Source organism: Pseudorca crassidens, chromosome 11 (genome assembly GCF_039906515.1).
Source record: "Pseudorca crassidens isolate mPseCra1 chromosome 11, mPseCra1.hap1, whole genome shotgun sequence".
In the NCBI taxonomy this organism is placed as follows: Eukaryota; Metazoa; Chordata; class Mammalia; order Artiodactyla; family Delphinidae; genus Pseudorca; species Pseudorca crassidens.
This window is the reverse complement of record NC_090306.1, coordinates 36,692,419-37,269,134: the sequence shown is the minus strand read 5'-3', so window position 1 is coordinate 37,269,134 and position 576,716 is coordinate 36,692,419. Positions and strand designations below refer to the sequence as shown.

The window sequence follows — 576,716 nt, the reverse complement described above, 5'->3', positions numbered from 1 at the left end:
AATCTAAAAGTAACTGAAGTTTACCCTGTCAGAGTTTTATAAACATCAACCATCTTCAATAAAAAACTTTATGAAATATTCCACACCTTTTCCTGCCTTCTTGCTGTATTGACGTCAGCCACATCACCATTAACTCATTTCCTGGCCTATAATAATTTTTCTGTTTCCTCACTTGCTACCAGAAGCAGCCCTTCCTCCTTCTAATTTGGTCCTTTTAAGCTACTGAGAAATCAAATTAACAAGGTGTATCATTAAAAGTTAGGTTCAGCTGTGAGTAACAGAAACCCAACTGCAATAGCTTAAATGCAAAGGTGTATTCACTTGTATAAAGGTAGTGTGGAGGTAAGCAATCCAGGCAGGAGGACTCCACAATGCTATTAGATGCCTCTGTCTTTTCCCTGCCCTTTGTGACTTGTCATACTCTAAAAAGGCTCTGGGGTTCTAACCATTACAGTCCCATTCCAAGCAGCAGAAAGAAGGAACGGGGAATAATCAAAGGATAGGACCTTCTTCTTACTGTCCTAAAAGTTCTAACAACATTTCTGTTACAGTTTGTGGACCAAAACAGCCATTTAACTATACGTAACTAAAATAGAGGCATGATTTTCCAGACCAGCGTATTACATATATACTCAAAGTCTCTAAAGGCTTCTGTTTATTTTATTATTTCCTTGTTCTTAAGATGTAGAGATTGCTGGAAATCTGACCTTCTGATAAGCCACAATTACCCTGAATTCTCAGGAATGGAGCTTTAAAAGTAAAGTGTTATCACTGTGTGCGGTGCTGGGTGAAATCTGGAAGGCAGACAAGATCTCATCCCCTCTGTAAATTCTAAGGCCATCTTTTACAATCTCTTTAAACCCATGCCTTCTTTTAAAAACATAAAATCATCCACCTTCCTTTACTGTTATTTGAAAAAAATTTAAAAGTATTAAGATTTGAAATAACTCAGGTCGTGATAATTTTAGAATATACTTCAAAATATACACATACCAGCGGAGGTCCTAAATTCACACCTGCCACTCTACCACCACCTGCTCTGAGAAGCGCTATTCAAAGGAGAGTCAGGCAAATGATAGACACAAGATGTTGGTAGATGAATTTACAAGAGGCTTGGGAAGACTGACAAGATAAATGGGCCCATGTCTCTGGGCCCAAATCTGGTTATTTGGCCTGCTGATTTAACTGGCCACCAAATTGGAAAGGTAATCTAGAGATCTGGTCCAAACTGGCTATCGAGCTTATTGATTCAATCTGACTAAAACAGACATTAAGGCTAAAGAACCCACATTAAATAGATAATGCATTGAAACCAAAGGCAAGGAGATGTCATATTTAATAGAAAAGAGAGTTGTGGAAAAGCATATTTAGAGCTTCCAATTACATGTGGATGATTCCTTGCATTTGAGGGACCCAGCAACGTTGTTGAATGAATGAGTGGACTTGATACACTGGTAAGCAGAGAACAGGAGATGATGAGAATGAGATGATCAGATGAAAGGAACTTCAACTATTTTGTGGTTTACAACCTGTAGACAGAAAATCCCAGAGAGAGCATAGTAACTATTGCAAATGTCTTCAACTCCTTATGTGCAATAAGCACTTTGCTATAAATTGAACAAAGAAAAATACAATCACTGTCATAATGGGGTGATAGGGAGTACCAAAATATACCCAAGAGTCCACAAACTACCGCAAGGAAATCTCACAAAAGAAACTTCTCAATCTCCCAGGCAAATACTCAAAATCTAGTAGGGAGAGAATAGCTTCAGGTTTCTAGCTCTTTGGAGCATTTCCCAGGTGAAATGCTTTCCAAAGGTTTCCACCAAAGTAGCCCTTGAAGACAGAAAAGGGAGATTGCCAGAGCCTGGAAGGTTCCCTAGCACATCTCAAAGCAGTGCCCAGCCTCAAGCCTGGAATTTCTTTGAAGTTTTCCCTTAAATATACATACAAATTGTATTCTATCCAATACATAGCATTTGTTTTCATTTTCTAATTTTCACTGACATTAAAACGTGATTGCCATATATCCTCCATGCCGCCTCACATCCTGGGAGTACAAACGACCCATTTTAAAAACTGAAAATCCAACCTGCAAATAACACAGAGGGTTACTGTGCTTAACATTGTTTGAATGTTTTTATGTTCCATTTAGGTAATTGTTAATGGGGTTAAAAAACTCTCAGCCCTTGGGGTATTTCTAAATTATATTCTGCCATCACATGTAGCCAGGCATCCCCTTACTTCAGGAGCTGAGGGTACAAATAGGGACTGACTAGGTATTGTAAGCTCTCAGATGATAGTTATCATCCATTAAGGGTAATGAAGAAAAGGGATTTTATGGAATAGCATCTCTGAATGATCACTAACATAGAACCAGAACTACGTTTTTTGAACAGAAGTAATTACAAACTCCTTTCAAAGGAAAATTACCCTATAATTTTAAGTGCAGACCCATGCGTTTTGACTTATATGGAATCTATCAGAACGCTACTAAATGTTAAAAATAAAATCATATCAATAAAACTAAAAGTTCGTTCTTTGAGAAGATAAACAAAATTGATAAGCCATTAGCCAGACTCATCAAGAAAAAAAGGGAGAAGACTCAAATCAATAGAATTAGAAATGAAAAATGAGAAGTAGCAACTGACACTGCAGAAATACAAAAAATCATGAGAGATTACTACAAGCAACTCTATGTCAATAAAATGGACAACCGGGAAGAAATGGACAAATTCATAGAAATGTACAAGCTGCCAAGACTGAATCAGGAAGAAATAGAAAATATGAACAGACCAATCACAAGCACTGAAATTGAAACTGTGATTAAAAATCTTCCAACAAACAAAAGCCCAGGACCAGATGGCTTCACAGGCGAATTCTATCAAACATTTAGAGAAGACCTAACACCTATCCCTCTCAAACTCTTCCAAAATATAGCAGAGGGAGGAACACTCCCAAACTCATTCTATAAGGCCACCATCACCCTGATTCCAAAACCAGACAAAGATGTCACAAAGAAAGAAAACTACAGGCCAATATCACTGATGAACATAGATGCAAAAATCCTTAACAAAATACTAGCAAACAGAATCCAACAGCACATTAAAAGGATCATACACCATGATCAAGTGGGGTTTATTCCAGGAATGCAAGGATTCTTCAATATACACAAATCAATCATTGTGATACACCATATTAACAAACTGAAGGAGAAAAACAATATGATCATCTCAATAGATGCAGAGAAAGCTTTCGACAAAATTCAACACCCATTTATGATAAAAACCCTGGAGAAAGTAGGCATAGAGGGAACTTTCCTCAACATAATAAAGGCCATATATGACAAACCCACAGCCAACATGGTCCTCAATGGTGAAAACCTGAAACCATTTCCACTAAGATCAGGAACAAGACAAGGTTGCCCACTCTCACCACTCTTATTCAACATAGTTTTGGAAGTTTTAGCCACAGCAATCAGAGAAGAAAAGGAAATAAAAGGAATCCAAATCGGAAAAGAAGAAGTAAAGCTGTCACTGTTTGCAGATGATATGATACTATACATAGAGAATCCTAAAGATGCTACCAGAAAACTACTAGAGCTAATCAATGAATTTGGTAAAGTAGCAGGATACAAAATTAATACACAGAAATCTCTTGCATTCCTATACATTAATGATGAAAAATCTGATAGTGAAATTAAGAAAACACTCCCATTTACCACTGCAACAAAAAGAATAAAATATCTAGGAATAAACCTACCTAAGGAGACAAAAGACCTGTATGCAGAAAATTATAAGACACTGATGAAATAAATTAAAGATGATACAAACAGATGGAGAGATATACCATGTTCTTGGTTTGGAAGAATCAACATTGTGAAAATGACTATACTACCCAAAGCAATCTACAGATTCAATGCAATTCCTATCAAACTACCACTGGCATTTTTCACAGAACTAGAACAAAAAATTTCACAATTTCTATGGAAACACAGAAGTTCCCGAATAGCCAAAGCAATCTTGAGAATGAGAAACGGAACTGGAGGAATCAGGCTCCTTGACTTCAGATGATACTACAAAGCTACAGTAATCAAGACAGTATGGTACTGGCACAAAAACAGAAATATAGATCAATGGAACAGGATAGAAAGCCCAGAGATAAACCCACGCACATATGGTCACCTTATCTTTGATAAAGGAGGCAGGAATGTACAGTGGAGAAAGGACAGTCTCTTCAATAAGTGGTGCTGGGAAAACAGGACAGCTACATGTAAAAGTATGAGATTAGATCACTCCCTAACACCATACACAAAAATAAGCTCAAAATGGATTAAAGACCTAAATGTAAGGCCAGAAACTATTAAACTCTTAGAGGAAAACATAGGCAGAACACTCTATGACTTATATCACAGCAAGATCCTTTTTGACTGACCTCCTAGAGAAATGGAAATAAAAACAAAAATAAACAAATGGGACCTAATGAAACTTCAAAGCTTTTGCAAAGCAAAGGAAACCATAAACAAGACCAAAAGACAACCCTTAGAATGGGAGAAAATATTTGCAAATGAAGCAACTGACAAAGGATCAGTCTCCAAAATTTACAAGCAGCTCATGCAGCTCAATAACAACAACAAAAAAAAACCCAATCCAAAAATGGGCAGAAAACCTAAATAGACATTTCTCCAAAGAAGATATACAGGACTTCCCTGGTGGCACAGTGGTTGAGTGTCTGCCTGCCAATGCAGGGGACACGGGTTCGTGCCCCGGTCCGGGAATATCCCACATGCCGCATAGCCGCTGGCCTGTGAGCTATGGCCGCTGAGCCTGCACATCCAGAGCCTGTGCTCCGCAACGGGAGAGGCCACAACAGTGAGAGGCCCACGTACGGCAAAAAAAAAATAAAGCAGATATACAGATTGCCAACAAACACATGAAAGAATGCTCAACATCATTAATCATTAGAGAAATGCAAATCAAAACTACAATGAGATATCATCTCACACCAGTCAGAATGGCAATCATCAAAAAATCTAGAAACAATAAATGCTGGAAAAGGTGTGGAGAAAAGGGAATACTCTTGCACTGCTGGTGGGAATGTGAATTGGTACAGCCACTATGGAGAACAATATGGAGGTTCCTTAAAAAACTACAAATAGAACTACCATACGACCCAGCAATCCCACTACTGGACATATACCCTAAGAAAACCAGAATTCAAAAAGAGTCATGTACCAAAATGTTCATTGCAGCTCTATTTATAATAGCCAGGAGATGGAAGCAAGCTCAGTGTCCATTGCCAAATGAATGGATAAAGAAGATATGGCACATATATACAATGGAATATTACTCAGCCATAAAAAGAAATGAAATTGAGTTATTTGTAGTGAGGTGAATGGACCTAGAGTGTGTCATACAGAGTGAAGTAAGTCAGAAAGAGAAAGACAAATACCATATGCTAACACATATATATGGAATCTAAGAAAAAAAAAATGTCATGAAGAACCTAGGGGTAAGACGAGAATAAAGACACAGACCTCCTAGAGAATGGACTTGGGATATGGGGAGGGGGAAGGGTAAGCTGGGACAAAGTGAGAGAGTGGCATGGACATATATACACTACCAAACGTAAAATAGATAGCTAGTGGGAAGAAGCCGCATAGCACAGGGAGATCAGCTCGGTGCTTTGTGACCACCTAGAGGGGTGGAATAGGGAGGATGGGATGGAGGGAGATGCAAGAGGGAAGATATATGGGAACATATGTATGTGTATAGCTGATTCACTTTGTTATAGAGCAGAAACTAGCACACCATTGTAAAGCAATTATACTCCAATAAAGATGTAAAAATAAATAAATAAATAAAATGAAAGCATAAACCTTTGTATTAACTATTTCTGCTTATGTCCTTATACAGCTACAAAATTAAATATTTTATATATTAAGTGAAAACAAGACCAACAAATTATGATTAACAGCTTTAATTTTATATAACAAATGATGTTGTGTATAACATAAATCTTTCAATGTGAATATAATTCTGTTTATTACAAATGATATTTTTTGAATCACGGTATTTACACTTGAGCACAAAAATTGCAGAATATCACTGTTACAAATTCCTCATCCAGATAACCAAGAATACTCTTTAAAAAAATTTTAGTTCTCATCAAAGTGAATTTAAAATTTTTTAATTATCATAAAACATACCTAGACTTCTAAGAGTCTAAGACTTCTACGATGTTCATAGACTACTACTTCCCCACCCCAAATTTAGATGCTTTGATCCAGTAAGAGGAATAAAGAAATATAAATGTGATGAGAGTGTTACCAGGCTTTTACCCCAGAATCAGACCCCTGCCCCTCCCTCGAATGGAAATCAACTGCTCTTATCTGAGTTTCAGCCTCAACCACAAAAGGAGGAAACTGCAGAGGAAAACAAGAACTACTTAGAATCAGCTAGGCCCAAGATGGGGGAAGACCTGATTTCCAGTAGACCTTGAACCACTTTATATACTCATTGTAGTACATTAGCATGCTAAATGACACACCCACCAGCATCATGACAATTGACAACTGCCATGACAAAAACGGGAAGAGCTCATACAAGGACTGAAAAGGAGTGTTGCCTCAGTTCCAGGTCCAAACCACAGCCCTGTTTTCATATAAGTCATGAACATTCCTCTCTCTCTTTACTCAGTTCCTTCCCTTTTACCTCGACCCTCCTATATATATGGTGTTTCAGCCCAAATGGGGTTGAGAAGTTGATTTGCAAACTAAATTCCAGCTTCTCCATTCTCTGGCTATTGAATAAAGCTTGTGCTATTTCAGTCTCAGCATCAGTTTCATTACTGGCTCTGCAAATCCAAGTGGGAAAAGAACCTCCCCAGCTGAGACAAGGGGTCTTGGCCCTGCCTAGGACCTCAGGGCAGGTCCAGGTGATCAATTCAGTAACAAGAATTCTTATCATGATGTATTGTTCTATTTACCTGTCTCCAGCACTAAAGAGAATGTTCCCTAAAGAAATTCAGTCTGGTCAATCATTGTATTCCTAGGTTCTAGTGTAGTGTCTGGCACATAGAAGGCCCTAAAAATATATTTGGTGAATGAATGAATGAATTTCATAGAATTCTATATAAGGGTTTCAATCTAGGTGCTGATCAACAGAGTAAGGAAAAGCTACCCTAAAAGTCAAGAGAAGATGTGCAATGATTAAAACCTTGGTATCATCAAGAAAGACTTATCTCCCATCTAGAAGGATGACCTGTCACTAGATGATCACAGCAGTAGCTGGGATGTAGGAAAGGTCTGGGAAATGACTAGAATTAATTGTGTTGCCAGAAGTTTTGGAGGAAATTGTGGTCCTGAAACCTGAGGCTATCAGTGACTTGGATTGGCTTATATTTTATCTTCTTAAAAGGCTCTTTCTGGAACTCAAGGGGATACATAGTTATGTTTGCTAAATAGTTTTCAAATTATATGAATACTAAACTTAAAAGGGAGATGGAACTAGTCATTTAAATCTATCTTTTAAGTATTAACAGTAGCATGATTTTGAAATATGTTGATCACATAGGGTTTATTATACTAATTTCATTTCCTTACCAATTGAAGAGAAGCTGGAAAAGGCATTAATTAACCAGGAGAGCCAAATTTCTTTTCTTTTCTTTTTGGCCAAAATTCCTTGAACATAAAAATAATCTTATATTTTACGAGGCACAAATTATAAAAATAAGTAAGTGAAATGGAAAACCAATCTCCTTTTAAAGGAGACAGAAGATAAGTTTTTGTGTATATGAAAAAATTAGAATTCAATGTGTATTTTGCAGTCTTTTCTCCATCTCTGAAGAAGATAAATAGTAATATATTCTCTATTCTCTAAGGTCTAACAACTGATAACCTTACTTGTTTTATCCGTCCTAAGGAACGGGTATGACAAGAGAAACAGACCATACGATCTGGTAAGAATGGAGGAAATTACATAAATATAATTTCTTTCTCTGTGTAATTTAAGACACAAAGGAGAATTTGTTTTAACTAAAGGCTTTCCATAGTGAGCATTTATGATTTAAATATTACTTTCTTTTCATGTTAACTTACTCAAATTCCCTTTTATGTCTTAAAATATAACCTAATTGCAATGGTAGATTTCTAAACGGTAAATCCAGAGCTCTAGAATGGTGTCTATGAGCATAATTTTCTTGCTGGGTTGCTATTCAATCACTCAGTCAAAAAATTGTTTGGGGCATTCACCATGTGTCTACATATGTTCTTATCTATATTTTTCTTGATTCTGATTTTTTAATTTTTATTTTAAAAATTTATTAACATCTTTATTGGAGCATAATTGCTTTACATTGCTGTGTTAGCATCTGCTGTATAACAGAGTGAATCAGCTATATATATACATATATCCCCATATCCCCTCCCTCCCACCCTCCCTATCCCACTCCTCTAGGTGGTCACAAAGCACTGAGCTGGTCTCCCTATGTTATGTGGTGGCTTCCCACTAGCTATCTATTTTACATTTGGTAGTGTATATATGTCAATGCCAATCTCTCACTTAATCCCAGCTTACCCTTCCCCCTCCCCGTGTCCTCAAGTCCATTCTCTACATCTGCATCTTTATTCCTGTCTGCCCCTAGTTTCTTCAGAACCATTTTATTTTTTTTAGATTCCATATATAGGTGTTAGCATACAGTATTTGTTTTTCTCTTTCTGACTTACTTCACTCTGTGTAACAGACTCTAGGTCCATCCACCTCACTACAAATAACTCAATTTTGTTTGTTTTTATGGCTGAGTAATATCCCATTGTATATATGTGCCACATCTTCTTTATTCATTCTTCTGTCAATGGAGACTTAGGTTGCTTCCATGTCCTGGCTATTGTAACTAGTGCTGCAATGAACATTGTGGTACATGACTCTTTTTCAATTATGGTTTTCTCAGGGTATATGTCCAGTAGTGGGATTGCTGGGTCATATGGTAGTTCTATTTTTAGTGTTTTAAGGAACCTCCATACTGTTCTCCATAGTGGCTATATCAATTTATATTCCCACCAACAGTGCAAGAGGGTCCCCTTTTCTCCACACCTTTTCCAGCATTTATTGTTTGTAGATTTTTTGATGATGGCCATTCTGAATGGTGTGAGGTGATACCTCATTGTAGTTCTGATTTGCATTTCTCTAATGATTAGTGATGCTGAGCATCCTTTCATATGTTGTTGGCAATCTGTATATCTTCTTTGGAGAAATGTCTATTTAGGTCTTCTGCCCATTTTTGGCTTGGGTTGTTTGTTTTTTTGATATTGAGCTGCATGAGCTACTTGTATATTTTGGAGATTAATCCTTTGTCAGTTGCTTCGTTTGCAAATATTTTCTCCTATTTTGAGGGTTGTCTTTTGGTCTTGTTTATGGTTTCCTTTGCTTTGCAAAAGCTTTGAAGTTTCATTAGGTCCCATTTGTTTATTTTTGTTTTTATTTCCATTTCTCTAGGAGGTCAGTCAAAAAGGATCTTGCTGTGATATAAGTCATAGAGTGTTCTACCTATGTTTTCCTCTAAGAGTTTGATAGTGTCTGGCCTTAAATTTAGGTCTTTAATCTATTTTGAGTTTATTTTTGTGTATGGCATTAGGGAATGTTCTAATATCATTCTTCTACATGTGGCTGTCCAGTTTTCCCGGCACCACTTATTGAAGAGGCTGTCTTTTCTCCACTGTATATTCTTGCCTTCTTTATCAAAGATAATGTGACCATATGTACATGGGTTTTTCTCTGGGCTTTCTATCCTGTTCCATTGATCTATATTTCTGTTTCTGTGCCGGTACCATACTGTCTTGATTACTGTAGCTTTGTAGTATAGTCTGAAGTCAGGGAACCTGATTCCTCCAGCTCCATTTTTCTTTCTCAAGATTGTTTTGGCTATTCGGGGTCTTTTGTGTTTACATACAAATTGTAAAATATTTTTGTTTAGTTCTGTAAAAAATGCCATTGGTAGTTTGATAGGCATTGCCTTGAATCTGTAGATTGCTTTGGGTAGTATAGTCATTTTCACAATGTTGATTCTTCCAAACCAAGAACATGGTCTATCTCTTCATCTGTTTGTATCATCTTTAATTTTTTCATCAGTGTCTTATAGTTTTCTGCATACAGGTCTTTTGCCTCCTTAGGTAGGTTTATTCCTAGGTATTTTATTCTTTTTGTTGCAATGGTAAATGGGAGTGTTTCTTTAATTTCTCTTTCAGATTTTTCATCATTAGTGTATAGGAATGCAAGAGATTTCTGTGCATTGATTTTTTTATTTTTAATTTAATATTTCAATATAATATTGTCTGTTAGTTCCCTGACAGCTTTGAAGGAATAATGTGGAGGAGAAATGGATGGATAATGGAAGCATGCATGCACAGATGGATGGAGGGACAGATGCACAAATGTGTGGATGGATATACAGAGAGAGAGATAAAAGCATATAAAAGTAAAGAATATAAGACAACCTCTATGTTCATCAGTGATATTGGCCTGTAATTTTCTTTGTTTTTGACATTTTGTCTAGTTTTGGTATCAGGGTGATGCTGGCCTCATAGAATGAGTTTGAAATTTTTCCTCCCTCTGAAATTTTTTGGATTCATTTGAGAAGGATAGGTGTTAACTCTTCTCTAAATATTTGGTAGAATTCACCTGTGAGGCCATCTGCTCCTGGACTTTTGTTTGTTGGGAGTTTTTAAATTACTGATTCAATTCCATTACTGGTAATTTGTCTGTTCATATTTTCTATTTCTTCCTGGTTCAGTCTTGAAAGATTGTACCTTTCTAAGAATTTGTCTATTTCTTCTAAATTGTCCATTTCATTGGCATGTAGTTTTGCATAGTAATCTCTTATGATCCTTTGTATTTCTGTGATGTCAGCTTCTCCTTTTTCATTTCTGATTTTATTGATTTGGGCCCTCTTCCTTTTCTTCTTGATGAGTCTGGTTAAAGGTTTATCAATTTTGTTTATCTCTTCAAAGAACTAGTTTTTGGCTTCATTGATCTTTTCTGTTCCTAGTTAATTCATTTATGCTCTCATCTTTATGATTTCTTTCCTTCCACTAACTTTGGGTTTTATTTGTTCTTTCTCTAGTTCCTTTAGGTGTGAAGATAAGCTGTTTCTTTGAGATTTTTCTTGTTTCCTGAGGTAGGCTTGTATCACTATAAACTTCCCTCTTATAACTGCTTTTACTTCATCCCATAGGTTTTGAATTGTTGTGTTTTCATTTTCATTTGTCTCTACGTGGTTTTTAACATTCTCTTTGATTTCTTCAGTGATGCATTGGTTGTTTAATAGCATATTGTTTAGCCTCCATGTGTTTGTGTTTTTTGCAGCTTTTTCTTGTAGTTGACTAGAGTCTCACAGCTTTGTGGTTGGAAAAGATGCCTGATATGATTTTAATTTTTTAAAAATGTACCAAGGCGTTAATAAAAAAAAGAAAAAGAAAATTTACCAAGGTGTGTTTTGTGGCCTAGCATGTGATCTTTCCTGAAGAATATTCCATGTGTGCTTAAAAAGAATGTTTATTCTGCTGCTTTCAGATGGAGTGCTCTATGTATATCAATTAAGTCCATCTGGTCTTATGTGTCATTTAATGCCAGTGCTTCATTATTGATTTTCTGTCTGAATGATCTGTCCATTGATGTAAGTGGGGTGTTACAGTCCCCTTCTATTGTTGTGTTACTATTGATTTCTCCTTTATGTCCATTAATATTTGCCATATGTATTTAGGTTCTGCTATGTTGAGTGCATATATATTTACAATTGTTTTATCCTTTTCTTGGTTTGATCCCTTAATCATTATGTAGTGTCCTTCTTTGTCTCTTGTAACAGTCTTTATTTTAAAGCCTATTTTGTCTGATAAGAGTATCACTGCTCCAGCTTTCTTTTGATTTCCATTTGGATAGAATATCTTTTTCCATCCCCTCATTTTCAGTCTGTGTGAGTTTTTAGCTCTGAAATGAGTATTTGTAGGTAGCATACATACGTGTCTTGTTTCTGTATCCATTCAGCTGCTCTATGTCTTTTAATTGGAGCATTTAGTCCATGTACATTCAAGGTTATTATTAATATGTTTGTTCTTATTACCATTTCATAAACTGTTTGGGGATTGCTTTTGTAGGTCTTTTTTTTTCCTTTCTTCTTCTTTAGTTCTCTTGTGATTTGATGACTATCTTTAGTGCTATGTTTGGTTTCCTTTTTCTTTTTGTGTGTGTGTATCTATCATAGATTTTGGGTTTGTGGTTACCACGAGTTGTGTATATGTGTGTGTGTGTGTGTGTGTGTTTGAAGTTGCTGATCTCTTAATTTCAATGCATTTCTAAAACCCTGCATTTGTACTCTCCTCCCTCATTATAACTGTTTTTGATGTCATATTTTATATCTAACTGTTTTGTATATCTCTTGTTTGCTTACTGTGGATATAGATGACTTTACTACTTTTGTTTTTAACTTTCCTACTAGCTTTGTATGTGGATGATTTCCTAACTTTATTGTGTGTTTGTCTTTACTGATGAGCTTTTTCATTTCATAATTTTCTTGTTTCTAGCTGTGGACTTTTCTTTTTCACCTGGAGACATTCCTTTAACATTTGTTGTAAACCTAATTTGGTGGTGCTGAACTCTTTTAGCTTTTGCTCGTCTGTAAACTTTTGATCTCTCCATAAAATCTGAATGAGAGCCTTGCTGGATAGAGTATTCTTGTTTGTAAGTTTTTCCCTTTCATCACTTTAAATATATTGTGTCACTCCCTTCTGGCCTGCTGAGTTTCTGCTGAAAAATCAGCTGATAGCATTATGGGAATTCCCTTGTATGTTATTTGTTGTTTTTCCCTTGCTGCTTCTAATATTCTCTCTTTATCTTTAATTTTTGCCATTTTGATTACAATGTGTCTTGGTGTATTACTCTTTGGGTTAATCCTGTATGGAACTCTCTGTGTTCCTGGACTTGGGTGACTGTTTCTTTTCCCAGGTTAGGGAAGTTTTCAGCTTTTATGTCTTCAAATATGTTCTCAGCCCCTTTCTCTCTATTTTCTCCTTCTAGGACCCCTATAATGTGAATGTTAGTGAACTAAATTTTGTCCCAGATGTCTCTTAAACTGTCTTCATTTCTTTCATTCTTTTTTCTGTTTAGCTTCAGTGATTTCCACTACTCTGTCTTCAAACTTGCTGATTTGTTTCTCTGTATCATTTAGTCTACTGTTGATTCCTTCTAGTGTATTTTTCATTTGGGTTAGTGTATTATTCTTCTCTGTTTGGTTGTTCTTTATATTTTCTAACTCTTTGTTAAAAACTTCTAACTTCTTGCTCTGTGCAACCATTCTTCTCCCAAGTTCTTTGATCATATTTACAATCATTACCTTAAACTCTTTCTCAGGTAGATCGTCTATCTCCACTTCACTTAGTTCTTTTTCTGGGGTTTTATCTCGTTCCTTCATCTGAAGCATATTTCTCTGCCACCTAACTTTGCTTAAGTTACTATTTATATTTTTATGTATCTTGTAGGTTTTCCAACCTTGGAGAAGTGGGCTTCTTGAGGAGATTCCTATGCATACCAGCAATGCACACCCCTCTCATCATCCAAGCCATATGCTCTAGGACTTCCCCCTAGAAGGGCTGCATAAGTCTTTCTGTTGTGGTGGGCTGACTATGTGGGTGGTCTGGTAGGCTTGGTTGACCCCCTAGTCCATTGGGTTGCCTGCCTTGTGTGGAGGTTGTTGGCTGCTAGTTGTCAGGGCCTGGTCATGAGGTGGCTGACAGCAGAACCCCAGGGGGCCCTGCTTCTTGGCAACCGTGATGCTTCTCTCACCTGAATTCTCCCTTACTTGTCTGACTCTTCCTCCTCAGATCCTTTCATAGGATCTTCTTCCTCAATTTATTGTTGTTATTTATATTAATCAGCAATTGCTACAATAATGCTGCCTAACAAACTATCCCCAATCTCAGGCCCTACAATAACAGGTATCTATTTTCACACTTTCAGATCTGCAGATGAACTGTAGTTTGATCTAACTAGGGTGATCTCAGCTTCAGACAGTGCATAAGTTGGACTTGAGCCCAGGTTGCTAGTTGTGTTCAGGTCCTCTCTGTCTCTCTGTCCCAGTGGCAACTGGGGACAATTGGGTTTCTCTCATAGCAGATGACCAGAACATAAAAGAGGAAGCCCAAGTGCACAAGCACATTTCAAGCATCTGCTCATATCATATACATAAAACAAAGGAAGTAATAGAGTCCAGCCCAATGTCAAGGTATGGCTGCATCATTCACCCACCATGAAGCTACTGCAAGGGTGTGGGTATAAAATTCAATTACCAGGAAGTAAATGATTCAGAACAACCATTCAATTTTGTTTTCCAAGGTTCTTTTCTCAGCCCTTGCTCCTTCTCATCTCTTCCTGTGTTCTTATCTATACCTGTTATATGTTAATGATCTCCAAATCTATAGCTTCAATCCAGATTTTTCTACAGATCTCCAGATATATATAACCAGTTAGCAAATCTCTAGCTGGGAGTACCATAGGTATCTGAAATGCAAGATAAAATCATAACTTAAGGAACTACGTGTCTTGTCTCTCTATAGATAGAAAGCCCAAACTTGTGATTCTCATCCAATTAATATTTAGTGAGGGATTATTATGTGTCAAGCACTATGCTAGGGACAGGAGATAGAGCAGTGAAAAAAGAAAGTTTAAAGGATTGCTACCTTCATGTAACTTGCATTTCACATGCTTCTTTAAAAAATCTAAATTTTTATGTATCAGTCAGGGTTGCATCACTGTATCATTCCAAATAATACAAAAAAGAGGTTTATTGTAGAGGTTAGAGCATATGAAGTTGTGGGAGTAGTCTCTGTGGGGCTGATGGAGGAGTCTATGCAGGTTGTTGCCTTTGTGACTAGTTAGCTATAGTTAACTCACTATAGATCAGCCAGACTGACAGCTGGGAAGAAACACTGAATGTAGATGAGAAGAAAGACAGCAGGAAACCATTAGGATGACCTGGGAATCGAGTCTGTCTCTCACCATCTCAACCTTGATGCCCTAGGTGATCTGCTGGTGCTGCACATTCAGTTGTCTTAGCACTTGGGGAAGCTGATGGGGGGGGATCTGATGAGAGTTGGAGGGGCCACAGGACTGGGAACTGCCCTGTACCAACCAGGCAAGCCAGCAGACATGCACCAACATGTATGAGTCGCCACAGTGCCAATGCCCAGCACCGACCTTCAGAACTCAATATGACCACCACTTCACTTGAACTTTCCAAATCTTGGGTAAAACATCTCCTGTGGTGACAATAACCAAAAACCATACAGGGAAGGGAGTTCTGGGAAATGTAGTTCCAGAGTAGCTAACTGGACATATCACAAAGCCATCACAGTTTGTGTGTATGTATGTATGTGTATATATATATAAAATATGACGACTTAAATGTGACCTGGAGGTGTGTAAAATTTATATAATCCTAGAGATGAGAGAATTCACCCAAAAGACAAAAATAAGTATAATAATTTATTTTGGTAAGCAGTTTGGCCTAGCTTCAGAGGCTTACCTTTTAGAAAAATTTGATTAATAATACAGTTGCCTGCTTAAGGACCTTACAAAGATTTTAAGGAAACTGATTTAAAGATGTAGTGAATCAACATACAAATCCCAAGTGTTAAGCATTTTTAATTATTTAGAGAAAAGATGTTGCATAGAGGCAAGAATCCCCATTCTTTACATGTACAAGGACTTCAGGCCACACTGGGTCCAATTACTCCATAGGAGTAATTTATTGGTGACCTAAAAAAAGTGAATGCATCAACCCCCTGACTAACTTACATGCAGGGAGTAATTTACTCTCCTGGAAGCATCTGGCTCCTCACTTTTACTATAGTTTCTGCACATACTCTGAAGATGGTGTCAATCACTTGACTATCTAGGTACAATTGACATAATTTAAAACAGATGTCACATCTCAAGAATGGAAAGAAGGTTCTGTTTGGAGAACTGCTGAAGGGCACAGGAAGTGCTTGCAGCTGGCAGGCCCTGCGGCAGAGCCCACAGGCACGACCACTCCTCAGCAAAGTTTTCAGGTAGAAGTTGACCTACAGTACACCCAAGCATCCGCTTTCCTACACTTTTCCCCTTGGACCTCTCTCCCTCATCATCCACACATCATTCTCTCTGGATCTAAGGAAAGAAGCCAATAAACTAATTCACACTAAGGTATAAAAACCTGATAAGGCAGCTATGGGATATTAACAAGGTCACAAGCCAAAGAAAAACATCCTAGCAATGAGATTTGAGGGAATCTTGAGCCAATGAGGAAATAACCTAGTCCAGATTCCCTCAAATTAATCTGTCTACTCATTTCGAGCCTGCCTTATCCCCTATGTATCACAGAGGATGCACAGATGGTAAGAATGAAGACTGTTTTTCCTCAGCCTAGTGTGTCCCCACGGACTCCAGATGTATGGGAAACTGCAGCCCACCATTTGTGCTTGTTTCTTATGAGCAATTTAAGTGTTCTAACTAATAACAGGCCAGCACTATCCTCTCCTGTGTGCTGCTTTTTCCACTGACTGAAACTCATAAGCAGTACGCTCAAAATACCTTTCTCAACATCTTTCTCTCACTACTGAATTCTCTCTCTGAAACTAATTGATAGGATGGATGGATGGATGGATGGATAGATAGATGATAGATAGATAGATAGATACATATAGATAGATAGATTTAAAAAACCTATCATGGGCTTCCCTGGTGGCGCAGTGGTAGAGAGTCCACATGCCGATGCAGGGGACACGGGTTCGTGCCCCGGTCCGGGAAGATCCCACATGCAGCGGAGCGGCTGGGCCCGTGAGCCATGGCCGCTGAGCCTGCGCGTCCGGAGCCTGTGCTCCACAACAGGAGAGGCCACAGCAGTGAGAGGCCCACATATCGCAAAAAAAAAAAAAAAAACTATCATAAAGGGGAAATACAAATTTTCAAACCAGAGAACAAAAGGAAATGAAATACAAAGTAGCCTGAAAAGATCTCTTTTTCTGAGAGTATTGGAAAGGCTTTCAAACCAATGCTCGCATTCACACACTACAGAACTGTACTTGTAGCCCTGTAGATTCCTAAAGAAGCATCCTTTATGCTCTATCCTTGAATGGTCCTACCCTGTTGTCTGCCCTCCCCACTGTGCCATCCCTCCATATCCCCAGTCCTTAAGCAGCTCAGATTCATTTTAATGCCAACAGCGCACTGCATGGGGGCCCCAATTTGCTAGAGCCAGGGCAAAAATAAAGCTATGAGATTGTTTGCAAGAGCTTAAAATAACTAGTCTGGCAATGCTCAGCTACACTTTGAGCGAGAGCAGAGCGTCAGAAGATAGAATTCTAACCATCCCGCTGCCCAGAAATGACCTCCCTGCTCTGCCCAGCAGTGCACTTCCTCCATAAGAGACCATCTTCCCCAAGTCAGTGACCATCATTCAGCTTTTTATCTTTCACCCACATATTATCTTTCTAAATGTCTACTGAATACTAAAAGACCAGTGGCAATGAGAGAAGGGCTCTTAATGTAATTTAATATGACTTCAGAAACCACAGCCAGGAGACAAATACATCAGTAGATGTATTTTTCTTATAGAATGACCAAAATCTACTCATCATGAAATCCTCTGTTGTAAGCCTGTCCCAAAGGATTGCAAAACAAAAGCTAGATTCACCAGTGGCTTCTTCCTTGCTTAACAAGACTCACCCTATCCCTTGGGGCAACCAGCAACCAAAAAGAATTTGTACCCCGCCCCACAGGGCAAACGTCTGAGAGCAAGAAGAAGCCTAACAAGAGGAAGGGTGGGCAGAGGAGGTCCTGGCCCCACCTGCACTGTCCAGGGCACTGAACCACTTCACTTGGACGGAGGTCCAACAGTTGCATGCATGTTAATCAACAGCAACCTCAGAGTTTCTCTGCAACAGGCAGAGCCAACACGATGCACCAGCAGGCACACAGACACTCGCCTTCTTGCCAAACCCCTCAGGCAAGCTGGATCAGGTCTCCATTATCCAATTTGATTCTGGGCCTCTGGTTACAATGGTGGATGAAGTCCAAGCCCTAGTAAATCTTCATGCCCTGAATGGTTCCCAGGAACTCAGGTCAGCCCTGGCGTCTGCCCAAGGGTGATACTGACACTACATACCCTCCCTCTCTCCTCTACTAGCAAACAAGCACCTTCCCTGGAGACTCGCAAACTGGAGGGAGCCAGAAATTAGACAGGATACTCTTAAGCAAATAGGAGCAGAAGCTGACATCAGCACCCAGCCAGGATTTCTGAGGGGCAAGGAGCCCCAGCACGTCCCTGAATATGCTGACTCCCAGACTGATGACCGAAGTTTCAAAGTTTTATATCTCCCTCAAATACCATATTCAGGACTAAACTTGTCCTTAAAAATTTCATCTGTATCTATCACCCATTACAAGACGTTTTTTATTGAAACTCTGGCTATCTGATAAATTGAGGGGGTGGTGCTTAGAATCAATTTTCCGTTCACTTTGGTATCCCTAGAACCCAGCATTGAGTCTGGCACACAGTGTGTAAGCAGCAAACCTTCATTGAACTTAATTATCCTGGCTGGTAATGTGGTACATACCACAGATTACATAGTCCCTTGTATTCGACTTACTTGTATATTACAATGAATTTACTTGTATATCTTAGTATAAGCTTATAAAGGAGTGGAGGCATCATAGCTGACAAATAAATACGTGTTCATCAAATAAAGTCAGAGAAATCGTGAATTTTTCAAAACGATGACGTTTTAAAAAAACTAATTTGGGCTTATTATTTCAAAACTATCTACCACCAATTTTTTTTAACCACCACTGCTAAGATGTTTCAGAATGATATATATTGGTTCTAACCACCTCTTCTAATCAATATTCTAATGGGCACAGAGGCGGAAGGAGAGACATCCCTTAAAAGTCAAAGGTTTAGCAAAAGAGCAGAAAAATGATTGCCTGGTGAATTGAGTATTTTCTGTACTAGCAGAGCTACTTAGTAAGCTTGCTGCAATGGGAAAGGTTTGGGTGGTTTTGGAGGTCTCTGCATGTCAGCACCTGGTCTCTGGGCTTGCTGCCCAGCAGTCTGGAGCTGGGGGCAGATTCTCTCTCAAACACATTAGACATTTAGCTAGCTGGGCCAAATTGTTCCCATGGATACTCCTCATATCAAGAATTGTATAAGATCTGTATGTTATTTGATTAATGCATTTTCAGTGTTAATAAATTCAAATTGGTAAAGCTTACTAGAAAACAGGAAATTCCTAAGGTGAAAATTTAATGCAAATCAACTTCCTATGTGTTACAGATTATGATGCAATTTATTAAATGTAACAGTATATTCCAGAGTGTCTCGAAAAATAGAACCTGGATGACATCTTAAATATATACCACTCTAATTTTACCCAAGCTAAATAATTGTATGTTATTATAATAATACACACCATTACTAGGTAATAATAGGGTTGCATTCATATACTAAGCATTTTGCAAGTGGTTACCATCAAATTTGCAAAAAGCTTGCTGCCTCCATTTTCACATGCTCATGTGTACAACTGAATTTTCCAAACTCCTTAGAAAAGTCACAAAGGTATGTGATAACTGAGAAGAAGAGAGAGGTGAGGGAGTTTTGCTGTTTGCAAAAGGATAGTGGTTTATGAAAACCAGTGTGGATTTAGGAGTCAGACTAATCTGGATTTGCATCCTAGCTCTTATTTACCGAGCTGTGTGACCTTGGGCAAGCGATTGATTGAACTACTCTTTCCTAAGCACTAAGAATGGTGATAATAATACCCTTCAGAAAACTGATGCAAAGATTAAGCCAGAATAATGTATGTGAAAATACCTCACATCACACTCGGAAAATAGTACTTGCTCATAAATACTTAGCTTTCTTCTTTGTGTAGAGTGAATTCTTTGCTTAAAATTCATAGCTGATGCTGGGGAGCTTGGAGCACTTTGCACCCCTCTCCCATTTTCCCCACATTCTCCAGGTAGCCAGGCCCCATCCTCACATTTCTGCCCTCCATTCTTCCCTTATTCTTCAGATCAAATAAAACTTTGGTCTCAGATAACTGAGATTTCAAGGAGTTAAAAAGGGGTACCTTCCTACAGACAAGCAACATGATTTTAGGATAGCCTAGATTTTTGGCTCACCTTGGTATCCTAAAGCAGAATGAGGTAGAGGAAGTGGTCTGTGAGGTCTTGAATCCAGAAAAGATAAAACACAAGCGGAAAAATCTGAGTTGCTTCGCTTTGGACACAGGTGTGGTAATTGGCTCAGGGGAGACTCAAGGAAAATGCTGTCTGTTAATCTAACTAGATAATTACAAAGATGCCTTCCTTGCAGGGAACTCACAGGTCTTTAATATCAGAAGTTCCAGTTGTACTAAGAATATATTTGCCCTACTTTAGAAGCTCTGGAACTCTCTCAGGCCATTAAAGGGAGCAAAAACTTTAAAACTGAAAACTCTTCATATGTTTCCCTTTAGGATGCATTTAGTTCAATAAATGAAATGTAATTTACCTGGAAGATTTATTATGCATTTCCAAAACGTAGACATTTACTCTCTCCTCATCACCAGGATTAGGCACAATTATGTCATTAACCTTCCAAACATTCCTTTTGGATGGTGGTGAATTTCCTAATAACCATTATGGTCAAGCTGAGGTCAGAGGTAAACAAAAGGTTAAGTATCACAGAGTCTAGGGTCATATAACTTCAGAGGCAAAAACCACGATTGGAATCTAGGTTCTCCAGCTAATTACCTCACTGCCTTCCCAGCTGGTGTGTCTCCTCTGATACCTACAGAGGCCTTTAGTTCCTGATGCGCACAGATCAAGAGGAGAGCTAAAAAGAGATGGAAATATGGTCAAGAGACCATGGAGAGAAGGAAAGTCTCCTTAGCCTGCTTCATCATGGTGATGGCCTGCCTATTAGGGACAAAGCATACACAGCCAGAGCTTTATAAAGAAAAACCTAGATCAAATGAGTGGGTATATTCAACATGGCAACCAACGTGAAGCCGAGCAGCATCAACCAGTGCAGAGAAAACAGGAGGTTCTTGCGACCGAACTTTTTCCTGCTCTCTACCTAGGAAATAAGCAGAAAATCCCTTTCCTCGTAATATGTGAATTATCCAGTTTGCAGCTCAGATCCTAAGTTTACGAAGTTAAAATAACTGAATTTGCTGAGATTCTACTGCATGTGGTATACTGTACTGTGCTGGATGTTTTATATCCATTTTTAATTTAATCTTTGTATTAAATAAAATGATCGACCATCCCCCCCACCCCCGCCACTTAGACCATTCACCTACAACTTCTGACAGCCACCTTCAGCTGGGATTGATTTCTTTGGAGTGAAATCATTTCAACCTTGGGAATTAGTTTGCCTCTTCCTATGCATGCACATAGGAAGTGTGCACATTTTCATTTGAATATTCTTAACACAGAATAAGTTATGGGAATGAGAAAAACTCAATTTCCCATTTCTACCCATAAGGGCTACTCTTTTGGTGCAAATAAATCAGACAATAAAACTTGAAGATATTTAGATGGCTTCCCGTCTCAACCATACTTAGTACCAATATGTAAGAAACAATTTTCTGAAAAAGTGTGAAGGAAATATCTATTGGTAAATTCTGTTTGAGTCTTGCGGAACTGATTTAATTCTGCAAAGTTTTTGGCTTTAATAAAATTATAAAATGAAGAAATAGCTGTACAATATAGCAATGTTGATTTAGGTATGTTTGATCTTATTTTTCACCTTTGTCTTTTTAAATTTTTTTAATCTAGCTTGAGTCAGTTACACAGGGCTTAATCAATGAAGCCTTTGTCTGGCTGTTAGACTTATTTGTAACTAAACATGATGTTATAGGTGAAGTACAAGCAAATATCTTCAAGCATTTTAATGCAGAGCCAGAGACGGGAGAGTTGGATTGGGAGGGACTGGAAGTAGAATGATTTAAGGTAATGATTTAAGGTAGGACACATGAAATATCTAATCAACAAAGGAGTCATTCCATACTGTTAAAATTGAGACAGAATGTTCTAAACTCTTGCAGAGGGTTCAGAGGAAAGCAATGTATACAGATATAAATATACGCACACATTGAATTCTCACAGCAATCCCGAGGTAGATTCTGTGATTAACCATATTTTTCTGATGAGAAACTGAGGCACAAAAGGATTAAGTAACTAGTTCAAAGTCAGTTAGTAAGAGTGAGAGCTGGGATTTGAACCCTGCTAGTTTGACTTCCAAACTCAACACTCAACTATTGCACAGAAGTGCCCTTTAAGAGATTAAAAGCAAGAATCTAGGAAGGAAATAGGATCATTTGTCCCAAAGAAGTGATAGATCAATTTAAATCTTGTCACACTGAAGGAAGACCTGGCAATTACTCTGTTAATTTTATCTGTATAGAGAGAAATTCCTTTGGAGTTGAGGAGAAAGGAGCCTGAAACCTCCCCTTCTACTATCTATACTCATCAAATTAACCATGTAATTGTCAAATGCTAAACCCATCTTGGTAGATACAGCCATAAAGTTATTCTCTAAAGAGAATAACTCCTCAGTCTCCCCTGCCTCCACCTGCCCTTCCCACATGGACATTTCCAAGGTTCTGGCCCTCAGCCACCATCGTGGATCCAGCCATCTATCATAAAGCAATTCTAATTGTAAGTCTCCAGCCTGACCCCTCCCCTGACTTCCAGACCCCCATTTCTAACTTTCTACTGGACAGTTCATTCATTTGTCCAGAAAAGGACTCATATGCTTCTCCCTCAAAGAAACAAAAATTCCCATGTCAGTGATTGTAGCTAACAGCCATCTTCTCTGTCATCCAGCACTCCCCAGTACTTCCTAGCACATCCCACATTCACCTAATGCTGATTTCAAGATCTTCACTTTTTTTTCCCTTCCTCCCTTCATATTACAGCCCGCCTAGATTTCCAGCTCCCAGCAAGTCACCCAGCCTCTGGAATTGTGCTGCCCAGTACTGCAGCCATGAGCCACATGTGGTGATGAGGTCCTTGAAATGTGCCTCATCTGAAATGAGACATGCTGTGAGTATAAAGACACACTGCATTCCAAGACTCAGTAGGGAAAAAAGAATATAAAAGATCTCATTCATAACTTGTATATTGATTGCATGTTGAAATTATTATATGTTTAATATATTGGGTTAAAATACTAAATTATCTCACCAGTTTCATTTTATATATTTTAATGTGGCTGCATAATGGCCTCCCAATGATATCAACATCCAAATCCCTAGAACCTGTGAGTATTTACCTAACAAGGCAAAAGGGACTCTGGAGATGTGATTAAGTTAAAGATCTTGAGGTGGGAAGATTGTCCTGGATCATCCGGTTAAGCCTAATGTAATCACAAGGTCCTTATTAAAGGGAGACAGAGGGAGAGTTGACTACAGAAGACGCTATTACTACTAGCTCTGAAGGTAGAGGAAGGGGTCGTGACCCAAAAAATATAGGCGGTCCCTAAAAGCCAGAGTTGTCAGGGAAACAGATTATCACCTAAAGACTCCAGAAGGAAAGCAGTCCAGCCAACACCTTGATTTTAGACTTCTGACCTCCAGAACTGTAAGAGAATAAACTTGTGTTTTTTAGGCCCCTAAGTTTATGGTAACTTGTTACAGTAGCAACAGAAAACTAATACATGTGGCTACAAGGAAATTTAAAATTACACCTGGCCACACTTTGTTGCTCACATTATATTTCCATAGATAGCACTGCTCAAGAATCTTCTCCCTGTCAGTCCATCGCCCTGCTAGAGTGATCTTGTGCTGTCACTCCTCTACTCAAATGCTGTCAGTGGCAATACAGGTGAATAAAATGAAGCCCAAATTCTTATTTGACTTTCAAATCTCTCTCCTTCACTTGACATTTTCCAGACTTTGCAGTTTCATCAACACTACACCCGCTAAACACCTGATCTTTCAACCATTCTGGCCTACTTCGGTTGCCACAAATTTTCCTTATTTTCATGTTTTTGCCCCCTTTTCCTAGATGTTCCCTCTACTCTAAATGCATTTTATTTTCATTTACGCCCATCAAAATCCTGTCCATCCTTCAAAGTTTGGTTTAAATCCCAATTCTTCTATGTAGCCAGCCTTTCACAACTCCCAACAGGTGGTAATTTCGCTCCACCATTTGTCTCCTATTGCGTGTTATCCCTTGTATCAGAGCTTTATTGAAATCTGACTTAGAGATGGTCCTGCACTGGGGTGTTTCCCAAGGCAGGGGCCCGCCTTACCCATGCCGGCTGTCTGTGTTCACCAAGGGTGTCCTTCCTGTGCCAGCAACATCAGTGCAGAAATTTCAGGATTGGGGCTCCACAGCTAGCTTGGGTGCTAAGGATTGATTTGCGGGCACCATGGAACTATTTGAAGAGGGGCTCCCAGGAAAAGAATGGGACTTTCTTTGCAAACTGGTGGAGACTCAAAGCTGGTGAGATTTGAAATGAATGCCTCATTAGTATTCAACGGCCGGTGAAAGCTGGGACATACTGCAGACAAGAGATAGCCAAAAGGATCTGTGATACCACATAAAACATTAAATAGAAAAGATGTACCTCCTGAGGGCTTAGATATCATTTATGCCACCTCCTCATTGATAACAGAACCCCAACCAGAGTGCAGGTCTTCAGGCTCCTTATCCATCATCCATTCCAATTAGTCTATCTTGCACAGTCATTTTCTGTCGTGAGGCCTTTGAAAACATTTTTTTTTTATTTCCATGGAAAAAATGTTTTAATAAGCATTCATTTCGAACTTCATTCACTTAAAAATATATACTGGGACAAAGGGCCAGAGGAAAACTCTTCTTTAACTCCAACATTATAGGGTCCTGAATTGTGTTTGTAGGTGATGACAGATCTCTATTCCTAGTTCCCTGAGTGACACCACCTGTGCACCATGAGAATTCTGAAACATTTCCCCAAAGAACAATGTGTTAAATGTGTTAAATGATGCTACTTTCACCACCTTGTGAGAATCATAGCCCAGTGCTCCAGACCTAGAACGTCGGCCTTCAGATGGATCAGGTTGAAATTGTGCACGAATTTAAGAAAAGTATCTTACATTTATAGGGTCATATACAGGCTGTATTATTTTGTTTGATCCACAGGGTAACTTTGGAATGTGGGTAAAACATATATTTTCATCCCTATTTTACAGCAGAGGAAGTTTAAAGCTAGGATGTGGTAGAGGGGAAATTCAAACTCATGTTCTCACACATGATTAGAAAACATACCTTCAAATGTAAACAACTCAGGGACTGTTAGATTGAAAAAGAAGTCAAGGAATCAACTTGTTCAATACCCTGGTTTTACTGTAGAGGTAAGACTAGGAAACGCTTGCTTCCCCTCATCACTGAGCGTTTGGCCTTGCTGGTCCCACTTAATAAAAGCACTCTGCCAGCTGTCCCCACCCCCAACCCAAATCCTTACGTAGAGGCTGATTCTCATCCAGGAAGCCTTGCTTGACTTCCCTGACTAAGCCACATTCCCCTATTCAAGGCTCTGCCCAAACCATTAACTTCACAGCACTTCGCACTCCAATAATTTTACATGTATTCATGTAGTTCTTTAATTATACAAGATTGTACAATCAGTTTTAATGTCTATCTTCCCCGCTAGTTGATCAGCTTCATGAAGACACCATTGCATCCCCAGCACCCCCTAGAATGCTAAATTTGAGTAACAATTTACTAGATAGATTTATTTATCTTTTACTCATGTCTCCTGACTCTAGTCCAATTCTTTTTATCTATTTCACTATGGAAACCTGAGTTAACTCTTCTCTACTTATATTAACAAATTGGTCAGAGTCTTAAGGGAGTATTCTGTTCAAAATAGAGTTTCTTAATTAAGAGAAAGTGAAAATTCCACACACAAACTAAAAGATAATGTATCCCCTCTCCTACAGCCCTGGTCCCTTATGCATAATAGAACCTGCCTGTCGAGAAAATCTGGTTCATTAATCTTGTTATCCCAGATGTAGCCCAAGTATCTCAGGCTTCATTAAACAGTGAATAGAGATAGATCCACGCCACTGTTAATAGCACTTGTCTTTGACTCCAAAACGTGTGGAAACTTAATCTCCCTTCAGTCACAAATATGTGAAGGAATCTTCAGGACAAATATACCTGGCCATAGCTCTCCATCACTATCAGGTCACCCAGGACCACATAAAATCGCATGGAAGACAACTCTGGGTCAGAGATTCTGCTTCTGTGGCACTGCTCCCTGAAAATTCTGTCAGTAAAACTGGTGTATCACATGACAGCTGAGTGAGAGACTATTCTTTCCGTATCAGCTTCAGTTTGGGGCCAAGTCATCTGGCTTGACCACGGTCTTCCTCTCGACAGGCTGACTCTTTCCCAGGGTGCTTGAGGTGGAATGGGTTCCATGACTGTCAACTGCCATACTTCTCCCCTCTGACCTCTGGGCCAGCGCTGGGTCCGATTCTGTAAGCCAGCCTTCTCTTCCACTTTGGTGAGCTCTCTCTAGAGATCTTCTGGGTCTCTAAATGGTGCAACAGCAAACTCCATCTTGGTTACACTAGTCAAACAGATTTTGATCAGCCTGGGCCAAGTTCACATTTCTCCCCTGTGGGTTCACTGAGGCAAGAAAATGTAACCATGAGGAGAACTGTACCCCAACTCCAGTCACCCCAACTTCTACCCTGTTTGGATTAGAGCAGATAACTAATCCTCTAGGTGTTAGAGACACTTGAAAAGCTAACTAGAATAGGGGGAAATATCACAAAATCTGCAATAAGAGAGACCTTTACTTAAACTCCAACTCTATCATTTACTATCTAAATTACCTCAGGCAAATTCTTAACCTCTCTGGGCCTCAATTTCCTTATCCATTAAATGGAGATCAAAATACCTATCTCAAAAGGTTGGAGAGAATATTAAAAATGAAACACTATACATAAAATGGTGTGGCACAGAGAAAGGGAAACAGACATTACTGCCCTACAACTTTCCTCTCAAAGGCATTAAGCCTAGAATGAAGAGAGAGAAAGGACAGGCATGAAAGAACGGGAGGAAGAGTTTAGGACCCAATACTAGTGTTCATAGGTTTACACAGTACCAGAATTATTTCCCAAAATATATTCACATCTCACCATCAGTTTGGCATTCATGCTTCCCTAGGGATTGGCTGATGCAACTACTGATATCTATCAACCCATTCTTGGGAAAATTGAGGCACTAAGGAAGTGACCTTCCAGGTTTGTCCAGGAAGTCATTAGAAGTGCGAAGTAAAATTAACCATTAATGTAAAAGAGAAAAACATCCACAGGAGCTAAATCTTCAGGCTTCTTGAGAAGACCAGTCTAATAGCTGCTCTTTACTTAGAGCCTACTGCATATCAGCCACTCTGCTAGGTGCTTTATGAAATCTTTTTATTCAACAAATATTTGTGGAGCATTACCCATAAGCCAGGCACTTTACTAGACACTGGAAGTATAAATGATAAGCAAAAGAAACAAGGTCTCTATTCTCATAGAGTTCTGCCTAAGAGCCAAACACCAATCAAATAGACACAGAAGTAAGTGAATAATTACACACTGTGCTAAGCACTATGAAGGAGAGTTATACAGTGTGATTAGAGTGTACAACGATGTGTAAGGGACAGCTTCCCAGCAGAAGTGGCATTTGAGCCAAAATCTAAAGGATGAGTAATAGTGAACTAGGGGACCAAGAGAAAGAGAAGTTTTCAGCCAAAGGAAACAGCAAGTGCAAAGACTCTGGGGCAGGACAGAGCATGCAACAGTCAAGAAACTAAGTCCATCATAGCTTGTACACAGACAGAGAGGGAAGAATAAGGTCAAATGAGTCTAGAGAGACCCTGCAGGGACTAGTATATCACCTTGGAAACTATAGGCTTTATCCTAAAAGCAACAAGAAGTCATTGACTCAAGCAATTAATTAATCTACTGAGTGTTTCTAGATTTTTCTGGGATATCATCCACCGTAAACATCTACATAATATACAGTATAGAATTCAAATCCACTAGACCACTAAATAAATACATTCTGCGTCTGATTCACAATCCAATAGCCTTTGTAATTTAACAGCTGCCAGATAGGCCTAAACCTTTTATCCACAAACTCTAGTGCAGATTTTTAGAATCAAACAGACATGATGTTACACATGTTATGCCGCTCAACACATGGGTTCAGCAGTGATGGAAAACTTATTCATGATGCTAAGACAGATCACCGCTTCTCACATGTTATTGTAAAAGTAAGACGTTCTGAGATAAAAGTTGAATTGTGGCTTCAAGGGTCTCAAGACAGCCATGTCTGCACCACTCAACATAAGCAATCTGGAAGTTCACATGGTGAGAATTAGGCATTTCTCACTCAGTATAAACTGTGAAGTGCACTTGAAAATAGAATTTTCTATTAAAATTAGCATGTTTTTTCATACTTGGCCAGCAACCGCCATCTTCTTACAAAGTCACATTATTTACAGCATGAAGATTATTGAAATGGGCTGATGCTCTGATCTCCATGAACTGTCACAGGCTTAGGAAGACACATCAAGTTCTTCTCGGCTCTCTGTACAATGATGAGATGGTATAAGATCAGAACACGGTTCATCAGAAGACTGCTTTAAGGCAAAGTTGGGGAAAGTAGAAGGTTAAGTAAAGTTTCCAGATACACGAAATGTCACAATGAGTCCATAATTTCTTAAAACTTTTCATCTCCCACCCCATATGCCAGGGATTGCAAACATTTTCAGTGTTTTCAAGCCAAGTTATCATTTGTTGCATTTACTAATATTTTTCTTTTTCTCTTAAATTCACTTAATTTCTCCTATGTTCACTTCATGAGGGGAATGCCACTTTTAAAATTAAAAATGAGTTTAATTTAAAATTTTTCCATTTCAAGAAATTTAGATACCTTTAAGGTAAGCAAAAATACCCTAGGATTTTTGCCAAAGTAGAGTCAAGTAATCACTGTTTTTTATCTTGGTCAGACTAAGGACTCTGGACAAAATACACAAAACTTACAAAGGATGGAGGAGAAAAAAAAATTCTGTGTCAAATATTTAGGGTCCACTGTTTTCAGGATCATGAATACATGAGTTCTTATGAAAAATACATGTCATTGTTTAGTTAATTCCTAATTTCTGAACTGGCAACACATACATGTCTTTATATTTTTCCTGTTCACCTTTTGGCCATTATGATGATTATTACTGTTTCTTTCAGAATATTGATAATGGAAAGGAAAGCAATAAAATGGAAATAAATCTCTTTGGTATCTTAACAATTCTTGCGACAATTTAGTCAGAGAGGATACAAACTCTCCACTTCAAGGAGATTTCTGCTTATTCTGAACATGGTCTCTTTTCATGCTCTCCCCGTTCATCGTTAACACATCTAATGAAGACCCTGAGCTGAATCTCCTTGGGGTTTGGAGCAGACACAACAGCACAAGAAATGTTAACAGCTGAACCGCCAGCACACTTATAATCTATAATATATATAATCTATACAACACAACTCAACCCAAAAACGTGTGTGATGTCGTGGAAAGAGCACCGACTCTAAGTCAGGAAAGCTGGGTCTGCAGCTCTGCCTCTGCTAGGAAACTGACTCATGATCTTTGATAAGTGAAGATTCAGGGCAAATTCCCTCCAGCTTTCACAACTATCCCAAGTAGAATGAGACCTTCTCAGTACTTCTCAAGCACTATTCCCATCTCTATCGTTGGGTCTATAGTAATTTGTTAACCTACAGATGTCTCCCAATTCACCTCTAACCCTCACCCCCCATACCACTGTTAGTTTCCTTGGGAACAGAAATAAATCATTCATTTTTATCTTCTTAGTGACTTGAATGGTGCTTGACATACTGAAGTCTTTCAACAAGTGTTCACCGCAGACATGCATCATCATGAGTGTCATCTCTGCTTTATCCAATTATGACTCATTTTTCCTCTCTAAATATCCCTGGCACCCCTTCAGGACTTGTTTTCCTATAGAAGGTATTCTGATTGTTACTGGATAATAAGTTGCCTTATTATGATTACCTTAAACAAGTAGAAAATTTAGCACTAACTTTGAGATATCAAATTCCTTTTGATCATTTAACAAAGATGGGTTCTTAAATGAATTCTCACTCCCCAGCAAAGTAAGTGTGGCAAGCAGCCACAATGATACTCCATACCCCACAGGCTCTTCCAGAACCTTGATGCCCCTATCAAAAAGTAGAATCTATGCTTCCCCCCCTCGAAGCCGGGCAGGAATTTGTGACTACTTTGAATAACAGAGTACAGGTGAAGTGATGCTCTGTGATTTCCAACTTAGTGTATAAAAGACAATACAGCTTACCGGCTCTCTCTTAGGATACACGCTGTTAGAACCCAGCCACCATTCTGTGAGGAAGCCCAAACCACGTGGAGAAAGCCACGTGGGGAGGAAGCAAAGCCCCCCACCCTCAGTCCCAGCCGACAACCAGTGCCTATTTGCTAGGCATGTGAGTCACCTTGGAAGCAGCCCTTTCTGCTCTCAGTCAAGCTGACACTGCATGGAGCAGAGACAAGCCTTCCTCACCACGCTCTGCCCAAATCACAAATTCATGGGCAAAATAAATGATTGTTGTTTTAAGGTGGTTTTAGGATGGTTTCTTATATGACAAAAGGTAACGGGAACAGCAGTGCTATGGTAGGAGTTAACCAGGATGGCTCATCTTGCTCTCTCATTGATTCAAAGAGAGACTCAATTTCCATGCATTCAAACACTCCCCATCTTAAAAGTGTTTGTCATGATTTAAAAGAATGTAATAAAAATAAATAAACCCACCAGAGTACAGATTCACTTTTGAATAGAGTCTTTGGCATGCAAAATCTTTTCCTGCTTTATTTCCTACTATTTGGGGTCCTAACGTAGTAAACTTCTCCAGTTTTACAAACCTTTATATTTTTTACCCCTATTTTTATTTCTATTTATAAACAAGTCCATGCCTGAGTTCACCTCTTGTTTTAATACTTTTTAGTCACAGCCAGTAATAAACAGTACACATTACTTGCCATTCTGTTTTCCAACCACTTCTCCAAGAGGTAGAGGCTGCATAGGCACTTAGTCTGCCTTCTGAGTTATTACAGATAATGGTTTTACCAAATATTTTGCCACTACGTAAAATGAGTCACTGCTTTTCCAGTTTCTGATATCCATTTCCTTGATGCCCAGCTCTTGCCAACCTCCACCCAACCATCAAGCCAGTTTCACATCTTTTAGGCATTGTTAAAGAAGAGCATCACTTCGAGTCGCAGTATGTATATTAATTATGGTAACGCTACCTGTATACAAATAAAATCTCAGTGGCTTAACCAGTGATGTGCTAGTAAAATGACTCCCCAAGACAAAAGCTCTGGTTTGTGGCATTTGCCAATTTCTGTGCTGTAAATGCTCCAATCATGATGATTTGAAGCCATCAACTTGATGTCCACGAGCTACAAAATTCCTTAAAATTTAACAGTCGGCTCTTGCCAACCAGTACAAGCCAGAGACAGCACCCCAATGGACTTAACCCAATGCATAAAATCCAGTCAACAGTGGGAAAGGCTGAGAAGAGAAGTTTGCTTCACAGGGACCCAAGGTGATGAAGGCTCCACCACGTTCAACACATGGTTCCCAGGGTCATCTTGATGCCAACATCCAGGCAGCAGACAGGGAAAGTGGAGAGTACAGGTTCCCAAGGAGGATTTTATGGGTCAGGCCTAGGAGTGATATGTACACTTCCAGTCACATTCTATTGGCCAAAATTCAGTTCACAGTTACACCTCATTGCTAGGGAGGCTGGAGGCTGTTGTCTAGCTGCATGTACCGGTGGAAAAGAAAACAGTTTTGGCAAACACCTAGCCAGTCTCTGGCACATTTCCCTAGACCCAACTTCCAGCCCATCAGTAGTATCATTAATACCTTATCAACAGTCACTTGACAACTGTGTTTTATTAGCCACAGAGAAGAAAACTATGGTGACCTCAGTGTGAAGTATGGCCTAATGTTGTCAGAAATTATGCAATAATTGTCAGGACAGGCACTGAGCAAATGTATCTCTGATTGGCACTGGAGAGAGAGGTACACATTATACCTTGTGTGGCTAATGTTCTACCAAGTTCGTGGAAGAGGTTACCTGTCCAAGTTACAGTAACAGAACCACTAGCTTTCTTATCTGCTCATGCAACCTTGGACACACAGGATGACAAGAAAAACATTGAACTTGGAATGCACGGGGCGCTTCATCATAAGTCCACACTTTAAAAAGAGAAAGGGTTTACACGGCCTGGGATTCCCATCCTGCCTTTGTCACTGTCAGCTCTCTCTGATTCAATTTCTTTATGTGCAGATAGAATAATTACACTTAATTCACAAAATAATGATGATTAATTTAAATAATTATTACAAAATACTGGCACATAATAGGTACTCAATAAATGTTATTTCTTCCTCAACTCCCTACACAACAGGGGGCACACTTGGCCACATTCGCACAGGCAAATTTTTTGCCTGTGCTCTTTTCAGTGCCTCTACCTCTCGACATGATCTATCACATGCTCTGAAGTTTCCCTCTCCTCTCTTTCCCCAAGAAAATGTCTGTGACCTTTCAGCCTGGGTCATGCATGGCTCTCTACTGACTCGGTTAATGTGTTTAGCAATTCTTGAACATTTTGGAGACATTGTTATTGCCAAAATAACTGGGAGGAGAGCGTCAGAGACACTAAACATCCTGCAATACTCAGGAAATTCCACACAACAAGAATGACCCTGCCATCATGTCAGTAGGGCTTCTCATTGTAAGGAGTTCTTTAAGAGCAGACATTTCAAAATGCCTTATGGTGGGGACACAGAAAGGACTTTTCTGAGACGGCATAAGACGGCCACTCGTCCTCCCCTATGTAGTCTTTGACTGGTCCATCTCCCTGAAGTGTTTCTGAAAGGGAGAAAGCTTTGTACCTCCATATTCCCCCCCCCCCTCCCCGGTAACTGGCTCACATCCCACCCCATCCCTACCCCCAGAGTACTCTGCCCACTCCAGCTATACACCTGACCTCATGGTCTAACTACATATAATAAACTCTGTGGGAATCATCCCATGGGTAAAGGCCGTTTCTTTCCACTTAAAATGGTGATGATTGACCTGTGAAACAATAATTAAGTCTGGGTATAGATAAACAGTAGGTAAACTTGCACAACCAAATTCCTCATTACAACCCAGTCAAAGTTAAAACTAATGACAAGTTGTGTCAAAAATAATGACACACAAAACCCCCTCGCTCTAGTGTATTTAGTTAAAAGACAGTCACTTCTAAGTACAACACAGGCCTCCTATTCATTTGGATGTCAGGAAATCATAAAGTTTTGCTGCCTAATTCGGAAAACTGTTAGCTGATGCATATTTATACTTCTGTTTAAAATCGAGAGTATTAAATCTTTTCCCCTAAAGAGACGTTGAGTTGATCAAAGATACAGGATTGTCCTAATTCTTTTCAAATGTAGACCATCTTTAAAAAGTTATAGCAGGAACCATGTCTATGATTAAATAAAATTAAAACTTATAATGCTGGCACCTTAAGATTTTTATCTTTTTGCTGGGACTAAATCTCAAAGCATTTTATTACGGGTCAAGTCCTTTTTCTCATAGCATGGGTTCTGTGTCCAGGACCCAGCAGATCACAGGTTTGCCTTTCAAAATATACAATTTATGGAATAAAACTCCTCCAAGGCTGAGCTAAAAAGCACAGAAGGTTCTTGAGTGCAGCAGTCTGCCTTAAATCCTGTATATTCACAGGCACTGGGCAACTGGCCCTCTGGCTCAAAACCAAGGAAGTTGCTTCAGGATGAGCTGGTGCATTCCTGGAGTCATTTAACCTTCACTTCTCAGCCAGAGCTTGTTTAAGTGTCTGGCTCTTCAGATCCAGTTTTTGGCCCCCTTGTTCTTGAGGGGCTCTCTAAACCTCTTGTTTCTTGTCTTATGACCCACAGAGGACCTCTCTGATTAGAACAGAAGAAGCAGTCAAAGCTGCACCTAAGCCCTTTTCCTGAGTCTGAAATCTCCACTGACATCACCTCTGCCTTTCAGCCAGGACATTTTGAATCAGCCAGAACTGATTTGATTTTCCCATTTGATGGGATTATACCTGAACATAGTATATCAGGAGGCCTAGACAAGATGCACTGGGTGGTTGTGAACTAAAACTCCTTATTCTTTAAGATGAAGAGACATATGCTAATTCTGCTTCCCAAGGCCCAAGGCATCAGATTTCTCTCAAAGCAGACTTGCCTCAAATTGGAAGGGAACAGTCATTAAAAACCTTATTAAAGATATTCTATTTCTAAGCGGGGCCCAACAACCCATAAGTCAGACACAATTGCTTTCCTGCTACCTAGAGATCCATTTACTGGAGTCTAGACAGTATCTCAAGGGAGAGGAACATCCCTGGTCGTATTCTCACAGGGTCCTCTCCCAACACAAATCCCCACTGTGATGTGTTGCCCAGTAAATGGCTGGCAAACATCAGTCTTCTCAGTACCAATGACGTGATTGTGGGGAGATAGTCTCAAGCTTTATCTCCTGTGTACATCACAACCATCTATGAGGTCCAGGTCACTTCCCCCACTTTACACATGAAAGACCTGTGGTCTGGGTTCTGGAGGTGACCAAGGGTCCAAGGGAAAGGAGAGCAAGTTCTTGTTTGTTGACTGAGTGGGGCTGGTGAGTTGACTGCAAGAAGCCAGCAAGCGTTAACTTGCAACTAAAGTGGGTCTCATCAGCTTTGTATGTGAGTTTTGTAATCGGACAAATCTAAATAAGACACTAGTGTGGGTTTTTATTTTAATTCAGCCTCCAGATCACTACTGGAGAGCATGTTGCTGCTGGTTCTTAGCAGGTCAATTAGTGGGAGAATGCTGGCATCCTCCAGGAACCATATGCTACTTGTCGATATTTAGCCTACACTTACGCCTTTGAAATTATAGGAACTGAAACATAACATATTACATACCCAGGTCCACACAATCAAAGGGAGCTACCCAAATGATGGTCCGTCAAAAACGGCTCAACTAGGTCCTGAATTGTTTAGGTAATTAAGGGCAAGCCAAAGCTGCTTGTCAGAAAAACCCAGGCACATGTGATTTTCTGTGCTCTGTACACAAGCCCCATAAACCTAACTCATTCTTTTGTGCACTTTATATACTTTCATATATGTTTATCTTTACAGTCTTATGTGCATCTTCCTATGTTACAGACTCAGTCGTTTCCGTGGCTATCTCTAGTCTAGAATAAAGTGGTTATTTCCACAAACCACAATTTCAACAGTTAGAAGATACATCCCTAAAGACAGGAGGGGGCCTCCTTGAAAACAAGTTGACAATTCACTTTTCTGCTTGGATATTAGCGACAGACACAGCTAGCAGACCATGCAGTCAGAGTAAGAGCAGCAGAGAGAGGAGACCCTAACTGTCATTTCAGTGGCCTCTGTCGTTCATCTCACGTTATTATTCTTGCCACCAAGTTCAATTTCTTCCTTTCCCTGCAACTAAATCATTCTAAAGAAGCCATATTATTCTCATACCATTTACTTCCATTGGAGGAGAGAATTATAATAGTTAAAAGTGAGTGGATCTGTTCTTCCCCTCTATATGAAAGTAACAATGGGCTGTGTTCAATATTATTCTCTGACTCTTTTTATTGTAATGTTTTCTTGTGTCTAATCACTTTTCCTTCTGCTGTCCGCAGCTAAATAGACAGCTGGAAGTCAGCTGCGTACCGTCTAGTTTAGTAGGTTTTTAAATGTTTCGCTGCCTGTTAATTGTGTGACATTGTCCCTCATTCTGTTTTGTGAATGGACTATTCTGTATGCCGGAGCTAGGCAGACAGCTCAGCAATTTGCCACCGTTGCTTTTCTAGACCAGTGAACTTTCCCTGTTATCCCTGCAGTCAAGGTTAGAAAACCAGGAGGTAGAGAGCTGGGAAAATCCTAATTCTGAGGATGTCCCAAAGCTGAAGTTCTGACCGGGGCACCACCATCCCAAAACCAATGTCCACTCTTATCCTCATTAATAGTTTTGGTCACCCACATGAAGTCTTTTTATTGCTGGGGGTGGGGAGGGGCTCCGTTTTTATGATTTTATAACCCTGTCATTAGAAATGTTTGAAACAGCATTCCGCCCTCAGGTTGCATTGTGTGGTTATGAACTTCATTTGATCACTGCTCCATCAATTTCACGTTAACTGCTGCAATTTACAACAGCTCCAGCTTTCTAGCTACATTGTACCTTCTGCCTGTGGGAAAAAAGGAGGGCGGGGGGGAGACCTTTGCCGCCCAGGGGAAGTTTAAAAGAATGTGATGTCTTGTTAAAACCTGAAGGGGCAATGAAAGGGGGAAAGGGGTTCTCTGAAGACAGCAAACCCAAGCCTGGTAATGAATAACGCCTCGCTCCCGCTGTGAGCATCGGTGACCCTGCATGGCCAGGAGTGAATAATTCACCGCGCGAGTCATAGGCTTCCTGGTCGGCCGCAGCCTTGCTTTGTCTTACAAATATGTTCTCCCACAGAATCAGCCTTGACAGGGGAGTTCGCTGCTTGGGAAATGTTTAAACAAAAGCCTTGTGCGACGGAAAGAGCACCTTGTGATTTTGGCACCAGGCTCCCAGCGCTGAGGTTCCCGGGGAGCGCTTGGCTGGTTAATAAATCCTCAAGCATCAAAGCAAAGGTAATCAAAAAGGGAACAGGGCAGAAGACGCCAGGCCGTGTTCTTGTCTGATACAAGAGTGATGGAGTCAAACAAGAATCCATTTTCACCACACATGCATACTGAAGGCACATTCATTCTTCCACTCGGAGCCACAAAGTGAGGAAAGTAGAGTGCGGCCGGGAATCCCAGGTGACTTGTTAACCCTGACTTTTGCAATTTAATTTAAATTAGAAAAAATATATATTTCTCCTTGAATGAAGAACCAGAAAGTGATAGAGATTTTGGTTGAATTTGCTCTTTTTGGTGGCTTGAAAGTAGACACAGAGGGTTATTTGGAGGCTGGGGCAATTAGTTGGTTCTCTTGGATTTTGCAAGAAGGTGGTCTCAGTGTTAGGCCAAAGAATAAGATAGTCTGAGATCTCAGCTCCTCTTTTCCTGTAAGGGACCAGGCAGCAGCCCTGAAGAGATGAATGAAACAAGTTAGAGCTGGCCTCCAGGAAGAAGATTTCACAGACTGACCTCATTCATTGTGTACCCTGAGGAAGTGAGGTCGTAGAGACCTAGAAAAATACAGGGAGGCTGTCCCCAGCAGCCATCTGATACCCCCTTCCTATCCATCAAGATTTCTGTAACTTAGCTGATTTGTAAGTTCAGGACTGGGGACGTACCACATTTGAACAAAGTTTTACTCAGTTCTGAATTAATGCTTAACCATAACTAAATTGCTTATGGGTATGTATCATAAACAGCCAACTAAGTTACACCAGCTTTGAAACAGACTCCCTAAGCAAAGCTCCCGGAACTTTAAGCAAGGACTCAGGCCCACCTGGTGAGAAAGGATTCTAAAATTCCAAAAGTAGTCACTCCTCTCCACCTCCCCAAATAGGTTCCAGTATGAGAGCATAGTGAATGAGCCATGGGGCTCTGTCTGCTGTTCAGAGTTGAGGTTCGTATTGTCTCCCATCCTTGCCAACCTTTGGCATTGCCAGTCTTTTCAATTCTGATACGTGGCGGTGTTTCACTGGGATTTTAGTTTGTATTTCCCTGATATAAGTAGGGCAACCACAAAACGTATCATCTAAACCAAAAGCAAAAGGGGGTGTTTTTAAAATTTTAGTGAGTTAAGCAGAGTTAACTGGGACTATTACCAGGATATATGTTATGGTCCACTGGCACGCTAGCGAGGTTAAACACTTTTTCATATGTTTATTGGCCATTTGGATATCCTCTGAGAATTTTTCTATTGGGTTCTTTTTTTCCACAGATAATAGGAATGCTTAATCTAGTCTCCTTGCCTTTTGATGAATATATATTCATTTTTGTATATTCATATATATGTATTTATAAGAATATATATTCTTATGAAATAAATTACCTTAGTAAACTACCACTACTCTATTTTATATATTGGAGTTTGGCATAATACATTTCTAAATATTTGAAAATCAGTGCTCTGGAATGATGCAGTTAAAAGGCACTGTACTTTGCTTTTACCCAGATCATGTGGTAAACCGATCCGTCTGTTGTGGCATATTAAGACTTTCACTCAGTCCATTTTTCTCATTGAAAGACTTTCTTCTAAATAAGTGTTGTTCTTTGTTTTTAACTATGAAATATTTCAATTGAAATTAAAATTTTTCTATTGACATTATAGAATATAACAATAAACATTCTTGAACATTTTGCCATATTTGCCTGTTTTATTATGCTTTGTTTTGTTTGGAAATAAAACATTACGGGTACAGTTGAAAATTCTAGCCTGTCATTTCCCAATCCCATTCCATTCTTTCTACTACAGAGCAAACCTCTTTAATATATTCTGTTTTTCATTTCATACAGCTTTAATAATATTACAACTTATATATGTAGTTATATATAGTAAAGTTTTAATATATATACAGTTTTATATTTATGATAACAATTCTGTACCTTTTTTTTTTTTTTGCCAAGCCATCTTTTTTGAGATTTGTCCTTATTGATACACCTAGTTGTAATTAATTCATTTTAAACTGGTAGGTTAGTTGTCACCGTTGCATGACTATATCGCTATTTATTCGTTCTCCTGTTAATAGACACTGAGGCCATGAACCTCCTTGGTTAATAACAACGCAACAATAAATGAGACGCCTTGTTCACAAGTGTAAGGTTTCTCTAAGGGTTATACCTATATGTAGAATAGCTGCTTCACAGAGAATACTCAGATACAAAATTATAAGATATTGTCAAAGAGTACTCTCCAAAGTGTTCTCCTTAGCATTATATGTTCTCTATGTTGTATGAGGATTACAACAGCTCCACGATCTCTACAGCACTTGGTATTGTTCATTTTTGCCTCTCTGATGGGCATAATATTATAGCTCACTTTCCCTTTAATTTATATTTCCCAAATTACTTGTTAGTTTGAACATCTTTTCTTACGTTTAATTGTCCATTTTTAACTCCCTCTTCTTAGAATTGCCTTTCTGTTTCTTTTGCCCATTTTCTCTTGGGTTGTCCTTTTCTTCGTAATTTGTAAGATTACTTCATGTAAAGCTTTATATAAAGAGTCTCTTTAATATTTTTTGTCAGTTACATGCCTGACAAATATCTCCTTCTCTTCTGTGACTTCTCTTTTAACTTTCTAATAGTGCCTTCTATTGAACATTTATTCTAAGTGTTAACGTAGTCAAATATATCAGTCTTCATGCTTTGTGCTTTTTGTGGTATCTCTACCAATTTCTTTCCTACTCTAAGGTTATACAGATATTTTCCTATATTTTCATCTAAAACCTTACTTTTTTTTTCATTTCATATTTAGGCCTTGAATATACCTGGAATTGGTTTTTGTATAGTTTGAGGTAAGGATTTACTTTTTTATATGTGGCTAACCAATTGTCCCAGAAAAAAAAATATTGAATATTCTCTCCTTTTTTCTACTTATGTGAAATGCACACATGTTGTCTGTTTCCAGGCTCTCAATTTTTCTGACTGGTTGCTACAGTATATAATAGGCCTTGAGATATGATAGCACAATTCCCCCCCATGTTGTTAACCTTCACAGTTTTCCTGTTTTTCACAGTTTGCTGTTTAATGTTAATTTTCAGATTGAGTACCACAAAATATCCTTATAACATCTGATTAGAATTACATTAAATGTATGGATTAATTTGAGGAGAATTGCCATCTTTACAATACTGAGTTGTTGTAGTCACATACATTATCTATCTCTCCATTTATTCAGTTTTCTTTTGTGTCCTTCAGTCTTTGGTGATTTTCTCCATGAAGATTCTGCACATTCTTTGTTAGATTTATTTCTATCTACCTTCTATTTTTGGTTCTTATTGTAAAAGGGATCTTTCAATCTATTTCACTTTCTACTGTACAGAAAGTTATTGATATTTTTATGTTGACCTTATAGTCAACAATCAATGTTGCTAAACGCTTATTATTTCTAAGAATTTACTTGTAAATTCTTTTTAATTTTCTAGGAGTGAATCCTATCACCTGCAAATAAGGATAGTTTGATCTCTCCCTTTTTACCATTTTTCTTTTACTTGTCTCATTCATTGGCTAGAATCTCAAGTACCAAGTTCAAAAGAAATGTTGACTAAGGGCATGCTTGTGTTCTTCCTGACTTTAATGAACATGATTCTAAGGTCTCACTGTTATATGACATTACTGTGGAAGTTTAGTAGACACACTTTATTAGGGAAAGGAAATCTCCTTCTATCTGTATTGTATAATCATTATAATTGAGAATTGTTATTAAATTTCATCAAATGCATTTTCTGCATCTTTTGAGATAATTTTTAAATTTAATCTATTAATGTATATACCTTTTAATAGATTTTTGGATGATAAATTATCCCTATATTCCTGGCCATGGCCTTGGTTTAATTTTGAAGTGCTGGAATCAGCTTATTTAAGCTTTTTTTATTATTTGAAATTTGTGTAAAAATTAAAATGACCCAAAACGTTTTTTCTTATGCTGCTCTTGTCTGGCGTAAGTGTCAAAATTCTCCTAGTGTTATAACACAAGCTAAGTGGGTTTCCTGGGTTGTTTTTTTTTTAATTCTTTAATACTATTTATATAACATAAAAATTACCTGTTTTGAACATGTTATTTAAAATTGTCAGTAAAATCATCTGGGCCTGTGTACTTTGGAGAAGAGAAGACTTTTGACTTGGCATTAAATATCTGTAGTAATTGAAATTTAATCAGGTTTTCTATTTCCTTTGTGTCAATGTTAATAATTTATATTTTTCTAAAAAGTATAGATTTCACTTAAGTTTTCAATTTATTAACACCAACTTGTTGGTGATATTTCCTTGTTATTTTTTAAAACCATAACTGTAATTATTCCCCTTTTTGTTCCTAACAGCATAATGACCAAAAGTATAGGCTCTGGGGTCAGACTCCTAAAATCAAAGCCTAACCCTATCACTTATTAGTTTTGCAGCCTCAACAAAAATACCTAACTTACCTGTGCTTCATTTTTAACAATATTCTAGCTTCATTTTAAACTCTACAGACAACTTCTATCCATTCTCAGTAAATGGAAGCTCATGCTCCCTTGTCCTCTGACATCTATTGTGACCGAGGTAAAGTCTGATGGCCACTCCTTTGTGAGAGTTTTTCTGATTGGTAGTCTGAAGATTTTATTCCTTATTCTTGTATTACAGGCTGAGTTGAATGCTCCTCAAAATTCATATTGTTGAAGCTCAACATTTCAGAATGTGACTGTATTTGGCGATAGAGCCAATAATGAGATGATTAAGTTAAAAATAGGCCATTAGGGTGGACCTAATCCAACCTTCTTGATATCCTTATAAGAAGGAGATTGAGACACAGATAAGCACTGAGCAAAGACGTGTGCAGATACAGTGAAAAGGCGGCCCTTTGCAAGACAAGGAGAGAGACCTCAGAAGAAACCAAATCTGCTGGCACCTTGGTCTTGGATTTCTAGCCTCCAGATTGGTATGAAAATAAATTTCTCTTGTTAAGCCACCTAGTCTGTGATACTTTGTTATGGCAGCCCTAGCAAACTAATACACCTTGATACTCTGCAGTTTCACCATCATGTGTCTACTTATTAACTTATTTTTATTCATTCTGGGATTAGTACTAAGAGTACTCAAAGACCTATGTCTTCCTTCAATTCTGGTACATTTTTTAATTATCACCTTTCAAAATATTGATTCTCCACCATTACCTCTATTTTATTCTTCTTGAATTTCCTATTATAGATATTTTGGAGCATTGCAATTGATTCTCCATTTTCTTAACTGCTCATTTTTTCCTTAAACTTTTTTTCACTTTTACCAGATCTTGTTTCATAATTTCTTGCCCTTTTCAATGAAAATCATTCTTTCATTTATCTCTTTGAGCATTCTCTGTTAATGTCTTAGACTACTTCATGGAGAAAACTCATGTTCAGTTTGGTTTTTTATAAGTGTATTACTGAACTTTTGATTTCTTCATTTCTTTTGGAAATTTGGTTTGCAGGCTCCTTTTCAGTGAGCAGTTAGCTCCCCGCCAACCTTCACGTTTTATGTATCCTGCAAAGAGAGTATGCAGCAAAGCTTCACTACATTTGAGTTCATAAAATAAGTTTATACAAATAGAATACATTTTTAATAGTTTACTTATTAGAGTTCTATATAAGTTTTATGCCTGAAAGAAGTCTCTTTGCAAAAAAGAAAGTTTGAAAATGACTGTAGTCTACTAAGATTTCCAGCCCCAGGGAATACAACTTTCCTTAGAGAACTCCCTCTAAGAATGCTGTAATGAGTGTTTTAGGCACATTTCAGCTATTGGGAGAAGCTCAGGGTTTCTCCCACCTGATTTCACTATTTCCTGAGGAGGGAGCATGCCAGCACCATGCTTGAGATGGTTCTACACAAAACAAAGTCAAGTCCAGCATGGAAACTGTAAATGCCTGTAAGGCCAGTCTCATGCTCTATCTCATTCATGAGCATAAAATTCTCTCCCTTTCACATCTGACTTTAGGATTATGCTTTATTGGCTCTTATTCCTATTTCGACTCATCTTACCTTGAACTTATCTTTCAGCTTTTTATCTTCCACCTGAACCTAGACAGGCAAATGGTAGGCTCACCGCTGACACATGCTCCAACCTAGCTCATCCCAACCACTGGGATTCAAGACCAAAGCCCCATAACAACAAACAGGCTGCATTTTCCCAGACTGTTTCCTCTGTTCTCTTCTCTTTAGAACCTATAGTAGCAATTGTGAAAGAGTTGAACATTAGGGTTTAGGGGTAAGTGTTCTATTTTCCTCTCCAGCTCTCTAACAGAAGTCTTAATACTTAGCAAATGCACGTTCCTTGGAAATGGAGCCAAAAGTCACCTCACGATTCCCTGCCCTGTCACTTCCTCCATAAGAGACATAGCAGAATACCTGAAGAACACCTGGTCCAGACCTTGCCCCAGTCCTGGAGAATCCACCATGCAGGTTCTGGCAGGGCCACTGCCGAGAATTGATGACAGGCAGGTCCCAGGGCTCCCTGCCACTCAGCTCCTCACTCTCATATCAAGGAGTTGCTAGGAGCATCCAGTCCTTTTCAAATACCGTCAATGATTCATCCCAGGAACAGAAGCAAGCAAGTTATTTTCACAAAATTATTCTGTTTTTCACTAACATTCTCTCACGATGCTTACCACTCCCTAATCTCTCTCTGGACTCTAGAGATCTTTTTTCCAGAAAGTATCCAGGAGGTATATACAATTCTGTAACCACACTGCCAAGAATGCCCTACACTCCTCCAAAACACTGAAAGCCTCCTACGGCATCCCCAAAGACTGCCCCTGCTCCAGCTCACTGATCTCTTCTCACTTGGAAGCCCACAAGACAACCTACAGAAGCCCACTGGCACCTCAAGCAAGCACAAAGGTGGCGTAGGACATGTTCAGAGACATGGTTTCTGAGATGCAAGAGAGGAAAAATACTTCCTGAACCCCAAACTAGTCATTACCCCAAACCTGTAATGATGTGATGGTGTCAGTCTCCTGGGGGATTGTTGGAAGGACTAAGTGAAATAATATGTGCTTAGCAGAGAAGGTGCTCTGAAAATGGGATTGTTTTCATTCTACCCACAACTGGAGCCCTTTGCCCATATAGCAGAATGGGAAACAGGGCAATACTTAAAGCAGAGTTTCCTGTCTGTAATGGAGAGAACACTTAACCAGCCTGTATTAAACATTTCCTACATGCCAGCCACTCTTTTAAGCACTTTGCATAAGTGGTTCTTATCTGCCACCCTAAAGACCACAGCTCAGAGGCAGAGGGTGGTTTATCCAAGTCACCCAAAGCCAGCCAGCTAGAAAATGCAGAGACAGGTCAAGGTTAAAAGAATAGGATGCAAATGCCAGAGTAAGTAAAACTATGTGCAGAAGCTTAGAAAAGTATAAATATATAAGGGAATGAGGTTCGTTTGAGGACAGAGAAGATTTAGGTGTGGGGAATGGCCTAAATGGTATGGGACTGACATAGATGACTTAGCTATTTTGGTCAAAAGTCAAACATTGTAGGAATATATGAAGATGCAGAAAGGCAGTTGGGAACGTGGGCACAGAAGCACTGCACACCTAAGTACAATTTGGTTGGAGCATCAATAGTGAACCAAGAGTTCAGTTTTAAGTCATTCTGGGCTAAATTATGCGTTTATGAGTGGACATCAGAAGTTCACTTTAAATGTATATTTACTTGATTCTGTGCCCACATGAAAGGCTGCAATTAGCTTAAAGTGAAAAGTTTTGAGGAGTTCCAAGGACAGAACATTTCTCTCGGAAGAGCCTGTGTCTTTAACAGAGTGAATTTGCAAACAGCCCCAGGCAAATGCCAAGTACGCCAGCATCACAAGACTTTCCTTATGAAGTATCAGCCTGGTTGTGTCAAGTCCTCAAGACAGACATAATTATCTCAAGCATGATGCTGTTTCATACCAATACCATACATAGCTTTGGATTTAGCTTAGGAGAGAGCACACAACTGGTTTGGGGCTCAACAATAGTGTATGATTACAAAGACCACTCCCTTACACCTTTTAATTTTTTTACGATTCCCCAGAACAAATGTATAGTGGTTTTTCTGGCTGTCTAGCAAGAAACCTGGTGCCCCCTAAGCCACCCTGGCACAGCCTCTGAAAGTTTTTAAGATGAGCTGAAGTCAAGGAAAAACCGATCTGAGTAATTAAAAGACACGTAAACAAAAGATCACGTACCAAGACGACTTGAAACCCTTTAGTAAAACCATTGTAAATTGTGCTTTGGGGAGAACAAAACCATAAAATATTATAACAAGTAAACACATTATTGTGTTATACGTAATCTCAGAGCCATGGACTTTCCCAATTCTGCTTCTCTAATTTTCTATAATCTTTGTTATTTTTTGCTTGACAAAAACCCTGAGAAGCCAGTCTTTGAAACAATGATCTTTGTTATAATGTGGGGCAGTGACATAACACAACAAGCTTGAATGTGACACACTACAAAATCCAAGGAGGAACCCCTCTTTGTTGTATACAATGTACACACACACACACACACACACACACACACACACACACACAAAACCTCCCCGCCTTTCTCCACTGAGCTGAGTGTATTTGTTGGGCTAATAGGGGTAAGTTCTTGAGCAGGAAGGACGGGTGTGCTCTTTGTGGAACAGAGGAGGAAGCTATCATGAGGCTAGAGAGGGCAGCAAGGTGGCTGCACCAGGAACAAGAGGGCACAGCCACATACCCTGTCAGCAAAGGGAGGGACACACAAAAGCCTCTCACTCCCACCCACTGGGAGGGCCCCTTACAGTCCATGGGCCTGGAAAAAACCAACCTTTGGGTCCAGCATTGCCCAGGGTCACCAATGGCTTTCAACCCACCATTGAGTAGACTAAAGCCAACCCAAAATTTAGAAGGGCAAGGCCATGGTGGATCTCACTTATGACTAATATGAAGAGAAGTTTTCCCAAATTATACGTAAAGATCCTAGGTGAAGTCAGACAGGAAAATCACCAATAACAGAAATACTCAACTGAGTTTGGGAGGTTTACAAGGGGACAGTAAAACCAGTACTTGCTGAGACTCACTGAGACATAAACTATGCTGGTCCTTCTATGACTATACTATTTAATGGCTACATTATTCAACGATTATATTATTTAACTCTGAAGGAGAGAACAGATCCCTGGCTTCTACTAGAAAAGTACAAAAAAGTCCAGATTCCCTCAAGGGTAGGCCAACCCCAAAGCCCTGCTCAGGACATGCCAACCCAATAACATATTGACAGTCAAGTCACATACCAAAATTCCCTACACATGGATTATAAGTGTCCTCCATCTTCCTTTTTGTGAGGTCAGAACTAAATGCTGGAAGTCAGAGCATCAAGGTCAAGGAATACTTACTACCATCAATTTAAAAAACCAGAGTTCCTAGATGGAATTATAATAGGTCCTTCCCATTTCCAGACACCCTCTAGCACCAGATGTCATTGTCAATTTTATAGATGAGAAAACCGAGAATTAGAAAGGCTAAGTGCCTTTCCCAAGTCAAACATATATATTCAGAAAGTGAGCCTTAATCACATGACATTGTACAGTATCTAGGCATGAAATTTTTTGTCCCTAAAGCAATAATTTATTGAACAGAACGTAGATTTACTGGAACAGTCTGACGCAGCTTTCATAGGTCCCTAACTTAATCTCAGGGACTAGTTTTAGAACTGGAGGAATCTGATTCAATATTTGTAAGTCTTTATTTTAGTCTTATCTTTTAACCCCACAAAATCATGAGCCTGGTTCAGATTCCCTTGGGAGAAATCACTGGAGACTCTAGCTCCTTATCTGAAGATCTTTTCTATTAACACAAACTACAGTTGACACTTAACGTTCACAAAGACTAACATCATGAGAAATTATGAAGTCATATTTGCAAATGCCTCTGTAACATATAATTTTCTCTATAAAATGTAGTCTTTCATTCGCTCCTTCATTTAAGAAACATCTTATTGAAATCTTGCTACAGGCAGGCAATAAAATAAAACCAAACAATTTAAGTGACCCTTTTAGAGCAGAAAACAGCACAGCTGGGTTGAGATTGGATACCAAGGAGTCAGCTAGGCTCATTTAGCAGTGAAGTGGCTCATCTCAATGTACCAGCATCACTATGCATGCGTTCAAATCCCTGCTTCAGCAAAATTATAAATACTACATGCCATGGGTTTTAGATCATTGGTATGTAACTGAAACTACAAGTATTAAATCTATAAATGTCATAGATTCCTATACCTGGTGCTGGAGACTTAAATTCTAGTACTGTTTGGCTGTGTGGCACTGGGTCAATCACTTGACTTCTCTGTGTCTGCATTTACTCATCCTAGAGTTGAGGTAGATCATCTGTAAGATTGTTCCTGGCTCTAAATACTGATTCTATTAAGTATTCTATTAAGGGCAGCTTAGGAATTGCGAATTTTAATTTTAAGGGCTGTCATAGTCTCTTCAGGTTTTTATAGCAAAATACCATAGACTAGTTGGCATATAAACAACAGAAATTTATTTCTCACAGTTCTGGAGGCTGGGAAGTACTTGTATAAGGCACAAATTTGGTGTCTGGTGAGGCCCTTCTTCCTGGTTCACAGATGGCCATCTTTTCACTGTGTCCTCACATAATGGAAGGAGTAAGGGAGTCCTTTGGGGCCTATTGTATAAGGCCACTAATCCCACTCATGAGGGTTGCATTCTCTGGGAGTGGCACGATATATTTAAAGTGATGAAAGGGAAAAACCAACCACCAAGATTACTCTACCCAGCAAGGATCTCATTCAGATTCGATGGAGAAATCAAAAGCTTTAGAGACAAGCAAAAGCTAAGAGAATTCAGCACCACCAAACCAGCTTTACAATAAATGCTAAAGGAAGTTCTCTAGGTGGGAAACACAAGAGAAGAAAAAGACTTACAAAAAAACCAAAAACAATTAAGAAAATGGCAATAGGAACATACATATTGATAATTATCTTAAATGTAAATGTATTAAATGCTCCAACCAAAAGATACAGACTGGCTGAATGGACACAAAAACAAGACCCATATATATGCTGTCTACAAGAGACCCACTTCAGACCTAGGGACACATACAGACTGAAAGTGAGGGGATGGGGAAGGATATTCCATGCAAATGGAAATCAAAAGAAAACTGGAGTAGCAATACTCATATCAGACAAAATAGACTTTAAAATAAAGACTATTACAAGAGATAAGGAAGGACACTACATTATGATCAAGGGCTCAATCCAAGAAGAAGGCATAACAATTGTAAATATATATGCACCCAACATAGGAGCACCTCAATATATAAGGCAAATGCTAACAGCCATAAAAGGGGAAATCTACAGTAACACAATGATAGTGGGGGACTTTTAACAACCCACTTACACCAATGGATAGATCATCCAGAGAGAAAATTAATAAGGAAACACAAGCCTTAAATGACACATTAGACCAGATGAGGGTTGCATCCTCATCACCTAATCACCTCCCAGAGGCCCATCATATGAATGGACCAGATACCATCCAAATACCATCAAGTACCATCCACCTCCAAATACCATCATATGAATTTTAGAACACAAACTTTCAGTCTATATCAAGGACATTTATTTCTTAGGAGTGATGTACACATTGTCCCCTCAATTCATTTTCATAAAAAACATATTTTTTATTCTCTTCAGGGACTAATCTCTTAAACTTTGTCTCTACAATTGTAAAATCTGGAAAGATAGCGCTTTTGATTGTGTATAATAGAGAAGCAGCAGCTGCATCAGCCATACCAATAGAGCAAGTAAGCATTTCATGGTTTCCATGAAACCAAGTAGCCAAAATATATATTTTTATAATCACCTGTACTAAGTTTTCATGGAAGGCAAGGTATGCAGTTCTTCAAACCATAAAAAATTACTTTAAAATATCTCAGCCTTTGGACCATTCTGTTATCATATTTCTCTCTCATGGCTTATAATTGCTTTTAAATATGTGAGTGAGATCTATTTCTGGATCATCATTTTCCAAAGCAGTCCCACAATTACTGTTGCAGGTTTGCTACTAACTACTCTACAATGCCTTTCGCAAGCTTGCATAATGGTGGTGATAAAACTGCTGCCAATAATTAATATTCATTGGCTGCCCACAATATGTCCACAAAACCGTATGTGCAGCACAAGCTTTCTAGCATCATGAACTCAGACAATGTGTTTCCTGTAGCAGGACAGTCAACTACAAATGAGGGGATCACCCTCAAATATGAGTTTAAAGCATTAGTCACAAATTAGGTTTTCTGGGAAGGAGATAACAGCTCACTGACGTGGGCTTTTAAAGTTTTTTTACTTAGTTGCCAATATTTAAAAACTGAGATACGCAACATTTTAAAAATCTGGATTTCTTGCTTCACATGATTTAGATGATCTGGCAACAACAAAGCCTACCCAACGATGGGCTGGAATTGACTAACCCCTTGGACGGGCTTCACCACTTCCCTACTCCATTCATTTACAATCTGTTCTGATAGACATTAAGTTTTCAATCCCATTTAAACCTATTTTTAAATAATCTATTGGGAAGAAATATGAACATCCTGGCCTAAGGTAACACAGAGTCCTTCACATATGGTTCATGGCCTGTGCCTGGCGCAGAGCAGGCACGCAGAAATGTTTGTGGGACCAATTGAATGGAATGCAGTACACAGGAGGGAAAGTGGATACTGAGTTTAGCATTTTGTGACCACTGAAAAACTTAGAAACAGCAAATTTCGATCAGATTATAACCATGGACAAAGGCTTCTTTGCCACACTGGCATCAGGTGGCAGTGTCCAGTTGCCTCTCCCAAACATACTGTGCACTCAAGGGCCTGGGTACCACATGCAGGACAAAACAGTCTCATTAAATTAATGGCTTCTCCCAAACATCCAAAGGTCTTCAATCAACACCAGTATTAAAGCCATGTTGGTGGCAATAGGGGCCAAGGGATTTGGGATTGTATTTTTCATCTGATTCCTGCTGCAAGTAGTGCCTGCCTTATCATGGGAAAATTAGGAAGTGTTCCTAGCACTGTCCCCTGAGCTACTGAGGGGACCAAACTGACCCCTAAGTTCTACAGACTTGTTGCATCAATGGCTCCCACAGCTTAATGTAAGCAGCACATATGTGCCCACACCCCACACACACACATTCTCATGTGCTGAGGTTGTGTATTTCAGGACTGGAACAATGGCACAGAAATGGGCCATATAGACGTTCTGTTCATGGCTTTCTGGACAGGAAGTTTCCCCTGAAGTGATACATTTATTACATACTGGCTATGCAAGAATTTCCAGCCTAGATAAAAATCTCTGTATTTGCAAGGGACATTGAATTAAGACACATCACTCTGGGCTTCTATTTCCTTATCTGTAAAAAGACAGCTCAGCGGTTCTCAAATATTTTAGTGGAAAAAATGGCAAAACATTTCTTCCCTAAATAAATCCTACTCAGAACGACAATATATAAAATAAAAGCTGACCTGTTCTTGTTGAAAGGGACCAAGCCTTTCTTTCTGCCTCCTTCCCCAACACCCATACCCTGGGAAACTCTGAAACCCACTGCACTAAATGATGTCAAAGGTTCCTTCCAGCCCTGAACTTCTATAACTCTGTAAGTCCTGTATATGGTTAGGTACACTTGTAACCCATGTAATATGGGATACAATAGGACTGTAATAGGGAAGAACAAATCTGACTCCATATTAGATCTGCTTCTTTTACTTTAACCTTTGTATTCTATTGCTTTTGCATCCAGTCAAGAATGTTGCCTATAGTCTGAAATATACAGGAAAGTCCATTCTCAAGGCTCTGACATTTAAGTGTATAACACTTTTCCATTCATATAAAGATAAAAGTTGCAGAACAGAGAATATCATTTGTCTCATTGGAGGTTTACAGGAACGTCGTAACCTGACCTACGGAACAGCTTCAAGAACAAAGGATTCCTACATCAAGAAGTCTGCAACAACCATCCCTCCCTCACCTGGCCTTTAAAAATGCCTTGCTCATCATCAGAAAATCTACAAACAACAAATGCTGGAGAGGGTGTGGAGAAAAGGGAACCCTCTTGCACTGTTGGTGGGAATGTAAATTGATACAGCCACTATGGAGAACAGTATGGAGGTTCCTTAAAACACTAAAAATAGATTTACTATATGATCCAGCAATCCCACTACTGGGCATATACCTGGAGAAAACCATGATTCAGAGAGACACATGCACCCCAGTGTTCATTGCAGCACTATTTACGGTAGCCAGGTCATGGGGGCAACCTAAATGCCCATCGACAGACAAATGGATGGAGAAGTGGTGTATGTATACGGTGGAGTATTACTCAGCCATAAAAAGGAATGAAATTGAGTCATTTGTTGAGACGTGGATGGATCTAGAGACTGCCATGCAGAGTGGAGTGAGTCAGAAAGAGAAAAACAAATATCGTATATTAACGCATGTATGTGGAACCTTGAAAAATGGTACAGATGAGCCGGTTTGCAGGGAAGAAGTTGAGACACAGTTGTAGAGAACAGACGTATGGACACCAAGGGGGGAAAACTGCAGTGGGGTGGGGATGGTGGTGTGCTGAATTGTACGATTGGGATTGACATGTATACACTGATGTGTATAAAACTGATGACTAATAAGAGCCGGCAGTATAAAAAACAAACAAACAAACAAAACACTAAACTTTCATTGGGTTATTTGTATGGAAATATGTTAATTTAAATGTTTCAGACATTACATGAAACTTCTAAAAATCTTATATGTTCTGGTATAATGTTATAAGTCATAATTCTAGTTATTACTTTAAAATGTATATCTCAGAAATAACTAAGTTTCCTTGTCAATTGCATTGTTATGAACTTTCATCAAATCCTTAACCGTGGTCATTTTTAAGTCTTTTGTCACTTACAGACAGTTCTGGGTGTACTCAGATGCTTTTGCAAATATGTTGCTATAAAAGGGTTTCATCTTCAAGGAATTCATGGAAAAGACTCTGACAAGTACAGGTTTCTGGTAACTGACTGTACTGCTGAACTGAATGAATAAGCATTTTCAGAACTCTAATGGAAAACTGATGAACTCATAAAAGTGCTAACAAAAGATCAAGATAAAAAGAAAATTAATTACATGGGACTGAGTGAACTGATGCGGATGATTATAATTTTTGTGACTTTCTGTTTGAATAAAAAAAAAAAATCCCACAAGGACTCAGAGGCAAAAAATATACAAATCAATTTTCACTGCAAAGTAAAAGAGCTGTTACAGTGGAGGATTACTGGACTGAATGTCAATATTATGACATAGTATGAGTGTGTTTTGTGTTTGGTAATTGCAGTCATTGTTGCTTTTGCTGTGGTCATCCATTTACAATGCTTGGTGTCAGTCTATTTATCTCTTGTAAAAATAAAATACAGTGTGTGTGGAAAAAAAACAAAAAACAAAAACATATATATATATATATATATATATTATCCTATCTCCCTTTTTTATGTAGAATCATTATGTTCTTTTTAATTTATTTTATTGAAGTACAGTTGATTTACAATATTGTGTTAATTCCTGCTGTACAGCAAAGTGGTTCAGTTTCATATTTTTCATATTCTTTTCCTTATGGTTTATTACAGGATATTGAATATATTCAATAGTTCCCTGTTTTATACAGTAGGACTTTATTGTTTATCCATTCTCTATATGATAGTTTGCATCTGCTAATCCGCAACTCCCAATCCATCCCTCCCCCACCCCCACTTCCCCTCGGCAACCACAAGTCTGCAAGTCTGCAAGTCTGTTCTCTATGTCTGTGAGTCTGTTTCTGTTTCCCAGATAAGTTCATTTGTGTCATATTTTAGATTCCACATATAAGTAATATCATATGGTATTTGACTTTCTCTTTCTGACTGACTTCACTTCGTATGATGATCTCTAGGTCCACCCATGTTGCTGCAAATGGAATTGTTTCGTTCCTTTTTATGGCTGAGGAGTATTCCATTGTGTGTATGTGCCACATCTTCTTTGTCCATTTTTCTGTGGATGGACATTTAGGTTGCTTCCATGTCTTGGCTATTGTGAATGGTGCTGCTATGATCACTGGGGTGCATGTGTCTTTTTGAATTATGGTTTTGTCTGGATATATGCCCAGGAGTGGGATTGCAGAATGGAATTATTATATTATTTATGCCTTCAAACTTCCATATTAGAAGCACATTAATTGCATAATACATACCCATAAAAATGGCCACAGTGAAAATTGCTGACGATACTAAAGGCTGTTTGAGCCATGGAGCAACTGAATCTCTCATCCATTGCTGGTGGGAGTGCAAAATAGTACAATCACTTGAGATGTCAGTGCAGTATTTTCTTTTATACTATTATATCACACAACAATTGATGCAACTTTCCCACTCAAGATAGTTGCTTTTCAGGAATAAAAACTTACATTCATGAAACCTGCAGGTATAAATGCTTCTTAAAAGCTCAATTTATAATTGCCAAAACCTGGATGGTACTCCAACATCCTTCACTGCATGAATGGATAATCAACAGGACCCGTTACTACAGTGGGATACCCCTCAAAAATAAATGGAATGTGGTTTTCTTTAAATCTAATTTCAATTTTAACAAGGGTAAATTTACTGTATGTATTGGAAAAGTTATAACATGTAAACAATAATAATATTGGATTGGCCAAAATGTTCATTCTGTTTTTTCCATAAGATGGCTCTAGTAACACTTGGTTGTCTTTAACTTCATTCGAAACAATTTTGTTAGATTGTATTGTGACTGCTGTTACGTCAGTGTGCATTCAAAAAAAAACTTATCAAAATTGGTGAATTTTTGTGTAGCCATCTTAATATTGAAGATGGAAGAAAAAAAGCAACATTTTCAGCATATTATGCTTTAATATTTCAAGAAAGGTAAAAAAAGCAACTGAAATGCAAAAAAAAAGATTTGTGCAGTGTATGGAGAAGATTCTGTGACTGATCGAACATGTGAAAAGTGGTTTGCGAAGTTTTGTGCTGGAGATTTCTCACTGGATGATGCTCCACAGCCGGGAAGACCAGTTGAAGTTGATAGTGATCAAATCAAGACATTAATTGAGAACAATCAATGTTATACCACGCAGGAGATATAGCCAACATATTCAAAGTATCCAAATCAAGTGTTGAAAATCATTTGCACCAGCTTAGTTATGTTCATCACTTTGATGTTTGGGTTCCACATAAGTTAATCAACAAAAACCTTCTTGACCATATTTCCACATGCGATTCTCTACTTAAACATAATGAAAACGTCCCGTTTTTAAAACAACTTGTGACAGGTGATGAAAAGTGGATACTGTACAATAACATGGAATGGAAGAGATCATGGAGCAAGCGAAATGAACCAACAACACCAAAAGCCAGTCTTCATCCAAAGAAGGTGATGTTGTGCATATGGTGGAATTGTAAGGGAGTCCGCTATTATGAGCTCCTTCTGGAAAACCAAACGATTAATTCCAACAAGTACTGCTCCCAAGCAGACCAACTTCAAGCAGCACTCTTCGAAAATCGTCCAGAATTAGTCAACAGAAAACGCATAATCTTCCATCAGGATAACACAAGACCGCATGTTTTTTGATGACCAGGCAAAAACTGTTACAGCTTGACTGGGAAGTTCTAATTCACTCACCATATTCACCAGACATTGCACCTTTGGATTTCCATTTATTTCGATCTTTACAAAATTCTCTTAATGGAAAAAATTTTAATTCCCTGGAAGACTGTAAAAGGTACCTGGAACAGTTCTTTGCTCAAAAAGATTAAAAGTTTTGGGAAGATGGAATTATGAAGTTGTCTGAAAATGGCAGAGGGAGGGTAGTGGAACAAAAAGGTGAATACATTGTTCAATAAAGTCCTTGGTGAAAATGAGAAAAAAAAAAAGCCTTGCTGAAACCCTTTGAGGAGTTCAGGGGTTTGGGGGACATGAGCCACCCATTCTCCTTGCATGGCCCTGCAATAAACCTTTCTCTGCTCAAAACTCCCACGTTTTGGTATTGTTTGGCCTCTCTGTGCATCAGGCATGTGAACTTGTGTTCGGTAACAGGACTACACAGTAGTGCCTTTTAGCTGATTTAGTCAGGTATTGGCAGGAGACATGACTTTTCACAGAAAGTGGTAGAGCTTTCAAGCTTTGGCTCAATGGAGGATATGTTTCAGCTCAGTTACCCTTGTGCCAAAAGCAGCGGCTCACAAACCTTCCCACCACTAGAGCCTGGAGGGAAGGGAGATCTCAGAGAGCAGGAGCCCCAGCCCAACCAAGCACAGAGATGGAATTAGAGAACAGAGGGCAGAACAAACCACACAGAGATAATACGCCATGCCAAACACTACTTTATCAAGACATTTCTGCCTTTGTCCACACCATTCACACATTTACCTATTTTCTGTGAAAACTAAGATACTGTGAGAGGAGTCCATAGCATATACTGTACTTGATGTTCAATAAATGGTATTACAATCTCAATTTTCACCTTTGGAGACTGGATAGAGGTGTCATGCTTTCATTTTCATAGGAAAACCTATAAAACATGCCATCTATTTACTCAACCATATGAAGAATCAAAGGTCAGCTGAGCATACCACATTAACATAAAGATTCTAATTTATCTTTTCTACAAATGGAAAAATTACTCTTGGAATATCACCAAATACTCCCTTCTTCGGACAGTAGCTTGGACATGAGAACAATGGGTGGCTGAATATATTCTTTTTGAGAATACATTTGGATAGAGACTTTTAAATATAAAACCTTCTTCAAGTCAAAAGTGGATTCTGCATAAAATATTCATTCCACATTTTGAAATGTATTATAAATGCAAAATGGAATATTTTTAAGTAATTGTATTCCAGATATTTCTTTTTATACTCAGATACACTTTTTTTGAGATCCCATTGAATCAGAAGAAAACTAAAATAAGAATTCTAAAGGTGGAAATGTTGGAGTGTAATTTTTGCTATCATTTAAAATATGCTTTGTTTAAACTCTAAAAATGTAGAAAAATGTAAATTGTACTGTATTTTGCAGTGGGCCAATAATCAAAACAATTTAACTGCAAATACTGTAATTAAAGTAACAACAGATTATCCCATCTAGAAATTGCACTGTCTTCTTTGCAGTGCTGCCTTGCTTATCTCCTTAATAAGAATTCCTTTTCCTTCACTCTGAAAATGCTGCACTTTAAAACAATAACAAATAGAGACTATCATTAATGGTTAAAAGAAAACAGGGAAGTTTTGAAGATGCTGCCTGGCTTTGAAGTATAATTGCAAAGACCTTACAAAGAAATAACGTTAGTTTTATGAAGACTACCAGGCAGTTAATTCTTACTCTCCTTTCCCCTAATTTAATTCCATCACTGTTACTTCCTCTAAAACTTATTTGATATAACTTTCAAAAAGTTGCCCTAAGGTAGGTTCAAGCACTGAGATTTTCAAGATTATGGATTTGATGACCACCCCAGGCACATGGCATAGAGCTTGGAGAACACTGGCACAGTCAGCGGACTGGAGACACCGCACTGCCTGCTAGTCTGCCCTTCCAGCCTCAACTGCTTGTGACAGTATGAAACTTCCCTGCTAATGGGACCTGCATTAAATGAAGTTTTCAAACTCTCAAAAATAATATTATGGAACATATTTTCCAGAAACAATTGTTCCATCTTCTCCAGTTCACCTGGATCAGAAGTAGCACATGTGTCTGGCATAAATGGCGAGCTGCCTAGAGCAATTCCAGGGAATGGTGGGTTAATGGCACTTGGTTGAAGTTAATGCTGTGAATTCCTTCCAACAGGTAGTTTATCCTCAGGAAATGTCCTGATCCTCTGTCATTTTTTTCCTAAATCTTGCAACAGAAGGTCTCTCTTAAAATCTTTGAGCTGTCGATACCTGGACGTGTTCATGTAGTTGCTTGGGAGACATTGACAAATATTTCTCAGATCTAGGAAAATCTCTGGTTTCTCTTCCAGTGTTGCTGGTACCACCAAGATTCACAGCAAATCTCATCAGTCATATTTGATGACTCCAAAATATATATATGACCAGCCTAATAGTGATTTGTTTCTGGTTATTGTTGTTCTTGGTTTTTGTTTTGGGGGCATTTTGTTTCGTTTTGTTTTGTTTTGTTTGCCAAGGTGATTGATCACATAGACATTCCTGTCAACAGTTTCTATAGCTTTTCTGACTCAGAACACATGGAGCTCTGGGGTGAGACATGCCTTCCCACAGGATAATGTTAGAGAGATTTATGAATTTGTATGACTTTTCCTTTTTTTCCCTCTTTTATTTTTTTCTTGAATTTTTGAATTTTACTTATTTATTTTTATACAGCAGGTTCTTATTAGTTACCCATTTTATACATATTACTGTATATATGTCAATCACAATCTCCAATTCATCCCACCACCACCCCCCACTACTTTACCCCCTTGGTGTCCATACATTTGTTCTCTACATCTGTGTCTCTATTTCTGCCCTAAACCGGTTAATCTGTACCATTTTTCTAAGTTCCACATATATGCATTAATATACGATATTTGTTTTTCTCTTTCTGACTTACTTCACTCTATATGACAGACTCTAGATCCACCCACGTCTCTACAAATGACCCAATTTCGTCCCTTTTTATGGCAGAGTAATATTCTATTGTATATATGTACCACATTCTTCTTTATCCATTCATCTGTTGATGAACATTTAGGTTGCTTCCATGACCTGGCTATTGTAAATAGTGCTGCAATGAATACTGGGGTGCATGTGTCTTTTTGAATTATGGATTTTTCTGGGTATATGCCCAGTAGTGGGATTGCTGGATCAAATGGTAGTTCTATTTTTAGTTTTTTAAGGAATCTCCATACTGTTCTCCATAGTGGCTGCATCAATTTAAATTCCCACCAACAGTTCAAGAGGGTTCCCTTTTCGCCACACCCTCTCCAGCATTTGTTGTTTGTAGATTTTCTGATGTGGCCCATTCTAACTGGTATGAGGTGATACACATTGTAGTTTTGATATGCATTTCTCTAATAATTAGTGATGTTGAGCAGCTTTTCATGTGTTTCTTCGCCATCTGTATGTCTTCTTTGGAGAGATGTGTATTTAGGTCTTCTCCCCATTTTTGGATTGGGTTGTTTGTTTTTTCAATATTGAGCTGCATGAGCTGTTTATATATTTTGGAGATTAATCCTTTGTCCGTTGATTCATTTGCAAATATTTTCTCCCATTCTGAGTGTTGTCTTTTCGTCTTGTTTGTAGCTTCCTTTGCTATGCAAAAGCTTTTAAGTTTCATTAGGTCCCATTTGTTTATTTTTGTTTTTATTTCCATTTCTCTAGGAGGTCAGTCAAAAAGGATCTTGCTGTGACTTATGTCATAGAGTGTTCTGCCTATGTTTTCCTCTGAGAGTTTGATAGTTTCTGGCCTTACATTTAGGTCTTTAACCCATTTTGAGTTTATTTCTGTGTATGGTGTTAGGAAGTGTTCTAATTTCATTCTTTTACATGTAGCTGTCCAGTTTTTCCAGCACCACTTATTGAAGAGATTGTCTTTTCTCCACTGTATATTCTTGCCTCCTTTATCAAATATAAGGAGACCATATGTGCATGGGTTTAACTCTGGGATTTCTATCCTGTTCCATTGATCTATATTTCTGTTTTTGTGTCACTACCATACTGTCTTGATTACTGTAACTTTGTAGTATAGTTTGAAGTCAGGGAGCCTGATTCCTCCAGCTCCGTTTTTCTTTCTCAAGATTGCTTTGGGTATTCGGGGTCTTTTGTGTCTCTGTACAAATTTTGAAATTTTTTGTTCTAGTTCTGTGAAAAATGCCATTGGTAGTCTGATAGGGATTGCATTGAATCTGTAGATTGCTTTGGGTACTAGAGTCATTTTCACAATGTTGCTTCTTCCAATCCAAGAACATGGTATATCTCTCCATCTATTTGTATCATCTTTAATTTCTTTCATCAGTGTCTTATCATTTTCTGCATACAGGTCTTTTATCTCCTTGCATAGGTTTATTCCCAGATATGTTATTCTTTTTGTTGCAATGGTAAATGGGAATGTTTTCTAATTTCACTTTCAGATTTTTCATCATTACTGTATAGGAATGCAAGAGATTTCTGTGCATTAATTTTGTATCCTGCTACTTTACCAAATTCATTGATTAGCTCTAGTAGTTTTCTGGTAGCATGTTTAGGATTCTCTATGTATAGTATCATGTCATCTGCAACAGTGACAGTTTTACTTCTTCTTTTCCAATTTGTATTCTTTTTATTTCTTTTTCTTCTCTGATTGCCAAGCCTAGGACTTCCAAAACTATGTTGAATAATAGTGGTGAGAGTGGGAAACCTTGTCTTGTTCCTGATCTTAGTGGAAATGGTTTCAGTTTTTCACCATTGAGGATGATATTGGCTGTGGGTTTGTCATATATGGCCTTTATTATGTTGAGGAAAGTTCCCTCTATGCCCACTTTCTGGAGACTTTTAATCAAAAATGGCTGTCGAATTTTGTCAAAAGCTTTTTCTGCATCTATTGAGATGATCATATGGTTTTTATTCTTCAATTTGTTAATATAGTGTATCACATTGATTGATTTGCACATATTGAAGAATCCTTGCATCCCTAGGATCAAATCCCACTTGATCATGGTGTATGATCCCTTTAATGTGTTGTTAGATTCTGTTTGCTAGTATTTTGTTGAGGATTTTTGCATCTATATTAATCAGTGATATTGGTCTGTAATTTTCCTTCTTTGTAGTATCTTTGTTTTTGGTATCAGGGTGATGGTGGCCTCATAGAATGAGTTCAGGAGTGTTCCTTCCTATGCAATTTTTTGGAAGAGTTTGAGAAGGATGGGTGGTAGCTCTTCTCTAAATGTTTGATAGAATTCACCTGTGAAGCCATCTGGTCCTGGACTTTTGTTCACTGGAAGATTTTTAATCACAGTTTCAGTTTCATTACTTGTGATGGGTCTGTTCATCTTTTCTATTTCTTCCTGGTTCAGTCTTGGAAGGTTATACCTTTCTAAGAATTTGTCCATTTCTTCCAGGTTGTTCATTTTATTGGCATAGAGTTGCTTGTAGTAGCCTCTTAGGATGCTTTGTATTCCTGTGGTGTCTGTTGTAACTTCTCCTTTTTCATTTCTAATTTTATTGATTTGAGTCCTCTCCCTGTTTTTCTTGATGAGTCTGACTAATGGTTTATCAATTTTGTTTATCTTCTCAAAGAACCAGCTTTTAGTTTTATTGATCTTTGTTATTGTTTTCTTTGTTTCTATTTCAGTTATTTCTGCTCTGATCTTTATGATTTCTTTCCGTCTGCCAACTTTGGGTTTTGTTTGTTCTTCTTTCTCTAGTTCCTTTAGGTGTAAGGTTAGATTATTTATTTGAGATTTTTCTTGTTTTCTGAGGTAGGCTTGTATAGCTATAAACTTCCCTCTTAGAACTGCTTTTGCTGTATCCCAAAGGTTTTGCATTGTCATGTTTTCATTGTCATTTGTCTCTAGGTATTTTTTGATTTCCTCTTTGAGTTCTTCAGTGATTTCTTGGTTATTTAGTAACATAGTGTTTAGCCTCCATGTGTTTGTGTTTTTTATGTTTTTTCCCCTGTAATTCATTTCTAATCTCATAGTGTTGTTGTCAGAAAAGATGCTTGATATGATTTCAATTTTCTTAAATTTACTGAGGCTTAATTTGTGACCCAAGATATGATCAGCCCTGGAGAATGTTCTGTGCACACTAGAGAAGAAAGTATAATCTGCTGTTTTTGGATGGAATGTCCTATAAATATCAATTAAATCTCTCTGGTCTATTGTGACATTTAAACCTTCTGTTTCTTTATTTATTTTCATTTTGGATGATCTATCCATTGGTGTAGGTGAGGTGTTAAAGTCTCCCACTATTATTGTGTTACTGTCTATTTCCTGTTTTATAGTTGTTAGCATTTGTCTTATGCATTGAGGTGCTCCTATGTTGGGTGCATATGTATGTATAATTGTTATATCTTCTTCTTGGATTGATACCTTGATCATTATGTAGTGTCCTTCCTTGTCTCTTGTAACATTCTTTATTTTAAATTCTATTTTATCTGATGAGTATTGCTACTCCAGGTTTCTTTTGATTTCCATTTGCATGGAATATCTTTTTCCATCCCCTCACTTTCAGTCTGTATGTGTCCCTAGGTCTGAAGTGGGTCTCTTGTAGACAACATATATATGGGTCTTGTTTTTGCATCCATTCAGCAAGCCTGTGTCTTTTGGTTGGACCATTAATCCATTCATGTTTAAGGTAATTATCGATATGTATGTTCCTTTGACCATTTTCTTAATTGTTTGGGGTTTGTTTTTGTAGGTCTTTTTCTTCTCTTGTGTTTCCCACTTACAGAAGTTCCTTTAGCATTTGTTGTAGAGCTGGTTTGGTGGAGCTGAATTCTCTTAGTTTTTGCTTGTCTGTAAAGCTTTTGATTTCTCCATCAAATCTGAATGAGATCCTTGCTGGGTAGAGTAATCTTGGTTGTACGTTCTTCCCTTTCATCACTTTAAGTATATCATACCACTCCCTTCTGGCTTGTCGAGTTTCTGCTGAGAAATCAGCTTTTAACCTTATGGGAGTTCCCTTGTATTTATTTGTCATTTTTCCCTTGCTGCTTTCAATAATTTTTCTTTGTCTTTAATTTTTGCCAATTTGATTACTATGGGTCTCGACGTGTTTCTCCTTGGGTTTATCCTGTATGGGACTCTCTGTGCTTCCTGGACTGGGTGGCTATTTCCTTTCCCATGTTAGGGAAGTTTTAGACTATAATCTCTTTAAATATTTTCTCTGGTCCTTTCTCTCTTCTCCTGCTGGGACCCCTATAAATCAAATGTTGTTGTGTTTAATGTTGTTCCAGAGGTCTCTTAGCCTGTCTTCATTTCTTTTCATTCTTTTTTCTTTATTCTGTTCCACAGCAGTGAATTCCGCCATTCTGTCTTCCAGGTCACTTATCCATTCTTCTGCCTCAGTTATTCTGCTATTGATTCTAGTGTAGTTTTCATTTCAGTCATTGTATTGTTCATCTCTGTGTGTTTGTTCTTTAACTCTTCTAGGTCTTTGTTAAACATTCCATGCATCTTCTCGATCTTTGCCTCTATTGTTTTTCTGAGGTCCTGGATCATCTTATCATTGTTCTGAATTCTTTTTCTGGAAGTTTGCCTATCTCCACTTCATTTAGTTGTTTTCTGGGGTTTTATCTTGTTCCTTCATTTGGTATACAGCCCTCTGCCTTTTCATCTTGTCTATCTTTTTGTGAATGTGGTTTTTGTTCCACAAGCTGCAGGATTATAGTTCTTCTTGCTTCTGCTGTCTGCCCTCTCTGCTCTGTACCACTTCTAATGACTGATTTACAGGAAATCATTTGGGGGGAATTCATGATCCTTAAAAAAAAAAAGATGAAGGAAAATATCAGAAAGAGCAAGTTAAGACTTTCCTAAGATGCCTGAAAACAAATAAAACGTTCCTTTACATCAGAAAACTTGACAGCTGCTACTCTGTAATTTTAAAAATATTTACTATAAAGAGCAGTAGACTTCTTTTTCCTTTGAGGCACTTTGTGTTTTTGGTAAAAGTCACTAGCACTTAACAGCAGATTCTCTTACTAATGTGGCTTAAATGCTGGTGGGTTAGGGTTTGAGAATGTGAAGAAGATGGACTTCCAGAAAACCAAGAAATAGTTTAGAAAAATATGACCATAACACCATCCCTGGAATTCATTCCATTAAGAAACCCATTTGAAACACTCTCTCACTACTATTTCCTATGCAAACTTCACTAACTTGTTCTCATTGGATTAGATCTGTCTTGTCTGATACAATTCCATTTTGCCCAGATCTAGAAAATAAACCATGGCCTTGTTTCATATAAATCTCTTAATTTTTATCTCTATGCACATTTATTTGCATGTCAAATAAGCCTGTGCTATTTCCTTTGTTTTCTAAATGCTTCCTCATCCCGATTCTCACCTTTGCCACAGAGGGAAGCAACAGATAGCCTCCCTAACTCTTCTAAACGCATGCAAGGAAGCACAGCTTTCTCTGAGGAGCAAGGCAGACCACAGGATTACCAGGAAAAAGATTTTTCTTCTCAAGTGTCCTCAGAAGAGCCTGAACATGAAGCCCAGCAACATACTCATTTTCATGGAATGCACCCTGGTGAGAATTCCCAAGCACATTGTCCAGCCCTTCTGTGTAACAGGACTGGCTACCAGGAGAGGAAGCCTGGGCAGAGCTGTCAGTGAATGGCCAGGAATCTTCCTTGAGTTCCAGAATAAACCCAGTGCTGATGAACTACTTTGGTCTTGGGCCAGCTTCCTGTGCCACTGCACATGCTGGGACTGACAGTCACATGGGGGAGAGGGCTTTTCTATTCACTGAATGCATTTTTGGAGACACTGTAGCCCAGAGGTGACATGTCAAAATACCTTCCTAAAATAAATGGTGCTCCAGCCAAGGATAAATGCGTACAAAACTGAGGCTGCAGCGCTGGGGCTCTAGATAGCTGGTGGAAGCATCTGCTTGCATCTCAAAGAGGAATAGCAATCCTGCAGGGTGTGAATGTTCTGGTGAGTCAACCTGTATCAGGTGCATGCAAGTTAATTATAGTTATCAGAGATTATTCCATATTAGCACGGCAGCAAACCTGTTAGCCTGGTCTTTAGCTCTTCTATTAACTGGGAAAGTAGTCCCCTTGTGTATTAGGGTGAGATGAGAGCACAGTGAAGCTTGCCAAAAGATTTTAAAGAAAAAAAGCCAGTGCATAAAGCTGGTTGATTTTTGATATCTGCTGCCTAAGACTTCAACAAAGCCTGGGCTAAGAAGGAAAGATTATGTTCAAAGTTGCAATTTGGAAACCCGAAGAGGAGACATGTCCTACCATTTAAAAGAATCAGTGGAAACCTTTTCACCCAAGTAACACACCAAAGCAATCAGAGACTGAGAGGCAAGGCTGGAATCTTAATTCATTGCAAATATTGCCATCATTATTTTAAAATAAGGATAGAAACCATACGTAAGTGTGCTAAAGTATAAGCGCATTCAAGTCAAGTCACTGCCTCTGACAGTGACACAGTTTGTAGAGGTCAAAAGTCACTTTCATGAAAAAATAATCATGGTTGGAAGGATGCGTAGGGGGTCAGCAAGTGCAGCCTCTCATCTTCCACCCTTCACCTCTGACCTTTCTTTGCAAATGTGGAAGCTGAAGCATAAAAAACAAGGGGCAGGGGGGAACTTCCCTGGTGGCATAGTGGTTAAGAATCCGTCTGCCAATGCAGGGCACACAGGTTCGATCCCTGGTCCAGGAAGATCCCACATGCCGCAGAGCAACTAAGCCCGAGCGCCACAACTACTGAGCCTGTGCTCTAGAGCCCACGAGCCACAACTACTGAGCCCATGGTCTGCAACTGCTGAGGCCCATGCACCTAGAGCCCGTGCTCCACAAGAGAAACCACCGCAATGAGAAGCCTGCACACCACAATGAATAGTAGCCCCTGCTCGCCACAACTAGAGAAAGCCAGCCTGCAGCAATGAAGACCCAATGAAGCCAAAAATAAATAAATAAATTTATGGGGGGAAAAAAAAAAGACAAGGGTATTTGCCCACTGTCAAACAGCTAGTTGGTGCCAAAGCAAGAACCAGAGCCCAGGTCAGTGACCCCTGGTTTACTACTCTTTCCAAACTCCACACATTAGAGATACCACCTATATATTCTTAGCTTTCTCAAAAAGTCCTACTAATGAAACTATGCTGTAAAATAGTACACAAACCTAGTTTTAACCCTTTTTTGACAATGAGCAGTTTTAAATGCATGTCATATGAATAGCTACTTACATACAATTAGCCCGGATAGAAAAGAAAACGGAACACTGATGATAAAATAATTTTTCGTACCAAAGTCTGAGATTAAGGTAAAGCTAAAAACCACTCTTGGAATCCATAAGATCCAATCATCTTTTCAGATTTAAGTTTGAAAAGATAATAGGAACTTCAAAATGTGTGACCAGTTGGCAGATGTTGAAATCACACTGGTAGGGACCTGAAAATGTAGGGTTGGTGGATAGGGAATGAGCCCTAGTTTTCTCCCAAACCCAATCCAGCTCAACCCCAAATCACAGGGAATGAAGCCATATCCCACTAATTCCAACCCAAATCGACACAGAGGGTAAAGGGAATGGGGCCAGGTCATCACCCCGATGTACTCCCATCCAAGCCACAGAACAGCCCAAGCAGAACAGGTCAAAAACTCTCAAAGTACTAGATTTGCCAGGTCTCAGATTTTAATTAATATTGAAAAGCAAATAAACAACATGGAACCATAAACTGCGTATTCACTGCCATCTGATGCCATCATTGCTGTTATATAGAGATGTATAATAAGACTGAGGCTATTGTTGTGGTGCCATTGTTGACTCAATACGAACGAGCAGAAAAGACCACACTAGGAAAAACACTGACGTTTACTTTGGTTCTCCATCCACCTTCCATTCCAAGGAGGCTCGTGCCCTCCTGGGGAAATCACAACCCTGGGAGTCTCCACCTTCCTCTCGGGCCCAGTTTTTCAGAGTCCTTGCTACAACTTCACTCCCTGAGCCTGCCACCGCCTCCAAACCAGGCAGGCAGCATCCTCCCACCACAACTAGCTCCTCTGTGCCCGCTTTCAGCAATCCCTTCCCTGTGGAAAGATGGTGACAGACAAAGCCATACTGGCTTGTTAATGACTGAAGGTGATGTAACGCTGGATTGATAGCGTTCATTCTAAAGACAGAAAAAAGTGGCCAAACCTCCTGTGACATGCCCAGGTACTTGCCAATAACAGTCACTTCTCATAAGTCAGCATAGGAGAGGACAAGCATGATGGTTCTGTAGCAAATGCCCCAAAAAGTGAGAGGAGGCCACAGGCATCAGAAGCCAGGCCAGATGAAAAAGAGCTATGGTGGGCTTGGGGGAAGGTTGATTATTTTGAGCTTTCCTGTGTGTAAGTGTGTCCAAGGCCCTTGCACAGACCTTAGCTCCTTTCATCAGGGAAGCAGAGGGAAGAGAATCAAGATTCAGGATCAGACCTTGTAAATGTGAATCTGGTTCTACCGCTGACCAGTTGAGAGACCCTGGCCAAGTTGCTTAACCTCTCTAAACCCCAACTTCATCACCTGTATCTCAAAGGATTGTTCTGAGGACCACGAGTTAATAAGAATAAGGTGTTTTCATGAAAGAATTCTCAACATCATTAATCATTAGAGAAATGCAAATCAAAACTACAAGGAGATATCATCTCACACTGGTCAGAATGGCCATCATCAAAAAATCTAGAAACAATACATGCTGGAGAGGGTGTGGAAAAAAGGGAACCCTCTTGCACTGTTGGTGGGAATGTAAATTGATACAGCCACTATGGAGAACAGTATGGAGGTTCCTTAAAAAACTACAAATAGAACTACCATATGACCCAGCTATCCCACTATTGGGCATACACCCTGAGAAAATCAGAATTCAAAGAGTCATGGAGAGGGGGAAGATGGCGGAAGAGTAAGACGCGGAGATCACCTTTCTCCCCACAGATACATCAGAAATACATCTACACGTGGAGCAACTCCTACAGAACACCTACTGAACGCTGGCAGAAGACCTCAGACCTCCCAAAAGGCAAGAAACTCCCCACGTACCTGGGGAGGACAAAAGAAAAAAGAATAAACAGAGACAAAAGGATAGGGACGGGACCTGCACCAGTGGGAGGCAGCTGTGAAGGAGGAAAGGTTTCCACACACTAGGAAGCCCCTTCAACGGGCGGAGACTGCGGGTGGCAGAGGTGGTGAGCTTCGAGGCCGTGGAGGAGAGCGCAGCAACAGGGCAAAGCAGAGAGATTCCCGCACAGAGGATCGGTGCCGACCGGCACTCACCAGCCCGAGAGGCTTGTCTGCTCACCCGCCAGGGTGGGCGGGGCTGAGAGCTGAGGCTTGGGCTTCAGTTGGAGCGCAGGGAGAGGACTGGGGTTGGCGGCGTGAACACAGACTGTAGGGGTTAGTGCACCACGGATAGCCAGGAGGGAGTCCGGGAAAAAGTCTGGACCTGCCGAAGAGGCAAGAGACTTTTTCTTCCCTCTTTGTTTCCTGGTGTGCGAGGAGAGGGGATTAAGAGCACTGCTTAAAGGAGCTCCAGAGACGGGCGTGAGCCGGGGCTAAAAGCGCGGACCCCAGAGACGGGCATGAGACACTAAGGCTGCTGCTGCCACCACCAAGAAGCCTGTGTGCGAGCACAGGTCACTCTCCACACCTCCCTTTGGGGGAGCTTGTGCAGCCCGCCACTGCCAGTGTCCTGGGATCCAGGGACAACTTCCCCGGGAGAATGCACAGCGCGCCTCAGGCTGGTGTAATGTCACGCCGAGAAGCCGCCGCAGGCTCGCCCCACACTCCATGCCCCTCCCTCCCCCAGGCCTGAGTGAGCCAGAGTCCCCGAATCAGCTGCTCCTTTAACCCCGTCCTGTCTGAGTGAAGAACAGACGCCCTCCGGCGACCTACACACAGAGCCGGGGCCAAATCCAAAGCTGAACACCGGGAGCTGTGTGAACAAAGAAGAGAAAGGGAAATCTCTCCCAGCATCCTCAGGAGCAGCGGATTAAAACTCCACAATCAACTTGATGTACCCTGCATCTGTGGAATACCTGAATAGATAACAAATCATCCCAAATTGAGGAGGTGGAAGTTGGGAGCAAGATATATTATTTATTCCCCTTTTCCTCTTTTTGTGAGTGTGTATGTGTATGCTGCTATGTGAGATTTTGTCTGTACAGCTTTGCTTTCACCATTTGTCATAGGGTTCTATCCATCCGGTTTTTTTCTTTGTTTGCTTTTTTACTTTTTTAAAAAAAAATTCTTAATAATTATGTTTTTATTTTAATAACTTTATTTTATTTTCTTTTATCCTCTTTCTTTCTTTCTTTCTTTCTTTCTACTTTTTCCCCTTTTATTCTGAGCTGTGTGGATGAAAGGCTCTTGGTGCTGCAGCCAGCAGTCAGTGCTGTGCCTCTGAGGTAGGAGAGCCAACTTCAGGACACTGGTCCACAGGAGACCTCCAGCTCCACATAATATCAAACAGTGAAAATCTCGCAGAGATCTCCATCTCAACACCAACACCCAGCTTCACTCAAAGACCAGCAAGCTACAGTACTAGACACCCTATGCCAAACAACTAGCAAGACAGGAACACACCCCCACCCATTAGCAGAGAGGCTGCCTAAAATCATAATAAGTCCACAGACACCCCAAAACACACCACCAGACGTGGACCTGCCCACTAGAAAGACAAGATCCAGCCTCATCAACCAGAACACAGGCACTAGTCCCCTCCACCAGGAAGCCTACACAACCCACTGAACCAACTTTAGCCACTGGGGACAGACACCAAAAACAATGGGAACCACGAACCTGCAGCCTGCAAAAAGGAGACCCCAAACACAGTAAGAAAAGCAAAATGAGAAGACAGAAAAACACACAGCAGATGAAGGAGCAGGATAAAAACCCACCAGACCTAACAAATGAAGAGGAAATAGGCAGTCTACCTGAAAAAGAATTCAGAATAATGATAGTAAAGATGACCCAAAATCTTGGAAATAGAATAGAGAAAATGCAAGAAACATTTAACAAGGACCTAGAAGAACTAAAGATGAAACAAGCAACATTGAACAAAACAATAAATGAAATTAAAAATACTCTAGAAGGGATCAATAGCAGAATAACTGAGGCAGAAGAACGGATAAGTGACCTGGAAGATAAAATAGTGGAAATAACTAATGCAGAGCAGAATAAAGAAAAAAGAATGAAAAGAACTGAGGACAGTCTCAGAGACCTCTGGGACAACATTAAACACACTAACATTTGAATTATAGGGGTTCCAGAAGAAGAAGAGAAAAAGAAAGGGACTGAGAAAATATTTGAAGGGATTATAGTTGAAAACTTCCCTAATATGGGAAAGGAAATAGTTAATCAAGTCCAGGAAACACAGAGAGTCCCATACAGGATAAATCCAAGGAGAAACACACCAAGACACATATTAATCAAACTGTCAAAAATTAAATACAAAGAAAACATATTAAAAACAGCAAGGTAAAAACAACAAATGACACACAGGGGAATCCCCATAAGGTTAACAGCTGATCTTTCAGCAGAAACTCTGCAAGTCAGAAGGGAGTGGCAGGACATACTTAAAGTGATGAAGGAGAAAAACCTACAACCAAGATTACTCTACCCAGCAAGGATCTCATTCAGATTTGATGGAGAAATTAAAATCTTTACAGACAAGCAAAAGCTGAGAGAGTTCAGCACCACCAAACCAGTTTTACAACAAATGCTAAAGGATTTTCTCTAGGCAAGAAACACAAGAGAAGGAAAAGACTTATAATAACAAACCCAGAACAATTAAGAATATGGGAATAGGAACATACATATCGATAATTACCTTAAATGTAAATGGATTAAGTGCTCCCACCAAAAGACACAGACTGGCTGAATGGATACAAAAACAAGACCCATATATATGCTGTCTACAAGAGACCCACTTCAGACCTAGAGACACATACAGACTGAAAGTGAGGGGATGGAAAAAGATATTCCATGCAAATGGAAACCAAAAGAAAGCTGGAGTAGCAATTCTCATCTCAGAAAAAATAGACTTTAAAATAAAGACTGTTACAAGAGACAAAGAAGGACACTACATAATGATCATGGGATCGATCCAAGAAGAAGATATAACAATTGTAAATATTTATATACCCAACATAGGAGCACCTCAATACAGAAGGCAAATACTAACAGCCATAAAAGGGGAAATCAACAGTAACACATTCATAGCAGGTAAATTTAACACCCCACTTTCACCAATGGACAGATCATTCAAAATGAAAATACATAAGGAAACACAAGCTTTAAAGATACATTAAACAAGATGGACCTAATTGATATTAATAGGACATTCCATCCAAAAACAACAGAATACACATTTTTCTCAAGTGCTCATGGAACGTTCTCCAGGATAGATCATATCTTGGGTCACAAATCAAGCCTTGGTAAATTTAAGAAAGTTGAAATCATATCAACTGTCTTTTCTGACAACAATGCTATGAGACAAGATATCAATTACAGGAAAAGATCTGTAAAAAATACAAACACATGGAGGGTAAACAATACACTACTTAATAACGAAGTGATCACTGAAGAAATCAAAGAGGAAATCAAAAAATACCTAGAAACAAATGACAATGGAAACAAGATGACCTAAAACCTATGGGATGCAGCAAAAGCAGTTCTAAGAGGGAAGTTTATAGCAATACAATCCTACCTTAAGAAACAGGAAACACCTCGAAAAAACAACCTAAGCTTGCACCAAAAGCAATTAGAGAAAGAAGAACAAAAAAAAAAAACAAAGTTAGCAGAAGGAAAGAAATCATAAAGATCAGATCAGAAATAAATGAAAAAGAAATGAAGGAAATGATAGCAAAGATCAATAAAACTAAAAGGTGGTTCTTTGAGAAGATAAACAAAATTGATAAGCCATTAGCCAGACTCATCAAGAAAAAAAGGGAGAAGACTCAAATCAATAGAATTAGAAATGAAAAAGGAGAAGTAACAAATGACACTGCAGAAATACAAAAGATCATGAGAGATTACTACAAGCAACTCTATGCCTATAAAATGGACAACCTGGAAGAAATGGACAAATTCTTAGAAATGCACAACCTGCCAAGACTGAATCAGGAAGAAATAGAAAATATGAACAGACCAATCACAAGCACTGAAATTGAAACTGTGATTAAAACTCTTCCAACAAATAAAGGCCCAGGACCAGTTGGCTTCACAGGCAAATTCTATCAAACATTTAGAGAAGAGCAAACACCTATTCTTCTCAAACTCTTCCAAAATATAGCAGAGGGAGGAACACTCCCAAACTCATTCTACGAGGCCACCATCACCCTGATACCAAAACCAGACAAGGATGTCACAAAGAAGGAAAATTACAGACCAATATCACTGATTAATATAGATGCAAAAATCATCAACAAAATACTAGCAAACAGAATCCAACAGTACATTAAATGGATCATACACCATGATCAAGTGGGGTTTATTCCAGGAATGCAAAGATTTTTCTATATACGCAAATCAATCAACGTGATACACAATATTAACAAACTGAAGGAGAAAAACCATATGATCATCTCAACAGATGCAGAGAATGCTTTCAACAAAATTCAACACCCATTTATGATAAAAAAAAATAAACCCTGCAGAAAGTAGACATGGATGGAACTTTCCTCAACATGATAAAGGCCATATATGAAAACCCACAGCCAACATCATCCTCAATGGTGAAAAACTGAAACCATTTCCACTAAGATCAGGAACAAGACAAGGTTGCCCACTCTCACCACTCTTATTCAACATAGTTTTGGAAGTTTTAGCCACAGCAATCAGAGAAGAAAAGGAAATAAAAGGAATCCAAATCAGAAAAGAAGTAAAGCTGTCACTGTTTGCAGATGACATGATACTATACATAGACAATCCTAAAGATGCTACCAGAAAACTACTAGAGCTAATCAATGAATTTGGTAAAGTAGCAGGATACAAAATTAATGCACAGAAATCTCTGGCATTCCTATACACTAATGATGAAAAATCTGAAAGTTAAATGAAGAAAACACTCCCATTTACCATTGCAACAAAAGGAATAAAATATCTAGGAATATACCTACCTAAAGAGACAAAAGACCTGTATGCAGAAAATTATAAGACACTGATGAAAGAAATCAAAGATGATACAAATAGATGGAGAGATATACCATGTTCTTGGATTGGAAGAATCAACATTGTGAAAATGACTATACTACCCAAAGTAATCTACAGATTCAATGCAATCCCTATCAAACTACCACTGGCATTTTTCACAGAACTAGAACAAAAAATGTCACAATTTGTATGGAAACACAAAAGAACCCGAATACCCAAAGCAATCTTGAGAAAGAAAAACGGAGCTGGAGGAATCAGGCTCCCTGACTTCAGATGATACTACAAAGCTACAGTAATCAAGACAGTATGGTACTGGCACAAAAACAGAAATATAGATCAATGGAACAGGATGGAAACCCCAGAGATAAACCCATGCACATATGGTCACCTTATCTTTGATAAAGGAGGCAGGAATGTACAGTGGAGAAAGGACAGCCTCTTCAATAATTGGTGCTGGGAAAACTGGACAGGTACATGTAAAAGTATGAGATTAGAACACTCGCTAACACCATACACAAAAATAAGCTCAAAATGGATTAAAGACCTAAATGTAAGGCCAGAAACTATCAAACTCTTAGAGGAAAACATAGGCAGAACACTCTATGACATAAATCACAGCAAGATCCTTTTTGACCCACCTCCTAGAGAAATGGAAATAAAAACAATAATAAACAAATGGGACCTAATGCAAAGCAAAGGAAACCATAAACAAGACCAAAAGACAACCCTCAGAATGGGAGAAAATATTTGAAAATGAAGCAACTGACGAAGGATTAATCTCCAAAATTTACAAGCAGCTCATGCAGCTCAATAACAAAAAAACAAACAACTCAATCCAAAAATGGGCAGAAGACCTAAATAGACATTTCTCCAAAGAAGATATACAGACTGCCAACAAATACATGAAAGAATGCTTAACATAATTAATCATTAGAGAAATGTAAATCAAAACTACAATGAGATTTCATCTCACACCAGTTCGAATGGCCATCATCAAAAAATCTAGAAACAATAAATGCTGGAGAGGGTGTGGAGAAAAGGGAACACTCTTGCACTGCTGGTGGGAATGTGAATTGGTACAGCCACTATGGAGAACAGTATGGAGGTTCCTTAAAAAACTACAAATAGAACTACCATATGACCCAGCAATCCCACTACTGGGCATATACCCTGAGAAAACCATAATTCAAAAAGAGTCATGTACCAAAATGTTCATTGCAGCTCTATTTACAGTAGCCAGGAGATGGAAAGAACCTAAGTGTCCATCATCGGATGAATGGATAAAGAAGATGTGGCACATATATACAATGGAATATTACTCAGCCATAAAAAGAAACGAAATTGAGTTATTTGTAGTGAGGTGGATGGACCTGGAGTCTGTCATACAGAGTGAAGTAAGTCAGAAAGAGTAAGACAAATACTGTATGCTAACACATATATATATGGAATTTAAGAAAAAAAAATGTCACGAAGAACCTAGGTGTAAGACAGGAATAAAGACACAGACCTACTAGAGAATGGACTTGAGGATATGGGGAGGGGGAAGGGTAAGCTGTGACAAAGTGAGAGAGTGGCATGGACATATATACACTACCAAACGTAAAATAGATAGCTAGTGGGAAGAAGCCGCATAGCACAGGGAGATCAGCTCGGTGCTTTGTGACCACCTAGAGGGGTGGGATAGGGAGGGTGGGAGGGAGGGAGATGCAAGAGGGAAGAGATATGGGAACATGTGTATATGTATAACTGATTCACTTTGTTATAAAGCAGAAACTAACACACCATTGTAAAGCAATTATACTCCAATAAAGATGTTAAAAAAAAAAGAATAAGTTGTTTTGCGCACTGCCTTGCACAGAGTTGATGCTCAACAGTGTTAAATCATTACTATTATATGTGGGTTTTTTAATAATAAAGCTATTCTTTTTTTTAAATTAATTTATTTATTTTTTGGCTGTGTTGGGTCTTCATTTCTGTGCGAGAGCTTTCTCTAGTTGCGGCGAGCGGGGGCCACTCTTCATCGCGGTGTGCAGGTCGCAGCCTCTCTTGCTGCGGAGCACAAGCTCCAGATGCACAGGTTCAATAGTTGTTGCTCATGGGCCTAGTTGCTCCATGGCATGTGGGATCTTCCCAGACTAGGGCTCGAACCCGTGTTCCCCACACTGGCAGGCAGATCCTCAACCACTGCGCCACCAGGGAAGCCCTATATGTTTTTAATATTAACCATTCTCATAGTCATAACAAGCCTGTGCCCTTGTTATTTCATCATGCTTCTTCTGCAGTCAGCAGCAGCAGCCTCGAGTCACTAAAAAGGCAAACAGTGCCGTGCCAAACAGTGCAGCCTTTGCCATCACACAGAGCTACATTTAATTGTCCAGTCTGCCACTTATTAGCTGTGTGACCTGAACAAGACATCTAACATGTCTGGTCTTCCTCAGTTTCTTCATCTGAAAGTGGGAGTAATAACATCTATCTCCTAGGCTTCCTGCCAAGATTAAATAGAATAGAGCCCATAAAAAGTTTAACACACAGTCTGATGCACAGGAAATGCTCACTAAGTAATAGCTGTCATTGTCATCACCATCATCATTCCATCTTAGGCCTGTGTGCTTCAAATGCCTCATCAATCTGCCCCGTTGCAGTCCTGACCCAAAGACCTTCATCCATCAATTCTTAGCTCAAATGCCACCTCACCCTTTAAAGTCAATCTCTCCACACATTACTTTGTTTATTTACTTCCTTGCAATTGTCGCAATCTGTAATTAACTTGGTGGTTTGGGTTTACTTGTTTATTTTCCTTTTCTCCTTACTGAAATGTAAACTCTAGAAGAGGGGAGGGCTCTTTATCTGTCTTGTTCATAATAGAACACAGTCTGGCTAATAGAATATACTCATAAAATATATGAGGAATCAAAAAGGGAAATGAAGAGAAAATGCTGGTGAAGGAACTATTTCCAGGTTCCTTCAGTTATACGATCCACAGGGGCAGGGACTTCCTATCTAACTCCCCATCGTATACCCATACCCAGCAGAGTAAGCTCATGACTATTTCTTAAATGAATGCATGTATAAATTCTACTCTTAGGCCCAGCCTGCTGGTCCTTGTGGCCCTCAAAGACTTATCCTGAGGGTATCCGAAGGGATTCAGTGGGAAGCAGTCCAGTCATCAACTATCTGCCTTGTGCCTATGAGGCTGTGGTTCTCACAGTTTGGTATGCATAGGCATCACCTGGGGAGATTGTTAAAATCCAGATTCTTGGTCCTCACTACAGCCAGTACTGGATTAGTAAAATGGGTAGGGCCTTAGAATCTGCATTTTTAGCTAGACTTTCTAGATGTTCCTGACATAGGATATTGAGGACCACACTTTGAGAAATTCTCATTAAAGTATCCACCTTGAGAGAAAATGGTTAAGAGTTAGTCTCTTCCATAAACCTGTGGTTGCCGAGGTTGGGGGGAGGGAAGGATTGGGAGTTTGGGACTAGCAGATGTAAACTATCATATACAGAATGGATAAACAACAAGGTACTACTATATAGCACAGGGAGCTATATTCAATATCCTGTAACAAACCATAATGGAAAAGAATATGAAAAAGAATATATATACACACATATCCGAGTCATTTAGCTGTACATCAGAAATTAAAAGAGCATTGTAAATAAACTATACTTCAATAAAAAAATTTTTAAAAGAGTTATTGTCTTCCCACAAGGTGAGATATGACAATCTGGTTGAGGAGATAGGACAGTAAATCCTGAGGGGTCCAGATCAAGATGGCAAAGGAGGAAGATCCTGAGCTCACTGCCTTCCATGGACACAGCAAAACTACAAGTAAATATAGAACAACTATCTCTGAGGAAGACTAGCAGAACAGATTTTCTACAACTAAGGATATAAAGAAAAGGTCACATCCAGATGGGTAGGAGGGTCAAAGATACAACCTAGTCAGAACCAATACCCTTGGTGCAGTAACCCACAAGTGGGAGGGATATCATAACCATGCAGACCCCGCCCCCTGCTCAGAAGTGAGGGGTCTGAGCCCCACATCAAAATCCCCAGTCTGGGGGACCTGCACCAGGAAGACAAGCCCCCATGATGTCTGGCTTTGAAAGCCAGTGAGACTTACATCCAGGAGAGCCAGAGGCCTGTGGGAAACTGAGACTCTGCTCTTGAAGGGCTTGTGCACAAACCCACTCATTCCAAGTCCCGGTACAGAGGCAGCAGGTTGAAAAGTGCATGGATAATACAAGAAGGAAATTTATTAACTAATTTTAGGGCATACGCCAGAGGGCAGAGATCTGGTGGAACTTTCTCCGAGAACAAAAGCACTGGAGGGTGCCATTTATTTCACTCTCCTTTCACCTAGCTGGCCCATCAGTCTCCATCATTTCTGTCACTCTCCATCAACCTAGCTAATGCTGTGTGCCCTAACCTGGCATTTCCTGGGGACCACCCCCCCACAACCCACTTGCCCTTGCTGGCCCCAGCAAAATCGTTCCTGCCCCAGCCCACCTGGCAGGCTGTGTCAACCTGCACTGGGGCCCCTCTAAAGAGGCTCCCATTCCAGGGAATCAGCCCTATACTCCAGCCTGCCTACAATAGTTGCAGCCAGGACTCACAGCCAGGCATACTGAAGACAAGTCCCACACATCAGCTTGCCTGCAGCAGTCACAGCCAGACCTCTCAGCCAGCTGGCCTGGGGCAAACCATGCCCTGAAGTGCACCTGCAACAAACAAACCCAACCAAAACAGAGGGTGCACAGAGCCCACATAGAGAATACCCCTTGGAATACCTGGTTCTGGTGACCCAGAGGATTGCTCCACTGGGCCCCACAGAACACCTTCTACATAAGGCCACTCTTTCAAAACTGGGAGATATAGCTCATGTACCTAATATATAGAAACAAACACAGAGAGTTAGACAAAATGAGGAGGAAAAGAAATACTTTCCAAATGAACAAAGAAGACAAAACCTCAGAAAAAGAAAAAGATAAATAGTTCAAAGGAAGAGTCATAAATATGCTAACCAAACTAGGGAGAAGAATGGATGAATTCAGTAAGACCTTCAACAAAGAGATAGAAAATATAAAAAAATAACCAATCATAACTGAAGAATACAAAAACTGAAATGGAAAGTATACTAAAGGGAATCAGCAGATTAAAGGATGCAGAAGAACAGATCAGCAATCTGGAAGACACAGTAGTAGAAATCACCCAATCAGAGCAGAAAAAAAAAAAAAAAAAGAAGAAAAGGATAGTTTAAAGGACCTCTGAAACAACATCAGAATTCTAACATTTGTGTTATAGAGGACCCAGAAGGAGAATAGAGATAGAAAGGGGCAGAGAATTTATTTGAAGAAATAATAGCTGAAAACATCTTTAACCTAGCAAAGGAAACAGACATTTGGTCCAGGAAGCAGAGACTCCCAAACAAGACGAACCCAAAGAAACTCACACCAAGATACATTATAACTAAAACATCAAAATTTAAAATAATCTTAAAAGCAACAAGAAAAAACAACTAGTTACATACAAAGGAACCACCCTAAGACTATCAACTGTTTTTTCAGCAGAAACTTTACAGGCCAGAAGGGACTGGCATGGTATACTCAAAGTACTAAAAGTACAACCAAGAATACCCACCCAGCAAGGTTATCATTCAGAATTGAAGGAGAGATAAAAAGTTTCCCAGACAAACAAAAGCTAAAGGAGTCATCACCACTAAACCACCTTTAGAAGAAACTTAAAGGATTTCTTTAAATGGAAAAGAAAAGGTCACTACTAGAAATAAGAAAATTATGAAAGAAAAAAGTCTCACTGGTAAAGGCAAACATATGATAAAGGTAGTGGATCAAGTACTTATAAAGTTAGTATAAAAAAACAAAAGTAGTAAAATTATCTATATGTGCAATAAGTAGTTAAGGAATACCCAAAATTAAAAGATGTAAAATATGATGTAGAAAACACATGGAGGTGGGAGTTAAATGTAGGGCTTTTAGAATGCATTTGGACTTAAGACATCATCAACTTAAAATAGACACTTATATATATAGGTTGTTGTATATGAACCTCATAGTAACCAAACGCCTATAATGTAGATATAAAAAATAAAGAGAAGGTAATCCGAACATAACACTAAAAATAGTCATCAAATCACAAGTGTAAAGAGTAAGAGAAGAAGAAAAGAACAGAAAAGAACTACAAAAACAACTAGAAAACAGTTAACAAAATGGCAATAATCACACATCTGTCAATAGTTATTTTAAATGTAATAAACTAAATGTTCCAATCAAAAGGCTTAAAGTGGCTGACTAGATAGAAAAAATGAGACCCACCTACATGCTGCCTACAAGAGACTCACTTCACATCTAAAGACACACACAGACTGAAAGTGAAGGAATGGAAAAAGGTATTCCATACAAATGGAAAAAAAGAAAGCTGGGGTAGCAACACTTATATCAGACAAAACAAACTTTAAAACAAAGACAAAGTAGGACATGACATAATGATAAATGGATCAATCCAGCAATAGAATATAACACTTGTAAATATCTATGCACCCAACAAAGAAGCACCTAAATTCATGAAGCAGACATAAAGGGAAAAATTGACAGTAATACAATAATAATAGGGAACTTTAACATCCCACTAACATCAATAGCTAGATCATCCAGACTGAAAATCAACAAGGAAACACTGGCATTAGATGACACATTAGACCAGATAAAATTAGTAGATTTATACAGAATATTCCATCCCAAAACAGCAGAATACACATTCTTTTCAAGTGCACATGGAACATTCTCCAGGACAGATCACATGTTAGAGCACAAAACAAGTCTCAATAAATTTAAGAAGATTGAAATCATATCACGTATCCTTCCAATCACATTGTTATAAAACTAGAAATCAACTACAAGAAGAAAACTGGAAAAAAACACAAACACACGGAGGGTAAGCAAAATGTTTCTAAATAACTAGTGAGTCAGTGAAGAAATCAAAGAAGAAATTTAAAAATACCTGGAGACAAATCAAAATAGAAACATAATATTCTAAAATCTATCGACATAGCAAGAACAATTTTAAGAGGAAAGTTTATAGCCACACAGGCCTACCTCAGGAAACAAGAAAAATCTCAAATAAACAATCTAACCTTACACCTAAAGGAAGCAGAAAAAGAACAAAGCCCAAAGTTAGTAGAAGGAAGAAAATAAAGATAAGAGCAGAAATTAATGAAATAGAGACTAAAAAACAATAGAAAAGATTAATGAAACTAAAAGCTACTTCTTTAAATAGATAAACAAAACTGATAAATCTTTAACAAGATTTGGGGGGGTGGGGGGAGGGGGCGGGGAGAGGCCAAAGAAATAAAATCAGAAATAAAAGAGAACTTATAAGTGACACCACAGAAATACAAAGGATCATAAGAGATTACTATGAACAAGTGTACGCCAACAAATAAAACAACCTAGAAGAAATGAATAAATTCCTAGAAACATACAATCTTCCAAGGTTAAATCAGGAAGAAAAGGAAAAACTGAACAGGCAAATCACTAGTAATGAAATTGAATTAGTAATTTTTAAAAAAATCTCCCAACAAACAAAAATCCAGGACCAGACAGCTTCACAGGTAAATTTTATAAAACATTTAAGTGTTAACACCTATTCCTCTCACACTATTCCAAAAAATTGAAGAAGGAACATGTCCAAATTGTTTGATGGAGGCAGCATTACCCTTATACCAAAACCAGATAAAAACCCTACAAAAAAGAAAACTACAAGCCAATATTCCTGATGAACATGGATGTAAAAATCCTCAACACAATATTAGGAAACTGGATTCAAAAATACATTAAAACAGTCATACACCATGATTAAGTGGGATTTACCTTGGGATTACCCCAGGAATGCAAAGATGATTCAATATCTACAGTCAATCAATGTGATACACCACCTTAACAAAACAAAGTATAAAGATCATATGATCATCTCAGTAGATGCAGGAAAAACATTTGACAAAATTCAACATCCATTTATGATAAAAACTCTCAACAAAGTGAGTATAGAGGGAAAATGCCTCAACATAATGAAGGCCACGTGTGACAAACCCACAGTTAACATAATACTCAATATTGAAAAGATGAAACCTTTTCCCCTGAGATCAGAAGACAGGGATGCTTGCTCTTGCCTCTTTTATTCAACATAGTATTGGAAGCCTTAGTCACAGCAATCAATCAAGAAAAAGTTATAAAATTCATCCAAATTTGAAAAGAAGAAGCAAAACTCACTATTTGCAGATGACATGATACTATTATAGAAAACCCTAAAGACTCCACCAAAAAAATTACTAGAACTAATAAATGAAATCAAGTAAGTTGCAGGATACAAAATCAATATACAGAAATCGTTTGTGTTTCTATACACTAATAATCAACTATCAGAAAGAGAAATTAAGAAAATAATCTCTTTTACAATGGCATCAAAAAGAAAAAAATACTTAGGAAAAAGGTTAACCAAGAAGGTGAAAGACCCATACTCTAAAATCTATAAGACATTGATGAAAGAAATTGAAGATGACACAAATAAATTAAAGATATACCGTTCTCATAGATTGGAAGGATTATGATTGTTAAAATGTCCATGCTACCCAAAGCAAGCTACAGACTCAATGAAATCACTATCAAAGTACCAATGGCATTTTTCACAGAACTGGAACAAATAATCCTAAAAGTTGTGTGGAAACGTAAAAGACCCTGAATGGCCAAATCAATCTTAAGAAAGAAGAACACAGCTGGAGGTATCATGATCCTTAATTTCAAACTATACTACAAACTATAGTAATCAAAACTGTCTGGTACTGGCACAAAAACAGACACATAGATCAATGGAACAGAATAGAGAACACAGAGATAAACCCACATTTATATGGTTAAGTAATTTATGACAAAGGATCCATGAATATAGAGTGGGGATAAGACAGTCTCTTCAATAAATGATTTTGGGAAAACTGGACAGCTATGTTTAAAAGAATGAGACTGGATGATTTTTCACCACATAGAAAAATAAACTTAAAATGGACTAAAGATTTAAATGTAACACCTGAAATCATAAAACTCCTAGAAGAAAACATAGACAGTACACTCTTTGACATTAGTTTTAGCAATATTTTTTGGATCTGTCTCCTCAGGCAAGGGCAACAAAAGCAAAAATAAACATGGGGCTACCTCAGACTAGAAGGCTTTTGCATAACGAAGGAAACCATCAACAAAATGAAAATGTCACCTACTGAATGGGAAAGATATTGCAAATGATATAGCCAATATGGTTAAAGTGAGCATAGGAATTCTTGAGCACTTTGGGAGTGCATTGAATGGGGAAGCCTAAGTGTGCCTGGGGCTATAGTTCACCTTTGAGCTTGATGTGAAGAGAGGAAAAGCTGGTGCCAGAAAAGTAGAACTAAAGAAGTTTCCCCTGTGTATCAACCCATTTGACTGAGCAGTGAGTTACCAATACTGTTGATATCCTCAGCATCTCAGAAAAAAATGTGTCCTGATTTCAAAAGTCTGACCTCTTCTCATGGCATGACCCACCCCACAGAGGCACTGCTAAAAGAAGTTTCTGGATAAATGAATTGATTTTCAAAGTGTTTCTTTAAAAACAAATGTGACAGAGCAAAACAACTTCAAAAATTCCATATCTATTTTTTTAGCTTGTTTTCAAGAGCTGCATGAATGTGGGAGAAATGAAATCAGGATGGATACTTATGAATTACATAAAAAGAAGACAGATTTGAGGGAGAGAAGTTAACAAGTTTTTACTTCATTAGAAGAAAAACTGTCAATTCAATTAGTATTTATTTCATTTCTGCTCAAGGAAGGTCACTTTTCTATGCAACAGAATACTGAAGAAGTTTTTATTTCAGAAATTAAATAAATTCAAGCTAATTAGCAATCATGTTCATCTCCTTCTAAAACTGTATCATGATATGGCATAAAATATATTACAAAATATGTTATATTCCACAACTGGAAAGTCCCTTATCAGCTCCAAGGATTATGTTACCACCCAACCTCAACATTTTTACTTAGGGGAAAAATTCATTCTAAAAATCATATTCAAAAATTTTTCTCTGTGTTTAACCATTTTTCCTCATTTTGCACACTCACTTCAAATTAGAGCCACAACAGGACAGGAATAAAGACACAGACATAGAGAATGGACTTGAGGACATGGGGAAGGAGAAGGGTAAGCTGGAATGAAGTGAGAGAGTGGCATGAATATATATACACTACCAAATGTAAAATAGGTAGCTAGGAAGCAGCTACATAGCACAGGGAGATCAGCTTGGTGTTTTGTGACCACCTAGAGGGGTGGGATAGGGATGGTGGGAGGGAGATGCAAGAGGGAGGGGATATGGGGATATATGATATATATAGCTGACTCACTTTGTTATACAACAGAAACTAACACACCATTGTAAAGCAATTATACTCCAATAAAGATGTTAAAAAAAAAATTAGAGGCACGAACTATTTTGCAATAGCCAAGACATGGAAGCGACCTAAATGTCCATCAATAGATGAATGGATGAAGAAGATGTGGTATATTTATACAATGGAACATGGCTCAGCCATAAAAAGAATAAAATAATGACATTTGCAGCAACATGGATGGACCTAGAGATTATCATACTAAGTGAAGTAAGTCAGACAGAGGAAGATAAATATCACATGATATCGTTTATATGTGGAATCTTAAAAAAAATGATACAAATAAACTTATACACAAAACAGAAATAGACCCTCAGACATAGAAAACAAACTTATGGTTACCAAAGGGAAAGGGGAGGGATAAATTAGGAGTTTGGGATTGACATACATACACTGCTATATACAGAACAGATAACCAACAAGGACCTACTGTATAGCACAAGGAACTGTATTCAATATTTTGTAATAACCTATAAGGGAAAAGAATCTGGAAAAATATATGTGTATGTATAACTGAATCACTTTGCTATACACCTGAAACTAACATAACATTGTAAATCAACTATACTTCAATTTAAAAAAATTAGAGCCATGATTAGAATGAGGGTGTCTTTCTCTGCTATAGTTTTATAGCAGGTTTTTCTAAAGATACTGAATCCTTGTAAGAGAAAGGAAATAGACCATATTGAAAGTTTGCCTGGTCAATGTGAAGTGTTGGCAAAATTCCACTTTCTGCTCTGCAGGATTCTAAAAAGATGAGCTTATGTATTTAGTGTAGGATTTAACTCTCACTTCTGTCCCCTAAGGGATTCTTCCATTCATGGAGTTCCTTCGGAAATCAGGACAGCAGATGAGTTTGGGCAACAATACTGAAGAATGTATGAGGGTGAAAGTGGGTGGTATTGAATAATCAGCTTGCCGGGTAGTCTCAGGATTGTACTAAAGCTGGTTAAGTCTGGCTGGAGGGAACATTGGTTTAAAACAGTTCAATTTATACATCTTCAGTGTAGTTGCTCTATAATCTATAAATAATGTCAATCTCATTGCTGGATGCTTAAAGAGTAGAGGTGGGAACAAGTGGATTTTCTGCTATCTGTGTGATTCTAATCAACAAGGAGCAACTGGTTAGTGATACGGAAGTGACTGGAACCTTGGAAGAGAGTGAGAGTGTTTCTTGAAGTTGAACAAAAACAAAGAAAGAAGGGATTGTTTTTTTCCTAGACTATACATAGGATGTTTAAAAATCAGAGAAAAGAGCTTATGGAGGAAAGAAACTATAAAAAGAGACACATGTGAAGAAACTCTAAAAATTACAATCCCTGCTAAAAAAAAAACAAGCTTGGAGTGATCTTGGTGAGAAAAAGGAAGAACTGAGTTAAAGACCGTGACTGCACATTCTGCTCTCAGAGAAGCTTCAGTTTTAGAAGAACCTGAATGTGAACAGTCCAGCTGACTCCACGGCCGGGCTCATGCTTCCCCGGCCAGAATGCCTCTTCCACATCCTGCCCCGCAACACAGTTAAGAGCTATGATTAATTGAGCATTTACTATGTGTAAGGGAAAGATACCAAACTTCTCTTTACATAGCATTCACTCACACTGCTCACCACAACTCTGCAAAGTACCATCTCTAGTCTAAAGGTGAGACCATTGAAGTTCAGAAAAATTAAGTGAATTGCCTTAAATCACACAGTTAATGAGCAGCAGAGCTGGGATCCCTATAAATGGGTTTATATTGTACTTTTAAACAACTTAGGAGGAAAGTGTCAGGGGAAGATGGGAAGGTGACGTGATGTTCACAGAGGACAGCAATAATGGTGAGAAGGAAGGCCTACTGTGCACTTACTCTACGTGTGTCATCTCTGCAGAGCTAATCTCCATGGATTTCCCCGCATATATTATCTCACTTAATCTTACCATCAATCTACTGTAGGAACTCTTATTGCCCCATTTTACAAAGGAGGAAACAGATTAAGTAACCTACCCAAGGTTACACAGGCAGGATTTTGAAACCATGCTCTTAGGCAGTAGGTTATGATTCCTTCCAAAAAGAGGCAGTACTGGCCAATTCCTCTTTACCTTCAATTGGTCATTTGGCAATGATTTGTTAACTACCTGCTGGGGGCCTGGCACTTTCTAGGCACTGGAAATACAACAGTGAGCAAAACAGACACAGACAAATGAAAAGCCCTGCTCTTGTGGAACTTAAATTCTTGTAGGAGAGTGAGATAATAAAAAACAAGATAATATAAAATACCTGTTATGTTAGATAGTAATAAGTAGTACTAAGGAGAAAAATTAAGCAGCCAAGAAAAAGAAGCAAGGACGAGACAGAAAGTATGCACAGGAGAATGAAATTTTACATAGGAGATCTACAAAAGGCTTCAATGAGACTTTTAAATGAAGATATGAAAGGAGTGAGGGCATGAGTCATGTGGGTATCTGGATGAAGAGCATTTAGGGCATAGGAACAGCAAGTGCAAAGGTCCTGAGGCAGTAGTCTTGCTGATGAATTCAAGGAGGAAGTGTGGCTGAAACAGAGTGAGAGAGGAAAACTAGTAGGAGAGGAGGCCAGAGAGTAATTGGGCATAGAAGTAACAGGGAGCCAGATCATATAGTAGGTTATGGACAGGACATCGGCTTTTATTCTGAGTGAGCTGGGAAGACATTGCAGGGTTATAAGGAGGGGAATCACATGTTTGAGAAGGAGCAGCCTGGCTGCTCTGTGGAAAACAGACTGAAACAGTGCAAGGGTGAAAACAGGGAGACCAGTTAGGAGACTGTTGTTACAAGCATCTAATAAGAGAAGAGGGAGGGGCTCATCCAGGGTGGTAGCAGTAAAAGGAGTGAGGAGTGATTTGATTCTGAACGTATTTTAAAGGCAGAGCCAGTAAAATTTGTTGATGTTATGAGAAATAATATAAATCAATGACTCCAAGGTTTGGGGGCTAATGAATTTAAAAAATGGAATTGTCATCATAGAGATAAGGGAGCAGATTTCAGGTTGGGGAAGGGAGGCATATCGGGTGCTCAGTTTGAGCTTGTTCAGTTTGTGATACCTATTTGATATTCAAGTAGAGATGCTAAGTAGGCAATTGAAGTATGAAACATAAATCTAAAGTTCTGGGGAGCATCTGGGCTACAGCCATGAATTTCAAAATCACCAACATAAAAGAGTTACTTGAAGCCTGGAGACCAGGTGGGGAGCAAACAGGAAAGAGCACCAAGGACTGACCCTGGGGCATTCCAATATTTAGAGGTTAGAGGTGAGGAAAAAACAGTAAAGGAGAAGTCACAGTGTATGGAGAAAAGTAGGTCAGAAGAAATCAGAAGAGCAGGCATCTTGGAAGTTAAGCGAAAAAATATTCCAAGAAAGAGACACCAACTCACTATGTTAAGTGCCTCTAATGGGCCAAGGAGTAGCATGATCATTGAGCAAGGATTTAGCAATGTGGGTGATATTGGTGGCCTCAACAAAAGAAGTTTGGGTGGAGTGAGGAGGGGAAAGCCTGACCAGAGTCATGGAGAGCTCAAGTACAGACCACACATTCAGAGACTTTTCCTGTGAAAGGAAATAGGAAAATGGAGCAGTAACTGAAGAGGGAAATGAGGTCTCTGGAGGCCTGTGTTCAAAGTGAAGGAAATCATGTCTATACTCTGGTAAGAAGATCTGATGAAAAGGCATTATTTGGTAGCACAGAAAAGAGCGGGGAGCGTCCCTGAGTAGGCGAAAGCAGGGAGACCCGGTACCCAAGTGGAGGCAACAGGCAGAAGAGAAGCCCTAGTGTACGGACACAGGCAGGAAGGTAAGTGGGCTGGAATGATCTTGTGGGAGCACCTTCTAATGGCTTCAATTTCCTCAGCGAAGTGGAACACAAGGTCACCAGTTGAAACTCAGTGAGGGAGGAGGTGTTAAAGTTTCAAAGAGAAGGAAGAGGAAATCAAAGAATTGTCTAGGAAAATAGAAAATCATGTTCAATAAGAAAATACAGTACAATTGATGGGTGAAGTTATGACCCACTTAGGGTTAGTGATCATGAATTTGAAGTGAGAACAGGCAGCACAGGTAAGTGTTTTTTCTTAGCCATGTTAATGGTGGAACTATAGGCAAGAAGGAAAAAATGAGGGGATTTAACCAGAGTTAGAGTTTAGCCAAGAAAGTACAGTAAAGCAAAGGAGAGTCGTGGGAGTTGAGGGTATACACAAAGGGGTGATAATAATGATTGGTCATGGAATTTAAACTAGGTAAAGAGGGAAGCGAGATACTAAGGATGCTGGTGAGGAACAGTTAAAATGTGACAGAATGAATAGACTGAAACAGGGCTTTCATGTACACTTGTGAAGCTTGTGTGCTGCACAGAAGTACCCAGCTGAAAAGGGTAAGTGGTGGCTGAAATCTAGTCTGTGTCCCAAGTCATGGTCTACATCACCCATTAGAGGGAGTTGCTGACCTAGGACAGAAGACAAGATAATTGGAGGAGAGAAAGTCAAGAATCCTCTACATGTCTATTCAAATTGCCAACAGTAAAGAAAGAGTGATGAGGGAATGGCAGTGAGCCAAAGCTAACGTCTTCAAGAAATTAGGCTGAGTGGTCCAAGTTGTGTTAATTGACTGCAACGAGGGAGTGGGGACTAGTGAGATTCATAGCTGAGTGATTTTAGTGGAAGAGAGAGAGAGAGTGTGGTCCAGAGGAGGAAATGAGTAAAAGAATATACCTACTTCACCTCCAGGTCCAGCAGTGCAACAGGGAAGGAAGAGAAAACAGCAATCTCCTGAGAGGGCTGCAGGGAAGCAGTGTCTTGGGGTGAGCAAGGAGGTGAAGAGAAGATTCAGCAAAGCCTTGAGGATACAGGGGATTATGCTGACAGTTGACCTTAAATTCCACAGGGCCAGTGAAATCCTTTAAAGAGGAGACGTAGAATCATAGGGGAATTAGTGTCTAGGGACGAAGATGGCCAGGCAGTCTTGGGCTTCGGGTGATGAGTGACATGATAAGAGTAGTCCTGGTGGTCCCAAGGCCACAGAGGAGGTAAAGAAAGTATGTGTTGGCAGGGAGGTGGGAAGGGCTGCTTATAGGAGCCTGAAGAATTCTACTGCACTCACTTGACTTCTACTGATGGAGACCTCCAGGCCAGAAGGTGGTCCTACTCTTTTGACCATCTAACCCGGTGTCGTTCCATAGAGCTATTTGTGAGGATGGAAATGTTCTGTCTCTGCTCTGTCCAAAATGGTAGCCACTGGCCACATGTACCATACTGGAAAGCACAGTTCTAACTCCATCCATGTCTCTAACCTTTTTGACCATTCTGTTAGTAGTACCAGGAAACCTACTCCTTATTTGGCCACCAAAGAAAATGTTCTTCAAATTATAAAGCATAGAGTGAACCTCATAAAACAGACCAGAAGCCCAAGGGAACAAGCATTTTCCCTTTGAATAAATTGAAGTCTACAGTTCCAGAGGAATTATTACAGGTGATAATTAGAAATGCACACACATTATGATAAAGCTTAAGCCTAACAAAGTTCCAGGATAGATTATTACAGAACTGATTTCTGACACGTACTAAAGGATGTTCACCAGAAGACCACATTGGCTCACTTAAGAGAACGTCATGGGAACCTCTCCAGAGCCCATTTTACAATCACTCAGTAAATATTCTCTGCTGATGATGACAGCACACTTTCACCTCATCCATGCACTTCTCTTCCAGAAACAGCCTGATGTCCAAAGAGATCACAAGAGAGGAAGCGTGACCTGCGCCTGGGGAGCTAGCAGCAGAACAGCATAGAAATTAGGTATCTCCAGATTCAGTAAGCAAAAAATAGAAGCACATCAGAATAGATTAGGAATAATTCAGTTGGGAACATCAAATGCACTAATTTCCATTCCCATCACTGCATACATGGGACACCGGAGAGAGAACGGAGAAAATAAAACCAGTTATTTTCAATGCTTCACTGAAAGAGAGAATAACATTGTTTTTTCCTCCATTCCCAGTGGGTTTCATTACGCCTCCAGCAGTTACCACAGCACCCCACCTGTTGGCCGCTCACCGTCGTAGATGCTGGTTGTGAGTGGTCCTCCTTAGCAAATAGAGAGATTAAAGACAGAGAGAGAACAAGGGATCCAATTTTGAGATCTCCCATCAATAAGCCACCCAGAAAAAAGCAAAAGGTTTTCTTTTCAAACCCTTTAAGAAAACACGTATTTTGTCCTCATCTCCAGGGAACCATGGCCATAGAGCGTGTGTGTTGTATCACCTGTCTTTCTCCTAAATGCAACGTCTCCCTTTGTAAAGCTTGGTGACGGCTGCTTGCTGAGGTTAACACAAGCTTCGCCACCACTGACCCCCAGGCGGACACGGTTTAATGAGTCAATAAGCGTTAACCTTCAACAACTATTAAGTCCCAGAAAGGGGAAGCCGAGAAACATCTGTCTCCTCTGCTTGACAAAGGTGTCATGCGTGGGACATGGTTTCCTGGCTCTTGGAGCTAGCCATGCAGCTAATAAGCTGAATTCCAGTTAAAGAGAAATCTGGGGGTCGCTGATAGAAAGCACTCTCTTTCTGTCATTCAGTCACAATGTTATACACTTGACCAGAAAAAAAGCAAGTATTCTGGAAAAGGCACCAGTTATCATTTTCAGCTGCAAATTAGTGGTGTTTTGTGGGCACTTCCTTTGTGAAATTTTCTCTTAGCATAATTAAAATTATGGCTACCATTTATTGAATACTGACTATGGACTCAGTAGGAACCGAAACAAGTACTTTAAATGCCCTTTCTCCCATCATCCTTAAACCACCTTTTATTTTTTTTCAGTATATATATAATTGTAGATAGTTTATTCTCAATGCTCCAATGCTGTAGAATATGTATCTATCATAACTGACTTATATATTCTATTGTTATAGACTTTTCAATAATTTCCAATTTAGCACCACTATAAATAGTATTGCTATGAACATTCTACAACGTGTCTTTTTAGAAATACATGTGCATAGTTCTACTGGAATCAAACCACCTTATATTCTTGACATCATTCAGATGATGATCTAACTGAGACTCAGTCCAAGATTTCAGCTATGAGCTTAGCCAAGGTAATAAATGGTTGAGTCAGGGCAGTCTGACCCCAGAAGCCCTTAATCATGATCATGTTATGGGATAAACAGTGTGCAAGGTGAAGCCAGCAGTCAGCCATCACACTCTGAGCAACAACCCCTGAGTCCTGTTGATGGCTCTGTAATCTAATCTATAAAAATCACCCTGTATTATCTTCAATTTTGGCATACCTAATTAAAAAAAAAAAACAACCTATTGTCTGACTTCTAGGTTTGACTTTCAGCTCTTATGGAGCCGAATTAGCCTTCCCTCTCCCCCAAACACCCAATTAATGATATTATTTGTATGTGTCACTAGGCTAATCCAGGGCTCTGTAGGAAGTCATAATTGCTCTCGGTTCCTACTTCAAACAAGTCTCTAGGCTCATTTCAAGATCATTGCCAATTAATCCTTGAAAACTCTTCAAAAATGAGGAAACTCCAGAAGAACAAATATAAGAAAATACTGTAACTATGATAATGAGTCTTTGTGATATCTATTGGATACGATGAACAAAAGAAATAACATATTAAATAACTGACATTAAATGCTTACCATTTGTTTGACACTATGATAAACCCTTTACATAATTTATCTTATACATCCCTCACTGCAACTCTAGTAGATAGATATTTACTCACTTTACAGTTGATGAAACTGGGGTTCAGAGAGGTTCCATAACTTCCCCAATGTCAGTCTGCTAATCAGTAAAGAGCTTCAAACTGAATGGTGACTCCAATTTGTAGGAAGATTCAACTGGTTGAATCCAAAAGCCAAGTGTTGATTATTAGATGGGTAAAACCTCAGAGTAAAATTTGTGGTGGGGTGCTGGAGTGTGCTGGCTTTGCCTTTTCTTATTTAGTCTATGCTAAAAAATTACAGATGGCACGAATCCCTCTAACTAACAAATTCAAAATTACATCAGAGGATAGGTGAACTGAAATTATTTAAAATAAATTCATGTAAGTAGTTGCATTCAGGCTCACAAAGCCAATTATACAACTATGGGGTGGAAGAAACCTGAGTGGATAATGGCTCTTATAGACATTTTCCTTTAAAAGTTAAAAGTCTTAGGTTACATTAGTAGATGTAGAACATCAAGGAGACTCAGTCTGCGTGTGGTATGTTGAAACACACCCGGAGGAGGACTTAGAACAGCACCGTGGATGTCCCATGTCCCAGGCAGCGTTCCACACACATCTCAAATGGTAACTCATTGAATTCTCCCACCAACTCCATAGGATCTTATACCCTTTTTACAGACTAGGAAACTGAGGCCAAAGGAGAGCTGATAACTTCCCCAAGATCACACAGTGTTTAGACAGTAGAACCAGGAATAGAAGCCAGGCAACCCAGCCCTGGGCTCCTCCTCAAGCTCTTTACCATTTACTGAGTTGGGAATTTGTATTGCCATTCCCCTCTTCCAAAGGTGAAACTCCCTCGAGACAGCGTCTGACACTGAGCACATAATAGGTGCTCAATACATAATTATTGAATTCAATTCGCACTTGAAATCATCTGGAATACGTGGCCGGGGACCGGGGTATTCAGATACATTCTCAAGCTGCAGTTTAATCCCTGGCATAAAATCTGCTTGTTCTCCACATTCTACTTTGCCTTTGTGGTTTTCATGTTATTGGCGTGTTATTGTTATTAGCTTGGGTCTCAAAGGCATGTATCTGGGCTTAGGCAAATCAAAGATAAATGTGGAGAACTAAGCTACTAGCCCCTTGTGGCTGCCTCACTTTCTTAAAAAGCAAACAAACAAACAAGAAAAAAAAATCTCAGCTTGTCAACTGGTAATTCAATAAAGAAACTTCCTTTACCAGAAGGGACAGAATTTCTTTAATCTACTCAAACCTTTCTTTGTGACCAGGTTTAAGCCTCAAATTAGTATATTGTTTGTGAGTTTAGTTGAAAGCCCCCAATTTTATTTTTTCTTAAGTTTTTTTGTGGGTTTTATTTTTTTTTCCTTTATTTGTTTTATTTTAATTTGGGGTATAGTTGTTTTACAATGTTGTGTTGGTTTCTACCTTACAGTGAAGTGGAGTTCCCTGTGCTATACAGCAGGTTCTCATTAGTTATCTATTTTATACATAGTAGTGTATATATGTCAATCCCAATCTCCCAATTCATCCCATCCCCCTCTTCCCCCCTTAGTTTCCATACATTTGTTCTCTACATCTGTGCCTCTATCTCTGCCTTGCAAACTGATTAGTCTGTACCATTTTTTTAGATCCCATATACATGCGTTAATATACAATATTTGTTTTTCTCTTTCTGACTTCCTTCACTCTATATGATAGTCTCTAGGTCTTTCGTTCCTTTTTATGGCTGAGTAATATTCCATGTACCACATCTTCTTTATCCATTCATCTGTCGATAGACATTTAGGTTGCTTCCATAACCTGGCTATCTTAAATAGTGCTGCAATGAACATTGGGGTGCATGTGTCTTTTTGAATTATGGTTTTCTCTGGGTATACATGCCCAGTAGTGGGATTGCTGGGTCATATGGTAATTCTATTTTTAGTTTTTTAAGGAACCTCCATACTGTTCTCCATAGTGGCTGTATCAATTTACATTCCCACCAACAGTGCAAGAGGCTTCACTTTTCTCCACACCCTCTCCAGAATTTACTGTTTGTAGATTTTCTGATGATGCTCACTCTAACTGGTGTGAGGTGATACCTCATTGTAGTTTTGATTTGCATTTCTCTAATAATTAGTGATGTTGAGCAGCTCTTCATGTGCTTCTTGGCCATCTGTGTGTCTTCTTTGGAGAAATGTCTATTTAGGTCTTCCACCCATTTTTTGAATGGGTTATTTGTTTTTTTGATATTGAGCTGCATGAGCTGTTTATATATTTTGGAGATTAATCCTTTGTCAGTTGATTCATTTGCAAATATTTTCTCCCATTCTGAGGGATGTCTTTTTAATCTTGTTTACGGTTTCCTTTGTTGTGCAAAAGCTTTGAAGTTTCATTCGGTCCCATTTGTTTATTTTTGTTTTTATTTCCATTACTCTAGGAGGTGAGTCAAAAAAGATCTTGCGGTGATTTATGTCAAAGAGTGTTCTTGTTTTCCTCTAAGAGTTTTATAGTGTCCAGTCTTACATTTAGGTCTTTAATCAATTTTGAGTTTACTTTTGTGTATGGTGTTAAGTGTTCTAATTTCATTCTTTTACATGTAGCTATATGCTTAGAGGCTGCAAATCTTTCCATTAAATTCAAATAGTTTCTATCGAAAGCTTGAAATTCACTCCAAACTGTACTTGGAACTAAGAAACATACAAAGAAAATTAAAACCAGGTCCTTTTCTTAAGGACAGAAGGTAAGAGGATTTCCCATTGCTCGGGGCAAAAATCTTGGAGTCTTCCTTGTATAATCTATTGGGAAATCCTTCAGGTTCAGTCTTCAAGATATATCCGGAGTCTGCCCAGCTGCTTACTATCTCCACTAATATAGCTCTCCCAAGCCACCATCATTCCTCACCTCCATTATTGCAATAGCTTCCTAGATGCTCTCCCTGCTTCCACATTTGTCCAAACTTCCTCCCTCCCAGAGTCTATTCTCAGCACAGTAGCCAGAGCGATCCTTATAAAACATAAGGAAATGATGTGTTGGGAGGAGGAAATATTGAACCATATCCTCCAAACTGAGAAGGAACTCTGAGACTGAAAGATGAAGCAGGCAACTCCATAAAGTGCAATTATGACATTTATCGTAGGTAACTTGCATATGGGCAGGATTGGGCAGACAGCAATCCAGAGGCATTCTCAGCTGTAAAGGGGGTACAGGGGGATTTAAAGGGGCCAAAGCTAAAAATAGAATCTGACAACCAAGTGAGAAGCATGTCCACAGCCACAGGATCCGGGGTTTTTTCCTCCCCCCAGGGTGTCTCATGACCGTGAACCATCTGTGTCAGCGAAAGGCATTCTTCCAGGTTTCATATCAGATGAAGGCAAGAGTATAAGCTGATAGGGAACTTATCTGGCTTGGGTGCATTCCTTGTAAGTTAGGCTAAAGCTCAGTCACACAGAAAGGGCTGGAGTAGGACAGCGGGCCTAAGATGGAGCTGACAAAAATGGAGCCAGCGTGGTTCAGCCACATACAATGTCACTTCTCTGCTGAAAATCCTCTAGTGATTTCCCATCTCACTCCTAATAAAGAGGCAAAATCTTTCAAATGATCAAAAAAGCCCTAAATGGCTTGCCAGCCCACACTACCACTGCCTCTCAGAGGTCACCTCCTACTCCTAGCCACTCAGGAAAACTCCGAGATGCCAGGCCCACTCCTTCCTCGGGGCCTTTGCAAGTGCTGTTGCCTCTGCCTGGAATGTTCTTCCCAACATCTGCACAACTCTCTCTTACCTCCTTCCATATCTTTGCTACCTAATTTACTCAGTTATTTTATTATCTGGCAGGAACCAGGAACTCTCTCTTACAAGTCTCAGAGTCCCAAGCACTATTTCAGTGCTCGACAAATAGCTGATGCAGAGGGAGGGAGGAAGGGTGTGGGGGTCATGGCATGTCATTAACAGTTGCTTACAGATTTATGGTGTTCAAAACACCTTCACGAATTTCTCTTGTTTATTCCTGACATCAACCCTCTACAGTTGGCGAGGCAGGTATGATTACTATCCCCATTTTAAATTAAGACATTCAAGTTCAGCTATAGGAAATAACTTGCTCAAGGTTACAAAGCTAATAACTGAAGAAGCCCAACCTGGAAGCTAGGTCTTTGCTCCGGACACGCAGGCTCAGCAGCCATGGCTCACAGGCCCAGCCGCTCCGCGTCACGTGGGATCTTCCCAGACCGGGGCACGAGCCTGTGTCCCCTGCATCAGCAGGTGGACTCTCAACCATTGCGCCACCAGGGAAGCCCTGGAAGCTAGGTCTTTTGACTTCAGATTCCATGTCTTCTTCTCTCCATCAAACAGAAAACTGCTTCTGGAGAACTGCGAAAGGTAGAGAAGTTTAGACCTGGGATGAGCAGAGCTGTGAATGGCATGCAAAAGAGTTTTGAATTCCAGGACATGGTATCGGCCAACGTGCACATGCCAAAAAGAATGTCCCCAGAGAATGAAAAAAACTATCTGATCCAACTCCCTCACTGGATTAGTTAGGAATAGTTTTCAGCTGCTGGTTAAAAAAAAAAAAAAAAAGCCCGAATACAGTGGCTTCCATAAAACAAGGATATGTCTCTTACCTAAAAGAAGTGCATGAATATTACTCAGCCATAAAAAAGAATGAAATAATGCCATTTACAGCAACATGGATGGACCTAGAGGTTATCATACTAAGTGAAGTAAGTCAGACAGAGAAAGTCAAGTATCATACGATATCGTTTGTATGTGGAATCTTAAAAAAATCATATAAACGAACTTATTTACAAAACAGAAACAGACTCACAGACTTAGAAAACAAACTTATGGTTACCAAAGGGGAAAGGTGGGGGGGGGAGGGATAAATTAGGAGGTTGGGAGTAACATATACACACGACTATATATAAAATAGATTAACAACAAGGACCTACTGTATAGCACAGGGAACCTTACTCAGTAGTTCTATATAGGAATATAGTTCTATATGTAATAACCTATATGGGAAAAGAATCTGAAAAGGAATACATATATGTATATGTATAACTGAATCACTTTGCTGTACACGTGAAACTAACACAACATTGTAAATCAACTATACTCCAATATAAAATAAAAATTAAAAAAGATTTTTAAAACCCAAATGAGATATCCCTACATACCAATGAGAAAAAATAAAATAAAAATATATGACAACATTAAAAAAAGATAAAAGAAGTTCATTTTAAAGAAGAACAGCCTATAGGTTGTGTGGAGGCTCCAGGGTCATTAAGAACCAGGCTTTCTGCATCCTTCAGCTCCACCATCTTTTGTGTGGTGGGAAGAACTCTAAGATGGTCCCCAAGATTCTTGTCCCTTGTGTATATGCCCAGAATAACCCCCTCCCTGTGAGAGTGGACAGTGCTGTGAATTGGATGGCTCTCACCATCATGATTAGGTTACATTATATGAAATAGGTGAAGAGATTTTCCAATGCAGTTAAAGTCCCAAATCAGTTGATTTTTACTTAATCAAAAAGGAGACTATCCTGGATGGGCCTGACCTAGTTAGGTGGGCCTGACCTAGTTAGGTGAACCCTTAAAAGGTGCTGGGATCTTCCTAAAGGAAGATGTTCAAAGCTAGCTTTTAAACCTTTCTGAGTGAGATTCACCAGCTCGCCTTTATGAAGAAAGCTGCCATGTGTGAGAGGGCCAGGGCGCTAGGACCTGCAAGTGGCCTCTAGGAGCTGAGCAGGAAAACAAGACCTCAGTCCCACAACTGCAAGAAACTGAATTCATCCAAAATCTGAATGAGCTTGGAAGAGGTGCCCAAGTTCCAGATGAGAACATAGCCCAGCTGACACCTTGATTTCAGCCTCATGAGACCTCAAGCAGAAAATCCAGCTACCTCCTACCCAGAACTCAGAGCCAGAGAAACTGTAAGACAATAAACTTGTGTTGCTTTGAGCCACTAAATCTCTAGTAATTTGTTGCACAGTGGTAGGAAATGAATACACTAGGCATATCTTTTATTCCCGAGCACCTCAAGGTGCAAGTTGGCTGTTGAAATTCTGACATCTGCACACCAGGTAGCAGGAAAGAAGGAAGGAAAGGCAAAAAGGAAGCCCTCCCACTCAGTTACCACCTACTTCGAAGCAGCCCTAAGTCTCCATAAGTCTACACAGAACTTCACTGAGCTCTCCCCAGCCAGACATATGTGGCTACAGTTCCTGCCAAGGAGGCTGGGAAATACACATGTTTGGTGAGGCATTTTGTCACCTCCAATAATATAAGGAAGGGAGACTGGCTACCAGGGAGACCTCTCTCATACAGAGACTGAAGCCCTGAGACGTTAGTGACTGACTTGCCCAAGTCTTCAAGCCCTCTCTTGGGCAGGGCTGCATGTCCTGACCCTGACATCATGTGCCAGGTTCCCAGGAGCAGGCCCTCTGTGGGGACCAGAGGCTTTGACCAATGCCTGGAGCCAGCCCTCCACCACTCTACTGGGGTCCTTTCCAATTGCCTTGTCTTTCCTTTGTCTCCTGTGACCCCCCAAGCACAAGGGCTGATCACACTGGGCCCACTTACACTATTTCACACCCTCCTTAGAAGGGAGAGCATCACTTTACCAGTTTGTAACAGGACTTTTTCTACTGATCAGAGGTTAAAGAGGGCCAGGGTAGAGGATGAACACTGGGGACTCAGGACAGGGGCGGGGGACATGGCACGTCATAATCCTGTAGGAAAGGATGTGACTTAGAGTTGTTAAATCTAAAAGGTGGACCTGGTAGAAAGGGAGAGTGTGGGAAGAGATTTTAGAAACGTCATGGAGGTAAAAGTCGCCAGATCAGACAGCAATCAGAAGATAAAGCACAAATGGCTAAGAGCCGAACTGACCTTAAGACAAAGTACTTATCGGACAAAGGCAAAGGTGCTCTGCCCACAAAAACTAGGAAATTGGGCGTTCAGAACACCTGAGGGGAAAATCAGTTGTGCTCAGCAGAAGCCAAAAGTCATTTCAGCAGGCAGAGGCATTACAGAGGCAGCTGGAAATGATGAAATGATAGGAAAATTGGGGGTAAAAGGGTAGATCTGGGAGCTGTTCACGTAGAGAAACAGGAACAATGTCTGGGGTGCGGTGAGTGCTAACTGCTTGATCACTCTGTGGGGTGAAGCATTTTGCAAATGGAAGTGGGTTATCATTGTTCTATCTATGCAATTACAGAGCATCATTTCCCTCACCACTAATGAGAACTCTGGGTGAGTTTCCACAAGATTTGCTACATTTCCTGGTCTTTGGTGATCTTGTAACACCAGCTCTGCCTTTAACTCCAGGCATTTCCTTCAGAAAGCAAATTCCTTTCATATTACAAAGTCTGTCCTGGTATGTATGATAAAATAAAGATGCCGCTCTTGCATGAATCTGGAGTGGCTCTGCAATTTTCAAACATTAAATGGCCCGATGATGCCTCTATGGCCTGTCTTGATAAAAATTATTATTGGTTATGAGCGCACACATCACTTACCAGGCACCAGTGAGAAAGAGGAATTGCAGAGACTAATAAAGTCAGTATTTTTAATAAGTATGTGACAAATCCCTACAACGTGAGCATACGTCCCTCTACACAAGCAAAAACTAAGAGAGAGGCAGCTGGTGGGTGCTTAGAAATACAGGTTCTGGAGTCGGGGATCTTGGGTTTGATCTGTCCCAGTGCTTAGTAACCTAGTTTAGCAATTTGGCTCATCGTTTAACCTCTCTAAGCCTCAGTTTCTTCATCTATAAAAAATAGGGGTAATAATAGTACCTGCCTCATAGGAGTGTTGTGAGTATTTAATAAGAATTATTTCAAGCCCTTAGCACAATACCTGGATTCATGAATGTTAGCTATTATTATTTAGAGAGTGGCCTCAATTCACTGTCTTGCTTTGCCTCTGAAGTGCTAACCTGTAATTCCAATCTGCTCACTTGCATCCACCTCCACAAGCCACAGCAATATCCAACAACCGCGTATATTTCTGAAACCAGAAGTCATCTTATAAGTTGCATATCCAGTCAAGGGTGTACAACCAAGGATGTGCCAGACCCTCTGGGCACCAGTGGTATTGAAAAAGCTTCCCTAGTTGAGAACCTCTGACCTACTCTAAACTTCCTGTTTCCCAGAGGAGCAAACTGAGGCCCAGAAAGATGAAAAATCTTCTAGGGTCCCAACACCATTTTCAGGGTCTGCTTATTGACAGACTGGCTCAGGCCTGAGACTGGCAGCAAAGTCTCTTGACTCCGATTGCACAATTTTGGCATCACCTCAAGCTGCCTTATGGAATTCAACAAGCATTTCCTGAGAAACCACAGTAGGGGTCATGAAGGAGAGCAAGACAGTGACCCTGCCAAGAATGACATTGAAACCTAATCAGGGAAACAGGCATTGGTGGTGTTAAGAATTCTAAGAGAAGTGCCAACAAAGTGCTAAGAAGGTTTAAGTGCTGCCTCTAACTCATGCAACTTTCATGAAGAAAGTAAGTTTCTACTGGATTGTAAAGGCTAAGGGGTAAAGGGAGTCCTTCGCAGCAGAATGAATCATTTGAGCAAAGGTCCAGAAGTTTAGAGAAAGCTTATAATCTTCTTGAAATGATGAAGGAGATGAGCTATAGTACTGAAACATCTGGGTTCAGGAAAAGCCAACTGTATCTTATCAAGCTGCAAAGAGAATAAAATACTTCTCTTCCCAAATGATTCACAGAACGTCTGCTTTCTGCTTGCCACTCATTCTGAAAGATGAAATGCCGGAGATGGTAGCACCAAAAAACAATTCCCATTGGATTCCACTCTGAAGACATTCAAGGGGGTGAAGAGGCTCACTACTCATTCCTTGGAAAAGTGGAAGCAAACCGGAATACCTCAGCCCCTCCATTGAAAACTTAGGGACATGCTGGTGGAGCTGACTATGACAACTACCATCATTATATTTGGTCCTGCTTGAGAAAAAGTAGGAACGCCAATTTTTTTTTAAGTATCTTTACTGGAGTATAACTGCTTTACAAAGTTGTGTTAGTTTCTGCTGTACAACAAAGTGAACCAGCTCTATGTATACATATATCCCCATATCTCCTCCCTCTTGCATCTCCGTCCCACACTCCCTATCCCATCCCTCTAGATGGTCACAAACCACCGAGCTGATCTCCCTGTTCTATTCAGCTGCTTCCCACTAGCTATCCATTTTACATTTGGTAGTGTATATATGTCCATGCCACTCTCTCACTTCGTCCCAGCTTCCCCTTCCTCCCCTGTGTCCTCAAGTCCATTCTCTATGTCTGTGTCTTTATTCCTGCCCTGCCATTAGGGAACTCCAATATTTTTAAATCACTGCTTTGCTCTGGAGTTCCAGTAAGCAATAACTACAGCTTTCTATCACAAGATAGAGCTATTAAAATAATAGAAGTAACACAGTTCCAATTTTCTTTACAACCATACTAAAATGTTAAGAATAGTTTTGAAATAGATGAATCCTCCGATCTTGTCCTGGTTAGCTGTTGCTGTGTAACAAATTGCCTTAAAACTTGATGGCATGAAACAATTATTTTACTTTGCTCATGGATTCAGGTAGGTTAGGAATTTGGAGAGGGCACAGGATATATGGCATATCTCTGCTCCTTGAGGAGACTCAAAGGCCAGAGGCAGGCTAGTATCATCCGGAGGCATCTTCAGTCACTGGTGGTTGATGCTGGCCGTCAGCTGGGACCTCAGCTAGGCTGTCCACCAGTACACCTACATGTGGCCTCTTCACATGGACCAACAGGGGCTTGCTCACAGCATTGAGGCTGGCTTCCAAGTGTGAGTGTTCCAAGAAAGCAAGACAGAAGTGCATGGCATTGCATAATCTAGCTTCAGAAGTCATATAATATGTCTTGCCATACTTGCTTAGTTGAGGTAGTCACGACATCACCAACAGGAGACATAGACCACATCTCTCAATGGGAGGTGTGTCAAGATCACAGTGCAAGAAGAGAACACGGGATAGGAGATATTACTGCAGCCATCTTTAGAACATACTATCTGCCACACATCCCAAGTTAGGATGTATTAGTTAGGGAGTTAGGGATTGACACGTACACACTGCTATATTTAAAATGGATAACCAAAAAGGACGCTACTGTATAGCACAGGGAACTCTGTTCGATATTATGTAACAACCTAAAAGAAAAAGAATTTGAAAAAGAATAGATACATGTACATGTATAACTGAATCACTTTGCTATACACCTGAAACTAACACAACATTGTTAATCAACTATACTCCAATATAAGATAAAAATTAAAAAATAATAAAAAATAAAGTCTATATTATTTTCACACTTCCTTTTAAGTAAGTGAAAACGTGTTTATCCAATAGATAATGATAAATACATTCACAGAAATCAATAAATACTAAGTGAATGAACAAATGAATAAACACTAGACTCAAACTGGCAATCATTTATCAGAGCGCTAAGGAAATGACTTAACTTAGTTTTGATAAAACAAGAAAATTCCTTTGGAGGGTAAGCCTGGAAAAATACCACAGTAGAAAACTCTGATGGTCAATTTGGACTCTGAAAGCGGGGAGGAATGGGTCAAGGCTAACGATAAACTTGTGAGTGCTTCCAAACTTTCCTCTACAAAACTTTTGAGGGGAGGAGTTTTTATTTCTATTTTTCTTTTCAATAATAACTTGAAGATTTCATAGACAATTTAAATAATTCCCAGTTGAGATATAGGAAGACCTGTCTAAAGGAATTAAACATCCTTGGAACACTGAAAGATTTGGTTTTCATGTTTAATTCTTTGGACAATTTTTCCTTCCACTACAGTCTACTAATTAGAGCACTATTTGCCTGATCTAGAATTTGAAACAATTTCTTGTCATCTCCTCCCAACACTACTCGCCAGTATTATTCCAGGAGGCATTGGATTAAACTTTTGAGGAAAGCAATCTTCTGTCATTTTTTTTTAGCATCTTTATTGGAGCGTAATTGCTTTACAATGGTGTATTAGTTTCTGCTTTATAACAAAGTGTATCAGCTATACATATACATTAAAACTTTCTTGGAAATTAATTATCTGAATATTAGTTCTACTTCAATGAACTGCACAATGAAAAGTGATAAAATAATTTTAAGATCTCACTGTGACCTTTAAAATGTATTTAGGGACTAATAAATGAGTAAGTAAATTCTCAGTTCCTCAGATGTTCTAAGAATTGGCGGAGTAGGCAGAAAACTAAAAATCTTCAAGTATTGGTTAGACATAAATGAACACAGATGAAAACAAAAATAACCTCAAGGCTTCCAGACTAAGACTGTTTTTCCCTAAAACTTTCTCTTTCAGTATCCTTGATTTAACATTAGAAGTTCTTTAACATTAAAGGAGCTGAATGATGGTCATTTATATCATTTTATTATTTATAAATCTGTCCCAGATACGTACTGGAGCACAGAGACCAATTCATATTTCACATAATTCAGTATGCTTCTTTTTATTTCTCTACTGAACAGAAAAATAGTAACTCTCAAGACTGTAATCTCCTTTTTAAAGGGACCATTAATGATTTACAAGGGTGGGGGCTTTTTTTCCAAAGGAAGGGAAATAAAACTTTGTATGCATTCTCTTCCAAGATGGCTTTTTCAGAACACTGATATGAAAAAATTATAAAGCATTGAGAATAATTAGAACCAAACCCAACCCAACCTCTCCCCTTGGCATCCTGGGCCCTTCATAATCTACTCTTTTTTTTTTAATATTTATTTATTTATTTGGCTGCCTGCACCAGGTCTTAGTTGCCACGTACAGGATCTTTTTAGTTGTGGCATACAGGATCTACTTCCCTGACCAGGGATCGAACCTGGGCCCCCTGCACTGGGAGCACAGAGTCTTAACCACTGGACCACCTGTGGAATTCTGGAAGTTCCTACAATCTACTCTTTACTTGCCTTTCCCATCACTTTTTTCTCCATCACCCTTACCCTTTCTACTCTTAAGCTCAAGAGAATCCCTCTCTAAACCCTTTCTGGACCCATGTCTGGGTCATTCTCCTCTGCTTCTCCATTTACAGCACCCATCATCCTCTTCCAAGATCCAGATCAAATGCCATCCTTGGCTGAAGCATCGTCTAATCTACCCAGGAATCCTTAGTCACGCTAGCTTCCCCTCATCTTGTAAAAATAATACAACATTTATTTCATTCTGGTTGAGTTTTAATTGCTAGCTCTTTGCATAGCTGGCATTCCAAATAGATTGCAAAATGCAAAATCCCTGAGGAAGTGATATAGTATTTCATCACTATATTCCTGCACAATGTCTTAAAGTAGGCTCTTAATTTTGTTAATGTTTACTATAGATGATATTTATTGATCACATACTATATATTGGTCTTGGTTAAGTATTTTAAGATATTATTTCAATTAACTTTCACAAGAATCCTAAAAAAAAGTACTATAGACATCATTCCTACTTTACAAAGGAGGAAGTGAGATCACAGGATTTAAGTACCTTTCCCAATGTCAAATAGTTAGTGAAACTAGGATTTGAACCTGAGTGGTCAGATTCCACAGCCTAAACTCCTCTTCTCTAATTTTACATCTCACTTGACGGTTTCTAAATCAATGTTAATGAAAGTTAAGAAACAGACTTTATTTATTCACTGAAAATGAGACTTTAAGGTAGGCAAAAGAAATAGCTGCATTTTCCTACATATCATCTCTGCTGTCTACAGAGTAAATGACAACAAGTGTCAGGTATTTGATCTCATAAGCCAACACCTAGATTTTCTTAAGATTTTTTTTAATCCATTAATCAAAGTAAATCCATCTTCCCATAATATGACACCACCCTGAGTACTAGCAAATCCTCTACTAATCATTTTATTCAGTATACAATTATGGGACATAAAAGAGAAAACATTCTTCCTTTTAAATTACTTATATCCACTAAGCAATAAAAAAGGTCAAATAAGGTTCAGGCTGTGTTGTGGCCAAATCACTGAGTCTGACATCCAATAGGCTGATTGATATGTTTTTTAAATACTTTACCACTCAGTCAAATCATGTAAATTGCTTCATGTATGCTAGCAATCACTGTGTTGGAAATGATTTTTCCATGTACCTACTTATTATGTACAGCTTGCCCTGAAACAGTAAGAGATAAATTAATTGAGAAAAATTCTACCAAGTCTTTTTTTGTCTCTCCAAAACATTTTTCCACATTGTTGACAGAGCAAGCTTTCTAAAATGCAACCTCGAATGAAAAGAAATGAACCTCATGTTCATAGCAGCTTTATTCATAGTTGTCAAAACTTGAGGCAGCAAAGATGTCCTTCGGTAGGTGAGGGAAGGAGGGAGGGAGGGAGAGAGAGAGAGAGGGAGGGAGGGAGGGAAGGAAGGAAGGAAGGAAGGAAGGAAGGAAGGAAGGAAGGAAGGAAGGGGAAGAAAGAAAGAAAGAAAGAAAGAAAGAAAGAAAGAAAGAAAGAAAGAAAGAAAGAAAGAAAGAAAGAAAGAAAGAAAGAAAGAAAGAAAGAAAGAAAGAAAGAAAGAAAGAAAGAAAGAAAGAAAGAAAGAAAGAAAGAAAGAAAGAAAGAAAGAAAGGAAGGAAGGAAGGAAGGAAGGAAGGAAGGAAGGAAGAAGGAAAGAAGGAAAGAAAGAGAAAGAGGCAGGAAAGAAAGAAAAGAAAAGAAAGACAAATGACCTAATAAATCTCCTGATCTGGAATGCCCTATTGGTGCACTTAGAAAACTCCAAATTATCCTTCAAAAGAGTGGTCAGCACCACCCCACATGTAAGCAGCTCACTCCAAGCACATACTCTATGCTTTTTTGATATCTATAAACTAGTGTTATAATCTCTCTACTGTAGACATTTATGTAAATGGATAATTACATTAGACTGTGAGTTCTTCCAGGGACCCACTAAATTCTAGCTCCCCAGCACCCAGGAGACAATGCCCGGCTCAAGGAGTTACTCAATAAACCTGTGTTAGCCTGAGCTTTTCAGAAGAGCAGAATCCAGGCTTTCCTCAGTCTCCTCTGAGTCCTGGGTCTGATTAGGCTGCAGTGAGGCCTGTAATAGGAAGTGTGTGTAAAGGAGAAAAGTTATATCCATAAATTTCTCACAGAGAGAAGAAAAAAAGGGGTATACATAGAGTAAAAAGACATTAATAACCCAATAGTAACAAATATAGGGAATTAGAAATGACCTTGAACTACATTTTCCTCTGAAAAAACAATCCCTCAAAGAAAGCAAAATAGGGACTTCTCTGGTGGTGCAGTGGTTAAGAATCCGCCTGCCAAAACAGGGGACACAGGTTTGAGCCCTGGTCTGGGACGATCCCACATGCCACGGAGCAACTAAGCCCGTGCACCGCAACTACTGAGCCTGCGCTCTAGCGCCCATGAGCCACAACTACTGAGCCCGCATGCCACAACTACTGAAGTCCACGCACCTAGAGCCCATGCTCCACAGCAAGAGAATCCACTGCAGTGAGAAGCCCGGGCACCGCAGCAAAGAGTGGGCACTGCAGCGAAGAGTAGCCCCCTCTCGCCACAACTAGAGAAAGCCCGCGCACAGCAACAAAGACCCAATGCAGCCAAAAATAAATAAATAAATACATAATTTTTTTTAAAAAAAGGAAAGCAAAAGAAAAATGAACAATGGCAGGATAAGCAAAGCTGCTTATACCAAAAGAATACTTGGAAGATAAAGCATGAAGTGAGGGGACGCACATTATCTCTTCCCAAAGTACAGGTTTGTTTCAGGTCTGTTGCTTGGCACCACCTCCCCCTACCAGTCCCCCACCCCCCGTGTCTGCAAGTCATGTAGTTTCACCTCGGCTAATGTCTTCAGTGTCCCAAGAATGATTTCAAACCCGCAAGGGATAAAATTATTCCACTGATGAAGGGGGTTCAACTTGGCCATGATACATTCTGAATCCTAGGGCAGTAACACATGCTCTTCGAATCACTGAAAGAGGGAGTTTCTAAGAGCTTGACCAAAACAAGTATTTGTGTTACAGAAGAGGACTTTGTGCATATTAAAATTTTCCAGAAGTCCTCACAACGTCTCACCGAGATCGTTGGCTCAACACTACTTTTTTTTCTCAGAGTTTCAGAAGATATCACTGCTTTTTGCCCACCTGCAGCTGATTAGTTCATCGCCAACCAGGTACTAAAACATTACAAGTGTAAGGAGACAGCTCACCCCACAGTGTAACCCCAACCTCATACCTTAGCAAGTCCTGTCTCCGGATGTAAGAGCCAGTTCTCCTGCTGCTTTTCGTAAGATTCCCATTAGTTCTATTTTAAAACACCATAATTTTTATCAATCCTTTGACTTTTTCCTAGGTCCATGTGTCTGTGTGCGTCTGTGTCTGTGTCGAATCTTTCATTGCATTAATTGAGTCTTAAACTTGGTAAGCAGTCATGCATCACAGACCTAAATGTGGAAGTTCACAAGCAGGGCCAGGACTAGGGTGAGGGAGAGATGCCAAAGGTGCAAAATTTAAAGAAACACCCCGGTCAGAGTGCTCACTGCAAAGCATCTTCACTGCCCGTCCTACTCATCTGAGGCTCTGGAAAGGGCAGCCACACGCCTAGGTACTGGGTGGAAAACTTTATACACAACCTCTCAAAAAAATGCTAAGTGTTCCCTTCACATAACTGGCTACTCCTCAGCCTTCAGGATCTAGCTCAAACATCTCCTCCCTAGAGAGAACTTTCCCAGACACCTTCTCTAGAGTAAGCATTCCCTGACGAAATCTATCACGGCATTCTCTTACACTTCTTCTCTGCAGTTATCAAAATGTATAATTACTTCTTGTTTATTGTTGGTTTCTCGTGAGGATGTAAGCTCCCTGAAAGCAGGAACTATCACTGTCATGTTCCCCATTATAGCCCCATTGCCTGGCACAGCGCCTGGCACATAGTTGAAACATAATAAAGAATCTGTTGAATGAATGAAACTTTACTGAATGGCTTTTGGGATGTTTCCCATCCAGGTGCGACCTTCCTTACCTTGTGACCTTCCATAAATTGCTTATTCTCTCTATGGCTCCGTTTTCTCACCTTAAAACGGGGATATTCATTGATTCAATCATTCAACACGTTGTTTGCGAGATATCTGTTATAAAGCAAAGAGTAAATGAATGACTAAATTAATATCTATTTTCCCATTTGGAAATATAAGTTATATACTGTTTAAGTACGCATGGCCAGTATTCTGGTTAGCTATGACCCTACAACAAATCACCCCAAAACTTAGTTCCTGTGAGTCAGGTATTGGGGAAGGGCTCTGCTGGGCAGCTCTGGCTTGGGACTCCTCATCCAGTCAGAAGGGGCTGGAGCATGAACAATGGAAGGTCTGGGGTAACAGGATTGGCCGGGCATCTCTCTAAACAGTCAGCCCTCCCTATCCACAGATACAACCAACCATGGATTGAAAATATTCCCCCCCCAAATTCCCAAAAGTATCAAAAAAGGAAAATTTGAATTTTCCATGTGCCTCAACTATTTATGTAACATTTACATTGTATTAGATATTATAAGTAATCTAGAGATGGTTTAAAGTATACGGGTGGATGTGCAAACATTATATTCAAGTACTACGCCATTTTATAAAAGGGATTTGAGCATCCCTGGATTTTGGTATCTGTGGGAAGTCCTGGAACAAATCCCCCAAGGATACTAAGGGATGACTGTATATGTGTAGATGGATAGATAGCTAAACTAGATAAACAGATGATGGATACAAACATAGAAACAGAGATATGTAGATAGAGATATTGCTTCAGGGCTCCTTTATGTAATGCACCAGTTGCGTTTCCTTACAGCATGTTGGCTCCAGGGCAGTCAGATGGCTTACCTGCCTGCCCAGGACCCCAGAGCAATGTTCCAGCAAAGAAGGCAGAATTTGCATTACCATTTATGATCTACCTTAGAAATCACATAGCATCCCTCTGCCCTACTCTATTGGTTAAACCATTTCAAAAGCCCTCTTGGCAGGAGGAGTGCCAAAGTGATTTCAGATGTGTTTTTAAACCACCACAGTTCACTTTCTGAGCCCAAAATATACAAGCAAAATTCATTTACCCTCTTCACAAGACCACTATATTTTCATTACATTATGGTATCAGGCTTGAGGTTCAAGACATTATCTAAATCAAATCCAAGTACTATGGTATTCCTTGGGTCCAATTCCTTGGGCGTGGTATTTTGTGTACAGTCCCTCTCAATGAGAAAAAAATTTTTCTCAATTATGAAATAGAATGACAAGTTGTCTGTCCCACATACTTAACACACAGTGGTGGAAGAGGCATAGGACAACCATTATAGACACTCCCTTTCATAAAGGGAAAAACAAGAAGCACATAGCAGTCTCTAGTCCATGCAGCTGAAACCCAGCTGGGCACATGTTCCCAGTTCCTTGCTGCAGGCCCAATCCTTCTACCAGGGAATGTTTTTCTGTGGTTCTTGGCTTCACTCCCTACACTCTTGGTTTTACCAAGTCATTTTTACTTTTCTGTAAAAAAACAGCCTATTTGCAGCTGAGTAGTTTCCTCAGCCTCCTTCTTGGTCATATTAGTTTGAAGAAACATAGGCCTCTTTTCATTTTGTTTTGTCTTTGTTGTTTTCAGTTCAAGCTGATACAGTTCCTTTAAAATTTTTGTGGGATTTTTGTATATTAATGTATAATCCACTCCATTGAACATAAGCTATACAAATCTCTTTAAGACAAGCCTTCCCTACCTTGGGCTTCCTGTGAAGTTGCTATTGGAAAACTCTCTTAAGATTCTTAAAAGTCCTATTTAAACAGCCTCTCTCTGTTTAACAGAGAGAAGCTGTGAGGCACGCCCTCAAGATCCTTACAAGATGTTCTGTCTGTTTGAAATGATCTAAGAGGTACCACCTGACATTTTTCTGAGGTCTTAACCAAAGACATTACAGGACCGCCATGGATTTGATCTTTGCCCTAAAACTATTACTAAATTTGAGAGGTTTTTTTTGTCATCTAGTTAGATTACAAATAAGAAACAGTTTCGTTCTCAAGCACAGAGAGTCTTGGCATCTTAATACTTCCTCTAAATTTTTATTGAAAACTGAACAGTTGCATTTGGACTTATCTCTCTCTATTTGTATCTTAGCCCGCACATCTAAAAGAAAGCAGTTGGCCTTTTCAGCCTTCTGCCTGCAAATTTTCTCAGCCGGATCCATCCGTTCATTTGGTGTGTTTTCTTTTCCACATGACTCTAGGTGACAATTCTGCTACACTTTCTATCACCGTCTAACAAAGGTCCCCTTTCCTCCAGCTTTCAATGAAATTTTTCTCATTTTCCTTTAAACTTTTACAAGAGATTCCTCAAGGTCCATCAAGCTTCTGCTAACAATTTCTTCAAGGCTCTTCTAGCATCTGTCTGCTGCCCAGACCCAAAGCTAATGCCACATGTTTTAAGTTTTTGTTATAGCAGAACCTCACTCCAAAAAAAAAAGAGGAAAACAAAAATCTCTTCCATTTATCTATCGATGTGTAACAAATCTCCCCAATACTTACTGTCTTTAAACAACAGCTAACATTTTATTATGTCTTATGGTTTCTGAGGGTCAGGAATCTGAGAAGGGCTTCACTGGGTAATTCTGGCTTGGGGGCTCCCATGTGATTGCTGTCAAATAGTGACTGAAGCCCAACAGTAGTGGGATTGGAGCAACTGGGGGCTAGCGAGGCATCTCTCTCTCTCTCTCTCGTAGTCCTAGGGCTTCTCCATGAAGTCTCTATACAAGGGCTAACTTGGACTTCCTCATAGATGGCACCTGGAGCTACAGCATGAGTGTTCTAACAAGCGAGGCAGGACTGCATCTCCCTTACGTCTTCTTTGGAAGTCACTTAGCATCACTTCCACCACACTCTATTGGGCAAATAGTCAAAAATCCTGCCCAACTTCAAGAAAAAGAGCATAAACCCCATCTCTTCATAGGGGGACTATTAAAAAAAAAAAAACTGCAGATGTGTTTTCAAACTGCCACATCCAGTAAGCAGTGAAGTTGCAACTGAATTACTTGCTCTTCATTACATTAAAGGAAATAGATGGTAGATTCATTCACTCTTTCCATTATTCGTTTATTCATACTCCCTGAGCTCCTGTGTATATCCTGTTGATAGAATCACATTGTTTTTAAATGACCTCTTTTTTGGGGGGGGGGATTTTTTTTTATTCAAACAGAAAGTCACAAATATAATCATCCTCATCAGTTCACTCAGTTCCATGTAATTAATTTTTTTTCATCTTGATCTTTCGTTAGCACTTTTATGAGTTCATCAGTTTTCCACTACAGTTCTGAAAATGCTTATTCATTCAGTTCAGCAGTATAGTCAGTTACCAGAAACCTGTACTTGTCAGAGTCTTTTCCACGAGTTCCTTGAAGATGAAACCCTTTTTTTTTTTTTTTTTGCGGTATGTGGGCCTCTCACTGTTGTGGCCTCTCCCATTGCGGAGCACAGGCTCCGGACGCGCAGGCTCAGCGCCCATGGCTCACGGGCCCAGCCGTTCTGCAGCATGTGGGATCCTCCCGGACTGGGGCATGAACCCGTGTCCCCTGCATCGGCAGGTGGACTCTCAACCACTGCGCCACCAGGGAAGACCGAAACCCTTTTATAGGAACATATTTGCAAAAGCATCTGAGTACACCCAGAACTGTCTGTAAGTGACAAAAGACTTAAAAATGACCACGGTTAAAGATTTGATGAAAGTTCATAATAATGCAATTGACAAGGAAATTTAGTTATTTATGAGATATACATTTTAAAGTAATAACTGGAATTATAACATAACATTATACGAGAACATATAAGATTTTTAGAAATTTCATGTAACGTCTGAAACATTTATATTAACATATTTCCATACAAATAACCCAGAGAAAGTTTAGTATTAGTTGTTTGTTTGTTTGTTTATGCTGCAGCTTCTTATTAGTCATCAATTTTATATACATCATTGTATACATGTCAATCCCAATAGTCCAATTCAGCACACCACCATCCCCACCCCCCTGCGGTTTTCCTGCCTTGGTGTCCATACGTGTGTTCTCTACATCTGTGCAAATGACCTCTTTTTGTATCTGTCTCTCCCTTTACACTCTTACATCCCTGTGGGTGGGAACTATTTTATTCGTCTTTGTATCTCCATTATTTAGTGCAAAATCCAACTCATAAAAGATGGTCAACTAATATATGCTGACTAAATGGATGAATAAATTGCAGTTTTACCTTGTTTACAAATATTGAAATGGAACATTTCCTATTAAGTAATGAATCACCAGAAACTAAATTTATATTTCTATTCCCTGTTGCCAGAAAACTTTGTTCCTATTAAGAAAAGTCAGTAGCATAATTCACATTTATATTGGCTTTATTTTACAATTTTACAAATATGCATTTTCTCATCATTTTTTGTACCACTTTTTGACAGAGTCGTTTACCTGCATAGACTACAGAGAAGATATCCCTGGGCCCAGCATCCAAACAACTCAGGCAAATGTCAAAATACCTCCCAAAAGAACGTTGACCTAATCACAGCGCAGCACTGACTGCCTAACGTGGGGAAAGTGACAATAGAACAACCTGGTGAAAGGGCAGTAGGAGCAGGAAAAACTATTGTGGCAGAGATACGGCCCTCGTAAGGAAAGGAAAGAAGCTCTGCTGTAATTCTGGGGACATGTCCATCTCAAGGAGACTGAGCTAAGGAAACTTCTGCATAAGAGATTCAGGGGATGGAGGAAGTGGAGGAAAAGGACATGCTAATTATGCATGCTAGGGTGGTCAGGGGCACGGGAGGAGTGTCAAGAAAAAAAAAAATGAGAAAGAAGATAACTAAAAGATCAATGGGAAGATTTTAGCAGAAGGAGACCAAACAGGCAGATTCCCTCTCTGAACCTCCACACCCTCACCTAAAACCCAAGTTCCTCCCAAGATGAGGATTGGTTCAGGAAGCTGTCACATGGTCATCATCACTGAGCAGGAAAGATGTGGCTGACATCCAGGCACTGCAGCCCTAGAGCTTAAATGCAAAAAGGGGTGTTTTATTGTTGTTTTTAACTCTGTTATATAATGATCCATTAAGGCAGGTTGGTCAATTTGACTATTCACTCACATAACTGTTTGGTTCCCTGGTGGTGCAGTGGTTGAGAGTCCGCCTGCCGATGCAGGGGACACAGGTTCGTGCCCCGGTCCAGGAAGATCCCACATGATGCAGAGCGGCTGGGCCCGTGAGCCATGGCTGCTGAGCCTGCGCGTCCGGAGCCTGTGCTCCGCAACGGGAGAGGCCACAACAGTGAGAGGCCTCTGTACCACAAAAAAAAAAAAAAAAAAAAAAAAAGTTACCCGGAAAATTATCAAAATTCTCAAAACAAAAAAAGTATTGCATGTATAATACGTCTTTGGGAAAACTGAACCCTTTGTCAAAAGACATCAAATGTTGATACCGTGAAAAACGATTCTATTTGTCATGAGCGTGACTGAGGTGAGGTTAGCAGAGCTTCCCACTCTACTCGGATATGAAGTCACACAGGACGGACTTACTGGAGGACATCGAAATGACCTGAGCACTCATGTCATTTGATTTCAGTCTCTGATCAAAATGGTGCCTCAATCAGGTTTCCTGTTTTTCCACCCAGTTACCCAATGATCCATTAAGGCAAGTGGATCAATTTGATCAGCCATCCGTGCAACTGCCTGAGAACAAAATTTACAGTTCACTTGCAAAAGCTGGCATCATGTAAATACAATGCCTGAGAGTCAGTTTAGAATCTCTGTTTACCATACTATCAATCTCTTCTAGTGAACAAAGAGGAAAAAAATATCAAGCCTTTAATTACATTTAAATGAGGACATTTTCCATTCCCTCACACACACTCTTCAATCAAAGAACCTAAAGGCACTAATACCAAGTGAATCATTTTATGCCTGCTTTTGCAAACAACTCAGTTTTTTCCCAAATTTTGGAACTGGAAAACTTTGAGACACTTCTAAGCTTCCCCTTATATTTAGTCGAGATGTGCCAGACAACTGCAGAGATGGAGTTATTTCTCGTCCAACACAGGATGGATGGCATGTGATTCACAGTAACTTTTACTATGGCAACAAGCTGCAGGACGTGAATTTATGAGAAAATGATGCTAGAACTCATCATATCCAGAATTTGATAATTAGGAGTTGGAAAGCAGTCAAGTTCTAGTATTTTGAACTGTAAAAGGGATCTAAGTTTAAAAGTAGACTTTTAAATTTTATGTCTCAGTAAGTTTCCCACCAAGAATAATAATTAGACAACTTTATAGATGATTCAAAACAAAAGACCTCGATTGAGATATTATTTAGTCAAAAATTTTTTAAAATCGGCAAGAGTGAGGTGCAAAGGGCACTCATGTATTTCTGGTAGTATAGTGTATTGGCAAAATCATTTTTGACGGTAGTTTGGTAATAAGTGTCCTGACTCATAAAGGTATTTGTACTGTTTGGTCCAGCTTTTACAATTTGGATAATCATTCCTAAGGAAATCATTTTAAAATATATGGGAAAAGATGCTTTCCATAAGATTATTTATAGTAACAGAATTGGAAACAATTTAAATGTCTCAAAATTAAGAGAATAATTATCTTATTGGGGGGGACAGCCAACAGTATGGAAATGCTTAAGTAAACCGTGGTACTGTTAGGGCAATAAAAGCAAAGCCATATTTTTCCTTTTTGGTAAGTTCCAAACTTGCTATAAAGTGGTTATGATATAGCTATATTTTAAAAATAACATTTTAAAGTCCTCGAAACCCCACCAACGCATTAGAGTGTCGTGAGAGCTTCAACACTGAGGAAGTTTTACAAATAGCTAAAGGGGTAGCTTCATCCATACTTTTGACACTTCAATTTCTTCAATAGGAGATGCGTTTCTCAATATGAAGGCAGCATTTGAACAGACTTCATGAAAATAGCATACCATCATACATTTTGTCAAATAATTACAGTTACTGTGTGCTTGGCACATGTCTGCAACCATGCTAGGCACAGGGGAGAAAAAGAGGCAAGATGCCCGAGCCCTTTAATAACTATGAGAAAGAAACACGGAAAAGGAGCAGGTACTGAAAATGAGCACACCCCAGGGTCATAGGGTGCACGAGGGGCCGTATGCAGCCAGAAGAGGTGAACAGACTCCCTCTGGGACATTTCCCCAAAGACAATACTTCTGAACTGAGTCTGGAGGCATGAGCACAATTTCATCATGCGAGCAAGTCAAGAAAGGACATTCCAGGCAGGGACCATCAGGCAAAGACAGGAGAGCAAGGAAACCTCAGCATAGTCAAGGAGGTTCAAGTAGTTTGAAAAAAGTAGGGAGGATTCAGGACACAAGGTTGGAATGTTAGGAAGAAACCAGATCATGAAGACCCTTGTGTGTCCTCGTAAGGAGCTTGGGCTTCAGTTAGTGATTCAAAGAGTTTGAGTTGTTTTAATATTTCCATTTTAATTAGAATTATAAGAAAACCCAAAGAATAAGGTCTTGATACAGAAACTTAGAATGGATTTTACAATTCAGTTTGAACTGAATTCAGTTCAAATTCAGTTTCTCTAAGGTCAAACAATGGAAAAAAAATTAGGCTGTTTGGGTAAACATAAAGTATAAATAAAAAGAATTACAAAAGTATAAGTACACAATTTGAAACTGAGGTTTATGGACACTAGTTGCAATCATGTAGCAGCCTCAGCAACCAATTTATTTCTGTATTCTAGTTTGCGCAGAATCAAGAAAAATTCTAATTCAAAAAACTTAGGAACTTCAAATCATAGCAGGGTTGTTTTTGTTTTGGGTGTGGTTTGGTTTGCCCCCAAGACTTTACTTTGCAATCTCCTGCTCCTGAGATAAATGCATCTTGAAAGCATTGTAATAAGGAAGAACAAATCTCACTCCATATTAGATGTTTCTTTTACTTTAACCTTTGTATTCTATTCTTTTTGCTTAGAGTTAAGAATGTTGCCTATAGCCTGAAATATACAGGATAGTCTATTCTCAAGGCTCTGACCTTTAGGAGTATAACACTTTTCCATTCACACAGAGATAAAAAGTTGCAAAACAAAGAATAACATTTGTCTTGTTGGATGTTTACAGGAACATCAGTACCTGACCTACATGGACAAAGAATTCCTGCACCAAGAAGTTTGCAACAGCTAACCTCGCCCTTCCCTCATCTTGCCTTTAAAAATGCTTTGTTGAGGGCTTCTCTGGTGGCGCAGTGGTTGAGAGTCCACCTGCCGATGCAGGGGACACGGGTTCGTGCCCCGATCCGGGAAGATCCCACATGCTGTGGAGCGGCTGGGCCCGTGAGCCGTGGCCGCTGAGCCTGCGCGTCTGGAGACTGTGCTCCGCAACGGGAGAGGCCACAACAGTGAGAGGCCCGCGTACTGCAAAAAAAAAAAAAATCATCAATTGATGCTCAATCTAGGGGAGAAAGTTTGATGAGAAGCCAAGTATATACATGTTCTTAAAGTGTCTTCCCAAGGACTGCAAGGGAAAAATAGACTCAGTGAAGAAACTGGACAACCCCATGACCAGATGATCAGAATGAATGTCATAAGCCTCTGGATGTGATGCCCTGAGAAGGACACAGCATTCCTTTTGTAGTATCCATGCTGGAAATATACAACTGAATCCAATCATGACAAAGTATCATAAAATTCACATTGAGAAACACTCTATAAAACCAGGGGCCTATAATCCTTTTTTTTTTTTTAATGACAATGTCATGAAAAACAAAGAAAAGCTGAGGAACTATTCCAAGTTAACAGACTAAAGAAATTTGAAACACACCCCCACCCCCCACCCAAGATGCAATATGTGGTCCTAGATCCTGTACTGAAGGAAAAAAGTTTCTGTAAAATACACTACTACAACAATGGATAAAAATGACAAATGGGGACTTCCCTCTTGGTGCAGTTGTTAAGGATCCACCCGCCAATGCAGGGGACACGGGTTCGAGCCCTGGTCCGGGAAGATCCCACATGCCGCTGAGCAACTAAGCCCATGTGCCACAACTACTGAGCCTGCACTCTAGGGCCCGCGAGTCACAACTACTGAGCCCACGCACCACAACTACTGAAGCCCGCGCACCCAGAGCCCGTACTCCACAAGCCTCAGACTTCCCTGGTGGCACAGTGGTTAAGAATCCTCCTGCCAATGCAGGGGACACAGGTTCAAGCCCTGGTCCAGGAAGACCCCACATGCCGCTGAGCAATTAAGCCCATGCACCACAACTACTGAGCCTGCACTCTAGACCCCGTGAGCCACAACTACTGAGCCCGCATGCCACAACTACTGAAGCCCGTATGCCTAGAGCCTGTGCTCTGCAACAAGAGAAACCACCACAATGAGAAGCCCGCACACCTCAACAAAGAGTAGCCCCCGCTCGCCTCAATTAGAGAAAACCCACGCGCAGCAACAAAGAGCCAACATGGCCAAAAATAAAATAAATAAAATAAATAAATTTATTTTTAAAATGGCAAATGGACTACAGATTAGATAACATATTATACAAATCCACAGTTTCCTAGATTTGATAACTGTACTGTGATTACATAAGAGAGCATCCTTGTTCTTTTTTTTTCCCCCCTTGTTCTTAAGAAATACACACTGAAGTATTAAAGAGTAAGGGAGCAGGATATTTACAGCCTATTCTCAAATGACTTAGAAAAAGAATAATTGTTTGTGTGTGTGTGTGCTGAAAGTCAACAGATATGGCCCAAAATTGATTAACCAAATATTATTATTAGCATATTATTGATGTAGAGCCCGAAAAGAGATTGAAGAGCTAAGAGAATTTAAAGTGGTTTCCTCTGAGGAGCGGGACCGGGGAAGGATGAAGTAAGGTAAGATTTGCTGCTCTTCTGTACCATTTGATGCTTTCAACCATTCAACAAAAACTTAAGAATTTAAAGAAAAGGACATTTACTGCTCTAAGTATTGAGACAGAGGGACTACAAGCAAGGGAAAGATGTGAGCAGACTGTTTTAGGAATAGCCCCCATGGTGAGTCTGGAGAATGGATTAGAAGGAAGTGATGGAGACAGTCTGTTGGAGCTAGAAAGTTTTAATGATTATTCTTCACATTTGTGTTGTACTTTATAACTTTCTCACTCCATTATCTAATCTGAATACTCACCATTTAAAAAGGCAATAATTAGACATCAGATTTCAGAGGAAATGAGCATGTAAGTGAGGCATCACGCAAAGAAAACATCACAAACGCAAGCCCCATTTAAAATCTACAATAAAAATACCAACAGTCTGCAGTTGCCAGGAAGCTCTGAGGCGCTTAATGTTTATCATAGGATCTGTACTGAACTGTATTTTAAATGTATCTGTTCCATCTTCTTTCCTCGAGGTCTTTTGAGAGTTTATTCTTATTGGAACAAGCTTACTGCTGTCCCCAAAGGTCAGTCGCTTGTCCCACCTTTATCTTCAAGCTATCACACTCCAACACTCCCACCTCACTGACTTTTACCCAAAAAAAGACCAAATGGTCACTGATGGCTTGGACAGAGCTGTTCTCTATCCCCGGGATCTTTTTTAATCCTTTCCCATTTACCACTCTGGCTGCAGAAAAAGAATTGGTAGACTTGCCCCAATCCGGAATATTGGTCCCATTCAGGCTACACCAGTCCCCACCCACCCCTCCTGAGCTCAGAGGAGAAGCAGCGATTATGACACTGAACCTCCGTCTGGCCTTGGGCAGAGCACTTTACTTGCACGGTTTCAGCCGTGCTCCCTACAGCCCTGTGGGGTAGGTACTATTGTCCTCTCCCCTTAGCTGTGAAGAAAACAGAGCTCAGAGATATCTTGTAGCCAGCTACAGCCACACAGCTGGTCAGTAGCAAAGCTAGGTTCAAACCTAGTGTGTGTAACTCCAAAAGTTTTGCTTAGGCACGGGGATAAACGCGGCACTATTCTTGGGTGGTCTCCCAGGCCATGTGTCCTTCATTCCTGTAGCTTTCACTTAAGGTTGAGTAGAGAAAGGGGTCTTTGTGAAGCCACAGAAGGCTTAAGGATCCTTTGCTTCTAGTTAAACCCAGGAGTAATATATTGATCTTATCTGAGCAGCCACTTGAATGTACTAACTCAATTCCTGAGTTTTAACTAGTATATAAAAACAGGCCTATTCCTGAAATGCTACGGTATGAAGCATCTGAGTCAGATTAAACCAGAGCATGTGCCAGGCTATTTTTAGAACAGGGCTGTATATAGGACATAGTTTTCTGGTTATGTCACAATCTTGCAGGTGTGCCTTCTATTCACATTTTGGATAAAAATAGATACATGTATTGGTGATAGAAAGATAAATGCAATACAGTTTCTGCCTTGAAGGGTTCCAAGACTAGTTACAGGGACAGAAAAAGTAGAAATCAGGCAAAAGAATGTAAAAAAGGGGCATAACAGAGGCAGAGGAGCACAGACAGCAGGAATTTAGGACAGCTTAGTGGCCCGCTTCATTGGTGCAACAAACTTTATTAGGTGCAGGCACTGCAAAGATAAAGATGCACAAAAACGGACACAGTTCCTGCTCTCAGGACACTTCCACCCTCATGGGAAAATCAGACCTGGTCAAACCACAGCGCAAGAGCAGCGTGAGATGCTGAGAGCAATGCTCAGAAGGAAAGCCGTACTGTCATGGAAGACACATAACAAAGAACTTGACTTGGACAGGAGCTGGGATACTCTGCCCTGATGCGGACATGATTCCTGAGCTGAGCAGTGAGGAAAGAGGGGCAGGGGGTGGAGACCATTTCAGTCAGAGGCAATCACAGCCCCTGTGACAAGAGAAAGCAAAGCCTTTCCAAAACATTGCAAGAAACTCGATGTGACAGAAGTGCAGAGAGCAAGGGGCAATGGGGACAAGATGATGGGGGAGGAGACGTACCAGGGCCAGTGCGGCAGGACCTGGCCACCGATGGTAAGGATATAGCTTGGGAAGATATAACGGTCAATAAGACTCTTGAGTCTCCATTTACCTCCTAGGTACCGTGTCATTTAGGCAGCTGCCTTTCAGTAGCCATGCATGGTAACAGAGGTATCACAGACAAACATTCAGGCAGATCATGCAAACTCTTAGTTTCTTCAATTAATAGAAATCAACATTTTGGCCAAGGTAAATGTTTTCAATTAGGTGAAATTTTTTAGCATCAAAAAATTTTCCGACCTTCCTCCTTACAAAGTTTAGTAGTACTTTTATTCAATCCTGATTGAGATATAATGATAAATATCATGATAAATAGCTACTATGCTTTCAGTCCAGACTTTAAGTGAATCTTAGCAAAGTAAATTAGAGTAGCATCTATTGATATGTACATCTGAAAAAGTATAATTCATGTATGTGTGCCAGATTTGCGCTTTCTTTCATCGGCAGGGCAGAGTTTGTGACCTATGTAGATTTAAGGACCACTTGTAAAAACGATGCGGCGCATGGGAGTTCCCTGGAGGTCCAGTGGTTGAGACTTCACCTTCCAATGCAGAGGGTTGAGGTTCGATCCCTGGTCGGGGAATTAGGATCCCACACGCCTCAGGGCCAAAGGACCAAAGCATAAAACAGAAGCAATGTTGTAGCAAATTCAATAAAGACTTTCAAAGTGGTCCACATAAAAAAAACCAACAACAAAAAACCAAAACTATATGGCGCATAGCTTGGAAACCACCAGTCCAGATAAATTCTAAGATCCCTTTCAGCTCTGAAATTCTGATTCTATCATAATTTTCAATAAGAATGGCCTTAACCCTTCTATATAATAGAGGAAATGGCAGAAATAAGTTCTCCTTTGACTCACTCTGCGTCTAAAGTCTTCCTCTGGATCACAAAAGCAAGTGGGAAAATCTGCTTAAGTTGACCCTGATTTAGCGAGATTCCAAACATGTGTGCTCTGCAGCTGATCAACACCTCTCTTTAATGTGCTTTTTAAGCTTCCTGAACCTCTTAACCTCAGCTTTCTGAACCTTGATGTCATCAGCCTTGATCTCTCCATGTTCAAATTTTCTCTGTGAGCTTTGCTTCCGGACAGTTCTTTTCCACATTAATGGCCCCAACAGCTCTGGGCTGGCAACTCCAGTGTTGTAAATCTAGAGAAAATCTCGCTTCATACTTCCAAGAGTTCCTATAAAAATCCTTAGCTGAGTCTCTCTGACATGGATTTTGCCTTGTGCCAGCCCCTGAACCAATTATTGTAGCCAAGAAGATGGAATTCACTGATTGTCCAAGCCAAGTGCCACCACCCATGACTTAAGAGTGGAGAGGTGCATGGGTTCCAAACAGAAAACCAAGGGGGTGATTAAATAGATGCTCAGTAGCCAAAACGGCATCTTGTATATTCTGGACACAGTTTTCTGTTGCAGATGACAACAACCCAATTTATCTAGTTTCACCAAAAGAGAGCCCTAATTGGCTCATATAACTAAAACCTCTAATAGTAGTGTGCCTTCTCGCATAGGAAGAATCAGGGATTCAAATAATAAGAGAATTCCCAATCTCTCTCTCTCTCTCTCTCTCTCTCCCCTGCTTTCTCCAAATGGAAGTCTATGTCCTCCCCTGGCAAGCCCTGAGGAGCGTGATCTTAGCTCTTGAACTTGCCAAAGGAGAGTGGTCCTCTCCTTCCCTCCATATCAGGCTCCAGGAAGGGCTCAGAATAGTGCAGCTGGGGTCACATGTCCCCCCAGGTGACAAGTCACCTTGACCAGGCAGGGCATGAGCTACTCTGCCTGAAAAGCTTAGAGCTCTTACGGTAATAATCTGAGTAACACTTACGCAGCACTTACCAACACCACTATTCTAAACAGTTCACGCGTTGTCTCTCAATTGAAAACGTAGCACTTAAGGTAGGTGCTCTCATTATCCCCATTTGACAGATGAGAAACCAAGGCACAGACAGGATGTCACTTTCCTAAGGTCACACAGAAAGCGGTGATGCTGGGATTCAGAGCAAGCATCTCATTCCAGAATCAGTGGACTCAAACTACACTCTAAACAAATAGGCAAATAATTTCAGACAACGGCCAGACAATGAAGAAAATCAAAGCGGGTGATGTGAGTATGCCTTGGTGTGCGGAGGCCGCATTAGACGGGAAGTCAGGAAAGGCGTTTCTGAGGAGGTAAATGACACTAGAATTAAGACTGGAAGGATGAGGTTTAGTGGAAACATTGTTCAATCGGGTGGAACCGAAAGTGCAAAAACCCCGAGGTAGGACTGAGCTCGGTGTATTCAAGGACCAGCAGGACAGTCAGACAGACTGAATAATAAACAAGGCAGGGCCGGCACCACATCTAAGAGTCAGGCAGGGGCCAGGCCATGTAGGGCCTCAAAGGCCATGAGACATAGTGTGGGTTTTATTACGAGTGGACAGTAAGTCACTGGGGCCCTTGGAGGGGAGTTACTTCAGTCATTCCATAATCACTGCGTCTGGGCCGGAGGCAGTGGGTAGGAGTCTCTGGGGTGTCCTACAAGGACTCATGGGCAGAATCTGCTCTCCAGCAATTATAAATAAATCTCACACCTCTCTGGTGTGAGCATGCTTCAGAAAAGCAGTTTTAATAACTCATTTCCAGGAGCTAGAGTTTTGTGATCTGTCAACTGGGTCTTATTATAAGGTTGATTGACACGGACCTGGTATTTATGTTTATGGGAAAGGAGCTGTGCTCATGTGGCTGCTTTGCCCCTGTTTTAGGGAACGGTCCTCACTGGCGGTGGCGGCCTTTGTGGCCTCTACTGACTTCCCTAGGTCTCCCTTACTTGGGAGCCTACCTTGCTCCAGCCTCCTTCTCCCTGTCCTTCTAAAAAAGACAGCAGTTGTGTGCACTGTCTTCCTGGAATTCTCTGAGTCTACTTCCTCCAAGGAACATCTTTCTTGCTAAGGTGTTAATGGATTCTTTTCCCTAGGTAATACTGGAATAACACAACGAAGGCAACTACTTTAAGCTGGGGGTGGGGAGCAGAGGACGCTCTAACACTAACAGTGTCACGGATTATGGCAGGATAAGGGGGGCGGGCAGTCACTGGAGCTATCTTAGATAGCAGTCGCGCTGCGTGGCTTCTGCGTGCATCAGGAAGCATGGCAGCTGCCCCATCAACCCCTTTCAGGAGCCCCTGGAGAACTTGGAGGTCGTGCTAGGATCCATTGACCCCTGTACTCCAGGCTCCTTCCCTAAGCTGCTGCTGATGCCACTGTGTACGTGTGTGTGTTTAATTAAATTCACAAATAGTAAAATTGACTTTTCTGGGTGTACCATCCTATGAGTTTTAACACTTGTTTTTTTTTTTTAATTTATTTTATTGAAGTATAGTTGATTTACGACGTTGTGTTAATCTCTGCGGTACAGCAAAGTGAGTCAGTTATACGTATACAGACATTCTTTTCCATTATGGTTTATCACAGGATATTGAATATAGTTCCCTGTGCTGTACGTAGGATCTTGTCGTGTATCCATCCTATATATAATAGTTTGCATCTGCTAATCCCAAACTCCCAACCATCCCTCCCCTACACCCCGTCCCCCTTGGCAACCACAAGTCTGTTCTGTATGTCTGTAACACTGTGTTTTGACACCCCAATAAGAATACAGACTAGTTCCATGACTCTCAGTCAATCCCCGCCCCTCACACCTAACCCCTGGCAAACAATGATCCATTCTCTGTTGCTATAGTTATAAATATATATTTTTGAGAATGTCATATAAATGAAATCATCCAGTATGCAACTCTGAGACTGGCTTCTTTCATTCAGCATAATGCTTTTTGGATTCACGCAAGTTGTCACATGTATTAATAGTTTGGTCCTTTTTATTGCTAAGTGATATTCCATCGAATAGAGGCTTACTCATTCACCCATGGAAGGGCATTTGGACTGTCTCCTATGTTTGGTGATTATGAATAGAGGTGTCCCCTTTATTGTGTGAACCTAAGTTTTATAGTGGGTAAATACTTCAGAGTGGAATGGCTGGGTCCTATGATAAATGTATCAAATAATATAAAATAAAAATAATTGTAAGAAATTGCCAAACCATTTTCCATTACTCCAGAATAAGTGATGCTATAGAAATGGCTCTTCTAGTGCCCCAGAGCTCACTCATCTAAAAGCAAAGCAAAAGAGTATTCTTATCTAAAAGAAGTAGCCATTGATAATTTGTCTTACTCAATGTTTATTCCTACACACAGCTGTGAGAATTCACCCCAGAGGGAAAGCGAGCACTCTTGTGTCTTTTTATACCAAAGTAGGCTGACTTAGGAGTAGCTTAGGTTGGGGCACTGTCTGGGTCCACAGCATCAAGAAAAGCCTAGAATGGAGCAGTGAGAGATGGCCGTGCTTTCTGCCTTAACCCAGAGGAAGAAAACAAGCATGAGGTGCTGCAGGGTAACACTGCGTGTACATGAAGCAATCAGCAGGGACAATTCCTGAATTGATCTTCCCAACGGTATCGTGAAAAAAGAAGCAGATAAAGTGTGACAGTCCTCTAGCACGTGGGTTGTCTTTTCTTCTGATGGGTCTGAATGCCTGAAACAATTCCTGCAGCCTGAATTTCTGGGAATTCAGATTAGCTAGCATCCAACACATCTTCTCGTGAAATCCATCAGCAATTGCACACAGCAAGAGTTAAGCAAATCTTAGGAAAAGCTTTTTACTAATCACAGAAAAAGTCACACTTCACTTATATTTTAACACATCCCACTATGCTAAACCCACTGAAATGAATCAGAGATAGTTATATAAAGGATAAATATACATTTCAGAGGTAACATTTTTGTAACATTTTCTAAATTTATTTTTCTGATTTAAATTCTATAATAGCACAACTTTAAATCACTCCTAGGACAATTATAAGATAGAAAAATTGATATATGTGTAAAGGACCTAATGGATCAAGGATCATATCAGACAAACCTATAATTATAAGAATCATGGTGAATGATAAGTAGCAATTGGAGAACCTCAGAAGCCTTTCCGGCTTGTCTTGGATGACCACCTGAAAGTTTCATCCCTCAGGCAAATATTTTGTCTCTGCAGTCTAGAAAAACTGGACTGGAAGGGCTTCCCTGGTGGTGCAGTGGTTGAGAGTCCACCTGCCGATGCAGGGGACACGGGTTCGTGCCCCGATCCGGGAAGATTCCACATGCCGCGGAGCGGCTGGGCCTGTGAGCCATGGCCGCTGAGCCTGCGCGTCCAGAGCCTGTGCTCCGCAACAGGAGAGGCCACAGCAGTGAGTCCCGCGTACTGCAAAAAAAAAAAAACTGGACTGGAACTCTTAGGACAACATGATTTCCTCCTTCTCTCGGGATATTTAGCACTTCTGCTGTAGCCCCTTCCAGAAATCAGAAATTTAGAGATCCTATAACAGTTAAAAACCAACAATGAAATGGTCACTCGTATGATCAAGTGACATCTTGCCAGTCCCTTCCCTCCCCCAAAATGTCCACACACAGCTGCCTAGCTTTCCTGAAGTTTCTCTCCACTCTTCCTAGGTTATTTTCACCTTTCTCTTCTCTGAAAAGGAACCAGAGCTACAGGTTCCATTCTTTTCTTTTCTTTCTTTTATTTTAAATTATCTAGAGTGCAAATTATCTTTCTTTTGTTTTAAATTATCTAGGTGCGTGTTTGTGCTCACCCTCATTTGAAATGCTCTCTCCTTCCCCTGAATGCCAAGCATCCTAGCATCCCAGGTTTGAGTACAACTCCTGTGATATTTAACCCCCACTGACCTGTATTCTAATGAGATCTTTTTTTTTTTCTAATAGACCAACTTTGTCACAGATCTGGGTACATTCATTCAGATTTTGCCTCTCCCTTGATATCTAGAAGTGTCTTCAAATGAGCAGACTCTCAAAACATGTTTATTAAAAAATTGAATTCATTCATTCATTCAACAAATATTTAGTGAGCACCTACTATGTGCCACGTACTACTCTAGGCAGAGAGGGGATCAGAAGCAAACCATGAAAATTAGACCTGTGCCCTCAAAGAGCTTACATTCTGGTGAGCAAGAAAGTCTCAACTCTCTTTGCTTGCATACATCACATATTAAAATTATTATTTTGTCCCAATCCAGCATATTCAGCGTCAGGAGCTATCTCAGTCCTATAAAGTAGATAAAATTGAGGAGTAGTAAAGGTACATATTTTTTCTATTTACCAAGTATGTATCATTCTGAATAAAGCAGTGCTAACCTTGAAGTGTCCTATCCAAGAACCACATATAGTTCCACCTGAATACTTTTGTAGATTTTATTCCATATTTAGGTTTCTGTGACTTCTTAAATATCCAAAATTGATGTGGATTACTCACTGAAATCTGAAATGGTAATTTTTGGTCACCGAAGAAGAATAAAATATGAAAATGATTGCTTCAAGATCCTGCAAGATGTTTTGCTGTAATTACATACCAGGTTTAATAATGGTCGAGTCTGACACATGCATTCCAGCATCCTGCTGAAATTAATTGAGGTAAAATATTTGTGGGTCATTTCCCTCTTTTCTTCTCTGGAAATTTATAATTCAAAAGAATGAAAGGAGCCTGATTGCTAACTAAAGAGAGTTCACTAGGTTGCCTTTTTTGGTTATTGTTGTTAGAGCTGCATAGCCACAAATTACTGTTACTTGTTACCTGCTTCTAACTTCGGTAACATTACCTGATGATCAAGTGCCCTGAGAGATGCTATTTTTATATAATGCTATAGGGCATATGCACAGAATTTTTTCACATCTGACATTAGGTAACAGAAAGGCATTAGAACTAGTTCTGAATGAATCTTTTTGTTTAACCAATTCCTAAAGAACTCATCTTTTAAGTGTACCAGCTCTCTTGTATAGTTGAACAATTATGATTCTCAGAGGTCACTGTGTGTCCCATTGAACCACAAAAATAGCAGTGTGATTGTCTAGAACAGTTTGATTTCTTATTTTCCTTATATGCCTTCTTTCTGGTGTAAAAGCATTAAGGACTTTTGACATAATGATAACCTGCTATTTAAAGGCCTCACTTGTGAGATCGGAATGCAGTGCATTCAGAAGAAATGTACACGCTATGCATTCACGCTGGGTGAGAGCTCACAACACAGAGCATTGCTCAAAAGTGGGAAACAGTTCACGTTTAAAATTTCTGTGACCTTGATTACATTGACTGTGGAGGTGATTATCAGAAAAATTTGATAATATCTTTAAGACTCTTATACGGTCTTATAGGAAGCAAAATATGCTGGTGATAACTAAAAACATTTTATGGCTATCCAGATGTTTTGTTCCAGTAATGCCAAACATCTGGATGTTAAGAAACATTTGGATAATTGAGTGCATTTTTAAAGTTGGCTTTTTATGCTTGCTATCCTGTGGCCATGGCTGTCTAGTCAACATCAGAACATGACTGTTTCGTAGTTTTATATCATAATACTAGAACATAATCTCAAAAGTATATCTGGGGGCTTCCCTGGTGGCGCAGTGCTTGGGAGTCCGCCTGCCAATGCGGGGGACGCGGGTTCGTGCCCCGGTCCGGGAAGATCCCACATGCCGCGGAGCAGCTGGGCCCGTGAGCCATGGCCGCTGAGCCTGCGCGTCCGGAGCCTGTGCTCCACAACGCTAGGGGCCGCAGCAGTGAGAGGCCCGCGTGCCACAAAAAAAAAAAAAAAGTATATCTGGAAGAGCTCTCTTTCCCAGGTAGAATCCTCCTTGATTTCTGAAGAAATTGCATCCAGCTGCATAAGGGATGCTTATAAGGAAACTACATGGATGAGCGATCATTATCCAATTATGCTGATGTTTTTACAGGAGGCTCCTTGCAAACTCAGGGTTACACATCAAGATGGAACTGAAGGAAACAATTTCGATTCAAGGAACTGGAAAGTGATCCAGAGGGTTCTAAAGACTCATAGGATAACCCTGTCACCTAAAACAAGCAAAACACATAACCTGAAGTTTTCACTAAGGGAAATCACTATAAAAATTGATGAAAACTATTGATCTCCTTAGAATTACAGTAATGGAAGTAAAGCTGTATTTGACCTAAAGATATACTAAACAAATCAGACAGAAATCTGAAGCAATTAGGTGTTAGAACTATATCAGAAGATATTTGGTATTACCTTTCTCATGTTTAAACAAAACGGTTGATGAGGATGAGAGGACATTTCCCCATTTATTTTGTGTCCTTCCTTAGTTCCCTGGAGAGATTTTTATGCCTCCTATATACTCAATTAAATGCTCGTTTCTTCTAAAAGTGTCCCCAAATTAAACCAAGCCGAGACCTTAGCGTTGTAATTTATGATTGCCTGCATTCTAAATGCCTCCAGGTACTTTTTTCTAAGTTTGTTTTCCCTAGACCAAAAAGTAATACAAAGTAAAAAAAGCCTCCCAAAGTTCCTATATCAGTTATTCATTTACTTAACATACATTTAGTAAACACATACTACAAGCAAAACACCTTGCTATGTACCAAAGGGATACAAAAAGGAAAAGGGAAGGGAAGGGATGAGATGCAATGAGAAGTATGAGATACAGTGTCCCAAGCAGAGTGCCAGACATTTTATATCTGTGGGGCTATTTGAAGACATGATTACTACCTTCAACAAGTTTGCAATAGAGTAAAAAGGAGATGATGGGTACTGTACCCACAATCCAAGGTAAAATGTGAGCAGCGCTACAAGATAAACACCAACCAAATTTCATATGAGAGCAGAGAGGAAGAGACCATTTTCAACTGGGAAGGTCAAGGAATCCTACTCATTTGAAAAATGGTTAGCATTTCAACAGGAGGAGATGGTATTGGTGGGTAGAATTTGAGGAAACTAGAGGTCAGCATATGGAGCTATTGGATGTAAAGTGTAGAGCAGGAGAGGAGTAGAAAATCTTTGAGCAAAAAGAAATGCACTTGAGTTGGCGTATAAGGTATGCCAGTGCCTCCCAACATGTCAGAGCAAAAGAATTATTTGTGTGTATGTGCGTGTACCCAGGGGGAGAAAAATGGATTCCTCAGCCCCACCTAGACTTATTGATTCAAAATCTCCAGAATGGGCTTCCCTGGTGGCGCAGTGGTTGAGAGTCCGCCTGCCGATGCAGGGGACACGGGTTCGTGCCCCAGTCCGCGAAGATCCCACATGCCACGGAGTGGCTAGGCCCGTGAGCCATGGCCGCTGCGCCTGCGCGTCCGGAGCCTGTGCTCCGCAACGGGAGAGGCCACAACAGTGAGAGCCCTGCGTACCGCAAAAAAAATCTCCAGAATATATTTTTAGCAAACATTTTCCTTCTTTAAATAAGCACTCAAAGTGATTGCTAACAGCTGGTGAGTTTGGGGAACACTAGAATGTGAGGCATAGGATTGAGGAAGTCCTTGCATTTGGTTTTTATTCAGGAGGCGATCCATTTGCAAGTAAGAATTCTCACTTCTCAGGTCAATAAGCAAAATATTTCTGATTTTTTTTTTTTTGGCTGTATCCCTTTGTTAAATCACATTGTTTTCAGTTGAAGTATAGTTGATTTACAACGTGTGCTAATTACTGCTGTACAGCAAAGTGATTCAGTTACATATACATTCTTTTTTTTAATATTCTTTTCCATTATGGTTTCTCATAGGATATTGACTATAGTTTTCTGTGGTATGCAGTAGGACCTTGTTTATCCATTCTGTATATAGAAGCTTATTTCTGCTCACCCCAACCTCCCCCTCCATTCTTCCCCCAACCCCCTCTCGGTCGGCAACCACCAGTCTGTTCTCTATGTCTGTGTTAAATCACATTCTTTATTTTTTTAAAATTTATTTATTTGCTTTTGGCTGTGTGGGGTCTTCATTGCTACGTGTGGGCTTTCTCTAGTTGTGGAGAGCGGAGCTACTCTTCACCGTGGTGTGCGGGCTTCTCATTGCAGTGTCTTCTCTTATTGTGGCGCATGGGCTCTAGGTGCGAGGGCTTCAATAGTTGTAGCACACAGCCTCAGTAGTTGTGGCACACGGGCTCAGTAGTTGTGGCTCGTGCGCTCTAGAGCTCAGGCTCAGTAGCTGTGGTGCACGGGCTTAGTTGCTCTGCGGCATGTGGAATCTTCCCGGACCAGGGCTCCAACCATGTCCCCTGCACTGGCAGGTGGATTCTCAACAACTGTACCACCAGGGAAGTCCTAAATCACATTCTTGAAGAACTTTGAGAACCCAGGCCTGTCAGGTAGATGCAACACCAGCCCCCACATGCCTTCATTGAGCAACTAAGAGGCTGTGAAGTGTGGATGCTCATAGCCCAGCCTGAGGAGGCAGCTGCCCTGTTAAATGCTCTTATTGTGCTGAACTGGGCTGTGTTCTCAGTGGAAGGTTTAGATAGTCCTCTGAAGGCAATTCAAACAGTATTCTTTTGCTCATGGCTTCCTCTTGGCTGCCCCAGTGGCAGGGCTGGGACATGTTTTGAGTGGTCAGGGAATGCCAGTCTTTGTCTCTTGTGTCTCATATTAAAGTAGCAAAAGCACAGGAGCTGTTGGAGAGTGGAGGGACAAAATGAAAAGACATCGCTGCTGGATCCAGCCTTTTTTATTTTCATAACGAATGCTGTCCTGTCTGTGCTATGAGGCTGATACCATGCTCTTTATTAAAATATTTTTATCGCATACTAGCAGAGGACCACAGGGCATGATGGCATTTTGAATGCCCAAGGAAAGGACCTTCTTTTTTCACTGTGTCCTTTTCTTTTTCTTTTCTTTCTATTTCATCTTTCTGGACCCAGATCCTCTTTTCTAAACTCACCTCTCCTTGGCTCTACCTCCAAGGACCTGCCCCTCCACGCCCCTTCCTGCTGTTCCCACCCCTCAGCAGCCAAGCTCATTCTCATATCTCCTTTACTCCCTCCCAACCTCCTGAGTTTCATTCTTGCACATCAACCCCGTCAGCCCACTTCTAGCTTCTCCCGCCTCCACTCCACGTCCCTTCCTTTTGCTTCTGCTCCTCTTTGTGTCCTGTTGTCCAGTCTCAGCCCTCCTTCCTCTGTTTCCTTCAGTATCTCTGCTCTGCCTCCCCCCATCTGCTCTTTCACTGCCCTCCAGCTGCCTAAAGCTACAGTAATAGCATTAAACTGTGCTCAGAAGTGGGAGTGAAGGGCTTCCTTGGTGGCACAGTGGTTAAGAATCTGCCTGCCAATGCAGGGGACACAGGTACGATCCCTGGTCTGGGAAGATCCCACATACCACAGAGTAACTAAGCCCGTGTTTCACAGCTACTGAGGCTGCGCTCTACAGCCCACGAGCCACAACTACTGAGCCCGTGTGCCACAATTACTGAAGCCCACATACCTAGAGCCCATGCTCCACAACAAGAGAAGCCACCACAACTAGAGAAAGCCCGAAGACCCAATGCAGCCAAAAATAAATAAATAAATTTATTTTTTAAAAAAAGAAGTGGGAGTGAAGAGTGGTTAGAAACAGAGGCTAAGGTGGTGGGGAAGTTAAGAGCAGAGGTTCTTGGGCTCTACTGCCTGGCTTCAAATCCAGACTGTGTGATCTCAGCAAGGTACAGCCTCTCAGTGCCTCATCCTCATCTTTAAAATGGGCCTGCAAGGGCTTCCCTGGTGGCGTGGTGGTTGAGAGTCCGCCTGCCGATGCAGTGGACATGGGTTCGTGCCCTGGTCTGGGAAGATCCAACATGCCGCGGAGCGGCTGGGCCCGTGAGACATGGCCGCTGAGCCTGCGCGTCCAGAGCCTGTGCTCCGCAACGGGAGAGGCCACAACAGTGAGAGACCCGCGTACCACAAAAAGCAAAACAAAACAAAACAAAAATAAAAATGGGCCTGCTAGCCGCATGTAACTCTCAGGGGCATTGTGAGGACTGAACAAATTCATATAAGTCAATCACTTAGGATAAGACCTGCATGTAAATATCATGTAAGTGTTCGTTGTTATTGGTTTCTTTGCTCTTGACCTGTAACTGATGTCTTTTTCCTTCATATTGAACATGTCTCTGCACATTTGCCAAGTTAAAACATTATCATATTATTTGTTTAAAAAATGGTATATTTAAAAAATATATTATTCTTTCATTTCAGATGGGAAACTTTAATGTTTGAGCTCTACAATATTTGCATGTGTCTCTGTATCTGTGTAAGATAGTGTACAACAAAGACTGTGCAATCCCTTTCTGCGCTACATGTCTACTCAAATAAATGACTGATGCATTTTTGTGAGCAAGCAGTTCACCAGCTGAAGATTGAATGGATTCAAGTGATTTCTCCTTGCTAAGTATACACTTGAGCCGTGGCCGCTGAGCCTACGCGTCCGGAGCCTGTGCTCCGCAAAGGGAGAGGCCACAACAGTGAGAGGCCCGCATACCGCAAAAAAAAAAAAAAAAAAAAAAAGTATACACTGAGAACTAGCAAGCTGTTCTTTATCTTTCTCTTATTTCTCGCTATGTTCATTGACCTGCACCCTGACAGTTTGTGTAATGCTCATGGGCTACAGATCAAAATTACAAAATATAAGGAAGAAGGAATAGAAAGAAGAGACTAGAAGGGAATCATCTTACAAATTGCTAAAAGATGTGTATCAGCACCTTGTTTTAAAAGAAGAAATGGATCACCAGGTAGGTAGGGTCCATCATCCGCTAGAATGAAAGGCCTCAAAAATGTCCTACATCAGATTCACCTGGAGGGTTCTAGCCTCAGGATTTCTGACAAGTGCAAAATTTTAAACAAACTCCCAGGTGATGCTGATGCTGTGATCCCCAGCCCACACTCAGGAATGCTGTGGTAGATTTCTCTTCCCATCCCTTTCCTTGGCGACACTTTATTCTTTGCTTCTTATTCATTAAAAAATAATAGTATTCCTTTAATTTCTTCCTGTTTTGAAATGATTTAGTTTTCATTGGAGTTACTGCCATTTATTGTACTTTATCATCCGTATTTGTAAAGTTACCCTCATTTCTTTGCAATGAATCCCTCCCTTCCCCAGTCCTGTCTCCTCTCATCCCGCTGCCATCACCCCTACACCCTGACTCCTAATGGCCAGTACACCCTGGAATAGGGACTGTCCACTGGGTCAGGGTACAAAAAGAAGGGGTCTTGGGGTTGGGTTAAAGCAAGAGGGATGTTACCAGGAGAGTTTCCTAGGAGTGTGCCGAGCCAGGAAGGAAAGAAGAAAACAACGAGGTCAGGGGTCAAATGCTGGGTGACAGACACAAGATGTGTCAAGCTGAATGTTAGGTGAGGACTGAAACAGACATCTGTCGCTTTTGCTTTCCTATCACCCCTTTCCTGTTTCGGATACTACATCTGACTTTTCCTGTAAAAAGCTGTTTCTCTTATACTTTGTGGGCTGATCATTTGGGGCCTCACCATCATTATTCCAAAACAAGGATATAGGCTCAGTGGGTGTAAATAGCTGAACTGTTTGTTCACTCTGCCCAGTGTCTAGAACTGTGCCGGCACGTAGTCAGCAGGTATTTACTGAGTGAATGTAGGAAACGTCCTATGAATATGTGATCAAGTACTCCGGTTGCAATGGAATTCTGCAGGGATGCCAACCTTACATGGAATAGCCTGCTGACTGCTAGAGGCTGGATGTTTCAGGATCAAAATAAAAATCCCCAAAAGCAATTAATTAAATAATTAAATAAAATAAGCTCCAGCTGCAGGCCGTATGGATTACGCCTAACCAGTCCTATAATTTAAACCTGACTAATTTCAAGTTCCTCAGGGACAGGACCTGTGCATTTCAGTGTCGCCATCCTTTCTGATGCTCCCAGAAGGTGCCTAATAGTTTTTTAAATGAATGGAGTGTAGGAATGAGTATGCAAGGGTTTAGTAAGAAGTTCAGACTGATGATAAGAGCACTTTAACCAAATGCCCTTCCAAGTTTCTCTTTCCCATTTCTCTGCCTGAAACTCCGTGGTCCATAAACCAAATCCATATACTTTTTCAGAGTAGAAACACTGCCTTAGAACCACATAAACATCTCCTTTTGAGTTTACAGAGACAGGTTAAATAAACAAGACAATATCATGTATTTATCTCTGTGGTTGAGGCCATTTTTAATGCACTACATTTTATCCTCTTTAATGTCCATCTCCACCTGACCTACCCTCTCCCGGTCACCTCTTCACTCCACCATGTTGGAAATCCATCTAAATCTTCTCAGAACACATTTCCCTCTACTGGAGAATAGCAAGGTCAGGTACTACATTTCTAGAATTTACTCTGACTCAGATACTATCTAAATGTGTTGACCATCTAAAGGTTGATGTGGGTAATTGGACATAGGTTTCATTTCCTCTCTTCTGGAATTAGCATTTCTTTAAACTTCACAACCACACATTAGTCTTCTTTTTCCTTCTTTTTTAACATCGACATCAAAATATTCACTCACGTTATTATACAACTGTACCAATCACATCACAGACAACTTTCAAGTAGTTTAGTACAGGAAGTAATTACAAAGAATTATATTTTGAAAAAGTATTATCTGCGTGATTTTTATCATTCAAGAACTATGAATTTTTACTAAAATTACATTTTTTCATAAATGTATGCACACGCACACACACGAATTTGTGATTCTGTCTGAAGACTTCAATACTACCCAGAAGCACGAAAACATTAAGCAGCCATTGCTGGTGCTGGCTCCAGGCACATAGTATCTCTTTTCATTAAAACAGGACTTTTTTTCAGCAGTAAGAGCATGGCAAGACCTGAAGGAGGTTCAGCCGTTTGGCCCAGGAATGCAGACACAGCTCTACTGTTTAACACTGAAATGCTATTTATTAGATAAACATTACATTGAAATAGCCAAAGAATATACAAGGCCATTACACGAGTGGACTTTTTTTTGCCACCACTTACTTCTTTTTATGTTATCTCCTTAAAGAAAGACTTTCATACTAGAGCAACCTTGGGGGAAATGAGACCACAAAAAAGGCATTCATGGTGGTGATTTTCTAGACCCTCCATTCTATTATTTTGGATATTTCCTTTTGAACATGGGCTCTCTTTCCCACAGCTATGCTTGGCCTCCTGGTTTGCAATGACGTTATGTCTGTGTTGGTGATTTCCCAAACTGTCACTAGAAAAATTAGTTCCACAAATGTAACATAAAGAGCTAAATTCTAGCCTCAGTTGTTTCACTCTAATTCAAGGATACTTTGACTATAACTGAAGTCTTGATATGGGGATTCCTTTTTTTCTTTTTTTACCATTTATTATTGATGGAAGAGAAAATAACAGTAAAAGTAAAACCCATATGCCAGATACAGGTCACCAACATTGCATCCAATTTTCCCAATTCTGTCCACTAATATTTATCCGGTACCTTCTGTTTGAAAGACAAAAAACAAAATTTTCCAGGGGCTACTAAGATAAATAAGAAACAATGTTATTTTCAAAGGACTTACAGTTAGTAGGAATACAAAGGAGAAAATACCTACCATACACACAGAATAATTTCCATTTATTTGTATTTTTCTTTTGCTTCACACTTCTGATGTGAACCAAAAGAAAAATATAAATAAATGGAAATTTAAAGAGAAGAAATTACCTTGGGAAGAGAATAAAGATGGTAAATTAAAGATGCTTTCATGAAGGAAAATTATTTGAGGTCTGTGTCTTATAGAATGGTTTAAAATTCAAAGCGCTGAAATTGGAGAAAGCAGACAAAAAGGCGTGTGCAAACATCAGAAACAAGCAAATGAGGTGCCTGGTTAGGAGACCAGTGAATAGTCCAGTTATGTAGTGATGATCCATTTGGGCAGCATATGCTGTGGTCTGTGATTGCAACACCACCTACACACTGCTTCTGCATGGTTCTTTATTTCTTCTGCATGGCTCTCCAGCATCAGCTCATGCCAATCAGTGTCCCAGGCTTGTAAGGGGAGGGTTGACTTTGATCATAATTGACATGGCCCAAGAGAGCCAAGACCAGAAAGAAATTAGATCGGACCTAATTCTAACCTGAAAGATTAGAAGATAAATTGACTGTATATTCCGAAATATGAATAAGAAACTTCAGACCCTTAATGTTCACTGCCATTAGCTATAGAACTGAGTGAAGCTCAATAAATGTTTTTTCGAATTAATAAATGCATGATGGGAAGAATAAAGTTGATCAAATTTTTGCAGGTTGCTAAAGTTATTAGCAGCAAACTGTTAGATTTTTGGTCAGTCTGTCTGGAAAGGAGATTCTTTCAAAGTTGCCGTATTTTTGTTAACATAAAGACATTTAAAACATGGCCTATTGATTCAAAGATTGTTCATATTTAAATTTCTAAATTTTCTTGGGCATATATGTCTTCTCCTAGATCATGCTTCCCTAGCTCAAGATGGGGAGAAATTCTTGAAGTGGCCACACGTTTGATTTCAGAGTTGTTGAAAATCAAAGCATACTTTTTTTTCTAACTCTCTTCTCAGACCTTCACTTTTCAAACTGAAATGCTATGACAGTATTTATGTTTATAATTTTCTAACATGACCAAGAAAGATAGAAAATGTACGACCAAAAAGATCAATTGCTGCTGAAAATGCAACACCATCACAATTTATCTTAAAGGCCCAGGACTAATGAAAAAGAGTTAAATCTATTTGTTTTTAAGGAAAAGCTTTCCTCGGTTCAACTTTAAGAGATGATTAATTGCAGTGATTTTCTCATGTGTTCCACTGATTTCGCTGGATTGCCTTCATTGAATTTAAGTGGCAGTTGGGGCTGAATAGCTTTATATATCTTCTGTATCACATGTCCTGCTTCCAATGTAATTACAAGTTTCTAGAAGCAGAATATAAAGAACTCATTTAGAATGGCTATTCAGGTTGTTTACTATACACCATACATACAGTTATTCAGAACTGTAAACTCATTGGGTTCCTAATAGGCTTTTTTTTTTTTTTTAATGAATAAACCTCTTGAAACAGGGAGGTTTTGCTTTAATCAGTACCTCAATGTCAAATTTTGCTGTCAGACCAAAGTCCAAAACTGGGGTTTGGTTTTGTGCCATTGCAGTGTAAATCGTTCATCTGTCTGTGTTCACATCAGTGACCTGCTTTCCCAGCGCTCACTGAGTAGGCTCAGCATCTGAAAAGCAGAAAAAGGAAGCGCCTCGATCTGCTAAGGAAAAATGGCAGCTGTCAATCTGGAACCATGAGCCATAAAGAGGAACAGCTCATGGTTCAGTCCATAGTTTTAAAGCAATGAAGGTCCCAGGAACATTCTAATTAGCAAATTAGTACCCTCAATGTTTTGAGTTTGGAATTTTGTGCTTTATTTGTCTGGTAACTTTTTTTTTTTTTTTCACTGCCGTGGCCTCTCCCGTTGCAGAGCATAGGCTCCGGACGCGCAGGCTCAGCGGCCGTGGCTCACGAGCCCAGCCGCTCCACGGCATGTGGGATCTTCCCGGACCAGGACATGAACCCGTGTCGCCTGCATCGGCAGGCGGACTCCCAACCACTGCGCCACCAGGGAAGCCCCTGTCTGGTAACATTTTGTCCCTTGCTTTACCTTCTGCTTCTTTTTAAACAAAAAAGGAAGTTTTTATATTTTCTGCCCTGTTTCAGGAGTTGAAAAATCCTATGACACATTTAATAAGTGTAAAGGGTAACCTGTCACATAGTGGAATGCTTCCGTTTCTATGAAGCAGTGATATTACCTAAATTAAACACCATTGGAATTTTCCTGAAATTGTATTCATTTTTAATAAGATTTTTTTGAAACATAAGCAGGCTGATCTGTCCTTTTGCAGTAGGCTTCATTTTTCTTCCCAGGAATAAAATAGATTATCCCGGGTCTTTATTTCATCTGGTAGCTCTCAGATTGCCATTTGCCCATGCCAGCAACAAAATTATGAAAGATCATCAATCTTCAAGTACAATATATCAGTCTGAAATTGTGAGACCAGCTAGCCTGACTGGTAAATGATTGGCAAGATCAGTTTAGTTACACAATAAATGGAATTCCCACCATTTCTAATACTCTACTGTATGTCTGTTCCTGTGGCTATGTAGTCCTCACCATAATGGGCAAAAAATGTTCAAATAATATCCCTGAGCTACTACTCCCCGGGTAGGGGGATGGCTGTTAAATGGGGCGACAGGAGACGTCTTGGCATCCAAATTGCTGTCCAGTGAAGAAATCTATTTTCAGCTCTGACTCCAAGCACAGAGTAGCTTTCCCTGCCAGAGGGGGTTTCCTACTCCCCTCCCAGTACCACGGCACACAGAATGTTGAGTCCATCAGGACAACACACAGACCAGAGCATATGCAAAGGCAGAAGTGCACAGGAAAGTCCAAGAGGGTGAGGGTGTCCCGCCGTTAACATGTAGCCATTGTGGTTGATGGGGGAGCAGGCAACCAGCATTTGCAGACCACATGGGAGGGAAGCCAGCTGATACCACAGTGTTCTGGACTTTGCACCAGTGGCTTCAGGGAGACTGGAACTATTCCCTTTATCAAGTGTTACTTAGTGGAAAGGAATGAGAAACCGCCTTCGAGGAGCTTACATTCTAGAAGGGATCAAGGGAGAGAAAATAAACACTTGGACAGGTAAGTAGCCCAGGTGCTAGTCAAAGTAAGAAAAACACAGAACAGGCTCAGGTGCTTGAGGTTGACTGAGGGATGGGAGAACTGATTTTACTAAAGACTGGTGGAGACAGCCTCTCTGAGGAGGGAATACTTGAACTGAACTTGGGAGCAAAGAATTCCAACCAAATAGTACAGAGCACAAAGTTCTTGGGACATTAAAAATACTTTCTATTAGTTTGCTAGGGCTGCCGTAACACACGCCACAGACTCAGTGGCTTAAACAGCAGAAATGTATTTCCTCACATTTCTGGAAGCCGTGAGTCTGAGATCAAGGCGTCAGCAGGGTTGCTCTTCCTGAGGCCTCCCTCCTTGTCTGGTAGATGCCACCTTCTCTTTACATCTTCTCATGGACCTCCCTCTGAGTGTGTCTGTGTCCTAATCTCTTTTCATAAGGACACCAGTCACATTGGATCAGGGCCCATCCTGATGACCTCATCTTACCCTAACTGAGGACCACGTTAAGGACCCCATTTCCAAATACAGTCCCATTCTGAGGCACTGGGGTTAGGACTTCAACATGTGAATGTGGGGCACAGTGTTCAGCTCATTGCAAGCTTGGTATGTTCAGGGGGCAGAAAGAGCACTAGAAGAGCCACGGTGGGCCAAGCAAAAGCGAGTCAAGGGCTTCCCTGGTGATGCAGTGGTTGAGAATCCACCTGCCAATGCAGGGGACACGGGTTCAAGCCCTGGTCGGGGAAGATCCCACATGCCGCAGAGCAACTAAGCCCGTGAGCCACAACTACTGAGCCTGCGTGCTGTAACTACTGAAGCCCGCGCACCTAGAGCCCCTGCTCCGCAATGAGAAGCCACCGCAATGAGAAGCCCACACACTGCTACGAAGAGTAGCTCCCGCCACCGCAACTAGAGAAAGCCCATGTGCAGCAGCAAAGACCCAAAACAGCCAAAAATAAATAAATAAAATAAATAAATTTATTTAAAAAACAAAAGTGAGTCAAGGGGCAGCAGCAGGGGGAGAGGCAAGGACTCCAGATTTTATTTTATGAGTGTTATTCCAGGGCCTGGAACAACCAAGCTAAGTCCTTTCCATGACTTCAGTGCTTTATTCAGTGTTATCTTATTCCCAATAATTATTTTTTTGAATTTTATTTTATTTATTTTTTATACAGCAGGTTCTTCTTAGCTCTCTATTTTATACATAGTAGTGTATATATGTCAATCCCAATCTCCCAATTCATCCCACAACCTGCACCACCCAATAATTTTTGAATGGCTTATATAGAGCACCGATTTAGTACACAGTTTTGTATATTTTTCTGTGGTATTTTGAATTCATTGGCACAAAACAACAACACATTTGTTCTTGTGTCATAGTATTATCGTCAGGATTTGACTAGACGATGCATGTAGACACTAGCACAGTGTTAGAATTGAGTAAGCAATTCTACTTGTATCATTATCTCATCATTATTGGGAAGGGAGCCCTAGATGCCAGTCAGAAGCAATGTTCCCCTTAACTACCCCAAAAGAAGAAACTTCTCCAAAACAAGACTTCTCCACACACTCCCTCAGCTAACCACAGAGAAGCTCAGGAGGTGAGAAAACAATAGGTCCGCCACCTTTGAACTCTGCGAGGAGACGGACTTGCTCTGTTGGTTGGGATCATGTGGGAATGTGGTGGCCAGGGCTGGAGGAGCGCCCACCCCGTCAGGGAAAAGCAGCCCTTCTCCTCCCTCAGACCCGCTGTTCCTGATCCCGCTACAGAGCCTTTCTGCGTTCCTCGCCTTCCAAGGCCGTCCTTTCTGTACAGTGCTCCTATGTGTGTGATCCCCACATAATACGAGTAAAAATAAATAGAAGGAAGCAGGGCAGAGCACTTTTTTCTCCCCTAGTTGCTGGAAACAAAAGCCCTCAGAAAACTCCAGAAGGGCTTTGGCTTGTGTGCACAACCATATATCTTTTTTTTTTTTTTTAAGATTTTTTTTGACGTGGACCATTTTTAAAGTCTTTATTGAATTTGTTACAATATTGTTTCTGTTTTATGTTTTGGTTTTTTTGGCCACAAGGCCTGTGAGATCTTAGCTCCCCGACCAGGGATCGAAACTGCACCCCCTGCATTGGAAGGCAAAGTCTTAACCACTGGACCACCAGGGACATCCCACAACCATATATCTTATCCCCCAGTGAGCAAGTAAGGAGAGAAGACTTTGTTGAGACCAGCAGAGGCAACTAGAAAGAAGTAAGTGAGCCCATCATTTAGGCCCCTGGGAGAACTAAAGGAAAGATCCAGAATCCTCCTAGGGTATCCCCCAGAGATTTCATTCACACCAGGAAAAGTTCCCACAGCCACCTTCTTTCAGAGTCACCTAGTTCCTCAGTTGTCCCTCGCCTCCCAACACCCACCCTGCTCAAATCCATGCCACAGACCATGGCAGCCACCACCATAACTTAGAAATTGAGTCCTCTACTCACAATTCCCAAACATAGGAGGAGAGGGGAGAGGCAATCATAAGGATAAGGGGGGGAAAAGGCTGAGAAGACAGGGGAAGGGATATCCTCTTGAGAACTCTGAACACATTTTTCTAAAACAAAATGTTATTCGTGCTTTTTATATCAAATAGTCCCATCAGTGTTCTTTACTGCAGTATTTAAAAGAGCAAAGTCTCTTCTATCTCAGGTCATGTAAGTTCTGATGGCTGGCCTGGGAGCGTGACCTCATGCATGGCATTACTTCTATTGGAAAGTGCAGTATGAGTTCAGTAGGGATTCAATGCAGTTTTACAAAATAATTTGTTATCCTGACCACTTGAGGTAGGCATAAGAATGTCCTCCCCAAATATATTCATGACCTAATCCCCGGAACCTGTGGATATGTTATCTCACCTGGCAAAAGGGACTTTGCAGATGTGATTAAGGTTAAGGACCTTGAGATGGAGAGATTATCCTGGATTATTCAAGTAAACCCAACGTAATCATGAGAATCCTGAAAAGCAGAGAAGCTTTTCCAGTTGAAGCCAGGCAGTGGGAGATGTGACTATGGAAGAATATCAGAGAGATGTTAACATTTTTGTCTTTAAAGATGAAGGAAGGGGCCACAAGCCAGGAAATTCAAGTGGCCTCTAAAAGCTGAAAAAGGTGAGGAAATGAATTTCCCCCAGAGTCTCCAGAAGGGAGAGGAGCACTGTTGACATCTTGATTTTAACCCAGTGAGCTCACGTTTGACTCCTAACCCACAGAAACATAAAATAATACATCTGTGTTTTCTTAAGCCGTTAAGTCTGTCATCATTTGTTATGACAGCAATACAAAGCTAATTCACCACCAAAGTAATGTGTGTTTATCTTAGGAATTTTGGAAATTTGGGGAAATGTTTAAAAAGGAAACAAAAATCACCCAGAATTCTACTATCGCATAATATCCATTATTAACTGTTCAAGGTATATCCTTCCAGTCTTTTTTTTTCTTACAAAATTAAAGCACACCTTTAACCAATCTGTTTTTAAAAACACAAAGATAGGCTTTTCCCGATCAAAAGTTGGAATCATACTTCACGTGATATTTTTATAATCTGCTTTTATTCTGTATTGTGTGACTATTTCCCCACGTTATTATGTATTTTCTATAGCAGTGTTATTTAGGCTACATAATATTCCATCTCATAACTGTAAGTTCAAAATTATGTTTAAAAGTCTTTTAAAATTGACTATGTTGCATTCAATTATTAAGTTGTAACTATAGATTATATTATTTATATATTATAACGCAATATATATTACATTTATATATTATAACACAATGAATACATTTATATATTATAACGCAACTAGGTTGTATTCACTTATAAATCTGTGCCAATATATATTACCACTGGTTATTTTTCCAACACCTTGTCTTTTCATTTCCCACTCAAAGATCTTCCCATTCAGAAGCTGCAGATATATCATCATGACCTATGATGAGTCATGTGTTGGCCAGCAGATGTCAGGATAGAAAAGGTCAAAAGGTCTATGGACTACCTCAATACAAGCATACATATTGTACTTCATAGCTTAGTTATATCTAACTCACGAGGGTCTCCCTCTGGAAAGAAGAGTTCGTTCAATTTTCCATCTAAGATAGGAATCCATTGAACTCCATCTCTCACAGAGGGCAATCCAGGCTTTGCTTTATTTGTCCCAGTGACTGAGAGCATTCTATAACATTAGACAGTTTGTTCATGTTAAGGAAGCTCTTATTAATAGAAAATATACCCTCCTATCAAACCCAAGTTTGCCCCCCTCTAATTTCTACTCACTAGTCTAGTTAACCCTCAGCAGCAATACACAATAACCTCTTCTCCACAGTAGCTCTTCAAATATTTGAAGACAGCATTTATAACCTCGACATGTGTGAATCTCCTGAAGGAATGTTGGGACTTTGAGATCATGACTGAATGGTAATGAAATGTGGTTTCTCTTAAAGACAAGTCATATGAACATTCTGTTGCCGATCTTCAGAGAAATGTCAAGCAATTCACTTACAACTCGGAAGGCAACAAACAGAGCAATTCCTCTCTCTCTCAGGGCTTCATTTTCTTGGATCTAAATTTCAAGGTCCTGGAGATACTAAAAATATTTCCAGAAAGCTGGAGTTAAAAATGGAGATACTAAAAATATTTCCAGAAAGCTGGAGTTAAAAATGCTTTCCTCTTCATGGAGGAAGACCAGGCGCTATGCAGGGATGTATCCTTCTAGAGGAGCACAGGCTAAGAATGGGGTAGAGAAAAATGGGCAGAAACTGTCTAGTGTTCTGTTACTCTGTTTCCACTTTGTTACTCACCTAGCCTTGATTGTAGTCCTAGTAAAATATTCCAATCTTGACTCAACTGTTATCTAGGTATTCAAATAAGGATCATAAAGCCTTTGGTGGTTGAAGGGCAGAATTATCCTCCTGGAAGCAGTACTTAGCAATAGAGCTTTAAGGTAGGGATTGCAAATAAGCGTCTTTAATGCCAATAGCAATCAATTAGTAGTGGCTGCCTGGAGTACTGTTGAGAAAGATTCTGAGGCCATATCCAGATTCAACAGAAAAGTATGCTTTGATCAGTTACTGCTATAGATCATTACTATGACAGAGGGAGAAGCATAGATGAATGATGAGTACCATCCTTGCCCTAAAGGAAGTTGCACATCAAGGAACAAGGGTTAAAACCTTGGAGAGGGCTTCCCTGGTGGCGCAGTGGTTGAGAGTCTGCCTGCTGATTCAGGGGACACGGGTTCGTGTCCTGGTCCAGGAAGATCCCCCATGCCATGGAGCGGCTGGGCCCATGAGCCATGCCCGCTGAGCCTGCGTGTCCGGAGCCTGTGCTCCACAACGGAAGAGGCCACAACAGTGAGAGGCCAGAGTACCACAAAAAAAAAAAAAAAAAAAGAAAAAAAAAAAAACCTTGGAGGATCTAAGTTTTCTTTAATTAAGAAAGAAAATATTCATTAAGAAAGTAAATATACTAAAGAAGCCATCACCTTACAATTTCTCACCATAATTTTTCTAAGACATTTGCCTCTATTTCCTTCAAATATTCATCACTCAGCATGGTTTTCAGATATTTTGACATCCAGATTATCCACCATGGGGGTACCTTCTAAAATGTTATGCCCAGAATTCCCTGGAAAGTGGTGGAGTAGGAAACAACACAGCCAAATATACCCCCAAGTAATACTGGAAATAAAGAGAATTAAAACCACAAAGAAGCAAAATTAGCCTCAAACACTTTTATCAAATCCATGAAAAATCTAACAAGTATGACACCTCTGAAAAGGAGAAGCAGGCAAAAATCTTAAGATGACCCCAGTGGCGGAAACTCCAGTGTGAGGATAAACACATTTTTATCCTGTGTCTTTTTAAAGATTGATAACAATTATTGCTGAAACAACAGGGAAAACACTTCATTAAGTAATATTTAAGAAATCAGACTTATTTGGAGAGAAATGTAACAGTAGAGTTTTATATACTTATTTGGAGAGAATGAAATAGTAGAGTTATATATATATATATATAAAATAAAAAGTACCAAGCGTGAAACACAATTATAAATGTTCAACATATTCTTGGACTATTCTAATTTATTTTTCTACCTACCTGATTACTTTTCCAATGTACATGAAACCAAAAGTCACAGGACAGAATGGAGTTCAGCAGTGTCTAGTCTTCCTTTGGAGAACTGTGTGATCTCTAATAAAAAGCCGTGCTATTCAAAGGCCTCTTACGGTCCCAGGAGTCGCTCTCCAGGCTGTGCACAACAGACACTTGGAGAGTTGTGGGATTTTGCGCTTGATGTTTTGTTTTGTTTTGACTTGTTTATTGTTGTTTTTATTAATTCCAAAGTTTGGCTGATTAAATCAAGCTCTCTGGCTAAAACAGCCTCTCTAGGGTACTCTAATAAGCCACATTGAGTCCTAGCTAAATTCTAATACAGTTTAGCCTGCAACCTCACTTCTCTGACCACTACTCAGCCCGGCATTCCAGCTGGTAGAGTGAAAATTGACCGTTGAGCTGGGAAAATTAAATTCTTCCTGCACTGTTTTATCAGATAACTTCTCTCTGTTCCCAGTTCAGTCATGACCCAGTCCTATCTCATTTATGCACATTGCAGATGATGTGCCCAAACTAGGAGAACATAAGAGAAGCAAGGTGCCAAATAAAGGCTGGGAGGTCAAACGCATCAGGAATAAAAGTATTTCTTCAGTCCTGTTCATCAGTCCAGAGCTGCGAAGACTTGGTTCCAAGAGTGCACATGTTTTTAACAAAGTAAGAGTGTTTGGTACATTTTTGGCAGATGGCAAGATAAAGTCCACTTGCTTAAGAAGCCACTCCTTCTTTGATGTGGGTAATTATGACCTCTTGGGGCACATACCAACCTTATCAAAATCCATCTCGGTTGTGCTCTCTCTCGTAAAAATGCCTCCTGTTGCTTTAGTATTAGTGTTGCTTTCATGCCAACAGTGTTCCTGACACTGTGTAATGCCGGGAAGACAGAGTTCTGCACCAGTGACTTGAAACTTAAATAAGACAGACCCAGAAATTGAGACATAAAACTACAAGTGAGAATGTGGGAAGATTTGAAGACTGTAAGTCTTATTTTCCTGTTTCTTCATCTTTCCTTGCGCTATTCATTAATCCATGCAGTTAAATTTTTTTCTCCTCATTTTTTTCCTGTGCTACAGAATAAAACTTGCTGACTGTAAGGGAGAATTTTTTTCCCCAAAATGCCAAAGTACATAAAGAAAAAATTGAGAGTTCCCTCTCACAGTTCCAGTGCTAACAGTGAGGTGTGTGTTATTCAAGATTTTTTTCCTATGTATATACTGTACATGACTTTCAGTGTTGCTATTTAAAAAAAACAAAAAAAAAACAGTTTTACACAGAGACATTCACACAAAATGAGTTTTATGAAGATTTTTAGGAGAGAAGCTTTAGGTCAGTCCACTAGATTCAGAGGAAAAAGAACCAAAGGATTAGTATGGGCAGTAAGAATAGAGAATATGAAACTAGGAGATGAGAGAAAAGTCTAAAGCCATCAACAAATGGAGAATTAAAGGAAGACTTCACTGCGATCCAGAGAGTTAAACAGAGGCTACAAAAACAATAGAAAGAAAAGAAAGAAGTCTATTTTATTCTCAGTGGTATACCCAGGGCCTAGAATAGTAGGTGTTTAATAACCATTTATCTACTAAATGAATACCCTATAATCTCACTTCCATTGCGTAGCCTAGATCAAATGAGAACCCAGGAAGGCAGGGACACATTGTAATAGTTAAGGAGACAAGAAATTAGCTCAAGAAAAGCATTTTGATAATGAAAAAGGTGACATTTGATACTGGCTTTTACATGTGGAAGAGAAAGTGTATAGAGATAAAGTTACATGAAAAAGGCAATATAGATTAAATGTAGCTGGTAATTACGGCAGACACAGAAGGAAACTATTCAGTATTTGTTAGGGAAGACAGCCAGACCCGCTGAACTGGGGAGCCCAGGTGTGGAGTCCCACCGTGGGACAGACTCTTCCTATTGGGTTTTCTTATTCATCTTCAACCCTAAGAGGGAGGAATTCATTTATGGTATGGAAAGTGAAGTTCACAAAGATTTGGTGTCCCAATTCTCTCAGCTAATACGTAACAGAATCAATTTTCAAACCCAGGCCTTAGTCCTCTAAGCCCAAGCCTCATTCTAAGAGTCCAAAACTTTCTCCAGAGCATTAGGCGGTGGGAATGGACATATCAGATTGATAAATAGTAGGCTTAGCATCTTGCTACTCTGAGTATGAGGTAGGGACCATTAGCGTCGGCATCACCTGGAAACATAACCTTGGGCCGCACTCCAGAATCACTGAGGCAGCATCCGCATGTTAACAGATCCCTAAGTTATCTGTATGCATCTTAAAGTTTGACAAGCACTCCTATAGACCATCATATTACCTGGAACTCAGCACCACCTGTTTTGGGGAATTTTAAGAATTCTCTGCAACTGAAAAGCCTGTAAATAGTGAGAAGCTATTTTCCACTTGGTCCCTGACAAATTGCATACGGGACTCTCTTTAATTATTTCATCCCTGTTATGTGCATATCAGATTGTTCATATGGTGGAACAGAATAAAACAGGCCCAAGGCCACGACTGCTCCGATTTGGCACAGAGTGGGCAGTGCTTCTCAGCGGCATCCACCGAAAAGGCAATTTTCCACCCAAATTCATTCCTCTCCTTCCTATGCAAACACATATGACAGCCAATTTTAGCTCCCCCTCTACTGCTTAGACCTCAGAAACAGCCCGTCACAGGCTGTGCAAGTCGTGTGGGGATGGGAAAGTGTTTACTTTGGAAAGCCGCCCTGCATTTCTACGAACTGCTGGGCTTAGGTAAATGAGACCCAGAAGAGCGAGGGCTTCATCCTAGTGTGATCCCTCCCACTCCCTCACCCACAAGATGCAGCTGGCTCTGGACACCTGAAAGGTACAGAGCTCTCCAGGCTTCTGGGCTCTGCCATCAGCTACCCCATAGCCTTGAGAAAGCCACTTGTCCTTCCTGTGCCTCAATTGCCTCACCTGTAAAATGGGCCTTACCTAGTTCACAGGGACACTAGGAAAATTAGTGTTTTGTAAAGCGTTGAGATTCCCTAGACGTAAGTGGCTGTATAAGTGTAAATGATTATCATTATTATTATTTTTACATAAAGTATGGATGACAGATTAAGCATGGGATTACACATCAGCCTCCTGGGGATGGTTGATTTCTGGATAAACAAAAAGTGCTGTAGACTGTTATTATCCACCCTCCTTTCCCATGCCTGTTCAGGGATGCACCACCATGTTTGCTACGCTAATAATACAGAAAGAATTCCTTAGTTCACCAGTGAATTCAATAAGATGGAAATGACTGAAGACTAGAAAATCCTTTGAGCTGTATATCTCCAGGATCAAGCAGAGCCTGCTACCCATGTGAATCGTAATCATCCAGTGAATGGGTATGGAGACAATTCTAAACCTAGTCTACCACAGAAACAAATGACCAAGTTAGTCCAATTAAAAGTTTGCATTTTCCTTTCAGACATACTATAAAGGAAAGTGTAAATAAATGCTAAGAGAAGTCTAAATCTCCCCCAGATGATCTCACCACACAACAAAAGTTAAGGAAATCTGTGGGGGATTAAGGCCACTTCTGTTCACTCTGAATAAAATTGAATCAGCCTCATAGCATATGTTCAGTCTTTCCATTTGCTAGGACCTTGCCGTGTGTGTGTGTGTGTGTGTGTCTGTGTGTCTGTAACAGGGTTGGAAGTCCCAGATGCCAGCCAGGCAGAGCTGCCACATGAAGAAAGCAGGAACTTTGGGGGGAATAGCTAAATAAGGGGCCCTTAATATGGAGTCCCACATTCCTGTGTGTCTGGGGGTCTGTGAACTCCCTGAAATAGCCTGAAGGCTTTTATGTCTATGTGAATTTTTCCAGGGAAAAGAATCACTGCTTTTAGAAATTTTCAACAGATTCTGTGGCCTAAAAGGATTAAGATCCAAATGCTTTCCTCCCACTTATTTCACTATTCTTGGACATACACAATTTCAGTTCCCCTGAAACCCTAATTCATACCACTTCCTGATATGGAAGTGATAACTGCATCTAATATCACGATTTTCCTAGAAATTCCTCTACTATGCTGATCATTTTTAGGAATAAGTTTGACAAAGTCAACATGAGTCGTATAACCTGAATCTGGTTCTGATTTTATGTTTAGTTAGGGACACTTTGTTGTTCCAAACCTTTCTCCATTTGGAATAACATTTGTGCTCTGCTATCCAAGTTTTGTTGTTTTTTTTTTTGCGGTACGTGGGCCTCTCACTGTTGTGGCCTCTCCCGTTGTGGAGCACAGGCTCCGGACGCGCAGGCTCAGCGGCCATGGCTCACGGGCCCAGCCGCTCCGCAGCATGTGGGATCTTCCCGGACCGGGGCACGAATCCGCGTCCCCTGCATCGGCAGGCGGACTCTCAACCACTGCGCCATCAGGGAAGCCCTATCCAAGTTTTCTACTAAACTTCTAATGCTTATGCTGTTCATTTAACTGCCCTTTCACCGTATTAAAATGAACAGACTATCATTGAAATTTGGTGGAGAGAGAGCTCTGTCTGAGAAAGTATGAATCTTTTATTTTATTTCAGATAAGCTCCTGGAAAATGTACATATTTTCCAAAGCAATCAATAAGAATTCACTTGGCAACTAAGTAATTCCACAGGCCCCAGTTCCCTTATGTGATTTATGACAGCTTCTCTTTCCAATAAAGTTGAGAGTACCTGGAGAATAGCTTCTCACCCAGCAGTTTTTAACTGTAGCTTCCAAGCTAAGCCAAGAATCAGAAAGGAGCACAATGGGATGCAAAAACTCAAGGAGTGAAAAAAAGAGATGGAACAAATTCTATTTGAAGGTGGAATATCCTCCTTAACTCACTTTCTAGCCCAATGATTCTGCATTTTTCACTGATGCAAATATTAATTTAAGTACTGGTTTATACCATAATTCAGAAGAGGTCCTGACAGCATTGAGTAGTGTAAGAAATTGTATTCTTTAATTACACAAACCACCCTGGGGTAGTCCAAAGAACATTGGCCTGGGAGCTAGGGGGCTTGAGTCCTAGGCCACCACTTGCTTCCTGTGTGAACTATCACTTTCCTATTTGTAAAATGAGGAGGATCTACCAGATGCCCTCCTGTTCTAAAATTCTGCATCCATGGAACGCTAGACGAATACTCTGAAGACTGTTTAGGAGCACCCCATTCAGGTTTCTGACGCCCTGGCTATCACAACGAAACATGTATTGAAATGCTGTTTTATGCTAGGAGCTGAGCCTCATGCAAGATGTTCAAAATAAAGAAGACAATATCCCTGCCCTTAAGTTGCTTCTTTCTCTGTGCCCGGAGACCACTCTCACCATTTCTCTGTGCAGCCCTACAAGGTGTGGAGCCCTCTCCTCTTCAGAACTGCACAGAGTGAGGTGCTGGAAATACAACAACCAAGCAGCCACTGACAGTGCCTACACAGAGCTGATACTTTTGGTGGGAGAAAATCAAGGAAGAAGCGAAATTTGTGGCCCTGAACCAAGATGGCGGAGTAGAAGGATGTACTCTCACTCCCTCTTGTGAGAACACCAGAATCACAACTAGCTGCTGGACAATCATCGACAGGAAGACACTGGAACTCACCAAGAAAGATACCCCACATCCAAAGACAAAGGAGAAGCCACAATAAGACGGTAGGAGGGGTGCAACCACAGTAAAATCAAATCCCATAACTGTTATGTGGGTGACTCACAGACTGGAGAACACTTATAGCACAGAAGTCCACCCACTAGAGTGAATGTTCTGAGCCCCATGTCAGGCTTCCCAACCTGGAGGTCCGGCAACGGGAGGAGGAATTCCTAGAGAATCAGACTTTGAAGTCAGTGGAATTTGATTGCAGGACTTCAACAGAACTGGGAGAAACAAATACTCCACTCTTGGAGGGAACACACAAAGTACTGTGCATATTGGGAACCAGGGGAAGGAGCAGTGACCCCAGGGGAGACTGAACCAGAAGTACCTGCTACTGTTAGAGGGTCTCCTGCAGAGGCAGAGGGTGGCTGTGGCTCACCGTGGGGACAAGGACACTGTCAACAGAAGTTCTGGGAAGTACTCCTTGGCGTGAGCCCTCTGAGAGACTGCCATTAGCCCACCAAAGAGCCCAGGTAGGTTCCAGTGTTGGGTTGCCTCAGGCCAAACAACCAACAGGGAGGGAACCCAGCCCCACCCATCAGCAGTCAGGTGGATTAAAGTTTACTGAGCTCTGCCCACCAGAACAACAGTCAGCTCTACCCACCACCAGTCCCTCCCATTAAGAAACTTGCACCAGCCTCTTAGATAGCCTCATCCACCAGAGGGCAGACAGCAGAAACAAGAAGAACTACAGTCCTGCAGCCTGTGGAACAAAAACCACATTCACAGAAAGATAGACAAGATGAAAAGGCAGAGGACTATGTACCAGATGAAGGAACAAGATAAAACCCCAGAAAAACAACTAAATGAAGTAGAGATAGGCAACCTTCCAGAAAAAGAATTCAGAATAATGATAGAGAAGATGATCCAGGACCTCCGGAAAAGAATGGAGGCAAAGATCGAGAAGATGCAAGAAATGATTAACAAAGACCTAGAAGAATTAAAGAACAAACAAACAGAGATGAACAATACAATAACTGAAATGAAAACTACACTAGAAGCAATCAATAGCAGAATAACTGAGGCAGAAGAACGGATAAGTGACCTGGAAGACAGAATGGTGGAATTCGCTGCTGCGGAACAGAATAAAGAAAACAGAATAAAAAGAAATGAAGACAGCCCAAGAGACCTCTGGGACAACATTAAATGCAACAACATTCGCATTATAGGGGTCCCAGAAGGAGAAGAGGGAGAGAAAGGACGTGAGAAAATATTTGAAGAGATGACAGTCGAAAACTTCCATAACATGGGAAAGGAAATAGCCACCCAAGTCCAGGAAGCGCAGCAAGTCCCATACAGGATAAACCCAAGGAGAAACATGCTGAGACACATAGTAATCAAATTGGCAAAAATTAAAGACAAAGAAAAATTACTGAATGCAGCAAAGGACAAATGACAAATAACATACAAGGGAACTCCCATAGAGTTCATCCAAAATGAAAATAAATAAGGAAACTTTAAATGACAATGATAAGAAGTTTTAAATGACACAATAGACCAGATAGATTTAACTGATATTTGTAGGACATTCCATCCAAAAACAGCAGATTACACTTTCTTCTCAAGTGCACAAGAAAATTCTCCAGGACAGATCACATCTTGGGTCACAAATCAAGCCTCAGTAAATTTTCCAAAACTGAAATCATATCAAGCATCTTTTCTGACCACAACATTATGAGATTAGAAATGAATTACAGGGAAAAAAATGTAAAAAACACAAACACATAGAGGCTAAACAATACGTTACTAAATAACCAAGAGATCACTGAAAAAATCAAAGAGGAAATCAAAAAATATCTAGAGACAAATGACAATGATCCAAAACCTATGGGATGCAGCAAAAGCAGTTCTAAGAGGGAAGTTTATAGCTATACAAGCCTACCTCAAGAAACAAGAAAAATCTCAAATAAACAATCTAACATTACACCTAAAGGAACTAGAGAAAGAAGAACAAACAAAACACAAAGTTACTAGAAGGAAAGAAATCATAAAGATCAGAGCAGAAATAACTGAAATAGAAACAAAGAAAACAATAACAAAGATTAATAAAACTGAAAGCTGGTTCTTTGAGAAGATAACAAAATTGATAAACCATTAGCCAGACTCATCAAGAAAAAGAGGGAGAGGACTCAAATCAATAAAATTAGAAATGAAAAAGGAGAAGTTACAACAGACACCACAGAAATACAAAGCATCCTAAGAGACTACTACAAGCAACTATATGACCATAAAATGGACAACCTGGAAGAAATGGACAAATTCTTAGAAAGGTATAACCTTCCAAGTCTGAACCAGGAGAAATAGAAAATATGAACAGACCAATCACAAGTACTGAAATTGAGACTGTGATTATAAATCTTCCAACAAACAAAAGCCCAGGACCAGGGCTTCCCCAGTGGTGCAGTGGTTAAGAATCCGCCTGCCAATGCAGGAGACATGGGTTTGAGCCTTGGCCCGGAAAGATCCCACATGCTGCAGAGCAACTAAGCCTGTGCACCACAACTACTGAGCCTGCGTTCTACAGCCCGTGAGCCACAACTACTGAGCCTGCGTGCCACAACTACTGAAGCCTGCATGCCTAGAGCCCGTGCTCTGCAACAAGAGAAGCCACCACAATGAGAAGCCCGTGCACCACAGCAAAGGGTAGCCCCCGCTCGCTGCAACTAGAGAGAGGCCGCGCACAGCAACGAAGACCCAATGCAGCCAAAAATAAATAAATAAATAATAAATTAAAAAAAAAATAAGTCCAGGACCAGATGGCATCACATGTGAATTCTATCAAACATTTAGAGAAGAGATAACACCCATCCTTCTCAAACTCTTCCAAAAAATGAAGAGGAAGGAACACTCCCAAACTCATTCTGTGAGGCCACCATCACCCTGATACCAAAACCAGACAAAGATACTACAAAAAAAGAAAATTACAGACCAATATCACTGATGAATATAGATGCAAAAATCCTCAACAAAATACTAGCAAACAGAATCCAACAACACATTGAAAGGATCATACACCATGATCAAGTGGGATTTATCCCAGAGATGAAAGGTATCTTCAATATATGCAAATTAATCAATGTGATACACCATATTAACCAATTGAAGAATAAAAACCATATGATCACCTCAATAGATGCAGAAAAAGCTTTTGACAAAATTCAACACCCATTTATGATAAAAAATCTCCAGAAAGTGGGCATAGAGGGAACATACCTCAACATAGTAAAGGCCACATATGACAAACCCACAGCAAACATCATTCTCAGTGGTAAAAACTGAAAGCATTTCCTCTAAGATCAAGAACAAGACCAGGTTGTCCACTTTCACCACTATTATTCAACATAGTTTTGGAAGTCCTAGCCATGGTAATCAAAGGAGAAAAAGAAATAAAAGGAATACAAATTGGAAAAGAAGAAGTGAAAATGTCACTGTTTGCAGATGACATGATACCATACATAGAGAATCCTAAAGATGCCACCAGAAAACTACTAGAGCTAATCAATTTATTTGGTAAAGTTGCAGGATACAAAACTAATGCACAGAAATCTCTTGCATTCCTATACACTAATGATGAGAAATCAGAAAGAGAAATTAAGGAAACACTCCCATGTACCATTACAACAAAAAGAATAAAATACCTAGGAATAAACCTACCTAAGGAGACAAAAGACCTGTATGCAGAAAACTATAAGACACTGATGAAAGAAATTAAAGATGATACCAACAGATGGAGAGATGTACCATGTTCTTGGACTGGAAGAATAAATATTGTGAAAATGACTATACTACCCAAAGCAATCTACAGATTCAATGCAATCCCTAACAAATTACCAATGGCATTTTTTACGGAACTAGAACAAAACATCTTAAAATTTGTATGGAGATACAAAAGACCCCAAATAGCCAAGGCAGTCTTGAGGGGAAAAAAACGGAGCTGGAGGAATCAGACTCCCTGACTTCAGACTATACTACAAAGCTACAGTAATGAAGACACTATGGTACTGACACTAAAACAGAAACATAGATCAATGGAACAGGATAGAAAGCCCAGAGATAAACCCACACACCTATGGTCAACTCATCTATGACAAAGGAGGCAAGGATATACAATGGAGAAAAGACAGTCTCTTCAATAAGTGGTGCTGGGAAAATTGGACAGCTACATGTAAAAGAATGAAATTAGAACACTCCCTAACACCATACACAAAAATAAACTCAAAATGGATTAGAGACCTAAATGTAAGACTGGACACTATAAAACCCTTAGAGGAAAACAAGAACACTCTTTGACATAAATCACAGCAAGATCTTTGTTGACCCACCTCCTAGAGTAATTGAAATAAAAACAAAAATAAACAAATGGGACCTAATGAAACTTCAAAGCTTTTGCACAGCAAAGGAAACCATAAACAAAACGAAAAGACAACCCTCGGAATGGGAGAAAATATTTGCAAACGAATCAACGGACACAGGATTAATCTCCAAAATATATAAACAGCTCATGCAACTCAATATTAAAAAAACAAACAACCCAATCCAAAAATGGGCAGAAGACCTGAATAGACATTTCTCCAGAGAAGACATACAGATGGCCAAGAAGCACATGAAAAGCTGCCCAACATCACTAATTATTAGAGAAATACAAATCAAAACTACAATGAGGTATCACCTCACACCAATTAGTATGGGCATCATCAGAAAATCTACAAACAACAAATGCTGGAGAGGGTGTGGAGAAAAGGGAACCCTCTTGCACTGTTGGTGGGAATGTAAACTGGTATAGCCACTATGGAGAACAGTATGGAGGTTCCTTAAAAAATAATAATAGGGCTTCCCTGGTGGTGCAGTGGTCGAGAGTTTGCCTGCCAATGCAGGGGACACGGCTTCGTGTCCCTGTCTGGGAAGATCCCACATGCCGCGGAGCGGCTGGGCCCGTGAGCCATGGCCGCTGAAGCCTGCTCATCCGGAGCCTGTGCTTCACAACAGGAGAGGCCACAGCAGTGAGAGGCCCGTGTACCGCAAAAAAAAAATAATAATAATAATAATAATAGAATTGCCATATGATCCAACAATCCCACTCCTCGGCATATACCCAGAGAAAACCATAATTCAAAAAGACACATGCACCCCAGTGTTCATTGCAGCACTATTTACAATAGCCAGTTCATGGAAGCAACCTAAATGCCCATCGACAGACGAATGGATAAAGAAGATGTGGTACATATATACAATGGAATATTACTCAGCCATAAAAAGGAATGAAATTGGGTCATTTGTAGTGATGTGGATGGATCTAGAGACAGAGTGAAGTAAGTCAGAAAGAGAAAAATAAATATTGTATATTAATGCATATATGTGGAACCTAGAAAAATGGTACAGATGAAGCGGTTTGCAGGGCAGAAATTGAGACACAGATGTAGAGAACAAACGTATGGATACCAAGTGGGGAAAGCTACCAGGGGGCGTGGGGGTGGGGTTGTGATGAATTGGGTGATTGGGATTGACACGTATACACTGATATGTATAAAATTGATGACTAATAAGAACCTGCTGTATAAAAAAATAAATGAAATAAAATTTAAAAATTAAAAAAAAAAGATGTGGCACGTATATACAATGGAATATTACTCAGCCATGAAAAGGAACAAAATTGAGTTATTTGTAGCCAGGTAGATGGACCTAGAATCTGTCATACAGAAGCGAAGTAAATCAGAAAGAGAAAAAGAAATACCGTATGCTAATGCATATATATGGAATTTTAAAAAGTAGTACTGATGAACCTAGTGGCAGGGCAGCACTATAAACGCAGACGTAGAGAACAGGCTTGAGGGCGTGGGGAGAAGGGGAAGCTGTGATGAAGTGAGACAGCAGCATTGATGTATATACACTACCAAATGTAGAATGGATGGCTAGTGGGAAGCAGCCACATAGCACAGGGAGATCAGCTTGGTGCTTTGTGACCACCTAGAGGGGTGGAATAGGGAGGGTGGGAGGGAGGCTCAAGAGGGAGGGGATATGGAGATCTATGTATACATATAGCTGATTCACTTTGTTGTACAGCAGAAACTAACACAACATTGTAAAGCATTTATACTCCCATAAAAATGTGAATATATATATATATATATCCCTGCCCTTAAAGAGCTCCCAATCCAACCACATACTATTAATATAATATTATGGGATTAAACTAGCAGAATCAGCCAGGTTCCATGAACACAAAGTAGGAGAGAAAAAGGCCAGGGCATTTGAAACAAAAGAGGTGACGTGCAAAGTCACTGGGGTATGAAATGCCTGGGGGGACTGGGGGAGGGCAAAATGCTCTCAAGACCTTGCCTCCCTCTCTACACCAGTGAACCAGCTCAGGCAATCTAAAAGGAAACCCCAAGGTCTCCTTATCTTTCTCCCTACAGCTTGTGTCTCCCCTACCTCCTTTATCTGGACCCATCTGGGCACCCTCTATTTCTAGAGCCAAACAAAAGGCGGCCCCACCCAGAGATAAGGACCTACTGAAGTCTCCCCAGTTCATGCTCACTTACTTCTTTACTCTCTGCACCTTACCTCTCTCTGTGTTGTTTGTGCCTCATAGGAGGAAGTATGGAACGGAAGACTGGGGTCGCCTTTCTCCCTTTCTGCTACAGGGTAAAGAATTCTTTTACTTCCACACAATTTCCTGTTCAAATGTATTTTTATTTTCCCACTGTTCAACTTGATTGGCATCTCTAGAATAGCTCCTTCCTCCTCTCTCCATATCTTCCCTTGTAAAATAGTAACCAGATCTCTTCCCTGGGGATGTAGAGAGAGGAGGTAGAAAGTCTGGCCAAAGTACATTCCCATCAGTATTAATGGGTTGCTCTTCATAAAAGATGACATTACCAAAGGGGTTTTCTCTTTAAATTAGTTTTCTAACAATGGTTCTGAGTTGGTACTAACTCATGTTTTTATCCCATCTCCCTTGGGACGAAGGTCAGCAACTGAGCCAACAGTACAAAAGCCATGATTCACACTTAGATCTTCCTGTCTAATGTACCTACTAAGATATGACATTAATTTATTAGTATCAAACTAGCAAGCACCTGAAACAACCTACAATTCTTATGCTATTGGTTAGAGTAAACTTTTCCAATAGTATTTGGTCAAATAACAGATATTCTCCCCCAAAAAAGTTTTGTAATGAAATAATTTGGGGAAATCCTGGGTTTAAAAAGTTAAGCAGTCCCTACTACAGGACTTCTCAGAGCCTTTAATGTGCTACTTTGGTTTGTAAATCTTCAAGAAAGTGGGTCACAAATTTATTGGACCCTTTATTCCCAGAGGATGTATGAATCACCCTGAGGAACTGTTAAAAATCTAGATTGCCAAGCCCCACTCCCAGAGACTGGGAGTCCACAGCAACCCTGGAGTCTCTATTTTAACAGACACCCCAGGAGGCTCAGATGCAGACGACCAGCACGTTTAGAAACACTGATCTGGACAGTTTCCCTAAGTAGGCTCCTCAGAATACACTTTAGGAAATGCAAATGCTGGTGTAGGGAATTAACTCAAGTTTAGTAAAAAAAGACGTGTTGATTTGTTCCACTACACAATGGTTCTCATTCATGTTAATTTGAACCAGTTTTCTTATAGCTTCAGGATAAGACCTCATTAATGAAAAGGGGGCAAACCAGCAATAGAATTGAAAGAGGGCAGCTAGCTATTGGCAACAAGACCCCAAGATTCTGGCATCCAAAAGTAATTCTAGCAGAGCTAATAGTACTAGTGTCAAGATTTTCATTGTTGAGTTTATTTTTAAATATGATCATCCAAATCTAGACAGACTTTCTCCAACATCTTTTTAAAGGCAGAGAAAGAAAAGAACACTATATTTGGGGTGGGGGGTGTAAATTTAAACCATGTTAACACTTGGCATATTGTCAAGTTTGGTCCCTAGGTTTTCACGAACGGTGACAATTAACCACTAACACCTCTGGGTTATCAGTAGTCAAGTACCAGAAAGTAAACATACCAAAGGGATTTTGATTCTTTTGAATCAACAATATGTGAAATGGGTCATAGCTGTAGTGAGACAAAGTAAGGTGTTAAATACACACTGGAGCAGTGTCAAATTCAAGAGTATTCCTACTACCTCAGTAGGACCTACTCCAGACTCAATCGCTAATTAAGAAAGAGGACCTCGGGGTACACATTGGCAGGTAGCGCTTTGGTAAACTGAAATCAATAATCCAAAGAGGGAAAATGCAGTGTTCTTAAAATGTAGAGTAACTATATTCTAACTGGTTCTCTGGTAAGAGTGCTATGATTTAATATAGGTAAGATTCATTTTCTGAGGAGAATTAAAAATAGGTTTTTAAAATCTTATAAAGTTATCAACTTAAAAACAATATTTCATTTTAAAAAGAAGGAGAAAAATTTTGTAAAATGAACTGAACATTATTAACATAAGTTTATTCCATTTATATTATGACTTTAAAATTCAGTTCTAAGATTTTTAATGCTAACATTATACAGAACTGAATATTTGAGTGAGGACAGATTGGGTGAGTTCACTAGGGACTATTTTTATTTGACTTCTTTCAAAGATAGTAACTATGGGCACTGAAATATCTAGCTAAGGAGTTCCCCTTTTACATACTCTGGAATCTTATTAACTGTATTATCAAACCTATGAGGGAGTTTTAGAGATGATGAAATCTGTATTATCAAAAGACTTTCATTCATAAGTTACAGAAACTTAATGTGGTTTGAGCCTGTTTCTCATCCAACTAAAATACCAAATGCTTACCTAACCTTAAGAATCTTGTCTCTCTGCCTCCCTCAGCTCTGCTTTCCTTTTTCTTGGCATTATTCTTGGGGCAAGCTCTCCACAAATGACTAAAATGGCCCTTTGGCTACTCCAGGATTATATTTTACTAGCCTAGCAACAAAGTAAAAAAGCAAAATGTCTTCTCCCAATAGTTTCAGCCAATGGAATAATGTAAATATTTGACAACTGGCTTTCCAGAAAAAAAATTCTGGTTTGTAGCATTCGCCAATTTCCATGGTGTAAGTACTCCTATGGTGGCCAATTTCAACCTACTAACTTGACATCACTAAACGTGGAGTTGGGAAGGGCACTAGTCCATTATACAGTCATCCCTTGGTGTGGCTGGTGGATTGGTTCCAGGACCAACCCCTCGGATACTAAATTCCGTGGATGCTCAAGTCCCTTATATAAAATGGCTAGTAGAGTTGGCTTCTATCCAGGGGTTTCCAATTTTAATTGCAGTCATCTGTTGGTTGAATCCGCGAACGTGGAACCCTTCAATACGGAGGGTGGATTGTTTAGTATTTCCACCATACATAAAGGTACGACACGCATATATAACTTTAAGAGAATAGATAATAATAAAATGGAGTACTATAACTAGAAAGCTGTAAATTTTGAGCATTCAGTACCTTTATTTTAACAGAATTTAATTGTAAATTCATATCATCTAATTTTTTAATAATAGCTACGTTTAACAACTGATTGGCAAAATTCCTAGAAATTAACATTGGCTCTTGCAGGCCCTGTGAGCCAGTTCCATCAGAAATCCAGGAGGACTGTTCACAAGAGCCTGACTTGGGCCACACACCCACATTTAGACCCATCTCTGAGGCAGAGGGGATGTGGTGCTCTGACTGGCCAAGCCTGGTCATGTGCCTCGGGATAGAGTTAGACTGCAAAGTGTAGGCTGGGAAAGAGTCTGTGATAGTGGGAAAGGTGGTTCTGCAACACATAATGACAAAAACAGGCAAGGCAGCCAAAACAACAGACATCCATGTCAACAGGTGAAATACCTCCCATATAGATAAGTAGGGTAAGCATAGGATTTGTGGTCCCCTTTGAGAGTAAGGTAAGATGCTAGTAATTGTGCTGGAACCAAATAAGGAATCTAAGGCCCAGGCAGGCTAACTGGCTGGCTTAGAATCTCACACATCAGTAAGTACCAGGACCAGGACTAGAGACCAAATTTCCTGACTGCCAATTTAACGCACTCTAAAGAGCTTCTCAGTTGTAATGGTGTTCCATTTTTCTTTCTTTGGAAAGGTTGTCTAATAGAAAATCTCCAAAAATAAAGAATCAGAGCATACTTAGTTGTTGAAATTAACTGAAATCTACTTTTTCAATCTATGTTTTATACTTTCTACCTTTTGAAGTTTCTTATCCAATGTTTTAGTTTACCATTTATTACTGGTGGGAATATAGAATTCTGAGAAAAATTTGACAAAACTAACAAAAGCCTTAAAATCCTATATATCCTTTGACCTAACAACTTAACTTCTGTGAATTAGTTTAAGGAACAAATCACTGATGTGCTTAAAAATTTTGCTTTAAGGATATTTATTGCAGCATTATTAATAAGAGTGAAAAAATAGAAATAACTTAAATGGTCAATAGTAGACAAATAGTTACAGAAATCATAATACATCAGTCCACTAAAGAGCCATAAAAATGAGGCAAACCAAAAAAAAAAAAAAAAAAGAAAAAGGAATTGACACAGAAGAGTCCATAATATATGATCACATATTTTTGTAGGAGGAAAATATGACCAAAAGGATAGACCATACCAAGATATTAACAGTAACAATCTCTACATTGAACAAAAGTTGTTTTTGTATTTTTTAAAGATTATTATTTTGTTTCTTTTTAAAGATTAATAATTATACAAGCTGCTCAATTATTTTTTAAATTGCTGTGCTCTGTCCACTGTAATGTCCTGACTTTCTTCACATCTCCATTGCTGCATTCATCCTGCTGTAAAATCAGTTTAAAACTTTTTAGCTGAGATGGATCCACCACGCGGCAAAAATAAAAGAAATGAGAAGAGTTTTAAAAACACAACTCAAGGAAAATCCCTATGTAAAAATTCAGTAAAAGAAGCCTGATTTCCCTAACCTGCAAACACTACAATTTACAACTCTGTGCTGACTTTTCCACAATTGTTCTAATTTTATTTTATACTGCCTACTTTGGGAAACTTTTGTAAAACAGCAGAAATAGACGTCAACTCAGATTATTTCCAAGAATCTCTCTCGTTTCCCACATAAAGGATGAATTCAGAATGACATGGACTTTTAAGAATCCAGCAAAGACAGGTTTGAAAGACTCTCCAAATACAGTTTAGGAAAGAGTCAAAAGATCGAATTTTGAATTCATTTAACCAGAGGAAATTGAAGAAATAAAATTAACTAAAGGATATGAGACAGGGAGGGGAAGATTATGGTAAATGATTCCCTTTTAATTCACTTAGGGACTTCCCTTGTGGCACAGTAGTTAAGAATCCGCCTGCCAATGCAGGGGACACGGTTTCAAACCCTGTTCCGGGAAGATCCCATATGCCATGGAGCAACTAAGCCCGTGCGCCACAACTACTGAGCCTGTGCTCTAAAACCCACAAGCCACAACTACTGAGCCCATGTGCCACAATACTGAAGCCCACGTGCCTAGAGCCTGCGCTCCACCACAGGAGAAGCCACCACAATGAGAAACCCGCGCACCACAATGAAGAGTAGCCCCTGCTCGCCACAACTAGAGCCCACGCACAGCAACAAAGACCCAACACAGTCATAAATAAATAAATAGATAAATTCACTTAAAGGAAAGCTTATAAATGCAAATTTTAAAACACACAAATGCACTTTGATTTTGCAAGTCATAATGAATTTTAGGCTACCAAACTCATCTAATTGAAAATGAAATATCCACCAACACACATAACAAGGAGCCCCTGAAATTAGAAATCCATTTCCCTAGAAATGTGTTTATTTTGCCATTAAATAGTAAGTGACAGAGTGAAAGAAGAAACAAGGACGCTTCTAAAGAAATGTTAGCTTCAGGGCCCAGATTTTTAAATTACAGCTATTGCATCAGAAAGAGCACCGTACTCGGAAATTGAAAATAAGAATTTGGGTCCTGGCTTTGCAATTTACCAGCTCTATTACCTTGGAAAAATAACTTTACTGCAGTATTTCAGTCTTAAAATATGTATAAAATCGTAACAACTATATAGCTGTTACAAGCAAAATGACTGGTATATATGGGATGCTCAATAAGTATTGGTTAAATGAATTAAGGGTGTTTGTGAGATTACTTTGCAAACTGTGTAGACAACAGTACTTCCATAGCACTTAACAGCACCTGACACAATGACACATATTACTCACTTATATTTTGTTTTCTGCCTCCCGCCAACTAAATGCAAGCTCTATGAAAGCAGGAATTTTTTTGCCTTTTCTGGTTTTGCTTCTCAATTGTCTTCACCTTTCAATTTTAATTTAAATTTAAAACAAGGATCTCAGGGGTTTCAGGCCCTCTGTCCTCATGTAATCTTGATGACCAGACTAATATATCTATAGCAGAAAGCGCTCATGGCTCTGAATTACCAAAACCTTAACATAGTGAACACAATTTTCTCTTAATAAGAATTCTGTCCTGAGCTCGGTAAAATGTGTATAAACTGCACCAGTACACATCTTGGGATGAGAAAGCTCGGGAAGATATAAGGTAGACCAACCTATATTTTCAGTAAGAAGCTGACCTCCCCTCCCTTTGAGCATAAGCTCCAGGAGGGCAGGGATCTTTCTCTGTTTGGTTCCCCCCTTTACTCCAGCATCTGGTACAGAGCCTTGCATACTGTTCTTCAATAAGCATTGTGAAAAGAAACATTTTGGGGGTGAACCTAATCTGAAACCTCTGATTAGGTTTCAGAATACAAAGCTGCTCTTGGACAGTGAAAGGCAAGTCTATGTGATGGGCCTGGAGTCCGAGACGATTATCCTAATCTTAATGGAGTAGGATAGTGACAGAGGCTGAGCTGTAAAGAAAGAGAAATATTAGTATGTAACTGAGGAGAAGAAAATTCCTCTCCTCCTGGGTTGATCATTCTTAGAAATGGAAGCCTGAAGATGATGGAGCCATGTTAGGCTACAGATCCCAACCCAAGGTGAACACACGTAAAAATAAATCTTCGAGGAAGAATGAACTTGGTTTCTATGTTTTAAAAGGCAGCTGGGCAGAATTGTCACCCTCTCTTAAAATAATTTGCTCTTGGTCACCTGGAAAAACTGCAACAGAGAGAAAACAGACTAAAATCAATTTTCCCCACTTAATGCCTTAAAGCAGCTTCAATTTTAGCTATTTCACCAGAAAAATGTATTCTTTTATTCTCTCAGACAAGTTCAGTTGTCTCAATGCTTTCTTCGTGTGCATTCATGACAGATAATTAAAGAGCAGTTGGGAAACTGCACTCACGAAAGTGGCAAGGTACCTTTTTTTTTTTTTTTTGGTACACGGGCCTCTCACTGTTGTGGCCTCTCCCGTTGCGGAGCACAGGCTCCGGACGCTTAGGCTCAGTGGCCATGGCTCACGGGCCCAGCCGCTCCGCGGCATGTGGGATCTTCCCGGACCGGGGCACGAACCCGTGTCCCCTGCATCGGCTGGCAGACTCTCAACCACTGCGCCACCAGGGAAGCCCGCAAGGTATCTTTTAAAACCTCTTAGAGTTACCTGAAAAGCCTCACTCATCTCAGAAGTTGAGACTTCCTCAGTTTCCCTAATTGTTGACACCTCAAGGAGATAATTAAAGTTAGCTCTGCTCTGTACGGTGGTGCTCTCAAAATACAGTGTTCCTTTCAGACGTGTGAGCGTAAAAAGAAGAGAAAGTTGCATTTCCTTTTAAAACGGGCACACAGACTCCTAGTAAAGGCCCATAGAGATTTCCTGTAAAGCAAGGAGCTGCAGAAAGGCCCAGTTTCCTGCCATAAACAGTGACACAGATTAAAATGAAGACCTAAATTATACCCCTTGTAAAGTAACGTGTGTGGCCACTCTTGGTCAACATCATGGAAATTGGAATGTCTCTTTTATCCTTCTGAACTTTCCTGCAGTGACTCCCCAGGCAGGAATGCACTTGGCAAGATTTCTAGAAAGAAAAGAAAGACTTCAGCTTTGAAATTACTTGACATGAATTAATAGGAGCTTCAGATGGAGAAAATGGAAGCCGCTGGCCAAAGTTCAGGTTGTGTCATTGAGATGTAGACCTGGGTACCATGGGGTGGGGGTGGGGGCATCATCTCTAACCATCATTGGCAGAGCAAACGGGCTAGAGACACGTGCAAATAACAAGTCCACGTGGCGATGGCTGCAAGAGCAGAGCTGCGGCATAAGGCAGGATCTCTCCCAACGAACATTACCACCGAGGTTCTCTAAAGCCAGCTACACAGTCAGAGCCAAAGCCCTACTCTCGAAACTATGAGCAGCTTTCTAATAGTCGACAAAACTCAGACAGTGGTCTTGAAAAGCCAAGCCAAAAAAATTCTCACACAATAAAACAGAGGACTTTGCCTCCAAGATTGTGTTCTACATTTAAAATGTTCTCCTAAAAACTACTTTTAACAATTAGATATTCTATCAAAAGATACTGTATACTAACTGTATGTGATCTTTGGAGGAAAAAAAGACAGTAATTACTGGAATATCCTTGGGTTTTGACTGGAGTCATGGCTACAGAAAAAGAGTCAATGTGGCAGCGTTGGCTTCACTGTCTGGGACCAGGACTCTGCAGATAGAAACTCTATGCAATCAGTCCATTCACATTTTAATTGCACTGTGGTTTAATTGTAAAACTTGTAATTTGAAAGGGATTGGTTAGTATGAAACCCGACAGTATTTATCTTAACACTTTTATTCTTTCCATAGACCATTCTCTCACAATTAGAATGATGAGTAATTGATTTCTTGACCTGTCACAAGTCTCTGATGAATAATCAATCTATTGATTTAGTGATTTTATTTTGTAATTTACTTTTAAATATAATAAAAAGGAGAGAGGGAATTCTTCCAAGAAGTTTTTTTTTTAAATGAGCCTTATTTAAATGGTGTTTAAGATAATACACAAAAGTACTAAAATAATTCAAAGTTATATTGTCTACTCCATTTTCACTCATGACATTTCAGTGACTGAGGACCAGGCTAAGTAATGACATGAAAAATAGGTGGGAAAACAAAGAAGCAAGACTTTGATAAAACAGGTTATTTCTATACTTGGATTTAGCCAGTTCATCTGCCTGATATTCTGACCTGTGTGTTTTTCCAAAGATTTTCTTAGCGATAACTGAGGTATACTGAAAGGAACTCGGTAAGCAGAATCCTTTTTTAAAAAAGTATGAATTTGGCTATTGATGACCTGTGTGGTCAAGTCACAACCAATCTAAGTCTCATGTGTAATATGGGGTAAATAATTCAAACTTCACAATGTCATGTTGGGGAGTCAATAAAATAACTCGTGAAAATATTGTTAAGTACAAACCATCTGTGGTTGGATGTTAAATTCTAAACGAGGGTCCCATTCAGTTGAGGAAAACCTAGACCACAGCAGCTGATGCATCACTTCCTGCAGCCCACTCTGGGGTACTCTGAGCCTCTCAGAGAAGTAGGAGTTCTGTGGGCTACAGGGTAGGTGAGCAGCAATGCTGAGCAAGAAACCCAGGGCAGTGTCCTCGGGTTGTCTTATAAACCAAAAAGCTATCAGGTATTTACTCTGTATCATGTACTCTCAAAAGCATTTTGCATATGTTAACCTATTTATACCTGACAACAACCATCTAAGGTAGAGTTACCATCATGATCACCCTTCTTTTCCAGGTTGAACAACTGAGACAAAGAAAAACACAAAGAGACTCGAGGTCACCGGGCTCCACAGAACCAGAACACAAACCCAAGAGCTGAGGCTTGGGAGCTTGGGTCCCAGTGCCTCTCACGCCCCTTCCATCAAAGATCAAGTTTCCATGCCTGAGCAGTGCTGAGAGGACCAAAGAGGCCTGGAGTCTGTACAGAGAGCCCCAAGCTGCTGGGCAAGGGATCCTGGGGACTGGGGGCAGTGGTCAGGCCAGTGGTTATCAGTGGTGGTGACCAGATTCAAGTGCGGAAGAGGAGAACAGGGTCAGGGCACATTGCATGAACCTCGGCAGACAGAGCAAGGACAGAGGCTGAGCCCCAGGGACAGAACAGGACCAGACTTTTCCCTCGGCTGGAAGTGAGCACCGTGCTGTGTAGGCGAGGTGGAAGGAGCCCCTGGAGAAGGGCAAGAAGGAACCACTAAGACAAGGCATTACCAAAAGCAGAAGAGACTCCAATGTTATTCGTCAGCAAACCAAGTGTTTCCTTCCTTAAGGGAGCTTGGAGCCTGAAGGCCCAGATCAGGTCATGTAGGAAAATAAATCTACAGGCGTGTACCCACCCAAGATCTTCTGCTCACTATTCCCTCTACGTGGAATGCTCTTCCCCACATCCTTACAATCTTTCTCTCGCTTTGTTCAGGTGTCTGTTCAAATGTCACCCTGGGGAGCTTTCTATGTCCTGCTTTCAAATACCAAGCACCATCTGTAATTACTTCATTTATTATCTTTCCTTCAACTAGAATGTTGAAGGGCTTTGTCTCCTTTCCTGCTTTACTCTCCATGCCTATAACTGTGCCTAGTGAATAACAGATGCTCCGTGGTGTTTGTTGACTGACTGAATGGATCAGAATGTGTTCACATCAACCCCAAGGTGAACATATTTAGGATAACAGCTAGAAGGGAGCTTAAAGTTCAAACTGGCGAATCCCAAATCTTTTTTTCCTTTTAATCAGTGGAATGCCTTCTTTAAAGACTGGATATAAGTGGAGAAAGCCCTATTAGCTCTGCTTGAACCCTGAAAGTGAGGGAGAGGCACTTTCTAGTAGGAATCATAGAGAACGGTTTAGAGAACACTTCTCTAGACCAACTGCTTCGTTTTTGATTGAGGAAATTGAAGCTCAGAGAGGCTATAAAATTTGCTGAAAGTCACTAAGTCGAAAAGTTAGCTCTCAGGAACTCCAGTCTAAATGAATACCATATTTGCAAGTTACCTGTTTTGTATTGGGCAGAGTGGAGGTTTTGGTTCCAGAAGCAAGCCCCTTGTTTAGATTTTGTGTGATGGTGACTCTGCCTGCAGACTCCATGAGTCATGCAATTTCTTGAAAATTATAAACTCAGGCTCTGGGTAAAGAGTTTCATTTCTTCTTTGTTGTTCTAATAACGAAAATTTGGCAGACACGGCGAATGGCGCGACGTGAGTTTGTCCTATCTTCTTAGTACTGTTTCCCTCACCAAGCCCTCCCTGGCACACCCAGGATCTTAGCCTCGTCTCTTCTGGCAGCTCAGTGATATTCCTCTCTCCCCCGGTCTTCCCCTCCCTTGTATGAAGTTGGGCCACACATGTTCCACATCTGTCAGAATGCCCTCCAGCAGCTACACACTCCAAAATACTTACATACACAATTCCTCCTGAGTATGTGCACGTGGCACTCTCTCTCTCACCCTCCTTCCCTTCTCTCTCCCTTTCTCCCTCTCACTCTGTCTCCCCCTCTCCTCCCCTCAACAACCCCACTCAGCCCTTGCTGCTGTGATAGGCTTTTCCTTGTCTCTCCCAATCCAAGCCTCTCTCCTCTCCCTCTTCCTCCAGGCTCTGACAGGCTTGACTCATTTGCCACTTTCCTCCATCCCATGGCTCCTGCAGATGGCAGTGGGGAGTGGGACCATTGGCCATGAGTACCAAGTGATATGTTATTATGGAAAATTCTTCTCTAAATGAAACTCAGCCATCTGGCAAAATGTGTAACAAGGGGAAACCAAAGCAAGAAGGAATAATCCATGAAACATTTGCTCATTTCAGGTTGGGAAGGAATATAAAAATGGAAGATGATATACTCCAATCCATCTAGTTAACATGGAATAGAAAGTAGAACAGCCTAGGTTAGTGATAGAAACACCCATATCCCAGTCTGTGTACATAATATTGAAATTCAAGGTCTGAAATTAAGTTTTGCCAAGAGAAGTTTGTGGTAAGCAACATTTTTAATGAAGTTCGTTGGGGAGAAAATTTGCACCTCTGCCTGATAGAATCGATAAATAACATTGCTTTGACCTTCCTAAGTGAAAGAAAAAACTGTCTTATGGAAGATTTTTCTTTAAGTTTTTAGATAACTTTTAAAAATATTTTAATGTCAAAATAAAAAAATTCCTAATATTTCTCTTTTATATCCATATTCCAAGTAGTCTCTCTGATTTTTAAATATCCTATGCATGTAACTTTAAATCAGAACAGAAGGTCAAAGGATAGAGTTAGAATCATAATATGTCCCTTCTCATAAAAAGCTATACATCAACCACAATGAAGATTTTTCCACTTTATTTTCAACTGAGACAGAATTTTGGCATGAAGCAGAGAAAGAATGTGCTTTATGAAAAACAGACAGTGCTGACTTTTCCATAACTTGGCTCTATCAAGTAGAAAGTTATTTTCTAGCAAAGAAAATATAAGACTATTTATGTTTGAATAATAATCATATTTGAATCAGTCACATCATAACTGGGATATGAATTATCTATGTCCAGTGTGGAAAAAGGGAGTGGTAATTATCAAAACAACTCTCAAGGCCCTCTCAGTTCCCCCAGAATGCAAATAAGATGACAATATGCAAATTTCAAAATATCGTAATCAGACCTTGAAGAACAAATCATTCCTGGCTCCTACCAATGGTATGTGTCCTGTGGAGGGATCCAAGAACCAACATTTGATCTGCCCAAGAGGACCGGGATCTTTCTGTTGGGCATACACTCTGCACATGTGAAACTTTACACTTGGACCCTGTCTTTCAAAACGTATTTCTTTCCTGACTGTAGCTACATCATGCTCTGTGTGATTTGTTGCCATGGGCTCTGGGATCCAACCTCCCACACACACACAGCACAAAGTTTCCCTCAAGGAGGGAGTGTGTGACTGTGATAAAGAAAGGAAGAAAACCTCCCATTTCCCAGTTTGATGAAGACCTCTTTGTTTATACTGCTCTCTCTTCCTCTACCTTTCTCTGCTCCCTTGGAGTTGTGGCAGAGTGCCAAATGAAATAAGGACTGGGTAAATACAAACTAGTTAGGATTCTTTGGATTAGAAGTGACAGAAGAAAACTTCACACCTGCTCAAACTAAAAAAAAAAAAAAAAAATGGGAGTGTTATCATAATGATACAGAGGTGATAAAAAAAAAAAAGTGGGAGTGTTATCATGATGATACAGAGGTGATCTCACACCCCGAGGACAGGAATGTGACCAGGCTTCAGGAATACAAGAACGAGAATGCAAAGGGGTCAAGAATTTCTCCACCTCTCCTCCAGAATCTTCAGCCTCTTCCTCCATAACATGGTGTTACTTTCTGTTTTTTTGCGGCACGGGGGCCTCTCACTGTTGTGGCCTCTCCCGTTGCGGAGCACAGGCTCCGGACGCGCAGGCCCAGCGGCCATGGCTCACGGGCCCAGCCGCTCCGCGGCATGTGGGATCTTCCCGGACAGGGGCACGAACCCGTGTCCCTTGCATCGGCAGGCGGACTCTCAACCACTGCGCCACCAGGGAAGCCCCTGGTGTTACTTTCTTTAACCGAGTGAATATACGACGGACACCCGTTGCTCCCGGGTTCAACTCTTAAAGTTCCATCCCCTCCGAGAGACAGACTCTTCCTCACAATCCCACAGAAGGGGTTCTGATTGGCCCTACTGCACACCCTTGGCCTAATCAGCGGTGTCTGGGGAGGGTGAGTCATCTCCCCTAGAACTGCTGGGAGCCCACCATTCAGAAGGGCCAAGCGCGTGGTGACGTGCTGGACAGACACAAGATAAGCAACAACCCGGTGACTGAACCAAGAAAACCAACCAGGAAGTGGAGTCAGGGTGACAGGAAAGAGAAACCGACTATTTTATCCTAAAAAATATATATATATTTGCGACAGACAAGGCTTAAATAACTGTAAATCACATAGAATCCAGCATAGTAGAAAGATCAAATGTGTAACCTGGGTGACCTGTGAGGAAGCATTTCTCATCTCTCCTCAGAAATCCCCAGGAAAATGATCCCCCTGAGTTGCAGCTGACGTAGGGTGAGGCTTCGTAAACTCTGACAGTTTTCTTTTTAAACTTTGTGGAAGAGCTGGGGTCAGTGGGGGGAAGGAGGATGAGGGCACAGGGGGACAGCTTTGGAAGAAAGCGTTTGACTGAGCTGTAACAGAGCTCCACTCTGCTGTGCCCCAGAAACCAAAGGAGCGGGACCTTCTCGTCCAGGCTGTGGGAAAACCCGCGTCCTCAGCAGTCAGCTCCACCTCAGTCTGCTTCTTTGGCTGTGATCCCTTCAGCCTAAAGCAAAGAACAGTTCGAAACCAGGCTCTGGGTAGAGACAGCTCTCACCACTTAACATCTCCCAGACCCAGAATCCAGCCCACTGGGTGTCCTAAGTTCCTGCATGTCTGTTAAATGTCACCGTGGCAACAGCATCTCCCAAACATAAGCGGGATGTTGAGAAAATGAAGTGTCTTTGCAAAGGGTAAGGACGCGCAATGTACCACACAAGGCTGTCACCTTACATTCACGTTCCCTAAGGGACCCTCCCAGACTTAAACCCAAAGGCCGGAACCCAGTTGTGAACAAGGGCAGGGCCTTGTGGGTAGAATTTTTTTTAAGGTATGAATGGACTTACAATGTCTCTGGCAGGACCAGCATGAAATCTAATAATGTACACTTACTGTGTTTTAAAGAGCGTCCATCCTAGAAGGCCCAAATCTAAATCACAGCGATGAATGCAAAGGCAGCAGCCAGAGCTTAGCTGTGAGCAGGCTGCCGCATTGCCCACGTCAGCTGCAGCCCACTCCCAGGACTCAGAAACCTGATGTGTCACCTTCCTCCCATCTGTCCCAGCAGAACACCCATTCTCCACGAGAAAGATACAGGTCTCAACAGATCCTTGCCCTCTCTGCTTCTCTTCTCCCCTCCTAGAAGCTCCAGTTGCACAGCAAGTATTATTTGAGACATTGGGAGAGGAAAAAAGAGGAATCAACAGGATCAGGGCAAACATGAACCCATTTAAAATAAAGGAATGGTGTTGCTGACTTTTAATTCCCAAAGCAAAAGCCTGCAAATGACATTACCGCTCAACTTGGTAATGAGAAATATGCTTTAGAGTTTATAAATTCCCTGTGAAAGAAGATGAACTTCATGGGCTTACTTGACTTCTTGCCGAAGAGTTTTCCCAAGACCTTAGGACCATTTAACTCCAAAGGGGGTACTGGTGGCAGGGCCTTGTTACAAACCTACAGTATTTTAGCTTCTGTCACTCTTGCCCTTCTGGGGACTATCAGTGTTCCTGAAATCCAGATGAGCTCTCCTTCCATCCGTCAGTCAGTCTTTCATTATTTTATCGAACACTGTTTCCCTCCACATTTACTATGTACCAGGCATTGTACTAGATGCTGGAGATGAAACAAGAAATAAGATATCAAAACTGCTCTTAAGGGGGGTTCAGTGGGTGGAAGAAAACCCGTGACAGAAACAATATGCAATATTCCTGCTTGGAACACCCTAGAAACTTGGCAATCCTGCCTGAAAGTCCTAACCCTATCTGAGGAGCATGTGGCACATTTTCCGCCTGCTGTCCACCGTCAAATTGCTTCAGTGCTATGAAAGATGACATTTTGGAAGTATCAAATATCAAGATAAAGTACCACCCGACATTTGAAGAAAATCTAGTGGAAAAAAAGTAAATAAATTACAATCTTCAGAAAGAAGGGCCAGGCTACAGAGGCACCCAAAAATGAAACAAAATGTTTTCAAATGAAATGTGTAAGGTAGAAAAGTAAGTTTCAGCAATTTCTCATGTGCCTAAGAGGCTGAATGCTAGGACTAGGGTGGAGCTAAGTACAGTCAAACATGTAGACCTAAACCATAAATTGGATCCTGCTATGTCCTTACTTAAAAACCTCCCTTGGGGCTTCCCTGGTGGCGCAGTGGTTGAGAGTCCGCCTGCCGATGCAGGGGACACGGGTTCGTGCCCCGGTCCGGGAGGATCCCACATGCCGCAGAGCAGCTGGGCCCGTGAGCCATGGCCGCTGAGCCTATGCATCCGGAGCCTGTGCTCCACAACGGGAGAGGCCACAACAGTGAGAGGCCCGTGTACCACACACACACACACACACACACACACACACACACAAAACCTCCCTTGGGTGGTGGTGGTAGTCATTTTGCAGTATATAAATGTATCAAATCAACATGTTGAACACCTTAAAATTACATAATGTTTTATGCCAATTACATTTTAATGAATCTGGAGAAAGAAAATAGAGACGTCCCTTGGTGCCTTGTTGCCCTCTTAACAAAATCTAAGTGCACATTTTCACACAAATAGTTCATTCATTCATTCATTTGTCCATTCATTCAGCAGAACCTACAACATGCTTTAACGTTCTAGGCCATGGGAATGCAAGGCCATGATCACTGCACTAAAGAATCTCAGTCCGGGGCTTCCCTGGTGACGCAGTGGTTGAGAGTCCGCCTGCCGATGCAGGGGACACGGGTTCGTGCCCCTGTCCGGGAAGATCCCACATGCCGCGGAGCAGCTGGGCCCATGAGCCATGGCCGCTGAGTCTGTGCGTCCGGAGCCTGTGCTCCGCAGCGAGAGGCCACAGCAGTGAGAGGCCCGCGTACTGCAAAAAAAAAAAAAAAAAGAATCCACCTGACAATGCAGGGGACATGGGTTTGAGCCCTGGTCCGGGAAGATCCCACATGCTGCAGAGCAACAAAGCCCATGCATCACAGCTACTGAGCCTGTGCTCTAGAGCCCGCGAACCACAACTACTGAGCCCGTGTGCCACAACTACTGAAGACTGCATGCCTAGAGCCCGTGCTCCACAAAAAAAGAAGCCACTGCAATGAGAAGCCCGTGCGCCGCAATGCAGCCAAAAATAAAATATAAATAAATAAATTTATTTTTTAAAAAATATTCTAGGGCTTCCCTGGTGGCGCAGTGGTTGAGAGTCCACCTGCCGATGCAGGGGACACGGGTTCGTGCCCTGGTCCGGGAAGATCCCACGTGCCGCGGAGCGGCTGGGCCCGTGAGCCATGGCCGCTGAGCCTGCGCATCCGGAGCCTGTGCTCTGCAACGGGAGAGGCCACAACAGTGAGAGGCCCGCGTACCGCAAAAGAAAAAAAAAAAAAAATTCTAAGTGCCAGATTTGGTGCTAAATCATTGAAAAGACACGGCTCTCCCTCAGATAGCATACATTCCAATGGGAAAGACAGACAATAAATAGAAAATGAGTTTAAGAGATCATAAAAGTTGCAACACATGCTGGGATGAAAACACAGAGTGATGGGATAGGCAGCTGCTCTTTTCTGGGGCAGTGATACTTTGGCAGAGATCTGAAGGGAGACTGAAAAATTGTACTTCTAGAACTAATGTTTCATTTGAGTTTCTACATGGATTAAATTAATAATTATTGTATAAAAGGGGAAAGAATGCACTTTGGAGCTAGACACACAGAATCTGTGTTTAACTGCTTTGGGTGAGTCACTTCTCATTTCTGGGCATCTGCTTCCTCCTCTGCAATTTAGCCATAATAATACCATCTAACTGAGCCATTAATGGCAATAAAGGAGGAAAATACAATAATGGGCCAGACACACATTTCTATATTAAGCCATTTGTATCTCCCAGCAAACCTAGAATATAGGTACCATTATTATCCCCATTTTACAGATGAGGAAACTGAGCATCCATAAGGTAGAAGTGGGGTTTAAATGAGGGCAGTGTGACTGCAAATTCCGTGTTTTTTAAATACTGTGTTATGCTGCCCCCCGATATGAGTACCTAGAAGTCAGGGCTAGTTAGTCCTCTTCCCTTCACTTTGGATAAATACAGTTTTAGAAAACAGAAATCCTTTCACAAGTTTATCCTATGAAAGTAATGAATGAGCACAAAGAGTTAGCTAAAGAATGCTCATCACCAGTTAAAGAATGTTTATTTTTTCAAAGTTATTTTAATGTTAATGGCCAACAAATGTATGTTATAGCTATAAAATAATGGTTGTAAAATAATACTGACATGGAGAAATGTTCATTATATATTAACTGAAAAGCGAGTTTCACTTGTCCAATGTGATCAGTTTCTGTAATATATGTATGTCCAGGGGAAAAAAAAGACCAGAGAATACTTTTCTTTGTGCTTTTTTATATTTTTCAAAATTTTAATAATGAGCATGTTCTTTCAGTAGAAGAGAAACCATAGAATGGGAGTTATCCAAACACTACTCCTTTTTAAACAGCCTATTCATCTTTGTGTATTCATATAATATTTTTCCTTGTGGAATAATACTTCTTTTAACAAAGATAAAGCATTCCAACCATACATTGCATTCTTGGAAGTTTAAAGACCAGGGGTGGACAAATAGAGACTCAGCTCCGACATTGGCACTATCTCCCAGTTTGCCTGTGATAGGGCACCCCCTTCCAGAAGTTCCTCTCTCCAAGTTCATTACTTTCGTCACAAAGGATCTTCACCCACCTCTCCAGGCAACAAAGCGGGCAGGAGGAATGTGCAGTTCCCTGGTGGAGAGGAGACTCATCTTGTTCCTGCTACTTGAAACCATTAAAACACTGATCTTTAATGTGAAACAGCGCTGCAGAATGGGTTGTTGGAATGAGACATTTTAAGGTAATGGCCATTATGCCACGATAAGGAAATTGGACCTCATTTTATCTGAATTTAACTGGAAACCTCATCAGCATTCTTCTGACTACAACGACAAATGATACCTTTATGGTTGGAAAACCCTATATCATACTAACCTATAAAACAGATGAATCAGAGGAAGCATATCTGCATCACAAACAAAGATGCTTTGCTTCACAAAAGATTCACCTCAGGGCTTTTTTAATATCTGGATCCCCTTAGACAGCTGTTTATTTGTTTACAGGTTACTAACTATTTGGCTGAAAGATGAGAAGAGGCCAGGGTGGGCCAAAGAGCCAGTGCTACCATGAACTGGAGATCAATTAAACCTAGAAACAGAGCTTTCTGGTGGAGAATCCAGCCCCTTTTTTTCTGCCCCATGTCTGGGAAGGAACTGTTAGGGAGCCGAGAAAAAGAGGCAGACTAGCAAGGAAACACGTGGTTTTTGTGTACTTCTGAGAAAGCTGCCTTGGGTTCACACATGGTGGGGGAGGAGGGGCAGGGGAGGGGCTCCCACAGACCTCAGAGGGAGGCCTGGCCCTTAGACTCTACTTGGTGGCTGGGGCTTTGTTTTCACAGGACTGTGACGGGAGGAACTGTGACTTACAGATCTGTCAAGGCCCGGCTCTGCTGCTGCAGCTTCGGGACAAGGGCTCTTGTTTTGCTTCCAGAACACTCCCTAAGACAAGTCTTAAGCCAGAGAAGGGTCCCAAGGAAGCCCTGCCCTGGGAGCTCTTTAACCTACTGCAATTTACAGGTCTGATTTTTGGAGAAATCTGTACCTCCATTAACTAGATGGACCCAAAGATCATTGAAAACAAAAATGAGATATAGACCCATTTCACCTCCTCTCATTTCCTCGGAATTCTATGCCAGTTCTGCTCAACGAGGTCCAGGCCTGGGTCACTCCACCTCTTATGCCCCCTGGAAAGCAGGCTGGTTTGAGGTTTAACTGTTCAAATGTTGCTTTTTGTTTCACTTAATGAAAATTTTAATTTTTCTGGCAATTACTGATCTGGTGTCAGTCCTTCATTCTACAGGCAATGATTTATGGCCAGATTACATAATGTGCATTGACCCAAGGTTTTTAATACCACTTTACCGCATTTAATTCCCTACTAGTCTGAGAATCAGAGCTGACAGGATTCACTTTCTGACGACTATAGCATCTTTTCAGTGGCACACAACCCCTTCTGAGTTTAACTTGTACCTGGACTATTTGGTACTAGCTCCAAATCCAAGGTACCCATTTGGCCAACAGAAGAGAAGGACCCTTTTTATGCTGATCACATGGTACCACTTTCACGTTCCAGGAGTGGCCTCTAAAAGCAGTTGAACCTGTTGACCAATTACTGCCTAGGAGGACAGCTAAATAGTAATTATGTCAAACCAAACTCCTGTCAGTTGCACTGTCATATGTAAATGGATAACACTAAACAATTTTAGCCAAAAGATTTCCCCATTCAGTTACACAGCGCTTCATCTGGGGAAAAAATTATCTTAGAATCAAATCAGGTTGCAGTCCTTTTCAAAATTAAACATAACTCAGGAGCTAAGCTTCCTCGAGGGCAGAAATAAATGAGGTTTGGGGTAAATTTTTCCCTCAAAATACCCAGGTCAAAGTCTGTTCTTCTTGATTTTCTTAATGGGACAGAATTTGGGGAATTCCACAAAGTATTTCTTTAAATTCTGAAACAGATGAAGAGCTCAGAAAGGAGGAACTCCTCTACGTTGTCCATAGATATTACTGAGTTTATTTTCCATGATTTTACTCAAGAGCATTTGCTGTGTAGGCATCCTTTTGACAAATTTCTTTAAAAGTTTAAAATTCTCCTCCCTCAAAAAAAAAAAAAGTGCCTTTCTTTTGTGATAAACCTTGATCCTTGAGAACTTTGTAAATTGTCCTATTTCCTACCTTATCTGGGCAGCTAGAGAGTATAGTGCCTGCCTGGCGAGAGGAAGCCTGGGTGGCTAGGAGAAGGGGTGAGATGGAGGCTTTTTATTGTATGTATGTTTTAACTTTCAAATTTTGAAACTTATGCAGGTATCTTCTATCTAAAAAATTAATAAACTTTAAACAAGATGGCATGATGATGGCAACTCAGAAGGCCGTTCTTTATTCTAATATTATTCTCTTCCCTGGTTATGGTGAGAATCAGTAGGCTGTTTTACTTTGCTTTGTTTATTTTATACTAACCTTATTAAGTTTAAGATTTTGACTCTTATTGAATCAGTGCCTTTTATTCTAATCTGCCTCACATTCTTACTGGAATTAGACTAGATATAAATACACAAATACAGACAGACAGAAACACGTCACACATACACACAAGTTACACACTCCAATCTTAATGCTGAAAGATCCCTGGAAGTCTCCTCTTCCAATTCCCTCGCCTGATGAATGAGGAAACCTGAGCAGAGGGGATTCCCACCCTCCCCTGTTAAGGGGGGCCCTGGACCCAGAAACCAGGTCTCACAATTTCCATTCCATTGCCCTTTCCATTAACTTTTTGTTGTTGCTTTAATTTTTATTAATTAATTTATTTATTTATTATTTTTAAAATTAATTTTTATTTGAGTATAGTTGCTTTACAGTGTTGTGTTAGTTTTTGCTGTACAGCAAAGAGAATCAGCTATATGTACACATATATCCCCTCTTTTTTGGATTTCCTTCCCGTTTAGGTCACCACAGAGCATTGAGTAGAGTTCCCTGTTCTATACAGTAGGTTCTCATTAGTTATCTATTTTATACATAGTAATGTATATGTCAATCCCAATCTTCCAGTTCATCCCACACCCCCTTCCCCCTTCGTATCCATACGTTTGTTCTCTACGTCTGTGCCTCTATTTCTGCTTTGCAAATAAGATCATCTATAGCATTTTTCTAGATTCCACATATATGCGTTAATATACGATATTTGTTTTTCTCTTTCTGACTTACTTCACCCTGTATGACAGTCTTTACATTTTAAGTCCATGAAAAACATGATTTGCTTTATAAAAGTACTATTGTATACCACTGGGAAAGACTTAAAAATTGCAAAAGAAAAAGGTATCTCCAAGAACTAATTTTCATCTTTATAGGAAAATAAAATGAGCCCGGGTCTATTTTTTCTTCAGCAGAGCTATTTATATTTAGCAATGTGTATTACTTTGAGGAAAAGGACATTAGTATTGTAGGTTTCTGCTCTGCTGGTTCTTTCCTCCCCATCACCTTGAGCTAAAATATAAACTCCTTAGCACAGCATCCAATGTCCTTTAGATTTCTTCTTTCCTGCCTTGGCTTTCAGGTCCCCTCCACACAACTCCCCACTCTCTACCACCCCAAAACATTTCTGGGTTCCTAAGCCTCCCGAGTTTTCCTGCAGCTGCACATGCTACCCCCTCCGCCAGGGACATCTCTCTTCCAGCGAAACCTGACCCGATAACTCTTCCATGAAGACTCAATGTCACTTCCTCGAAAACGCTCGCCTGGCCTCATAGACGTCATTAGCTGTCCCTTCCTTTGTGCTCCCACTTCGGAGATGCCTCCTTCAGCATTTATCTCACTGCTGGGTGAATAATGGTGACATTCATCTCCCTAATAAACCCAGGCGCTCCAGAGCAGGGCAGAGGTCTTTCATAACTGTCTCCCCATCATCTCCTCCGCACTGTGCTCAGCGTATAGTAGTAGGTGATCAACAAATATTCTCAGAAGGAAAGAAGGAAGAGAGGGAGGAAAGGAGGCCATTATTTGGGATGCAAACAGAAAAAAGCCCTCCTATATGTTTGCTTTTGGATTGTGGTCAAAGAAAAGAATGTTTGCCCTGCGGCCAGTGCCCAGAAATAGCTGCTTAAAAAGAAACTTTACAGAAAACCAGGCAGCCTAGGCCTCGGGTAAGAAAGCCAGCAGCACACTTTTGGCTGCCACGTTCTCATCTTTCTCTTTAGGTTCATGCCTGGGAGGTACTGCTTAGTGGAACATTCTCTTTGTCCCATATCAAGGCAGAGAAGCATTCCCGATAGCCCTGGGTCCTGAGTGATGTGCAGAACACCCTGTGCTCTACTTACAAAACAGCCATCACACTCAAAGCTAAGAACGATGCCTTAGCATCCCAGAATGTGTGCCATGAATTCGTTTTACCATCAGCCCCTAATCTCTTGAACTTTACTTAATGAAACCAGTTTCTCCAACTGGGAAGGAACAAAAGGAAATCATAGAGGTCTGACAGCTGAGCTCTAATCTCCGCTTGGTGTTGTGCCTATGAGCACAGTTTTTCTCTTTCTTCTCAGTTTTCTCTTCTATAAAATGAGTCTCCCACAACTCTTCTGTGATTTTGTGTTCAGAGTACATTGAGGATGTAGAAATACTCAGTTAATCAATGTGAGTCATCAACCAGCATGTATTGCTTTCCGACAGTGTGAAGACACAGTTCCACGTGCATAGGTATATGGGAGAGATAGAAAGAAATCTTTCTATCTTTCTAAATCTTTCTAAATGACCCCTGCCTTCCAAGGGCTAACAATCTAATCGGCGGAGCTTTAAAGCACACAAACCATGCCAAATAATATGAAAGCAGATGTGCAGGACTTCTTTGGTGGCACAGTGGTCAAGAATCCTCCTGCCAATTTAGAGGACATAGATTCAAGCCCTGGTCCAGGAAGATTCCACATGCCACGGAGCAACTAAGCCCGTGCACCACAACTACTGAAGCCCGTGTGCCTAGAGCCCGTGCTCTGCAACAAGAGAAGCCACCACAATGGGAAGTCCACGCACCACAACGAAGAGTAGCCCCTGCCGCAACTTAGAGAAAGCCTGCACGCAGCAACAAAGACGCAACACAGCTAAAAATAAAATTAATTAATTAATTAATTTTTTAAAAATTGTATCCTTTAAAAAAAAAAGAAAGCAGATATGCAAAGTGCCAGATGAGAGGGAGAGATGGTAAAAACTTTGCCACCACATAGCTGCTGTGTCAGCAAACCTCATTCATAAACAGAATAGAGAGAGAATGCACCACTTAAATACTAACAATAACACACCTAGCATCCCATCCTTATGGTGCCCATAAATCAGTGAATAAGCTGAGGTTTTTGTTTAAACATTTTAAATCAATTTCAGCATCAAATCCTAAAAGTGAGAAGAAAACTTCATCCTCCAGTATTAACCCTCAAGAATCCAATAAAAATAATGTCGATAAGAGTAACAATAACAACTTGCCCAGAGCCGAGTCCATTGATAGGCATTTGCACTATAAATGGAATGGCTTAGATCTGTTTCCAAGGACTTTGCTCCCACGGAGAGCACTTCCCTGACGGAGGCATCCACTGCAATTGGGGAAAAATAGTATCAGTATATTCCCTCCGGGTTGTGACAAGAGCTCCATTTCCTTTGGCTGTGTTTTGAGAGTTGCCTCTCCTTTCTCTTCCTTTTCCTCCTTACTACTGTCACCCACACACCTTTGCTGATTCTTGCAGAGAGAATCGCTGTGCAGAGACATCAACTTTCCACTGTATTCACATTTCTCCTAGGCCCTGCTGACAGGACTGCCTGCCTGTTTTAACCTATTTAATGAGACAGTAAGAGAATTATAGCTGCTTCCAGGCAAACTCCAATTTCAGACTAGAAGAGATTTCATATAACTTGCAAACATAGAAGTTCAAGCACCATGCAGAAGCATGGGCTGGGATCTCACCATCTCGAGTCATTCATTTGGGAAAATTCATTGATTTCATTTTCAGCTCCTGTGTGGGGTTTGAGGTGGGGTTTTTTTGTGGTTTTTTTTTTTTTCCTTTTTCTCATATTGACTTATTCTGCTTTGGCGGCTGGAATAGTACTTTTTAGCAAGAATGGGTTGTAACTCTGAAACTCTATAAAGCGGATTAAGCGTGTTGATTTGCCTGGCACCCTAATTTCCTCTGTTCCTCTATTAAGCTCCTTAAACTTCATCATTTCACCATATAGAACGCTAAATTAAAAGAGAAATACCCTGTCAGATAACTAATTCTGAAAATTAAAATATTACCATTTGATTATGGTTTCAGTCTCTCATTTGCCTTTTATCCTAATGGAGTTAGTAAACTCATTTCCTTTGTACATTTCTCTCAACCACATCACGAGTGACAGGTCATTTTGCTAATGCTTTAGGACAGTAATGGAGAGTCACGTGGTCAACACACTAACATAAAAGGCTAATTTCCAGGCCCATCAGTGGCTCTCACTCACCAGAAAACCACATCCTGGTGGAGGGTGCCAGCCTGGGAGCCCGCTCTCAGGGGATCAGAAATGCTGCCCTCATCCTCTTTCTACCCTGTGGCTTGTATCTGAATTTTCAGAGTTGCTAAGCAAAGCCAACAGTTCCTGTTTTTGCTCATGAAATGGCATGCAGTCAGCACCCCACAATTTCGCCCTTCCCATCTTAAACTCCAGAAGAAAATGGATGTAAATCTAGCAATCTCTATTTGAAAGTTGCTCCTTTTAGACACTTATAGCCCATAACCACACTACTGAGCATGTCATTTTTTTTTTTTTATGCTTGCTTGAGCTTTGTTTTATTTTTTATTTTTTGTGGTACGTGGGCCTCTCACTGTTGTGGCCTCTCCCGCTGTGGAGCACAGGCTTTGGACGCTCAGGCTCAGCGTCCATGGCTCACGGGCCCAGCCGCTCCACAGCATGTGGGATCTTCCCGGACTGGGGCACGAACTCGTGTCCCCTGCATCGGCAGGCGGACTCTCAACCACTGCGCCACCAGGGAAGCCCGAGCTTTGTTTTATTTTAATGACCCACAAATGCTGGGCTCAGGGTGGGAGTTGGGACATGGGATGCAAGTATGATTAGGAGTCGTGGGATTATTTAAACTCCAACATCTGGGAACTTCTGTCCCAGCCAAAGCACTAGTGAGGGGAAAAGCTAATTCAGACATTGCAGGTCATACCTGAAGATATTTATGGAATGCCATGTGTTATCTGTAGGAGAGCTTCAAGCCTGGGGCCAAAAGAATAAGCCACATTCTGAAGCAGGAATTGCTACTTTTTATAAAAAAAAGAGAAAATAGGTAGTAAAATCTAAGATTAGAGAGACAAAGGGTTGACTTTAGTCTTCCTTCAGTGATTCAACTACAACTTCCAAAGTTCCTTTCAGACGAAAAAAAAAAGAGAAAATAAAACACCATTTAACCCAGGATATTTCCAGAAAGGTCATTAGAAGCCATCATGCCACTGTCTTAAGTTTTGTAAGCTGTCAAAGCGAAGGAATTAGTCTTAGTGCCTCTACATAGCACAAAGACCTGAAATAAAATAGATAGGGTTGGAAGCAGCCGCATAGCATAGCGCAGGGAGAGCAGCTCGGTGCTGTGTGACCGCCTGGAGGGGTGAGATAGGGAGGGTGTGAGGGAGGCAGACGCAAGAGGGAAGAGATATGGGAACATATGTATATGTATAACTGATTCACCTTGTTATAAAGCAGAAACCAACACACCATTATAAAGCAATTATACTGCAATAAAGATGTAAAAAAAAAATAGATAGGGTTAACAGCTGTGAGCGAGAGGACATTAACTTTTCCTCTCTTTTTCTCAAACTCACAGGTATGTGAAATCGATAGTGTCTGGTTTGAAGTATAAAGAAGGACGCCAGAATCAGAGAACCAAGATAAATAAAACACCAATCTATTCTCCAGACCAGCTCCTCATTTTGGCTGCGGAGGTCTGGAATTCATCTTGTTCTCCAAAGTTGGGGATCTCCTATAGGGCTTCTCTAAGCAGCAGCTGTGACCCTATCACACACAGACACCACTGGACTTCACCCTGATTTCTAATTTGGCCACTGGGACTCTGGTCCACCCTTGAACCTCAGCTCCTTTGGTTGAACACTGACAACCTGACACTCCATCTTCCTGGGATGTTAGACCCTGCCCCTAAACCCCGATTGCTGCTTCCCCTAGCCCACTGCCTCTCCATCTATGGAGTCCCTACTGCCCAAAGGCCTGGTCCTGAGCTCCTGCAGATTGAGGACCACACTAGCCTTGGCTGGATCACCTTAGGGTGGGAAGACCAGCCCTACCTGCCTCCACCTCTCTCCCTCCTCCCCAGCAGCTCTCCATTGGGTCCCAGTGTTCACTTATCATTCTGTGTATATTGAGCACCAACTGGGTTCCAGTCTCTGTGCCAAGCACTGGAGTCACAACATTGAAAGAGGCAACACTGCCTTCAAGGACCAGACTAGTGGAAGAGACAGCAAATTAAAGACCACAAAGATTGCTGTGATGGACGAGTGGACCCTGACCCAGTGATCTCCTTCCACTCACCTTTGAAATGGCCTTCAATTCTCAGGTGTCCTGAGTAGGCAGAATTTTTACAAGAGATCATCAACTGGGCTCAGCTGACTGTTAACATATACAATTCCTTTTAAAATGAGCAACATGGAATAGTTCAGTATTTCCCAGGGATTATAATTTCAAGATCACTGCTGGTCAAACTCCCCAAAGCCTAGTGCACTTTTATTTAAGGAGGATTGCCTGAAGGATATGCAGATTTGTTGGTCCACTTTATGGATATGAATAAACTTCTGAAACCCCTCGAGGTGCCCGGGACCCGCCCGTCAGGCCCTCTGAGAGCCTCCATCAAACCTCTTAGTTTAGGGGTTCGATAGAACTCTTAGGGCTCCATGGAACATAGTCTGCTCTGGACAGTCTAAAATTTAGCAGAAGAGGGTAGGTACTACTCTCTTCTCGAAATACTCTCTTCTTTTGAATTCTCGCACACTGATTTCTCCCTAGCTCCTTCCACTTGCTTTAACTACTTCTTAGCTAATATTGAAGGTTACTTTCTCTTGTCTTCCAAAACTGAATCTTCCCCCAACAAACTTGTCCCTGCTATTAAGCTCATTCATGACCCAGCCTCTGCCCACCTCTCGAGGCTCATCCAAGCCTCCACCATCACTCTCCCCCAGTACCTCAGCCTGCAGCCAGACGGAACATGTTTCCGTTTCTCAGATTCGCCGTATTTACACTCACCTCCTCACTTTTACACGTGATGTTCCCTCTGCCTAAAATGCTTAAACACATGTACACTCACACACACACACACACACACATACATCTTTCCCTAGGTTAACTCATCTTTCAGATGACTCTTCTTCTAGGAAGCCTTCCCTCGCTCTACCTCTGTCCCCTTCAGCTTTGTAGCTTGCCTCTGCTATGCACTACCAGAGCACTCTGCACCTCTCCCTTTAATGTCATTGCTCACACTCTGTGAAGTGCCGGTCACAAAATGAAATGAATTAAATTGCTCCTTCTGAAACATGGATTTTCCTTTTTTTTTTTTTTTAACCATCTTTATTGGATGAAACACGGATTTTCTGAAGAGTGAATTGAGGGGTGCTCTGAGAAACAGCCTCAAGAGACCCATTGTTGTGTGCTTCTGGGACGATTTTGTTGAGGATATTGTTTGTCAGTTTTCTAGAGCCTTCTTCATAAAGACCTGGGGTGAGGGTGTTACTTTCTGCTCTTTGATTTAACAATAGTTGTACTTCTCTTAATAGGATTGTTTTACCTTAAATACATTTTCAATTGTGTAAGAATTGTGTAACCCTTATTATACTGGCTGCTAGAAAACTAAAAGCTAAATTGTGTCCCACTCTTTATGGGAAGAATTTTATGAATTTGTCTCATTTCTGTTTCACAGTTCATAACTATTTTCAAATTACAATTTCACATTAACTTGCTGCATTTTATTGTTGCGTGATTGTAAGTGGACTTAGATCTTTTCTGGAATAACGTCAGGTTTAATTAATTAAGCAAAGTGATAAAGGAGTGGAAAGTTGAACAGAGAAAAGTGACATCTAAATGGGGGAGGGATATACCAGTTAGTATTCTTTAATTTCAAGTCATTTAAACCCCTAATTGGCTTAAATAACAACAACAAGATATTGATGTAATCTGACAAGTTCAGTGGTAGTTGTTTTCAGGTAGGGTTTGATCCAGGGGCTCAAAGAAGATCCACAGGGGTAGAGACTTTGTCTGTTTGGTTTACTGTTGGATTTCCAGTAAAAAGGTGGCTGGTACATCAGTGCTCAGTACATATTTGTTGAATTTGTTGTTGTGGAATTCCTAAAAGCTTGTGCACAAATCTCAGGACCTGACTTGGATCGCATACCCTTCCCTGAACCAATCTTTTGATCAGGGGGATCCAGAGCTCTCCCTTTCCAGGTCTGGGTCACATGATCCCAACAGCAAAACCAGGGATGAGTCTGCAATGAAAGCTTGTGCACTCACAGTGAAGGAAGCTGGTTCCCCAAAGGAAATCTGGGGTGTTACAAAGGAGAAACAAATGCTGGGCAGACAAAACAACAAATATGCAAATCAATGGACTGTCAAGAAGTTGATGCTTGAGTTGAATTTTAAAGGATAAGCAGGAATTAGCTAATAAAGAGGACCTTTTGCCAGTGGGTAATGTTCTAGGTGTGTTCAAAGCACAGAGGCATAAAATAGCTTGATGCTTTCAAGGAATTGTGAATAGCTTAATATGGTAAGAGCAAATAGGATGGGGAGTGGTAGGAAAATAAAGTAGAAAGATAAGCAGAGTGCAAATATGAAAGACCTTTTAGGCTAACCAAATAGGGTGCACTCTATCCAGAAAGCACTGGGAAGTCTATGTAGGATTCCTCAACAGGGGAACATGCCTTACAGCTAAGCCCATGCAGGTCATTCCAGGGTCAAGATGACTCATTCTGGAAACATTAAGTGGGGCTGAGCCTGCAGGTCAGGGAAAAGAGTCCCAGATGTGGGCAAACAAGAGACACAAGGAACAGGAACCAAGCAAAGCCTAGGAACCCAGCAGACCAGGGAATCAAACAGAGCCTGACAACACCATCAGGTTCTTCCTTTTTGAAGTCCCAAGCTTGTGGCCTAAACCGTCGTGAATTCCTCATCTTCACCTGGAAGTCCTCTTCAGCGAGCCAAGTCATCCATAGCATGACTTGATTGGGAATGGAATTTGTGAGCGGGGCTGCCATAACAAAGCACACAAACTGGGTGCCTTAAACAAGAGAAATGTATTGTCTCACAGCTCTAGAGGCTAGAGGTCTGAGATCAAGGTGTCAGCAAGGTTGGCTCCTTCTGAGAACCACAGGAAGAGTCCGTTCCAAGTCGCGTGCCTAGTTTCTGGTGGTTCCTGGGCTTATCTATAAGACACATCACCCTGACCTCTGCCTTTTCACATGCTGTTCTCCCTATGTGCGTGTCTGTTTGCACTTTCTAGAAGAACACCAGTCATGCTGGATTAGGGCTCACCCCGTGACCTAATTTTTTCCCTGATTATCTCTGTAAAGACCCTATTTCCAAATTGGGTTGCATGCCGAGATACTGGAAGCAAGAACTCCAACACATGAATATTTGGAGGACACTTCAATGCATAAAGGTATCATTTACAAAAAGATGCATTTGTTATCAAAGCTTTAAAAGAAAAGTAGACATTCCCTAAGGAACTGATTTATTTATAAAAGATTTGGTACTTGTTGGTTTGTAAAGACAAAGAAAATAACACCATTAATATAAAAGACCCAGAAGCAACCGAATAGTCCACAATGAAGAATGCTTTTTCAGATTACGTTCAAAATTGTTCTTTTCTAATTTGTAGGATTTCGCATGGAGGCTGGTGTAGAGAAGAGTGGTGTGAGACAATGCCTTATACAATGGCATTGTATAAACTTTCCACCTACTGAGTCTCTTCTGCATACCTAGCATTCAATCCTCCCAACAGCTCTCTGAGGTGGATATTATTATCCTCATTTACAAATAAGAAGCCAAGCACCGCTTTAATCCTAACTACATTATCCTAGGCTGCATTTGGTAAGCAGTTGGGCTGAGATTTGAACTCAAATTTCTCTGACCACAAATTATCACATGTAACATCCAAAGTAATTTTGTGAGTCCTGGTTGAAGACCAAGGGTTCGTCTCTGCAATGGGTCCAAAAGATGCTGCCCAGCGCACTGTCCAAAGAGGCAACAGTCCTCTTAAGGGACAATTATGAATGTCCTCCTGTGCCCAACATGTTTGATACCAAACAATAGGTGCTCAACAAACAAAACCTTTGTGAAGTCACCATAGAGCTGTAAGTCCTCTGATATCAGATTCATTTCTAATCATAAGAAAGTAGCATTGTCTCCAGTTAATAGGGAGAGCCAAGTGCAGTTTCCACAAATATCCTCCTCTTGAGCTTCTCCATACTCAGCTCTGCCTGCTACAAGTGTCTACTGGTCCATCAGAGAGGACTTTCTCATAAAGACACAGCTGCAGGAGTTCAATGATGCTGTCGTCCACTCCATCCTCCATTGATTCTATTCCACTGCGTCATTCAGTGTGTTGGGAAACTGCTTTCATTTGAAGGTCTCCATTGAGACAATAGACAGATAGGCACCCACAGATGCTAATAGGAGAGCGGACTCTTTGCCCTTATAAGTACTAATTTTCATGATCTTCATGGGTGGAATAAATCATTTTGTCAGTCTTCCTGGCATTTCTGGAGTTCAGGTAGAAGATAAAAGTTTACAGCTTAATAGAAGCATTTGTAACCCTGGCAAGATAAACAGACACAACTTAAAAGGCCAACTCCAATAAAATGCAGAGGAGCAAGACAGTCCAGATTGTTTTTCCCTAGATTCCCATTAGTTACAAACACCAGGAACAAGTGGAGTTATTTCAAAAGCAACAGCCTTGTTTCCTGAGGGATCTATGCTCAGAGGTTTAGAAACTCAGTCGTGAATCTAGAGGGGTTTCGACAGTGTAGGGAGATCTGAATCTGACTTGGAATCACAGAGCACAGGGCTGTGGTCAAACATTTTCCTAGATTTGTACCTTTTCTCCTTCCTTCTGCCTTTAGATGTTATTGCTCTACATCCTCTTTTTCATAGGCTCCGAATTTGTTTTGTATTCCCTTGTTTTACTCCCAATGAAAATCAAGGAGATTTGGTGCTCTGAAAAGTCCAGAAATTGGCTGTTCTGATTTTTCTTAAAGGAATAAAAGAAATACATTGATCAACACTCCCCCCACCCCCACCCCCACACACACATACACACATCCTCATCTTTCTGGAAGATGTTACAGTGTCTTAGAGGGCTGTAGAAGGGATTGAGAGGTCAACGGAGCTCCAGCTTTGCAGAGACACCTGTCAAGTTGGGCTCAGCAGCTGCTGTCGGATTCACCCTCTGCAACGGGGGAAACAGTACTCCCACGGTGTGAGACTCCACTGATCTGGAACTGGAACGAGTGAAGGGTTTTAAGGTTCTAAGGTAACCCAGACGTCAGGGCAGAACTTTCAAACAGGCTAAGTCCAAGTTCCTCCTGAGCAAAAGCGCCTGAGAGCCCAGCCCTGGGAACTGGGCAGAATGAAAACATGGAGAGTAGCTTGGCCAATGAAAAATGATCATCGTGATCAAATTAACACTTTGAACACGGCTTTAAGTTCGCCACGCTAACTTGGGTCAGGTTGGGGACATTGCGATGGGCTGAGGTTCTCACGTGCACTTCCCAAACTTAGAGTTTTTTTTTTTTTTTTTTTTTTTTGAGATGACCAGGATCGTCGGGGAGGGAAGGGAACAGACTAGAGGCTGAATCTTTGGCTTCGTGCTCCGAGGCGGAGACAGCCCAGCCTGTGGGATTACACGAGATAGGATCGAGTCCAAGCGGGTCCCCAGTGAGGCGAGGCGCGCCGGAAGGAATCTAAGTAAGAGTTTAATTAACTACCCCCCCTCCACGCCGAAGGAGAAGAAACCCAAATAGGCAACCCCCAAACCGTTTGATCAGAGGAAATTGAGTCCGTCTTTTCCCCCACTTCACCCTTCCTGTCTTTCAATGCATCAGAATGGTTGGTTAAAAAAAAAAAGGCGTAAGATCGGGGGCGGGGCAGAGGAGACGACCCAACTGCACTTGAGAACCTGGGTTGCGCCCAGGCGAACTTCATCCAGCCCGTCCCCCCGCGCCCAGCTCAGCCCTCCCGCTGCGCAGAGCCGGTCCTGCCCGCCCCGCCGCCGGAGCCGGGCGCCTACCCGGCCTTTCCAGGCGGAGCCAGGGGCGCGTGGGCGCGCGAACAGCCCTGATCCCGCGGCGGCGTCCGCGCTCCGCGTTTTCGCTAGCGCCGGGCAGGCTGCCGAGGGCGGGGTGCGCTGCAGCGCGGCGCGGGCTGCGGAGCAGGGCGCACTCCGCCTGCAGCCCAGAGAGCGCCGCCTCCCGCGGCCGCCGCGCCCGACAGCGCGCCCCGGAGCGTGCCCGCCTCGCACAGCCTGCGCTGACCTCCGCGAGGGGCACCGCGGCCGGCACGGCCACGTCCCGGGCTTCGGATGGTTCGCGTGCTGCCCACCCTCGCCCGCCGCTGACGCCGCGGACCTCAGCTCCGCAGACCCGCCGCGGCACCGACGACAGTCCAGCCGAGTCCCGCTCCCTCGCCGGGGTGAGTGGGCTCCGCAGAGGGGCTGCGGGTGCGGCGGTGAGGGGCGAGCGCCGCGGGGAAGGGCCCGGCACGGTCCGCGTCACTGCGGGGGGTCTGTGACACCCAGACTGGGTCGGTGTCGCAGAAAATGGGGGAGATGGGCATAATCGGTTTGTTGAGCTTGGTAGACAGTGAAAGCAGATACTGGGGCTGCAGCACCAAGAGGGCTTCAGAGAGGCTGCCCGCACGGCTCCCGCTTGCGGCATCACAACCAACTCTTCCCTTGATTCTCTCCTGCGTGGAAACCCGTTCAGTAGCCCCAGAGTTGGGGCGATGCGGGGCGCGGGGAGGCCGGGGTGCATTGGTCTGTGTCCACCTCTTAGGATCGCCTGTCACCTACTGGCGTCCGGAGGCAGGGTGCCTATTCTCCCCTAACGCTCTGGGGAAAGGGCCGATTGCTTTTTGGCTGAGGTGCATCAGCTCCCCCCTCCCGCCCCCGCCCCCGCTCCCGCCCCCGCCCCCGCTCCCGCCCCAGCAGTGGTGTTTTCTGGATTTTGCACGTATATGGGAAAGAGTGGGAGCGTCTTCTTCCCTTTAGGCAGAAAAAGTTGGAGAAACTGGGCATGTTAATAATTAGCAGGACCGGGACTCAGGATGCAGCAGAAAGCTGTTAAATTTTCATTGCCCTCTGAGAAAAACAGACGGCATCGCCAGTGACTGTTGGCAGTGCCATGTTATTTGGGGGACTTCGGGAAAATTGTCCACAGATTGTCTTCAGGAGGCTGAAGAAGGAGGTGGGGGTGGGGGGAGGATGGCTGGCACTGCCCTGAGTTCCACCTTCCCTGAGGAGGATTCAGAGTCTTAAGCCAAACACGTTTGGTTGCTGATTTTGAAGAGTATGGTAGGCAGAGCTGCGGCCCTGAGCAGGGTGAAGAACACAGCATGGGAACTGCCTAAAGGAAAAGAACATGTAAGGATCTTGCCTCTCCCGAGGAGTTAAGATGCATTTGTGCTACAAAAAGCATGCATATATACGTGGCTTTGGGGACGGGTTTTATGAAGGACAGATTACATGTAATGAAATTGTATTTGTGCATGCCGGTACAGTTTTGTCTACCCCCCGATTTTAACCAGACTTCAGAAGGCACTGTCTGCAGCTGATGTTATATAATTGATGCGGTTCACCATCAGTTAATTTATAATGTGCCTTTGGAGTAAAAGGAACTTCCGTCTGTTACTTCAGACAAACCCAAGGTGTAGATGGGTGAGGGTTGCTGAGTGTTTGCCCTGGTCTGGCTCCAGATGTGTGAGCTCAGCTGTTGCCTGTCACTTAGGTGACAACTGGCCTTTTCCCACTAAGCCTTTGCTGTCTCCATTATCCTCAGTGAAGTGTCAATGTTCAGCCGCCTTCTATTATCAGAGTGGACTCTAGCCCCTTGGGAGGTGGCAGCCTTGTTTCACCATCCCCAACAATATGTCTGTTTTCAGACTCTAGGAAGGAAAAAAAAAAATCCCATGACAGCAAGATAGATACATTTTGAATTGAGCACCAACTTAATCCAAAGATTCTGCTTTAATCAAGACAGCTCTGGAAGGATGACGCAATATTTGTCAAGCCTTTTTCTTTGGAACAATATTTACTCCCACTAGGGGATTTTAAACTTAAACAGCAGCCATTTATCTTGCTGTCTGGTGGGGCCCGGTTCAGTTTGCCTCCATGTGGTCCTAGCCTAGGTGGCTGGGCCGGGCCTGGGACAGGAATCTGTCATTGTAGCCCAGCTGGAGCCTGAAGAAAACAAAATACAGCACCTGCTGGTACCAGGAGGTTCCTAAATGCCATCAACTGGCGAGTCAGGAAACACAGAAGGAGATATTTTACAAGCTCTTCCAGAAATGTTTATACAAAGGATTTAAAGGTTAACAATGCATGTGTTCTACATATTAATACTAAAAGGTGCTAGAAATGAATGGACGTTACCCACAGTTGAAAGTTAGCACACTTGCTGATGAACTTGAAAATCTCTCTTTTAATAAACCATGGCTAACAATAGTGACTTCTTCTTGTGAATCAGTGTGGGAGGGAGGGAGAGAGGGCTAAAGGACTGGATGGGACATAGGGGTAGCTATATTGACGTGAGAGAATAGATTTTGTAAATTAATTTTCAATCCTTAATTTGGTACTAATTGGTGATTTATCACTGAGGGAGCCTGTTGGTTCACAGGTTTTTCAAAGAAAAGTGATGTATTTTACTCAAGTGACAGATTCAATCAGTTCTGCCAGCAATACCACTGAACCTTTAATTAAAAGTTTATCATGTTTTTAAAATCAAGGTCCATGGAACCGCCACTTTTCTCTATAATAAAGGAGGTTGTAATGAGTCAGCTTGGGTCACCCAAATAAAAGCTAATATCAGCTGGAGGAAAAAAAAGACCCTTATAGGGTTAATAGCTAAACTATTAAGTTTAGAGTCAGATATGGGTAAAAGTCTGGTTATTCCTAATGTCCTCTGCTATGATAACTGTGAAAAGACACAAAAGAAAAAAGGTGACAAGTTAAAATTTCTTAAGTCAGAATTTTAAAAAGTAAGCTGAAATCTAAGTTTTAAAAAGTGACACTGTAAGATAATTTCTCTAAAACCGTTTATAATTACTTGAAAACCAAATACAAATACTTGAGTATTATGAGTGACTTTTCATAATACTCGTGAGATAGAACAAGAATTTTTAAAATGATTCTCCAGTAATTAACTATTTTAGTGATATAGTTTGGGTTGTCCATATTACAGGAAACAATTTTCAGAAAAGATTATTCTAGTTAACTACTGTTAATTTTCCCATTAAAGTAGTTTCTAAAGAGTAAAATTTTCCTTTTAAAGAAGGAAAGTAATTTTGAAAATCAAAGTGATTCTCATCTGTGCATAGAAATGTTAAAGATGCCAGTAGACCAGGGTATACTCCTTCCCCTTGGGAAAAAAAATAGCTCTCTCTCTTTTTTTCCCTCCAGGTTACATAAAATAATGTTAATTGTTTAACTCTTATTCATGTGAGAATATTCAGATTACTTAAATGCAGGTCCAATTATTTCACAATAAAGAGGAATTAGGAAAGTAAATGAGTTATATTTCTTAGTTGGTTGGTTGGTTGTTTGGTGTTTTGAGGGAGCACTCCTGCTTTGTCTTCTGGTCACAGAATAAAGCAGTACCGTATTACACACTAATGTCTTCAGAAGGTCGTGTTAGCAGACGAGCTGGGAGAGGGAAGTACAGTAGTCCTGGTGCCAAGTCCTGCCTTGATGCAGTTCCTCGAAACCTCAGGCGGTACGTGGAGCCAGAGCCAAGTGCCAGGACCCAGCCGGCCCCCCTTCTGGACTCTTCCGTCTCTGGATGCACACAAGCCTAGCACCTCAGCGCCGCCAGCAACCAATAGCCAACCTTCCTGTCTGTGGCCGTGCACAACTGAAGTCGCGGAGGTTAACTAAGTGTGTGTTGGTGGAGGAACATTCTGGAACAGTGGAAAAGGCCTGGCCCGAAATGGCACACGGGGGTCCACCTCACTCTCCATTTCGCTCACTCTCCTGTCTCCTGAAGGAGGGATGGTGCGAAGAGACAGGCTTTACAAGATGGAGCACGCTGATGTCATGACACTCCTGGCGCAGAGACACGACAGAATAATCGGACCCCTCTCCCGTGTGCCAGAATGACACGATTTTTCCAAGAACCGTTCCTGAGCCAGTGGTCCACTGGCTCTATTTCCAGTCCCCGGGGGGTGGCAGGGGGGGCGGGTACAAACCTCGCAAACAGAATGCAGTAATTCTTCCTGTGTCTCTGTTTTGTGCGCTTGTTTAGACTAAACTCTAAATGCATTTTGGTCACTTTTGAATGGACCTCTCTGGAACAAGAACGATTGCCCAGCCTGAACTGATTAGACCTCTCCAGATTCATTTCCTTATGAAGAGAGATTTTAAATGTAAAATAAAAATAAAAATACCAGCAAGACAGAAGCCAGTGTAAACATTTTAAAACTTAGAGCTGTAAACTAGCGGGCAACTGTCATTCCCCTTTACTTGACTTTTTCCTTCCTGTCCATAACTTCGTCTGAAGCGATCCTAAAAAACAACGGACCGGTTCGACTGCAGTTGCATTTTTTCTCACTGGTAGATTTGTCCTAAAGTCTTGGGAGAGAAGCCTTTCATTTCGAGTGGATTACACTTCAGAAGAAAAAAAAAAAAAAGTGCGGGCTGTGTTATTTCAGTTGTTCAAGTACTGAAGTCATGTACTCCTTTCTAAGAGTTTTGTCCCGAATGCTGATTTATAGCACCCACCAGCTTTTGCTTTGTGTACGCTTCTCTCTGTTTCCTTCTTGTCTCATTGGGCCTCTGGAAAGAAAGAGTTGTCAATAATACAGTGAAAATATTGTAGTCAGATGTGGCCTTAAGGAGACCCCTGGGTGCAGCGTGCTCTCCCTCAGCTGCCCTGCTTTTATCTGCAGTGCAGATCCCACAGCTTACAATTATGGTCTTTGACTTTGGTAACAATTCTGTTTGAAATGTTTCCAATTACACACAATATTGGCGGCATGTAGCAGCTGCATGCCAAAAAGCATTTCCAAGTGTGTTCCAAGAATCAGGCTGTGATTGCTTTTAATTTAAATAAAGGCTATTTGGTTTCCTGGGAAGCTTTTTATAACCACCTTCTCTCCCCCACCCCATTTTTGTCACCTTTTAAAAAAAGTCTGATATAAGGTAGCCACCACTTAATGTGATACAGTATTGGCCCTGGTTTTCTAGGATGGCCCTTGGCTTTGTGCAAGCATGAGGACTGTTCAGTAAAGGAAAACGTAAAGAAACATTGTACAGCAGTTTGGATTTCCCCAAAGAAGAAAAGAAGGAAAGGTTATCTGATCACATATTGTAAGTAGCCAACGTTTTCGAATTTTTCCCCCTCCTTCTTTAGGGATCTGTCATTATAATTATCAATTTAGGTCACTGAAGATTATTGGGTACAGCGTCTTTTGTTCAACTTCTTCTACTTTTCTTTTTGTGAGCCCATGAACATACGTTAAAGACACATTAAAAAGGTAGAGAAAGTTCAATAAGAATATTCTTAAAACAGTGGGCATAGGGTGGGGGGCGGGGCAGGGAGGGAACCATGGAAATAATTTCACCATTCTACAGCAACCAAACCTTCCAGATCACCCACTCTGTGGGCTTGAAATCTCTGAACACTGAAACCTTTTAAAACAGTAGTGGCTTAAATCTTTTAATAGCTACCAGATATACTTGACTTATTAAATCTGAAAATAAGAAAATATACACTTTCAGGATTTAGAGTGAAGGGATTAGTTGCAAGACTGGGGGGTTCTGTTTCCAGGATGGTTTGTTGGCCCATTTGAAACATAACACCTAGAGCTAGAGGGTATCCAATAGCTGAGGTGCTAAGATGGTCCCAATTAGGGTGTTTTCACATAGACTCTTTCAATCCTGGCAAACACATCCTATAGAATATAGTGCTTCTTTGGGTTGAATAGTAGTTGACTTGCATAAATGCCAACATCTCTTCTGGCATTTTTGGAAATCTTCCATCATGTAATAAATAGTGCTGTGTAATCCAAATTTGTAAATGCCATGTTTCATGTAGCCCCTGTAGAGACAGCTGAAATTAACCCAGGCTGCCAGGGATCCCTGAGATCCTGGAGGTTAAGTTACTGCCTGCATCCAATGTCCCACCACTAATGAATGATGGTGGGGGGCTTTGACCAAAGCTAGGAGAGGGTGCGAGGTTAGCCTTAGTGTAAGAAGCACCTACCAACCGACACTTAGACTTGTCCTTTCTCCTTGAAAACTCTTTCAATTAAGCAAACCTTCTCAGAGGAAATTTATTCAACTCAAGGTAGAATGAGATTTATGTTGCTTTCCCAGCTGAGCACCCCAGCCTGCCAGATACTCAGCCCACCCAGGTCCATTGCTATAGTGACAAAACCCACTATAGTAACTATGGTTGAAGTAGAAAGTCTATTAAAACCCATTTCTATATTGGCCAGCTCCTCTGCCCTCATTGCAGTGCAGCCTTCTGGATACACACACACACACACACACACACACACACACACTCATACACAACATTCTTTTAATCTAATAATAGTAAACTGATTTAGACCATGTTATAGTTTCACGAGAGGCATTTGTACTTGTTTCTTTTTTGTCTTTTATCTCAGTGATAAGTAAATAGTATGGTATTCTTCTGAAGAAACTCATAACTTGTTAACTGTAATTGATGTTTCCAGCTCTGTTATTTACATGCTTGAATAATCTATGTTCCTTCGTTAGGATCTGAAAAAGACCTAGATAGCATGGCATTTTGTTTTGCTTTAAAATATCTCTGTCTTGAAATAGAGACACAGATGTAGAGAACAAACGTATGGACGCCAAGGGGGGAAAGTGGGGAAGGGAGGGAGGTGATGGGATGAAATGGGAGATTGGGATTGACATATATACACTAATATGTATAAAATAGATAACTAATTTTTAAAAAGACCTAAAAATAAATAAATAAAATATCTCTGCCAAACAATTTCAGGAACTGTTAGATTTTATGTAAGAAGACTCCTTAGTGCTCTAGTGTTGAAATACTTGTTATAATGTGTGTCAAAAGGAGACAGCATTTTAAATTTTTCCGTGACTATGTAATTAATAAGTATGTTCAGTGCTTGAAGTATGTGCATGTTACATAATTTTTAGAAAGAGATAAAGTTAGCTCTGAAGTGCATTAGAGCATCACAGATGTTTCTTGTAAGGAAATTCATATGCTTCTAAGGAATTTTGAACTCCTTTCTGATGCTTAGCTTTTGTTCCTTGCAAGGATCATATGAATAATTTCATTGAGTTGCTTCAGTTCTTATTTACACAAGCCTTGGGAAGGGAGCTGAAGTGATAAATAACTTGCCCCCTCACCTAGTTCTGAAATGCTTTAGCCTTTTATGTTTTTGTGAATGTGAAGGGAGGGAATAAAATATACAGAGAAGATGTTTGTGTTTAACTAACTTAATCATATAAGTTCCCTTTGTGGGTCTTCTATAAGCTTAAACAGCTTGTCAGGCTAATAGCCAAAAACATGTCCTCAAGTACTGCCAAACGTGTTAAAAGCAGACCAAGCTTTCTTCATATTGAGGTATTGGAAACATATTTTTTTTTAACCTTCTGAATTTTAGGAATAAACCAGAAAAAATCACTCTCTTCTTCTCCTTACCCACAAAAGCCAAAATTATTATTCAGTGCAGTGCTGAAATGAGAAACTGATAGGAATAATGATATTTGTGTGGGAGAGTTTTAAACTGGCTTGACTTGGCTGTTTAAGCAGGGAGCAACCAGGTTACAGTGGTACATGATGGGTCTTTGTTTTTTATGTGTTCATGTTGCCTGTACACACTAGCTTTTTTTACTTTGGTTCAGTAACTTTTGGTCAAGTACTTGTCCATTTATCCTGTTTCTTCTTGAGCAGAGAGTCAAGAACAGACAGTGGTGATGCAATATAATAGTACAGAAAAAGTCAGTTTTTCTACCATCATTTTCTGAAAATCAGAAAATTTGGACTGTAGTATAATAGCTGTGTGATTTCTAGTCAGCCACTCAGCCTTTCTGGGCCTCAGTTCCTCATATATAAAGTAAGGGAATTAGGCCAGGTCAGTGCATGTTAACCAAAGATTTGAACCGTAAACACCTATGGAGCTTTTTCAAAATGCAAATACACAGAGATTTTTAAGGCAGCAGGTTTGGGGTGGGGTCTTGTACATTTAAGTTGAAAAAGCTCTTCAAGTAATTTGATACACAGCTGTGGTTAAGAGCCACTAAATTAGATGATCTCTAAGATTTCCTTCCAGTTCTAAAATTTTATGTTTCTAATCCTACTAGACTGAACATTTTTCCTTCCTTCCTTCCTTTCTGTTTTGTTCATTTGTTCATTCATTCTTAACAGCTACGTTCATTCCTAATGTTGCTGTCAAAATATAGACATCATTTTAACTCAGTTCTGGGAAGATCTATGTTCTGCTCCTGTGAATAGATGGTAATTGATATAAGGGAGGAACCACATTAGTTCACCATTTCATACCCAATGCCTAACACAGTGCCTGGCACATAGTGGACACTCAACAACAGAGAGTCCCAAAACTCAGGAATCTTTGAAAATGTGATGTTAGTTATTTTAGAATAATATGGTCGACATTCTGTAGTGTACACAGAAGTATAAATATAATGCTGTACACATGAAACATATAATGTTATAAGCCAATATTACCTCAATAAAAGATAAATTAAAAATGAAATAAAGTAAAATAATATGCTCAATATGTTTTTTGTCAGCCTTCAGGTACCTTTCAGGTAAAGTGCCTCCAAGTTTAAAACAATGGATGTAATTGTTCATCTGAAAGGTAACATAATAAATACATTATTTCCCTTATGTTTCCAGACTTTTGGGATACTCTATAGTGTACTGACTGTAGTTTTTCCGAGATTAACAGTTGGCCTCATTGCTTTAAATGTGGAGTTACATCACCTGAAAAGGTATCTGGAGGTTGACAAAAAAGATACTAAGCATATTACTTGAAAGTGCAATTAATGTACTATGAAAAACAGATTATCCTATGAAAACCATAATGTGTCTTATGTTTCCTTATCTCTTGGGCTCCTGCATTTGTTGAATGAATGATTGTTCAGTTTTCTGCCGTGACCTATGTGTGTCAGTTTAAGAAGTATAACCCAACCAAATCACTATAAAGGTTTCAGAGCTTATCTGACAAATGTACAACTTTATTACAATTTTAAGTCTTATTTTAAAATATTTTAAATTACAGAGGTCAAACTTTTTAAATCGATTGCTAATTATAATTGTTTTTTATAGCCAGCAATTGTGTTGGATCCTTTTACAGACATGATTCCACATCATATATTTCATAACATATAAAGTGCTTTTAAAGTGTCCATATCCACAGTGCATGTGTGTATACACAGATATATGTATATGTACACACATCTGTATATTGTTCTAGATACGATAAATCAGAAAATCTCAATAAAATATGAGAAGCACACTCTGTTTTTCTCATAACTATGATGCATCTGAAAGTTTTATTATCAAGGGTAGGAAGATTCTTGGTTGCATAGTTTTGTGCAAATTGATTAAAAGAGTTTGTTGCTCATTTTGTTTCTCTGCTCTTCAGTCTTTGAAAAATTGGGTTATTTCCTATCATTATCCATTATTACCATTACTGTAGAACATAGACTAAATAAAAATAACTTAAACCAATCAGTATAACTGCTGGCTGTGTCTGCATAATAGGAACAAAAGGAGACATTTGATACTTACCTAGTTTACTTGATTTTTTTGTTGTTATTGTATGTTGCTGTTCTTGAGAGGAGGGAGGGTGTTGTTTTGTTTTTAATTAAAAGAACTTTAAAAATTCACCTTTCTAAAACCTGGATAACTGTCCAGTTTCCTCTGAACTTTTTCACTGTGGAGGCATGGCCAGTAGCAAAATCAGCTAGCGTGAGCTCTTTTTTCCTACACCCACTGCCAAATCAACTAATCAGGGCCTCAGAGTGGACATTGACACCTGAGTTATCTGCTTGGGTTGTTTGTACAACGCAACAGGAAAGCTCTCTCTTAGTCGTTATGTGAAGGGATACTACTGTGAGGCATTTTAGTCAGGAAAGAGATTAAGTAGTCGCTAAACAGGGTTTCAGGATCATTGGAGAGAAATTGAGGGCTGGTCCAAAGTATGGTGTAAGCCTTATTATTTGTAGGTTTCACTTTCCTGAAGTTTCACAGCTAATCTTGTTTGTTCTGGACTTCAAGCTAATATAAAAGCACACGTGTTGGTTTTTCCAAGTGGGAAGATGGCTCACTCCATCCCTTCAGGTCTCGGCTCAAAAGGCATCTGATATCAGGGAAGCCCTCCCTGATCACCTTACATGAAACACCAGTGCCCCTGCCTTCCCAGCCACCAGTTAGCACTCCCAAAACCCCTTAACCTGCTTCACTTTTCTCCATAGCACATACCACTCCTGGACAGATATCTACTTATTGTAGCTGTTTGTTCCAGGAAGAAATCTCTATGCTGTCTTGTATATGGCTTTATGCCCATTCTTAGAGTAGTGCCTGGCACATAGTAGGGCACTACTTAATAAATACCTGCAGAATGAATGACTGCAAATATTTGGGGAGCTTCGAATTGGAACACCCCTCTCTGATCTAATAATATGTATAATAATGTGTATAAGCTAGTTAGAGGGTTTTACTCTTACATTCTCATTCTCATAATAGAATCATAAAGTTAGCAAATGGCCACTCTCATTTTACAGGGTAGGCATTTGTGGACCATTTTAATGTTATATATAAAGTAAAAACAGAAACCAGGACTTCCCTGGTGGCACAGTGGATAAGAATCCGCCTGCCAATGCAGGGGACACAGTTGGAGCCCCAGTCCAGGAAGATCCCGCATGTTGTGGAGCAACTAAGCCTGTGCGCCACAACTACTGAGCCTGCGCTCTAGAGCCCGCGAGCCACAACTGCTGAGCCCACGTGCCACAACTACTGAAGCCCGCGTGGCTAGAGCCCGTGCTCTGCAACAAGAGAAGCCACCGCAATGAGAAGCCCGCGCACCGCAATGAAGAGTAGCTGCCCGCTCGCCGCAACTAGAGAAAGCCCGCGCGCAGCAACAAAGACCCAATGCAGCCAAAAATAAATTTAAAAAAAAAAAAAGAAAAATCTATATGTCATAAAATAACCCTTAAAAAAAACAAAAAAACAAAACAGAGACCTGACTGCTGTTTTTATCTGAGAGAAAATCTCCAAAACAGTCTTTTGGTGTATTTGGCTGGGGGCAGGGCAGCTACAGTGGAGTTTCTGAGCTGTTTCCTCCCTTATCTGAGTAAAGCCAGAGAAATCTTATGGTGTATGAGAAAAGAAACTGATCAAATACCCCTCCTCCCTTCTCTCCACCACAAAGTGCTCAATGATATGTAATCTTATAGCGAATGGATGCCATATTAATAGAAGCAAGACCAAATATTTGTGAGCTATGTGACTTCCCACTTCATAATGCACCCATGCTGTTCTGTAACCTTAAAAAAAAAAAGGTAGTATCTTCTGACAGACTTTTATGTTAAAATAAGGATGATGGACTATCTTTCACTCAAGAAATCCTAACTTAAATTCCAGAGGTGAAAAGCTAATCCTCTAAGTGATTTCAGCCAGCTCAGTAGGAAACCTGGTTGCTTGAAATTATTATTTTAATGTCTCAGGTTCCAGGGCTAAATTGGCGGTGAGTCAGCTTTCCTGTTAAGGAGCTGTGCCAATGTATTTGTCCAGAAATTATCATGTTTTAACTCAGGGGTTCTTTATTACTAATATGGCTAATACCTCCGAAGTACACAAAGCAATTTCAGATTCATCTCATTTACCTTCACTGCATCTTTGTGTAGAGGTCTAACCAAGGTTATCCCCAATTTACTGATGGAGAAGCTGCCTGTTCGTTCAAGATGCACCTTCCTAAGGAGCCTTGGTTTGATGACTCCTAAATAAATTAGTAGTTCAATTTTTCTAGAGAAGGAAACAAAAGAAAGAGGAAAAATAAGCAAGCACTTACAATCTATCTAAAGTAGTTTGATGAAGTTTTATTGTTTTGTAAACATTGCTGTGTTTATATTTGTTCTATATTAAATGCTTTTAGATAATTATAGCCTCTACTGCTACTAACTTACAGGTAATCTTGGACAAGTCACTTAATTTTTTGGACTTCTTACCCACTTTGTGCCTCAGTTTCCCGAATGATAAGTGAGAGGCCTGATGACATTTTAGGCTCAAAATTTCCTTGATTCTAAAATACTAGACTTCCCTTTGGAGGCTAAAACTTTAGGGGACTAGTTAACAAACGGGAGCTAATATTGTTATCATTATTAATTTTCATCATTACCTAAGTCCCTGACTAGAATTATTTAACAATCTACTCAAAATTATTCATGTTAACCAGGTGCAACTTTTAAAACTGGTCTCTTTATTCATGATTCAGTGTGGCCAATTCAAAATTCAACAGTAGCTGTGTTTTAAAGACCTAAGAGAATGTACACTTCCCCTTACCAAAAGTCTGGTTTAATAAGTTACATTATAATTTAATATGAGGAACTAAAAAAATGCAGTAATATTCAGAGCAAATTAGGAATCTGATGTAGTTACAACAATGGCATAGTTATATTCATACTAAAAGCTACAAACGTGAGTACTGTGTTTATACATGGGAAATATGGAAAATTTATAAAGTAAGACTCAAAGTAGTATGTTCACTTACTTATGTAATCAATAGTGATTATAATTTTGTTTAAAATGTGTGTGTCCATTGACCAAATTGGAATTAATTGGGGGAGATTTAGAGAGGGTTTGCTGGAAAATAAAAGTAGCCCAGCATCCATTTTAGTTGCATTCTTAATATTTTTTAAACCATAATAATATTCTTATCTCCCCCCACCCTCCCAATAAAAGCTGGTATAAATATGCAGTCAGTGGTGAAACTCTTTCTGTATTAATCTTAAATAATACATGCTGGCCTGTGTCACCATACCTACTGGCCTGGCTGTTCCATTTTTGTAGCAAAAATCATTTTTGTGATTAATTAAATCACTAACTTTTACGCAGATTCTCAGGCCCTTGGATCTTATTCACATTCTAATTAGGCTGAGCCTGAAGTTACAGCCGCCCACTGGGAAGTAGGGTACTACTTATATCTCTGAAGATGGAGTTCGTGAGTTGCTCAGATGAACAACTCAATGAGCCGTGGCCCCGATCCCAGCAGATTTGCAAGTGACTATAAGTGCTGTTCCAATAGGAAGTACTCTAGAAATGTGACATTAATAATCACCAGTTTGAATCTGGGTCGCTTCAGCCATGACTCAGAGATCAAACGCTATCAGATGGTAATGAGTGTGTGAAAGTGCTGCAAGAAGGCATTCCATCTCTTAATGACACCTTTGTGGGCCTTCTCAGCAGAAGGTTAGAGGGAGGAATAGAAATAAAGTCGCATCTGCTCCTTGGTCTGGAGGCCAGCCCTCCAGGTTACAGTTGGCATACTTTTGCAGAGATGTTTTAGGGACAGCTCACAGTAGTTTCTGTTGTTCTAGCTCCTTAAATGGGTATACAGAACCTTTCATCTTCTGCCTCATTTCCTGACCGTTTATTCACTTCAAAGTGATGGTAACTATTTTGCATATTCTCTACCGCCTTTTCTCTCCTCTGAAAGGTAAGAAGAAATTGCACTTACAAACACATGTTAACCATTTAATGTTAAACTTCCCATTTTTATTTCAGGTTGGGGGCACCATTTTCACTTCAGCACACCCTCATTGAGTCCTATGGTTTGCCAGGCACTGTGCTAGGCTCTGGGAATACAAACATCAAATAAGAATGGTTCCTGTCTTTAAAAAGCTCACCATTTTGTAGGGAAGGAAGGCATTTAAGCACTTGTGAAATACTGTGGTGGAGGCAGGAATAGAAATGTACTAGATATAGTAGTGGCACAAAGCCAAAAGTGGAAGTCATTTGTTCTGTGTGAAATGTTAAGGAAGGCTCCAGAGAGGAGGATATGGTTGAGATGGGTCTTGACGACTGAATAGGAGTTGACCAAGCCATTAGAATTGGACAGTGACTCAGGTTGGGGAGAAGGCAAAGTGTGTGCAAAGGCAGGAAACATGAGACAAGCATGATGCTCAGTGAATTGCAGATCTTTCTATCTGGCTCTAAGACTAATTATGCTCTTAGTCATGGACTTATTGTCACCTTTATAAAACTTCAGTTTCAATCAGAAGTAAGAGATGAGTTTTGACAACTTTAATTGTGACCCTGTCTTTCTTCTCTGTCATTGACTTTAAGCTTCTGAATGAGGGCTCTCTCTTCTCCTTAAATGTTGCATTAACCTGGCCAACCCACCACGTATTTATTTACCCTTGTGTCTTTTCATTGTTATGTTGGTACAAATCTAAATTTATTTACTCTTCAGTTTCACTGCCAGGTTTCAATTTCAGACTCAAGTGTTTAGACAACATTATATAATGTGTTGCACTTTTATGACATCTGCTTTAGTGCTGTAAGTGCTTTCCATGAAAGCTAATGGTTGGGACAAAAAACAGCCTAAATGTCCCCAAGTGGCCACCAGATGTGTTTTATTGTGTTCGTATCTCTGTTTTGTTTTCATAAAAACTTTTTCTTAGTCTAAAAAACCTTAGCAAGCAGAAACAGCAGACAGTAGACTTGTAGGAGATGAACTATTTTCTTCATTTCCTGATTGTTATTTCTTGATCTCCTGTTTCAAAAACTATGATTCAGCTGAAAAAAATCCATAACAGTATAATTTAGAATACTGTACTTTTTAAAAGCAAATTACGTTACGTTTGTTTTTCAAAGGTAAGTTCACTTCTTAGGCTGGAAGGCCTGCTGTGTTTCAATATGTGGTTCTTCAGTGTAGTGAGATTAAAATTGTGATTTAACATCTTCCAGAATTTCTGCCATCTGATTGTTCACTGAGCAATCAGTATGTTTTCAGGCAGTCTGGCGTGTGATAAATATTTTGTAGCATATGTGGGTGAACATGCCAATCGCAAAGGGCTTTACAAGCTTTAATTAATTTTCACAACAACCAGATGCACTCTGCTTTATTCATGAGAAGTCCGCAGACAGTGGAGTTCAGAGTGTTGCCCAGATTCGTCTAGCAAAGTGGTTTACAAACTTTTTTTGGATAGCTGAACACTTTTCTCAAACACAAGATAATCTGGAACTCCAGCACGTCAAGTAGAAACTGCTTTTGTTGGGAGGGAGAAAGGGAGTTAGTGATAGGGCTGCCAGGTTTGTCAAGATAAGAAAACCACACAAGATGCCCAGTTGATTTGAATTTCAGGTAAACAATTAAGAATATTTAGTATAAGTGTGTCTCAAATATTGCATGTCCCTAAAAAAATGATTGATGATTTGTCTGAAATTCAGACTTAACCGTGCACCCTGTATGTTACCTGGCACCTCAAAGTTCCCGTTTATAGCCCTGCCCTTTCAGTGCCCTTGTCTCCTCCTCAGCCAGGTGAGGGTCTTGGTTCCTAGCACACAGTTTGAAAGCCACAGATAGAAGAAATGTATACAAAAATTTATTCTTAGGATAAAATACTTCAGTCTAGGGCTTCCCTGGTGGCGCAGTGGTTGAGAGTCCGCCTGCCGATGCAGGGGACACGGGTTCGTGCCCCGGTCCGGGAAGATCCCACATGCCACGGAGCGGCTAGGCCCGTGAGCCATGGCCACTGAGCCTGCGCGTCTGGAGCCTGTGCTCTGCAACGGGAGAGGCCACGACAGTGAGAGGCCCGCGTACCGCAAAAAAAAAAAAAAAAAAAAAATACTTCAGTCTCCCGATCTTTGGGAACAATGTTTGTCAAGTCACCTATTCGTATAAGTCAGCAATTTAAGAGGAAGGAGAACTGATGGTAAATCCGGATTGCAGGTTGGCCAAATAGAGTCCATCCATAAAGAGAAAAATGGATGGGAGCTTGTGAGCCTGATTCTAATGCAACCCAAGGGAGAGGTGCCTGCATGGGCCCATCCTTGGCTTTTGGTCTAGTTGACATGCACATGTTTTAGTGGTCCTGGCTTGAAGAGAATGCCTGTTAAGGTAATTCGGTTATTTTGCTCCAGAATTTTAAAGTAGCCCTCATTATTATTTTCATTTCTCAAGCTGACTCCTTTGTGGAATATTCTTATTTATTTGGCCATTACATTTCTCAGTGTAACTGAGTACAGTCTAATTAGCGATCAGAAGCCACTAAATTTCTTTAGGAAAAAACAGTCCTGCAGTGCTCGAGGAACTCCCTGGATTAACTGATGAAAAGTCTTTTAAAAACATACAAGAAACTGAGGACCTTCTCCTGGACCTATGGGTCCCCAGGTGCTTTGGGTTTGATGCCCTATGTGGATGGCCTACTGACTCTCCATGAAGTTTTTGTATCAGCAGAATGTTAGTAATGGTTTATTTCTTGGTGGGTAGATTAGGAATGGATATGACTTTGTGTCCCTTTTTCATTTTTTCCATAGTTTATGCTGTAGGTGTGTTACTTTTTAAATAAGGAAATTAAGTATTAGTGATATATTTTACATGTTTCTTGGCAGGGGAAAAACCCATAAATATTTCCTTGTTTAAATGTTCTAAAGTATAGATGAAGATAATCTGGAATATAGATAGTTTTCATTTGCAAATGCTTATATATCTTTGAAGGTTAATTGTAATATGAAATCTACCCGAATTGTTCACACTTAAAATTTATCTCTCATTCATTCATTTTATTCATTCAACAAATATTTATTGAAGAAACATAGACATATTCCTGTACAACACAAGAAAGGGGGTGATGAGTAGAAGCAAAAGGAAAGGAAGATCCAAAGATGTGACCCACCCGCTCCATCCTTCAGGACGCCACGATGTGGTGGGCTGGGCTGGGGAATGCACTCACGCAAGAGGAAGGATGCTTGGCCTGCATTAGTAAATGAGCCCTCTGATGCTCAATGAATGAAAGTGACTTTCACGAGGCTGTTGGCACATCAGGACCTGAAGACCCAGGTCACCCGAGTCCTGCTGGGGGATCATCATCTTGTACCATAAAAACAAGTGCAAGCTTCCATCCCAGGAGCTTGATTTGAAAAGCCACAGAATCCCTGCTTGTTTCCAAACCAAAGGCTTGGGAGCCCGGAGTTCGTCTGCTTCTCACCACTGGCTTTAACTACAGACTGGGTTTGTGCTAGTTGGTTTTACCCTCCCCTAGGCTGGTTTCAGGGATTTTGGTTTTGATCAACATATAATATAAGCTACAGGGATATTTTCTTTTTCCTATTAGCTTCTTTTTGAATTCTCTTGGAGGAGGAAATAACTTCTTCATAAAATCCCTTCTACTGGTCTTTTTTGTTGACTCTGAAACTCATACCAAGTCTATAATATGGAGAAACCCAAAATATTTGTTTTTTTTCTTTTCTAATATTAACATGTGCAAAAATGACCTATCCATGACATTTATACTTACTTTCACAGTTCAAATAGGCTACATTTTTCAGTGGCTAGATGAAGGTAGAATTTGACAGGTGATTTGAGGGGATTTGCACGATAAAGCCTAGGAAATTAAAGGTTTTATATTTGCTCAGACAACTTCTGGGGTTAAGGTTACATTCGCACAAACTATTGCGTATTAAATTAAACTGGTTATTGTTGACCTTAACACATAAATGCTTGTGAAAATAATTTCCCAAATATACAAAATAGTTGCTTCAAAGTAAAGTTAAATATTTTCTTATTTTGACTATATATTTTAAAGTTTATATAATAATTTTCAAGAACTCACTGAATTTGGAATTTTTAACTTGTGATATTAAACTGAAATAAATATGAAAGGACTTTCTTCAAGATTTATTTTACTTATGAGTAAACTAGGTATTTTCTAGAAAGAGAAATATGGGTGCCATTCAGAGTTGCCTCATCATAATTCTGTGAGCTGTTGAAATCAAATCAATGTCTTGATAAGTTGAGCTTCCAGATGGAATTTTATCTAAAATCAGTACACTTCGTTTATACTTTAGGACTCCAGTGAATTTTATGACAAAAATCACTTCATACCCCATTTGGAAGGCAGCCACTTAAGCGTGGAATATGACAATTGTTTAACAGTGCACAGTAAAACTTAAATAATCTGTGACTCATGGAAGGGAACTATATCCAATTGAAACTTCCAGTGTAATTCAGGTAGGTGGACATAACCACACAGGTGTCTTGGAACTATTCCAGTTCCAATTGGCTAATGAGCTCATAAGGCCGAAGTCTCCTTTGCTGTGTGTCCCTTACTGGTTTACTTGTCCATTAGCACAATTCCACCTAACATCATGCTGGGACATTGATTTCACATTGATTCACAAAGGAATGCCTTGGGTCACACAGTGACTATCTAGTCTGTAGCAGGTGTCTCTGCAGGACTCTGATTTCAGAATCTGTGCTCTTCAGCCGCTGACATAATCTTTAGCTATACCGGCTAGAGCAGAGTTTCCAGTGCCACACTGCTCATCTTAAACATGAACTTTGGTGGGGTTACATGTTTCCATCATCAATCCATCTGTTATAGGGATTACATCACCACAAAGGAGTTAATTTGTCTTGTTTTGAGGGTCATGTCTAATTGCATAGGTCAACAAAGGATAATAAATGACTGCTTTTTACTTTACTTCAAGTCTGTGCCTCACTTTTTCTCTAAGACTGCTGAGCAGGACAATTAATTTCCTTAATCGGCACAGCTGGTACCGTAAGAATGCCATCCAAGCTGAAAAAGGTTACTGCTATCTATCTAAAACCTGAGTTAACCAATCCAGAAAGTTAACTACAGACTCTCCTTAAACTTGCTCACAGAAAGCCTCTGCATCCAATAGGGAGAAAGGAGGCACTAGATGGCAGTCTTAAACAAATTTGAAATGACCTTTCCTTTCGTAAAACAAATGCATTACCTAAAAGCAGTCACTTCTGTTCCAAATGAATGTGGACTTGAACTATACTTTATAAAAATTGCAAATATAAGGGCATTATGAAGCTTAATATCACAATATAAAATTTTGCTTCTGATATGGAAAAGTATTCCATATGCAAATCTTCCTCAACCCACAGGTTAGGTGTCCCGATAAACCCATTGTAAATTGAAAATACCGTAAGTCGAAAATGCATTCAGCACACCTACCCTATGTATAACTAAATCACTGTGCTGTACACCTGAAACTAACAGGACATTGTAAAGCAACTATACTTCAATTGAAAAATTAAAATAGGGACTTCCCTGGCTGTCCAGTGGTTAGGACTATGTGCTCCCACTGCAGGGGGCATGGGTTCAATTCATGATCGGGGAACTTGGATCCTGCCTGCTGCTCGGCCAAAAAAAATAAAATTAAAATTAAACAGTAGTAAAAAAATAATAAAATAAAATAGTAGTAATAATCTTTTTGCCCCTCATATACAGAAATTGGAATAGTAAGGAGTTCAGCTAACCCTTTGCCAAAGATGGCATGCAAATTCATCCAATTCATTCATCCTCGGACCTCTGTTACAGTGCTGAACACATATTGTAATTCATCTCTTTATATTTTATCTCCTGCACCCTGAAGTTTGAGGCTCTTAAGGAAAACAGTGTTACTTGTGTTTCTGTTTTTAGAATAAGTGTAAAGTAGGGGCTCAAAATTTTTTTCCTTGATGAGTAAATAAATGTTTCTCAAGTGAAAAACCAAGTTTGGGACACCAGATCCTGATGACTGTATCAGCCCCTGTGAGATTACTGTCCACTTCTGTACCTCTGGTTCCTGGCTGAAAATAGTACCAAACGTTTGATGAGTGTAGGGGGGTGTGGAGACTTTCTTAGGTTCAGACTTTCAGTGCTTCAGCATTGAAAATGCTTTTACACACATTCTCATTTAGTCCTGGTAACAAACTGTGGGTCAGTTGTCTCATTTGATACATGAAGAATCAGGTTCCCCATGGTTGAGAGAATCACTGTGGGTTACACAGTTACTAAATGTTAGCACCAGACTGGAATCCAGACTTCTTACACGAGTCCAGTACGTTCTCGCCCCAGTTTGCTTGAGATCAACACGTAGGGTACCTACGCTGAGACACCACTGTCACCTCCCCGGCCAGCCACTCTGCTTGCCACTGTCCATCCTCAAACCTTTCCCACCATCTATATATGTCCTATATCTATACAGTAACTTCATAAACCACCTAGTTGTCCAAGTTAGAAACCTGAATGTTATCCTCCACTCCTCTTTTTCACATTCCTTCAACCACAAGTCCCATCTAATTTACCTCCTGGACATTTCTGGGACCAGCTATCCTGTTCTCTCCAAGATTCAGTTCTTCATCTTCGTTCACTAAACCACCATCCAGACTGCTGGACTCTAGTCGTGCTGCCTTCACAGTGCAGAGTGATCTAAAATGAAAATTTGACTGTGCCACTTCTTCGTTCAAATTGTGCTTCTCCTGTGAGCCCTCCATGGCCTGGTTCTTGAGCCCACCCCGTCAAGCATCTCACTCGAGTCTCTTCTTTGCCTTTAACCATCTAGCAACACAGGCCAGACAGAGTGCCCCCATATTTTACTTAGATTGTCTCTTTCCAGGTCAGAACCACATTTTCCCTCCCCCTCCCCCTCCCCCCACCCCCAGATTCTCATTCTGGCCCACTGTAGGTGAGTATAAAAGCCACAGAATCAGGCGTTAAAGCCAGAGACCTGGAGGAAAGCTCCTCAGAGGGTAGTTGTAGTTCTTCCATCAGTTCCTTTAGCCCAGTCCGTCTCCAGCAACCTCCCCTCACCAGCCTCTGGGATCATGAGGTCAGTGCTGATTTAAAAAGAAAAAAGGAAGCTAGGGGAACTGGCTGTGGGTGAAAAGCAATTAGCAAAAAAAAAAAAAAGCAGATGCAAGCAAATAAACAGAACAAATGGATAAAACTGCAGGATTGGGGAATTCCCTGGTGGTCCAGTGGTTAGGACTCGGTGTTCTCACTGCTGGGGCCGGGGTTCAATACCTGCTCTGGGAATTAAGATCCCGTAAGCCAAGAGGCAAAAAAAAAAAAAAAAAAAATTGCAGGATTAGCCAGGCTTTACCAGTAAGGAAGATGTGCTGCTTTGGTCCTTTGGTCGTTGGGGAGAGTGAACCCATAAAAAGGGCTCCCTTTTTGTTTACCTCTTCTCTTTCCCTGTGTCCCTTAAGGATCCCATCCTATATTCCATGTTGCTTTCTTTTTTTTTTTTTTTTTTGCGGTGCGCGGGCCTCTCACTGCTGTGGCCTCTCCCGCTGCGGAGCACAGGCTCCGGACGCGCAGGCTCAGCGGCCATGGCCCACAGGCCCAGCCGCTCCACGGCACATGGGATCTTCCCGGACCGGGGCACGAACCCGTGTCCCCTGCATCGGCAGGCGGACTCTCAACCCCTGCGCCACCAGGGAAGCCCCCATGTTGCTTTCTTTAATGCCAGTTCATCAGGGTCTTTATGGCCTCTGATAAAGCACCACTTTGGGAATGGGGCATGGGGGGAGGTTGAGGTGGGACAGTTGCTTCCCACACCCCTGCTCTACTCCCCCTGTCTCCAAAACACACCCCTCCTAGATGGAGGTACTTCCCAGACTCTCTGGGCTCTTAAGGTGACCCAACCCACCGGTTTTCTTCCCCACACTGCTCTCCCCTATCTCCAACTTGCTTGGCTGATGAGAATTTGGAAGAACCCCCTGTTTTAAAACTTTCAGCGCTGATGGCCTCTCCCTTTAGGCGTCACCCATAGCAGTCCTGCTGTGCTGCTTGAATGTTCCTCAGCACAGAGAGAGCTGCTGTCCCCAGAAGGCTGGTGATATCCAGCAGCAACTCAGATGTCCCTGAATCTGGGAACCCTAATTGAGATATTAATATTTGTATTTGACCTTGACCGTACTGACTCATATTTATGAACGATATTTTCAAACATGTGGTATCAATGTCAACTCCTTTTGAGATTCTTTGTTTACTTTCAGTTTGCTAGTGCTAGTGTCTTGCCCCAGATGAAATGTATTTGTATTTATTTAATGCAAATTAAATGCAAGCTAATCCTTTTTGCAATAATTGAATTATTGTTCTTTATTACCAGTGTCACTAAGCTCTACATCTGGATACATTACAGTAAATGTATCCTTTTGCTTTTGTTTACATTCCACTTGGACTTTGGAATCCAAATGATTCTGAAACTGACAAAAATTAAATTAAATCCTTTTACAACTAACCCTTCTGAGGATATTTCTTTGAATTCTTCAGTGAAGTTTCGGAAATGTTATTCCTACATTTTAAAATACGACCTCCAGAAGGATTGCAATAGAATTTTGGAAAGGGACATTTTTCATAGTGGGAGAAGGGGGGGTGGTGAGTCCAATTTTTTTAATGTTATTTCACTTTAGAATTGTGCTATATTTAGGATGACTATACATCCTGGTTTATGTCTATTGTCCCAACATAGTTATTAGTTGCACTCAAAAAATGTCCTGGTTTGCATTGATAAATTATATGATCTCCCAACTATATTCTATTTAATTATGAAACAACTGATCAGGATTTTTGTTTGTCTGTAATTAAGTCTTGCAAAGAAATGCAAATATATATATACATATAAATGGCTTTTAAAAAACCCAATATGTAAGTGTAGTTTGAAAAAGCCGCAGTCAGTATTCTTATTCACCCTGCTTGAACTTGGCTCACCACAGGCAAGTTTCTGTTTGTGGCAGTAACTTAGCTCTTTATCTTCCAGAGCTGTGAAATTGTCCTGATCACGATTTTAAAATTTTAATTAAATCTGCTAAAATTTGAATGCAAGCTATGTCTTTGTTGGTGATCCAGTGTTTCTGGCCAGTGATCTCCATCATCTGTCTTAGCAGCAAAGTTTCTTCCACTGTTACATCATTTATTTTTTTCTCTTTTCCATCTGTGATTTAGGGTACTGAAGCCACTCTTCATATAAGGAGAAGAGTTTGCGTCTTCACCACAGTATGAAGTTGATATTTAAATTTTATCTGCAGATCTTTGCCTTGCTTTGATTCTTTCTCATCTTGGCTTTTCTTACATATATTCATTCATTTATTCATTTCTCATTTCTTTCATTGCTAGTTCTAATTTTTTTCATTTTTTAAATTTATTTTTAAGATATCTTCCAGAGGTGCTTTATTTCAGAATTCACTTCAGCTGATTTCAGGAACATTTCAAGTACATTAGCAACTTTTCTTAATTTCCTTTAGCTCTGTTATGTGTATAATATACTTTGAGTCTGTTATCAACATCTTTTACATCTTCAAAATGGGTTTCACTCTTCTAGACAATCTCTAGTGAGGTTTCCCTCCCCTCCTAATCTTTCCCTTTGTATTCTTACCATGTTAGCACATATATTTTAATTTTCTAATACAATAAATGAGATAAGATATCTTTGCCTTTTGATTGATTTGAAAATGGGGGGGCTGAGACATTACATTTTCACCTGTTTGTCTGGGAGCAACCGTAAGGTGACTTCAATGACTGACAAATTTCCCACAGTGATTTTGAATTAGCAATGTATCTTGGCCATTCTTAGAGATGACTTTTCATAGTTACTGTACATAAGCGTTGAGTCATTTTCATTAAAAACGGACATCTAAAATGGAAAATAAGACAGATTTCATTATACACTCTGCTAAAATCTCTAGTGAGGATTTGTAATGTATATATTTGCCTGCAATTGAAAAACATTTGTGGGCTTCTAAAGTATGACCTTTAAATTTAAACCAAATTAGTTCATTAGTTCTTGGACAGAATAGCGTTAACTTTCTACTGTAAATAACGCATTTGAAAACACATATTCACCCAAGATAGATGCCAGTAGTAAGCTATTCTGTGACTGAGTGTTACAAAACTGTGAGTCGAATGGAGTAGGAAAAAAAATACTATTCAGGAGAAAAATTTGGGTGGAGTAACAGGAAAGTTTAGAAAAAAGAAGGTCAGAGAAGTGACTGGGAGTGGTTAGAAAGGGCTTTCAAAATGAAAAATGCCTTTGGTGCTGGAGACTTTTCTATTGTCTTATTTTCTATTGTGTTATTGTGTTATCTTTTTAATAGATCTTTCCCTCACAAGCACACAGAAAAGGAAAACAGAATAAAGGTTATTACTAAGTATATGGTTCCCTTCTTGCCTCAGTGCCCACCATCTTGCTGTAGCAGACAACAGTGTATTATTAGTAAGAGGCATTTGAAGGATGTTGGTTTGATAAAGTATAACCCCTAAGCCATTTCCCCTAACATGATCTTTCTAATATCTTCAAAAAGTGTCTGAGGCTTATCTGGTTCTAATCTTGTCTGGCAATGTGACAAATGCCTCAGGGAAGTGGGAAGGATATAACCTGTCTTCAGAGATTTATAGCATTTCAGGCATCACAAGTCCTGGAAGACATTTTTGTTCTTTTGGGGGGTAGTATTCTATTAATATTTTTTATATTATTAACACAAGTTAGCAATATTATTACTGGTTTTTAGAACTGCCAATGGTACATGTGTTTCTTGCATGAAGATGGTGCTTGGGACCTGCCAAGATTAAGGGAAATATTTTCCAGAATCAGATGCACATCCATTCTTGCCTACCGTTCCTTGTGAACAGTAGTGGCCATGTGTGAAGTGACTGTCCGGGGTTGGGGCTACTGCCTTCAGCCACGGCAAAGCACAGATGTAACTAAATAACTGCCTAGTCCAGAATTAACAAAAGCTTGCCTTTAATGGAAAATTGGATCACTTATTCTCTCTCTCCCACACTCTGTCTCTGGTACTATTTCCACACTCTTCAACAAATAGTCCAGACAATAGAAGTGGTATACATAAGTTTGAATACTGAGTTCAAAGACTAAGAATATCTAAATGTTGAATGATTTCCCATTTTATCTGTGATATTTAAAAATTTATATCATCTCCACTTTGTTTGAAGAACTTGTTCCTATTTATTTCTTTTCCAGCGTATGTAGAACTAATGGTTAGCACATTAATTTTGTGAAGCAATGTTTAGGGAGCATGGATACAGTTGTTTTGCTTGCCAATGATTTGTGTATCGTATAACACCTTCAGCACAGGCTCCAGACTTTGCACCTGGAATGTACTTCCCCCGCTCTGAGAATGTGGTAAAAACCTGTTTAATTGTGGTCAATCAAATCAGGTAAAATCAATACTGGAGCCAAGGGCAGGTCGGTAGCCTATATCTAAGGGAAGAGAGATCAGGATGTTTCCCTTCGCATGGAAAGTCTTAAGTAGGTTCTATTTTGGTACATTTTAATTAGGAAGGAGCATTTAAGCATCTTGACATCAAAATAACTCTTCTAAATAAAAGACCTCTGATGGCTAAATGGATTATATAGGTTACCATTATTTTCTAAAAGCCACCAGGAAACAGAGTGGCTGTTGAAATGAGAGATGATATTAGTGACAAAGAAGAAAAAGTGATTTCTTTGAAGGAGTTTCAGTGCATGTCTAGCACTTCACATGGGCCTGAACTCATTGTCCTTTGATTTTCTTTTCTTTCAAACTACTTACTGCTCCCAATTTCTCAGTTTTCTGCAGAAATGTACCCTCTACACTGCAACCTAAAAGCTAGGACGTCTCACAAATGAAAAAAGACATGTAAAATAAATCATTCAATTCAGTACGCCTGGTTAAATGTCAGATTAAAAAAAAAATCCTGCCTGTTTGGTAGCTATTTGACTGCCTAAGAAAATTAACTAATTCAATATACTTGTATTTCCAACAGTATCTTCTGCCTTCTCAGTTTAGCTTCCCTTGGCTGTGGTTTATACCATGTCAACCGTATACATCAGCTCTGGCTCCTCTATGGGAAAAGGAAGTTCTTTAAAAGAATATAAGGTCATGGGACTTCCCTGGCGGTCCAGTGGTTAGGACTCTGTGCTTCCACTGCAGGAGGCCCAGGTTCGATCCCTGGTCAGGAAACTGAGATCCCACATGCCACATGGCACAGCCAAAAAAAAAGAATATAAGGTCGTAAAAGCCAAGAAATAGCACTTTATTACTTTCTGTAAGAAGACTTTTAAAACAGAGCGTTTCTTTGTAGCTTAGTGACCCCAAGGCAAAAGTGATGCTTGTCCAGTGAGCCTGTGGTCCAGCGCCCACTCCCGGCTGGCATCTGCTGCTCCCGGGAGAGCTGCTGGGGACCCAGACATGCCGAGTCCTGTTGGAGACCTTCACCGCATTTTCCACAACAGCATCGGAATTTTCCTAAGGCACTTTCACATCTGGAATTTTAAAGAAAGTTTGCCCTGCAATAAAATGGTAGTAAATCTTAGGAAACATTGTGCCGTTTTTGTTTTAATTAACCTGGCATTTTTCTCATAAACCATTAACAAATTATGGGTTGTTCCCTCTCTTTTTCACCCTTAATGGTAATAATGGACAAAGAGAAGAATTATGAAATGCTCTTTTGTACTTTACTTTTGACTTAAAGTAGCGTAAGTGTTTCCCAGAATATCTTTCCATTTCTAACACAAGAATATGTGGGCACTAAAGTGTAAATATTACATTTTATTTATGCAAAATAGCATTACTTTATTATGAAGATGTAGCATTTGTATGATTAAACAAGATTGAAACACATTTCTAATGGGCGGCTCGCGTGAGACATGCATTTATCCAGTCCTTAGAGACACTGTCTTCCTTGGAAACCTGATTTGGAGGCTGTCGCCACTACAGTATGCCAGTTACGAAGCATGTGAAGTATCTCTCTAAAAGCCAATTTTAATGACTCCAGCTTGCTATTAGAATAGTTGAATCAAATTCTGAAAGTGACAGTTTATTTTAAAATGTCAAAGCTGTTCAGTTTTTGATTGAAAAAAATGTGATGATTTTGGAATATTTTAATGTGCGTGAGGAACCTTTTTTATATAGAGAGAAAAACTTTGCATGGTTACATAAAGCAGTCATGAAACCTAGAATTTTGATTTGCCAGTTTTATAAAAACAAAATGACTCCCACAGAAAGCTCAGAATTGTTAATAACTCAAGTATTCCGTGTGTCACAGATGACATAAGGAGGGATCCAGCCTTTCCAGTCCCTAAAGCATCTTTTAAGTAAACATGGACATCTTTAAAAATAAAGCATTTGCAGAAAGGAAGAGAGGGTGGTGTGTGAATAGGTGATATAAAATCTGGAGTTCCATTTGCTATTTTGATTTTTGACTTGCCCCTCATTTTTGTTTGTTTGCCCCTCATTTTTAAGGGAAGCATATGTGGGGGGCAGGGAGTTGTTAACTATGGCTCCTCTCCTGCTCTGATATAATGAGAGTCCTGAACTACATGAGCCTGCAAGTTTGGTTAGAACCTGAAATGCATTTTCCAAGGTCATCAAACAAGGTGACCAGTCACAGTTGGCTTGCTGCCTTCATTTGACTTCCTTCATCCATTTAACAAACAGTAATTGAGCTGCTCCTCAGGCCAGGCACTGTCCCAGGCCAGCTCACAAAAGGTTAAAGCAGAACGAATATGTGTTGAATAAACTGGCTTTATTTATAGAGCATTCACTGTTGTCTTGAACCCTCCCCAAGGCTTAGCTCTTTGCAGCTCAGATGAGCTATTCTGTAGCTGAGTAGCACCCAGCAGTCACCACTCTGGTAGCAATTAGTGGCCTGTTCTTGGTCTGTGTCCTACACTGGGCCAAGAGCTTTTTGGAGGCAGGGCAGTGTCCCCTTCTAGCCTGGGTGCCTGGCACATTGTAGGTGCTCTGCAATATTTGCTGAGCAAATTTCTGCATTATCCATTTAAATCCTCCTTTGAAACTCATAATGGAGTTATGTGTAGAAACTGGGAAGTCAGGATTGACTGTATAGACTTCTTGACTATTTGTAGAAGTCATTTGTTCAGTCATTTAATAAAGATTTATTGAGGTCCTACTTTGTGCAAGACCCTATCTCTGTCTAAGTGTCAAGATGGGAGCGCTCAGGCCTGGAGCCACACTATGCTTGTCTGAATCCCGGCTGCCGCACTTGCTAGCTGGCAGATCTCAAGCAGGTCCTTTAATCTCTTCTGTAGAGTGGGGGTAATAATAGTCCCTCCACTCTAGGGTGTTGTAAGGACGAAATTAATTGCTTTATATCCAGTGCTTAGGTCCTGTGTGGGTAGTAGTTATTACTGTTGGTGGTTATTAGAAAGAACAAAGATGAGCATGTTGTGAGATGAAGCCGGAAAGGTCGGAGGACCACATCTCCCAGTTTGGGCCCTCATCCTCCACCCTGGGAAGCCCTCAAAGCCTTCAAGCTGGGGCACGGTGGTGGTGACGTCTGTAGCGTTTTGCCTCTATCAAGGCCAGAGAACCTCCTTCAGTGAATTCAACAAGCGCTTGCTTAAGGCACCCTTGTAAGTGGCCACTTGAACATAATCAATAGGGCTTTATGTCTGAACCACAGACAAGAATATGGATTGTATTCAGGAACTAAGTGGGGTGGTAAACGTTTGCTTACCTTCAAAGTGGAGTTAAGAGGTACATAATATTACAGACCTACCTTCAGGCTATTCGTAAAGAAAATCAAATTTGGTGATTAAATGCTGAAAGGTGTAATTCTTTTTACTTTCTGGGTTCCCTAGGATAATGAAAGGTTTATATGCGCTAGGAATAAGAGTAAGGTTGTTGCTAATTCTGAGTAACCATGTAACATACAAAGAAATGCTGTTATAGGAATAATGGTTATTCTAGAAGGATCCTAGAGGGACGATTTTAAAAAGCTCTTCTTGAATAAGTAAGCTTTATTTCTTATTGTTAAAATATTTAGACTCTTATAATTTACAAATACTCGTGTGTCACATTTCAAAATTATGTGTTAGACCATAAAAAAACATGAGAAAAAATTTAACCCTGAGCTCTTGTGTCATTTGAAACTTGAAAATACATTAGAAATAATTATTTTTGTACATTCTTATTTTAAAAATTAATTATATGTATGTAGTAATCAGTACATATGTTGTGAAAGATTTTAAATTTTGGATGTGGGGATAAGAAAAGGAAAGCAAAGAAACATTGCTAAACTGATTTTATAGTCCCACAGAAAGATTATTGTTTTCCACATATCTAAACAAAATAATATTATTTAAACCCCCCAACATATTTGGCCTAAGTTTATTCTATTTTCCTTTATAATCTAACAGAATTTGTGTATTCTAAAGGAGTTTGAAATTTTTTTTTAAAGCTGCCCACTCAAAGCAATACTTTTAAGTGGACCATCCCCTCCAAGTGTTTGTATCACACTACCTAGTATGGCACTCTTGGTTTAAAAAAAGGTCTAGGTCCATTCTCTGTGATTCAGACTAGAGAAATTTTCATATTAATACCCATTATTGCCCAGTGCCTTAGGGAAAGAGTTGATGAAGGGAACTTGAACCTGGGTTTTAGGGGGAAAGTTCCATATTTTAAAACCTCCACCTCGAATAGGACTTGGACTTGTTGACATTAATAAATGCATTCCCTTGCTTCTCTTGGGTTTGGCTAAAAGTCTTTATTGAACTTGGAGCTTCCCATTTTAGTAGGCATTTGCCTTGCTTCGTGTGATACTTTTGCTGTCTTACAGGTTTCTATTAATAGTTCCTCCACTGAATAATTTGTGAACTGTTAATGGGTCTAAAAGGGAAATACAGAAGTCATCTCCCACCTTTGGAACGTCTTAGTCCAGACTCCTTTTAAAAGGATTATTAGGGAAAAAAATTTCCATAGTTTTCTTAGAAATAGTGTCTTTCTCCAACCACAATTCTGGTCATTTTTATACTATTTAATTCTAGAAGTTTCCATTTAAAAATTGAGTTATTTTACTTTATTCTGGTTCGTTCATTTTATTTTCTAATTTCTTTACAGTAAGAATGATAGGTACTGTGTAGTGAGCACTTAATACCTGCAAGTCTTACATACATGCATTATCTCTTTTGATCTTTACAATGATAAGCAAAATGAATTCAGTTCTAAGCCCCATTGTAGTATCAGCTTATTTAATGCTTACATAACTTGATGAGTATTTTTATTATCACCCCTTTTCAAAGGAGGAAACTGAGGCAGACATTCAGTGATTTGCCCCAGGTCACCTAGGGTAAGTGGCAGCACGGGAGAGGCACCCTGGTCCCCCTGACTCTAGAACCCATATGCCTTTTGATAACATAATACAATGGACATATTTGTTTGAAACTTTTTAAAAAAAGAAACTGAGGGTGGCATACAAATATTCATATCCTAAAACACCTCTTCCCTCTTTGCCAAAAGATTTGTTGTGTTTACTCAGCTTTAAAACAGGGTCTTTATGTACATTTCTGATAGAACGGCCGCTTGTGGTACTGCTCACAGCTATCTCAGCCCAACTCTTTCAACTTCCTCCCTGGATTCCTTTTCAAAAGAAGAGAGAGGATGCCTTCTTTCTGGCAATGATGCCCCTGGCAGGGGTGATCCCTCAGGAATCGTGATGATTCCTAAGATTTTCCTGCTAGTTTCTACCGTAAGACTGGCCATAATGATAATAAGAATAAAAATGACAAAGATAACTCATATTTGTGGGCACTTTCTCTGCTCCAGGCCCTGGACTAAGCACTTTTCATACATTATCTTTTTTTTTTTTTTGCGGTTCGCGGGCCTCTCACTGTTGTGGCCTCTCCCGTTGCGGAGCACAGGCTCCGGACGCGCAGGCTCAGCAGCCATGGCTCACGGGCCCAGCCGCTCCGCGGCATGTGGGATCCTCCCGGAGCGGGGCACGAACCCGTGTCCCCTGCATCGGCAGGCGGATTCTCAACCACTGTGCCACCAGGGAAGCCCCATTATCTTTTTTGATTTTCACAGCCCTCTATGGTAGATACTATTGTTTTCTCCATTTTACAGAAATAGAAAATAAGGTGTTAGGACATTAAGTAACTTTCTTAAATGTATACAGGTAGTGAATGGCTAATGGAGATTTTAATCAGTGTCTGTCATACTTTGCAAAACCCATCTTCTTAACCCCTCTGCTGTTCTGTAGGTTAAGGACCATAGTAATAACTAGTTAAACATTGTAGAGCCAAAGTGGGTTTTTTTGGTGGGCTGGAGTGGTGAGGATTAGCTGTTTCTTACCAACTGGTTTTAAAAATTCAAAATCCTTCGTTACATTGGTTAAAAACTGGACAGTCTTTGCCTATGAAGTTAACTGGGCTCTAACAGTGGACGCATACAAAAGCAGACAGTCAGCTGGCTTCTTTTCGGAAGGGAAGATGTCCAAATAAACATCTCCTCCTCCCTTGGGCCACACACACACAGAAGAAACTGGCTTGGAGCTCTTGGCCCAACGTGTGTGTTTCTCTTTCCTCTATTCTCCTCCTGCTTTATTTATTTGCCACCATTCAGAGATGGCACCCTTATTCTTTACAGGTGGATCAATATTTACAGCCATTCAGAGGAGACGTTGGCTCTTCCCGTTTTCTAGGCTGCCGTGTAACAAAAGCTGCCTGTTTTTCTTCACATCTGCTAGCAGAACTGCAGTTAGATTTAGCAGGAGCTTTGAGAGATGGCCAGTTCAAAGGAATTTTGTTTGGAGCACTCAGCCATTTTCCTGTTTGCTAGGAGAGGGAAACATCCCTCCGAACACAGGCATGAGACCCAGAGGCGGGTATGTGGTTCAGAGTGGACATTTATTTCTCATCTTTATTTTTTTCTCATGATCACCTCAACATTCTGATGTGTGATCACAGCCATCTGTACAATTACAGCTATTTAACCTACCATAAGTTTAAAATTAAAGGTTGCATAGGTGCATATTAACAAGGGTGGTGCTGATAAATTTTAAAAACCCAGCATTTTTAAATTAATGAATGTGATTGGCTTTAATTATAAAACAAAAATACGTATGTCTAGCAGGCTTCCTCAGTAAGACGCTGACTACAGCACATGTTTCCTCAAATAATTGCAGAGCTCAGCTTTATCATTAAGCAGATGGTTTCTATTAATTCCCAAGGAAAGTAAATGATTGCAATTAACCAAATACTCAAAACTTGAGGATTTTAGAGTTCAGTCCTACGATTTCCAGCATGAGTCTGTGTGTCACCCTTTTCCTCGAGGGATGCAAAGACAATTTCATAACATCGCCCATTTTATAGGGGGCCTTTGAATGTAATTTTGAGAGTTCTCAAAGCTAAGTTAGTGCTAGGTCTCTGTTGTCTGGCTGCTTCTAAATTTTTGTGGTATTTCTGTTGTTTTGGTAGTAGAGAAGAGGTTGAAAATATTCTAAATTTGAGTATCAGCAGGGTGGAAAAGAGTTCCAAAACCCTGTAAATTCAGGTAGTACCATAGAGGTCATTTCTTTTAAACAAATGCTCCTTTGCTTCCTTGCCCTGTTGTACAACATGCGTGAGTCTATTTCATTGGCTTGACAGTTTCAAAGAAAAGATAAACTGTTGGAGAATATCCCCATGCAAGTCCACCCCACCTCCAATTAAATAGACTATAATGTTTGCAGTGGATTTCTTCAGACTTGTTGATTTTAAGCAAATAATATCGATTCCTCTCTTTTTCATTTTAAAATTAGTCATTTGCTCAACAAAGTTTTGTTTGGGTGGGCACTGTGTGCAGGATGCTAGAGCTGGAAGGAAAAAGGTTTTTGTTCCTGATTTCAAGGAGCTTACAAAGCAGGTGCAAAGACAGACATTGTAAATGGTCACAGTTCTAGGCTATACATGGACAGGAGCATCTCAGCACGTGGGCAGGTGTCAGGAAAGAATCAGTGCAGAGAAAGGACTTGAGCTAAGGCTAGAAGGATGAATAGAAATGTTCCAAGTTGTCAGCACAGTGGGAGGGGAGAGTGTTTGCAACACGGGGAGGCCCCAAAGCAGGGTGGGTTCCGGGACCTCTCAGGTAATTAGATGTTGCCAGGGTGCAAATTTCAAGGAAAGAGGGTTGGAAGCTCAGGTCAGACGGGTCGGCTGGGGCCAGATAATGATGCCCTTTTCTGCCTTGCTAAAAAGGAGTTGAGATTTTTATCCTGCAAGTGATACTCTTTGTGGCAGCAGTCTGGAGAATATATAGATTATAGGAGGTGAGACCAGACTGGGGAGATAGTGACCCATCCATTAAAGAATCTAAGGAAGAGACAGAAGTCCATGGGGACTTTCAGGTTTCTGGATTAGGCCACTGTTGGGAGGAGGCATGCGTATCCTATGAGATAGACTGTGGAAGGAGAAAGGAAAGGGTGCCTAGAGTCACCCAAGTGGAGATGGTCAGTAGCAGTAGGGTGGAAGATGGGGGCATTACACCATCCCAGGGCATAAAGGAGACTTTGAGTCAGTGGAAGCCCCACTCTGAGAACTCTGCATATGACCCATGCAACTATGTCAAGATAAGCTTAACAACAACAGGTATTTCAACCCGTTCCCTCTTGTGTTTCTTACACTTTATTTTGTATCCTCACAAACCCCCATTTGGTGTGGATTCTGCTGTAGCTTGTTGGATGTATGTTCTTACCTCTGACCAGCTTCAGCAAGACCCCTCGATGCCACAGGGCAGATGAGGAACGCTGGGATGGGTGCCAATTGTTCCTTAATGTTACCCCTCATACCTTTATTCTAGCTTCCTGTGGGGGGAGGCGACCTTATCTAGAAAGTTACAAGTTGTCTCCCTTCTTATGCCAAATCGGGGAATCTTCTGAGACTCTGGACTGCAGCTTTATCATTAGTTTAAATTGTAGATGGGGGTTGGACAGGCCAGCACATTCTTTCCATCTGAAATAATGACCTTCCTCTTCCCCACCTCCTCTCCGGAAAACTGACCTTTAGGGCCCGGCTCAAATTCCCCCTACTCTTTTTTTTTTTTTTTTTTTGCAGTACGCGGGCCTCTCACTGCTGTGGCCTCTCCCGTTATGGAGCACAGGCTCCGGACGCGCAGGCTCAGCGGCCATGGCTCACAGGCCCAGTCGCTCCGTGGCATGTGGGATCCTCCCGGACCGGGGCACGAACCCGTGTCCCCCGCATCGGCAGGCGGACTCTCAACCACTGCGCCACCAGGGAAGCCCCCCCCCCCACCCCGCTTTGACCACACCTCCTGAAAGGGAGCCAGCCCTTGCTCCTTGGAACTTATTATTCCGGACCCTTTATTCACCACTTAGCTTATACGGTCTTGTGTAGTTATTCCGGTGTGCGTGACTGCTGTGTACTCCTAGATGGACTGTCCCTGGGGGAGGACCCAGGATTGTCCTTTCTGTCGCCTGTATTACGCTTATGCTTAGAAAGCATGAATACATATTTTTCTGTTCATATATTAGGGAGATTTAAAGATAGAGGATATGTTTTCTACTACATATACTGTGAACTTTAACCTTGATTTTCTTCTCTCGTAAATTAAAATTGTCACTTATAAAAATCGCTGCCTTCATTAGGTACATAATACTGTTCATCTGAGAACCTTGAAAGTAGGTTTATCCAGTTCCCGGTTTTTAATCTGAATTGTTCTAATAATGGTAGCTCATACTTTCTGAGCCTCACACATTTTATCCCATTTGGTTTTTAAAAATAACATTGTGAATTAGGTGTAGTATTTTCTCCATTTGGCAGCGGGGAAGCTGGGCCTCAGAGAAGAGAAGTAACCTATCCTGAAACACACAGCTCCAACTCTACATCCTGGGGTTTTGTCTATTGCATTGTGCTACTGACTCTTGTGTGTCTATTACATTACATAACTGCCCAAGTACTTCCTGGGTATCTGTTGTTAGCCTCTGTTAGAAGTGGTTAAAACTATCTGGCTCCCAACCCCTTGCTCTTTTGACCACGGTGCACCACTTCCTATTATCAGCCCTTGCTAGGAAGATGCCTCAGGTGGAGGTTTGAAAGTACCTCATTCTAAGAGCCTCCCCATTCTGAGATTCAATGTTACCAAAGCTAGACATATAAGGGAAATAATATTACAGGGGATAGAAATTATTCCAGCTACAGAAAATAATTTCACATCTGCTCCAGATTGCTCCTGTTAGTAATAGTACGTGCATACTTGGAGCCTGCAGCTAATTACAGAAAACAAAAACAAAAAACAAAACTCAGGGTCTCTTTTGTCAGAACTGTTAACAAGTAATCAAAATGGCTGGTTTCGGTTTCTTTCTTTTCTCTTCTTGCAAAATAGTTGAAATGCAATGAAAGTGAAAGGCCCAAAGACACACAACAAAACATGGAGAGTGAGTTCTTGGAAAATGCACAAAGCTACGTAATTCAGCCAGTAAATTTAAGAGTTTTCGTGCCTTGTTAGAAAATCTGATGCTGGTTGAAGTCAGCTTGAGAAATTCTCAAGTACTAAATGGAAGATTTGCCACTTTAAAGGTTTCCAAGTAAAGAAGAATATTTAATTCTTTCATCAATTTGCCTCAGATAGTCCCGAAAGCTGGATAATACAAAGAGGCAGCAGCAAGTCAGGTGAAAAATTCCTTCCATTGTATGAATCTGTTTTCATTTAACTTTTGTTAGTGTCCACTACACCTATTTTGTCTTTGTATAACATAATTTTGTCTGTGATTGATTATGCGTCCATTTCACATGTATGTGGACTGTGATTTAATTAACTTTACCCTTAAGCAATGTGTTTTGAGACATATTAATGAGGTGGGAGTCTTTTCAGAGTATTCATAACTTATACTTTTATTTTGGCTTAGCGTCAAACTTTGAAATTCTGTGAGGCAAAGGGCTGAATTCTGAGCCTGCGTGACTCCAGGGAAGGTCTCCCATATATTTTCAAGCATGTTTGCTCATCATTGTTTAGAAAAGACTACTTTCTCACATCTAAAGTAAGAAACTAGAGATTTCTTTCTCTACTGCCAATTAAGAATTTACTTGAAAAAAAATCTTTGGGCTGCAGAGATGTTTTTCCTGAGTCCTTTAAATTAGTTTCATGACATTCCTCTTTTAAAAATATTTTAATGTGTTGAATTTTAATGTTTTCTAAGAACATACTAAAACAAAATACAAATAACCGACTTAATGTATGTGATTTGGGAAGATGAGGTATTTCTCCTACATTCTGCTCAATGCATACTTGCTATGAGAAACTGCAGAATGCATCCTGGCTTTATGCATTTGGATATCTATATCATTCATCCAATGACATTCAACAGTATTTTTAAGGCCCACTAACCATGTGCTAGTGGTTGTCAAAATTCAGTGTGGTCGGGCTTCCCTGGAGGCGCAGTGGTTGAGAGTCCACCTGCCGATGCAGGGGACGCGGGTTCGTGCCCCGCTCCGGGAGGATCCCACATGCCGCGGAGCGGCTGGGCCCATGAGCCATGGCCGCTGAGCCTGCGCGTCCGGAGCCTGTGCTCCACAACGGGAGAGGCCACAACAGTGAGAGGCCCGCGTACCACAAAAAAAAAAAAAAAAAAAAAATTCAGTGTGGTCACCTTAGGAGTTCACGTTCACTTCTCCTCCAAAGCCAGTACTAGGAAAAGCAGCTAATCCTCATCTACTGTAAGAGGAAGTCAGAGATAATGACTAAAATTTTTAAATTAAGTATAATAGTTCTACATATTATTTAGAAATATGGAGGTAAGTAGTGGAAGAAATAACTACAAGAGTTAAAAGTGGTTGACTCTGTTGGTCAAGGGTGGCCAAATGACTACTGTTTCTGTTGTGAGCCTTTTAGCATTGTTTTGCTTTTAAAAAGTGTATGTGTGTGTGTGTATATAAATCTTTGATAAAAATAGACATTTTCAAAAGCATAACTAATTTTACCAGATGGTTAGCATTGTTCTTAGAGTTTTGGGTAGAGATTGAATTCTGTCCATATCCTGATGGAACTCCCCTGTCCTGCAAAAGGTAAGGCCCACCATCTTTACTTGGCAGGTGGAGGAAAAGGCCTGAACCTGCAGTTGGGTCCATGAAGGTAACACTGGGAGGTGGAAGTAGGGCAGATTTGGCTCACCAGATTCCCAACCCAAATAATGAATGTTGCAGAAGGATTTTAATTGGTAAAACATGATACATTTACAAACATAACATAAAAAATAGCTACAAAAATTGAGAAATTGTTGAGGAATAGCCTATCTACATAGTACCAAAAAAATTACGTATACTAACGATTGACAAAAACAAAGTAAAACAAAACCCACTTTTAAAATGGAGAAATATGGTGCTCACCAACTAAACGGAGTGATCACTCTGAAATTCCGTAACAGTGGGGCGATCTTATACGTTTCTTGATGTAGAACAATAGGAAGCAAGGTGAGATGTGGAACAATGTGAAACATACCACCACCAGTGAAATCTTCTTTCCAAGAATCCAGTCAAACCTGACCCAGGTTACAGGATATAGAGGGGCTAGCAGAATATGTTAAAAGACGATATAAGGAAACAACCAAATCCAGAATGTGGCCCTTCTAGAAGACAACAGTTGTGATGCTTCATAAAGCCAGTGTGATTTAAAGAAATGATGGGAGGGCTTCCCTGGTGGCGCAGTGGTTGAGAGTCTGCCTGCCGATGCAGGGGACACGGGTTCGTTCCCTGGTCCGGGAAGATCCCACATGCCGTGGAGCGGATGGGCCCGTGAGCCATGGCCGCTGAGCCTGCGCGTCCAGAGCCTGTGCTCCGCAACGGGAGAGGCCACAACAGTGAGAGGCCCGCGTACCGCAAAAAAAACAAAAAACAAAAACAAAAACAAAAAAATAAAAAAAATAAAGAAATGATGGGGACACTATTCTAGTCTAAAAGGTCTAAAGAGACCTAGTGACCAAATGCAGTGTACCACTTTGTTCGGATCCTGGTTAGGTGAGGAAAAAGCTGCTATTAAAACATTTTAGGGAATTCCCTGGTGGTCCAGTGGTTAGGTCTCTGCACTGGTACTGCTGAGGGCCCAGGTTCAACCCCTGGTCTGGGAACTAAGATCCCGCAAGCCAAGTGGCGCAGCCAAAAAAAAAAAGAAATTGAAAAACAAATTGAAAATTTTGAATAGAGATTAAATATTTGATGATATTATGAAAAATTATATAAAAACCCTAGTTTTAGAACCTTACTTGCTTTGACAGTGGAGAAAATAAAACCAAAGGCCACAAGAACCACATCTTGGTGAAATCTAGTGCTGCCACAGGCGAGTTCTCAGTGCTTCCCTCCCCACAGCCCTTTTCTCGCCCTCTGCCCACAGAATGACGTGGATGGAGTTCCTACCTCTGCCACGTTGCTGGTTTTCTTGGGCATGCCATCTTCCCCTCAGACCTTCATTTCTTGACGAGATAAAATAACTGTACCAACCTCATGAGGACCATGGTCAAGTGAGTTCTGTTATGACCTTGTCGATGGGACAGTGCTATGCACACGTGCAGTGTCAAGCCTGTTTCTCTTCCTTGCTCCAGGCCGCCCCCCCCGCCCCGCGCCTGGGCCGCCCCCCTGCCCCGCACCTATGTGCTACAAGCTTATTTACTGTGTCAAGTGCCATATGATCAGTATTGCATTAAATGCTCCCAGCAATCCTGTTCTCATTCCCATTTCACAGATGAAGAAACTGAGTCTTAAAGAGATAGCTAATTTTCCTAAGGCTGACATGATGAGGCTGAGTGGAGAATTTATATGACTGGAGGGGGCCTGGATTCTGTTACTGACTAGCACTGTCATAAACATCTTCAATGGGAATGTGTCCACCGCCCTCCCTTCAGAGACAGGTCACCCTGATGCAGGGAGTGTGCGCATCAGACCCCTTCTCACCTGACTGTGCTGACACACAAGCCCTTTCTTTGGCTGATGATGGGAGCTTGGCCAGCCCGCGCGATTGTTCCTGGGACCACTGTCTCCTGTCCCTGATGAGGAGAACGGTTCTTGTTCTTTCTCTGTCAGTTCTGCGCTCAGTAAGGAAAGAGAGGAGTTGACATGATTCTTGTGTAGGCAACAACCAAACTAGATACTGAAGGACAAAAACAGTCCTCTGTGTGAACTAAGTCAAATTTTCCCCCTGTGCAATATAAATTATGTATTTGTCTACTTCTACTTCGTTCTCAGCTACTTGGACCTCACTTCAGCAACCCCATGACTGAAAGTTTTCTTCTAGAGGAGTGTATCTAATGTTACTGACTCAATCTGGGTATTGATACTATATTTATTGAGATTGTACTTCAATGTCTTTGAATCATTTTCTCTCTGAATAGGGGCTATAGAGCATTTCCAGGTGAGCAGATAACATACTTGTTTTGAAAAAACAAATCCCCAAATACATCTTTTATTTCTCTCATAAATAGATGTTTTTTTTTAATATTTTAAGGGAAGATTTCTAGATGCAAACACAAAGTAAGAGGTCTTAAAGGAGCTTGATGAAAGTGAAGGAAAATATTTCATGGCCACTGAGCTATGATATATCCCTTTCAGATCTAGTAAAAATAATTAAGGTTCATTTAAAGCTTACTGTGTGTTACATGCTTATTTACTGTGCCAAGTGCCATATGATCAGTACTGCATTAAATGCTCCCAGCAATCCTGTTCTCATTCCCATTTCACAGATGAAGAAACTGAGTCTTAAAGAGATAGCTAATTTTCCTAAGGCTGACATGATGAAGAGGCTGAGTGGAGAATTTGTATGCAGCCAGTAACTCCAGACTCAAACTCTCAACCATCATACTGCTGCCACCTTCCTGCCAGAGAGCAGTCTATTCTCCTCCTAGGGGAAAAAATGCTCATTTAGTTACCCTCCCCAAAATGAAGTGGGAGTTTGTGGAATCTTAGCACAAACTTTTATTGGCTTAGGTTGTGTAGCATAAATAAATTTATTGATTTAACTCTTGAAACATTTCCATCTTTTAATGTGTCCAAGAAGGTCTTAAACAAAACTAGGGAGGTTCATGACATACTCACAGTGTAATTCCTGATCATCTTGACGAGGTGGGATGATTTTGTGTTGTACTCATCGCAGCTGATTTTCTTACACCGGCTCGAATGCCAACTGGAAGAGATATCAGATAGTCTTCTCTAGGACATTGGATTGTAATTAAAGGGCTCTTCTGTTCCACTGCTTCTTTTACTTTCTCTGAAGTCCAAAATCAAAACCAGAACTCTACATACTTAACATTTCTTTCAGTCTTGTGCATTAATAAAACTTTTTTTTCTTGTTGCTTTATAAGGAATACATTTAGAAAGGCACAAAGGACTCATTTCTTTAAAAGCTTAATGCATAGATATGTGACTTTTAGATACAAAAGTGATTGAACTCTTAAACCTAATGCAAAGTTCTTAATTAATAACTGACTACATATAGTAATCACTGAAATTTCTAGGAAAATGGAAATTGCTGATGGAAAACTATGATAAGAATTATAGAAGTGCCTGCTCATACCAAGACAGCTGTCAGCTGTCCCATTAAGAAAGGGTGCCCTGTGTTTCCAGGCTAGGAAATAAGGCCACAGTAATTTAAAGACACAGATAAAATTTCTTATTGTATTATTTTTGTAAATATTTTAATCATTTTCTAATTTTAGAGAGAAGTTGGATATTCAATTGTACTTTCAGGAGACTATTTAGCATCCATTCAGCTATCAAATATACCTTATATATTTTTTCTCAACTATTTAAAAATTATTTTAAATATGTATGCTTTAGTAAAATTCACAGTTCATTTTAAAACCATTAAATACAATTAATTCCTATGTGTTTTCTTGAAGTTGACATAGTACAGCTACCAGTGTCTCACTTTTGGGAAATCAAAGGCAATGAATGGTTAGATCAAAGACCTGGTGTCTTTTGAAAAGAAAAACAGGGAATTTCCTGGCAGCCCAGTGGCTAGGACTCCGTGCTCTCACTGTTGAGGGCCTGGGTTCAGTCCCTGGTCAGGGAACTAAGATCGCACAAGCTGTGCGGTGTGGCAAAAAAAAAAAAAAGAAAGAAACTGTTTATGTGTGTGTGTTTATGTGTAGCATTGCAGTAACTTGCACCAAATATAATGCATTTATAGATAGGAAAACTTACTCCTGGTCTGCCCCTACGCTGTGCAGTCATGATGAAGGATGGGAAGTATAAGATGTGGTGCTCTATCTTAAGCAGCTTAAAATCTCATGGGGCAGACAAAAACATCATACACATTAAACTGTTAGGACACTAACTCTTGCAGTATTAACTGCAGTATTGAACCAGAACCTTGACACTCCATACTGCCAAGTGTGGTCCTCAGACCCAGCACAGTTCTGCGGACGGAAGCTTATGAGGACTGTATAATGTCAGGCCCCATCCCGACCTATACTGTATCAGCATCAGCATTCGTACATGATCCCCACAGACTGGGTACTCTGCCTATTAAAGTTTGAGAAGTGCTGAGCTGGAATAAGGCAAGCAGTGTGTTTTAGACCCCACAGCACTGTCCAGTGAACTTTCTGCAATGATGGAAACAGTCTCTTTTGTTCGCTGCCCAATACAAGAGCCACCAGCTTATGTGGCTGTTGAGCACTTGAAACGGAGGTAGTGCAGCTGAGGAACTGAATTTTTAATTCTAAATTTAAACTTAAAGAGCCGCATGGGGCTAGTGGCTACCGTACTGGATGGTGCAGGAGAAGAAAGCACTGGATGAAAAACCAAGAGATTTAATACTTGTTTCAGCACTAATGATATGGACCACCTGGGGGAAGTACCCTTAACTTACTTTGCCTCAGGTTTGTCATCTGTAGATGATGGGTTGAATTAGATGATCTTAAAGGTTTTTTGTGTTTGTTTTGGGTTTTTTGTTTTTTTTTTTTTGTTTTTTTGTATTACTGTTACAAGACTGCTTTTGTTGAAAGAACGCTTCTTTGAACAACTGAGTCTTGACATGGACATGCCATTTTTAAGAGTATATCCTGGGAAGAGTCAATAAAGTAGGAAGGAAAGATGGATTTATCTCCATGAAGGAGGAGGGCATAGTTTGGTACTCAGTACATACAAAATATTCAGAAAATGTCTTGTTCCCGCCTTATCCCCAAAGCCTAGATCACTGTCTGATACACAGTAAACACTCACTGTAAATTTGTTGCATAAGTGAATCAATGTGATGGTTAAATGACTGCTCAAATCATTAGAGTTGGTATTTAAGTCCGTTTGACTTGGTCCATTATTACTGGGTTTTGGTTTTTGTTCCTTGGTGCATTTATTCAAGAATAGTCTCCCCTCAGGTCCCAGTTAACACAAAACAGGTAATTCAGGAAGCGTATTTGTGTTGAGTGAGGCGTTTTAATTTAGCAACACCCAAATGGGATCTTTATGTTGAGATCTTGTAGAATGGAGAAGAACGAATATAACTCTAGGTGGGCTACATGTAATTTTTCCAAACAGTTAATTGAAGAGCATTCACCTCCACTAAATATGAATTAAATCTGTGATTTGGGCATGAAACTTAATGAGTCTTCATAGCAAGTAGGGTGAAAAACCTACACATCTGCACAGCGAGTTGGGAAGAGGCCCCGTTTGAAGGCTGGACACACAGGAATGTAGGAACCCAGAAGCCAGGTGCTCTTGGTAAGTTCTGGGGCCCTGGATCCTGCGTTTGGCAGAGCAGTTCATGTCCCGCCTCACTGAGGAGGGAGCCAGATATAGAACTGCTCAGGGAAATACAGTAATTGGCCAGGAGGAGAGATGAGCTACTGAGAGCTATGGTGGTAAAGGCCAGAAAAGTCTTGCAGGGTTCACGTCCTTTTGTAGCAGCTGGAGGCATTTTTTACCATGGCTCTTTGTGGTGTCCCCCCTGACGTTCTCTTCTCAGTTCCTAGATTGATTTCTTTCTTTAGCAGCTTTATTTCTGGAAACAGACCAGAGTCCACTTAGATTCCTGCAGTTCTGGCTCTAACTAAGCCTTTCTGCCCATAGCTGCTGCTGCTACCAGGGCTGGTCTCTCATCTTCCAGGTCTCCCTGTCTTTTGGCCTCTGCACTTTCGAGCCTTTCATTATAGAGTTCAGTGGACGATGTTTATGTCTAGACTAGAGAACCAAGACTTTCTTTTTAATCAGGTGCTGTTTTTACTGCACTGTGTTCAGTTTGTAGGTAAATTATGATGTAGGTATGCTCACCTGTGCTTCCTTCCTTTTCCCTCTGGAGTAGCTATGAGCTCCAAGGGGGAAAGGGACTGTGTCTTGTTCATCAACATATTTCTGCACCACAGCGCGGAGTCTGGCACCCCTCAAGCAGCCAGTAACTCTAGGGAATGAAATGTTCCAGTTGCCTAGGTGTGAAGAGTCATGTGCTCAGCCCTAAAGCAAGCCAGGGGTAGGGTCTGCCCTACCAAAACCACTGTAGACTGAGAGTGGGGGAGGGAGAGCTGCCCAAAGAAAATAGTTTTTACTAGAAAAAAATGAAAATAATGTGTCAGGAAGACAAAACCTGCAGGTATCTCCTATAGCGTGCTACGCATATTTTTCTTTGTCCTTCCTCTGTGGTTCAGACATGAGCGAATTTGGTCTTTCGTGTCCATAAGATAGGTTTCTCCTTCTAGGAACAGAAATCTCAGTTTTTTTCCAGTATCCTCTTTCAAAACACTCTGCCTTTGCCCATAACTCTGGTGACAATGGATCAGGGTGCAAAACTTGGAAGGAGAGGCAGTTCATCCAAGAGGATGCTGTGTCAGCAGACCCCCTACCCTGCCCTCTACAAGTCATGTCACCTCAGACAAGGTTCTAACCTCACAGGTGCTTCATCATCCCCATCTCAAAGGGCTGCTGTGAGGAATTAGTCCGTGATTGTGTGTAAAGCTCTTAGCATGTGCCTAGCTTCTCAAAAGTGCTTATATTTTATCTACTGCTGTCGTTGTTAATACTAGCAATGACCATGCTTACACACTGGCCCCTCTGCTAGACTCCCACGGGCTGGAGTGGCTCCAGCCTTCTTCCACTCCCTAACCCTAACCCAGCCAACCCTAGATTCCTGAATTTACCTGCTCTCGTCCACCCGGGGCTGGGACATGCACATCTTCAGCAAGGCACTTCTTCCCGCTTTTTCCCTCTCATCCATCAGGCCTCAGCAACAGTGGGTTTGTCCTTTGTCATTGGAGAGGGCTTTCCTGACCACCACCCTGCTCCTGCCCCAAGCCCCAGTCTATTATCTTCTTCCATAGCACTCTCTTCTTTTCCGTTATTTTCCTTACCACCATTTAAAATTATTTTTGTATTTTTATGTTTTTGTATATTTCTCCTATCTGATATAAGCCCCACTTTAATGCAGTAAATAGGAACTCAGTAAATATTTATCAGTAAAATTAGTTAATGTCAGACGTTTTCTGGACCTCCTTAAGGGCCCCAGGAATTTTGCTGAGGATAAAATGAGGACTGCCAGAGAGCTAGACAGTGATGGGGAATATTGAGAAGAGATGGTTGAAGAGGAAATATAGGCTGGTTTGTCTTAAGAGCCTTTTGTGTGGGGTTTGGGAGGGTGGGCTACAGTGATGAAGAGGGTCAGCAGAGTAAGCTCTCTGCTGCTTGAAGGTGGATGCCGAGCTTGTAACAGTCATTTTAGTTTAGTCTCACTTTTTCAAAGTGGATTTTGTCTGTATTTAGCATCTTTGCCCATTTAATATATTTCCTCTCTCTTTTTTTGTGTGTGATTTGGGGTACGAGGAGGTGTTGGTCACATTGCCTATTTATTATACAATTTCCCGAGTACCTTGAATGGAAACTTTATAAATAATGGCTACTTATGATTTTTGTCTAGACTTGAAATGGTTATTTAACAGGCAATGAAATAATTTACTCACAGTTCTTATACTGTAAATACACACACTGCATTCAAGGGGCAAATGTTAGGGCTCATGCTCAAAATCTTGTACATAGTGGTGAATTATTCTCTGAGGACAATGAAATTTGTATTCACTAGTATGAAATACAAAATAAATACAGTTACTTTTCAGGGATCAAATTCTTAGAAAGAGTTGAATGTCTAAGGTCATCATAAATCTAATCAGTGCTGACTGGAGCCTGTTAACAGAATCATTTCTTAAATTCAAAATAATACAGGTTTATTTTCAAACATTTAGAAAATACAGAAGAGAAAAAAGAAAACAAGAAAATAACTATAATCCTGCTTCCTAGAATAATACCGTGAGCATTTTCGGCATATACCCTCCTATGCTTTTTTCTCCTGTTCATGAATTTTTAAAGCATATGATTAGAAACATACTATAGATATTTCATATAATCTGTTTTGAAATTTTCATACATTATTAACTACTTTCTAGATCTAAGTATTGTCTGTGACTGCACTGTTCAGTACTGTCACCACAGCAGCATGGACTGTTAAGCACTAGAATTGTGGCTAGTTAGAATTAGGATGTGCTGTGACTACAAAAAAGCACATCAAATTCCAGAGGAAGTACATAAAAAGGGAAAATGCCTCATTATTAATTTTTATTTTGATTACCTGTTGAAATATTGGGTTAAATAAGATATAGTAATAAAATTAATTTCACTTTTTAAAAACTTTTTTTCATGCACCTATTGGAAAATTTAAAGTTACAAATATCATACACACTCTATTTCTGTTGGACAGCACTGGTTCTATAGCATCATTTTTATAGCTGCACAATTTTATACCACTTGAATATAATTATTTAACTAATTCTTAATCAGTCCCATAATGTTGAATCTTCAAGGTACTTCTTATTTTTCAGTATTAAAAATTACTCTTGGAACACGCTGTACATAAATCTTTTTGCACATCTCTGATTACTTCTTTAGGATTTACTGCTAGAAGTAGAAATGCTGGGAGAATGGAAATTCCTTTTTTTTTTTTGGCTGCGTTGGGTCTTCATTGCTGCGCACAGGCTTCCTCTAGTTGTGGTGAGCGGTGGCTTCTCTTGTTGCGGAGCACAGGCTCTAGCCACGCGGGCTTCAGTAGCTGTGGCTCGAAGGCTCTAGAACGCAGGCTCAGTAGTTGTGGCGCACGGGCTTAGTTGCTCCGCGGCATGTGGGATCTTCCCGGACCAGGGCTCGAACCTGCGTCCCCCGCATTGGCAGGCGGATTCTTAACCCTGTGCTAATAGGGAAGCCCGAGAACAGAAATTTTTAAATGAGAAATATGTTATAAATAAATGAAGAAAAAAATAATGCTTTTGTTTCTCATTATGTTATCATCCTCATAAAGATATGCTTCTGATTATTAACTGTTGCTCATTTTACATTGAATCAAAAATATCACGTCGACTATATTCAAATAAATCAAAATTAGCTCTAAGTTGTCTGTAAAGTTGGCTCGAATTTTCATGTTTTATGTGAATTGTAAGGGGTTCAGAGTTGGACTCAGCATTATTCTTCCTTCCGAATTAAAACGCATACGCTTTCTCGGTTGTTGCTTGTAGACAATCATGAAATGGAAAAGGTTAACAGTATATAGTTTTTTAAACCTTTCTGATTTATCTTTGTAAAACTACATCATGTGAAGGGGGAGGGGGTTGTGAGCCTAAAAGATCATTTATCAGAGATCCAGAGTATTTGATCTATCATTGGTGGAAAGGTACCACTGTTTTAACACTATCGTACATTAAAAACAAAGCCTTAGGATGTTTAGCGATAAGGCATATGTTCGATGAACAAGGTTGTGCTTTTCTTGTAATATTAACTGGACAAAGTGCACTTAATTTTTTGTGTCACTTGGCCAGTAGATCCTCTGTGAAACCTTCCTTGCTTATTTAGGGTTTTTGCCTTTTGTACTTTTCTCTAGCGTCTCAGGGACTCTTAGAGAAAAAGTCAGGAACCTTCAGGAGTTACTGAACTCTCTTTCGTTTCCCCAGGGGAGTAGTAAAGAAAATGCCGATTCAAAAAGAGAGCTTATGTTTGACTAGGGAAGTTAGCAAGTCATTAAACAGTGACTTCAATATAATTTAGGGGGAATGATTCATGGCATTTCTAAAGTAGAAAATAAAGAGTTTCAGGTTCTCTGTCAGTGTTTCATTTAAAATAATGAACTACATTGTCTACCAATGGAAGAAGCAGAAATAAAAATCCATAATTTAATCCAACTTGACAAATTCTTCCTTTTTCCTAACTTTGGATCTAATGAATTTGATCCAAACCCTACCTCCATGAACAGAAACTCCAAGCTGGATTTTTCCCCTTATGAGGGAGGGGAGAAGAGAAGACTGACTTTCAACGGAATGGTATTCAGAACTACCAAAAAAGAATTTTTAGTCCCCGAAGATAATGTTATGTAAGACTCTACTATCTGTACATTTTGGATTATTATTTAGTTGCTTTGTCTTCCCTCCAGAGGAGATAACCATCCAAGATAAAAATATTTACATAACTCTTTTATTCCTAACTTGCAGTGAATGTTTCCCATCTTTGCCATCTGATTGCAAAAAAAAAAGATTTCTCCATTTATTCACTTTAACATGAGTCTTCAGTGAAAATCATCTTTTACAGACTTTGCTGTCTGCCTCTCACGTTCAACGTACATGAAAGTACACCATGTCGTACTAGCTTGGGATAGTTTTGTTTTCGATCGGATATAGTAGCAGTAGATCTGAGATGACCTGACTTCTGTAAGAATCACATTTTTATCCTATGGTGGCATTTTAAATAAAAGGCTAGTATTTATTTCATAAAAACAAGTAGCAAAGTACAAGCACTTCATCATTACTCTGTTTCTAGCTTGACTCTTGTATCTCCCAGGTAAGTAGACAAGTATGAGAAACATTTTTTAGAGGTCATTCATTTAGATTTCTTTTAACTTGTATATATAATTAATAGCTTAGTTTAATTCCATATTAAATCTTTGCCATCTGCAGGATTATCATGCAGTGGCGACATACAAGTCACACAGGAACATGTTTAATTGAGTAATTAAGCCTACAGAAAATGCTTCCAGAGAAATATTTTGATTACAAATAAAATCAAAGCAAAATATCTAGTTTTGAAGGACTAGAAATTTTTCCTAATTAAAAAAAGAACCTGCCATTTTTTAGTGTAATTTTATAAGTGTTTCCGTGTGTAGTGCCACAGAGCAGAAGGTCTAAATCTGACACATCCATTCTTTAAAAAAAAAAAGTACAGAGGAAGAGGGGCTGCTTTCAAGGGAAGCTGCCCTTAGTGGTGGTACTTCAGAGGCAAAGAGCCATCTTTTGGTTTTCACATGAAGATTTATGTGAGAGGCTACAAGGACTGCTTTCTAACTAAGATGCTGGAGGTCTGTGCGATCCTTAAAAAATTAGCTAATACAGCTCATTCACATGCTCGTCATACACCTACATGTTAGGTATGTGATGATTATTTCTTGATTTTTTCACACTCAACAGATTAAAAGAAAATTTTTTTAGTACAGTTTTAGGTTCACAGCAAAACTGAGAGGAAGGTACAGAGATTTCCCACATACCTCCTGCCCTGCCATGTGCACGGCCTCCCCCGCGATCAGCATCCCTCACCGCAGTGGTACGTTAGTTACAATTGATGAACCTACACTGATGCATCATAATCACCTAAAGCCCGTAGTTTACATTACATACAGTTCATTCATAGTGTTGTATATTGTATGGGATATGACGACCTGTATTCATCATTGTAGTATACAGAGTATTTTCTCTGCCCTGAAGATCGTCTGTGCTCCACCTTCCCCCAACTTCTGGCAACCACTCATCTTTTTACTGTCTTCTTTCCCTGAATGTCGTATTGTTGGAATCATACAGTATGTAGCCTTTTCTGATTAGTTTCTTTCACCTAGAAATATGCATTTAAGTTTCCACCATGTCTTTTCATGGCTTCATACCTTCTTTCTTTTAGAGCTGAATATTCTATTATCTGAATGTACTACAGTTTATTTACCCATTTACCTATTGAAGGACATCTTAGTTGCTTTCAAGTTTTGGCAATTATGAATAAAGCTGCTATAAACATCCATATTTCTGTAAACATAAGTTTTCAACTCCTTTGGGTAAATACCAAGGAGTGTGATTGCTGTATCGTATGGTAAGAGTATGTTTAGTTTTGTAAGAAACCACCAAATTGTCTTCCAAAGTGGCTGTGCCATTTTGCATTCCTACCAGCAATGAATGAGAGTTCTTATTGCTCCAGATTTTCACCAGCATTTTGTGTTGTCAGTTTTCTGAATTTTGGCCATTCTAATAGGTGTGTCAATGGGTATTTTTTGAGCCGCTGTGAGAATATCAAATGGAGTCTCATGTTATATTCCAAACATTTCTAATTACATCAAATTCTGCCTGATTGATAGCTATAAAAATTTCTGGCAATTTAAATTTAATACATTTAACTTTTTCCTAATACCTAAGATCTTTAAAATAATAATGTTTTATTATGAAATAATGTTTAAAGGCAACTGTAAAACCAGGCCATAAGTATTATGTTCTTATTTTTATAAATATGAAGACTTCTTGCAAACATTCAGTTTTTCTCAAACTTAAGAAGTTTTTCTCAAAACTTTCCTTAAATATAGTGTTTTCCACAGTAAGACTTCCATACAGATTTAGCTTTCCCATGTAAATTTGAGAAAGCTTGCACTTCATTTTATTTGTTTAATTGCTTTATGGCAAAAAGATACAAAATAAAACTTTAGATAGACATTAAAGAGTATAGAGTATATATAAAATTTTTAGTAGATTGATTATCATTAGATACAGAACTTGGGTAGTTATTCCTTTCCAACATCAATACTCCTTGATCAGGTCTTGCTTATTTTAAGAATTTTCTTTCTCTAATTCCTAACATTTTTATCTCCGTTTTATAAATTTATTTATTTATTTATTTTTGGTTGCACTGGGTCTTCATTGCTGCACGCAGGCTTTATCTAGTTGCGGTGAGCGGGAGCCCCTCTTTGTCACGGGCTTCTCATTGCAGTGGCTTCTCCTGTTGTGGAGCACAGGCTCTAGGTATGTGGATTTCAGCAGTTGTGGCACGCGGGCTCAGTAGTTGTGGCTCGTGGGCTCAGGAGCGCAGGCTCAGTAGTTGTGACGCATGAGCTTAATTGCTCCGCAGTATTTGGGATCTTCCCGGACCAGGGCTCGAACCCGTGTCCCCTGCATTGGCAGGTGGACTCTTAACCACTGCACCACCAGGGAAGCCCTCATCTCCATTTTATAAATGAAAAAACTCAAAACACAGGAGTTCAGTAGATTCAAGTAGTTTTGAGACCCAGTCCACTGTTTTATTCACTTCCTGCTTATCAAATTCACGGACACGCGTTTATTAAGTGCCCTCTGCATGCCATGTCTTCATGGGCTCCCAGTAAAGTCTTCTCATGACAACGTGTCCTGGTCATGAGATGGGGCCTCCAGTAGTGCTTGTTGCCTGCTAAGTGAATCTTGAGTTGCATCTTGGGTTGGAAGGAAGAGAGAAGGAGGCAGTTTTCCTTTAGGAAAACACACCCTTAAATTCTACCCTTTCCCAGTGACCCAATCTGACTTCCTCACTTCTCCTTTCTTAACTGCTTGATCATCTGAATGTGTAGAGATAATGCTGGTCCACAGTTTGATATTGGACACACTGTCCTTGACAAGGCCATTTCACAATGGCCCCTGTAACATTCAAGCACCATAGACTATTGTGTCTTCCTGGGAACTCGCCCTCAAATCTAAGCCTTCCTCTCATTTTCATTGCCACACTTAAGGCACCGTGATTATTTAACAGCTTCCCAACTAGTCTTTCTGCCTAGGCTTCTTTCTGCATTCCTCTGAACCGTTTTCCACACTGCAGCCATGGTCCCTGTTCTGAAGAGCAATCTGATCATGGCCTGGCCCTGCTACAACATGCCAATGGATCACCCTTCACCGGAGTTCTCATGCAAGGCCCTTGCAAAGTGGTCCCAGCCCACCCTCCAGACCTCTCTGGCCACGATTTTGCACTTGCACTCTCTGTTTCTCAACCACGGAACCTCTCACTACCCTCTAGGCAGGAAAACACACGGATTTCTTGGGAAAAGGCATTCATCCCCTCCTTGCCCATTATGATGGTCTTTGGTCCATTCGTAATAGTGACATTTAACATCTGTTGAGCACTTACTGTGTAGAAGGCATAGTGCTTTATATGAATGATCATTTTTATTGGTGCTGTTGATGTAGGTGCCATTATTGTCCCTGCTTTAGAGAATAGGAAATGGAGGCCCAGGGAGGTGGCACAGCTAGTGAGTGGCAGAGCTGCCATATGGACCAAGTCTTGATGATTCTAGAACCCATGTCCTTAACCACTGTGCCTTACTGTCTTCCAAACAAACATTTCTTCTAAAAAGGATCATAACTAATAAAGAAGAGTTTTAAGGTAAATGTGAAAAATTTAAACAGTAATTATTACAATAATATTTACTCAATAATTTAACTTTGGTTTTTATTTCAGGAAAACTTTAATCTACTATTGGGTTAGTAGGAAAAAATTAATTTAAAAAGGATTACATGACTAAAATTCAGGTGCTTGCACTTACTGGTTCTTTGTTTTTCTATTATTTGCAGTGTTTCAGAATAGCCTTGATTTTCATAATCACACATTCTATACAAAACAACACTTTGTAAAGCTGCTGTATTATAGGTGTGCTTGCTGTTTCAAATTACCTGTGTTGCAAAGGCCATTTTAATGGAAATAAAATTAGCTTAAAGATAGGAAGTGCCTTTTATCAATGAAGGCATGGTCAATTCAATTGAAGTGTTAAAATATATTTCAGAGGAAAGAATGTTTAGGGTCATAAGTTAATTCAACATTGTTGAATTGTTGTTCCTAGGCACTTACTATTTGCCTGGGGACGAGTACTGTGTTTGGTACTTTGAAGATAAATGTTATTTACAAAATGCCTAGTTAATAAAAACTTGCTTCAGAATGCTATGTTTGACATTCAAAATCTTTTTTTTTTTTAAATTTTTATTTTGTCTGCGTTGAGTCTTGTTGCTGCACCCGGGCTTTCTCTAGCTGAGGTGAGCGGGGGCTACTTTTCATTGTGGTGCATGGGCCACATTGTGGTGGCTTCTCTTATTGCAGAGCACTGGCTCTAGTCGCGCGGGCTTCAGTAGTTGCAGCACGCGGGCCCTATAGTGCACAGGCTTCAGTAGTTGTGGCGCATAGGCTTATTTGCTCCGTGGCATGTGGGATCTTCCCAGACCAGGGATCGAAACCGTGTCCCCTGCATTGGCAGGCGGATTCTTAACCACTGCGCCACCAGGGAAGTCCCTGACATACAAGATCTTTATCCTGAACTTTGTGGCTGACACGGTTTAATTTCATTTAAGCATGGGATAAGTTTGGTTAAGTTTGCAGATAGATAAAAGTTGCAGGTTTATACAGATCACCTGTTTTGACTGTGTTTGTAAGATGTATTTCCATCTGTACTACGTAATGTGACCCCCAGATTTTTACCCTTTAATACACCAAGAGGGTTCTTATTTATAATTGGGCATTCCTTGAGCCATCTCCCTGAGAATGTGAAAGACGTGCATATGAAAATCCATTGCTTCCACCCGTCTTCTTTCTTTCCTTTCTTGGTCGTTTGAAGACTCAAGAAAGGTGGTTAGTATCAGCCTATTTTTTCACACAGGTTGGGAACAGATGCACTTGTGTGAAAAAGAGTTTATTGAAATATTTACCAGGTGACCTTTTTGTGAAGTAGCCATTAAAAGACCTAGTTCCCTGTGTCCTGTTCACAATTCAAGAGATGCCCCTGCATCAATTGGGCTAGAGGGAAATTCAGAAAATGGGCAACTTGATTAACCTTTAAATGCCTGCTCCAAGTTTAAAAAGAACTTTGTAAAAGAGGTTTTTTTTTTTTTTTTTTAATCACCTTTCAACTAACATGAACTGCTTTGGGACATGGGCAGTCTTTATATTAAAGTGGTTAAGGATAAAACGGGTGGAGTAGCACAAAGCTTGCTTTCTTTATGAGAGTTCACTGAAAATTCCTAGATCCCTTAAGATCAAATTTATGTAACATATCCACTTTAAAAATAACTTTGCCAGTGTCTTGCTTTAAAGAAAGATTCTGTTTGCTAATGGAAGAAAAGAAAACTTTGCTCAGCCACCAAAGTAATAAAACTCACTTGGTGCCGTGGTGGGCTTCCCACGGCAAAGTGCCACAGGAGGTGCAAAGGAAAGGAGCATTAATGTGGCCAAGTCCCAAACCCCGCCAGATGTACATAGCTCTCATTTTCAAATTTTTAGGGTATTTTTTGACTGTTGGCTACATTTATTAAAACAAGATACATTGTCAGATAAATATACTTTCTCTTGTCACATTAGGTGGTAATTCTATGGACTGTGCTGTGGTATAATTTAGAAACCAGGGTTTACAATACCAAACTTGCAAATTTCAAGGCCAAGACATAGCCTGAATTATCTGAGTAAAACTCAGTAAAACTTGTCTGCTTTGATCTGGTTCTATTGCAAATGGACTGTAGTCATTTAATTCCACATTATTCTAGCTGTACAAGCAAAGTAGAAAATGGCAGTCCTAAAAAACCCCTGATTTCATTTGAAGTATTTAGATAATTAAAACCAAATTGGGTTGTTCTGAGGGTAGTTGTCTCACTCTTCACTGTTGGTTTATACAGCTAGTGTCTTCATAGGAGACATTCTCAGTGCTGGGAGAAATGGGACAGATTGCAGCAGACCATTTCTTCTGAATTTTAACTGGTTGGTTAATTTCCACTGTTAATCACTTTTAACTGTATTCCCTTCCTAACGGTCTTGAAACTGAAATACATTGTGGTTTTAAAAGTATTTCTCTTCATCCATTAACTGTGTAATTGGCAAAGAAATATAGTGTTCCTCAAAATAAGGTTTTAAAGTTTCTTTGCCATCACTCTTTTGACTTTCAATTGTATAATCAACATTTGTATTAATACAATATAAATTGCCTAGATTAACTCATTTTCCTTGTATCAGTAGATGTAAGCACACACTACCAAACATGACATTACATCTGATTCAAATTGTGCATATACTGAAAAATTTCTTTGACGCTTACATTCTGATTTGCAATACCTCACTGTATTGCTAACCAACCAAATTCAATCAACAGTTTGAGGCTCTGCCTAAATTAAAGAACTTTTTCTTAAGTTCAAAACCTTTTGAATTAAAAGTGTATTGTTAGGTTATACAGATAACACAAACTAAAGTGAAGACTTAATCAAATTAAAACAATGTAAAGGACTGTTTGGCATGGATCTTGTTCACTGAATCTCCCCACTGTGCTAAGCACTTTTCATGCATCATCTCATTTAATCCCCATCACAACTTGGTGAAGGAAACTTTACATCTCCATTGCGTAGTGGAGGAAAATGAGGCTAAGAGAGAGTGAAGTGACATGCCCCCCTCAGGAAATTACTAAATGGGAGAGCTGGCATTCTAACTCAGGGCTGTCCTTCTGCACAGTGCACTGTCTCTTAATATTCTTCTCATGTATGTCGTCCACCAAGGCCCTGCATCTTTCTTTTCCACATGTTAGGTTGGTTATGGCGGAAGAACATGGTGAGCGGTTCGGTTGCCAGGGTGTATTGGGGGAATCATCTGTTCTCCTGTGCAGATTCTATATAACTCTCTTACTTCCAGGACTCCAGATCCACCATAGATCTGGGGACTCATAGGTATACAGTGACCTTATCATTTTTTATCCAAACCTGAACACTTGAGAGGTTGAAAGAGGGTGACGTCAATAATTGTATGTGGAAAGGAGGCACAAACTAAGATTTTCCAAATCAAAATGGGGCGTGTGGTTACGTTACATAAGCAGTGGTTGCTGGGAGGGTGTGCCATATCAGAACTGCAGGGGAGGGAGTGCTGTGGGTTGAAATACACCACAGTGGGGACAGCTACTGATCCTGATCGGGACAAAGAAGATTGAAAAATTCTGGTTTAGAGCAGTATTTCTCAACTGTTTTTAAAAGCACATGCCTGGGCTTCCCTGGTGGCGCAGTGGTTGGGAGTCCGCCTGCCGATGCAGGGCACGTGGGTTCGTGCCCCGGTCCGGGAAGATCCCACATGCCGCAGAGCAGCTGGGCCCGTGAGCCATGGCCGCTGAGCCTGCGCTTCCGGAGCCTGTGCTCCGCAACGGAAGAGGCCACGGCGATGAAAGGCCCGCGTACCGCAAAAAAAAAAAAAAAAAAAAAAAAAAGCACATGCCTATGCTGCTAAACACACAGGTCTGCCTTTAATGTTATTTGAATTGCTAAGTAAACACTGGATTAAAACACTCAAAGCCACAGGACAGTTCTGCTTTGTTTTCCTCACCAAGATCAGCGAAGGGGTTGGAGTTGATCAAGTACATTAAGCCACAGAAGTCTTGAAGTATCCCTTTTCTTTGGTAAAAGTCTAAAGCTAGAGCTAAAAATTCATTCAATGTCTATTAACAACACAGTGGAGGGACTTCCCTGGTGGTCCAGTGGTTAAGACTCTGTGCTTCCACCGCAGGGGTGTGGGTTCGATCCCTGGTCATGGTACTAAGATCCTGCCTGCCACGTGGTGCAGCCAAAAAAAACCCAACCAACCAACCAACCAAAAAAACACAGAGGAGGCAATAGTTTAGTTCCCTGAGTGCTATTTAAGAATTGGTCATGTTGAAGACATTTTTCAGTATTAAAGATGACAGTGATTACTGTTGAGGGTTATGTACATGAGGGAGAAATAAAGTAGCCATTCTTTCAACATTTCAGGCCTGACTTTCCTAAATAAAGCAGAGAATTATCCATTATGAAGCCACAGTGCCTCTCATGGAAGACCTGCTACTTTATATGAATTCTCATTTTTATTGCCCACATCAGCACCGTTATGCTGTAGGTACTATTATTGCCCCCATTTTAGAGAATAGGAAATAGAGGCACAGGGAGGTGGCACAGCTAGCTAGTGGCAAAGCTGCTGTGTGAACCAAGGCTCCAAGATTATCTTGTCAATAAGTGCAATTTACAGTTTATTGGAAGGCTGTAGGGTTATTGTTGCTAGGTTTTTTTTTTTTTTTTTTTTTTAGAAATATAAGATGTATTATTCTTGCCTCAATGAGTAGATATTGCCAAATAAATTTCAGGATCAATTTGACTAGATGCTAATGTAGAATACAGTTCAGTTTTAAATAAAAATAGGATTAAAATTCATCTCATAACTTTTATATGGGTGAATTCAAGAATGTTTTCATTTTAAAATTGGAAGACAGATGCAAGGACAAATATAGAAAAATTAAGTACCCCTGAGCTATTTTTAACATTTTAAAATTAAGTTGACAGCTGTTGTTGTGTCAGAACTTAAATAACTTTGCTTCGTTAAAAAATAAATCCACAACATATGGATTTCAGCATGTCGTATATTTATTGTTTGTGCTTATTAGGGAAAGGCACATCAGTTGAAAAAAGATGAGAAATTATCCAGGGTATAAAAAGTTGTTCTTGTTAGGAGGCAAGCAGTCATAGTGCTATCAAGATATCCGTCCTTGTGCTTCCCTGGTGGCGCAGTGGTTGAGAGTCCGTTTGCCGTTGCTAGAGGACATGGGTTCGTGCCCCGGTCCGAGAAGATCCCACATACAGCGGATAGGTTAGGCCCGTGAGCCATGGCCGTTGAGCCTGCGCGTCCGGAGCCTGTGCTTCGCAACGGGAGAGGCCACAACAGTGAGAGAGGCCCATGTACCGCAAAAAAAAAAAAAAAGATATCTGTCCTTAAAAATTTCTGATGCTTTTAATTTAGCTAACTTTTACAGTAAAATCAATTTTCTTGCTTATGAAATGAAGGCATTATACTAGGCTGGGTTTTTTGTTTAGTTTTGTTTTGTTGCGGTACACGGGCCTCTCACTGTTGTGGCCTCTCTCGTTGCGGAGCACAGGCCCCGGACGCGCAGGCTCAGCGGCCATGGCTCACGGGCCTAGCCGCTCCGCGGCATGTGAGATCTTCCCGGACCGGGGCACGAACCCGTGTCCCTTGCATCGGCAGGCGGACTCTCAACCACTGCGCCACCAGGGAAGCCCGAGGCTGGGTTTTTAATTCTCTTATTTTTAGAATTACAAACTTAAATCTAGAAGAGACATCCTGAGACCTTTTAGTTCCTCCTTCATGCTCTAGAAATTCATGTCCATGTGATGTGCAGAAAGAAACCCATTTATTATGCAGAGAAACACCTTTCAGACTACTAAAGCCCCCACTCTTCTTGTTAAGTGTCCAGTTAAGTATTTAAGGACACATTTGCCTTTTATCAACAGAAATTCCTTTCCTTTTCCTTCAAACTCGGGACTTAAGAGCTGCAAGGTGACCTTGAGCTGGGAGGAGGCAGTGAGACTGGTATTCGAGGATGGCCTTAAAAATAAGCCCATGGAAAAAATGAAACAGGGACCTCTGGTTAAAGATGGCAGATTGAATATGCACATTTACCTCTGTCCTCTTTCAGAATTTCACTAATATGACAGTAAATAAATTACTTTTTAAAAGGAGATAACCCACAAAGATGAGAATGGGAAAGAAGAAAATAACACATCTTGGAGGCTGGAAGCAGGATACAGTCACCCTCTGTACCCATGGGTTCTGCATTCTCGCATACAGAGGGTGGACTATAAAGGGACTTGAACATTCTATGGGGGGGTCCTGGAACCAATCCCCCGTGGATACTGAGGGATGACTGTAATTGGTAATGGACTTAGAAGACTCAAGGAAGCAGATCCTAATCTAGAACTAGAGAAAGTTGAGATGCAACCTGAGTTATTCCGTAGACGTCCCAAAAGGCTCAAGAAGGTTTATCCTTGGGAGAGTAGAACAAGCCTCTCTAGCCTGTGAGACACCAAGCACAACTGAGGGAGGGGCTGTCGGGCTGCACCCCACAGGCCCACTAGGCCTGCACTTGCCCAGCTTCAAGAGCGAAGAAAGAGCCCGGAGTCAGCAGCAGAGACATCAGTGGTTTAATGGACAGGGGGAGCTTACATGACTGAAGCAAGGTCCTGGAGTGACACCCACTGTGTGCAGTGGACAGAGGACAGGACGTGGCGGCAGCCTTTGCTCCCAGGGGGAAGGGGAGATTACCAGTTATAAGGGAAATTGACAACAGGTTGGCTCATTGGTTGCCAGGAAGCTAGCAGAGGGGCACAGCCCTCACCACCCCTTTGATAAGCATAGTGGAGAGTTCTGATCTAAAGCTAGAACAATCATTAGCTTTGGGCCTGGGGCAAGTATGTAGGAAGGTCAGTCATGTGAGTAGCGTGTAGCTAAAGCAGGCACTGGTCAAGCAGGAGCTGTACAGAGAGCAAGAGAACAGGCATCTTGGGTGGCCTGACCATACAGGGATCCCTAACCAAAACCAGAGGAGTCAGGTAACATGCCTCAACTTACCTTCCACATCATTCAGCTGGGTATCATCCTGTAGGCAGGAGATGGGAAGTGTTCTCTGGAGAATCTGGTTAGCCAAAAGTGGGCAAAAGATGAAACAAAACTAGAGATACCGACTTTGGGGGTTCCTGTATTATCTTAGTCTAGAGTGAAGACAGAGTCAAAAAGCTCCCTTCCCCTGATCCCATTCTCCCAAAAACAGACAGCGTCCAATCAGATTTTTAGTGTCTCACTCTGAAATATAAACAGATAGCCAAGGATCATCAGACATTAGAAGAATGTCTGGAAGACATTGGAAGAAATATCTAATATGAAATGAACAGACAGAGAGAGAGAGTACTGATAGAACAGATACTACCCAGGGAGAAGAACACTTAAAAAAAAAAAAGAAAAAGAAAAATATATATATAATTAGTATTGTCTGAGAAAGGAGAAGATAGTGTACCCAGTAAACAAGAACAGAATGCTACAAAAAAAGGAACCTTCATGGGCAAACAAAGCAACTCTTGGAAATTAAAAATAAGAAATGAAAAACCATCCCCTAGAAGCCTTGGAAGCTACAATAATAGAAAATCTCCTAGAAAGTAAAATGAAAGCACTAAGAAATGAAAAATCTGAGAGAGAAGATGCGAAAATGGGAAGTCAGGTCCAGGGAACCAACATCTAAATAGGAGGAGAAAATGGAGGGGAGAATATCATCAAAGAAATCATTCCATAAATTTTCCTGAACTGAAGGAAATGAATTTCTGGATTGAAAGGCCCACCAAATATCTTGTCCAGTGTATGAAAATAGACTCAATATGAAGGCACATCATCGGGTAATTTTAGAATGCTAGGAATATAAAAGGTCCTACAACCTTTCAGAAAGAGTAGAAAAACAGGTTTCATGTAAAGGATGAAGAATCAGAATGGCAACGCTGGCAGCTAAAAGACAGCAGAGTGGTGCCTTCAAAATTCTCTGGAGAAATCAGTTTGGGCTTAGAATTCACTAGTCCATCAAAGTGTCCTTTGAAGTTAAGGGTAGGTGATGGTAATATCAGGGATGCGAGGTTTCGACAGGTTTACCTCCCATGAAAGGGTGCGAGAGATAGAGTGAGGGTAGGAGTTAATAGATAATACATTTAAAAAAAAGAAAAATCAAAGTATTAATATCTCTGCCCTATCTAGAGAAGTAGAGATAAATAGTGAAAGGATCAATAAAAAGCGATGAACTTGGCTGTCTTTGGGAAGCAGAAAACAGGAGAGGGAGGTACAGGAGGGGACTGCTATTTTTCAGAAAAAGCCTTTTAGAATTGTTTGATTTTTAAAGTATGTGCTTGTATAATTTCAATGAAATGAAATTTTAAAAAAGAAAGTTGAAAAGTGGAATAGGCCAGGATGGGCAAAGAAACTTTGTTTTCATTTTTGATAATGTAGATCTTTCAATTTGACAACGTATAATAGATAAATTGTTCAGATTTAATTTTAGCTTATCAGCCAGTGAGTTTCCCAAGGCATTTTTGTTGGTCTGCGTGCAATCATTCTCTTGTAACAAAAATTAAGCCGTATTTGGAAATCTATTTCTTATAAGAACACTCACAAGAAATTCAGAAAAAAAAATAGATGATGATCATTCTTCTTCCACTGAATAACCATGAGATAAGAGTTCTGTCTGGTGGGGGGTTTAATAGTCTCGCAGCACACACAGAGGAAAATATGAAATGCAGAAAATAAAAGAATCTGTAATTCCAGAATGGAAGACGTAGTTTCATTTGCTGTAACCTGAAACTAATTGCTTTATTAGATCATTAATGTTTCATGATTTGGGGATATATTTGTATACCAAACTACTGTTGGACTATTTTATTGCAATGAAGATGTCTCAAAGGATTTTTAAAGACAACAAATATATATTGGAATGGTTATAGTCTTGGGGCTACTGTATATACTAAATTGAATAGCTCACTAATATACAGTGAGATTATATCCATGTTTTATTGTGTAATAATTTTTTAAAAGAGACACACTAAAGCTTTAAGAGAGACATAAAAATGAGGAAAGAATTGACAGTATATATTTAAATAGAGGGAGTAGTGAGTTGCTTCAGGGCAAAAAGCAGCTGTTGTTCCTCTTTATACCGCAGTGTCCAGCACGGTTGCTTATATCCATTTATGGAATGCATATTAATTGAGAACCTACTATGCACGAGGTCCTGGAGCTACATCAGTGAACAAAATTGACAGAAATCCTTGCCTGGTGGAGCTTACATTCTAGTGGTGTTGGGGGCAGGGATGGAGGCAGGGGCCAAACAAAATAATAGTCTGTGAGATGGGGCTAGGAGCTATGAAGAAAAATAACGCGGGAGAAAGAGATGAGAAGTGAGGGGCAGAGAGAGGGCTGGGTGGATACATAACGGGCTCACTAAAATGCCTGTTGAAATTATTTCTTGACAAAAACAAATCTGTCCATCTCCCTGAGAACCTTGTCTGAACGCGTTTTTTTCCCCCCTTTGGTTGATTAGTAGGACATGCGCTGTTACAGGCATTCAGGCTCCTCACTGGGGTTGAAGCATAGACAGGAACCTGAAAAGAACTAGGGCGAGGTTGCTTGAGTAGCACGACCCCACTGGGGGTCGAGTGATGGCTTAAAGGACTGCCCAGACCTCACAGTCTTATTGGTGTTCAGTAAGGCCACCAAGCTCTTTGCAAAGTACAAAGGGTTCCCTATAATAATTGGAGGTTGTTTGCTTGTTTTGAAAACACCCTTGATATCCTAGAATGTACAAAGTACAGGCTTTGAAAAATAAAGAAAACCTTATAACTTACTGTTTGATGTCGACAAAATCAAGCTGTTCCTTATTCAGCCTCCTGCTTCCCAGTATCTGAGTGCCTGGGTTTCTTTGAAATAACCTATCTACACATGTCTCTAATACACATCTCCAAGAAAGGCCTGGCAAACCTCAAAGGTAAGTTTTTCAATCATTTCCATACCTGTTTTCCTGTGGAACTTGGTTTGGGAAAGTTCGTATTTGTTTCTGATTTTCAGGGAAGTTAAACAAACAAGGCCAACAGATCAGAGCCCCCATCACAAGGCCAGACCCTCAGAGGGAATACAGCAGATTCTGTTCTTCTGTTATCCTCGTACCTGTAGGCTTTCTCTTTGCATCCTGCGAAGCCAGTGTAGACTTTTTTATTTTTATCCACATCTGCAAATTTCATGCGGACACCTGCAGATGATTCTGGGTTATCTGCAGACATACTTCTTTCTCTCTCTCTCTCTCTGTCTCTCTCTAATTATGCGCTGAGGACGCTGCGCTGAAGCTCACTTCCATCCCCTTGCAGCTTCCTCACCCTAGTAGAAAAAGGAGACCCTGGCTTTTGAGAACTCCATGTTGGGAGTAAATGGTGTTTAAACTGAAGTTTCCCCTGGCTTTATTGGTAAAGACAGAGTCCTTGACTACTCTGCAGGCGTGATGCCCTTGACTGTCCCGCCTCGCCTTTATTGTGGGATGAGCTGTTGGAATGCGTGTGTAAAAACATCCCAGTGAGGGGCAAACTCAGGGCATCCTCTGTGCGGTGCCCGCTTCTTTTGAAGTGTCTGGTGATTGTACCATTGTCATGCCAGTTGGAGGAATCCTTTGTTTTACAATGGCAGGACTCTGAAGAGCTAGCTGATAAGACTTGGGACCCTGGTGTGAAACTGACCCTTTGAACTAGGAAGAATCTTTTAAGATAAGCAAGCCTTGGCATTTTTATCACACACTTTTTATTAGGGCTCTAAATGGAGCAGGTTAGTGGCCCCGCTAGGCAGGTAAATAAAGGTTTTTTCAAGCTCTTCAGTAATGACACAGGCTAGGACCTGAGCTCCTTTTTGACAAACATGTAAACCTTCCAGTTGCCCATCTCAATGAAGATTTTTGGGAAATAGTATCAATTTGGGGGATATGTTTGTTTACTCATAACAAAAAGATGAATTGTACCAGGAATAAAATACAAATGAAACTCAATTAAAGACTTTTTCAAGAAAATGTCATGTTTCTGACTAAAAAATGATCTTATCTTTCAGACCAAATGGCATGACTTATTTCTTAATAAAGGTCATTGGTAGAACAGAAAGTAGAAAGACTGGGTACATGGTAATCATTTTTTAATTGACATTTTAATATCCTGAATGTTCCACATCTCGGATATTCTCATAAAATTAATGGCACTCATCATTCAACCATTCAGTCACTCAACAAACCTTTGTCAGTCCTGACGGGCGTGATGGGTGTTAGGCTTGTTTTTAGGGGCAGTGCTGAGCACGACCATCACGCTCTCCATCTACATAAGTCCTCCAGCCCAGTGGAGACCCCAGACATCACACAAATGATTAAAGGGTGAACAGAATATGGTAGGGAAGTAAGAAGTGCTGTGGCAACATTATTCTTAAGAAGTCCTTTAGAACTTTATTCTGGAGTGTGCTTTAAAGGAAGAACCTCATTTTCCTTTTTCAACAGTTCTTTGAGAGTGTCTACGTTTTATGTCCGAGTTTGCTTTCCAACTGTTCCTTCACGTTAGCCTAAATGTATCCTGAGATGGTTTCCCGAAATAGAATTTTCTATTCAGACTAAGGAGCCGCGGATGAGATGGGGAATTTAGGGTACATGCCTGGGAACTTTCATTGGAAGTTTTGTACCGTCTAAACCCCAAAGAGACAAGAAGGGTCCGTGAGGCTGCACAGACGGTCAGGCCCATCACTGTGTGTGGGCTTCTCTCCTGCTGCCCTCGCTGGGAATTCGGGCATTGGGTCCACTTCACCATGCTGGGGTGTGGCAATAAACCCTAAAACCAGCCTTTGGTTAAAGTGGCCTCTGTGCATACAGCTGACCTCCATTCCTAGGTTTTCTAGACCGAAGAATTCAGAGAATTAGAGGATTTCACAGCCAAAAGACCTCAGAGATCATCTACCATTTTGTGGATGAGAAATTGAGGCCCAGAGGGTTAAGGTCTTCCAGCCAGTTACTGCCAGAGGCAGGACTACTATGCCAAGCCCTGCCCTCCCCTCCAACCCAGATCCGGAGTGGAACAGCCCCGCTCCAGGACCCTGAGAGTGTGCCCACCCACTTCCATCACACTTCTTCATTCTCACCGCTTCTGGGACCTCTCTGCCCATCTGTGTTGGAAGCCCGCAGTTGTGAGCGATTTCCCACGTTTGACCTAATCTAAATGTCTCTCTATATTGTTTTTCCTTTAAACAAACAACTAAATAATAATGCTGTTTATAATAGCTCTCTAAGTAATAAGTAAAACTCTAAAGAATAAAGCTATTTATGCAACAGTTCTTTATCAATGAGTTCCATTGATGAATTTCTAACTTGGTATATGTTATATACCCATACATAAAACTGTTGAGCCCAGACCAATAAAGGTTATCCTAAAAACTGAGTAGGGATTTACAGATTTATTACCACTTGCCTTTTTTTCCCCCCAAACAGTAGCTCATTTGTGGGAATTACATTACACATTATGTTCAGGCATACTTCAGTTTTCAGCCAAAAAACTCCATGGTACAGGATATTCTAACAGGAAAGTATGTTGTGCTAAGATTATTGCCATATAATAAGTTCTTAGTGCCCTTAAGCAGCATGAGTGGGGAGGATCCTTTATAAAAATTCTTAGTCTAGGACAAACATTCCACCCCCTTCCCCTTTTCCTGTTCCCTCCTTCCTTCTCAGAGCCACATTCTCCATACTTCTCATTTTCCACTGTGACCATTACAAAAGAAGGGTTATTATCTTTTCACGATTTTTTTATTAATGTAAAAGCAGTGTTCTCAATCGTCGTTAAAATATATTTTCACTTTTGCTTATTTTACAGTTAACTTTTGTAAAACCCCATAGTGACAAATCGATGGATTAATTCAAATAAGATTGATGTAATTGCATTTCATATCCTGATAAAAATCACACAGGAACAGGAGGTGCAATCCTATCCTACTCTGTGTCCTCAGATATGTATTTATCTTGTTCTCTGACTAATGAGGAAAAACTAATCCTGTCAATACTGTGATTCAGCCTGGTGATAAGCTTCTATGTCATCTGTCACATGACTAACCATAGTCACCTTCTGTTTCCCTGCATTAAATCAACACAGATGCGTTGGCTTTGGAAATGTCCATCAACCTCATGTAGGCTCTGCTCTCTGCTCAGCGCGATGCAACCTCCATTGATGGTGTGATGGGGATTGGAGGTTAGTTCCTCCAGAATAATTCTTTCTTACAGTAATATTAATAATATCTGCAGGAAAAAATCTTCCATGTAATAAAACAAATTAGAAGACTGAGCACGAAAAAAGCTGGTGCAAGAAGAAAGGGAAAATACTATAGCAGAGAAGAGCAAGAGATATAGTTGTGGACAGTGAATCATTTGTTGTTGTTACTTTGGGACAGACAGCAAGTTGTGGGATAGGGGAAGGCTTTTCTATCCTCTGCCAAGACAGTGCTCTCCCAGTGAATTAGTTTAATTCAAACACCTTCCCAGCTTATGTCTGTGAGGGTCACGTGATTTATTATTTTTCTGCTTTGTCTACACACCTTGATCTTCTTAGTATTTTCAGTAAATATCCCCTGTCTCCCGAAATGACATGTGATCTGCTTGCGATGTGTCCATGTGCTGGGACGCTAATGAACACTCAGAACTCAGGGAGACAGCAGCTTCCCAGCAACCTTCAAGTTTCAATAGCCTTACCCAGCAGGACAGCAGTTAATTTACATCAGTGGGAGCAGTACTCGCCTCAAAAGCATCCTGAGAGTGGAGCTTCTGCAGAGGAAATGTGTTGAAATGACAGAAACTATGCATAAATAAAATTAAGCATTGTATGTCCCCCCAATTATGGGCTTAAATATTAGATATTAAATGGCTTTGAGTTCTAAATTTCTCACTTCATGCTTTTTTCTAACCCATTCTAGAAACCACAGTTCTCAAATGTTTTGTGGATTAAAACCAGCACCACAGGTCACATTAAAAGAAGAGTTTCACCTAATATAATAAAAGAGAAGTTAACTTTCACTTGAGCAAGACATCTTAACTAAGGTGGGTCAGATCCCTAAAATGATATGTATCCCTTTAGAACTTTTTATGAAAGAGATCTGAGATTTACTCATCAGCATGCCTGCTTCATAAGCAATATTGAAGACGCTGGAGGGTAGAATTTTGCTTCGACCAACTACTCAATAAGAACTTGAAGTAGCTTCTCTTTTTCATTCCACAAATTTACCACTGTCTTAGGAGAGCTAGTAACCAAAGTGAATGGTGTCTATAGACCAACGCCTGGTTCCTAAACCCAGTTACAAACTGCAGTTACCTGGGAAGACTGCCTGAAATGCAAACTTCTGGGTCCTAACTCAGACTTACTGAATCAAAATCCATAGGGATGTGGTCCAGGCATCTATATATTTTTAGGCTTTCCAGGTGATTCTTAAACTGTCAACCAGCTCAGCATCAATTTCTCTTGGCTCACCGTTATTAGGGACAATGCCCGTCCATAATATCTAATAGCAAGTTCTCTTGCCCCATTGTACAAATAGAATTTTTTAATCCATTTAATAGACAGTTTTGGAGTATCTGTGCAGGACAGAAACAGGTCCACCTTCACTGGGAGTTACTGGCCTGCAGCCCATAAAACACAGATGCCCAAATCCAAATCCACGTACCCACGTGGATACATGGTCAAGGAGTGGGGCCCTTGGCGGTCATGTTGCATTCCAACACCAGAACTGAGAGGGGGCCATTTTTTAACCTCATAGACTAAGGAGCCACCAAGCCCTGTCTGAAAGGAAAGAAGCACAAAATGTTAACCAGAAAGCAGCAGACGGAAGACTAGAGGAAGAAAGAATACTGTCTAGTTTTCTGAGCCTTTCTCTTTCTGAATCACATTTTCTGAAGCTCAGCTACAATCCTGCTCTGTGTTGCCTGAGACACCTCTTGTATCCATCCAGCAAATGATCACTCCCCACCCTTTTTTCCCTTAAATTAGTCTGGTTTCTGTTACTTACAAAAAGTGTCCTCACTAATACAAACCTCATTAATTTCAACACAGCCCAGTTTGCAGCAGTATAGTTCCCTAATGTACTTACCATGCTTGGATGCCACCAAAAGGGAGAGGAAGTAGCCCCGTCTGTAGAATCGGTTCCAAGTGACCCAAGTTGCACTCAGACGTTCTGCCCAAATGTGCTCATTTGGGAGGCAGGTACACTTGTTCATCATCGGAATATTCTCCTTAAAGACCCTTGGATTATAACTAAGCAATTTTCCTATACTCTGCCTACCAGATTTCCCTGAACAAGAAGTTTCCTTTCCTGGCACCACTCCCAGGACTCTGGTCCCGGAGAGGCGCCTCTGAGCCTACTCTGTTTTCAGAAATCTGCATTCAACTTTTAACATCCCCTGCTTTTTTTTTTTTTAATTAATTAATTTATTTATTTTTGGCTGCGTTGGGTCTTCATTTCTGTGCGAGGGCTTTCTCTAGTTGCGGCGAGCGGGGGCCCCTCTTCATCGCGGTGCGCGGGCCCCTCACTGTCGCGGCCTCTCTTGTTGTGGAGCACAGGCTGCAGACGCGCAGGCGCAGTAGCTGTGGCTCATGGGCCTAGCCGCTCCGCGGCATGTGGGATCTTCCCAGACCAGGGCTCGAACCTGTGTCCCCTGCATTGGCAGGCAGATTCTCAGCCACTGCGCCACCAGGGAAGTCCCATCCCCTGCTTTTTAAATACCCTCATATTTTATGACATAGACTTTTCCTAGGACTCCACTTTTCTTCGCATCTCATTTCCCTTTTTAAAAAACCATCAGCAAAATTAATACTCCAGTGTGATGATCATTTAAATCTTCTAAAATCCATGTATGATTTTTGTGAGGAAGTGGGGGTTTTGTTGTTGTTGTTGTTTTTTCCACAGACATAAAATTTAAAGTAGATGTTTGTGTCAAACCTCTTTTCCCCAAGAATCCCCTTTGTCACTTAATTAAATAACCAGGACCCCCTTTCGAATTACTTGCAGATTGATGATGGGAGGACCACAGGGATGGACTTGTGGAGGATGTGGGAATCTCAAACTTGACCTAGGCTTCATCCCTTTATTATGGTAATTGAGTTAGGGAAGGAAGAAAGTGTGGGGATAAAGATTTCCACAGCCGAGCGTTACCCCAGCTGGGAATATTCTGATGAGAATTTATTTTGGACATTCACATTTCTTAGGACTGTAGGACCTAGAAGAAAAATCAGCTTTCATAATTTGTTACTTGTTTGTTTGTTTTTGGTTGGTTGGTGCTTTCCTTAGAACAGACATTGAAGTCTATGGCCCTTAATTGTTTGTTTTTTGTGTAAGTGTTACATGGAAGAGCTCTAAATAGACTGTCTCTTATGATGGTTTTGTAAAGGTCTGTGCTCTTTTCTGTGATTACTTTAGTTAAGATCTGTATTGTGATAGTCTATTTGGGAAAATTCCAGGGATTTTAGTGTGTGTCTTAATTTCTTTACTACCCAGCACTGCAAAGAATCTATCCCCTTGTGTAAAATGAGTGTGAGGGAAGTCTGGACATGCTCATCCAGGTGGGGAGTCTCTAAGCCCAGAACTGTTCTAGATAAGTAACAGGTGTGAAGTGTTGTCAAAAGGCCCTTCTCTTTGACAGGTGAATTGAGCCATAAAAATTTTGAATAATTTATGCAAGTCTGTGGAAGCCCAGATAGAGATTGTTAATCCAGGGTTCAGAAAGCGCTAGTGTCCATTTCACAATGAAATCCTTACAGTTTATTTCTTGTGTGTGTCTCTTATCTTTGGCTGAGGTGAAAATATTCAGATTGCCCCATAAGTCAAAATTAATTTTGTGAACTATTATCCATGGTCTTAGCATCTTCTCTGTGCTTCTAAGTAAAATCAGAGCTTATCACAATCATATGTTTCAATTTATATTTTAAAATATTACAAGATGGCCAAGACTGGGGTTAAGAAACCTTTATAACATCTTTAATTTCAGTGAACTGCTAAATTTGCATACTCTTCTTGTAAGCTGGATTTTTCCTCCTCAAGAAAAGGAAAGCAGAGCAACACGTGGTTTGTGACATTCACTGCTCCTCTTAGCCTGTTTTGCATTAGGAGGTTATGGAAACCTAAGACTGAAAGCTCCATAAGGAAACCTTACAATGAAGGAAAGAAATAGAGAAAAGAGACATCTGAAACTTGGCCCTTTTTCCCCATATGCCCTAAGAATACATGCCAGTGTAAAATGTGGGTCCCTGAGAGTTGGAAGTATAAAGGAGCAGAGAAGCAAATACTTAAAAAATAAAATCATGCCTATTAATACCTTGGGTAAGTAGCCCCTATATTTCCCCTTTAAGAGCTGTCGAACACATAAAACCCTCTGGAAAAAAAACAGAACCATAAATGTCCATTCATTCCCAAGCCATTCTTTAAATTAACTGACAGTTCCTCACCTACTCAAAACAAAAACTGCCACCGAGCATCTACCCAGTGAGGGTCCTGGCTGCCATACCCGTTGACAAGCTTCTAGGAGTCACATGGCAGAGGTCCCAGCCCACTGTTTCCTAATTTGTCCTAGCGCTGTTAGCGGTGAGAATATCTTCCTCACGATGCACAGAAAATTTGCAGCCTAGCTAGCACACTAGTGGTCATCTTGAATTCTTTTTCCCCTTATAATTCCACTACAAATTAAACTTTTTATTACACAGCATCAGCGTCAAAATGCCTAGATGTTCCTACTATAGGCTTTTAAGGAACCCAAATAGTTACGTATGTGAACATCGTACTTATTCTCCCTAAGAACTCTCTTAATTAGGCATGAGAAACATTTTTCTGTAGAGTGACAAGCATTCTTCTGTAGATTTTAATTTCCCTGACTGTGCAAAAAAAAAAAAAAATGCACTTCATGAACGGTGCTCTTAGGAATCAGAGAGTTACATGTTCGGGAAAGTCACTGTAAAGATTCTTGGAAGGACAAGAAGATGATCAGAAATGTTGCTTGTGCAGGAAGTGGCGCTCCTCTTTTATCTTTTGAATGGTGGCTCCATTTGAAGAGGTTATCTAACCATGTCGTTGGATTTTTTTCAAAAAACATTTGACTCTTTATATCCTGAAAGCATTATGTCATAAAACTATTTTGCTAATGATACGTTCAGTCTTCACTAAATTACTCCCCCTCCGAAACTTACCTTTCCAAAAGGTGGAGAGAAGCATTTCAGAGATTCCTGGAATCTTGTTAGCATCTATTGAAAGAAGCTAAAAACTTCAGAAATGGTGGATAATGGAAACGTGGTTTGTTCTATTACATAAGCAACAAAGTAGTCAGCAGTCTTAAATCAGAGCTAGAGTTTGTGTTAAGTAAAAAATGTGTGCCCTTCAGTAAGAAGCAGATTGTCTTTACAAGCCTGTGTGGTATTATATGAGTCTTAATAGTTTCCTATTATTTGTGCTCATCTGCAACAAATTTTTGTTGGGGAACATACTGGCAATTACAATTGCCAAGAAATGCTGCCAGACAGACTATTAATTCTATTGTCTTTTGTTTCTTTCATGTGCTACAACTGAACTGAAGGACCTTAGTAAAATAATAATAATAGTGGATTATGGTCCTGGGAGTTGAGCTGTAATCAATTTTGTCTGACAGGCTTATTAATGGCTGCGTTATTACTTCAGTGCCTTTTTGCCTTCAGGATGTCGTGTGAGATGCGTTCAGCAGAGTGGGTCACACATGAGCTACAAAGCGAACCGTTCTCACGGTTTGCCCTTTGTTCAGCATAATCTTCCTCTAAGTTGAGGAGCTTATGGTGGGCTTCAGAACCCATCCGAGAGTGATACCCTTACTTGAGTAGGAGCTTAGCACACCCTGATACTGTAATGACGAATAGTTGCATCAGAGCAACTGTTATATAAATGATCTTCAAATACAGGCCAGTTTTGTTGTATTTGGACAATAAATGATTTTGTATCTGTAGAAATTAAAATGGTGCAGTGAACTGCTTCCAAAAGCTCAGAGCCGCATTTGTCTGAGGATCCGCAGGATTGGGGGCTGAGGGTGATCCAGCTCCTTTGAGCTGTGCAACATACTGGTCCTAGAGGTCAGCACAGCCAGTGTGTTGGCTGTGCTCCCCTCAGTGAGACTGACGATCACTGCTTTATTTCTAGATGAAATAATGCAGTATGAAACTTCTAGAATTATCCTTCCTACTTTCTGGTGATATCACTGAATGACAAGTTAGGGAAAGCAAAGCATTTTATTTCACTATTTATAAGAAGCTCTGCTTCAAAAGCAAATAACGTAGTGGTTTAAGACTGTAGGCTTTGATGTCAGACGCAGTTCTGAATACAGGCTCTTGCACTAAGTCACTGATGATGAGATGACTGAGCAACTTACCTTACTTTTCTCATTTGTAAAATGAGGAATATAGGATCTACCTTATCACGTGGTTATCAGGATTGTCTTTAATGTACAGGATTTAGCACAAGGCCTAGCATACAAGTACTCCATACGTTATAGCTGCTTAATAATCATCATAATAATAGAGGTTCACTTGACATTATGTTCTTACTCGATATATCACCAGATAAAATGCAGTAACATCATACTATATGTCCAAAGTGACACGCAATTCTAATACATACTTGACTGCTCATTCTATCCCACCCCCATCTTTAGGTCACTGCATGTTCAGTGAAAGGAAGGCCCTGTACGAGGTACTCGATGGCCTGCTATGAGGCAGCACTCCCTTTCCCCAAAGGGCGCTAGGGATGTTTGTAGCCTCCAGATCCACCCAGACCGCAGTTTTATCCCTGACAAACAGCTTCCTCACCATGATCATCATGGGATGATGTTACTGCTTTTTGTTTGGGAAAGCTCTCTGAAGGAATTAGGAACATCAGGAGGTCTATTTCTCAAAATATATCTCTTCCATACACTAATATTAACCAAAATAGTGACTACAGCCTATCCTCATTGGTGTAGCTGCTGAGTGGAAAGTTTGACCCTCTGGGTTATCCCAAAGCTGTGTGCACAGAGGAAGAGAAACACATCACTTGAGTTAATAGAATTTCTAACTGAAAAAGAAAATAAGCAGTAATTATGGTGTAGGGACTGGTCTGAATAAGATAGGTATCTTGGGGCTAATGGAGGGTCTTGGAGCAATGGAAGTGCAGCGTAGAAACCTTTGGTCTGATGGGGCCTCAGGGAACATTCCTGGACCCATCCCAAATTAAGTCCTGAAGTAAGAGTTAGCCAGGCAAATAAAAGTGAGTGGCTAGACAGTTGCAAGTAGAGGAAGCAGCGGGATTAGGCAAAGGGGCCTGAAACAACATGATACACTTAGAAACCACCAGTTCTGGAGCCAAAGGTGAGGTATGACAAGTGATGGAGATAGGGTTGGAGGGATCAGTAGGGGCTGGAAATGGAGGACCTTCCTTTATTCCATGGAGGTGTTGGGAAAGCTGAAGAAGGGAATTTTAAAGGAGAATGACATAGCTTTGTGGTGGTCAAGTGAGGGAGAATGAGTGTAGGGAAGAGAAGCCCTGAGGCGATGTTAGGCTGCAGTAGCATCCCAGGCCTGGGAAGATGGGTGGGCAGCAGTTTTAGGGGTGGGAGAGGGATATACACAGAGGGATAGGGATGGGATATACACTCTGTTTCTATATCAACAGAGAAAATAGAAAAGATGCAAAGATTTGATAAGCAACTGACTGAGGGCAGGCAAGAGGGAGGGCGCCTAATGAAGGAAGCACCTGTGATGGTCAGGTGTCTGGCTTACTGGGAGTACTGGTGGTACCATAAACAGACTTGGAATAGAGGAGGAAAGAGGCTATTGGTCTGGAGGTGGGTGGAGCACATGATTTAACAATTTGAGCTTTCTAAAGAGATTTCAATTTAGCCAATTGGTTTGTGTTCATATCAGATCTTATATGCTAAAAAGAACAAGTAACTTAAATGATAAACTTGATGAGGTTCCTTTAAATATTAAAACTAGAGAACTGAACCCTAAATTAGTTGACTCACTTTTTTTATCCAAATAAAAATAAAAATAGAATCAGTAGATAGATAATTGATATAAAAGTAGGAGTGCTTAACAAGGTCTGAGTCAGGGTTTATGGAAGGTCAAATGTGAACCAGTCATTGACCACTCAACAAATATTCACTGAGACTCCACTATGTAGCAGGCAAAGTACCTAATGGACCAGGCCTGTGTATCTAAGCACTTGGGATAGATCCATCACTAAACAAAACAGGTGAGATCCCTGCCCTTAGCCCCTGTATAATTCAATGCAAATACAATGCTGAAGAGGCAAGGGCTCCAAGCATAAAGGAGAAAGGAACTATTGAAAGTAACTTTCATCAAAAGACAGTTACTGAGATTGGTTCAAGATGGCGGAGTAGAAGGACGTGCGCTCACTCCCTTTTGTGAGAGCACCGGAATCACAACTAACTGCTGAACAATCATCGACAGGTAGATACTGGAACTCACCAAAAAAGATACCCCACATCCAAAGACAAAGGAGAAGCTGCCACGAGGCGGTAGGAGGGGTGCAATCACAATAAAATCAAATCATGTAACCGTTGGGTGGGTGACTCACAAACTGGAGAGCAATTATACCACAGAAGTCCACCCACTGGAGTGAAGGTTCTGAGCCTCACGTCAGACTTCCAAACCTGGGCGTCCAGCAACAGAAGGAGGAATTCCCAGAGAATCAGACTTAGAAGACTAGCAGGATTTGATTGCTGGGCTTTGACATGTCTGGGGGAAACAGATACTCCACTCGTGGAGGGCACGCACAAAGTAGTGTGTGCATCAGGACCCAGGGAGAAGGAGCAGTGACCCCATAAGAGACTGAACCAGACCTACCTGCTAGTGTTGGAGGGTCTCCTGCAGATGTGAGGTGCGGCTGTGGCTCACTGCAGGAACAAGGACATTGGCAGCAGAAGTTCTGGGAAGTACCTCTTGGCATGAGTCTGCCATTAGCCCCACCAAAGAGCCCGGGTAAGCTCCAGTGTTGGGTTGCCACAGGGAGGGAACTCAGCCCCACCCATCAGCAGACAAGTGGATTAAACTTTTACTGAGCTCTGCCTACCAGAGCAACACCCAGCTCTACACACCAGCAGTCCCTCCCATCAGGAAGCTTGTACAAGCCTCTTAGATAGCCTCATCCACCAGTGGGCAGAGAGCAGAATCAAGAAGGACTACAATCTTGCAGGCTGTGGAATGAAAACCACATTCATAGAAAGACAGACAAAATGAAAAGGCAGAGGACTATGTACCAGTTGAAGGAACAAGATAAAACCCCAGAAAAACAACTAAATGAAGTGGAGATAGGCAACCTTACAGGAAAAGAATTCAGAATAATGATAGAGAAGATGATCCAGGACCTCAGAAAAAGAATGGAGGCAAAGATTGAGAAAATATAAGAAATGTTTAACAAAGACCTAGAAGAATTAAAGAACAAACACTTGGAAGAATTAAAAAACAAACAAACAGAGATGAACAATATAATAACTGAAATGAAAAATACACTAGAAGGAATCAATAGCAGAATAACTGAGGCAGAAGAATGGATAAGTGACCTGGAAGACAGAATGGTGGAATTCACTGCCATGGAACAGAATAAAGAAAAAAGAATAAAAAGAAATGAAGACAGCCTAAGAGACCTCTGGGACAACATTAAACACAACAACATGTACATTATAGGGGTCCCAGAAGGAGAAGAGAGAGAGAAAGGATCTGAGAAAATATTTGAAGAGATGATAGTTGAAAACTTCCCTAACATGGGAAAGGAAATAGCCACCCAAGTCCAGGAAGTGCATAGAGTCCCAGGCAGGATAAACCCAAGGAGAAACACTCCGAGACACATAGTAATCAAATTGACAAAAATTAAAGACAAAGAAAAATTATTAAAAGCAACAAGGGAAAAACAACAAATAACACACAAGGGAAGTCCCATAAGGTTAAAAACTGATTTTTCAGCAGAAACTCTACAAGCCAGAAGGGAGTGACGCGATATATTTAAAGTGATAAAAGGGAAGAAACTACAACAAAGATTACTCTACCTGGCAAGGATCTCATTCAGATTCGATGGAGAAATCAAAAGCTTTACAGACAAGCAAAAGCTAAGATAATTCAGCACCATCAAACCAGCTCTACAACAAATGCTAAAGGAACTTCTCTAAGTGGGAAACACAAGAAAAGAAAAGGACCTACAAAAACAAACTGAAAACAATTAAGAAAATGGTAATAGGAACATATATACTGATACTTACCTTAAATGTGAATGGATTAAATGCTCCAACCAAAAGACACAGGCTCACTGAATAGATACAAAAACAAGAACCATATATATGCTGTCTACAAGAGACCCACTTCAGACCTAGGGACACATACATACTAAAAGGGAGGGGATGGAAAAAGATATTCCATGCAAATGGAAATCAAAAGAAAGCTGGAGTAGCAATACTCATATCAGATAAAATAGACTTTATAATAAAGGATGTTACAAGAGACAAGGAAGGATACTACATAATGAACAAGGGATCAATCCAAGAAGAAGATATAGCAATTATAAATATATATGCACCCAACATAGGAGCACCTCAATACATAAGGCAAATGCTAACAGCTATAAAAGAGGAAATCGACAGGAACACAGTAATAGTGGGGGACTTTAACACCTCACTTACACCAATGGACAGATCATCCAGACAGAAAATTAATAAGGAAACACAAGCTTTAAATGACACAATAGACCAGAGAGATTCAATTGATATTTATAGGACATTCCATCTGAAAACAGCAGATTACACTTTCTTCTCAAGTGCCCATAGAACATTCTCCAGGATACATCACATCTTGGGTCACAAATCAAGCCTCAGTAAACTTAAGAAAATTGAAATCATATCAAGCACCTTTTCCGACCACAGCGCTATGAGATTAGAAATCAATTACAGGGAAAAAAAACCGTAAAAAACACAAACACATGGAGGCTAAACAATAGGTTACTACATAACCAAGAGATCACTGAAGAAGTCAAAGAGGAAATTGAAAAATACCTATAGGCAAATTACAATGAAAACACAACGATCCAAAACCTACAGGATGCAACAAAAGCAGTTCTAAGAGGGAAGTTTATAGCAATACAATCCTACCTCAAGAAACAAGAAAAATCTCAAATAAACAACCTAACTGGGACTTTCCTGGTGGCGCAGTGGTTAAGAATCTGCCTGCCAAAGAGGGGACACGGGTTTGAGCCCTGGGCCAGGAAGATCCCACATGCCACGGAGCAACTAAGACTGTGCACCACAACTACTGAGCCTGCGCGCTAGAGCCCGTGAGCCACAAATACTCAGCCCACACACCACAACTACTGAAGCCCGTGTGCCTAGAGCCCATGCACCGCAGCAAAGTGTGAAGATCCAACACAGCCAAAAGTAAAAATAATAAATTAAAAAAAAACAAAAACAAAAACCTAACCTTACACCTAAAGCAATTAGAGAAAGAAGAACAAACAAAACCCAAAGTTAGTAGAAGGAAAGAAATCATAAAGATCAGAGCAGAAATAAATGAAATAGAAACAAAGAAAACAATAGCAAAGATTAATAAAACTGAAAGCTGGTTCTTTGAGAAGATAACAAAATTGATAAACCATTAGCCAGACTCATCAAGAAAAAGAGGGAGAGGACTCAAGTCAATAAAATTAGAAATGAAAAAGGAGAAGTTACAACAGACACCGAAGAAATACAACGCATCCTAAGAGACTACTACAAGCAACTCTATGCCAATAAAATGGACAACCTGGAAGAAATGGACAAATTTTTAGAAAGTTACAACCTTCCAAGTCTGAACCAGGAAGAAATAGAAAATATGAACAGACCAATCACAAGTAATGAAATTGAAACTGTGATTAAAAATCTTCCAACAAACAAAAGTCCAGGACCAGATGGCTTCACAGGTGAATTCTATCAAACAGTTAGAGAAGAGGTAACACCCATCCTTCTCAAACTCTTCCAAAAAATTGCAGAGGAAGGAACACTCCCAAACTCATTCTGCAAGGCCACCATCACCGTGATACCAAAACCAGACAAAGATACTACAAGAAAAGAAAATTACAGACCAATATCACTGATGAATATAGATGCAAAAATCCACAACAAAATACTAGCAAACAGAATCCAACAACACATTAAAGGGATCATACACCATGATCAAGTGGGATTTGATCCCAGGGATGCAAGGATTCTTCAATATACGCAAATCAATCAGTGTGATACACCACATTAAAAAATTGAAGGATAAAAACCATATGATAATCTCAATAGATTTCTCAACAGAAAGAGCTTTTGACAAAATTCAACACCTATTTATGATAAACACTCTCCAGAAAGTGGGCATAGAGGGAACCTACCTCAACATAATAAAGGCCATATATGACAAACCCACAGCAAACATCATTCTCAATGGTGAAAAACTGAGAGGATTTCCTCTAAGATCAGGAAGAAGACAAGGATGTGCACTCTCACAACTATTATTCAACACAGTTTTGGAAGTCCTAGCCACGGCAATCAGAGAAGGAAAAGAAATAAAAGGAATAGAAATTGGAAAAGATGAAGTAAAACTGTCACTGTTTGCAGGTGACATGATATTATACATAGAAAATCCTAAAGATGCCACCAGAAAACTACTAGAGCTAATCAATGAATTTGGTAAAGTTGCAGGATACAAAATTAATGCACAGAAAGCTCTTGCATTCCTATACACTAACAACGAAACATCAGAACGAGAAATTAAGGAACCAATCCCATTCACCATTGCAACAAAAAGAATAAAATACCTCGGAGTAAATCTACCTAAGGAGGTAAAAGACCTGTTACTCAGCAAACTATAAAACACTGATGAGGACTTCCCTGGTGGCGCAGTGGTAGAGAGTCCACCTGCCGATGCAGGGGACATGGATTCATGCCCAGGTCCGGGAGGATCCCACATGCCGCGGAGCGGCAGGGCCTGTGAGCCATGGCCGCTGGGCCTGCGCGTCCGGAGCCTGTGCTCCACAACGGGAGAGGCCACAACAGTGAGAGGCCCGCGTACCACAAAAAAAAAAATAACAAAAAAAAAAAAACACTGATGAAAGAAATCAAAGATGACACAAACAGATGGAGAGATATACCATGTTCTTGGATTGGAAGAATAAATATTGTGAAAATGACTATTATACCCAAAGCAATCTACAAATTCAATGCAATCCCTATCAAATTACCAATGGCATTTTTTACAGAACTAGAACAAAAATCTTAAAATTGTATGGGGACACAAAAGACCCCAAGTAGCCAAAGCAATCTTGAGGGGAAAAAATGGAGCTGGAGGAATCAGACTCCCTAACTTCAGACTATACTGCAAAGCTACAGTAATCAAGACAATATGGTACTGGCACAGAAACAGAAATATAGATCAATGGAACAGGATAGAAAGCCCAGAGATAAACCCACTCACCTACGGTCAATTAATCTATGACAAAAGAGGCAAGGATATACAATGGAGAAAAGATAGTCTCTTCAATACGTGTTGCTGGGAAAAGTATACAGCTACATGTAAAAGAATGTAATTAGAACAGTCCCTAACACCATACACAAAAAAAAACTCAAAATGGATTAAAGACCTATATGTAAGACCAGACACTATAAAACTCTTAGAGGAAAACATAAGAAGAACATTCTTGATCTTTTTTGACCCACCTCCTAGAGTAATGGGAATAAAAACAAAAATAAATAAATGGGACCTAATGAAACTTAAAAGCTTTTGCACAGCAAAGGAAACTATAAACAAGACAAAAAAGACAACCCTCAGAATGGGAGAAAATATTTGCGAACGAGTCAACAGACAGAGGATTAATCCCCAAAATATATAAACAGCTCATGCAGCTCAATATTGAAAAAGCAAACAACCCAAGCAAAAAATGGGCAGAAGACCTAAATAGACCTTTCTCCAAAGAAGACATACAGTTAGCCAAAAGGCACATGAAAAGCTGCAAAACATCACTAATTATTAGAGAAATACAAATCAAAATTGCTGCTGTATGACCTCACACCAGTTAGAATTGGCATCATCAAAAAATCTACAAACAAAAAATGCTAGAGAGGGTGTGGAGAAAAGGGAGCCCTCTTGCACTGTTGGTGGGAATGTAAATTGATACAGACACTATGGAGAACAGTATGGAGTTTCCTTAGAAAACTAAAAATAGAACTACCATATGACCCAGCAGTCCCACTACTGTGCATATACCCAGAGAAAACCATAATTCAAAAAGACTCATACACCCCAGTATTCATTGCAGCACTATTTACAATAGCCAGGACATGGAAGCAACCTAAATGCCCATTGACAGACAAATGGATAAAGAAGAAGTGGTACACATATACAATGGAATATTACTCAGCCATAAAAAGGAACGAAACTGGGTCATTTGTAGAGACGTGGATGGATCTAGAGACTGTCATACAGAGTGAAGTAAGTCAGAAAGAGAAAAACAGATATCGCATATTAACGCATATATATGGAACCGAGAAAAATGGTACAGATGAACCTGTTTGCAGGACAGAAATAGAGACACAGATGTAGAGAACAATCGTATGGACACAAAGAAGGGAAAGCAGGGGGTGGGGGGAGGTGGTGGTGGTGGGATGAATGGGGAGATTGAGATTGACATGTATATACTGATGGGTATAAAATGGATGACTAGTAAGAACCTGCTGTTTAAAAAAAAAATAAATTTCAAAAAAAAAAGACAGTTACTTATCTAGAACTATGTGAGTCAATCCAATAGAACAATTTGAATTCTAACTCCTGGCCCTGGCACAATCTAATTAAAGCTTGTAAACCAGTCCCCACTACAAAGTCACCTTGTTTAAGTTGCAGAAAGGGACTTGGGATCTTAGATAAGATAAAGAAATGTTATGGAAAGCTTGGCTGACCCTTTTCATTTGGCAAGAGGCTGCTTGAAATAATTCTTTGCTGACACCTCTGTACGAAAGCTTTTTTTTTTTTTGTAAGCCACAGACTTAAAAAAATTTTTTTTTTAATTTTTGGCTGCGTTGGGTCTTCGTTGCTGCGCGCGGGCTTTCTCTGGTTGCAGCGAGCGGGGGCTACTTTCGTTGCGGTGCGCGGGCTTCTCATTGCGGTGGCTTCTTTTGTTGCAGAGCACGGGCTCTAGGCACGCAGGCTTCAGTAGTTGTGACTCGCGGGCTCACTAGTTGTGGCTTGCGGGCTCACTAGTTGTGGCTTGCGGGCTCTAGAGTGCAGGCACTGTAGTTGTAGCACCCGGGCATAGTTGCTCCAAGGCATGTGGGATCTTCCCAGACCAGGGCTCAAACCTGTGTCCCCTGCATTGGCAGGCAGATTCTTAACCACTGCGCCACCAGGGAAGTCCCTGTAAGAACGCCTTGATTATTTATTGTACACGGTAACTGTTAAAAGCTGGCCTGCCTTGATTGGCCCAGATTTTTCATTGTGGAGAATCAACCATCTTAGGTAGGGGAGAGTTTAAATAGCATAAGAAAATACACAGGTGAGTGAAATAGCTTTGATCATGTAGTTCATGAAGAAAAGCAGCAAATATTCTATAACTTTAAAATTTAAGACAAAGCAATATTTATTATGTAGATGTTTTGTACAAAACACTAACTGCTAGGTGTAGACCCCACATAACACAGTAAGTTTCCACTTTCGATTCATCTCTGCAGCTGCGTTGGTTGGGTAGTTCTTCTGCGTAGATTATCTTTCAACCTGAAAGTCATGGGCCTGTTTCCTTCATAGTGATGGACCCTGAGCTCTTTAACACTGGAGGATGCCAATGTTATATATATATATATATATATATATATATATATATATATATTTTTTTTTTTTTTTTTTTTTTTTTTTTTTTTTTGCGGTACGCGGGCCTCTCACTGTTGTGGCCTCTCCCGTTGCGGAGCACAGGCTCTGGACGCGCAGGCTCAGCAGCCATGGCTCACGGGCCCAGCCGCTGCGCGGCATGTGGGATCTTCCCGGACCGGGGCACGAACCTGTGTCCCCTGCATCGGCAAGCGGACTCCCAACCACTGCGCCACCAGGGAAGCCCGCCAATGCTATATTTTAAGGGTGGATTCCAACAGGAAGATAAAGTTTGAGCAGAAATGTAAATACTTCAGGTTACCTTGAGTTTGTCTCCCATGGGCAGTGAAATATATCCGCGGTTTTAAGCTGGAGTTTATATCAGGGCTAAAGCATTGGTTGTCTTTCCAGTAAACTAAGGGAACACTGACTCCTTCAGAATGTCAGCCCCCATCGGCCACCCCTCAGTCCTCACCATACACACTGGGCCACCACAGTCCAGTCTGTCTGCCCTCAGAAATCACGCCCTCAGACGCACTGTTTTGTGTTTTCTGCTCTTGACTGCTGGAGCGGCTTCTAGGCTCTTCCCATCTGGTTTCCCTGCACTGTTCTCTCTGCCCTCTTTCTAACGAGGGCATAGATACGGTCATGTCACTTTTCTTTAAGCTTCTGTGGCTCCCTGTAGCCCTTGGAATAGCTGAGCAGTCCCGGCAGTCCTGGCACACAGCCATTTAGAGCCTGGTGCACCTTTGACTGGCTCAACCTGGGCCCTGTTTCCTATACCCAACTCCACTCGTTACCCTGATTAACTATTCAAATCCTTACAGGCCCAGCTGAGATGTCACCTCACCTTCCTGGATTCTCACCTTCCAACCAGAATTGATTGATCAACATTTCCTCTTGTTCCTGTATTAGAATTTTAACCACACCTCAACTGTATAATCACAACATATCATGGTTTGTTATGTATTTTGGAAAATTAGACCAGTTGTTTATTTTCCCCGCTCATATTGTGTATTTTTCTATGCCTCTATTTTATCAAGATATAAATAGAATATGAAATTTAAATACGAAGTCCTTAAGTTAAGGGGAGGGTCTAGGTCCAATAGTGCTGCCGTTCAACAAATATCTTTTGATTCAACCAAAGAATCTATCGGTGAATCAATGGATGGATTCATGAGGCATAAGCTGGGGCAGCTCCTGTTCCAATATGTCTGGCTCCATGGAAGTGTGGGACTGGTGACACGCCCTCCCCAAAGTATTATAAATAATGCAGCAGAGATTTCACCCTTGAAGTTTGTGACTGAGCGGAAGATAGCACAGTGAAGAATTATGTATTCATGCTTCTTCCTATATCAGCTAATAACTTAAGAAAGTCACCTTCTGCTTCTGAGCTTTTCTTCCTTATATTAATATTGTAGAATATTTTCTCTAATGTTTCTTAAACCATTTACAAAATTTTTATATGATCATTATAAAAAGAAAAAGTTTATAAGTAACGTGAAGATACATATAAAAGTACATTTATTTTACAAATATACAGTGGATGCTTGAACAACACAGGTTTGAAACTGCACAGGTCCACTTACACTTGAATGTTTTTCAGTAGTAAATACCGCACTGCACAGTACTGCACTGCCTGTGGTTGGTTGTCTTTGGATGCAGAGGAACTGAGGATAGGGAATTATCCATGGATTAATCCCCACGTTGTTCAAGGGTCAACTGTAAACTCAAAAGCGATAGTTTCCCATCATCTGCCTTTCCCTAGAAATCATATGAATGGTTTGGTATTTATATTCCTCTAACTAGTTTTGCTATGCACACACTAGCCCATATATTATTAGTTACAACAATGTGATCATACTATATATTGGGATTTGCATCTTAATATTGTCTTGGATCTCTTTTCATGTATAGATCTCTCAATATTTACTGGAAGATTTATTCTTTATTTCTTAATATTTTGGCAGTTTTTCAGCAATGAAATCTTAAGTATGTTTGTATTAAACCACAGGTCTACAGGAGTAGAGAAAGTTGAAGAACTTAAGGAAATGTGCTTGAATCCTGGTTTAATTATCTGTCCACGGAAAGAAACGTTTCCTGGGGTGGGGAAGGGCTATTTCAGAGCAGTTGAAAGTGAGGAGTGGGTTGGGCAAAGACGGTTGCCATTTTCTATTAGAAGTCATAACCCTGAGCGAGAGTCAAATCAAAGGACCTGACCCCATATTCTCCCACCCAGCCTGGGCTGTAGACTCAAGACACCTGCCTGGGCTGTAGACTCAAGACACCTGCCTGGTATTAGTGTCACAACGAGCTATCAAATTTTAAGAGACTGGGCTTCCCTGGTGGCGCAGTGGTTGGGAGTCCGCCTGCCGATGCAGGGAACACGGGTTCGTGTCCCGGTCCGGGAGGATCCCACGTGCCGCGGAGCGGCTGGGCCCGTGAGCCATGGCCGCTGAGCCTGCGCGTCCGGAGCCTGTGCTCCGCAACGGGAGAGGCCACAACAGTGAGAGGCCCGCGTACTGCAAAAAAAAAAAAAAAAAAAAAAAAATTTAAGGGACTCAAAAAGTATTAGAATTGGCGGAGCCTCTGGGAGCATCTAGTCTTAGATGAAGGAGCCTGAGGTCCTCGTTGGAAGAGTAGGTTTGGGGAGGTAGTTGTGGGAGGGGTTTGGGAAGAAACCAACCCAGAGCTTCAACAGAGCAGTTTTACGTTCATCAGTTTCTATATTAAGATTCCTATTTTAGGGGCTTCCCTGGTGACACAGTGGTTGAGAATCCGCCTGCCAATGCAGGGGACGCGAGTTCGAGCCCTGGTCCAGGAAGATCCTACATGCCACAGAGCAACTAAACCTATGTGCCACAACTACTGAGCCTGTGAGTCACAACTACCGAAGCCCCTGCGCCTAGAGCCCGTGCTCTGCAACAAGAGAAGCCACCGCAGTGAGAAGCCTGTACACTGCAACGAAGAGTAGCCCCCGCTCGCCGCAGCTAGAGAAAGCCCACGCGCAGTAACGAAGACCCACGCGGCCAAAAATGCATAAATGAATAAATAAATTTATTTTTTTAAAAAGATGCCGGGATTCCCTGGTGGCGCAGTGGTTGAGAGTCCGCCTGCCGATGCAGGGGACACGGGTTCGTGACCCGGTCCGGGGGGATCCCACATGCTGCGGAGCGGCTGGGCCCGTGAGCCATGGCCGCTGAGCCTGCGCGTCCGGAGCCTGTGCTCCGCAACGGGTGAGGCCACAACAGTGAGAGGCCCGCGTACCGCAAAAAAAAAAAAAAAAAAAAAAAAGATTGCTATTTTAGTTGAAAAATTAGTTGCGTTCCCTTCTCAGAAGTTCTACCCACCGACCTAGCCCAAACACTAGCATTTTTAGAAATGAAAAAAACTAATACCTTAGATAAATGATTTATCCCAATGTCACAGAGCCTACTAATTGACGGAGAATAGACTTTTAAGTCTCCCAACTCCAAACCCAGTGCATCTGGGTACTTTGCAGGGAGGATTTTCCTCACTCACAAAGGAGGTAGGAGTTGGGGGAGGGGACGGATGGCTGGGAGGACTGGAGTAGTAAATCTGAAGAGGGATTGGGTGTAGAAAATGTTAAAGAACCATTGCTCTCTAATCACGTTGCTTTAAATGTAATCAAAGGGGGAAAGAAAGTAATTTGAGACCTAGAGAAACTGCAACCTATTATAAAACACCATCCAGCCTGTTAACTCTGAGAAGAGCTGATATCTTCCTTTGGGCCCTTCCCTGGGGCTGCTACGGATTTAGCTAATGCTAGAATTTGCATATGTTCCGTGACCCAGCAGGATATACCGCCCCATCGGAAATACGACACAAATGTTTAAAATTAACAAGAAAGTAAAACATTTTTCGTAAACTTTTAGTGGTAACAAATTTGGTGACAAACATGAAGAATTATGATTAAGATTGTTTTTCTGGATCTCGGTTTCTTTTTCTGGACAAGATGTAGGGTCCTACAGGTTGTTGTCAACTCTAACATTGCCTGATTCTGTGATTTGTTTTTTGTTTTTGGCCGCACCGAACGGCATGTGGGATCTGAGTTCCCTGACCAGGGATGGAACCCGCGCCCCCTGCATGGGAAGCACGGAGTCTTAACCGCTGGACCGCCAGGGAAGTCCTCTATGATTCATTTTTTAAGCTATTTTATTTTCATTAGAAATTGCATCCTACAGGTGTTGTGATTCTTTTAGTTACCTATCTCTATATAGTCAGAACTACCAAACTGCTGTCCTGAAAACTAAAACTGTCACCCTAGTTAACATTACTTATGCCGACTGCCCCTTCAATTTAGTGAGTGAAATATCATTTGATGAATTTTAGAGCCCTTGATTTCTCTTTTCTATTCAGAAACTTAGACATCCAGTCATTTAAATATACTCTTCCTAGATGACTGGCTTTTAGCTACAAATCCTTCCAAATGTCTGAGACCAAGAGCAACTCTTACTCTTAAAGCTAGAAAGCAAGTCTGTTTTACAAATGAAAAAACAGAAGGAGCAGAAAAGACCTCAAGGTCTCTATATACAAATCATAGGAGAACCAAGGAATAGAGCCCAGGTGTGCTTTATATTTTGTATGTTTACCTCTTTCTTCCAGACCCAATAAAGGTGACTGGCATTTGACAACCAAAATGCTCCCTTCTTTATTTCTCTGCCCTTGGCATTTTTCTGTCTTTCTATCTTAGTCTCCTCCATTAGGACACTGGAGTTCAGTCTGGCTTTTAGGTTAGAAACATTCCTTGTTCAGGTATGGTATGGCTGTGAGGGCCTGAGAGGAATGTCCAAAAATCATTCCTTCATTTAACTCGTGTTTACTGAACTTGTCTGCTAAGTGCCAGCCATGAATCTCAGTGCTGAGAATATAGTGACGAATCCCCAAAGTCCCTACCTTCTAGGGGAGAAGAAAGCAAACATGAACAAATAGACCTATAATGTCAAGCAAAGTGCTGTGAAGACAATAGCACAAATAAAAGGGGGGGGGGTGATATTTGGGATGGGTAGTTGGAAAAGGCCTCTCTGAGTGAGAGCAGAGCAGAGACCAGGATCGCAAGAGGGAACCGAGTCCTGTGAATTTCTGGGCTTCCTTTCTCAACCTCCTAGCAAGTGTGATCTGCAAGCAGTGAATATTCCTCCTGGCTGAAACAAAAGGATGCTGGTTGGGGGTCTTGCTCCGCATCCTGAATAAGTTCACCCTTGACAATAACAGTGCCTTTCAGACCAGACGAAGGTCTGCTGCATTCAGATTGAAACTTTAGTGGGAAGCTCTTAACTGTCTCCAAACTGCTTCATCACTGAAAACACTTACAATAGGCAATAAAGCTGACAGTACTGGTTGAAAATGTAACAAACAGTATTTACAAGTAACTGCATGAGAGGAAGCATACTTACAATGGCTGACATTTGATACTCCTAAGTGTTGCTATGGCTTGTAGTTGGGAGGGTTCTGGGGCCTTGGCTAATGTGTAGTTCTCCGTTAAAAGCTTTCAAAAAGGATCCATCCACCAGGCTTGAAGCATTGGTGTGCTGATACTCCCTTTATTATAATGACACGATAGTTCAGGGTTGGATTTAAATCAGTAATGGACTGTACGCTGTCAGTTGATGACTTCCCTGAGAAAGCCCAAAGGGAAGGAAATAGGAAAAAGGAAATCTGGCCTAGGTATTCATGGTTAATTTCACAGCCCCACAGAGGAAAGTGGTCACCTGTGAGGTCCACCACCACCCTCTCACAAATCCCCACAGGACCTGAAGGCTAGAGGAGTTCTATATGAGAACTGTTTGGGAACTGTATTCAAAACTGGAGTCTAGATTTGCCAACAAAGAGTCTATTTAAATTACAAATCCTGTTGTCTAAATCAGTGTTTCCAAGCTAGTCTACCAGCCGAGGTGCAACCTTTTTTTTTTTTTCTTGTCTCTGCCACTTTAAAAAAGTAAGTTTAAAAAAAAAAGCGGCTTCTCAGCTGCCTTGCCTTGCAGCGGAGATAACAGAAATTGGCCACAGAATTATTTACTTGACTGCTCTATTTATGGCAACTTATTTGTGTATTTTTAAGTCAGTTACAATGGGCTATTGTTCAGTTGTATACTGTAGAAACATATATGTTGCAAATCACTCCCAAGGAATCCTGATGGTTTAAGGATTTTTTTAAATATATATAGCCTGAAAAAGAGATAGGATACCCAAGGAACTGGTGACCATTTTAAGTTGTTTTCATTTATGTGCATTTTATAAACTGATAGAGCTCTTAAATATTGCATGTTTTTCTCTCCCTTCCTTTGGCATTTTTTCACCTTGTGATAAGGAGGCTATTGTAGAAATTAAAATTTGTAGTTCTGAAGACTCAGTCCTCTGCTGTGCGTTATTAATCTATCGTTTCTTTCTGGGCTTGCTTTGAGGTCCTGTTTTTGCTTCTCTTTGTTTTCTGTAGACAACTAATGTCAAGCTTCGCTTTCTCTTAGTGTACCTATAAGTAGCTCAGAAACAAGATTAGCCTTGAGTATGAGCATAGTTCTTGTGTTTGAATAATGATACTCACTTAACCTATTTATAAAAACTCTTATTCATGTGCTTGACTGAGTGCATCCCGCGACCTGGTTCCTTTTCTTTTGCTGTTATTTACTGATAAAAATAAATCTCCTGCGCTAAGCAGTAGGAATCTCTCCGAAATGCGAGGAAAGTCCTAAGAGGAGAATTCATATGTTAATGACCCCTTCCAAGTGAGAACTTGGTTAAACGTGCCATTTGCTGACATCATTGTTATGGGCAGAGTGGAGATGATTTCTTTAAGAGGTGGCCTTGCATATGCTCCCAGCGTTTTGTGGCCCGCGCGTGCACCTGCGGGAGGGGGAAGTTTACATAAGCGTCCTGGGGTATTTGCATGTCAGCTGCTCCACTCACTAGGGCTCCCGGGAACGGAGCGGGCTGACCGAGGTAGGTGCTCGAGCTACGAGGCTGGCCAAGTGGGGGGGTAACTTTTCGAGGAGTAGCGTGTGCGCGGGACCTCGTGGAGACCTGCCAGGGGCAGGGTTTGCAGTGACAGTTCCTGGAAAGCGGGTGGCAGCGAGATCAGGCTGGGCAGGCGCCTCCTGCGGACTGGAGCCGGGTGCGGAGCAGGGCGTGGATCACAAGCCGGGCTGCCGGCCCGCAGCGCTGCGAGGAGGGTAGGACCGGCAGGAAGCGAAATGGTTACTTTTCTTTAATGCGGGCTCTGGTTACTTCTGAAGATTGCCGGCCCAGGGCCGGCTCCCGGGGCTAGAGGGGAGACGGGTTTTTTCTTTCCGCGGTGAAGGATCTTGTAGAGGCGCGGGGCTGGGGCGTGGGGGACGCTGTGGCCTGGGGTAAGCAACTCAAATACGGGGGAAGCAGAGTCGGCGACGCCGTCGGGGACAGAGGGTCTCTGGGGAACTGGGGCACCTCTTGCCGGTTCCCCCACGGCAGGTTAGCGGGCGGCCGCGGGTGAGGATCTCCGCGTTGCACCGAACGGGGGCTCGCGGAGGACCGGCCGGCGGTGAGCGCGTCACGGCGGGCGGTGGCGACCCCTCGCCCGCCGGGTGGGGCCAGCATTGCGCCGCGACGGGGCCCCCGCGCTTGCTGCCCCCGCCCCTCGGTCCCCGCCCTGCTGGGGTCTCCTCCGGAAATGGGTGGGCGCGGGTGACCCGCAGAGCACCCAGCCCTGTTTTCCTCCGGGAGCCACCCGCGCCTGGCCGCCAGCCTTGGCCGGTCGCAGAGCGGGGGGCGGCGAGTGCGCGCCGAGGGCTCCGCGGAGGGGCTGCAGGCCGCGTTCGGTCGAGCGGCCGCAGGTGGGGAGCCGCCGTCTGGGTCCCGGGGCTCTATGGCAGCCGGGCGGCAGCGGCTGAACGCTGAGACTGCGGGGAGGGCTTCGCGTCCGAAGCTGGGGATAGACGCGGGGATCCGCGGGGCGAGTGCGGTCCCTGGGAGATGACGCTGCGACGAGGGCGGCGCGGGGCCCTCTCTGGAGGTGGCGAGGGGGTCGGGAGGCTGCCCTCGCGGGCCTCGCGCCGGTGCCGAGGAGAGCTTCTCTCCCCGCCGCTGGGTCTGGAGCTCGGCTTCTGGGTGCGGGAGGCCGCGGAGGCGGAGGAGCCGGGGGCCGAGTGGGACCCGCGGCCCGGGCGCCGCCTAGCGGCCCGAGCAGCCAGCGCGGCGCAGAGGGTGGGTTTGCGGGGCGCGGGGGCGCGGGGGCGCGGGCTCCCGCTCCGAGCGTCTTCCCGAGGCGGGCGCGGAGGGCCCGGCGGAGCCCGGCGGCCCATCACCCGCGGCCCATCTCGAATTAGCCCGCAGGGTTTTCCCGAAGGACGGTGGCATCCTTTCCTCCGACTCCCCTCCCGCGGCCTTTTTAAAAAGCCCGGGTTTTCACGTTAATCTGTGTCAGCTAAGTCAGGCTATGTATGGAATTTGTTTTTACAACTCGAGTCTCGTGACTTCTCAAACACTTTCTTGAAGTGTTTTCTCTGGAAACTTGTTTCAAATGAGGGCTGTAAGTTTCACAAAGAAGAGTGTTGTTCGAGAGCCAACAGGTGACGGGGTGAAACCCGAGTCTGTGTGTACATTGGAGTCAAGTCTGGCTGCCGTTTCCTTGGGCCGCCGTTGAAAATGGAAATTCAAAAAATCAATAGGAGACTTGAACACGATTTTGAGAAAGTATCTGCGTCCCCCCATTATGGAAAATAGTGAATTCATTAGAACAGTGCCTCGCGTGGCCCGTCTTACACCGTAGCCAGCGTTTCGGGTTTTATCTTTACAGACCGGTTTACAGCCAAATAACCTGACCCCCAAAGCGCCGCTCTAGCAAGGGACCATGCTTTGTCATAATGTTTCCTCCTTTTGTTTAAGCAGGCTGTCTTTCTGTCGTGGAATGTATTTGTGCATGAAATAAGAATGCTTTGAAACCCTGCAGAGTTCCACATTTCCTCTTGGAAAAATGGATAGCTTCTTGGCAATGGTATGGTGCCTGACGGGCCACTCAGCTGTCGGAAAATGTACAAGTTGGATGGAGGTTTACCTGGAAAATACAGAAAAGGTCAAAGGGCACATGGCCTAATGCCACTAATTGCTGGTATGAAGTCCTTTTAGCCAAGGAATGTTTCCGTAAGCAATATCTTCGGATACCTTCATTCTGTTTTTATTTTACAGTTATCATTTCATTTCAGTATAAGTCAAATTGGGTTGGCCTCTGTTGGCCATGACTTTTGTATTGTCTTTAGCAGACAGTAGGCTTGAGTGCTGTTTGTGTGAAAACTTTAAAGAGATTACAGTTTAGTGTCATTTACTAGAATTCAAATCTTGATTGTAATAGTTTTAAGACCTATGGCTTTTGCAGGTCTCTGACTTTTTTAAAGTTTTAAGCTAAGGACATCATAAAACTAGGATATATATATACACACACACATACATGCATACATACATACATGCATACATTGTGTGTGTGTGTGTTGAAAAGGATGGAAGTGTTGGGAGGTTCTGTACTACCAAATTAGTCTGTAGCTAAATTTAACTCACCTGAATATTTAGCCCGGCTGAATTAGAGTAGCTCTTGAATGGGTGTGTGTGATCTGCATCTTCTATGTACAAAGGCCTTGTTAACAAGCAGTTTAACAAAGAAGTTGTTAAGCAGCTTGTGGCCCACAGGATGGCACTTAGCAGCAGGGGACACTTAGGGAATGTTAGCCCAACTGACTTCACAAATCAGTATCTGTTCTGGTTTTTGGTGATCAAAGGACTTCTAACTTCCCTGGGCGTGTTCACACAAGAAATACTTTTTCCTAGGGATTCTATAATGCTATGGTAGTCTTCTCATAGGAACTACAGTGGAATTTCATTGGGAAAAGTATTTGTAATTAGGGGTATGACCTTAGACTTCATTATTCAATGGCAGGCGCTGAAAATTGTTGTTTTCTATTTGCATGATTTTAATTTGATTTGGTAACTTGGTCCAAGAAAATGATGAATAATAGGAACCATACCAGAACTGATGTACAGTTATAACCTCAATCTGAATCTGATTGAACTCATTCTCCTCAATGCTCTCAAATCCTAAGTCCCCTTCTGACTCGCCTATATAGTATTTCCATATTGGTGCATCATCTTTCAGCCACCTAGGACTCAGAACTCTGTTTGACCCAGTTTCCCCCTTTCTTATCGGCTCCTTTTACTTTCTCTTCCCAAGCCACCATGTTTAGGCTCTCTTGATGGCAGTGGGCTAATAGGCCCCTTCCAGGTTCCTTTTCTCTTTTAATTTTAAGACCAGGAGTGGCACCCTCCTACTCATATGCATTTTGTTCTTTCTCATTAGGGTTAAACCCAAAGTCTTCTGCTTGAGATGTGTAATTCTTGAAAATGTTACTCAGTGCATAGATGACCATGGTCATCTATTGTTGCTTCTTTGGAAGAACGTGTCTTCCAGCAAAATGTCAACTCTTTACTGCCTCTTGACCTTCATATACTGTGTTGACCTGTTAAGCTTTTTAAGGAAAATAGTAAAGGCTCATTTATGTATATGTCAAGATCAATCAAAATAATAATCCTTAACTATCCTGGATGCAGCATACAGCCCAGTAGAAAATAAATGATCTCCAAATGGCCAAAACAGCATAGCAAAATAATAAGGCAGTTTTTTAGTTTGAATAACACCTTCACATACTGTATGTTATCTTCCTTAACCAGTGATTACTGTGCTTATGGGAGAAATGCTTAAGCCCTTGTCCACAGCATAATTATTCTGTATACTTTTGGACAACTTTTCAAACTGTATTTGCCTAATTTATAGAATACCGAAAGCAACAAATTAAAGGCACGTGTCTGAAGCCATGCAGTTCTGGACATCACCTCAGCATTGTGAGAGAGCCCTCACCTCCTCCCAACTGGATGGCTGACTTAGAACTCCATTTGCTGGAATCCTGAAGCCAGTGTTCTTTATATTATTCATTTTCTACTCAAAATGAAAACAAACGATCAGCCAAAGGCTAAATCACATGTAACTTACACACATACCACCATTAGAGAAAGCAAGGAAATTCCAAATGGAATTTGGAAACATTCCTATCACAGTGGGTACATTTTTTGTTTTTTAAGTTCTAGCTTTTAATGGAATAAATGTCAGTTTCCTTGATTTTTGATGTTTCCCAGAATGACTCAGTAATGGTCTTTAAATATAAGGATGAATGCGTGAGTGAAGTAAATGAATCTGGAAAGTAAATCTCACAAGGAACCCCTCCTTAAATGAGTGAATTTGGGGAACAAGTGCCATCTCACAGCCAGTCATATACTGGGTGCTCCCAATTTTTGCTTTGCCAAAGACACCTGGAAAGACCCTGCCATGCTCCGCAGACATGGGGTGTGTGTGTATATGTCTGTGTCAGAGATTTTATGTAGGGACTGGTTAGAAGCTCACTCTGAGGGCTAGTAGTGACCAATAGTGTATCAAAATTGTTTGCCCTTCAGGAGTCCAGAGTGTCCCGAACTCACAAAGAAGATGAAACTCCCCTGTCAACATTCGGTCTTTGTTACTAAAGTGTTCTTATTCTGGTCAGCTTCAAGATGTGTGTAATCAGTGGAAGTAACAGTGGCGATTGACATGTCAGTGGTAACTCTAATTCTTTATATTCATATAATTATTTTCTTCTTTAAAACTTTCACATCCTTAGGCCATCTTTGGAAGGAAAATAGTTGCTGTTTTAAAGAACCAGGTCCCACAATGTTTGGTGACTTGTCAAAGGTCTGAGGACTTCAGGGCTGAGCTTACCGAATGCCCGGGGCAACAGGTTGCCTTCCCTCAGCACTGCTTCTGTCCCTTGGGTCAGGTGTTCTCTTGACAAGTATATGATGATTGAGAAGTCATACATCTGCCGGCTGTTTGTCTCTGAGTCTTTTTAAATGGTGAGAAGTAGCTATTTAACTTTTTTTTTAAAAAACTATTTTGAAGGAAGAAGGGAAATAAAGGACAAGGGGGGGAAATGGAACTCTTCAACTTCGTTGCATGGCTTTTGGGGAGCAACCCCGAATCCTCGTGTTTCTGGGAAAAAGTATGTCATCTCTCCTTACCCAGCCTCAGGCCTCTTTGACAGTGGTTTTAGCTTTAAAGATGTTGCTTCCCCTACACATTTCCTTCATGGTCAGACTCAAACCGTTTCACTTCTTTTCCCTGCCTTATCAGACTTATTTACATCCAGAATCATAAAGACATTGGAGCGGTGGAATCCCTACTGGTTCATTTCCTTAACAAACCTAACACAGAATTGGTTAATGCATGATTGTCATTCACTTGTGATTGAGTTCATTCAGTTTATGGCAGCATTTCAAGACCGGGACAATAAACCTGCCTCAGAATAAGCACGGAATACTGGCGGCCTGAGCTGTTTTGGCTTTTTTATTCTATTTATCTCTAACATATAACACGGTACCTTGCACATAGTCTTTTTGTTGTTTTTTGTTTGTTTTTTGGTTTTTTTTGCGGTATGCGGGCCTCTCACTGCTGTGGCCTCTCCTGTTGCGGAGCACAGGCTCCGGACGCGCAGGCTCAGCAGCCAGGGCTCACGGGCCCAGCCGCTCCGCGGCATGTGGGATCTTCCCGGACCGGGGCACGAACCCGTGTCCCCTGCATCGGCAGGCGGACTCTCAACCACTGCGCCACCAGGGAAGCCCGCACATAGTTTTATTTGTTTTTAAATAAACTTTTTTTTAAGAGAACATGTTTAATTTAATTGGGGTTAGGCAAGAGAATGTGAAAAATACTTCCAGATGGTTCCCACAGAAGTGTGTGGGTGTGCTGGTGAGGCTGAGGAGGACGAGGTGGGGGTGACATGGCAAAGGAAGGAAGATGCAAACAGCTGGTGAGTCTGGGTGAAAGGCTGTCTAGGAGTTCCTTACTCTTCTTACAACTTCTCTGAAGTTTGAAATTACATCAAAATAAAAATGTACAAAAGTAGTGAATAACATACAAAATGACTAAAGGCCGAGTCACAGGACGGGGCCACTCTTGTCCACGTTAAGTGTGGTTCTGCTAAAAAGAAATCTCGAAGAGCTCTTGCCCTCCATATCAAAGCCCGCAGCAGAATAGTCCTGTTTCCGTTATCATTCAGCTTACTTGCAAACCTGATTTGTGGGCCCTGTTTCACAGGTCAACCTTAAGAGACAGCACCTGGAAAGAGAATGAACGGAATTTTCCTGTTAGATCTAATTCAGGCGTGGTTTCATGTTTGGCCTAAAAGGTAGTATTTTGGCAAAGCAAACACAACCACGTGTGGATGGCATTCGGAAGACCCTTCGTCATCACCCAGAGAGCACAAGTAATGGCCAGGCTTCCCTCTTTCTCTCGTGCCGCAAAGCAAATACCATGTAGTAATGTAAATGTCTACATAAGGTATATTTGTGAGATCACATTTTTGTCAGTTATTTTATACATTCTTGCATGTGCAAGAACCATGCTGCTTCCATATGACGAAGTCTGAGATGGCGAGATACTTAACAGTATGCTTTCTGGACCTGCTGACAAGACGGGTAATTTCTAAAAGAAAAATCCAACTTCAGGTTGTTATGCTATCAGGTAGAGAAAAAATACCTAGTGGTAATGCAGCATGCATACCACTGCCTGGCACGTGGGGGTCACGCGAAGTAACTTACTATTTTTTAATCTTTCTTTCTTTCTTTCTTTGGTTGTGCTGGGTCTTGGTGGTGGCATGCGAACTCTTAGTTGCGGCTTGCATGTGGGATCTAGTTCCCGGACCAGGGATCGAACCTGGGCCCCCTGCATTGGGAGCACAGAGCCTTGTCCACTGGACCACCACGGAAGGCCCTATATATATATTTTTAATGTTTATTTTTTGGCCAGCTCTTAGAACTTGTTAGTAAATGTAATGTTTTGTCATTTTAAGTAATTATCCTCTGATATAAAGGAAAACGAGAGGCTTTCTCCAAATTTAAGAATGCTGAAGCAACAGCTCATGAGGCCATTGAATTTTTATAATCCTTTTTGACTGTATGTCCTCCTTAAAATGCCCCCTCTGGGTGAAGTGGACTGCCCCCCCCCCACCCTGTCCGGCTGTGTCATTGTGCATGTCTGCAGTGCAGCAGCGTGACTACTTCACCAAAGAAAAGGTTCCACCCAGGGGGCAGTGCAGGGCTGCAGGGGTTTAAGGTCACCCAATGAGCCCAGTTCTAAGGCCACTGCCCTTGGACAGCTGACCCGTGGAGGATCTCTCTGAGGCTCGGTTTCCTCCTCGGTTTTAAGCAAGATACGCCCTCGTGGGGTTGCTTGACGTGGTGATCAGATGTCACAGCACTGATCATGCCAGGCTAGGCACGGAGGTGAGAGGTAGCTGTCAGAGTGTCAACAAAGGACACTGAAAGCTGCGCCTGTGTCACTCATGTTCCTTCAGTTCATCACGAAGTTCGTCGCTTCGCTGATGAGTGGTGAGTGACAGTTCAGTTTGAACCGAGGCTGGGATGGCTGTGGGAGCTGCAGGCTGGAGACGCGGCCGGCACGTCCAGGTGATTGGGAGAACAGGACCATGGCACTGAGTGCTAAGTTATTTCCCTTGATGAGGGTAGTCATTTTCTGTGCAGTTTCCACAGAAGGCTAACCAGGCAATATAGCTGTCAAACTAATTCAGCTCTTTGGCAATCTGCATCTTTGTTCTAGCCTGGAAAATTTGCAGTTTGTCTTAATTTGTGGTGTTTTCTCTTGTTTTAAAATATAGTGACATTTAAGATTTAGGTTCTAGTTAATATTTATGATCTTATTAAGTCTGTGCAGAGCAGGTACCTTCACATTTCCTTCCTCGGCCAGATTTGGCAAAGGGAAGATGTGCGTATTTCATGATTCAGGTTCATTTGCATTGAAGGCACCCATTCTCCTGGTGTGGGATTTTGAGCTACTGATTAAATTCTTAACCTCTAGTTCTCTTCCTTCCATTGGGGGGAGTGGTTTTTTTTCAAAACAAAAGGGAAAGACTAGATCCAAGAAATGTTCTGACTTTCATTAACACGTCCTTTTTTACTGAGGAGTACAAGGAATGTGCCAATGTTTAGAAAGCCTTTCCTCAGACGTGAATGAAGTGCACCGGTGTGAACTTATGTCTTGTGTAAAAGGTCAGTCCCTCCCAGTGGTGGGGCAGGAAATGAGGTCACTTTACTTCTTGTTTGGGGTGAATGAAAGTTACATTTATTAGTTGGAATAATATCTACTGTTGGGCATTGGTCCTCCCTAATAAAAGATTGTAGCCATTGGATGTTTGGCCTCGCATTTGTGAACTGTTACAATTTTAATTTTTTAGTGTCCTTTGATTCATCAGAGAAAAATCGTCAGTTTTCATACTCACAGGCTTTAATAGGTACCATGTTCTAACAACAAGTATCTAGTGTTGCACTGTGAGAGTCACTGACAAATGACTGAGTGTCAGGCTGACAATGTTTACGTTCCACTGTCTTTCCTACTTGTTGCAGCAAATGAGAGAATTTTTTTAAGGCAGAAGAGTTTTTGGAAGTCTGATGTGTCAGACACGCAGTGTGACTAGACTCTGGTTTTCAGTTGTGAGACCTTAGGCAAGTCACTTAACTTCCCCGAGCCTTGTTTGCTTTAAAATGGGGTTGGGCTAATTATCTGTATATTTCTTTCCTTTTTTTGGTGGAGGGAAAGGGGCAGGTATAAAAAGCTGCATCTGATCCTGAAAGTCTTGTATCTTTTTTTTCTTCTTAGTGCCTGGGGACAGGGGATGATTTTTCAGAATTGGAAGAAACTTAGAAGGAACACACATGGTGATAACAAAGTTCCTGGGCTGTAGGTCAGGGACTGTTGTCTTGACACCTTTATAGGCCTTCATCTGAGGAGACTTTCAGAGCCGGACTTACCCTGGTGGCGCAGTGTTTAAGAATCTGGGCCCTGCAGCAGGCTGAGAGCATGCAGGACAGTAGGTACTGCAGAGCTTTTCAGTGGAAGCCTTCTAGTAACACCGCTAAACACGAGTTGTCACCACGCTGGATTTTATTTTAACCTGGTGCTTGGATTCAATTACTGTCTTATGAAGGAACTCATTACTGAACGTCTGGCTGACTTTAGCCCATGGATAGTAAAGGCTTGCGGATTTAATGTGCTGTGAAAGGATTTAACAGTGCTATTTCTACTCCATGAGTAAACGAAGTTCAGTGCCTCTCCAACTTTATTGGAAACCTGAAACCTAAGCAGTGTGGCCCAGCCGACCCAATCTGTGCAGGCAGCCGTGCTCCGCTGGGAAGATGGATGAGGAAATGCAGGGAACCAAGTGGGGTGACTGGAGCCATCTTTTCACGGCACACAGTAGTGGGCAAGGCAGGGGGCGCAAACCCAGCTTCTTCCTACAACCCCCGAGGCTTCGCAGGATTTCATTTGTGGGCAGTCAGCAAAGCAGTTTTCATGAGAACCTTTCTAATGAACAGTGTGTAGAGAAGCACCTTTTCAAGGCATCTGGAAGTAAACTAGTTTGGGTGGCATTTTCTGAAATGCTGAGCTGGTAAAGGGCCTCTTTCCGAATCACGCGGCCCTAGATTCTAAGTTCCGGGGGCCTGGGGACGGTGACGCTGGCGTCTTGGTCCCTTTCTCTGGGCCCCGCTGTGCGTACGCGGGAATTCAGTAAAAGCTCTTGGAGGGTGAGAGCAACGCCTTCGGGTTCATCTCTTCGGTTTGTCTTATATTGTCCACAGCAGCCACTGTCTGATGTCCTGTGACTGAGAAGCTGGCTGTTTGACTTTGTTATGATGCCTTTGGAGATGGAGCCCAAAATGAGCAAACTCGCCTTCGGGTGCCAGCGGAGCTCCACGTCCGATGACGACTCGGGCTGCGCGCTGGAGGAGTACGCCTGGGTCCCCCCAGGCCTCAGACCCGAGCAGGTAGGAACCGAGTCCTCTGCTTTTCTATTTTTCAATGTGATTTAAGGTCTTCAAGGGTTGTTTTTTTTTTTTTTTTCCCCACACAGTGACATGCTGTGTCCTTGGGCCTCACTCTTTGGATGGTTTTAAATGTTTGCTTTTAAGGTCACACTTAGTTTCTCCATGGACGTTTTCAATCCCTTTTGTACTCTTGGATCCAGAAGCCCTATAAGGATGCTATTTTTGCCCTACTGAGTGAAGACCAGAGTACTGCCTATGCATTTGTCATGTGGATTTCTGACTGGGGTGTCCCTTTGGAGAGAGTGGGAGGAGTTTAACTTTTTAAAAAACTTCAGTAACAACAAAAAGGTAATCAAAGGAAAGAGGAAAGTTTCCAAGTCAGTTCTCAGCAGTGCCTTTGCTTTGGAAGAGAGGAGATACAGAGCTGTGAGAGACCATCTGAAGTGTTATTGCGTAGGATTTGACCTTTGATAACCTTGCACGTGAAAGATTCTGTCACCACATGGTGTAAATTGGAAAAAAAATTAAAGAGCGCATTTTGTGCTTTGTTGTATTGTTATTTTAAGGAAGATGAGAACATTCTGTGTACCTATTTTTATCTTCCCAATATCCTTATAATGATGAACTTATTAAAAATTGCTGGTGTTAGACATAAGGGCCAAGATAGTTTGAAATTAAAAGAGCCAACTAGGCGTATGATTGCTTCTGAGTTATGGTTGTGTTTCCCATTTTGATGGGAGCTCCAATTCATCCAGGGTCTAGAACAATACCTGGCACACAGGTAGCTGGTATTCAGTAAGTGTTTACAACCATACCAGCTCCTGCGGCTGATACAGTGGAAGAGGGTGGCGAGCTGGTCCTCCAGGTAGGAAAGCAATGTTTTGATAAACTGCTTCTTAAATGAGAACCCTTCTTGCAGCTTAGGGTGAGTAGGTTTTGTGAGACACTAAGATATTGAAGCAGACAGGCCCCAAATTGCCTAATCTCATATTTTTTCCTTCAATCCTTTTCATCTTCCCTCAGCACTGCAGTATCCTTCGCAGTACTCATTAAGGATTTCCTTTAGATACAACAGAAAGAAAAAAAATCTCAAACAAAAACTGAGTTCTTTCCAAGTGAACTAAGTACAGGTTAATACAGCTCCCTTCCCGTTTCCTTGGGGAAACTGACTCCAGATATTTAGAAAATAGCACCCATGCAAGCAAAGAAAGCTGAACCTTGAGAGAACCTGATAAGGGAGAGTTTACAGAGTTTAACAAAACAGCTTTTGTCTTTGCAACGTGTAAAATTCAGAGAGCAAATCCAATGTGTTGTGTCGTGGCTGGATTGTGGACAGTGTCACACAGCCCTGTGTGGTCATTTCCAGCATTCATTTAGGACTCTCTCGGCTGACCCTAGCATTAAATGTGCATGTCTTATGGTCCATAATTTATGGTGCCCCTAATTGTCACTATGAATTGCATTCCTGAAGAGCAATTTAGCAGCTGGATGCTAGCTATCTGAGGGTTTGCAGTTCTGCTGAGTTGGCTCAGCTGCTCTTCTCATTAGCTACCAGTAGCCAAATCCTGTCCGAGGCCAGAGCCAGTACCTAAAGGGCAGGGTAACTCGAAGATGGAATGAGCTGAAGTGTCCGCTTCCTGTGTGCTGACGTCCTCTTCTCTCTCTCTCAGATCCAGCTCTATTTTGCTTGCTTACCAGAGGAAAAGGTTCCTTATGTTAACAGCCCTGGAGAGAAACACCGAATTAAACAGCTTTTGTACCAGTTGCCACCACATGATAATGAGGTAAAATAACAGGAAGAAGGCTAATTAGGAAAAAAAAAAAAAAATCCACCCTGAGCATCGTGGTGCCTCCCATAAACCCCAGCTCCTCCCTGGCTAGGGCCCTTTTGTCCTTCTTCAGTTAAAATTGGGCCAGAGAATACAGCTTTCCATTCTTTAGGAGAGAAAAGGGTGTCAGTGCAATAAACTTAACACAAGTTGGTTTTTACAGTGTTTGCAGCCACCCACCAGTTATCAGGAGCCTACAAATTCCTGCGATCTCCCTACCCCTTCACCCAGAGTCAGTGCTTTATGGTGGCTCAGGCCTGCAGTGGACTTGAGTGCCTGTAGAATGTAGAATGAAGGTGGCAATTAGCAAGTTTAAACCTTTTGTAGAGAGGTTCATGTCTTATGTTTTTTTAGTGACTCTGCTGTTAAGAGTTTAAATTAAACTTTTCATCTTTAAAAAAAAAAAAGGACTATTCCTTCAAATTGCATTTCCCTTTTGCTAGAGAGGCTGCAAGATTTGGGGTCATTTTAAACGTATGGGGTCATTTTTAAACTGGCGATTCACGGGGGCAGGCCAGCTCAACTTGCTGTTTTATTTCCTGAAACTTGATTCTGGAAATAAAGAATTGGTGACGGACGCTGTTTGCTTCAGAGTGGTGCTTCTGTTTCTTTCTGTGAAGGTGCGGTATTGCCAGACTTTGAGTGAAGAGGAGAAAAAAGAGTTGCAAGTGTTCAGTGCTCAGCGGAAGAAAGAAGCACTCGGAAGAGGGACGATTAAACTTCTGTCCAGAGCAGTGATGCACGCTGTGTGCGAGCAGGTAGCCGGTTCTAGGATGAGTAGTGATGTGCGTGGATCAGCTCGGGGTGTAGGTGGCAGCGCCAGCACAGGCGTGGGCCCTAAAGGCCTCCAAAAACTGAGAGAAGGAAAGGCAGCGTAGCTTCTTACTATGTGGGGATTCGTGTTGGTAACTGGCTACACTGCTGTGTATTATGGGGGAGGCATGTAAGCATCGGGAGAAATACGGTCTTACGTGGGGTCTTGGCTTGGAGTGCGGTGCTGGGGTGCACCTAGTGCTCAAGAACGCAGGGGCGTAATGAAGACATTCGGGGCCTCCTTACTGGCTGTCCTCAGAGTAGGAGTATATCCAACAGGAGGACGCCTCCAGAAAACCACTGCGCATGTCCGAGGAGCAGTCCAGTGTGGTAGTAAATCTGAGGCATGTTCATTCCAGTGGAGAATCACGAACAATCCAACATTAAACAGCAGGAGGGGGGGCTTCCCTGGTGGCGCAGTGGTTGAGAGTCCGCCTGCTGATGCAGGGGACGCGGACTCGTGCCCCGGTCCTGGAAGATCCCACGTGCTGCAGAGCGGCTGGGCCCGTGAGCCATGGCCGCTGAGCCTGCGCGTCCGGAGCCTGTGCTCCGCAACGGGAAAGGCCACAGCAGTGAGAGGCCCGCGTACTGCAAAAAAAAAAAAAAAAAATAGGAGGGGACAAAAATTAAAGTTTCGCTGACAAACTTGGGATTTAGCATAAAGTGGAAAAGGCTGAGAATCCAGTCATTAAAAAGGGGTCATTTAAGATCTAAATCCTTTTGTTTTTAGTGTGGGTTGAAAATAAATGGAGGTGAAATTGCAGTGTTTGCCTCTCGAGCGGGCCCTGGAGTATGCTGGCACCCATCCTGTTTTGTCTGCTGCACGTGCAACGAGCTGCTGGTCGACCTCATCTATTTTTATCAGGATGGAAAAATTCACTGTGGCCGGCACCATGCTGAGCTGCTCAAACCCCGGTGTTCAGCATGTGACGAGGTAAAAAAGTTCATCCCTTAACACTGGAAAAAAATAAGCTTCTAGTAAGCCAATGTTCCACTGTTCACACCTAAGCAAAATACAGATCTCTCCTGCTTGAGCTCTGTGTGTACGTTTTTAAGATAACCCTTCAAGTTGGTACAATGGAATAATATGCAGCTAATAAAGAGAAAGCAGCAGGTGTCTTTGTGTATTGATAAGTAGCATGTCCTTGATGGACTGTGAGAAAAAAGCAAGTTGCAAGAAGAGTATGCAGCAATTGATCTTACTTCTGTTAAAGGGGGGAAGAACAAGATTGTATACATATTTGCAAACACTCAGAAATGGTATGTAAAGACATACACTAAGTTAACAGTGGTGAGCATGTTAACTCAGGGGAGGGCTGGTGGTGTGAAATGAAATTTTTTTCCTTAAGCTCTTCATTTTTAAGTAATTTTAGATTTATAGAAGAGTTGCAAAGATACAGAGAGTCCCTGTGTACCCTTCTCCCAGCTTCCCCTATTGTTAAAACGTCTCACATAACCATGGTATATGCATCAAAACTAAGAAGTTAACACTGGTGTAATACCATTAACTAAACCATAGATTTTATTTAGATTTCCTCAGTTTTCCTACTGATGTCTCTTTTTTATTCCAAGACCCCATCCAGAGAACCTCATTGCATTTATTCATTATTATCTCCCTAGTCTACTTCAATCAGTGACAGTAAACTTTCAGTTTTTACTTTTATATGTTTAAGTTTTTTCAATGATGTGCTATTTGAAAATTTTTTGAAACCAAAAATGTAAAAAAATTAAAAGTCCTTAATCTGGAGACGGCACCGTCAAACGAAGTGTTATCTACACAAGTGGTGTTCACATAATCCAGCATTCAGAGAGCGCTAACTATGTTGATTCCACAGCCACTTTAATGAGTTTTCTTTATTAAAAGATGCACAGACCGCTAAATTATTTCAATGTTAATGTATTCTTTGCCAGATTATGCCAACAAAGTGTGATTGTGGAGCAGAAATAGGACCAAGTGAATGATATCCAATGTAGAATTCTGTTTTGTTTTTTAAAGCATAAGCATGCACTTAGTTTCTCTTTTTCAATGTTTTCACTTTCTGTTCTTGTTTTATAGCTAAATCAAGTTAGTCAGTTAAGCTTAAGGCTGTAAGAAACAAAGTACACTGTCTAAGCGGCTTTAAGATCCAGTGCAGTTACTTGACCTTTAAAATCGTTCACAATGATTTTTTTTCATCCTATGGCCTCATATTCCTCTGAAGATAATTTTTGCTGATGAGTGCACAGAAGCAGAGGGTCGCCATTGGCACATGAAACACTTCTGCTGCCTCGAGTGCGAGACGGTCCTGGGGGGACAGAGGTACATCATGAAGGACGGCCGCCCGTTCTGCTGCGGCTGCTTCGAGTCCCTGTACGCCGAGTACTGTGAGACCTGCGGCGAGCATATTGGTGCGTCCGTGGCCCAGCCGGTTGGCTCTGTCACTTATCCATCAGTCTGTCTCTGATTACCCACACTCTTTTTTCTTTCTTTCCTTTTTTTTTTGTTTTTTTAATTGAGGGATAGTTTACATACCGTGAAATGTATAGGTTTTAAATGTTTCGGCTTGATGAGTTCTGATAAATGGGTGTACACTGGATTCTCATTACTTCTGCTAGTCGTGTTCTGTAGAGTTGCCGTGGACACTGAATTACCCCACACTGAGCCACTGGTCCTAGGGATACAGTGGGTTAGGTTCCTGTGAGCCCCTGGTCGCAACATTGTCATCAACCAATCAATATATAATCTTGTTTTGTGTATGTTTAGGTTTAAAGATACCTTATTTAATACATGTTGTTGATTCATTAACATTGAACTCACAGCCAACAGCACTGTAACTCCTGCCTGAACAAAGCTTCTCTAACACATGGATTGCTTCTCCAAGGCCTCCTTGCGCCTAGGAACACTAGACAGCATTTCAGCTCTATGCTTGGGCCATTTTAAACAGCAAAACCACCCACAGAAAGCACAAAAAATGCGAAAAAATGCCCCTAAATCGGCCGCAGGTGTGAGTGCAGTAGTGCCCTTTGACCCCAGCTGGAACACACACACACACACACACACACACACACACACACACGCATCACTTGACTCAAAATTTTTTGCCACCTTGCACATGTCCACAAATGACCTTGAAAGCTCTGTGAGTATTTTTTTTTTTTGAGTATTGATTTTTGAACTACAAAATATTTAGCGCGTAGGCAAGTTTGTAAATATGGAATCTGCAAATAATGGGAATTAATTGCCCCTGTGTAACTCACAGCCTTGTCAAGATCTGGAACAGTCCCATCACCCCCAAGCGTTCCCTCATGCCCACAGTCTGTCTTTTCTGTTTCTTCTGCCTTTGTTTCAAGATGGAACTGTGACCTGTTACTGGATCCTTTTTTGAAACAGGTGTGGACCATGCGCAGATGACCTACGACGGGCGGCACTGGCACGCTACAGAGGCCTGCTTTTCCTGCGCCCAGTGCAAAACCTCTCTGTTGGGTTGCCCCTTCCTTCCCAAACAAGGTCAGATTTATTGCTCAAAGACATGCAGCCTCGGTGAAGACGTCCATGCCTCGGATTCTTCGGACTCTGCGTTCCAGTCGGCTCGATCCAGAGACTCCAGAAGAAGTGTCCGGATGGGCAAAAGCAGCCGGTCAGCGGATCAGTGTCGACAGTCTCTCCTCTTGTCCCCTGCTCTGAACTACAAGTTCCCTGGCCTTTCAGGCAATGCCGACGACACCCTTTCTCGGAAACTGGATGATCTGAGTCTTTCCAGGCAAGGAGCAAGTTTCGTCAATGAAGAATTTTGGAAAGGCAGAGTAGAGCACGAAACCCCAGAAGACCCTGAAGAATGGGCTGAGCATGAAGATTATATGACGCAGCTGCTCCTCAAGTTTGGTGATAAAAGCCTCTTTCAGCAGCAGCCCAATGAGATGGACATTCGAGCCAGTGAGCACTGGATATCTGATAACATGGTTAAAAATAAGACCGAGTTAAAGCAAAATAACCAGAGCCTTGCAAGTAAAAAATACCAATCTGATATGTATTGGGCACAGTCACAAGATGGACTGGGCGATTCTGCTTATGGCAGCCACCCGGGCCCTGCGAGCAGTCGAAGGCTCCAGGAATTGGATCTGGACCATGGGGCTTCGGGATATAATCATGATCAAACACAGTGGTATGAAGATTCCCTGGAGTGTTTGTCAGACTTGAAACCAGAGCAGAGCGTTCGGGATTCTATGGATTCCTTGGCTTTGTCTAATATCACAGGTACATAATCTAGGGGTTATGGGGTATTTGAAAAAGGAGCCCCTAAAAAGTTCATTCCACAAATTACAGGTCAGCACCAGCGGGGGCTATGTTATTTACAACTGTAGACCAAGGAGAGGAAGGAGTTTCAGTTAAATGCCAAAAACCCTGTAGCAAAACAAACACGCGTATACATGTGTGCATACATATAAAATATATTTTCAGTACAGTCTTTGGGGATAGGTCTTATTATCCCTGCTTTGAAGAGGAGAAATGAATTTATTGGGATCATGGAGTCTGCATCTGTATCTGAAGAAAGATATTGGACTCTTTGGATCATGCTGTGAATTTCAAGATATTAAAATCAACATGTGTACTCTATAAGCACAGAACATTTTTTGTATTTTCCTAAATTGCCCTGTGGTGACAGACAGCTCAAAAAGAGCTAAGTTTTTTTTTACGCAGATTATAAAATAATTTCACAAAGTAATTTTCAAAACACATTCATGTCAGTTATCTATGTTTCGTCCTTAAAATGACCTGATAGAGTGGATATTATTGCATTTTACAAATGACGAAACTTGAATTTCCAAGAGGCTAGGGAATTCCCCGGTGGTCCAGTGGTTAGGACTCGGTGCTTTCACTGCCAGGGTTCAATCCCTGGTCGGGGAACTAAAAGATACCGCAAGTGGTGCCGAGAGGCTAAATGCCAACTTTACATACGTGTTTAAAGACAAGATTGAACCTGGAACCCAGCCCTCCTGAATCTTACATTTGCAGTAAGTCTTTGGATACAGAAATACTGCTGTCACTTGGCTAGTTTTACAGTCCAAGGAACGACATTCAGTCCTTTCATAAAGGTTGTGTTACATTGTAACATAGGCAGGAAAGGCTTGAGCAGCTGCCCGCCGCCAGGAGGGACCCTGTGCCAGGTACCGGGCAAGGAGGGATAAGACAGCTACTCCCCTGGCTTTGGTCAGGCTTGTCAATGTTAAGGCCTACAATAAAGGGGACCTGAGGAATGGTGGGCAAGACTAAATATTAAGCACCTCCTGTTTGCTAGGCCCTATGACAGGTGTTTTAACAGTTAATATCAAAAATAGACAACATTTGGTATACGTCGTGCTGGTGCTGACGTTTCTTGACAATGATGGGCTGAAAAACAGGCTTTCTTTAGAAAGTAGGAAGCTGTGTAGCCTCCATTTGACAACAGTTCACACCACTTCCTGTTGTTCCTTGCAGCTGTCTGGGTTACATCCATTTCTCTTAACTTGCCTGAGCCCTGTTATAACAAGGAGTGCAATATTGGTTTTGAGAAAAGTTTTAAAATGAGATTAATAGGGAAGTGGCATTATTAGTTTATGGGTTGAAGGGGCAGAAGACTGGATGAAGGTCTAGGTCAGGGGTTTGGCAGACTTCTTCCGTCAAGGGCTAGAGAGTACTTTTGGGGCCTTACAGTCTTTGTTGCAACTACTTAACTCTGTCATTGTGGAAGAAACCATAGATAGCATGGGAGCAACTAGGTGTAGCTGTGTCCCAGTGAAACTCTATCCACAAATAGGCTGTGGGCTGGACGTGGCCCTTGCGCTGCACAACCAGGTATAAGACTAGTCTGGCTATAGGAAGAGGACCATAATGTTAGTCGTGTGACAGCAAAGGGAAGGACTGCGTTCAGAGACGTTCAGATGAAGCAATCTGACTTTAATGGGTTGAGAGACAGAAGCTTCTATGTGTCGTACCAATAAGCTAACGACAGGACTCTTAACGAAGAGCTTTTCAAGTTGGTGCTCATCCCATGGGCTGTAACTCACGTTTGGCTCCAAAACGGCTGGGCTCGTAGGAGATGCTGGGCCCTTTGTTTCAATAACAAAATTCATACCTCTTGTCAATTAAGTGTATATTATAGTATGTTGGTTTTGCCTAGTGATCATTAATCAGATACTGAGGTTTGAGAGACTTCACTTTGAAATGCTTCCTTTCAGAAGCTTGTTGGTAAGAACTGTCAGAGTGTCAGGATTACTGAGAATCACATCTTGTCTTGGCTTTTCTTTTAGGGGCTTCAGTGGATGGAGAAAGCAAGCCAAGGCCATCGTTATATTCTCTGCAAAACTTCGAGGAAATAGAGGCAGAAGATTGTGAGAAAATGAGCAATATGGGGACTTTGAACTCTTCCATGCTGCACAGGAGCACAGAGTCCTTGAAGAGTCTCAGTTCAGAGTTGTGTCCAGAAAAAATCCTGCCTGAGGAGAAACCAGTCCACCTGCCAGTGCTCCGAAGGTCCAAGTCTCAGTCCAGGCCACAGCAGGTCAAGTTTTCGGATGATGTCATTGACAACGGAAGCTATGAGAACATCGAAATCCGGCAGCCACCGATGAGCGAGAGAACTCGGAGACGGGTGTACCATTTTGAAGAAAGGGGACCCCGGTCTCATCACCATCGCCGCAGAAGAAGTAGGAAGTCCCGCTCGGACAATGCTCTGAACCTTGTTACAGAAAGAAAATACTCTCCCAAGGACAGGCTGCGGCTTTACGCCCCTGATAACTATGAGAAGTTTATCCAGAGTAAGAGCGCGCGGGAGATCCAGGCCTACGTGCGGAACGCTGAGCTCTATGGGCAGTACGCCCGTGCCGCTTCCAGCTACACCCTGCGGAGCCCGGGGGGCCCTCGATTCCTGGGGCTCCACGGGGAGGACGACGGCTCTTGGTGCTCCTCCACCACCTCTTCCTCCTCCGACTCAGAAGAAGAAGGATACTTTCTTGGACAACCAATTCCTCAGCCCCGGCCACAGAGATATGCATACTATACAGACGACCTTTCTAGTCCAACTTCCGCACTCCCCACTCCTCAGTTTGGCCAGAGGACAACTAAATCCAAGAAGAAAAAGGGACACAAGGGCAAAAACTGTATCATTTCTTAACCGAGTAGCTGTGGAGATGGTTAAGCTTAGCCATTAACCATCTTACATCGAATCTTTTTTCTTCCATAGGAAAGTTGCTAAAATAGATTCAAGTGCTTTGCCCATGTAAATGAGACCCCGACTGCTGTTTACAGTGTCAGATTAACCTTTGGAAGGTGTGATTTCTCCATTTACCCTCCTTGGATGGTGCCAGGTGGACGTGACCTCTCGTGCCTGTTGGGTGCATCACAGTTTGATACAGCTGCTTTGATCTCCAACCCTCAAGAGAGCCTCAAGAACCTGTTGAGAGGTGACTGGATGGGGGTGTCGATTTTAGACAATGGAGAACTTGAGCCACCTTTGTAAAGCACTAGTGTTTGTCCTTTATCTGCGCCAGGTTGGCCCAGGTCCTGACAGTCTGTCCTGTTGTGTGGCATGCACGTAGTCATGTGACCCAGCCAACACTGTGCGTCCCATCATGCGAGGCCACGTCGTCCCCTTCCAACTCTCATTAGCCAGGTAAACATTATATTGTATTAGCTCCAGCTAGAGATCGAAAAGAACATTGCTATTTATAATGTAGTATTTCATAGACTTAAGTGTATTCCTAATTTAACGGTGCAAATATTAATGTATATACTGTACAGTTCAGATTTTAAAGCTGATATTTTTATATCCCTGAAATGTAAGATGTTTGTTACACTGCAGTGCTAGATTTGTTAGGGAACCAGAAACAGCATTTATGGATGAAATGATTGCTTGTATTTTAGTCAGGGTTTATAAGTTTAGATGGTCAAATTTATATTGCCTAGTGATGGAAAGTTCCCTTTTTTTTTTCCAATATTAAAAAGGCTCTGTATGCATGGTGGGGCTATGTAAATACTCTTTAAAACTATGGCCCTATTAATCTTACAAGTGTTATTTATGGGTCAAGCAATGTAAACTGTATAAATGTAAAAACAAACAAACAAAAAAAACCCCTACACATACATGTACACCTGGAATATATGGTAAAAACAAGTAGAAGCTGTTTGGGTGAATACTTTTTTTCCCCTTTGGGATGGGCAGGGGTTGCCTTTCCCATTTTCAGCAAGGTAGTGATTATCTCATGGAAAGAGACCAAAAAAAACTACAAGGATCTGCTTTCTGTGGCAGAGTACTTTGTAGATTTATTCCTTTTCATCCCTCCTTTCCAGCTAATTTGTTGGCCTTTAGCAGCAGTTTTGAAAACCGGGCCTTCTGGTTATGTTTTTCTTTTAAAATCTTTAGAGGATGCTGTATTACTGGTTACTTCAAGTTAATATGTGGTTCTATTTCAAGGGAGAATTACGTTGGATTTGAACTGATGAGCTAATATTTTGGTATGAGCCATTCTTGCACATATGTTTCAGTCCTAACTCAATGTCCCAGTGGTATCTCAGAACTTTAGGAAGGTATTTAATAAATGCTTAATAAATAACAAACTACCTTTCTGAACACAGATCTCTGCAAACATATCCAGATCACTGGATCCATTCTGCTCCTTTGATTTACCTTGCCGTTCTCCTACCATTAACAGACCAACATTTGACTCCTGCGTGTCCACTTGCCCTACCAGTCGGCACAAAATAGAAGTTGAGGTACAGAAGCAAAGCTGTCCGTATTTACTGGTATGGGGAAAAGCTGTTAGGTCTTGGGAGGGCAGACCTGAATCCAATAGGAAAACCAGTGCTCGACAGCATCCACTATACCCACCCCTGGATAGGGCAAGGTTTGGTATCTAGACAGAGGCCCTTCAGAAACACACCAGTGAGGGGAGAGCTCTTTCCTCAATAACCGTATCACCATTTCCCTTGTCTGGTTCATTTTAAAAACATAGCAGCGAAAAAATAATGCATACACGTGGTTAAAAAACAACAACAAAAACAGTGAGGAATCTCCTTTCCCCTCTCCACCCCTCAGTTCCCCTCCCTAGAAGTAACCACTGTTATCCATTTCTAGTGTATCCTTCAGATGTTCAAACCATATTTACATTCATGTATCTTTTAAAAATGGCAGCACACTAGACCGGCTTAGACTTGCTTTTTTCACTTTACATGTGGACATTCCACATTAGTGCAGATAGGTCTGCCTCATTCTGTTCTCGCAATGACTGCTTAATAGTCTACTTTTGGATATACCGTAATTTATGTCACCAGTCCTTTAGTGATGGGCTTGAATTTCCTCATAGACATCTTATCCTGCACTGGCACATATGCACATAAATTCTGAGCAGCACAGTTCCTGGGACCAGGGTTATCACCAGTTTTCCTCCAGAAGGCCATCTCCTGCTCTACATTTACAACGTATGCGAGTGCTTCTTCCCTCACAGTCTCACGTGACACAGGAGCAGACTTCCTGATTTTTGAAGACCTTTTCAGAACCTATGCTGCAAACAGTGGGCATCCTTTTAGAAAAGACTGTTGCTTGGAAAGGATGGATAACAAATAGTAAACAGGTAATATTCAGCCTTACTTCACCTGGAGAAAGGCAGGTTTAAGCTGAAGACACGGTCCTCTAGCTTTCAAGTCATAGTTGCTTTTGCTTCTGGCAATAATCACTCTTCATCTTTTCATTTCCTTATATAAGGGTCATATAGATTGCCAAAGGTTTTAAGGGAATGCAGAAATATTTATTCATAATAATAATGTACCCTTTAAAGATTTTAAATCTTGGTTAATAGCAATAACAAAGAAGACTATCTGCAAAGGAAGAAAGGGAAGCAGCTACCTTGTAGTTCTGTAAAGAATTAGGCTAGAAAACTAGGCCTACAGTTGCTATAAAGTGTTCATATAGATTTAGTTAACAAAGTGTCTAGTCAGTCACTAAACTCTAAAATTTGGTCCCAAGGTAAGTATCAAATATTAAAACACTGCCTCTAATCTCTACCTGGGTGAAGCAGAACCCTAATGATTGCATTTTCCTCACTTCAGACCAAACTGGAGAACATTTTGCTTACAGCCCGCGTAGGGATGCTGATAAAACGTCAATGGGAACTCCTTTCAGCACTCAGTAAAAGAAAATGATTCACCTTGTGTATGCACTTGCTCTTCTTGGCACTCTGCTTTCCAGTTCCTGAGTTAAATAAAAAGTACCAGAAGTGCAGGGAGAGATTTGCTGTCTAACCCCTCTCACTTTAGAATACAAAGCACGGGCCATCCTAAAAGGGTAGTAAAATTGGAATGGGCACTGAAGACTGCTAGATTTCCCTGTGTGGCATGTTGCCCTGCCCCACAAGGTCCTCAGGTGACAGGCTGGGCAAGTATGGGTGTGGAGGTGTTTGGGGAGTGCCCGAGGGTGCGTAGCGCACAGGATTGTCAACACTGTGTGGGCAGGCTTTGGTTGACTGACCTGCTCTCTCCTAAGGAGCACTCAACTGCTGCTGTGGACAGAGAAGAGTGTACATGCTAGACCTTCAGACTTTCCAAAAGGAATGAAGAATTCGAACTTCTCTAAAACGTCTGCCAGATTCTCAATGCTAGCAACTAATTCAGACATTTCTGAAACCCTTTGAACAAAATGAGCCTGCCATCAGCAAGCCACCAATGCATGGGTTATAAATTAAGCACTTGAAGCTGTCTCTTGGAGCTGTCTAGAGGAGGCACGACTAATTACTGTTTACAGAAATACATGTGACCGTTTTTTGAGGCACAAGGAAGAAAAATTGGGATTAAAAAAAAAAATTCCACTAAGAGCCTCATTACCAATTTAATGTTAGCAACACAATTATAAAAAACCTTTTAAATTAGGCAAATGAGAAAATTGCTAATTGCCTAGTTAGATTCTCTAGCCATTCTTCGAACTGTCTAAAAACAAGGCATGCTTCTGTACAGTCGCATGGGTTTTCTGTTCACTGTCAAGCACAGGAGGAAGGCTTCCAGGTAAACAGGAGAAATACACAGGAGCAACTGAAATTTGCATCTCTGAGCTCATGTTTTGCCAAAGTCACAGAAGCAGTAACTTTACCAGGGGAAGAAATTTGAAGGGTGGCTTCCACAAAATGTTTAGGAAGGAAGTGTGGAGGAAAAGTAAGACATGGGGTATGTGTATAGACTTGGTCACAGGATCAGAGTCAGTCTATTCTTTTTCAACAGACCCAGCTAGCCGGTCAGGTAGTCCCATTTTAGAGATCCATTTTAGCCTCAACTTCTCTTTCTGCAAAAGAAATTTCACATCCCTACTGCTGCGTGTGTACCAGGTGCTGTTAGGACAACTTTAGAAGTAGCTTGCAGCCCATTCTCCAGAAGCATTTGATTCCAAACGTAAAAATACTAAAAGTAAGAAACTAGTTCTCTTAAATGCTAATACTTGCTATAGTGTGCTTAGGTCAACGAACCAAGTAACTGATGTTGGATAAGGTGATTACTGGTCTAATATAAACCTACCATAAAGCTGACCTTGGAGTGACGCAAAGCACACTGGTCTTCAGGATTCAGGAGATCTGGGTTAGGAGACCGTCTCTCATTAACTCAGGCGGGTTAAAAGCTCCAACTCAGTTTCCACTTCCGTAAAATGAGAGTACTCAGCCACCTCAAAGGTCTCCTTCCAGCTTCAGTATTCTGTGGAGACTCGATTTATTGGGTCAGCCAACAGAAGAGTCTTCCCACTCAGCATAAAGTGTTGTTTCCCTTTTCTGACTCTTTCATTTACCAACATATTAGGCAAGGATGCCTAAAAGGATGATCCTTCCAAACACCATGGCTCATGGGAGTTGGGAACTGTAAAGGCGGTTGGTGCTTTTTTATATTAATGCTTGGGACTCTGAATGGGCAAGAGGTTAAACTAAACCGTGAAGTTTGGAAATGGTTATCTCCCTATCAGAGCATGTAGGCAGTCTGGAGATGGCATAGAGTATGTGGAAGACAAGATATTTTCCTCCCAAATGTTGTTTCTCCCCAATTAACAGGATGAAAAGTAAGATTTTTTTTCTACAATGCTATTGGCAGCATAGTCCGGAATCTCTGAACAAGTTGTAAGCAAAGCTGAAAAAGTGTTAACTGTTTAATCTTGGCTCCTAGAATAGGAGAGTTGAATTACCAGGCTCATTCCACTGAAATGGCTCTTGGCAAACCACAGTGGGTCGAGTACCGCAGCCAAAGAGCTCTGGCTGTGGGAGCTGTGACCCTACCTGCTACCTGCCCCTTAACAACCGCCTCTTAGGAGCCTCAAAGGTGTATTCTAAACTAACTAACTCCAAAGCACAGGTCATGGGAACTGACAGGTGAAAACCAGGAAAAATCTACCGAGCTAGGATTTGAAAGTTATCGAAACTTTTTTGTAAAGTTACTTTTATATATTGCCCATTACAATCATATCACACTTTAACTGTACATACCAATAGCTAGCGTGTCCTGGAGTCAGGATTGGAACCTAGTTCTGAGTGACCACTGAACTTCCACTTCTTCCAAGAACACTGAGTGTAGCATTGAAAGATTTGGGTAAAACCTTGCCTCTGCCCCTTCCTGCTATATGACCTTAGATGACTTATACCTTCTGCCCTTAACAGTAAAGTGAGAAAAAAATCCCTATTGGCTTATAACATGTGAAAGTGTGTGTGAATCTAAAGAACACTAGTGTGGTCATTCTAACCTTGTTCAGATAACGAAACAAATGAAAAACATGGTGTTCCTCTCTGAATCCTACATTTAGTATCTTAAACCTGAAATGTACTGTAAGCTACATCCGATATGGTACATTAGAGTCTATACAGAAGTAACAGAACACAAAGTTTTTAAAAATGGGAAATTCCTACAAGGCGGGACTAGTCCCAGGCCCCTCCCCCGGCTTGGAGGGCGTATCTCCTTCACTCAACATTCCCACCTCAGGACAGGGAGGCCGTGGCCTTTGCAGCAGAGGTTGAGCTGCCCCAGAAGATGAGATGTTGAGAAAGCAGTGCCTCTCCTCTTGGCCGCTGGGGTGGACCAGGTTGCTCTTGTGTTGGAAAGGTGATTTCCACACAAGACTCGCCTCTCAGTTGAGTAAGCCCCACAGGGTTCAGCAGAACTCCACCCACTGGGATGGTGGAAAGCCACACTGGCCAAGCCCACATCATGGCTAAGGTTCAGTCCTGGCCAGTGAAGGAAAGGGAACACGAACGCTTGAGCACGAAACATACCTCAGCCTGCTGAGCTGCAGTTCTGCTGGGCTGTAGCTTCTCTCTCCCCTCCCTGAGCCCTCCACTCTCTCTCTCTCACACACACACAGCCCCATCTGCTGGGGGCTGACACCCTTTCTGGCCTCAGAAGCCTCAGGCAAGCGTAGGGTGTGGGCACACCAGTCGGCTGGTGCTGGGCCCGCTTGAAGGCATCGCAGACGTTTGGTCCGTGTGTCTTTCTCAGGGGTTTGGTTATGAAGGATGGCCTCTTCCCACTCGAAGGATGCAGGGACAGCATACCATGTCTTGTCACCGGGTCCTGTCCCTCTCCCTGGGCAGCTTGCCCAGGCTTACCCTCTCAGTGAACCCTCGTTGCCCTCAAGGACAACAGCAGGGTCTCAGCCAGAAAGCCTGAGTGGGGGCACCGGCAGGAGTCCCAGAACAGGGCCCTGAGGCAGGAGGAGCTTTCCCGGATGGTGCAGTCCTGAAGGCCATGTGCCAGTCAGCCAGGCCTACTCTGTCCTCGCCTCCCCCCATCTCATACATGTTCTAACCAGGAGAACCGGGACAGCACATGGGCAGCTCAGGTGGTGGATAGAGACCTCAGATGTCCTCTTGCAGCAAGCGTCTGTATATGTTGTGGTTATTTTCTATCTTACATGTCCTCGAATGTTTATATTTCAATAAACTTCAACCTTTTCTCTCTCTCACATACACACACAAATGGGAAAAAGATTTAAAACCTTACACAATTTTAAACAAGTGTTGGTGAAGACGTGGAGGAAAAGGAACTCTAATACACTGTTGGTGGGAATATAAATTGGTGCAGCCACTACGGAAAACTGTATGGAGATTCCTCAGAATAAGTTAGAACTATCATATGATCCAACTATCCCACTTTTGGTATTTATCCAATGAATATGAAAACAGTAATTTAAAAAGATACATGCACGCCTATGTTCACAATAGCCAAGATATGAAAACAACCTAGAAGCCCATCTGATGAATGGATAAAGATGTGGTACATATATACAATGGGCTACTACTCAACCATAAAAAGGAATATCTTGCCATTTGCAGCAACATGGATAAACCTTGAGGGTATGCTAAGTGAATAAGTCAAATGGAAAAAGACAAATACCATATGATTTCACTCATGTGAAATGTAAAAAACAAAACAAATGAGCAAACCAAACAAAAACAAACATGTAGATACAGAGAACGGAGCAGTGGTTACCAGAGGGGTAGGGGTGGGAGGGAGGGTGAAACGGCTAAAGAGGATCAACTGTATGGTGACGGATGGAAACTAAATTTTTGGTGATGAGCACACTGTAGAGTATACAGAAGTAGAAATACAAGGTTGTACACATGAAACATATAAACAAATGTTACCTCAATAAAAAATAAAACACAACCCCCCCCAAGAAAACCTTACACAATTTCAATAATAATGGTCTAACATTAGAACACCATTAATCTATGGGAGCAGAGCTCAAAAAACAACATGCTATAAAAAGCAGGCTGTCTCTACTGCTATACAAATGTGCACGCAGCCTTAAAAATATTTATCATCAAGTGACATCCTAAACACAACTTGAAATAGACTCAGGAGACTAGCAAAGCCTTTTATATAATCAGTCCCCATTACTTCAAGATCAATTATTATCGCACAACGGAAATGCAGGACTGGTGCAGCCTGCTGAAAGCCAACTTCAGTGAAGCTAACCCTCAAGTATCATTTGTATTAGTTTGAGCAAAAGGTGAGCTGCTAACCAGAAACCAATAATATGGCTTAAACCGTAAAGACATTGATTCCTCTTTCACATAACAGTTCAGCACTCCGTATGGTCACACAGGGATCCAGGTACCTTCTATCTTGTGGCTCTGCAACAGTTCAAGGCTGGGTTGCTATTCCTATTACTTTAGGGAAGGGATAAGAGAGAGCATGAAGGAGGTACATCCACTGTCCTAAGGGTCCCAGCCCAGAAGTAGCAGCACTTCCACTCAAAAAAAAATCAGTGGTCACCTGATCACAACTGTGACAAGAGGGACACAGCAAATATAGTCCTAATTAGGCTGTCATGTGACTCAATTTCAATTCCATTACCACGGAAAAAGGGAAGAATAGATTCTGCTAACTATACCTTAGTTTTACTAGCTGCCCCCGCCCCACCACTTTTTTCTTTTTCACTGAATTGGGTACCATCAGTGCTCTCAAGAGAACTGGCAAGAAGGAGATGCTAACCCACAAACCTTGGTCTAACAAGCAGAATGTGGCCATTACTCACTGGAGGTGCCGGTGCCAGCCTGAGCAGTGTGACAGACATTATGCCGCTTGGGTGGCTGGCTGCCCAAAACACTGAATATTGTCCACCATGAATATTTCAGGGATGACCAGATCACCATCTCCAAAGTTGTTGCCAAAAAACTGTCAGCGTTTTCCTAGGAGTTTAGGATCCCTCGTGGGAAAAAGTGTGAAATGAAGCTGAAACCACTATACAATATTTTGGCATTGTAGCACAGTCCTTTCTTAAGGGGATCTGCCCTCCCTTTCCTTCATGAGGTTCTGGGTCTGTGAATTGGCTCAGGGCTGGGGCGCTGTGAGAAATCAACATTTTTGGCAAGAATAAATACAAAGGTAATTATTTTAAAATCTTATTATTCTTAAGTAGGAGATTTCGGATTCAAAGTCCTTCATATTCTGCTCTCAACCTACCTTTTCCTACATTCGTCCCCTATTGTCTTCCCCAACCTGAACTTCTAATACTTTTCCTTCTCTCCCTGAATAAGTCCTATTTCTCCAAGACCCGGGGAATCAAATGCCACTTCCTTTGTGAAGCATCAAAAACTAGGAGGACCTACAACGTTCCAAACTGTGCTAGGAACTGGGGTCACAGAGACAATGTGGTTCCTGTCCGCCAGAGGTTACTATAAAGACAAAGGATTTTAATTCTGTAATTCTCTGAAACTCAGAGTCCTAATTACACAATTATTGAGCACTACTGTACACTCAATCTTATCTCGCTTAACTGCTTTCTCAGATATGGAGACTCCCCAAGTCACCAAAGTTAATAGCTTCTCAAACTTCCTCCATCCTGCTGCTGAGTCAGGAGCAATCTTTCTGTAGACAGTAATAAAAATCTACATTTAAGCAAAACACTCTAAGCCTGTTAAGAAAAAAAAAAAAAAGACAATCTAATTATTTAAACCCAGTTGCTTTATTTTGCACTTTTAAAATTCACAAAAAGCTTCACAATATCTGCTCTTCCCCTGTTGATCATCAAGGCTTAATGGTAAGACAGTGAAACCTTTATCACAGGAATTGGGCATACTCAAAAACAATGGATCATTTACAAACAAATTTCTTTAATCAAGAACATTTTGCAACATACATACTCTGGCACTATCTGAATTCATCTATCTTAAAATAAGACTTTAAAAAGCTTTAAAAATAAAACAGATTTAACACTGACAAGCCTACCAGAATAATGCTGATGGCAAGCTATAAATAGCTTTAAATGTTGAATGTAATTTGGGGAAAGGGGAAAAGGAATTATCTGTTGAACCTATATTTAAATGCATCTGTGAGTAAAACGTCTCTAGTTTAATGAATTTCAACAAAGTGAACAACTCCTTTGCCTCAAGGTAGTTGAGTCTCAAGTTTTATTTTTAAACTTGTGACATATTGACTTAAGGAAATGAATCCTGGAATTAGAATATTTAAGAAGAAAAACATTGGCGCAAGAGAGAAACAAGACTACTTTCTTAGTCTTTCTAATGTGGATAACAGATAAAACCACTGTTCACATCAGGGAAGAATAGCAAAGATGATACGCAGGGTTTAGTTCTGGCTTATGTACAATATCTAAATTCAAGGTGGTCTCATATAGGAAACTTAATAATTGTTGCCTTCAATTAGTTTTTTAATTTGTGGAATGGCATAATACATATTTTGAGGCACGCATTACAGGATCCACTACAATTATTTACACTGCTGTTTTCACTTTTAATATAATTTTTATCTACTCTGGGGTAGCTCTCTGGATATAATCAATAGAGGCCACTAAAAATAATGCCAGAATTCAAGTGAGAAGAGAGTGGAAATGGAAAGAGGATGGGAGGATAATGAAATTGGGTAGCAATAACAAACATTTTTAAAGGTTTCCGAACACATGCCATGAAATTACATATTTTGGCTAAATGCCATTGGGCAGCTGGAAGTGATCAGGAAATGAGTGGAATATCCTAATTGTCCCAGTTAGATTCTTAACTAACCCGTGATTTGGATGGCTCGCTCATGAAGGACTGTTTACATAGGCTGCTTGGTGAAGGGTAGTTGTGCTAGGCTTACAGCCTACTCTGCTTTGTTTCGTTCAAGAACACTTTTAGAGGGCTATGCATCCCTAAAAAGGGCAGCAGAACAATCTGTTAGACTACAAACCAAGATTAACAAAGGCATAATCCGTAAATGGTTTAATTATGGATATGTCATCAATCACCTTCTTTCTTGAGATGGGGAATATGGGCCTATGGAAAAAATGAAACTCCACTACTCCCCCATATTGTAAATTTTTCTCTTCTGGTTAGAAAGTTTTAAAGAAATTTCAACTTTAAAATAGGCCTCATCTTTCATCTTGAATTGCCCCTTCTCTTAGTCTTATATATGATATTGTTTAAAACTCACACATCAGTGAGACTAGTCAGGAGTTTCAGGACCATTTTAATAGAAGACACTGAGTTTATTTACTTGGAAAACAGGATTTTATTATGGGGTGACTTTTAGAGATTTAAGTGCTCTGTTTTATCACAATGAGAATTATCCTCAAAGCAAATATTCTCTAAGATAACAAAGTATTCAGTTTACTTGGGTAATATACTTAAACATATTAAAAGTTACAAAGCCTAAGATAAGCAAGCAACAAGTCAATAAAATCGCCTCAGGATTCTAACATCTTCACATGGTGTCACTGACTATGAAATGCAAAAAGACTATAAATGTTTAAGTGGAATGGTCTCTAACCTATACATTACACTAGTGTGACCAAACAAATGATCGCATAACTAAGGAAGACTACAGGACATGAGTAAGTGCAGAAAGTTGCTCTCCAGGACTGCATTTTCAAGAAAGCTTGAAAAATTAACTGACCCATCACTTTAGGAGGGAAAAAAAGATAAGTATGGATTAGGAAGCTCTACATGTAGATAAAAAAAATTCTAATTAAAATATCTTAGACTATTTTAGATGTTTATTTGATATTGGAAATACGGTCACTATCATAAAGTATTTCTCTTCATCACAAAAATTCCATATATTAAGGATTTACACAATCCAGGGGGGGGAAAAATCTAGAAACTTTTTTTTTGCCTGAGCAGGTAATCTAAAAAGGCTCTCCAAAATCTTGACTAGAGGTATCATACTCTGCAATAAAATGCTTGAGTTCTTCAACACACCGCTCACCTATTTCATGTAAATTCTGTCTCAATGCAAACTGTATAGACTTTTCTAATGAAGGATCTTTTTCAATCAGCATTTTCACAACCATCCCAAAAGTTTCACAGTCTTGTCGGTAAACCTAGAAAGATGAAATACATTGTGGTTAGCTAAGAATAATTAGCCAAACATTGAGCTGATTCAGCTGGCAGAACTATGGTGCTAAAAATCTAAAAGGGAGACACAATACTGCTGAACCTCTCTTGGCTCTGAGTATACACTACTGCCAAAGGCCATTTAAACCTCTGTCTCTGAGATGTGCTGACAAGTTGAATGAGTAGAAAAGCACTGATACACCACATCACTGACTATGGAAATCTGGCATGGCATTTGTCAAGCATAAGGCAGTCTACTAACAGGACATCAGACTAGAAACAAGAAGAACTGAAAACAAATGCCAGCTAGGTAAGGCACGTTGATGGCTTTATTCTTTACTTGTTTGGAAGAAGTAAGTTACCAAGCCCCTAACTTCAGATTATTTGTTTGAATCATGACCAGATGACAAATTTAAAATTGTTTAGTATACAAAAAACAACTATAAGGAGGCTGAAAGTATTTATTTGAAAAAAGCTTTTCAAGTTATAAATATTTAACCATAATTAAAATCACCAAGGCAGAGTTAAGATCAAAACAGTATGTTATACACGTACATGTTCATGCATGCATGTGTGTACACATATATGTATATATAGATACACACATGTATACATGTGTATATATGTATATTTTTTTCCACCTCAATGTATACATTATACTATTTTACTTCAATATGTATATATAATTTTTATCAATGGCAATTAGGTATTATTTCCTGTCCAAAAATTGCTAAATTTTCTCCAGACTAAATGTTATTTCTTCAGTTTACAGTCACAAAATGCACTTTAGACTTCTATGCTATTTTTCATACTCTGCAATTCATGTATTTAAAGAAATATTACAGTTAAGTCTTCATGAAAATTAAGTGAAATACAAATTGTCTGATTTAAAAGAACTGTCACATTAATTTTAACTTTTCCAAATTTAACAAAAACAATCAACATAACATGTTTATTCTCTGAAAAAGGATTTTATTCATTTTTTAAAACCTTAGAAAGAAGTAATTTGAGACACTGCTTCGCTTATGATAGTTTTCATTCCTCAAATGATCACTGCTAGTTGTGGTGGTTGCTGCTAATATTTTTTAAATGTCTGCAAGATTGTTTTTATCCTTTAAAATAGCTATTTAAAGAAGAATATTTATTTTTGACTATCAGTACTAGGTTGCTAAATTATACTAAATTCACTTCTTTGCTCTTGAAAACTATTCACAAGCCCCAAATTAAAAAGAATAAGTTTTTCAAATGACCTAGAAATTAAAATATATAAAACCCTCAGCTGCCTTCTCCATCTCAGCACAAACACACACACACAAACACACACACACACACACCTTTTTCTAAATAGTGATGAAATTTACTAATAGCCATTAAGTTTAATCCAACTATTTAAACCAAACATTTATTCCAGTTTATCTTAAGGTTTACATGACCCAGAATTGACATTACTAACTACTCTAAGAAACCAACTTAGGAAACAGTATACCACTCACATGATATTACATAGGCTGTCAAGGCAATAGAGCACAGGAACTGGCCTAACAAACACAGAGTACCTAACCTAATGAAGCCAATGCAGTCCCCATGGGAGAAGGTAAATTCCTTACCAAACCAGTCAAGCCACATAATAACAGCATTCTAACACCAACCACAGGCCTCAGAAGACCACTTTGTGGGTGGCCTAAATTTTATAGGCTTCTTTATAGCAGATGTAACTAGATGAGGATAAGGTTACACTGTGAATTAACCTGCAAATTCTTTAATGTAAATCTGCTGTTTTACCTAAACTGTAACTCTTTGTTTAGCATATTTACAGAACATAAATGTACTACAGATTTGCATATCAAAAGTAAAACCATATTAAAATGTGTTCATACATTTAAACTGCAAACTACTGTCACTCTGGAGACAAGATAATACAAGCATTTAAAGGTTCTGTTTTATTTTTTAATTGTAAATCCTTTTTGAATTATTCACTGAAATAGACAAATTTTTGTACATTAGTTGACAAGAACAACTAGAACTGCCCAAAGCAATGTAATTCTCTACTACAGGGTAGATTTTCTAAAAACACTGCTTAAAATGCAATGGTTGGGCATTAGACAGGAAATAATCAGTTTTTTGTTAAAGGAAGAACCTCACCCTCCAAACTTTTATAAATAAAATTCACAACGGTCAGAAACATATTTCCGAAATCTGTTCCACAGTAAACTCAATCCCAAACAGGAAGGGTGCAGTCATCTGTGGAAGAGTTTGTTTGCTTATGGTCCCAAGCTGGAAATGCATTAATAATCTTCAGATCTGATATCTACAGGCCACACAGGAAGATTTTTTGTTGTTGCATTTTCCCTTGATTGGACCTCATCAAAATGGGAAACATGTTAAAGTTTGGGTGGGGCTCACATACACTGCATAGAAACATAGTTAAGTTTGCCAGCATAATGAAAACACTATCCAAATGTGCTTTCACACAGTCCCTTATTATAGTAGTCTGTGTTAATAGTTGAATTCTCATAAAGTGCTTCTAGGAATAAAGGGATATGATAAAATAAACTACCAAGGCTTTTTACTATTAATTATGCTGTCTAGTGACTGAAAGAAGAATATCTGGTAAAACAAACGACATACTTATACATACTTATAATGACATAAAATTCCTCTAAAATGTATATATCATTGTAGACCTTACCTCTGTTCCCACAAAAAAAGAAAACAAAATAGGCAAAATGAGTTGTTAGAATTTTCATTTCAGACAAACCATCTTTAGCATATATATTACAGCTCCATAAGAGTAGTTCGGTGGAATGATAGAACAGAGCCATTAGCCACAGGAAGCTACTTAAATTTAGGTAAATATGCATATACTTATTTTAATATTTAATTTATAATTTATATTAATATTAGGAGGTACATGGATAAACTGCAAAAGTCAGACATGCACACAGCCTTAAAAGACTGAGGAATCAAAAACAATGATTTTTCTCTATTGTTGATACCTCAACATTCCATATAATTTCCTTTATCTGAACTAATTTGGTTCAAATCCTATGTGTCCTATTTCAGGAGAGTCACATCCTAACGGGAAAGGTAAACACAGACAAGTAAAACACAGCACAAAGGAGATAACTAGATGTGGAAGGTGACGGGGAAGCTAGAAAAACTGAGTTCAAATCCTGACTCTACTACTGTGAGAGTAGTTCTGAATAATGTAGTAGCTGAATAATGTTCTCCACCCCCACCCCATCCCCAAGATGTCCATATCCTAATGCTTGGAACCTAGGAATATGTTACCTTACACGGTACAAGAGACTTTGCAGATACGTTTATGTCAAGGATTTGAGAAAGGGAGATTAGCCTGGATTATCCAGGTGAATAAAATATAATCACAAAAGTCCTTAAAAAGAAACGCAGAAAAAGAGAGGAAATGTGATCACAGAAATAGAGGTTGAATGATGACCTTTAAAGATGGAGGAGGGAGCTACCAGCCAAAGAGTACACACAGCCTCCAGAAACTGAAAAAGGCCAGCAAAGACATTCTCCCCTAGAGCCTCCGGAGTAAGTACGGCCCTTGCAGACACACCCTTGGACTTTACACATTCTTCTTAAGCTCACATGGAACGTGCACCAAGATACACCACATTCCAGGCCATAAAACACGCCTTAGCAAATTTAAAAGAACAGAAATCATACAAAGTATACTCTCAGACCACAGTGGAATTAAGTTAGAAATCAAGAGAAAGAGAGCTAGAAAAATCCCAAGATACTTGGAGATTAAACAACATACTTCTAAATAACACCCAGATCAAAGAAGTCTCATCAGAAATTTTAAAATATTTTGAACTAAATGAAAATACAACTTACCAAAATTTGTGAGATGCAGCAAAAGCAGTGCTTAGAGAGAAGTTTATAGCATTAAATGAGTATGTTAGAAAAGAAGATAGGGCTTCCCTGGTGGCGCAGTGGTTGGGGGTCCGCCTGCCCATGCGGGGAGCGCGGGTTCGTGCCCCAGTCCGGGAGGGTCCCGCGTGCCACGGAGCGGCTGGGCCCGTGGGCCGTGGCCGCTGGGCCTGTGCGTCCGGGGCCTGTGCTCCATGGCGGGAGAGGCCCGCATACCGCCCAAAAAAAAAAAAAAAAAAGAAAAGAAGATATAAAATAAACAATGTAATAAGCTAGGATTCTAGGAAAAAAAGAGCAAATTAAATGCAAAGTAAGTAGAAGAAAATAATAAAAATCTGAGCAGAAATCAATGAAATTGAGAAAAGAAAATTAGAAAATCAATAAAACCAAAAGGTGGTTCTCTAAAAAGATGAATAAAATTGATAAACCTCCAGCCAGGCTAACCAAGACAAAAAGAGAGAAGACACAAATTATTAATATCAAAATTGAAATAGGGGTCACTACTACTGACCTCCCAGGCATTTATAATAAAGGAATATTAAGACAACTCTATGTGCACTAATTTGATAAATCAGATGAAATGAACCAATTCCTTGAAAGATACAGTCTAGCAAAACTCAAACAAGGAAAAATAGATAATATAAATAGGCCTATATCTATGAAAGAAATTGAATTAACAATTAATAACATACCAAAACAGAAAGTACTAGGCCCAAGTGGTTTCACTGGTAAATTCTACCAAACATTTAAAGAAAAAATGATACCAATTCTTCACAATCACTTCTAGTAAACAGAAACAGAGGGAACATTTCCTACTGTTCTATGAGGTCAGCATCACCTTATTACCAAAACCAGACGAAGACATTACAAGGAAGAAAAATTACACACCTGTATCTCTCATGAACACAGATGCCAAAAAATTCTGAAATCTAAAATACAATAAAAAGAATTATACATCACAATCAAGCGGTATTTACTGCAGGTATGCAAGGTTGGTTCAACATTTGAAAATCAGTTAATGCCATCCATCACATCAATGTGCTAGAAAAGAAAAATCACATGATCATATCGATAGACACAGAAAAGCATTTGAAAAAAATCCGACATTCATTCACAACAAAAAGTCTCTGGCAAACCAGGAATAGAGGAGAACTTCCTCAACTTGATAAAAATATCTACAATAACCCTACTGCTAAATCATGGTGAGAAAGTAGATGCCTTCCTCCCAAGACAGGAAACAAGACAAGTATATCCCCTTTTACAACTCCTATTCAACACCATACTGAACACAGATAATGCAGTAAGACAAGAAAAGGTATACCAATGATGAAGGGAGAAATAAAACTCTCTTTGTTTGCAGATGACATGACTGTGTAGAAAATCCCAAAACTGACCAAAAAACTAGTGGAACTAATAAGTGATTAGAGTAAGGTTGCAGGATACGAGGTTAATATACAAAAGTCAACTGCTTCCCTAGATGACAGAAATGAACAAATGTAATTTGAAATTAAAAACAAAACACAGCACCAAAAAAACTAAGTATAGTATAAATCTAACAAAATAGATACAGGATCTATATGGGAAAAACTATAAAACACTGATGAAATAAATCAAAGAAGATATAAATACCAGCATACCTCATTTTATTGCACTTTGCTTTATTGCACTTTACAGTGCCTGCAGTGTTTTTTTACCAATTGAAGATTTGTGGCAACCTTGCATCAAGCAAGTCTATTGGCACCATTTTCCAACAGCATTTGTTCACTTTGTGTTTCTGTGTCACATTTTGGTAATTCATGCCATACCTCAAACGCTTCACCAGCAAAAAGATTATGGCTCACTGAAGGCTAGCATTTTTTAGCAATAAAGTATTTTTTTAATAAGGTATGTATATTGTTTTTTTAGACATATTGCTATTACACCCTTAACAGACTACAGTATAGTATAAACATAACTTTTATATGCATCGGGAAACCAAAAAATTCATGTGACTTGCTTTATTGTGATATTTTCTTTATTAAGGTGGCCTGAAACTGAACCTGCAATATCTCCTAGGTATGTCTGTAAATGGAGATATAGTCCATGTCTATGGATAAGAAAATTCAGTATTGTTAAGAAATCAGTTCTTCCCAACTTGATCTATAAATTCAACACAGTCACAACAAAAATTCCAGCAAGTAATTTTGTAGATATTGACAAACTGATTCTAAAGTTTATACAGAAAGGTAAAAGACCCCAGAAGAGTCAACATAATACTGAAGAAAAAGAACAAAGTCAGAGAACTGACACTCAACTTACTATAAAGCCACAGTAATCAAGACTGTATGGTATTTTCAAAAGAACAAAGAGATCAGTTGTACAGAATAAATAGCCCAGAAATACATTCATACAGTTGAACAGTCAACTGATCTTTGACAAAGGAGCAAAGGCAATTCAATGAAGAAAGAATAGTCTTCAACAGATGGTGCTGGAAGAATTGATCATCCATGTGCAAAATCTAGACAGAGATGAACTCAGAATGGATCATAGACCTAAATGTAAAATACAAAACTATAATACTTTTAGAAGATAACAGAGGAAAAAATCTAGGTGACAACACCAAAAGCATGTCCCAAGAAAAAAAAAAATTGGATTTCATTAAAATTAAAAACATCTCCTCTGGGAAAGACAATGTTAAGAGAACAAACAGACAAGCTAAACACTAGGAGAAAAATCTTTGCAAAGCGTATATCCAACAAAGCACTAGTATCCAAAATATACAAAGAATTCTTAAAACTCAAAAACAAGCTCAATTTAATAAATGGGCAAAAGATCTGAACAGACACCTCACCAACAAAGAAATTTACATAGCAAATAAGCAAATGAAAACATGTTCAACATCATATGTCATTAAGGGTATTGAGTATTAAAACAGTGATGAAATGAGATACCACTACACACCTATTAGAATTGTTAAAATCTGAAACAATGACAACCCCAATTTCTGGTGAGAATGCAAGCAATAGGAACTCTCATTCGTTGCTGGTGGGAATGCAAAATGATACAGGCCACTTTGGCAGACTACTGAGAAGAATCACACAAATGAAAAAAAGAGGGGAAACGTTAGGTACCCTCTGTACCTTAGTTTCAGTATCTACAGACCTAACTACGCTGTTGTAAGGACTGAGATAACAAACAGCACTCAGTATAGTGCCTGCTCTGTAGGAAGCATTTAATATATGTTAAAGATAGTGATGCTGATGACGGAAAGAGGAAAAACACTCTTCTGACTTTGCCTAGAGAAGGGAGTATTAGAAAATGATATTGTAACTTCTTTTTAATGTTTAACATCTAATTATATTTCTAACATCAAAGACTACAGTTAAAATTTTATCATTAATGCTTTTATTTTGGTTTTAGTTTTATCTCAAGTCCTTTGCTTTCTGCTGACAGTAATCACATGCACATTGAAAAAAAAAAATCAATGTGAAGACCACATTTCCCATCTCAAGAGCTGATTAAACATGAGGAGTTCTCACTAGGAAAACATGGAGGAGGAAAAGGAAATAGCATTTTGGGGAAACTCAACTGGCTTGGCATAGTTAAAGCATGTTAACCTCAAAGTAGGTCATGAAGAGCTTTCTTTCAAGGAGTTTAGATGTCAACTTATACATTAACAATTAGCAAATGAGTAAAAAGCTACAAGCAGGAAGTGGATTCTTTTGATGTATCAGGGAGATAATGATTAGGAATCAATGAAATGGGTTCCTGAGAACCAGAACTATGAATGCCACATGGTGTGTTAAAGAAAGAGGCTTAATTCAGAGTAATTAAGAAGCAATATGGATATGATAATATCAAAAAAACAAACAACCCAATCCAAAAATGTGCAGAAGACCTAAACAGACATTTGTCCAAAGAAGATATACAGATTGCCAACAAACACATGAAAGGATGTTCAACATCACTAGAGAAATGCAAATCAAAACTACAATCAGGTATCACCTCACACCAGTCAGAATGGCCATCATCAAAAAATCCACAAACAATAAATGCTGGAGAGGGTGTGGAGAAAAGGGAATCCTCTTGCACTGTTGGTGGGAATGTAAATTGATAGAGCCACTATGGAGAACAGTATGGAGGTTCCTTAAAAAACTAAAAATAGAGCTACCATATGACCCAGCAGTCCCACTACTGGGCATATATACCCTGAGAAAACCATAATTCAAAAAGAGTCATGTACCACAATGTTCAGTGCATCACTATTTACAATAGCCAGGACATGGAAGCAACCTAAGTGTCCTTCGACAGACGAATGGATAAAGAAGATGTGGCACATATATACAATGGAATATTACTCAGCCATAAAAAGAAACAAAACTGAGTTATTTGTAGTGAGGTGGATGGGCCTAGAGTCTATCATACAGAGTGAAGTAAGTCAGAAAGAGAAAAACAATTACCATATGCTAACACATATATATAGAATATATATTTTTTAAAAAAAAGGTTCTGAAGAACCTAGGGGCAGGACAGGAATAAAGACGCAGACGTGGAGAATGGACTTGAGGGCACGAGGAGGGGGAAGGGTAAGCTGGGACGAAGTGAGAGAGTGGCATGGACATATATACACTACCAAATGTAAAATAAATAGCTAGTGGGAAGCAGTCACATAGCACAGGGAGATCAGCTCAGTGCTTTGTGACCACCTAGAGAGGTGGGATAGGGAGGGTGGGAGAGAGGTGCAAGAGGGAGGAGATATGAGGATATATGTATATGTATAGCCGATTCACTTTGTTATAAAGCAGAAACTAACACACCACTGTAAAGCAATTATACTCCAATAAAGAGGTTAAGGGCTTCCCTGGTGGCACAGTGGTTGAGAGTCCACCTGCCGATGCAGGGGACAGGGGTTCGTGCCCCAGTCTGGGAAGATCCGACAGGCTGCGGAGCGGCTGGGCCCGTGAGCCATGGCCGCTGAGCTTGTGCATCCGGAGCCTGTGCTCCGCAACAGGAGAAGCCACAAGAGTGAGAGGCCTTCGTACCGCAAAAAAAAAAAAAAAAAAAGAAAGAGGTTAAAAAAAAAAAAGAATAATGGGTGGAAGGTTTTAATTTATTTCAAGGGGGAGGGTATTGGGAATGGGAGATAAGGTCAGTACCTAATATGTAATTGAGGCACCTATCAAAGGGAAGTTGAGTACTGAGTCTAGACTTTAGGAGAAAGAAATAGAGGAGGGAGAGAGAGATCATTTTCAGCACCAGTGCCAGCTGAGGCCATGGGAGTTCCTTGAAGAACGGGATAAGTTCTTTCCAGCTCCAGTATCTGATAAAGTAGATATTCAGTAAATGCTGAATGAATAGCTAAAGTCAGCTGAGAGAATGTGTAGCGTAAGAACAAAAGACGGCCCAAAGTAGACATCTAAAAACGTCAATACCAACCCTAAAAGTGACAATAAGGAAGACTAAGAACCAGGAGAGAATGAAGGAGAAAGTTTGTAAAATAAGGACACAGTCAATCAAATGCCAGAGAAGGGTTTAAGAAGCTGACAAACAAAACATGTTCATCGGATGTGGAAATTAGGGAGTAGGTGGTTAACTGCAGAAGCAGTTTACTGGGCTGGTGGAGCTTATGGAGCTCTGCTGCCCAATCCAGTAGCCACTAGCCATATGTGACTACTTAACTTTAAATCTTAATTAATTAAATCAAAAATTCAGTTCCTCAGTTGCACTTCAGTGGCTTCCATATTGGGTAGTGCAAATACAAAACGTTTCCATCGTCAGAGAAAATTCTATTAAGCAGTGCTGTTACAGAAAATTGAGCAGTGAAAAAAGGGTGAAGTGACAAGTGTTGACCTGGTAAATTAATTAATATATATTTGCAACTATTTTACCATTAAAGTAGAAATAAAAGCTTTTACCACTTTTAAATAAGCACTGTGAAATATTAGTACCTGTGAAATATTCTATAATCTTTTGGTGAAATTCATATAAAAATGTAAGTTAAAAAAGGTAACTCCAATTGAGGCTTAATATACAAGGGAACATTCATAATGTCTAATGTGTTGATGAGGCTGGGAAGAAAGTGACAACATACTGATGTTCAATACTGGAGCAAACTTAAACCTTTTAATTTGGGTCTGTGGTAATGCAGAAGGTATCAAAACTATTGTCATCTATGTTGCTCCTTGTGCTATATTAATAGAAAAAGATATCTTTGAAACATCCTCCTCAAAGCTGCACTGGCTCTTAAAAACACAGCTCCTAAAAAGAACACTGATGGTTGCTAAGAAATGCATTATGAATCCATGGATTAGATCTCAACCGCCTACATTCAATATGTGGGTACAACTACTACAGTCACATAAAAAAGTAAGTCCAAAATTAATGATAAAGTAGTTAAATGCTAAAAAACCTTAGCAATTAATGTTTGTAGAATTCTCATCCATAAATACACATCAGTTTATAAACTTACACAATTCAATCAAAGGTTAATATTTAAATGGTTTTCATTTTATCCTTTCCAGCTTATTGGTTCTTCCAATCCTAATATACTCAACAGACAAAAATAAAAGAAATAATTCCAAAGAGTCTACAAAATTTTTCGCTGATGCCAAAACCAGGGACCACTGAGATTAAATACAGGAACAAGACAAATCTCAAATTAACACTGAGCAAAAAAAGATGCAAAGGAAATTAGAGATACCATTTATGCATGTCTTTAAAAGTTTATTTCGTTTAGGTATACATACATATAAACTAAAAATACATAAGAATGACAACCCTGAGAAGGGAGGGAGCCAGCAGGGATCTGCGAGGGGCTTTATCTACATCTGTAATATTTTATTTATTTAAAAAGAGGGGGGGAAAGCCACAAATATTAAACTCTAGTTAATGACATACATGAAGTATTTAGGTGTGAAGTGTACTGAGATGGGCAACATATGTTGACATGCACCTAAAAGTAAGATGAATTAATGGACGAACAGAAGCGTGGATAGATATGTCAAAGCAAATAAAACAAAATATTAATTAGAGAATCTAGGTGATCAGTATATGGGTTTGCACTGTATAATTCCTTATGCTTGGAATTTTTATAATAAAATACTAAAGGGAAAGAGAGATCTAAAGCAAAATAAGGCCTAATGATGGGTATATGGGTCTGGGCATCTCAGCTTACAAATGAAGATGGATCTCTCTTTTGCTTGGACTCTGGGTACTGAACTTTGCATCTTATCAAAGTGGGTTGAGAATTACAGATATTAATGAATCTGTAAATGCAGATATAAATTTGAATCACAGATGGCTGTGCCTGTCAACTAAAGCTCACCTACTATGTGCAAGGCACTGGATTTAGTCAGTAATAGAGCAGACCCTGCCCAAGGAAATTAGATTCTAATAAAAAAGAGTAATATGTTTAAGATAACCATAAGGCAAGGTAAAATACAGAAATACCTCAGAGATATTGCGAGTTCAGTTCCAGACCATCATAATAAAGCAAATATCACATCCCATTAATTTTTTTGGCTTGCCAGTGCATATAAAAGTTATGTCAGATAACCTATGGACTAGGAGAAAACATTTGCAAACGATGCAACCAACAAGTGGTTAACTTCCAAAATATACAAACTGCTCATACAACTCAGTATCAAAACCCCCAAAATCCCAATCAAAAAATGGGCAGAAGAGCTAAACAGACATTTCTCCAAAGAAAACGCACAGGCCAAAAGGCACATGAGAAGATGCTCAATATTTCTAATTATTAGAGAAATGCAAATCAAAACTACAATGAAGTATCACCTCACACCAGTCAGAATGGCCATCATTAAAAAGTCTGCAAATAATACATGCTGAAGAGTATGAGGAGAAAAGGGTACCCTCTTTCACTGTTGCTGAGAATGTAAACTGGTATAGCCACAATGGAAAACAGTGTAGAGGTTCCTTAAAAAACTAAAATTAGAGCTACCATATGATCCAGCAATCCCATTCCTGGGGATATATCTGGAAAAGATGAAAACTCTAATTTGAAAAGATACATGCATCCCAATGTTCATAGCATCCCTATTTACAACAGCCAAGACATGGAAGCAACCTAAATGTCCATCCAACAGATGAATGGATAAAGAAGATGTGGTATATATCTACAATGGAATACTACTAAGCCATAAAAAATACTGAAATATTGCCATTTGCAGCAACATGGATGGACCTAGAGATTATCATACTGAGTGAAGTAAGTCAGACAGAGAAATACAGATATTATGTCACTTATATGTGGAATCTAAAAAATAATACAGACAAATTTATTTACAAAACAGAAACAGACTCACAGACATAGAAAACAAACTTATGGTTACCAAAGGGGAAGGGGGTGTGTGTGAGGGGATTAACAGATATACACCACCATATATAAAATAGATAAAACAATAAGGATTTACTATCTAGCAATAGGGAACTACATTCAATATCTGGTAATAACCTATAATGGAAAAGAATCTGAAAATATATATATATATAACTGAATCACTTTGTTGTATATCTGAAACTAATACAATATTGTAAATCAACTACACTTCAAAAAACGAGTAATGCTGGGACTTCCCTGATGGCGCAGTGGTTAAGAATCCGCCTGCCAATGCAGGGGTCACCGGTTCGATCCCTGGTCAGGGAAGATCTCGCATGTCTAGGAGCAACTTCTGAGCCTGCGCTCTAGAGCCTGCGAGCCACAACTACTGAAGCCCACGTGCCTAGAGCCTCTGCTCTGCAACAAGAGAAGCCACCGCAATGAGAAGCACGCGCACCACAATGAAAAGCGGCCCCCATGCGCCGCGACTATAGAAAGCCCACGCGCAGCAACGAAGACCCAACACAGCCAAGAATAAATTTTAAAAAGTTATGTTGACACTATACTGTAGTCTATTAAGTGTGTAATAGCATTATGTCTAAAAAATTGTGTATACCTTAATTTTAAAATATTTTATTACTAAAAAATGCTAACCCTCATCTGAGCTTTCACTGAGTCATAATCTTTTTGCCATAATGACATCAAAGATCACAAATCACCATAACAAATAAAATAATAGTGAAAAAGTTTGAAATACTGCAAGAATTACTAAAATGTGACACAGAGACACAATGCGAGCAAACGCTGTTGGAAAAATGGTGCCAGCAGACTTGCTAGATGCAGGGTTGCCACAAACCTTCAATTTGTAAAAAATGCAATATCTGCAAAGCCCAGTAAAGCGAAGCACAATGAAACAAGGTATGTCTTTACAGTAAATGCCATAAGACAAACACAAAATATTGATATTATAATAATTCCAAAGAAAAGATCATAATGAGTGGAGAGGGGGAGGATTAAAAGCACTTAGAATGCTGGCTATTTTCAGGAATCCTGGAAGATTGCAAACAAAAAAGCATAGAAAGAAGAATGAATCTTGGAAGATAGGGAAGATTTGGAAAAGATGGCTAATGGATAGACTAGAATCAAATGGAGCGAACATATGAACAGACTGGACTTGAAATAACTTATGATTGGCCTACGGTTTAACTTCTCCTTGGACTTAACTTATACTACATTGTAGACAAACTTATATTACACTGTAGACATTTTTTCCTTATTCACCAGACAACAAACAAACCTCTGAAGATTGCTGATTAGAGGAAAATGAATGTATTCATTACCAATATCCCCTTCAAATCTGATTCAGTAGACCAGGAAAAGTAATTTGGTGCTCAATGCCAGTTTAAGAAAAGAAATTCTAAGATTCAAAACATTTTATAAAGAGGCTATATCTAGGGACTTCCCTGACGGCGAAGTGGTTAGGAATCCACCTGCCAATGCAGGGGACACGGGTTCAAGCCCTGGTCCGGGAAGATTCCACATGCCGCGGAGCAACTAAGCCTGTGTGCCACAACTACTGAGCCTGCGCTCTAGAGCCCGCGAGCCACAACTACTGAGCCCGTGTGCCACAACTACTGAAGCGCACACACCTAGAACCTGTGCTCCACAACGAGAAGCCAAAAAAACAAAAGGCTATATCTAAAGAAAAATAGTCATAATGAAGATAAAAGGCAATTAAATAAAATAGGTTTAAAAATTCTAATTGCTGAGAAAATGGTTAACAATAAGCATTTTGCAAAATGACCAAATTTATCTGGTGGCTTTTAATATTCTCAGGTCTAAAAACAATAAAAATTCTTTAATAAAGGCCAGGAAGGATAGGCTCAATTTAGACATTTTCCCAAGTTAATGTCTAAAACGTTCATCACCGTGAAAACAGATCACAGGTTAAGATGACAAGTCAGCTCCTTAAAAGATACTTGTCACTTAGAAAGTATTTCCCTTGAATAATAATAAAAAAATCAAATGTAAAATTTCTCATGTATATACTGAGCTGATTTTTTTAACATATAGCTATTTGTTATAAAAGAAATTATTAGTTGAAAATTAAATGAAGCTAATGAGTATACAACCAAAAGAAAAACCTAACATACAGTTTAAGTTAGTGTTATCCAAAGAAAATTTATTTTAACTAAGATTACTTCCAAATAAATCTTTTTAGAAATTAATAGATTTTAAATTGTTCATGAGGTTAGTCTAGTCCTCAAATGATTTAACATTACCAATCAGAAAAGTACAAAGTCCTGCCTTACAAAAGGTCAGATTTTAGATTTGAATAAGGCTAAAAGAAAGTAAATAATTAGCAACAGCTTGTTCCATAAGCGAAAAATCTTACACTGGTTTGAGAGAAGTAAGAGGAGCAACCTCCACCCACCCAGTAACCCTCTGACAGGAGAAACCATTAGGAGTGACTAAGCAGGAAGCAGCTTAGCTACTTCATGACCCGTCCACCACACGCCCTTCCTCCTGGTTCGTCTCTCACAAAAGAGGTCAGCGAGAATCCAAAAGTAAGGTTGCTTTAACCTTATGAAGATATGGAAGAACGACTCAGAACCTAAGCCCAGTCAGTGAGCCATCAGGAAGGGCTCACTACGCAGGAAGAATTTTAAGAAAATGGGGAGGCATCCTAAGCAAACGTCTCTATGACTAGAAATGGTTATGGGTTACAATTCTAAAGGCTTCTTTTTGTTGTTTGTTTAAACGTAACAGCATTTAGAAATTACTGGCATATTAGAAACATTAAGTCACTAACAACATCTTCTCATAGGCTTTTTACATTATTTTATGTACCAGGACTATCCTCATTTTACAAAAATACTGAAGCAGAGTGATTAAAGTTCACAGTTGCAAGAAGTATGACTAACATTCACAGCCTAGGTTTCTAATTTAACCTTTACAATACTGCTGCTATAATCCATGAGAATTATTTAAATCCAAAATTAGAAATAAAGCCACGACTGAGACTAAATCTTTGGCAAAGATAAATTAATCTGCTTGGTTTTGAAGAGTGGTGTAAAGAAAGATGACCTGGAAGGCAGGTCATCTGATCACGATTCCTAACTGTCTTAAGAAAATGAGACATTATTTCTGTGTGTGTGCTTCATGTCTAATACTTTATAAGTCATTCCCCTAGTGCAATCTGAAACTTGGGTTATTTTTCCATACAGTTTCAGGGATGCCACTAAAATAAATTTATGAAAAGTAAGTCAGATCAGCCATCTTCCCCATGCTGAGAAAAAGCACTAATGTTCTGTAAACTACTTATGCTGTTGGTTTAAAGAGCATTTTATGGCTGAAATGGGACATTTTCAATGAATTCTACAGGGGAGGCTAGTTCTTCTCTAGCTTTTTTGCCAGGTGATTCAGTGCACCTTTTTTGCTATGTGATTCACTCTATCATCCCATTTCTTTCAACATTAAAATTCTATACTGTAAAGTTGATTTTAAGGGAAATTACTTTTCCTACTGTGAAATTTCCCCATGTCTCACACTGAAAAAATTAAGTTATGGTTCAGCACATATGTGCTGTTGTGCTACTTTTTCTTTTCCTCTGTTTTCAGCGACACTAGACAGTTTAAATATTTTGTATGTAGTGCAGTTTAGAAAAACTTTCATTTTCGTTACAGTATCAAGGTACTGTGAATTTTCAGCTCAAGATAAGAAGTCCTTGCTAATAGTTTTGGGAGACTTAAAATGTATGCCATAGTCTCTTTTAGTGAAGGTAATGGGAGTGGGGGTTATGAAGAGGTCGCTGAACCAGAAGGTGCCAGTGAAGGGGTTGGACGCACTAGAGGTGGTCAGAATTAACTATAACTTCAGTATTCTGGCAGCTTCAGCAGTTTCTGCTTAGCTGTACCTTACCCACCCCCACCCCGACCCCCATCCTGAGAGAGGCCTCTGGCAGCTATATTTATATTATATTCCAATTGAAAAATATATATTTATAGAATAAAATTTAAGGGATTTTGGTGAAAGACATATCCCAGGGAGTACTAGATTATGAATTGGGTTTATGATGCTGCATTGTCAAGGAACAGGAAAAGTAGACAGCTGGTGGGGAGGGAGGCATGGGGAGAAAGAAGGAAAATTAAGGAAGAAGTTCAGAAACTGCCTGGTAGCCTTCCAGTTCCAGGCTCTAAACCTGGTTTTTGCCTTGTATTTCATGAGAAATCCCCATAAGCTTTCAATACTTCCCCTTTATTTGCTAAAGGTAGTCTGAGTGGATTTTATAACTTGCAGCCAAAGAGAACTTCCTCCAGATACCTAGCATGATAGCCTGCTGCATGTAGTAGATGTCATCTGGCCTTCTGGGCTGGGGTGACGATCTGCAAGCCGCAAAGACCTGTGCAGTTACACCTGCACTGCAGCATATCTGCTCATCAGCAGTGCTTTCACACTGGCAAGAGTGCCAAGGTGATGGTAGAAATCTATTTTCTCTTCAATACAGTTGCAAACCTATCAAAAAGGTGCTTCACAAGACTTTATCCAACATAGTTGAAGACAGGCTATACTGTTTCATGGTGAAAACTAAACAACTGCCAATCCTTGGAGTTCCATTGAAAATACAGCTTTTGTTACTCCTACTGAAAAAAAAAAAACAATGTATCTGCTTTCAACTCATCATATGCAAATGTAAGAAATAGAATATTATCAGTCTACTTAATTGTACTTCTACCAGAGAGAAGCTTTTCAATTAGATAACATATAGTACCACTCTGAATACTTCTAATATGTGTCCTTTTTTCTTTCCAGAAGAAAGGAATTATTCATAACTAACACAAATAGCACAGCTTCATTTTAAAAATAGGAACTGCAGTAACCGGTATATTAAAAGTAGGTTAAAATTAATGAATGTTTAAAATAATTTATTATTTAACTGTTATCTCTGAAGGTATTTATATTATGTACAGTGGGAAAAGTCCATAAATCCCACTACATATGAATGGAAATACATATTTTCAAGGTCTCTCTGCAAATATTTTCTAGTCTATACACTTAATAGCAAAGTCTACAGAGTAATTGGTATGTGATTTAAAATTAGTCTTGATATGTCTATTTGACATTACAAATAAAACTACTAATGACTTCTCAAATGATACTGAAGTACCTTCCAAGAATCAGAGTCACACTTATAACAATACTGTGCACACAAATGAACAGACACATGCTAGAATCATGATGCTGTCATCATTACATCAACCAATTATGCCACTACTTCCATTTTATGTTCAAGATAAGGACTATGTGTTGTTATCTGATGTTATTAAATTTTTGTAAATAAGATGTAAATCTGGTCCTCAAAAAAGCCTTTTTGAAGATGGAATTTAGCTACAGCCAAGGATTTGAGATAGGAATCCAGTCAAATGAAATTTTCTGTTTACAGATAATTTGGGGTAAGCTGCTATTACAGAATATGACTACGTATTTCTAATTTGTGGTAAGCTGCTATTACACAATACAACTAAATACTTCTATTTATTTGAAATTATGAGGATAAAAATGAAAGTACTAAAACTGTACTTTTAAATTAATAACTTTTTTTAGCTGGCAAAAGTCACTAAAATTGGAGTGATCGGTATATTTTAGGTAAGAATAAAGGGGAAAACCAGACATTAAATCTTTGTTTGGATTAGCAGCACTGAACACTGAATTGTTTCAGATAAAATAATGGTCAAAAGGCTGGCCACCTTACTACAAGAGCCAAAAGAAACTGTAGGCTATAGTTTCCCCTTTAACCTTCATTCAAGATTCTCATGTGCTCATGTTGATACAACATAGACACAAGTTTTTCATACAAACACATCCTGGAAAAATGCATTAAACCATTTCTTCCCCCATACATATTTTCAGTGTCCTATGTCAAATAAAAAGCATAAATATCAAAATGTGGCTTCACTCTCTGAGGGTTCAGTGTGCTTCATGTTATAGTAATTAAAAGGCCAGAAATTAATATTGAAGGTTAGGACTTACTGCCTGAGAAAACACGAAATCATCTATAAAAATTAATTGCTAAAGTATTCTACTGCTAAAAGGGACTGTTTACACACTTTAGGAAGTACCATAGTGCTGAAATCTGACTCTGTTGTATACCTCCTTCTTTCTTTTTTTTTTTTTGGTGGTACACGGGCCTCTCACTGCAGTGGCCTCTCCCGTTGCGGAGCACAGACTCCGGACGCACAGGCTCAGCGGCCATGGCTCACGGGCCCAGCCGCTCCGCGGCATGTGGGATCTTCCCGGACCGGGGCACGAACCCGTGTCCCCTGCATCGGCAGGCGGACTCTCAACCACTGCGCCACCAGGGAAGTCCCTCCTTATTTCTTGATTGTGCTATTTCTATAGTCACAATACTGGTGTGAACCTAACCAGTACAACTCTTTTATAACACAGTAGTCTTCTTTCTAATTGTTTTGTTTCTAGTCTTTTTATTCTAAACTCTCCTGCTCACAGAAACCATCATCCTATTGGCTTCTAAGATATGACTCAAATTCTTTAATAAAATCTTAGCTACTAAAATAGTCTTATCACCTTCCAAAATATCATGCACTACATTTTTCAGGATTTTACCTGCTCTCATATGCCATTTGCATTTCCTTGGTTGCTTTTCTACTTTAATTTATTCAAAATTTTGTTCAAGATATATTTCATGAAGTTTTTCCAGATCAAATTTTTCCAGTTACTTGAAATATCTAAGAAGTATACATTTATTTCTGGCCATCGTACCTCTATTATATTGAGGGTAAATACAATTTATTTTGCTTCCTTTGTAACTGTCTCCCATTAGGTATAAGGCTGGGAACAAAATGGATCTTTAATTCTCTGATTAATTTAAAGGCTTAACATTATATATTTTGGCCTTGGCTCAAACTTTAATTAGACGTTTTGGCCATCCATCCAATTGATCCTAAATGCAAATTCTTTGAGATTAGTAAATTAATCTGTTCATAAGTGTTGTGAATAAATATTGTTCCTTGATCAAGTAAATATCATAATTAAATTTTTAATTGATTTAGCATTACAAGGAAGGTATAACCAGCCCTGCCCACACCCACCAGTCTGTAGGCGTCAGTACTGGAACACATCAGGCCAAGCAACTAACTGGGCAGGGACACAGCCCCACTCACCAGCAGACAGGCTGAACCTGAGCCCACAGTCGCACTTGGACATGGCCCTGCCTACCAGAGGGCCCAGGAACTGGTCCCACACACCACTGTGCAAGTACTAGACCCAAGACCCCCAAGCCCTGCAGCCAGAGCACCAGGAGCCACCAGTGGGCAGAGAGTAGGCCCAGAATCCCCTGGGACTTGGCCCTGCCCACCAGCAAGCCACATCTAGCCTTGGGAAAAGTCTCATCCACCAAGAAGCAGACTCAAGCCCCAGGACCACTACAGCCACAAAGCCTGCCATCAGGCTAGTATCAGCCCTAGGATGGGATGGGCCACGGCCCTGCCAACCAGAGGTCCAACACAAGCTTCAGGACGCCACAGACCACACAGTCAACTGTGTCATGAACTGGCAGAACACACCAGCAGTCCAACACCAGCTCTGGGACCCCTGGGCCTTGCACCCAGACGCCAAGACCCAGCTCTGCCCCCCGCAGTGGGCTAGCACTAGTGTGAGGACTTTGCTTCATCCATCCACTGGTAGGCAGGCACCAGCCACATGATTTCCTGGACCCCGACTCTGCCCAACAGTGAACCAGCACTAACCCCAGTGCCCGCCGGGGTTCTGCAGCCAGGCACCTCATGATGCAGCCCTGCCAACCAGCAGCAGGCAGCCTCCACACAAGGCAGAACCTGGCAAACAAGCGGACTGGGAGCCAGCCACGCCTACCAGACTGCCAAGAGCAGTCAGCCCGCCAAAAGGGAACAACCCACACAGCCGACATAGGAGGGAACCCTGGGGCAGATAACTCTGGTTACCAAAAAAGAGTGCACTGCTGGGACCCATAGGATGTCTCCTACAAAAGGTCACTTCTTCAAGGTCAGGAAATGTAGTCAACCTACCAGATACACAGAAACAAAAACAGCAAGTTAGGCAAAATGAGGAAACAGAGGAACATGTTGAAAATGAAGGAACAAGATAAAACCCCAGAAGAACAACTAAGTAAAGTGGAGACAGACAATCTACCTGAGAAAGAGTACAAGGTAACAGTTGTAAAGATGATCAAAGAACTAGGGAGAAGAATGAATGAACCAGAGCGAGAAGTTAGAAGTTTCTAACAAAGAGTTAGAAAATATAAAGAATAACCAAACGGAGATGAACACCATACCTGAAATGAAAAATACACTAGAAGGAATCAACAGTAGACTAAATGATACGGAAAATAGATCAGTAAGCTGGAAGACAGAGTAGTGGAAATCACTGAAGCTGAATAGGAAAAAAAGAAAAAAAAGAAATTAGGACAGTTTAAGACACCATTGAAACAACATCAAATGTACTAATATTCACATTATAGGAGTCGCAGAAGGAGAAGAGAAAGGGGCAGGGAACGTTTTTGTAGACATAATAGCTGAAAACTTTCCTAACCTTGGAAAGCAAACATACATCCAAGTCCAGAAAGCACAGAAGCATACAAAAACTGCAGAAAACCCAAACATGTGGAGGCTAAACAATATGCTACTGAACAACCAATGAATCACTGAAGAAATCAAAGAGGAAATCATAAAATACCTAGAGACAAGTGAAAATGAAAACACAATGATCCAAAACCTATGGGATGCAGCAAAAGCAGTTCTAAGCGGGAAGTTTATAGCAATACAAGCCTACCTCAAGAAACAACAAACATCTCAAATAAACAACCTAACCTTATACCTAAAAAGAAAGTAGAGAAAGAACAAACAAAACCCAAAGTTAGTATAAGGAAGGAAATCATAAAGATCAGAGCAGAAATAAATGAAATAGACACACACACACACAAAAAGGCAAAGATCAATAAAGCTAAAAGCTGGTTCTTTCAAAAGACAAACAAAATTGATAAGCCTTTAGCCAGACTCAACAAGGAAAAAAGGAACAGGGCCCAAATCAATAAAATCAGAAATGAAAAAGAAGTTACAACTGACACCACAGAAATACACAAGCTCATAAGAGACTGCTATGAACAACTATATGCCAACAAAATGGACAACCTAGAAGAAACGGACAAACTCCTAAGGCTGAACCAGGAGGAAAGAGAAAATATGAACACACCAATTATTTTAGAAATTGAATCAGTAATAAAAAAAAAATTCCAGAAAACTATAAAGTCTAGGAACAAGTGGCTTCACAGAATTCTATCAAACATCTAGATGGGAGTTAACACCTATCCTTCTCAAGCTATGCCAAAAAACTGCAGAGGAAGGAATGCTTCCAAACTCATTCTATGAAGCCAGCATTACCTTGATACCAAAACCAGACAAAGATATCACAAACAAAAGAAAATTACAGGCCAACGTTCCTGATGAACATAGATGCAAAAATCCTCAACCAAATATTAGCAAAATGAATCCAACAATACATTAAAAGGATCACACATCATGATCAAGTGAGGTTTATCCCAGGGATGCAAGGAATGTTTCAACATCCAGAAATCAATGTGATACACCATACTAACAAACTGAAAAATAAAAACCATATGATCATCTCAGTAGATGAAGAAAAAGCTTTTGACAAAACTCAACATCCATTTATGATAAAAACTCTCCAGAAAGTGGGTATGAGGGAATATTTCTCAACATAATAAAAGTCATATTATGAAAAGCTGACAGCCAACATCACACTCAGTGGTGATAAGTGAAATGCATTTCTTCTAATATCAATAACAAGACAAGAATGCCCACCCTCAACACTTTTATTCAACACAGTATTGGAAGTCCTAGTGAAAGCAATCAGACAACAAAAAGAAATAAAAGATCCAAACTGGAAAGGAAGAAGTAAACTGACACTATCTGCAGATGACATGATACTTTTCATAGTAAATCCTAAAGACACCACCAAAAAACTACTAGAGCTCATGAATAAATTCAGTAAAGCTGCAGGATACAAAATTAATATACAGAAATCTGCTGCATTTCTATCCACTAGCAATGAATTATCAGAAGGAGAAACTAAGGAAACCATCACATCAAAAAGAATAAAATACCTAGGAATAAACCTACCTAAGGAAGTAAAAGACATGTACTTGGAAAATTAAAAGACACTGATGAAAGAAATTGAAGATGACATAGATGGAAAGACATGCTGTGTTCACAGATTATAAGAATTAATACTGTAAAAATGACCACACTATCCAAGGCAATCTAGACTTAATGCAGTCCCTATCAAAATACCTATGGCATTTTCCACAGAACTAGAATAATTTTAAAATTTGTATGGAAACACAAGAGACTGTGAAGAGACAAAACATCTTGAGAAAGAAGAACAGAGCTAGAGGTATCCTGCTCCCTGACTTCAGACTATACTATTCAATACAAAGCTACAGTATTCAAAACAGTTTGGTGCTGGCACAAAAACAGACACACAGATCAATGAAACAGAAAAGAGAACTTAGAAATAAACCAATGCACTTACAGTCAGTTAATGTACAACAGAGGCAAGAATATACAGTGGGGAGAAGACAGTCTCTTTAATAGGTGGTGCTAGGAAAATTGGATAGCTACATATAAAAGAATGAAATTAGAATTTTTCCCACACCATATCCAAAAAATAAACTCAAAATGGATTAAAGACCTAAAAGCAAAATGATAAACTATAAAAACTTGTAGAGGAAAACATGGGCAGAAGACACTGCCTGTCTCCCTAGGCAAAGGAAACAAAAGCAAAAATAAACAAGTGGGACCTAATTAAACTTAAAAGCTTTCGCACAGCAAAGAAAACCATCAACAAAACAAAAAGACAACCTAGAGAATGGGAGAAAATATTTGCAAATGATATGACCAATAAGGGGTTAATATCCAAAATACAGAAACAGCTCCTACAAGTCAATACCAAAAAACAAACAACCCAATTCAAAATTGGGCAGAAGATATGAACAGCCGTTTTTCCAAAGAGGAAATGCAGATGTCAATAGGCACATGAAAAGATGCTTTACATTGCAAATCATCAGAGAGATGCAAATCAAAACCAGAATGAGACATTACCTCATACCTCACACCTGTCACACTTTTGGCTATCATCACAGAGACTATAAATAACAAATGTTGGCGAGGATGTTGAGAAAAGGGAACCCTTGTACACTGTTGGTGGGAATGTAAACTGGTATAGCCACTGTGGAAAAGAGTGGAGGTTCCTCAAAAAATGAAAAAAAGAACTACCAAATGATCCCTTTTCCACTCCTGGGTATACATCTGAAGGAAATGAAAAAAATAATTCAGAAAGATACATGCACCCCATGGACTTCCCTGGTAGTCAGTGGTTAAGACTTCGCACTTCCAGACTCCCCCCCTGCAGGGGGCGCCAGTTCGATCCCTGTTTGGGGAACTAAGATCCCACATGCCATGCGGCACAGCCAAAAAATAGAAAAAAAAAAAGATACATGCACTCCAATGTTCACAGCAACATTATTTACAACAGCCAAGATATGGAACCAACTTAAGTGTCCATCAACAGATTAAAGGATAAAGAAGATGTGGTACATATATACAATGGAATACTACTCAGCCATAAAGAAGAAGGAAATTTTGTCATTTGCAATAACATGGATGGACTTGGAGGGTATAATGCTAACTGAAATAAGTCTGACAGAGAAAGACAAATACTATATGATATCACTTAAATATAGAATCTAAAAACTACACCAAACTAGTAAACATATAACAAAAAAGAAGCAAGACTCACAGATATAGAAAACAAACTAGTGGTTACCAGAGCGGAGAGGGGGAAAGAGAGAGGCATGATAAGAGTAGGGGATTAAGAGGTACAAACTACTATGTATAAAATAAGTAAGCTATAGGATATATTGTACAACACAGGGAATATTAGCTAATATTTTATAACTATAAATAGAATATAACCTTTAAAAATTGTGACACTACGTTGTACACCTGAAACTTAATAATAATAATAATACTGTAAATCAACTATAACTCAATTTTTAAAAAATTGGTCTAAAGTTTTTTCCCTGTAAGACAATCATATTGTAGAAAACTAATAAAATTCAATTAGAAACACTGTGCTTCATATAGTTTTCACTACGAAAACTGAACACCAAAGGAGAAAATAAGTTTTTTAAAAAAAGGCTATTATACAAAGAGACAAGTTGCAAAATGTCTAAAAATATACTTATATTGCCTTGTACAGAAAACAAACAAAACATACACAGAAAACCACAAGAACAACCACAAAACCCAAAGCAAAACTCATCCAGAAATGGTACCATTCAGATGACAGTACTTAAAATGTGAAGAGGATTGCATGTTACTAAGATGAAGCAATAATTAAAATGTAAACATATTGCATGTAAAACAACGGAAAATTCTGCCTCTGTCTCTACTGTGTAGGTGTGACAGGAAAGCTCTAAATTTTTCCCTCAAACACTGAATCATCTCCAGTGATTCAAGCCAGTGTTTATCTCATATAACTCAATTGTGTAGCAGCTGCATTCTGTATTTTTCTTTAAATGGCACTTAAGTTATTTCAGTTTTAGAGAAAAAAGAAACCACATTAAATGGGAAAAACCAAATACAATTTTAAAAGTCAAATTTTGACTATAACATCCTATATCTCTGTCAAAAAGAAAAAAAAGAATAATATACCATTCTCCTCACATACAGAACACATTCTGAATTATCCATATAAAAATCAGATTAACTATGTTTTCTTAGCCTTCTATCATATGTGGGACATAATTACACAGTAAAAGCTTCAAATTGAAATCTTTTGCACAATAAGAATCAACTTGTTATGACCTTGAGGAATGAGCCACTTATATCCACAGATATTCCAAAAAAGAAAGGAAAACAAAATGTAAAAAATTATCATAGGTATCATTTCTTATAATTTTCTTTCTACAAAAGAAGTAATTTTTTCATTCATCCTGAACATAAGTAGTTTAAATATAATTCAATATTCAAAACTAAAAAAAAAATCTTAATTCTCCAACCCTTTAAAAAATTCCCACAGATGCCACTATTATAAAAGGTAGGCTCATAAGCATTTTAAATGTCTAGTTTTATTTTTTCTTACTTTTAAAAATATGTATGAAAGAATTTAAATTATTAACAGGATGGAAGGGGAATATGGCAGAGTGATGGAGATGATGGATTTTAAGGTCATGGAGTCCCTAGATTTGGGTTGCTGTGTGTCTCTGGGCACAATATTTAATTCTGTAAGCCCCAGCTGCCTTGTTTATAGTGTGGGTATTGTAACAGGACCTTACGTCACAGGGCTTTTGTGAGTATTAAGTGACAGAGCAAACATAAAGTACTTAATACTCAGAAACCATTCACTCAACAAACATTTGAGGGCCTACTAGCCAACAAATATTTGAGGACTTACTATGTACAAACCCTGTGCAAGTGGTGAATAAAAAAACATACAGTCCCTATCCTCAGAAAGCTTTCTTTTTAGTGGGAAAGATATGCAATAAAAAGTATAAAAACATATAAACATATGTATAATTGTGGGAAGTGTTATAAAGGAAATAAAGTAGGTTCAGTGATGGGGGAACTACTTTGATTGGTCAGGGGGATAAGGAAATGTTTCGGTGAAAGGGTAATGTTCAAGCAGGGGCCTGAAAGATGAGAAGAGGCCAGCAAAAGCATTCCAGGCAAAAGTAATAGCATCAACAAAGGCCACCCAAGAGGGGAGAAAGTGTGTCCTATAAGAGGCCAGTACGACTGCAGCACAGTGAACCACGGGGGTAATACGAAAGAAATTTGGAGGGAGAGGTGGTAGAAAGAACCAGCAGATCTCTACAGCCACGGTAAAGACTTCCGATTTTTATTCTGAAATACTATAATGGGAAGCCACTGGAGGGTTTCAAATGGGAAACCATTATATTTAACAGGTTTAGAAGTCAGGAAATAACCATAGCAACATTCCATTTGGCTAAAAGATAGAGATTCAATGCATCCTGGAGCACTGCAACTCGCTTGTTTAAAATACTATTGTTTGGGACTTCCCTGGTGGTCCAGTGGCTAAGGCTCCGCGCTCGCAATGCCTGGTCAGGGAACTAGATTAGATCCCACACGCCCCAATTAAGAGTTCGCATGCCGCAACTAAAAGATCCCGTGTGCCTCAACGAAGATCCCGTGTGCCGCAGCTAAGACCTGATGCAGCCAAATAAATAAATTTTAACAAAGTATATATTCCCTATTTAAAAAAATAATATTATTTGTTTCTTTTAGGTGGAAAATTCTGAAATACATTAGCCATTTCCTGCCTAAGGCTAATATATATGTATTTTTAAAAAGACACCTCAAAATCATTAAAAGCTAAAGTAGTTTTTTCTTTTCTCCCCTTTTAAATGTATCATGATCAACCGTTATGCGAAGTTATGAATGTAAGTTTAATTTTTATCACTTGCCTCTTCGATTTTGAGTTGCACTATATGTAGCTGTTCAAAAGCCTGGGCAACAGAACTGGTCAAACTTCCTGGCATATAAATAACTGAATTAAAGACCTTTAAAAGAGACTAAGTTTGTGTCTTTTTTTTTTTTTTTTCAGTAAAATCATCACCTTCATCTATCAGTGAGCTTTTTTTGATTGTTTAGTCATATTTAAGGTGTTCTTACTTGGTTAGCTATGGATAAACAATCTGGTTTGCTTTTCTACTCTTACTCAAAGGATACTGTGAATTGCTGGAAAAAATCCAAAACTGCAATTATTTGATCCACCACAAACTCTTTAATCTCCCTGTTGAGTTCTATATCAACATGCACCATTTGGGGTATCCTAAGCCCTTTCCTTGCCCAAATCAGGAACTCCAACTGCTATAGGACTCTCTCCTCCGTACCCATTTCCCCTTTTACTCTGAGCAAAACTGCCTCTCCTAAACTGATCCTCCTCTTCACCTCAAAAATGCTGCCACTTTATTCTCCTTTGCCCTAGTCGCAGGATAAAGGGTTCTCTAAATTTTCAAGGTTAAGTCCCTCTATCTGTGCTACTGATAGCCTCTCTTGCTTCATCAATTATTTCATCTGTTTTTTTTATCTCTCTCTCTCTCATATTACCCTTAACCTTTCACAAGTGGTCAAAAGTAAGTAAGTAAATAAATAAATAGGGCATCAAGTTTTGTTTGTTCTCCTGCCACATGTTCTCACACACTAGCACTCCGTTGCTGACTTCACCAATCTAATTCAGGCTCTCATCATCCCTCACCCGAAGAGTAGCCAAACAGCTCTACACAGCCAAACTCATCTTCAAAACAATCCTGATCCTAATTCTCATGTATTTGAAATTCATCCATAAACCATACTGCCTATCAACATAATTCAAACTCTCTTTTTCTAGCACTTAAATTTTTCAGCAATCTGGCTTCAATCCACCTATCCTCAGAAAACTATCCTAGGCTTGCTATCTACTATCTTTTCCCTACCAACAAATTTCTGTAAAACACAGTCTATAATCACACCCTTTCTCACACTACCTTAGTTTCTCATCTTCTACTTGGAGACTGTGCCCTTTAACTTGTGGGATCTACACTAACTGTGAGTGGTTAATGCCAGAATTGAATTGCAGTACACCAGTACACCAGCTGAAACAGAATACTTCCTTCCTGATTTGTATCCTTTGTAACAAAACTGTAATCAGAAGTTTAGCACTTTCCTGAGTTCTGTCAGTTGTTCTAGCACATAATTGGACCTGATGGGATCATGGGGAACCTCAAATTCGCAGCCAACTGGTCAGGAGTTCAGGGAGCCCCAAAGTACAGCCAGCTGGTATCTAAAGTAAGGGCAGTCTCGTTGTGCCCTTTAACTTCTGGGGTCTGCACTAACTCTGGTGGTTAGCAACAGAACTGTAGTACACCAGTTGGGACTGAAACAAAATACTTCCTTCCAAAGCCTTTCTTCCAAAGCAAGACAAAGATCTTAAGCCCATTACTCGAGACTATTCAAGATCTTTCTAATAATACCACAGGAAATAAAATTTTGTCAACATCTACTCTATGAAATCATAGCAATAAATGCTGTGGCTGGGGAGTGGAATAGGAGAATGAAGGGTATGGGGGAAAGATTAAAAAATATTCTTGTACAGATGGGCAATAGGCACATGAAAAGATGCTTGTCATTGTTAATTATTAGAAAATTGCAAATCAAAACTACAACGAGGATCTTCCCTGGTGGTGCAGTGGTTAAGAATCCACCTGTCAATGCAGGGGACATGGGTTCGAGTCCTGGTCCGGGAAAATCCCACATGCTGCAGAGCAACTAAGCCCGTGAGCCACAACTACTGAGCCTGCGTGCCACAACTAATGAAGCCCACGCACCTAGATCCCGTGCTCCACAACAAGAGAAGCCACTGCAATAAGAAGGCTGTGCACCTCAACGAAGAGTAGCCCCCCGCTCGCTGCAACTAAAGAAAGCCTGCGCACAGCAAAGAAGACCCAACACAGCCAAAAATAAATAAATAAATAAAATAAATTAAAAAAACCCACAAACCTACAATGAGGTACCACCTCAGAATGGTCACAATGGCCATCATTCAAATGTCTACAAATAATAAATGTTGGAAAGGGTGTGGAGAAAGGGAACCCTCTTGCACTGTTGGTGGGAATGTAAATTGGTGCAGCCACTATGGAGAACAGGATGGAGGCTCCTGAAAAAACTAAAAGTAGAGTTGCCATATGATCCAGCAATCGCACTCTTAGGCATATACCCAGACAAAACTGTAATTCAAAAAGATACATGCACCCCTATGTTCATAGCAGCACTATTTACAATAGCTAAGACATGGAAACAACCTAAATGTCCATCGACAGAAGAATGGATAAAGAAGATGTGGTACATATATACAATGGAATACTATTCAGCCATAAAAAAGAATGAAACAATGCCATTTGCAGCAACATGGATGGACCCAGAGACTATCATACTAAGTGAAGTAAGTCAGAAAGAGAAAAACAAATACCATATGGTATTACTTATATGTGGAATCTAAAATACAACTTATCTACAAAACAGAAACAGACTCACAGACACAGAGAACAGACTTGTGGTTGCCAAGGGGGAGTGCAGCGGGGGAGGGAAGGATTGGGAGTTTGGGATTAGTAGATGCAAACAATTATATAAAGGATGGATAAACAACAAGGTCCTACTGAATAACACAGGGAAATGTCTTCATTATCCTGTAATAAACCATAATGGAAAAGAATATGAAAAAGAACATATATGTGTATAGCTGAGTCACTCTGCTGTACAAGCAGAAATTAACACAACGTTGTAAATCAATTATATTTCAATAAATTTTTTTTAAAAGTAGAACCCCCCAAAAAATTCATGTGGAATATGGTTTTACCTAAACTAAACTATTTGTAATTGTTGATTGTTCCCTACAGTGTCCTATTTTTCATCTTATGTTCATGTCATTCACCACTATCTAGAATCTTTTACCTCGTATTCCTACCTATGAGACTCCTACCTGAATTTTAAGAGTCCAAACAATTGTCACTTCCAAAATGAAACCTTTCTGGTTCTCCTAACTGAAACTGATTCTTTAAATCTCAGCTTCAAGGCAAACAAGAATAACAGAATGCAATAAGTTAAGAAGCAGTCACATTTTTACCATTTCCAGTATAAACTTGAATAAGTCACTTGAGCTTTTTAAACTTGTAAAATAAAGATAGGGCAAAACAACATACTATTATTTCCCAGAAAACTCTCCTTCCTTAAAAAACTTAGAAACACATTCTTTTAGAAGCATAGCTAAGCTCTTAAAATAAGTAAGGGGAACTGCCCTTAACAGTCACAAACAAAGAAAGAAAAGAAGCAATAAACCAGAGTGCTAAGCTAATATCATGAGCCATGGCTGCCCCAAAGAGCCAGGAACTCACAGCCTGTTGGGCAATGAGAGACACGACTTCTGGCTCATTCAAGACAGAGTTGGTTTTAAGGCCTCTGTATAAAGCTAAGATTTTTGTGAAAGGTCGAACTAGAAAAAAACAAACAAAAATCACCTGTCAGTAAAAGAAAATGACAGGAAAACTTCTCTGCCTTGGTCTAGGCTCTCGAGGTGAAGAGAGGCAGTTTCCTCTGAGAATTCATAAGCACAGTCTACCTTCATATGCATTTGTAGTTCTAAATATAATATCACAACTCCAAAATACAAATTACGTAAATGAGGGAACATGCTACCATAAGCAAGGGTTAGCAGAAACAACAGCTGGATTAAAGACCTGAGACTTCAGCTATTAAAATGATCAGTTACAGAAAATAAGATGTTTAAAGAAATGAGAGAATGAAAACATAAGCAATAAACAATCTAATTCTAGGTAGATTTACAAAAAGAACCAAATTGAACTTCTAAAAGTGAAAAATATTAACCGAAATTAAGAACTCAGTGGATAGGTTAAACAACAAATTAGATACAACTGAAGACTTAGAGGGAGTCCTGAACAAAATACCCATAATTTCAAATAGAAAAAGATAGAAAAGACAAAAGAAAAAAATTTAAGAGAAATGAAAGATGGGATGAAAACCTGTGTCCAACTGGAGTACATAAAAGTAGAAATACAGGATACTCAAAATTCAGAGAGGTAACAGTTTATAATTTTCTAGCTCTAATGAAAAATGTAAATTCTCGGAAAGCATAAATTATCTTACACAGAATAAATTTTAAAACATCCTTATCTAGACACATTATAGTGAAACTGCACTTCAAAAGTAAATAAATTTTAAAATAATAATCTCTTCCTTGTCCCTTCATAGGTTGCTGTAAAGATCTAATCTTTTACATCAATAACAATTTCTTACATCAATCTTCTAATATGTATTTTAGTCATATGTAATAAATATATGAGAAATCCTCTCAACCTTGTAGACTATGAAAACCATTAAAATCTGGCTATGTTTTTGCAACAAAATGAATGAAGATGGTTTTCCTTCTTCCTTTAGTTCCCAATCCCTTGAAGGGAAAGATCCTTGAAGCTAAAATGGCAGAGCAAAAACTACGTGGGACCAAGGTTGCTTTGGGCACTGCTTCTAGTTCCATTCGTTCAACTGGTAAACACTCACTGTGAGTCTACTGTAGGCAAGGAACTAGATGATACAAAGATGATTAATTGGTAATTGTCCTTTCAGCCTATTAGAAAGGTAAATAGCATTGTGGATGAACATATGTTAACTACCAGTAGGAGAAAAAGATGTTATTAACTTTTGGCTGTGTAACTTTCATGGGCAAACAACAGTTGGCTGTGCAACTGACGAATTCAGTGAATAAAAATAAAGTTTTAGCATAAATAAAACAAAATTTAGAAAAGTAAACATGCTGCAAACAAACTGCCCTCTCTTAATACCCGGTTTCAACTAGAAAATCAATAATTTAATATTTTTTACACTTTTGCTTTACATGGGGCCCTGATCTCTTTCACAATTACAATCAAGAATGTACTACGTTAAAAAAATGGAATGGAGGGCTTCCCTGGTGCGGCAGCGGTTGAGAATCTGCCTGCCAATGCAGGGGACACGGGTTCGAGCCCTGGTCTGGGAAGATCCCACATGCTGTGGAGCAACTGGGCCCGTGAGAAAGCCCTTGCACAGAAACAAAGACCTAACACAGCGAAAAATAAATAAATAAAAAGAAAGGAAAAAAAAAAGGAATGGAAAAATATTTTTATGTAAAAACAAATTCTTTACTGAGAGAATCAGATGCATTTCTTCTAGCTTGGTTTCAATAGTACCAAGACTTTTTACTAACATAGTTTGTGATTAAACACTTAAGTAGAATAAATGAGTACTATTTAACTCTCTAGATTAAAAAATCTGTGTTGGGCTTCCCTGGTGGCGCAGTAGTTGAGAGTCCGCCTGCCTATGCAGGGGACACGGGTTCGTGCCCTGGTCCGGGGGGATCCCACATGCTGCGGAGCGGCTAGGCCTGTGAGCCACGGCCGCTGAGCCTGCGCAGCGGGAGAGGCCACAACTGTGTTATTATTAAGACCTTATTTGATCTATAACTTTTGAACAACAAATATAAAGGACAGAAAAACACACGCAGTTGTTGAAGTAGTAAGTACAAGAGGTTTTTCTTAGTTCTCCTCAAACAGTGTCGATGAAGGATGTTAATAAACAGAATAAAATTTCAGGGCAGAGTAACGTAAATCATAATTAGAGAGCAATATAGTATGGAACTGCCCAAGCTCTGGGCAAAATTATAATTAAGAATCCTCAAAAGAAGTGTATGTATGCCTATATGTGAGAGAGAGAGAGAGAGAGAGAGAGAGAGAGAGAGAGAGAGAGAGTGTGTGTGTGTGTGTGTGTGTGTGTGTGTGTGTGTATACACCCCTATAATTAAGCCAATGAAGCTAATGAAAACAGATAAATAATCTTCAAAGTCAGAAATATCCTGAAAATAAAGATAGAAATAAGCACCACAATTCAATACAGTCTATATATAGTAAAAGACAATGGAGTATATATGTTCAGGAAAATGTTCAAGAAAAACTGGATACAAAGAAGTGGTTTGGGCTTCCCTGGTGGCGCAGTGGTTGAGAGTCCGCCTGCCGATGCAGGGGACACGGGTTCGTGCCCCGGTCCGGGAAGATCCCACATGCCGCGGAGCGGCTAGACCCGTGAGCCATGGCCGCTGAGCCTGCGCGTCCGGAGCCTGTGCTCCGCAACGGGAGAGGCCACAACAGTGAGAGGCCCACGTACCGCAAAAAAAAAAAAAAAAAAAGAAATGGTTTAATTGGAGAAAGGCATACTACTACATCTGCTGACATAGAATTTTAAAAACTTTGTAACTTGAATTCACATACCATAAATGATTATTTCAAAATCCCCGGAAATAAAACACTTCCTATCAATCTAACATGCGGATTGTATGGATAAAGCAATAAATAAAAGACAAAGCCCTATTCAAAATATGAAATTTCTAATACATCTTTTATAGACTTTTTCCAAGCAAATTAATCTTTTAAAGATATATATACAAAAATTAAGTCCTACTATAGCCTCAATATAATCACTACCATCATAGGTAAAATGGAGATGACAATATAGCATCACATTATCACCATCCTACATGTTTCAGTTATTCAACATCTACTTTGCCTTTCACCTTTCACTGCTAGTAAGAGGGACTCACTAGATGAAAGTGAGAGTTGTCATTTTTGTCCTTTGTTTCAATGACGTTAATTATAATTTTAACCCATTCACAAAGATTATAATTTAAAATACAAGACTACCAAAGGAACAGATTATTTTTCAGTGTGACTTACAAGTTACTTGGTCAGTTTAAGCCTTAATTTTTCTAAGTTGGGATTCCATGAGAATCCACAAAAATCCTGTAAGCACACAAGACTTAATACTTTTCATCTACTATGAAAAATAGTACAAAACAATAATAGCAGCCATGTTGATACTGACAATATATTAGGCAACTTAAATATGCATTCCCACTTAATTCTACCTTTACTATGAAGTGGGTAATATCACCATTCCCATTAGAGTAGTGAGGAAAAACCAAGGCTCAGAAAAAGTTAAGTGACGTTCCCGAAGAAGCACAGCAAGCGGCTGAACTGGGATTCAAGCCAAATCCCCTAACTCTACAGTTCCTACACTACTTATTCTAACTTCTAAAATACTGCAGCAGCACTGTGGTAATTCTCCATAAATCCTTCTACTGAGTATACAGAATTCCATAGTGTGGATGTGCTGGAATCTATTGAGTCATTGTTCTTCAGGTAGAAGAAAATGATCCTTGATGGAAGTTAGAGATATAAGAAGCAATGAAAATAATACAAACGGTGAATATTTAAATAAACCAAATGAACATTAACTGCATAAAATACTATTAAGTATCTTGTGGGGTTTAAAATACATATGGGAGTAAAATACAAACTAAATCAAATCAATCAAGAGGAAGTTCAATGGATTTCAAACGATCTATGGTGCCTGCATTGATCATCAATGAGTGAAAAGTATTAGTTTATATTAGACTTCAATACGTCAAGGATGCACGGTGTAAAGAATGTATAACTACAAAGAAAATGTGGGAGTATGGGAGATGAACAATAAATTTAAAAATACCAAAGAAAGAGAAAAGGACTACAGAACAGGAAGAACAACTAAACATAAATATAACAGTAACTACAGTAAATGGAAATGATTCAAAGAAAAGACATATTTTATTCAAGATGGATTTTTTAAAAACGTAACTATATGGCTGCTTACAAGAGAAATAACTTAAATACAAGAATGAAAGTAAGGTAACAAAAACAGATATCATGCCCAAACTAACTTAGATAAATATGAGACATTAGAGATTAAGGGGACTATTTCATAAAGACATAAAATAATTCTAAACTCATATGCACTTTACATCATAGCCTCAATATATAAAAGGAATAGAAACATTTAAAAGAGATATGCAAATCCACAAACATATTTGAAGGTTTTGACACAACTCTTTCAGAAACTGTTAAGACAAGCAAAATCAATACGGATATGAAAGAGTTGACACAATAATAAACTTTACCTTATTGACATACTAATAGAACAATGCACTCAACAAATAAAAAGTACACCTTCTTTTCAAGTATATGGAACACTTAGAAAAACTGACTGGACTTCCCTGGTGGAGCAGTGGTTAAGAATCCACCTGGCAATGGAGGGGACACAGGTTCGATCCCTGGTCCAGGAAGATCCCATGTGCTGCGGAGCAACTAAGCCCGTGCACCACAACTACTGAGCCCGTGTGCTACAACTGCTCAAGCCCGCATGCCTAGAGCCCGTGCTCCACAACAAGAGAAGCCACTGCAATGAGAAGCCCACACACTGCAACGAAGAGTAGCCCCTGCTCACTGCAACTAGAGAAAGCCCATGTGCAGCAATGAAGACCCAACACAGCCAAAAAAAAAAAAAGAAAAGAAGTAAAAAAGAAAAACTGACGATGTGTTGGGCTGCAATGTAAGTTACAACAAATTTCATAGGGCTAAAATCCTAAAGAATGTTTTCTGACTAGAGTGGTTTAGAAATAGAAATTTATTTTTTTAAAAACCTACAAAATCCCCATATGTTTGGAAATTAAGAAATATTCTAAATAACTCTAAATAAGAAATCCAAGGAATATTAGGAAAATATTCTAAACTGAATGACAATAAAAATAACATCAAAATTTGGAAGATGAGCTAATGCCATGTTGAGAGGGAATTTATAGGTTAAAAGAAAAACTACAGGGCTTCCCTGGGGGCGCAGTGGTTGAGAGTCCGCCTGCCGATGCAGGGGACACGGGTTCTTGCCCCGGTCCGGGAAGGTCCCACATGCCGCGGAGTGGCTGGGCCCGTGAGCCATGGCCGCTGAGCCTGCGCGTCCGAAGCCTGTGCTCCGCAACGGGAGAGGCCACAACAGTGAGAGGCCCGCGTACCGCCAAAAAAAAAAAAAAAGAAAAGAAAAGAAAAACTACAAATCAGTAAGTATCTATCTCAAAAATTTTTTCAATAACAGCAATTAAACCAAAAAATGAAGAAGGAAAGAAAACAATAACGTCAGAATTTAGTGAAATATAAAATCAAAACAAGAAAAAAAAAAGAACAAAACCAAAAGTTGGTTCTTTGAAAAAGACTAATAAAGCTGGTAAATTCAGGTTACAATGATCATGGAAGATGTGGCAGCCAACCCCCAGAGAGCCCCCAGTGATCCCCACCCTCCTGGTATTTTCATCCTTGTGTAATCCCTTCCTGTTGAGTGTTGGCTGGGCTTAGTGACTCACTTGTAATTAACAGAACAAGGTAGAAGTGACAGACAGTATGTGACTCAACAGACCAAAAAAGGCAGCAAAGCATTGCTCTTTTTTGCTCACTCTTGGGGGAGGCAATGATTACATGCAAGAAACTGAAACTCATGCCAACAGCTACATGAGTGAGCTTGGAAGTGGATCTTCCAACTCCAGTCACATCTTAAGAAACTATAGCCCTTGTTATCAGCTTGACTGCAGCCTCGTGAGAGATCCTGAGCCTAGATCCCAACAGGCTTTGTTTGTTAAACTGAGAACATGAGAAACCAATTCTAAAGTTTCTACAGAAATTCACAGTTCCAAGTACAGGTACCCTTGAAAAAACAACAACAGGCAGGAGGATTTGCTCTACTGGATATCAAGACTTAATTGTAAAGCTACAGTAATGAGGACAGTGCAGTACTTTTACACGAATCAAAAGACCAACAGAATAGAACAGAGTTCAGAAACAGATTCACACATATATGGACACCTGACTTATTACACAGGTGTCAATGCAGAACAGTGAGGAACACATGGTCTTTCCAAAAGATGGTTCAGTGTCAAATGGATATCCACATGGAAAAAAGTGAAACTCGATCTCAGCTACAATTAATATACACTATATATAAAATCATTTTCAGATGGATTGTAACTCAATGTAAAAGACAAAACAGAAAAGCTTCTAGAAGATAATAAAAGAGAAAGATATCTTAAATAGGAGACAAATAAAAGCAATATAGAATAAGACTCAAAAGTCTGGGCTACATTAAAAGTAAGAATTTTTATTCCTCCATAGATATCAAAAGAATGAAAAAGCAAGACACAAAATGGGAAAAGGTATCTGCAACACACATAACTAACAAAGGGCTTGTATATATATATATAAAGAATATATAAAGAACTTCTACAAATCATTTAAAAAAAAAGAACTCAACAGGAGAACTAGCAAGAATCTCAACAAGTACTTTACAAAAGAGTACTTGTGCTATGTGCGAATAACCATACGAAAATATCCTCAGCATCATCTGTAATCAGGGAAATGCAAATTAAAACCAAAAGGAGCTATATTACCTGTAACAATATCAATGAATCTCATAAATACAACGGTGAACAAAAAAAAGCTAGGCACAAAATAATATATACTGTATGATTCCATTTGTGTAAAGCTCAAAAACTATACTACAATGTTAGGAATCAATTTAGTGGTTACCTTTGGGAAAGGAGGGGCAGTGATTAGGGAGGGGGTATGATGGGACTCCTGGGGTGCTGGTAATCTCTATTTCTTGCCCTGAATGGTAGTTTTCACTCGTGCTTGCTTTGTGAGAAATCATTCAGGTTAACAACTCTGTTTTGAACACTTCTCTCTGTACATGTGTTATACATCGCTAAGGTGACTTTCTTAAAGTAGAGCATATTAGCAATCATAGCAGAGTTTAGCATAATTGAACATCAGCTAACCAGAAAACTGAACGATGCTGAACTGCTCATTTCCTCTCAAGTCCAGATAACTGAAGGCTTAGAAATCTTAAGATTCAGTTCAGAGGCAGACAAAAAAATCTCCAAATAATCTCCTGGCTAATTCAAGTAAACAAGTATTCTAAACAGAAATGATATACACTGCATTGTCCAATTTCCTGTACTACTTTTTTTAGAAACAAAATTTTAAAAAGAGAAAGAATAAAGGAAAAGTACACAAAATAGATAATTATATAAGTGACTCCCAACATCAACTCACTTCTAGTGTTTAATTTCAAGTTACCTTTAAGCAGAAACATAAGATTATCTAAGTGCAACTTTTAAAACACCGTCTGTAAATGAATTGAGAATATCAATTAACTCACACTGTAGTCAGCAAATGAGTGTATATAACAGACAAGCTTGTTATCTCCTTGCACAATACTTGAATTAAACAACAGTTAAGAGAAGACAGCAGATGTTATAGGAGGGATCACATGTTAAAAATAAGGGATGACAAGTGAAGGGTGATATATGGGAACAATTTATGTTTTAGGAATGGGAAGGGAAAGCAGGGAATTCTAAGGAGAAGGAAACATTAATCTTTTATGGTACTTCTTATGTCTAGAAAAATAGATAAGGACCAGTGAGATAAAAAAGCAATCCAAATGGAAAATGTGAAAGGAAAATTACAAAGCCCCCCAAAATAAATAAAATATTTCATAGTAAAATTATTTTCACATTTCATTTTGAACAAATAAAGGGGAAATCCCCCAAAATAAAAACAGAAGTAAAAGGACAAGAGGTAAACAGCCCAAATCTTCACACTGATGAGAAAATGGGCTCTCAAAGTTAAACTTATACAGGAAACTTGCTATAAAATATTCCTAAGAGGTAATCTGAAAGTAGTCAATATTCCAAGGTTGCAAAGAAACAGGCAAAGTAATACTCAACACAACCATAACCACTTGTATAGTGATTTTCAATATATAAAGGGCTTTCACATACAAGAGCTTGTTAATTCTGCAGGAAAACATGCAACTAATCCCATTTAACAAATGAGGAAAAGGCTCTGAGAAGTTAAAGCACTAAATGGAAGCATCCAGCAATTTCTATGCCACACTACTTAGAAATGTTCCCAATGTGAAGTACTCAGAGACTAAATAAAATTGTTAACTTACAAAAGGGGAACTGAATAGCAAGTGACAGTAATTTGGAACCACTAGAGAAAATCCTTACCTAACACTGGTTGACAGGAAACAAAGAAGGGAGGTGAGAGAAGGAAGCTCACACATGGGCTTACGCCATGGGGAATACCTGTATTGGGTACTTTTGTTTAAATGATGACATTCCCAGGTATAATGTCCAGGATGGCCTCATCTCTTCTGGTACTTGCAACATTTTAAGTATGGTTTTTATAAGGCTTGGTATTTGTATTGTCCAAATTTTATATTTTATGTAAAAATTGTATCTTAACAGAGTCATCAATCTCCGTATTTATGAATTTATACCAGGTATAAATAACTTACTTTTAATTAAACGTAAAAGCTAAGACACTTGGTTTTGACATTTCAAATATGATACAAATTACCTTCTGAGACAGCTTCCAGATGAAACTCCCTTAAAGTGAAAACTTTACACCTACGTTTCAGCAACAAGCATCTATAGTAAGAGCATGCACAGAATCTGACTGATAAATTTCAAAAACTCTGAAATTTAGCCAAAATAAATGATTTATTTTCAATGGGTTTTGGGAATAAGAGATTTTTTCAGAGGTAAATCATATGTGAGTATATTTTACTAAATCTATATATGTAAGGTCCGAATAAGTGGTTGGTAATAATGGACTGTTAAATACAGTAGGGTAGACTTGATGTCTAGACAAGATAGTGGTAAGAGCTACACTTTTAAAAAGTTCGTTACTTGCTCTGATAAAAAGAAAAAACAAAGAATGTTTCTATCATGTAGGATGAGTATAAAATGCTTATTAGATCATGCATATACAATGATAGAGTTGCCACTACTTTGGAAACAATTTCATTTTAACCCATCATGTGTGACTCTTCTCCATGTCTGCAACTCTAGTTGACATTTCAGGAAGATGGTTCATTTGATTAATTTTCAAGCCTTTTCTCTGTAAAAGTAAAACAAAAATATCCTATTTTATATTGAGGGAGAAAGAGCGACCCAGTGAGAGGACTGGGAAGAATCAGCTATATAGTTAGACGGTGACTGAAACTAGACACTCGAAGAAAAGAAGAGGGCCACAGGCAGAATGGTGACTAACGGAACGTCTTGTCTACTGAAGAAAACCCTTTCTGCACAATTCATTAGCTCAACAAGCACTATTTAATTACTGACTGATGCATAGCAATGATAAATATTTGAGTTTTTAAAAAGCATTTTAATGTAAGTACACTGTGTCCTCATTAAGAGGTTTAAAAAAGAATCAACGCTTAAATATTCTATAGTTAAATCTGAAATTAGCTTCTTTATGTACACAATGAATAGTGTGTACAGAAGAAGCAATATTTAGCTTTTAATTTTTAATATGATTTAGATTAGGAAGAGACCTAAGATTATTCAGCCTAACTTTTTTATTTTGAGGAAGAAAATGAAGAAAAGCCAGTGAGCAGCCCATACGGTCACAAAATGGTTAACATGTAGAATTCAAATTAAAATAAAAATCACATATTAAGTAGATTGATCTAGACTTACAGCAAAACTGTATTAACCTATAAGACTGATGACCTAGACAGGCAACAAAATGATTTCTGAAGTAACTTGATTTTTATTAACTAGAGTAAGGAAAGTGGCCCCAACATGGCTAAGAAATAAAATTTCCTCAATATAACAAGGCTGGCATAGCTATGATTGACTATAAAAAATAATGTCTTTACCAAAACAAATGTATATTCAGGTTAAGTCTTTGGAAGTTAAAAGAAGGAAAGAAGAAAAATACACAATCCCCCCTATCAAGAGTCTCTGAGTAGTCTCTCTGTTTTAGAACATTAGATTGGCACCCTCTCTGGATCTAAAATGATTCCTGTCTATATTTCAATTATAAATTATCAGATAAATATAGTAATCAACCATTCTGTTAATAGAGAGACTTAACTTGCAGGTAGAAATATCAGCTTTTTCATAAAACAGCTTTATTTTATTAGGATAGTGTCCTGAAATAGCCAAAGAGGTCTTAAAAATGAATTTGCCTTCATGGTACTTGTTCTTTTTTGAATTACTCACCAAATAAGAAGAAAGAAGAGATGGACCTTCCCCCTTACAAATGATGACTTTCTGCGATTTGAGGAGCATCATGAGTAATGTATTTAAAGAATATTATCAGGTACATCCCCGCAATTAGATTGGCTTAGATTTTATTAATTGCATCTACTAACATAATTTTTAAGAAAGGCTGATAAAGATTGGTACAAGCAAGAAATTCAGATTCTCTACAAACTCACATATTACAGTTACGCTCAAACTTGACATGCCATTAGAACCATAAGAGGTAAACAGGCACTCTGGTGATCTCCTATGCAGTTACTAAAACCTGTACAGCACTTCACAAAACATAAACACAGGCATTTGACACCCACAGTATTAAAGCAACTCCACAGCCCCAAAATGTATATATTAAATGTAATATTTTGTTTATTTAAAAAAATACATATATATACATTTTTTTAATGTGGAGAAATCAGAGGACCTATATTTTGAAACACGGTTCCCAAGGGATTATAAATGTCTATTAATAGGGGACTAGTTATATATACTGATATAGAATGGTCACTAAAACATTGAACAGGGTACAGAGTATGGTACTGTATTTAAAGAAAAAGCATGGAGACACACACACCAACTTTTATCTCCACTCATCTGAATCAAACATGCTCCAGATGTGTGTGTGTGTGTATATGTATGTATGTGTGTATACACACATACATAAATACTGTATATAAACTCTGTGTATACACATATATATGTATATATACACATATATACACATACATCACATATACAGTATATCTACACTCTGGGGAAAGAAACTGGGCAGCTAAGAATTATAGGTGAGAAGGAAACTTGTTTTCCCTGCATAATCTCTTGTGCCTTTTGAATTTTATCCTTGTGTATTTTATCACTTAAAATACAGCTTTCAATGGATGGGCTGGAGGACATTTTAACGTAATAGAAAAGACTTTCATAAATAGTTGTTTTGGGTGATATTTACAAAGTGCTACAACTGTTACAACTTATCCAACTGAATATTTAAGATCTATGCATTTTATTGCATGTTAATTATACCACAATTAAAAAACAGACAGTACAAAAGTCTCTTAATTTACATAAAAGGTGGTCATAGTTTTCAACCTTTCAGTACATTAGAAAGTATAGAAGAACCTAAGAAAAAACAGTCACCTCCTTCCAACTCCTTGTTACTCCAAATATGGTACAGACTAGTAAAATCAGCGTCACCTGGGAGAATGTCAGACATTCCAATCTCAAGCCCCATCCCAGATCTACTGAATCAAAATCTGTATTTTAACAAGATCCCCCAGTGATTTACACCCACATTAAAGTTTGAGAAGCTCTGATAACTAACTTACCGGAATATTTATGGCAGATATCCAACAAGCTCTACTTTTTAAAAGCCCCACAGATGTACAACAAAAGCAGAGAATTACAATATAAGCATGGTGCCTTGAGAGTGAAGAGATGAAAGGTTCTTTTTTTTAAGACTAGTTGGCAGAGCAAAAGATCCTAATAAACTTCAGTTACACGCCAACTATCCTTACAGTTGCTTCACTAGGCACCTGCTTCTCTACAACTTCTTGGGTCTTTAGGAGGATTTTAGCCACCTGACACTCTTAGTCATATGATCTGCTAGGCCAACAATGCATATGCATATTTTTTTGTCTGTGTATGTATACATATACATATGTGTGTGTGTGTGTGTGTGTGTGTGTGTACCCACCCCAGATCTACTCATATTATCTGATTCCATCTGAAGAAAGAGGAAGGTAGAACAATCAAAGCCAGATCTTGCCAGTGGGAAATTACAAGAAGACTTAAATATCATTAGATGCCAGGTCCCCAAGAAAACAGAGGATCTCACTGACAGGCTATGTCTAAGCACAATTTTATCAAAATTTATGAGGGATTTTGCAAATCTTAAATAAGAGAATTCCAAAGAGTTAAAGTAAATATTGCTTTATCCCTCAAGGTATAATAAAGGGAAGAAGGGTATGTAATAATGGAGGATTTCAATTTGCATCGTTCATTCAAAGTAACAATTTGTTAAAAGCCAAGATTCCTCACTGGTAAAATATCAAGGAGTAGGATGCACTTTCAAATCAAATAGTTCAGTAGTAGTAGGTATGTGAGGACTTGAGAGATATATCACGATCAAGGGGTTAATGCCAAATACCTGAACCAGAATATGAATCACCTATATATTTCTTTTGAATTTTAGAATTTTATTTATTTTTTATACAGTAGGTTCTTATTAGTTATCCATTTTATACATATTAGTGTATATATGTCAATCCCAATCTCCCAATTCATCACCTATATTTTTGTGGATTAAGTCTCTCTAGGAATTACCATAATGACAGAAGAAATTCTGAAGTTCGCCTTTCTAAGCTCAGAAGCCAGAAAGCCTAGGAAAATATTCCAGTATTTGAATGTAAAAGGTGGCCCAAACTGGGTAAGAGGGGATAATCTGGGGAAATAGGGGGAAAAGATACACCACAGGATCCAAAGCATAAGGAGGATAAATGTGCTGTAGCAAGAGAATGAATCATATCCACTAAAAGATATTTATGTAAAAGTGAGATGATTCAAATGATCTCTAGCAACATAATATTCAGAGATGCAATCTGATGTCTTCTGGCTCAAGGATTTTAGACCAGTGGTTCTCCACCATATACGACTATAAGCTGGCAGCTTTTTCAAAAGACACCTGTACCTCTACCCTACCGAATTCTTATATGCCCAGGAATGAGATGGCAATAATATGGCAAAGAACATGAATCTGCTCTTATTGAAGTGATTCTGATACACTCTATATCCATATGCGTGCCCTTAAACATCGAATAAGCCACATTTGTAGGCCCTCTGAATTAAATTAAATTTTGGCCTGAAGATTTAGTTTATTACATATTGTAATACTGCCTCAAGTTAATGACTTTCTTTGGATTCAAGGGCTGAAGGACCTAATTTATATAAACCCTCAAAAAACATGTGGAAATTTATAAGATATCTGAACATATTGCACTTGACATAACAGGGAGAAAAAGCAACTTGGCTATAACACCAATATTTACATTCCTACATTATTCTAAGTTTGATTTGTTGGCCTCATCTATGCAGGCTCTTTTTGGGGGGGCTATTATTCATTTTTTAAATCATGCAATATTTCAAGCATATGGAAAAATATAAATTACTAGACAGCTGTATAATAACTACCATCTAGCTTTCTCAAACCTTTATAATATTCCTATCCATCTGGTATTTAATCTCTAAAAATAAAATGTGCAAATGTTGGAGAGAAATCCCCTTAAACCTAATTTTTTCATTTTCAAAAATCACTGTAACATTAAGACATGATTTATAAAATAATTACATGTCATTATTTACTAGCTTTGTGACATTTTGAGGAATTCTGGTTTGATTTTCTTGTCAATATATGAAAACCAAAGTACCCTAGCAACACAGTAGTTACATTCCAATATTTAACATCATTAAGTTCTCTATTTTATAATGGTTTTACTTCTCTAGTACATCAGAATACAGTAATGACCTTTTAGAGTTATTTTTCTTTCTTTAGTTCATCTTTCCTTGTTCAATATACTTTAGTATCAGATTTTTCATGTGTTTGAACAATGGACAGATGAAAACAGAAATACAGTCATACTTACAGGTCAAACATATATGGGTGTCTGTAAAGTATACAAACGCTGGTTTCATACTAAATAATTTTATGTGTGTGCTGCTAAGCTAGGCTCTACCTCTGACTGGTAACCCACCTTTTCAAGATCAAATAGATCACCTATGACTAATAACAAGAGGAGACAGTACAAAAATATTAATAAATAACAACCCAAAATACTCCCTCCCAATAGGGGAGTCAGTCAAGTTTTTCTACCAGTTATATTCTTAAGAAAACCTCTCCTTTAAAGAGCTGCAATTTAGGTGAAAAAGAAAAATAACATTAAATAATTCATTCACTTAACAATCACTTATCAAGCACTTACTAAGTGCTGGGCCTAGGCACTCTGTTAAGTGGTCAGGTTAAGACACACTCTGATTTCAAGTGACTCAGTGACTATTCATACAACACATATTTCTTGTGAGCCCACTACATGCCAATCGCTATTCTGGGTAATGAAGATAAAGCAGTAAACAAAACAAAGTCCTTGCTCTCATGAAGCTTCCATATGGAAGGGAGACAAGCAAACATATGTCAAATGGTAGGGGAAAAAAAAAGCTACAAAGAAAAATAAGTCAGAGTAAAAAGACAGTAATTTTATATAGGGCAATGATATTCATATTCGTACTGGAAGATACACCTAGTGAGCAAACCATTTATTTACTCCCATTTAATTGATATCTTGAAAGGCACCAATCTGCCTTTCACATCACCAAATTAAACTGGATTTTCTCAGTCACCGTTTTCCTATATAAGCTGCACAATCATATCTAGGATTTAAATAAGATCTTCTACTTAACCAAGGGAAATAGATTTTAATTGATGTGGAAATGGACAGCGCCTTGAGAAAAGGTTTAATTTTGTTCTTAATTTCCAACAGTTTTTAGAAGATTATATAACAATATAATGACATTTACTCAAGGCACTAGAGAGTAACAACATCAAAAACAAACAGCTGTACAACATGTCACATTTTAGAAAGCCCTTTCACATTTCATTTACTTCATTTAATTCTCATAAAGTGATAATACCCTATAAAGCAGGTAATATTTCCATATTGAAACACTTTCAACTTTTCTATGCATAATGAGCATATGCGAGGAGGATTAAAGAGGAAATGATGGCTACTTTTTAAATCTTAGGTAAGACAAAGCCTCTAGGCTTATTCTATTCCAAAATTACATTTCACACTGTATTAAGATACAGATAGAAGGTTTTGTCCTATAACTATTCCTTAAGCAATCTATTCAATCTATTAAAAACAAGACCCTGACTTTTCAAAATGACATCATTAAAATTAGATTTAAATACCTATCCTTTATTTTTTCTTTAATATTTGAAAAATACTTAAAAGTATAATGAAAACCATCAAGAAACATCTGTAATCCCAGTATTCAAAACTAACATTTGCTATTATATTGGTATATTTAATATTTTTCAACCCATCTCTAAGTTTAATAGTTCTTTAATTGCTCCACACTAACTAGAATATTAATATTCTCTAAAATAGAAGCTTGCTTTTTATTAAAAAGAGAAAAAAAAGTAAGCAGGGGTGGAGGACCAAACTGATCAAAATTACTGTGAAATCAAATCAAACATTTTTTAGAATTTTTTACATTGTAATTTCAGGGTCACAAATGGAAAAAGACAAAATGAAATATTTATTCAATAAATATTTACTGTAACTACTGTGTACAAAATGACAGGAACAAAAGATTTTATACTTTAAGCAGACTGGATTCTCACCTGTTCAATCTCTTTGGTTTTTGAGGCTATTGCTTTAGAGCGACTGGTTAGCTGACTGTCTTCGAATAATTCTATGCCATCTGTTGCATTTGTCTCAGGTTCTTCTGGCTGGTCAATGAACAATGGTGCCGTGGATCCCGCCTTTAAAAAGAATTAGAAATCTTTTATTACTTTCTTAAAGGACATACAGCATTTTAGATGACTGAATATAAGCACCAATTGGCAGATTATCTCAAGAGAAAGTGCTAAATTTAACCTGTCTTAAGAAAAGAAACACTTTCAATCTTGCTATGCATAATGAACTTATGTGAGGAGGATTAAAGAGGAAATGATGGCTACTTTTTAAATCTTAGGTAAGACAAAGCCTCTAGGTTTATTCCATTCCAAAATTATATTTCATACTATATTAAGACAGAGCTAGAAGGTTTTGTCCTGTAACTATTCCTTAAGCAATCTATATAAGAAACACAGAAGAAAAAAGTCCAACTGGAAGTGAGAAGTGTGAACACACATAAGCAAATATATTACACAGAAACATAGAAAAGGACTCTACTTCAGAAGTTAAAAATACCCTGCCTCCTGTAACCTAAGAATTTATTGAAATAACTGAAAAGAAAACAACTCCAAACAGCAATAATTATTACTTCAACAATACTGCAATAGTTCATTAATGAGTAAATGATCCCATAAAAAGCCCAAGGCCGATTATCTTACTTTCTAAAAATACTTTTGATGAAAAGAGGAAAACTAAATAAATGAGGGAAAACTATTATTTAACTACAATGCATTAGTTTACTCAAAAATTTATTCTATGATAAATGCCAAGCACTGCTCAAGTGACACTAGATCTATCAATGAACAGAACAGACAAAAGTTCTTGGCTTCATGGAGCCTGCAGTAAGCAGTAACTTGGAAAGAGTAAAGTTTGAGCTAATATATTTTACTGTTGTATATTTTAGTTGGGTGGGAGGTGAAGGAGGAAATAAGAAAACTGTACTTATCACAAGTTTATCAAAAAACTTACGGTTTTTGTGATTGACGTAGCAGCAAACAGCAGTAGGTTTACAGAAGTCACAAGATATATATTAATTAGTGGTATTTTTCACCTGTAAGAGCAGTGGCATTCCAACATCTAATGTGTTGTACACTGCCACAATCTCTTTAGAGAGTAATTTGGCAATATTTATCAAAATGTACCACATATCCCTTTCACCAAGCACCTTCACCTGTAGGAACTTAATCTACAGATACACACATGAGCAACGAATGCTAAGATATGGTTGCCGTTAGTGGCAAATGATTGAAAACAACCTAAACGTCCATCAAGTAAATTATGCACTATCTAGAACCATGGAATACTAAGAAATCATTTAAAAGAATAAGAACAGTCTAAATATACTGCATAATGTATCCTAATTTTTCTCCTGGCAAGTCCTGAAGGTCATTCCCCATAAATATACTGCCAGTTGTGTCAAAAACAAAAGGGAAGAGGGAAGCATGGGTATATATACCTTTATGCATATATATGAACACACTATCTCTGGAGGGATATAACCTATGGGGAAAAAAATGATAGAAGAGGCTGTCTCAATAGGGATAACTTAGAAGACACTGTACCTATTCCAATGCCTTTTGAATTTCTGACATGTGCATGCATAATCTACTTTTTTAAAAAACCTGGTTTTTATAAGTCTGAGTTATATATCTTAAGGGATTTAAATTGAAAGTATACGAATCATTTAAGGGGAGAGGATTCTGGGAAGAGAGCAGAATAGGAAGCACTAGCAATCTGTCTCCCAACCTACACAAAAAATTACACTGGCATAATGTCTGATTTAACTATTGTGGAACTCTGGACTCTGTTGAAGTCTTGTCCCTTCCGAGGAAGACATGGGTGGTAAAACTGAGGTTAAATTCAGCTCTTCACACAGTAGCAGCTGCCCATCTCCCACCCCTACCCACTTGGCAGGAAGCTGTGTACATGTTCCTAGAGCAGCTTACACATTGCTTATGGGAGTCAGACTGGGGAAAAAGTACCCTATCCTTCAAATATCAGGGAACTGTGCTCCGATCACTGATTGCTGCTTCTGATCAGAGGGGCAGACAAACAGGCGAACAGCCATTATTATTATACCTCCCCCGACTGTTGCAAGCCCCTCTTATTCTGACTGAAGTGACTTCCAGGGGATATAAAGGACCAGAACCCTCCCCCCTTCATTTTTCACACCTTCCTCTTTTGGGAGCCAGACATTAAAGATAAGAACGTTAAAAAAAAAAACTGTATACATGGGGGAAGTTAGAAAGTAAATGGGCACAACAAGGGAAAGGCTCAGAAAGAACAGAGAAGACTTTGTTTACACCTCAGACTGATCCTCAGTACAGAAACAGCCAACAATAAAAAACAAACAGTAACAACAACAACAACAAACCCAGCAAGCCCAGGGGAACAGGGGGAATCTGACTTACAGAGTTACCACATTATTAGATTCAAATGCCCAGTGTTCAACAAAAAAAATCACAAATCATACAAAGAAACGGCAAAGTACTGCTCATTCAAAGAAAAAAATGAATCAACAGAAACTGCTCCTGAAAAAGACCTAATGGCAGATCTACTGGATGAAAAAACTTTAAAATAACCATCTCTAAGATGCACAAAGAACTAAAGAAAGTTGTGGGAAAAGCCAAGAAAGCAATGTGTGAACAAAATAGAAATATCAATAAAGAAATAAAAAACCTAAAAGGAAATGAAAAAGAAATTTCATAGCTAATAAGACCAATAATTACAATAAAAAATTCACTAGAGGGATTCAAAGGCAGAAGAAAGAATCAGTGAACTTGAAAAACAGGACAAGGAAATAGGAAATTATTGCCTGAAGGACAGAAAGAAAAAAGATTGAAGAAAAGTGAACAGAACCTAAGGGATCTGTGGAGCACCATCAAGTGGACCAATATACACTTAATATATACATCCTTCTGGGAATCTCAGAAGGAGGAGAGAGAGAAAGGGGCAGAGAAGATACTTGAATGAATAATGGCTGTAAACTCCCAAATCTGATGAAAGACATGAATATAAACATCCAAGAAGCTCAAAAAAACCCAAGATGAACTCAAAGAAGCTCAAAAGACACATTATAATCAAACTTTAAAGATAAAGACAAAGGGAGAATCTTGAAAGCAGCAAGAAATCATCATCATCAATACAAGGGGTCTTCAACTAAGATTAAGCAGATTTCTCATCAGAAACTTTGGAGGCCAGAAGACAGTGGACTGATATGTTCAAAGTGTTAAAAGAAAAAACTGCCAACAAAGACTGCTATATCCACCAAAACTGTCCTTCATAAGTGAGGGAGAAATTAAGACATTCCCAGATAAACAAAAGCTGAGGAAGTTCATGATACTAGATCTGTCATGCAAGAAATGCTTAAGGAAGCCCTGCAAGGTGAAATGAAAGGACTCTAGATGGTAACTCGAAGCTGTATGGAGGAATAAAGAGCTCAATGAAGTTAAATGCATAGTTAAAACAGCTAGTATTACTGTAAATAGTTGGAAACTGCACTTTTTATTTGCAACATGATTTAGGAGACTATGACATTTAAAGAAAAAAATTATTAGTGTAAAAACTAGTATCACTGCAATGTTGGTTTATAACTCCAAGTCTTATTTTCTAGATAATTTAATATGCTAATGTATTTAAAATAATTATTAGTTTATGGTTTGGGGCGGCACACAATGTATAACGATGTAATTGTGGAACATCAACAAATGAGGAGGTAGACACAGAGCTGTAAAGGAGTACAGGCTTTGTATGTTATTGCAGGTAAGCTGGTATAAATTTAAATTAGTGTTACAATTTTAGGATGTTAAATGTCTTCTCCATTGTACCCACAAAGAAAACAGCTATAAAATATACACAAAAGGAAACAAGATAGAAATTTTAACATTTCACTACAAAAAATCAACTAAAAACAAAAGAAGACCTGAATGCAGGAAATGAAGAACAAAAAAGTTACAGGGCATATAGAATACAAATAGCACAATGACAGGAGTAAGTCCCTCCTCAGTAATTACTTTCAAGTGTAAATGGTTTAAATTCTCCAGTCCAAAGACAGAAATTGGCAGAATGAATAAAAACATATGATCCAACAATATGTTATCAACAAGAGATTCACTTGAGACCCAAAGGCACAAACAGGTGGAAACTAAAAGGATGGAAAAAAGATATTCCATGCACATAGTAAACAAAAGAGAGCAAGAGTGGCTATAATAATATCAGACAGATAAACTCTAAATAAAAAAAGGTTACCAGAGACAAGGACATTATGTATTAATAAAAGTTTCAATAAAGCAAGAAGATATAACAATTACAAACATTTACACACCTAATGACAAACTATAAAAATATATGAAACAAAACCTGACAAAACTGAAGGGAGAAATAAACAGTTTCACAATAATAAGTAAGGAAATAAGTAAGGGAATAGTGGGCTTAAGCAACACAATACACTAACTACATCTAACAGACATATACAGAACAATCCACCAAACTTCAACAGAGTATACATTCTTCTCAAGTGCACATGGAACATTTCCCTGTATTGGGGCACATATTAAGTCTCAACAGATTTAAAAAGAAAAATCTGGAAAATTCACAAAATTCTGGAAATTAATGTACTTTTAAACAAACAAAGAAAAATCACAAGGGAAAGTAAGAAATACTTAGAGATGAATGAAAATGAAAACACAACATACCAATGAAAAGAAAACAAAATGCAGTACACACACACACTGCTATACTTAAAATAGATAACCAACAAGGACTTACCGTAAAAAAATTTTTAAAAAAAGAATGTACTCCTAGCCCATCCAAAAACCCCAATCAATTTCCCAAAATATCACTAAAGTATCTTTTAAACCTATTTAAAAATCCACTAAGGAATTCTAAATAATATAAAGCATTTAACACACACACACACACACACACACACACACACAATATAGTACACACATACACAGTGGAATATTACTCAGCCTTTTAAAAGAAACAGGAAATTCTACAATATGCTACTACATGGATGAACCTAGAAGACACTATGCATAATGAAATAAGCCAGTCACACAAAAAAAATACTATATGATTCCACTTAAGTACTTAAAGTAGTTAAAATCATAATGACAGAAAGCATAATAGTGGTTGCCAGGGACTGAGGGAGGGAGAGAATAAACTGATAAAATTGCTTTGGAGAGTTGTTGTTTAATTGGTGTAGAGTTTCAGTTTTACAGGTGAAAAGAGTTAAGGGGATGGAGGGTGGTGATGTGCATAATAATGTGAATGTATTTAATACCACTGAACTATACACTTAAAATGGTTAAGATGAGCCTTAAATGACACAATAGACCAGATAGATTTAATTGATATTTATAGGACATTCCATCCAAAAACAGCAGATTACACTTTCTTCTCAGGTGCACATAGAACATTCTCCATGATAGATCACATCTTGGGTCACAAATCAAGCCTCAGTAAATTTAAGAAAACTGAAATCATATCAAGCATCTTTTCTGACCACAACGCTATGAGGTTAGAAATCAATTACGGGGAAAAAAACGTAAAAAATACAAACACAAGGAGGCTAAACAATACGTTATTAAATAACCAAGAGATCACTAAAGAAATCAAAGAGGAAATCAAAAAATACCTACAGACAAATGACAATGAAAACATGACAATCCAAAACCTATAGGATGCAGCAAAAGCAGTTCTAAGAAGGAAGTTTATAGCAATACAAGCCTACCTCAAGAAACAAGAAAAATCTCACATAAACAATCTAAACTTACACCTGAAGGAACTAGAGAAAGAAGAACAAACAAAACCCAAAGTTAGCAGAAGGAAAGAAATCATAAAGATCAGAGCAGAAATAAATGAAATAGAAACCAAGAAAACAATAGTAAAGCTCAATAAAACTAAAAGCTGGTTCTTGGAGAAGATAAACAAAATTGATAAACCATTAGCCAGACTCATCAAGAAAAAGAGGGAGAGGACTCAAATCAATAAAATTAGAAATGAAAAAGGAGAAGTTACAACAGACACCACAGAAATACAAAGCATCCAAAGAGACTACTACAAGCAACTCTATGCCCATAAAATGGATAACCTGGAAGAAATGGACAAATTTTTAGAAAGGTATAACCTTCCAAGACTGAACCAGGAAGAAATAGAAAATGTGAACAGACCAATCACAAGTAATGAAATTGAAACTGTGATTAAAAATCTTCCAACAAACAAAAGTCCAGGACCAGATGGCTTCATAGGTGAATTCTATCAAACGTTTAGAGAAGAGCTAACACCCATCCTTCTCAAACTCTTTCAAAAAACTGCAGAGGAAGGAACACTCCCAAACTCATTCTATGAGGCCACAATCACCCTGATGCCAAAACCAGACAAAGATACCACAGAAAAAGAAAATTACAGACCAATATCACTGATGAATATAGATGCAAAAATTCTCAACAAAATACTAGCAAATAGAATCCAACAACACATTAAAAGGATCACACACCATGATCAAGTGGGATTTATCCCAGGGATGCAAGGATTCTTCAATATAGGCAAAGCAATCAATGTGATACACCATATTAACAAATTGAAGGAGAAAAACCATATGATCATCTCAATAGATGCAGAAAAAGCTTCTGACAAAATTCAACACCGATTTATGATTAGAACTCTCCAAAAAGTGGGCACAAAGGGAACCTACCTCAACATAGTAAAGGCCACATACGACAAACCCACAGCAAACATCATTCTCAATGGTGAAAAACTGAAAGCATTTCCTCTAAGATCAGGAACGAGACAAGGATGTCCACTCTCACCACTATTATTCAACATAGTTTTGGAAGTCTTAGCCACGGCAATCAGAGAAGAAAAAGAAACAAAAGGAATACAAATTGGAAAAGAAGAAGTGAAACTGTCACTGATTGCAGATGACATGATACTATACATAGAGAATCCTAAAGATGCCACCAGAAAACTACTAGAGCTAATCAATGAATTTGGTAAAGTTGCAGGATAAAAAATTATTGCACAGAAATCGCTTGCATTCCTATACACTAATGATGAAAAATCTGAAAGAGAAATTAAGGAAAAACTCCCATTTACCATTGCAACAAAAAGATTAAAATACCTAGGAATAAACCTACCTAGGGAGACAAAAGACCTGTATGCAGAAAACTATAAGACACTGATTAAGAAAATTAAAGATGATACCAACAGATGGAGAGATATACCACGTTCTTGGATTGGAAGAATCAACATTGTGAAAATGACTATACTACCCAAAGCAATCTACAGATTCAGTGCAATCCCTAGCAAATTACCAATGGCATATTTTACAGAACTAGAACAAAAAAATCTTAAAATTTGTATGGAGACACAAAAGACCCCAAATAGCCAAAGCAGTCTTGAGGGAGAAAAATGGAGCTGGAGCAATCAGACTTCCTGACTTCAGACTATACTACAAAGCTACAGTAATCAAGAGAGTATGGTACTGGTACAAAAACAGAAATATAGATCAATGGAACAGGATAGAAAGCCCAGAGATAAACCCATGCACCTATGCTCAACTCATCTATGACAAAGGAGGCAAGGATATACAAGAGAAAAGACACTTTCTTCAGTAAGTGGTGCTGGGAAAGCTGGACAGCTACATGTAAAAGAATGAAATTAGAACACTCCCTAGTACCATACACAAAAATAAACTCAAAATGGATTAGAGACCTAAATGTAAGACTGGACACTATAAAACTCTTAGAGGAAAACACAGGAATAACACTCTTTGACATAAATCACAGCCAGATCTTTTTTGATCCACCTCCTAGAGTAATGGAAATAAAAACAAAAATAAACAAATGGGACCTAACCAAACCAAAGCTTTTGCACAGCAAAGGAAACCATAAACAAGACGAAAAGACAACCCTCACAATGGGAGAAAGTATTTGCAAACGAATTAACGGACAAAGGATTAATCTCCAAAATATACAAATAGCTCATGCAGCTCAATATTAAAAAAACAAACAAGCCAATCCAAAAATGGGCAGAAGACATAAATAGACATTTCTCCCAAGAAGACATACAGATGGCCAAGAAGAACATGAAAAGCTGCTCAACATCACTAATCATTAGAGAAATGCAAATCAAAACTACAATGAGGTATCACCTCACACCAGTTAGAATGGGCATCATCAGAAAATCTACAAACAACAAATGCTTGAGAGGGTGTGGAGAAAAGGGAACCCTCTTGCACTTTTGGTGGGAATGTAAATTGATACAGCCACTATGGAGAACAGTATGGAGGTTCCTTAAAAAACTAAAACTAGAATTACCGTATGACCCAGCAATCCCACTACTGGGCATATATACCCAGAGAAAAACATAATTCAAAAAGACACATGCTCCCCCAGTTTTCATTGCAGCACTATTTACAATAGCCAGGTCATGGAAGCAACCTAAATGCCCATCAACAGACGAATGGATAAAGAAGATGTGGTATATATATGCAATGGAATATTACTCAGCCATAAAAAGGAACAAAATTGGGTCATTTGTAGAGACGTGGATGAATCTAGAGACTGTCATACAGAGTGAAGTAAGTCAGAAAGAGAAAAACAAATATCGTATATTAACGCATATATGTAACCTCAAAAAATGGTACAGATGAACTGGTTTTGCAGGGCAGAAATTGAGACACAGATGTACAAAACAAACGTATGGACCCCAAGGGGGAAAGCGGTGGGGGCGGGGTGTGTGATGGTGGGATGAATTGGGAGATTGGGATTGACATGTAGACACTAATATGTATAAAATGGATAACTAATAAGAACCTGCTGTATAAAAAAAAAAAAAGATACCTGTGTCCCTACTGCCACCTAATGGTTCTTTGAGCATTAAGGTTTCCATTGCGTAGTTCTTTTTTTCCCAACTGCTGACACTATACCAATAAACTGGCTAAATGTGACCATATCAAACTATGTACCACTAGTCTTACTGTGGCAAAACTCTGGGGCTCATTCTGGCTTCTGGAAAAAGTCATGTTAACTGTCTCCTTTTTCCTCTTTGCATTTGGGAATGTATATCCCCGTACTCCCCATGGTTGTTTGGTGTAAGTATCCTTTTAAAAAAAGATTGTTTTATTATCTATCCACTGTGCAATAAAAGTGATGTGGAACATAAAAAAAAAAAAAAAACCAGTTAAGATGGAAGTTTTATGTTATATGTATTATACTACAACAAAAAATAATTTAAGAAATAAATCACAATATCAGTATATGGTTTCTAACACTAGACAGACAACAGTTCATTTCAGATGATGTCAAGAAAGATTATTTATACTGTGTTCTGACTACCCCACAGTCAAAATAATTCTGCCACTAGATTCCATCTTAGTTAGGTCAATGCAAAACAAACAAAACAAAAAGTTATTAAAACACACTCAAAATAGGAACTTCAAGCTTCATCATAATTCTAGACCTACATACAAAAATATAAATTGATGAGCATAATAAACACATCAGAGTAGATGAGTTTTGGGAAAATAAAAGGCAAGTAACGAAGAGAGAAATAACTTGAATTGACACTAAAAGAGCTCATTAGTTACAGTAATCAAAACAGTATGATACCAGCATAAAAAGAGACACATAGGCCAAATGGAACAGAACTGAAAGTCCTGAAATAAACACATGCATATATGGCCAACTAATATTTCACAGAGGAGGCCAGAATACTCAACGGAGAAAAGAAAGTTTCTCCAATAAATGGTGCTGAAGAAATCAGGTTATTCACATGTCAAAGAAGGAAACTAGAGCCCTAACATACACTATTCACAAAAATTGACTCAAAATGCACTAAAGACTTAAATGTAAGACTGGAAACCATAAAACTCCTACAAGAAAACAGGAAAGAGAGTTCCTTGATATGGGTCTTGGCAATGACTTTTTAGATATGACATCTAAAACACAAGCAACAAAATAAAAAATAAACAAGTGATATTATATCAAACTATGAACCTTCTGCACAGCAAAAGAAATGATTAACAAAATGAAAGACAAACTACAGAATGGGAAAAAATATTTGCAAATCATATATGTGGACAAAGAGTTAATATCCAAAATAAAGAACTCATACAACTCAATAGCAAAAAAAACAAAAAAACAAAAAAACCCCCACACAAAACCAAATAATACGATTAAAAAATGGGCAAAGGACCTGAATATAAATTTTTCCAAAGAAGATACACGAATGGCCTACAGGTACATGAAAAGGTGCTCAACATCCCTAATCATTAGGGAAATGCAAATCAACACCACAATGAAATATCACCTCACACCTCTTAGAATGACCAGCCTCAAAAGGACAAGATGTAACAAATGCTGGGAGGATGTGGAGAAAAGGGAACCTTTGTGCACTGTTGGTGGGATTGTGAATTGGTACAGTCGCTACAGAAAACAGTATGAGATTCCTCAAAAAATTAAAAAGAGAACTACCATATGATCCAGCAATTCCACATCTGGGTATATATTTGAAGAAAATGAAAACACTAACTCGAAAACGTACATGCACCCCAATGTTCATAGCTGCATAATTTACAATAGCCAAGATACAGAAGCAACCTAAGTATCAATCAACTGATACACAGACAAAGAAGTTACATGCACAATAAAATATTATTCAGCCATAAAAGAAAGAAATTCTGCCATTTGCAACAACATGGATGGACCTTGAGGGCACCATGGTAAGTGATATAAGCCAGACAGAGAGAGACAAAAACTGTATGATCTCACTTATATATGGAATTGTTTTAAAAACTCATAGAAAAAGAGATCATATCCATGGTTACCAGAGGTGAGGGCTGGGGAGTAGTGGGGTGGGAATTGGATGAAGGTGGTCAAAAGGTACAAACTTCCAGTTATAAGATAAATAAGTACTGAGGACGTAATGTACAACATGGTGTTTATAGTTAACAATGCTGTATGGTGTATTTGAAAGTTGACAAGAGAGTAAATCCTAAGAGTTCTCATCACAAGGAAAAAAATATTTTTCTTTTTTGTGGTGTTTATATGAGACAATGGATATTAACTAAACTTACTGTGATAATCATTTCACAATATATGTAAGTCAATTCATTATGCTGTACACCTTAAACTTATACAGTGCTGTATGTCAATTACATTTCAGTAAAACTGGAAAAAAAGAGCTTATTAGTAATTAAATTTAGTTTAGTTCATTAGATATATATTATCCAAGGTACTGGAGGGAAAACAAGACATGAGATACATTCTATCTATCTATCTATCTATCTAAATAACTAGACAAGTAAAAGAAATTTTTAATAAAGGCAATATAAGGTCATCAGTGAAATAGTGGCAAAAAACTTTACAACAGGAAAGGAAGAAAAGTGGAATCAAGAAAGATATTGAGTCTTATTATCTCGAGCACTATTGATTTCACTGAATGGATCTGAATTTGAAAGAGGGCCATGGAACTTGGGCATACTTCACTAGGGACAGGGTAAGCGGAAAATAACACCTGATACATGGAAACAACATAATTCACATTTTCACATTTAAATAAGAAACATTTAAAATTTTTCTTCTGCAGCAAGAAGCAACAACCTGCTCTACTGCGACATTCTAATAATCTCTGAATAATTTGCTTTTCATTTTGATAGCCAAAAGCAAAACTCTCATGGCCATATATTTACAGATAGTAAATTATATCTCTACCAAACTTGACTGCAAGCTCTTTGAAAGCTAAGATGATGTCTCTAATGCAGTGTTTGACACAAACAGACACAGAATGAATATTTAGTGAATTTAAATAAACTATGAGAAAGCCAGTATAGTATTATTTTCTGAAAATACATGCCTTAAAACACTAATCCTAAAATTAGCACTGTGAAAAAAAATTCAAGCCAAAAATTTGATAAATTATGCAAACTTTATTATTCATCCTCCTGTCACAGACCACTGATGAGCATATTAACATATTAAAATCTCTGAAAAGTGCTGAAGTGCCAAAATCAACCTACTCTTTTAAATCTAGCATTTCCCAAATGTAAGGGGGCTAACAGAATCTTTTTTGTTCTTCCTCAGACCACTAAGACCCTTCAGAATTATCATTCTATCAAATACTTTGGGAAATTCTCTATTAGAGTCCAAAAGGTAAATGTATGCAAACTGTTACAGAAGAATGAACTATAATATTCCTGAATATTTAAACATATCACTGAATTTACCTTCAATTTCACTGGACTCTCTATAAACTACATGGTCTCCCAACCAAATTGCTTAAAACTATATTGATGACAGCAAGAGAAGATAAACTGGAAACTTAAATATTTAATCTCCTCTCTATTCAACAGCTAATATAAAGATTGTCACAATCAGATTTAAACACACACACACACACACACACACACACACACAGAGCACTATGCCAAACTCTTCCACAGCATCAAAGTCCTTTTTTCCTTCCACCTTATTCTTTCAAATCAGAAAGGAGTTTATAGAACCAAAGTCAAAATTCTCAAAAAGTTTATTTCTCATAAAACATAGATCACTGAAATGAGCAACTATTTAAAAACTACCCAAAAACAAATGTGACTATCTGTGCCCAAAAGACAGAGTATCGTTAAGAATTTCTCAACTGCTTTATCTCCAGTATGGAAAAGTATCAATGTAACTTGAAGAACATTTAGATGCTACAAGATTGATAATGCTGCTCAACACTCATGATGCACACCAACTAACAAACATACTCAAGTAATCTCAACCCTGTTCTCACCTTGCCTTTGGTCCAACAAAAAATCATGTCTGACCTATGACCCACATATAGATTTTTAGGATTACTGACTTCTCATTAATTCAAAACCTAGCAAATTCTGGGCATATTTTAGAGAAAAAACAAGAAGCCTGAAAAAAAAGTCTTTCTAGACCCAATGTCACTGACTATTCAGAGTCAAAATCCAGTCAAGCAATGAAAAAAGACTATAAATAGAATATTTAAAATCTGGAAAAGGTGGATAATGAGATATTTTTTTTTAAATTAAGAGATATCAAAAATGATGAGGGGGGAGAAAGAATGTATCTTAATAAAGCTTTGCTAATTGAAGATTTAGGAAACAAAAAATTAAGTATTTTTGGAAGTTTTTGGTTTAAGTACTCTGAGAAAAATTATCAGCTGTCCAAATTAGCAATTTTAAAGCACATATTTCTATTATTAATATAAAAACCATTATTCTAAATTATTAAGGAAAATAGGCAAACTGACCCTATTAATGTATTAGTGTATTGTTCACGCTTTTAAATAGTGCTAGAAAGGTACCAAAGAAGGACAGCTTGATATATTTATATATTTACTTGAAAATACACGTAAATATCTATTATTATAGCTACAGTAACAAGGAAACCTTGACCTATTTAAGAACAACTGATAACTAAATGACAGATCAGCATTTTAAAAAAGAAAGGCTCTATTTCTGAGTACTGATAGGGTTTGTACTGGTTTGTACTTTCTATGAGCAGTGTACATTAGTAATTTTGGAAAGGATCTTTTCATAGTGTATTAAGATGTATGTAGGTATACAATTTGTACATCGAATTCTAATGCTTGATCTGTTTTATCAAAGGACCTTCCTTAAAAGGCAACCAAAAATATATTGTAAAGTGAGAAATCTCCTCCGAATATACATAATTTGTCATCGTACAGAGATTTTTATATTCTCTGCCAGGTCAAAATAATTCCTCTAGTAACAAATTTTAAATCTAGAAGCTTAACTTGGCCCACAAAATATCTGTATTTCCCTCTATTACAGGTTATAGAGAAATTTTTCAGTTCATTTTCAGATATTTTAATGAAAACATTCTATAAAGAGTATTCTGTGGACCCAAAAATGTTCTCATTTTTTGGTACTCAAGACTCATCAAAAAGTACAGGTAGACCAAATAATGCATAATTGCATTTCTTGGAATATTTATGAGATAATTTGCATAGAATATAACATGCAATATAAATATAGCCCAAGATCAAAGGTTTAATTAGATTTTTGTTCTGAATTCACTGATTTATGACTAGTGGCTTAGCATGATTTCTAGAAATACTTTTAAAAGCTCACAAAAGAAGGATATAAATATTGCATTTTCCTTATACTCCATATTTATACTATTCTTACACTTCTAAACTACTAGAGACATTCAGACATAGTGTAATTACTGAATTCAGAGTCATTTATATTCATTCTATTATTGTGTGTGGTAAAATTTAATAATCCATGAGGACATTTTCCCCAAATATACTTTAAAACACTAGAACAAACTAAAATTTTCATCAATAATTTAAAATCCAGGCAAAACTCTCAGATGTGAAACATAAAGAAGAAATTTTGCCTTACCTCATACTCAGAAATTTCAGGCAAGTTACTTTCATCTGCCTTCTCTAGCTTTTCAGCAGCCCACTTGCTTGCAGCCTCAGCAAGTTCCTTTTCCGTTAGCCGACTGGGTTTATCTAACACCTAATAAAAACAAAAGAATGGTTCTGTTACAGTTCTCAAGGGCTTTTAAATTTCAAATACATCAAGAAGTATACCCCACTTACACATGAAATCATTTAAGCCTTCAAATTTATAAAGAGAACAAGTACGTTCTTCGCTTTTTCAAAAATATTCAACACAGAATTTCGTTAAGTTGCAATTTTGGGGGGACATATAGACTAAATCTGACTCCTACTTTCATTTATATAAAGCTTTAGAAATTCATCTAAGGAACGAAACGAAAAACACTGACAGCTAATATACTAAATATTATTTAGAATATACAAGACATTATACTGATGTCAACTTTGTATCTTTAATTATATTCAATGAAATAACCAATGCCAAAATTTCATCAAGGTAAATTTCTAATTAATGAAACAGAAAAGTCCAGATATGCTATTTTATACTTTGTAATAGTTTATATAAATCCTACTCTTTACATGAAATGTATACACTTAAATTTCATTTTTTGATACTACCACTACTTCCCTTCTCCAACCACATACAATACTAAACAAAGTATAGGATTTGGAGTTACAGACAAAGCTGGGTTTGAATAGCGGTTTCATCACTAGTGAGGGTAGATGATTTTATATACATAACTTATGACACTGTGAGCCTTCATTTTCTCATTTACAAAACAGGGATTAATAATATTATATTCACTCTTAAAGTAGTTGTGAGAATCAAGGGAAGTAACAGACCTGAAAGCATCCAGCATAACGCTTGGTACTTTAATTTTGTCTCCATCTCTTACTTCTATAAAGTCACATCATTGATTCTAAATATACCTCCTCTGGATGACAGTGTCAGTAAAAATCCCCATGTTATGGTATACTATCATTTATAAAGCACTTACACATGCAAACCAAAAAAAGGTATTTTAATTAAATGGAATTCCATGAAGGTGGCTAGACTTTATCACCCCCAACTTATAAACCAAAAAACTGAATGTCAAAAGGTTAGTGATTTGTACACAGTTACCAATAAATGCTGAGCTGGAAGTTAAAACTAGGTCTTCTAGATGAGTAAGGCCCTTGACCACCTTCAATTCAATTTACCAAAAAACTGGTTTGCCATCCATAGTGTTTACTAGAAGATAATCACAGTGTATCTACATGGAGTATTTCCATGGCCACTGAGTAAGTCTCAATATCTTATTCCAAAGTCCTACCCATACATAAGGTTAAAAAGATATAAGCAATACCTTTACTATTACTTAGTAATAAGGTTAAAAAGTTTTTTTAAAAATAAGAAACACAAACAAAAATATTTTTTTAAATGTACACCTCACTTTTCTTTGGTACCTGTTTTGAAGAGAAAGAGCAAAAACAAAACAAAACATTGTAAATTATCTCTAGTAAAGAAGGAAGCAAAATCTTTTATAACTGAATCCTTCTATTCAACCATCATTAACTCTGTACACTTAAAAAACTCTCATTTGAAACTGACTTCTAACAGCAGAAAATAAACTCTGAAAAACTATTCCTACATGACAGTAACCATAATGTTTCAAAGAAAAAGTCCTCCACCATATCAGGAAATCTAGGTAATAAAGCTAGCATGTAACCCTGGGAAGAGGACACAGGAAGCTATACTTCCCCAATATATAAAATGATTATAGATCTAAAATTCTGAAATTTTAATTCCATTCTAAGACAAAAATGCAAACATCTAAAATAAAATGTCAGATGAAAATATCTAAAATCCATTAGGGTTGGATTTGATGGTTAAAATATATTTTCATCACGTACCACAAAGTCCTATGCTATAACATATTCACACCACATTATAGTTCAAGGGAAATAAATATTTCAAATATCATAATTTAAATATTCATAGTGACTTAGATGGGTATTATTTACTCTTCATTCATTTCTAGCTGGGGAAAAAAAAAAAAAAACAAAACCAAGCCAGTGTTTCAGATGGGTAAAGCACCCTTGATATGATAAGAAAGAACCAAAAAATCCAATCAATCTTTCCTATTCAAAATCCAGCATTCTAGCATCCTCAGACTTCTGGGAAAGCTCCAAAAACACAAGTTGTCACAAAGACACCTTTTCTTTTTTCCATTTGAGGCAGAGAAGCAGCTGCCCACTGAACACCAGCACAGACCACCAACTGATATCTTTTCTTACAGAAAAGCCAAACATACCAAAGACAGAAAACAAAAAGAAGTGAAGAAAGACGAGAATAGAAGTAACAACAGTTATGGAAAGAGAAACAGTGTGAGGTTGGTGAAGAGAACCTCAGCAACACCCCAAAGTTTTAAGTTTTGAGGATTAGAACCATGCACCTTTTCAACACGTTTTCAGATGCTGAGAAGGAAGGACTGAGAAGAATGATGCAGTGAAAACTGGCTATGTCCTTGAGAAAATTATTTAACATCTAAGCCTTTTCCATAAAATGGAGATATATACCCACTTTTTTTAAATTGCAAAATAATCACAACCTTAGCATTAGCTAACACCTGCATCATGTCACATAATTACCATTTCTTTTTTGTGGTGAGAACATCAAAGATCTCTTAGCAAATTTCAATTATACAGGAGAGTATTATTAACTATAATAACTATGCTATATATTAGATACCCAGAACTCATTCATATTATAGCTTCAAGTTCATAATCTTTGACCAACATCTCCCCTTTTCTCCTGTCCCCCAGACTCTGGTAACAACCCTTCTTTCTGTGAATTTGACTTTTTTAGATTCCACATGTCATCAGGATCATAGAATACTTGTCTTTCTCTGTCTGGCTTATTTCACTTAGCATAATGTCCTCAAGGTCCATCCATTTTGTCACAAATGGTAAGATGTTCACCTTTTTCATGGTCGAATAATATTCCATCATGTATGTATACAATATTTTCTTTATCCATTCATTGAGGGCAGGTTAGGTTGTTTCTACATCTTGGCTATAGTGAATAATGCTGCAACGAACACAGAAATGCAGGGGAGTTCCCTGGTGGCCTAGTGGTTAGGATTCAAGGCTTTCACTGCCATGGGCCAGGTTCAATTCCCCCCGCCAAAAAAAATGCAGATATCTCCTTGAAATACTGTTTTCATTTCCTTTGATTTCTTTAGTGATCCATTGGTTGTTTAGTAGCATACCGTTTTGCCTCCAATGTGTTTGTGTTTTTTGCAGGTTTTTCCCTTGTAGTTGATTTCTACTCTCATAGCCTTGTGGTCAGAAAAGATGTCTGATACGATTTCAATTTTCTTAAATTTACCAAGGCTTGTTTTGTGGCCTAGCAAGTCATCTATCCTGGAGAAAGTTCCACATGCACTTGAAAAGAATATGCATTCTGCTGCTTTCCGGATAGAATGCTCTCTATAAATTAATTAAGTCCATTTAGTCTAATGTGTTATTTAAGGCCTATGTCTCCTTATTGATTTTCTGTCTAGATGATCTGTCCACTGATGTAATAAGTGGGGTGTTAAACTCCCCTCCTATTATTGTGTTACTATTGATTTCTCCTTTTATGTCTGTTAATATTTGCCTTATACATTGAGGTGCTCCAATGTTGGGTGCATATATATTTACAACTGTTATATCTTCTTCTTGGATTGACCCTTTGATCATTATGTAGTGTCCTTCTTTGTCTCTTGTGACAGTCTTTATTTAAAGTCTATTTTGTCTGATATAAGTACTGCTATACTTATATAGCTTTCTTTTGATTTCCATTTGTATGGAATATCTTTCTTCATGCCCTTCCTTTCAGTCTGTATGTATCTCTACATCTGCAGTGAGTCTTCTGTAGACACCATATATATGAGTCTTGTTATTGTATCCATGAAGCCACTCTATGTCTTTGGTTGGAGCATTTAGTCTGTTTACACTTAAGAGAATTAGCAATATGTATGTTCTTATTGCCATTTTGGTAGACCTTTTCCCCCCCTTTCTTCATTTTTTCTCATCTCTTGTGATTTGATGACTAATCTTAGTATTATGTTTGGATTCCTTTTTCTTTTTTGTGTGTATATATATTATAGATTTTTGGTTTGTGGTTACCATGAGGTTTCTGTATAACAGTATATTAAGTTGCTGATCTCTTAATTTCAAATGCATTTTTAAAACCCTGCATTTGTACCCTCCTCCCCTCACGATTACTGTCTTTATCTTATTTTACATCTAATTGTTTTGTGTATCCCTTCACTGCTTATTGTGGATACAGATGATTTTACTACTTTTGTCTTTTAACCTCCTTACTAGCTTTGTGTGTAGATGATTTCCTACCTTTACAGTACGTTTGCCTTTACTGGTAAGCTTTTTCATTTCATAATTTTCTTGTATTCTTGTTGTGGCCTTTTCTTTTTCACCTAGAGAAGTTCCTTTACCATTTGTTGTAAAGCTGGTTTGGTGGTGCTGAATTCTTTTAGCTTTTGCTTGTCTGTAAACCTTTTGATTTTAAATCAACCCTGACTGAGAGCCTTGCTGGGTAAAGTATTCTTGGTCACAGGTTTTTCCCTTTCATCACTTTTAAATATACCATGCCACTACCCTCTGGCCTGCAGAGTTTCTGCTGAAAAATCAGCTGATAGTTTTACGGAAGTTCCCTTGTATGTTATTTGTTGCATTCCCCTTGCTGCTTTTAATACTCACTTTATCTTTAATTTGTGTCATTTTGATTACTATGTGTCTCAGCAGGTTCCTCTTTGGGTTAATCCGGAACAGGGCTCTCTGCGCTTCCTGGACTTGGGTAACTGTTTCCTTTTCCAGATTAAGGACATTTTCAGCTATTACGTCTTCAAATACGTTCTCTTCCCTTTTCTCTCTCTCTTCTCCTTCCGAGACCCCTATAATGTGAATATTAGTGTGCTTCGTGTTGTCCCAGAGGTCTCTTAAACTGTCCTAATTTCTTCATTCTTTTTTTTCTATTCAGTGGCAGTGATTTCCACTACTCTCTCTTCCAGCTCACTGATCTGTTCTTCTGTATCATTTAGTCTACTATTGATTCATTCTAGCATATTTTTTATTTCAGTTATTGTATTCTTCACCTCTGCTGTTCTTTATATTTCCTAACTCTTTGTTAAAAACTTCTCACTCTGTGCATCCATTCTCCTCCCAAGTTCTTTGATCATCTTTATGATCATTACTCTGAACTCTTTTACACGTAGACTGCCTATCTTCACTTAGTTCTTCTTCTGGGGTTATAGCTTGTTCCTTTCTAGAACATAGTCCTCTGCTGCCTCATTTTGTCTAAGCTGCTCTTTGTATTTTTATGTATGTGGTAGGTAGGTTATGTTTCTCCACATTGGAGAAGTAGCCTTCTGTAGGAGATCCGTTGTGTCCTAGCAGTACACTCCCCCCGCCCCTCATCACCTAAGCTATATGCTCTAGGCGTTCCCCCTAAAAGGGCTGTGTGGGTCCTCCTGTCATGGTGGGCTAACTACGTGGGTAGTCTGGTAGGCTTGGTTGGCCCCTAGTCCAGTTGGCTGCCCCCTAGTCCAGTTGGTTGCCAGGCCCTGCCTTGTGAAGATGCTGCTGGCTACTGTTTAGTGGGGCCTGGTCACAAGTTGGCTGGTTGCAGAACCCTCGGGGGCCCCAGAGCTAGTGCTGGCTCACTGGTGGGCAGAGTCAGGGTCTCAAAGACTCTAGAGCTGTTGCCCACACACTGGCAGGTGAAGCCAGATCCGGGGTTAGTGCTGGACTACTGGCAAGCAGAACTGCTTCCTGGAGTCTGGCTGCAGGGCCAGGGATCCCAGAGCTCATTTCAGATTGCTGGAGTAGGGGAGAGGCAAGTTCCTGAAACAGTTGGGTATGGGGTCTGGGGTGTCCTGAAGGTTGTGTTGGCCCGCTAGTGGTCAGGGCCAGGGCACAGCTGGTCCCAGGGTAGGGTCTGGCTTGCTTCTGCTGGTGGGTGAGGCTGGTCTAGAGGCTAGCGTAGGCTTCCTGGCAGGAAGGGCTGGTGCCTGTCCTCTGGTGGTTAGAGCTGGGTCTTGGCCCTTTGGTGGGTAGGGCTGTGTCTAGGGGTGTGTCTAGAGGTCAGGAAGTCTTTAGGCAGGCTGTCTATTGATAGATGGGGTTGTGTCCCCACCCAGTTAGTTGTTTGACCGAGGCACCCCAGCACTGATCCCTACAGGTTGCTGAGTGGGGCCAGGTCTTGGTGCTAATGAGCCAAGATGACAGCAGCCAGCAACAGTGTTCATGTGTTTGAGCGTTCCCTAATATGTCTGCCACCAGTGTCCATGTCTCCAGGGTGAGCCGCAGCTGCTCCTGGCCTCTCCAGAAGACTCTCCAAGACCAGTAGGTGGGTCTTGTCCAGGCTCCTATCAAATTACTGCTTTTGCCCTGGGTCCCACTGCACATGGGATTTTGTGTGTGCCCTTTAAGAGTGAAGTCTCTATTTCCCCCACTCTGTGGGGCTCCTGCAATTAAGCCCTGCTGGCCTTCAAAGCCAAACGCTCTGGGGGCTTGTATTCCTGGTGCCAGAACCCCAGGCTGGGGAGCCTGACATGGGGCCCTGAACTCTCACTCCTGTGGGAGAACTTCTGCAATATAATTATCCTCTAATTTGTGGGCTGCCCACCTGGGGGGTATGGGATATGATTATACTGTGAGTCCATCCCTCCTACCTGTCTCGTTGTGGTTCCTTCTTTATGTCTTTAGTTGTAGATCTTTTCTGGTAGGTCCCACTCTTTTTCACTGATGGTTGCTCTGCAGGAAACTGATTTTGGTGTGCTCCTGAGAGGAGATGAGCTCAGGGTCTTTCTACCTTGCCATCTCGGCTGCTCTCCGTATGAGAGCAGTATGAGCAGTGGTCATACGTGCATACTGAAGCATCATGGCAGATGGACACCAAACTCCCAGTGTTGACACGTGGGCTGAGTTTTGTGGCCAATAGGAGGCAGTTTATGATAAAAGATGCTTAGGCAAGGTTAAGTGAAGGGGTGCAGAGCTTCCTTGCACTCTCAGAGCTGCCATGTGTTCACCCTGTTTTCAATTCCTTTGCATACATAACTAGAAGTGGCTTGCTGGATGATAGGATAGTTCTAATTTTTTTTTTGGGGGGGGGAATCCCCATACTGTTCTCCAATTTACATTCCCACCAAGAGCACACTAGGGTTCCCTTTTCTCCATATCCTCTCCAACATTTGTTATTTGTACACTTTTTGATGACAGTCATCCTGGGTGTGTGAGGTGATATCTCATTGTGGTTTTGATTCACATTTCTCTAATAATCAGCAATGTTGAGCATTTTTTCATATGCCTGCTAGCCATCTGTATGTCTTCTTTGGAAAAATGCCTATTCAGGTCTTCTGCCTCTTCTTTGATATTGAGTTGTATGAACTATTTATATATTTTGGATATTAATCCCTTGTTGGTCATATCATTTGAAAATATCTTCTCCCATTTTGTAGGTTGTCTTTTTATTTTATCAATGGTTTCCTTTGTTTTGCAAAAGCTTTTAAGTTTAATTAGCTCCCATTTGTTTATTTTTGCTTTTATTTCTTTTTAGGGTTTTCTACATATAAAATCATGTTATCCACAAATAGTGACAGTTTTACTTCTTCCTTTCCAATTTGGGTGCTTTTTATTTCTTTTTCTTGCCTAATTGCTCTGGCTAGTACTTCCAATACTATGTTGAATAAAACTGGTGAGAGTGGGCATCCTTGCTTGTTCCTGATCCTAGAGGAAATGCTTTCAGCTCTTTGCCATTGAGAATGATGTTGGCTGTTGGCTTGACATATATAGCCTTTATTTTGTTGAGGCACGTTCCCTCTATGTCCCCTTTGTTGAGTTTTTATCATAAATGGATGTTAAATTTTCTCAGCATCTACTGAGATGATCATATGATTTTTATCCTTTACTTTATTAATGTGGTGTATCACACTAATTGATCTGCAGATACTGAACCATGCATGCTAGCATGCCTGGAATAAATCCCACTTGATCATGGTATACGATCCATTTAATGTGCTTATGAATTTGGTTTGCTAACATTTGGATGAGGATTTTTGCATCTATCTTCATCAGAGATGCTGGCCTGTAGTTTTCTTTTCTTGTAATGTCCTTGTCTGGTTTTGGTGTCAGGATAATTCTAGGTTCATAAAACAAGTTTGGAAGTGTTCAATCCTCTTCTATTTTTTGGAAGTTTGAGAAGTACAGGTATTCTTAAACGTTTGGGAGAATTCATCAGTGAAATAATTTGAGGAAATTATTTAACTTCTGAGCCTGTTATATAAAATGGAAATATACACTTACCTACATCATAGAATTTTTATATGAATTAATAACAGAAGAAAATATATAATATAGTACATAGAATCAAGTCATTATACAATAAATGTTAGGTCTCTGCCTATTACCCCACTTCCAAAATAAAAGCACAGTCTCTCAAATATGCCTCATCTGGATATTCATTCCCACTCGGCTATGGTCAAGATGAGAAGGGGATCAGTAAATACTAATTTTAGCATAACCTGTGGAAATAATTCTATGAGAAAACTGCTCATTTACTCTGGAGGCAACTTTTAAGTTATGGTTACTTGAAACTCAAGCTTTCAATGCAGCAAATTTCAAATTTCAATGCACCTCCGTTAGGTGTGACAGTAAAGAATAAAAGCACCTGTACTATACAATCCATCTCATTTACTTTGTGTTTCCTCTTTGAATTGATTTTAGAAGTACAACAAACCTTTGATGAAGGAACTGCTGAAGAACTTGAGGGTGAAGTGTCTCTTGATGTTTTCAAAGACTGAACAGGTCTTTCTTTACCTATATAAGAAAATATAAAATGCAATTTTCTAGCTTATTTGTTTTCAACTAGAGTGTTTTTGTAAATGAATAAGGGGTGGAAGTCATACACTTATTTTAATAGTGAAATCTTTATTACATTATTAAATTAAATCTGTTAATATCTAAATCCTCCTATCTGTCTTTGAGGCTGGGCACCATCAAAAATTTCAAATAACCTAGAACCAAAGGACAGTATATATGGCAATCTAGGCCATATCAATGCCAGTTAGCAAACACGGAACCACAGAGAAGACCTCAGGAAAGGCAAAAAACATTTTAACATCATAAATGCTTCCTCCTCCAGTTCCGAAAAGTTAACTTTTAATACATCACACTAAAAATCCAATGGAGGTTATTATATAGATGCTACCAAAGAGAATTAGCTAATTATTAGCTAATTAAGCTATAGCTCAAAGAGAAGGGTATGTAGGAAACTTAGCAGGTATTCATGAAATGTTTTAAAAAAATTAAAACTAGAAAACTATAATAGAGCACTAATCCGGTACCTGATATGAATGAGTACCCAAATATTTGTTAAATGGTGAAAAATAAATCTATATGAGATAAAGTCACTAAACTTTATCTTTGGTCACTTCAGACACTCACATAGTGCTCTATGTATACTATTATTTTTATGGAAATATAAGCCAGAAAATAAATTTAAATATTATTTTAGCCAGTTCAACGAAAACAACAACAAAAATGGGTTTAGTTAAATATAATCTTAAAAATAACAGTGAGCTGTTGCTAACAGAAAAATGTTTCATTAAATTATCTATATGTCAACTGTAACAGACAGCCTCTGCTTTCAAGTGCTACGAAAACTTTAATTACAGAGAAGAGGAAAAAGCAGCACCAAGTTTGGAGTGACACAGAAACTGGTCAAGACTGGATAGTGGATTAAGGCCAGGAAAGCAGTCAAGAGCAAAAGCGGAGAAAAAACGACCTTGAAACTGAGGCAAAGCCAGCTTCAGTCAAAAAGCCTCTTAAGCTCTTCCTGCTATGGTCAAGACAGCAAAGTAAGGGCCTGGAGGTCAAGGGCTTCCAACCACCTGGGGACGTAGTGAATAACATCTCTTTCCAATGTCCTGCAGAGCCGGAAAGGCTTTCTCAAGATGCCCCCCACAGCTCCCCGCACCCACAACACGTGGCAATGTGTGAAGATATTTCTGATTTTCACAGTGGGTGAGTGCCACTGGCACATGGTTAAGTAGAGGTTAGGGATGCTGCTAAACATGCTACAAATGCACAGGACAGCCCTCCACAACAAAGAATTATCCGGCCTCAAATGTCAGTAGTGCTGAGGTTGAAAACTCCTGCTCTAGGCACAGTATTCCAACTGTGAAGCTCCAATAGTCTTAAAAAAGACCTAACTCTAGAATCTTTTAACTTGTGGTACCATTAAGAGACTTTCGCACTAAGCAAGTTTAAAAGTTCTTACAGACCTTAAAAATCAAAAGCAAAATGATACAACCATCACTACATCCCCAAATGGCTAAGAACATGGCTTATTTAGTCATTCCCTACTGTATTTCCATTGCACATGGCAAATTCCATATCATAATGTGACAGTGTCAGTCTATCCCACTGCACCAAAAGCCCCTAGAGGAACAAGTATCATAGCTCATTTTTTCCCGAATACCCAAGGCCTACCAAGCTGAGTCCTTTAAGAAAAGAGTAGGTACTCACAAACTTGTGAAAAGATGAATTATTTTTCTACCCTTAGGATTCAATGACCTCCCCAGTCTACTCTGATTAAGTATTTCCTTGAGAGATGAAGAACTGGACCAATCAGCACAGCACATTATGTTAATTAAAGACATAATTATAGGCTCAATTCTGGCACACAGCAGCTAAACACAGCAAAAAACTTTCACAAGCAGCTGTTAATCTCTTATTTAGCACCTCCTTTACAAACAAAGCATCAGCTCTACAGGTATGCCAAGTATGGTGACCAAGTGTAGTCTTAGGATCTTTCATGATTTTAGCTGCATAAGGCTAATTTAAGCAGATTTCAACCAATCTCAGTGTGCAGAAGCAAAGGAACATTGAAGGAGAGGGCAGTGGTTTATCAAATATCAACATATATTCATATATACCGGTGGCATGAGGGCAGGGACAGGCAAGAAGCAAAGGATAAAGAAAAAGGATGATACAGATGGCAGCAGAAAGAGCACAAAAATGGTAAATAGAAATATCCTGATCCTACTGATGTTGGGTCCTTTCTTCCAGTGACTTGTCTACTCTACAGATCTCAACCTCCTATGAGGTGGCAGTTGCTGACTGGGAGTGGCTAGCCCAGACAACAAACCCACATGTCTCCCCAAATCCTACTACCTGAGTCTGCTATTGTTCAGCTCTGGTTCCAACAGCAGACTAATGGAGCAGTTATACACTTTTCCCATTTCTATAACCTCTACAAATTATAGCCCCCCACCCTTCACGATCCCAAATCACAATCTAGCTCAAAACTCACCTCTTTCTGGCTTTCCTTCATTCTGCCGTTTGTAGGAGGCACCAGCACGCACGGACTCTAGGGAAAGGTGGGCAGGGAGGAATTAACACCAGCACCTCTGTGCCCAGGAGGAACAGGAGAAGAACCCAGAAGTAGGAGTAATGAGAACAGGAACTTCTGAGCATTTGCCGGTGACCCTAACCACCTTCCTACCCTGCTTTCAAGTTGGGCTGCCTGAGCAAACACCAATAAGAGAAATAAATAACAGAATAGGAGAAAAATTCTGTTTAAGATTGGGTCCAACAACAATGATGTATGAAGATGAGGCTAACCAAGGACAGCATGAGCAGAAAGAAATGAGAAAAGGATCCTATGATAAGACACCAAAAGTTAAAGACGGGCATCGCACGTCTTACTTATCACTATAAGCATCTAATCTAATCTCCTCCATAAAGTCAATATTCAAAGGATTAAAGAATGACACCAAAAAAATCAAGAGTGAAAGATGAATCACCACTAGAAATCAAAAAGGACACCTGGGAAAGTTTTCATGGTATATCATATCAGTTCCCTGAGCATAGGACGGCTACCTGCAAGTAATCATTCTGACTTGTTCTCAACAGGTAGCCTGTTACTAAATCTTGCTAATTCTTTTCATGCAAACTCTCTCATATATGGATTTTCCTTATAAACAAATCCACAGCTACTTGATCTCCTAATTATCCCATACTTAGAATCTTGTAAATATTTTGTTAGTTTCCTTACCTGCAAACTCTTAATGATGCAGATGGAATCGGCTTTCTAAATAGCCTAAATAAACTAGAAGGGGCTCTCAGCTATATTTCCAATATGTTTTCTTATCATTTATTTCAAATTATTCTATTATAGATCCCAAATTGCCAATTTTATCCTTTTTTCTGAGAAAATAATACATTTTCTGAATCACTTTGGCACTGTCAGCACCTTGCACTAAAAAAAAAATTCAAGAAATATCACACAAATATTGCCATCCTACTTTTGCAAGAATGTTGAAGCAGTATCCTTATCTAATTGTTCACTGATGTCATCAGAAAGTTTTGTTCCTCGTGCGCAGCTGATGTGTTTTTATCTAAGCTTCACTATGAACACTATCTATTGCTCATTTCCTCTTTGTTTTAGGCAAATCCTTAGCTCACTTATAGTAATTGCTGAAATCCTTATCATAGGTATCTATTTCATAAACTACTAACTTTATTCTTTTATTTTCACACCCTTATTTCCCTTTTTTATAAAATTCTTCACCCGTTTACTTAATCCTGTTTTAATAAGTGTTTATTTTTGTTAACCTGCCTCAAATTCTTTGTAGATGAAGAGGTCAGGACAACGATATTTTTTTATAGGAGTGTCTGGGGCTTGGGCTTGGCTCACACTAGCTGTTGAGAATGAACTGTCTGTATGTCTTCCAAACTCTTAAGTTCAGTGACTCCACACTGGTAGCCTGAAATCAGCCATGGTAAAAGTATTCACTCCACAAATACTGGCAAATGTCACAATCAGGTGTTTTTCCCCTGAAGAGTCGGTTTACTAACACACAACTGGTGCTGTGTTGATTGATTTTGATTCCAAATTTCAGAACCACTGTAGGAATGACTGCATTTAACTACAGATTCCCATCCACGTTACCTTCAACAGACCTGGGCTATTTAATAATATCCTAACAGACAGTAAAACCAGCTGAATCCAGCTCAGATTGCAAAATCATAAACAAGTAAGTGGTTGTTTTAGCCCACGAAATTTTAGAGTATTTTTTTTAACATAAGAGGTAATAGAAACAACCCATTGTGCTTAAACTCTTCATCCCAGAGTTTCCAATGATCTGCTTATATTAAAACTGAAGGTCTTTCTTCTTGTGCTCTACTACTGCAGCTTAATGATTCATACACAAGTTCTTCTTAATATTTTAGCATTTGCTTTTCATGCCTTTGTACGTTTCTGTTTGTCATCCTACATCTTCCTACCTTTCTCTTTCTCCTTTGTTGGTTATTGTTCCTTAAATATGAATGTTCCTCCTATCCTCAATCCTTTTTGTTTTGTTATTCTTCCGTGGCTCCAACCAATACTATGAAGACAAATGTCTCTCAAATCCACTTCTTTCACTCACACTTCTATATTTCTAACTGACAGAATGCTACTCCTTGGCCACTTAGCCATTACTTCAAATTCATCTCACATGTGATCTTAGTAAGTAGAAACTAACTCCTACTTGAGAGCAGGGCAAGAGGCTCAACACATTCCTGCCTTTGCTGTGACTTGCTAAAGAAAATGAGTTCTAAAGTAGAATGAAGGAAAGAAACCAGGAAAGAAAAATTCTAAAGTTGGCAATATGGAAATCAAAATCCAAGTCAATGTACTGGTGAGTGAAAGAATAAATGGTGAGGAAGACAATGAACAAGAATTTCAAATACTGGTTCCATAGACTAGGTATAAAGTGCTTCCCACGCAGGCGAAATGAAAGCCAGAGAAGCAGCTTCATGTTACAATAAACATTTAAAAGTTCTCTAAGAATTTAACAATATTTGCTGTCTCTTTGCATATAATAGCTGTAAGTCTGAAACGATCTTTCAGAAATATACTTTCTTGCTGATGTGTTCTCCTGATGAAAGCAGCGATGAACTTAACCAGACTCACCCAATCCTATCAAGTATTATTAATTACTGATAACCCATATAGGAGCAAAATACACTGCTAGGAAAAAAAAATAAAACCATCCCTAGAGGGACTTCCCTGGAGGTCCAGTGGTTAAGATTTCACCTTCCAATGCAGGGGGTGCAGGTTTGATCCCTGGTTGGGGAGCTAAGTTCCCACATGCCTCGTGGCCAAAAAACATAAAACAGAAGCAATATTGGAACAAATTCAGTAAAGACTTTAAAAAAATGGTCCACATCAAAAACAAAAACTCTTAAAAAAAAAAAAAGAAAACCATCACTGGAGATAATAAAATTAGGGGCTACATCTTGCAAACTATTAAATTCTTGGTACAGTGCCTGATGTATAAGAGAAAACCAGATACTTCTGAACGTCTTATCAATCAATCAATAAACTTAACAGCACAGGTAGTAGATTCATCTCTCCTTTATAGCTGAAGCATTAAAGGGGAAATTAAGATATGAACAAATGAAGATGAGGTGGCTATAAGGATGCTGAGGAAATGATTCATTTTTCTGGATCATGGATGAAGACATGCAAATTTGGGGCTCTTGGTTAGGAAGAACATGATTTCTCAGAGATCTACTGGTTCATTCAAGAAGGTATGAAACAGGGAATTCTCTGGAGGTCCAGTGGTTAGGACTCCGCACTTCTGTTGCAGAAGGCACAGGTTCATCCCTGGTCAGGGCACTAAGATCCCACATGCTATGCGGTGCAGCCAAGAAAAAAAAAAGAAGGTATGAAACAGAAAAATGGAGGGGACACAAGAAAAATGATCCTTGTGGTAAAGACACCAAAAAAACAACCAGACACAGGGGTAGAAAAAGCTCTCTCTGTACCACCTCTGCTTCCCACAAATAACAAACTTTTGGAGGTAAGACATCCAACAAGTTGAAATAAAGGCATATTAACTGTGAATACATGGAAGTGCATTTCTGAAGAGAACTTTCCTTTAATACATCAGTTACAACCACATGGGCTCACTTTTTAAAATATAAGTAAAATATTACATCATCTGTACATATTATGAACATGTACAACAGGGATGCTATAAATGCCTACACATATGAAAATGCCATTAATTGATTACTGTTTCAGAACCTCCATCACTCAGGTGCCAGAAAAGCTATAGCTGTACTCCTGGGATTCACCCAGAAAACTCACAGCCAAAGCTCTTTGTGATATAATAAATAGATTCTCACACAAAAGAATACATTGTAGAATCTAATTCAATAGCACATTTACAGCCTGGATCAGTTAACAGTCCAAGATTAAATTCCTCATGACACAGCTCATCCCAATAATCCTTCTCCACAAACTTCTGCCCACTCGTCAGATATCACCTAAAATGCCTATTCCCATGTAATGATTTGTATCCTTCTCTAAATCATAAACTCAGAAGGCAAAGACTAGGTCTGTCTTGCTTGGCAAACCATTTATATGAAATATATTTTTGTTGAATGATTTTATGAGTACTGAACATAAATACAATGACTTTCAAACCAAGAAACACTATAATATTTAGCTGCTAAGAAAACAGGTTCTTACTGCATAATAAACATAATCTGATGGTAAAGTCTTATTTCCATATTCCCATTATCACTTACACCTGCACAGAAAAGCCTTCTTTCTAAAGGCAGAATTAAACCTCTAAATTTTATTGGAATTTCAGCTATGATCCAAAAATTCATGTGGACTTCCAAATTCATTCACAGCCAACAGGTATTAAGACATGTGCCTTTTCCCATTATACTTAAGTTCAATAATAGAGTCTATCTTCCAAATACACTCTTCTCAAAATAGTATTTTTAATTCTTGTACATTTTCAGTTATTGTGGAAGATATGCTTTCGAAAAGGATTAAACACTGATGAATAAGTCTTTCTTAAAAATATCTTTCATTCTTAATAGTGGCTGCTGATATTGAGAAAGTAAGGGGAGGCTGGGCCCAAAGTCAGAGCTATAGAAAATCAGATACAGACCAACAAAAACAATAAACTGACAAATCTTCCATAGTAATGACATTTTAAAAATGTCATATACCTAATTTATATATGAGCATCACTGGTAAATTTGACATTAATCTGTAGCAAATGTTTAGAATGAATTAACAAAGAGTTTGTAAATACCTAACATAATCATCCCTAGGAGCCACAACAGACTTACAACACTAAGCAAGGCAATCTTTATGTCACTGTTTCCACAGTGGAAATGCTTTGTAATCCTCAAGTGGAAAAGAAAACAAGATGGGGAATCACAACTGGTTGAATAACAGCAAACACTGCAGATAAACACTGCAGAGGTTTCTATATTGTGCCTTATGCTACTCAACAGAATTTTTTTTTTAACACCTTTATTGGAGTATAATTGCTTTACAATGGTGTGTTAGTTTCTGCTTTATAACACAACATAATTATTAATGATTAATACAAAACACATAAAGCATACTTCATTTGTAGATAAAACAAAGCTCTTTTTATCTGCTGCTAAATACATAGGATCACTAAAGAGATTTTAAGACCTTTATGGAAGAGAATTATAAGTCAAAGTTAACTACATGAAATATATCATTCCCAGATATTTTTTTTAATGAATTAACTACAAACAAGTAATTGCAGCTGAAAAAAGTACAGGCTGCAGGACTTTTTGTTTCATAGTAATATATGTGAAAATGGCCTAGGTTTCAGTTGCCTGCAGTTTCAGTAAGTACCAGTAATACAATATGGTTGACAAAATAAAAGTTCACTTCTGGCATCATGACTTAAAAGGAATAGAAAGAAAATTAGGAAAGCAAAAGGTCTGAAAACCATGTCAAATGAAAGGAACAGCTGAAGGAACTAAATATATTTAAACCTGGAAAAAAAAAATCGAAAAGATTATGATGGTACTTTTCAAATACACAAACCGTTCCAACAAAAAAAGAAATATCTTTATGGCTCTAAGATAAATAACTAGTATTAAGTAGACATTACAGGAAAAGATTTTAACTGTTTTTAAAAATGAGCTATACAAAAATGGAAAGACTGTACTGTGATACAGTAAACATCACAGGAAGTACTTTAACAAAAAGCCTCCCATACCCATATGGGAGACTAAACATAGTGATCATTATTAATGCTATTATCCTAAACAGAAGGTAAATAGCAAAAGTATAAGATAGGAAAACAGTGAGATTCATTTGAGAGAAGGTAGGGAAAAAGGAAATAAATATCTAAGAGATAGTTGACAAATGGGGAGATGTTTCATTAGATTAATTAGAATAAAATAAAATTCAAGTAAAAATACACAAGGTATACATAACAAAACAATTTAAACTATAACAGTATCTTAATAATGTGTTAATAAACAGATTAAGAAGGACAACCTACACTGTTAGCATGTAAATATGAACAACAATAAGGAATGAAAAATAGTATTGTAGTCACTGTTATGAACAGGTTAGTCCACTTAAGTTATAGGCAGAAAATTCTTAAACGTGGAACACAAGGTGTAAACAGTTTGATTTAGGAAGCTAATTAGTCTATGTCAGTACAAAGTTCCATAGGATTTACCCCAAAAGGCTATGCAGAAAAAATTTAATTAAATAACATGTGTGTGCGTGTGTGTAAGCACAAAATGGGAACTAAGCAGCTGAGATGAAAAAGTAATAGTCATTCTGTGGCTTATAATTAAGCACAGATATATTAAATGCACAGAACAATTGTGAAGAATTAGTCCTAAAATAATTACCATGGACAAACTACTAGTGATTATTAAAATAAATAAAATTATTCTGAAAAGTAAGAACAAGAAGCAAAAAATTAAAAGTTAAAAAAGAATTAACAAAATGAGGGCATAAGGAATAAGAAAATTATTTTTTACCTGTTACAGAAACATTTAAAATCTTTGTCAAAATTTCAATTTACATTGGAAAATGAAATTAACCCATCATTGTTAGTTAGCCCAGTTTAAGTGATTGATAATTGAAGGATGATATTTCTCAGTCCTTTTTTGAAGAAAAGTAAGGTGCCATCAACATTTCTGAGATTTAGATTTAAAGCAAAAACCATTATCACAAATATGTAAAATAACAATTACTTTTTCCTTTTATTGTTTAAAGCAAGACTTTTACTGTTAACTTTTTGGAAGATTATCTCATGTAACTATTCTAAAAACTATGTAGTGAAAGGAGTACAGAAAAACATTTCAACAGTTCAGCCCCAACAGCTAAGGAATCAACCAAAGTAACCCATAAAGAGAGTTTTCCCAGAACAAACTTTTTTTTCTTGATTAAAGAACTTTACTTTCAAAGCTAAATGACTTAAGAAAATAAACATGAAGGCATTAACAAAGTTATACACTCTATTTCATTCAATTCACACCAGATTTTAGTCTCCCAACTTTCTCTGTTATCTTTCCATCACTGCAAGATATTAAAGGTACTAAACCTCAGAGGATGGGGAAAGCATATCGCAGACACTAAGACAGGAGCATCACCGTGTGACTCTACATTTCATCTTGAGATTTTAGAGTTCTGGCCACTGACTACCAGGCCAAAGGCAGATAGAAGATGCCTCCCTAGGAATCTGTTTTAGAGGAGAAATGTAAAAAATAAGGCTAATTCAACAGTAACTTAAATAACTTAATAGCTTCACTATAAGCTGTAAAGAAGGATCTCAAGCTTCCGTTTTACTCATGTTTTGTTAAAAAGGCTTCAAAATCAGTTTCCAAAGACACTTTCTTCCTCTTAACCAAATTATTAATAGATTTGGATTTAAGTCACACACATCTAAAAAAATATGGTCTTAGAAGGTATATCTAGCTAATTTGGGATATTTAGGTCTGTGCATGTGAGCATAAATTAGACTTAGAGGCTATTTATCCACTTGAAGGGTGAGGGGAGAAAAAGGAAGTAAAGCATAGGAGAAAATACCAAACTTTTAACACTGAACTCCACAGTAAAACTTTCAGTTACCTGGAACTATTCCAAGAATATTTTAAGCAGTCAGGCATGTGTAAGTGACTGTGTTTGTTTTAAATCCTTCAAATGGCATTCTTACACATATATCCAAAAATATGTTTTTTGGAAACCCCACTCTACCTAGCTCCTATCACAGTAGACAAGTGATAAATGCTTGTTAAATACAGGAATCCAGCAACAGCTACAATGGAGACAATCTAATGATCTGAAGTGATCTTCCATCATTCTGAACATGCAGGAGGCAAAGACTGTTGAACTAAAAACCTTATTATTTGAAAAAAACAGTTAAAAGGAAGGAAGTTAAAAAGGAAAGAAAAATTATTGGCTTATAATTCCTTCCACCTAGAAGATACTTCTCCACCTGTAGAAGTCTGAACTAAAAGATAAGCCCAAATGTCATTTCCTCCATGGCGTGTTCTTCCACCCCAGAGTGAGAGTCTCTTACCCTGACCGGCTAATGTCACGTTAACTCATTTATGACATAATGAGCCTTATATCAAAGTTATACTTTACATGTTATATTTACATAATGATAAAATTGTTATCAGTTGGGGAAAAATACACATATATATTCTAGTTCCTTGGTGACAGGGACATCGTTCTAACATAGTGCCCTGGATACAGAAGGCATGAGGAAGTGTTTTGTGAATGAGCTCAACTGCAGGTAGTAGAGTCTAGAATGACAACACAGGAAAGCATTACCTAGAAAAGTTGCTTCATTTATTTATTCCAACACATACTGAACAACTGGGCCAGGACGACATGCACTGAATGCTATGCATGGCCAGGCACTCCAAACTTAAAAAAAAAAAAAAAAAAAAAAAATTGGAGGTTGGGAAAGAATGAACCTAAGGTAGGTTTTAGCTCTAAATTCTATAAGGCTATACCTTATATTTAGGGGGATCCACTAATATTTTTCATGAAAAATATAAATAGATTTCCCCTAGTGATAGAAGAGTAAAGAGGCTGGATCAGCTCAGGAATTAGCAGAAAATACAGGAGGTGTGTGACTTTCCAACATGATTACAACCTCTTCCACGCTGAAGAACTAGAAGTGAAATGTCATACAGACTGCAATTTGAAATGGTTTAAAAATGTGTGCGTGTGTGTGTGCGTGTGTGTATGTGTGTGTATGACATTCATTATACTATTCTTTCAACTTTTCTGTATGTTTGAAATTTTTCAAATAAAGAGTTAAAAATAATATCTTATAACACATATAAGGCAATCTGACTCAATAAATTCTTATCAGTGGAGGTTGCAAAAAAAAAAAAAAAAAAAAGGAGAACTCTTAAAAATACATACTTCTATGTTGAGACTGATGGAAAGGGTAAGTTTTGCTTTTTTCTGGGGAGTAACTTCTACTGCTGACACTGGAGCCAGATCTGCTGTGTGGAGAATCCTTTCGGCCTGCAGGTGATTCTCTGAAAAAAGAAGTGTCTCTTTTATGAGGAGACCGGTCTCTCACATAATGGGAAGAGTAGAAACTTTTTCTTCTAAAGCCATCTCTCATGCCCCTTTGAAGAAAAAATAAAATAAGTTAATTATATTCTATACTTTATATATACAAGCACAAATGGCAAAAGCTCTGGTTACAAACCATTGTTTGTGTTGTAATTTATGTCCCCTTTTTCTACCACCACCTAACTTCTGAAATCAGTCAACAAAATGAAACTTTATCAGTGAATTATGTCATTTTTTCAGTTTGGGGTAGAACCAGGTGGTTAAGTGCAAAAGTTACTTTATTTTAAGCAAGCACAAAAATTGTTTAATGTGAAAAAGTCATATAGTCTCTACTTCTGCTTGCTACCAACAACATACCACACAGCTACCATACTCTCAAAGACACCTAGAGAATGCCAAAGATTTCCCCAATGAGACAGTTCATGGTCTACTACCCTCTTCTAAGTACCACTGGTTTTCAACTAGTGTGATTCCCCGCTGCCCCCTGTGATAATTTGGCAACATCTACAGACACTTTTGTTGTTACAACTGGAGAGGAGGGAATGCCCCTAGTGGTTAGGGGCAGGATGCTCCTAAAATGCTACAATGCCCAGGACAACACCCACACATATACACAGTAAAAACCTATGCAACCCAAAGTGTTAACAATGCCAAGGTTGAGAAACCCTGGTATATACCTATAAAATCCTTGCTCTCTGAATTTACAACAGATTGTTGCCAATCTCTAAATACCAACTTTTTATATCATCTTTACTTTTATAAATTAAATTTCCTTATTAAGCAATATCATCAACTCAAAGCAGAAAGCCCAAATAATAAAGACTTATAAAGCAAAACTATCTTTATAACAGTAAAGCAAATTAAAATTATTAAATACAACTATGAAGACACAAGCCTCGGACTTCCTTGGTGGCGCAGTGGTTAAGAATCCACCTACCAATGCAGGGGACACAGGTTCAAGCCCTGGTCCGGGAAGATCCCACATGCCACGGAGCAACTCAGCCCATGCGCCACAACTACCGAGCCTGCACTCTAGGGCCTGTGAGCCGCAACTACTGAGCCCACGTGCCACAATTACTGAAGCCCGTGTGCCTAGAGCCTGTGCTCCACAACGAGAGAAGCCACCGCAATGAGAAGCCCACTCACCGCAACGAAAAGCAGCCCCCGCTCACCACAACTAGAGAAAGCCCGCGCAGCAATGAAGACTCAACACAGCCAAAAATAAACAGATAAATTAATTAATTTTTTTAAAAAAGACACAAGCCTCTATTTAAAAGAACACTTGGAGTCAAACAGGTTTTAATTGAAGATTTAGCAAATGTACCTCCATATTAAAATTAGAGACCATTATCTTCAGACAGAAGAATGGTAAAAAGATGAGCCAATTGTATGAAATTTCAACTGCTCAGAAAATAATTTCAGCATATTGACTGGTAGTCCACAATATATAAGTAGATTGTTGTCATTAACTGATTAATACCCAAACTATATCCTCTTTCCAGATATAATTTTCTCTGTGCAAAAGTAGAAAACAGTTAAAACTCATTTATGATAAATAGACTCAGACAAAATACTAATACTGAAATAAAGCATTAAAGAAATTCCAATATATTCAAGTTCAATCACTAAAGCTATAGGAATCATATGAATATCACTGAGAGCTGAAGTAAGTAGCTATATATGTATTACACAGATTTTAGGAACTGTACCAGGCACTGGGGACCCAATGGTGAACCACATGCATGCAGTCCCTGCCGTTACGGAACTCTCAGGCTAGTGGGAGAGGTTGATATTAAACATACAGATAAAACATGTAGCCAATGGTGTGTGCAGGGAGACTAGGAGTCTACTTAGTCCAAGCAAGAGACAGTGGTGACTTAGATAAGGCGGGAGCAGGGGAAGGGTCACAAATTCAACATGCACAAGAGTGCAGTTTTGTAGACTCAACGAAACAAGGTAAATGTTTGACTAATGAGTGTGAGAGATGGTGGATGACAAGATGATACCCAGAATTCTGGCCACGATGAATTACTGAAATAAGAAAAATAGATCTGAGAAATAGGGACAGGGTGGGAGATCCACATTTAGACTTGACAGTGCTATATTTGAGATGCTCATGTAATATCTTGGTAGGCAACAACAGATACTGGTGATAATATCAGAAGAGATTTTTGGCTATAACTATAAATTTGTCTGTAAACAGGAAGTATTTAAAAGCCTTGGGTATAGATGAAAACAAAGGATAAAAAGTGCAGAAGGCCCAGAATCTAGGGTTATAAAACTGCCACACTGAGAAGGAAATGGGCTGAGAATAGAGTGGCCACAGAAACATGAGGCACAGGTAAGTTATCAGGGAAGGCAATGAAAGAGTGCTCCAAGAAGGAGAATAAAGGTTTCATACAGCGAAAGTAAATGAGCTCTTCCTGATAACTTACTCAGGAAATGGAGAAGAACAGGCCCACATTCAGAGGAAAGACTGCCTATTTTCTCTGGAGGGAATGGAAAGATGAAATGCTGAACTACAGTTTCCTAATCCTGACACCAGATGGCAGTAAAATCACAACAGCACAGTTCAGAGCTATCAGAGTGGCTTGGGGTGGCTAGATACACATGGGGGAAGTGCACGTCAGATTTCAACATCTCAGAGCAGAGCAACGTCTCTCCTCTCCTTCACATCAACATCTCCTACTGACCATCAGATTAAACAAAACATCACCACAGGCATCATCTACCATAAGTATATGGTACTACTTTGATAAAGTGGTAATATTAGCCAAGTCATTTATTCATGTGTGTATGTATACATATTTTTTCATATCTATATATCTATGGCCCAATATATGAAAGGCACTATGAGGAATTACTCTGGCTCTGAAGAAGCTTAATATCTAATTGGGGGGATGGGGAGTAAATGTTCCAGAAGGCTGGTACTGTAATTTAGAAGAGACATATATACATATTAATAGATGAAAAACTGACCAAGGAGTCTTTAAGCAAAGGTGAAATTTAGATCAATACTGTCTAAGAGAAATATAATCAAGGCACACATGATGTAGTCATATTTCAAAAGTAAAGAGAAACAGGTGAAATTAATTTTAGCAATATTTTACTTAACCCAATATATCTAAAATATTAGCAACATGTAATCAATATTAAAAAATTTAGTGAGATAGTTTATATTCTCCCTTTCATCTTACAGCTTGAAAATCCAGTATGTATTTTACACTTACACAATATCTCAGTCTGAACTGGCCACATTTTAAGTGCTCAACAGGCACATTCAGCTAGTGGCTCCCGTATGAACAGCACAGAGTTAGATGGTGGGAAAGGCATTCCAAGCTTCAAGAAAAAGTAGAGAAGGATTAAAGGATATTATGCAAACAAGAAGACAAGTAGTCAGAACAGTGAAAACTTAAAAAAGTAGTAACTAAAAAACAAAGGAAGAAATTTTTGAAAAGGGAAAATGTAGTTAATATCAAATACTGCAGAGGCTGGAACAGATCTTCATATTTAAAACCTAAGAGTCACATGACCAGTGAGTGGGCTGTCCAGTAAAACTTTGGAAACCAAATCAGACTATAAGAAATTATGACCTATCTACTAACGGAGTTAAACTATTACTTTTCTTCTAAAAAAAAAAGTTTGGTAGAGGGAAGAAGGAAGAGAATTGGGACAATACTCTGAGGAAAGGGGCTTACTTGGTCATATTTGGAAGTTGGGGGGAAAAGGCTAATTTCCTATAGATGGAGAAACTGATAAACCAAGACACAAAAATGGTAACTGAAAAAGGAGCCAAAAATCACCAGGAAAAAATGGGACAAAGGAACTAAGTAGAAGAGAATAGCACTGAAGGCAAGAAGAGAAGAACACAAAAAGGATAAAGAGGAAAATTTTCATTTCAAGAAGAAAAAATATGAGAAATCTCTCTTCAGAAGTCCTTTACCTCAGTAACATAATTCTAGAAGTCATTAATAGAAGGTAAAGAAAGTAAGGACACAAACAGACGCTTAAGGCAGAGTGGAAAGTATCTGTCCTTTGGGGGAATGTATTCATTTGAGCAGTGTTCCTCAAAATGCAGGTCCCCAGACCTTCATCAGCATTACCTTGGGAAGGTGACAGAAATTCAAATTCAGGGCATCAAACCACACCTACTGAATCAGAATCTCTGGGAGTGAGACCAAGAATTCCAGGCTTTAACAAGGCTCTCCAGGTGATTCTGATGCACAGGAAACTTTGAGAAGGACTGAACTAGACAAACTAACGTCTAAGAGCTGTGTACATATAAATATGGTATCTTTAAGTCAAAAACAGAAACTCAGGGCTAATGATAGAGGCAGAACATTTTCCAGGGATGATGATTGTAGGGTTTGACCATGCCAGTGGAGAGCTAAAGAGTTGAAAACACAAGAAAGAACTGGTGTTAATTAAGAGCATCATCAAATCAGGACAGGAAGGGATGGAGGAGAAGACTATATGCCAGAAACTATAATAATCCAGGAACAAGAAATGGGGTCCTGGAAATTCATCAAAGAGTACAAAGATGAGGACAGGTGGTACAAATGGAGAAGTTCAGAGACGACACTGGAACTGTGGCTTGGAGGAGGTAATAAGGAGCAAGAAGTATGCCCAGAACTCATCTCAAGAATCAAGGAATTAGGAGGCAAGTGAGTTGGGAGGTAAGTGGTTTCAACCCTTGGAAGTTAGGCTCCTGTTGCAGAAAATGGATGGAAAGAACAAGAGAAAATATATCCACTCTACTTTGATACTAAAAGACCAAGTCTTTGCCCTCACTGGGCAATGGAGAAGACATATAAATACAACATTTCAGATTGACAGGCAGTTTAAAGAAAGGTAGATGTGAGGGAGGTTATTTTTGATGGGATGATCAGGAAGAACATCTCTGAGAAGGTAATATCTGAGCAGAGATATAACAGAGGGGATGGAACCCAACAAAGAATGAGGCAGTAGAGAGATCTGATGTACATTTACAATGATCACTCTAACTGCTCTGTGAAGGCATCATATGTTGGTGCCAAGGACACAATGATGAGTCAGAGAGCTTTCTTGGCGTTTATAGAATTATACAGCACCTACATTTCAAATATAATACTAGCCCTATGTATAGGACTTAACAGAAGCATAAGTAGTAGAGGAAGGAAAGAGACTGTTAAGGCCCTCTGTGAACTAGCCTCCTAAGTACTAAAAGCCCCTCCCAAAGTAACTACTGACTCCATGACCTTGAACAAGTTACTTAACCTCCTTATGCCTTAATTTCATCATCTACAAGGTGGGGATAATAACAGTACCTACTTACAGCTGCAAGGAGTAAATGAGATATTATATGTAAAGCACTTAGAACAGGGCCTGGTACACAGCACTCAACAGATGTTAGCTAATTCTATTGACAGTATTACCCCACTATGATTTCCATCAAATCAGTATAAAGGCTTATTCAAGAAATTAGCTAAGCGTGCCAATACAACCGCTTGATAGCTTTGTCATTCAGAAAAACTATGAAATCTTACATGTTTGTAAGAGTTTAAAACCTACTCAAAATAATAAAACCTCCAGAACAAGACTTCCACTTGACTTCCCAAGCAATTTGCTTTACAGAAGATGAACTGTGGATAATTCAACGTAAAGAATGGCAGTTATGGAGTTCTGTACACAGATGAAACACATATAAAGTGAAAAGTAGGCAGAATGGCCATTCGCTAGACTAGGGGTCAACAAACATTTGCTTAAAGGTCCAACTACAAATATTTTAGGTTTTGTGGGCTATATGGTCTCCATCACAACTCCTCAACACTCCACTCTAACACAACAGCAGCCACAGATGATATGTAAACCAATGTGTGTGGCTGTGTTCCAATAAAACTTTATTTACAAAAATAGACAGCTGGTCAGATTTGGCCCATGGGTTATAATTTGCTGATCCCAATGTCAAGTATGTACTTCCTGAAGGTTTCCAAACACAATTTATTAAAGAATAAAAAGTTTACCTATAGCTTCCTTTTTCTCACAGAACACAAAGAAAAGTATGGGGATTTTTTTCACCCTACCCCTTGCAAATATCTCAAGATTTTTATGCTTTAGAAGTTTAATTGTATTTTGGAGAGCAAATTCATTACATAATGATAGAAATATGTTTTGGCTGATTCATATTTTCTACCAGAGACCTGACTTTATATGTTTATAATGTAACTGTAAATATACAAATTTAGTATTTATTTACTTATAATATAAAAAAGCCTTTCTCAAAATATGTTCCACAAAATACTAAGCCACAACTGTGGGAAACACTGAGTTTAATAAAATTAAACACCTTTATTTACAGTGACACTTCTCAGAGCATCCTCTGCAGGAAGACACAGACACAAAAATTAGTTCATCTGCTCATGTATGGCCTTTGATCTTAATTTACTTCCTAACTCCTTTAAGCACAGCAACTTTACAATGAATATGGTATCTATGACTATAGTTTTAAGCTTTAGTCTTTTCATTATCCATTATCTTATTTTTAACCTTCCCCCAAACACATGGATCCTCAAGTTATAAAATATTTTACCTAACTTTGAGACAATGTGGGGAAGAGGGTGATAGATTCTCTTTCCTTTAACACATACCATGACAAATTCAGGCTGACTAAAAAGCTAAATGTTTGGAAGGAAGGAATAGGAGAAAAAGACCTGTCTCTCTGTCTGTCTGTCTGTCTGTCTCTCTCTCTCTCTCTATATATATATATATATATTTAAAAGATACTAAATAATTATAAGTCTACAGGAAGAAACCACTGTGTATCAAAATACCAAGTTTAAACTACATACAAAAAAAGAGCCTAAAGTTGAAAATGTAATTAGATTTAAAGCAAATTTCCAATTAAGAGGGAAAATTCCAACATCTGATGGCAATCTTAAATGTTAGTCTTTAATAATTTAATGAATGTTGACAAACCTTTGAACAAGATGAAAACACCAATAAAAAGTAGATGAAGGATATGAAGATAAATCAATGAAAGACAAATGTATCATCTCACTAAATATTTAATATAACTCAAGTTATTTTAATTTTTTCCTATCAAATAGGCAAATGATCCCATCCAATAGTGAAAACTAGGGTGGGATATATAAGCCTCATCATAATACACAATTTGGGTTGGGCTGGAAATTGCTAGGGATTTACTGGTCCTAAAAATACTACTCTAGTCCATAAAACAGAGTTAGACTTCAAGATCCACACTGACTGTCAGAATGCCTTTCTTATCTTTAAATAACAAGTTTCCTTTCTCTCTTCCTCTATTTATATTCTGTACAAATCTCACTTTTTCTAGGCTCAATCTAAAGTTACAAAATGCTACACAATACTTTGAATTCCTTCTTTTTCTTGGCGTAACACCTGGTTAATTTAGTTTGCGCTTGGTTTCAAATGTCAACCAGAAGAGTTTCTTTGAGAGAAAAAAGTTACTGTTATCAAAACAATCCAGTAATCCATAAATAAGATGGGTGTCTTAATATATATCACTGGTGCACGTCATATTAATTTTATGACACAACTGAGTCTTAATTTTCTTAAATTTTTGTCTTCCACTATAATTTATGCCAGACTTAGGTAAAAATGGATATACTACAAGGGCTTAGCTGTTTTTTTCTTTTTTTCTTTAAATTAAGATAATATGGCAAGGACAAATTGAGCAACCTTGTATCTTTTACCTTATACCTAAACAAAAACCTTTCACTTCTATTTCTTTGGCATAAAATGTAATGTGAGAGTGCAATGAGTTTTTAAAGCATGTAATTCAACAGAAAGTCAACAGTGCTTTCATCTGTAAACTTATTCCTAGTAAAATCAAGGAATTTTTTCCTTTCTTTTTTTTCCTTTCTTTTCCTTTCTTTCTTTTCTATAATGTGATTGTAGTACTTCATAATGTAAGTTTTAAATTTTTATTTAATTAGAAATTAGTTGTTAAGCTTTTTTCTTTCATTTCATTGATTGATAGTTCCTATTTATCAAGTGGAAGACCAAATATTTCACAATTATTTAGTAAATCAGTTTGACTATTATGAAAAACTTATGTAACTAAATATTTTCTGATGTCAATATTCTAAGTTCCCTATTTTAGATTTTAAAAATTGATCTTCCATTACTCAAAGCCACCTCCCTCCAACACCAACCTTCCAATCCAAAAAGAAATCTGGATAGCTAATATTCTCCACAGTAAGTAGCTGTAATTATAAGTAATTAAGTAGCTGTAATTATACTTCAAAGAGGAAAAGCAACCTCTAGAAACAGTTTCCTGATGCTTAATGTACTCAAGTGAGGAGTACAACTATTATTACTGCTCTGAGAATCTGATACTCTAAATGCAAAAAAACCCTACTTATCCAAATTATGAATATGAAAAACAGTCAAAATATATGCAAGGATAAAAAAGGATTCTATTAAGTGAGGCTCCTTAGTATATTGATGGTTCTCAAGTGACAGTAATTTTGCTCCAAGCAGGACATGTGGCAATATCTGAAGACATGACATTTTTTACTGTCACAACAGGGGGATACTACTAGCATCTAGTGGGTAAAGGTCAGGGGTGCTGCTAAACAACCTACAATAAACAGGACAGACCCCCTCAATAAAAAACTGCCCAGCTCAAAATGCCAATAGTGTCAAAGTTCAGAAATCCTGAGACACACACGTGCACGCACCCACGCGGGCACACACACACACACACACACACTCAAATTTAATCTATCAGTTTAAGAAATAAGAAGAAACATTCTAAAGCTTTCTTGGAACCACTTAACGATTCTAAAATGTTACTTTATAACATACCTAACTTCAAGTATTAAAATTCCTTCAACTCTTCTAAACATTCAAATTATATGTTACATTTTCAAGTAAAGTATTTTCTACTCTATTTTCAATCTTTAATTTATATACAGTCCAATAGTTTAGAGCACAGACTCTGGAACAAGTCTGCCAGGGTTCAAATCCTGGCTTCATCATTTGGTTACCATGGGAGAGGTGTGACAGTTACTTAACTTCTCTGTGCCTGTTTCGTCATCTATAAAACAGGAATGATGGATTAAGAGGAATAATGCCTACATAATTCATAATACATAATAAGTATTCATACTTATTAACTCAAATTTTAAAAAAAACCACTGAAAATACCAAGTGTTGACAAGGATGTGGAACAACTGAAATTCACATGTGTTGCGAATGGGAATATAAATGGGTGCAAAGCTGCTAGCTCTCAGTCCACAAATCACCACAGGACTAGCAAATGCACATCATCATCAGTGACGAATCGCACTGCATTTTTCAAAGGCTTTTGGATTAATCACGGTGCATCTGTTACTCAGTTCATACACAGACAACAAAGCATGTAGTTTTGTTGCCTTCTTGTTCCCAGTGATAAACCCACGTGATATTTTATAAAAATGGATAATTGAAAGAGAATTAGTCAACAAAGACAAAAGTGCAGCCAAGAAACAAAGTGACAATGGTAGGAGTGGAATTCAAATTGAACGTAAATGGAGTTACCGAAGAACGTGACCATAGGAATGTTGACAATGTTGCCTTCAAGATATACAGCCTCAGGAAATTGGTGAAGGCAAGCTTACTGAAGGCAAACAACAAAAGGGACTGTGACAAAAAAGGATGAAGATGTCCCAGAGGAAGTGAGGCTAACAAAAAAATTCACATTAAAGTAACTCTCAGAGAAATTTCACAACAATGAAAATGCAAAGGATAAAATATCGGAAACTGATCCAAACTCAGAATGGAGTACGTATGACCATTCACCAAGGCATAAAAAAGATGCTTGCTTCAAGAAGAAGACAAACACTGTTCAAACTACTCTTGATAAGTTTTTTTACAAAGAAATAAAACTCAAACTCTCAATGTTTCTAATGTTATAAATTACAGTGTATTAAATGAATATTAGTTTTACCATTTATTTTACTTCCCTATACATTTCTATTGAAAGAGTTTAACGTATTGACAAAAAGTTTTGCAAGTCACAACGACTGTAATTATTCTCATTGACTATTAAGATGGCTTTATGTCAGAATAATGATCACCTTTGGAGAGGAAGAAGAAAATAACTCTATAGGAGTTATGAATAGGAGCATGAAGAAGCTTCTGGGATGCAAGTAATGTTCTATTTCTTAACCTGGATGTGGTTACACTTATGGTTAACACTGAGCTATACACCTTGATTTGTGTACTTTATGTATGTTATATGCTCTAATAAGTGTCTATGAAAAAGAAAGCTATTGGGACTTCCCTGGTGGCGCAGTGGTTAAGAATCCATCTGCCAACGCAGGGGACACAGGTTCGATCCCTGGTCCGGGAAGATCCCACATGCCGCAGAGCCAACAAGCCCGTGCACCACAACTACTGAGCCTGCACTCTAGTGCCCGCAAGCCACAACTACTGAAGCCCATGCACTCTAGGGCCGGTGCTCCACAAGAGAAGCCACTGCTATGAGAAGCCCAAGCACTGCAACGAAGAGTAGCCCCCGATCGCCACAACTAGAGAAAGCCTGTACGCAGCAACGAAGACCCAACGCAGCAATAAAAAAGAAAGGTGTTTATTTTCCTCTAAAAATGTGATATACAAAAATTTAGCTCCTTATCACTTAAAATGATGTGAAGGGATTTTTTAAAGAAAGCAAAAAGGGACTTCCCTGGTGGCGCAGTGGTTGAGAGTCCGCCTGCCGATGCAAGGGACAGGGGTTCATGCCCCGGTCCGGGAAGATCCCACATGCAGCGGAGCAGCTAGATCCGTGAGCCATGGCCGCTAAGCCTGCGCGTCCGGAGCCTGTGCTCCGCAACGGGGGAGGTCACAACAGTGAGAGGCCCGCGAACCGTCAAAAATAAAAATAAAAAATAAGAAACCAAACAGAACTTTCATCTTCGAGAAAAGAATTTTCATTTTCAATATTTATTTTAAGGGAAAACAAATTGTAAGACCAACTACTATCTAAAAATCATTATTATATTTTAAAGATTTATTTCAAACACCTGAACAGCATAGCATTACTCGCCAAACCCAAGATAAGGCAGCCTTGTCAACTTCAACTACCAACGTGGTGTCAGGTAATCTTCCCAGAGGATCACCAAGAAATCAGTAAAATATGATTAGCTTCCTCCACCTCAGGATATTCTCTCTGCAAAGGCAAACCTTATAATATGTCTTGACCAAGAAATAATCCAACTTATATTTTGTTGCTATTTATTTTTCCATTATTCAGAAAAATGCTATACCTTAACAAAGCAATTCTTAACCTTCAACATTATTTCCAAATATGATTCTCTTCACCTGACCTGCAGAATAGTGCACAGATTCGAAGACAATCTTCTATAGATAAAACATTTTTAAAAAATAATCCTTTATAACAATATATAAAATTTAAAGATATTTTTTGTCTCCCATAGTTTTTCTTAAATCTTCGGTGCCTGCTACTGTATGTATGCAGCTAAACGTTATCAAATGACTAATGAATAAGCAAACACAAAATAATTTTTTTTTTTTTTTTGCGGTACGTGGGCCTCTCACTATTGTGGCCTCTCCCGTTGTGGAGCTGCGGACGCGCAGGCTCAATGGCCATACCTCACGGGCCTAGCCGCTCCACGGCATGTGGGATCTTCCTGGACCGGGGCACGAACCCGTGTTCCCTGCATTGGCAGGCGGACTCTCAACCACTGTGCCACCAGGGAAGCCCACAAAATAATTATTAACAGAAAAATGTTAAGTCTTCCGTTGCCCTTGCTTTAACAGCTTGTATTTCTGTAAACCTCACTCATGGTTTTACTCTGTACCATGTATTTAATAGATATTTTCTACTAATAAAATCTTTGACATATCATTTTTTAAATATTTCTGTTTCATAGAGTTTGACCTAAAGATACCATTACTTCAAGGCTCACCTCGATTTTTGCTACTTCAATAAAATACCACTACTACATTTAAGAAATATTTCTACGTCCAAAAATGGGGAACTAAATAATTCTAACTTGACTGCTGAAAAAAATCTAGAGAAACTGGACAAAAGATTTGTTTTTTAGTAATCTGCTCAGAGCCATCAGAGAGCTAAAAACATAGTAAAGAACTATGGATCCAAAGTACAAGAGAAGTAGGAAGCCCAGATTGCTGAGCCTGTCTTTTTTGGGCTGCTTTTGCTTTTATATATCTGCCAATTTCAGAAACAGTAGTTGAGAGGATGAAAAGCTGAGAAATAATTCTGATGGCTTCACAGAATTAGGATATAAAGATCTTCCTAAGGGTTACCCAATGAGCAGGGTGAACTGGAAGTAGACTAGCTTGGCTTCATATGACCTAATTTCCCTTAGGTTGACCCTGAACTGCTAATGACTAACCCTCTATTTGAAATACTTAGAGATTTCTGTCTTCTTGATCACTAATTAAGATTCCTTAAAATTATTTCAGATGTAAAAATCCCATTTTAACAAGAAAATCTAAGTATTTAAAATCGCGTAAGTAAAATAAATTTAAGTTAAACATTCTTAATTACAGAACTGTCTCCTGAAGAATGGTACAAATTAAAACAAACCCACATATACAACTGTCATTTAGTACTTAAAATGCAAAACATAAAATCTCTATAGTTTATCATTAGTTTGTCCAAAAAAAGTTAAAAGAATCGATTGAATAAGTATCACAGCTTTATTCATACTTTTTTCTTTTAAAGTGCGTTAGTCCCAACACTCATTATTAGCTATAAAATTCAATTAATATCAACTAGTATAATTTTCTTTGTGCAAGTATCATCCTGATTTTAAGAAAGAATTTTGTTTAAAGATGCCCCTGAGGCGTGCTAAACACAGCAACATGATACTGGGAACTTGAGCACATTTTAATTGTCATTCCATAATTCACAGGGTATAACTCTGCACTGCAAGTAAGACGAAGTTCCATTTACTGCACAAAGCAAACTTACATCAAAAGCCTTCAAACTCTAAAGTTTCTAGCTATGTTGAAAACGAGGATATCAACATATATAATGAATCCAATCAAAAAAGAGAAGAAATATAAGTACAACTAGAATGCTTACTATGAGGCCTCTCCCAAAAAAACATATATTTAACAGAACTGATCATTTTTATTATCAAAAAAGTATATAACTTGAGAGCTAGGACAGCATCTTTGGCTTTGTCACAAACATTTCAGCCATAATGCTGGACATATATATAGGGGGCAAAGTCACCTAGAGAATGGAAGATGGGAAGAACTAATATGCTATAAGGCACTGTTTCTCAAAATGTGAACCTGGGACAATCGACACTATAATTACCTTGAATGCTGGTTTCAAAAGCAAACTTAAAAAGTTCAGGATTCTCACCTGTTAATATACACCCCCAAACTAATTCCACCCCTCACACCAAGCCAGACAAATTGTGATCAACCTCTCAGTTTCAGCAGATGTATGTTTACTGGTTAAGAGTAAAAATCAGGCAAAGATACAATGGGAGGGAACAAGGGGGAGAAAGCAAGCATTTTACTTCTTATTCAGGACCTCATCTTTCTTTCCTTCCCACATTCAACACTCAGAAATACTTCACACAAAATACTGGCTACTTCATTTCTTGTCAACAAGAACTTCAAAAAGGAATTAAATTTTCAGGAATCATTTAGAGAAAGCAGCTTGGTAACTAGTAGAGCAGGGTTAAGAATAAGTTAAAAGTGCAGACCTCAAATATCTGTTTTTAAATGTGGAACAAGAGAACGAGGGGTACTGTTACTTAAGCTAAGGGATTTCCCGCATTACTTTTTATTCTATACTACCCCAAAATCAAGTAACTGTCTTATACCAGAGTTGAGATGGAAGTTTGGGGACCCAGTGCAGAGTTCTTTCCGCAAAACCACATCTTTACAGTTAAAAGTAATCTGGGAATGAGATATGGGCTGAGATCTCCCAGCTAGAATATAGATCTTTTCTGTGTTATTCACAATTTGATCACTGACACCTAAAACAGTGCCTAATGTTATTAAGGAAAAACGTTCCTAACTTGCTATAACAAAAATACCAAAAAATGTAATGTTGAGTCATTACACAAAAGAAGTCTATCTAACCACCAAGAAACAGTATAGGGCAGGCCTTCCAAGGTGACAGACTCTGCTCCATGCATCATCCAAGAACCCTGGCTGACCACTCTGCTATTTCAACATGTGGCTTCCAAGGTCACATGCCTGCGGCCATTGCATTCCAGGGTCCACCCTGCAACACGGGAAAAGGTAAATGCTTGTGGAAGAATATGTGTAGAAACAGAACTCCTACTCACATTATTCTGGAGATAGTTACATGGCCACACCTAGCTGGAAGGAAGGCTGGGAAAAGTAGTCTACCTACATGCCTAAGATGTGTGAAGAAGAGGTTGAAGTCTTTTCAAGAATGATGAAATAAAAAGTTTTCAATGAAAAGTCTGGGATTCCCAAGTGAAAATGTGTCTAACAGGCAGTTGGATGTGGAAATGTTGAGCTCAGAAAACAAGCCAAGGCCAGAGATACAGATTTGTCTGCCATCAGCAACAGACAGTACAGGTCAGAGATTCTCAAACTTCAGTCCTCAGACCCTCTGCATCACAATCACCCAGGGGGCCTGTGAAAAATACAGATGATTCAGATTCTAAGGCTCCATTTACTGAATCAGAATCTCTTGAGATGAAGACTGGTAATCTTCATTTTTAATGAGCTCCTAAGCAATTCTTACGAACACAAGTTTTAGAAACATAAGCAAAGGGAATAACTGCTGTCAAAAATAAAAGATTCAAGATGAAGTTAGCACAAATGAGAGAAGGTGCCAAGAAGTCACTGTTAACATGATCCCGCAGTTTCTGGACTGTTGTCGAGCCATACTACCTATCAGATCAACGGTTCTCAAGTCTAGCTTCACATTAGAACATCTGATGAGCTTTTAAAAAATACTGATGCACCGGTCCCACCCAAGACCAATTACATCAGATCACCAAGTGCGAGGACCAGGAATTATGGAGTATTTTTTTTTTTAAAAAAAGCTTTACACCTAATTCAGAGTACAGCCAGGATTGAGAAACGCCATGATGAGACAGCTGCTTTTACATGCTCTTCATTTCGGAGTCCCCGATTATTGCCCTACTCCAGAGATCACAAACCCTTGTTTTAATTAGCTGTGAACACTGAAAAATCAAGAGATCTAACATTTTTTAAAAATCTGGATTTTTGACTTCTTTTGAAGCAGGCCACAGTGGCCTTATATTATTAAACAGCAAAGATCAGCTGGTACCAGGTAGCAGCTGCTCCAATCTGACCCTTGGCATTCGTTTACATTCCCTAACTGGCCACCGTAGGCACATGAGTTACTGCCATCGATAGACAGGGGCATTATTACCACAGATAAACAAATATGTTAACTACTCACCTGTAAGTATTACAAGTACTTTATGCTTAATAACTGTATTTGTTTCACTCACGTAACAAAAATATAGTAATCTGAGTCAATCTTGTAATGTTTTCATATCAGCTTCTTCATAAACCAATCCCTCCAACTTCCTTTAACTGAAGCCTGGCAATGGAACACAAATACTATCTCCCCTCAAACTCCTGAGTAATAAGTGCACATTGATGACTTTACCTCAAGCTCCTGAGGTATATGGGGCACAGGATTATGTTCTAAATCCTCCATCCTCTAAAAAAAGGGAGAAAGGGCCCGACAACTCCTTATTTAAAGTAATGGCTTCCCACTGTAACCCCACATTGCCTATATTACCAACCTTCTGGGAATTTTCCCACATTTCCTAAAGCCTTTAACTCAATGACACACTGTAACACTGTAACATATCCTATGCACTGTAACATATCCTATCCACATCATGAGTGACTTTCAGAATTCATGTGGATCATCTGTGCAGCACGGTAGCAATTCCTTGACCACCTCCTACCTCTTCACAATACTTAGGCACTCCCTGAAATCCAAAACCTTGCCACTTATTACCCAGAGGTGCTCTTCATCAGAATCCAATACTGCATTCTTATCACAATGTCTTATCCTTCAGTTTTCTCACTCCTACAATAACTCCACCTACACCTCATGGATACCTTAAGTCTCCTGTATTTCCTAGCAATCCATGAACCCCATTCTTATTGTGCTTCCAGCCTAAATTAGTGTTTGAAATACTTTATGAAAACCACTAACTTTCCCTCCTGGTAATTCTGATACATCGTCTAAGGCAACCCAAAGCCTGAGTTAATTCCAAAATCTGTGATTTTTTTCACTGATACAGTTGGGTTGCCATATCCTAGAGAAATTACACAAGCCTACAGATTGGTCCCCCTTTGGATACATGGTCTCTGACTTCCACTGTGCCTTCAACTCCACTAGTAATATTTTTATTTATCATTAGTGAGCTCCATCTCCCATTCATGCCAGCAAGTATTCTATATGTTGATAATTCTCCCCAAGTCCTTTAACCTAGCACCAAACTTTTCACTCTCAATGAGTTACCTTACATACTGAAAAATACAGCAATCTTTAGGCATGAACTACCTCAACTGCCAGCCCACACCCGTCTCCCCCAATTTGCCTTCATCTGCCCACCCCTAATTTTGTCCTTCCTTTCTTGGTATATAACTCTCTCCTCCCCACCATTAAAAGTTAGACCTTCTTAAATTGGAAGATCGGGATTAACATATACACACTACTATATATAAAACAGATAACTAGTAAGAACCTACTGTATAGCACAGGGAACTCCACTCAAACTCTGTAATGACCTATAATGGAAAAGAGTGGATATATGTATAACTGATTCTCTTTGCTGTACAGCAGAAGCTAACACAACATTGTAAATCAACTATACTCCAATAAAAGTTAGTTAAAATAACAAAACTATCTGTCAGGATGCCACACCACAGCTACCTAAAAAAACAAAAAGTTAGCCCTTCTATCAATGGTGTTCATCCTCATTCTCATCCACCTGCTTCATCAGTTATCCCTTTTCTGTCTTGTATCTTCAACCTCTCTTTCCCTGCAACCTATAAATATGCTCAAATTACTGATCAGCTAAAAAAAGGTTTTAGGTGATCTCCCTTTAGCCAGTGTCCTTCTCCAGCTAACAACACTGCCTACTTTCCATCCCAGTTAAGTATTTTTAAAAAAGTTATCCACCCAGGCTGAATCTAGCCCCTTCACATGTCATTCATCCTGACACTGCCAAACCCAAGAGATATTTTAATCTTTATATCACTGAAATACTCAGTTGCATTAGACATCGGTGACCCATAATATCGTTTTAAAAAGCTTTATTTTCCACCACTTCCGTAAAAGTGTTCCCTAAGGTTCTGACCTTAGTCCACTGCTCTTGTCTAACTATACCTTCTCCTTGGACAACCTCAATTTTGAATGCAGCTCCTCCCTTGAAACCATTCCTCCTATACTGCCAATCTCAGATAATGGTATTATTTACACACACAGTAAACAAACAAAAAATCCAGATATTCCCCCTTTTTTTAAATAAATTTATTTATTTTATTTATTGATTTTTGGCTGCATTGGGTCTTCATTGCTGTGCGTGGGCTTTCTCTAGTTGCAGCGAGCGGCGACTACTCTTTGTTGCGGTGCGCAGGCTTCTCGTTGCGGTGGCTTCTCTTGTTGCGGAGCATGGGCTCTAGGCGCACGGGCTTCAGTAGTTGTGGCATGCGGGCTTCAGTAGTTGTGGCCCTCAGGCTCTAGAGCATAGGCTCAGTAGTTGTGGTGCACGGGCTTAGTTGCTCCACGTCATGTGGGATCTTCCCGGACCAGGGATCGAACCTGTGTCCCCTGATCCAGGTTCTCATCGCTGTTGTTGTCTTCCATGTCTGAGTCGATCACAACGCGGCCTTTCCACTTCTTTACCATCGTGGTCCCCTGGCTCCCATGCCGGACACCGCCCGGACTCCAGATATTCCCCTCTTCTTTATTCCCACATCCAACAACCACATCTTGCTGATTTTTCACTTCTTAAGCATTTATCAAATTTAACCCTTTTCCTCCACCCCTAACTCCCTTTCTCCAATTAAGATATTCATGGTTTCTTATTCTATCTCTAATGCCATCTTTATTTTTTTTTAATTTATTTATTTTTGGCTGCGTTGGGTCTCTGATGCTGTGTGCAGGCTTTCTCTAGTTGCGTTGAGCAGCGGCTGCTCTTCACTACGGTGTGTGGGCTTCTCATTGCGTGGCTTCTCTTGTTGCAGGGCAGGGGCTCTAGGCGCCCGGGCTTCAAGAGTTGTGGCTCGCGGGCTCTGGAGCACAGGCTCAGCAGTTGTGGCGCACGAGCTTAGTTGCTCCGCGGCATGTGAGATCTTCCTGGACCAGGGCTCGAACACGTGTCCCCTGCATTGGCAGGCGGATTCTTAACCACTGCGCCACCAGGGAAGCCCTAGTGCCATCTTTAAAAGTCATCCCCTACAATGAAGACAAGCTACAACCTGACTGCGTTACTGTAGCCCCCCCCTTTCTACCAAGCTAAAATTTTTCAGTAGTTCCCCGCAGTTAACAGAATAAAACTCAGACTTCTTAGTTATAGTTTAATCCACAGTTCCCCAGCTCTTACATAATCACCCATTAATAGCTCTACACATCATGCTTTACACAGCTTTGCTCATGCTCTTCCCTTTGCAGGAATATGGTCCCTGTTACTCTTTTTCTGATTAACTCTTACTTTTCCTTCAGGTTCTGTTCAAATTATCCACCCCTACCAGAAACTTTTAATAAAACCTCAGTACAGGATAAGTGCTTATTTGTCTTCAGCACTTGATGAAACTTCAGCACATATTATATTATGCTATGTACTTGTGCATCTATTTCACTACCTAGACTGTAAGTCAGTGATACAAACACAGTGGCCTACACATAGTAAACACTCAATAAACATTTGTACCCCTGAACTAAATAGAAAAAGATGGGGCTTCCCTGGTGGTGCAGTGTTTGGGAGTCTGGCTGCCAATGTGGGGGACATGGGTTCGAGCCCTGGTCTGGGGGGATCCCACATGCCACAGAGCGGCTAGGCCCGTGAGCCACAACTACTGAGCCTGTGCGTTTGGAGCCTGTGCTCCGCAACGGGAGAGGCCGCGAAAGTGAGAGGCCGGAGCACCGCGATTAAGAGTGGCCCCCGCTTGCCGCAATTGGAGAAAGCCCTCACACAGAAACGAAGACCCAACACAGCCATAAATAAATTAATTAACTAATTTTAGAAAAAAAGAAAAAGAGATATTATACAGTATTTTTCTCCATCAAACAGATTATCACCTAAGAAGATAAAATAGCTATAATAAAATTAAAAATTAAATCTACTCTTTTAAAAAAATCAATATGTATGAAATACTTAACTAAATCAAAATTTTCCATATGTGAATGCAGGAAAAAAATACAGTATTTAAAAATAAAGTATACTGACCACTTGGTGACACTCTTGTTCCATATTTTTAGATATTATTTAGTACTTTAAATAAATTCCATCCTAAGGTTTATTGTAAGACCTCATAAGTACAGGGGGAAAAGTGACTGTTAAAAATAACCTCATTCTATCTAAATCAATAAAGTATGACATGCTCCTTGAATACAAAATGAAAAAAATCCTAACATATTCTGAATTTCATCTACAAGTGTGTTTTGAACAAACAGATAATATAATCACTGAGTAAATACAGAACCAAGATTAGTAGGCAATGATATACTTGAAATGTAGACAAATTACCAAGTATGTGGCTCTATTAAATAAGAAAGTGAGGGAGGGGATATGGGGACATATGTATACATATAGCTGATTCACCTTGTTGTACAGAAGAAACTAACACAACATTGTAAAGCAATTATACGCCAATAAAGATATTAAAAAAAAAGAAGAAAGTGACAAGCCGGGGGTGGGGGTTGTTGCATGAGGATGATAGAAAACTTGATACATTCTCTTTTCCTCTGTTAGCTGTTATTTCATCCAGTTGCTTCCAGTGATTCCACAGTCCCATTAATAAAACATATTTGAATATGAACCACTAATACACACACACACACACACACACACACACACACGCTAGATTTATAAAGTACGTAATGTGCTACAATATGAAACACATAAAACAGAACGTTCCACTGCCAGTAACAGACCTGTGGAAGATGGTGTGAAAGCAAGGCACCCCAGTAGCAGCCAGTGATGGCAATCCGCAAAAGGAAGGTGCTGGGGAGTATGAGAAGAAAGACCGACAGGGTCAGAGGATTAACTATGTACAGGAATGTAAGCAAATATATTGAGGGTGCTGGTTTCAGGTCTGAGATCAGATTTTACTCTATTTACAAGCTAATGAGTTAGACCGTTACTGTTTCATGGATGCCTGCAGAAGACACAAGACTCTTGGGTCAGAGACAAAGTACTTAATACATCAGCATAGCAAACAACATGAGCACTGGCACATTTGTGTCAGTTTCCCCAGGTCCCAAGTCCCACAGGGATGATATGATATGAGCCCAGATGGATGCACATGTCATGGGTTTGGTTCATAACTGAGGAACACTGAACTTGGGGAACCCAAGTAAAAAACCACTATTTTTACCCCAAGCAATAAGCAAGACTGCTCTTTGACACAGAGGGTGATATTACCTTATCCTTCAAGAGTGCTTGCTCACTACACACTCAGCTCTGAGAAATAATATGGATAAAAAGTGATCAGGGCCTTGCACTCCTGGTGTAACTTGGCCAGATGTGTAGGAGTGCAAGAGACCCATGGAGGACTGTCTCTACCAACAAATGGAAGCCAGGTTTCTCACTGATGAAGAAGCAGGGTAAAATATGGAAAAGATACTGCCATGAACTCATATATGTAAATACTGTATAAAAATAAATACAGACGTAAAGGGGTGTGTGTGTGTGTGTGTGTGTGTGTGTGTGTGCACGTGCATACATGCACGCACCTAGTGTCCAGATCTTGGTTATAAAAAACCACTCTCCACTAAAGAGAACCTGTGTTCCTTAGAGAAATTGCTGATTTTAGGGTCAGGGCAGGGAAAGTATAAAAAGGACCATGAACATCTTTCAGCAGAAATAATCAAAAAATGAGGTGGATAAGTCAAAACAACACAGGTGATCTTAATTTGGCAATAAATTCTTACATGACACAAAAACATTAGCAACAAAAGGAAAAATAGATACATTAGATTTTATCAAATTTAAAAATTTTGTACATCAAAAGTGGACTTATCCAGGGCTTCTCTGGTGGCGCAGTGGTTGAGAGTCCGCCTGCCGATGCAGGGGACATGGGTTCGTACCCCAGTCCGGGAAGATCCCACATGCCATGGAGCGGCTAGGCCCGTGAGGCATGGCCGTTGAGCCTGTGCGTCCGCAGCTCCGCAACAGTGAGAGGCCCGCATACCGCAAAAAAAAAAAAAAAAAAAAAAAAAAAGTTTTGGAAATAGTGGAGATGGTTGTACAACACTGTAAATGTAATTAATGCCAGTGAATTGTATAACTGAAAATGGTTACAATGGCATATTTTATGTCATATATATTCTACCACAACAAAATATTTTTTTAAAAAAAACACAGAAGTTACTTTGAAGGGATTCACACTGGCCAAATTTGGGCATCAAAATAATAGTGGCAACAGATTATACCACAAAGAACAAAGTTTTGTTTGTTTTTTAAAGGGGCTGGTGGAGAGAAGAGAAAGCTCTTCTCACAACAGAATGCCTGCATAATAAATATAGAAAGAAGCACCTAATTACAGAATCACCCATTTAAAAGCATCTCATTAATAATTAATTCAGGCAAGAAACATCAATGTATGCTAAAACTAGGGGGTGAAAGTGGGATGAAGAATGGCATAATCACATACTTTCAAAGTATCTCCCCACAAACACTAACTTTAAGGGAGAAGGCTAACTTCACAGTGAAGAAATTTCACAGGCCCCATCTTAATCAAGTGATAAAAGACAACAATACTAATAAGGGGACAAATCAACAGCATGTGCAACCTAACAGGATGCAATACAAAGAAGACAGCATCACTTCAGAAACTGCATCAGAAAAAAATGCATAACCTGGATCTAATCACAAAGAAACAATAGAAAAACCCAAATTGAGAAACAGTCTATAAAATGTCTGTCCTGTATTCATTTTGCCAAAAACAGCCATAAAAATCAAGGAAAGACTGAGAAACTGTTCCAGATTAAGGAAGTCTACAAAAACATGACCCATGAGGTCAGATAGATCTTTTTGCTATAAAGTGCATTACTGGGGCAGTGTTGGAGACATTAATGGGGTCTCTGGTGAAGGATTACAGGAATTCTTTGAATTATTCTTGCAACTTTTTTAAATTTTAAAAACTGTTTCAAATAAAATATTTTAAATATTCTAATATTTCCTTCCCACAATAAGGAATTATTATGTATACCCCACTGACAAAAACAAAAACACTGACTAGCATCGTTCTCCTAATTGCTCAGAGCATTATTCTCTTACAAAAATACACAACTACTCTCTTTGTCTGGTTTACAATGCAGTAATTTTTTCCCCCTAGAACAACAGTTATTTTCCACTCACAAAGTCTTTTAGGTAGAAGCTCCAGAAAGATGCCAGCCAACAAAAGCTATAGTTTTTGTGATAGTGTAAAATGTGAAATGTTACTGAAGACATCCAGACATCAAGTGAAGGTACAGGAAGGTGCTGAAGTAGAAGCACTTTCTACTCCACTACGCTGTTTTATTTTTCTTCATAAAAATTATGTTTTTTTTTTATCTGTTACTATCTATAATCTATAGTAAAATGTAGGCCTCGTGAAAGTAGGAGCTTATTGTCTCCAGAGGCTAGAAGAGTACCTGACATAGTAAACACTATGTAAGTGTTTGGTAAACACTTACCAAATGAATGAATATACCATATAGAATTAACTCTATACCCTGAAAAGTTAACATTTATTAAATGATTACTATGCGACAGGCATGGTAAAATATGCATTGTATGTGTAAAATCACTTAATCCTTTTTTAAAGTTGAAGTATAGTTGATTTACAATATTGTGTTAGTTTCAGCTGTGCAGCATAGTGATACAGTATTTTTGCAGTTTATATTCCATTACAGGTTACTTCAAGATAATGGGTATAATTCCCTATGCTATATAGTATTGGGCTGGCCAAAAAGTGCCTTCTGTTTTTAAGTAAAAATAAAAGACACATTTTTCATTTTCACCAAGAACTTTATTGAACAACGTATTCACCTTTTTGTTTCATTACCTTCCGCCATTTTTCAGGCAACTTCATAATTCCATCTTCCCAACACTTTTTATCTTTTTGAGCAAAGAACTGTTCCAGGTGCCTTTTACAGTCTTCCAGGGAACTGAAATTTTGTCCATTAAGAGAATTTTGTAAAGACCAAAATAAATGGAAATCTGAAGGTGCAACGTCTGGTGAATATGGCAGATGAATCAGAACTTCCCAGCCAAACTGTAAGTTTTTGCTTGGTCATTAAAGAAACATGCGTTCTTGTGTTATCCTGATGGAAGGTTATGCATTTTCTGTTGACTAATTCCAGATGCTTTTTGTCAAGTGCTGCTTTCAGTTGGTCTAACTGGGAGTAGTACTTGTTGGAATTAATCGTTTGGTTTTCCAGAAGGAGCTCATAATCCCACCATATACACAACATCACCTTCTTTGATGAAGACCGGCCTTTGGTGTGGTTGGTGGTGGTTCATTTCACTTGCCCCACGATCTCTTGCTCCACATTGTTGTACAGTATCCACTTTTCATTGCCCGACACAATTTGTTTTAAAAACAGAACGTTTTCATTACGTTTAAGTAGAGAATCGCATGTGGAAATATGGTCAAGGAGGTTTTTTTCGTTTTGCTTATGTGGAACCCAAATATCAAAGTGATTAACATAGCCAAGCTGGTGCAATTGATTTTAAATGCTTGATTTGGATATTTTGAGTATGTCGGCTATCTCCCATGTGGTATAATGTTGATTGTTCTCAATTAATGTCTCAATTTGATCGCTATCAACTTCAAATGGTCTACCCGCGAGTGGAGCATCGTCCAGCGAGAAATCTCAAACACGAAACTTCCCAAACCACTTTTGACATGTTCAATCAGTCACAGCACCTTCTCCATATACTGCATAAATCTTTTTTGCGTTTCAGTTGCGTTTTCACCTTTCTTGAAATAATAAAGTATAATATGCCAAAAATGTTGCTTTTTTTCTTCCATCTTCAGTATTAAAATGGCTACATAAAAATTCACCAATTTTGATGTCTTTTTTTTTTTAATGCACGCTGATATGACAGCGGTCACATACAATCTAACAAAATTGTTTCAAATGAAGTTAAAGACAACTAAGTTCTACTAGAGCCATCTTACGGAAAAAAACCGAACAAACCTTTTGGCCAACCCAGTATATAGTTGTTTTTTATCTGTTTTATACTGATACACAGTAGTTTGTATCTGTTAATCCCATACCTCTAATTTGTCCCTTCCACCTTCCCTCTCCCTTTAGGTAACCAGTTTGTTTTCTATAACAGTGAATCTGTTTCTGTTTTGTATATACATTCCTTTGTATTATTTGTTAGTTACCACATTTAAGTGATACAGCACTTGTCTTTCTCTGACTTATTTCACCTAGCATAATATTCTCTAGGTCCATCCATGTTGCTGCAAATGGCAGTATTTCATTCTTTTTTTTATAGTTCAGTAATATTCTATTGTGTATATATATATATATATATATATATACATATATATATATATATATATATATACACACACACACACACACCATGTCTTCTTAATTCATTCGTCTGTTGATGGGCACTTGGGTTGCTTCCATGTCCCGGCTATTATAAATAGTGCTTCTATGAACACTGAAATGCATGTATATATCCAGAAAAAATTCAAGAAGAAAATATCTTATTTTAATGCTCATGGTACAGATAAGGAAACTGATCAACTAATGATCAATGAATTTCAAACAGTAGAGTAAGAATACAGGCAACATTCTCTGATCACAGAATAACTAGAATATACTATGTCAGAATCAGTATAAAATTGCTACATATCTGAATCAGTGGGATACAGTTACAATGCTTACAGGAAATTTCAAAACTTTACTTATGTTAATAAATAAGAAAAACACTTCACAAGGGTAAGAATGGCCATCAACAAAAACATCTACAAACAATAAATGCGGAGAGGATGTGGAGAAAAGGGAATCTTCCTACACTGCTGGCAGGAATGTAAACTGGTATAGCCACTATGGAGAACAGTATGGAGGTTCCTTAAAAAACTAAAAATAGAACTACCATATGACTCAGCAATCCCACTCCTGGGCATATACACAGAGAAAACCATAACTCGAAAAGATACATGCACTCCAATGTTCACTGCAACGCTATTTACAATAGCCAGGACATGGAAGCAACCTAAATGTCCATCAACAGAGGAATGGGTAAAGAAGATATAGTACATATACATACAATGGAATATTACTCAGCCATAAAAAAGAACAAAATAATGCCATCTGCAGCAACATGGATGAACCTAGAGACTGTCATACTGAGTGAAGTAAGTCAGACACAGAAAGACAAATATCATATTTGTGGAATCTAAATCTTATATGTGGAGTCTATAAAAAGGGTACAAATAAACTTATTTACAAAACAGAAGTAAAGTCACGGATGTAGAAAACAAACTTATGGTTACCAGTGGACGGGGGGTGGGGTTAAACTGGGAGGTTGGGATTGACATTTACAATACTATATATAAAACAGATAAATAATAACCTGCTGTTATAGCACAGGGAACTCTGTTCAATACTCTGTAATGGCCTATATGGGGAAAGAATCTGAAAAAAAAAAAAAAAGAGTGGATATATGTATAATTGATTCACTTTGCTGTACACCTGAAACTAACACAACATTGTAAATCAATTATACTCCAATAAAAATTTTAAAAATATAAAATAAAAACTGCTTCACCAATGAGAAATAAAAAAGAAAAACAGGGCTTCCCTGGTGGCGCAGTGGTTGAGAGTCCGCCTGCCGATGCAGGGGACACGGGTTCATGCCCCAGTCCGGGAAGATCCCACATGCAGCTCAGTGGCTGGGCCCGTGAGCCATGGCCACTGAGCCTGCGCGTCCGGAGCCTGTGCTCTGCAACGGGAGAGGCCACAACAGTGAGAGGCCCGCGTACCGCAAAAAAAAAAGAAAAGAAAAAAAAGAAAAACAAATTAAAGTTGAATTAAAATATTAGATTTTTAAAATGAAATCATAAGTGTTTTAGGCTTTTAGAAAGCAAACTGGAAACATCTATTAAAATTTAAAATATATATGCCCTTTGACCCAGAAACTCCACTTTTGGCAATCTATCCCATAGAAACCAAAGTACTGTTTCTTAAAGATATTATGTACTCAGATTTATTGCAGCACTGTTTTGTATTGGAAACAGCGTGAATATTCATCAATAGGTGAACAACTAAATTATTTGGTATAGCCACAAAATGGAACATTACTTGGTCACTAAAAACATTCAAATTAAAGGTAAACCAAATAACTCGGAGGGATTTTCATAAGCCTCTGAAGGAGAAAAGCAACTTAGAGAAAAGTGTGTGTAACATGATCTCATTAACAAAAATCAAATACCCCAAATGCCTATGAATATGGAGAAAAGTAGAATATACACCAAGCTGTTAATATAGCTGTTAAGACTGAGGAGTCACATATATGATTTTATTTCATTTATGTAAAATTATACACAGGCACAGGGAAAAAATGCTAAAAAAGACAAAAAGAAAAAAGATAAAAACAGAAACTCTTATTTTAAACAATGAAAAACAACAGAATTAAAATAATCCAAGAGCTGTTTCAAAAAACAAAAGAGCTGTTTATTTAGGGAAAAATATAAACCATTAGCTAATCTAACCAAAAGCTGTGTTTTTTTTTTTTTAATTTTGCTTTTCATATTCAGGTCTCTATTGTATCAGATTATTTATGTTGACATGCCAGGCTTCCAATTTCACATTTTTTTCCCCCAAGTGGATAGCAGTTTGTCCCAGTACTATTTATTAAAAAGTTCATTCTTTCCCCATTTGATTTTTAATACTACTAATATCCTAAATTCCTCGACATATCTAGGTTTGCTTCCAGATTCCCTATTCTATTTCACTGTTTACATTACTACAGCTTTAATAAGTTTTGATATATGGCATATTCAGTCTTCACATGTTTTTCAATATCTAGGTTTGCTTCCAGATTCCCTATTCTATTTCACTGTTTACATTACTACAGCTTTAATAAATTCTGATATATGGCATATTCAGTCTTCACATGTTTTTCAATATCTAGGTTTGCTTCCAGATTCCCTATTCTGTTTCACTGTTTACATTACTACAGCTTTAATAAGTTTTGATATATGGCATATTCAGTCTTCACACGTTTTTCAATACTATTTTTTGCTATTTGGCCCCTCACTCTTCATATTAATTTTAGAATCAGTTTGCCAACTTCTATGCAAAAAAAAAAAAAAAATCCTGGAATTTAGACTGGAACCACATTGAATTCACACCTGAATCTGAAGAGAAATGACATATTTGTGATACTGTCTCTTCATAGCCAAGGATGCTGTGCTGCTCCTTTTACTCAGGACTTTAAAATGTTCCTTAGAAATGACTTGTAATTTCATCCAAATAGGTCTCACACACTTCAGTTAAATTTATTCTTATTACTCCTTATAGTTTTCATACTATAGTATTTTTGTAATTAATTAATTAATTTTTATATATACATATATATATATATATAGGCTGCGTTGGGTCTTCGTTGCTGCACATGAGTTTTCTGTAGTTGCAGCGAGCCAGGGCTACTCTTCGTTGAGGTGCGTGGACTTCTCATTGCGGTGGCTTCTCTTGTTGCAGAGCACAGGCTCTAGGCGTGCGGGCTTCAGTAGTTGTGGCATGCAGGCTCAGTAGTTGTGGTTTGCGGGCTCTAGAGCGCAGGCTCAGTAGTTGTGGCGAATGGGCTTAGCTGCTCCGTGGCATGTGGGATCTTCCTGGACCAGGGCTTAAACCTGTATCCCCTGCATTGGCAGGCAGATTCTAAACCACTGCGCCACCAGGGAAGTCCCTGCTATAGTATTTTTAAATTACGTTGTCTAATTTATGCTGCTGATAGTTGATTTTATTATACTGAACTTTGCTAATATCCTAGTAGTTCTATAGTTTATAGACTCCTTTGGATTTTCTGCATAGATAATTATACAATCTGTAAATAGTTTTGTTTCTTTCATTCTAACCCTTAACCTTCATTTTTCTTGTCTTACTGAAGGTGTTGAGACCACCATTACCATAATGAATAGAAGCAGTGAAAACAGGCATTATTGCTTTGTTCTGGTTTTAAGGAGAATGCTTCTAACTTTACCATTCAGTATAGCAAATGCCTATCAAATAAAGGAAATTCTCTTCTATTCCTAGCTGGCTGACAGTTTTTATAATTACTGAGTGTTACATTTTATCAAAGTATTTTTCAGCATCTATTATCTCTGTTGCTTCTTTTGAGAGAGGCAGTCTGCCATGAGTTCTGAACGTCCTTGTACATGCCTGCCATACATACCAAACTGAAAGACCTAACCATCCAGTGATACTGAAGAGTTTCTGTAACTGGTCAAGAGACAGTTCAACAGGTCAGGGTGACCACAGCATAATTACCATGTGACTGCTTACTCCCTGGGAAAGGACTGGCTTGCTTCCTGATTGCAACAAAAGGTACCTATCACTTAACTCTGGGTTCCTTAGCTGCAATGCATAGCCACCATCTCTGCCAATCACATCACCCTGTGGGACCTGGGGGCAGGAAACCAATACTGCCATGCTGATGCCCCTTCTGTCTGCTGTGCTATGAGTAATTAACTGCCCTTATCCACTGAATCCAGCTGTCTACTTCTGGCACCTATGGAGCTGTGGCAGTTACTCCTTGCCATTCTCCATGAGTTTGGGGTTCTTGTCTGACAGTCTATAAGAGATCTTTAAAAGGCTGCTTTTACAACTCCCAACACTACCAAAGTGAAATCATTTAAAAAAACAACTATCAACCTGGTTAAAAATGTCCATCTTTTTTTTAACTATTCTATCAAATGCCTCTATTAAGTAACCAAAGCTAACAATGATCGAGGTCCTTCAAAAATGCATTTTCCCAACAGAACTTAATTGATCAAGATAAAGCAACTGAGAGATGCTTTTTAATAGGAGACAATTTGTAATGACTCAAATGTTTTCAAGAAGGATACTCCTGGAAAAAATGCCTTATTTTCTAATTAAGCAAATACATACCTTATAATCCACATGACTCATTAAGAATAATTAAATAATTAGAGAAGAATATAACAAGAGTTTAAATATTTTTAAATATATATTTTTACTGTCAATTACAAAATACCAAGAGATACAGAACGCTAGCTATTAGTGCCATTAATATATTACACAGTCACAAAAAGAATATAATGCTAGTTGCTTTCAAATTTTTAAATCCTATTAAATATTTCATTGATGTGCCTTGAGGTTAGATTTCAATAGCAGACATCTCAGTGAGGCAAATATCAAAGTAATTATGTTATTTTTATCTTTTTACCTGTATTCAGGCTGTCGGCTTGCAGAATGATCATCTCTTGTCCACCGATAGCCAGAGTCATCCTATAACAGAAAAACGTTACTTAGATATTCATTTACATTATTTTGGTCAGGGAGGGTATATATGTATCTAACAGAATTACTGGAAACTAGTCTCTAAGACCAAAATAATATGAGGGCAAAGACACCTTTCTAAATTTCTCTGAGCTTCAAAGGCATAAAAAAGTAAAAAGGATACCGCAAGCCATCCATTTCAACAACTAATTTGGTAGACTGAGAACCTGTGGTACCATTTATCTCTATTAAAATACGTAAAGTATTTCTTTGGTAGGCCCAAACAGCCTTATTACCAAAAGCACATGCCAATATTCACAACATAGAAAGTCTGTTCGAGAACAAAGGTTCAATTTAAATTTAGCCAAGCACACATTTCTCAACCTTTCATTTTATTCTTCCTCTGTCAAGTTTGCTCAGCAATTTTCATATTCAAGCCCAATGAAGAACTTGTCACTTTTCCACTCTTCTTGTTCAAGTTTCCTTTTCTCAACCTACCTCCCATTAAAAACCACAACTGGAAACAATATAATAAGAAATCAACACTTACTGATAAGCTATATTAGAACAAGATGTGGCACTAAGTTTAAAATTAATCAAAGAAAGCACACTTTGTCCTCTAAAACAAATTTGGAAAAGATACATATAAAAGAACCACATGGTAATCCATACTCAATTACTTTAAAATTATACAAAGAACAATGTACAATCAGCCATCCATACCCACTGGTTCTGCATCGGCTCAAAAATACTGAGGAAGAGGGAATTCTAGAAAGTTCCAAAAAGCAAAACTTAAATTTGCTGCATGCCAGCCACTATTTACATAGCACTATGTTGTATTAGGTATTATAAATAATCTAGAGACGATTTAAAGTATATGGAAGATATGCATAGGTTATATGCAAATACTATGCCATTTTATATAAGGGACTTGAGCAACCTCAGGTTTTGGTATCCTGGTGGGTCCTGGAACCAATCCCCTGATATCGAGGGACAACTGTAACATGTGCATTACCTACAATCAGAAACACTGATTCACCTAAAATAAATACTATCTTCATCCTCCTCTTCAGCATCATGTACTCTATTCTTACAGAAGTAAAATGTATTTATCATTTTCCTTCCCGACATTAAACTATTAACAAACAAAAGAAAAAACTCAATAGCTATAATAGAATATTGGATCAAGTAAGCAGTTTGTTTTATACTAACTGAACCCTAGGTAAGAATTAGCATCATGAGAATCCTAAGGATCTCAAGTGGGCCTGTTTGTTTGTTTGAAGAAAATTTAAAGAGAAAATGTGTCAAGTATGAATAAACACAATTTGTAACAACAATAGTAAAAAATATTATCGAGGCACTATTATGCTGCAAGGTTTTAGAAAAAAATCTTGTCCATACGGCTTCAAATGCAAATTGGTCCAATGAATCCAAAATTCCCTGTCTATACTAAATGGCCACAGGGTTTTCCTAAGAGGGATAACAACTGTTTATGCAAAGGCCAAACTGTTTCTCCTTGAGACTACCTGGAAGAATGGTTCTGATGGCAAAATCCAGTATTTCTAAAACAGAGATAACACATAGTATTTACTTTTCAATACCAAACCCTTCTTCCTAAAGGAACAGCATGACATTTAAAATTGAACAAAATAAAAATCAATTCTATTGAGAAGTAAGGAAGCTGTAACACCCCAAACTTAAAAACAAACACAAGAAAATATTGAATAGTCTCACTGCCACTTTAGAATTGTCAAGGGTCACGATGATGTGGTAGTAAAAGAACTAAACTCCCATACATACTTATCTTGGGTAAATCACCTTAGTTCCATTTCCTCAGGTGTAAAGTAAGGAAACTAATTCCAATGGCTACTGTGAGGTCAAATTTATCATAAGCAATGTCTGAATATGTACTGTTAATTACAACATTATATAGAAGGGAAGGAGAAAATGTAGGAAAATGGTTTAGCAAAGGAATGTTATAAACATGCAAGCTAGGTCAAAGGAAGTGCATCAAGGAATAGTTTAATCAAGTTCAATAACAGGTTATTGCAACATTAAATATATACTTCTAGATTACTAAAGATGATCACGAGAAAAAACATAATAATAATAGCAATAATGGCTAACACTTTAAAAGTGCTTATTATAGGAAAGGCAATGTTTTGAGGGCTTTCTAATCTGAGTTAGGAAGTAGACTTTAATAATAACAAAAATGAGACTGAGTCTCAACAACCTTAACCCAACCTTACCCACAGCATTTCATCATGATAAAAATAAAGTAACTGTAAGTGGGCACATCTAGTAAAAGATAACTACCTGGTTATCACTTATTGAATACAAAAGCAATAGATAAGATTACCTTTATCTGGTTCTGCAAATCCTTGCCAATTTAGGGGATAAAAAAGCAGGCTAGTTGGAATTAATGTAATTTAGATAGAGCTATCCAGAGGGCTTACCCACTTTGTCCAGCACCCCAAGATTCTTGACTACCAGTTCCCATTTGACAGCTCCAGCAGGCAAGTCAACAGAGCATCAAGCAGGAAGTGTTTATTCAACTGCCTTCATGGCCAGTCCCATAAATTCCAAAAATTACATGATTTTTTAAACTTATAAAAAATAACAATTAGTACATGGGGGAAATTTACATACTCCTCTGTGAGGTGGACCACTTCTTCGATCATGAGAAAAACTGCGGCCCTCGTCATATTCTCGGTAACCAACATGACTGTAATATCTACTGTAGCTTCCTTCACCAGGTCTGTCTAGCAGTGGTGGTTTCTTTGGCACAATATTAACTACTCTACGGTAGCCATCCTAAAACAGACAAAAAGAAATATATAAAAATCACTAACTTCTCTATTTGGTTTTGGAAAGGTTTTTAAAAAAGCACAGGAGTTCTTATCCTTAATCAAATAGAGTAAATGTATAAACAAACAAAAATGCATTAATGAAATAACATGAATATAACTAATAGTAAGGTCTTCACATGAATTAAAGGAAATAAAACTGTTCAATGAAGAAAGCCAGGTGTTTAAAGTAACATGCAGCAATGCAAAAAACCAATCATAAGTAAAAGAAAAAGTACAATATTATTGTTTTAATAAAAAATAAACTACAAAAGTGAGAATGTTACAGTAGCTCTAATCCCTAACTGTCTAGGAATTTTATAAGTAAAACCATTTAAGATAGCACACATCTTTGGTCTACTGTGTTTGAAGTACTGTTCAGAAGAAATATAAGATTTTTACACATAACCAACAGCAAACAGGGAGGTAATACTGAGCTAGAAAGATCTAGAGAAAACATTTTGCCATTTCTCCAGCAGCACTAGAGAGAGGAGAGACTTTGACATCACGAGTTTTGAAGCAAAATAAAACTCATTATAAAATTTGAACTAATTTTCAAAGTAATACGTTAATGTTTTAAAGTTTTAGCAGCTGAATGGATTCTTAGTGGGAGTTGGGAAACTGGACAGAGGGAGAACACCTGTCTTAGACAAGAAGCTGCTGTAAAATAACTAAACAAAAATGATTATCAACAAGAAGAACTGGAGAGCTACAGAACATGTATCTGTAAACAATCTGGTCTTAAGCAATCTTGCTATGTTTATCAATATCAGATGAGGTATATGTGAAAGAAACTGGCAAGCTATCTAAGTATACGATATGATCAATATCAGTTAACTAATTTGACAAAATGAAAAACCAAAATATAATGCCCAATGTTCGGGGCTGGTTATTTTACCACCTTAAGTCTCAGTTTCATTATCTGCAAAATTAATATTAGTACCTAACTCATGGAGTTGTAAGGTTTAAATAAAAACCAAATTGTAAAACATTTAGCATAGCAGGACACACTAAGTGCTCAAAAAATGTTTGCTATTTTGATTACTATTTTTGCAAGTCTAAGTGAAACACTAAATTCCTCAAAGTGTCTATTTCCTTACATTACTTCTTAGCATTAATAACTACAACTATTCAGATATAAATAATTACATCCAATTCAAATTTCCCGATGGGTAGGAAATTTGTCAATGTGCTAGGAAAAAATAAAATCAATAGTTCATATCTATTTGACAGTTAAAATGACCCACCTAATTTTTTTCCATGGGGATACAACTTGGTTTCCTTCTTTAGTATGTTAGACATTAGATTGTAATATATATTCTGTATGATTACATAAAATATAGTACACAAATGAATTTATTGACTCTTTCTTCTAAACACTATCTTTCACAGAGATTTCAATTAAATCTAAACAAATACTGAGTTTCTTAAAAAAAATTGGCATTAAGCCAAAATTAACATTACAATTTATAGCATTTTCTATTTCAAAATTTATTATACATAAAATTAGAATCATTGATATCTCCAGTTTCAAGAAACCACAAAATTCCACTCCACAATACCCTTGTTTGTACATGCTTTGGTGAAGGGATGGCGGGGTGAGCATATACACCTAAATGCTTCTATTAATAGACAGCTTATTACTTTACCAAGCAGCCTGTTTCTGTGTTCAACTCCCCCAAATTACTACAAAGTTATTTCAGGATTTTAAAATGTATATGGTAAAACTTTCAAAGAAGTAAAACTCAAGTCACATTTAGTTATATATTTAACAAATTGTTTCTACAAAATAATACAAATGAAAATAATCATTCCAAACTTGTTAATCAGCAAAAGAAAAAGTCTCCTAATGACAGTTCTTACATCTAGCAATGAAGATGAAACTGGCATTTTCTTTATGTTTTGCGAAAATCTTCAAATGTAAGTAACATTATACCATCTCTGCTCTGTAGGCATCTAATTTTAAAGAAAATTCCCTCATTCTATGAAAAGATTTAAGGAAACGAAGATGACTGTAGGAGTCTGTGACAAAGCAAGACTGTATTTTCAGAGAGTTCACAGCTCATCCAGATATACCATTCAAGAATTTTTTTCTTTCCGATAAAATCCATGATGAGAGGCAAAGATTTCAGAATTTCTCTTTCAAAAGCTTATATTATTAAGAAAGTTCAAACAGTATTTTATATTACTTACAAAGCCAGATCTGAATGGAAATACCACCACTGTTTGAAATTCTTGTACAAATCTTACATTAAGCTATAAATATGTAATTTTCCTTCCTAAATGCTAATGGAAGTACACAAGGCTTCAGATACTAATGTTTGGAACCTCCTTTTTAGAAATGTTTTGGAAAACAATGGCACCATAATACATAAACCAGAAATAAAAATTATGACTTATGAAGAATATGTTATAGAGGGTTTTTAAGGACAACAGCATCATTTTCAATTAATTAAAAAATAAACTCAATGGAATAGAAACATTTCTATTATTTAAAATGCAGATGGATCCATCGGATTTGCTTCTCCAAAGTTAGTGTTAATGGTATGATCAGTCAGACCAAAAATAAAAAGTATATGTAGTTCATTAAAAAAAAACAATAAATTTGAAAACCCATTTTACCTAATCATTTATCCACTCTGGCAGGACGTAGAAAGCAAAAACATGTATATAAACTTAACCATTTTTTTGAAAAGTTATAGTTCTATGTTTTTTACACTTTTGTAATTGTCATTACCTTAGAGACGAGACAATTCCTACCACAAGGCTGTCTGCATTTCTGAAATATGTACTATTCACAGTTTGCTTGTGCTAATAGAAATCTGATCAGATTAAGATATATATCAAATTAGTTTTGCAATTTTGAAATCTGAAATGGTGATTGTGTCTTGTTGCAAAACAACGAATTATTTCTTCATTTTCTATAAATTCCAATTTAATATAACTACCTGTTATGAAAAACACTTTCATTTTAGTTAAGTAAAAGCACCAAGTTTGATGTTTTCTTTGATTCAATATATAAATTACATCAAATTTCCCATACTAATGTTTAGTCTCATTACTAACTGGGTACAGATTATGAGGATTACATTTCTTTAAAAACATTTATTTTCCATTGTCCTTAAAATATATTTTGCACCCATTTTAACACAAAAACATTTTATTTAAAATAAAAATTTTAATATATAAGCACCCCCTTAAGCATCTTTATCTTTTAGGAACACATACTGAAATATTTTCATTTGAAATAAGGCTTTTTGGATTTACTTCAAAATAATCTAAGAGGGAGGAAAGTGGTGAAGGCATAGACAAAACAACATTTACCATGAGTTGATAATTACCATTTGAATGATTTGTCCTTGGGAGTTCATTACATCATTTTGTTTACTTTCATATACTTAACTTTCACCCTTATAAAAAGTCAAAAACAACTAAAACATTAACCTACCAACAAAGTAACTAAGTACAATGGTACATGTAACTATTCAATGCCATTATTTCCTGACACAATCAACTTAGTATGAATGCAAGTTTCATGGGCACAGAAACTTTGGTCTTATTCACTGCTCTATTCCCAGCACCTGGAACAGTACTTGGCACACAGCAAGCACCACATACATAATATATATTCCACTTTGCTATCTCAATTTTACGCTCCTGTTGGCATCACATGCTTTTTACTAGAAAAGTACCACACCTAACTAAAAAATTTGATTACCCACCAGGCTGGTGGACTTCTGCTTTCAAAAGCCTGAGGTTTCCTCACTCTGATCCTTCATGTTTTATGACATGTCTCTGTATTGTAGCACTTATTGGTTTAATTCACTCACTGAATTTTCAATGAAATATTGATTTTTCTGGGTCATTTCAATGGCTTTCGGGAATAATGGGTCAAATATCTGAAACTGGAACTGCCCCAGAAAATTAGGATAGGACTTCCCTGGTGCAGTGGTTAAGAATCAGCCTGCCAATGCAGGGGGCACGGGTTCAAGCCCTGGTCCGGGAAGATCCCACATGTCGCGGAGCAACTAAGCCCGTGCGCCACAACTACTGAGCCTGCGCTCTAGAGTCTGCGAGCCACAACTACTGAGCCCACATGCCACAACTACTGAAGCCCGCGTGCCTAGAGCCCGTGCTCCACAAGAGAAGCCACCACAATGAGAAGGCTGTGCACCACAACGAAGAGTAGCCCCCACTCGCCACAACTAGAGAAAGCCCACGCATAGCAACGAAGACCCAATGCAGCCAAAAATAAATGAAATAAGATAATTTAAAAAAAAAAAAGAAAATTAGGACATATTACAGAATGTAGCCAAGAATTGGTCATATCTCTCTGGAAATAGTGACAACAAAAATAAAGTTAAGTTCATGCAATTCTGCCAGCCAAAAAAATTAAACACCTCCTAGGGCAGCTCTACACAAACGAACATCAGCAAATGAACACTTAAGATTTTGTATTTCACATATGTAATTTTCACATTTCAAGTAAACTGTAAAAAAAAAACATTGCACTTTAGGTAACGATATACATGTTTAGGTAGGTAATGTAAAGTGTACTGTTGTCCACAGTTTACTTTGAAATGCATCCCCAAAATTTGATGGATTAAGTGTATGCATAAAGGACAGACAGATGGATAAAGACATGATAAAACAAGTTCAGTTAAATGTTAACAGTTGAATCTAAATGATGAGTAAATGGATGTTCACTATAAAATTCAACTTTGCTGTAGGTTTGAAAACTTTCATAATAAAATACTGAAAAAAGTTTTATTTACATGGGTAAATTTACAGGAACACTGACTAGGTAAAACAGTAAAATGCGGGGCATAAAAAGAATTAAATTATGCATGTGCACACTTTTAATAAAAGTGTTTCATGAAATAAGAGTGGGAAGAAAAGGAATATTTCCACATTAATATACTTTAAGCAACAGTATCTGGAATATGTATATAACTGAATTGCTAAATGAAGTAGACTTGATTATTTATTTCAAGTTGGATTAAAAACAGATGTCTGATTTTATCTTGGGTACATTTAAATATGAGAATATATGGAACAAATATATGTCCCATATATTATCTATAAGACCTTAGAAATTAACAAACTCATGTTCTGAATTCACTAAAAACTTGATTTCTGATTGGCTAGAGTCTCCAGGAGGGAAATAACCAATGACAAGAAGAGGAGATACATTCAACTAACCCAAGGAAATAAATATTGTTATGTAATTACTTAATTATAAAACCTAATTATGTAACTCAAAACTAATTATATGTGACAGAAAAATTTTTTAAAGAAAAATTTTTTTTGGCCGCACAACACAGCTTGCGGGATCTTAGTTCCCCGACCAGGGTTTGAACCCGGGCCATGGCAGTGAACGCTCCAAGTCCTAACCACTGGACTGCCAGGGAACTCCCCAAAAATAAAATTTTTTAAAAATGTTGCTGCTCATCACTACCCTCAGGCTTTACAATTCTTACTGCTACCAAGATTAGAAAATCTTTACTTAATATGCATTTGTTAAAGGAACAGAAGAAGGCAGGTAGAAGCAGATAGGACTGCTTCAGTCCCAGTTACATTACAGTGCCCCAAATATAAGCTGCTAGTGTTTTGATCCTAGTTTCCAAACTTTAAAAAGTTTGGAAAAAGTTTAAAAACATCTCTAAAAATCTGAAAGAAGCCAATGGAAAATGGACATTTTATGTTGCAACTTCATTAAAATGTTCCACATTACCTATCTGTTCCCTATCAAGCTAACAAGGCGGACTTCCACACTGGAAATTTACTGGTATCTAAAAGCCATTGTTACAAAACTTGAAAAAGGCTACAAAATCATATAACCAAGCTCACAGAAATTACAGATTAAAAAGTAAAAAGCATGGTTTTAAAAATAAAGACCTTACAGGGACTTCCCTGGTGGTCCAGTGGTTAAGACTCCACGCTCCCAACGCAGGGGGCCCAGGTTCAATCCCTCGTCAGGGAACTAAATCCTGTGTGCCGCAATTAAAGATCCCACATGCCGCAACTAAAGATGCCACAACTAAAGATCCTGCATGCTGCAACTTTATTTATCCTGGCACAGCCAAATAAGTAAATAAATATTTTAAAAAATAAAATTAAAAAATTAAAAGTAAAGGCCTTACAGACATCTAGAAGTTAAATGTAGATGTTGGGTGACAATCAATGTCCTCCCAACAAAGGAATGTGTATGTTTACATGCAGATTCTGTGTAGTATACTTCTTTGAGCTTAAGTCTCCTATTTATCTACCCAAGTTTAAGACTAAATAAAAATTTATGTGAAGCACCTTAAAAGTAACTTATTATTGACACAGAAGTAACTTTTAAATGCTCTAAAGTGCTAAAATAATAATTGATATATTTGTCAAGTTGTACATTGAGGATAAGCTTTCCAATACTCAAATTAAGTGTAATTTAACATCAGCACCAAAATACATGTGTCCAATTGCCTTCCAGGTTTATCAAAGCTAGAAGCTCACAAAATAGTTGCTTTATAACTGAGGTCATACTAGTGTAGTAGGTACCTTCTAGAGTCCCTATTTGATGTCATACTTTATGTCATAGCAATAGTTTCTCAAACACATTTCTGATGTATCAGAACTGGAAATGAATGGGACAAAGGGAACAGTAAGAAAAAAAAAAGAGAAATGCAGTAAAATTGTTTGTTGTTAGAGAACAGAACCCAAACATACAAAATAAAATAGAACATTAACTTTGTCTATCCCAGACACTAATGAGAGTGGGTTCTCACTTTATGAAGAACTAGCTAAAGTTTTACATTTAGAAAAATATATATATTCTGTCCTTTCAAACTTTTAGGTAAAGTTTTATTTAGGTATGACAGCCGTATAAAAAAGTGTACAAACCGTAAATGTATTTCTGGATAAATTTTCACAAGGTAATCACACTGTGTAACTACCACCCAGATCAAGAAACTGAACACTCCCAGCATGGCAAAAGCCTTCCTGTGCTCTTTGTCTGTCTCCCAAAAGTAACCTCTTTCCTGGCTAGTTCTGCCTGTTTTGAAACTTTGTATAAAAGGCATCATACAGGACACACTCTTCTTTCTTCCAGTATTGCTGTTGCATATGGCAAGCAGTCCATTCTTTCTCATTGCTGTATAACTGCACAATTAATTTATCCATGCTGTTGGACACTTGGATTGTTGCCAGTTTGGAGTTCTTATGAATAATGCTGCTTGGGAACATTCTTGTACATATCAATGTCATACACCAATATACTTTTTAAAATAACATTAGATGATCTCTGCTTTGTAAACAAATATTTTTAAACTTTTTATTATGTTTTTATTAGATCCAAAGTCAGAATTACAACTTTAGTGATTTACATTTCTAGTTCCAGTGTCACTTAAACACTTTAACCCAAGAATTCTGTCGGTCCCTGAAATCAGATGTGAATAAAAAATTACTTTTTCACCTAAAAGTAGGCGACAAACAACACAACAGCAAAAGCTGCATCTGTGGCTTCACCACTAACAGAAATCACAGATATTTTTATGTTCATGTTATAGCTGTTGCAGATACCTCAAAGTATCATTTACACTCATCACTCCTTTGAAAACACAGCAATGAAATCCCCACCACTACTTCTTGTTTGATAGCTAATGACCTACTAAAAGAAGTATATATTACTATATCACAAATTTGGTTTCTAATAGTTTTATAATTATATTCAAATATAAGTGGTCTCCTTTAATTCTGTGTATTTTATTTTACAGTTTTAAAAATGCTATTCTAGGGCTTCCCTGGTGGCGCAGTGGTTGAGAGTCCGCCTGCCGATGCGGGGGACACAGGATCGTGCCCCGGTCTGGGAGGATCTCACATGCCGCGGAGCGGCTGGGCCCGTGAGCCATGGCCGCTGAGCCTGCGCGTCTGGAGCCTGTGCTCCGCAACGGGAGAGGCCACAACAGTGAGAGGCCCGCGTACCGGAAAAAAAAAAAAAAAGAAAAAATGCTATTCTAGGAAGAGATCCATAGGTTTCACAACACTGCTAAAGGGATCATGGCACAGAAAAGGTTAAGAACCTATGCTTTTTTAACTAAAATGTAGGTGTAACATAAAAAGCAAAGGGATAATTTTCCAAGAGCCATCAAAGGGGTATAACATATCGAAAGGAAAGGAAGGCTTTAAATTACTAACCATAATAAGACCAAGTTCACCAGAAAAATGTAGTGTCTTGAGTCTTGTGGAGGGGGGATGTGGGAATACAAAAGGATTTATAAAGTAACAGAAGTTGATTGGTGGGGGGGCGGTTGGAGAGACCAATCTAATGGAATTAAAAGAAGAGAGACCAGAGGAATGAACTTGGACAAGTTCTGGGCACATTCCACGCTCCAGAAGGAGAAAAGCAGTCTGGGCTCCTCCCCATCTAGGAGAAACCTAGCAGCCAGAGAACTTAAGGAAGTGAGATTTACCTTTAGGCACTTACAGTTGAGTACATCTAGTCTGATTTTAAGGGCACTTGTGGTAAAAACATACCTCCCTATCTGCTTACCACTGATGAAAATTATGAAAATTGCCTCTGTTTCACTTTTACACACACACAAAAGGTATAAAATGAAAACGTTTGGGTTTGTTTAAATTTTACTACAATATCCTCATTCATTGAGGACTTCCCTCACCTGTCATCTTTACCTCAACTGTCATCATCAGCAACTTCAGTGTTCAGCTACAATCTGACTTTCTTAACTCTGCATACAGGAATCACCTGATGAACTTTTAAACAACACTATTGTCCAGATCTTATCCACAGAGATTATGACTTAATTATCTAGGGACCATTCACTGGTATTTAAGAGCCCTCTAGGTAATGTACAGTGAGGACTGATAGCCCCTAATCTAGATTACTGATCCAAAATCTAACCTCAAAGTTTTGTTGACCTCAACTCCAATAACCTTCATCCACCCTCATTCCCACCACCATATACTGAACTTCAGTCACCCAGAACTGTTCCAGCTTGGAAACTCTACATTCCAAAATACTGATTGCTTATCTTTCCACCATACCCTGGTTTTCAACCTCATTAAGCCTTTCCTGTCCCTCAACCCCTTACTTCTTTCAATCCATTGTCCCTCTCATAGCCTTATTCCCTTTCCTAACCAGCCCATTCCATATATCGCCTCAATAATTCTTCGATATCCTTATCTCCCTGGATCCACCATTCATTTTGGAATCTTAAATCAATACAACTTGCTTTCTCTACTCCCAACCTGGGCTACTTAGATAATAAAGTACACAATCCTGCAGATTGGTGCCCCTATAAAATTTAAGGTACATAAGCTTACAGCCCCTCAGCAACAGTCTTTTTAAACATCTCTAGTCAGGAGATACCTACAATGGCTTCAATGGCCTCAAGTCTCCCTCTATCTCCTCCACTTTCAATAGATGATCTTGCCACCACTTACTTGAGAGAAAAATAAAGGCTGTTAGCTATGGGCTCTCTCAAATCCATTCTCACACAGACAATGATAGAGAGGGCCCTACTTATTGGTCTTTATGACACTGATAAACTGATTATTCCCATCTTAAAACTCACTCCTCCCCCAGCATATTTAAGCCAGCTTCCTTGATAAGCAATAACCTCTGGGCAGGTCCCTCAACTTCCAGTTTTAACAGCTCTTTAAGCCAACTCCCACTGCAGTGTGTTCTATCATATAACACAGCATGCACACATAATGCAGAATGGTGTCTTAAAAGTTTTATGTCATAACTTTCCCCAGGATTTTATCATGAGTATTTCCCATTGTTCTCTGAAATTATATTTCTGTATATAAATCTCTGTCTACATTTTAAGGCTTCTAAAACACTCTACTACATTCTAGAAATGTACCATTAACACTCAGAATTGTTTTGAAGATTAGGAAGTTGATATATACCTCACTTATAGTAAGTAGGTACTAGTTAAATAGATGGTTACAATAAATTTCCATTTAAAGTAAGTCATCCCCTCTCTAAATTACCTTATTTTATAATTTGGAGCCATGTAAAAGTGTTACATTAAAAAAAAAATCTAATTAGAAAAGAAAAAAAAAAGGCAAACCCCCAAAATCAAAAACAAAGTACGGCTTCCCTGGTGGGGCAGTGGTTAAGAATCGGCCTGCCAATGCAGGGGACACGGGTTCGATCCCTGGCCCAGGAAGATCGCACATGTCGCAGAGCAACTTAGCCCGTGCACCACAACTACTGAGCCTGCACTCTAGAGCCCATGAGCCACTTGAGCCCAGGTGCCACAACTACTGAAGCCTGCGTGCCTAGAGCCCGTGCTCTGCAACAAGAGAAGCCACGACGATGAGAAGCCCGCACAACTCAACGAAGAGTAGCCCCTGCTCACTGCAACTAGAGAAAGCCCGCACACAGCAATGAAGACCCAATACAGCCAAAAATAAAAACAAATAAATAAATTAATTTTAAAAAAAAAAGGTAAAACAAACCCAACTATATATTCAGTTAATGGCATAACCACACAGAAAATTCTTTTAAGTATCCCAAATTTCTAATGGGATATATTTATGGGAGAGTAAGGGACCTAAAAAAATAATTTTTAAAAAATTCATCCCTTTTCCCATCCCTGTGTTAGTCCTACACCTTGTTTATCTATCACTTGTTTGCTCTAGGTAAACTACAAAATAATTCTATCAAGCTGAAAAAATTTTTAAATTGAGATTTTGATTAGAAACATCAAGACTATTAATTAACCTGGAAAGAAATGACATTTTATAATAATTAAGTCTGCCCCTTCTGAAATATGGACGGCCTCTTCATTTTTTCCAACTTAATTCATTTTAGATCAACCCCAAGCTAAGCTGTAACCTAGGCCAAATGACAACCATGAAGATGATATCACTCATTTAAGTGGGTTGTAGGATTTACTTACAAAATATACAAAAAATAACTAACATATAAACTAATATTTGTGCCCTTTGATAGTGTATAATGAATCCATAATATACCCATATACCATCACCATGAGCCCAATCCCTTGGTGCTTAGAATGGGCCTAAGCAAAAGTTTAATAAGATTGACAGCTTCTTGACCTTACCCAAACCCTCCCTTGGGTCTCTATAGAGGATTCTGAGGAGAGAAAGAGAGCATACATACATTCAATAAACAGTGAGCTCCTACTATGTGCCAGGTACTATACACAGTGCTGGGAATACAATAATAAGCAAAACAGCAAGCTCCTTTAGAAAAGAAAAGGACTGGTTCAAAATTACCAATTCCCAGAGCAACAAAGAGACAAGCAGTAGAACAGCAAAGCAGAAACTGCCTACCTCCTCCTACTTTAGAATTTCATATATCCAATTTGCAAACATTTTTAGGAATATAGAAAAACAGGCGACAGCCAATAGTAGGAGCAGGTGCTCAAATATTTCTTTGTTAACTGATGGTCTGAGCTTTATCAAACCTCAAATTTTCTTCACAAATTAACTCCCTTTTAGAAATTTAAGCAAGAAATATAAAATACAGATTTTCTACATAAATAAAATGTTGCCTTTCATTTTCAAACTTTTGACTTTTAAAAGATAAGCTTGATCTATCTACATTTCAACTAGCTTTTGGTAGACAAAATTCACTTGGACACTTGGTTCTGAATTATTCTACAGGTAAGAATAACTTACACTGGGGTGACTTCGAGGAGGTACTCTTTCTCTTGGAGGTCTTTCATAGTCATATCGTCCCTCAGACCACATTTCATCTCTTCTGTAAGCCACTAAAGAATAAAAAAAAAGAAATCAAAGAATAATGGGTTTATGTTACTATGAAATAGTAAAGAAGAAAAGGAAAAAGTAAATGATTACATTCTAATACAGATATTTTCCAGAGATACTTAAGGGAAAAAAAAAAATGTAAGTGACCAAAAGGAAAAAACAATGATTATGGCAATTCTTCAAAACAATTTGAAATTTTCTTAAAAAAAAAAAATGTAATAGAAAGCCCCACCTTCCTTCTATTTCCAAGGCTATTTAAAAGCTTCAAAGACCTTATTCTCATCAACTGTGGGAAGATCCATAAGACCACAGATTTTTCATTCTCATAGAGTAAAAATTAGAAAAGATTCATTTTAATGAACAGTGTAAAAGGCTAATAAGCAAAGCTGGATGGTGTGTACAACAGTAGTTTCAGCTTTTCTACATCCTTGGAGCTTACTGTCTCTTTATGTCCAATGAAGTGTTTTTAACTGAAAAAAATACTAAATAAACACTCCTGTAAAAACACACTCAACAGGACTTCCCTGGTAGCACAGTGGTTGAGAATCCACCTGCCAATGCAGGGGACACGAGTTCAAGCTCTGGTCTGGGAAGATCCCACACACCACAGAGCAACTAAGCCCATGTGCCACAAATACTAAGCCTGCACTCTAGAGCCCGCGAGCCACAACTACTGAAGCCGGCATGCCCCAGAGCCCAAGCTCTGCAACTACTGAGCCTGCGCTCTAGGGCCCGCGTGACGCAACTACTGAGCCCACATGCTGCAACTACTGAAGCCCACGCACCTAGAGCCTGTGCTCCACAACAAGGGAAGCCACCGCAATGAGGCCATGCACCACAACGAAGAGTAGCCCCACTCGACACAACTAGAGAAAGCCTGTGCACAGCAACAAAGACCCAACGCAGCCAAAATAAATAGGAAAAACCCCCCCACAAAACACACTCAACAAACCCTGAGACAAACCACTCTTGATTTTGTTTTTAATATTATAATCTTATTTTAATGCAGAGGCACCTTCATAAAATTTGAAATTAAAAGTTCTGTCAGCATTTTTCCCATTTGGGGTGCAGAGAGAGGCTTCCTACTTTAACAGACAGCTGACATTTTCTGGGTAGAGGGCTAATGCAGTGCATTACAGAGTCCAGATGAAAGAGCATCTGTGAACAGGTAAACAAGGCAAATAAGACAGAAGATGAGAATAGGGTACAGGAAACAGCCCAAAGGTCATTTACATGAAATGGTGATACAGTAATTGAGGGGTTGGCAAATGTTTTTTTAACGGACCAGACAAATATTTTTGGCCCTGCAGATCACAGGTCTCTGTCACGACTACTCAATTTTGGTAGTATAAATGACAGCAGTCATAGGCAATATATATATATGTATGGGTGTGGCCATGTTCCCAAAACATTTTATTTACAAAACCAGGCAGGTGGCCCACAGGGAATAGCTTGACAAGCCCTGGAGTAGATGACAAATGGTTAACAGGGCAGAACTGGGAGAGGGTGAAGTAATCATGGAACAGGTTAGAACTGTGAACCATCCTGATGTGTAGAAGGATGATCATGAGCGAGAAGTGAAAATGGAACAGGTACCAAGTTATGGCCTTTTAGTACATAGAAAATAAGGCAACAAGTCCACATACATAGTCCACAGATCAGTGAAGATGAAAAATATTTCAGAGGAGCCATATGTCAAGAGATTTTTGGTGGTTCTTTCTGATGTAATACTAAGGGGGAAGAAAAAGAAATAGACAATCCATTTCGGCAGCACAGAACTGTAATAGTTTAGGTTAGTTTAGGCTAAGGAAAAAACAAAGACTGGAAGATGAGAGCAATATTTTTTTTAACACTATCATAGTAAAATCAATCTTAATTTTCTCTGTACAAACAAACCTATAATATTTTCTAATACAATTAGACCAAATAAAATGAACTAACTAACCAAAGATGCCTAGGGAAATGTTAATTTAAATTACAAATTAGCTTTTAACATTATGCATACATCAACCTGAATTCTAACTCTACAATCAGACATCATTAACAGTGTTATTTCAAAGTAACCAGTCTTTTAGGTAGAAGAACTGATGGAAGCTTAAAAGGAAAAGAAATAGTCAACATGGAAAAGAAATAGTCAACATTGCTTCTCCTCACCTACCTTTACTGAATCCAGGTTTCAGTAAAAGGGTTTCAGTCTAAAGAATGAGTTAGGTTTTATACTACTTAAGATACAGTACACAGAAATAGTAACAGCAACAAACTGAAATCAAATCACAGGAAAAAATCAACAACCCAAAAGAAAAATTGACATATGATATGAAGACAGTTTACAAAAAAGGAAACACAATGGCTCAATCTTTTGAAAAGATGCCCACCTTTCTTCAAAATAAAGAAGATGAAAACTAAAACTATAATGGAGTACCCAAAGCTCTGAAGAAAGCAAACTGTTTTGATGAGAATAAGGAAAGCAACACTCATAATTAATGGAGGAAGTATAATTTGGAATAGACTGGGAACAATTTGACAATATCTATTGAAAATGTTAAATGCACATACGCTTTGACCTGGCAATTCCACTTCTACGTATACTTGTACATGTGCATGGCAAAGACTGAAAGCAACCTAAAATGTCCCTCAGGAGGGTACAGGTTAAATACAGTGCTGTACATTCACATAAAGGAATTCTATGCAAACCATTTCAAAGAAAAATAATCCCATATATAACAATATAGAAAGATTGCGAAGATACACTGCTAAGTAAAAAAGAGCAAAGGGCAATCTAACATGTAGAGTATGCTGACGCTCTGGAAGTAAAAAGGCAAGTTATGAATACATATATGCTTTTGCACAGACCAGTTCTGGGAGTGTAAGCAAGAGAACATAACCGTGCCTGCGTCTGGGAAAAATGGGGTGGCTGGAGTATAGGAGGGTAAATATTTTCACTGCATGTTTTATACATCTTATTATCTATTATAAAAATAAGAAACTGTTTTTAAAGGTCCTGAAAAATCATTCAATAAGTATAATGTGTCAATTGATGGCAAAAATTATGACTATAAATTAATGAACTAAAGGAGAACATAAGGAAAAGTAAGATTTTATAATTAATGAGAAACAAAAATAAACTACAAGAATTCTAAAGAAATCCTATATAGTTTCTTAACTAGATACAGCAATAAAATACTGAAATCTACTGGCTGCCCACAAAGAATGTATGAATAATTACTATACTACTTACTTGAGTCTCTTCAGGAATCAAATTTAAAGTTTTCAACAATCTCCTGTAGGTGGGCGGGAAAATACAGACATAAGGATTTGTGTCTGTATGTACGAATGGAGAAAAATAACTAAACCTTCATATTTGTATAAATAAAACTCTCAAAATAAAAAATTATGCACCTTAATAAGCAAGACTCCCTTCAAACACATCTTTGAAAATAGAAGATATTACTTTGACCACCAGAGGCCACTCAAGTTTCGTAAGAACAACAAAATTACATCAAGAAGACTTCTAGTCCTAACTTTGCCAGCTGAGAGCTGGACAGGGCATAACTCTTATCCTTTCTCTGAAAGGATTGCACTAGATGTTTAAGTCATTTTTACCTAGAATATTAAAAACACTAGCTTTAAAATACCTCACATATTGAAAGAAAATCTGGCATCCTCAGTCTGGAAAACGCTACAGTTTTATATTGGCAATAAATGGTCCCAAGTTCAAAAGTAATCCCAATATCAAACCAGTAATCATTGACTCATCAAAGAACACCAAACTTATTAGGTATAAGTTTAATGGAGAACTTTTAATGACTTTCTCTTAAAATATACAAAGTACACTGAGCAGGCTTAGGTAAAATTTTAAAAAAAAAAAAAGGGCATGTACGATTAACAAAGGAAATTCCAAGTATTTCAAATATTCTTACGTTAAAAAAAAAAGTGACTCCAAATCTACTCAAGGCTGTAGCCCTACCTACCACTTTACATGAAATTCAAAAGATAGAGGAGTGGGTCTACTAGAAAGACTAGGGTCACCTAATTGCTTTATAGAAATTTTGAGAAGTGCCTCACTAGCTGAGTGCAGAAATAAGACTGTATTTTTAGTCTTAAATTTATAGGTCACTCCTGATCTAGTTGCCTTTTTCTGCTTGGCAGTTTGGAAGACAAATAGCAAAAATTTTATTGCAATTACCTCACAGTATTTCTACTTTAATTAATAAATCCACAGCTTACAGAAGCTAAAAAAAAAAAGCAGCAAAGAAAGTAACAGTATTTAATTTTGATGAAAACCTAGCAATTGGAAACAAAGCTGCTAGAACAAGGCAAAAAACAGAAACATAATCATACAGAAAGTCAAAATAGCACTGTCTAGAATATACATCATCAAGAGACAAGAGGCCAATTAAATTCAGTTGTGGAAGAGCTAAATGTAAGCAAATGAATCAGAGTTAAAATCCAGAGACAGAGAAAAAACCTAAATAAAAGCAAACTTATCTGATGGGGAGTCATTGTTTAATAGGTATGTTGTTTCAGTTTGGGAAGATGAAAAGCATTGGGTGGTGGTGATGGTTGCACAACAGTGTGAATGTAAATACTTAACACCACTGAACTGTACGCTTAAATGATTAAAAAGGAAAATTTTATGTATATTTTACCACAATTAAAAAAAATTTTTTTAACGTGAGTTTATCTGGCACCAGCTGACTTTGCTGAATGTAACAATCACTTCTGTAAGGCATCAATCTGTATTTTGAACTTAATTTCTACTAGAAACAGAGAGCATCCACAGAACAGCAAGATATTACACTACTGTTACCAAAATTTCAATTCCTATAGTTAATCCTATGACAACTTTGCATATTTGACTTCATATCTGATGATGCCCCAATGGAATATTCACCTTACCTGGAGCTACAGAAATCTCAGTTTCAAGCAAAAATGTTTAGTAAATAAGGTAAATTTTCTTTTACCTTAAAAAGTTGACAATTTTTAAAGATCTTAATTTAAAATTTCGATTACTGTAAATATAGGAATAATTTTATAAAAGGAAGTTAGTTTCCTTTACAAATAACAAATAAATTGCTTACATGTCTATATTACAATGATTAAATAGAAATATTAGGCTATAAAGTAATCTCATAATCAATTATTTCATTTTTAAGTTACCTCTTACCAGTGAGTATACTGAAATATTAATATCTTTACAGAATCTGCAGGTATTCAGTTTTTAAATGTACTCTTACCATACCTATTGCTTTTACAAAACAGCAATATCAGAATATAATTCTTTATTCTATCCAAATTACTGTGTATTTTCAGAATAAGAACATAAAAATAGTAGAACACAATGTAATGGTGAAATTAAACAGAACTTGGTATAGCAAAATAATTACACCTACTAGTAGAAAACACCCCAAAAAATCAAACACCACTGATAAGGCCCATGCCAAATTATTAAACTTCTTTTATCTTTAAGAAACCTAGACTACCAAGGGGGAAGGGGGGTGTGGGATGAATTGGGAGATTGGGATTGAAATATATACACTACTGATACTATGTATTAAATAGATAACTAATGGGAACTTACTGTATAGCACAGGGAACTCTATTCAGTGCTCTGTGGTGACCTAAATGGGAAGGAAAACCAAAAAAGAGGGGATATATGTGTACATATAGCTGATTCACTTTGCTGTATAGTAGAAACTAACATAGCATTGTAAAGCAACTATACTCCAATAAAAATTAATTTTAAAAAAAGAAGTCTATATAATTGGGGAAGGCAGTAATATAAATAGACGATTCCATATGCAACCCTGTACTGTTAGTAAAACAAAACAGAAGACACAGTTTGATGATTACATACAAAAGAAAGAACATTGGGCTGTAAAGAAGATTGGCTTTAAGCCCGATCTTTAATTAAAACAACAGAAAAGGGAAAAGGTATTAGAGCAGGAGGATATAACGAAGGTACTATAGGATAATAAGGGAAGAATATGCTAATATCACCTTGAATTCAAAGAATCTTTTTTGTAACTTTCAAAGGGCTTTAAAATAACTGATGAGAATGGCCATCATCAAAAAATCTAGAAACAATAAATGCTGGAGAGGGTGTGGAGAAAAGGGAACACTGGCACTGCTGGTGGGAATGTGAATTGGTACAGCCACTATGGAGAACAGTATGGAGTTTCCTTAAAAAACTACAAATAGGGCTTCCCTGGTGGCGCAGTGGTTGAGAGTCCGCCTGCCGATGCAGGGGACATGGGTTCGTGCCCTGGTCCGGGAAGATCCCACACGCCGTGGAGCGGCTGGGCCCGTGAGCCATGGCCGCTGAGCCTGCGCGTCTGGAGCCTGTGCTCCGCAACGGGAGAGGCCACAACAGTGAGAGGCCCACGTACCGCAAAAAAAAAACAAAAAAAAAAACTACAAATAGAACTACCATATGACCCAGCAATCTCACTACTGGGCATATACCCTGAGAAAACCATAATTCAAAAAGAGTCATGTACCAAAATGTTCACTGCAGCTCTATTTACAATAGCCAGGAGATGGAAGCAACCTAAGTGTCCGTCATCGGATGAATGGATAAAGAAGATGTGGCACATATATACAATGGAATATTACTCAGCCATAAAAAGAAAGGAAATTGAGTTATTTGTAGTGAGGTGGATGGACCTAGAGTCTGTCATACAGAGTGAAGTGAGTCAGAAAGAGAAAGACAAATACCATATGCTAACACATATATATGGAATCTAAGAAAAAAAAATGTCATGAAGAACCTAGGGGTAAGATGGGAATAAAGACACAGACCTACCAGAGAACGGACTTGAGGATACGGGGAGGGGGAAGGGTAAGCTGTGACAAAGTGAGAGAGTGGCAGGGACACATATACACTACCAAACGTAAAATAGCTAATGGGAAGCAGCCGCATAGCACAGGGAGATCAGCTCGGTGCTTTGTGACCACCTAGAGGGGTGGGATAGGGAGGGTGGGAGGGAGGGAGACACAAGAGGGAAGAGATATGGGAACATATGTATATGTATAACCGATTCACTTTGTTACAGAGCAGAAACTAACACACCATTGTAAAGCAATTATCCTCCAATAAAGATGTAAAATAAATAAATAAAATAAAATAACTGATGAGTACAGTAACCTTATGATTAGCGGCACATGTTTATGACATTATCCAGATTTAGGCTATTGACCAGTTCTGCAACTGAAGCCAGTCAGCTAAATTTAAACTAAGGTGCTCTGACTCCCAGTGAAGTGATCATGTTACTTACCCTGTCATCACTTCACTAATCTCCTCCCATTAGGGAAGTATCAGAAGTACTCCAGTAAAGTTCTCTGATCCAACACCGTATGAAAACTGAATACAACTGAAAAATGGAAGGACCCCTCTACATGACAATTAAGCAGAGAATAGAATTAGAATTCAGTGTGGGGAATGTAGGCTTCATTTAGAAGTTTGCTAATAACTGGTCGTAGATTACAAAAATCTCATTCTCTTATGCCATATTCAATAGAGTACGTTTAATATACCATCATGGTATATTTATGTCCAGGAAGAAATAAGCTTTCTTAGAGCATTCCATTGAGCTACCCAACCACTGTCATGTTAGCTTCAATTGAGGGCGAAGATGACACGGAGGACTTGAATTCTCGGTAAGAGTAGCCTGGAAATTGAGAAACTGGAAAGTCACAGGCAATATTCTTCTGTCAAACTATTCATGCTTTGAATCCACAGGCAAGGCAACAGAGAAAGATCCATTTTTCATTTTATCTAAAAGGTTATAATAGCAGCTTAGACTACAGAGAAACTCTGTACATTGCTCTAGCCAGCTTCCAGTATTAAATACACACAGGATAAATAGCTTTCCCTCCTTCCCAAATGCATTCCTTTCACTCTTTATATTCATTCAGTAACTATTTTGATAGCAAACCATGGTTAGCAATTAGGTCACATTTGACCTCATGCTTTAGATGAGCCATAGGCCTTCACACTGGCAACTGCCCACCCAGGATGCTTTTCTCCAGGTATCTGCATGGTTAAACCCTTCAATGTCACCTCCAATGTCTTCTTAATGTCATTTTTCTACCAGATCCCCCTAATCTTGCTATTTTTTTCACAGCATTAATCATCTAAGATACTATATAACTTTGATGTAAATTATTGGTCCCTTGCTACTAGGAATGTGAACTATATGAAAGCAGGGATCTCTACATTGTTCATTGATTAATATTAAGCACCTAGAATAATTTGCACAATGTATGTGCTCAGTATTCATGGAGTAAATCTATTAAAGCTGGTAACATGCCCCCTCTGGATAAATGATTCCCACATCTCCACTTCCTTTCAAGAGGATATCTCACAGCACCTCCAACTCAATATGCCAGAACAGCTCTTCACACTTCTCAGAAAACTGCTTTATCTCCTGTTTTCCCCATTTTGGTCAATGACACTATATCAGATACCCAAAGGCCCAAATCAGAAACCTGAGTCACACAAGACCCAAAACTTTTCATATCTAAGTAACTAAATCCAGGTATATCTACCATCTCAATATATAAGGTACATGTACTTCCACTTCCTGAACCCAGCTACCACTGTCTTTGTTCATATGCTCTTAATCTAGCCATTGGACTCCCTAACAGTAAAACACTGGTCTCCTTGCTTCTGATGTCATCTCTTCCACTCAGCAAACTACAGCCAGAGTGTTCATTCTGATAAGACACCTGATTTAAAAATCTCAGTTATTCCCCATATCCCAAAGAATGAAGTCTCAGCCTAAACTTGAAAAAGCTTATTTATGACCTTGCTCCTACCATTCCAGCTTCACCTCCTACCAATTCCCCAACAGCCTCCAGAACCTCCAGACATAACAAACTACATCCTGTTCTGCAAGTGTGCCACTATTTCTCACCACCATATCATGGCATGCTTTTCTCCTGCCTAGAATATCTTTCTTCTACTTATTTGCCTTCACCCTCTGCCTAGTGCTATATAACATTACATTCAATTTACTTTCCTTCCTCCTCTCCCTCCCAATCTAAACACCACTGCAAAGGCAACGAATGTGTACCTTTCTTATTCCTGTTGCTTAGCACAGTAAAGGTACTTATTAAATACTGATCAAATAAATATATTATTCATATGACCACTACATGAGCCATTCTGAAGAACCTAAATAATAGTTTGTACCTTTTGGTTACTCAGAAAACTTCCAATGAGCACTATTAGATTATGGCTCCTATTACACTTCTCATGACACTAATGCCACTTCATTTTTGAGCAAAAGGTACCAATGAGAATCCTTTAGCTCTAGCACCTAAAGCAGTGATTCTCAACCCTGTCTGCACATTAGAATCATCTAAAGAGCTTTAAAAAAAAATACTAATGCCTAGGTCTTGTCCTCTGAAATCCCTATACAGTTGCCTGGGACATTTTTTTTTAATCTTAAACTTATCTTAGGATGAGATCCATTGATGTTAAAGCAAGGTAAACATATTCCTGATATCCTAAATTAAAACAAGAAGTTTTTAAGTATAGACTTGAACCTAAAAATTACATAATACTACTTCTACTTGAAAATGTTTAAAATTCCAGACATCTAAAACAAAAATGAATTTTAGAATATAGTTAAAGTCTGTGAAGAAAAAAAATAACATTGGATGTCAATTAAAATGGTCAAAATAAAGAATCCACAGGAATTAATCATTGTTCAGTGCCCAGGGAGAGATAAATGCAGGCAATGATACTTTAAAAAAAGCCAAGAAAATTTAAATATAATCTTGAGAGAGTGCTTAAGTGTGGGTGAACAACAGTCAATGGTAGAATCCAAGAAAACAGAAAGGAATTGGGGAAGATAAAACGTCCGTGAGAAAGATACAAAGTACCAGGGCAGAAGACTGGCATTGCAAAGGAGTGGGAAATGAGCCTGCATAGGTATTCAACAAGCTTTCATTTCCTCCCCTGAAGTAGATATTATCCCTCCCATTCCAGAAAAAAAACCACAGAGGCTCTGAAAAGCTCAAATCTCAGAGGCATACGGAGCGTGGAATCAGACTCAGGCCTGTATGACTTTAAAAACCAAGCCCTTTCCACCATATCACCTTGCTTCACAAAGCAAACAGGCAAGAACAGAGAAAACAAAATTCAAGGGCATTAAATGGCACAACAAAGCAAAAAAACAGGGACCTGCCTGGTGGCACAGTGGTTAAGAATCTGCCTGCCAATGCAGGAAACATGGGTTCGAGCCCTGGTCCGGGAAGATCCTACATGCCGCAAAGCAACTAAGCCCCTGTGCCACAACTACTGAGTTTGCATGCTGCAACTACTGAAACCCGTGTGCCTAAAGCCCGTGCTCTGCAACAAGAGAAGCCACGAAAATGAGAAGCCCGCGCACCACAACGAAGAGTAGCCCCCGCTCACTGCAACTAGAGAAAGCCCACGCAACAACGAAGACCCAACGCAGCCAAAAATAAATAAATTTTAAAAAAATAAAGATACATGTCAACTAAATACTTAAGAAAAAAAATGCGAAAAACTAGAGGAGGAGCTCCCTGTAGGCTTTTAAACCTAGAAATAAGGTGAGGGGAAAAAATGTCATTCCAAATGACATTAACCTGGCAGTATACAGGAAGGACTGAAGGTGAAGAGGCTAGAGGAAAGGAGATCGCTGATTGCTTCATAATCAACAATAGACCTTAGTACTATTAAAGCACTGCATTCTTTAGTAGTTTTACAAGTTACTTGACTTTTCACTGCTTTAAGGAAACTTCTTTTATGTAAGTATTAAATACTTAGTAGTAGATTATTGTTCATCATAAGTGATCAAGTAACAGAAATTACTCAAATAGGCAAAGTTTGTGTTTAATATTTTCAAATCTACATCTCATTTCACATCTGGATGGAGTTTACAGTCTTTAGTGGTCAGCCTGCTTCCAGTCTTTTACCCTCCATTTCACCCTTAAAAAAGGATACTCAGGGCTTCCCTGGTGGCACAGTGGTTGAGAGTCCGCCTGCCGATGCAGAGGACACGGGTTCGTGCCCCGGCCCGGGAGGATCCCACATGCCGCGGAGCGGCTGGGCCCGTGAGCCATGGCCGCTGAGCCTGCACGTCCGGAGCCTGTGCTCCGCAACGGGAGAGGCCACAACAGTGAGAGGCCCGCGTACCGCAAAAAAAAAAAAAAAAAAAAAAAGGATACTCAATTAACTTTGCTAATATGTCATTCATATTTGAAGTTTCCCTGATCAAGAACCCAAACAGTTTCTTATTAATTAACTGTAACAAATCCAAACATCTCTGCCCTTTACATGCCCCCTTCTACCATCTCACCTAAACTTCTGTTCTCTTGGAAAGGATCATTCATGCCTTCCTCCTCACTGGGTCACAAAGTAACAAACACTACCCTGGAATTGTCTTATTTCCCAAACCACAATACCTCTTTCCATTCTCTCACTCAACTTCCAAACATCCAGAGGCCCAGTTCAAAATCTATTATTCTCCAGAAAGCCCATTTCTGAACCCTACAACACTTACAAAAGATTCCATATCAATGGCTGCGAAGCCCACGTGTGACTTATGTTTGGCCCAGGTTTCTTTCTTTTTTTTTTTTTTTTCGGTACGCGGGCCTCTCACTGTTGTGGCCTCTCCCGTTGCGGAGCACAGGCTCCAGACGCGCAGGCTCAGCGGCCATGGCTCACGGGCCCAGCCGCTCCACGGCATCTGGGATCTTCCCGGACCGGGGCACGAACCCGTGTCCCCTGAATCGGCAGGCGGACTCTCAACCACTGTGCCACCAGGGAAGCCCCAAGTTTCTTTTTTTTTTTTTTTAATAAAACTTTAGTCCATTGACCACACTTAAAAACTGGAAGATAACCCTTTAAGAAACTATATTTCCAACTTTCCTTGAAAAGGCTGGACACTCTGGCAATGCTGGGATCACACAGTCACACAGCCACACAGCCACAATCAGCTGTAGCTGAGTAGCAGCTGACGTCTTTTGAAAGATTTTTACATTTTGTTTGTTTGTTTTTGTTTGTTTGTTTGTTTTGCGGTACGCGGGCCTCTCACTGCTGTGGCCTCTCCCGTTGCGGAGCACAGGCTCCGGACACACAGGCTCAGCGGCCATGGCTCACGGGCCCAGCCGCTCCACGGCACGTGGGATCTTCCCGGACCGGGGCACGAACCCGCATCCCCTGCATCGGCAGGCGTACTCTCAACCACTGCGCCACCCGGGAAGCCCAGATTTTTACATTTTAAAGTCAGGAGATGACATCAACCGCCTGACTTCTGAGGCTGTATCTGCAGCAACTGCAATGATTCAAGAAATACTTGACTGCCTATTAGGCACTGGAGTTACAAAAGTAAACAAGACAAACACAGTCCCTCCCCAAAAGCCTAGCTTAGTAGCACAGACAAAGAGATAAGCAATCAGGATACATCCTATAAGTGCTACTAAAAGGGAAGTAGAGGGCACTTAGCACACAGCAAGGGTACCTAATTCTGTCTATGGAAAGTCAGGGAACACCCCCTCAGAGAAATTGACTAAACTGAGATCTTTAGCAGGTATAGGAATTATCCAGAAAAAGGTAGGGTAAGGATCAGGAAAATCAAAGAACTTTTGCAAAGACGATGCCTGAAGAAAAAAGCATTAAGAAAGTGAAATCAGTTCCATATGGCAAGAGCCATGACCCACCCACAAACGCAGGTGTCAAAAGAAAGGGCTCAACTGAAAGGGCTGGAGGGAAAAAAACAAGTGTTAGTTAGGGTCAGGAGACGTAAGAAAATTTCCATAAAGAGGCTGAATAAGTAAAAGTTTGTTAAGCAAGGAAGAAAGGTTTCAGAGAGCCCAGTTGTTGTGTTGAGGGGTGAAATGTGGAAGAAAAGTAGGGAGAAGCAGTGAAAGCCTAAATCAAGGCAGAGGGAGCGAGCATAAAGCAGCACGGGGATGGGGGTGTAGCATAGAAGACCAAAGGGGCTTACATCTTGGACGGTAACCAAGGATAACAGGGATGTGAAGCATGGCAGTTTTGGCTGGCCACAAGTTTGCCAAGAGAATTAGTCCCAACGGTCCCCTGGTGGACGCGGAGGCATTCGGGCCTCTCAAAATTCTGCTGCGCCCTGGCTGGATTGCACTTCCGTCTCTCTAGAAGACATCGGCTTCAGTCTGGATTGATTGTGCAGGCTCCAGGAGAGGCTCTGAGCTCCAGGCTGCTGGCACGCAGGCTCCCAGGGAGTGATTAGAGGCCTGGTCTGTGTGTGCTGGTTGGTAGAAGTTAAGTATAAACTACCTTGCATTATTTTCTGTTTTTTCTGTCGGAATGATGGGCTTGTTTACAGCCACTTGGGGAAAAAGCAGTGTGTGCCCATTACAGATTTACAGGAAGAAAAAAGGTGCCAAGAAAGTTAACATGTGTCCATACCAATATTCAGGATGAGTCATTCTGTGAATCCGAGTCTCCCCAGGTTGACCTTGTCTCCCCAACGAGACTGAGATATCCTCCAGAAAAGGACCGCTTTACACTTTTTTGTAGCTGCCGAAGTGCCTATAACCGAACTGGGTACGTCGAACACATTCAGTAAATTTACCGACTTACTAACTGACCTCGGCTCACTGAAGTCACCTAGTTCAGTCCTCTTTTTGCATATTACGATGCTAAAGAGAAGCGAACCTGTATCACAGACTCAACACTTTCCTTTATTCCAAACTCCACTGCGTCTCTCCACCCTCAACCGCAGGAGCAGAATCGCTGCACGATTCAAATGCAGCGGGAAACTCCAGGTTCCGCCGCGGAAAGGCCTGCCCGCCCGCGCACTCCCCTCTCCCCGGTGTAGCAGCCCGTACCCGTCCCCGTCCACCTCTCGGAAAGGTAAAACGCGCTCACCGACTCTGGGCCGCCGGGAGACCCCGTAAACGTAGTCGTTCACTCGTCGCAGCGCTTCCAGGGAGGCACTTCCGGCGCGCGCGATGACGTCGGCAAAAGCGCCCGCCCCTAGACCCGCCTCCGGGGCTTGGGTCAAAGGACATCCTGGAAGAGGCACTGCTGCTAACTTCTTGTCGCCGGCTCCTGACCCTTCCCAGGACCCGTGATGCCAAGGCAGCTGCAAGGGGCGACGAACTGTCGGGGTTGAGCCCCGAGCGAGCTGAGGGCTCGCGCTCTTCTAGTCTCCCGGGCCTGCCCCACCTGAAGGTAAACGCCTACCCAGCTGCGGCCTTTCTCCCTGCGGGCTCCTCCCCAGACCCAGCTGCCGGAAACATTTGACCCTCTCTCCCGCCACCCTTTTTATTCCAAGACCTTTACTTTTCCCTGCCCTCGCATTCTCACCAGAACGGCTAACGTGTGAAGAGTTTCAGTTGGAAGCTTTTAAAAAGCGACCTGTCGATGAAGTTGTCCCCCAAAACATCCCAAGTATCAAGCGGTTTTCCCATTACATCGCGAACTGGCACGCCTTAGAATCAATATTTTGACGTTTGTGATTGTAAATACACCACACACACTTTTTAAATCGAAAATTTGAACTTGGTTGATTGAGTCTAATATAACTTTCAGAGATAATTTTCTGACTTTGCAATATACGGTATGAAAATGAATTACAGATTATATTTGTAAACTGAAAAATACATTTACAGGTCAATACCCTTCAGGGCCCTGAAAACTATTCCAATAATGAAATGTATCATTTCATAATTTAGCAATAATATGCAAAATTAGAGATTTGAAAGAACTTTATTTACATCGTCAAAATGTGAGGCTAAAATTTCCTCTTAGCACAGCTCCAGAGAAAAATATTAAGACAACCAAAAAGTTACCCAGGCAAATTAGTGAAAATCAACAGCTAAGTTTCTTTCTGAGCTCCCAGGCTCTTTCTCACGTGGGTAGGCAGGGTATTAGGTATATGTGAAAGCACTTTCTTGCTCTCAGCCTGAGGGGAGGTTAAGAGTAGCCTCAGAGTTTTTCCTTCATCTGTTTGAAACCCACCTCTCCATTCACGCCATATTCCATCACTGAAAGGGGTTAGTGTAAAGAATCTACTTGAAAGAAGGACCAGAAAACTCTTTTAAGTGGTGTCTGGAGAAAAGGAATCCCTTAATTCACCCAGCTGGAGTCAATGTTCCTGAGTATTACTAAGACGGAAAGTATATAAATTTGTCACTTACCTATAGTATTGGTTTTACTTGGAATGAAGAATACCTGGTTTAAATTGCTTCTGGGTTTGTTTGTTTGTTTTTTAGAAATGAGTGGTGGATTGGCCCCAAGTAAAAGCACAGTGTATGTATCCAACCTGCCCTTTTCCCTGACCAACAATGACTTATACCGGGTAAGTTTTTGTATTAGTATTGTTATCCACTGAATTCTCTATTTGAGATACAAATGTAGCTTAAGCAAACAGTTCTCTTAAGCAAAATTCATAATAAATACATTACAATGCACTTAAATCATTAATACCAAAGACCTGTATGGTAAACATAAGTAAGTGAAAAAATTAGACACTTGTAATTTCCAAAGAGAATTCCCAGTGCTTTATAGAGGATAACAAGTTTTTTATAAACACAGAAGCCACTACTAGCATAATGATGCTGATTTTTCCTCCTTGCTTACTTGGCTTTTGAAACTGGTAGTGGGGTGGAGGTTTTGGAGGAAGGGCTGATGGAAGCAAAACAGATCCCTTTCCTAATCCTCCAATCCTGAAAGTATATCTTAATTTATATATGTGGCGAAAACTTAACAGTTTAATGAAGTTTGTTTTCAGTTCAGGATAGGGGTGACTGGAGGAGAAAAAAATCCCTTCCAACATCTTCTTTCACCTTGTTACCTTACAGAGAACAAAATTTCCTTCTGTGCCTGTCCTGCAGATGGGTGGTTGAGAGGGACTGGAAGGAATGACATGAGTCGTATCTACAAGTGTGCCTGCTTTTCTCTGCTACTTTGGGTAGATGTTAAGTACAGTAGAGAGATGCTGCATAGGTGATACATAGTACTCGATTAATTAATTAACATAGCTTGAGTCTCGAACAGAGAAGAAAACAAACTTTATTGTCCTTCCTTGTATCCAAATAGAGACATCTCTTTTTATTGAACACTTACTATATGCCAAGGACCACTTACAAGTACTAGGTACACATCAGTGAACAAAAAGGTGAAAATCCCTTTTGGCACTCACAATGTAGCAAGATAGAGAAACAATTTGAAATATAAAAAATTTAAATGATGTTATTTGTTAGATACTAAGTTGATACAAAGGTATTAGGTGCTAAGGAGAAAAAATAAAGCAGGAAAGGAGGGTTATTAAATAGTGAAATTTTACTTTAGGAAGGTGACTTTCGATTAAGACATGAAGGAAGTAAGAGGCAGCTATGCAGATGGGGGGACAAGCTATGCAGCTATGCAGGGGGGACAAGCATTTCAGGCAGACAGAGTAAATAAAGTGGAGAGAAGAGGAGGGGCAATCAGAGGTAAGCCCATTCAGGGGTGCCTTATAGGGCTTGCATAGATAATGGTAAGAACTCTGAATGAAATGAGAAGCCATTAGAAATATTACGTAGAAAACTGTCTTTCATACAGATGGCCAATAGGCACATGAAAAGATGCTAAACATAGCTAATTATTAGAGAAATGCAAATCAGAACTACAAGGAGGTACCACCCCACACTGGTCAGAATGACCATCGTTAAAAAGTCCACAAACAATAAATGCTGGAGAGGGTGTGGAGAAAAGGGAACCCTCCTACGTTGTTGGTGGGAATGTAAATTGGTGCAATCACTACGGAAAACAATATGGAGGTTTCTCAAAAAACTAAAAGTAAAGTTGCCATATGATCCTGCAGTCCCAGTGCTGGGCATATGTCCAGAAAAAACTATAATTTGAAACGAGACATGCACCTCTGTGTTCATAGCAGCACTATTCACAATAGCCAAGACATGGAAATAACCTATATGTCCATCAACAGATGAATGGATAAAGATGATGTGAGATAGATATACATACATACACACACACACACACACACACACACACACACACACAATGGAATACTACTCAGCCATAGAAAAGAATGAAATACTGCCATTTGCAGCAACATGTATGGACCCAGAGATTATCATACTAAGTAAAGTAAGTGAGAAAGAGAGACAAATACTGTATGATATCACTTATATATGGAATCTAAAATATGACACAAATGAACTTATCTACAAAATGGAAACAGACTCACAGCCATAGAAAACAGACTTGTGGTTGCCAAGGGGGAGGAGTGGTGGGGAAGGGATGGATTGGGAGTTTGGGATTAGCAGATGCAAACTATTATATACAGAATGGATAAACAACAAGGTCCTACTGTATGGCACAGGGAACTGTATTCAATATTCTGTAATAAACCATAATGGAAAAAATATGAAAAAGGGTATGTGTATATATATATATGTATATACATGTATATGTGTGTATATATACATATACACTTTGCTGTACACCAGAAACTAACACAACATTGTAAATCAACTATACTGCAATAAAGTAAATTTTTTTTAAAAAAGAAAGAAAATGAAAGGCAAACCACAAAAAAAAAAAAAGAAAAGAGAGAAAACTGTCTTTTTGGTCTTCAGAATTCAGTATTACTAACACTGCAGTCCAGTTATACTATGTTCCATGGTTACACAACTTATAGAACTCAAGCATCTATTATTACTGATTACATACATTAATGTATTCTGAAGGACTTTTGTACCAAGCATTATATAATAAATAGGACCGGCTGAAACAGTAGAAGTAGATAAGATTGCTTAGAGTGAAGATGTAGATGTAAAAGAGAAGAAAGGGCCAACTTTCTTGTACCACCAACATATTAGGGTGGGCAGAAGGAGACTGATGGGAATGGATTTTTCATTATAGAAGCTTTTTTGTTTTATGAACAGTCTATGTAAGGATTTGTCTTCTGACATAGTGATTGCTTGATGGAGTGGGGGGCTGGGGGGTAGGCCAGGAACAGTGATATTCCACAACATTGATAGCTGAAGCACAGGGTTTCTCTGGAGCTATGGTGGGGTTGATAGTTGTCATGGATATACCACAGGAACACTCAGCTGTGCAATGTGTGTGCCTTCAATCTACCACACATGAATAGTGGGTTTTTTTCTCTGTATGCACTCTTTTGTCAGAAGTTTAGGAACTAAGGCAAATACCTGTGACACCAGTAGCCAAAAAAGAGGATTATGCTAGTCACTAAAAAAATATATCTTCGAGGGCTTGCCTTATAGACCAGAGGCTAAAAATTTTCATAAACTACAACAAACAATGTGGTCAGTATATACAGCCTGAAAATTTAATGTTCTTTTATGATTTTAAATTAAATTGCAAATTATTATGTGGTCTTTTGTTTCAGATATTTTCCAAGTATGGCAAAGTTGTAAAGTAAGTATATCAGATTTTGAAACTTCATTTAAAAGTCTATCAGAATTTACTTCTCCATTATTTTCTTAATGGAAGTAGATTTACTATTTTTTATAAAACAGATATTTGATATAAAAAAGAAATAAAAATACTACTGTTAACATTTTATATATATTTCAGTAATTTTTTAATATACATAAATATCTATAGACAAGTTTTAAAAGACAATTCTATACATGCAATTTTGTTGTCTTTTTTTTAACTTGACATTATATTGTAAATATTTTTCCGTGTACCATATAGATACATCCCTGTATTTAATGATTTCATGGTATTCCTTTATACGGCCTAATTTATTTAAATAATATAATTTTGTACTATATTACTAAGAACTAAAACTGATCCTGTTATCCAATATAAGACATAAGTGAAAGGCTCCGATTAAATATATATTTTAGGTACTAGGAGGTGTGTTATCAAGTATACTATAAATGGATTATTATTTGTCAAACAAATAGAATATAAAAACAAACACAGTTGACTCCTGAACAATGCAGGGTTAATGAGAGTGTAAAGTAAAAGCAAGATAGTGTTATTCTATCTTACAACTAATAATATGTTCTGGTGTAAATTTAAAGTCATATTTAAAATCCCAAGAATTTAGAGCATATTTATCTTGCCTAGTTGTTTTTCTTTTAGCTTTGATAAATGAATGTTAAACAGTTGAAGTTCATGTGCATCCTGAGGTTAACTTCTTTTAAACTTACTTCTCTATTAAAAAATAATCAAAAATGCTACTAGGTCTTCAGAATTTCAAACAGTGATCATTATCAATCAGAACACTAATAATGATGATACGTAACAATGAATACATAAATACGCTATGCATTGTTCTAATATCTTTACATAAATTATCTCATTAAAGTCTCACAACTACCTTTTAAGGTAGCTACTGTTATTATCCTGATATTATAAATGACAAAACTGAAGCACACAGTAAACCTAAAATCATATTGCTGGTTAGCAGTGGAGCCAAGGTTTGAATCCAATAGTTTGATTCCAGCCTATTCCTTTAACCTTTACCTTTTCTTGATTTTTCCCTGTCAGAATCACTGAATGAATTTCCGTACAAATACATAATTATAAGCCATGAGAATGCTATGAAGTTAGACACAGAGTTATAAGCACCTGTAAACAGGGAAGACCTGATCTAGTCTAGAGAGTCAGGGTAGATTTACCTAAGTCATTATCCTTTGAGTTGAAACCTAGAGGCTGAGTAAGAGTTAAGTAGGTTAAAAGAATGGGAGGAACATTTCAGGTAGAGGGACTTGCTTGTGCAAAGGCCCTGTGGCAAGAGAAAATAAAGCGAGATCAAGAAACAGAAAGAAGGCCAGTGTGACTTGAGATGAGTGAGCAAGAGGGAGAAAGCACAAGACAGGTCCAGAGATGGAAGCAGATTCCTCTAAGGGCACCAAGAATCCATTAAATAATTTTAAATGAGGGAGTGACATGATTTGAATTTTTAGAAGCTTATTCCATCCAGCTTCAGTGTAGATATTGGATTGGAGGGGAACAAGAGCAGGTGCAGGGAGACCAGTCAAAAGATATAACAATAGCCCAGGGGAGAAATTTGGACTAAGATGATACAGGTAGAGAGGTAAAGAGTGGTCAGATTTGAGAGATCATTAGGCAGGAAAATGGGTAATACTTAATGATATACTTACTTTGTATGTAAGGGTTGGGTGAGCGAGAAGGAGGTGTTATGGATGACACCCAGGTTTCCCAGAATAGTGTCTGCTTCACTTCATGTGCTTAAATGAGTACATCATCTACCTTATATCAGGAAATGGTACCACTGTCTAGCTTTTTTCCCATGCTGGAGACATGGGAATCATCCTAGGTTTGTCTTTTTAAATCCTTGATGTAATTATTTTTCTGTTACCGTAGAAGGTACCTCTATCAAAGTAATGTATTTTAATTGGTTTATAGGTCTTTCTCCACCTCTAGACTGTAAGCCTTTTCCTGAGGATAAAAACCCATCCTACTGCCAGTGCTTAGTACCTGTGCTTGAGGCTAATGGAAAGACTGAATGGCCACATGAACAAACAAATGGATGCACGCTTTTGAGAAACTGCTTTCCCATTTGTATCTGTCTTTTTGTTTTAACATATTGAGGTAGGATTAATAGGGGTTACAGAGACAACCTTAAAGAAGATTTTTATATCAAAATAGGTGAGATGAAAGGAACATTTTATAGATAAAGCTTAGAGAGGTGCCTGGCAAATAATAGAGTAAAAATTCCATCACATGTATCCAAACATAAAGATTTGTTATTACTGCAAAAATAAATTTTTTGAATAGGGGAGATGAGGCATTGTTTATACAGAGATTTCAGTGGAGACAAGCAGAAAAGAAAGGAGAAGAAATTATTTCCAGTTAAGAACTGATACATTTTGAACCCTGAAGAAGGAGTGAAATTTTAATGGACAAAACATTGAGATTTGAAAGCGGATAGAAGCCATATGAACAGAGGCACCAGTTTAGGGGAAGTTCAGGCCATGCTTCATGAACACTGAGTGCCTTCTTGTGGCTAGACCTCATAGTTTGCAAGTGAGGAGCAGTGAAAGATGAGGGAATGGGAGCCATAATCATGAAGGATATTGATTGCTGGACCAAAGAATAGGCAACTTGAAGAACCAAAGATTTTTGAGCAAAGGAATAAGTGATTTTATTTATTCCTCAAGTAGAAGACTTTTCCACTAGCATGTGAGCATAACTTAACACCAAGGGAACCAGTAAGAATAGATTATGGAAACAGTAATGCCACCGTGGACAAGAAAAAAAGCAGTGGGAATGGAAAAGAGAGGACAGATGAAAGAGGTCATTAACTGAGTATGACTTAGAAAGCTAACACTTCCAAATAGTACTTTCAAAAAAAATGATTTATGACTTTAACTGACCATCACAAACATTATAAAATTTTTAAAAAGTTAAAGTAACTATCTTACTTTATACTTCTTTCAAAATTGGTTAAAAACTTTCCTGTTTATGCTAACTGGTGTGGCTTTGAAGAAAACCAGCCTAAACTTGAGCTGCATCAAGTGCTTGACTTCTCTTCCTTCCTTCTAAGCCCAATGAATAAACAGATGCAGCCTTTTGAGAAAGTAAACCATTTTAGTTGCCCATTTTTCCCTAAATTATTGTAACTTATATTTTTTTTAATAAGACATCACTTTTCTTAATATCGTGGCATCTTTTTACCAATTTCATTCCAATGACTCTATAGGTACCTAATCCCAAATCCAAATAAAATAAATTTTAATATGTGAAACGTAATACTAAATCAAATTTCTGTTTATTTATTCATTCATGTTCTCTTGTCTGTTTTCCTGTTAATTCAGTTTTTAGAAAATTATTAAGCTTTGTCTTAGAGCTTTGTCTCTTTTTTTGCTATTTGGAAATAATTTCAAATTTATAAGTTACAAAAATAGTACAAAGAACATCAAAATATCCCTTGCCCAGATTGACTTATTAACATTTTATCCCCATTTACTTTATCATTTGCACTCTCTCCCCAATATGTGTGCATGTATGTGTGTGTGTGTGTGTATACACACACACACCTATATGAGTATGTTTATATATATCTATGTGTATACATACACACAATTTGTTTTTGTGAGTCATTTGAGGCTGTTATAAACATCATCACCCTTTACTCCTAAATACTTCAGTGTGTATTTCCTACAAATACAATAGCGTTATATGTTATATAACCACAGTACAGTTACCAAAGTCATAAATTTATCCTGATGCAGTACTTTTGTTGAATCAGTCATCCATGTTCCAGTTTTGTCACTTGACCCAATAATGTCCCACATAGAATTTTTTGCCTCTAGTACAGAATCCAGTCTAGAGTTAGGTGTTATTTTAACTGTCCTATCCTTTTAGCCTCCTTTAATCTGGAACATTTATAAATAATATAGCTCTAACCCATCTTTTTTTCCCCTCATTTTGTGTTTTCCTGATGTTGCCTCATGATTATGTGGTGGTTATGTATTCTTGAGTGTTATACTCTATAGGTGATGTGTTCTGAGGGTGTCACATCTGGATTCATACAGCATGCATCTGTCCCTCATTAGTGATATTAATTTTGATCACCCAGTCAAGACATTAACCAACTTCTCCACTGTATAATTACTTTTTTTCCCTTTTGCAACTAAGAAGCAGTCAGTGGGAGACACTCTTGAGACAATGCAAACATCCTATTACACATAAAAATTTCATTTTAAACATAGCATTTGTTGATAATTCTTGACTGATCCAGTACCATGATTGTTTCAAATGGTGATTTTCCAACTCTAGCACTCCCTATACATTCACCAGTCATCCTTTGGCATTCAGTAGCTCTCCTTTCTCCCCCTTTTATTTATTATCAGTATGGACTTATGAATTCCTTTTTTATGTGGTTTATAATTCATTACTGTATTTAATTATTTTGGTACTCAGACTGTCCTAGATTTGGCCAATCGGTGCTCCCTCCAACTGGCTTCTCTGTTCTTGTGCCATGCCCCATCGTTACTATTTTTTTCAAGTACTCCCTTTCTTTTTTTTTTTTAATTAATTAATTTATTTATTTTTGGCTGAGTTGGGTCTTTGTTGTTGCACGCGGGCTTTCTCTAGTTGCGGCGAGCGGGGGCTACTCTTCGTTGCAGTACGCAGGCTTCTCATTGCAGTGGCTTCTCTTGTTGCAGAGCACGGGCTCTAGGCGTGTGGGCCTCAGTAGTTGAGGCTCATGGGCTCTAGAGCGCAGGCTCAGTAGTTGTGGCGCACGGGCTTAGCCGCTCCGCGGCATGTGGGATCCTCCCGGACCAGGGCTTGAACCCGTGTTCCCAACATCAGCAGGCGGATTCCCAACCACTGTGCCACCAGGGAAGCCCCAGTACTTCCTTTCTGACATAGCAAGATGTTCCAAGAGCCCTGTTGAATATTCTCTTAAACTGTATTTAATGACATATGATGAGCGAGGACCACAGGACTAGGGATGGGTAAAGCATCAGGAAAAAGAACAGGCTCTGTGCTCTTACGACCATCCCTACCACTTACGTACCTTGGGTAGTATGGCTAAGAAGCACAGAAGTGGAGATTCCTTAAAAGAATATTAAGATTATAGTTATGTTCTAACACCTAGAAAAAAATAATTTGAGTAAATCACTTTACTTTTTGGGTAGAAGAGAACATCTCAGTTTTGTTTTGTTTTTTCCTGCAGAGTGAGGGAGTCAGTAGAGAAGAGGAATTATGCTTACTCCTCAAGATTCCATTGTCTCTAATCTCTTCATCCTTCAACTCTGATTAATGTTAGATTTATCAGATACTCCTAATCATAGCTGTGTTCACTTGTGTGAAATCAGTATCACACTTTCCCATTTCCATTCTTCTTGATATCCCATGACTTTGAAGAGTTAGCTATTTGTCAAATATATTAATTTCCTTGCTTACTCTATAAATGTTTTATTAACCCTTTTTGACCACTTGAGTTTTTCAAGTATTTATTCATATATGTTGTTTATGCTGCCTTATTATTTTTAACTGGCTATTTGTTTATGCTTTAAGGGTTACTATAATGAAAGATAAAGATACCAGGAAGAGTAAAGGGGTTGCATTTATTTTATTTTTGGATAAAGACTCTGCACAAAGCTGTACCAGGGCAATAAACAACAAACAGGTAAGCCATTCATTCCCAACAAGGTTTTTAACCAAAAGCCTTTGTGCTTATCCAGGCTAAAAATGTGGGGATGAGGGGATAGTCAAGTCTGATGGATATCAGTAGGTCCTGAGGGTATTTAACGTACAGAATAGAGGTTAAAACTGTACTGGGTTCCCAAAACACTGGTAGAATATAAGGAATAAAAGTCTATTCTACAGGAAAGAATTTGTCACACCTAAGTAGGCAATTGCTAAAATAATCTAAAAAATAAAATGGAATTGAAGGTTTGAGGAAATGGGATCCAATAACTGTAGTTTTAGGTTTCAGTGAAATACATCCTATTGCATGTGCATTTTTCTCTGTTCTAGTTATTCGGTAGAGTGATAAAAGCAAGCATTGCTATTGACAATGGAAGAGCAGCTGAGTTCATCCGAAGACGAAACTACTTTGATAAATCTAAGTGTTATGAATGTGGGGTGAGTAAACCTAAAACAGTATAATTTTCCATAGTTTACTTGAAGGTATTTTTCACATCAGTGTTTTGTTTGTGTTCTCCAAGACTTCTGGATGGCTAAAATCAGGTTATGAAAGTTTTACTTTGGGACTCTAGACTCATGTAAGTAAACTCAATTGAAATGTCGTATGTAAAGTTAACCTGAGTTGGGTAATATAGGGTGGTATTTTCTCCAGTTTCCAAACCTTTGAAAGTTGTTAGATTAAAAAGTTTAAGACTAATTACTTACATTATTGTCTGAAAGATTTTAGTGACCCATAAATGATTTTAGTGACCCATAAATGATTAAGTATCACAAATCAGTAAAAACATTATGATATGACCCATCCTCTATGGGATATTGTTTTGAAGTTTTCCCCCCTATTTGTACTGCTGATAGTTCAGGAGCTGAACTATACCCAGATTTTCTTATCTAGTTCTCATCATCTGTTGTTATCCATTTAAACTTTGGGTGATTAGGAGAGATGTATAGCCACAACACAACGTTGCCCAAGGCCCATAATTGTATCAAGAGAATTTCAGTCTGGGTCTGTTGCTGCCTATTTCTAAAATGTCTTTATGTATACTAAAAAGCAGGATCCAGAGGTTAATGGGGAGCTTTCTACTGAAGAGTAGATTACTGAGAGACATTGTCCTGGCTACATGATCATATGGAAAATAGAAGGAAATGTGTTGGGGTCCTTTCCCCAGTGCCACTCACTCCCCCTCAAAAATATATACATATACAGACAGATGGGTGGGTGAATAGACAGATGGATGGATGGACGGAAAGAGAAAGCAAGCAAGGTACTGGGTACATTCTGTAAATTTTTATGATTCTGACACCTAAGTTAATGTTTCAAAACCTGTGTTCCAGAGTCCATCATAAAAAAGAAAAAAAAGAAAGGAAAGGAGGGTGGAGTTGTTATGGTCAGATAAATAAGTATATATCCACATATTCACAGTAAATATTAAATTATCTAAGAACTCCTGGATGAATCTGTTAATCTGTCTTTTTGGTTTATGGATCCATAGATTTGTCATATTATACTTAGTACATTATAATATTTCTTAAAACATCCCCCCACAAAAATCTGTTTACGTTTATTTTAGCCTGATTTTTCCCAAAGCTATTTCACTATTAAACCCCTGCCCCCATTTTTTTTTTTTGTATGGCATATGTTAACAGTTTTTGGTATACCATTATTCCAAAAACAATTTGAAAAATGGTTCTCTAAGTACATCCTCTCAGCAGTTCATTAACAATAACACCTCTTGGGTTCAGCCGTGTCCCCAGGTATACAAAATACACAGTCTATTTGATGCTTTGTAAAATATACTTGAAAAGCATGATTATTTTTCTCTTCTGTTGTTCTAATCCTGGCTCAGCCTCTCCGCACACCCTCATTCTCACATATTACTTCTAAAGGTATTTTGGTAAGCTAATACACAGATTCATTGTCTCATTTTACAACTCAAACCATGTTATGGCTCATTATAATGTTATGGCTAGTCCAGCACTGTCAAATACAAACATATGCAAGCCACAGATTTAATTATAAATGTTCTAATAGCCACATTAAAAAAAGTAAACAGGGTAAAAACTTAATATATTTTAATTCAAAATATTTTCATTTGAATTATGGAATTAAAATTTTTTTAATTATAATATTTTACATTCTTTTTTCATACTGCCTTCACAATCCAGTATGTATCAATTCAGACAAGTTCTCAGTAACCACAAGAGAATTATAGCTAGTGGCTACCATAAGTGGACAGTGCAGGTGTAGTCTAGATATGAAAGAAGCAAAATGAAATTAATTGATAGGAAAAGTGAGGAAGACTTTAAATTTTCCATTTGTTTTTAAAAGAAAATGTTCAGCAACATCTTGGAAGTTAGGAATAGTTTTGTCCCCATTTTATCATAATAACTTAAAATTTTTACAACTAAGGTAGATGGTCCATTTAAATTTTGAATTATTTTATATCCTGAATCTTCAGATTTAAAATGTTTGAAGGAAGAAAACTTCTTTTACTCTTAGTGAAACGACTAGAATACTTCCTTATTGGGAGTTATAATATCATAATCTCTTCCTTCTAAATATTAAAGTAATGGGTTTTAATTTCTTTGTGTATATTCCCTGTGTGACAATATTCTTTTTTTAAATTAATTAATTTATTTATTTATTTTTGGCTGTGTTGGGTCTTTGTTGCTGTGCGCGGGCTTTCTCTAGTTGTGGCGAGCAGGGGCTACTCTTCGTTGTGGTGCGCGGGCTTCTCATTGCAGTGGCTTCTTGTTGTGGAGCATGGGCTCTAGGCACACGGGCTTCAGTATTTGTGGCTCGCAGGCTCAGTAGTTGTGGCTCGCGGGCTCAGTAGCTGTGGTGCACGGGCTTAGTTGCTCTGCAGCATGTGGGATCTTCCCAGACCAGGGCTCAAACCCGTGTCCCCTGCACTGGCAGGTGGATTCTTAACCACTGTGCCACCAGGGAGGCCCCTGTGTGACAATATTCTTTCTTAAGTTATAAAACATTTTAGTCTTAAGGAACCACCTAGTTTCTGTTAATAACACAACAAATTTAATATTTCTCCTTTCCTTTTTAATGGGAAACAAAAGGAAAGTGGACACTTAAGTTATGCCTGTCCTAAAAATATGCTTGGAGAACGTGAACCTCCAAAGAAGAAAGAGAAAAAGAAAAAAAAGAAAATTCCTGAACCAGAGGAAGAAATGTATGTATAGCCACTCTTAGCAAATGCATTATTGTGTAGCTTCTGTCTTTTTCCTAAGTGCATTCTGATTTTTTAAGTGCATTCTGATTTTTTTTTTAATAATTTAGTGAAGAAGTAGAAGAAAGTGATGATGAAGGGGAAGATCCTGCTCTTGACAGCCTCAGTCAGGCCATAGCTTTCCAGGTACTAAATAGTTCTTTTCTAAGGTACCATGCCATAGCTGCCTTGAGTTAACGGTTTTATATTCCTTGCTTACTTTATTAATCATCTCCTGATGGCAACCTCTGTCTTCCCCTTTGCCCCTAAACTTTAGGAGATAGGCTTTTTCTTTAAGGTCTTTAGAACAGTGTGGTGGAAAAGTGCCTATCGGTTCTTTCTAGATTTTGAGGGCCCCACAACACTTTTACTGTCTTAATCTGTTTTCATTATAGAATTGAACAGAACTATTTGATTCAAGTGAATTTAGCCCAATGGAAAAGATTTTACTAAATCGAAGATACTGTTTTAAAAGAAGCTTCATTTTAAAACAAAACCAAAAACATATTTTTGACCATTAAATATCCTAATACAAGCATACGAAACATTTTTTGAAGAAGGGTGTATAACTTCCTGATTTTATATAACCACTTATTTTGTTTTAATGTAGTTGATAAATCGTAAATGCATACATCAATTTATTTTTTCCTTTTAGTTAACTAATGTATTTTATGTAACATTCCCACATCCAACAGGGATGACAAGTAGGCTTCATTTCATATGCCTGTTAATTAGTAGAACTTGTCTAAAATAATTTTAATTAACATGGTAAGACTGGGACAAAACTTGGGGGTAGGGGAAATGGCATCTTAATGGAGTAGAACTGTCTGCACGGGCTAGGAGGGTAGAGAGTGCTGGCACTTGTGATGTATGTTTTGCCATGTTTTGAATCAATGGACTGTAAATAATATTAAACAGATTCCTGATTTTGTTTTGTTTGTTTTCTGAACCACATTACAGCAAGCCAAAATTGAAGAAGAACAAAAAAAATGGAAACCCAGTTCAGGGGGTCCCTCAACATCAGATGATTCAAGACGCCCAAGGATAAAGAAAAGCACATATTTCAGTGATGAGGAGGAACTTAGTGATTAAAATTATATATATTATGTCAATATCATTAAAAAATTTTTTAAATCTTGGAGTATCAAGTTCCATTGGGACTAAAGATTACTTTTAGAATTTGAACATAAGAACACTTAGTACCAAATAGTTTTTTACTTTAAAATAGTTCATAGGAAATTGAAAAGTAATTTTAAAGTATGTTTATCTTGCATCAAGATTTGCTAATAATCATTAATCTTGAAAACAGTTCATTTGAATAAAAAAGAAAACTTAGTACTATCATAATAATGCTATTGTCATCCCAAGAAAAAACATAGATAAGTAAAAAGATTTGTTTGAGAAGTTCATTATAAAAGTTTATTCATGATTGGCTTATTTGAGGACTTTTGAAATAAATTTCATCTTTAAAACAAAAACCTCTTAAAGACTGAAAAGGTTGAATGATTTATTGTGATTAATGTTAATAAAATTTTCTCAAGAGAATTTTATTTTTAAATGTAGGTGTTTTTGTCATCTTATTTCTTTTACCTTTATCCCAATCTGGATACATTGTAATTACCCATAAAATTTAAAGTAGAGTAGCTCTCAAAGGTTTGTAACCAAAGAGCAGTAATTTGTCCTTTGGCACAAAGTTCCATTCCCCAAAAACAGCCAGCTTCTATATTTGTGCCTTTTCACTTGTACATACATCTTGCTAAATAAAATACATATATTTCTGCCACTTAATCCATAAAAGGATGAAAGAAGACTTTTCAATCTCCTATACTCCCCTCTGCCCTCCTCCACCTTCCCAACATGGCTACGTTAAAATTTTTGGTTAAATCCATATTTTATTGTTTTTATTTTAGGACCATTGAAATACTGTTCAGAGCTAATGAGTGTGCTATGATTACATTTTTCCTAGAGTTAATAATTGCCTGGTTTTTTTCATGTATTATATTTCTTTGTATTTATGACTGAAGCTTCCCATACCTTTTGCAGATGGATATATGGGAATGGGATTACGGAGCCTTTAATTTTCTACTTTCTCTATTTCTGTACTATTGAATGCTTTTTAAAAGAACATCTATTTATTAGTTTCTTAATTGCTAAAAGCAATAAAAATATTTCCACTTTGAAAACTATAAAGGCAATGAAAGTGTTAACCCCTTACCAGCAAAATATCTTCTAGATCTCAGTGAGGAAACCAGACAAAAAGGTTGAATGCTGGACTCTATTTTCTGTTTCACCCATTAATTCATCAAATTTAAAGCAAAGAAAAAAATTGGGAAAAAACATGCCACAAAATACAGAAAAGTTTATATGAATACCTTAAAACAGAATAGAGAATGAGCTAGTGACATAAACAATATATAGAAAATTTAAAATAGTAAATGAAAATATTTTATCAAAGAGTCTATTCAACTAGTAGGACATTAGTTTTTTTTTTACCTAATTAAAAAAATTAGTGGTGATGAAGATGTCATAAGAATACTTGTATTATATACTGGCTAATTTCTGAAGGGTAATTTAACAAGTATCAACTATTAAGTATGTTCTATTGTTTGAACTAGAAACAACATTCTCTTTTATCCTAGGGTTCTAGTCAGAAATACAAATATTTATGTACAAAGGTATATATTGTTATTTAAAATTCAGAACACAAATAGTTAAATATCAACAAAAGATAAAGCATGATACATACAAAATGATTATTAGAAAGCATTAAAATGTTTCAGAGAATTCCTAATGGGATGGAAAAACATTATGGATTTAATGGCAAGTGCAAAATACCTGCTGTGTATGGATACATACATGCATATGGATGGGAAAGTCAACAACTAAGGTAGTAATGCATAGCAGTTAAGACTATAGTCTCTTGACGGACATACCTAGGTTTCTGTGGCCACGTTTCCACTTAGAGTTGATGGCCTGAGGCCATTTACTTAACCTGAGTTCTCTGAAAAATAAAAAGGTACAAACAACACCAAAAGACAAATATTGTATAATTCTACTTATACGAGGTACCTACATTAGGTAAATTGATAGAGACAGAGTAGAATCGAGGTTACCAGGGACTGGGAGGAAGGGGGAAGGGAGTGTTATTGTTTAATGGGTACAGAATTTTTGTTGGGGATGATGAAAATGTTTTAGGTGTAGACAGTGGTGGTGGTTACACAGCGTTGTGAATGTACTTAATGCCACTGAATTGTATACTTAAAAACGGTTAAAATGGTAATTTTTTTTTTTTTTTCCTGTGGTACATGGGCCTCTCACTGTTGTGGCCTCTCCCTTGCAGAGCACAGGCTCCGGACTTGCAGGCTCACGGGCGGCCATGGCTCACGGGCCCAGCCGCTCCGCAGCATGTGGGATCTTCCCGGACTGGGGCACGAACCCATGTCCCCTGCATTGGCAGGCGGACTCTCAACCACTGCACCACCAGGGAAGCCCTAAAATGGTAAATTTTATGTATATTTTACCACACAAACAAATATACAAACATAGCTGGTTAAAATTTTTGTGTAAAGAGCAGTTAAGCCACCAGGACCCTTCCTGCCACCCGCCAGTCATGCTGAACCATGATACCTGCAGTCTCCTTCCCCTGCCAATGTCCAAAACACTCTCAGATAAGTTCATTTCACCTCGAGCAGGGGATTGGTGGGGGGGGAGATGTCGTTCCTTCCCAGGAGAAAAGACATAGACACTGGAAATTTGGGCCCTAAAAATAGGTCAGTTGAACAATAAAGTCCCTCAAGTTGATATACCCAAGGTGGTGGTGGTGGTATATGCTTCTGATCAGCTTTTAAGTGCTCCACATTCAAATAATGAACAGACATATCAGCATCAACAAGTGTTTGAGGAAGTCCTCAAACAGCAGAAATCCAAATGACTAGACCAAAGAAAGGAGCTTGGAGGAGCTGAGAATTCTGGCTTTAAAAATCTGACTCCCTGGGTTTCAGGGAAAAGGACTGTGGACCTGTAATAAACTGGATGATTTCTAACGTAAAAGCAGCTGTCAATCAGAGAATGCCCATCCTACCAGATATAAGATATGTTTTCTTTCCCTCTGCAATCATTTATTTACTCATTTGTTATTTTGGGGTTTTTTTTGACTAGGTGCCTATTCTGGAACTGCTGGTTATAATTTTCAGAAACTGCTGCCTATTCTGGAACTGCTGGTTATAATTATCACAGAAAACAGATGGCCACATGTAATAGGACATATTTATATTATAAGTATTAACTTAATTCATTTCTTTGTTTTATATTCCATAAGTGTGTGTAATTTGTGGTACACAACAGTGATCACGAAATATTTAGGCATTAATACGTGTAAATAGTAAGAGAAGTACTTGAAAGCTTTACATAGAATATACCAGAGCTAGATCAGTAATTTAGGCACAATTGTTTGTAGAGGAGTGAAGCATGATTTTAAAAGGGGAGGTAAAGGATCACTGGATCACATAACTGAGACATTTAGCTTCAGAAATGGATGAAGGGGTTAAAAATCTAATTACAAATCTCTTTTTCTTTGTCTCTTAACCACTGCTTTCCTCTGTACTACCTTTGTTTTCCACAAACTTGCTTTATGAGATAGCAGGGTTGACCACCAGTATCTCTAAAGCTAGGAATCCTAAGAATGAGAACTCGTCTCCCCCAACGGTTCCAGCAAAAGTCCCAAGAAAAGCCCTAATATGCCAGTCCTGTGTCCCAGTCCCCATTCTGGAAGATGAGTAGGTCAGTCCGACCCAACTCACATGGATATTCCCATGCAATGTGGTATTTATGTTCAGTTTGGAATCAACGTGGAAGTTCCTTATCTTGTCAAGCCTGTTAGGCTCTCCCTTCATCATTGTCAAAGGCAGAATACTGAGGCAGCTGAGCGGGATGCACAGAGAAAACAGATGCAGCACCAAACAAAAAAGCTATTTCCCGGGCTTCCCTGGTGGCGCAGTGGTTGAGAATCTGCCTGCTAATGCAGGGGACAGGGGTTCGAGCCCTGGTCTGGGAAGATCCCACATGCTGCAGAGCAAGTGAGCCCGTGCGCCACAACTACTGAGCCTGCGCGTCTGGAGCCTGTGCTCCGCAACAAGAGAGCCGCGATGAGGCCCGCGCACCGCGATGAAGAGTGGCCCCCGCTTGCCACAACTAGAGAAAGCCCTCGCACAGAAACGAAGACCCAACACTGCAAAAATAAATTAATTAATAAACTCCTACCCCCAACATCTAAAAAAAAATTATATATAAAAAAAAGAAGCTATTTCCCATAGTCAGCAATGTTCACGGGTAACTTGCAAAACATGGAAGGAGGGTAAAGGCTCTTTGGAAAGCAGTTTGATAAGCACTGTTACTTAAAGTAACAACGTAAGCAACTGCAGTCAGAGAGCAAGCCCAAGACAACAGGATGGGTTTAGCCATTGTCAATTATTTTAAAAATTGCTTTCATAAGATCCAAATTTTCAGAATCCTTAGGTACTGTTACAGATGGAACCAATTAATAATTTTAGTTAAGCTCTGGTACCTAGAATAAGCAGACCAGAAATACAACACCTTTTATAGAATGTGGTCTTTTAAGCAGATTCCTTTCTGGAATTGTTGCATTTTTTATCACTACATCTTTCCAAATACATGGCTTTTTTTTTTCCTCTGATTGTATTTTTCTTTTCCATTATGGTTTATTACAGGATGTTGACTATAGTTCCCTGTGCTATACAATAGGACCTTGTTGTTTATCCATTCTATATATAATAGTTTGTTTGCATGTGCTAGTCCCAAACTACCAATCCAACCCTCTCCCACCCCCCTCCCCCTTGGCAATCACAAGTCTGTTCTCTATGTCTGTGAGTCTGTTTCTGTTTCATAGATAAGTTCATTTGTGTCATATTTTAGATTCCACATGTAAGTGATATCTTTCTCTTTCTGACTTACTTCACTTAGTATAATAATCTCTAGGTCTATCCATCCATGTTGCTGTAAATGGCATTATTTCATTCTTTCTTATGGCTGAGTAACATTCCATTGTATATATGTACCACATCTTTATCCATTCTTCTGTCGATGGACATTTAGGTTGTTTCCACATCTTGGCTATTGTAAATATTGCTGCTGTGAACATAGGGGTGCATGTATCTTTTCGAATTATAGTTTTGTCTGGATATATGCCCAACAGTGGATTTGCAGGATCATATGGCAACTCTACTTTTAGTTTTTTCAGGAACCTCCATACTGTTCTCCATAGTGGCTGCACCAATTTACATTCCCACCAACAGTGTAGGAGGCTTCCCTTTTCTCCACACCTTCTCCAACACCAAATGCATGGCTCTGTGTGAAACACATAACCTTTTATAAGGAGATGGTATAATTTGGTGAGATTTATTCCAGGATGGAAGGATGATTCAACAGCCACAAATCAAAACACCATATAAACAAAACAAAGGATAAAAATCATATGATCGGGCTTCCCTGGTGGCGCAGTGATTGAGAGTCCACCTGCCGATGCAGGGACACGGGTTCGTGCCCCGGTCCAGGAAGATCCCACATGCTTGCGTACCGCAAAAAAAAAAAAAAAAAAAATCATATGATCATCTCAATAGATGCAGAAAAAGCACCTGACAAAATTTGGTATCCAGTTATGATAAAAACTCTCAACAAAGTTGGTATAAAGAGAATATACCTCAACATAATAAAGGCTACATGTGACAAACACACAACTAACATAACTCAATGGTAAAAAGCTGAAATCTTTACCTCTAAGATCAGGAACAAAACAGGGATGCCCATTATCACCACTTTTATTCAACATCATATTGGAATTCCTAGCCACAGCAGACAAGAGAAAGAAATAAAAGAAGCCCAAATTGGAAAGGAAGAAGTAAAACTCACTATAGGCTGATGACATGATAGTATATATAGACATCCCTAAGCACTTGACCAAAAAATTATTAGAATAAATGAATTCAGTAAAGGTGCAGGATACAAAATCAATATACAGAAATCTGTTGCATTTCTATACACTAATAATGAACTATGAGAAAGAGAAATTAAGAAAGCAATCCATTTACAACTGCATCAAAAAGAATAAAATACATAGGAATAAAATAACCAAGGAGGTGAAAGATCTGTACTTTGAAAACTATACAACACTGAAGAAAGAAATTGAAGACAACACAAATAAATGGAAAGATATAACATGCTCATGGACTGGAAGAATTAGTACTGTTTAAATGTCCACTCTTCCCAAAGCATCTACAGATTCAATGCAAACCCCATCAAAATATCAAAGGCATTTTTCACAGAAGTGGAACAAATGGCCCTAAGATTTGTATGGAACCCAAAAGACCCAAATAGCCAGAGCAATTTTAAGAAAAAAGAACAAAACTGAGGTATCATACTCCCTGATTTTAAACGATACCACAAAACTACAGTAGTCAAAAATGTATGGTGTTGGCATAAAAACATATACATAGATAAATGGAACAGAATAGAGAGCCCAGAAATAAACCCATGCTTATGTGGTCAATTAATTTAGAACAAAGGAGCCAGGAATATACAATGGGGAAAAGACAGACTCTTCAATAACTGGTGTTGGGAAAACTGGACCACTTTCTTACACCACATATAAAAATAAATTCAAGGATTTCCCTGGTGGTGTAGTGGTTAAGAATCCGCCTGCCAATGCAGGGGACACAGGTTGGATCCCTGGTCCTAGAAGATCCCACATGCCACAGAGCAACTAAGCCCGTGCGCCTAGAGCCCATGCTCCGCATCAAGAGAAGCCACCGCAATGAGAAGCCCGTGCACTGCAACAAAGAGTAGCCCCCCGCATGCCACAACTAGAGGAAGCCCGCGCACAGCAACGAAGACCCAACACAGCCAAAAAAAAAAAAAAAATTAAAATGGATTAAAGACTTAAATGTAGATCTGAAACCATAAAACTCCTAGAAGAAAACACAGGCAGTATGCTCTTTGACATCAGTCTTAACAATATTTCTTTGGATATGTCTCCTCAGGCAAGGGAAACAAAAGGAAAAATAAACAAATGGGACTACATCAAACTAAAAAGCTTTTGCACAGCAGATAAAACAATCAACAAAGCAAAAGGCAACCTACTCAATGAAAGAAGATATTTGCAAATGATATATCCAATAAGGGGTTAATATCCAAAATATATGCCTTCAGGGCTTCCCTGGTGGCGCAGTGGTTGAGAGTCCGCCTACCGATGCAGGGGACACGGGTTCGTGCCCCGGTCCGGGAAGATCCCACATGCCGCGGAGCGGTTAGGCCCGTGAGCCATGGCCGCTGAGCCTGCGCGTCCGGAGCCTGTGCTCCACAACGGGAGAGGCCACAATGGTGAGAGGCCTGCGTAATGCAGAAAAAAAAAAAAAAAAAGAAAAGAAGATCAAAATTAGAGGGCTTATACTACCTGATTTCAATACATAATATAAAGCTACAACAATTAAGAGAATGTGGCATAAGGATAAGCATATGGAAAAAATGAAACACAATTTTGAGTCTGGAAATAAACCCTTACCCGCATGTTCAGTTGATCTTTGACAAAGATCCCATGGCAATCTAATGGGGAAAGGATAGCCTTTTCCACATATATTGCTGGGAAAATTGGATATCCACATACAAAATCATTAATTTAGACACTTACCTCACACCATAAAAGTCACAGGAACTTAGTAAACACCTTGAACTCAAGAAGGGCCAGGCCTTATGAATAAAGATCAAGTTCCTAGAGAGGAATAGGCTCTAGGACAAAACCTAAACAGATTCATACTAAAAAAACCTACAACCAAGACTAGAAGATCAGGATGATTCTCCAATAATATAATTGCCTGCCAGAACAAAAATCAACACTCTGCAGAGGAAGATATTAGAATTCAGAGTCTCGTCATCTTATCATCCACCATGTCAGTATATGATAAAAAATTACTAGACACGTGAAGAAATAAATTGCCTACACTAGTATTTTTTATTACTGAATTTGACTCAGAGAAGGATGAACAAAATTTCTAAGGTTAATCACTAACCCTTTGGCTTCTTTCTTACCAAAACAGGCCAATATTAATTTTTAAATGTTTAAGGGAAAAAGCAGAACACTCAAGAATGAACTCCTTAAACAAGTTGTCTGAATAAAAAGTATTATTCAGATTTCATGGAGTCTGTTATTGTTTGGCTCTGGATTCACTTACCAAAATTGATGCTATGGAAATTTTCACTTTTATTTAAACTGGAAAGAACAGATAGGAAATTATGTAATTAATAATTTTGATAAAGCAATTATAAATGGATGGCAGTGTTTGCAAGAAGCTGTCAGAGGATAGCTGTTACCTATTAACACTGCCTTGATTTCTGGAAACTCAAAAAGGTTCTAAATTAACATAAGACTGTTAACAATGACCATAGAATTTTCTAATAGTAAAACTTAAAAGCCTTTCCATTGTTAAATCCTGCAAAGTTTCAGGGTGGGAGTGGGGAAACCATTATTATATCAGTGTGACTGTATATAACCCAGAAAATCCATTATGTATCATTTTGACTCATTCATTTGACATAATATGAATAAAACTATCTTTTCCCTTTTTCTACATAGTAAGTGTACTTTCCTAGGAACTAAATAGCTTCCTGCCACCACCTGATCACCACCTCTTTAGTTATTTTACTCACACTTAACACTGTATGATACCACCTCAAATAGAATCAATTAGTTAAATAAATTTGGTTCATAACCCAACCGCTCTCTCATTCCCCAAGGAAGAAAGGGGAAAATGCTACGCTAAATGCTGTTCATAGTGCCAAATAGTTCAAGGTACATAGGCAGAAGTGTGGTCAGGGTATATTTGGAATAGAATGATGACAATTCTGTATTCAGGTCACAATTATAGGAAAAAGTCTGCATTCAAAGTTCACACATGGAGAAAAGATAAAATCAGAAGCAAAATATTTACTTCATAGGCAGAAGCTGAAGTTTGGGATTCAAGCCAACTTCAAGGAACCAGTTCATAACCAGGCAGGAAACTTATCTGGAAACAAAGCAGAGAAATGAGGTCACACAGTAGTGGAAGCCTGGACTAACTGCCCACTGCCCTCTCAGTGATGTAACGGATTGAACAGATCAATCTCAACAAGTGTAGATTACTCTTTAGAGCAAAATATGTTTCAGGAGGTTGCAGTTGATGTGTCTTTATATAATTTTAAAAGAAGTGATGAGCAGACATAGAAAATAAACATGGTTACGAAAGGGGAAGGCAGCGGCAGCGGGAGGGATAAATTAGGAAGTTGGGAGTAACATATACACACTACTATATAAAAATAGATAACCAGCAGAACTGTTTAGCACAGGGAAATCTACTCAGTATTTTGTAATAAGCTATAAGGAAAAAGAATTTGAAAAAGAACATACATATATGTATGTATGTGTATATATATATATGCATACATATATATATCTGAATTGCTGTGCTGCACATCTGAAACTAACATGATATTGTAAATAAACTATACTTCAATTAAAAAAATGATGAGGATCCTTTAAAAAATTTTTTATATCTAATTCTCTTCATCTCTAATAATACTGAAAATAAGGATTCAAAGGTTTCTTCTAAATTGTGATTTTCTATAAATTTTTTTACCAGGTGACTATAAAATGATTCAGAAACACACACACACACAGAACAAACATATGACCCAGCAATTCCACTCCTGGGCCCCTTTAGGGCCTCCTATAGGCAGAGCTGATACAGCTAACAAAGAAATGTTGTTTCCAGAGTCACAGAACCAGCATCACAAAGGGGGATTCAAGCTCAGAGACAGTAGCTTAATAACCAGCACACTTTCTAATCCTTATATCTTTTACTTCTTTTTCTTGCCTTACTGCCCTAGCTAGGGCCTCCACTGCAACACTGAATTGAAGTGGTTACAGCGGACATCCTTGTCTTACTCCTGACATCAAAAGAAAAGCTGTCACAATTTCACCATTAAATATGATGCATACTGTCACTTATTGGTAGATTAAGAAAATTCCCTTCTATTCCTAGGTTTCTAAGAAATGTTAAATGTTATCAGCTAATGGATATTGAACTGTATCAAATGCTATTTTTCAACATCTATTGAAAGGGTCTTATCATTTTTATTTTATTCTGATAATGTGTGAATCACATCACATTCCTTGAATAAATCCCACTTGGTCATGATGTATGTTTATGGACTGAGTATTTATGTCCCCTCAAAATTCATATGTTAAAGCCCTAACCCCCAGTGTAGCTCTATTTGGGAATGGGACCTTTGAGGAAGTAATTAAGGTTAAGTGAGGTTATAAAGTGGGGCCCTGATCCCATAGAACGCGTGTCTTTATAAGGAAAGACTTCAGAGATCTCCTGCTCTCTCTTCATGGGCACTCAGAGGAAAGACCCATGAGGACAAAGTGGCCATCTCCAAGCCAGGAAGACCACTGTCACCAGAAACCCAACCAGCCAGAACCTTGATCTTAGACTTACCACCCTCCAAAACCGTGAGGAAATAAATTCCTGTTGTTTAAGCCATGTATTCTCTGGTATTTTGTTATGGCAGTCTGAGAAGACTAATATGATACGTTGTGTTATTTATATCTTGCTGGATTTGGTGTGAGAATATTTTGTTTAGAATTTCTTCATCTATACTCTGAGGGGCTTTCCTTCTCATGATATTCTTCTAAGTTTCATTTCTCTTTATATCCCTGTTGAGTTTTGATATCAAGATCATGTTTGCCTCGTATCCTCTAGCTGAGATGTTTTACACTGGCATTTCTTTCTTAAATGTTCCATGAAAATATGCAGGGGAGCTATCTGGGCTTGCGGGTTTCTTTGTGGCAATTAATCATAGACTCAATTTGCTTAATGGCTATAAGAATATTTTGATTTTCTAGTTTTCTTGTATCATATTAGATAAGCTGTATTTTTCTATAAATTTGACCATTTTTTCCTGAAATTTCAGAAGTATTAGTATAAAGTTGCTTACAATAGCTTCTATTAACTTTTAAAATAGCTTAGAACAAATAGCTATTTGTGCCTTCTATCCTTTTTGATTTATGCATTACCAGAGGTTTATCAATTTAATTTTAGTTTTGTTGATTTAGCTTTCCACTGTTTGTTTTTTTAATTAATTTCTATTCTTATTGTCATTATTTCTTATTTTGACCTTTTGAAGTTTATTTTGTTGTACTTTTTCTAACTTCCTGAATGTTTAGATCATTGATATTCAACCTTTTTCATTTCCTAACATATACATATTTAGCCTAGAAATTAACCTCTAAGTACTATTTAGCTGCATCACACACTTTTTTTTTTTTTAAATCAGGGGTGATATTATTATTTATTTATGGCTGTGTTGGGTCTTCGTTTCCGTGCAAGGGCTTTCTCTAGTTGTGGCAAGGGGGGGCCACTCTTCATCGCGGTGCGCAGGCCTTTCACTATCGCGGCCTCTATTGTTGCGGAGCACAGGCTCCAGACGCGCAGGCTCAGTAATTGTGGCTCACGGGCCCAGTTGCTCTGCAGCATGTGGGATCTTCCCAGACCAGGGCGCGAACCCGCGTCCCCTGCATTGGCAGGCAGATTCCCAACCACTGCACCACCAGGGAAGCCTCACACAAGTTTTAATAAGCTGTATTTTTATTATCACTCAGTTTAAAATACTATCGAATTTCCATTGCGAGTTCTCCTTTGAAACATGAGTTATTTGGTAATGTACTTATAAATTTCTACAACGTATGAATATTTTCTACTTCTATAATAAAATTCAAGTTTAAACTTCATTTTGATCAGAAAACATACCGTATATAATTTCAGTCCTTTGAAATGTGTTTATATTGTACAACAAATGGTCAATTTTTATTAACGTTCTTTTTCTTTTTGAAAAAACATGGATTCTGCAGTTGCTGCATGCAATAAAATTGTTAATTATATTGTTCAAAGCTAGGACCTGATTTTCTTTTCCATTTGTTCTGAGAGGAATGTTAAAACTTCCCATTATAATTTTCAATTTATCTATTTATTCTTGTAGTTTTGTCCATATTTGCTTTTGATTGGGGGAGCTGTTACTATATTCTGTTACCATAGGAATTTAGAATTTTTCTATACTTCCCTCTGAATTAAAACTTTTATCATTATGAAGTACTCTTCTTTATCTCTGGTAATTACTTTTGCCCTAATATCTATGTCAGCTTCCCTTTGGCCAGTTATTTTACAGTATATATTTTTTTCCTTTTTTTTACTTTCAATCTTTTTTCCATTAAATTTCTATTTCAATGTTATGCAACTGCATAAGAATAAATATTTGTTCAATATTTACTTTCAATCTTAATGTATTCTTACATTTTAGCAAAATATATTTGGGTATTTTTTTAGTTGAACCTGAAATTTTCTGTCTTTTAATTAGAGAACTTAGTCTGTGTATCAGTCTAGGTCCACTCAGAAGAGAGAAACTGTACGGTAATTTGAAGGGAAAATGTAATATAAAGAATAATGGGGCTTCCCTGGTGGCACAGTGGTTGAGAGTCCGCCTGCCGATGCAGGGCACACAGGTTCGAGCCCCGGTCTGGGAGGATCCCACATGCCACGGAGCGGCTGGGCCCGTGAGCCATGGCCGCTGGGCCTGCGCGTCCAGGGCCTGTGCTCCACAGCGGGAGAGGCCGCAGTGGTGAGAGGCCCACGTACCGCAAAATAATAATAATAATAATGAACTATAACAGGTGGTTGGATAATGAAGGGTTAGCTAGTAAAAAGCAGAGAATTCTAATAAATATAGCAGATATAAGGAAAAGCCACTACTCTAGGGCTGAGACAGAGTGTCCAAGGAAAAGTGCACCTCCCTCCCCCACCATCTCAGGACTGATCATAGCTAGGCTCACTGGATGGCAGAGAACTCTCTGTGGTGCCATGTGGGTGGAACTTTCTGGAAGTCTACTCTCTGGAACTTACCAGAAATCCTCACTCCAGGACGCTGGGGAAAGCTGTTCATGGGGAAGCATCTCAAAATGCCACCCAAGAAATGGAAAGGTGCTGGCCACTGCGTGCAGCTGGTCACCATGCGTGCAGGAACTTTGTGCTGGAAAAAGGACAAGTGCTTGAGGCTGGGGAAGCCATGTGCACTGCAGGAGCTGGATGCTGGAAAGCTGCGCATGTTGCCAGAGCCTGAAGAGTGAGCATAGTGGCACCAGGATGTAAAAACCCTTTCTCTCTGTAATGTCTCTCCAGCGCCCTCTACTGACAAAGCCTCAGTGCCCTCTGGCAAAGGAAAAATATTTAAAAGGCCCAGAACAATTTCCACAGAACAGAAAAAAGGATGAATTTGGAGCTGAGGCAATAAATTGAAAAACAGCACACAGTCCATTTATACTTTAATGTTATTACTTATATATCTGAGTTTAAATCTACCATCTCACAGTGTGCTTGGTATTTGTTCACCTGTTTTATGTTCCTCTTTGTCCCCTTTCTAGCTTTTCTTTTCTTTTCTTTTTGGTTAAGTACTTCTATTATTCTATTTCACCTTTATTTTGCTACTGTTTTAGAGGTAATTCTGATTACAAAGTATGTCATTTTACATAACAGTTTTTAACAGCTTTATTGAGGTAAATTACATACCATAAAATTCACTCATTTTAAGTGTACAATTAAATTGTTTTTTAGTAATTTTAGAGTTGTGAAATCATCACCACAGTTTAATTTTAGGACATTTCTGTTGCCCCCAAAAGAAAACTTGTGGCCAATTTGCAGTTTCTAATTCTAGGCAACCACTGATCTTTTTATCTCTATAGTTTTGCCTTTTCTAGAAATTTCATATAAATAGGAGCATACAAAATGTAGTCTTTGTGTCTGGCTTCTTTCACTTAGCATAACATTCTGGAGGTTCATTCATGTTGTAATATGTATCATTACTTCATTTCTTTTCATTGCCTAACAGTAGTCTGCTTTATGTCTGCACTACATTGTGTTCATCCATCCACCAGTTAATGGACATTTGAATTATTTCCACTTTTTTGGCTATTATGGATAATGTTTCTATGACCATGTGTGTACAAGTCTTTACATGGCCATATATTTTCATTTTGAGAGGGTAAATACCTAAGAGAAGAATTGTTTGGGTTATGTGGTAAATTTATGTTTAACATTTTAAGAAACTACCAAAATATTTTCCAAAGTGACTGTACCATTTTACATTCCTGCTAACAACATATGAGGGTTCCAGTTTCTATACATCCTCACCAAGAACTGTTATTGTCTTTTTTTTATTAGAGTCATTTTTGTGGGTGTGAAGTGTCATCTCATTATAATTTTAATTTTCATTTTCCTAATAACTAATGATATTGAGCATCTTTTCATGTACTTATTGGCCATTCATATATTCATTTAGCTGAAATGTCTATTGAAATCTTTCCCCATTATTTGTCTTATCATTGAGCTGTAAGAGCTCTTTATATATCATGGATACAAGTCCCTTATCAGATATATGATTTACAAATAGTTTCCAATGGATTGTCTTTTCACTTTCATATTATGTTTTCTGAAGGACAAGTTTTTAATTTTAATAAAGTCCAATTTATCAGTTTTTTCCTTCCATTGTTTGTGATTTTCATGTCCTTTCTAAGAAATCTTTGCCTAACCCAAGACCATGAAGATTTACTCCTATGTTTTCTGTTAGGATTTTCATAATTCTAGGTCTTACATTTATGTCTATGATCCATTTTGAGTTTATTTTTGTGTATGGTATGAGGCAAGGGTCTAAATTCATCATTTTGCATGTAGATATCTAATTATTCCAGCACTATTTGTTGAAAAACAATCTTCCCTTCCCTCACTGAACTGTCTTGGCACCTTTATTGAAAATCGACATAATAAATATGAGGGTTTATATCTGGACTCAAAAATATATCCATGACTTGTCAAATTCTAATGATAATTAGTACTTTACTTTTCTTGTGGTGCACTTTTATTCTACTTAACCTCTTCTATTGGTTTATATGCTAGTGTTATCATGTTTCAATTTCTATATACTTTGAACCCCCCCCCCAAATCCTAGTATTATTATTTGATACAGTCCCTGTTTACTCAGATTTACCCATAGCTTTACCATTTTTGTGTTCTTCATTCCTTCTTGCATCTGGAAACTTCTACCTAGGACCATTCTCATTTTGTAACCTAGAGAACTCCCATTAGTATTTCCTTTAATACAAGTGTGCTGAAGATGGATTATCTTAGTTTTTTTGTGTGAGACATTATTTTGTGTGAGACATTCCTGAGGAATATTTTCACTCGGTACAGAATTTTAGGTTAGTAGTTGTTTTCTTTCAAGTTCATTGAAAAGTGTGTTCCATTATCTTCTGGCTTCCACTGTCTTTTAAAAAATATATTTTATTGGGACTTCCCTGGCAGTGCAGTGGTTAAGACTCCATGCTTCCACTGCAGGAGGCATGGGTTCAATTCCTGGTCAGGGAACTACAATCCCACATGCCATACAGCACGGCCAAATATATATATATATATGATTATTACCTTTGGGATTTTTATTCTGAATATTCTCTTCCAGTTCTATCATCCAGATCAGTAATTACTTCTTAAACTTTGTCAAAAATTCTGTGAAATCAACATGTTGCAGTCTTAATTTTGTCCATAATGATTTATATTTCTAGAATTTTTTTCAAATTTGCAGTTGTTTAAGGATAGCCACAAATTCTTTGTTACACTTCCTATTGAGACATTAAGTCCAGCTCCTCTCTCTGAATCTGAGGTGACTTTAGTGATTTGCTTGGCTAATAGAATGCATTGGAAGTGATGTTCTGGGACTTCCAAGGTTAAATCATAAGAAGTTCTGCAACTTTGACCTGAAATGCTTGTTCTTGGGACACTTAGTACTCAAGATGCTCCCTTTGGGAGCCCAGCCATCATGTTAAACAAGCCACGTGGAGAATGTGTTGCCACTCGTCAGAAGTTCTAGCTGAGCTCCCAGCAGACAACAAGCATCAACTTGTCTGCTAATATCCATGCAAACAAGTTGTCTTGGATATCCAACCTGTTTAAATCGTCCAATAACTGTAGCCCCAGAATAGAATTCCTAAGTTTACAGTTGGACACGGGAGCAGACTAGGATCAGCACTAGATTAGCCTCAGTGCTTCTCTTTCACTTTTCTTTTTCATGCCATCCTTCTCCCACCTTTTTCTAATTAATTTTCAGAGTTTTCGAAACTCCATTTTCCTATTCCTTTTACTGCCACTCTTATTCTTCTTTCTCTGGACATGAAAGTATCCATTTTAGACTATAAAGAGGTGATGGAAAATGGAGTTAAATAATACAATTGGAATTCAGGAGAGAAAACAATGTACATAAAATGTGCAGAATATTGAAAAGAATGGTTTTATTTTTTTAAGGCCAAATTTTACGAAGTTATTCTCTTAAGTTTAAAGATCAATGATTCAGAACTTGTACAAATTTTGGAAAACAATTAAACCAATTATACTGCCATAGTATGATGGAAATTACTTGCCTTACTAGACACAAATATACAGAAATCCTGGTGTTGGTGAGGAAAATTAATATCTTTTTTCGCCTAACATTATAATATTTGTTTTTCAGGGAAACATTATTTGACCCATCACTTAAATAAAATAATAAATTAATGAGATTTTGTTTTAGGACAAGGTATAACTTTCAGTGGAAATGATTTGACACAGCACACAAATCTAAGTACTAAACAATCTGTGTTATAGGGACTTTAACATACTAATAATCTACAATGGAAGATTTTCTAGGGAACATTTAATTCAGGGAAAACTTTTTTAAACAATAAAAGGTATGGTGATAATAAGTACTACTTTATGTATTATGTATAACATTTTAAGTTTATTTTGTTTCCTTTGCTTAAGGGGTAGTAATTATATAATGTATTACTGAATGCTCACTAAATATTAATTGTGCCTAGGTTATTTTTAAGAAATTTTACTTTTTATTGATTAGGAAATATAAAATATTTTCTCCAAATTTTAGGCAGGTAAATTCTAAAACAATATGCCCTTTATTTATTTTCATATTACTACATATTAAGCCATCATTTCCCATATGCGGCTACTGCTACTGATAATATATACCCTATGTTGAATGCTTACAATGTGCCAAGAACTATTCTGAGCACTTGAAATGTATTTTCTAATTTAATCCTCCTAAGAATGGAAAGGGTAATGCCCATTTTACAGATGAAGAAACCAAGTCACTGAGAAGTTAAGTAATCTACATGTTTTATGGCTGTAATACTAGGTGACGCTTAAGTTTATGCAGAGTCAATCTAAATAACACATCTTGCTTAAATTATATAAATTACTTAAATTATATGTTATATAATTTTCTAATACCTTTTTTAAAAATGACTGTTAAGGACACCGCAATTAACTTCAGTAGAATGTCAGATGCTAATACCTAAAGGTTATGATAAAGTTAAAGGATAAAGATTAAATTGACCTGTGAAAACTTAAGCAATCAAAAAAATTCCAGCATAAATGAGAAAATACATCTTACTGGACTAGTCTTTTGAAACCCACATTTTCACCTCCATAGCAAATGTCAGGAATTCTAAGGTTGGACTTGAATGTTTTATGGCTGCAGTATTAGGTGATGATCTCAGTATGAGCTTTTCCAACATTCTGCATTTTTCTTATACTGTCAAAATGTATGATAATTGGTCTTTAAAATCCTTGCTCAGAAAGATATCTGTATTTTTATAAAAGTTTTATGTTCTATAATAATAGTTTAGCCTGGAAAATGTCAAGATTCTTTTTAAATAGAACCTCTAACTCCTTTTTAAAAAATGTTCTTGCATACCTTCATTTAGTTCTCATCTGATAAATCTGAACATATAGTTTTAGATAATGTATGCCTTCACCATACCATTTGAAATTAAAGAATCAAATTGTAGAAACCCATATACATCAAATTATGAACTGCGTCTTTAAAATAACCTCTGAAAAAATATCTTTACTTGAATAAGCTAGAGAGATGATGATTCATGCCATAATTTTATCTCATGAAACTATAGCAAATCTCTTTTGGCTAACATCCCAGCCAAACTCTAAATGTGACTTAAATCTAGATGGAACATAGTTGTCAGATTCTGTACTCATTTTAAGTTTCTTAACTCTATACTCCAAAACTGTATTTGACCACCTGTAGCCACCAATTACAGAGAAGACTGAAAATAAAACCACGCTTTAGATTTTAAGCCCTAAGTATAGCTCTGGGAGGTGCAATAGTTACATTAAGCACTAAGTAATTTTTGCATTTTCATTCAGTTTTGTGTGTTTCTGTATCTAGCATAGAGGATTTTCTTAAATAATCATAATAGGAAAATGAAAAAAAGAGCTACAATTTGAGGATCTCTGCACCATGTACATTACATACGTTACTGCCAACGAGCATTACGATCCTGGAAGATAGGTGGTGCTCACAGGCAAAGGTGGTACTCGTTGCTCTAGTCTTTTGTCCTCTGACTCAGTCTGTAAGGAGGAGTTTGGTTTGGCCTGGTTTGGCTTGAGGAACACTGCATTGGCCACATCCAGGGGCTCGGTGTATGGCCATTTATCAAATGCCGCACCAAGACTGGGGTACGAATAAGAGCTAAGAATTAGTACTACACCTTTAAAATGGGACCAGCTCTTTCTCTTTTGATTTTATCCTCACAAGAGACCTACTACCTTGGAAATAAAATCGTCCCTTAAGAGTTGAAAAACACTTTATTCTGAATGTTGGCAGTAAGGAGTTAAAATATATGAAATGGCAACTTGTAGGGATGCAAGCCTCCTTAGTGCTAAAATGAACAGTTTTAGCTCATAGCTGAGACTCAATCTAAAAATTATAGAAATCACTTAGATTCACATGTGGTGTCATTAATTACTCGAAGGAAAAACAATGAGATCTTTCTTTGCTAGATTTCTATCTATTAATTAAGTGGGCTAATAATCTGCATTTGTTTTGGGGAATAATAGCTCCAAGTTATTTCTAAAGGCAAGCGAAACACTTTCTCCTATGGATACCCAGCATTCAATTCATGTTATAAACAAAAGGATGGGAATTGAGAGAAGAAATCTTACTTTCAATCCATCCTCATTACAAGATGCTTACTTATAGATCATAATCCAAGACTGTAAACAAGCTTCAACTAAAAAGCCTACAAATAAACTCATTTTAGAAGATGGGAGGTCATAGGGGCTGATAAACCAGTTTACACTGTTCTAATGTAGCTCTCCTATCTCATGTTGCACGACGGATCAAAGTCTCTACAGACCATTAAGGAAAAACTAAAGCAAAAGTAGTCAGAGGTTGAAACCAGATACAGAGAAGGGCACAAGCCGGTGCCCAAGGAGATCTAGTGAAATAAAGCAAAAGCAGAATCAGTAACTGATTCTGTGGCAAAGGACACAAACCAAGTTGCCCAAACGAAACAATAAAAACTAGTAGAGATAGAAAAAGCAGAGATCTAAAAGATAGTTAAGATTTAGATCTGCTTGGGCTAAAAGAATCAAATCAAAGAGAGCACACACACACAAAAATGTCTTTGTGGAATCCATCAAAGATGTGCTGTAGCAGCCTGAGCCAGAAAGCATGAGAATGAGTGTGAATCTCTCTCTGCTAATAAGACACAGCTCAAGGCACCTGACCCACCAGGATTAAATCAGAAGAGCCCTATCTGTATCATGTTACTAAGAGAAGGTATTGGCCCTTTTGCAAAGGTTCTGCCAATTGGCTCTTTCTAAATGTGGAAAAACACTTATCACCATTCTTGGGACCATTGGGGTTATTGGCTCTGACTTCAGATACGTAGGATAAACAAACCTCAGCTCAAATGGAAGCTTCTTCTGTTGCATTCCTCCACACCAGGCTCTCACAGCTAATTCTGATTGAGAACTTCTAAAGGATTACCCATATCTATTTATTTGCTTTTCTCATGTGTCTGTATCTTCACATATACCTGGTTTAACGGACAGCTCTTAAGAGTGTTGTCATTTCAGGTATTTCCTAATGACTAAATATTTGCCCTATTTTGGCAGTGCTAATCAGCTCACCTGCAGATAGGTTGTCCGGTGTATTTACTTTTTGCTTTTGTTTTGGGCAAGGGTCAAATAGCTTATGATGGGCCCCTTTTTAAAAGCATTAGTGATGTATTTATTTAAATAATATTCTCACTTAAGTTATATGGGGACAGGCAGGATAAGGTATCAATCTGCCAATGGATAGGCTGATTTCACATGATCTCTCCACTAAAAATTATGAAATAGGAAATGGAAAACATTAAGATTTCTTTAGAATTCTCTTTTACGGTTATACACATTGCCCTACACCTACCATTCTATGCTTAAGATTGCTATGATAGAAAAGCAGGATGGTAGAAAATGACTGGGGGTAAAGTGCAAGAAAATGGAATGAATGAGAGAGCCACTTATAATTTGTTCAGATTTAAGTACTGGATTATCGATTTGCTAATAGGATGGTTCCCCCCCCATGGAAAATATATGCAAAGCTGACATATAATTTTTGTTTTTTTTAAATTGCTATATATTACTATACCTTACTTGTCTAAAAGACATTCAGCCAACAACCTCTCACCTCTGTATTATAACCAAGAAGCAGGAAGTAAGGGGGAAGGCTGTAATAAACCAAATGAGAAATTAAAAGTTTTGTCCTCTAGTGCTCACCCAGAAAACAACCCTTTGGATTTTCAGTCAGTCTCTGTTTTCCCTGCCTGTGGCAGCATAGAGGCAACAGATTAGAAAGGAAGACAAGGCAGGTAATAGAAAGCACAATGATAGCATAAGAAGTAGAATAATGAATATGAAGGAAGTGACAGCTGAATAATGAGAAAAAAATGCAAAAGCAGATTAAAGACCTTAAAAAATTTAGGCATCTGAGGGTATCTATTATATATACAAACAAATTACACATCTGAATAAGGGAATATCTTTTATATGATACTAAGGAGTTTAGATAAGTAATTAGAAGTCATTAAAGACCTTTAAGTGTTAGAATAACACAGTCAGATTTAAATTTTAGTTTTAATCAAGCAGACAAGGAATATTTAGCAAGAACAATACTACCTGGGCTGGTACTAGGGCCACAGAGGTGAACAAGTTACACTCCCTGTTCTCGTGGGGTTTACAATGTGGAGAAGAAATTATAGAAGGAGTCAAAGGCACGAGACCAAGCAGAGGAATGGCTAAAATACAGAAGATGTTAAAGAGGTAAAAGCAACAAGACTTAGATGTGGATGTGGAAGATGACAGGATGCCAAGATTCTAAGATGAGTCCTGATTTCCAATGTGGGCAGCGGGGTAGGTCATGATGACATTAAGCAGGATATGAGAAACAAGAGGAAAAATGTATTTTAGGGAAAGGATGAGTTCACGTTTGAGATGTTTACGGGACAGCCGGAAGTCAGAAATACTGTTGTGGAGTTCTAAAGAAAATTCTTGGCATTATCACTGATGGTTAATTTTATGTGTCAAACTGACTAAGCTAATGTCTGCTAGGATTACCGGTGAAACATTATTTCTGGGTGTGTCTGTGAACATGTTTCTGGAAGAGATGAGCATTTGAATCAGTAGACTGAGTAAAGTTCGGTGTGGGTAGGCATCATCCAGTCCATCAAGGGTCCAAATGGAACAAAAAGGCAGAGGGAGAGCAGATTCTCTCTCTCTTCTGGAGCTGGGATACCCACCTCCTCCTGCCCTCAGACATCAGAACTCCTGTTTCTGGGGCCTTTGGGCTCTGCCACTTGCACCAGGGGCCCCCAGGTTCTCAGGTCTTTGATCTCAGGCTGGGAGTTACAACATTGTCTCTCCTGGTTCTCAGACCTTTGGACTTTTAGTCTGAATTATACCATTGGCTTTCCTGGTTTACTAGCTTACAGATGACACACTGTGGTGTATCTCAGCCTCTAGGATCACGTGAGCCAATTCCCATAATAAATCTCACATATACAGCTCCTACTGGTTCTGTTTCTCTGGAGAACCCTAACTAGTACACTCATGTATACATGATGAGGGAAGCTGGAGGTGAACATGAGAATACTGTATATAGAGTGAAAAGAAGATGAAGTCCAGGAACTTGAAACATCTATGTTTAAAATATGCATAGACGAGGACAAGTTAGGAAAGATATTGAGAAGGATTTTGTTCAAGGAATAGGAAGAGAATTAGGAGAGAATAGTGCTATGAAAACTAAGTAAAAGGTCAAGTAAGGTGAGTGTTGAGAAACGATTTTTGGATTTGACAACTAGGGCATCTTTAGTAAGCAGTGAAAGGGGGAACCAAATTCTAAAGGTTTGAAAAGTGAATGAAAATGGACAGAATGGGGAGAGCAATTGCAGACTTTCTCAAGAGGCTTGGCTATGAGGGTACGGCTGACAGTCTCTAAAATGGCCACCTGGTATCCATACCTTTGTGAAACCTCCTCCCCCTGAGTGTGAGCTGGACTTAGCAGCTTGTTTCTAGTGACTAGAATATAGCAAAAGTGATAGAATGTCACTTCCCAGATTGGGTTACAAAAAGACTAGATTCTGCCTTACTCACCCTTTCTTGTACACTCTGCTCATTCCAATGAAAACCATCTGCCATGCTGTGGGCTGTTCTGCAGAGAGGCCCACATGGCAAAGAACGCTGGAGGCTTCTAGCCGATACCCATTAAGGAAATGAGTCCCTTGGTCCAACAACCTGCAAGGAACTAAACCCTGTCATTACCAGATGAATGAACTTAGAAATGGATCCTCCTCTAGACAAGCTTCGAGATGACGGTCACCCCAGCAGATATCTTGATTACAGTCTTGTGGGAAACCCTGAGCCAGAGGACCTAGCTAAGCCATACCAGGGCTCTTGAGCCCCAGGAACAGTTATTTTTAAGTGCTAAGTATTAAGGCGATAGGTTAGACAGCAATGGATAACAAATACAGAAGATAAGGTGTGAGACAGTGATGCCCTAAGAAGAAAAGATTTTGGAAAGAGACTTTTTTTTTAAGATCAGAGAAATTCAAGCATTTTATATGCTGAAGAGCCAGTACAGAGAGTTTGAAATTAAATCAGGGAGGAAAGATAATTAATCGGTAGAGCAAAAAGAGATGAGAGGGTATCAAACAACAGCCTTGTTACTCCAAGTGTGGTCTGTGGACCAGCAATATCAGCATCGCCTGGAAGGTTGTCAGAACTGCATAATCTCTGGTCCCACTCCAGACCTGCTGAATCAGCATTTTAACAAGATCCCCTGATTATTCATGTGCACTGACCCAGAACACAAGTAAACAAAATAGACCCAGTCAGTAGGAAGGTAATCTCCACTTGACACTAGAGGGACTAGAGAAAGAGATGGAACTATAAATAAATTTGTAGATGAAGTTGAGAAAGTGAGAACTTGTTCACAAACATTGCTTCAGTATTTTCTATAAAATACGAATTCATTCAGAGCACAGAGCTTGAAATGAGTGGCAAAGAATTACAAAAACTACTAAAATGGATGGAAAAGGAAACTGGCCCAGAAAAATGTATAAGTATTTTGCAAAGAAGTACTAGGAGCTCAGATGAGATGGGAGAGTAAGAATTTGCTGGGTGTGGGTTTAAATGGTTTCTGCAGTATTTCTCAGCAGCCTGTGTATAGCACCAGAAAAGGCAGATAGCAGAATCACTGCAAAGATGTGGTAGTAGATGGGAATTCCCTGGTGGTCCAGTGGTTAGGACTCTGAGCTTCCACTGCAGGGGGCATGGGTTCGATTCCTGGTTGGGGAACTAAGATCCCACATGTCGTGCAGTGTGGCCAAAAAAAAAAAAAAAAAAGATGAGGTGGTAGAAATGGGATGGCAAGTTGAAATAATGCACTAGAACATCTTGGCTGCAAAGGAAAAGAAGCTGAGCCCAAGCTGGGAAACACAAGATTTAATTGACTAGTGTCTAGAAGTGAATATGAAGAAACAATAAGAATGGGAAAATAGACAATTATATTTGGAAACCAAAATAAAAGAATACAAGATTTCAGAGGTGAAAAACTTTTCAATCTCCTGCTTTGAAAATCTGTATATGAGTCTATCACTTCACTTTGGGATCTGATTATCTACTGTCTTATGGTCTGGGTCAGAACTTCCAATTTCACAACCAGTCACACTATAAATAAATTCACGACAGTGTTGAAAGCAAGTAAAGATGCTCTTGGTGGGCCAAAAATTATGAAGCATCCCTCAAGGCAAAAAGTAGCTGGACTCAGTTTGAGGAAACAACCAAAGCCCAAAACAAAGAAAAAAGAGGACTGTTAAAAATATGGGAGTGGGACTTCCCTGGTGGTGCAGTGGTTAAGAATCCGCCTGGGGGCTTCCCTGGTGGTGCAGTGGTTGAGAGTCCGCCTACCGATGCAGGGGACACGAGTTCGTGCCCCCGGTCCGGGAAGATCCCACATGCCGCGGAGCGGCTGGGCCCGTGAGCCATGGCCGCTGAGCCTGCGCGTCCAGAGCCTGTGCTCCACAACGGGAGAGGCCACAACAGTGAGAGGCCCATGTACTGGAAAAAAAAAAAAAAAAAAAAAATCCGCCTGCCATGCAGGGGACACGGGTTCGAGCCCTGGTCTGGGAAGATCCCACATGCCGCAGAGCAGCTAAGCCCGTGCACCACAACTACTGAGCCTGCGCTCTAGAGCCCATGAGCCACAACTACTGAGCCCACGTGCCACAACTACTGAAGCCCACGCAGCTAGAGCCCGTGCTCTGCAACAAGAGAAGCCACTCCAATGAGAAGCCCATGCACCACAGCGAAGAGTAGCCCCCACTCGCCTCAACTAGAGGAAGCCTGCGTGCAGCAATGAAGACGCAACGCAGCCAAAAATAAAATTAATTAATTAACTTAAAAAAATATGGGAGAGGTTTTAGGGATGCTAAAGGTTCAGAAGGACTGTACAGGGGGAGCAAGAAAGAGCCCAATGAAACTGTCAGAAATACTGGCTGGAGTACAAGTAGCCAGAGAGCTTAGGTCCTCCCCCTTCTTGGTTTATGCCAAGCGGCAAATAGTGGAAACACACAGATCTCACATAGTCTAGCCATTCTACTCCTAGATATTTACCCAAGAGAACTGAAAACATATGTCTATACAAAGACCTGTACATGAACATTCATAGCAACATTCCTGATAAAAGCCAAAAATTGGAAACAGTCCAAACATTCATCAACTCACTGATAAATGAATAAACAAAAAAATGGTATACCCGTACAAAGAATACTACTCAACAATAAACAGGAATTAGCAGCTGACACATGCAACAATGGGGATGAACCTCAAATTATTATGCTAAGTGAAAGAAGCCAGACACAAAGATTACATATTGTATGATTGCAGTTACATGAAATTTCTAGAAAAGGCAAAACTATGGAGATAGAAAATCAATGTGTGCCTGAAGCTGAGCGAGAGAGGGGATTGACTGCAAAAGGACATAATGACATTTTAGAGGATGATGAAAGAGTTCCAAAACTGAATTGTAGTGGTGGCTACACAATTGTATAAATTTGTAAAAAATTATTGAAAAATCATCCACTTACAATGGGTTTATTGTATGGCATATAAATTATATACCTCAATAAAACTGTAAAACAAAACCTTATTGGTTACTACCAAAATAGAAATAAGAGTGTGTAACTCCTAAACAGTTAAAATAAAAATGAAATCAATAAAATCTGATTAACAGAAAGCAAAACAGGGATAAAATGAAACGAGAACATGTACATAATAAATATAATGGTAAAATTTCTCCAAACTTATAACTGTGAACATCAAAAATGGATTAATTTGCTAATTAAAAATGGACTACCCTTTTAAAAACTTAGGTATACATTAAAATTCTAAGAGTTATCTCTATACAAAGCAACACACAGACGAGCTCAAGGAGGCAACATGGTCCTGACTGTGGCTTTGGGAAGGGGCTGGTTGAAGGAAGTCAAGGAACGTCAAGATCAGGGTGTTGGACATAAGTACAGGCACACCTCGGAGACACTGCAGGTTTAGTTCCAGACCACTGCAAGAAAGCAAATGTTACAATAAAGTGAGTCACTTTTTGGCTTTCTAATGCATATAAAAGTTATGTTTACCCTATACTGTAGTCTATTATGTGTGCAAGAGCATTATGCCTAAAAAAAAGCAATGTACATATCTTAATTAAAAAATACTTTATTGGGCTTCCCTGGTGGCGCAGTGGTTGCAAGTCCGCCTGCCGATGCAGGGGTCACGGGTTCGTGACCCATTCCGGGAGGATCCCACATGCCGCGGAGCGGCTGGGCCCGTGAGCCATGGCCGCTGGGCCTGCGCGTCCAGAGCCTGTGCTCCGCAATGGGAGAGGCCACAGCAGTGAGTGGCCCGCGTACCGCAAAACAAAAACAAACTTTATTGCTAAAAAATGCTAACCATCGTCTGAGCCTTCAGTGAGTCATAAATTTTTTTTTGCTGGTGAAGGGTCTTGACTCAATGCTGATGGCTGCTGCCTGATCAGGGTTGTGTTTGCTGAAGTCTGGGTGGGAATTTCTTAAAATAAAACAATAATGAAGTTTGCTGCATCAACTGACTCTTCCTTTCACAAACAATTTCTCTGCAGCAGGCAGTGCTGTTTGGATAGCCTTTTACTCACAATAGGACATCTTTCAAAATTGGAGTCAATCCTCACACCCTACCGCTGCTTTATCAACCAAATTTATGTAATATTCTAAGTCCTTTGTTGTTATTTCAACAAGTTTCACAGCATCTTCACCAGGAATAGATTTCCTCTCAAGAAACCACTTTCTTTGCTCATCCATAGGAAGCAACTCCTCATCCATTAGTTTTACCATAAGATTGCAGCAGTTCAGTCCCATCTTCAGGCCTCACTTCTAACTCTTGTTCTCTTGCCATTTCCACCACATCTGCAGTTACTTCCTCCACTGAAGTCTTAAACCCCTCAAAGTCATCTGTGAGGGTTGGAATCAACTTCTTCCAAATTCCTGTTAATGTTCATATGTGGACTTCTTCCCATGAATCATGAATGCTCCGAATGGCATCTAGAATGGTGAATCCTTTCCAGAAAGTTTTCAATTAACTTTGCTTAGATCCATCAGAGAAATCACTATCTATGGTAGCTATAGCCTTATGAATTGTATTTCTTAAATAATAAGTCTTGAAAGTCTAAATTATTCCTTGATGCATGGGTTGCAGAATGGATATTGTGTTAGCAGGTCTGAATACAACATTACTCTCATTGTACATTTCCATCAGAGCTCTTGGGTGACCAGGTGTATTGTCAACAGTCATTTTTTAATTTTTTATTCATTTAAGTCTATTTAATTATTTATTTTTTCGCAGTGTCGGGTCTTAGTTGTGGCACATGGGTTCTTCATCGTGGTGCTTGGGCTTCTCTCTAGTTGTGGCACGCAGGCTTAGTTGCCCTGCAGCATGTGGGATCTTAGTTCCCCTACCAGGGGTCAAACCGGCGTCCTCTGCATTGCAAGATGGATTTTTAACCACTGGACCACCAGGGAAGTCCCCTATTGTCAACAAACAGTCATGTTTTGAAAGGAACCTTTTTTTCTGAGCAGTAGGTCTCAATGATGGGCTTAAAATACTCAGCAGAAGTGTTGTAAACAGATGTGCTGTCATCCAAGCTTTTTTGTTCCATTTATAGAACAGAGGCAGAGTAGATTTAGAATGCTTAAGGGCCCTAGGATTTTCAGAAGGGTAAATGAGCACTGGCTTCAACTAAAGGTCACCAGCTGCATTAGCCCCTAATAAGAGAGTCAGCCTGTCCTTTGAAGCTTTCAAGCCAGGCATTGACTTCTCCTCCCTAGCCATGAAAGTCCTAGAGGCATCTTCTTCCGGTGAAAGGCTGGTTTATCTATATTGAAAGTCTGTCGTTTAGTGTAGCCACCTTCATTATTTATCTTAGCTAGATCTTCTGGATAACTTGCTGCAGCTTCTATATCAGCACTTGCTGCTTCACCTGTGCTTTTGTATTATGGAGAGTTTCTTTCCTTCAACCTCATGAACCAACGTCTGCTAGCTTCAAACTTTTCTTCCACAGCTTCCTTACCTCTCTCAGACTTCATAGAATTGAAGAAAGTTGGGTCCTTGCTCTGCATTAGGCTTCGGCTTAAGGGGAATGTTGTGACTGGTTTGATCTTCTACCCAGACCACCAAAACTTTCTCCATAACCGCAATAAGGCTATTTTGCTTTCTTAACATTCCTGTGTTCACTGAAGTAGCAGTAACTTGTCTGTTTGGTGCAAGAGGCCTAGGCTTCAGCCTGTCTTGGCTTTCCACATGCCTACCTCACTAAGGTTAATCATTTCTACCTTTTGATTTAAAGTGAGAGATATGCAATTTCCTTTCACTTGAACACTTACAGGCCATTGTAGGGTTATTAATTGGTCTAATTTCAATAGTGTTATTTCTCAGGGTACAGGGAGGCCCAAGGGGAGGGAGAGAAATGGAGGGATGGCTAGTCAGTGCCATCTTTATATGGGCTGGTGGCACTTCAAAACAATTAAAATAGTAACACCGAAGTTCACTGATCACAGATCACCATAACAAATAATAACGGAAAAGTTTGAAATATTGTGAGAATCACCAAAATGTGGCACAGAGACAAAAAGTGAGCAAATGCTGTTGGAAGAATGGCGCCAATAGACTTGCTCCACGTAGGGTTGCCACAAACTTTCAATTTGTAAAAAACACAGTATCTGTAAAGCGCAGACAAAGCAAAGTGCAATAAAATGAGGTATGCTTGCATTGAAACTGTCTGCAATGATTATGGAATTCGGGCTGGAGAGTGAGATTGAGGGGGATTCTCTGGGAGGTAGGACAATGATAGCAATAAGGAATGTTAAAGGGTGGAATCAGTGGTGTGTCCCTGGAAGAAGGAAGTGTTTTTGCATTAGAGTGGAAGAATGATGGTTAAAATTGACAAAGAGAAAGGCAGAGAAAGATGACTCCTCCTCTCAGGCCTTTGCTTTGTGGGGTATGAGAGAAGGAGCAACCTCTTCTCCATGGGCCTCTAGTGAAAATGGTGTGATAAGAAGGCAGCCAGTGAAAGCATGGGTTGGGGGAGACAGAAATAGAGAGGGTATGTAAGAGCTAGGTCTGGATTTGCTAGTACGTAAGAGAATTTCGACCTACATTAAGCAAATAAGGAATTCCTGGATCTTATGAAATAAAAAGTCTCAGAAAAAGCATTGCAGGGTCGGTAAGATGACTTTACGAGATCATCAGAGAAGGATCATGCTTGCTTCTTGAGACACCATTCTTAGCACCTGGCTTTTGACCTCATCGTACCAAGATGGCTCCTGTAATGCCAGACATCATGTTCTATTTACAGAAGGAAGAAGAGAAAAAGGGCAAAAGTGTGTGCCAGGTTGAGTCTTTCCCTTTTAATAGCAAAATAATAGTTTTTCTGGAAACTCTGAAGTAGACTTGTGTCTACATCTCATTAGCTAAAATCATGTCAAATGACCACTCCTAGCTTTAAAGGAGCTTGAAAAATCAAAATTGTTTGACCTGGGGCACATTGATATTCCAAGTAAAATTGGTATTCTGTTAGTAAAGAATAAGAGGTAATAGAATTCTGGATATGTAGTAAGTGAACACCAGAGTATTCATGTATTACGATCTCATGTTGTTCTGAAAGGTACTTAAGGAGGTTTTACAAAGATGTTAAAAACATAGCAAAGATTTTAAGAAGTCTTAGATATAGGGACTTCCCTGGTGGTCCAGTGGTAAAGAATCCACCTTCCAGTGCAGGGGATGCAGGTTCGATCCCTGGTTGGGGAACTAAGATCCTACATGCCGCAGGGCAGCTAAACCCGCGCGCCACAACTACTGAGCCCTTGAGCCCTTGTGCCACCACGGCACAACTAGAGAGAGAAAACCCGCACGCCACATCCAGAGAGAAGCTCGCATGTCGCAACTAGAGAGAAGCCCACGCGCCTCAACGAAGACCCGACATAGCCAAAAAAATAAAAAGAAAAAATTTTTTAAAAGTCTTAGAGAAAAAGCAAAGGAGAAATAAAAATAAGATCATACATTGGAGATGGAAGTGGGCTTCATTCACAGAAGTTGCTCTAAGCTTTCTAGCAGCCAATTCAAAGAGGAAAGCACTTTTAAAAGGAAACTCCGTGTCGTTAGAAAAGGGTTTGTTTGGTTGGTTGGCTGGTTGGTTGGTTGTTGGGGGGAGTGCTCCAAAAGGCATAGTAAAAGGGCTAGGATGGGTGGGCAACCACCAGAGGTAGAGTGATTTATTGGGGAGAAAGTACAGAGCAGTAGCATGACAGCAGTACTTCAAAAGACAGAGTGTAAATACTGGTGGAGGAGGGAGATCATGGTTTGCCATTGTGAGAGTGATTGAAAATGACAGAGATTAGAAGCATGTTAGTATCAATTGGCTTTGAGGTTCAACACTGCTCCAGGCTAAGGCCTCTGATGGTGTCAGACCTGATGAGGCTGAAGTCTAGACCTCTGTCAAGAGTCTGCAGCCTTCCTCTTATACACATTAGAACAGTGCATGGTCTGTGTTGTGAGCTCCTCAGGAGACATCCGGCCAGATGAGAGGGACGCGGTTCCTAAAGTGTTCTCTTGCTGAGTAACTGAGAGAGGAGGAGGCAGAAAGCTGTGTTAGTTCCAAGGATCTCACTTCTCAGTGTAGTTTGGGCCCAATGTGACTTAAAAGCTATAGTTTCCACTTAAGGAAATTAAAACTCTCTTCAGTGTGCAAGTAGTACTCACATTCCTAAAGCTGTCTCTCCACAAACAAAAGTTTGTGGGTACTCGCACCACTTCCATAGATGGTAATAATATAAGTACTATTGATTCTAAGACATGATTGTATTTAGCTTATTTATCTGTGTGTCTTTTTTTAACATCTGCAGTATATTCTAAATGAATAAGGGTCTAGTGTTTTAAATTCCTAGCATCTAGGACAATGCCTGATAAATAAATAATAATAAACATGGCTTAACAAATAAACATTTAGTTCTTTGTAGTTTTTGTATCTTTTATTTGCTTCTCATAGTATTTTAAAAACAGCATTATGGAAAATTCTGGGGACTTCCCTGGTGATCCAGTGGTTAAGACTCCTCATTTCTACTGCAGGGGGCGCAGGTTTGATCCCTGGTCAGGGAACAAAGATCCTGCATGCTGTGCAGCACGGCCAAGAAATTTAAAAAAAAAAAAAAAAAAAAGGAAAGAAAAGAAAAGAAAAATCTGGATGAAGCCATAAAATAGCTTATTAAAGAAATTATTAATTTTTTTAAAAACCTGGTACAAAAGCTATTTCCAGAGCTAAGTGCTTTGGAACGTCACATTTTCTTTTTGCAAACAAATAAAATTTAAAAAGTTAAAAATCCACATTCTGAATATACCTCTGATATTAGAATTTTAGAAAACAAATAATGCTGTGAACATACTGCTGCTCTAGTTGTCATGTAAGTACAAGGTAATGTTAGAAATTCTTTGTTGAAGTATCTTTCCTCTCAGTAGGTTCTTCCTGACTCTTCCCACGAGGCATACTATTGTCCATCGTCATCTGAAATCCATTTTCTTTTCTAAATATTCCTCTTAAATTTGGCAATAACATATGAAAAGCAATGTTAATTAAGTATATCTTTCTTTTAAGACTTTAGCCAATAGTGTGGTGGTTCCTCAAAAAATTAAACATAGATTTACAATGATCCAACAATTCCACATCTGGAGATATACCCAAAATAACCGAAAGCAGCGATTTGAACAGATACTTGTACATTAGTGTTCAGAGCAGCATTATCCACAATAGCCAAAAGGAGGAAGCAATCTGAGTGTCTGTCAACAGATGAATGGATTAAAAAATGTGCTATATATATTTTACTCTCAAAAAGGAAGGAAATTCTGACATACGCTACAACATGGATGAACCTTGAAAACATTAAGTGAACTAAGCCAGTCACAAAAGGGCAGATAGCATGTGATTCCACTTGCATGAGGTGCTCAGAGCAGTCATATTCATAGAGACAGAAAGCAGAACCGTGGTTGCCAGAGGCTGGGGTGGGTGTGAGGGGGGAATGGGGAGTTATTATTTAATGGGTACAGAGTTTCAGTTTGGGAAGATGAGAAAAGCTCTAGAGATGGATGGTGGTGACGGTTGCACAAGAATGTGAATGTACTTAATGCCCCTGAACTTAAAAATGGCTGTATACGTAAAAATGGTTAAAATGCAAATTTTATATTATGTATATTTTACCACAATCAATCAATTAATCAATAAGACTTTAGCTCATGTAAAGATCTAAACGGTTACAAAATTAAAGGAAAAAAATCACCATTTTAATAGTTATAACTAAAGCAATAAATAAAAAGTGACCATAGCTTTGTGTCACTAAAACTTAATAGCAGAGAGTAATCTATTACAACATAAAATCACCTGGAAACAACGATTGCTGCAGAAAAAACTCCATTCTAAACATCTGTATTAGGTTAGCTATGATAAGATGTCAGGTTGTATTTGGTAGAAGTGAAAGATTTGTTGCAGAAATTTAGAATCAGATAGTTGTATCCCAAAATAACCACAAATGTTAAAAAGTCAGTTCTTAACAAATTAATCTGTAGATTAACCCCCATTCTGATCAAAATCTCAGCAGGATTTCTTGTAGATATCAGCAAGCTGATTCTAAAATTTTTATGTAAAGGCAAAGGAACAAGTATAGCCAAAACAATTTTGAAAAAGAAGTTGGAGGACTCACACTATCTGATTTCAAGATTTACTATAAATCTATAGTAATCAAGACAGTGTGGTTTTGGCCAAAGGATAGACATATAGATCAGTGGAACATACAGACTCCAGAATTAAATCCTCAAAAATATGGTCAATTAATTTTTGACAGTGGTACAAAGGCAATTCAATGGAGAAAGGTTAGTCTTTTCAACAAATTGTGCTAGAACAATTGAATCCACATGCAAAATATAAACTTGATTCATACCTGACACTTTATATAAAAATTTGCTTAAAATGGATCATAGACCTAAAGCAAAATTTTAAACCATTAGAGGAACGCATAGGAGGAAATCTTTGTGACACTGGGTTAGGCAAACTGTTCTTAGGTATGACATCAAAACCATAGTTCTTAAAAGAAAAAAATGATCATTGGACTTCATCAAAACTAAAATTTTTCCTCTTTCAAAAACCTCAAAGAAAATGAAGATAAGCAACAGATTGCAAGAAAATATTTGCAACTTACATATATGGAAAAGAACTTGTAAACAGATGTAAAAAGAGCTCTTTAAACTCAATAATTAGATACAATGGAATATTATTCAGCCAGTAAAAGGAATGCAACTTTGATATATGGTACAACATGGATGGACATTGAAACATTATGCTTAGGGAAATAAGCCAGACACAGAAGGACAAACATTCATTTATATGAGGCACCTAGAATAGGAAAATTAATAGAGACAAAAGGTAGAATAGAGGTTACTAGAGACTAGGGGAAGGTAGGGGAAAGGGGGTGTTAGTGTTTAATGGGTACAGAGTTTTTGTTGGGGATAATGAAAAACTTTTGGATATAGGTAATGGTGAGGGTTATACAACATTGTGATTGTATTTAATACCAGTGAATTATATAATTATAAATGGTTTAAAAAGTTAAATATTATATATATTTTACTAAAATTTTGAAAACATTAATAAAAAATAACCACATTTTTTAAAATGCACAAAAGTTTTGAACAGATACGTCACCAAAGTAGATGCACAAATGGCTAACAAGCCCATGAAAAACTGCTCAACATTGTTCATCATAAAGGAAATGCAAATTGAAAACACAATGAGATGCTGCTATATACTCACAAGAATGACTGTAGTTAAAAAAAAAAAAGAAGACTGACATACCAAGTGCTGATGCATATTTGGAGCACCTAGAACTCACATACACAGCTGGTAGAAATGCAAAATGGTATGGAACTTTGGGAAGATGTTAGGCAGTTTCTTATAAATTTGAACATAAAATGCCACATGACCCAACAATCCCAGTCCTAAGTATTTACCCAAGAGAAATGAAAATTTATATTCGCACAAAACCCTGCATGCAAATGTTTATAGCAGCTTTATTCACATCACCAGACTTGGAAACAACTCAGTGTCCTTATACTGGGGAATGGATAAACCACCTGGGAATTCTACTCAGCAATAAAAAGGAACAAACTATTGACACAAGGATCAGCACTGATGAATCTCAAAAGCATTATTCTAAGTGAAAGAAGCTGGACTGAAAAAGCTATACACATATATCTGTATGATTCCATCTATATAAAATGGTAGAAAGGGCAACTCTAGGGGTGGAGAACAGATCAGTAGTTGCCAGGAGTTAGAGACTGAGGGGAAGTTTGACTACAAAGGGGCTGAATGAAGGAAACTTTTTGGGTGATAAAATTGTTGTACATCTTTACTATTCGGGTGGTTCTGTGACTCTATGCATTAGTCAAAACTCAAAGTAGAGTGAATTTTACTGTATTAAATTGAAATATAAGTTTTTAGAAATAATCACATATATGATAATGAAAAGTGTAGTTAATAATAATAATAGTCCTACCAAAACGAGATGGGTAGGAGGAGTGGAGACGTAGTACCTTCAAGTACATACCCCCGGGTAGAAAATCCACAAACTGGAGGATAATTACAATTTCAGAGGTTCTCCCCAAGGAGCAACAGGTCAGAGCCCCACATTAACCTCCACAGCCCAGGGTTCTGCACCATGAAGACAAGCCCCCAGAATGTATGGCTTTGAAGGCCAGCAGGGCTTAATTTCAGGAGAGATACAGGGTTGTGGGAAGTAAAGACTCAACTCTTAAAGGGCACACACAAAATCTCACAGGCTCTGAGATGCAGAGCAGATGCAGTAATTTGAAAGGAACCTTGGTCAGATGAACTTGCTGCTATTGGAGAGTCTCACAGAGTAAGGAGGCTATTGGGACTCACCTGGGGGCAACGACGCTGGCAGCTGCCACTGTGGGAAGCTCTTCCTACCACCAGGACACTGGTGGTGGCAAGAGCCATTTTGGAATCCATCCTCTAGCTTATTGGCACTGAAACCTGGTCCCATGCACCAGCTGGTCAACACAAGTCCTGGGATACCCCCAAACCAAGCAGCTAGTTGGGGAGGGACACAGCCGCACCAACAAGCAGGCCAGCTGCCTTAGGACCCCCTGAGTCCCAGCTGCCCCAGACCTGGTCCCACCCACCAGAGGGCCCAGGACCAGGCACCACATACCAGTGGGCCAGAACCCAGGCATCGCAACTAGTCATCTGACACAGCCCTGCCCACCTGCAGTCCAACACCAGCTCCAGGAGCCCCGTGCCCCACAGCCAGAGACCCCAGGACCCTGCTTCACTTATCAGTGGGCCAGCACTAGGCCTGGGACCTGGCCTCCACTCCCAGGGGGTGGGTACCAGTTCTGGGACCCCTGTGGTCCCACAGTCAGACATGTCAGGACTCAGCCCAACTACCAGCAGGCCACAGTCAGCCGCAGGACTCCCCAGGACTCAGTCCCAACAACCAGCCCTGGGACAACTGCAGCCCTGCAGCTAGCCATGTCAAGACCCAGTGCCTCCAGCAGGCTGGCACCACCCTGGGATTCCATGGACCCCCACCTCACCCACCAGTAGGCTGACAACAGTTTAAGGATACCTTGGGCTCCTCAGACAGCTGCCCCAGGATCTGGCCCTGCCCACCAGCAGGTCAACATTAGCTCTAGGACCCCTGGTCCTGCAGCCAGCTGCCTTGTGACCTGGCCTTGCCCACCAGCGGGCTGGCACCAGGCATGGGACTCCCTTGGCCATGCAGACAGCCATGCCAGGATGTGGCCTTGTCCATGAGTGGCCTGCAGCCTCTGCACAAGGCAGGGCCTGGCAACCAAACAGGCTGGGGACCAGTTATGCCTACCACACCACCCACAGTAGTCAGCTCACCACAACAGAAGGATACATGCAGCCCACATAGAGGGCACCCCTAGAGCACAGAGATCTGGTTACCAAAGGGAGTATGCTTCTGGACCCCATGGGACATCTCTCCAAAACTGGGAAATGTAACCAAACTACCAAATACATAAAAATAAAATTAGGCAAAATGAGGTGACAGAGGAATATGTTTCAAATGAAGGAACAAGATAAAACTCCAGAAGAAGAACTAACTAAAGTTGAAGTAAACAATCTACCCCCAAAAGAGTTCAAGGTAATGTTCATAAAGATGCTCAAAGAACCCAGGAGAAGAATGGATAAACACAGTAAGAAGTTAAAAGTTTCTAACAAAGAGTCAGAAAATATAAAAAAGAACCAAACAGAGCTGAAGAATATAATAACTGAAATTAAAAAAATACGGTAGAAGGAATCAGCAGTAGATTCAGATGAAACAGAGGAATGGATCAGCGACCTGGAAGACAGAATAGTGGAAGTCACTCAAGCTGAACAGAAAAAAGAATTTTAAAAAATGAGGACAGTTTAAGAAACCTCTGGGAGAACATCAAGCATACTAACATTCACATTTTAGGGGTCCCAGAAGGAGAACAGAGGGAGAAAGCAGTAGAGAACATATTTGAAGACATAATAGCTGAAAAATTCTCTAACCTAGGAAAGGTAACAGATATCCAGGTCCAGGAAGCACCGAGAGTCCCAAAGAGGATCCACCTATAGAGGACCACACCAAGACACGTTGTAATTAAAATGGCAAAAATGAAAAATAAAGAAAGCATGTTAAAAACAGCAAGGGTTGGACTTCCCTGGTGGTGCAGTGGTTAAGAATCCGCCTGCCAATGCAGCAGACACAGGTTCAAGCTCTGGCCTGGGAAGATCCCACATGCCATGGAACAACTAAACCTGTGCACCACAGCTACTGAGCCTGCACTCTAGAGCCCGTGTGCCGCAACTACTGAGCCCGCGAGCCACAACTACTGAAGTCCACGTGCCTAGAGCCACTGTTCCGCAACAAGAGAAGCCACGATGATGAGAAGCCCGCACACCACAATGGAGTAGCCCCAGCTTGCCACAACTAGAGAAAGCCCGCGTGTAGCAACGAAGACCCAGTGCAGCCAAAAATAAATAAATAAATTTAAAAACAGCAAGGGAAAAGCAACAAGCTATGCACGAGAAAACTCCCATACAGCTATCAGCTGACTTTCCAGCAAAAACTCGGCAGGCCAGAAAGGAGTGGCATAATATATTTAAAGTGATGAAAGGGAAAAATCTACAGCCAAGAATACTCTACCTAGCAAGGTTATCATTCAGATTTGAAGGAGAGATGAAAAGTTTTACAAACAAGCAAAAGCTAAAAGAGTTCAGCACCACAAATCTGGCTTTATGAGAAAGAGACTTCTCTAAGCAGAAAATAAAAGACCACAACTAGAATATGAAAATTAGGAAAGGAAAAATCTCACTGGTAAAGGCAAATATACAGTGAAGGTAGTAGATCAGCCATGTATAAAGCTAGAAGGAAAGTAAAAAGACAAAAGTAGTAAAATCATCTATATCCACAATAAATAGTTAAGAGTTACAAAAACCAAAAAGGTGTAAAATATAATGTCAAAAACAGTAGAGAAGAGTTAATACTTATCTTTCTCAAGGTATTCCAAAAACTTGCAGAGAAAGAAATACTTCCAAACTCATTCTACAAGTACAGCATCACCCTGATACCAAAACCAGACAGAGATAACACAAAAAAAGAAAATTATAGGCCAATATCACTGATGAACATAAATGTAAAAACCCTCAACAAAATATTAGCAAACTAAATTCAACAATACTTAAAAGAATCATATACTGTGATCAAGTGGGATTTATCCCAGGGTTGCAAGGATGGATCAATATCTGCAAATCAATCAGTGTGGTATACAAACTGTGTGATATACAAGTCAGTGTGATTAACAAGTTGAAGAATAAAAAGTATATGATCATCTCAATAGATCTGGAAAAAGCATTTGACATAATTCAACATCCATTTATGATAAAAACTCTCACCAAAGTGGGAATATACTTCAACATAATAAAGGCCATATATGGCAAACCCTCAGCTGACATCATGCTTAATGGTGAAAAGCTGAAAGCATTTCCTCTAAGACCAGGAACAAGACAAGGATGCCTACTCTCACCACTTTTATTCAACGTAGCTTTGGAAGTCCTAGCCACAACAATCAGACAAGAAAAATAAAAGGAATCCTAATTGGAAAGGAAGAAGTAAAACTGTCACTGTTTGAAAAGATACTACACATAGAAAATTCCAAAGATGCCATCAAAAACTGCTGGAACTCCTCAAGGAATTTGGTAAAGTTTCAGTATACAAAATCAATATACAGAAATTTGTTGTATTTCTATACACTAACAATGAACTATCAGAAAGAGAAATTAAGAAAACAATCCCATTTACAATCACATCAAAAAGAATAAAATACCTAGGAATAAATCTATCTATGGAGGTAAAAGACCTGTACTCAGAAAACTATCAGAAGCTGATGAGGGAAACTGAAGATGACACAAACAGATGGGAAGATATACTGCAGAACGCGAACAAATAAATCTAAAACTTGTACAGAAACACAAAAGACTCCAAATAGCCAAAACAACCTTGAGGAAGAAAAAGCTGGAGACGTTATGCTTCCTGATTCCAAAATATACTATAAAGCCCCAGTAATCATAACAGTATGGTACTGGGACAAAAACAAACACACAGATCAATGGAACAGAATAGTAGGCCCAGAAATGAACCCACACTTATATGGGCAATTAATCTACAACAAAGGAGCAAGAATATACAATGGAGAAAAGACAGCCTCTCTAATAAATAGTGTTGGGAAAACTGGAGAGCTATACGCAAAAGAATCAGTCTGGAATGCTTTCTCACACCATACACAAAAATTAACTCAAAATGGATTAGAGACTTAAATGTAAGACCTGAAACCATAAAACTTCTAGAAGGAAACATAAGCAGTATGATCTTTGACATTGGTCTTAGCAATATGTTTTGGATATACCTTTTCAGGCAAGAAGCAAAATAAACAAATGGGACTACATCAAACTAAAAAGCTTTCACACAGTGAAGGAAACTGTCAGCAGAAGAGAAAGGCTGCCTACTGAATGGGAGAAGATATTTGCAAATGATATATTTGATAAAGGGTTAATGTCCAAAATATACAAAGAACTCATACAACTCCACATCAAAAAAACCAACCCAGTTAAAAAATGGTCGGAGTACATGAATAAACATTTTTCCAGAGAAGACATATGGATGGTGAACAGACACATGAAAAGATGCTCAACATCACTCACCATCAGGGAAATGCAAATCAAAACCACAAATATCACCTCACACCTGCCAGAATGGCTATTATCAAAAAGACAACAAATAACAAGTGTTAGCAAGGATGTGGAGAAAAGGGAATCCTTGTCCACTGTTGGTGGGAATGTAAATTCGTGTAGCCACTATGAAAAACAGTAAGGATATCCCTCAAAAGATTAAAAATAGAACTACCATATGATCCAGCAATTCCATGTCTGGCTATTTACTCAGAAAAAACAAAAACACTAATTCAAAAAGACACATGCACCCCAGTATTCATAGCAACATTATTTACAATAGCCAAGATACAGAAGCAAACTAAGTGCCCGCCAACTGAGGAATGGATAAAAAATGTGATATATACACACACACACATATATATATACAGTGGAATATTACTCAGCCATAAAAAAGAAGCCTTGCCACTTGCGACAACATGGATGGACCTGGAGGGTATTATCCTAAGTGAAATAAGTCAGACAGAGAAAGACAGATACTGTATGATTTCACTTATATGTGGGATCTAAAAAACAAAGTAAATGGATGAACAAACATAACTAAATAGAAACAAACTCACAGATATAGAGAACAAACAGGTGGTTGCCAGAGAGGAGGGCAGTGGAAGGAGGAGAGAAATAGGTAAGAGAGATTGAGGGATACAAACTTCCAGTTATAAAATAAATAAAATGTACAGCTATGAAATGTACAGTGTGGGGAATACAGTGAGTAATTATGTAATATTTTTGTATGGTGATAGGTGGTAACTAGACTTATCATGTTGATAATTTTGAAATGTATAGAAATATCGAATCACTATGTTGTATGCCAGGAACTAATATAGTGTTATAGGTCAATTATACTTCTAAAACAAACAAGCAAGCAAACAAACTTATAGGAAAAAAGATCAGATTTGTGTTTACCAGAGGTTGGAGGGATGGGGGAGGCACAACTGGATGAAGGCAGTCAAAAGGTATAAACATCCAGTTACAGAATAAATAAGTACTAAGGCTGTAATGTACAACATGGTAAATACAATTAACACTGCTGTACATTTACATGAAAGTTGTTAAGAGAGTAAATCTTAAGAGTTCCCATCACAAGGAAAACATTTTTTTCTATTTCTTTAATTTTGTATCTCTATGATATGATGGATGTTCACTAAACTTATTGCAGTAATCATTTTGTGATGTAAGTCAAATAATTTTGCTGTACACCTTAAACTTATACAGTGCTGTATGTCAATTATGTCTCAATAAAACTTGAAGGAAAAAATAATCCTGTAGATCAATTGAGGTGATTAGTGAAACAATGAGTATATGATCAAGAAACATGAAAAATATCAACACAGATACTGCACAGTATGTGAGATGTGCTAATGTAAACATTTTGCCAGGTGTGATAAAGACAAGGTGATTCTGCACCAAAAGCTGTCTTTCAAATATGCATTGGTAAGTGGATCACTATACTACTGCAACGATAAACCCAAACCATATTTTAAAGAATACTATAGAATTAACCACTATATGACATACGAAGAGCCATAATAATATATGAACAAATTTTGCCAACAGATTAGTTATTCTGCTATCTGATAAAACTAAAAGGCAGTGGAAAAAATGCCTTGCTATTAAAAACACCAGAGAAATTTATCTGGGAGTCGGGGGGTGCAGTATGTGCCACTAGCAGAGGAGCTGAAAGCAAATGTGGAAACTCAAAACCATCAAAGTAAAGCTGCTTATCCTCCTAGCAACTGGCATGACTTCATATACATGAAATCTTACTTGGACATCTTATCACATAGAAATGCTTTGATGTCAGTTTAGAATAAAGGACTTCTATATGCTTCTTAAATAACCAGAGGTTTCTATCTCCATAAACTGTTATAAAGTTCTTTTGTTAAAATAAGTTAAGATTGATTTTTTAAATGATCACATCTAGGGACTTCCCTGGTGGCACAGGGGTTAAGAATCTGCCTGCCAATGTAGGGGACACAGTTTCAAGCCCTGCTCCGGGAAGATCCCACATGCCACGGAGCAACTAAGCCCATGCGCCACAACTACTGAGCCTACGCTCTAGAGGCCGCAAGCCAAAACTACTGGGCCTGTGTGCTGCAACTACTGAAGCCTGTGCACCTAGAGCACGTGCTCCACAACAAGAGAAGCCACCGCAATGAGAAGCCCACGCATCACAACGAAGAGCAGCCCCTGCTCGCCGCAACTAGAGAAAGCCCATGCAGCAACGAAGACCCAACGCAGCCAAAAATAAATAAATAAAATTATTTTTAAAAAATCACATCTAGTGTTTGTAAAGTGTATTAACTGTGTGAAGAATATATATGTGTGTGCATATATATATGTATATCTCCTCATTTAAACTTAGGTTGGAATTTTAAGGATTTTAGAAACTTTCAAACCTGTAAAATTCTGTTATTCCAAAGTAGTTCAAGAGTTTTATGGCAATTTAGTCATGGAAATACATACATTATAAACATTCTAATTAACTTTGGTACTTTTTCTCCATAATAACAAGAAATTATAGGATTTGTAGAGACCTACAGTTTAGGCAGCTGCTACCAACAGTGCGTGGTATTTGAGCTGTGGACCTGATTCAAACAGCAACTGAGATTCCATCTCTCTCTCAGACCACACTATGTGGATAGAATGCTAGAATTTTAGAATTTTATACCTGGAAGGGACATGAGAGATTTTTTAGTACAATCCTCTCATTTTACAAGTAAGAAAATTGAGGACCAGAGAAGCTTAATGATAAATCATTTGACATATATTTAGATACCAAAAAACAACTAGATTAAAAATAGTTCCAGAGTAGGAAAACCAGAGCCAACTCAAACATGTTACAACCTTCAGCTGATTATATACCTCTCTCCTTGTTGTTTTCATCTAAAAGATAAATAATTATTATTACTAGTTGTCTGAAGTGCACAGGGAACCCTGAGCAGAAGAAATCCCTGTGTTTGGCCTGGCTACCACATAGGAGCATCAGTGGGTCCAGGGAGGATGGGTTGCCTAAAAGTTCCACTAAGTTTTTAGGGCTTTCAACCCTCACTGGCATTCAGCTGCTGGTAAAAAGAAATGTTTACATAGTTTACTGTGTACTAACCATAGTACTTTATGTATATCAACCCACAATAATTCTACGAGGCAAGTAGTAGTATCATTCCCATTTTATAGATGAGGAAACTGAGGTACAGTTTAAAAGGTTTAATAACTTGTCCAATGTTAACCAGGCAGTAGTAAATTGTAGAGCTGCGATTAGCAACTGTTAGTCTGGCTCTAGCCATTCTGTTGTTACCTCAGAAAAACTGCATCCTTTCTAAGGGCTTTACATATATCGATTTGTTTAACCTGCATAATAATCCTATAAATACCTAATATTATTAGCTCCATTTCATAGATGTGAAAGCTGAGGGACAGGTTAGGTAATTTGCCCAAGGTAACACAGCTAGTAAGTTTCAGAGCCAGAATTTGAATTCAAGCAAACTGCCTATGGATAACGCCCTTAACCACTGGTTAAGCAAACAGTTTTGTTTTGCTTATTGTCAAAATTTATTCATATTAAAATTTAAAAATATATTTAATCTGAGAAATATGAAGCAATAAATAACATGTAAAATATGTTACTTAAGTATATTACTGATATACTTTTGAGAATATACTAATGAAATATACTGTTTAAATGGCAGTGTGTTTGCTGCAAGAAATCCTTGTAGGAATTGCTGGAGTTTTATTTATATTACTGCAAAAACCGATGCTAGTTCAATCACTTTCATATGAAGATATATGACAACAGACTGAAGTTTCTCCTTAAACATCTGTCTCCAAGATTATGTCTAAGGGAAATATTACTTTCACTAGTGAGAAATTTGACATTGCAGTTGTGTTTGTGCTATTGGCAGAAAGATTTGGGGCGCTTAATAAAATTTTCAGATGTTACAGTAGACTTTTCTGGGTCAAACATGTTAATATAAAAATGTTTAAAATATATTTGACTTTACTAGGGGTGCTAAGTGTAGCTATAGTATTTATATTTTGTATTGGAAGTCTATCAGATTACTTAATATATGATTCAGGATGAAATCTTTACAACTGTGGAGTCTATTAACATGCTCCTTTTTATAATAAATATAACACCATTAACTTACTTGGTTATAGGATATGCACATAGAGTTGCTTTCCTTGCACTCCTCTCATATTAAAGATGCAGATGTGTGAAGGCACCCAACAGAGTTAGTGATGCAGTATGACTGCAGTTAACAAAGACTATTTCAGTTTTGAACACTCTGATTGCTAGGAATATCAAAGTTATGACCTTCTCAACAGCTAATTCCACCATACTACATTAAATATTCTCATAGACTGTAAATTTTGCCATTGAATATCTGTAAGATCTATAAGCATAAATATAAAAAACTTATCCCAGGGGCATGTGTTAAAAACTTAAAATGGAGCTAATAAGAACTAGTAGAAATGAAACAGAATTAATAAGAAAATACAGAGATAAAAGTGGAGCTGGGAAAGAACAGGAAACCTAAGGAGAAGAAAGTGTGTCAAATAGAAAACTAAAATAAAGGAGAAAAACTTGGAAACGAGCAATTGAAAAGGCAGTATCTGTAGAAAACAAAAGAAGGAAAACATAAGGAAAAATGAACATAAAATAATGAGAATGAAACCAAAACAAAATACTGAAGACCAGCAGATTAAAGAACACATTTTTAAAAACTTTTTATTTTATATTGGAGCATAGCCGATTAACAATGTTGTGATAGTTTCAGGTGCACAGCAAAGTGACTCAGCCATACATATACATGTATCCAATTCTCCCCCAAACTCCCCTCCCATCCAGGCTGCCACATAACATTGAGCAGAGTTCCCTGTGCTATACAGTAGGTTCTTGTTGGTTATCCACTTTAAATATAGCAATCTGTACATGTCGATTCTAGACTCCCTAACTATCCCTTTCCCCCATCCTTCCCCTCGGTAACCGTAAGTTCAAAGAAAACACTTTTAACAAAAAGACTTTTTTTTTTTTTGGCTGCGCTGTGCAGCTTGCAGGATCTTGGTTCCCTGGCCAGGGATCTAACCCATGCGCCCTGCAATGGAAGCGCAGAGTTCTAACCACTGGACTGCCAGGGAAGTCCCCAAGAAAAATTTTTAACAAGAAAAAAAATCTATAAGAATGGTGCTATTTAATACTCAAATAGCTGTACATATAAAATATTCACTCCATTGTGTAGTAAGCAGATATCCTTTGCACCAAAGGGAAATCACAGTGCAGACCGCTAGGGCTTTGGAGAAAATCCATGTTCCCTTTTTAGATAATTATTCTCCTTTTTAGGAAGAGCTCCAGTCTTGCTATTTAGCCCTGGGTAGAGACTGAATGCCTAACCATGGGACATCAAGTGACCACAATAACTGAGCTTCCTTTTATGAAATGAGTGCTGTTTGGACCACCAAATGATAAGGCTGATTGTGCTTGGCAGCAATCTATCATCGAGTGGAAATTGTATATGATATTGGATTTGAGCAAAGATGGAAGACACAAGTAATTGCATGAAGTGTCCTTCAACAGTGACTCTTCCTCTCCTTCAATCTATATTTACAGCCTTATGGGAGATTCTTATAACTGGTTTATTGAGGAGGAAGGTGAAAAACCCAGGACTGGTTTACAAATGGTTCTTCATGATATACTGGCATCAAGCTGGATGGTTGTATCATTACAGTTCCAATGGAGAGGTGGCCCTGGAGGGCAGTAGTGGAGGGAAATTCTCTTAACGAGCATAATCGAGAGCAACACATTGGACTGTCCCCCTCCTCTGGACTGAAACACGATCAGAAGTATGGATCTTCAGTGATTCGTGAGCACTTGCTAACATTTAGATTGGACTGTCAGGGACTTGGAGAGGACAAGGTTGGAAAATTGATACAAGAAGGTCTGGGGAAGAGGTATATGGATAGACCTCTCAGAACAGGCACAGGGTCTATGAAGATATTTATGTTCCATGCAAATTCTTACCAAAGGGCATCACTTGAAGAGGAGGCTTTCAATAATCAGGTGGACAAAAAGATGCTCTCTTGATGTCTGTAAACCACTCTCCCCAGCCACCCTAGTGCTTTCTCAATGGACCCATGTGCAAAGTGGCCATGTGGCTGAAATGGAGGCTCTGCATGGGCACAGCAATATTATCTGCTCACCAAGGCTGACCTTGTAGCCTTGTTACATTGTCACTGCTGAGTGCCTAACTAATCAACAGCACAGACCAACACTGGGTCTTCTGTTTGACACCCTTCATTGGAAGGACAAACCAGCTACCTGCTGATTGGTTAATTATATTGGACTACTTCCCTCGTGGAAGATGACAGAGATCTTTTCACTGGAATATATATATATATATATACATATATACATATATATATATAAAATTTATATATATATATTTATATATATATGATATAGATTTGCCCTCCCTGCCTATAATGCTTCTGCTGGCACCACCGTCCATGGACTCACAAAATGCCTTATTCATTTTCATTCTATTCTGTACAACACTGCTTCTGATTAAGGGCCTGGCCAGATAGAACAGTGGAGTGGATTACTCAAGATTCAGTCAGTTTAAAGACAACATCCAGAAAGAATGTGGTTTCACATTTTACATCATCCACATCTTAAATCTTAAAATGCAATATATGCTTTGAATCAGAGCCCAGTGTGTCGTGTGTCTCTCCCATAGCCAGACTAAACACAGGAATAAAAAGATGAAAGTGGGAGTGGCTCTTCTCACTATTATACGTAAAAACCTGATTGCAAAATTTTTGCTTTCCATCCTCCTAACATCAAACTACTGATCTGGAGATCTTGATTCCTGGGTTAAGAATGCTTCCAGGGCTTCCCTGGTGGCACAGTGGTTGAGAGTCTGCCTGCCGATGCAGGAGACACGGGTTCGGGCCCTGGTCCGGGAAGATCCCACAAGTCGCGGAGCGGCTGGGCCTGTGAGCCATGGCCGCCGAGCCTGTGCGTCCAGAGCCTGTGCTCCGCAACGGGAGAGACCACAACAGTGAGAGGCCCGCGTACAGCAAAAAAAAAAAAAAAAAAAAAAAAAAAAAGAATGCTTCAAAAAGGGGCCACAACATGGTTCTTCTACTGGACTGGAAGATGAAACTGCCAGTTGGGCATTTACTGCTCCTTATGCTACTGAGCCAGCGGATCAGCTTTTTTTGGATGGAGAGATTGATCCTGATTACAAAGGGAAAACTGGGTATCTCGTATACTGTGAGGGTAGGAAGGACATGTCTTCAACCCAGAACATTCTTGAGAGCACCTCTTAGTAGTTCAATGTCCAAACGTAAAAGTTAACGCAAATTTCAGCAACCAAATCAAGGCAGGACCACTGAGCATTTAGGAATGAAATTTGGGGTCACCTTTTCAATCTGAATTCATCCTCAAATTCTTACAGATCCACAATCCTTTGTCCACAATTCTGTAATCTAAAAGCACTGAAACTTGAAAGCATTTTCACATTTTGCCTGATCTGTAATAATTTAGCAGTAAAATCTGAGTAGAACTGATGTGAAGTAACTTATAGACTTTATTTTTCCACTTAGTGTGAATATTTATATGTTTTGCAGAAACATTAATGCATTTGATTATATAGGTCACTATTTCAGAACCCACGTGGAGTGTTAGGTAATTACACAGTTTTGGACCATACTGCCTTTTGAAAAATCCCAAATGTGTTACTTATGAAACATATCCAGCCTTTAAGGGTTTCAGATGAGGACTGTGAATCTGTATCAGTAGTGTTACAAGAATGTGCTGGATATGTTTATTTAAAAAAATCTTTGTTGAACTTTTTCACTGGTGTAATGGGGTGAATTCTGTTCCCCCACCCAATTCATGTTGAAGCACTAACCCCTAGTACCCCAGAATGTGACTGTATTTGGAGACAGGGTCTTCAAAGAGGTAATTAAGATAAAATGAGGTCCTTAGGTTAGGCCCTACTCCAATATGACTGGTGTCCTTATAAGAAAATGAGGTTAGGACACATATACAGAGGAAAGACCAGATGAAGAAACAGAGAGAAGGCGGCCATCTGTAAGCCAAGGAGAGAGCCCTCAGAAGAAACCAACCCTGCTGACACCTTGATCTTGGACTTCCAGCCTCCAGAATTGTTAGAAAATAAATTGCTGTTGCTTAAGCCACCCAGTCTGTGGTATTCTGTTTTGGCACCCCAGAAGCTAATACAACTGGTAACATATAATTTTTATGACCAACAAACGTCAATAAACGTATCTCCATTTTGTAAAAACAAAACACCAACTGACTAAACAAAAACCAATCAACCTTTTAAAATGTGATTGGTTTTACAACTGTAGCTTGCTATTGTTGTACTTCATTTTGAGTTCTTTCAGGGAAGGTTTGTAGCTTATTTCTGCCTCATTTATACCATTTTTCCCCTCAAATTCCAGTTGATAAACAAGATGGTACTTCTCATTTCAGGTAATAGTTCCTGTTGCCTAATAACTATATATAAAACTTTAATACATAGTTTTTATTGCTGTTGTTATGCTTGCCTTGTTGATATAAACTCAGGACTAATCAGAACAGCCTGGGGTCTCTGGGATCCAAGGTCAGGTTCTTGATATAAGACAGGTGCACTCAATCTTTTTTATCCACCTCCACAGAGAACAGAATCCCGTGTGCAGGAGTCCATGCACGTTTCAGTAACTTCTCCAGTCTCTACCATTCTCGGAAGCACAAGAGAATGGAAGTTAATATTATTATGTTGATGGCCCACGGATTTTTTTTTTTTTTTTTGGCTGTGCCATGTGGCTTGCGGAATCTTAGTTCCCTGACGAGGGATCGAACCCTGGCACCCTGCAGTGGAAGCGTAGAGTCCTAACCACTGGACCACTAAGGAATCCAGGGATTATTTTAATTTTTAAAAGGTACAGCATTAGAAAACTTCAAGAATTTATTGTTAAATGGTTAAAAACTATTGTTAAACTGTACCATTTTACAAGTGACCCTAGTGAATTTCATGTCTAAAGTACTGAACTCTGGTGTACTAAAAGGATACATGAATGGGTAAGAACCTGTACCATCTAGTGACAAGCATCTTTCTCTTCTCCGCCAGCCACTCTTCCAGACAGGTAAGAAACACTTTAGGAAAAAGGTGTGATTTTTGTGGTGAAGTAGGAGAAGTAGCTCCTGTATCTCTGTCTCCATGGAAGCCTAGTACAGGAAGGGGTTTTTCTAAGATAAGCACCAATAAATGGGAGGCAGCGGGTACAGTGCAAGGGCATGTGCCTTGGTATTTCGCAGAAAATGGGTTTCTGGTTCTTCTACAGGGACTACATTGCAGAGTTGTAAAGTAGTTTGGAGAGTTGTAAATTTCAGCAGTGATTGATGATCCACTGCCCAGAATGTGCTTAACAGGCTGTAAATCCTGGTATGAAAAAAAATTACCTCACTGTAGAATTGTGACACAGGTGAATGTATTCATTCTGAGAATATTTACTGACTGCCTACTATGTGTCAGACTATTCTAGGGGCTGGAGACGCAGTGATGAAGACAATGAATAAAAGTTCCTGCCCTTCTTGAATTTATGATTCAGAGGTGGAGCTTACTTTATAATGGTGGATGTTATATTCTAGCGAAATGGTGATTTGCACGTTGGGGATTTTTAGAGTGCTCCATTTGCTTTTCTTTTGATTTAAAAATACTTTGTTGCCATCACTTTTGCAAGTAGGCCACTTTTTGTTAATCTCCTTGATAATCCATCCAGCTGAGGAATTTAAAAACATCACAATACCTTAGACTTGGAAGGGACCTGCATTGAGATAATAGTTTTAACTCCTTTATCTTACAGATGGAAAAAAGGAAGTGACTTACCTAAATTTACCATTACATTACTGAGAGATTGAAGACTAGGCCTTAGATCTCTGTATGCTTTCCTCAATCATATTCCTCATGGTTTCTGGGTTTCTGAATTGAGGTCTGAGTCATAAGAAGCGATGCTTGCAAAAAACACAGATGGTGCGATGAGTTCAGAAACGGCTGTAGATTGCAAACCTGATTTGGTTAATCAGAAAGCAGGGCTTGAAAATAGAAACAGACTCACAGATATAAAAAACAAACTTGCTACCAAAGGCGAGAGGGAAGCAGGGAGAGACAAATTAGGGGTATGGGATTAATAGATACAAACTACTATGTATAAAGTAGATAAGCAACAAAGATATATTGTACAGCACAGGGAATTATAACCATTATCTTGTTATATTTATAATGGAGTATAATCTGTAAAAATACTGAATCACTATACTGTAACCTGAAACTAATACTGTAAATCAACTATATTTCAATTAAAAAAAAAAAAGCAAGCATGACTTGGTGAAAGACTGACGGGGTATCTGAGCTCTAATCCTGGCCAGTTCATTAAAGAAAACATTTAACCTGGTCCCTAAATTCCTTCTTTCAAATGTAGGGATAGGCTAGTTGATGAGAACATTTGCATAGTACTCTGAGCCCTTTAAAACATGCATTTATGTAAAGAGATTTACCAAGTGCCAGCACATAGTGGTAAAAAGTGTCATTAGGCTAAGAAGTCTCAGAGCCTTAGCAAAGTTCTTGATCAGCGTGGTGACATGTTACCTGCATTTATTATTAATCTGGTTGTGAATTACTGAATAGATTGAGGAGGTGGGGCTGGAGCTTCAGAGACCAGTTGGATGGGTTGCCGGAGTCCAGTACAACACGAGGGCATCCAGTACGCTACGGTAATGAGACCTGGGAGGAAAGTGTTCTTTTCTAAACAACGTTCAGGGCACATGCAATCTCGTTATTTACAAAGAAGAAAAAAGGTTTTATGAGTGTTTTTTGTTGTTGTTTCTTTTTAAAGCAGCTACTGTAGAGGCCTGGGAGGCGAGAAGAGCGCATTTGGAATTAAACCAGGGTTAGATTCCTGGCTTTATCCTTTTCTAATTAGGTAATATAGAGGAAGTCACCTAACCTCTCGAGCCTCGGTTTCGTTTCCTCCAAATTAAGGGCGACAATCCCTACTTGGTAGAGCATTTGTGTGCACAAAACCAAGTGGCTTAAGGCACCTAGCAATGGCGCTCACTGGTGGCTGCCGCCTGCCCCCGGGTATCCTTCGAGCTGGGGCTGAGACGCCAAGGACCGCCCAGGCCCGGAAAGCGGTTCTACCTGGAGACCGCAGTCGCGCACTCTGCTCCGGAGTCGGGCTGACCTCTGAACGCCGGCCCCCGCCTTGGACCAGGCTTCGCGCAGGATGACAGAGCATCTCTCGCTGGAGGGGCTCCCAGGATGCCGACAGGAAGCGGGCGGCACCGGGCGGAGAGGCGGTGACCGCGCCTGAGGCTGCGGCGGCCACCCCCACGCGGCAACCCGCGAACTCGCCGCGAGTGCTGGGCCGCGCTGGCCTCGTTTGAAGTCTCCGGCGCGGCCGCTGGTTGGCGGGCGCGGGTCACGTGGCCCAGGCAGGAGTTTCCCCGACAGCTGGAGGCTGCGTGGGATCCGGCGGCGGCTCTGGAGCTCAGCGGTGCGGCCTTCCCCGCCCCCTCCCTCCTCCCCCGCCCGCTTCCGCCCGTCTTATTATCCTCCTTATTGACAAATAGAGCGGCCGCGGCGGCGACTCTCGGCGTGCGTTTGTAGCCAAGCCATGGGAGACAAGAAGAGCCCCACCAGGTAACAGTGCCCGGGCCCCGGGGCCCGGACTGTGCAGGCGGCGGGGCCCTTGCGCCGGGCTTCAGGCGGCCGCCTCGCTCGCAGCCCGAGCAGCAGGGCGAAAACGGGGGCGGTGCCGCCGCTGCGCGAGCGCTGCCGCCTGAGGGGCCGGCGCCGGCCGCCCCACAATGGAGTCGCGATGGCGGCGGCCGGAGCGGCAGCTCGGGGTGTCCGAGCGGCGGTGGCGGCGACGGCGGCGGCGGCTGCTGCTGCTGCTGCTGCGGCCGCGCTCACGCCCCCGCCTTCCTGACTCCCCTCCCCCTTCGAGCCGGAGTCTGGCGCGCTGGGGGCCTGCAGGGCTGGGGTCGCGGGACTGGGGCGGGGGGCGAGGCGGGGGCGGCCGCGGGGCCCGGGCGCGGCCCGCTGGTGACCCCGCGCCGCGTCGTGTCCGGGTTGTGTCCTGCAGGCCGAAGCGGCAGCCGAAGCCGTCCTCGGATGAGGGTTACTGGGACTGTAGCGTCTGCACCTTCCGGAACAGCGCCGAGGCCTTCAAGTGCATGATGTGCGATGTGCGGAAGGGCACCTCCACCCGGTGAGTCCCGGGCTTGCCCCGCGCGGCGCCTGCCCACCGGCTCGCGGCGCCGAGGACGCCCCTGCGGCCGCCGCCCCCTCCCGTGACACTGGCAGACCCGGCGGCCGGAGGCGAGCCTGAGGTGGTGGCCGCGATAGGAACTGGGTCAGATTGATTGTGACCCAAGCGATGCTTTGCGGTGAGGGGTAATTGAAGAGGCTGGAACGTTTTTTGCTGCCAAGAGAGAGTAAATTGTTTAAGGGAGGCATTAGCTACTGCGATTTAATTCGTGTCGCTGGGTGTAATGCCCCCCCGCCCCCCACCCCTTCCCCACCACACAGTCCGGATGTAATAACGTTGGCTGCATTGTTGTGTTAGTGTGCAGGAATCAAAGAAAAACCATAAATCCTCTTTAGGAGCGAAAGATGTAATTTAATGTCGTTCCTCAAAAAAGTATCTGATTATAGAATCCACAACAGATTAAGCTTCCTGTATTTTTAACATAGACGTCTGGAAGGGTCAGATCAGGGGTTTGTGTAGTGTTTTTAATCCCAGGTCCTCTAATATTGTATAAATAAATAGTTGGAGGTGAGCCCAGTCACAGGGGACACATTTTTTTCTGAAAGTGTCTGAATATCTTTAGTTTGATTAGATGGCAATCTGTTAGACTACACAAATGGGATAAAATGATCTCTGCTTATTTTCGGTCTTTATTTTATTGTAAGCTTACAGTATGATAAGAGTCTTTTAAAAAAACACTTAAGTGTATTAAGTGGATAAAGAAAATCATTCAGGAAATTCAAAGTCTGGCATTCTTGATCTGCCAACACTTAGTTACTGTGATTTATGGCCTAATATTTAGATGGCATATACTCTTGATTAAAGTCTGTTAGAAACTGGATTATCATGAGAATACTAATGCTTTATACTGTTGTTTTTAAAAAGGGCTATACAATAGTAACATTAGAGGAATAAATATATTCAGTAGGAGTTAGATTCCTAAAAATGAGATATCCAGATTTTTAAACACCATTTACAGCATTTTATTAAATTTTTAAATGTGAACACATAAATGGTTGTCAAAACTTGAAATTTTAAGATTTGCTGAGTGAAGCTAGCTGCTTTTGACATACCTGTCTTTTTGTAAACCACGATATGCTTTTCGTATATTAATTCTCATTACATTGGATAAAATATATTAAATATTTTAATCATGTCCTTTAAAAAGCAAATTTTCAAACAGCTGCTAAATTCAAGGGAATATAACAGAACATGCTAAAAAGAAAAAAGTACCATTTGCTAAAATGAATGTGGTAACTATTTTTGGACCCGTGATTTAAGTATTTTGAAAAGCAGAGTATCTTTGTATCTCTAAGTCTATATAAGGTTGGATTTGGCTTAGATTATATTTGTATATCTATGTTAGTACTTTGTACTTTTTTAAACGCTCAATAAGCAATTTTCAGAAAAGGCAGGAACTTTAATGTGGAGACAGTTTTTATAATCTTAATCTCTGGTGCGATATTGTTGCTTTTTGTTGTTCCCTCTCTATTTTCTTGTAGCCACTAGAAAAATACTGAAACTAGAAGAGCCTGTATGTTTATTTGCAGGGACAGCAAGGAAGGGGGGAAGCTGGTGTCCTACTCCACAGCCAGTCTTGGGGTTAGAGGAACCCTGAGAAATAGAGTAGGTGGTGGCAGCTCAGAAGAGAAGAAACAGGCCGAATACCTGGCACCTGAAAGAAGAAGGAATATAGTGCACAGGGGAGTTGGCCCAGGACAGAGAAGTGGGCCTAGTTTAAAAGAGGCTTGAGGCCCACATGGGGGCCCCTGACATTTCTTACCAGTACATCTGAGCTCTTATAGATCCAATTTTTAGTGGTGGAAACATTACTTGAGAAGGACTCAGAGAAGCATTGTCATTTGGATTGAAACTGAAGAGGCTCTGGGCAACTCACCAGAAGTCTAAGGGACACTCTGTTCCTAAAAGTAAGTGTTCTACACTACGACCCTCTCAGCTTCTTCCTTCCTCTCTCTGAATTTGTCTCTTCTCTTTTGATTTTGGCCCTAAGTTAAACCTTAGAGCTCTAATTTCTCTGTTACCTGTTATTTTTCTCCCGTTGTTTCTGAAATTCAGAGTGGAATCCATGTTTGGGTAGAACAGTGGAACAGGGCACTGTTAATAGGGCAGATATTGATTGTACCACAAAATATTTGTCTCTCTGGTAATATTAGAAAAACAGGATTAAAGGGCTACATAACACTGGAGAAGCAAAAGTTTCAGTAGTTAGAAGAAATAATTCTCTACGACTGACATGTTAATTAGCAGTTAGGGTAATTTCAAGAATAAGGTTGGCAATTACTAAAGCAGGGACTGGATAGCTGCAGAGCCCAGGGATGCAGTTTGCTAATTACTTGTTTTTGTGACTGACAAACAGGACTTGAATCCCTTGGGTCAGACTCACCTTTGAACTGATTTTGTCTTAGTCACCAAATGTGAGGCCAAGTCTAAGCCAATCCCAGAAATTTGAAAAATCTTTTCTTTTTAAACCTCCAGAGAAGATGGAGTCCATGACCTCCCTTTTTTTCTTTTTTTTTTTTTTTTTTTGTGGTACGCGGGCCACTCACTGCTGTGGCCTCTCCGTTGCGGAGCACAGGCTCTGGACGCGCAGGCTCAGCGGCCATGGCTCACGGGCCTAGCCGCTCTGCGGCATGTGGGATCTTCCCGGACCGGGGCACAAACCCGTGTCCCCTGCATCGGCAGGCGGACTCTCAACCACTGCGCCACCAGGGAAGCCCCATGACCTCCCTTTAAAGTCTTTCTGACAGTCTTTTTTGTTTAAAGGATATCTGATTCAAATCCTTTATATTGCAACAGATGACCTTTTCCTTTGGCAATATCCCTGGTAGGTCATGTTCTTCTGCAGAATAACTGTATGGAATGAAATGAGGTTATATTGATAGCAGTATTTCAAAATGAAATGTGATTTGAAGTAGCTTCAATTCCTAAATTGATAAATTATATTCTTTAAGTGTATGCCATTTCTCTGATTGAATTTTAATTTTGTACTTGCTGGCCTTAATTAGTTTAAATTTCACTAATCTTTTTTAAAATCTAGAATCTAAATAACTAGATAGTTCAAAACTGAAGTTTTCTACAATGTGCTTTTGTGAAAGAATCAATGATAAATGTCAAACTGACAGGAAAAATGTAAAAATGAAAAAGTTACAGTGACAATTATTTTCAAAGGTACTACACAATTTCCTTCATCTTTATATTTGAAATTCTTTTAACGTAATAAGTGTCTCAAATGTAAACCTAAGAAACTTTAAGAAATCAAGAACCATTCTGAATCATCAGAGAAAAAGAAATATTTAGCATAGTGTGTGTGAGGGTAGTACAATCAATGTATTGAGTTAGACTAGTATCTTATTGCCACTTCATATAGGAATAGAAATTAATGCTTAATTCAGATCGCAGATAGTTAAAAATGAAAATGTTAGAGCTATTTGTTTTGGTTTTGAACTGTGATCTAAATGAGAACCCATAAAACACCTAGTCCAGAGCAGGCTTTCAAATGTAATTTCAAGCGTAACAGGTAATGTTATATTTTCTCAGGATAAATTGTAGTAGTCCCTTTAGGTTTCTCAGAGATGTTATGTTAGAGAACGATGAGAAAGATTTCACATATTAGCAAGAGTACTAGGTGTTATACTAGGAGTCTGGCAGTGAATTCTTGTCTCATTTCAGCCACTTCAACATTCAGCAGTTTTTATTGAACGTCTTACTTTGTACGAGGGCTGAGCTAGGTACTAGACATACAGTGGTGGGCAAAATAGATGTTTGTTTCTTCTGTAAAATTTTATGATTTGCTGTGAATTCAGAAACACTTTGAATTGTAACCAACTCTATACATGAGGTAGTATTAGCAAAACTTTATGTGTGAGCTGAAGAGGTGAAATTTTCTTGTTAAAAGAAATAGTGTTTATAATTGAACAAGTATTATGGTTAGGATCTGACTGTTGTTAAAAAGAATGAGTTATTTCAGCTTCTATAAAATGGAAGTAAACAATATAAAATTCACATTTTGAAGAAAATTAAAACAGTTATCATCTGATAAAACTCTTTTCCAGTATCATTGCTGTCTTGTCATACTTGCTTTCTGTCTTGTAATTTGAGGCTTGGCACAGATTCTCCTAGACCCTTGGTGTGGGAATGTGAGAAAAGAATTGCGGACCATCTCAGTCAGTCTGTTTTTCAGAATGCAGAGTTCTGAGCCTCCCTTACCTGAGGAGCCTTTCCAGCTACCACACAGGTGTTATTCAGAGACTCCTTATTCTAGGAGGTTGGTTGGTTTGTTTTTCTCTCTACATCTTGGGTTAGAGTAGTCACATGGGTTCATTGTTTAAGAGAAATTTTGAAAGTGATTAGTGTTTGGATAGTAGTGGCTTTCAGAGTGTGATCTGATGAACCCTGAGGGTCCCTGAGGACCTTTTAGGGAGTTCATAATCATACTAAGATGTTATTTGCCTTTTTCACTGTGTTGACACTTGAGGAGGTTGTGCAGAGGCAGTGGTGAGTAAAACTGCTGGCTCTTTAGCATAAATCAAAGCAGTGGCACCACATTGCTATATTCATCGTAATCTTCACCACCATGCACATGCAGTAAAAATAATGCTAGTTTCACTTAAGAATATTGTTCACGAAGCAGTAAAAATGACTAATTTTAGCAAGTCTTGTGTCTTCTTTAATATTCTGTCTGATGAACTGGGAAGTACAAGTAAAGCACTCCTGCTGCAACCAAACTAGTGTGGGTGAGTCGCGGGAGAGCAGTTGAAGTTGTTTGTAGTTGTTTGAGTTTTGAGCAGATCTAGCTTTTTTCATAGAACGTTATTTTTATTTGAGAGAATGCCTGGCAAACTGTGGTTATTCAGACTTGGATATTTAGCAATTTTCTCAAAAATGAACACAGTAAGTTTGTCACTTCGGAGAAAACAATTGATAATATTTGTTGCCAATGATAAAAACTGAGCTTTCAAGTGAAAATTAAAATTTTTGAAAGCTTGTAACCACTACAGTGAGCTTAAGAGCTTCCTAGTAGTTTAAAGATGAGATCAGATGGTTATGTCAATGAATGTAATTTCTGATATTTTATTATGTGGTTTGTCAACATTTGGAAAATTTGCATCACTCAGTAAACCAGTATTTCCCAGTAACCAATGTATGATGTTACAAAACCATGCATAGATAATCCACTCAAAGTATAAAATAAACCAATGGATTTTAAGGGAACACTATGAAAACTTCATTGACGTGCTTCCAGATTTCACATGCAGCTAACGTTTGAGAAACAGCTCTTTGTTGTGCTTTTATTTAGTATCAAAGAAGAATATCCACAATTATCTGAAAAGCCTATTAAAATACTCCTCCCTTTTTCAACTACATAGTTGTGGGAGTCGAGATTTTCTTCATATTCTTGAAACAAAACAACACATTGCAACAAATTGAATGCAGAAGGAGATATGACAATCCAGATGTCTTCTATTAAGCTGGGTAGTTGAGTACCGCTAAGCTAAAAATATACAATTACAACTCTTCACACAAAGTTATCTTTGTTTTGGAAAATATAGGGTTTTCTCATAAAAGTATATTGTTTATATTAAAATATGATTTTTAAAAAATGAAATAATGTATATTTAAGTTTTTTTCTCAGTTTTTATTTTTGATATAGTAATTTATTTCTTGATTTAGATAAGACCTAGGTAAACAAAAGCTCTTTTAACTTTTGAGAGTATAAAGAGTTCCTGAGAGCAAAAAGTTTATACACTATTGGCATAGAGTCTTATTAGCTTTGGTTTCTGTATACAGCAGGTTTACTTCGGCAGGCATTCTTTCCCTTTCCTTTATCCTTTGTTGAGTGAGAGCTCTGATATAACCTAGTGACCTAGTTGTTAAACTCAGGGACCTAATCTCAGTCTTCTTTCCATGTCACCTCGGTAGTATTTGATGTTGGCAGCCTTTTTTTTTTTTTTTTTTTTTTTTTGCGGTACTTGGGCCTCTCACTGCTGTGGCCTCTTCCGTTGTGGAGCACAGGCTCCGGATGCTCAGGCTCAGCGGCCGTGGCTCACGGGCCCAGCCGCTCCGTGGCATGTGGGATCTTCCCGGACCAGGGCACGAACCCGTGTCCCCTGCATCGGCAGGCAGACTCTCAACCACTGCACCACCAGGGAAGCCCTCCAATAACTTTTGAGATTATATTTGTAACAATATTACCAGATTATTTTGTCCATAATTTGTAGGTATTTATTGATTCAGCATTATTTTTATTTTCAAAATTTTGCTTCATATTTTGATACTGTGTTATTTGATTAAAAGCACAATTTTTACAGTTAGATGAGTAACTGAGATGAGTGATTCTGAGTATTTAAACACAGGAATAGTATTTTTATAACAGTATTTGATTATTTTGAAGATTAAATAAAAACATAAAGAACTTAGCACATCTTACCATATTTTATTCTTATACACATTCTCAAAAGCATGTATGTGTACAAGAGAAAATAAAACTTTTATCTCAGTTTTAGAACATTTTTAGCTTTATCATTTTTTGTATTGACATATAACATTATATAAGTTTCATGTTGTAGCATTATTTCAAGGATGACATTGTACATGAATACCTTAGCATTTTTAAGGTATAACTTTGGAAAATTGTGTATTTTTTACCTCACAACATTTTCTTTAGGTCTTGTTATTTAGATTACTGAAATTTACTTAGTATAGCTGAAAATGAGAAGTATTTCTCCTAAACTACTGAAGTCATGAAAGAGAACAGCATATTATGAAATATATTTTATTACTCGATTAAATTGTGGGTTCTCTGTTAAATGATATTTAAAGTTAAAATAGTTGATGTCAAGAGCCTATCAAAAACTAAAATATACTAAACATAGATTTGTAGTATTTGAGATTGTTTAATTGAAAAATAGTTTATAATTCAGATTTTGCATTTGTTTGAACTACACTGAATTTAAAATTAATGGGATGAATTAAATTTAATTATAATTCAAATGGAAGTAATTTTTACCTTATGATTGAGACAGTATTATGTTATCTATGAACATGTTACTTTCAAAGATAAATCAATTGTACAAATTAGCAGACACCTATATAACTATAGAAATAGGCAGATGTTGAAAAAAGAATTTTCCCTCATCTTGTGCTTCTTTATTATTTCTAATTGTTCAGTCAAGCTAAAAAGATTAGTCATTGATATCTTTCTAGAATTTGTTATTTTGCCTTGCTCGTTAACTGCTTATTCTTCAAGATCCAGCTCACATATCTAGTCCCTGTGACATTCTCCTAAGCCCATCCCAGACTTGCATTCCTTTGTGTTTTTTGTTGATATCTCTGATTGTGACCTCTATCTAACTTCAGCATTTCCTCATAAACCCAGAGTTGATTTTGTCTTTCTTATGAAGCTGAGTATTCTCTCTCTCTCAATGGGACAAATTAGCCAGAGAGAGGAGGATGGCTGTATTCTCTTCCTGGAATTAGTTCCTCAAAGTCAATTTGTGACGCTTACCTTTATTCTATCATTTAGCATACTATGGTTCTGTTAGATGTATGCATTTACTCTCGTTATGAGCTTCTTAAGAGGAATATGAGTTTTTCATTATCTTTTTCGAAGATGTTTAACCAAGTGCCTGGGAAATAATAGGTGTTCAGTAAAGTTTTGTTGAAAGAGGAATATAGGTATTAGAAAAGAAGTTATTATTTTTTTTTAAATGAGCTTTGAAAAAGTTGGAATTCTGATACAGGTTAAGTCATTATTTGGAAAAGAACCCTCCTATATACATGTGTGAATTATTGGAAATAAATTATCAGAAGTGAACAAAATCCTAGAATTCTGCACACGCTTATTCTAGGTTTCTTTGCTTATTCCTCTTTCCTTCAAGGTTAGATATCTGGCCAACATACTTTGGTAGAAAGATTAGCATTCTGTGGGGTATCAAGTTTTCATTCAGTGAAACCTTAGGTGTTTTTTTTTTTAAAGACACATTTTCCTTAAATAATTATCTTTTATAACTTGTAATGTTAGTGGTTTTACAAGTGTGTAAAATATTATTATGTCATCGTGACTTTGAAACTAAATTATTCATTTAACAAATATTTACTGAACACTTAACAGTGTTTATTGGCTTTCATGATTGCCAACATCTCTACCTTTTGTTATATATGACCTGTGGTTGATAATCATCTGTTTTAAAAGATTCAGTAGGGGGGCTTCCCTGGTGGCGCAGTGGTTGAGAGTCCGCCTGCCGATGCAGGGGACACGGGTTCGTGCCCCGGTCCGGGAGGACACCACAAGCCGCTGAGCGGCTCGGCCCGTGAGCCATGGCCGCTGAGCCTGCACGTCCGGAGCCTGTGCTCCGCGACGGGAGAGGCCGCGACAGTGAGAGGCCCGCGTACCGCAAAAAAAAAAAAAAAGAAAAAAAAAAGATTCAGTAGGCATTTTGTTCTGTAATGTTGTTTATTATGGAGATTTACAGAATTACTGAGAATTTTAGAGCTGGAAGGAACCTTTTAAGAGCTTCCAAAGTGTTTAGTCATTTTCTGAGACAGGCTATTTTTTATTTCTTGAAACCTTAGTGGTAGAGATAAGATAATTTTCAGGGGGAAGATCTTGAGGGGTATGGGGTAGAGATGTTATTATTTAAACTTTTGAAATTGTTGAGGCCACTATTGTTTCCAAACCCTTTCCTCTGGGATTTTCAACTCTGGAGGATTCTTGCTGTCCTGCAGTCTTAGAGAACTGCCAGGTAATGCATAGCAATCTGCTGGGTGAGGTCTTTTCTATTTGTTGGAACTCATGGCTCTAGCTTAGTAGCCTCTTGACAAGTAAGAAAACAGGCCTGGAAAGATTGAGCTGTTCAAGGTCAATAGTTGGTTAGTGCTAGATTCAAATGTTTGGATTTCTAAGTCCTTTTTATTACCTTGCTGTGGTAGCATTCAAATTTGTAGCAAGTAACTTCTTAAGGATTTCTTCTTGTAAATTTCATTATACCGCATCTAGTGCTGTACATCTTGAGAACTTCTAACATTAAACCTACTACTTACAACTGATATAAGAACTTATGTTAAAATCTGGGCTAGCACTATAGTGAATGAAAAACAAAATGACGGTCGGTTGTTTTCTCTATTTTAAGAAATATTTTTGAAGTTAAAATGTCAAACTTCATTTTGATGTCTTTTACAATAACGTTCATTGTGCTGTATATCTTGACTTCTTTGATATCATAGTATTTCTTAGGAGAAAAATCCCAGTAAATATTATTTCCCTCTTTTATTTGTGATATAAATTCTAAGAATCTCTGATAGTATAACAAATTAGAAATTTGAGTGTATGTGAATGTGTGTGTATGATAAAAAATTTGTACAGTTCTCTGACAGTTTTTAGACATGAGCTAAATCACTTCACCTTTACATATTTTATAGTCTGATCAGGGTTCTTTTACACAATATCATCCTCTATAGTATATACTAGCAATGATCAACCTAAAACAGCAGCAAGTAGATTATATTCAATGCCAGAGAAGTAGTTGCTCAGGAAGTAGAGCTCTATGTGTATTTGTAAAGTAGGCAAAGTTGTTTTGGTCGTTTTTTCATCTTTCTCCATCCTTTTTTTTCTTTACTTTTTGTCTACCCAGGGCCCAGAGTCTCCTAGCCTACTTTCTAAAATGTTCTCATTCCTTTATTTACTAGAAAATCTTTCCTGTTTTAGGTAAATCTTAATAAAGTAGTAGTTTCAAGTGTGAACGTAAGTAAACTGGGCATGGGGGATAGAATTATTTATTTCTTTAAGATAATAACTCTTTTTCTGATGATAAAAGTATTACATGTTCATTGAAGATACTAAAGTGTAAGGAGGAAAATAAGAATGCCCACCATCATAACATCTCTCAGGCCAGAGAGATGTTAGCACAGCTTTGAACGCACAGCCATCCATTCCTTTAGCCGTACTGTTCTTTCAGGGCCAGCTTTGGGAAGCCTCTTGTGAGAGAGCAAGTTGCAGGAAATAAGGGAGTAAGGAGGAGATGGGTTTGCCAGTAAGAATCAAGTAACAGGTTTCTTGGCGGAGAGAGAGCTGTCCTTCCCTCAAAAGGGCCCAGAGGTTTTGAATTGTGCTCTTTGGAGCCCCGAGATCTCCTGAAATTATCTCAGTGGCTGCCAATGGGAGCAAACAAGTGGGACTTTGTGTTCCCACACTCCACTTCAGCCAGATCATCTATGCTCTTATACATTTTATTTGTTAGGATTTCTCTTAATTTTTATTTCCTAAATGAGTTTTGCTATTAAAACCTTTTTTTTTGAGAATCATTGCCCTGTTCCGTCCATTTAGCCTTCTACCACTCAAATTCTGCTCAGCACAGGCTGGATTAATTGTGTGACTAATTCTTAGCCTCACATTTCAAAGGGAAGAGCTAAGAATGAGTTTTGTATAATGGTGGGGAGATTTGAAGCTTTTCTCTTTGAAAAGCCTTTTTTCTTTCTCCCTTCTTCCCTGTTCCTTTCCTTTTTTCTCACCCATCTTCTTAGACATTTTGCTTTCTTTTTTAAGACCAAGGCTGATAAGGCCCAGGGCTCTATAATCATTGATTAGATGAGTAATGAGCAGTACAACTTACAGATGAAAAATATTTTAAATTCATGATGTCATCAAATTGTACTTTTTGATAAAACTTAAGGCTATTTCATCATCTATATGAATGTGGTTATCAATTTTGCTCAGTATTCCCTTGTTGCCAACTTTTCGTAAACTTAATGTCTCTGATTCACACAGCACTTTTCTGTAATATTCCTTGGTAATTTACATTTTAATTGTAGTCTTGCCATCTTCCACTTACGTAGGATTTCATTATACATGTTTTTAGTGCAGGAAAATATATCTAGTTTTATTTTTCCACTGTGTATTTGTTTTTAATTTTTATGTGTACTCATGATAATGGAAAGCAGAAAAAAGAAAAGAATGTCGATATTTATGAGTTGCTTGCAATTATGTAGTATAGTGGTGAAGAGTTTTGATTCTGGAGCTCAACTATTTGTGCTTATATATTAGTCTCACCACTTACTGGCTGTGTGAACTTGTGAAAGTTACTAACTTTGAGCCTCAGTTCTTTCAGTTGTAAAATGGAGATGATAATAACAACCAAGTGTTGTGAGGATTAAATGAGATAATTCTTGTAAAGTACTTGGCACAGTGCCTGGCATACAGTAAGTCCTCAAAATATTAGCTGAAACAGTGAAATACATGAGTGGTAATATATTAATAGACTTCCATATATAACAGTCCCTATTGTCAAATGTGTGGATTCTAGTGGGTGACTGACAAAACCAGAACATAAGAAGTGTTTTCTACTAAAAAATAATACTTCCACAAATTGCTTCAGGGATATTTTCACCCTCTTACCCTCCTTTCCTCCCTCCCTCTCTGCCTGTTTCTTCTCTTCCCTTCGTGTGTGTGTGTGTGTGTGTGTGTGTGTGTGTGTGTGTGTGTGTGTGTGTGTGTTAAGCTGATGTGTACTGTCACATAAACATTTGGGCCTTACCAGTAAAAGTTTTTACATCTAGAAAGTACTTTGGTAGTGTAATAGTGGTAAGCAGTATATAGAGACTTCAGAATTGAATAGTTAAAAGCAGCGTTTTTTTTTTTTTTTTAACTATTTGTCAGAGTTAAAGAGTAAGCCTGCTTTCAAGGTTGGATGGTCAGACGGCATGGTCATGGTCTTTTTTAGGCCACAGTGTCTTGTTTATATTATTTCCTCTGCTTTGTACTCTCTTATCCTCCACAGTTTCTTTCTTATTCTTTATGATTGCTCAAGGCATCATCTCTCTCAAGAAGCATTTCTTTATCCATAGGCCAGAATGAATGCCCTTTCAATTACTCTTAAAGCATTCTGTGCAAAGTGTGATGATTATGTTTACACAGTGTATTGAAAATATTTTATTTTGTTTCTCTCTCCTTCCCTGAACTGTAATTTCCTTGAGAGTAGTGCAACTGGTCCAGAATCACATTTTAGTTTAAATCCCCACCATGCCATTTATGGTCATCTAACCATAGGGCTTTGTGGTGATGATTAAATGTGATAAATGATGTAAGGAACTTAACATAATTTTTAGTTAATAATAATGGTAATAATTGTAAATGTTATTACTAAAAAATCCCAGTGTCTGTCATTGTGTCTTGCGTAGGTACTGACAATGCTTAACCGAACTGCAAAGTCTCTTTATCATTTATCTGATTCTGTTGTTGCTTTAAACTGTTTTCCACTTGTTTTTAAGGAACATTTACATCATTTCATTTCATTTCATGGGCCTGTGAGTTGGGTAGAGTATGTCTAATTATAACCATTTACTTCGTAAAAGAACTTGTGTCAACCTAAATTACCTTCATACTCAACTTTTTCAGCAGTTTAAAAAATGTTTTCTTTTGTCATCGACACAATACATAGTTGAGACCACAGCAAGTAGCATTTTATTCTAAGTTGTGATTATTGTGTTGAATCTTAACTAGCGGTAGAGAAACCATTTGGTGGAAGCTGTTGCAGTCGTCTAGGCAAGAGACAGTAGTGGCCCATACAAGGATAATGCCAGTAGGAGAGAGAAGTGAATGGATTCTAGATATGTTTAGTAGAAAGTGTATAGGACTTGATGGATGGTTGGATATGGTTGTGAGAGATAGGAATTTGGCTTTTAGAGAGGGAAGAATCAAGGATAAATCCCAGGATTCTGGCTTAATTATGCAGCTAGGTAAATGGTGGTACTTGTCACTGACCGGAAACAAGAGGAAGGACAGGTTTTGGGGAAGGTAGTGGTTCACTTTTAGGTCTGTTGAATTTCAAGCATCTGAGAGAAATCTGAGAAGGGGGATCTATGAGGCAGTTGGATATGTGGGGCTTAAGCTTAGGAAGGAGATGAGGGCTATAAATACATGTTTGTTAGTCATCAGCATACATGACCAAATTGAAGCCATGGGAGTGAGACAGATCAAGACAGATCAAGGAAAGAATAGATAGAACAGCATGAGAAAAGAGAACCCAGGACAGAAACTTGAGAAATATCATCACTTCCTTGTGGTGGTGGAAGAAGAGAATCCTACAAAGATGAAGAAAGAAATAGAGGAGAAAGAAAAATTAAGTAGGGAGTGAGAAGCCCAGGAGAGTGTAATGTTATGGGAATAGAGGGAAGAGAATATTTTGAAAAGGAGGGGATGTGGTTGGCCATGGCAAATGGCTTTTACTTTCATCAGAATCTTAATTTTTCCTTTGCATTCTGTGTAATGTTTATTTTAACAAGTGTTGCATTAACATTTATATTTTAAATTGTAACAAGATTATAATCCTGCATAGTGCTTGCACTAAGCTTTCCATGGTAGTTACAGCAGTTCTAAATTATATCTAATAAAGGAGATTAATAATGGTAGGTCAGGAGATGAGTAAAATTATGTTACTAACTTGTTTCAAGGAAGAGTGCTCTAATGATCTAGAGCATTCTTATCTAAATATCACCAAGCCTCTACTTTTACAGGTAACTCCTGGTTATAGAAATTAATAGAATTAATTTAAAAAATTGGGTCCATGTTGGTATCAAGAATTTTTTAAGTGGTAAGTGCAACAACTTGGAACGCTTTCTTGGAAAACTGCATAGTTAATTGTGAGGGAGCGTGTATAGTTTGAAGAAGTCCTTATCTTCTGTTTTTAGAAGGAATGAATCATAGCATTAGGTCAGCTAACCAAGCAAATCACAGCACTTTTCATAAAACTGTACAGTATATTTGGTCTGTGAAGTGGTAGTCATTGCGGAGTATATGGGATTTGATGTGATCCATGTTTCAGATTTTTTTTTTTTTTTTGCGGTACACGGGCTTCTCACTCTTGTGGTCTCTCCCGTTGCGGAGCACAGGCTCTGGACGCGCAGGCTCAGCGGCCATGGCTCACGGGCCCAGCATGTGGGATCCTCCCGGACTGGGGCACCAACCCGTGTCCCCTGCATCGGCAGGCGGACTCTCAACCACTGCGCCACCAGGGAAGCCCCATGATTCAGATTTTTTTTAAGGCAAAAAATAATTTTGTGACCTTTTAATGCCATGCTAGACAAGCTCTAATAAGCCCACTTGTGGGTTATCTCTTTTGAGAAGTATAAGTTCATTTAACTTAATATCCATAATTTAGATTTTATAAGTGCTGAATAACAAAGTTATTATTTAGAATATAGTCAGTAGGTTGCACTATTACTGTTGACCTCAGACTATTTGAAACGTATTATACTAGAAAAATTTGCCATTGTTTTATAAATCAGTTTTACAGGACTTCCCTGGTGGCACAGTGGTTAAAAATCTGCCTGCCAGTGCAGGGGACATGAGTTTGAGCCCTGGTCCGGGAAGATCCTACATGCCACGGAGTAACTAAGCCCGTGCGCCACGACTACTGAGCCTGCGCTCTAGAGCCCGCAAGTCACAACTACTGAAGCCCACATGCCTAGAGCCCGTGCTCTGCAACAAGAGAAGCCACCGCAATAGAAGCCCACGCAATGCAATGAAGAGTAGCCCCCGCTTGCCGCAACTAGAGAAAGCCCACGTGCAGCAACAAAGATCCAGTGCAGCCAAAATAAAAATAAAATAAATAAATTTGTTTAAAAATAAATAACTGTTTTACATCAAGAATATGCACTTATGTTTTAGAGACAGTTATTAAGAATTGATTTGAAAATTAATACAGGGCTTAGAATCTCGTTAGATTAATTTTAATATGGTCAGAAAAGGTGAGAAAAAGAATTTGAAACTGCAAAGTAAAAGATTGATTTCCTTATCGTGTTGACATCATTGTTGACATTCAGAGTATTGTTAGCTGTTATTTTTGGGTATTGGGTTGGCCAAAAAGTGCCTTTGGTTTTTAAGTAAAAATAAAAGACATGTTTTTCATTTTTACCAAGAACTTTATTGAACAACATATTCACCCTTTTGTTCCACTACCTTCTGCCATTTTTCAGGCAACTTCGTAATTCTGTCTTCCCAAAACGTTTTATCTTTTTGAGCAAAGAACTGTTCCAGGTGCCTTTTACAGTCTTCCAGGGAATTGAAATTTTGTCCATTAAGAGAATTTTGTAAAGACTGAAATAAACGGAAATCTGAAGGTGCCATGTCTGGTGAATACGGCGGATGAATCAGAACTTCTCAGCCAAGCTGTAACAGTTTTTGCCTGGTCGTCAAAGAAACACACAGTCTTGTGTTATCCTGATGGAAGGTTATGCGTTTTCTGTTGACTAATATCAGACGCTTTTTGCGTTTTCTGTTGACTAATATCAGACGCTTTTTGTCGAGTGCTGCTTTCACTTGGTCTAATTGGGAGCAGTACTTGTTGGAATTAATTGTTTGGTTTTCCAGAAGGAGCTCATATTAGAGGACTCCCTTCCAATCCCACCATATACACAACATCACTTTCTTTGGATGAAGACCGGCCTTTGGTGTGGTTGGTGGTGGTTCATTTCGCTTGCCCCACAATCTCTTCTGTTCCACATTATTGTACAGTATCCACTTTTCATTGCCTGTCACAATTTGTTTTCAAAACGGAATGTTTTCATTATGTTTCAGTAGAGAATCTCATGTGGAAATACAGTCAGGAAGGTTTTTTCACTTAACTTACGTGGAACCCAAGCATCAAAACGATTAACATAACCAAGCTGGTGCAAATGTTTTTCAATGCTTAATTTGGATATTTTGAGTATGTTGGCTATTTCCCGCGTGGTATATCGTTGATTGTTCTCAATTAATGTCTCGATTTGATCAACTTCAACTGGTCTTCCTGACCGTGGAGCATCGTCCAGTGAGAAATCTCCAGCATGAAACTTCAGAAAACTGCACAAATCTTTTTTGTGTGTTTCAGTTGCGTTTTTACCTTTCTTGAAACAATAAAACATAATATGCCGAAAATGTTGCTTATTTTCTTCCATCTTCAGTATTAAAATGGCTACACAGGGGCTTCCCTGGTGGCGCAGTGGTTGAGAGTCCGCCTGCCGATGCGGGGGACGCGGGTTTGTGCCCCGGTCCGGGAGGATCCCACGTGCCGCGGGGCGGCTGGGTCCGTGAGCCATGACCGCTGAGCCTGCGCGTCCGGAACCTGTGCTCCGCAACGGGAGAGGCCACGGCGATGAGAGGCCCGCGTACCGCAAAAAAAAAAAAGGCTACACAGAAATTCACCAGTTTGACAAGTCTTTTTTAAAAGGCACGCTGATATGACAGCTGTCACATACAGTCTAACAAAATTGTTTCGAATGAAGTAAAGACAACTAAGTGCTACTAGAGCCATCTTATGGAAAAAACCGAACGAACGTTTTGGCCAACCGATCTTTAACTTGAATACTAACTATAATTAGCTAATGAAGGACTAATGCTTCTCACATTTTGGACTAGGATCAGGAAAATGTTTCCTGGAACCAGAAACTATTAAGAATAGAGGATATTACTTTTCTACAGAAGTATCCCATTTTAAGATACGGTTTATAAAATGTGGTGCTTAATTATGGGACTAGGGTATTTGTCAAATTAGGAAGATCAGAATATTGTTGAAGATCAATTAATGTGATTAAGGTATCCTTAGGAAGAATGACTAGAACACAAAATAATATAAAAAGAAAAACCACACAGCCAACTGGTTAGTGTTTAGCATAGTACAGGAGGTGGTAGGAAGTGAGAGATGTTATTTGGCGGTTGCTAGAATGGTGCTTTATTCTGGAGTTGTAGTAATGTAGGCTTCTTTATATTTAAGTTAACTGCATCTTAAACTTTAAAAAATTTCAGTTAAAAAAAGTAGCTTGTAGACACAACAACCAATTTTCAGGGCTGCTGCATACTTAGACTGTGTGCATTATGCAGTTCTTTGTAATGCTTTGGTTCTGTCCAGATTTGTTGGGAAGGAAATGCCCTGGAAGGTGGTGTGTGGTTTATTAATCAGTTTGAGGAGGTTGGTTGGTATAGTTCAGTTGAGTCTTACCTGCTTTAGCTTTAGGTTGAATTTTTGGACCTAAAAACCAAGAACCAAATTCCAAATTGGGCCCCTACCCATTAACTCATATTTTCTGTGAGTTCCTTTTTAGGAACCTAATTAATAGTCACTTTGCAACTTTTAGCTTAATACTGATTACTTTGTAATGCTTTCCATATTAGTTACCTGTTGCTTTATAACAAGTTACCACAAAACTCAGTGGCCAAAAACAATCAGCATTTATTATCTTCTCTCCCTCCCTCCCTCTCTCCCTTCCTTCCTTTCTTGCTCCTTTCCTTCCTTGTCAAGAATTCAGAAGCCGTTTAGCAGGTGGTTCTGGCTCAGGATCTCTCAGGCTCAACTGAGGGAGGATCCACAACTAAGCTCACTCAGGGTTGTCAGCAGGCCTTAGAATACCTGCTTCCAGCTGTTGGCAGGCCTCAGGACTCTGGTTGTTGGCCAGATACATTAATTTATTGGTCATGTGGGCCTGTCCATGGGGCTGCTCACAACATGGCAGCTTGCTTACCCCAAAGCAAGATATCTGGGTGAAAGTCACCAAAACGGGAGCCACTGTCTTTTTATAGCCTAATTTTGGGAGTGACATCCATTACTTCTGCCAAATTCTGTTCCTTAGAAGTGAGTCACTAAATCCAGCCCATACTCAGAGGGAGGTGATTATACAGAAGGGCATGCATACCAGGAGGTGGGATCATTGTGGACCATCTTAAAAGTCTGCTCATCACACAGTCCTTTAAAGTTTAAAACTTTTTGTGGTTGTTGCAGAATTCTTTCCTGAAAGGGAAGCTTATGGAGGAAACCCAAAATATAAAATAGATAAATGGAGAGCTGTTCTGTCCAGAGCAGTGGTTCTAGGGACCTAGAGCTTACCTGCTAGCATCCCTCCACTTCAGCTTTTCTGAACAGATTGAATATTAGTATCTTTACTGTCTAATGTCAGTCAAGAACATGAATATGTACTATTTTTCTCATACTTTTAGAATTTGTCAGCAGTTGCAGTTCTAAAATTCTAGCTTATAAATAAAAATCGGGTATTGGAACATTGAAAATGATTTGTGTAAATGTTTCTGGCAACTTTAACGGTCTGAGGAGCTTTCTTTACTAGTAAATCTAATGGAATGACTGATTTTGTAATATTAGCAGATATAATTTCTATATTGGTAGGATAATGATAGTGATTTACTTAGTAACTACTGTCTAGAATGTTTCTTAACTATTTCCAAATTATATGTATTTTTGTATAAGTGGTATTTGCACTTTTAATATTCATGTGTTCTTGTATCTCTTTCATGCTGCACATCGTGATTCCTAATCAATACCATAAATTACTTATTTTCTTTATCTTGCAATATAAAGAATATAGTCTCAAAATAATAGTACAGTCATCCCTTGGAATCTGTGGGGGATTGGTTCTGGGACCCTCTTGGTTACCAAAATCTGAAGATGCTCAAGTCCCTTACTAAAATGGTGTAGGAGTTAAACATAAACCTGCATACATCCTCCCATATACTTTAAATCATCTCTGAGTTACTTATAATTCCTAATACAATATAAGTGCTATGTAAATAGTTGTTAGCATGTTTTGCTTTTTGGAACTTTGTAGAATTTTTTTTCCGAATATTTTTGATGTATGGTTGGTTGAATCTGTGGATGCAGAACCCCTGGATAAAGAGAGCCAGCTGTACCAAAATTAATACAAACACTAAATCTCTAAACTTAGAATTTTTTAAATAGTTCTTTAAAGGTATATAAAATCATTTGAAAATAATTCCGTTTCTGGGTGGTTATGTTACAATTTGATATATGGTTAGATTCCAGGCATGGTTTTTAAATGCATTACTTATATTTTTATTAACTTAATCCTCACAATTGCTCTGTGAAGTAGGTTCTGCTGTTACCCCTATTTTACAGATAAATACAGTTTTTTCCATCTTGATTTTAGGTTAATTTATGTTAAGAAAATAGTACTCTTTTTGTTTGTTTGTTTATGGGTTCATGTAGAGCTAAGTAGTGGATAAGGCTGAAGGAAAGGAAAATTTAATTAAGAAACGGATTATCTGATGAGCTGTTTAAGGAGCAAAAAAGGATGACAGTTTCTGTAAATAACATTATTTAGTAAGTAAGTGTATAATTCACTTTTGACCTTATTTTGGTTAACTGAGGTACACACATCCCCCCATATTTATGAATCATCAATAATGTCACTGAAATATGTGTGAATATATGTATAATGTTGAATTTTATTACACTGCTAAAGGATTTCAAGTCCAGGATTTACCACGAACAACTTTCCACAGCTATAATACCTTACATTAGAATTTTAAATCTTAATTGAAAGTTAGAAAATAATGTACTTGGAATCACAAAACCAGTTGTAATTTAAGTTGCTTCTGGCCAAAATATAATGTCTAAACTAATGGGTAGTAGTGGAAGTGAAAGTTAGCTAAATAACTCTTTTTTTCTGAACAGTTCTTTCAAAAGTTCAAATTGATTTTATGCAATAGATTCTCATTAGTGAAACACTTGATTAGGTTCTTGATTACTAAGGAGTACGTTTTTGTGGATGGGCGTTACAATTATTAGAGCTTACAGAGGATACTTTTGAATAGAGTATCCTAATTTCTGGAATTTCTTTTCTCAACTGTTCTGATAAAATCCATCTTAGTTTCGCTTATGCTATGATAACAACAACAAACAGCTTTGAATGCTGGTCTCTTAAGTGAACCTTTTGGTTACCTTAAAATATTTTCAAGATATTTTGATTCTCAAATTATTTTTTAAAATGCACTCGATTTTATTTTCAATTCATAAGATCTGAGTCTAAATGGAGACTGCATGTGTTACTATAAATTAAAATTGGAAGTTATTTAGTTCTTAATGACAACTTTTATACTAGCTGATACCATAAGGATAAAATATTTGGATTATTGCTCCTGTATCTGTTGCATCAATCCAAACACGTAGAACCTTCATGCCATGTACTTGCTTACTTTTCAGGGAACAGATGTTAACTAGGAATCTAGTTAACTAGATGGCCCTTTTGGCGTTTATCTCTGTATTACAGTTAGAAATGGAGTTCTGTGTAGTGCCCCTGTTTGCCTGAGTGGGTCATTTGAAAGCTAATGCATTAAGCAGCTCATGCAGCTCAATATCAAAAAAACAAACAACCCAATCCAGAAATGGGAAGAAGACCTAAATAGACATTTCTCCAAAGAAGATATACAGACTGCCAACAAACACATGAAAGGATGTTCAACATCACTAATCATTAGAGAAATACAAATCATAACTGCAATGAGGTATCACCTCACACCAGTCAGAATGGCCATCACAAAAAATCCACAAACAACAAATGCTGGAGAGGGTGTGGAGAAAATGGAACCCTCTTGCACTGTTGGTGGGAATGTAAACTGATACAGCCACTATGGGGAACGGTATGGAGATTCCTTAAAAAACTAAAAATAGAACTACTATATGACCCAGCAATCTCACTACTGGGCATATACCCTGAGAAAACCATAATTCAAAAAGAGACAGGTACCACAATGTTCATTGCAGCACCATTTACAATAGCCAGGACATGGAAGCAACCTAAGTGTCCATTGACAGATGAATGGATAAAGAAGATGTGGCACATATATACAATGGAATATTACTCAGCCATAAGAAGAAACAAAATTGAGTTATTTGTAGTGAGGTGGATGGACCTAGAGTCTGTCATACAGAGTGAAGTAAGTCAGAAAGAAAAAAGCAAATACTGTATGCTAACACATATGGAATCTAAAATAAAAAAGGTTCTGAAGAACCTAGGGGCAGGACAGGAACAAAGATGCAGACATAGAGAATGGACTTGAGGACACGGGGAGGGGGAAGGGTAAGCTGGGATGAAGTGAGAGAGTGGCATGGACATATATACACTGCCAAATGTAAAATAGATAGCTAATGGGAAGCAGCTGCATAGCACAGGGAGATTCAGCTGGGTGCTTTGTGACCACCTAGAGGGATGGGATAGGGAGGGTGAGAAGGAGACACAAGAGGGAGGGGATATGTGGATATATGTATATGTATAGCTGATTCACTTTGTTATACAGCAGCAACTAACACAACAATGTAAAGCAATTACACTCCCAAAAACATGTTAAAAAAAAAAGTGAAAAGAAAAATAAAAACAAAGGATCCTAATTCATCCAAAAAAAAAGCTAATGCATTAATTATTATTATTTTTTAAAACTCAGATTTATATAAAAATGGATATAATTTATCTGAGACAATTTGTATTTTTAAGTGGGAATCTAGGAAAAATCAGTTGATATGGTGCTGTCAACCTTTACTAAACACAAATACTACCTTATAACAAGATTGACACTTAAGATTTTCATTAGAATTACATTTTCAGTTTGTTTTTGTTGAGTAATGATTTTATACCCAATTTTATCCTGTTTACTCTTAAAACAAAGGAAAAGCTATACATTATCTTTAATTTTTTCCATAGAACGAAGAACCATGAAACCATATGTTTCTTGAAGGTAGGGGATAATTATTAAATAGGAGCATAATGGTAGCAGGGAAGACTATAACTGAAACGTATCTGTATCTTCAGTAAGAGCTAGTGTTTGAAGTCATCACTGCTCTAGCACATTAAAATGAACATGTACCTGATTAATATGTATTGAGTTAAAGGTAAAGGCAGTCTTCATGTGAACCTGAAATAAAGTTCTGTTGAGGAGACATTTCTTCTGTTAGGAATAGTTTTTTGTTTTTCAATGACAGGTCCAATTTAAAAAGTGTAACATGGGGGGCGGGTGGGAAGGGGAAGCTGGGAGGAGGTGAGAGAGTAGCATTGACATATATACACTACCAAATGTAACATAGGTAGCTAGTGGGAAGCAGCTGCATAGGCACAGGGAGATCAGCTCGGTGGTTTGTGACCACCTAGAGGGGTGGGATAGGGAGGGTGGGAAGGAGATGCAAGAGGGAGGGGATACGGGGATATATGTATACGTATAGCTGATTCACTTTGTTATACAGCAGAAATTAATGCAACATTGTAAAGCAACTATACTCCAGTAAAGATGTAAAAAAAATAAATGAAATGGAAAAAAATTAAGTAAAATAAAATAATTTATTGCTATAAAAATAAAAAATATAACAGTTAATCAAAAATATTACTGTACTACTTTGTACAATTATTTACATTAAAATCAGCATCATTGTTTATCAGTGGCCTGGCATACTTTTTTTTTTTTTGTGGACATACTTGTATATGTGTATGTGGTTGGTTTGTTGTAGGTGACAAATGGTTATTTTAAAGAGTTATTGACTGATGAATGGGAATTGCATTGATGCTTTTTATCTGAAGTCTTACAGATTGTTAATCCACTGTGGTGGCCTCTACACCAAAATTCAAGCAATGTTAATGACAATGGCTAGTTAAGAAATGGTAGATTTTGATCAACTAATTATCCTTTACTCATATTAAAAAATGATGGTGGTGTTTTAGTGAGATAGAATAGTCTGATAGCTGATTTTTTATATATTAAAATATAGCTCTTGTTACAGCTGGAGATTTTAAAATGAAACCATTCAAATCATTTTCTTTTCCTTGTGTTTCTGATAATGCCAGAAGTTTCTGTTGACCTCATAGTTAGCACATTGTTTTTGTATTTACTTTGGTGCGTTCATATATAATAATCTGATGAATTTACAACTCTGTCCCCTGTAGTTCTACATGTATTAATAATCTCAAATGAATTTAAATAATTTTCTTATTCTGATAGAGAAGAAAAAGCTGGATCACTTACCAGTAACTGGAGTTCTCCTATTGGGTAATCTCCACAGATCCACATTCTTTGAAGTTATTGTGAATGCCTCGAGGACCAAGGGACCGTTGAAATTTCCAATTTCAGGAAGGTAAGCAAGCACACTGAAGCATGTCTCTAGCATCTCCCAAATCCCCTCCCCCCAACTTTCTTACATATGCGTCTGTACTGCATGCCCCCTCAGTTCCAGTGGATGCCCATCAGGAAGATTCTCATGCTGGACAGAAGGGCAAGAGAGGTGGATCTGTGAGGGAAAAGACCCAATAGGATAACTCAAGTTGCTGGTAAGTAATCTAGTTTTCACAGACTTAAGATTTTTTCCCCACATTTCTTCTCTTCAGGAGTTCATTTAATTACAAAGAGAGGAAGTTGTTTGGGATAGCCTCTTTTTGTAAGTTTGATGTGTATTATAGAATTTACTGTATGGATGATAAATACCTAGTCCTTAATGGGTACATGAATAAATGTGACATTAATTTTAAAGTATACATTTACATAATAGCTGTTTATAAAAATTATATATTTATTGCCTTTTGATAAATAGTGCAATAGTTCTAAAGCAGTGTGAGGAAGCTATATGTTGAATTATTTTAATTCCTTTATTTGTGATGTTTGTTTTAATTGAAGTAGATACTTGTACTGTAAAATTTCTGCTTATGTCAAATTCGGCCAAATTCTTTTGGCACAGTACTAAACAGCAAGAATAGTTTTACTTCTTACTGACCTAGTTTTCAATGTACCTTTTAATTTCATTGAAGGTATATTTGGAAATAATTCAGGGTGTGTTGCAATTATACTTACCACTTCATTATTCATAATGGATTGGCTTATTGATGTGAAGGGGTGACATAGTTGGTTCACTATGAGCTCTGTGATTCCTCATGTACCAACCCCATTTATTTATGTAAATGTTAGAATTGGACTGAGTTCCTTGCTTCCCATTTCTCTCTCACTCATTCTGCATTGTTACCAGGTTACCATTGTTAAAAGGCCACTTATAGCACATAAAGACCTGTAGTGGTGCCGTGCTCTTGCTGTTTATAAAATTTCATCCATTTGCTGGGTACTTAGGGCCTCCCGTAATCTAATCCCATCCTATTTATCCAGCCTTAATTTCTTCAATTTGAAACTTTTGTTTTGGTCTTACCAGGATACTTCTCATATTTATGCTTTGGCTTGTGCTTTTCCATTTTCTTGAAATGACCCTCTTTTCATTCTTCTTCTCTATACTTTAAGGTTGAGGTCAGGTCCTACCCCTTACATAAATCCTTTTATGCTGGCATCTCTGTTATTTCTGCTTCTTCAGTGGAAAAATGAGATTGTTATGAGGATTGAATTAACTAATTCTTGGAGTGTACTTAGAACAGTGCCTAGTGGCACATAGTAACTTCTCTTATTAGCTATTATTTGATTGTAGTTTGATCTTAAATATTTCTGTGATTGTAGGTATAATTCTTATCTGTATGACACAGTTTAGCTTTAAATATTAGCTTCAGGTTGTATTGATTGTTATTTCTTCTGATATAAAACTCTTAAGCTGACTTGTATGGTCTTTGAGAGCAAGGATAGGATTTTATTGTGCTATCTTACTTCCTAACATTAGGGACTGAGATTAAATCGTGCCCATTGAAAAATTAGTTTTTATGTAGAATCACAAATATACTTGCCAGGGCTTCCCTGGTGGCGCAGTGGTTGGGAGTCCGCCTGCCAATGCAGGGGACGCAGGTTCGTGCCCCGGTCCGGGAAGATCCCACATGCTGCGGAGCGGCTGAGCCCGTGAGCCATGGCCACTGAGCCTGCGCGTCCGGAGCCTGTGCTCCACAACGGGAGAGGCCCCAACGGTGAGAGGCCCTCGTACCGCAAAAAAAAAAACACCAAAAACAAATATACTTGCCAGTTTTTTCATTTATAAAACGGTTTCATTTGGCTAATCAATCCTGTTTGTACTGTGTATTTCTTCTTAAGAGCAACAACTTTTTTCCTTCAAAGCTGGTATAGTGAAATTATAATTGTTTAATACACTATAAACTTCCATTGCACATTAGAAAAGAATGTATAGCTTTGAGAGTGTTAATTCAATTGTATTCACTTTAAGACTCTGTGTAGTAGTATACTTGATTTTTGAGGTTGGAATATCTTAGAAGATTATTGCTTGATTTTTTCAGAAATGCTTGGATTTAAGATACCTGTCTGATGAAGCAGTAAATGAAATCTGATTTCAAGGTCACTGAAGGAAGGAAATGCTTTTTGACAAATTGATTGTCACTTCTAAATAATCACCAGAGAACCACTTCAGGTCTAATTAGACAAGCCAAAATGAAGAACAGTCAGTCAGATGATTTAAGTGTTTGATTTGAATCTGCCGACTCTTCAGTCTCCTGGTTTTTTTAGTGTGATATGGTATGAGAATGCCCTTGTTCTGTAGAGATGCATGCTGAAATATTTAGAAGTGAAATATCATGATGAGTTCAGAAGAATAATGTGTGGGTATCTGGATGTGGTGATATGTGTATGTAAAGAGAGAGAAAAGGAGAGAGAGAGCAGATCTGGAAAATTTTAACAGTTTAAAACTTAGGTGAAGGGTATGGTGGTATACATTGTACTTTCAACTTTTCTGTGGCTCTGATATTTTTCAAACAAAAGTTGGGGAGAAAGTATTTTATAAAGAACTTTATTGTGCTTCAGTTTCTCTAATTCTAAAATGGCAATAATAGGACTTATTCTTTCCATGCCTTGATGCAGGTAGGCACAGTGGGATAACATTCAGTAGAATAGCATTCAAGAGAGCTCTTAAGAAGTACTTTTTTTTTGACATTAAAGAAGAATTTTATAATGGAGAACTTTTCAAAGAACATTTCACCTAAAAGTATATTAGATTAAAGTATATCTATTCCTTTTTTATTATTCAGAGCATATTCCATTATAATTGAATAAGAACAGTCAATAAAAAAATATATGTAGATATATAAATTAACCAATTGAAATCTTGAAAATGAAAAATATATCTAGTTATAAAATAATCATTGGGCGACTTCCCTGGTGGTGTAGTGGTTAAGAATCTGCCTGCCAATGCAGGGCACATGGGTTCGATCCCTGGTCTTGGAAGATCCCACATGCCACAGAGCAACTAAACCTGTGCGCTGCAACTACTGAAGCCCACGCGCCTAGAGCCCGTGCTCCACAGCAAGAGAAGCCACCGCAGTGAGAAGCCCGTGCACCACAACTAAGAGTAGTCCACACTCGCCGCAATGAAAGAAAGCCCACGTGCAGCAACAAGGACCCAGTGCAGCCAAACATAAATAAATAAAATAAATAAATTTAAAAAAAATCATTGGGCAAAATAGAAGATTAGATGTAGCTAAAGACAGAAGTTGTTAATTTCAAGATAAAACTGGTTAACTCTTCCAGGACTAGAGCACAGGGAAATAAGGAGATGAAAAATAGAAAATAAAAACTAAGACACCTTAGAAATAGATTGAAAAGCTCCAGAGTATCTCTAATTAGAGTTTCAGAAGAGAGAATACAGAGAATGGTAGAGAAGCAATATTGAAGAAAAAATGACTAAGAATTTTCAAGGATTAAAAAAAAATAGTGGAAATTATGAAATAATTAGAACTGAATTACAACAAAAGCATTGTATCAGAACTTGAGGGATATAAGAAAAGTGGTGCTTAGGGGTAAATGTGTAACCTTAAATGCATGTATTAGATTGAAAGAAAATAAGTGACCCGGATATACAGCTCAAAAAACTAAAAAAAGTAAAAAGTAAAACCAAAGAAAGAAGGAAAGAGGAAATGAAAATAAAAGTAGAATTTGATGAAATAGAAAGTAATCAACAATAGAAATAGTAGCAATGTTCATTCAAATTGAAGCTGGTTCTTTTCAGTTGATTAAGTTCTAGAAGTACTCACCAAGAAGCAGATGACACAAATAATAAAGTTATAAAATGGGATGTAATTACAAATTGTAATTTTTAAAACCATAAGAAATCACTATTAATTTATGTGTATATAAATTTTAAAAACCTGGTGAAATGGTCTGTTTTCTAGGGAAAAAATCATTCAAAAATTGTACAAGAAAAAGAAAACCCATAGGAACTAAAAACCACTAAGACATTGAAGCTATAGTAAATTTCCCCAAGAAGTTTTTTTAAATATCAACTTAATTGAGCTATAGTTCATAAACCATACCACCTACCCATTTAAAATGTACAATTTAATGGTTTTTAATATTTTTACAGAATTGTTCAGTCATTACCACAGTCAATTTTAGAATATTTTCATCACCTCAGAAAGAAACCATGTACATATTAGCAGTCAGTCCCAGTTCTCCACAAACCCTCAAGCCTTAGACAACCACTAATCTACTCTTTGTTTCTGTAGATTTGCCAGTTCTACACATTTCACACAATGGAATCGTTCAGTTTATGGCCTTTTGTGGTGTACTTCTTTCATTTAGCATAATATTTTTAAGGTCCAGCCATGTTGTAGCATGATCAATATACTTCATTCCTTTTTATGGCCAAATAGTATTGCATTGTGTGGATATACCACATCAGTTGATGGATATTTGGATTTTTTTTCCTATTTTTTGCCTATTATGAACAGTCCTGGTACCAACATTTGTGTGAAAGATTTTGTGTGAACATGTGTTTTTATTTCTCTTGGGTGTATACCTAGGAGTAGAATTGCTGGGTTATATGGTAACTCTGTTTAACCTTTTGGGGGGCTACCAGACTGTTTTCCAGAGCAGCTGTACCATTTTACTTTCCCACCAGCAATGTATGAAGGTTCTAGTTTTTCTACACCCTCACCAACATTTTCATTATCTCTCTTTTTGATTAAAGCCATCCTAAAATTGGTGTGAAGTAGTATCAGAAGGATTAGTTTTAATTGTGATTTTGTAATCATAATTTCACATATACTTTTGGGGAACAGGTAATCCCAATTTTATACAAACTGACCCAGATAATAGAAAAAGAGGGAGAGCTGCCCTGTTGTTTATCAGACAAATTTAGCCTTGAAACCTAAACTGAAAAGAATATACAAGAGAAAATATATTACATTCAATCTCATTTATGAACAGATATAAAAATTTTATTATTTTATTTTTTCTTGAAAAATTTTAATTAGGATAAGAATGTAAGGATAGTTCAATATTTGAAAATTATATCAATGTAATTTATATGGTAAGATTTAGGGAAAAAATCTTGCAAGAATTGGTAAAAGTATATGATAAAACTCAGCACTCATTAATGTTTTTTAAAAAGGTAACCCTCAAACCATTAAGAGAAATGAACTTTTTTCTTCCAGTAAAGGCTGTCTTTCAAACAGCAAGTGTCATGCTGAATGGCGAAACCTTAGAAACATTCCCTTTAACGTCAGGAATAAGACAAATATATCTCTACTAATAAGATAAGAAAAAAATAGAAATAAAATACAAAAGGATTGGAAAGGAAGAAAAATGAGATGAACATATCCCTAGAAAAAATTTTTTAAAAAATCAACAGACTGTACTAATAAGAGAATTCAGTGTTACTGGATACAAGCTCAACATTCAAATTGACAACCAGTTAGAAAATGAAAAATACCTCTTATACAGCAAATTCTGTAAAGTACCCAAGGTTTTATTGAAGGACATAAAAGTAGACGTGAATAAAAGGATATACTATAATTATTAGTGGGAAGTATACATATTGCTAAAAAATTAACTTCTCTGTGATTTATATGTAATTTCAGACAAAAATCTCAGTAGGATTTTTTTTTCTGTTTTGGTGGAAAATGACCTTCATATACAAAAGTAAAGGCACATGAATAACCAAGACAGCTCTGAAAGAAGAAAAAGAACAAGGAAGAGGGAGTTGCGCTGTTGGATATCTAGACTAATCTTAAAATTATGATATAGAGAATAGAATCCTACATAGCATGAAAAAAAATAAACTGCTACACACAACATGAGATGAAATTTCTACTAAATGTTGAGCAAAAGAAGTGAGACACAAAAGAGTTCATATTGTATGATTTCATTTCTAGGAAGCTCAAAAACAGAACTAATCTGTGGTGATCGAGATCAGAATAGTGGTTATCTTGGAAGCATGGTACTGACTGAGAAGGGATATGAGGAGCGTTCTGGAGCATGAGAAATGTTAATATCTTGATCTGAGTTGGATCACCCAGGGGTGTACATATTTAAAAATCAGGCTGTACATAGTACTTGAGTACTTGTATACTTTATATAAATTATACCTCAAAGAAAAGTAAAGCCTTATCGTATTTAAAATAGTATAGACTTAATACAGGAAAAGAGAGATTAATATAACAGAATAGAGAGTTCAGAAATGGATCCATATATATTTGAGAAGTTGTTAGGTGCTAGAGATGGCATTTTCTATCCCCAGGGAAAGAAAATGTGGACTGTTGAATTGGTTTTTCTATATGGGGGAAAACTAGATTTCTACTTCAGACCATATGCAGAAATAAATTCCGGTTGAATTGAACACTAAACATGAGAAACTGTTTTTAAAAAATAGGAAAGTATAGAAGACTATGTATCTTTAGGATATGTAAGGCCTTCTTTAACACGTCAAGAAAAAAAGAATGAACCTTCAAGGATAAAAAAACATCAAGGATTTGACTACCTTAAAAAGAAAAACTTAGGTTTAATGTAAGGCATCATAAACCAAACTAAAACATAATGTCACATCTGGGAGATATGTGTAATGTCTGTAATGTCCAGTGGATTTGTGTCCAGAATACGAAAAGATCAAAAGAGGTACTATAGGTGATACAAATAAAATGAACAATGGATAGTAAGGTAATTCACAGCAGAGGAAACTGGAAATTGGACTGAGAAGATGCTTAGCCTCATTTGTAGGGAAATGTAGTTAAAAGCTTATGAACCGTCGATTTTCACCCATTAGATTGCAAAGCTCCGGATCAGATAAGTGTTACACAATTTAAAATGTGCATACCTAGTATCCAGCAATTACTATTCAAGGTATTAGTCTAGAGAAACTTGCACATTTGCCCAGGGAGATTTATGCAGGGATATTCATTTGGAAAAAATATCTAAATGTCTACAATAAGAGGCATGGATAAATAAAATAAGATATAAAAGTTATTTAATGAAGAATTACCTAGATCTATGATTAGGTTATTGTCAGTGATTTTTTTAAATTTAAGAAACAGATTCTACTGTCTATGCCCAGGAATTGTTCTAAGCATTTTATAAACGTTAAGTATTTTAGTCCTCATGAGAACTTAGAAATAGGTACTGTCATTATTTCCATTTTATAGATGGGAATACTGAAGCATAGAGGGGTAAATAACCCTACCTACTCTCATAGGTAGTAGATAGCAGAGCTGGGATTCAAAGCTAGGATTGAACCTCAGTGGCCTGGCTCCAGAGTCCACTATGCCTTGCCACCTTTTGATGTTTATAAATATGGAGAGACATCATAAATGCAAGGAAAAGGTATTGCAGAATGATGCATACAATATGATCTCATTTACACCAAACTCATGGTAGTTGTTACCTCTGGATGGGGTTGGGAGGTGAGGGAGATCTTAATGATAGTGGTAAAAAGAAACTAGCTTATGGAACTGCATGTTTTTCCTTAATATGAAAGTAATATAAGTAAAGTAATATGTACATTATAGCTTTTAAACATCTGCACTTAATGTATGTATATGCTTATTTTTGTAAAAGGAAACACTGGAAAGATTGACCTTTATTGTTTTAATCTTTATTTATTCTTGGTATTGGTTATATAGAAAAAGAAAAAAGCAGTGGCCCTAGCAAAATGGCTGTAATTTAGTCTAGTTCTGCGATAGTGAGCAGCAGGTAAGTGCCAGACCCTGGGTTAGGTGCTGGGGATAGGGTGCTTTCACCCTCTCTCTTTAAGGAGTTCAGAGTTGAACAGGGAAAGAGATGAGAAAAATACTTTTAATTCAGTATGTTATGTCTCTATCTCTTCTTCCCTTTTCTCCATCCCCACCCTTTCCCCTCCATATACAAATAGGAGAAGGGGGAAATGTCTTGAGTTGGGGCAAGAGAAACGGGCAATGAAATATTGATGGCAATCCTACTTCTTATTCTTTTACAAAACTATGAAAGAATAAATTCTATAATGGTCAGAGATTGTAGCTTGTTCACCATTATATCTCCAAAACTTAGTTTAATACCTTGTGCTTAGTAGACCCCTGGATGTTGAAATGAATGCACTTTGACACTTCGCTCTCAAATTAACTAACACCTGAGCCCAAAGTTCTCCTCTAGCCGTCTAGGGTGTCTTCCACTGGTTCCGTTTCTTCAACTGATTACCAAAGTCTAAGGCAGTTTGACTGAGAATTATATATGAAGTCTTGAATTGTTTTGTGCCAAAGAATTCTGACTTGAGAAATATTTTAATCTGTAGGAAATATTGGATCTCTAAAATCCAATATAATTTTCTTTGTGCTGAGTCCAATACATTTTTTAAAAATTAGTAGTCTTGTAATATTGGGATAGTTCAGTTGTTTTTCTCAGATATTGCATTCTCTGTCTTTGAGTCAGTGCTATCTTGTAAAAGTTTTATGTTCTGTATCTTGTTTGTGAAATTCTTAATTTCCTAAAACAACATTCTTTTTAAGTTTCCAGATGGACCATGGAATGTTTCCAGATGGTATTAGTGTTTATGAGAATTGCACTATCTTTTAAAATCTGTCATGGTATCTCATAAAAAGTAATACAGTTATTTCCTTTCACCCTAATGAGAGAGGTGTGTTTTCCTTTATAGCAAATTGAAATTAGGCGAGCTCTTTCCCCAAAGGGTGAATTTGAATATCTGAAAATTGCTGAGAATGGGTAAGCTTGAATAAATCATAGTGAAAGATATTTATCTTACACTGTAAGTTTAACACTAGGATTGTAATTGAGAAAAATCCTAAAACAAAGTTTATTGTTATCCTGGATGGATTTGACTAAACTATTGGTCAAATCCTGTTCTATGTGTACATAGTGCTTCTTTCTTACTATGTTACCCTTTTGCCAGAGATAACATGAAGAGAGCCTGGCTAACATTGGGTGGAACAATCCTGCTGGCTCAAGCCCCTCCCCAGATATTTGATTCAGTCTATTTTCTGGACAGTCTGGTAAGCTGTCATTGTTCTTCACATTAAAATCATCTTATTCAGGATGTACCCAAGAGGAATTTAGTACTAAAGGAACAAACTATTAAATTCAACGAAAATGTTAAAAATAGTCCTATTAACTTAAGGCTTCACATTAAACATGACTAATTTATAACAGCACTGTCCAGTAGAAATACAATGCAAGCCACAAAAGGGAGTTATATATATAATTTTAAAATTTCTTGTGGCCAAATTAAAATGTAACTCAATTTATCTAAAATATTACCCTTTCAGTTTTTAGCAGGATATTTCACAATCTTTTTCATATTAAGTCTTAAAAATCTGGGATGTATTTTATACTTAGAGCACATCTCAATTCAGATGAGCACATTTCAAGTGCTCAGGACCCACATATGGCTTCTGTATTATACAGTGCAGATTTGGAGCATCTGAAAAACATTTGGTTTTATATAGTTCTCCGTCTGTTACTTCTCATTAAAGATGCTTTGAGTATTTTTTTTTCTTTTATTGCTTCACCTGTTCATAGGTGCTTAGCTTTACTATTGATTATTGGTAACCTGAAACCCTACTGTGCATTCCTAAATTTGACAGACCATTTAGGTCTTTCTGTAATGTCTTCTCATATCCAGGCCTACTTAATTTCTTTAGATAAATTGTAAAGTTTCCTTCCTATAAGCTTTTAATCAGAGTATCAGTTCCTCCTTTCATCAGAATATCAGACTCAGATCTTCTACATGGGCTAGAGTAGGTAGCATTATACAGTTGACCTTTGAACTGCATGGGTCTGCTTATACGTGGATGTTTTTCAATAGTAAATACTGCAGTACTACAGTCTGCCACTGATTGAATCCATGGATGTGCAGAAACCCTGGATACAAAGGGCCAACTATAAGTTATATTCAGATTTTTGACTGCATGGGGGTGGTCACCCCTAAGCCCTCTGTTTTTCAAGCGTTGACTGCACATTATTGTCATTGTTATTTCCCACATCCCAGCAGGGTAACAAACCTCTCCTTTCTTCGTTCAAAGTCACTGCTCTGAAGCAGAAGGTTTCCTTACATGCAGACTTCTTTTTTATGAGGTGAGATCTAACATCTTACTTTACGGGAATTGAGTATCCATTCTCTAAGATACTAAGGGCTTGGAGATTTTCAAATCAACCCATTTTTTCCCCTAGTTGATACTGTTTGAGAATGAACATACTGCAAAATAAAGCCATAACTAAGGTACAAGACATGTGACTTGACATTTTAATAGCTTTTTGGTTTCATCTTTCCTAGATGAGGGACATTTAAGAAGATTATTCTCAGTAAATGAATTTGTAACCTCTGATGCTTATCCATGTGTCCCAGTACCAGCAGAACAATCTTTTGTAAATTATTTCAAAGAGTGCCAAACCTTATTCTTCTAACATGAGATTACTTGGGCTCTGAATATATAAATGCTCAGATTCTGGGGTTTCCTGGGCTGTTTTCTTGTCTTAATTTTTGTTTAACTTTCGTACCTGTTTGGAGTTTCCAGTCTTTCTTAACCTACCTGTTTGTTACTCCATCTCCCTTCTAGTAGAATCTCAATCCCATTCTATTTTCTTCCTAACCCTACTATGTTCATAATACCCATATGGTCAGTGCACGTCACCCAGCGTCGTGAGTGCAGCATTTGAGTGTTATTTATAGGTGATGTTAAGGTAGTTTTTATCTCTGCCTAAATTTCTTCCTCCATTTTGGACTTCTCCCATAGTGCATATATTTTAATTACTTGTGTATTTTTCTGTTTCTCACACTAAACTGTAAACTAAGGGTTAAAACCATGTCTGTCTTGTTTTAATCACCTGTTGGTATAATAGTTTAACTGATATTGGCATTTGAAAGGTCTTGCTATTTACCATATGCATGTTTAAGATGTGGCTGTAAAACAGTGAGTGTTTTCAATAAGTTAGATGTAAACATCTCCCACTTTTTTGAGTGTGAAACATTAGACAGTTATTAAGGCAACTCCACTTCGTGTCTTCTAGGTATCTCAATCTTTTTTTTTTTTTTTTTTTTAATTTATTTTTGGCTGCGTTGGGTCTTCATTGCTGCATGCAGGCTTTCTCTCGTTGGGGTGAGCGGGGTCTACTCTTCGTTGCAGTGCGTGGGCTTCTCATTGCGGTGGCTTCTCTTGTTGCAGAGCACGGGCTCTAGGTGCGCGGGCTTCAGTAGTTGTGGCACGCTGGCTCAGTAGTTGTGGCTCACGAGCTCTAGAGTTCAGGCTCAGTAGTTGTGGCATATGGCCTTAGTTGCTGTACAGTATGTGTGGGATCTTCCTGGACGAGGGCGCGTTATCTTGTCTCCTGCATTGGCAGGCGGATTCTTAACCACTGTGCCACCAGGGAAGTCCTAGGTGTCTCAATCTTAATGTGCAAAATTGAACTTAGATTTCTCTCCCCAAATTCCTTCTTTCTGATGACACATTCTCTCTCCCCTCACTCTCTCTCTTATCCTTTACTTCCTATTCATCTACAAATCCTGTCTGCTGTACCTCCAAAATATATTTGGAATTCTGCCACTTCTTCCACACTCTGTTGTTGCCGTCCTAATATAAGCCACCATCATCTCCTGCCTGCCTATTGTAGTAAGTTCCTAACTGGTTTCTGTGATTACTCTCTGCTCCCCTACCATCTGGTCTCTAAATAACAGCCAGGTAATTTTTTTTTAAAGTTTCCAGTGCTCATTTTAATTTGATCCTCACAAACCCCTTTGTAGAATGACTATTATTATTGTAATTATTTTCTCAAGAAAGCAGTGTCCAGAAAGGTTAAGTGACTTACATAAGAACAGAAGTCATTCAGTAGCAGAGCCAGAATTTAATTATGGATCTTCGTGTCTCAAAGCTTTGCCTTGTGGACCACAAACTCTAAATGTGATTGACTTGGGAAACTATAAGAAGGACATTACCTTAAAATCTCCCCCAGACTGTTTTGCAAGGGGATATGTCATTCATACCATTTATATTCACTCTTCTAAAGCAATCAGTTTTTGTTTTTTAAATAGACTATTCTTTAGAGCTGTTTTAGGTTCAGAGCAAAACTGAGTGGAAGGTACAGAGATTTCCCATATATCCCCTGCCTCCACACTTGCATAGCTTCCCCCATTATCAACATCCCCACCAGAGTGGTACATTTGTTATAATTGATGAACCTGTATTGAAACATAATTATCCCCCAAAGTTCATTGTTTACATTAGGATTCACTCTTGGTGTTACACATTCTATGGGTTTGGGCAAATATATTATGGCATGTATTTACTATTATAACATCATGCAGAATAGCTTCACTGCCCTGAAAGTCTTCGGTTCTCTGCCTATTCCATCCTTCCCTCCTCCAACCCCTGGCAACCACTGATCTTCTTATTGTCTCTATACTTTCACCTTTTCCAGAAGGTCATATAGTTGGAATCATACAGTATTTGCCTTTTCAGATTGGCTTCTTTCACTTAGTAATATGCATTTAAGATTCCTCCATGTGTTTTGGTGGCTTGATAACTCATTTCTTTTTAGCACTGAATAATATTCCATTGTCTGCATGTACCACAGTTTATTTATCCATTCACCTATTGAAGGACATTTTGGTTTCTTCCAAGTTTTGGTAATTATGAATAAAGCTGCTGTAAACATCCATATGTAGGTTTTTGTGTGGACATAAGTTTTCAACTCCTTTGGGTAAATACCAAAGAGCACACTTGCTAGATTGTATGGTAAGAGTATATTTAGTTTTATAAAATGCTACCAAACTGTCTTCTTAAGTGACTGTACCTGAGAGTTCCTTTTGCTTCACATCCTCTCCAGCATTTGGTGTTGTCAGTGTTCTAGATTTTGACCATTCTAAGTAGGGCAACCAAGTAGTTTTGGTTTTAACTTTAGTCAGATCATGTTATTCTCCTATTCAGAACCTTCACATCCTACTTCATTTCCCATCCTACTTAGAATAAAATTCCAAGTTATCTCCATTGTAGAAAAGGAGGGCTTTGCATGGTCTGGTCCTTGGCCACCTCTTCAGACTGATTTTACCATTTTCTCTCTCACTCATTGCAGTTCAGACATTTTGGTCACCTTAGTGTTCTTTGAACATACCAGCCTTCTGCCTCAGGGCCTTTACAGTCGGTTTTGCCTTTCCTGGAATGTTTCACATCTAGATACCTGCATGGCTTCCTCCTGCACTTCACTGAGGACTCTGCTTAAGAACTCTGCTTAAGAGTAACCTCATGAGAGGTGCTTACCTGATTTCCCTGCAGAAAAATAACACTTCTGTGCTTCTTCCCATACCCTGCTTTATTTTTATTCTACTCCTACCTTCTACTCATACACACATATAATAATATATATGTGTATGCTTGTTTATAATAATACAGATAAATTATATATATATATATATATTTGTGTGTGTGTGTGTGTGTGTGTGTGTGTGTGTGTGTGCGCGCGCCTATCTCTAGCAATTAATATGTGTGCTCATGAGGGCATATTTCTGTATACCTGTAGAGTAGGACCTGGTACATAGATGGTGTTTGGTAAATGTCTGTTGAGTGAATGAATGACTATACTACATCAAAAAATGCTTTAATGTTACCCGATTTAGAATATTATGGTAGGACATAATGAGATACATAAAGAAGACTTAGTTTTATTTTATTTCACAACATGTAAGCTCTGCAAGGCTAGGGATTTTTTTTCTTTCTTGCTATATTCCCATGCCTAGAATGTTTCCTGGCAGTAATAAACATTTGATAAATATTTACTGAATGAATGAGTTTATGTAGCATGTCTTTTTAATAAGCAACCAAATTATACTATATGTAAAAGTAATCTTGAATAGGTCTAAAAGTAGACCACATAACTCCAGAACTGGGAGAAGGGTAAGAGGAAGAGTGATAATACTACCTTGATTAAAATCTTTGGATCCATCTTCACCATTTGCCAACTACTCCAAGTCACCACCGTCTCCTGTCAGGGCTACTGTAATACTGTACCACTTGGTCTCTTCAGTTCCATACGTGTCACGCTTCATTCTCTACGTTTAAAATTTAAAAGTATTTCAGGATACCTATTGTACCTAAAATAAAGCCAAGATTCTTTCTTTAACTTGGCCCATTTGAAGACCTGATATGGCCTTTCTACCTCTTAATCTCATGTAGTTCTTCCCCCTTGCTCAATATCCTTCAGCCTTTCCTTCAGTTTCTATAGCCCACCGAGTTCTTTGCCACCTTTGTACACTCATTGCTTACTTTCTGCCCAATATAATCTTTCTCCCACTATTTCATTGGAGCACCTCCTTTGTGTTACTTAAGTCTGAGCATGTCAGATCATGTGAGCAATCTTCCTTGGAAGCCTTATCTACGCCAACTCCTGTTAGAATTGCTAATGGTATTTGAGTTGGGGTGGAGAAGAACAAAACCAGTTTGTAATTGTATGTATGTAGCTAACTTTTTTGTTTACCATTGTGTTCTTAACACTAAGTATGGTACTTGGCACATAGTAGGTGCTCAGTAAACATTTGTTTAATATGTGAATAACTGTGTAGCAAAAGATGGAAGATAAAAAGAATGAGCATGAAAGGAAAAACAGACCCAGAAAACATAAAAGCAAGATCATATGTGCTTATTAAAACAATAGAAGCCCATGACATAAGCTTAGCTGTTCAGCAAGACTCAGATTAGATAAAACACAAAACCCAGCTACACACTTGATGTTAGAGATATCTAGAACAAAATTACTAAGGGGGTTGGAGGTAAATGGATAGTCAAAACAAGATACTAGGCAAATAAAAACAAAAAATTAATCATTGGATGGTATTGCTAGACAGTGCTGAATTAAAAGCAGTAAACATCAGGTGAAAAAAAGGGAGGCCCTTTGTGATAATCAAGGATACAGTTACCAATATGAAGAGAACCACAAATCTTTATTTTCCGAAAATGAAGCATTGAAGTGTTTAAAGTGAAAACTGTAAATTCAAGGAGGAAGAGAAAGAAATATAACAGTAACAGGAGACTTTAAAACATCTTTCAGTCCTTGCCACATCAGAGAGATTAGATATGAGATATGGAGACTCTGAATTATATAGTCAAGAAATCTGATATAATATATCATACTTTTTTATTGTAAAAAGAACGACACCTTTTTTATTCCCCATGTGACATTTTCAAAAATAAGTACTAGAAAGAAAACTGGGAGGAAAAAGGTGTTATCAACCATACACTCTACGATGAAAATTTAAGTTAATAAAAAAGCAAGAACTAGAAACCAAACCATGAAACCTTCCCAAACCTCAAAACAAAAAAACCTCAATTAATTGAGTTTAAAAATGTAAAAACATTCTCCTAAAAAATCTGGAAACAGTCTTTAATAAAACCATAACATAATTAAAATATGCACCTCAAAACCATAATCAGGAAAGTGCTTCATGGAGATATATTAGAAATTAAGTGATATTAATATTAGAAACAAGGCAAGGAAATTCTCTTCAGTATTATTTAACTTTGTTCTAGATGTGCTAAGAGTTATAGAAATTAGAGAAGCGTGATATTGAAGTAATCCCCAAACCCTTGGGATAACATTCAGTGCTTTGTTCTGGGCATTCGGTTACTAGATTCAAGAACTATCCACCTTGTTGAATTTTCAGCCATTTTTCAGTAATTTCCACAAACACAGTCCTACAGTGTTTTTGGTTAGTTTATTTTAATAGTTTTCCCATTAAAAAAAAAATCTCATAGGGCTTCCCTGGTGGCACAGTGGTTAAGAATCCGCCTGCCAGTGCAGGGGACACAGGTTCGAGTCCTGGTCCAGGAAGATCCCACATGCTGTAGAGCAACTAAGCCCGTGTGCCACAACTACTGAGCCTGCGCTCTAGAGCCCGCGAGCCACAACTACTGAGCCCATGCACTACAACTACTGAGCCCACGTGCCACAACTACTGAAGCCCGCTTACCTAAAGCCCGTGCTCTGCAACAAGAGAAGCCACCGCGATGAGAAGCCCGCGCACCGCAACAAAGAGTAGCCCCCGCTCGCCGCAACTAGAGAAAGCCCGGAGTGCGGCAGTGAAGACCCAATGCAGCCAAAAATAAATAAATTTATAAAAATGAAATCTCATATAATTTTGTTTGGAGCTCCAATTAATAAAGTGAAAGCAGAGCTGCTTTCATTGCAGAAGGGATAGGGAGCTCTGTAGTCACCTCTTCCTCATCATCCACATCTCCCCCATTAGCTTCTAGAGTGCTGTATGCAGCTTTAAGAATTACAACCGTATTCTGCCTCATGCAATTTTTTTGTGTCACAGTTGTTAACAGTGATGTAAAACAATTATATAGAATATGATCACCAATTTGATAAGATCTTATTCTTGGCAATTTTCCCTTCTTCTTTGATTATGGTAGATATTAAATTAGAAGCAGCTTGGGGCTTAGAGTTGTGACTGAGAAGACTAAGGTTGCCCAAATCAGATATACGGAGAAGTGGTAGCTGATGCCAAGACAGGAGAGAAAAGAATCACCAGCTAGAATGAGACAGCATTCTGGAACTGCCATTTCAGATAAGGGCAGATGTCCCAAAACATCTTAATGGCTCCAGAATAACATGCTGCATGAGGTTCTAAAAGGTGATTCTGAGTAAGCAAGACAAGACAGCCTTGTGACATGTTGTAAGTATGGGCTGTGGAAAGACAAATCCTGCGTGGTGTCACATATATGTGGAATCTAAAAAAGTTGAACTCATAGAAGCAGAGCAGAATGGTTGCTTCCAGGGGCTGGGGGTGGGAGAAATGGGGAAATGTTGGTCAAACGGTACAAAGTTTCAGTTATGCAGGATGAGTAAGTTCTGGGGAATCTAATGTACAGCATGGTTACTGTAGTTAGTAATATTGTATACTGGAAATTTGCTAAAAGAGTAAATCTTTAATGTTCTCAGCACCACAAAAACAGGTGACATGGGGTGATGGATATGTTAGTTTGTGGTTAACATTTCACAATGTATACGTGTATCAAAATACCACGTCCACCTTAATTATATACAGTTTTGTCAATTACACCTTAATAAAGCTGGGGGAAAAAAAAAAAGTACAGACTTTAGAGTCAGGCAGACCTGGAGTTGAGTATGACTTGGAATATGATCATTGCAGATGTCTTAAACATTTTGAGCCTTGGTTTCCTTGTCATATAAAAAGGAATTTGAAATTAAATAAGTTAGTGAATGTAAAGAGCTTAGTATGATCCTTGGCACACATAAGACATCTTTTAAAAATTAATAGCTTTTATATGTTATACTATTTACTAAGACAGTGGAGCATGTAATAAATTTTAGGAACAAAATAAAAAAGATTTGTTTTTTTGAAATGTATATTTTAGTTAGCTGGAAAAATCAATTTTATCTAAATATTTCACCTTCAGTTACTCATAACTAAAGTCTTGCTACATTTAATTATTTAATTGAAGTGTAATTAACATACAATAAAATGCACACGTCCTAAATGTTCAGTTTGACTACATTTAACTTTGAATATTAATGTATAGTATCTTTCATTTGCACTGAACTATTACTAGTGAATTGCTAAATATAGTTGATAACTTAGTAAATGCTATGTTAAGAAAGCGCTTTTATAGAAAGTTACTGTTATTTTTAAAAACCGAGTTGATTTGTAGTCATTGTTGGTCTCTATTAACTTAGTGGCAGTGTTTTTTAGTAAAATTTATTTGTGGCCTTGTCCACCAAAAATTTCTGCACATAGCTTCCATTTATTAGTACATAGTATGTGTTAACTGCTGTAATCTTGTGTAAGATTTTAAGTTTGTCTTCTCAAATTTCTTTTTTATTTATCTCATTGGGCCTAATATACTTCTATTCTTCCTTATACTTTCCTTTTATCAAAAAGCAAAGATCTGAAGTAGTCATTTATGCCTGCTGGTTGATTTCTTGTATGTGTTTATAAATTTGTCATTTCAACCATACGTTTGTGTTTTAGCTCTGTTCTAAAGTAAGTTTTGGCTAGTATGAATCAGATGGGGAACTATGGGATGGAACGGAAAATTACAACTATTTCCTCAGCTGATTTGGAAAGTAAATTTAACTTAAATCTCTTAGGATCATTAGAGATAGAGGATCCTGAACGGGTTTCCTTACTGTCTTTGGAAAGAGAAGCTGGGAGTTCACTTGTGTTTGGCTGAGACATGCCGAGAGTAGAGGACATTTGTCTTTCCTAAATCAGGACTCTGTTCATCACTAGAAATTCCTTCTGTAGTCTTTTCCTACCCTCTTTTACTTTAGGTAAGCCTCTTTTTGTTGCAGGTTTCTTTATATTTGATGTTATCATTAAACCTTAAATTCCCCTTTTTAGTTATTTTGGCATATATCATTATAATCCATTCATTCTAAGTTAATTTAGTTCACTTCTGTACAACTTAAGTTGGTCACTTACTATTTTGTGATGTACTTTAACTGATTAGAGCTAAATCTGTCTTGGCAAACATGTGGATATTTATTTACATTCAGAATACTGTTTTTATTCTAAGAAATGTGATATTCTGCCCTAAACTTCATATATAGTCATTAATCCAAATTTTGGAGAACTTTACAAAGGATGAATTAACTCTTCTGTTAGCGGACAGAAGATAATAACCATTTGTTGATTACTTATGCCTCTGAAAAATTAATATGTAGTATAATCAAAAGGAAACAGACTAGCAGTGATTTGTATTACTGGGCTCAATATTTTTAAAATCGTTCTAATTACAGGATAGGTATCTTTAAAAGAACATTCTTTAAATTAGAATGAGATCTCTGTGATTGTAGGCATCTTGAATTAAATAGAACAAACAATCTAAAGAAAATGACAAAAGCAAATTGTATGGCATTGTATAATATATTAAAACAGACAATTTTGATCACAATTTGTGATTAACATTTTCAAAATTAAGTGTAGCTGCTTTTATTATTTAGAAAGTATATGCTACAGTGATATATATATATTATATAACCTGTTTTTTGTCTTGAACTGATTATTTGTATATGAATTATCAACAAAATGTGCTTATACTAGGGTAATTTTCTTCTTCTGATACTTAGAGTGGGTTTGTTTACCTTCCCTGTCTATCTGTAGCGTATACCATCAGTTGGTACTTATGAAATCTCATCTAATATTAATATTAACCTAGGAAACAGAATGAGAATAAAATTTCTAAGGATCTTATATCTGCTGCAAATGTTATATATTGTATATAACTTTTGTAATATATAATGTATGTAACATTTAAACATCAGATAATATATAGATAACTTGTATATATGTATGTGTTAGTATATATATACATATGTAAGGCCAAATAGCAAATTTTAAGTACGTCTCTGCTATTGTGGCATCATCATGCCCTTAGGCATCAGTTGTAAACCTTGATGTCATTGTTTACTCCTCCCCTCTGTCTCGACACCCCCAAATCCAAATAGACTTCTGAGTACTTTCCTTACATATGCTCTCTCACATAGCCCCTAAAGCCCTACTTTAGACACTTACCGCCTCTCTCTCAACTATAGTAATGATTTCTTAATGATTTTCCTTGCTTCCAGTCTGACCCTGATGCCCTTGCATTGTCAGCAATGAGGATTCAAAACAAGATTCAAGTTTTAAACTTTTATTTCTATAACATTATGTAAAATTTCAAACATGCTAGAGAGAATAGCATATAGATTGAACTTGTGATAGCTCCTTATTCCTCCAGAATAAAATCCAGACTCCAGACCACTGACTCTAGCAATCAGAACTCTGCATAGTCTGGTTGCAACTTGCCGTTCCACCTTTGTCTCTACACGTAAGGCTCACTTTACTTACCAGCTCCTCAGGAAGGCTTCCCTGACACGTTTCTTTTCCACTCTGACTCTCCCAATTGTAGGTGCGCTCTTTTAGTATTTCCTACCCCTCATATTTATTCAACAAATATTTATTGAGAATATACCATGTTCTAGGCCATTATTGAGTTCTTCTTGACAGTTTCTCCTACTAAATTGAGGCTCCATGATGTTAGGAACCATGTCGTCTTCATCTTTTAGTCTCTTCTTACATTAAGCACAGTGCCTTGCATATAGGTGAAGCTTTTTTTTTTTTAACATCTTTATTGGAGTATAATTGCTTTACAATGGTGTGTTAGTTTCTGCTTTATAACCAAGTGAATCAGTTATACATATACATATGTTCCCATATCTCTTGCATCTCCCTCCCTCCCTCCCTCCCCCCCATCCCTCCCCTCTAGGTGGTCACAAAGCACCGAACTGATCTCCCTGTGCTATGCGGCTGCTTCCCACTAGCTAGCTATTTTACATTTGGTAGTGTATATATGTCCATGCCACTCTCTCACTTCATCCCAGCTTACCCTTCCCCCTCCCCATATCCTCAAGTCCATGCCCTAGTAGATCTGTGTCTTTATTCCCATCTTGCCCCTCGGTTCTTCATGACCATTTTTTTTCTTTTTTTTTTTTTTTTTAGATTCCATGTATATGTGTTAGCATACGGTGTTTGTTTTTCTCTTTCTGACTTACTTCACTCTGTATGACAAACTCTAGGTTCATCCACCTCACTACAAATAATAGCTGAAGCTTTGAAGTCAGTAGTGATCTCAACAGTTGACCTTCAGTTATTTTCAAGTAGATTATTACCTAATAAGATTATACACATGAAATTTAGAAAGTTTTTAGAATTAAAAAGCATATTTCTGTTTTTATTTTTAAAAGTAAGATAGATTGTTAAAAGTGTGGAAAATATAGAAAAGGACAAAGAAGAAAATTAAAATGATCTTTGAAACCTAGAGATAACAGCCTAAAACATTTTCAACACTTTGCATTGTTTTATTCTGTTCACTTTGATTAGATCTATTCCCATTCCTCTCCCTTTCCCTCTTCCATGTTCCCCTTTCCCACACCAGAAACCCCTGTTTTTTCACCTGGATTTTTGGCAAACAGATTTATTATATATTTCTGTGTAACAGCATTCCAAAACATTTATTTTCTTGCAGTTTCTGTGAGTCAGGAATTTGGGAGCAGCTTGGCTTGGTAGTTCTGGCCTTGGGTTTATCATGAGGTTGCAATTAAGATGTTAACTGAGGCTTCAGTCATCTGAAGGCTTGACTCAGCTGCAATATCTGCTTCCAAGATGGTGCGCTCACACTGGCTGTTGTTGGCAGGAGGCCTCAGTGTCTTGCCACGTGTACTTCCCCCTAGGCTTGCATGAATGTTCTGATGACATAGCAGCTGGCTTCCCCAGAGTGAGTGATCAAGAGTGAGCAAGATAGAAGGCACAGTGTTGTTTATGACCTAGCCTCGGAAGTCCCACTTATAGCCATTTCTGCAGTATCCTTCTGTTGGTACAAATTAGCACTGTTCATTGTAGGAGGAGCCTGTTCAAGGGCATGAATGCCAAGAGATGTGAGACTGTCTTGGAGGCTAGCAGCAGTCATCTAACCCAACTCTGGAACTGGGAAACACAGAGGTGAAGTGAATAAACCAAATAGCTTTTAGTTTTTTCCAAATTGGGATTTTATAGTGTAGCATTGCCATTTTGTTTGAAGATGACAAAGTATGAAAAACTTAATCTCTTATAAGGATGTGTTCCTAAATCATATTTTAGTAGTACCTTCACATATTAGCTTTCAGATTTTTTTTTTTTTTTTGTGGTACGCTGGCCTCTCACTGCTGTGGCCTCTCCATTGCGGAGCACAGGCTCCGGACGCGCAGGCTTAGCGGCCGTGGTTCACGGGCCTAGCCGCTCCGCAGCATGTGGGATCTTCCCGGACCGGGGCACGAACCCGCGTCCCCTGCATCGGCAGGCGGACTGTCAACCACTGCGCCACCAGGGAAACCCTCAGATTTTTTATATACTCAATTGTTTGAATAACCTCAAAGAAGAAGAAAAAATAAGTTTATTCTTGTTCTTTGTTAATACTTATTATGTATAAGACAATGTGTTAATGTATTTTCATGCTCACAACTTTTACTCCCCACAATATTTACTTCCCACAGTTACGGTTTTATAAATGAGAAATGAGATTTTAAGTAAGTATCAGAGTAGGATTAGACGCCAGGTAATCTTATTTAAGAGCCAGACTCAAACATTATGTCACTGAATCTCAATCGTTTTGTATCCTTGGAACACAAAGGATATATAAGCATACCACTAGTTTTTGGTAATTAAAAAAAAAATTATCACTGTAAAGTAATAAAAACAAAATAGTATTTTAAGAACTAATAGTTATTTATAATAAGTCACATCTGTGAAAGAGATGTTGTTTACTAGATGATCTATAGGGCTTGTGAGCTTGAACTGTATAGATCAGGTTACCCATATTGTATATTTCTTTTCCTGCTTAATTTCTGCTAACTTACAATTATAGGTTGCTGAAATGGTAACAAGCAATGGCTTGCTCAGATAATTCTGGATGTTAAAATTGAACATGACTCCAAAATTACAGATAGTTTCTTAAGCTATTTCTTGAACTCTCAGATTCTTGATCAACTTTGTCTCATTAAAATGCTGAAAGTTTGCATATTTCAAATTGAGTCAGTGGTAAATGTAATATTAATTAACTTCCTGGTTATTTTTAGTGGGAAAGTCAGTCTCTCGGTGATGAACCCCATATACCATATTTGGCTTTTTCTTAAACTAAAAATTAAATTTATTGTATTGTACCCTAAATCAACATATTCATACTATTCAAGATTTTAAACATATTGTTCAGATACATATACTACTTGAGCAAATCTCTAGAAATCATAGAAATGATCATTTCAGATGTTACCAGTTTTTAAAGAAATCGAAATACTTTTTACTGCAACAGTTTATATTAAGGTGGAAAATTCAGTATATTCAATAATGTTTTCTTTGTATAGCAAAAAACCTTATGACCATTCTGATCACATTGAATCAAAATTGGGAGGTGTATTTTTGATTGCCAGCTATACACTGAACACTAAAGCAACGTGTAGTTAGGCAGTCAACTGCAATCTCTTTTATAGCTTGATATCTACACAAATAGCTGCTGTTCTATCAGTACTGACCCCAACCCGCCTTTTGCAGCTGACATTGTGGTTCACAGTTTTTAATATAGTTTCACTCTACTGGAAATAACTTTTCTGTAGCTTGGGATGTCAGTGATAAATCAAACAAAATCATTGATCATTTCTCTCTGAAATAGGTTGTCTATAATGATGTAAGAACTGCTTGATTTTTTTCACATTTATGGTTTTTTCCAACTGTGAAACAAAAATACCTGCTAGCATGCACAAGTAATAGTATTAATTATTCCCTTTAAATTATCATTGACTTTGTGAATTTTTTTTAAAAAAGCTTCTCTTTATAATATTTTTGATACTGAGTACAAATATGAACGCTGCCTTTGTAGTTTTTGACTTATCCGTTTTTGGTGACAGAGTGCATTGATTTTATACCAAAGAGCATATTTTGCCCTTGTTTTATAAAAACTTACTTGGTTTGCCAGAAAAGTACTATATTTTTGAAAATAATTTAAAAGCTTTAATGCTCATGCCACTATTTGAAAGAGGATTATACTGTGATCACGAAAGGTGACAGGATGCTGGTTTGTTAAAAAAAAAAAAAAAACAGTTTTTAGATATTTATCAGTATGCTTTCCATTCATAATTTTCTTTTCCAGGTGCTTGTGCATACACATCAATACTTGCAGATTCACTTGCCTGTCATACTGATTGACATTCTATATTCTAATGAAGCCCTGTTCAGTGAATTCTGGCATTTCTGGAATTATTTTCATCTCTACTTTTATGAGCTAAAACAACTTCTATGAGTTTGGATTATACATTACAAAATAACAAGTTTTCAGTGAAAAATCATAATTGATCTTACCTTTTAAATTTATGATTATACCAGGCTGTCTGTGGAGCAGGCAGATGACAGGGACCACTGGTGGTACATAAACCAGGCTTTGAAAATATGGCACTGAGCTGTTCCAGGAGCAGTTATTAAAACAGCCACAGATCTGATTATTACATAAGTAACAGGTCTGGCTGGTAAAAGGTAAAGGAGAGAGAAAAATGAAAGGAGCAGTACTGCTGCCTGGTGATGACTCTGAAAACCACTGTCTTACCCACACCAGGCCAAGAAGCAGAGGAAAAGCAATAGAGCAAGGAGTAAGAACAGACAACACAGAGTAAACTGCGTAACAAGAATAACTGACAGCACAGAATAAAGGTGAACATTACAAAGGAGTGAAAAGAAATACCAGTTGGAACAGCTGTATGAGAACGTGAAGTGAAGAACAAATCGAGTATTTACTTGAGTAACCTCAAGCACAGGACAACTTGTCCCACACTGAAGGTGCTATAATCTGATGGGCGACTTGTTGTAGTCCCCTGGTGAGCTAAGTCAGTACCATAACCTCTATGTAACATATAAAGATTCAGTGGATCAGAGCTAGGTGTATCAGAGAGACCATCCTCCAGTATGGGTATCAGATTTTCTGTAACGAAGGATGACATCTCAATACTTGGAATATAATAGGTGTCAATAAGTATATTAGTTATCTGTTGCTGCATAACAAATTACCTCAGAATTCAGCTGCTTAAAACAACAAACATAAACTGCCTCACCATTTCTGTGGGCCAAGAATCTGGGTATAGCTTAGCTGGGGCTTCTGACTCAGGGTCTCTCTCGGGCTGTGGTCATCTAAAGGCATTCGTGGGAGAGGAATTTCTTCCATGCTTACTCAGGTGGCTGTTGGCAGGCCTCACTTCCTCACTGGGTGTTGAACAGAGGCTTCTTTGTCATGTGGGCCACTTTACAGAGGCGCTCACAACAAGGCAAGAAAAGGTGAGAGAGATAGAAGCTAGAGTCCTCTGGTAACCTGATTTGGGAAGCGGCATCAATCAATTTTGCTATATTCTATTCGTTAGAAGCACTTAATTAGGTCCAGTCACTCCCAGGAACATGAGACAAGAACAGGAATACCAGGGGGTGAGATTATTGGGGACATCTTAGAAGAAGGCTGCGTGCCACAATAAACATTTTCATGAATGAGTAAATGAATGAAGAAAAGAAGAGAAACTTAAGAAAAATTGCTTGTACTAGTAAGTCCTCCCTAAATACAGATTACTAGAAGGGAAGCTGGACCATAAAACAGAAAATTAATCTCTGGATAAGACTTGTTTTAGCTTAAAATAGACATTTTGATCAGTAAGTACAGTACGAGTTCATCAATATCATAAAAGAAAGGCTTGGAAAATATGAGTGCTGTTTTCTGCAGACTGTAACTTAACATCTTTTTAATGCTGCCAAATCCCTATATTTAGAAAAGGTAGAGCTTCCGAATTTGATGCGTTTCAGTCATTGGTTCTCAGCTGTCCTGCACATTGGAAACGCCTTAGAAACTGAAAAACCAAGCTATCAATACAAAAGGATAGCTGGGCTCTATCCCAGGCTAAATAAATCACAACTCCTAAAGGTGGGGTCCAGACAAGGATATAGTTTCTTTTTTCTTTTTTTCTTTTTTTTTTTTTTTTTGCGGTACGCGGGCCTCTCACTGCTGCGGCCTCTCCCGCCGCGGAGCACAGGCTCCGGACGCGCAGGCTCAGCGGCCATGGCCCACGGGCCCAACCGCTCTGCGGCATGTGGGATCCTCCCGGACCGGGGCACAAACCCGTGTCCCCTGCATCGGCAGGCGGACTCTCAACCACTGCGCCACCAGGGAAGCCCAAGGATATAGTTTCTTAAAAGCTCCTCAGGTCGTCAGGGTTTGGGACCACTGATTTAAGTGGCTCTTAATGGAAAGATTCAAGCATGCACCCTTTCTCAGGTTTAGTACAAATTGAAAAGGGAAATAATTTTAGGAACAAACTTTCTTTATTCAACATGTATTTATTGTGTCCAGTATGTGCGTAGCATATGTGGGGGATTAAAAATATACATATAAGTAGTTTAAAATGGGACTAAGCTATACTTCATGGTATATATGTATTTACTATGGTTATCAGAAACAGTCCACATGTGCTGTAGGGTTTCAGAGAGGGGAGAGATGAATATAGGCTAGAGTAGATAAAGAATGCGATTTGGAAGAGATGGGATCATTAGGTACATTAGGAAAGTATTACATTAGGGTACATTAGGAAAGTACATTAGGAAAGTACATTAGGTACATTAAGAAAGTATTACAAGGTGAAATGCAGTAATTTGCTTCACTTGACAGGTCCTAGGGTCTGACTTGGAGAAATCTGACAGTTTAGCTAGCACTTGGATCTTATTCTGTAGGCCAGTAGCTGCACAAGAGCAATTGAGGAGCTTTGAAAAATACCTGGAGAGTTTTCAAGTATTTTTATCTCCAGGTAAATACTCCTGGAGAATTTTATTCAGTTGGTCTGGGTGGGGCCCAAGTATTGTACTTTTTAAAAGACTTCCTGTGATGCTGATGTGCAGCCAGGGTTGGGAAACTGCTGTAGGATCACCTAAGGTCCCTGGAAATTTTTGAGTAGGAGCGTTTCATATTCACCCATCCATTAAAAGCACATTAGGATGTGTTTTGTTTTTATGCCACAGGAAGAGGGCAAACAGCGTTGAACAAAATAAAACAGGAAAAAGGTGCCTGTTTACACTTATGGGGGTGGAAGGCAGCTTGTATTCTTTTTTGGTAAGGAAGACAGGCAATAAACTAATAATGCGTAATTTGGTAAGTAAAAACAAATGCTTTGAAGAAAATAAAGCATAATGAGGGAGACAGGAATAGGCAGAGAAGGGGAGTAGAGTTGGAGAGGAGAGTGCTATTTTATGTCAGGTTAGGAGGGACTTCCCTAACTGTTGGCATGTGTACAGAGACGTGGAAGAAGCGAGGGAGTGAGTAGGCAGAGGAGATCACAGGGGAAACGCCCAGGCAGGCACAGGCCAGTGAGGTTGGGTGCTGTGGACTACATTGTGCGCGCGCACGCACGCACGCACGCACACACGCACACACGCACACACACACACTGCCCCCCACCACCTCCCATTGTATATTGAAGCCTTAATCCCCAGTGTGACTGTATTTAGAGATAGGGCTTTTAGGAGGCAATGCAGGTTAAATGAGGTCATAAGGATAAGATCCTAATGGGATAAGATTGGTGGCCTTTTAAGAAGAGGAAAAAGATCTCTCTCCCTCTGCCTGCCATGTGAGGGACAGTAAGGAGGCCTTCTGCAAGCCAGAAGGAGAGCACTCACCAGAAGCTGAACACTGACATACCTTGATGTTGGACTTTCTACTCTTCAGAACTGTGAGAAAATAAATTTCTGTTCTTTCAGCCACCCACTCTACAGTATCTTGTTATGCAGCCCTAGCCAACTAAGACTGCAGGAACAGAGGGTTCCAGAGAGGGGAGTATAGGAGATGAGGTAGGAAGAGGGACTCAATCATGTGGGGCTGCAGTCTAGAGCAAGAATTTTGGATTTTCTTCTCAGTTGCCATATACTCTGGTTGCCAGAGTATAACTAGGGAAGGGGTTTGGGTGGGGAGGAGGAACCCATTTAATTGTTTTAGCAGAGGAGTGGTATAATTTGATTTATATCTAGAAGGATCAACTGGCTGCTTTGTGGGAGAATAGTCTGTAGCAAAACAGTTGAGGAGTCAGGGACATTAGTTATCTTCATAACTATTGCAAGGGTGGTTATCAGTGGGAGTAGTGTGAAATCATCCAATCCTAGACGTATTTTGAAGATAGAGTGGACAGAAATTGCTGGTGAATTAGATGTGGGTGTGAGAGAAAGTGGGGAATGAAATATTGTGTCTTAAGTGTTTGGTCAAAGCAACTGAAAAAATGGAGTGCTATTTATTAAGATAGGAAGACTGTCAAAGAATGGAAGAATGGGAGGAGGGAGCAATCAAAATTATAAGCTATTTTGAGTTGCTACTGAATATCCAGATGAAGATGTAAGTAGGCAGTTGGTTATATAAGTCTGGAGTTTCGGGGGAGACGCTGGGGCTGGTGATGCAAATTTTGGAGTATCGTATAGATCAGTAATTTTCAACCTTGGTTACACTTTATAATCAGCTTGGGAATTTTCAAAAAATTTCTGAGCCTGGTCCCACCCCTGTATATTCTTGTTTAACCTGGGAGTGGGGCTCAGGTATTTCTGTTTTAATTTGATTAGTGGTTAGGTTAAACATTTTTTTAAACAGCTTTTATTGAGGTATTATTGACATACGATACACTACGCACAAAGTGTACAATTTGATAAGTTTTGACAAATGAATACATCTGTGAAACCATCACCACAATTAAGGTATTGAACATACCCATCATCACCAGAAGTTTCTCTGTACCCCTTTTCAGTTCTTCCCTACTATCCCTACCTCCCTCCCATCTTCAGTCACTAGGCAACTACTGATCTGCTTTCTGTGTAGATTAGTTTGCATTTTCTAGAATTCTATAAATGAAATCTTACAGTGTGTACTCTTCTATGTGGCTTCTTTAAGCATAATTGTTTTGATACTCGTCTATGTTGTTGCATGTATCAGTACTTGATTCCTTTCTGTTGCTGAGTAGTATTCCATTGTATGAACTTCTTTCTTTATTCAGCGGTTGATGAACATTTGGGTTGTTTTCAGTTTGGGGCCACTACAGATAAAGCTGCTGTGAACATTTGTGTACAAGTCTTTGTGTAGTCATGTACTTCCTTCTCTGGATAAATACCTTAGAGTGGAATAGCTGGGTCGTATGGATCACATTTTTTCATATGTTTCAACATGAGGGGTTTTGTGTGTGTGTGTGTGTGTGAGTGTATGTATGTCCTTGAGGAAAACTTTTATGCCCAGAAAAGATTATTCAGACACTATTTTCATTATTAAAATTAATGTTCAGTTTATTAATTTCAGTTTAAATATCTAGTTTATAAGATTTAGCAAAATTTAAGTTCTTTTTTCCTAGGTGTAATTATTAATTTTTTTTTTTTTTTGCGGTACGCGGGCCTCTCACTGTTGTGGCCTCTCCCGTTGCGGAGCACAGCCTCCGGACGCGCAGGCTCAGCGGCCATGGCTCATGGGCCCAGCCACTCTGCGGCATGTGGGATCTTCCTGGACCAGGGCACGAACCCGTGTCCCCTGCATCGGCAGGCGGACTCTCAACCACTGCGCCACCAGGGAAGCCCCCTAGGTGTAATTATTTTTAAAAAGCAACGCAGGTTAATTCTAACGTGGAGCCAGGGCTGAGAACCATTGTACAGATGGTATTTAAAGCCAAGGATTGAATGAGATCACCTAGCACAGCCATTTCTCAAGCTTTTGCTTGCGTAAAAATACCCGTAGTTGGGGCAAGTTCTGAGAATTTGTATTTCTATGAGGCTCCCAGGTACTGATACCTGGGAGTTGGACTGATGGACCATACTTTGAGTAGCCCATCCTAGAGGGTTAGTGTAGATAAAAGAGATACCTGAAGATTAAATCCTGGCCCCTCCAAAGTTTAGAAATTGGGAAGGAGAGGAAGGAACCAGTAAATAAGACTGTAAAAGAATAGCAGGTGGGACTTCGCTGGTGACGCAGTGGTTAAGAATCCACCTGCCAGTGCAGGGGACATGGGTTTGATCCTTGGCCCGGGAAGATCCCACATGCCACAGAGCAACTAAGCTCATGAGCCACAACTATTGAGCCTGTGCTCTAGAACCTGCTAGCCACAACTACTGAAGCCTGTGTGCCATAACTACTGAGCCCGCATGCTGTAACTACTGAAGCCCATGTGCCTAGAGCCGGTGCTCCGCAACAAGAGAAGCCACCACAATGAGAAGCCTACGTACTGCAACGAAGAGTAACCCCCGCTCACCGCTACTAGAGAAAGCCTGCACACAGCAATGCAGACCCAACGTGGCCAAAAATAAATTAAAAAAAAAAAAAAAAGAAAGCTGGTGAGGCAGGAGAAAAACGAAAGAGTGTGGTGTTCTAGAGGCTTGTGAAGATAGTTTTGCAGGAGGGAAAGCATGATAAACTCTGTAAAATATGGCTTGAAAAGACCGAGCGAGATGTGAGTTACAGTTGACTAATGGATATGGTAAAGTGATTGTTGATGACCTTGAAAGAAATACTTTTGGTAGAATGTCCAGTCAGGGCAAAAACCTGATTGAGGTGAGCCCATGAAAGAAGGGAGGAAAGTAAGTATAGACAAATCACTTGATGCTTATTGTGGAAAAGAGAACAAAGAAATGGGGCAGTGGCTAGAAGGGGATGTGGAAGTAGGGATGGGCTTTCTTTTTTTTTCTTTTTCTTTTTTTTTTTTTTTTTTTTTTTTGTGGTACGCGGGCCTCTTACTGTTGTGGCCTCTCCCATTGCGGAGCACAGGCTCCGGACGCGCAGGCTCAGCGGCCATGGCTCACGGGCCCAGCAGCTCCGCGGCATGTGGGATCTTCCCGGACCGGGGCACGAACCTGTGTCCCCTGCATTGGCAGGCGGACTCTCAACCACTGCGCCACGAGGGAAGCCCTCTTTTTTTTTCTTTTTAAGGTAAGAACTATCATAATGTGTTTGTATGCTGACAGGAATAACTTAGAGAAGGAAATATGGTTGGAGCAGGAGAGCAAGAGGTCAGTAGCAGGAGTGGTGTCCTGGAGAAGGGATCCAGTTGGCAGATAGAGTCATGGCCTTAAATAGGAATACGGAGAGGGAAGTTAGAGTATATGGGCACGGATGGCAGCTTGTAGAAATGTTAATTGAATAGCTTCTATTTTCTCTGAAATAAGAATCAAGGTCACCCCATAATAAATAAACAGAGCACAATAAAAGTTTTGTTCAGTACTCTCTCCTCAGTGCTTAGAACAGTGGTTTGAACATAGTAAGTGCTTAGTAAATGTTTGTTAAATAAATGATTGTAAGGAAGAGTAACCCTGGATTGGAGGGAAGGAGGCAAGTGAGGTAGCGCAGAGGTGGCTGTCGGGTTAGGCGAGAGCAGTGCTCCTGGGAATGATGAGGAGAACTGTTCCAGTCATATGGAAGAAGAAGTGAAAGGACTTGATTTTTCTTTGGCTAAGGGGAAGGAAAAGTTGAGTATGACCTGTTTGTAGCTCTGGAGCATGGCCTTAGTCTTTCAAATGAAGTGGACTGTGATGTTGTTTAATGATTTGAGGGATTTTTCAGAGACTTAATTGCTGAGCACTCTAACCTAGTTTGTATAAAGCTGATGTAGTCATCTATTTTGTCTGTACTTACCAGAAAGTATCTCTGTATCTGCCAAGGAATCAAGTCTCTCCTGCCACCACCTCCCAGGAGTTTAGGGAAAATTTTGTCCTGGGCGTCTGCGGAAGTGTTTGATGTTGAAAATTTAATGTATGTAGACCTTGGAGTAAGAACTCTTCAAAATACTCAACATAGATTCTTAAACTGTTGAAGGATACTATTTACTGCATTCTATAAGCAAACTAAGGCAAGTGACCAGAAAGAGTGCATTGAACCTGAGGTGTAAATTTCATTAGTTTAGTGTGAATACCTTGGATCAGCAGATTTTGAATTGTTTTTCTCAGAGCCACACCTCAGGGCTAACTGGGAGATGCAAGGATGAGCACTGAGCGGATGGGGGCTGAAGCGGATGTCTCCACATCAGCTTCAATAGAAGTTAGTTTGTTTTCAGTTTTATACACTGAGATTCCTTGTAAGATTTTATTTGCATGGTGATTCTACTGCAGAAACAATAACAGAAAGCATTTGAGTATCATCAGTGTAGGTAACATTTGAGTTTTGCTGGTAAGTCAGATAGTGCTGGTTTTATCAGAGTAGATTATTTCATTGTTTGGAGGTGGGGAAAACCACTTAGAAAGGCCTCTATTATCCTTTGATTCAGTAATCAGTTTTTATGGAAAGCAGTCGTACCTTAAGCCCTTCATTCCATTTTCATGAAAAAGGAAGTAAATGGCTCAAAAGCAAAATGACATCAGCAAATTCTTCAAGACAGTGAATCCTTGAAAGTTGGCGCCTAGTTAAATCAGTGTTTTACACAATTGATTTATAGTTGTATTTATGCATCATATTTAAGTGGTATTTATAATTGTTAATATTAAGAGACATTTATTGAGTATCTAATACACGTAAGATCTACTGTACTAGGTGTTGGGGATACAGAAACAGGCAAGATGTGATCTTTTCCCACGCAGGGGTTAGAGTCCAGTTAGGGAAATAGAACACAGCCATAAAAAGATCAACAGCATTGCAGAAGAGTGTAGAAGACCACGAGTTTGCAGAGCTGCTGCAGGGGTTCCACAGATATGTGATGCACATTTCTTTTTAAAATATTAAATAACCCGTCAAATAAAAGTGTCCTATGCACCAAATATTAACGTGCACAGAAGAAAGACGACCACTAAAGCTCATTAATTTATTTTGTAGATTAATTCACTTTTTTTTTTTTTTTTTTTTACCATTTCAAAATAAAGTAGCAGATCCTTTATTTGTATTTCTCGAAGCCGTTGAAAAAAGTCACGTAGCAGCAGCAACATGTTTTGGCCATCATTTTCCCTCTTCCACCTCTGCCCTCCCAGAGGATTTTGGCCCCCAAGTCACACTCCTCACACCTCTTCAGGCCCCACAACAAAGCAAACCCTGTTTCAGCCGTTTCTTCCTAACTTCCTTTCCTTCTGATGATTCATCACAAAATCTCAAAAACGGATCTATCAGATAAGATCTACCTCAGAAATCCTGGGAAGGGAAGATACATTGAGCAGGCCAGTCCATAGAAAGCACTTCCCAGGGCCTGGGGAGAAATCCAGGGAATTCACGCTGAGTAACTTACAGCCCTTCATGCTTGTTAACGCTTTGTAGGCTGCATGGTGCTAGATAGAGCTCTCTGAGCCTTCAAATGAGAATATCCTGGACGAGTTTTTCCGCAAAGTCAAGAATCGTTATGTGAACAATGTTTCTTTAAGGACTTAAGAAGGGAGTATGGTTTCTCATGAGGTGAACAGTCATTCAACAGAAAGGACTTTATCATGCAGTATTTTGTGACCGTGAACCTGAACCATCTTTGTTTTATCCTAGGATTAGGACAAGTGATGGATTTCTTTCATCTTCACTGATATTTGGCATCAAAATTTATTTGATACGATTCATAAGTGGACAGATGCTGAAGGGTAGGGATGTATACCTAGTCTAGAAATGGCAGTGTTTGATAATTTTGGAACAAGGAATGGCTGTCCCCTTTTCAAAAAATTGTGAGCCATCAGGGTTTTCAAAGTAAAGTGTTTTGACGATGCAAGTGCAAGAAGTGGAAGTAAAGATAAGCCAAAGTCTATTAGAGATGTATTTGAAATCAGGAATCACTCACTGTTTACAAGATTAGATATGTTCCTAGGATTAGGCCTAACAGCTGATGGGGAATTAGTTACATTAATCTATATCAGGCCTATATACCTTCAAATGGAATAAAAAATTGGGTTTAACTACACTCTAAAGTCTTATTAAAATTTTTAATATTAATTGTTCCTTTGTTTCTTATTTCTGTAAATTATTCATAAAATGACTTAAAAAGGGGGGTGGCAGCCCATGGTGATGAACTAAACATGAACTAAAGTGCTTTCCACCCTGTAGTAAGTCCTCTAATTTTTAAAATCACAGCACACCGTTTTTTCCTTCTTAGGGCTTCTGACAAAATTTACTTTTATTTAGTTAGTTTCCTTTTGTGTGGCTTCTATCCCATGCACTAAACAAACTGTGAGGGCGAGGACTGTGTCTGTTTTGTTCATGGTGAGTCTCCGGCACCTTAGATAGTGCCTGACGCGTGTTAAGTGTGTAATACATTTGTCAAACAGGGGGCTTATAAAAATCTTCCTTGGTTAGATTTTTGGACTTTTGTTAGCAGTGTATTAGCAGACTCACAACAGGTTTGGGTTAAGTTCAGCCTTTTAACTCATTGAGATTTATACTGCTTCAATTTACTATATATATTTTAGTGTTGGGAAGCAGATTGCCTCTTTCTGAGCTATGAATAATGCTGCCTCCTTTAGAAAAGAATCAACAATGGTTTTATATCGTATTTGTTTTGCCTGTCCAACTTGACAAAGCTAAATTGTTGTGATGAGGTTAATCAAGCTTAAAACATTTTTCTTATAGTATTTAGCATACAGGATTTTTGTTGTGGGGTGGAGGGCAGACACATAGTTAGAAACTATATCTGATGAATAATAGTTATCCGTAAACGGTTGTTGAAATGTTCCCCCCCTTTTTTCATGTCACAGTATGTCAACAGACCTGCCAAACTTTACACAGACAGTCTGTTCGAGCTATTTATGAAGGATACATAGGGACACATAGGGATCTCAACATTTTGGAACATCATATTTTACAAGTTACAGCTAATAATGACGTATGTGAACAAGTAGATGACAATAGAGTGCAGTTGGGATATGTCTGGATAGCACTGGATGACCTTTTTGTCCTCCTTATCACAGAACCTTTAGCATTGTAGGTGTACTGTCAAAATCATGAATGACAAATCGCTGAACATAAAAAAGGCACACCTTGTAAATAATACCCTGCCCCTTATATCCTAAGTTAACTATCTCCCACCTCTAAAATTCCCTACTATCCTCTAGATTTTTCTCACTAAGTAGAAAAAGGTTCATAGTTAAACTTTTTTAAGATCCCTAGAGCTAGGAGGGCTTTCTTTTTAATAGAGCATGGTGAAGTTGAGTCACTTTATGATAGGGTACAAAGATCATCATAAGCTGTGTTCCTCCTGCCTTCGTTGAAGAATCTTTAAAACTCATTCAGGCCGTTAGAGAGCAGCAGAGAACTTTATTTCAATAGTTAAGCTACATGGAAACACATATTTTGTGCTTCTTTTCTCCCAAAGTTGAACCAGATCAAATAATCCTAGAAGAGAGGAGCAAAGTCATTATCTTAAGTGAAAAAAGAATGAATTACTACACATTTAGGAAAAGTTAGGATAAAAAGAGAGAGAAAGACATAACTACTACTGAAAAACAAAAATAATATTTTTCTTGAGGCAGAAGAGAACCACTATAGAAAATTTGTTGGTGATTAAAAACTAACAAAATCAACCACAAACAATGCCACGTACAGAAATTACTGGTTGCTTATCAGAACACTAGTCTCACATTTCCACTTGCCCCAGGGACACCTTTGCTTAAATTTTATAAAATCCACAAACCCAGCATGACCAGCACCATCGTTTCTAGTATGAAGTGGTGGTCTTCTAATTTGTCTCCTCACTGCAGTCTCTCACCTGACCAGGTCAGCTAATTGTTCTTTCTTTATTGGTTTTTACCTTGTAAGAGAGTATACATTTACTGAGTATTTTGTTCTTACCACTGAGAATATAACACTTAGAAGAATTCTAGATTCATAACTTGTTTTAAAATGTTAATTTAGGGACTTCCCAGGTGGGACAGTGGTTAAGACTCTGCCTGCCAGTGCAGGGGACACGGGTTCGAGCCCTGGTCCGGGAAGAACCCACACGCTGTGGAGCAACTAAGGCCGTGCGCCACAACTACTGAGCCTGTGCTCTAGGGCCCACATGCCGCAACTACTGAGCCTACGTGCTGCAACTGCTGAAGCCCGTGCGCCTAGAGCCGGCGCTGTACAACGAGAAGCCACCAAAATGAGAAGCCTGCGCTGCGCACTGCAATGAAGAGTAGCCCCCACTCGCTGCACCTAGAGAACGCCCCCATGTAGCAACGAAGACCCAACGCAGCCAAAAATAAATCAATCAATCTTTAAAAAATGTTAGTTTATTTAACTCTCCTCATGGTTTCATGGAGCAAATCGTGCTGTACTGATATGCTTTCATGTTCAGATTTTTTTTTTTTTTAAATTTTTGGATGCATCGGGTCTTCGTTGCTACACACAGGCTTCCTCTAGTTGCGGTGAGCGGGGGCTGCTCTTCGCTGCGGTGCACGGGCTTCTCATTGCAGTGGCTTCTCTTGTTGCAAAGCACAGCCCAGCTCTGCGTGGGCTTCAGTAGTTGTGGCACACGGGCTCAGTAGTTGTGGCTCGTGGCCTCTAGAGCACAGACTCAGTAGTTGTGGTGCACAGGCTTAGTTGCTCCGTAGCATGTAGGATCTTCCCCGGGCCAGGGATTGAACCCATGTCCCCTGCATTGGCAGGTGGATTCTTAACCACTGCACCACCAGGGCGTTCCCTCATTTTCAGATTTATGGGCCATATGAAAAGGGAAAATGATTCTAGGAAGATTCTGGAGAGAGAAAACCTGTTAAATATGAAAAAGACTTGGCAGCAGTTGTAAGATCCATGAAGCTGGGGAATTAGGATTATCCCTTCTCTCACATAAAAGTAGGAGTGATTGAGGAACTGTGTCACATAATTGATGGACACCAACTTGGAGACAAATGCTGGAGGGGTGGGGGAGTGATTGATAATGTTATAAAAATATTCTGTACCTAACCACAGCACAATCGTTATATTCCTTTCTGAAAAGCTTCATGATCAGAGAATCCATGATTGAGACAGTTACATCTTATGGGAAAAACAGCACTGAGTACTGAGGTTATTAATGAATCCAGAAAAACCTAGAAGAATATTCAATTTTACTTAAAAAAGGCAGCACTAAATAAAGAGAATATAAATTATTATATATCTTAAGTTAGTGATAATGGCCTCTCAATAATGTCAATTTATTGATTGCTAGGAACTTCAGGATTTCTACTCTAGAATGTAAATTTATTTTAATGTTCGCAATTTTCTTGTAATTTAGTTTAACATTTTTATAAATTCATTTTGCATTAAATTTTGGGACGAAGGGAGCGACAGTACAAACTATAATAAAGGATGTTGTCAGACTTTCATTTGTTATGGCAGGAAGAGATTCAGAGACCCATAATACCTTAGGAGACAAATGATGACTACCCCTCAATTCCATTGTATAGCTTGGAGTGACTCTTAATTTTAGGTGACTCACTGTTCACCAGGCACTAGTCTAACCAAACCTTTTCACAACCTGTCACACCTTTGTACTTTCTTTCTCTTTCCATATTCCGGCATAATTAAAAGAGGAATTAATTCTTGCTGCTCTTACTTTTCACTACTTGTTTACGTCTGTGTAGTGAGTGGTTGATCCTGGCCCGTGAGTAAGCATCGAGACAGTATTCCTTGTCTTTTAAAACATCTTCGTTCCTCATTAAGCCTGATTTTATCATTCATTCATTTTTCAACAAATATTAAATATCTAGTATTTTTTCAGTACTGTGCTAGGTACTAGTTATCCAGTGATGTATAAACCTGAAACCATCCCTTTCCTTGTGGAGTGTATATCCTAGATGAGGAAACAGACAGTAACTCCTTCCTTAACACGCCCTGTATTCCTTACTTTATTTTTTTTTCCATAGCATTTATCAACATGTAAGACTTTATTTTTTGTTTGATTTCATCCACAGAACGTTGGTTACATGAGGACAAACAAGAATTTCTGTATGTTTTGCTAAAGGAATATTTTTTGGTTGAGAAGTGAGAAAGGCACGTTTAATTCGTCACCACGTCCCCTTGATTCTGCTTCTTCAGCCTGTCTCTAAATAAGCCCACTGCCGCTTCCTTTTAGTTCAAGCCCTTTTTATTTTTACCTGGTCTATTAAAGTAGCTTTCCCTGCCTCTGTAGTACCTTTCCCCTCCAGATTGCTGCCAGTAATCTTTGTAAAATTGAAGTCTGAATTTCTTCAGTGATCTGCTGTCTTTTAAAGGTAAATCAGACTCCTTCGCTTTTCATTGTCGGGTTCCTTCCTATCTGTCCAGCTTTTTTTTTTTTCTCTGCCACTCCTTGCTCTCCATCTCAAACTTTATGCTGCAGTAGTATCAATATATTGCACTTCTTCAAGCTTCTCTGCTCAGTGTGGTGGCTGGACCAGAGGCTTCCCCTTAACTTGGAAGCTATTTAGAAATGCAAATTTTAGGCTCCACCCCGAAGCCTACTAAATAAGAACCCTGGGAGCGGAGCTAAGCAAGCTAAACAAGACTTCCCAGTAATCCTGATGTACCTTAAATTTGAGAATCACTACTTTAGTCCTTTTTTTTTTTAAAGTTCATTTCCTTAACAAGCTCAGCCATTAATTACCATGCTTTCAATATCATTTTCATTTGTATAACTCTTAATTTACATCATTGACCCTGGTATCTGTGTCAGTCCTGCTTTTTAAATTGTGTATTGGACATCTTTCCTGGATATCCTTCCTGTACTTCAGACTCTGCAGGTTCTAAACAAAATTCATTACCCATCTATTAAGATGTTTTATATACTGCGTTTCCTATTTCCTCCTTCAAAGGATTCCTCCTTGCAGCTTTGAATCCTAGATTATGCAGTATTTTCTCTTTGGTTTCTATTTTGTCTTGCTTTAGAGAAACAAAGGAAAAGATTTTTTAATAACTCTACTGACCAGAATAGGGTCAGGATTTTCCAGGCAATAGATTACTGTTGTTTATAGACCATCTGTTAAAATGTATTTTTTTAATGTATTTTTATCTTATTCTTCTTTGCTTTTTCCTTCCCACCTTTTTTCCCTCCTCAATTGTCTTTTTCTCTCTCATTTTAAGAACTTAGAGACCATTTACTTTGAATCTTGACCTCAGCTGCCCACGTTCTACCGTAAAGCTGGAGGCATCCTTGACCCTGGGCTAATACAGTGACAACTTGTACCAAAAGTGACAACTGGTACCAAAGATTGTAGTCAGGCAACATTTCATCTATCTCGGTACAGTTTCTGCAGTAGGTTCTCAATAAATTTTTTTTTAATGAGTAAGTGAGTAAGTTAGGCAAGTCTCAAAGCACTGGACAGATCTCCAAGGTCAAAAAACCACAGTGAAATTGTGGCTGGATACATAAGGAACCTCAAAGATTTGAGCAGTAAGAAGTGAGAAATTTTGACACTCAAATATTTATTCAGTGAATAAATGAAAGATTTTAAAGAAAAGAATAGCCATTGTAACAGATGGTGAGGTATTTCCTTCTCTGAGAGAAGAGGGATAAATTTAGATTTTATTTCAGTGTGAACTTTCAAGTTTAATTTTAAAAATTTATGTGTGCTTCCCCATAAGCACAGTTTGATATACATTTTTAATAATTTTCGTGTCGATTTATGTAACAGTTACATTTTAATGGTTTGACTATATATCTTGGGCTATAACTTTTAACTGTTATTATAGTTCTATTTTTGTTGGATAGGAGAGACAGTAATGTATGTGTGTGTATATATATCTGTTAAATTGCACATCTGAATTACCTTACATATGAGAAATTTTTATATGTGAAATCATATATCTATTCTCATAATTTGAGCTATTCTCTCATAAAAAATACATTCTTAAATTATAGTAATAAAAAAAACTTTCTTTTTAACATGCACACAGGAAACCTCGGCCTGTCTCCCAGTTGGTTGCACAGCAGGTTACTCAGCAGTTTGTGCCCCCTACACAGTCAAAGAAAGAGAAAAAAGATAAAGTAGAAAAAGAAAAAAGTGAAAAGGAAACAACTAGCAAAAAGAACAGTCATAAGAAAACCAGGTAAATTTAGAGTGTTTTAATGGCACTTTTGAAGTAATAAAATTAACCATTTAATATTGTCTTTTAACATCAATATATAAAGTATATAAAGTAGAAATAAAAGATTTCATCTCTTTTACTATATCATGAAAGTGTTTTTCTTAGTTGAAGGTATATTAGAAATTAAACACAGAGGCCACAAATACAAGTTTAAGTGTGAGGACACTTTCTGTTTTTTGTTTTTGTTTTACTAGATTACAAGACATTTGTGTTTGAAATGTTTCTTTTTCACTCATAAAGCCAGGAGTGATGTTCACAATACTGAACAGATATTTGCATGAGCTTTAACCAATCAGAATGGTCATGGGTCCAGGCAGAACAGACAGTCATGACGCCCTTATCATAAGTGCACATCAGTGGAGTAACAGCCCTGCATATAACTCAACCTTAGCTGTTGTCAGCTTCCTCTGTGATTCAGCTATGTCACTGCTGTTCTAAAACATTTATTTTAGTAAAATTGATAAGCTGTCTGCAAAATTATGATAAAGCTATAAAAGCACATTTAAGAGAACATTACTCCCAGAGTTTTTTGTCATGTTGAGGAAGATTCAGGAATGATTGGCTTGATTAATGTTAATGATTTCAAACATTTAATTATATTTTTGTGGCTAGTTACACATGAATATAGAGCTTTAAAGATAGATGTATTTGTTTTGTTATTTTTACCTAATTTAATATGCATTACATGCTCAGAAAGTTGGTAGAGAGAAAAGCTAGTTTAAAATTTTATCATCTTTTGTGTTTAGGCCAAGATTGAAAAATGTGGATCGGAGTAGTGCTCAACATTTGGAAGTTACCGTTGGAGATCTGACAGTCATTATTACAGACTTTAAGGAGAAAACGAAGTCACCGCCCGCATCTAGTGCTGCTTCTGCAGATCAACACAGTCAGAGTGGCTCCAGCTCTGATAACACAGAGAGGGGAATGTCCAGGTCATCTTCACCCAGAGGAGAAGCCTCATCATTGAACGGAGAATCTCATTAAAGTTTATTTTCTCCAATTTCCTAGTCACTTCTGTCATACCATGCAAATACACAGATTATGCCAAGAAGTACCACATTTTCATGACAAACATATTCACGCACAATCCATAATTTGCATTTTACATAAAATAGAAATTTGTTAGATTTTATTGCAATCTATGCCTACCAAACATTTCCAGACTTAACATTTTGGTCTCCACAGTTAAAGGTGCCATGAAAATGTGGTTGAATTACTCATTATGCAGTGTTATTGGTAAGTCTATTTTCACTTTTAGTTTAGTGAATTCTAACACATAATTCTTGAATTCTCTACTATTGGCATGTAACGAATTTAAATTTTTATAACATAGTGCAAGCTGCCTAAATATGTATTATTTGAGAATTGTGAAACAAATAGTTATATGTATACAAGTCAAAAATCAATTTAATCAACTGTTGCTACAACAGAATTTTCTTAATGGTTATCCTCTTAAATACACCTGCTGGTACTTGGTGTGGTTAAATAGGAAGATTGTTATTAAATAAAGAATTTGTATGAACCATTGCCAATGTTTTTGACACATTTTACTAAATTATTGTTCCTGAATTATGTTTTAGGTTTTATCTGTTTTTGGGGGGAATTTTTGCTTATCTTTCAAAACATTCATTTATTGTAATGTTTACTAGCAGACTAGTAAACAATAAAACATTGATTACTTGGCTTTATAATTCAGATTTAGTGCTATTGTCATTGAACACTGGTATTTTCTGTATTATATAGAACATTAAAATTCAAGTAATTATAAGCATTTGGCAAAAACAGAAGAGAAGAAACCTGTCATATTTTAAAAGCTGCAGTTTTGGAAAAGCTTTAACTTAATAGTTTTATCACTGTTTCCTTGCCCCAGACTTATCCAGGGTCATAGAAGTGTGAATCTAATTAATACAGAAATGGGAACTGTTGCACAGAACTGAGAAATAACTAATCTTTAATCAGTTTAATTGGCCTCTTATTAAATATAACAATTCTTATAAAAATTATAGTACCCTATTTTCAGAAACAATTGCCAGTTTATGCATTTATCAATATCCTAAAATTTAAAAAGCATTTACAGCCCCACTTACTATTATGTAAATTTACCAATAAAATATTTTTATGACTACAGATTTTGCATTTTTGTTTACAACTAATAAAAGTGTTTTTTGTTGTTTCTAAAAATCCAACTTAGAAACCACACAGTACTTAAATTCTAGGGTCTCCTGCTTTCTCTTAGCCATTTGTTTAGTATGTATTCACCTATAGGAGACTTTTGAACTATAAATGAACTTTAAATTATAACTTGGATACAGAATATCACATAAAAACATCATGATAGCATTTGAAGAAAGAAATAAAACTGTAGACCCTGACAGTTGTGATATTTGGTGGTTTCATGTGGTAATGTAATTTTCTGTTTAATTGCAGTACTTTTTACAGGCACAATGGTACTGTCTTTTTTGTAAGATGCAAGTTGTGAAATACAGTTAATTGCATACAGTAAAAGTCTGTGATTAAAACATTTATATACCTCATTCTTTAGTGTTGTTAAATGAAAGAATTTTATTTGTTTTTAAGATACTTTCAGTGGAACCCCAAATGACTGGTATGTTCTTTTAAAACATGAAAATTTTTTTCTCTTATTTTATTCTTTTTCACATGTTCCAAATGTTTTATATATATACATATATATTCATTTTTAGACATAGTAAAAACTACAAGTACTAACTGTAATAGGGAAAATATTCTAATTTTTAAGTCAAAATTACTCTTTGGAGGTACTGGGTCTTATGATGATGATCAAATACTTTCTGGATATATTTTAAATGGACTGCAAGAGAGAAAAATCTGACAGAAGATGGGATTTTACCTGAACGGGGCATAGTCATCTTTCTAAATAGTAGGGAGACAGTTAGCGTGGAATTTGAGAATGCTAACTGATGGCTGGTATCTGAATCTCTGTTGTAGAACCTAAGTGAGCTTGAGTAAGTCATTCAAGATCATTTCCCGTCTATTAAACAGGGATAATGGTAATCATATCTAACTCATAGGGTTGTTGGGAGGATTAAATGTCAATCCATACAAAATTCTTAACAACTACCTGACACGTACTCTGTGCTCAGTAAATGTGAGCCTTTACTATCTTTATAGGTAAAATCCCATTACAGAAACATAATTTTTTTTGTAACAAAAATCGTTTCCATGCCTTTTGGGCAAAAGGAATTGTGTTCTGTAGGTTAAACTGAATTTTTTACATCAGATGTTTGCTCTGATCCCAGACCAGCTGTCTTTCTATAATTAAAGAACCTGATGGTATGCATTATGAGACAGGAGAAATAAGCTGAGTTGTCTGCTTTGATAGTTTGTTTTCCTTTCATTAATCACAGTTATCTTTTGCTGTCTTCATTTCACCCTACCTCAAATACACTTCCAAACCAGGAAACAGACTCAAATTCCATAAATACACCTAATGTTAAAATATGCAAAAAGGTTCAGAGCCTGGGCTTAGGGTATATTTTTAGCTCTGGTTCATCAACTTACCCTATGGTTTTAATAGTGGGTTATTTTAGCCAAATTCTATACAAAAAGAGCATTTGGATGTTTTTCAGAGTTTATTAGCTTATT

The 576,716-nt window shown here is 39.0% G+C and overlaps 4 protein-coding genes and 1 non-coding gene across 36 annotated transcripts; 4 read left to right on the top strand and 1 right to left on the bottom strand.

The window, feature by feature from the left end:
- Nucleotides 1-186,940: 186,940 nt before the first annotated feature.
- PRICKLE1 (prickle planar cell polarity protein 1) lies at nt 186,941-294,909 on the top strand. Of its 9 annotated transcripts, XM_067696225.1 has the most exons (11): nt 186,941-187,171; nt 191,937-192,059; nt 251,028-251,123; nt 251,842-251,965; nt 283,497-283,682; nt 285,353-285,466; nt 286,132-286,269; nt 287,055-287,258; nt 288,526-288,712; nt 289,695-290,558; nt 292,592-294,909. In XM_067696225.1, exons 5-11 carry the CDS (start codon nt 283,548-283,550, stop codon nt 293,452-293,454), a joined length of 2,505 nt encoding a protein of 834 aa, XP_067552326.1. In that variant the 5' UTR covers nt 186,941-187,171; nt 191,937-192,059; nt 251,028-251,123; nt 251,842-251,965; nt 283,497-283,547; the 3' UTR covers nt 293,455-294,909. The 9 variants fall into 9 exon arrangements, with proteins under 9 accessions (XP_067552326.1, XP_067552327.1, XP_067552330.1 ...); XM_067696226.1 differs by lacking the exon at nt 251,028-251,123; XM_067696229.1 differs by lacking the exons at nt 251,028-251,123; nt 251,842-251,965 and having other exon boundaries at nt 283,500-283,682.
- Nucleotides 224,525-224,597, top strand: TRNAT-GGU (transfer RNA threonine (anticodon GGU)). Its single transcript has one exon. It is a non-coding gene; the product is annotated as a tRNA-Thr (tRNA).
- A 9,374-nt stretch (nt 294,910-304,283) lies between the features above and the next one.
- Nucleotides 304,284-444,699, bottom strand: PPHLN1 (periphilin 1). 15 transcript variants are annotated; one of them, XM_067696197.1, is made up of 11 exons: nt 444,430-444,469; nt 433,783-433,825; nt 430,455-430,546; nt 418,600-418,764; nt 415,898-415,959; nt 386,109-386,320; nt 377,181-377,237; nt 374,604-374,683; nt 365,823-365,942; nt 351,382-351,522; nt 304,284-305,118 (listed from the first exon to the last, which is right to left on the bottom strand). In XM_067696197.1, coding segments are annotated over exons 2-11 (1,125 nt in total). In that variant the 5' UTR covers nt 433,784-433,825; nt 444,430-444,469; the 3' UTR covers nt 304,284-304,923. The 15 variants fall into 15 exon arrangements, with proteins under 15 accessions (XP_067552298.1, XP_067552300.1, XP_067552312.1 ...); XM_067696199.1 differs by lacking the exon at nt 433,783-433,825 and adding an exon at nt 436,126-436,165 and having other exon boundaries at nt 444,430-444,451; XM_067696211.1 differs by lacking the exon at nt 433,783-433,825 and having other exon boundaries at nt 444,430-444,551.
- Nucleotides 444,595-459,456, top strand: ZCRB1 (zinc finger CCHC-type and RNA binding motif containing 1). The gene is made up of 8 exons (XM_067696213.1): nt 444,595-444,735; nt 445,779-445,864; nt 448,925-448,953; nt 454,546-454,657; nt 455,008-455,115; nt 457,750-457,862; nt 457,970-458,045; nt 458,859-459,456. The coding sequence occupies exons 2-8, from the start codon at nt 445,781-445,783 to the stop codon at nt 458,988-458,990; spliced, it is 654 nt and encodes a 217-aa protein (XP_067552314.1). The 5' UTR covers nt 444,595-444,735; nt 445,779-445,780; the 3' UTR covers nt 458,991-459,456.
- Nucleotides 459,457-509,839: 50,383 nt separating this feature from the next.
- On the top strand, nt 509,840-575,626 carry YAF2 (YY1 associated factor 2). 10 transcript variants are annotated; one of them, XM_067696215.1, is made up of 7 exons: nt 510,511-510,575; nt 533,453-533,524; nt 533,618-533,717; nt 542,465-542,564; nt 543,560-543,645; nt 572,901-573,053; nt 573,839-575,626. In XM_067696215.1, exons 4-7 carry the CDS (start codon nt 542,472-542,474, stop codon nt 574,074-574,076), a joined length of 570 nt encoding a protein of 189 aa, XP_067552316.1. In that variant the 5' UTR covers nt 510,511-510,575; nt 533,453-533,524; nt 533,618-533,717; nt 542,465-542,471; the 3' UTR covers nt 574,077-575,626. The 10 variants fall into 10 exon arrangements, 8 of the variants coding, with proteins under 8 accessions (XP_067552315.1, XP_067552321.1, XP_067552319.1 ...); XM_067696216.1 differs by lacking the exon at nt 510,511-510,575 and adding an exon at nt 512,393-512,542 and having other exon boundaries at nt 533,392-533,524; XM_067696217.1 differs by lacking the exon at nt 510,511-510,575 and adding an exon at nt 512,397-512,542.
- Nucleotides 575,627-576,716: the final 1,090 nt, after the last annotated feature.

Excerpts from the sequence above, each read along its gene's own strand:
- PRICKLE1 (XM_067696232.1), top strand. The coding sequence starts at position 283,548 with ATGATGCCTTTGGAGATGGAGCCCAAAATGAGCAAACTCGCCTTCGGG. Across the intron at positions 283,683-285,352 it reads CAGGCCTCAGACCCGAGCAG|ATCCAGCTCTATTTTGCTTG; the intron begins GTAGGAACCGAG and ends TCTCTCTCTCAG. Across the intron at positions 288,713-289,694 it reads GACCTGCGGCGAGCATATTG|GTGTGGACCATGCGCAGATG; the intron begins GTGCGTCCGTGG and ends TTTTTGAAACAG.
- PPHLN1 (XM_067696196.1), bottom strand. The coding sequence starts at position 443,567 with ATGCTTCACATCCCTGTTATCCTTGGTTACCGTCCAAGAT. Across the intron at positions 374,684-377,180 it reads TGAAGGAAAGCCAGAAAGAG|GTAAAGAAAGACCTGTTCAG; the intron begins GTGAGTTTTGAG and ends TTTCTTATATAG. Across the intron at positions 365,943-374,603 it reads CAGCAGTTCCTTCATCAAAG|GTGTTAGATAAACCCAGTCG; the intron begins GTTTGTTGTACT and ends TGTTTTTATTAG.
- ZCRB1 (XM_067696213.1), top strand. The coding sequence starts at position 445,781 with ATGAGTGGTGGATTGGCCCCAAGTAAAAGCACAGTGTATGTATCCAAC. Across the intron at positions 445,865-448,924 it reads CCAACAATGACTTATACCGG|ATATTTTCCAAGTATGGCAA; the intron begins GTAAGTTTTTGT and ends CTTTTGTTTCAG. Across the intron at positions 457,863-457,969 it reads CCTGAACCAGAGGAAGAAAT|TGAAGAAGTAGAAGAAAGTG; the intron begins GTATGTATAGCC and ends TTAATAATTTAG.
- YAF2 (XM_067696214.1), top strand. The coding sequence starts at position 509,979 with ATGGGAGACAAGAAGAGCCCCACCAG. Across the intron at positions 510,005-510,449 it reads GACAAGAAGAGCCCCACCAG|GCCGAAGCGGCAGCCGAAGC; the intron begins GTAACAGTGCCC and ends TGTGTCCTGCAG. Across the intron at positions 533,525-572,900 it reads AAATTTCCAATTTCAGGAAG|GAAACCTCGGCCTGTCTCCC; the intron begins GTAAGCAAGCAC and ends ACATGCACACAG.